This window comes from Myotis yumanensis, unplaced genomic scaffold, assembly GCF_028538775.1.
Source record: "Myotis yumanensis isolate MYYU_CA2020_CCGP unplaced genomic scaffold, mMyoYum1.0.hap1 SCAF_5, whole genome shotgun sequence".
NCBI classification, from domain to species: Eukaryota; Metazoa; Chordata; class Mammalia; order Chiroptera; family Vespertilionidae; genus Myotis; species Myotis yumanensis.
In genome coordinates, this window is record NW_027223756.1 from 74184823 (window position 1) to 74642562 (window position 457740).

Consider the following 457740-nt stretch of genomic DNA (forward strand, 5'->3'; position numbering starts at 1 on the left):
GTATAGTGAGGAAACAGGCGGTTTACGTCAGGTTTTCTCCGAGGGGGAAGTAAATTGTCTTTGGGCGAGAGGAGAGCCTGGACACTGTCCTTGAGTCCTGCTTAAACACTGGATACCAACCATTGGGCACCTTTAAATAAGCGCTAAAAACAAAGCCTCAGCTTCATTCCGTTTGCTGTTTGCCGCTGAAGGGGAAGCCCCAGCAAAGAGGCGCTGGATCCTGGCAGGAGCGGGAGGGTGCAGCTGACACTGCTCAGTGCGATCTGTGAAAGGTGGAGAAACTGCTAGGAGCTGGGGCTTCCGGATGGAGGTGGCAGATGGCGGACAGGCAGACAGGAATCAAAGCATTGGCTGGAGTCAGAGGTGGAAGGACCCAGGGGCTTTCCCTCAACCAGGTAGTTTGTCACCTTAACCCTTTCATGGTCCTCAGGTCGCTGGGAGCACCAATCCTTTTCTAAAGCAGACAGACCGCTCCCACCCTTGTTGGTGCCGGCCGGTCCTCTCACAAAGAAATCCCAGCCAGTCTTGTTCAGTTATACATTTTATTCTCTAATAGGTACAATACTAAAATAAACACAAATTAAAAAAAAGTTTTATTAAAACAAAAACTGTACAAAAAAGCAGTATATACTACATTTTAATTACAGAACAGTCTACTGTCCAAAAGGCACTAATCCAGAATAGGAGATACAATGATACAGGACTCATTGAACTATTTTAATTAATACAATAGAGCACTTGTTCCTTGGACCATTTACATCTAGAAACAAGGGCTTCTGCTACAGTCATCACACACTGTTATAAATATGAGTCCCACAGGTGAAGGTGCAGTATCGCTCTCCCTAGAGAAGGCTCACATCAGGGGGACCGCGTGGGGCTGAGGTGTGGGCAGCGGGATCAGCGGCCCAGGGCTGTGGGACTCCTTCCTGAGGAAAGGCTGGCTGCCCTGGGCACCTGGAGCTTGTCTCCCAGCCTGGCCTCCCCCAGGGGCTTTCTGGCCGTGACCGGCAGCCACTTTCCCCGCCTTGTGTGTTAGCACCGGGAAAGGGGGTTCTGAGATGCTCGGGGAACCTGCTGGAGGGCTGGGTGGTGAAGCGCCAGCAGCTCAGCAGAAGGGAGGCATTTCAGTAACTTGATCTGAAAAAGGCAGCTACTACTCAGAGGGACAGGGGTCCAGGGACGGCCAATGAGTTGGCATCACAGCCAGGCAGACCCCCTTCTAAGAGGCCCTGTGCCCCCTGCCCCTCTGGGTGAGCGGGAGAATTTGGTAAACAGATCTGATAATCTCTTGTTCTGGAAGCTGATCTCTAGAAGTGGGATTTCGCTTCCCCAGGCCCTGTCGGCCCTCGGTCCTACCGCAGCTCCACGGACAGCACAGGACCGAGCTCTGTCCACTTACCCGAGTGCGCACACTGGCAACTCTCTAAAGCCTAGATCTCATTCTCTAATGGACGCTGGACTAAGGAAAAGAGATACTGCAGCTTCCCAAACAGTGTCATACACATAGAAGACGAAGACAGGCATCTGATGTTAACAAAAATAAGTAACAAAGAAATAGGATGAAACCAAATCTCTTCTCACAGCATCCTATACTACATCCTCCTTCTGCTTAGCAGAAAATTGTACGTACACAAAAATACAAATACACAATTTTGTAGAACAGTCTGATTTTAATATATTTATATATATTTATATTTATACGAGTGGCAGGTTAGTTCATTATATAGAGCTTTTTGCACTTTTGGCTCATATGCAACAAGGCTTATAAATTCAGCTTTAGCTTTCATTCAGGTTTTATAGCTTTTGAACAATTGTTTTCACATTTAAAGCAGCATCCAATTTGCACTAGGAGTTTGTGGTGATTACGGGAGAGATGGGGACAGGAGGTTACTGATGGGGAAGGCAGAGCCCGGCACATATACATTCCAGTGTGTGTGGCCATGTGGGGAGGACTGCTATGGGAGGAGCTGACCATGGTGACCCCTTGAGGTAGACTGAACACCTTACAGCAGACTCAGACACAGGTGCGACTCCCCTCAGGGACACATGGTGCACAGGTGGGGACAGAGACTGGGACGCCAGAGGGAAACACAGACTAAGACACAGGAGAGCCCCGGCAGGAGGCTCGGACAGCCCTGCAGACACGCGAGTATTTGGTGGATGCTAAGGGCTCCCAGGCAGCCCAAGGGTCTGGCCCGTGGTGTCGGGTCACATTGGAGGCCAAGCTCGCTTTCTCACGCGCTGTGCCAGCTACTTCCCACCTACAGTGCCGGACGATGGCCTGCACATCACTCCGCCAGGAATCACTCCCCAGCACGGCTCGCTGCAGAGTTCCAGTCCAGTTAAGTGGAAGGAACCCGGGCCTCTTCCTGCCTCTAATTGCATTGCACTGTTGTTCTCCCGCTCGCTGCACTCTCCCTACATTCATCTCTCTCTCAATTACAACCCGGGTAATTGACAAGCACTCGGTAGAACCTGTAAAAATAGCATCTGGAGAGCTGAGGGGCGGTGACTGGCATCCAGGCTGGTGGCCTCCAGGAAGGCCTTACTGCCCCGTCACCGAGGCAACATCCCCCGTTCATCACTTTCATCCATCGGCTGCCCTCCTCCACCCGCGGAAGAATCCCTCGGGCAAAGGGGCCCCTCCGTGTGAAGTGATGCCTAGCTGGTGGGCTGTTACATTGTCTGAACAAAAACGTTGGATTATTAATGAAAATAAAGTGCCTGGCTATGGATTGTTCCAGTTTGCAAAACTTTCTCACACACCAACAAGCCATGTGAGCGTTGCTTAGTGCCCAGTGTGAACAGCCAGGGGTCACAGAACAATCTCGTGCGCCCACCGAGGAATAAAGGCCCGGGTGCAGGTCAGACTAACTGAGAAAAGAAGCAAACACAGAATCCCATACTCACTTTCAAGACGCGCGTCTGATCTCCTTCCCGCAGATGCAGTCCTCCCTGAGCCCTGTGCGCAGCTCTTCTGAACCTCGAGTCTAGGAGGCGAGGATGGGGCGCCAGGGTCCCAGTGCCTAATGGTGGCAAGTGAGTCATCGTGTCTGCAGCCATCATCACGTGACTCTGACAGACAGCTGCTGTTCCCCTACCTTCTTCACTCAGTAGCTACAGACCTTGCTAAGCAGGCCCCCAACATTCACTCTGAACCAAGACCATGACCCCATCGACAGAAACACCCTGAAGCAGCAGCAAAGGAGAGTGACAGGCCCGCCCGATGGGGTGTGCGGTGGCCACACGCGGGCCCTTGCAGCTGTTCTGCCTGCAGAGGCTGGGGACCCTGGACGGCAGCCACCACGCCTTCCCTGGAGGACGAAGTGCAGGTGGGGAGGGCGGGGGCAGGGCACCGAGACCCTCTGGCAGGTCCCAGAGGTCTGTAACTTGCTTAGGCACTTAAATCATAGAGAACTTTATGCTCAGAAGGTACCGCATACCAGTGGCCGTGGCCAAGGAACGGAGGGGAGCCCGTGGGGAGTCAGAGAAGGCTGTGGGCTCTTCCAGGTGAGGCAACGGGGATGTTCTTGGCATCTGGCAGGGACGGCGTCCGCCTGGCAGCCTGGGGGAGTCTGGGCTGGGCCCAGCGAGGCCTTTCTTTCTCTTGGAGTTCTGCAGCCCAGCGCTGGGCTGCGGGGCTGGGGGAGGTGCGGGCTGTACGGACGTGCTCTCTGTCATGGGGGAGAAAGACCACCAGGAAAGAAGAGGCCCTTCCGAGAGGAGTGTTTTGCAAAACCAGCGAAGAGCCCGCGGCCCGGAACTTTGGTTTTGGTTCGCGGCGCTAAGGGGTTCACTAACAGACTGAGGTGTGGTTTCACGGCAGATAACCAACAGCTGCGCTCTCGCCCTCGTCCATCCACTCTGTCTGAGCTGCCCACCCTCCAGGACCCTGGCATGAAAGCCAGTGGAGTGTCACGTCCCTAGAGTGGCTGCTGTGCACATTAATGCGGCACTAATGCCCTGCTTCCAGCTTAACAGCTTCAGTGTTTGACCAGGTGGGAAAATGACCCTCACTAGTTTACGCCAGGCTCTTGGTTCCAGTAAAGCAAACAAAGTGGGCGAGGTTGCTGTGCTCCCAGGAAGCCAGAAAACAGGACTGAGGCTGAAGCTGGGCCTGGAAGTGATGGAAGCAGCAGAAGCTAACGGAAGCCTGGTTCTGGGTCTGTCCGGCTGGTGAGCCATGTGCTCCTTCGGAGGGAGGAGTCAGTGTCTCCACACCAACATGTCAGCGGTGCCCAAATGCCACCAAAGATGCCAACCTGGATTGATACCTAAATGGCAGGTGTGGCTGCCTTCCTCCCCTTGTGTTGATAACCAAAGAAACAAGGTCCCTGTTACAGGGACTATCAGCCCCCGAGCTGACCTGGGGACCGCGCACAGGCCACTCCCCTGGGGCCTTGCTCCTGGGTGGTTTCCACGCTCTTGGGCTTAATGGACGCCTAGGACAGAGCAGACCGGAAGAGACAGACCAGCCCTGGAGAAAGACTTACTTTTGAGAGGAAAAGAGTTGGGGAGGGAGGAGGGGAACATGGACTTTTAGTTAGGGCGTCCTCAGTGAGCTTGGCGCCCTGTCCCTGAAAACAGTCGCCGAACCACCACACAGACCCTGGGCAGCCGGCCCCTTTGCTGGGTGCGGCTTTGCGGGCCACTCAAGCTCACGAGGACCCCGGGGAGCCAGGGGCGGGTGGACATGGGACACTGGGATTGCAGGGCTCCAGTCCACACAAGCACTGGCCCAGGCCCTCTGGGCGGTGACAAAAGGGACAGCAGAATGAGGTGGAACGACTGAGCAACACCCCTTTAAACAAGCAGGCTGCCTACAGGTGCCAGGCTCTCAGAAACGCGAGAAGAGTTGAGCAGAGAAAACAGGGTGGTGGGGAGGTAGGGGGTGGGGTGGTGGTGGTGTGAGAGATCAATATTCCTTGCATCACTTAACTGGAGCTACCCCCAGGAGAGCTCGAGAACCCCAACCCCTTGGAACTGGGGCTCTAAGACAGCTGTAACGTTCCTCCCAGTGACAGGCAACACCTCCACCCCCTCCCTGGAGACGCACAGCCCAAGGCTCTGCGCTCCTGCTGCCCTGCTCGGTGTCTAGATCATCGGGTGACACAATCTGGCGTCCAAGTGCCAGAGGGAACCAAGTGCACAGAAGGATGCCGTGGTGCTGGAGGACTGCCCAGAGCTGTCCCATGAGAAAATGGAACAGGTCAAAGGCAGGGACTGACGCAGAGCACTGCAGCACACTCCACGCAGCCCACTCCCCGATACCACCTACTAAGATGGAGGAAACACCCGGAGATTTTACTGGACTGGACTCCATGAAGGAGGTCCAGCTCAGGGCAGGGCCTGAGTCTCAGTGAGGCAGTGAAAGCCCTCACGCAGTGCCTGGCACAGTGCACGCTCAGGAAATGCTGCTGTCGCCAGGGGCACCCAGGGCTCCGGGGGCTGCATGTGTCTCTGCTAGTGTTTCCATCTAGAAGGCAGCATCTCTACTCTAGTTTCTTGTAATCTAGTAGCGAGTTATCTTCCAGGAGCTGGGAAATGAGAGGAGGGATGGGATACTTTTTGGGGTCATAAACCCACAATCTTTCCAACTATAGAAGATGGACAGGATCCCACTGAAAAGTCCCAGTGACTGCACACGTGTTGTGTGTCGGGCGGGGTTGACAGCCATGTTTAGATCTCACAGGGGAGAAGCAATGAGTAAAAACCTTGTATGGCATTGCTTTTCCTGATCTAGCCCAACTATACATGTGACTGTAGGTATTTCGAAGGGAACAAAAATTTTAAAACCCCAAAGGCAGAACTTTTTTCCAAATGCTGTGTGTGTGTGTGTGTGTGTGTGTGTGTGTGTCTGTGTCTGGGTTGCAGCCAACCTCAGCATTTCATGTAACTGAAGAGTAACCAGCACTGGGTTAGGATTCCTTCTGGTATGTGCAGAGGGGGAAAGGCTGTATATGAGGATGAGCAGCAACATATGAACAAAAGCAAGAGCTGGTCTCGTTTAGTGTGCTGGCCAGGCAGGCTCCGCCCTGCCGGGATGACGCAGCTTATCAACGGGCTTTTGTGTGGACTTGCTCTTGATCATACACTGAGTAGACTCTGCCGGTGAGGGAGAGGCCAAAGGAAGCAGACTCTAGAGAAAGGCTGGGGGGCGACCTGCAGCTCCCGCCCAGGGGGAGGCCTCGGGTGCGAACAGTGGGCAGCGGACTGTGTGCAGCGTCAGGACCACCCGATGGGCCGCAGGCCGCTGACACAGCGCTTGGTTAACCTGTGCAAGCGACGGGGGAAACCTGGTGGAACGCATGCATGTCCTTTTGCTCCAGTAACTTCGGGACATTGCACATTATCAGGATTCCATTCATTCCTCACAGCTGTTTAAAGCCCATGTATGTTAGTTCGTTATGTGTCTGTGTCATGTGATCCAATGAGGAAAACCCTATTTAGCTCATGTGTGAATGCCTATTTCATAATGACTTTCTGATGGAGATGGCAATGGAAGTATCAAGTAACAAGGACATTTTTAAAATCCTAGGGGGCTGGTGAAGCAATAAATGGCTCGGGTCAGGCCAGCAGCAGACGCTGGCAAGTGGGACGGAGGGACTGGAGGGCCTGTCGGCGGCCGACTCAGTTGGGATTCCGACAAACGGCCGTGTGGGCAGGCTGGGACTGATGCGAGAGGCAGGTTTCAGAGACGTAGAATCAAATGGGGAACCATGTCCAAAGGCTTCCATTTTGAAGCTGAAATATCTCCAAATCCTTCTCTCTCACTTCAGAGAGGACACAGACACCCTGTCATTACTTCGTTTACTGAGCTGCGGTTCCCAATGTTCTGGGGAGCATCGTGCTGAAGGGAACAGGGTGGGGGAGCTGCCACTTTCAATCGCACAGAGGACAGAAACCCTTTTAATTATGACCATGCCAATCCACATCTCGCTAAGGCAGCTAATTACAGTCAGGAGGACACTCAGTCATTCAGAACAATTGTCATCATATTTTTATATACTCATTCTGTGCCACCCCCTCAATTACCATGGTTACAAGTTGAAAGGATTCAGGCAAACCTTCGTTTGATCACAGCACACCAATGTGAATTTGAGAGTTAATTATGGCTGTACAGCCACTTTTATTTTAAAGGGAGAGAATGGAAATGCAGCCGGCATCCCAAGATGCACGAAGCGTGCCGAGCTGTGTGCATAGGCCCTGCTCGGCCAGCGCGTGGCAGGTGGTGACTGTGCCCTTGGCTGCTGCCCCACGCGGGCAATGCCGTGGGCACAGACACCCACCGGAGGGGACAACAGTGGGCAAACTGATCCAAGAACTTGCCAAGTCAAAGGGACGTGTTGGGAGAGGAAGGCAAAGCGCCCGCAGAGGACGCCTTCCCCTTGTTCTCGGGGAGCTGGCTAATGAGACGAGGTGTGAAACGTGTGTAAACTCTGGTGTAAAGTGCCAGTCAGCTCTCACTGCAGTGGAATCAGCTAGATTTAGTTCTGCTCACGGCCTGGCCCCAATGCCACACGAGGAATGATGAAAAGGAGTCCAGGGATATGCACGTCTGGGATCCCAAGGGTGGTGGTAAGAAGGGGATGTGAGACCGCTGGGTGCAGCGGGATTTTCCCTCTCTTCTCTGTTCCTTCCCTTCTTGCTCACAAAAGAAAACCAATGTTATAGGAAACTGGGTTTCTCAGGTCCTTAGCTTTCTTTCTGCTGCTACTTCTCTTCCCCACCAAGAAAGAGGAATGATGCTGATGTGGAAACTTCTCAGTTCTCTAGCTTTTGAATGTGCACAGACATGAACGAAGCTGTGCCCAGAGGTCAGTGAGCCAACCTCGGGCTCAGCTGGGAGAGAGAACTGAGAGCAGCCTTTCCCAGCACAACCTGCTGCGAGAGAAGCTTCGGTATTTGGCAAATGGCTTCCTAGGCTCGATGACTAGAAAGCCTTTCCTACCTCCCCAGTTCCCCCGAGAGCGGTAAGGAAATCTCTCCTTGTAAGGAGCGCGCAGCACAGAGGAGAAGGGCTCTGCCCTGCATGCCCCGCCTGGGAGGCCCTCCCTGGACACCTGGCCGGGCATGGCTGCCTCCCGGGAAGACCTTCCGTTCTCGTTAGGTGCAGTACCTTCCCCCGAGGTAACTCAAGCCTGACGAGGTGACACAAATTAGACCCTGGAAATGAAGGGGACAGTAAAAGGTTTCAGGGCATGCAGCTCAGTTTGCCAAATTCAATATGGCTGACAACCGATCCCCAAATCCTGAGAAAGCATCCCTGCTATTTAGCGAGCACACAGCAAGGAATGTATTACATGCGTAATTCCACCCGCACGCCACTCCTGCAGCACCCCGACACCCCACAAGGACACTACCAGTAGGAACTGGCCAACATGCCCGGCGTCCATGTGGGAAATCCCGACAGAGCCGGCTCAGTAAAGCTATCCATGGATCTGGCTGGGCTCAGCGCAGCCCTGACGAATGCAGTAGTGAAACATCACTAATACAACAACAACAACAAGATGACATGAGACTTAAATCACAGGCAAGAGTAACACAGAAAACTAACACACAGCAGAGGGTCAGAGCTACTCGGTGGACGTGCTGCCAAGCACAGATCACCAACAAGACAATTATTGCCTAAGAATCTGTGAGACTCACTGGGGAAAATACTCCGGTGGTTTTCTGTAAAACAAAGAGGGGGGGAGGGTAGAGACATGGGCTACATGGGAAGAGTGCTTCTTACCAAACCTTTCAGAACAAAGAGAAAGGACTTGAAGTTCACATTTTTAGGACAGGAGTGGGAGATTATTTATGAAAAACGGATTATTTCCGCTGTTATGGGCAGAGAGAATGTAACTGGTCAAAAAAAAAAGGGCTGAGAGGCAGGAGGAGTGTCGTGTGGAGATGCGCCACACTCCTGCCCTGGAAACCAGCTCCAGCCAGGAAGCCCGCGATGAGGCTCCGTGCTGGAGCCGAGGCAACGGAAGAGCTGCTGTTCAGATGAAAGGATGTGACCGGAGGTCCTGATGAAAGGAGAGTAGTTACACTTGATGCCTGAAGGTTGGGATCCAAGAGAAATTTGTAGAGACAAAGGCCAAACGCAGAAACGAATCGTCCCCTCTGAGGTAAATGACCTGGATGCCTGGCCCTGCGGAGCTGCTGCGAGCCCTGGTCCGCCTGCCGTCCACCCGACTGGAGTCCTGGTCTGCACACGTCATGTGTATGAGCTTTTCCTCATCCACATCTTTTTAGGGGGTCACCTCTACGGAGATGAGTAAAGGTGCCCTTTGGGGTCTTCCCGCTCCAGGCCTTCCTTTCTGTGAAGGGGTATGGGAATGTGGGGGCAGGGCGGTCCCACCAGTGGCAATGTGCAGGAACCAGAGTCCACAGGCAGGTGGACGGTGACCACACTCCTCTGCCCCAAGACGCTGTTTGGTCCTCGCTGCACTAGCCGCCTCAGGTAAGAGTGGACTGGATGTTTGCCCTGGCCATCACGGAACATCAGTTATCGACGGAGAGGCAATCTCATTAGGATGGTCCATCGTCAAAAGGTCCCTTTGTAAGGCTCTGTTTTAGGAAGGACGTGTACCCATGTGACCACAGTAATTTGATGAAGTCTTAAAACAATAACACAGACAAGTTACATGAACTGGGCAAGCCCCCCACCCCCTGCCTTCTGATCTTCCTCACGCAGAGAGATTAGCCCTGGAGAAAGCCCACCATGAAGGGAGAGGAGAGAAACGGGACGAGCACGGGAACAGCGGGGGGTTCTTTAAGAGCCCAGCTATTCCCTCCAGTTTAGGGTTTCTACTTTAATATCACATCTCAAACCTAAAAAAAAACTTCAGAAAAAGTATTACCATCCAAAAATATTACAAATTAGTGGCAACTCCATATGCCATTATAATAACTAAGGTAACTTGGACAAGAGAGTGGAACTGAACCTGGTAACCAACAAAAAAACAATCGGCCCCAGAGAACTAAATGTCTCCTCCTGGTGAGAAGCAAGAGCACGTAAGGCAGTGTAAGGCGAGCCAGCAGCCCTCCTGCTCCTACGAAATCCACCCGGATGTGCGCCCACAGTGGTGGGCACATTCCTTCCTTCCTCCAGGTCCCAGCCAGGGCCTGTACTGCCTCTGGATACTCACTCTCCTTTCTTTCTTGTCTTTTTTCCTTCCTTAAAGGTCTTAAAACAATGAAACCTTTTAGCTCCTTTCTGGCAATCACTGTAGTTCTTTAGAAACTGAAGTTGTCTTAACAGTTCGAGTCTGTTTCCTTAAAAAGACCAGCAAGAACTAACGATACAAGATGAGCAATCCCATCATAAGGAAGCTATCAATGATAATAATCTCCTTACAATAATCAATCATGGATGTGGCTTGTCAGACAGTGTATTTTTCTCCCCCCCCCCCCCCCGACTTTTTTTCTGATTCAGCCTAGAATAAGCCAACAAAATTCCACAGAAATGGAAAGATACAAGTTACAGTTCTTCTAAGTCATACAAAAGGAAAGAAAGAACACAATCTCCTAAACCAAACGAAAAGTCAAACACAGCAAGAAAGAAAACGAGTGGGGATCATTCCTGAGAATAACAAATGCTACTCTTCAATCTGTTGGTTCAAGTAACACAGTAAAACAGAAAAGGCTACTCCATTCTACTTCAATTCTTGGAAGTGAAAAAGTATATACATTTCCCCCTGAAATCCACGGACAAGAGCAGGCCAGGCCCTGTTGACAGCTCCTTAAGTCACAGACCCACCCAGTGGCACTGTGACGCCCGCACAGAGGCTGGCTCACACTGATGTAAGCGGGGCTCACAGACAAGAGCTGGTGGCGTCAGCACGTGCCTACGGTGGAGTTAGACCAGTGAAAGACTGGCGGACATGCAGTATCTCACTAACGAGAAAGAGAAAAAGGAAGGTCAGTAAGTCTCACTCTCTCAATGGTTTTAAATTGAATACATTTGGGGGGGGCGGGGAGGTAAGGAAATGGCACCTTCTTTTATCTTAGAAGTCGTTTTCAGGTAATGGACAAAAGGGCCCACAGTCCCCTTACACAGGCCCCATTGTCCGCCGGAAGGAGAGGTGGACCGGGCAAGAGCAGCCGGCGCTGCCCCTCTCAGACATGCCCTCCGCTGACACCCGAGGGGAGGGCCGTTTCCTTACCGCAGTGACAGCGTGTCATTTAATCGGGATGCTGAGAGATCATTTTCATACAGGGCCAGCAGATGTAATTTTCTTCGATGCATGAATAGTTCATCATTTTTGCTACTAGATGACAAGGTGATCACAGGGTGACTTTATAACGCAAGTTCACTGTTTGGTATTTTGAGTTCTCAAAATGAAAAAAAGATTTATCAAATATAAATATCTTTAAGAAGTAACAAAAGTGCTACATATGTGATCAAGGAAAAAAATTCCATTAGGTTACTGCTGCTTAAAGAAGATTAAACTTTACAAATATTACCACATCCATTATCAATATGGCTTCCAATTATTAAATAAATTGCCTGTAGCAATACAGCTTTTCACACGGCTCCAAGGACAGAGTAAAGAGAACACCAAAGCAGTCACACCCGTCATGTCACGCAGACCCACCGCCTAAGCGGCAAATGTCCTGTTTTTCCTGCTCCTGTGTCGGGAAGTTAGCATCTGTGCCAGTCAGTCAGCAACACCCACCGTAAAGTCCTCCAGACCCCTCACATCGAGGGGGCTTCAGGTGCTGGACACAAAGACTGAAAGTTCGTTCACTCATTTTTGACCTTAGCTTCGTCCTTGAAAGACTTTTTTTGGCGGCAGGGAAGGGGATGCAGGAGGCAAAGCAGCTCCTGACGACGCCGGCACTTTCCCAGACAGGCGAGGCCGTGCCACGCCTGACAGACAGTGGTTCTGAGCTGGACGTGGCCTCCACATACATTCAGCTCGTGTCACTTCCCAGGGCCTCTCAAGCTGGGGGTGTTTTTAAGTGACTTCTATTTTTGTCTTTTTTTGTTTGTTTTAATCATGGTCCCAAAGGCAGAAGGCAGTATTTTATCTACTGAGTCACACAGCGTGAGAGGACTGGGTGTCTGTCAGGCATGTTACCATCACCTAAATCTGAGCTGGGGCTCTCCCGCTGCAGGTCCAGCACAGCCTGGACAGGCGTCACCAGCCCCAGTGTGACTGTTGTGAGGCACGGCTTGTTAAGCTAGAAATCAGGGACCCCCACCCCGAGGTGGGGCTCTAGTGCTCCTTTCACTATGGACACTCCCCACCTGAGCCGTCAGTCCCGGGCCACACTGCCTCAGCCTGCATCCTATCAGCCGAGGAGGGAAGGGGGACAGACGGTGGGACAGGAATCTACGGCACCCGCGGTTTGCATGTAGCCTAGTGTCTGAGGCCCGGAGGGCTATCTAAATACCTGGAAGCACTTTCTTGGAATGCTAAGACGGAGAAGCGAAATTTCTAGCCTTGGGGCCGGGAGAGGGAAGTGTGGTTGGTTGGTTGCTTATTATTTACTGGGAATTAATACTGAGAGAGTATATGCAAAGGCTGAGGGCACCATGCCATCTTCACAGAACAAGAAGACCCTAACGGCTAACTGACATACAAGAAACTGCAAGTTATACTGTGAGAACACGTGTTAAGGACCGAGGAAAGTCTGCTAAGGTGCTACGTCTAAACTAAGTTACTCTCACGGTCGCCCTCCCCGGTCAGTCGTCATCCAGGGCCTCTGTCTTGATTTCGTTGGCTCCTTGTCGGGCCAATGCCAAGATCGTGTGGTTGACGGCTGCCATTTCCACAGCTAGTGAGATGGGGTCCTGGTGGTCACTATGGCTAGTGCTGTCATCCTAGACGTGCAGGGATAAGAAACACACGTTAGAGGCCTGGGACAGTCTCCAGCTCACAGAAAGGCATGCTGGGCAAGGGGAGGGAGAGCAGCTGGGGGCGGAGGAGAGAAGGGGAGGGGCTCAAGACCGAGTGGGGCGAAATGCATTTAAGTAGACACTGAATGGATAGTCCAGAGATTTCGGGGTGACAGTTTTAGGATTCAACAAACAAGATTTTTCTTGCTGTGCACTGTATTCTTTCTTTCAGGAAGATTGCTGGTGATGATAATCAAATCTGCCTCATTCTAGTTTTGCAAAAAACAGAGCACTAGTCACTGAAGGCCACGATAGTGAGCTATTAAATTCTGGATGGTGCTCTTACAAATGGATTATTAGAATTCATGGTATCTCTCCACTGAACTGAGAGAACTAGACAGGAAGTTAGACAACAACATCTTATGGATAAAATTGCACTTTTGTAAAAAAATAACCACCTCTCGATGACAACAGCACGGGGTGTGGGACAGCTCTGGGAGCGTGTGCAGCGCCCTCCTGCTGTGCGGGAAGTGTGGCCACCTTAGCTGGAGTGCGAAGCTCCCTTCCCACACTGAGGTGTGAACAGTAGAGCTGGGGAGGAAACTGGCCTTGCATTTGTGGCATTGAACATGGGTTACAAATAAGGGGTAGGTTTCCCACCTTCAGGGGAAATCTGCATCAAAGAACTTTGGGGAGGATCCGTCCTTTCAGGGGACAAAAGGGTGGGATATGCTGCCCTTAGGGCATCTGGAAAAAAGGTGGAAATGACCCTTCTACACCATAGACTAAAATACCAGGAATGTTTCCAATGAGGAAGACTTCCAAACACTCTCTAGGGGAAATGTGGAGCTACGATGTGGAGCCCAGAGAGGAACAGGTCCCCGGGGAAAGTACGGGTGGTTCCATTCTCTTTCTCATGGATTGGTCTTAGGTGGTGAAAGGGTTGGGCATGGAAAGGCAGGCATCATCACGCAGTGTCTGTGAACAGGCTGTGACTCTGGAGGCAGAAGGAGCACAGTGGGCGGGATTTAAGAGCTGGCTGAGGAGCAAGGGAGGGGCATACGCCATAGGAAAGTTTCCTTCCTGTGGTCCAGGAGAAGAGACCACATTCCAAATGGAAATGAATTTCAAATCCTATAAAAATGTAAATGAAATCTGTCAACAGATATGGGGGGCGGGGAACTTCCCACATCCTTAGTTACTGAATTTTTCCATCCAGTGGCTACAGTTAAATATATTTCTGCCCCCAGGCAATGAAGAATAAGTTGGGTGAGGTTCAGGACATGCATTTATGAGAGGTTGTGTGTGTGTCAATGTGCCGGAGACTCTGGAAGAACCACTCATCTCAGCACACGGTTCCCACTGCGATGGGGCGCGGGGGTGGGGCCTTCCACTGTGCGCCATCGCCGGTGCTTAGGCATGGGTACAGCTACCCAGCAGCCCCTAGTGTTTCTCAAACAGTGAGTGTGTGTGTGGTGAATGGTGTAACTTGCTTGTTTGGATCAGATCCTCCTCTCTTCTTCTACCTTCTCTGCTTCTCTGACTCCCTCTGAACTTCTTCCCTCCTCCTCCTCCCCATTGCGTACTTGCCAAGTATCCTGTTGTATGACAATAAATCCATGTGGGTGAATAACGATTTCTCACAAATTCAACAGGACAACTGAATCTTACCACATTCCTTTCTAATTACACAAAAATCTAACTAGACACGCGAGTACAGTGTGGAGGGACATCAGACTGTCTCCTCTTCCCCACCCATACCAAACGCACCACAGAACTGAGCTGTCATACTCTCCCACCCGCTCTGTAACCCTGATCCTCTGCTCAGCCACTTACCTGCTCTGAGTAGTCGTTGCCGTCGACATCGTCACTGTTGGAATGGCCCCCTGGACTCTGTACATCTATCCCATGACTCTCCAGGATTGCTGCTTCTTCGAAAAAAGCAAATAGATCCCTAAATTATCTGTTACAGCATCATAATGGCCTAAATGCTGAATTAATTTCTGTGTTGAGGAATTAGAAAGTCATTAAACAAGAACCTAGATTCCCTATGTTCTGTTTCTTTTAAATTGCAGACAGATGGAGTTCAGGGCACGGAGGTCAGGGGAAGGACATGTGTGCATTCTGGGACCCTGCTGCTGTGTGGGCTGCGTTTGTGTGGTTGACTGTTAGGTGCTTAACTGATACTTACCAACTAATAACACGAACCTCCTATCTTGGGGTTCGTTAAAGTGTTTGAGATTTGTAATGATGAAGAGGGAGTAAGTTTAAAATGAAATACATGCCGAAACCGGTTTGGCTCAGTGGATAGAGCGTCAGCCTGCGGACTGAAGGGTCCCGGGTTCGATTCTGGTCAGGGGCATGTACCTTGGTTGCGGGCACATCCCGTGGGAGATGTGCAGGAGGCAGCTGATCGATGTTTCTCTCTCATCGATGTTTCTAACTCTCTACCTCTCTCCCTTCCTCTCTGCAAAAAATCAATAAAATATATTTAAAAAAAATAAATAAAATAAAATGAAATACAGTTTTAGAAGCTCAAAACCACCCCCCTCCCCGCCATAAGCTCATCAATTTCTTAAATGCTCCCTTCTTTTTTAAATCTCTGTCTTTTGCTATGTTCCCTGTCTAAGATTCTTTCATTCGAACTCTAATAATCAGATGTTCCTTAATACTGAGGTCATAACCCAGTAATAACAAAGAAGCCGGAGTATCACATTCCCTCTCTCCAGACCTTACAAGTATCTTTAACATGCACCACAGGAGTAACTGCTCAGAGACCATGTCTCATTCTAGAGTCTCTAGAACATTAAGAATAATGAGTTTTAGAAATAATAAGGGCATTATTATTATAACACAAATACTTTAAATAATACTAACTGGGTTATTAAAAATACAATGAAGAAAAACATAAGGCAATTCTTATTAGGTTTAAAATGTGGGGTACTTTAGACCTGCAGTTCTAAACTGAAGTCCCGCTTACAATAGACAGTGTTAGCCGCCCGGGAGGAGAGGCAGCCTCCCTGATACATTACCGATATTGGCTCTCCTCTTGATCTCCTTCCGCCTGTTGGCAAACCAATTATACACTTTCAGGGAGGTAACTCGCTCCAGGTCTGACAGCTTTTTGCCTGTGAATGCATGTAATAAAATTCAGATAACCTATATCTGAGACTAGTTTTAAGGAAGAATACTTTTCTTTTTTAAAAGTTCTTTTGATTGCATTTATTGTTGAAATAACAGATACAGGGTTTTTTGTTTGTTGTTGTTGTTTTTTTTTTTGCAACACCTAGTACAGTGTTCATACGCAAATTATTATAAAGACACAAATAGCAACTAAGAACATAAAATGCCTGAATTCAGAAAGCCATGCAATCTTAAAGAATTCCAGCATTAATACAATCCTAAAGGATCTCACAGGTCAGTCTGCTAGGGCTGATGTTCACAGGAGAGCACACAGAGGCTTCGTTTAATTAGCATCATTCTAGATCAATGGTTCTCAACCTTCCTAATGCCGCGACCCTTTAATACAGTCCCTCATGTTGTGGTGACCCCCAACCATAAAATTATTTTCGTTGCTACTTCATAACTGTAATTTTGCTACTGTTATGAATCGTAATGTAAATATCTGATATGCAGGATGTATTTTCAATTGTTACAAATTGAACATAATTAAAGCATAGTGATTAATCACAGAAACAGCATGTAATTATATATGTGTTTTCCGATGGTCTTAGGCGACCCCTGTGAAAGGGTCGTTCGACCCCCAAAAGGGTCGCGACCCACAGGTTGAGAACCGCTGCTCTAGATGAATGTGCTGTTCCTTAGCAGGTTTCCAGACAGCTGGTTTACGTACGTCTTTCAGATCTTATACTAACTAGTTACCTGCTGTCTCATGTTTTCTTGGAGACTAAAGGTTACTTAGTCATCCGTTACTATAACTACGCTGCAACACAGCATGAGCAGGTACATTTTAGATTTATTATCTTCTTTGCTGTCAAACGTGCCTTCTTAGGGACAGCACCATGCTTGCCAACAAGGACCCACCTGTACCTTCCCCTCCCACCCTGTCCTTTCCTGTCTCAGCTTTTAATCCACGTGGGTGGAGACACCAGAAAACAGGTTAGGGCCTGATGAGCTAGGGGTAATGTGTTTTCCAGGAAGGGTCGGAGTTCCCACAGCTTTAGGGATGGGACTTTTAGATGATGTTAGAGCTGAGTTTGTAAGCTCTGGACTTTTAAGCAGTCAGGCTTCTAGCTAAGGGAGAATAAATTACTATTTTATTATTATAAAACATTTATACTTTAATTTATAGCCTTTAAGCCAATCACATTAATGGGCCAAATGGAGATCAATTGGATTGTCATAACTGAATGGTTTCTGGTAACAAAAACTGTAAAATGTGGACTATCTTAGCACCTGGAAGAAAGGACGAGTGTGTTTAAGTGGCTCTGCTGACTTGCATGAGAGCAGGACCTCAGAATAAAATCCCCCAGTCCCTCCTGGCTGAGCAGAAGTCCTCCCAAAGCCAACTCCAAACACAGTTCTCTCTTCAGTTGTAAATTATACAATTTACAATTGTTAAACAAATCTATGCCAATATTTTTATTAACAAACCCTGATTAAATATTTAAACTATTTTGGAATTGATACATTTATGCTATTTTTTTGGAAAAAGAAATCTACAGCCTTTAAAAAAGTAATTTCAAGGTCTCGCATCTTAATCAGGGACACTCCCTGGAAACATTCCCATATGGACGTCTGATTGGAGTAGCACATTCACGTCCCCACGAAGTCTGGTTTGACCAGGACAGGGCGTGACTCTCCACCGGAGAATGGCAGAGGAGAGCACGGAGTGGGATGAGTCAGGGGCTTTGTGTCCTAAGCGAGGACCTGAAGCCAAGACCTGCACCGCAGGGCACAGCTCGTTGCCTTACCTGGCTTCTGTATAACTGCATTGCAAGCGTTTGCAATTTCTTCTCTCTTTGCTTCATCTGGATATTGGTTCTCATTGAAGTAACTGCAGAGGCAACCAATTAAACACAGTTTTAACTTTTTAAAATTTGCTCTCTTATAACACCAGCCCATGAGAAACACTTTCTTCTTTAGGGTGTAGCACAGTGATTCCCAAAGTGGGCGCTACCGCCCCCTGGTGGGCGCTGCAGCGATCCAGGGGGGCGGTGATGGCCACAGGTGCATTTGTTTTAACTTTTTTTGTATTACCTTTCTATTCTGAGTTCAATAAATAGTTTCATAATTTCAAACTTCAATGTTTCTAATTTACACCTTTACTATATTTTACGAAAAAGGTAGAAACATTAATACATATATCTTTCTGTTTAACTGCTATTAAAATTTAAAAAAAATTAATTTCCAGGGGGCGCTGAGTAATATTTTTTCTGGAAAGGGGGCGGTAGGCCAAATAAGTTTGGGAACCACTGGTGTAGCATTAGAGTGTCTAGTCCAGGCTGTGCAGTGGAATTTTCTGAGGGTGGGATGGTCTGTGCTGTGCTGTCTACTATGGTGGCCACTACTCTCACGTGGCTGCTGAACATGTGAAATGAGGCTGATGTGACTGAGGAAGTAAATGTTTCATGTGATTTAATTCTAGCGAATTTAAATAGCTACATGTGACCAAAGGCTACTACATTGGATAGCACAAGCCTAGCCACTGCTAAGCTTCATTCAGAAATGTCCTTGATATGAAAGCTACTGTGATATGCGTAGCTGGCTGAAATCAGAGTTCTGTTACTGAGGCACTGTCACAATAGGGTTTTTCGTTGTGTGTCAGACTGTTTGTAGTAGCCAAAATTGGAAATTACCCAATTTTCCATCAATGGAAGAATGGCAGAACAAATTATGGGACATCTATATTTATACACAGCTATTTTAAAATGACTAAGAAAAAAACAAATTAGAGCTCTATCCATTGACCTGGAGGGATGTTTATGACCTATCCTAAGTGAGAAAAACAGTCTGCAGAATAATGTGCCTGCAAAAGCACCATGATGGAATTTGAAAAATTCCTGTCTATGCACATAAATTTGCATGGATAAAAGCTAGAGGAATACACATCAGGCGGTAAATATTGATTAGTTCTTTGTGGGGGAAGGGGATTAGTGGGAGATGTAACAGTTCTTTATTTTTGCCTTTCCTCTATTGTTAAACAGTACATAGGTACTTATTGTACTCTCTGCATAACAGTGCGCAAAAGAAATGGGGTTGACTGCACCCATCATCAGACCTGTGAGGCTATATGTGAGAGCAGAATGCTTGTTAGTGCTACTTTTTCCGTCATTTATGAGTTTTAAAAAAAAGAAAAAGAACTTTCATACTTTGAATTTGGAAACTTAAGATCAGGAAATGACCTTTTGTCAAATCCTGGTACCTCCCATTTCTTCAAGGGCTTCCCCTCCCCTCACACTCCTGTCCACATTGGGGCAAGTGCCATTCTATTTGGAGTAAACATGGGAGGCCCCTAACCCTTCCAGTGAACCCCCAGACCCCACCACCACTCCTCTTCCCCAGCCCTCCCCCTGGAGAGCATCCTTCGCTGCAGTCCCACACAGCAGCTGCCAGCACCGGACACCTCCTTTTTCTAAGGCTGAAGTCATAGAACTGTATCATCCCACCCTTTCAGCTACCGTCCCCCACTCTGGTCTCCTGCTTTATTCCACGATAAGCATCTCTTCCCATGTGGTTTTCTACTATCATTTTAAGGACTCCAGTGTTCACAGTGAGGATTTTTCAAGTCTCTGTCTCCATAAGTGCTCCACTTCCACATTCTTACTGAGCTTTATCTTTACTACACTTCCGCTATTTACTTGGCCAAAGGCTCGCTGGATGAGTGCCACAAACCCAGCAGCACTGGCATCACCGGGGAGCTTGTTAGAGAGGCAAGATCTCAGACTAAATCAGAGGTGTTTTTTGTTTTGTTTTTTTGTTAGATGTTTTAATTGACTTTTAGGGAGGGACGGGGAGAGAGAACCATTGATTGGCTACCTCCTGCACACCCCATTCTGGGGATCAAACCCGCAACCCAGGCATGTGTCCTAATGGGGAATCAAATCTGCGACCTCTGGGTGCATGGGACAATGCTCAACCAACTAAACCACACCAGTCAGGGCCAGAATCTGAGTTTTAACAAAATCTCCAGGTGATTTGGTTAACGTCTGAGAAGCACCAGATTAACTCATTCCTTTAAAATTCCACAGCAAAGACAACAAAAGCAGATACTACACACCTACTACTTGTACTTGCACTACAGGTGAAGAAGAGAATAAGATAGGTTCTGACGTCAAGGAATTGATAATCTACTGAACAGAGAGACATATAAATCAATATACTTGTGGTAAAATCCCACAGGATGTCTAGAGAGAACTGTGGGAGCAAAGATGAAGACATGCTCAGTGTTTTTTTGCAGGAGCCTGGAAAGACCCAGCAGAGGAAGTGCCACCTGAGTTAGGCTTGAAGATGTGAGGGAGTATGCAAGGCAAAGAGGAGGAAGAACATTTCATGCAAGGGGAACAGCATGTGCAAAGGCAAAGCAGGTAAAGGCCTTCAGGAGTCTGTGCAGAGTGTGGTGAGACTATGGGGTTCACAAGAGAGGAGGGCATATTCACCTGGAAAAGTAGGTTGGTCCAGTTTGTGATGAGCCTTGCCTGTTCTTTAAGTAGTAAAGACTTCACCCAGAAATCGAGGTTTTCAAGCCACAAGAGATATGCTCCCATCTATGTTTTGAAAGATTAAGTTTTCTAGACTCAACCCTCAGAATTCTACCTCTATAATCTTAAATTCTGAAATTCCCCAACTTTCTACTTACATACTCCTCCTTTTCAAAATAACTTATTCTTCATTTTCTTTATAATCTTAAATCCCTTAACTCCCTACCCTCCAACTTTAAAAAAAATCTGTTTATCTATTACTTTTCTCCTGGCCTCACCTCTCATTTTGTTAAGCCTGTACTTAACAATATGCCTAAGGAGAAACTTGGATCATGTAGCGTTTCTGCCCTTCATCATACCTACACAGCCAGTCTCCTACCCCGCAGAAAGCACCTTCCACTTGTTTCCTTCATCCTTCTCTCAGGTACCAAGTGTTCTTGGATGAAGTCATTAAATAGAACTAATTAGTTTCCTTAAAAACCCAACTTTACTTGGATTCCTCATTTCGGATGAGAAAACTTCAGTCCTTTCTTTTAAAAATGTTTATTTTTCAATTACTATTGACATACACTATTACATTAGTTTCAAGTGTACAACATAGTGGTTAGATGGCTATATGACTTAACGAAGTGATCAGCTCAGTAAGTCTAGTACTCACTTGAAACAATGTGATTATTACAATATTGACTACATTCCCTATGCTATATTTTACATCCCCATAACTATGTTTATAACTGGAAATTTGTATATCTTAATTCCTTCACCATTCCCCCAACCACTCTCCCATCTGGCAACCATCAATTTGTTCTTTATATATACTTGTATTGCTTATTTTATTTTTTAGATTCCACATATAAGTGAAATCCTATGGTATTTGTCTCTGAGTTATTTCACGTAGCATAATATGTTCTAGGTCTATCTATGTTGTTACAAATGGCAAGATTTCATTCTTTCTATGGCTGAGTACTATTCCACTGTATGTATGTATCATATCTTTATTCATTTGTCTATCAAAGGGACAGTTAGGTTGCTTCCCTACTTAGCTATTATAAATAATACTACAGGGAACATAGGGATGTACTTATCTTTTCAAATTAGTGTTTTAGATTTCTTTGGATAAATACCCAGAAGTGGAATTGTGGTGAGGTATGTTCCCTCGATCCACATTTTGCTGAGAGTTTTAGCATAAATGGCCATTGGGTTTTGTCACATGCTTTTTCGGTATCTATTGATACAATCATTTGATTTTTATCTTTCAATATGTTTATATGGTATATCACTTTAATTTGTGAATATTGAACCAACCTTGCATCATGAGAATAAATCCCACTTGATCCTGGTGTATGATCTTTTTAACGTATTTCTGAACTCGGTTTGCTAATATTTTGTTGAGGATCTTTGCATCTATGTTTATCAGGGACACTGTCCAATACTTTTCTTTTGTTGTAGTGTTTTGTCTGGTTGTGGTATCAGGGCCTTTTAGTCCTTTCTAACCAACTCTCTTTAATACTCTTTTTATGCCCCACTTACCTGAAACCTTTCCACTTCTTAAGTCCCAAGACTTCAAACCCACTACTGTCTTTTTTGCAGATGACCTTGCCTCCTCTTTCACCAAGATGGAGGTCATTTAAAACTAGGGGCTCGGTGCATGAAATTCGTGCACTAGGGGAGGGGGTGTCCCTCAGCCCTGCCTGCCCCCTCTCACATACTGGGAGCCCTCAGGGGATGTCCTAGTGACGGCTTACGCCCACTCCCTGCTCCCCTTGGGGAGTGGGCCTAAGCCGCAGTCTGGCCTCCCTTTGTGGGAGATGACCGGGCTTATCAGGGGAAGGCACCAGCCCCATCACCCCGCTGCTGCAGCCACTGCCAGTCACCGCAGCCAGCAAGGTTTTTTCATCAACACGGACTCCAGTCCCTTCACCATGAAAAAATGACAACTTTCTTTAGGCATTTTCAAGATGTGTCTTTCATATAATAATAATTTCTTTATTATTATTTTTTTATCCTCACCTGAGGATATGTTTCCATTGATTTTTAGAGAATGTGGAAGAGAAAGGGAAAGACAGAAACATCAAAGTGAGAGGAACACTTTGATTGGTTGCCTCCTGTATGAGCCCTGACCTGGGCCCCGGCCAGGGAGAAGCCTGCAACCTAGGTACATGCCCTTGGTCAGAATTGAACCCAGACCCTGCCATTGGCAGGCCAAGGCATTATCCACTGAGCCAAACTGGCTAGGGCAGGATATGACATTTCTTAGCCCTCCAGCAGTGGACCTTCGTTTTTTTCGCCAGGAGTGTGGTGAAAAACCCTAGATCACCTTTTTGGATTCTTATTACCCAAGTTACTAAGAATATTACCAATGGCATACAGGGAGCTTAGCCAATGAGCGGTCAGAAAAGGTGTTTCCTCTGTAGTTCACACCAATTGCTGGCTTGGCCCCCCTGGCCCAGGCCTGATGCCTCTGGCCCAGGCTTCAGGCCTGGGCAGGGGACCCCCATCTCCCACCGATCACCGGCTCCACCCTCACCCAGGCCTGACACCTCGGTCAGAGGCATCGACCCCCATTACCCTCCCATCACTGATGGGCCCCTTGCCCAGGCCTGACACCTCCGCCACAGGTGTCAGGCCTGGGCAGGGGACCCACATCTCTCTCCCATCGCCGGCTCTGCCCAGGCCTAATGCCTCGGCCAGAGGCATCGACCCCCATCACCCTTCGATCACCGGATCGGCCCCTCGCCAGGCCTGATGCCTTGGCCAGAGGCGTCAGGTCTGGACAAGGGACCCCCAGACCCCTCCGATTGCCGGCTCCGCCCCCCGCCCAGGCCTGAATGCCTCTGGCCCAGGCTTCAGGCCTAGGCAGGGAACTCCCATCTCCCTCCGATCGCCAGATCGGTCCCTCACCCAGGCCTGACGCCTTGGCCAGAGGCGTCGACCCCCATCACCCTCCAGTCGCCGGATCAGCCCCTCGCCCAGGCCTGACACCTTGGCCAGAGGCATCAGGCCTGGGCAGGGGACCCCCAGACCCCTCCGATTGCCAGCTCCACCTCCCACCCAGGCCTGACGCCTCTGGCTCATGCTTCAGGCCTGGGCAGGGGACCCCTATCTCCCCCCATCACCAGCTTCTAGGGCCGGCCTGGGATTGGATCCCATCACTGGCGGCAGGCAGGCGGCTTCTGGGGTCGCACACGGGGGCCTGGATGGTGGCTCTCGTGCTGGCGGCTGCGCTGTCCCGCCCTGCCTGCAGTATGCAAATTAGCCGCAATCTTTGTTGGTGGTTAATTCACATATTACGCTGATTAGCCAATGGGAGGCATAGCGAAGGTATGGTCAATTACCATGTTTGTCTATTATTAGATAGGATGAGTTTAGTTAATGTTTTTAGCTCCTCAATTTCTAAACTTCTGAGTCACTGCTCCTTCATCCCATGGCAGAGGAAGACGTACTCTCCTCTTCCAGGTCTACGCTCCCTTGTGTCTTTGTTCTCATCCCCCACTTCTTTCATTTTCTCAAACTCTACCCTTACTTACATGCATACCCCAACTTTCCCCCTACCCATGAAATTACACTATTTTACTGAATCTATGATGTACATTTCTTCATTATTATAATCTCTAAAATCAGGATATATCTTATAACTGGTGGTATCTGGAAATTAACTAGCAATGCTTCCCCCCCTTGTTAGTATATACGATAAAGGTACGTCTTATAAGCATGGCTTTTGTAGAGCTGATGGAATATGGCAGTTGCTAAGACCTAGAGGTTCTATGTTTCAACAACAGCTCTATGGTCATTATCTCTTTTGGTAACTCTTCTTCCAAATTACTGCCAAGTCTGTGACTGACACTGTGCTCTCCAATGTCTGATTAATATTCCTAATGCACATCTCTAATCATGCCACTATTCTGTTCAAAATTTTCTAAAGATTTATTATAGAGGTGTTCAGTGTTCTCTCCAAACTACCTTTACCTGTTGCTACTCTCATATGTGCACACTGTGGTCTAGGAAAATAAAATAACCTTGTAAATCACCTGCATCTCTGCCTCTCTCCTGCCAACCCAAATCTTTCAGGACACAGCTCAAATATTACCTCTTGGGCAACCAAAGGTAAACATTTTCCTCACCCTGAGAGTCCCACAGTACTTCATCTGTTCCTCTCATGCACCTCTTTCACCTTGTATTATAGTTTCCTACTATACTGAAAGCCACCTGAGGCCAGGATGTAAGTCGGACTCATCCTTAGACAAACATCTCATTGATGATAGTGTTGACAAGCAATAAAGATGAACAAAGTCACCATCAACCCAGCATAGGGGCCTCAAAGAAATGGCTATCAGTGTAAATGAACAATTGACAATCAATGGTATAGGATTATTGCAATAGGGCCTCAAAGGTTATATACTAAACTGTTACAAATGCTACGGGTAGCTGGAAGACAGGTGGCAATTAAGACTGATTTTCACATGCTTAAAATTTCTGTAATGAATACATGCTGTTATAAATTTTTTTAAGTAAAAGAATTTTGGGAAAACACTGAAACAATTTAGAACTAGTTTAATGATTAACACAAGTCCATAAACAATTTATGTTTGGAAAGTGTATATGGATCAGTATTTTTGGAAGCTAAGTTAGTATTTGTAATTATCCATGGCATATACTACTTGAGTTAAAGGTGTTTTTTTTTAATATATAATTCTTTATTGTTCAAAGTATTACACGTCTCCTTTTTTCCCCCATTGACCCACTCCAGCCCTCCCTCACCCCTGCCCCCCCACCCCGAAACCTCACTGCCTCATGGTCTGTGTCCATGGGCCATGCATGTATGCATACAAGGTCCTTGGTTGATTACCTCCTACCCACCCAACACTCCCCCGCCTTCCCTCCGAGTCTCTGGATCCACTCCGTTCATCAGTTTATTTTGTTACTTAGATTCCACGTATGAGTGAGATCATGTGATACTTGTCTTTCTCTGACTGACTTATTTCACTGAGCATGAGACTCTCCAGGTCCCTCCATGTTGTCTCAAAGGGTAAGAGATTCTTTTTTACTGCTGCATAGTATTTCATGGTATAAATGTACCACAGCTTTTTTTATCCACTCATCTATACTGATGGGCATTTGGGCTGTTTCCAGATCTTAGTATTGTGAATTGTGCTGCTATGAACATAGGGGTGCATACATTTTTTTCTGAGTAGTGTTTTAGGTTTCTTAGGATATAGTCCTAGAAGTGGGATCACTGGGTCAAATGGCAGCTCCATATTTAATTTTCTGATGAAACTGCATACTGTTTTCCACAGTGGCTGTACCAGTCTGCATTCCCACCAGCAGTATACTAGGATTCCCTTTTCTCCACATCCTCGCCAACACTTGTCACTTGTTGATGACAGCCATTTGGACAGGTGTGGTGTGATATCTCATTATCCTTTTAATTTGCATCTCTCTGATGATCAGTGACTTTGAGCATTTTTTTCATATGTCTCTTGGCTTTCTGTCTGTCTACTTTGGAGAAATATCTACTTAGGTCCTTTGCCCATTTTTTAATTGGATTGTTTGTCTTCCTTTTGTTAAATTGTATGAGTTCCTTATATATTTTGGAAATTAACCCCTAATCAGATGTATCATTGGCAAATATGTTCTCCTATGTAGTGAGCTCCTTTTTCATTTTGTTGATGGTTTCTATTGCTGTGCAGAAGCTTTTTATTTTGATGTAGACCCATTTGTTTATTTTCTCCTTAGTTTCCTTTGCTCTAGGAGATGTATTGGTAAACATACTGCTAGAAGAGATATCTGAGATTTTGCTGTCTATGGTTTCTTCTAAGATTTTTATGGTTTCATGACTTACATTTAAGTCTTTTATCCATTTTGAGTTTATTCTTGTGTATGGTGTAAGTTGGTGGTCTAGTTTCATTTTTTTGCATGTAAGCTGTCCAATTGAAGAGACTGACTTTACTCCATTGTATGCTGAAAACATTAATTTTCATTAAAATGTACTACTATGTAGTGGGTATGTTGGGTATCACTCACCTTTTTCTTGATCAATAATTTTTAAATATTTAAAATATTAATTCAAGATAGACAGTATAATCTAAACTGACAAAGTCATATTTTAAGATATGTCATAGTAAATATTTAAGTTTAAAGTGTAATAATCATAATTTTTCATTGCAAAGCCCTTAAAGCTTGGGAGGAGGGCAGACACATAATATTGATGTGAAGTGGAAGAGTTTTTTTGTTTTTTAAATTATATTTTATTGATTTCAGAGACGAAAGGAGAGATAGAAACATCAATGATGAGAGACAATCATTAATTGGCTGCCCCCTGCATGCCCCCTACTGGGGATCAAGCCTGCAACCCAGGCATGTGCCCCTGACTGGAATCAAACCTGGGATCCTTCAGTCTGCAGGTTGATGCTCTATCTACTGAGCCAAACCAGCTAGGGCAAAGTGGAAGAGTTTTTAGGCAGGAAATAAAATATTCAACAAAAATGTATTACATGAGTAAGAATAAGGCACTGTATTTGAGGAGTAGATGTAATTTCAAAATATCGACCTTGATCTTAAGAACATGTGGTTCAGGTGAGGAGGAAGATATGAAAAAGTTAAACAACAAAAGGAGTGAAAAAAGTAACATAACTATGACAAACCAGGATAAATCTAGTTGCTAATAAAGTATATAAATAAATGCTAAATAGATTCAGGGTGGAGAGATATCTGTATGGACTAGGCCAGTGGTCGGCAAACTGCAGCTGGCGAGCCACATGCGGCTCTGTGGCCCCTTGAGTGTGGCTCTTCCACAAAATACCACGTGCGGGCGCGCATGTGCAGTGCGATTGAAACTTCGTGGCCCATGTGCAGAAGTCGGTATTTTGTGGAAGAGCCACACTCAAGGGGCCAAAGAGCCGCATGTGGCTCACTAGCCGCAGTTTGCCGACCACTGGACTAGGCTGATCAGGAAAACTTACTGATCTGGGCAGCTTCTGAAGGATGCACAGTCTCCACACATTGGAGAGGAAAGGGCAAAGTTAGCAATAAAGACAAAGATACAAAGGCATAAAAACATAAGCTGTACTTGGAAAACAGAAGGCAACTAGTAATACAATCTGATTAGACTATAGGAGTTATTTATAGGGTGATCGTACGTCTTGGCTTGTCTGAGATAATGCTGTTGTCTTGGATTATTAACACATTCCCTTTCACTCCCCCCGGAAGTATCCCATTTTAGACAATAATTGATATGGTCACCATCACATATTTTACTTATCTGAATTTAATGTCAACAAAAATCTCCCAAGTGTTTTCCATATGTGCTCTGAAAGAGAACATTTGTCGATTGCTCAGGAAAAAAGGAAGCATTAAAGATAACAATAACTATAGTTTCTATAGTTACTCACAAGAGGAGCTTTCTAAGCCCAAGGAATCTGCTTGGCTTGTAACAGATATTCAATAAGTAACTATTTCATCAACAGATGTGTTAATAAATGAATATATGAAGGAATAAATGAATGAAAGAAGGAAACAAAGGTGAAAACAGTGGTTTCAGTTAAGACTTTTGAAAAAAAAGTTTTATTGATTTCAGAGAGAGGAAGGGAGAGTTAGAAACATCAATGATGAGAAAGAATCACCGATCTGTTGCCTCCTGCATGCTCCCTACTGGGGATTGAGCCCGCAACCCGGGCTGATGGAGAATCAAACCGTGACCTCTTGGTTCATGGATCAACACCACCAGTGAACCACACTGGCCTGCTCAGTTAAGACTTTTAATGAAACCAATAATATCTCTTTTAGGAAAAAGCCAGTTGGAAATTCGACATATTGTACATTATCTTCTCTAGGTACTGTGGACAAAAGGTGCCACATGCTAACCTGACAAGCTCAGGGAAGGCCTGCATGGCAGTCTTGCAAACTCTAAGACCTAAAGTAAGCACAAAGGATGGTCTGAAATTAAACTTTAACTAAAAGCAGTTATGGTGGGTAGTCATGTCCTAGGCCTGTATTTTCAATGACAAGGTCAATCTATACCTTAACTGGGCCTATTGTCGTTTTGCATCTAAGATAACATAGCTATGAAATGTCTGGTAACTTTGTAGCTTCCCTTTTTCCAGACCCAGAGCATAACCAAATGCAACTGGGTGCCTGGAGAGAGACCCTAAGTTCCTTCACTGTTATTGTTACCATGTTAATTGTTGACTGTTAACAATCCTGTACCCACCTATGTAAATGAAGCATGTTGTCTATCTTTTACTTTTTATTCAATTCCAGAGGTTTCCCCGCTTTGCTTTCTCCCACCTCCCTAATCTATCACCAATGGATTTCATGTAACCCACGTCTCCTCTTTTGATTGTAATTTATAAAACAAAGTGAAAAACGAACATTCTCCAGAGCACTGTCCCAACCCACTGAGATTCTGCTTCCCAGCAATTGTCAACAGTTTGGCTCAAATAAACTCACAAAAATTCTTTACAGGTTTGAATGTTTTTATGTTAACATTACATTCAGGGGTTTTAGATGAAGATATAGCTAAATACAATTATATTCGTATAGTGTTTATTTTTGAATAGTATAGAACCAATCACTATTAATGAAGAAGGGAAATAAGTGTAATGATTTTCAGTTTGGACATTGATTAATCATTCATTTAGTCACCCCAAAATATGGAATGAGTCCTAGTTTATACCTGGCAATTGGCTAAATGGTCGCAAAGATAAACCGGACAGACAAATCTTCCCATTGTAGTCACCAGGGGATACAAGCATGTAACAAAACACATTATAAATATTGTGAAATGGACTATATTAGTGGTATGAGTATAAATACAGGAGCAGAAAGGAATCAACGTTTGTGCAGGGTCGTAAAGAAACAGCAGGGAGGGTGAATGGAGAGAAATAATAGGAGGCAGAGGAAGCACTGTGCATAAAGAAAGGGGGTAATGAAAGAGCTTAAAATGTTCTGAAATGGGAAGGAGTTTGGTGTGTCTGGAATATATTGTATGTGAGAACAAAATGAAGAAAAACATTGGGTCCAAGTTTTTAAGCAGGGGTATTATATAACCAAACTTATTTTTGTAGGGAAATATCTCTGGTGATACTAAAGGCAGAAGCCAGGCAGCTGTGGCAATAGCTGAGGAGAGGGTATGAAGTAGGCTGAGACATGGAAAGAGAGAGGAAAGGTAAGTTTCAAGAGATGTTTCAGAATGGTAATAATACTCACTCAAGACAGCCTCACCTCCCGGGTTTAGGCACCTGCCCCTTTCCCCCAATAGCTTTAGGTAGTGCACACTAGTTATTATTCACCTTCAAGCATTTTAACCTTTATGTTGAAAGAATAGGTAGTTCTATAGTTATTAGGTAGATACATTGTAGAACTTGGCTCTAAGACTCTTAAAGGGGCTGTGTCTGAACTGGAACTCTAGAGTTCAAAACATACTTCTGTCCATGTAAGAATGTTTATAGCCCTAGACATTTTCTAAGACAAAAAAGAGGAAGAAATATACAGAAACCTACAGGTAACTATAAAAAAAGTGATAAAATAAATCCACAGGATACTACACTTTTTAAACAAAGGACATTGTCAGCTGAGTAATCGGTGAATATCTTCACAGAGAGAAACCAAATGATGGTTTTGCCAGACAATGACAGCAAAAGAATTAAAATGAAGAGTGGCAAAATAATTTACATGAGATGAGAAACCATAAGCTAGTAACAAATGGAAATGTCCTTGAAGCACTTTCATTTCAATAACACTGAAGTCTATAAAAACTGCAGCCAGAAATTCCTCCTTTTGTGCCTTAGTGAGCACACAGAAGAGACAGGGACTGACTCTTAAGCAAGGAATAATGCCATGCAAATGAACATTGTTTTTTTCTGTGCCTTTATGTGAACTATCTCTCCTGAAGAGAGATTTTAACCTTTAACCATTGCAGTAATTCAGATCAGGATTGTCAGACACTGCCCACTATCTACAATCATATGCATTTCTTCATCACTTAGTACAATTACTGAAGAAGAGAATATTACACTAAAACACTTTGGAACCTAACTGTCCCATCTCCTATTTGAGAGTGTTAAATAATCTTCGGCAACAAAGTAATTAAAATGTTTTCTTCTCTCTCTTTTTGTTTTTAAACAGAGTGGAGGCAGAGACAAAAGGAATGGGAAAACCTTCTTTAAATACACCAATTCTCTTTTGTTAATCCATAAGGAATACCTTCAGTTCACTTACAGACCAGAATAGTAATATTCTACATTTTATCCAAAGATGCCAAAGCCCCTCTGATACTATTCATACCTTTAAAAACCCCATAGAAACAATCAGGGTCTGGAGAGAAGTAAGAGGGGCGGAGCTAGAAATCAGCTCTGCACATGACTCCTCCTCACTTAACGTGGTCTTCAGGACAAATAGGAGTCTTGGAAGATTACTCACTGATCAACCTCCACATTTGAGAACTGGGACAATGACAAGCTTCCCCAAAGTTGCAGAGCTGGCTAGGACCTGAGACAAGCCTCTTGAATCCCAGGTCCCTGCTTTTTCAACTATTGCTTGTGTAGGAAGTTGTTGGGTGCAGCAGGCTGAGTAGTATTACCTGAGAATTCATGTCCCCCTAGAACTTCAGAAAGTAATCTTTGCAAACCCAATTATGGTAAGGATAAGATGAGGTCACATTGGGCCCTAAATCCAATGAGCGCGTCCTTGTAAGAAAAAGAAAAGAACACAAGCAGAAAGAGGACAATGTGGAAGTGGAGGCAGGCACTGGAGGAATGCATCTGTAAGCCAAGGAGTGGTGGCAACGGCCAGGGGCCCTGAGGAAACTGACTGCTGATGCCTGGATTTCAGATTCTGGCCTCCAGAACGGTGAGTGAAAATCCTGCTGTTGTTCCAAGTCACCCAGTTTGTGGAGATTTGTTATGTCCCCTAGGAAACTAATATACCAGGTAAATAGAGTCAGTACAAAAAAAAAGGGAATGGTCTTAGAGATAATGTGATTCACTGTCATACCTTGATGGACTTAATTTTACTACAGGCATCCACCTGGCAAGTAGACGGAAGTAAGCAGCTCTTTCTGAAAGTAACAGTCTGTCAGCTGAATGAGGCAATTTCTTTTCTAGAAAGTCTGGTCAAATACTGAAAAATTCTAACTTTACCCTTTTTCCTTATAATCCAAATTGGATTTCTTGCCTCTTTTTGATGGTTAACACTGTTCTTCATTTGAACAGTTTTATAAAAACTTCCCATTTCAAAGCTTTCCTGAACTTTTTTAGATTGGCTACTCTTTGATAACAAATGGGCTAAGAGAGTGCTATATTCATCTGCATCTTCAGTAACTAGTGCATCACTGGTTTTTTAAATCTTGGAACACTAAGTACAGATAAATATTTCTGTAACACATCACACAGGTTATCCATATTGGTATGAGTCAACAAAAATCTGCTCAGAGATATGTAAAAAGCATGTACAGTAAAGACTTCTGGTCAAGATGGCAGAGTAGGTTAATGCTGTGCTTGCCTCCCCCACAACCACATCAAAGCTACAACTAAATTATAGAACCACCCTCATTGAGATCCACGTGAACAGAAGTCCTACAACTAAGGATATAAAGAAGCAGCCACGACTGGGAGGAAGAGGCGAATACTCAGAATGGGTAAGACCCATGTGGCAGTTAAGAATCAGGAGGGATATCTCAGCTGTAGAGGTCCTCCCAGAGGAGCAAGGGGTGTCAGCCTGGAGCAGGGGTCCTCAAACTACGGCCCGCGGGCCACATGCAGATACAAATATTGTATTTGTTTCCGTTTTGTTTTTTTACTTCAAAATAAGATATGTGCAGTGTGCATAGGAATTTGTTCATTGTTTTTTTTTAAACTATAGTCCGGCCCTCCAACGGTCTGAGGGACAGTGAACTGGCCCCCTGTTTAAAAAGTTTGAGGACCCCTGGCCTGGAGCAATGGCACTGACTGAAAATGAACAGGGCCTCTGGATGAGACAGAGGGCTGCTATAGACCTAGGCATCTCCTTAAAGGCCTGAGCACAGCACACTTGCTCACAAACCCTCTTAGTCTCCAGCAAAGGAACAGCAGTTCAAAAGCCAGGAGCACAGGAGGAAGTAAAATGACTAGCTGCAGGGAGAGGGCTGGAGGAGAAAGGGTTGGAACAGTTCACTCTGGAGACGGATGTGCTGGCTAATGCCACTGTTCCTTTGTTGAACCCTCCCACAACTCAGTGGGCCCAACACAGATGGGTGCCAAATCTGAGCTCTCCATTAAGCTAGCTAACACTGTTCACCCTGCCCTGATGATTCCTTGATACCAAACTATCACAGGCAGAACCTCTTCCAGCAGTTCCTCCGCACAAGGAGCCGCCTGCCTCGGACATTCCCAAAAATCTCTCCAAGGTCCACAAACCCCAAATAAGCAGCATCTGGACTTGGTGGGTGTGCCCTGTACCTCCTGCTAAGCTACCCCAAGCCCAAAAATCAGCAACCAGTCTCAACTGGCACTGTGACTCCCATCAGGAAGCCCCAAGCCTAGCATAAGCAGTGACCAGTTTGGGCTTGGAAAGTAGCCTCAATTAAGTGGCCAGAAACTCGGCATAAGTAGTGGCGGCCTCAGCTCACATAGTGGCATCCACCAAAGGGAACTAAGCCTGACACTAGTGGCAGCTGGCTTAGGTTCTCGGAACAGCCCCTCCCAAGTGCCTTCAAGCCCAGCATAAGTGGCAGATAACGTTGCAGCTCCTAACACACAGCCAGCCCTAAGCCAGGCACAAGCAGAGACTAACTTTGACCTGTACCGAAGCCTCTCCAAGGAGGCTCCACAGCCGACACACCCAGTGGCTGGCTTCAGACCACACCAGAACACCATCCAACCAGCTCCACTAACAGAGCCCCGCTCAAGCAACTCCCACACAACAGCTCATTCACTGTAGTCAACAGTCAGCCCTCACAGCCAGGCAGCATGAGGGTCAATCCCACCAACTAATGTGCCAACAGCAATCCAGGTTCAACTAACTACAGCGGAAGGGCATACAGAACCCACAAGGGACACCCCTGGAGCACCTAACTAACTAAGCTGGCTAGGGAGACTGCACCACTGGGCCCCACAGGACACCCACAAAAGGCCTCTTCTCTCATCTGGAGATGTAGCAGGTCTACCTAATACATTGAAAGAAACACAGGCAGGCAGCGAAACACAAATGAAAAAAAAAAAAAATGCCAAAACTCAATAAAAAGAACTAAACAAAATGGAGGCATGCCATCTATCAGATACAGAGTTTAAAACACTGGTTATATCAAATTGCCAGTTATAAAAATAGTCATAGGGATGTAAAGTACAGCATAGGGAACACAGTCAATAATAATGTAATAACTATGTACAGTGTCAGATGGGTGCTAGACCTATTGAAGTGATCACTTCATAAGTTATATAAATGTCTAATTACTATGTTGTATACCTGAAACTAATATAATGCTGTATGTCAACTAACTGAAAAATAAAATTAAAAAAGTTACAGAGATGTAAAGTACAGCATAGAGAATCTATACTAATAAAAGGGTAATATGCTAATTAGACCAGATAGACCAGTCATCTTCTGGACAAAGCCACATTGGCGGAGGCCAAGGCAGAGGTGGTTAGGGGTGATCAGGCCGGCAGGGGAGGGCAGTTAGGGGCTATCAGGCAGGCAGGCAGGCAGGCAGAGGGGTTAGAGGCGATCAGGCAGGCAGGCAAGTGAGTGGTTAGGAGCCAGCGTCCTGGATTACGAGAGGGATGTCCTGTGGGATCGCCCTAAACTGGCAGTCGGACATCCCCCATGGGGTCCCAGACTGGAGAGGGTGCAGGCCGGGCTGAGGGACCCCCTCCACCCCTCCGTGCACTGGGCCTCTAGTATAGTCAACAATATTGTAATAGCTGTATAGGGTCAGTAGGGTTCTAGACTTATCAGAGAGATCACATTGAAAATTATATAAATGTCTAATCACTATGTTGTACACCTAAAGCTAATATAGTATTATATGTCAACTGTAATTGAAAACTAAAATTATTAAAATTAAAAAAACAAGTATAGTAAAATGTTAATGATAGAATCTAAGTGTTCACTGTAAATATTCTTTCAGCTTCACTGTATGGAAATTTCACAATAAAATATTGGAAAAACAGTAACTGGTAATATTAACAATAAAATAAAATTCTAGCAGCAGCCCTATTAAATCAGAAGCAAGGCAACAGAGCTCACTATCCCTAATACAACTTTTTCTCTTGCTACAATTTAACATTTTTCTGAAAGTCCTAGCTAGTACAATAAGAAATGAGACAGAATTAAGAAACAAATTGGGAAGGAGGGCCACAAAACTATCATTTGCACATTATACTTTATCAAGAAAACCAAGGGATAAATTGAAACACCTAAACATAATCAGTGGTTGGATACTATATACACAAAAATATCAAAACTTTCCCATGTATAAGTAATAACCAGTTCGACAAAATAAATAATATGTATATTCATGAGAGCAAGAAAAATGAGAAGTAAAAATACCTAAAAGGAATATATATAAACCATGCAAAAATCTGAAAGGTATAAAAAAGATATAAGAAATAAAGGGGCATCTAACATATTACTAGGTAAGAGTGAATAATATGACAATGTCACTTCGTCCCAGATAAATTTTTAGTTTTAATGTACTTTAACTGAATTAAAACACTTTTTTTTCCTAGTGGGAGTGGTATAAGTCAACAATATAATTTTAAAGTTCCCCTGGAAAACCAGATAAAAATTGACAAGAACATTGTGAAAAGAAATAATAATAAATGGGCCCTATCTTGTCAAATATAATGAAATTATAAAGTTATAATAGTCAAAACTTTGGTTTAAGAATTGATAAGGTCATAGAACCAATATATAAAATAAATTTATATGCCAGAAAGAATCTTAAATCTAAGGAGGAAGAGAAAATTGGCTACCAGGAAATTAATACCAATTAGATCCCAACCTTATGAACTCGATATATTAGGGTTAAATGTAAAAGTGAAATCATTGAAAGAAAAACAAACTAGAAGAAAACATCTGGATCAGGAGAAATAAGTAATGGAGACAGTCCAGAAATAAGAGCACTGGATTTGTCTACATTTAAATAAAAATGAAATAAATTGCAAATACATGCAAATGTAAAACAGAAGGAGTTAATGGTTTTATTCTATAAGGAGCTGATCTACACCTCAGTAAGAAATTGTGAATATACAATAGAAAAATGGGTAAGGGAAAAGAATAAACACCAGAAGATGAAGTATGAATGGTTAATAAATGTATAAAAATGTTTAGCCTTACTAGAAGCAGAAGCTTATATATGGACAAAAATAAAACTCTGCTTCTCATCTACAGAGCTGATTTTCCCTCACCAAAAAGATGATTACAGTAGGCATAGGGGGTGGGGGGAGAAGCAGGCTCTGGTGAGAGGAGCAGTGTGTGCGCAAGGCCACCATTACTTATGTGGGTAAGTCCAGCTTTGTGGAGGGAGGTGGTGGTAATATGCCAAACATATCATTGCTCTTAAGAAAAAAGGTAAGTACCAGGGTGTTCATGTCAGTACTATTTAAAAAGGCAAAACTGGGAAGAATTTAAATGTCTAGTAAAGTAATAATGGTTAAATAAATTATGGTAAAGTCTATTTGAAGAAGAAAGAGGGAGCCATTATAAATCATATTTTCAAAGAACACCTCAAGACATAGGAAAATGTCAGTGAAAAAGGCAGATTAGAAAACCATATATGAGTTATTCTAACTATGTTTAAAACACATAGATGCATATAGAAACATTTAATGCACCAAAATATTTTCAGTGGTTTTTTTAATGAATGGAAATAGTTTCTTCTTTATACATTGTTTTCTAAGTAGTTTACAATAAAAACAATACCTAAAATAAAGCTAAATTGGGTTATGCAATATTACAGAAACCTACCTCTGATTAATTTTATAACTTCTTTTCAAAATAGGTTTCTCACTTTCACCATCCCTGTATCTGTCTATAAACTGCAACATAATGTTATGAAGTTAGGACCCGAAGTAAATACAGTGTCAACTTAAATGTCCAATTGCAGGGTACTAGGTAATAGTACATTCTTTTTTTTTATTATTGATTTTTTTTTTTTTACAGAGAGGAAGGGAGAGGGACAGAGAGTCAGAAACATCGATGAGAGAGAAACATCTATCAGCTGCCTCCTGCACACTCCCTACTGGGGATGTGCCCGCAACCAAGGTACATGCCCTTGACTGGAATTGAACCTGGGACCTTTCAGTCCGCTGGCTGATGCTCTATCCATTGGGCCAAACCGGTTAGGGTGGTAATAGTACATTCTTAAAATGGATTTAATCATTAAAAATCATGTTTTCAAAGAGCATATAAATAATACTAAATACAAAACTGTATAACTTTTTGTTTAAATATATATAGATATATGTACTTAACATAGAAAAATGACTGAACATAAATACATGAAAATGTTAGTGATTATCTTTAAAGGATGGTATGAAGAGGTATTTGAAGTTTCTTTTTTATTTTTTTGCATTTTACCATATTTTACATAAGTATCAGCTAATTTTTCAATCAAAAAAGCATTATTTAAACATAATGCTTATTGTCTCAAAGCATGAGAAAAATAGAATTGCATAAATTTATTTTTTAAAAAGAAATTTTCTTTATCTTAATGCCTTTTGGCAACAAATTTACACTTTAAAAATTTGTTGTGCAAACACGCAGTAATACAATGAACAAAAGATGTTCTGCACTAATGTAATTTTTTATAAATAAGTGTTCATTTTTAATTCTACAGACTTAAATAATGGCTCTCCCAAAATCAGCTTTTTGGAAGGTTCACGTGAGTATAAGAAAAAACTAAAATATAAATGTGTTCTATTATAGATGAAGCTATAAGTTTTCATGGCTTTGTAGCTTCTTAAATGTTTTTTTTTGGGGGGGGGGGGAGACTGTGAAAAGAAAACTTTTAAGTAGAAAAATTAGTACTAGCCTATGAACAGATAAAAGGATTCAGATATGAGAAGTTGAATTTTGGAATCCTAATTCATAAATGGAACAGAATCCCATAACATAGCTCATTACACACGGATTTAGATAAACCACAGAGTAGATCCTGACAAAGAATCAAAGAACCCAGAGACAAGCACAAAAGAATAGGTCAACAAACTGGCAAAAAATCCTGTGACAACCTGGGAAGAACTCTTCATTTCATTACGGTGGAAACCCCACCATTCGGTGCATAGGTACTGACAAGGTAGGCCAGCGAGTTACAGAGCCACAAAGAAATGACGTCACCTAGGAGGCAAGGAATAAGACTGAAAAAAAATGATAGTATACCCTCTTTCTTTTTTTTTTTTTTTAAAATCTTTATTGTTCAGATTACATTTGTTCCTCTTTTTTCCCCCCCATAACTTCCCTCCTCCCAGTTCCTGCCCCACCCTCCGCCCTCACTCCCCACCCACTGTCCTCATCCATTGGTGCACGATTTTTGTCCAGTCTCTTCCCGCATCTCCCACTCCCCTTTCCCCCCCAAGAATAGTCTGTCCATTCACTTTCTATGTCCCTGATTCATTATAATCACCAGTTCATTCTGTACATCAGATTATTTATTCACTTGATTCTTAGATTCACTTGTTGATAGATGCATGTTTGTTGTTCACTATTTGTATCTTTACCTTTTTCTTCTTCCTCTTCTTAAAGGATACCTTTCAGCATTTCGTGTAATACTGGTTTAGTGGTGATGAACTCCTTTAGCTTTTCCTTATCTGTGAAGCTCTTTATCTGACCTTCAATTCTGAATGATAGCTTTGCTGGATAAAGTAATCTTGGTTGTAGGTTCTTGGCATTCATCACTTTGAATATTTCTTGCCACTCCCTTCTGGCCTGCAAAGTTTCTGTTGAGAAATCAGCTGACAGTCGTATGGGTATTCCCTTGTAGGTAACTGAGTTTCTTTCTCTTGCTGCTTTTAAGATTCTCTCTTTGTCTTTTGCTCTTGGCATTTTAATGATGATGTGTCTTGGTGTGGTCCTCTTTGGATTCCTTTTGTTTGGGGTTCTCTGCGCTTCCTGGACCTGTAAGTCTATTTCTTTCACCAGGTAGGGGAAGTTTTCTGCCATTATTTCTTCAAATAGGTTTTCAATATCTTGCTCTCTCTCATCTTCTGGTACCCCTATAGTTCTGATGTTGGTACGTTTGAAGCTGTCCCAGAGGCTCCTTACACTATCTTCGTATTTTTGGGTTCTTTTTTCATTTTGCTTTTCCGGTTGGATGTTTCTCGCTTCTTCGCATTTCAAATCTTTGACTTGATTCTTGCGCTCCTCTGGTCTGCTGTTGGGAGTCTGTATAATATTCTTTATTTCAGTCAGTGTATGCTTACTTTCTAGATGGTCCTTTATCACACCATCGAGGGTCTCATTAGACTTCCTGTACATCTCATCAAGTTTATCGACAGACTCTAGAAGCCTCTTGAGAGACCTCAAAAGTGTGGTTCTGAACTCAATATCCTCCCTTGATAGTTTTGTCCTGTTTCTTTGTCTCCGCATTTTTTATGCTTTCTTGGTACACCCCCTAGTAGTCTTTGTGCGCAGTCTTGTTGTAGTTAAGCCCTGATTGTTGTAGTTAATACTAGAGAGATTTGACCACCAGGCTGACTGGCTGTGAGAATCAGCTGTGTGGAAAACTTCTGTCCTCTGGGGAGGTGCTAATCTAGCCTTTGCCTGAGGCAATCCAGCAAATGGCTCTGCGCAGGGCTTGGGCGGGGCGGGATCAACAGGGCGGGTGGAGGGAGCAGTTATGGCTGCTCTCAGTCCCGGTCCTAGAGGCTCTGCTTCTCAGAACCCCGCCGCCACTGCAAACCTCGGAGAGAAGGTTGCCCTCAGATTCCAACTGATGCTAGATAATCCCGCTTCTCCCGTCTGAGTCTGAGTCCCTAGAGACTCGCCCGGATCTGGAGCCCAGAGTCTGAGATTCCCTCCTGATTGAAAACGACAACCGTGCACTCAGCCACCAGCCCGCTTTGCGCGCGCACCTCGGTACCTTTATATTTTCCACACTGCACCTCTTCTGAGCTTCGGTATGCTGTTCTCTTTCCTTCTAGTTGAAGAGTCTCTCCTCAGCCAGCTTTCCTGTGGTTCTGGGTGATGTTTGTTCCGTCTTTTAGTTGTATTTTTGAAGTGGTTGTTTGCGGCAGCAGTCTTCAGTGTTTACCTATGCCGCCATCTTGGTTCTCTCCTACCCTCTTTCTGACAGGTGGTTACTATGGAGTCACAAAGTCCACAGTACTTGGATTCTCTGCCAATGAATTATACCATGGACCTCAGAGTGATCGTGTGGAAGGGATGTGTGATGAGGGTCGCAGCAGAAGGAGCCATCATCTCTTGTGTTGTCTCCTTGGTAACTTGGTGGAAGGAAGATGAGACTTCTTTTTTTTTTTTTTAATATATTTTATTGATTTCTTACAGAGAGGAAGAGAGAGGGATAGAGAGTTAGAAACATCGATGAGAGAGAAACATCCATCAGCTGCCTTCTGCAGACTCCCTATTGGGTATATGCCTGCAACCAAGGTACATGCCCTTGACCGGAATCGAACCTGGGACCCTTGAGTCCCCAGGCCGACGCTCTATCCATTGAGCCAAACCAGTTAGGGCGAGACTTCTTTCTGTATATATCCAGGACCTAACTCCTCAACCCTGTCACATTCCGGCAATTCTGTAAAACTCTACCATGGACCACAGTCCCAAGAATTCCTGAACATAGACATGGAGTTAAGCCTGTGAACACCTGTGAACAACCCACACTTCCCATTGATGCTCACAAGGTGCTGAGCATAACGAGAGAGACCAGGAAGCTGCTTCTCAGACTTCTCTATCAAATCAGCAGTCCCCGTAATATCAGAGTGAGCATTCAGGGGTCTCCTTCCTCTCCCAGGGTTTAGGAATAGAGCCTGAAGCTCATGGTAGCTTACCTTGAAATGTCTTTGATGTCTCTTACTTTGTCTCAAAACGTGATGTAAATTTTATATTCTATTCAATATTATATGCATTTGTTTTAATACCAAAATGTTTCACATTACCCATCTCCCCCACCCCCTAAAAAATCTCCACATAAAGATGATCTAGAAAAATGAAATTAAAAAAAAAAACACAGAACTTTAAACTGGAAAGAAGCATTACCAAATCTGCCCCTTTATTTTGCAGATGAGGACATGAACTTGACAGATGAAGAGCCAGAGAGGGGACTTGACTTGCTCAAGGTCACACCATCTAGAACTCAGGTTTCCTGACTCAGTTCATTGGCTCAAAGGAACAGCCATTATTCAGCTAAGACATAATATTGTTTCAGACTTCCTTTAAGTTGTAATGAATCATTTAACCAAACTCCGGTAAATTTCACAAGAGCTTCTGGAAGCAAAGGTGCGGTAACAAGAAACCTATGACAGCCCAGACCACAGCTACATCACACCATGGGTGTTTCTTCCTGGGAAAGGGGATTTGATTGCTTTGGAGACAGCACAACACTGACGGCCTTTCCCCTGGGCAGAGAATTAAATAAACTCTGGGGCTTCTCCCTCAAAACACATCACACATGGTTAAAGTCTATGTATACAGTGCAGTTAACCTGTCGTAGAAAAGTTGGCAATAATCTTCAGACACTAGCACCAAATAAAGGCTTCCAAATTCTCATCAGGGTGGTAAGATGCCTTTCTTCACATGTTTAAAAAAGAAAAATCCATCCATGAGAGAATTACGGACACCATGTCTGAAATGTGCCCTAACATAACATTTTCATCTCCCAGGTCCTTCACTGCAAAGATTTTATGTTTAAACTAGAGGCCTGGTGCACGAAATTCATGCAGGGGGAGGGGGGCCCTCAGCCCAGCCTGCACCCTCTTCAATCCGGGACCCCTCAGGGGATGTCCGACTGCCAGTTTAGGCCCTATCCCCAGGATATCCCTTTCACAATCCGGGACAACTGGCTCCTAACTGCTCACCTGCCTGCATGCCTGATTGCCCCTCACTGCCCTCCCTCCCCCTTCTGGCCTGGTCACCCCCAACTTCCCCTTCTGCAGGCCTAGTTGCCAACTGCCCCCCCCTCCACCAGCCTGGTCTCCCCTAATTTCACCCCCCCCCCCGCCGGCCTGGTCACCCCTTACTGCCTGCCCCCCCCTTGCCGACATGGTCGCCCTAACTGCTGCCCTGCTGGCCTGGTCACCCCTTACTGCCCCCACTGCCAGACTGGTCGCCCCTAACTGCCCCCCTGTTGGCCTAGTCGCCCCATGCAGCCTGCTGCTCAGTCATTTGGTCACCCCTCACTAACCCCCCTGCCAGTCTGGTCGCCCCACGCAGCCTGTTTGATCATCCGTTTGATTGAGATGGTCACTTAGGCTTTTATATATATAGATAATTTATTTACTCATAGCAAGCTAACAGCTACTAGACCAGTGATGGCGAACCTTTTGAGCTCGGCGTGTCAGCATTTTGAAAAACCCTACCTTAAATCTGGGGCCGTGTCACATATAGAAATTTTTTGATATTTGCAACCATAGTAAAACAAAGATTTATATTTTTGATATTCATTTTATATATTTAAATGCCATTTAACAAAGAAAAATCAACCAAAAAAAATGAGTTCGCGTGTCACCTCTGACACGCGTGTCATAGGTTCGCCATCACTGTACTAGACCCTACTTACTACTTGACCAAAAGGTTCCAGGGGTAACAATGAATTTAGGAGCTGAGTTGTTAAGCACATTTTAAAAAGCAACACAGGGTTACTATCACTTGTCCAGTAACGTGCAGCCCTAAATGAAGGCCGACCATAGGAGAGATTGCTGTGACAACTATAGAGAACGTTTTCTTCTAATATGTATTACCTTTCAGTCATCAGTCTTTCTATGAAGACATGAAAAGAAGACTACAAACAATTTTCTGGAGTTGTCAAAAAAAATAAAATGAACAAAATCTAAGCCAGAGGAGGTGGGGGGCTGGGTGGAGGTGGGCAAAGGAAGGGGGGAATATGAGGACATCTGTAAGAGTATCAACAACAGAAAACAACAACTGAGAATCAGTATTTCTTTTGAAATGTGTCTCTTGACTGCATACCAATGAATTCATTAAATGTCCAACCCTCTGTTTCATTTTAATAAGGAAGAAAAAGAATATGCACAAGAGGGCAGTGTTTGGTTTTGGTGACCCATGGACTTCCTATTTCCCACTGAAACCATCCAATGTGAGTGGTAATCATGGGACGCTCATGCCAGTGGAGACCCTGGTACCTTGGAGAGTGTGTGGCCACCAGATGCACACTATCAAAGCACTGAAGCTACGCTGTGCCCCTTGCTGCACCTGTTTCACTCTGGGTGGGGAGCACCCATATATATCTTCCTATCCATTTTTTCCAGCCTTTGCTGGTAGCAAGTAGGTTTATAAAAGATTTGTAAGGTGATTGGGGATTGTTAAGTTTCTTATACTTAGCATACAAGTTGTCTTGAGGCAGGGAGCCTATTTTTAAATATGAAGCACTTAATTATAAGCTGGCCACTTACCAATCTGTCACTACTGACCAAAAATTTATAATAATGTGAAGATCAATAGAATAGGTTTGATAAAACCAATCTATTGTCTCCTGTATGGTTTTTCCCATGATCAATACTATACTTCTGAAAAGATGACTCCCTCTTGCCTAAAAGGATACAGAGTCTGTATCTAAAATGAGAAGTCGTCCTCCCAGGGGGAAGTGTCAACAAAGAGCAAACCAACCACAGACAACAGCATAGGTTCTGGGAAAATCAGAGGTGCCATGGTTGGGGAGTACCCTGATACCCCCCTGAGAAGGGAATACACAATACCTTGCACTTAGGAGTACTTACTACTTTCTCTTAAACCTAGCATTTTACTTCCTGTGTCTTAGGCTTGTTTTAGTGGGAGTCCATCAAACTATGTAGAATATGGATAAATGACTCTCTAATAGCTTTTTAAAAATTGAAATTAATTCTAATAACATTGGACAAAAAACATGGTATTTACATAATATTGTCCAAGCTGAAAGGTTATCTTACAAATTAAATAAATTTCTTCACAGTGATACTACAGAGCAAATCTGGGGTATAGTCATGTCTCAAGGACAGTATTTTGATGACAAACTAGGGTTTCTATTAGCCCAAAGATGATAACTGTAGGATAGTCGTAAAATAGAACTATAAGGTTTGTCTGGCCTTTTTAGTGGATGACATGTCAAAGTTGAAACCAATAAAATGGAATATTTGGATGAGGCACTATTATGATTGAGATTTCTATGTACACCGGCTTTCAAAGTATAAAGACCATTTTTAGAGTCTTCCTTTCATGGAAACCACATAATCCATGGAGGCTTCCTCAACCAAAAGGCAACTATATCAGAAGTAGGATATTTACAAGTTCATATTCCACTAACTCGAGATCTTCAAACATCAAGCACATATGCAAATCTTGGTACATGCTGTGAGTATTTAGTCTGTCAATAATGGTCTCCTAATACATTATTAAAAGGGCTAGGACCACATCTCTGTTGTTAAATACTGTATCCCTCAGTGTCTACCACAATGAGTGGTACAGAGTAGAAGCTCAATAAATATTTGTTGAGTTGAAAAAAGAAAAGCTCACTAGTTTTCTAGTTAAGTCTACAAGTTGGACTCCATCAGTACTAACTTTAATAATATGATGCTTATAACTCTGCTGCTGGGGTTAATCACATCTTCATTGGTGACTCATTACACACACTACCAAATTTACCAAACTGTACTTCATTTCTTTGTAAGCTCTGCCACAGAGCAGAATGAGGAACATGGGGGCCTTTGCTCCTGTTAATTGGCTTGGGGACTACAGAAATGAGGGATCTGTTGTTTGTACAAAATGGAACTGCTGGCAGATCCTCTGTAAGAAGATGAGGAGAACTTTAATCTGCCTCAAAACATTGTGATAATTTCTCTTTCAGCTATTTCTGTTTGACCAAAAAGGAACCAGGAAGTATAATTTGCCAATTTAAAAATGCATTTAAGGACAGTTCATCTTCTTACTGGCTATGAGAAACGGATTGGGATAACTCTACCTGTCAATAAGTGGGGAAGTTTTGTTTGTTTTTTCCTCAAATAGTCTAATGGACTGAGATGAGGTCATGCCCAGGCTCCTGCTGTCTTATATAAATGTTAAGAACTTCCTTCTACTTGCAGAGGTACAGGAGGAGTTCATGATGTTCCACCCGAGTCGTTCCATAAGGAGTATGAAAGAAGATAAACTCTTTTTAAAATCCAACTTCCAGCATCCATTAATTCCAAAACTTATAGTGTATTCTTGCAGAGTTTTCTATCCTAAAACAGCAATGACATCACAAGAGAGAGAAAGGAAGAACCAGCTTGCCAGGGGTTGACACAAAACAACCTGAGAGAGGGCAGAGTGCATTTATTTTAGGTTGCCATTCGTTAAAGACCAGGACAGACATCAGATTTTAGAGGACTCAAATCTACTCCCACAAAGTGGTTTTGGGGGGCAGGGAAGCAGGGGAATAACACAATGGTCAGGCTAAGGCAAAATAACACTGAGGCATTTGAAAGTCACTTTTCTGCTGTATTTGAGTCATTTTTACTGGATCACTTTAAATCATGAAATTATGTATCATTGAACAAACAAACTTAAACAAAATTAGAAAATACTGCATTACTCTACTCCCACCCCAAGGCTATTATGTCTGGTAGGAAAGACTGGGTATAGCAATTTTCTAGTTTTGCTAAGTTGTAGTGTCTTCTTAAATATTCAATTTACTGAAATATTCAATTTACTCAAGCAACACTCACTGATGTCAGACTTTATGTACAGCATTGTGCTAGCCTATGTACCTCCTGAGTATAACCAAACTCCAGCCTGCAGGAGCCCATAAACTACACTACTGAAGCACCAGGTAAATTTACTTAACAGATGGTAAAATAGTCCATTCTGGTAAAGCTATGACTCAATTTTCTTCCTAACAATGCACTGCTACAACAGAAGTCAGAAGGAAAACTGGATGTGATAATAACCCACATTTATAATACAAGAAAGCAGAGGGGAAAATGGATCAAAAGATTTTTTAAAAACTGAAAACAGTTGAAATTTCAGCATATTTCTCTGAACACACAGGAAAGGGAATATTATTTAGGCTGCTGTCTTCAAAAAGAAAGGCTGAGTCCTAGATGGTGTGGCTCAGTGGTTGGAGCATCAGCCCACAGACTGAAGGGTCCTGGGTTTGATTCTGGGCAAGGGCACGTACTTCAGTTGCAGACTAAGTCTCTGGCCCTAGTCAGGGTTCATGGGGGAGGCAACTAATCAATGTATCTTTCTCTCACATCCATGTTTCTCTCTCTCTCCCTCCCTTCTACTCTCTCTAAAAATCAGTGGAGAAAATATCCTCAGAGGAGGATTAACAACAAAAAAGGCTGAGAAGAATTTTCAAAACAGTTCCAATTTTTAATTCCCAGGATGATTCACAAAGTCCATTCCCAAAATAACGAGTCCCTGTCATAAAAGTCATTATAAATGAGTTATATGTAGGAAGAAAGTGGCACAAAAGTGGATGTAAATACAAATGTTTTGAGAAAAACAAATGTTGCAACTGTGGCAATACAGGTTTTTCTGGTAACCTACTTTCCCAGCCTCATTTCCTGCCTGACTGACCATACACTCCAGTTACCCACTTTTTCATGCCTCTGTGCCTTTGCATATACTGCTTCCACTGCCATATACTTTCTTCCTCTTCCCAAGTCATCAAAATCATGCTCCACAGGACCCAGCTCCAACATCATCTCAGTGTTGCCCTTTCTCCCACCACTCTCCTCTGTGTCCCACTGCACTTTGTACCTATGAGGGAGGAGTTTTTAACCTGCCTCCTCAGACAGACTGAAACATCATTGAAACCTGACTCTTAAATATGCTTCAGCACTGGTGATGAATGACTTCCTTGTGAGTAAAACAATGCAAGACTTTTATTGGCTAAGTCTTAGAAATATAGAAAATAACTCTTCAGAAAATGCCATTTGAAGAAATCACAGCATTCCTCTTGAAAGTTCTTATTTAATATTTTTGTACTAAACTGTTTAGTAGTAGGAAGAATATATTTATTAAACACCTACTATGTGTGTAATATACCATGCTTATTTTACATGCACTGTCATTTATTTAGTATTAAATCATAGCACCCCTTTTATAGCAAGTAATTTGCCTAAGGATATATAGCTCGTAGCACAGTTGAGACTGAAACCTCAGATTTAACTCAAAAATTTATATTTTTAACAATATTATCAGAAAACACAAAAGACAAAAGGTAACAAAAAATATACTAACTATTCAACACTTAGGGTGAACCATTATTTAAAAGTATTACCATCCAAATCTTTACCTTTGTATGTCTATGACTTTTTACATTACAGACAGTCCTCAGGTTACATTGGACCCGACAAACGTCGTTTCATGGTTAATCGCCATCTCCCATCCTATCCTATATAATAAAGAGGTAATATGCAAATTAACCCTCAGACCATCACACCTTCACAAGATGACTGCGCTCACAGCAGAGGCGGGGTTCCTGTAACACAAGAAGGCTGTGCCCACAGCAGAGGCGGGGTCCCTGTAACACAAGAAGGCTGTGCCCACAGCAGAGGCGGGGTTCCCGTAACAAGCTGTTATGAGCGATCAGCAGGGACCTGAGCTGCGCTCCCACCTGGCGGGGCTTGATGAGGGACCTCAGGCTGCATCCCCCACCCTGGTGCTGGGCTGGAGGACCTGAGGCTGCGCCCCCCGACACGGCACCGGGCCAGGGGACCTGAGGCTGCTCCACCTGTCGGGTGGGGCTTGACGGGGTCTCTGAGGCTGTACACCCCCGCCCGGCAGGGCTTGATGGGGGTGGGGCCAGTCGGGTCTGGATCTCGCCCAATGGGGGTGGGGTCGGCCGAGTCTGGGTCTCGCGTGATTTCGAGGTGTGCGCGGGTGGGTGGGGACTTGACTCTAGGTCCCACAGCGCGCCCCAGACTCTGACAGGAGGAAGATTTTCATATACATTTTACTAATTTTCTTTCATCTCTGACATTTCTATTATAGAGAAAGGGCAAATAGCAATATTAAAATATTACCTCTAATTAATTCTCTTTTAATGTGCACAAATTTTGTGCACTGGGCCACTAGTGTGAACAATAAAAGGACTGATTTGCCTTCCTTCTTCGAAAATATATAAATTGCATCTGCTGACAACTAACTGAAGTTTAAGTAGCATTTAAGCTAAGAATCTCCCTTTGATTTCATTTACCTATATTTATTCAACATTTTTGCAGAGAATAAGAGAGACCCTAAAGATAAAGTTTGTTTTTTAGACTGAGAACCTATCTCCAAGAGGTTAATTAACTTGGCTAACCTCACACAAAAAATAAGATTGAGTTGCTTATTTTGAATCCTTAGCCATGTGAACCACAGAACATGATTTTTTAAAAGGTATATTTGTTGAACTTCTCAGCCCTTTTCTTTATCTTCTTTAATTTTTATTGTTAAACATTTATTGAACATCTGCTATGTGTTAAACTATATACTGAGAATTGGTATGCAAAGATGAATAAGACAGAAGTCTTTATTGTATTTAACTGAATTTCTTCTTGCCTGTGTTTCTTAATTTCTTACTCCTTTCAGGCCCTCTTATTCCTTCATTTTCCCTCCTGAACTCTTTTCTATATCATCTCCTTCCTCATCTCCTGTTCTTTAATTTCCCAAGAAGCGAATATCCATTTCTTCTTCCTGTTCACACTTTTCTTCTAAGAACACCTCCTACCCTACCCCTCTGTTCTTCTCAGTTGCTTCTTATTTGATCATAATGTAACCTGAAGTGTGTTCTTTAATATTATACTTATGAAGACAGTATTATGCTCCCATTTTATTTAAAAAGCAAATTAGTCAATACAACTGTTTGTAAGAATTACTAAATCTAATCTAATATCTAATAAAAGACAAACATGCAAATTGACTGTACCTTTGCTATGCCTTAATCCACGCCCACCAGCCAATCAGAGTGACTATATGCAAATTAACCCAACCAAGATGGCGGCCGGCAGCCACAGAGCTGAAGCCAGCAGGAGGCTTGGTTGCTCCAGTGATGGAGGAAGCCAAGCTTCCTGGCCAGCTTGAGCTCCACTCAAAGCAACAAAGTTTCAATTATAGAAGATAAATAAACACCAGATATCTGCTTTCAGCAGGCCATGGCCACGGAGCTGGAGCGAGCAGGAGCCGGCTCTGAGCTCCAATGAAGGCAACACGGTTTCAATTATAGAAGGTAAGTAAATCCCAGAATTAAAAAAAAAGAAAAAGAAAAAAAGGAGAGGCTGGGAGCTTCCGTCGCCGGGGGGCTGGCCAGCCTGAAAACGGCCCTCAGCCCCTCACCCAGACTGGCCAGGCACCCCAGTGGGGACCACCCACCCTAAAGGGGATGTGGCCAGCCTGAAAACAGCCATCAGCCCCTCACCCAGGCTGGCGAAACCTCCATGGGGTGAGGGTCCCCACTGGGGGGGGTCTTGACCAGCTTGCAAACAGCCATCAGCCCCTCACCCAGGCTGGGTAGGCACCCCAGTGGGGACCCCCACCCTGAAGGGGGTGTGACCAGCCTGCAAACACCCATCAGCCTCTAACCCAGGCTGTCCAGGCACCCCAGCGGGACCCCCACCCTGATCTGAGACACCCTTCAGGGCAAACCAGCTGGACCCCACTCATGCACCAGGCCTCTATCCTAGATAATAAAAGGGTAATATGCAAATTGACCCTAACAGCAGAAAAACTGGGAATGACTGGTCACTATGACACAAACTGACCACCAGGAGGCAGACGCTCAATGCAGGAGCTGCCCCCTGATGGTCAGTGCACTCCCACAGGGGGAGCTCTGCTCAGCCACAAGCCAGGCTGACAGCTGCCAGTACAGCAGTAGTGGTAGGAGCCTCTCCCGCCTCCTCAGCAGTGCTAAGGATGTCCGACTGCAGCTTAGGCCTGCTCCCCACTGGCAAGTGGACATCCCCTGAGGGCTCCCGGGCTGCCAGACTGATGTCTGACTGCCAGCTTAGGCCCAATTCCCCAGGGAGCGGGCCTAAACCAGCAGGTGGTCATCCCCCAAGGGGTCCCAGACTGCGAGAGGGCACAGGCCAGGCTGAGGGACCCCCCTAGTGCACAAATTTTTGTGCACTGGGCCTCTAGTGTTATATAATTTTCAAGGGTCCTTCAAGTTCTCAAAATTGTATTGTGCTATGATTCTAAAGAATCATAGTCCTTGTTTGTGTGGATCCTTTGTTCCTTCTTAGACTTTTGATAGGAAAAATACTTCCCACCCTAGAATTAAATCTTTGGAGAATAATTGGTACTTAGCATAACAACATGAATAGACTAAATTCAAAGAACAAAATCAGCTCCATGATAACTGAATTCTATCAGAAGATCAGTTATTTAGAGCTGTATGTATATCCACATAATCTATCTCAGTACCTTGTTTGGCAATCAGCTTGTATTCTTATCCTGTAGTTTCTATGTTAATATACATCCTATATAATAAAGAGGTAATATGCAAATTGACCATCACTCCAACACACAAGGTGGCCATCACAAGATGGCCGGCAGGGGAGGGCAGTTGTGGGCGATCAGACCAGCAGGGGAGGGCAGTTGGTGGGGACCAGGCCAGTAGGGGAAGGCAGTTGGGGGGGACCAGGCCAGCAGGGAAGGGCAGTTGGGAGGAACCAGGCCTGGAGGGGAGAGCAGATGGGGGCGACCAGGCCAGCAGGGGAGAGCAGTTGGGGATGGCCGGGCCTACAGGGGAGGGCAGTTGGAGGGGACCAGGCCTGCAGGGGAGGACAGTTAGGAGTAACCAGACCCACAGGGGAGGGCAGTTGGGAGGGACCAGGCCTGCAGGGGAGGACAGTTAGGGGTGGACCAGGCCTGCAGGGGAGGGCAGTTGGGGGGGTCCAGGCCTGCAGGGGAGGGCAGTTAGGGGTGACCAGGCCTGCAGGGGAGAGCAGGCGAGGGTGACCAGGCAGGCAGGGAGGGCAGTTAGGGGCAACCAGGCTGGCAATGGAGGGCAGTTTGGGGTGACCGGGCTAGCAGGGGAGGGCAGTTGGGGGCAACCAGGACTGCAGGGGAGGACAGTTAGGGGTGACCAGGCCGGCAGGGAAGGGCAGTTAGGGGTGACCATGCCAGCAGGAGAGGGCAGTTAGGTTCCATCGGGCCGGCAGGGGAGCAGTCAAGCGTCGATCAGGCTGGCAGGGGAGTGGTTAGGGGGTGATCAGGCTGGCAGGCAGAAGCGGTTAGGGGCAATCAGGCAGGCAGGAAGGTGAGCAGTTGGGAGCCAGCAGTCCTGGATTGTGAGAGGGACATCCCTAGAGGGGTCCCAGATTGGAGAGGGTGCAGGCTGGGCTGAGGGACACCCCTTCCCCGTGCATGAATTTTGTGCACCGGGTCTCTAGTATTATAATGAAGAAATATCTTAAGGTATTGAAATACCTAAAAATGCAAAGAAATCATTATTCACCTACCTTTTATCAATATAGGTAGTGAGAATTACTTCTTTCTTCCTTATAAAATGAGGAAATTAAAAACATTCTCACTGCTTAGAACAAATTTGCTTATTTTTTCATTTTATTTCTAAGAGTAAAACTGTCTTCAGTACTTCACAATCACAAAGAAACTTAAATCTCATTTTCTTCGTTATGTTGCTGCTGAATTGAGCAGACTAGTTGAAAAATATATATATATATATATTTTAATCTAGGATCAAAGAAACCATCTGACCAGGATAGTACTTTTGTTTGGATAGGAAATTCAGTAAATTTTTTCCCAATTTCTTTACATTTGACCATGATACTTTTCTTTTTTTTAAATTTAGGGCTGTATTTTATTTTTTAAAATATATTTTATTGATTTTTTTACAGAGAGGAGGGGAAAAGGATAGAGAGCTAGAAACATTGATGAGAGAGAAACATCGATCAGCTTCTTCCTGCATGCTCCCCACTGGGGATGTGCCCACAACCAAGATACATGCCCTTGACCGGAATCGAACCTGGGACCCTTCAGTCCACAGGCCAATGCTTTATCCATTGAGCCAAACCAGTCAGGGCAACCATGATACTTTTTGCAAGAGGCTAAGGCAATGATGGTAAATCTATTAAGTGGAATGTCATGGTAAAATGACAGATATGGCCTAATTTGAAGAAACATGTGAATGAAACAGTGTTAAACAATAGAAGAAAAATTGCATTATTACAATACAGTAGGTCCTCGGGTTACATCAGAGATCTGTTCCTATGGCGCGATGTAACGTGATTTTCATAGTAAGTTGAACCCACCTACGTAAGCACCTACATCACTCACATGGAGCACATACACAGCAGTAATAAAGTGAAACAGTAAAAAAAATTTAAAAGAAAGATAACAATTCCTGACCTTTACTTGTGGTAAATAAATAATAAAAAACATAAAGCACATATGTACGTATGTTGAAATGATGGATTTTTTAAAAAATAAATAAACTAGTGGCCTGGTGCACGAAATTCATGCACAATAAAAGGGAATCGATTAGAGGAAATATTTTAATATTGCTATTTGCCCTTTCTCTATAAAGAAATGTCAGAGATGAAAGAAAATTAGTAAAATGTGAATAGCTTCCTTTTGTCAGAGTCTGGGGCGCGTCACAGGACCCAGAGTCAAGTCCCTGCCCACCCACACGCGCCTCAAAATCATGTGAGACCCAGACCCGGCCAGCCCCTACCCCACTGGGCGAGATCTAGACTTGGCTGGCCCCACCCCCGTCAAGCCCTACTGGGCTGGGGGCACATCCTCAGGTCGCTGACCCGGCATTGGGCGGGAGGCACAGCCTCAGGTCCCCTGGTGCACCCCCATGTCCCCCAGCCCGGTGCTGTTGCGGGGGGCGTGGCATGAGGTCCTCCATCAAGCCCTGCCGGGTGGGGGAGCAGCCTCAGGTCCCCCGGCGCACCCCCACGTCCCCCAGCCTGGTGCCGTTTCGGGGGGCATGGCATGAGGTCCTCTGTCAAGCCCTGCCGGGTGGGGGCACAGCCTCAGGTCCCCCGCCCCGGCCCGGCGCCATGCAGCCTAAGGTTCCTGCTGATCGCTTGTTATGGCTTGTTACAGGAACCCCGCCTCCGCTGTGGGCACAGCCATCTGGTGACGGCACGAGGGTTAATTTGCATAATATCTCTTTATTATATAGGATGATACAAGTTGTCATTCAAAGAAACATCTGGATAGGTCTCAATCTCTCAGAAGAATAGTATAAGGAAACATTTATAAGCGTTTCTGCTCTGAGGTGTAAACTTACTAAAATGAGCAGGTCTCTTCATGGAGTTCTGTTTAGTATGAATAATACTGGGACATTCAACAAAACAATACACAAGAATACTGCTAAGGAAGAAAAAGGTGATTATTTCTCCATTTTACAAAGTAACAGGATTCTTTTCAAGAGAGTGTTTTTCCTTTTTTAAAGGAGGGTAAATCTTACTAGGAAAACAAACAATTATTTCTCTATTTTTATGGTAATTAATATTATTTTATCAAACTGACAAATAACAAGCAAACCAAGAAGGACAAAACATTAAAAGAAAAAATGAATTCATGAAATGGGAGCTAAAGTAAAGACTTCTTGTATAAAAAATTTTTTAATTGCCCAGTGGTAATTAAAGGTAATAAAAGGCCCTGCATGGGTGGCTCAGTTAGTTGGAGCATTGTCCCTTGCACCAAAGGGTTGCAGGTTAGATTTCCAGTTGAGGCACATATGGGAGGCAACCAATCGATGTTTCTCTTTCTCTCTCTCCCTTCTCCCTTCCTCTGTCTCTAAAATAAAAAGAACAATAATGTTTTTTAAAAAGGTAAAAGAATTATGGGAAGCAGCACCATGAAAACAGGGCAGGTTAATATCATTCAGAGATTATTATAGAACACCACAAAAGAAACATCTTCCAGAGTGACTTCAAGTTTGAACCTATGCAACTCTTTTGTCTATATTTTATTTACACCCACAAAAGTGGATACCATATATCACCACATCATCATAATTCAGCGTATTCCAGAGTCAGAAGACTAGGAAACGAAATGTTCCCTGCAGGTCAGGGTTTTGATGACTGGCAAAACACTAGCAAGCTTGCATTGCAGTTGTCTGAACCACACCCAGTCTGCAGTTAAATATAGAATTTAGTTTCTGGAACTATTGGTTTTCTTAACCTTCACAGTCCAAGTATTCACTGAAAACATTAAAAGTAAAAAGGAGAAAGGAAAGAGGCTGAAACCAAAATCCAAGTACTAATAAACTGTCCTGGGAAGAATTCCAAAATGCAGAAAATACCAAGAGAATTAAATTACAGAAACCTCAAGCAACATTTTAGAAACACTCTACAAACAGATCTGTCTCTTCTATGTTGATTCTCCCAGGATGTATAAACACACATAAAATGCATCTGTGCACTAGACCCATGTCTCTAATTCAGATGAGATATTCAGACTTATAGCTTTTCAGGTCAACGGCAGTGATACCAAATTTAGAGCTATGACTTAATCTTGGTTTGTTATAATATCACGGTTGTGATGCTATTTTTCTTCGTGAAGAGGTACTTTTATCCTAAAAAACTATTTATAAATTTTTGGGGAAGAGACATTCTCTAGCTGCAATTTTTAATACTGATTCTTTGCCTGTTGGAGGAGGTAACGAGAATATTTTGGGTTAATGTTTAAAGTTGTTTTGGAGATCGACAAAGGTAAAATCAACAACAAAAACTGTTTTCATTATAATTTCATGGGGTTTAGTAGTGCTTCTGTTTTATACTGTTCACTGAAGATGAACATGAAAAGAATCTAAGAGGAACAAAAAATATAGGTATTATGGGTATACTGATAAAAAAATAAAATAAAACATGTAACAGTTTTAATTACAAACACACACAGACATATTCACTTGCCTTCATTTTCCTGAACACACCCAGACACAGACTCATCATTCAACTACTATGATGAAAAATAAGCGCAATAAATTACCTATACACACAAATCTGGCCCAAAGTGGGTATACTCTTAACCATTATCTTCTGTTGCTTTTGACTGTCGCAGTTAGGTACTCTTAGATTTATTCCTGTATCTAGCTAAAGTCCTTTTTAAGTTGTTGCTTCTTTCTATCTTGCTTAATTGGAACTGAGAACCTGTATAAGGAGATTTAAAGGTTTCTTTTATCTTTCTGTCTTGAGACCAGCATAGGTACAATAGCCAGATCCCACTCTTCTGTGTCCCACTCATATAGCCAGCACTCCAGAGACATACCGGTTTCCAAAGCTAAAAGACTATCCAGACCAAAACTCTGAATGCTTAAAAAGGAAAGAGTACATCAGAAGATGTTAAGTGACATAAGTCAGACAGAAAAAGCTAAGAACCATATGATTTCATTAATATGTGGGACATAAACCTGAAACTCAAAGATAGAGACTACAGTATGGTGGTTACCAGAGGGATGGGGAGGAAGAGGGGTGGGGAGGAAGTAAAGAGGGCCAAATATATGGCAACAGAAGAAGATTTGACTTTGGGTGGTGGGTACACAATGCAATATGCAGATGAGTATCACAGACATGTACACTTGAAACTTATGTGGTCCCTATTAAATAATGTCACCCCAACATTTAATTTTAAAAGTAACTTTGCTCCAAGGCCACAAAGCATCCAAAACTTCTGACCATACACTCTAAAGACGTTTTAGGCCTTCTACTCTAAAATGTATTCTCTCCATCCCTAGCACTTTACCTCATATCTAGTAAGTAACAAAGGGACACAGGATTGCTGAATAAAAGTCACATTTGAATCTTACAGTATTTGAATGTGCAGATATTTCTGACATACGATATAGATACCTTCTTCCTCTTGTGAATATGTAAACTACTTGAGGTAAGCTTAGCTCAGTGATAGCACATAAGCAGATAGAGGTTCTATAAATAAATAGCTCAATGAATAAATATTAGTCAATTTTCTAAATCTACTTTACTCATTAAAATCTAGTCAGGTCCTCTTTAAACAATGACAACAAAAATCTTTTTAATTATGGGAAATGGCAAACCTTCAAAGTGTAATAAACCATGAGTCCCCTTGTACATATTAGCCAGCTTCAACAATTATGAATCGTTTTGCCATTTTTGTTTCATCTTTCCCCCATTACAATCTCCATATGCTCTCAAGCAGACAGAAGGTTGCAACCCATGTTAATCTAGTGGCATCAGACTTCAGAGTTAACAAAGGCCAAGTCCATATATTAAAAACAATCTGCATACTCCCAAATAAAAAGAACACTCCTCTTTAGTTAATAAGCAGAGCTCAAATCTATGGTTAGCATTGTTTAAAGGTCTGCATGTGGCTAGGCCACTTATTAGGTTTGTGGCCCTGGGAATTTACTCAATCTTATAAAGCCTTGATTGCCTTATTAGAAAAAGGAGAAATCAGGGCTGCTACCTTTACATGTTTTTGCCAGTGTATCTTCGGGCTAATTCTCTAGATGTGGGAATGTTGAGTCAAGGGTAAGCCCATGGGTTATTTTCTCTGATATTGTCCAATTCCTCTCCACGAAGTTGTGCCATTTTGCATACTCACAAGCCATGTATGAGAGTGCCCATGTCTCTACAGCCCAATCAATAGAAAATGTTGTGGAACTTTTGGATTTTTGCCAATGTGATAGGAAAAGAATGACATCTCAGTATAATTTGACTTTTAATTTCTCTTACCATGAGTTAAACTGAACATCTTTTCATATGTTTAAGGACCATTTTCATTTGTTTTTCTGCTGATATCTTTAGTCCATTTTCTATAGAGTTTTAGGTCTTCTCTCCCTTTTAATAGTTCTTTTATACTAGTATACCAGGGATAATTATAAGTGGCAAATAGTTTTTCAATTTTTTTTTTTTAACTTTGCTCATGGTTCCCAAAGTTATTTTCATTTATACAATGAAATTTAGCAACCCTTTCTTACCTTAGTGTTTTTAGATTTTTGAGTCATAGTTAGGAAAAATTTCTCCATTTCCAGGATATGGAAGAATCACTTGCGTTTTCTTCTGTTACTTTTATGGATTCACTTTTTTGATTCATTTGATTCATTTATCTTGGTATACAGTGTGAGGAATAGAATACTTTTTTACTTACACTAATATATGTGAGTAAGGCTAGTACTTTGCTGGCTTTACAGTTTGTGCATATGTATTTATTAACCCATTCAGTCTAGAAAAAAACATCATGCATTGCTCTGAGGTTAGGGGATTTATATTTCATGTTAGAAAATAAAAAGTCCCATTTTCACTGATAAAATTCATACTGTGACCTTCTCTACGATTGCTTTTTGGAAAAGCTTTTTGCATTTTTGCAACATACATTCTTCCTGGTTATACCACGTAATATAAAATTAAACCAAAGATAACCAATTCCTGGATTAAAGACACTCACCAATTAAAATTAAGGTTAAAAACTGAAAATTAAGATTAAATGAAGTCTTATGCAGAGCTAAGTGCTCAATATCTTTTTCACTGAAATTTAATCACTGTGATACTATGGGTAGTTCTTGTTGCCTTGGAAATAAGAAGTACTGCAAAGCCTTTGACGTTCAATTATGAAAATGCCCTAGGAATATCACCTATTGGTATTAATGTTACCAAATTTTAAATTAACCCTTCCTTAGATTGAAATGTGATAAATGTATATTGGTATCTTCAAAATAATTAAAAACTGAGTCAGTAGCACAATTAGAACTTATACCAATTAGAAACTAATATGAAAACTTATTTTTTTAGGCAGAGAAATATGTACAACATTGCAAACCAGTCAGATGTTATTATTTAAATTCACATCTGTTACATGGTAGGTTCTGAAGAAAAAGAATTAAAGAATAAAGATTTCTTGATGAGAAAAATAAATCAGATTGTAAATGTCAGGTCTCTAGGACTATAAATCTCATTCTTTCACTTTAATCAAGCATATAAGGATTCATTTTATTCAATAAATGGCTTTACTCTTATCTATAATAAAGAGAGTGACGAAAGGAACAGATAACATCAATGATAACCTATAATCTTATTTTGGCTACTGGATCCAAACTTTTCCTTAAGCAAACGCTTAATTGTCAGCATTTTATTATTTTTTTTATTATTAATTTTTGGCTTCTGGATGTTCTTATTTCTAAGCTCCCTTCTCTCTCTCTCTCTCTCTCTCTCTCTCTCTCTCTCTAAATCTCCCTCTTTCAGGTAGTGATGTTAATGAGCTGGGAAGTAATCAGGAAGTAGGCAGGAAGAGAGATGGTCAAGTCTTAGATGACATATAATTCACTATTGGCTATTGAAAAACTTCACTTTACAGATGAGGAAGCTACAGCTCAAGGGTTTGTAACCTACACAAAGTTACACAGTTGGGTTAATAGCAAAGCCCAAACCAGATCTTCTGGCTCTGAGTCAAATGCTCTTTCTAGTACGCCATTTGCTGGTCAGATGAGACAATTGGAAAGAACAACACATGAAGCTCTCTCAATGTAATTATGTAGTCTATATCAGCTAGAAGCTAAACTTAGTTTCATACATGCAATTTCATTCTTTTTTTATTACTGAAATTATTGAGAAATCTCAATATAAAAATTCATTTGGTTTTACCTCTGCTTAATAGATTCTCTTTTTGGTTCATTTAATCTTTTTAAAAAAATATATTTTATTGATTTTTTACAGAGAGGAAGGGAGAGGGATAGAGAGTTAGAAACATCGATCAGCTGCCTTCTTCACGCCCCCTAGTGGGGACGTGCCCGCAACCAAGGTACATGTCCCCGACCAGAATCGAACCCGGGACCCTTCAGTACACAGGCCGACGCTCCACCCACTGAGCCAAACCGGTCAGGGCTGTTCATTTAATCTTAGGAAGTAAAAATCTCTAATGGAAAATTATTATCTTATTACATACTAGAGGCCCGATGCACGAAAATTGTGCAAGAGTAGGCCTTCCTTTCCCTGCTGCCAGCACCGTCTTCCCTGTCACCCAGGACTCAGGCTTCCTCTGGCACCTGGGACTCGGGTTTCCCTCTGGCTGCCGGCAGACACCCGGGACCTGGTCTTCCCTCCCAGCCCTGGCTTTGTCTGGAAGGTCATCTAGTCTAATTAGCATATTATGCTTTTATTATTATAGATAAGACTCTCCATCAAAACAAAATCCTGTAAACATTACTTATAAGCAGGAGACTAAAAGGATAATTCTACTATAGATTCGGCCTAAATATATTGAACATTTCATAATCATATTTAATTTATTTTTACCATTTCATATGGGAAAACTGAATCCAAGGTCAATTCAGCTTTAAAAAGTACTGAGTACCGCGCTGGCTGGTATGCTCAGTGGTTAAGAGCATCAGCCCTCAGACATAAGGGTTGCAGGTTCTATTCTCAGTCAAGGTCACGTACCTGGGTTGCAGGTTCTCTCAGGTCGGGGCACATTCAGGAGGCAACTGATCAGTGTGTCTCTATCACATTGATGTTTTTCTCTCTGACTCTCTCTCCCTTCCCTTCCATTCTCTCTAGAAATCAATGGGGAAAAAAGTCTTCAGGTGAGGATTTAAAAAAAAAAGTACTGACTACCTACTATGGATCAGGTCCTGGTGCTCTAGTCAGAGAAGTAATTACTAAATCAAAGCAAAAAAAAAAACAACCCAAGTATTTCTAACCTTTGGGACTAAGCACATTTAGGCCAAACTCCTTACCAAAGAAAGTTAAATCTCAGTGGCCCTCCCAATATTACACTGATACCAAAACCAGACAAAGAGATTACAAAAAGAAATAAATTATAAGCCAATATCCTTGATGAGCATAAATGCAAAAATCCTCAACAAAATATTAGCACACTGAATGCAGTAAAACAATTAAAAGATCATATACTAGGAGACAGATGGCGACTGGTAAGACAGCAGGGGGAGAGAGAGTGTAAGAGAGTGAAGGAGCGAAAGGGGAGTGTGTAGACGTGTCTGGAGAGTGTGTGTGTGTGAGCTAGGCACAGTTAGATCCTGAAGGACTTTCGGGGGCTGGCTGACCAGGTGGTCTTAGATTGCGAGATCCCACTGCTGCTGCAAACACTCCCGGGTGGCTGGCGCTGGCACAGAAACCATGCCATCTTCAAGGACAGAACTGCTGTGACTAGGATTCTAACCTCACCACCATTCAGACTGGCCTCAGATGCAAACCGGGATCCTTCAGCCACTCTGGACAAAGACCTGCTACCATAGCAGCTGCAGACCCAGGGACACTGAGACTCCAGACATCCAGGCCACAGATTTCTGTGAGACACAGAGGGCATCCACCTCGCTGCTGGCCCGCAGCAGCGGCATAGGGCCTGCGTGATCGGTGGCACATGAGTGGGCCTCCTGACGACACCGGGAGGCTGTGCAACCCTGTCCCCCTAGCAAGCCAGGGACTTTATCAGCACACGTGCTGAAGGCCACACTGAGCGCCAGTGACTTTGATTCTTGGCATGTGCACACGGAGACTCTGTTTATCATCGTGTGCACACGGGGACCCTGATTCTTGGAGCACTGTGTGCGTACACGGGGACTTTGATCCTCAGTACAGGCATGCAGGGACTCTGTTTCTCAGCGCGCATGTGCAGGGACCCTGATTCTCGGCATACGCACAAGGCTGCACTGAGCACCTGTTACTCTGAATCTCAGCGCAGGCACATGTGGCTCCTGCCAACCATTGCAGCCACACATCTCGGTGTCTGAGCTCCTCAGTGACATTCTGGTGGCATGATGCTGCCGCCACACACGGCTCAGGCCCCCCCAACTCGGCACATGGACCTTCTGGTGATAGCTAGAATGGAGAGACAACAAAACAATCCCCAAAGGAAAGAAAAAGAGTAATCACCGAGAAAGGAAATAAGTGAAATGGAGGCACGCAATATGTCAGTAAAAGAATTCAGAGTAATGGTCATACAGTTCATAAACAGGATGGACGAGAAAATCAACAACCTATGCAAAAATCAGGAAGAAATCAAAAGTGATATTGCTACAATAAAAAATGGGATGGAAGGTTTCAATGGTAGACTAGAAGAAGCAGAGGACTGAATTAGAGAGTTAGAAGATGAAGTAGAGAAACAAGCCCAATCTGGACAGCAACTGGATAAAAAAATTAAAAAGCAGGAGGAGAGCCTAAGTGTGCTTTGGGACAACATGAAACAAAGTAACATACGTATAATAGGGGTGATAGACGAATAAGAAGAGCAGGCAAAGATTAGAGAATATATTTGAAGGAATAATGACAGAAGACTTCCCTGATATGGGGAATAAAAAAAGTCACCCAAGTAGAGAGAGTCCCAAGCAAGATGAACCCCAAAAGACTCACACCAAAACACATCATAATTATAATGGCAAATGTTAATGACAAAAAGAGAATCTTAAAGGCTGCAAGAGAGAGAAAGAGAGTTACCTACAAAGGATTCCACATCAGATTATCAAATGATTTTTCAACAGAAACACGTCAAACCAGAATGGAATGGAATGAAGTATACAAAGTGATGCAAAGCAAAGGACTGAATCCAAGAATACTCTATCCAGCAAGACTATCAATCAAAATTGAAGGGGAAATCAGGAGCTTCACAGACAAAAAAAAAAAAGGCTAAGTGAGTTTATCACTAATAAGCCAGCAATGCAATAAATGCTGAAGGGAATGCTGTAAAAGGAAGAAATATAAGGGAGGGAGGAACACAGGCATAAAGAATAGAAATGGCTACAAAGAAGTACCCATCAATAATAACATTAAACGTAAATGAATTACTAGTAAATGCTCCAATCAAAATATATTGAGTGACTGAATAGATAAGAAAACATGACCCATATATATGCTGTCTACAAGAGACCCACCTCAGAACAAGGGACTCACACAGACTGAAAGTGAAGGGATGGAAAAATATCTTTCAGGCAAATGGAAATGAAAAAAATAGCTGGGGTAGTAATACTTATATCTGAGAAAATAGACCTTGAAGTGAAGACCATAACAAGAGACAAGAAAGGCCACTTTGTAATTCTAAAGGGATTGATACAACAAGAGGATATAACTCTGGTAAACATATATGCACCCAAAGTAGGAGCACTGAAATACATTAAAAAACTTCTGGAAGATAGCAGGGAAGAGATCGAAGCAATACAATCATAGTAGGAGACTTTAATACCCCTTAACATCACTGGATAAATCCTCTAGACAAAAAATCAGCAAAGAAACAGCAATCCTAAATTATTCACTAGGTAAGATAGACTTAATCGACATCTTCAGAACATTCCACCCCAAAGCTACAGAATATACATTCTTCTCAAGTGCACATGGGACATTTTCAAAGATAGATCACATATTGGGACACAGGAAAAGTCTCTCCAAATTCAAGAAGATTGAAATCATATCAAGCATCTTCTCAGATCACAATGGCATAAAACTAGAAATCAACTACAAAAAAAGCAATCACAAAAATTCAAACACTTGGAGCCTGAATAGCATACTATTAAACAATGATTGGGTTACCAAAGAGATCAAAGAAGAAATAAAAACATCCTGGAAACAAATGACAATGAAAACACAACAATCCAAAATCTATGGGACATAGTGAAAGCAGTCCTGAGAGAGAAGTTCATAGCATTACCGGCCTACCTCGAAAAACAAGAAAAACTGGTAATAAGCCATCTAACTCTGCAACTTAAAGAATTAGAAAGAGAGCACCAAGAAAAGCCCAGAGTGAGCAGAAGAAAGGAAATAACAAAGATCAGAGCAGGAAATAAATGACATACAGACCAAAAAACACACACAATACAAAAGATCAATGAAACCAACAACTGGTTCTTTGAAAGGATAAACAAGATTGATGAACCTCTAGCCAGGCTCACCAAGAGCAAAGAGAGAGGGCCCAAATAAACAAAATCAGAAATGAAAGAGGCAAAGTAACAACAGACCCCACAGAAATACGAAGAATTGTAAAAAAATACTATGAGCAACTCTATTCCAACAAACTGTTCAACCTAGAAGAAATGGAAATATTCCTAGAAAAATATGACCTTCCAAAACTCAACCAGGAAGAATAAAAAAATCTGAATAGGCCGATACTATGGAGGAAATTGAAGCAGTAATCAAAAAACTTCCAACAGCCGAACCGGTTTGGCTCAGTGGATAGAGCGTCGGCCTGCGGACTGAAGGGTCCCGGGTTCAATTCCGGTCAAGGGCATGTACCTTGGTTGCGGGCACATCCCCGGTGGGGGGCGTGCAGGAGGCAGCTGATCGATTTCTCTCATCGATGTTTCTGGCTCTCTATACCTCTCCCTTCTTCTCTGTAAAAAATCAATAAAATATATTAAAAAAAAAAAACTTCCAACAAACAAAAGCCCTGGACCAGACAGCTTTACAGGGGAGTTTTATCAAACATTCAAATAAGAAATAAAACCTATCTTCCTCAGACTATTCCAAAAAATTCAAGAGGAAGAAACACTTCCAAGCTCTTATTATGATTCCAGCATTAGCCTAATCCCAAAACCAGATAAAGACAATACAAAGAATTACGGCCCAATATCCATCATAAACATAGACGCCAAAATTCTCAACAAAATTCTAGCAAATCGAATCCAGCATTACATTAGAAAGATCATACACCATGACCAAGTGGGATTTATTCCGGGGATGCAAGAATGGTGAAATATCCGTGAATCAATAAACGTGATACACCACATAAACAAACTGAGGGATAAAAACCATATAATCATATCCATTGATGCAAAAAAAGCATTTGACAAAATCTAACACCCTTTCTTTTTTTTTCTTCAAAAATATATTTCATTCACCCTTTACAGAGAGGAAGGGAGAAGGATAGAGAGTTAGAAACATCGATGAGAGAGAAACATCAATCAGCTGCCTCTTGCACACTCCCCACCAGGTATGCGCCTGCAACCAAGGTACATGCCCCCGACCGGAACCGAACCTGGGACCCCTGAGTCCGCAGGCCGACGCTCCATCCACTTAGCCAAACTGGCCAGGGCTAACACCCTTTCTTGATAAAAACTCTCAGCAAGGTAGGAATAGAAGGATCATAACTCAACATTATAAAAGCCATATATGATAAACCTACAGCCAACATCATACTCAATGGGCAAAAACTAAAACCATTTCCCATAAGAACAGGAACAAGACAGGGATGCCCACTCTCACCACTCCTGTTCAACATAGTACTAGCCATTGCAATCAGACAAGAAATAATAGGCATCCAAATTGGAAAAGAAGTAAAATTGTCATTATTCACAGATGACATGATATGGTATACAGAAAACCCTAAAGACTCAATAAAAAAACTACTAGACTTAGTAAATGAATTTGGCAATGTAGCAGGATTCAAAATTAACACCCAGAAGTCTATGGCTTTTCTACACACCAATAATGAATTCACAAAAAGAGAAATTTAAAAAGCAATTCCATTTACCATTGCAACAAAAAAATTAAGATACCTAGGAATAAACTTAACCAAGGAGATAAAGGATCTGTACTCAGAAAATTTCAGAATGCTGAAAAAAGAGATAGAGGAAGACATAAACAGATGGAAGAATATACCATGTTCATGGATTGGTAGAATCAACATCATTAAAATGTCCATACTACCCAAAGCAATCTATAAATTCAAGGCAATCCCCATTCAAATAACAACAGCATACTTCAAAGACCTAGAACAAAAATTCTCCAAAAATTCATCTGGAATAAAAAAAGACCCCGAATAGCTGCAGCAATCTTGAGAAAGAAGAACAATGTTGGAGGGATCACAATACCAGATATCAAGCTATACTACAAAGCCACTGTTCTCAAAACTGTCTGGTACTAGCACAAGAACAGACATATAGACCAGTGGAAAAGAACAGAGAACCCAGATATCGACACAAGCCATTATGCTCAATTAATATTTGACAAAGGAGGCAAGAGCATACAATGGAGTCAAGACAGTCTCTTCAATAAATGGTGTTGGGAAAATTGGACAGATACATGCAAAAAGATGAAACTAGACCACCAAATTACACCATACACAAAAATAAACTCAAAATGGATAAAGGACTTAAACATAAGATGGGAAACCATAAAAATCTTAGAAGCCATAGGCAGCAAAATAGCAGACATTTGTCGTAGCAATATCTTTACCAACACAACCCCTAGGGCAATGGAAACTAAGGAGAAAATAAACAAATGGGACTACATCAAAATAAAAAGCTTCTGCACAGCAAAAGAAACCTTCAACAAAACAACAAGAAAGCCCACTGCATGGGAGAACATATTTGCCAATGTTATCTCCGATAAGGGTTTAATCTCCAACATTTACAGGGAAGTCATACAACTTAACAAAAGGAAGATAAACAACCCAATCAAAAAATGGGCAACAGACTTAAATAGATAGTTTTCGAAAGAGGACGTAAGGAAGGCCAAGAGACATATGAAAACATGCTCAAAGTCACTAATCATCGGAGAAATGTAAATCAAAACAACAATGAGTTACCATCTCACACCTGTCAGAATGGCTATCATCAACAAATCAACAAACGAGAAGTGCTGGCAAGGATATGGAGAAAAAGGAACCCTCTTGCACTGCTGGTGGGAATGCAGACTGGTGCAGCCACTGTGGAAAACAGTATGGCGTTTCCTCAAAAAAATAAAAATGAAACTGCCATTTACTACTTCCAGGTATATATATCCCAAGAAAACAGAAACACCAATCAGAAAGGATATATGCATCCCTATGTTCATAGCAGCACAATTTATAATAGCTAATATTTGGAAACAGCCTAAATGCCCATCAGCAGATGAGTGGATTAGAAAACTGTGGTACATCTACACAATGGAATACTACGCTGCTGTAAAAAAGAAGGAATTCTTACCATTTGCAGCAGCATGGACAGAACTGGAGAACATTATGCTAAGCGAAATAAGCCAGTCAAAGAAAGATAAATATCACATGATCTCACTCATTTGTGGAATATAATGAACATCATAAACTGATGAACAGAAATAGATACAGAGTCAAAGAAGCATCAAACAGACTGTAAAACTACATTGGGAAGGCAGGGGAATGTTGGTGGGGGTGGGGTAAGAGATCAACCGAAGGACTTGTATGCATGCATATAAGCATAACCAATGGACACACACATGGGGGGGGGGGGGGGGGGGAAGAGGGAGGGCATGTGCCGGGGGTAGGGGAGGCCGAGGAGAGGTCAATGGGGGAAAAAGGAGACATATATACTACTATTTGTAATACTTTAAACAATAAAAAAAATTCATATTCTTTTCATTGCTATTATATTTGATTTTTGTATACTGACCTTATATTCAGCAACCTTACTATCTAACTTTAAAATGCATATTGTATGTCAACTATAATTGGAAAAAAAATATTTAAAACGTAAAAAAAAAAAAAGATCATATACTGTGATTAAGTGGGATTTATTCCCAGGATGCAAGGTTAGTTTTATATCCACTTATCAATTAACATGAAACACTATGTAAACAAAATGAAAGATAAAGTCATATGATCATATCAATAGGTACAAAAAAGCATTTGACCAATTCCAAAATCCATTTATGATTAAAAACTCTTAGCAAAGTGGGGACAGAGGAACCATACCTCAACCTAACAAAGGCCACGTATGACAAATACACAGCTAACATCATACTCAACAGTGTAAAGCTGAAAGATTTTTGCTTAAGATCAGGAACAATAGAAGCATGTCCACTTTCAACACATTTATTCAACATAGTATATATAGTGTTGGAATTCTTAGCCACAGCAGTCAGACCAAAAAAAGGGAAAAAACAAACAAACATCCAAATTGGAAACGAATAAGTCAAACTGTCATTATTTGCAGATTACATGACACTACATATAGAGAACCCTAAAGATTCTATCAAAAAACTATTAAACTGATAAATTACGTAAAGTAGCAGGACACATTAACATTCAGAAATTGGTTGCATTTTTGTATACCAGTAACAAACTATCCAGAAAGAGAAATTAAGAAAACAATCTCATTTATAACTGCATCAAAAAGAATAAAATTCCTGGGAATAAATTTAACCAAGGAGATAAAAGACTTGTACTTGAAAAGGTATAAGACACAGAAGAAAGAACTTAAAGAAGATACAAATAAATGGACAGATTGGAAGAATTAATATTGTTAAAATGTCCATCCTACCAAACCAATCTACAGACTCAATGCAATCCCTATCAAAATACCAATGACACCCTTGGTGGTTTGGGTCAGTGGAAAGAGCGTCAGCCTGCAGACTGAAGGGTCCCAGGTTCAATTCCAGTCAAGGGCATGTACCTCAGTTTCAGGCTTAATCCCCGGTCCTGGTTGGGCATGTGCAAAGGCAACCAATTGATGTGTCTCTCTCTCACTTCGATGTTTTTCTCTCTCTGTCTCTCTCTCTATCCCTTCCACTCTCTAAAAAAAAAAAAAAAAAAAATCAATGGAAAAATATGACCAGGTGAAGATTAACAACAACAAAAAATACCAATAGCATTTTTCACAGAACTAAAACAAATAATCCAAAAATGTATATGAAACCACAAAGACCCCAAAAAGCAATCTTGAGAAATTAAGACAAGATTAAAGGTATCACATTACCTGATATCAAATTATACTACAAGGTTATAATAATCAAAACAGCATGGTACTGGCATAAAAACAGACAAAAGAATCAATGGAACAGAATAGAGAGCCCAGAAATAAACCCATGCCTGTATCTATGACAAAGAAGGCAACAATATACAATAGGGTAAAGACATTCTCTTCAATAAGTAGTGTTGGGAAAAACTGTCATTATTTGCAGATTACATGACACTACATATAGAGAACCCTAAAGATTAGCAAAGTGGGGACAGAGGAACCATACCTCAACCTAACAAAGGCCACGTATGACAAATACACAGCTAACATCATACTCAACAGTGTAAAGCTGAAATACATGCAAAAGAATGAAACTTTACAGTTTCTTAAACTCAAAATGGATTAAAGATTAAATGTAAGACCTGAAACCATGAAGCGAGAAGAAACATAGGCAATAAACTCTTTAACATCACTCTTAGTAATATTTTTTGGATGTCTCCTTGAGCAAGAGAAACAAAAGAAAAAAAATAAACAAATGGGACTACACTACGCTAAAGAGTTTTTGCACAGGGAGGGACACCATTAACAAAATGAAAAGACTGACTAGAAGAAGATACAGATAGCCAACAGACTTATGACAAGATGCTCAATAACATTAATCTTCAGGTAAATGTAAATTAAAACCACTATGAGATATCACCTCACACCAATCACAAAAGCTATCATTAACAAATCATCAAACTAGTGCTGTTGAGAAGTGTACATAAAAGAGAATAGGGAACCCTTGTGCATTGTTGGTAGGATTGTAAATTGGTGCAGCCACTAGTGAAAACACTATGGAGGTTCCTAAAAAAATTAAAAATAGAACTACCATTATGACCCAGCAATTCCACTTATGGGTATTTATCTGAAGAAAACCAAAGTACTAATTCAAAAAGATATACTCAGCCCTATGTTCATTGCAGCATTATTTACAATAGCCAAGATAGGGAAGCAACCTAAGTGTCCATTGATATTTGAATGGATAGAGTAGAAGTGGCACATATGTACAATGGAATATTACCTAACCATAAAAAAGAATGAAATCTTTCCATTTGCGACAACATGGATGGACCTAAAAGGTATTGTGTTAAGTGCAATAAGTAGACAGAGAAAGACAAATACCATATAATTTCACTTATATGTGTAATCTAAAATACAAAATAAACAAAACAGAAACAGACCCATGGATTCAGAGAACAAACTGATGGTTGCCAGATGCAGGGGGGGTTGGGGAGATGAGTGAAAAAGGTGAAGAAATTAAGAAGTAAAACTGCAGTTATAAAAATAGTCATGGGGATATAAAATACAGCATAGGGAATAGTCAATAATATTATAATTACTGTGTGTGGTGTCAGATGAGTACTAGCCTTGTGAGGGGGATCACTTTGTAAGTTATATAAATGTCTCATCACTAAGTTGTCACCCAAAACTAACATGATATTGTACGTTAACTATAACGGAAAAATTTTTACGAAAATTTCAGTGGCCTCCTATATAATTATTCAATTATTTTGTTGAAAACAAAACAGCAAAGAGATTTTCTAAAATATAATATATAAATCTAAATTTTAAAAAATTTCTTCTAAAGTTTCTTAAATTACTGAGGACTCTCTTAAATTATATTTATAGATGTTAACTCCAGTTTTATGAATTCTCAATGGTGAGAACATATTATTTCAATAATACAACATTTATACTACTCCGAAATACTTTTAGAGATAGAACCTAAATCCCACATCACTTGTTTGAAATGAAAATTGTCCAAATCTATCTAAAGTGTCTCTCTTTGGAAAACTGCTCACAGGAAAAAGAGATCTGTACCTTTCCATGACAGCGAGGCACTCCTTTCTCCAGGTAAATCGACTCCCTCGCCGTAATCTGAAGGTGCCTGATGTAGCAGAGACTGGGGGAGGCGTTTGTCTCCATTCTGGGTCTTCTATTGGAATGGGGGCCGGTCTCATACTTAGTGTAGCCCCTGAAATAAACAAGTATTTTTTTAGCAAATATCTAAATATATCATGAAATCAACAGTAATAAACTTTTGCCTCTTCATTGAAACTTGCAGACCCAATACATTTGATATTTATATATTTTAAAAAAATAGAAATTATTTGACCAAAATAAAAATCCAAAGAAACAAAAACTCTTCCTTAAAAAGTCATCATTAAATTATTTTATGTCTTTTTTTCCAGTTTGTCATTTGTCTTTTATCTTTGTGTCATTTTATTGAAACAAAACTCAAAATTTATCTCTTTTGGAGAATAAGTATGATATTTAGCCCAGTGACAATCTGACTACCTTCCTTTGAAAAATCTCTTTGAAATTCCTATTTGGAAGTTTTAATCTTTTTGAACAATTCCCATCTATGTTCAGAAATTTTCTTTACCATTCAAAGGATTTTTTGTTATTGAGAAAATGGAGCCCTAAAAGTAGAGCCCAACAAGCAGGCAGGAGTTGAATTTAAAATAACCCTAATTTTTGTAAACTCTAAGTCATATATAGCATAAAAGAAAATAGGATGATATTTGATATGCTTTAGTGTACTGACAAAATCAGATCTCCATAGGTCTACTACCTATTAATGCTAAATCCCATTTTCTGTTACTTCTGTCATATAATTAAAACAAATGAAAAAAAATATTTATAATTGAGATATTGTACTAGTTCAGACTAACCTTTTCTCAAATAGCCTGAACTGGTGATGATGCATGTATTCATTCATTTATCATTTACCAAAACCTCCTTACATGGCTTGTTCTAGGCTAGAAGCAATGAATAAAACAAACAAAAACAAAAAAATAGCAACATTGTCTTTGACTTTCATATACTTCATTCAAAGAATATAAATGTAACTTGGTATGCTATCATAGAATTCACTCCCTGGCTCTTCCACTGTTCTTCCTTTCTTAAAAAAAAACTTTTTTTCAATTACAGTTTACATTCAATACTATTTTGTATTAGTTTCATATATGCAGCATAGTAGTTAGAAAATCATATACTTTACAATACCCACATGACACCAGACATAGTTATTATAATATTATTGACTACAGTTCCTATTCTCCCACTGTTCTTTCATTCTTTACACTTCGAAATTCATCTTCCCAAGCATAATTATGATCATATCACTCTGCTGGTCAAAAACCTTCAAAAAGTTCCCTCTGACTATGAAATAAAATCTAAACTGTTCCTATAGAATAAAATCTAAACTCGATATAGCCCTAGAAAAATAGGTTAGAACTGGTTAGAATTATGTGGAATAACAATAATGCACATATTAATAAATATATTTCTTTCTCCATAATATAAATCACACTTTATTTATTGTACCTTAAAATTAATACCATAGGTAGTATTTCTACATCATCACATATTTAGATTTCTCCTTAAGGGCTATAAGATCATATGCATTCTCTTATACAGATGCCCAGTCCTGATTTCCCACTCCAAACCTGTTGCCCTTATATCTTTCCCATTGGAGTAAATGGCATCATCATTCTTCAAATTGCTTAGCTCTAAAATCTAAGATTCATCTTTGACTTCTCTATTTCTCCCACATACTATATATCCAGTCCAAAGGCAAATTCTGTCAATTTTATCTTCAAAATATATCCAGAATCAAATCAATTTGTTTACTTTTACTACTACCACTTTAGAACAAGCCAGCATAATCTCTCTTACTCATAACTTCTTGGAATAGGTTCTAAAGATGGTCCTTCACAGTAAGTCCCACCTCCTGGTAATCATGCTCTTGATCTGGGCTGGTCCTGGGACATATTTTGGCACCACAAAATGGAAACAGTTCAAGGCTAGGTCATAAGAAGCTTTTCAGTTCTTAACCAGATCTCCTTGATGCTGGCTCTGGGGGAACCAGCTGCCACGTAAGTATGACTAACCTGAGACCACAATGTTGTAAAGAAGACCAAGCTAGCCAGGTAGAGTGAAAGATGCCCAGCCAACCCCGAGGTGCTCCTGCCAAACTCATCCAGGTACCAGACATTTGAGAAGAAAAGCTATTCCAGATGCAGGACACACCATGAGACAACTGCAGAACCCGGCTGAACAGAAATAAAGCCCTCAGCATTATTTAGTCCCAATACAAGCAATATGGTAGTGAGCCTCCAAAGTGGTTCCCAAGGATCCCTGTCTCCTACTATTCATCCTGTTGTGTAGTCCCTCCCCCTGCTGTACCAGAATCAGTCTGTGACGGTACGTGACTTCCAATATTAGATTATAGAATACACGGTGGAGTCTGTCTTGGTTGCCTGTCTCTTGGATCACTGGCTCAGGAGAAACTAGCTGCCATGCTGTAAGGACATTCAGGGAGCCAATGGCGAGGCCCATGTGGAGAGGACCTGATGTCTCTGGCCAGCAGGCAGAAAGGCACTGGGGTCTGCCAACACTCACGTGCATCATCTTGATAGTACACTGTCCAGCCCCAGTGACTGTAGCCCTGGCCGACAACTCAACTACAACCTAACGAGAATGCTGAGCCAAACCATCCTAGCTAAGCCATGCCTGGATTCCTGACCCACAAAAATTGTGAAATAATAAATGTTTGTTGTTTTTGGCTGCTAGGTGGTAGGGTAATTCTCCAGTTTATTTCCCCATGTTCCTTGATACACTGAGTATTATAAGTATTACTGATTATTCACATTTATAAACTTAGGCAAAAAATTTCCCTTTAATACAGATTTTACTATTAGTAAGAATGAGCATCTTTTCCTGTTTACCATAGTCATTATGCACTTTTTCTTGTGAGTTTGTATCATTTTTTTTTCCCCCGATGCAAAAGCATAAGAGTCTTTATTCAAGCCCGGGCTTGGCTCCTCCAGCCTCCTTACCGATGCAGCGGCGAGACAGAGAGAGCTAGCCCTGTGGGAAGAGGGGTTTTATAGGGGGTTGGAGTAAGGGGAGGAGAAAGGACTGTGGGCCCTGCTGATTGGCCAGACGCAAGTCGGTGTCTTGTTACACAGGATGTGGTCATATCTATGGTGCGCAGAGTTTGTATCTTATGTCCTTTTTTCTTTTGTTATTCATCTTATTGGTGCGTACAAACCACACCAATTGCTAGTCATATATAGGTTGCAACTATTTTTTCCCCAGTTTGTCATTCATCTTTTATTAACAAGTGGCCCAATGTAAAAAATTCGTGCAAGGGGCTCAGCCCTCGCTCCCCGGCTCCCTCAGCCCTCGAAGCCCCAGCTTCGTCCGGAAGGTCATCCAGACGGTCTGCTCAGTCTAATTAGCATATTAGCTCTTTATTATATAGGATGGTATGCTTTGTGGTCCTAATTTTTATGTATTCAAATCTGTCAATATGTTCATTTATGGTCAATTCATTTTGTATCCTTCAGAATATTTTTATGGCTTTTTATTTTTGTAAAAACCCTTAACTTCTACCTGTAATGAACAAGTATATCATCATACATGATTTAGAGATTCATGACTTAAAACATATGGCAAACTATGTGTTGCCATTGTTTAAAGTTTTATTTGAACACAGCCATACCCATTCATGTACACATTGTCCTTTCTTTTTTTTTTTTGCACTACAATGGCAGAGTTGAATAGCTGTGACAGAGACCACATAGCCTACAAAGCTTAACATATTTACTATCTGGCCTTTTACAGAAAGAGTTTGCTGCTGACCCCTGGTTTAAAAAATTCCTGGCCTACACACTGTGAAACTCTAAACCGAAATCCTTTTTTAGACAGTTCAAGAAAAAGGATTCCATGCTGCCAAGATATCTTGGCAATTAGGTCTGCGTCTAATTCAAAGTTAACAAAATTTAGGTGTAAGAAGGAACTATGGTGCTGGAGGGTTTAAAAATCTTTATTTTGGTACTTTTCTGAATGCAAACAAATTACAGCCTGACAAGGCCGCTGGAATTTATCTAAGTAGACTATGTAAATTTTGTTCTACAGCCACGATAAAAGGTCCAAAATAAAGCCAAGCTGTTATTATGGTTGATCAAGGCAGAGGCAGAAACAGACTGGAAGAGGTAGTAGGTCCTCTCATCCAAGTCCTGGTTCTGATAAAAGAATAGAGAGATTCGGAGGTTCAGTGGGTGGAGGACGGGGAATAGGTCAGGGAATTCCAGGTAGTGGGCCACATCTATATTTATGGCATGCTTTCTTAGGTAATTAGAGTGATAAATGGGTACAAATAAAACAAAGAATACAAATACTCTTAACATAATCATGAGATTGAAGGAAATACGGCAACTGATAATAATGGTTCTTTCCTGGTATTGGGGTTTATTGGTAATATAACTTATGCTTCTTTATAATATTCTGTGTTGTCCAGATTTTTTGTAAAAAGTTTAGATAAAATAAAATTGGTCAGGAAGTAAAAGAAAGGGAGAGAGGAGGAAGGAGGGAGAAAAAGAAGAGAAAAGTGAGTAGTGGCCTGATTACTTTAAAAGAAATCAAGGTGCCCTAACTGGTTTGGCTCAGTGGATAGAATACCAGCCTGCGGACTGAAGGGTCCCAGGTTTGATTCTGGTCAAGGGCACATGCCCATGGTTGCGGGCTTGATCCCCATAGGCATGCAGGAGGCAGCCAATCAATGATTCTCTTTCATCATTGATGTTTCTATCTCTCCCTCCCTCTTACTTCCTCTCTAAAATCAATAAAAGTACATTTTAAAAAAATCAAGGTAATTTTTTGCACAGAAGGTAGAAATTCTGAATAATTTCAAACTTGTAACATACTTTATTTGAAACAATATTATCACTTTACTTTTGATTGAAGGCTTTTTTCTTGGTCCCTTTTCTTTTTCAATGTAACAGTATTTAAAATAGCACAAGAAGCATTCTGGAAACACTCGAATAAACAGAATTTTGTTCCGGAAAACTTGGTTCATCTTGCTTTGGTCAAAATGGGTAAAGAGCAATGAATAACTAAAAAATGGGTTCAAAATTATTGACTTTGATAGAAAAATACAAGATACTAGACTGCAGGAACAATGCATATATAAGACTTAAAACCCCTTTGAAATAAAATACTATAGTTCTGGTTTGTTTTTTTTTAAAACAACCCACTTCCCCCCACCCTGCTTTGAAGGAAGTGTGTTACCTATTTTCTTTACAGAAATATTTTTTTTCACCTTATATTTGGGCTCCCATTAAGACAAAATTTTGCACATTTATATAGCAACTCTAAACCTAAGGGGGAAAAAAACACCTCTTCCTAATTTGCGGATGGATTTGAAACTTTTGATAAATGTTTTCTTTGTATATATAATCTTCTTATCAGGGTTATTTCTGGGTTCGCCTTCACCAATCAGCTAATCAAAGAATGACTACCAGCATGTCATCACCACTCAGTTCATAAAAGCTAGCTTCTCCATAAGTAATTTATCATCTTCACGTCACATACATGACTCCCCTGAGACTCTGACACTGCAACAGTGAAGGGAGGAGGAATTACTTCTGTTTGCCAAATTTACTTCTTGTGCTTGCTGCACAAGCCTCTGGCAAACTTTAATTGTTTAGTTTAGAAATATGCAGAATCTGTGCCATGAGCCAAGAGGAACTCAGCAAACCCTGTCTGCTATAGTAATGTTTAAATTAGACAAGGGAAAAGACTACAGAGCCTAATTGAATTGAATAAAGGGGCTTTTGATGTCAACCATGCTGAACTTAGTACTCACTTTTTTAAAAAAATAGGCATTTTCTTATAAATGTTTTCATAAGAAACAAAATGTTTTTGATCAGTTTCCATCAGACTATCTTATTAATATGCCTTGGCAGGCTTTGGGTTATGCTGGGAAATTCTGATGATGGTTCTGTTTATCGGAGAACTACACTATATCTATATGTATTAGATTGTCAGTAATAATAACCTAAATACCCATCCTATTATTTTTCTTGCTTAATCCACCTTAAAGAGAGACAAAAAAAAACAACAACAAAAACAAAACAAAAAAACACAAACTCACTACCAACAACAAAAAACCTTATCCAAATGGATCCAGAGTGAAGAGTTTGAAAAAGAGAACTTCAATCAAGGCATACAGAGAGAAATCTTCTGAGCCCAGGAATAGAATATACAAACATTTTTTATTTGTCTTGAAATGTTTAAATTTACATAAATGAGACAAAGTACCTTTTCATTCTGAATTTTTTTCTCAGAATGTATATGCAAAGGAATGGTACTACTTACATTTCTTCTGATGAGCTATCTATCCTGCCTAGAGAAAAGTTTATGAAATAAAAGAAGGACCTACTAATAAAAATCACTGACATCTTTTTATTTTTACTTTTTTTTTACCTAACAGATTCACAAAAGCAGGTTTATACCATGTGAACCTAGGTTCTCGGTTTTTTTAATATTTTAAATGCAGATCAACAAAGCAGATTAATTTCTTTTGTTTCCATCCCTCTTTGCCTTTCTCCCTCCTTCCTTTTCATTATACATTATATGTAAAATTTGAATATATAGTACAAGTTCATGGTACAAAATTTAGAAAGAGACAAAAGGTTATTTAGTTAATAGTCACTCAGATCCCCGCTCCTGAGCTATCCTTATCAACTCTTAATATGGCCTTCCAGAGATGTTCTGTGTTTATTTAAATACATACGTGTGTGTGAGTATATAAATGACAAAATGCTATATTCATTGTTTTATATCTTATTTTATTCACTTATGAATTTAATATTATCACATATAAATCCAATTCCTATAAGGCCATCTTTTAAAAAATAGATATATAGCTTCCACGGTATTCCAATGTACAGATTACCAAATTTATTTAACCAGTTCTCAACTAGGGATATTTAGGCAAATTCTAATAATCTCTGCAATGACCTGCAGAGAAGATTCTGACATATTATAAGCAACAACTTACTAGACAGTGGATATGACATTCTTAGGTGCTAACATAATTTTAGCTCATTTTACCCAAACATAATAGTAGTTTCAAAGTGTCCATGGAATAAGAAGAAATAATAATTCTTTAGCTAAAATAAATGTTAAAGTCTAAGGCAATGGCATAGGTAAATGTAATACTTGCCTCATCCCACCACATCAAAAATACAACTAAACTACAGAACAACCATCGAGAATTGCCTGAAATCTAGCTGAACGTAAGTCCTACAAGTAAGGATATAAAGAAGAAGCCAAATCAAGATTGGTAGGAAGGATGGAGCTGCAAACAGGCTGGTCCCACATGGTGAATAAACATCGGGGAGGGATATCTCAGCTGTGGAGGTCCCCGTCTGAGGAGCAAGGGGTCCCAGCCCCACCTGAGGCTCCCCAGCTCAGGTTTCCAGTGCTGGGAAGAGAAGTCCCCATAACTTCTGGCTATAAAAACCAATGGGTATTGTGGCTGAGTGACAGGGAAGCTGCTGGAGTCCCAGGCAGCTTCTCTTATAGGGCCCATGGACGGACTTACTCAGACTGGCTCCTTCTGAGTTCTAGCTCTGGGACAGCAGCTCAATAACCATGAGGGACATAGAGGGAGGAAATGAAGTGTCTGGCATCAGAGAAAGACCTGGAGGGGCAGCTTTCTCCCAGACAGAAGTGCTGGCAGAGCCTCTGTTCCTTTTCTGAGCCCTCCCCCAACAGAGGCAGTAGGCAGGCACCATATTTGAGTCTCCATCACTGTTTGCCCCATCCAGGTGATTCCAAGACCCCACTCCACCAACTTTCCTGCCCACCCAAGCTGTTTCCAGTGACTTTTCCAAATAGTTGGCCTGTCTTGGCTCATGCCTCAGATTTTTCTTAAATCTCTCACATAAGCAGCATCTGGTCTTGGAGTGCTCCGTACTTCTCGCTAAGTGGCCCCAGGCCAGGCACTAGCAGCAGCCAGCCATGGTTCACAGCTTGGCCTCTCCTGGGCACCTCTAAGCCCAGCACAAGTAGCAGCCATCTGCAGATCATTTTGTAGCTCATGCTGGGCAGCCCAGGTAGAACATGGACTGCCTGGCTGACCTTGGCCTGCACCTCCTGGGAGGCCCTACAAGCCATCACACCCTGTAGACAGCTTCAGACCATGTCAAAGCACCATTCAACCACTTCCACAAGTGACACACTCAAGGGGAGGACTCAGCATGCACCAGAGAACCACAGAAGTAAGTCCTGCTCTGTGGGGTGTCCCCTGCACAGCTGCTTCTTCAGTGGTCACAACCAATGGGCCTTGGGTGAATCCCTCCCATTGACATGCCAACAGCAATCAAGGCTTAACTACAACACAAGGGTGTACACAACCTACATGGCGGGTGAGGGCTGTGCACCTGGAATGCATAGCTCAGGTGAACGGGGAGGCTGTGCCACTGGACTCTACAGGACACCTACTACATTAGGCCACTCTACCAAGCCCAGGAGACGTAGCAGCTCTACCTAATACATTGAAACAAACACAGGGAGGCTGCAAAAATGAAGAGACAAAGAAACATGTCCCAAATGAGAGAACAGAACAAAACTCCAAAAAAAGAATTAAACAAAATAGAGATAAGGAATTTAACACAGTGTTCAAAAACACTGGTTATAAATATGCTCAATGAACTTAGGGTAAGAGTAGATGAACTTACAGAGAAACTCAACAGTATAAAAAAGGACATGGAAACCATAAAAAAGAACGAGTCAGAAATGAAGGATACACTAACGAAAATGAATAATTTACAGCCCTGGCCAGCATAGCTCAGTTGGTTGGACATCATCATCACTGAGAAGTTGCCAGTTTGATTTCCAGTCAGGGCACATGCCCGGGTTGTGGGCTCAATCCTTGGTAGGGGGCATGCAGGAGGCAGCAAATCAATGTTTCACTCTCATATCAATGTTTCTCTTTCTCTCCCTCTCCCTTCCTCTCTCTTTAAAAATAAGAAAAAAAAATATTTTTAAAAAGAATAATTTACAGGGAACCAATAGTAGAGTAGCTGAAGCTGAGAACCAAAACAGTGATTTGTAATATAAGAAAGCAAAAGACACCTTTTCAGAACAGCACAACCCCTCCTGCCCACGCCACCCCCCCCCCCCCAAAAAAAAAGAGAGAAAGAAAAAAACAATCCCCAAAGTGAGGATAATGTAAGGACCCTCTGGGACAAATTCAAGCATACCAATATTTGCATCATGGGGGGCAGAAGAGAGAGAGCAAGAAACTGAAAACATATTTTAAAAAATAATGATGGAAAACTTTTCTAACCTGGTGAAGAAAATAGACATACAAGTCCAAGAAGTGCAGAGAGTCCCAAACAAGATGAACCCAAAGAGGCCCACACCAAGACACATCACAAGTAAAATGCAAAAGGTTAAAAACAAAGAATCTTAAAAGCAGTAAGAGAAAAGCAGCTGGTTACCTACTAGCTCCCATAAGGCTGTCAGCTGATTTCTCAACAGAAACTTTGCAGATCAGAAGGGATTGGCAAGAAATATTCATAGTGATGAAAAGCAAGGACCTACAACCAAGACTATCATTTAGAATTAAAGAACAAATAAAGAGCTTCCCAGACAAGAAAAAGCTAAAGGAGTTACCACCTCCTAGCTAGTATTACTTGAAATGTTAAAGGAGAGAAGAAGTGAAGAAAAAAAGATAAAAAATGTGAATAAAATGGCAATAAATAACATATTTATCAACAATTGAATCTATAAAACAAAATAAATGAACAAGGAGAACAGAAACAGACTCATAGATACAGAGAACATTTTGATGGTTGCCAGATAGGAGGGGGTTGGGTGAACAGGTGAAGGGATTAAGAAGTACAAACAGGCAGTAACAGAATAGTCATGGGGATGTAAAGCACAGCATAGGGAATACAGTCAATAATCCTATATAATAAAAGGCTAATATACAAATAGACTGAACAGCCCTAACCGGTTTGGCTCAGTGGCTAGAGCGTTGGCCTGTGGACTGAAGGGTCCCAGGTTTGATTCCGGTCAAGGGCACCTATGTTGGTTGTGGGCACATCCCCAGTAGGGAGTGTGCAGGAGGCAGCTGAATTGATGTTTCTTTCTCATCAGTGTTTCTAACTCTCTATCCCTCTCCCTTCCTCTTTGTAAAAAAATCAATAAAATATATTTAAAAAAAAAATAGACCAAATGGCGGAACAACCGAACAATCGGTTGCTATGATGTGCCCTGACCACCAAGGGTCACACATGGAACATGGTGGGCGTTGGCAGCAGAGCACGGAACATGTAGGGCCTCAGCTGTGGCGGGATGGTGGAGGTGAGCGGGGGCGCCAGACCAAGGCAGGGCGCTGGTCACTGTCATTGGGGCGAGCCTCTGGTGGTTATTGAAAATTCTTTGCTTCTGCGCACTGCGGTCCACCTGGTGCTTGCACCTGCTGCCAGCATTGGCCCCAATCGCCCCTGAGGGCTTCTCCACCTCCCCCTGCTCCTGAGGGGTGATTGGGACCAGCAGCCGTTGCTTGCACCCGCTGCTGGCGCCAGCCCCAGTCGCTCTGCGCCATCAGCGAGTGCAAGAGGGGCTGGTGCTGTCAGCTCGTGACAGGGGGCTGGAGGCGGCAGCGGGAGGGGCCGGGCAGGGGCACGGAGGATGAGCCAAGACCTGCCCCTGTGCCCACCACAGCCTCTCGGCCCACAGTTCCTTTCAAGGTGCATGAATTCGTGCACTGGACCCCTAGTATTATGATAACTATATATGGTGTCAAATGGGTATAAGATATGTTGGATGATCACTTAGTTATATAATGTCTAATCACTGCAGTGTACACCTGAAATTAATACAATGTTATATGTAAACTGTAATTGAACAAAAAATAAAACTGCACTTATCCAGCACTTACCTTTAGAAATAATTCTATAGTATATTATCTCTTATAATAAAGATTGAAATACAAATAAAATCTTTAAAATTAAATTTTAATTGCTAACATCCAATTACTGTTTATGCAATGAAAACTACCAACTGAATTATGAACTCATTTTTCAAATTATGTCCTACAGAAAACTTGAGAACTCAGAACCAGTATAGATTTGATTTTCAAATTAAAAACAAAAACAAAAAAAGCAAGCAAACAAACAAAAACCACCCAGAAAAAAAGGGATAGTTGGCAATGCAACTTTATTGAACAGCAAATGCATATGATTAGGGGAATTTATTCTTAACAGGGGCACTATCTCCATAAAGAAAACAGCTTCTCATCAACAGCTGGATGAATGATGTTAGTCCTTTCCCATTTTTCTTGTTTCAATGCCTTAGTTCCAATTTTCTCCAATTTCCTGCTGATGGGTGAACCTAGCTCTGGTTCCAAGATAGCTTGAAATAGGAACTAAGATTAAAAATAAAACAATAATTTTCAGAAGAACACAATATCCACCTCAGTGCTAAAATCTGAATTCCAACAATAGTATTCTGCAGTGGGAAGTGCTATCAGATCAACTGCAAAAATGCTGCACCTTGGTCTCTCCTTCCTGTTTCTAGTTAATTTGTCTTCCTGGTATCCAAGTTCCTGCTTGGGACTGGAGCCCAGCCCTGAATCTCAGTGTGGAAATTTAGCACCACCAACTGTGATAAGATTATACATTAGGCATTGTTCTACGTGCCAAATACAAGTGACAAATCCCTTCTCTTAAGGAGGACGACTGCCTGACACAAATGACTAGTATTTGCCCTCCAAATTCTTCATTTTGGAACATCCTGACAATCTCTCTGGTGCTCTCTGGTAACCAATTTCTGGAATGTGACCAGGTCATGAAACCCCCAAGCACAATTCCTTATTTACTTAGCTGAACCCTTGCTACCAGCCAGCCTAAAGCTGCTCTATTAATTAAATAGACAAGTACCAAGCTCTGTCCCTCTTCATGTGATTTGCTCTGCTGTGAATTATGGAAGAAGTGCTATCTTTGGGAAGATTGCTGTAAGCTGAGATTGAAGTGGTGCTGTGCTGTCCTATACAGTAGCCACTAGCCCATGGGGCTATTCAACACTTGAAATGTGGCTGATTGGACATAGGTGCTTTAAGTGTAAAACATATATTGTATTTCAAAGAATCAGTACAAAGAGAAAGAAAGATTAAATGCTGAATAATAATATATATTTCTTAAATAAAATATATTAAGTTTAGCTATTCTCACCTTTTAAAATGTGGTTATTAGATAATTTAAAATTGCACATGTCATTTGCATTATATTTCTACTGAAATGTGCTAATTTAGAACATTTAACTAACGGCAGCAACAAGAGTCATTATTTTTGAGAGGTTTGTTATGTCTAGTTATCATTAGAAAAATATTTAAAAATGAAATTCCTTTGCAGAAAAACTGCCAGCTAATAAATGCTGAAGGAATGTTAGATTAGACTGTCACCATTTTGCGATCTCCATTGGAGCAACTGATTCAGATGAGCATCATCAAAGGATGCTAAGACTAGTGGCAAACAGTCCAAGAGGAGTCATTCAGTGGCAAAATTACACCCCGTAGATTATTTATAAACTGTAACGACAAGACCTGGTGACCACTGCTTTTAACAAATGATCAAACTTATCATATGAATAATGCTACAACCTGCCATTATACACCTCTGGATATGTGGTAAATTGAGGTAAACATTACTTAACAAGCATTTTGCCCCAATGTTTTATTGTGAAAATTTTCAAACATACAGAACAATGAAAGAATTTATAGCAAAAATCTGTACTCATACTATCTAGTATTTTACAACACAGTACTAACTTTATCACATTTCTTTATCATCTTCCTATTCATTTTACTTTTATGCATTTCAAAGTAAACTGCGGCCATTAACACATGCCCTCCCTAAATAATCTATGAAGTATTCTTGCCAAAAATGTTTAACCTAAATCTAATCAAGCCTCTAATCCTAACTTCCAGTTTATAGGAAATACTTAAAGAGATTGTCTTAATTGACAATAAGAGAAAACTAAAAATCCAGAATGAGACATTATAATATTAAATGATTTTAAAAGTTTGTCATGAAAAAAGTTTAAGTGACTAGATTTAAGAGTCTTAAAACACATAACAAATTCCAACCTGTCAACCTAAATCAGACACTATTCAATTTTTAAAAAGCTATCAAAGACATTCTTATAACATCTACAGAAATGTAAATATGGACTGGATATTAAATGATATTAAGGAATTATTGCTGGGGAGCACAAGAGACTTGGTTAGAAAGCTGTAAGGAGGACATTCCGAGAAAAGGGAAGCGTGTGGAAGGCCGCCTGCCCTGTTTATCGGAATTCCGACTTAGGGGAGCCTAAGGGGAGTGTGGAAGGCAGTGCCCCTAATTATTCCTTGACCTTTCCAAACAAGTCTGTGCGCGTGCAGACCCCTGGGTGTTTACTGGAATCCTTATGCTTAATCCCTGGATGTCCTGGCCTTGAGGACAATGTAAACACATGTGTCCTCCCAAGATTACTCGCCCTACTGACTTTATCTAAAGATAAAAATTCCAATAAAAGTCTAATGAGGCAGGCAATCGAGGCTGCCTGGCTCTTTCAGCTGGGCTGTCCCTTAGCCCTCTCCCCCACAGTGAAACTGTGTCAGAGTAATCTGTTCATCCATTGTTCAGGGGCTGCTGATCAGCCCCAGCAAATTATTATTAATTTTCTTAGGTATGATCATAGGAACTGTGTTACATAGGCAATTACTCTTTTTCTGGAGATGAATGCTAAAGAGAGTGTGTGTATGCATGCAAACATACATATATCTAAGTTTTTAATTAATTTATTTTATAGGAATAAAGCAAATGTAGCAAAATGTTAACAATTACTGTATCTAAGAAGAGGGTGAACAGATATTCACTGTGTTGGTCTTTCAACTTTTCTGTACATTGAAACATTTCAAAATAGAAACTGGGGGTCAGGTAGATAAAAAATTCACTGCAGAGAGGTTAATATGTTCTCTTCTGTTTTGGCCTGCCTGGGCTTTTCAGGTCAAGAATGTGATCTCTGAAAAATATCTTACCACAGACACACAGAAATATATGTCTCTATAACATTCTTTATTCCTGCCTCAGGGCCAATGCTATTATTAGCTAAGAGTCTTCAATACGCAATATTACAACTGGTAATTCAGTCTGTAAGCAAAGGATTTAATGCTGTAATATTACAGAAGACAGCTCAATCACAAGGTCAACTTGACATCAGGCTCACTGCCATCAGTCTGTTATGTGTAGATTGAGACAGTCTGTCACACAACTTCAGGTTTTACTTTATATACCACTTGTTAAAAGTATCCTGTACTAGAATTTGCCTATCCCTGGCAACCTCAGACACAAAGGTTTCTGTGATCTTTTTCCTTAAGATTTTATTCTACTTTCCAAAGTCATCTGGACAGCTTTCGCATAAGTCCAAAGACACACTTACTACCCAGGTAATTAGAATTGGAAAACCATTAGCAGAGATCATTGGATAAGGTATAGCATGGAGTAAATGAAAGTATAAGTTTATACTACTAAAACAAGATTAAAGAAAAAAAAAAAACTAGACATGGAATCTTATGTGTACCTATAGTTGAGAAAAAGAAAATCGCCCACTGACAACCATGACTTTTCTTTCAAACTCTTGTTAGAAATATCAAAAAACTGGAAACAAAGAGGCACCTTAGATGACATTAGACACTAAATAAAAAATTGGTACAATAGGGCTTATGTTTTGCAGTTTTTCTTTGGCTTAAAAGAAAAACAGTAAAGTCTGAAACTACCATGATGAAGACAAGGCAGCACATGGATTCAACAAAGCAATTAATTACATATGTCTCATTTCATATGCAATGAAAAAAGAAAATGATATTTACCAGGGTTTGTCTTCTCCAGTTGATACCATCGGTAAAATGCCCTTTTCTTCTGCTCACTCAGGTCTGATCCCTGTTGCAACAGCCAGTGAGAGATCCGGCTCTGACTGATACCTATGTAGAAAGAGAAACAGCTGTTGCAAGTAATGAAGTTGCGGGGAACTTAAGGAGGGTTCTCTTGGTTCTAGGTTACTGGTTCTTTATTCTCTTCTTTATAAGAAAGCTGCAACTTGAACAACTCTTATACTGGGCTTCTTGGTAAAAGCTGGCTAAACGTGCTAGGATATATTCAGAATTATCTACTAGAGGTCAGCATTTTATTAATCAAGATTTGAAAGTGGTCTCTAAAATCAATCTCTAAACCTGTTCCATAAATATGAGATACATGAAGAGATTCCTAAGTAACAGTTATTAATCTGATCAGAAATTGATTAGATTTGTGCTCCTACAACCACCACCACCTTCACCCCAATCCTGGTTTAGAATATTAGAACTTTTAATAGATATTGAAAAGAAAAAAAAAATCAAGCCAGCAAGTTTTACTACTAATTACCGATACTGATAAAAGTGTTAGGGGCTGGGAAAAAAAGAGGTCATTGAAAATGCTCTCTTCAATAAAGTTTCTGGCTTATTTGTTAATTCATTTGGGCATTTCAGATTCATTACCATTAGTACAGATAACTAAGAATTGGAAGACTTTTAGACTTCTGTTGCAATATGACCTCTTAAGAAATCTCAAGTGATAAAGGCAGTCTTCTAACACAGACTTTTCAAAAAACTGAACAGAATATAAAGCAGAAATTTTCAGCTATAAGTAAGAAGCTCTTGACAGCAATTAATTAGAAATGGGGAAAACCTCCACATGTGAAATTAAAAAAGCATGTCTAAAACTGACTAGTATGAGAATCACTTGCTCCTTCAGGTCATTATAGCTATTTCAAAAATGAATAATTTAACATACAACTGGCAAAGCAAAGAATAATACGAAAGATGAAACTGTCTTATATGTCCATAAGGCACTTTCTAAAGGACCAGTCAGCTATCAGAGAGGGTTAACAGTATCTTAACTCTCCCAAGGAATTACTTATGGTAACTGGATAGTACTGAATACCACCTGTGACAACACCTGTTTAAAGCTATAATGCACAACAGGAAGAGTGGTTATCATGAAGTAATCACACCCCCTAACATGAGAAGCAGGAGGCCTGGTGATTATATTGAACTCATTAAAAGCAAGCCCCTACAATTTCATACTTTTAAAAACCTATGTTAGAAGAAAACTTGTGGAAATGGGGGAGGGAAGCTTTGTTAAAAGACAAGTTGGTCTGTGAAGCAAGGTTCCCTGATTGGAACCACCTTTCATTTCCAAAGGGTGAAATTCAGTTTTCTAAAACCTAAGTGATTACATTCTCAAATAAATCACACAGCGGTTTTCCAATGGATTGACGATCTATGTGAAGCAGGTGCTGGCAGCCAGCACTCTATGCTTGTTCTAAGAGAATGCAAATTATTTAAAGTTGGCTGTCTTTAGCAATGCCTTACCACAAGTCCAGATTCAGATATTACATTACTTTTAAACAAGAGTGAAGAAAACCGTTTTCCACTATGAAATCAAAATTGATTTTCATGTCAACAAAATAAAACATTTTTATGTGGATTCTTCACATCAGTACCACACTACTCAAAACAAACAGAATTTGAGGAAAATCTTTTAAGAAAAAATAGACTATATCAGTTCTGTTACTTTCAGTATTGAATCTCCCCCACACAGTCAGATCGTACAGAATAAACACTGAGCCCACTAGATTTTAGTGCTGTCCAGGTAGTGAAGGAAGAGGGCAAAAGCCCATCAAAAGATTAGTTAAATTATGGTATACTCACATAATAAAAAAACTGGGCAGACTTTTAAAAGTAATGTTCTAAATCAGTCACCAAAAACAAACAACAACCAAGAAACAAAACCAACCAACCAAACACAAAACAAAACAAAACAAAACACGCCATCAATACCAAGTTTTGGCAAGGACACAGAGTATATGGAACTCTCATACTGCTGGCAGGAGGGTAAAATGTCAGGGTCATTTGGGAAACAATGGGGCAGTACCTACTAAAATTGACCATATGCATACCACAGGACCTAGCAATTTCTTCTTTTCCTCATACGAGGATATTTTTTCCTTGATTTTATTTTTTTATAGAGAGTGTAAGGGAGGGGGAGAGACAGAGAGAGAGAGAGAGAAACATTGATTGGTTGCCTCCTGCATGTGCCCCAACCAGGGCCAGGGATCGAGCCTGAAACCGAAGTATGTACCTTTGAATGGAATTGAACCTGCAACCCTTCGGTCAGCAGGCTGATGCTCTAACTACTGAAGAAATCAGCTAGGGCTTTTGCCTCTTTTTTAAAAATGAGTTTAGATTTGTTCCTTCCTGCACACATCCCAACTGGGGATTGAACCCAAAACCTGGGTATGTGCCTTGACTAGGAATCAAACCTGCCACCTTTTGATGTATGGGATGATGCTCCAACCAACTGAGCCACACCGGCCAGGGCAACCTAGCAGTTTCTTTCCTCAGTATATAGGACACAGAAATGTGTACATGCTGAATAGCAATGTGTTCAAAAGACGTACAAAAAGGCTCATAGTCCTCAATTTGAACCAACTCAAACACCCATCAACAGGAAAATGCATAATTGTGGTACTTATGCATTCTACTATAGTCTACTATACCAAACAGAAAAAGGACAAACTACTGCAATATGCAACCACGTGGATAAATCCCACAAAAACACTGTCTACCAAAAACCATCAGACACACATAAAAAAGCTAGGCACAGCTGTATGAATCAACTTATTTAAAACTAAAAGAGACACAATCTATATATATAAAATCCTAATATGCAAATAGATGGAAAAGAGGAACAACCAAACAACCAAACAACCGAACTGGTCGCTATGACATGCGCTGACCACCAGGGGGTGTGCACAGAAATGGCGGGTGTTGGCCACAGCGGGATGGTGGAGCAGGTGAGCGGGGGCTCCAGACCAAGGCGGGGCACCAGTCGCTGTCATCGGGGCAAGCCACTGGTGGTTACTGAAAATTCTTTGCTCCAGCGCTCACACCTGCTGCCAGCTCCGGCACTGCTCGCACCCACTGCCAGCACAGGAGCTGCTGCTCGAACCCACTGAAGCGACAGCCCCTCTCACATCCGCTGCCGATGCTGGAGCTGCTGCTCGCATCTGCTGCCAGTGCCTGACGCAGGTCCCGATGGCTCAGCGCCATCAACGGGTGCGAGTGGCAGCTACGGGCCCGAATTGCCCCAGAGGGCTTCTCCACCTCCCCCTGCTCCTGAGGGCAATCAGGGCAGCAGCCACTGCTCACACCTGCTGACAGCACTGGCCCTCCTCACACCTGCTGCTGGCACCAGCCCCAATCACTCCACATCATCAGCGGGTGCGAGTGGGGCTGGCACCGTCAGCGCGTGGGAGCAGTGGTGGCAGGAGCGGGGCTGCCAGCAGACAGGGGACCGAGAATCAGGGGCCGCGGTGGGAGGGGCCAGGAAAGGGTGCGGGTGGGCCGAGACCGCCCCTGTGCCCACCGCAGCCTTGCGGCCCACAGTTCCTTTCAAGGTGCATGAATTAATGCACTGGGCCCCTAGTTATCTATATGAATGGCTACCTATAACTAGGAGGGAGCAGGTTTATTACTGGGAGGTAATGTGAGGAAAGCTTATGCAGTGATCAGCACTATTCTTGATCTGGATCTGGATGGTGGTTATATGCATGTCTTCACTTTATAAAAGTCACTAAGCTAGACACTTTTCTCTGTATATATTTCAATTTAAAAAAAGATTCCCGACAAAAGATTTTAAAATTCTATGTAGTATTTAGAAAATAAAGTAAATGAATATGTATCAATATGGAAAGATGCCCATGATATAAATAAAAAGTATATAGTTTTATAAGTATAGCTACATTTACATAACCTTCATTCTGTTTTGTATAGTAACAAAAACTTATATACAGCCAAAAATAGAGTGGCACACTTCCTACACTGTAAACTCCATATTGTTTTTTAATCATTCTACAAATATGTATTAATTTATTTTATATTTAGGCTTCCCTTATAAACATGACATACTTTACTGGTTGTTTTATAAATACTGCAATTAAGTTAAACAACAAAGAAGTACAAAAAAAGTTAATTTCAGCCTTTCCTCAGCAGTTCCACTCTGAGGTAAACAATGTTATCTGTTAATATATATTGCTGCACAATTTTCTCTATACATAATTATTAATTTAATAAAACAAATGGAGAGAAGGTAATAAAGAATTATCCTTCTGTCTAGTCTTTTGTGTGAAAGAAAATAAAAAAGAACTTCTTCACTGTAAATTTAACTGTTCTTATATAATAAATACAGAAAATGAAGTAATAAAGCAGATAGTTTTTCTAGAAGTGTTATGAAAATTAAATATGTACAACACATTTTTTCAATGATTTTTCTCGGTTAGCAGCTTACTGATAGGCCAAGTTCTCTAACTCATCTTTCTGGGGCTCCTCCGTGCCTTTGGAACTTCGGGTGACCTTGGTGTCACAAAAGGCCTTGCAGCTTCTCTTTACTATCAGTTTTTGTGTTTCTCCTAGGGAAAAATGTTTCCCTAACTCTCCTCTTCCCACTCCTGAAAAAAATATTCTCCACAAGTTTTAACTCCTCACAAAGCCTCTTTTCTAACCTTTCACAGGGCAGAAGAAAAGAAAAATTTACATACAACCTTCATACATTGAGACTAAAACTAACCTCTGATTAATTTCTTTCCAATAAGAAAGTGATCACATTGGACTCAAAGGCCAAAAAAGCCTTTTGCCAGCCTCACTGAGATTCTTTTCTGAGCTTTAGCTCTATGAGGCTTCTTCTAGTTCCTCAAATGCTATGCTCCCTTCCACTAGAGGGCTCTCCACCACTACCCATTCTTGTCAAAGTCTCTAATAGTACACATTAAAATGGGTATTCTTTAAGAAGAGGAAGAAGAAGAAAAAGGTAAAGATAAAAATTATGAACAAAGAGACAACAAATACATATCTATCAACAAGTGAATCTAAAAATCCAGTGAATAAAAAAATGTGACTAACAGAATAAACTGGTGAATAGATTAGAATCAGGGGCATAGAAAGGGAGTAGACTGACAATTCTCGGGGGGAAGTGGGTGTGGGGGGTACGGGAAGAGATTGGACAAAAATTGTACACCTATGGACAAGGACAGTGGGGGGGGGGGGTAAGGGCACGGGGTGGGGTGGGAACTGGGTGGAGGGGAGCTATGGGGGGAAAAAGAGGAACAACTGTAATAATCTGAATCATAAAGATTTATTATTTAAAAAAATGTATCCTCTTCCTTCCACTTCCTGTGGAATGTGACACTACTGACCACTCACATCATCTTCATCCCTGGAATGCTGGCTACAACTCTCCAATGCAACTTAAGGAATTGCTTTGCTAGCTTCTTACATGTTAGTGTTCCTAGGTTTATATCTTTAAGCATCTTCTCTCTATACACTCTTTCTTGGTCATTTCAACTATCAACTATCAACAACCATGATTTAAAATATCATCTAAATGTCAGAGCACCAGACTGTTTTTGAAACCATTTGCTAGTTAACTTCATGAGAATTTCCCACAAGTCTTTAACACAGTAAACTTAACTCATTATCCTCTTCCTTTCAATCTGATCTTCTTCCGGTGTCCCCCATCTCAATTTTATCTTCTACTCTACTCTTTCCCCCAACTCTTAAATGCTTACTAAATCTAAAGTTTCCCTTCCTAAAATTCTCTTCATGTTTTCTCCAATCCTCATTCCTGCAGCTTGTAATCTCAGTCTCTTTTGTTTGGACAACTGGGCTAACTGATAAAAAACTAACCATTTAAGATCCAAAATTCTCACGATAAGATCCTTTTTAATTGGAAGATCATTTTACAGTTGAAAAAGTGAAAGGTGCTTCTTCAAGCAATTTTCTACTTGAGAAATGCAGCCATCTCTACAATTTTCCTCCCACAACTGTTAAGTTAAAATACATGCATGCATTCTCAACAAAAATAACTCACAAACCTGCAGATGAAAAAAAAAAAAGTCCTTTATCCCCAACCCTTCTCTTATTCTCTAATGTAAAGGTATTCTTGTTTATTTGATGTGAATCCTTCCAGACTCTTTCCTATGCATTTAATATATAAACATATGTGCACACACACACCTAGTTGTTTTTTAAACACACATTTGGAGTTATTCTCTACATAAGAAATAACTTGCATTTCTTACATAATGTCTTGGAATTTTCTCATGTAGTACATTATAAATCTTCATCATTCTAATAGCTACATGGTATTCTATACAATAACCCACTTAAATATTTGTTTATTATTGAACATTATAGTTGTTGCTAATGTTTTTCTATTATAAATGATGATGCAATGAATATTCTATGCATACCTTTGTGCATATGAATAAATACTTTGGGATGATTCACAGAAATAGAATTTTTAATTCGTACATTTAATTTGTTATAGGTACTACCAGACTTTACCCCATAGGTTGTACCAAAATTTTACAATCTCTAACCCATAGTCATGAGACATTCTCACCTTGGTTAAATATTACGAAACTTATTTTGAAAGTCTGACTTTCTCTTTGTAAACACAATACATGCTTATAATAAAAAGGAATTCTAAGCAATTCAAAGTAGAAATTTTCAGAGTAAAGCTAACTTTAAAAACCCATCTAAAATCTTACCACTTAGAAATAACTACACCCATTATAAAATCACTCCAAGCATAAAAGTAAACATAGAATAGGTAGAAATAATTACTAAAATGAGATACTATAGACAGAACTTTAAAATTAAAAGCATCAAATTTAGTTTGATCTGATTTTAACCCAAGAAAAAATATTTAAAATAAACTAGAGTGAAATGAAAGACTGAGGTTACTAAAACAGTACACTAAAGCAAGGAAAAAGAATTATACAAAAACATTAGGAGGTCAGAAGCATTATTGTCTAAGTTGTGGGCAGTTTCTAATGACTCCTAGCTAAAAAATGCGAAATTAGCAGACTGTGGTAGCCAACTTTCAAGATGACCCCTAATGATCCTCTTGGTCTTTCTACCTTTGTGCAATCTCCTCCAACAGTACTTCAGGGTTGGTCTCTACAACCAGTAGAATATGGCAGAAATGATAGTCTCTGACTTCTGGGATTAGGTCATGAAAAACATTACAATTTCTGCCTTACTTGCTTTCTGAGATAGTTGGTTCTGCCATGTTGTAAGACCATTCAATTAGACCTATGGAGAAATCCATGTGGCAAAGAAATGAGGCATTCTAACAGCTATGCAAGGGAGCCATCTTGGAAGTGAGTTCTCTAGCTTTAGTTAAGCCTACTGATGACTGCAATCTCTTGAGACACCATGAATAACCACGACCTCTCTAAACTGCTCCTGGATTCCTGACCCATAGAAACTGAGTGAGATAATGAAGAGTTAGGTTTCAAGTTGCTAAGATCTAGTGTAAATTTTATGTTGCAATAGAAACTAACACACATAGACTATACCTTCTCCATCTCCCTTCCCAGCCTTCACATCTAACTCCTGATATTTGGAAGTCATTTTCACATGGCCAACATTTACATTCTGTTCTGAATTCATAATTCCCGTAGTTGTTACTCATAGTTTTAGATTTAAATGAATTCAAGATTTACCATATACAGTTTCCCAATTCCTAAGCTCTGTATTTTTGTTTTTGAGGCATATTTTGCATATAATAAATTGCACTACTCTTTAAATGTATAGTTGAAGGAGTTTTGACACATGTATACATACGTGACTGTTGTTCAAATAAAAATATAAATTATTTTCATGCTCCCTAGAAGGTCCCTTTTATCCCCTTAAGTTAATGCCTAAATTCTATATTTTTAATTTTATTTTTGATTGGTAAGATTTTTTCATAAGCAGTTTTTATCAGTACAGGCATGTACCGCATAATAATGTTTTAGTCAATGACAGACTGCATATACAACTGTGATATACCATATAGCACAGTATGTAGTATGCTATACCATCGAGGTTTCTATGACGTTTGCACAACAATGAAATCGCTTAATGATGTATTTTTCAGAATGTATTGTAGTTGTTAAGCAGTGCATGACTGCCCGGGTTTATTGGTGCTGTATCCCCCAGTTCTTGTATGCATGTATTTGTCTTCCATGTTTATACTTTGAAGACAACTTTACAATAGAAATTTTTATGGGTTAGACTTTATTTCAAAGTCTATTAAATTGGAGTAACGTCAGTGAAAATAGTAGAGTAAGGAGCTCTGAAAAATCAGTACTCCATAAAAGCAATGAGAATAAAAGCTACTCTACTCTAAAAGTGCTGGCAAAAATGGTCAGAGTCAACTTTTTCATAACTCTGGAAATTTACCAAAGGCTTGTAACAATCCAAGGAGTGCCTTTTTTTTTTAAGCTGAATTTTAATAAGAACAGCTTTATGACATTTTGAACTTGACCTACACCCACTCCCCTCATCCCATCATCAGAGTAGACTTTAAAATCAACATTCCTGCAATCATAATGAAAACCAGGAGTGTCCTCATAGCCACTAGAGGGGGTGTAACAGGTGTGGAGTTCTCCAAAACACTATTCTAAGAGAACTGTCATTATTTGACCTGTCTGGGGATTCTCTGAAAAATTCCCATTGACAAGACCTGTCCTTATTTCGCCAGATTCAGACTTCATTCAGCATGAACAATATTTTTCCTAGGAGAATCAAAGGAGGGAGGTGGTCTGTTAAAAATTATCAGTGGCAATCATTTAACACTGCAGGAGCCTAACGTGATGATAACAATTGGGGCAAATAAGAAGCTGATTAAAATATTTTAAAAGCTGAGGAATGAGATTAGTCTATGAGGATCATTGAAAAGCTCTGTCATATTTCTAAGAATCTAGAAGGCCAGGCCCATGGGAGGGCTGTGCACATGCTTAGATCTATGTATATGACCAGGGCAACAGGCATGCACAATAAAAAACTGTGAAAGCTCTACGCTCTTACCTCTAGTTAGTTAAGTCTTGAGAAACGGTGAAAAGAGAATGTGAAGGCTAAGGCAGAACTATTAACTGCCCTCCTGAGCATTAAAGGCATGCCCTAATACACATACAGAAAAGCTGGGAAAGTTTTTAGTTCCAGGCATTTAAGGAAATCTCTGTCTAATAACTAGCTGATCACTAAGCCAACAAGAAACGGACATCAGCCCTGGCTGGTTTGGCTCAGTGGATTGAGCGTCGGCCTGTGGATTGAAGGGTCCCAGTTTTGATTCTGGTCAAGGGCACATGCCCGGGGTTGTGGGCTCAATCCCCAGTGGGGGAGAGGGGGGGGGGGCGGCGTGCAGGAGGCAGCTGAACAATGATTCTTTCTCATCATTGATGTTTCTATCTCTCTCTCCCTCTCCCTTCCTCTCCAAAATCAATAAAAATATATTTAAAAAAAGAGACATCAGTAGCCATACACCACAAAGACTACTGATTTTACAGAATTAGTTCAGGAAAGTCACTAAAAAAACAAAAACAAAGAGCAACAACAATAAACAGAAATAACAACAAATCCAGGGATGGGGAAGAATCTGATTTCTAGAATTTCCCCATTATATTATTCAAACTGTCTAGTTTCAAAAACAAAAGAAAATAAGACCATGCAAAGAAACAAGAAAGTATGACACATAGATAGTAAAAGAAACAGTCAATAAGAAGCATCTTTGAAGAAACATAGATGTAAGACTTACAAGACAAAGATTTAATCAGCTATTTTAAAGATATTCAAAGAACTAAAGAAAACATGTCTAAAAAACTAAAGGAAAGTATGAGAAAAGCCACACCAGAGTATCAATAAAGAGACAAGAATTATAAGAATCATAAAGAAATTCTGTAGTTGAAAACTACAATAAGTTAAAGTGAAAAATTCACTAAAGGGGGTCAACATCATAAGTGAACTGGAAGAAGAAATAATTAGTAAGCTTGAAGACAAATCAAGTAAAATTATCTAGTACAAAAAACAGAAGGAAAAAAGGATTGAAAAAATAGAGCAGAGCCTCAAAAACCAATGGGACACCATCATGTATACCAACATACACACAATGGAAGTCCCAGGAGGAAAAGAGAGAAAAGTGAAGAAAACATATTAGAAAAATAATGGCCAAACAATTTCCTAATTTCACAACAAACATTAATCTACACATGCAAGGCACTCAATAATCTTTATGTAGGGTAAACTCAGAGAATCCACGCCAACATCATAATGGTTGAAAACCAAAGACAAAGAGAAAAATTGAAAGCAGCAAGAAAAGTAATTCTTTATGTACAAGGTATGTTCAATAAAATTAGCAGCCATTTTCTCATCAGAAACCAAGAAGCCAGATTATATATTCAAAGAGCTGGGGAAAGGGGAGGCAAGAGCATCAAACAAGAACTCTAATCTAACCAAACTATCCTTCCAAAATGGAGACATTAAGACATTACCAGATGAACAAAACCAGAGAGATGCTAATACCAGCAGACCTGTCCTACCAGAAAAAGAGTTCTTTAAGCTAAAACAAAAGGACACTAAACAGTAATTCAAATACACATGAAGAAATAGTGCCAATAAAAGTAACTGTTAGGTTGGATTGAGCAATTGAATAGATATCCCTCCCCTGGGAACTGACTCCCAGGCCATTTTGGAATGGACATTCCTTTTCACTGAGACAACATATCACTTGCTAAGCCCATTATCTCTTCCCTCCAGACCTGCACAGAGAATTCTCTGCCCAGAAAAAGCCCGCCAAAAGTCCTTTAAAAACCTCTGACTCCTGTCACTGGGGGTTGGTGCCATTTTGGGGCTCAGCCCATCTGGTATCCAGATGACCTAATAAATTCATAATTCTTTACCCCTTTTGGTCTTGTGTGTTCCTCCTTCAGCGACCCTAATAGTAACTACATTTTACCTAATAGAAAAACATGTAAATTAACCATCCCTCCGTTACGCTCACCAGCCAATCAGGAGAGTATGCAAATTAACCCAACAAAGATGGCGGTTAATTTGCATACGTAGGGGCGAAGACTGAAGGCTCTGTCCAGAGCGAAGGCCTGGTCCCGGGTGCCGGAGGAAAACCAGTGCTGGCAGCCAGGGGAAGGGAAGGCCTATTGCACGAATCTCTTATAAAAGACAGTATAAATAAATGTATTTTGTCTTATAATTCCTCTCATTCCTACTTATTTAAAAGAAAACTGTATAATGCAATAATTATAAGTCTAAGTTGATGAACACACAATACATAAGCATGTAATTTATCCTATATAATAAAAGCCTAATATGCTAAGTATCTGGTTGTTCATTCAGCCAATCAAAGTGTAATATGTTAATGATATGCTAAGGCCGCTTAACTGCTTGCTATAACATGCACTGACCACCAGGAGGCAGACGTTCCAACTAGTAGGTTAGCTTGCTGCTGGGGTCCAGCCGATCGGGACTGAGCAAGACTGGTCGGACATGCCCTGGAGCCCTCCAGTGATCTCTCCCCAGCTGGCCAACCTCCCATATCCCTCCCTGGCCCTGATTGTGCGCCAGTGGGGTCCTTGGCCTGGCCTGAGCCCTCTCGCAATCCGGGTTGAGGGACACAAATTTCGTGCACCGGGCCTCTTGTATGACAATAATAGCACAAAGAAGGGGATAGGGAATTAAGCTATAAATTCTATACTATTGAAATTAAGTTTGTATTTATCCAAACTAGATCATTAAAATTAAGATGCTAATGGTAATTCCCAGGGAAAATACTAAGATAATAATTCAAAAAAATATAGCAAAGAAATGACAAGAGATTTAAACTGGCACACCAGAAAATATCTACTAAACACAAAAGGAGAAAGTAATCAAGTAATAGGAGAATAAGACAGATACACAACTGAAAACAAATTACTTGGTCATTAAAAAAAAGGAAAATCTTACTCTTGGTGACAGCATGGATGGACCTGGAAAACATTATGCTAAGTGAAATAATCCAGTCAGAGAAAGACAAGTACTATAAGATTTCACTCATATGCGAAATCTAATGAAGAAAATAGACTAACAAACAAAATAGAAACAGACTCATAGATAGTGAACAGACTGACAGGTATCAGAGGGGAGAGGGGTTGTTGGGCTGGATGAAAAAGGTGAGGGATTAAGCAAAACAACCACCAATAAAATCCTAATAGACAACAGTATGGTGATTACCTGAGGGAAGAGGGGGCGGTGTAGAGGGAGGTGAAAGAGGGTGTGGAAGGAATAAATAGAGAGGAAGGGGCAGGGATAGAGAGATGGGAACATCTGTGAGAAAAGAACATCATCAATTGGCTGCCTCCTGTACGCACCCCTACTGGGGATGGAGCCTGCAACCTGAGCATGTGCCCTGACCTGTAATCGAACCAGAAACCTCTTGGTTCCTGAGTCGATGCTCAACCACTGAGCACACCGGCTGGGCAGCCAACGGTTACTTTTGAATTGTCTATTCTCTCTTTAGGTCTGTCAGTTTTTGCTTCATATATTTTGGGACTCCATTGCTTGGTGCATATATGTTTTTAATGATGTCTTCCTCAGGAATTAATCCTTTTTTATTGTTTTAAAATGTCCTTTTGTCTCTTGTAACAAATTTTGTCTAACATTACTATAGCCACTGGAGTTTTCATTTGGTTACCATTTATTTATTTGTTTTTCATGTTTTTTTACTTTGAATCTAAAATGTAACTCTTGTAAACAGTATGCATTTAGATGGTTTTTTTCATTCATTCTGCCAATCTCTGTCTTCTTATTGGATTGCTTAATCCATTTAAATGTAATGTATTTACAAAACAAGACAAAAGTAATAGTTGGAGACTTCAATAGTCCATTTTCAATAATAGGCACAACAAGAAGACAGAAGATCAACAAGGAAACAGAAAACTTGAACATCATAGTAAACCACCGAATGTAACAAACTTCTATAGAACAACAACAGCAGAGCACATTCTCAAGGGTATGTGGAACATTCTCCAGGGTGGACCAAATGTTAGGCCATAAAAAAAAATCTGAATGATTTTTAAATCATACAAAGTTTGTTCTTCAAGGTAAATGAAATAAAATTAGAAATCAATAACAGAAAAATATTGAGAAACCCACACATATGTGAAAATTGAACAACTTAGCTCTAACCAATGTGTCAAAAAAAAAACCATGAGGAAAATTAGAAAATACTTTGAGATGATTAAAAAACACACACATACAACATACAAAAATGTATAAGTGCTTAGAGGGAAACTTATTGTTGTAAATGCCTATGTTAAGAAAAGAAAAATGATCTCAAATCAATAACCTAGACTTCCTTTCCACACAGTATTTGTCTTTTTCTGACTTATTTCACTTAACATAATGCCCTCAAGGTCCATCCTAATTGTTATAACTAACAGGATTTCTTTCTTTTTAATGCTGAATATCATTCCATTACACACACACACACACACACACACACACACACACACATATATACATACATACATACCTTATATACACACAGACACCATATTTTCTTTATCCATTCATACATCAATGGATACTTTTGGTTATTTCCATGTTTCAGCTATTGTAAACATGCTGCTATGAATATGGGGGTGCTATATTTTTTAAATGTTCATTATTAAATTAAATGTGGAAAGATAAGAAATATAATAGTTAACATATTCAGTGTCAAGAAGCTTAACTTTAGAAAAGTCAATTTTAGAGCGGGACAAAGGAAAAATGATTGCTGGCCCAATATTAAGCACTATAATGATTAATCATGATAATTAAAAAACTTCTACAGCATTTACAGTATGCCAAACACTTTACATAAACTAATTCATTTAACTTATTCAAGAACCCTGATAAGTAGTTGATATTATTCTCATTTCCAAAACAGGAAAGCAAGGCTTAAGACACCGAGTAACTTGCCCAAAAGTATATAACTAGTAAGTGATAGAAATCACATTTTGAATGTTTAAAGTTATGCTCTTGACTACTGCACTATACTGTCTCTATATACTAAAATACTATGTCAAGAACAATAGCTTTGCAGCAAGAAAAACAGCAATTAGCTATGGGTAAATAGTTGAATCTCATTTAGCCTCAGTTTTCTCATCTATAACTGAAGAAGTTACCACTTGACTTTCAAATATATAAAACAGTTAGCACAGCAACTAGCACTTGGTAAGTGTTAAAATAAATTATAGCTAAAAATAAAAACCCTCCAAAAAGGGAGGGTTAGCTAACAAGGTACACAGTAGTAAAAATCAGTGCCACTGGTTATCTACAACTCATTTAGAGGGCAATATGCTGTCCGGGTAGGTATTTAGCACAATGATAAAGCTAAGGTACAGACTTAAAAAAAAAAAAAAAAAAAGGTTTATTGTTCTTACTAAACATTATTATGCATGATAATAATTATTTTTAACACATTTCAAAAACACTTGTTATGTCCTTAAAAAATGAAGATAAGCTGGTTATAAATTTCCTTAAAAAATATTTAGCAATACTTCCATGTCTCTGGATCTATTTTGTTCATCAGTTTATTTGGTTCATTACATTCCACATATAGGGAGATCATGTGATACCTGTCTTTCTCTGACTGGCTTATTTTGCTTAGCATAATACTCTTCAGATCCCTCCATGTTTACCGCTGCATTGTATTCCATTGTGCAAATGTACATCTTTTTTATCCACTCATCCACTGATGGGTCAGGGGGAAAGGGGTTGGGGGGCGTGGGAAGAGATTAACCAAAGAACTTATATGCATAATCCATTAACACAGACAATGTACAGCAGGCCTGGGGGGAGGGGGGGGCAGGGGACAGAGAAGGTAAATGAGGGGGAAAAGGGGGACATCTGTAATATTTTCAACAATAAAGGCAAATCTTAAAAAATAATAAATAAAACACCAAAAAATATTTAGCAATAGAAAGGCTTGGGCACAATCAACAATCTTTATGTCAAAAACAGTGAAAGCAGAAAAACACATTTATGAAAATAACATGATAGTTCTTAAAATGTCTCAAAACATTACATAAAGATCACACTTAGAATGTTTCTAAAATTCTTTTCCTGTGTTTCTCATCAGAAACAATGACAATAAGCCTGGGACAATGTTATATTGCACATGCATATTAAAATCAATGTATTCAAAACCAAGATGCTGTTCATGGATCTGCTTGGCAACAGATTTAGAGATAGGTCACTTGGTATTTTAAAAACTACCACAGGAAGCAAAATCTCATAGATCAAGTACATGAAAACTACGTTTCTTTACTCAGGCATACTAGGGCACAGGGAAAAAATTATTGCTGTATTGAAAGCAAATTCGGTTTGGTTTGTGGTTTGTAATCCTATTTCAGGCAATTGGTAAGAGAAGACTAATTTCTGCCAACAGTAAAATCATGTAGAAAAGTGCTAGCATTTTGAGATAGTAAAGACACAATAATCTCTACTCTTATATTTTGTTCTGTTGAACTCAGTAGAGGATACAAGCCCACAGGATTAGATCTACCTAGTAAGTTATGACCAAGTGTAAGATATTCTCTATAATAAAAAAAGCAGTCTCAAAATAAAGATATTTAAGGAAAAAGTAATATCAATTCTACAACAATTCTTCTAGAAATACAAGAGAAGAGAAGACTCAGTGGAGTTTTTCCCAGAATGCAAGGCTCATTTAACATTTAAAAATCAATCAATGTAATTCACCATATTAACAAGACTAAAAAAACAAAACCTGTGGTCATCTCAATAGATGAAGAAAAAAGTATATGACCAAGTACAATATCCATTCATGATAAAAATTTTCAGAAACTAGAAATAGAAGAAAATGTCTCCTGAAGGGAGTCTTGAAAAAGGGCATCTATGAAAAACCTACAAAGATCCTACTTAATTATAAAAGATTCAATGTTTGCTCCCTAGGATTGGAAAAAAGGCAAGAATACCTGCTCTCATCATTATATTTACAGTGCTTGTCAGTACAATAAGGCAAGAAAAATAAAAGACATACACAAGAAACGAAGGAAATAGAATTATCTCTATTACAAAGAACATGATTGTCCATGTAGAAAACCCTAAGAATTTATCAAAAAAGTTATTAGAACAAATAAAATAATTTAGCAAGGTTACAGAATAGAAGGTGAATATACCAAAACCAATTATTCTATGACATAAAAACAAACAATTGTAAGTTGAAGTCAAAGACAGTATAATATAATAGTACCAAAAATGTAAAATATTAAGAGATACATTCAAAATATGTGCAAAGCCCGGTTGGCATGGCTCAGTGGTTGAGTGTTGACCCATGAACCAGAAGGTCATGGTTTGATTCCCGGTCAAGGCACATGCCTGGCTTGCGGAGTCAATCCCCAGTGTGGGGCATGCAGAAGGCAGCTGATCAATGATTCTCTCTCATCATTGATGTTTTTATCTCTCTCTCTAAAATCAATAAAAATATATTTTAAAAAACCTGTGCAAAACCTGTACACTGAAAACTAAATGGAGAGATATACCATCTATGTGGACAGGAACACTCACCATGATTAACATCAATTCCTAATGCTAGATTGAGTTACACAATCACAATCTCACGACAAATAGGTTTTTTCGTAGAAATTGAGAAGTTGATTTTAAATGTATATCTTAATGCAAAAGACCTAGAATATCAACAGTGATCTTGAAAAAGAAAAGCAAAGTTAAGAGGCATTATATTTTCTGATTTCAAGACTTACTGTAAGTCTACAATAATTTAGTTTGTATTGGTATAAGGATAGGCATAAAGACTAATGGAACACAATAGAGAACCCAGAATATACCCACACATACATATTCAATTGATTTTTTATAAAGGTGCCAATGCAATTGAATGGGAAAAGACTAGTCTCTTGACCACTGCTGCCATTTCAACAAAGGGTGCTCCAACAATCGGACATCCATATGGAAAAAAGTACATCCTAACCTTTACCTCACACATATACAAAAATTAACATGAAATGATTCACATACCTAAATGTATGAGCTGAAACTAGAAAATTTCTAAAAGAAAACTTAAAAATTCTTTGTTTAGGCAAATTTTCTTAGGACACATAAAGCATGAACCATAAAGAAAAAAAAGATAAATATAACTTTATCAAAATTAAAAACATTTGCTCTTTCAAAGACAATATTAAGAAAATAAAAATGCAAGCCTCAGACTAAGATATGTGTATATTAACATATTTAAGGATTTGTACCCAGAATATACAAACAACTTTTATTATCAATAAGGCAAACAACCTTATTAAAAAACAATGGGCAAAAGACTTAACAGGAATTTCACCTAAGAAAATACATGAATAGCAAATGAACATCTGACAAGTTGCTCAACATAATTAGCCATCAGAAAATTGCAAAATAAAACTAGAGTGAGATGCCATTACATATGCACTAAAATGGATAAACTTAAAGAAAAGTACAAATACCAAGTGCTGAAGAGAATACAAAGCAACAGAAATCTCGTATATTGCTGATGGGATTGAAAAGTGGTATAGTCACTTTGGAAAACAGTTTCATAGTTTCATAAATGTTAAACATGTACTTACCAATAACCTCAAAATCTCACTCCTAGGTATGAGAAATGAAAACATATGTCTACACCAAAAGTGTAGGCAAATGTTCATACAGCTTAATTCATAATAGCTAGAACAACTCAAATGTCCCTCAACTAATTAATGGGTAAACAAATTTTGTTATGTCCATTCAATGGACCAGTATTCAGCATTTAAAAGTTTCACATGTAACAACACTAATGAATCTGAAAGCATCATGCTATGTGAAAAAAGTAAGACACAAAAGAATATGTATATATGATTCCAGTCACACGACATTCTAGAAAATGCATACTATACTGACAGAATGCAGATCAGTGGTTAACAGTGGAGAGAGGAATTTGACTGCAAAGAGGCTTGAGGAAACTTGTTGAAATACTGAAATTTTTCTGTATCTTGATTTTGGTAATGGTTATACCATTGCATAAATTTGATACAACTTAGAGACCTCTACTATTAGGCAACTTTTATCTCAATAAAAGTGATTAAAAACAAAGGAAAAGACACATTTCCCCTGCATATCTCAAGTTAATTCTGTAAGGATCAAGTGCTATAGCCTAATTTATCTGAAGTGGACACATCTGATATTAAAAGCTTTTTTGTTTCAAAAATGTGTAGGGCTCTCAGATATCAAGGCCCTCAAGCTTGATTAGTTTGGTGAGTTCAAGCTTCAGTTCCTTATCTAACTAAAGTTAGTTACTACACATTACTAAATCTAGTACATCTTCCTGACAAAACAAGTATTTGTATAAACTAATGTCAAATTCTTTAAGATCTATCTGAGTAAATTCCAAGTTAGCAGGATTAATTCCTTAATGCATAAAATACCATATTTATAGTTTATAAAAAATGGTATTTATTCCCTTGAAAGCCTTCTTCTGCAGGAAATTATAAGATTGCCTTATGACTCACATGGACTACAGCTGAACTTTAGGTTTTGCTATTTTATCAGACATAAATATATTCTTTCTACCATTTATCCCTGTCCTGTTATTTTTTTTAATATAAGGAAATCTCTTATATAAAAGGCCTATGGGCATCACGCCGTAACACTATCACAACCAAAGGAGTAGCGGCTCCCCAGGCAGGCGGGGCGCAAGCTACTAGCTGTGGAGAGCTATGAACAGCGGAGGGCGGGGCAGCAAGCTACACGCGGTGATGGGCGGGGCGGCCAGCTGAGGCAAGCGGAAGCAAGCTACTGGCACACAATTTCGTGCGCACAGGGCCTCTAGTATTTCATAAAACTGCAAAAGGAATATTAAACCTTAAGAACAGACTTTTCTCCACAATCTTAGGAAACAGTAATTGTGGGAAACAAAAATAAAAATTACTGAAGGGGGGAAAAGCACATCTGTGCCTAATCTTTAAAAGTCACTTTGTCAAAGCTTATGGTAGAATAAAAAAGTTTAAATTATATTTTATACTTTAAATACAGATGAGTCCTGCCAGTGTGGCTCAGTGGTTGAACATCAAATGGATACCCATGAACCAAGAGGTCAACTTGTTCCATGCCTGGTCAGGGCACATGCCAGGGTTGCAGGCTTGATCCCCAGCAGGGGTCGTGCAGGAGGCAGCTGATTGCTGATGCTTCTCTCTCATCAACGTTTCTCTCTCTCTCTCTCTCTCTCGTCCTCTCTAAAAATAAAAAACATATTTACATACAGGTGAAAGAGAAATCTTGTTTTATTCTTGAAAACCAATCTTCATAACTTTTACACTAAAAATGTACATTTCAAATCCTTTACATTGCATTTGAGATGATGAAAGCCCCGGTAAAACAATGAATTTCAAGAATTGTAGAAAAATTCTAACAAAAAGTATATTCTGAAATGATTTTTACTTCGATTTTTCACTGATCCATCACCAAAGTGAGAAAATACGGGTATTCAGATTTAGAGGCTGGATGTTTTCATATGGAAAAAAAGTAACTTTATGTGTTGTGCTTATAATAGTTTTCCAACAAATTGCAGAAGATAGAAAAAGTGAGATAAAAAGTAAGACATTTTGAACCACGGAATACCATCTGTTCTTATTCTCCAGAGGCTGCAAAACAAGAGAAAATCCTAAAATGTACTCCGCAAAAACATTTATATTGTTGGTAATTGAAGTCCATTCAAATATTTGAAAAAAAGTTTTCTCCTAACAGAAACAAAAATTCTAAACCTTTTCAATTTGGAGATAAAACTTACAACTTACATATAAAGATCTACACATTTTGTAGCCTTCAAATTGGAGATCTATATAAAACTAATAAAATTCATTAGGTAGGAATTGAAAACATTTTGTTAAATGAGCATAATTATATTTGGTTGTATTATAAGAGGACAATTCCCTAGTCTGTAATTTATGCCCTACCAACATTGCTTTTTTTAATAAAAATATAAATTCTACTTGTTTACAGTAGCTTTATTCATAATTGCCAAAACTTGGAAGCAACCAAGTTGACCTGCAGCAGGTAAATGGGTAAACTGTGGTATATACAGACAATGAAATATTATTTAGCACTAAAAAGAAATGAACCACCAAGACATTACGGAACCTTAAATGCACATTCCTAAGTGAATAAATTTCTTGTTTATATTATAGAAATCTTCTAAATCTATAAAAAGAAGCCAACCTGAAAAGACTACATACTGTATAATAACATTCTTGAAAAGGCAAAACTATGGAGACAGTAAAAGATCAAAGGTTGCTGTGGGTTGTGGGGAGGGAGGAACAGGAGCACAAAGGATTTAGGTAGTGAAACTACAGTATCATCTTGTGATACTATCAATTATGAATGGTTGTCATTGTACACTTTTCAACATCCCTTGGAATGTACAAATCCAGTTATACTTAATGTAAACTATGGATTCAGGTGATAATGATGTGTCAATGTAGGTTCACAGATTATAACAAAGACCACTGTCGTGCCATATGCTGATAATAGGGGATACTGGACATGTGTGGGGACAGGAGATATATGGGAACTCTCTGTACTTTCACTCACTTTTACTGTGAACCTAAAACTGCTCTAAAAAAAAATAAATTCTATTTTTAAAAAAGGTTTAGTAACACTTTAGTTTTCAATATCTGTTCTGAAATTGTCTTCTTAGGGAAAGGAAGGATATATACCCACATCTATAAAGAAATTATTACAATTAAATTGAATATGTAGTGGTTTTTATCCTTCATTTTAAAGATAATTGAAAAAGGGAAGTGGTCTAAGTATAGCTAGAACATTTCTAAAGCTCGGTCAGAGCTTCTATTTATATAAATTCTTACATTTGGGAATGAGTCACTAGATACAGTTATGATGCACTCTTGTTAAATGTACTTAACAGTTTAAGAACAGAGTAGAATTTGACAATTAGAAAAGATACTTAGAAAATATTGGGTAATGAGACTGAGACAGAGAATTGCAGCTTCGCCCTGGTCCCAGGCTGTTTCATGGCAGGGAACAAGTTTTATGGCTGCTTCTCCATTACAAGAAGACAAAGTTGCGATAAAGTTCTTAAAATTCTGAGATGCTATTTTTTCCTTCTTCTGTTTATTTATTTCTTTAAAAGGACACGAATCCAATTAGTATATTTCTTTGGCTGATAAGCTTCACTCAAGCTCTGCCCATTTACTCATTTATTCTGCCCACTTGGTTTTTCCCAGAGGTTATTTAAAAAGAAAATCATGTTTTAAGAATGAAAACAACCAAAGGAAATATTTTACCTTGAAAGTGAATATAAAACACACATGTTTATTGCTAAGTGAAGGCCATGCTCCCCACCCCACCACTGTTTGTGAGAATTCAGACTCTTGTTCAACCTTTTAGAGGCAAAAAATCCACCCTTGATGGGAGCAGCTATGACTCTGTGAAAGAAGCTACAAATAACATGCTGGGAAATTCAGCAGGCACTGCTATTATATCCTGTTTATACTGTCATTTTTCCTATCAGTAGGATATTATTTATACAGACCCCACCCATGAACTTCTTGTTTATCTTATTATAGATATCCTCCGAATCTATAAAAAGAAGTCTCTGCATTTGTTTCTGGAACAAGCACGTGTTATAATTTTGCACCTCACTACACTTTTTAATTTAGCATTTTTTTCTGCTGTGTATCACTTTTTCTCCTTTTAATCTCAGAGTTGAGTTATTTCATACATTAGAGTTGAACTTTACTGACTTTAAGAGACTCCATTACAGGACAGAGATTCCAGACAACCACATCCTTAACTTTATTTTGGGGTAGATTCTAGCGCATAGATTCTTCTAATATACACTTAACTAATTTGTTTAAAGACAGAAAAATGTACCTATGTACTGACCAAGTACCCTAGTGAGTCAATTACAAGGGCAAGTTCTCAATTACTCCATCTCTCTTTTTGAATGAAATTCCTGCCCCTGAGTGTAGCCTGATGAATGGATGGGCTGGATGAAAATGTAGCACAATAAATACATGAGGAATACATGAATTCAGTAAGCTGACCATGAGACAATTAACCACCTGGTTATGAATCACCTTCATTCCCTGGCCTTATGTAAATAACTGAACTGAAGTAGATAAAAGAAAACTGTGAGTTCCTTAAGGGCAGAATTCATGCAGTATTTGTTGAACAAATAATTATTTCTGGAGAGGGAACATCACTGGACAAAGTTATACTGGATACATTTTTACATGTACAGCTGTGTTAGCTTTACCAATGCTTGTTTTATCCTACAGAGCAGCACTACAGGCAGCTTGGTAAACGTGGTATCTTCAGAGACCATGTAGGTAGGCTCTTTGGGGATGTGTAAGAAATATCACTGCTTTTAAAGAACATTACTCTAAAATGTATAACTGAAATGAGGTTTAGTATCTCCGGGTGGTGAACTAAGTCTAATTAATTTCAGAATAAAGAGAGCTCCATGTGGGCTAAAGTAACCAAAGAAGGCAGAATGAGGATAGCAACTAAGGTAAGCTTGATAAACAGCAATTGATAAGGCTGAGGTGAGAAGGTGGAAGGTATCCTACACTCCACCAATGATTTGGGAGCATCTAGATAAGCAAAATTCTGGAAATGGCAAGTAGTGAATTCAGCTAGGGAATATACTGAATAGAAGATGGCAATAAAAAGAAGGCTGGAGTCAAATTATAAGGAGTTTCATTTTCAGTCAAAAGAGAACCATGAAAGATATCTGATCAAGGGAAAATGAACCCAAGCTTTCAAATTATGAACAAAAAAGAGGAAGAATAAGTTGGGGTGAGGCAGAAATGAGGGAAGAAGATTTTAACAGTACCAGATCCTATAATTACCGTAGCCAAAGAAAGGCCCAAGTGATATAATAGATAATAAATGTGTAAAACCATTATCACTTCTTGCTTTCATAAACAGGAGATGGCATCATGATGACTACTACTGAGTGGGGCATTTCTAAACAATGCCACTCCATTGAAGTTAATGTCAGGAAAGCATACCAATCTCCTAAAATAGTACTTCTCGAACCCAAATCACCTGGGGATCTGGTTAAAATGTAAATTCTGATTCACGTTTCGGGTGATGCTCTCTACCTTTACATTTCTAACAAGCTCTCAATACTGCTGTTCATAGACTACATTTTGAATAGCAAGATGCTAAAACATCTTTCCAAAAAGTCAATATTTGATACACTATGTTTAATCCATTATAGTTTATCTAATGCTTTTACATATGCCTAGGAAATTCCTTTTAAAGGTATTTTATTATAATTTGCATCAATGCTGTATTGGTTTCAAAAGCGATTATTTTGAAAGTCCAAGATGATTCAAGATTCAGGGTCTTCAAGATACTCAGAAATATTTCCGCCTGGACAAAATCAACTTTATATAATGCTGTTCTATTGCACTATATTTTTGTTATTCTGGCAAACTATATAGAAGATGCTATTGCCTCTAATCTTGGGGCTGAAGTAAAAGCCCTAAAAGACAGTACTCCACCTTTTCATAGTGCACAGCAGTGAACTTTGGTAAAACCCACTGAACATGACCTTACTGGGCCCTTACCACCACTTCTTAATCCTTGAAAATAAAGGTAACAATTTATTTTAAATATCCTACTGAAAAACACCTGAAGATTGCAAAAGTTAAATTCACACATCATCCTGCTGTTTAAGATTTCTATACAAAAAGATATGCCTTGAGCTAAAGTTTTTTTTTTTAACCATAATCAGTATCATTTATATAGCTATATTACTAATGTAATATATTACACATGTATACACTCAGACACACACACCCCTATTAAGATTGGCTGATCTTAGGTTAGATTCTTGGGACAAAATTTAAGACTTCTGAAATCTCAAGTTTCATTTTTAACCAAATTAATGGTCAATGACATTCTTTTAGGTAAACTGTCTTCAATATGTATCAATGTCTAGAGAATATACATAATATCTTAAAATTGGAAGGTACTATTGAAGATCAGATCCAATTATTTCATTATAGTGGGGAAGAAACTAAGGCACAGAGGCTAAAAGGGCCAAAGTCATGTAGCTGCTACTGGCATATTAAAAAAAAAAAAGGGGGGGGGGGACAAATTACTTTTCACATCTATCAATGTACAATGCATAATCATGTATTAATGACAAAATGTAGTTAAAAGAATTTCTGGTTACTCTCATGACTAAGGCATAGTTAGGTTTTATAAATCACTGATATCAAAGAAAGAAACACTACATACCAACAGAGAAAAAAACAGGCTACCCAAATTTAATAACTATAAAAAATGCAATCTGAATAGAGAATGACACATATACACCACATACTTGGGATGGGGCTGCGGTGGGTGGGTAATGGGATGGGATATAAAAAACAAAGAGAAGACACTGGTAACTCTTATCTTCTCAGTAATGGATTGAGAAAAGCTTTCACATACAGAAAAGTGGTTTAAAAACACAATAATTTCTTAATTGGTAAAACTGAGGATTAGATTTGGAGGACTGCAAAGCTTTTAAATATGAAATGGAGGTAGCAGTTGGATGTGCATGTGTCATGAGCTCTGTCAAAGTTACAAGAAAACCAGAGAACCCTTTTTTCGCCATAAAGTAGGGAATTTTGTGCTTTTTAGAAATGCTATTAAAATTTACTAGCACACATTAAAAAAAAAAATCACTGGAGAAGTTCCATGATATCGGAGACAATGGGTTTTAAATCACCGGCATATATTATTGTGCCTAAATTGACAGATCTGCACTGCAATGCAGAAATGTGAGCAATAATCCAACATCTGCATCAGAAGGCAGAGACTAGACATGATTCCAGAATAAAGGGCTCTTCAGCTCTTACCTGTTACCTGTGCAACAACTGCTTGGGAAATCCTCCGATTGGCAAGAAAGGCTTTGATTTCCTCTTTTATCACACTGCTGTCCCTCCTAACAAAAACAGAAGACAAGACCAACAATGTATGTTGAAGGTAGAAATCCTCATCTTTGCTAAGAAAGGTGAAGCAGAGAGGTGGGGAGAACATAGAGAGAAAGGACACAAAAATAAAGGTAAACAGACTAAACCTGTATGAAACATGAAATTAAAAGAAACCAAGAAACACCAATATTCAAGTTCTAAAACACCACACCATTAGACGGACGCTTTAGTGAATGCCACAGTAGATATGAGTTTCATACCAGAGGATGGCTAATCTTATGCTGTGAATAATTCACATTAGGAACAAGGCTGCCACATGGTATATATTAAGTTTCATTACTGTGGGATGAATACATCTTACACAGACAGAAATCCTAGAAAAATAAAAAGCAACAAGGACAAAAATCAGTTGTGAGTAGATTGTGGGTTCCTGTGTTAACTATGCAACTGCATAAATAAGATGCAGTTCATTTTAAAATCTGTGTTAATAGAAATCATCATTCTCACAACTGCTAAAATATTAGCTACTTTAATAAAGGCTTTGCCTTTTAATTTGCCTTCTTTTCCTGTATATAAAAAAAATTTAAGTGGGGTTACATATAGAATTTTAATATAAAAATTTCCTATTACATGTATTATACAGAATACTTAATACTTAAACCTACATTATTTTCTGCATCCTTGGGATCACAAATTATAGACCTGATTTTTCCTCCACTAAGATTCCTTAATGATTTTTACTTATTTAAAAATTCAACAAATTCTTAAAAGACTAGACATTCACTAGAATGACAATAAATGGCAAGATTTCTGTTTCTCTACCAGAACAAACAGAATACGTAAAATTATACTTAAACTTACCAATTGTTCTTTGAATGTTTTATGTACAAGAAGATTATATAAATAGAACACTAATTTTTGTTGATGCCCAAAAGTAACAGAGAGTAGTGGTAACTTATCATCTAATACAGTGGTTAGCAAACTATGGTCCTGGGCTAAATCTAGCCTCCCACCTAAAAGTGGTATTCACAGATGAAAATTTGCAATTGACTTAATGGCAGGAAAACAATATCTTCAAACACTAATTAAAGCAAAATATCATCCCCTCCCCAATTCTATTTTTCTCACTAGTAGGCTTTGATTTTTAAAATGTATTTAATTATTATTCTATATTGAGTTTTGTTAATAAAAACGTGTGCCCAGCCCTGGCTGGTTTGGCTAAGTGGATAGAGTGTTGGCCTGTGGACTGAAGGGTCCCGAGTTCGATTCTGGTCAAGGGCACATGCCTGGGTTTCGGGCTCCGTCCCTAGTGGGGGGCGTGCGGGAGGCAGTTGATCAATGATACTCTCTCATCATTGATGTTTCTATCTCTCTCTCCATCTCCCTTCCTCTCTGAAATCAATAAAAATGTATTTTAAATAAATAAAAATAAAAATGTGTGCCCATTTGATTTCTCTCTTATGTATAAATTATCTATATTATATCCTCAATTTTGCCTCTGGTCCACTAAGTCTAAATGTTTACCATCTAGCCCTTACAGAAAGCTTCCTGACTCTTGATCTGAGACAAAGGGATCATGAAATCTTTACAAATCATTTTGTGAATGAACCACAAACTCTTCTTAAGAGTTCAAGTCCTTGGGGGTGGGGTGAGATCAATGGGGGAAAAAGGAGACTTATGTAATACTTTAAACAATAAAGAATTTAATTAAAAAAAAAAAAAAAAGAGTTCAAGTCTTTCTACAGATTATTTGGAGAAACAAAAGTACCCTTTCCAAAAGGAATCAGCTGTGACTTAATTTACAGCAGATATTTTAGACCCTTGGTGAGGAGGGGCTACACACTCTATTAGCGGATTCCATGCTCCCTTTTCAGGAATTCTGGAAAAGAACAGAGAGATGACAGTAGAAACAGCTTCTAATCTGGAACTCTACCACACATTCCTAATCTACCAGTTGGAAATCCTAATAAAAAAAATTCCTAAGGGGAAGAAACAGAGAGTCAGCTGGCTAATCTAACACCCAAAATTTCTCAGACTGATCTAGATAATGGCTAGACTCCTTCCAAAATGCTTGCTATATATTTGAAATATTTCCTTGCCAAATATGCATTCTCATTTTATTTTAAAATTGTGAATGTGACAAAAAGGCACAAATAAGTCAAACAAAAACTGCTGAGTAAAATACAAGTAACGTAGACTAAACAAGCTGTCAAATATCCATCAGTAATCAGCTGAGCAAGAGATAACTTCAGCAGTATCTATTTCAACTGGCTGATATATGTAAAACAACCAAATTATTTGGTTTCTGCAGAATTAATGTGAAAAAATGTAAATAAAGCATTGTATTTCAATGTGTAGTGTCCTTCTTGGAAAATAAAACTTGAGTTTAAGAGAGTATTTATTAGGGTAAATTTTAAAAATGTGCTTTTGTGGGGAAAAAAGAGTATTTTCTTGGCCACTGATTTAAACTGGAATTTAAATCAATTTATTTAAATCTAATTAACCTAGAGTAGACACTAAATCATAGAGTGGAGATAATACTTAATTATTCTAATGGGGAATATCCAGTTTGTGACATATTCATAGTCTTACAGTATGATATTATTAAGAACGGCAGTAAGACAGCAGCCATTCACTTACACTCTCATAAACTATACTTTTAGATACTTGGCAAGTTTATAAGTACCCACAATGAGTCTTAAAAATATCTTAACTGCTTTACCAGAGAGAATCTTTTTGAAATGAAAAATAAATTTAAGACTTGAAAGGTAAGGGCGCACTTGGGTAAGTCATTTAATAAACCTTGGCCCTGGTTTCATCATCTGGCAAAAACAGAACACTGATACACCTATCACAAAGCTTTTACTATTTTTCTCCAAGCACTGAAATTAAAATTAAATGAAATTTAATACTCAATGTGCATATAACAAAAATTTTTTCAATGTAAACATTTTGAAACTATAAACATACTACATGAACAATGACTATTATTTTATAAAACCTCAGAAAGAATTCCAGGAAAAAAAGAAAGAAATCATCGGCTATAACTATATAAGATTGAGTTAAACATCTGTATTAGGTACTTTAAGGCACTGTGTAAAGATTTCTAGAAAGTCACTTTAGATATAAGCAGTGATGTGGTATTTAGTTAGTTTTACTTGGTTCCTTCAAAACAGCACAGCATTCAACTTTCTTTGTGTTCAATTCTTTTAAGTATTTCAAAGACTTCCACTCTTTTGGGGTGCCTCTGTTATTTAAACCTTGACATATTCCCCCCTCATTCTCTCCTCATTCAGCCTTTAACAACCTCCCTCTCCTACTATACACATTGTACCCTGTGAAATCAAGTTTCTTGGTGTAAAAACTTTTGTTACTCCAATTCTAACTCTCTCATTTTCTCCCCAGTGATGGTGAACCTTTTGAGCTCGGCGTGTCAGCATTTTGAAAAACCCTAACTTAACTCTGGTGCCGTGTCACATATAGAAATTTTTAGATATTTGCAACCATAGTAAAATAAAGATTTACATTTTTGATATTTATTTTATATATTTAAATGCCATTTAAGAAAGAAAAATCAACCAAAAAAATGAGTTCGCATGTCACCTCTGACATGTGTGTCATAGGTTCGCCATCAATGTCTACTCCTTACTTTCTCTCTTCATCTGAAATTGGACATTCTTTTTAAAGAGAATGAATCCCTTTTCCTCCCTTGTGTTATACAATCTCACACTCTTCATGATTTTTACTCCTCAGGTCTTATGGAAATAAAGTCATATGTAGGCTGATCTTTCTTTGATTCCATAGATTACTTCCAAAAGAAGCTACCACTCAATTTGCATCTAAACACCTGAAGTCCGTGTCATCTCCTCCTACTGCCTTTTCCAAACACAGCCATGCTGGATTCACCTATCTGAGTAATTTCCACATGTGGGATGAAATTCTTCCTTTCCATCCTCCATTGCCATTATTTTTATAACTTGCTAAACTTTCCATTGTGATCTAGAGACATTAATATCTAAATGAACTAATCAGTAATGCCTCTTTTTGAAATCACCCTTTTTAAAGACACAATTTGATTGTCATCTATTCAGAGTTCTCCCTGATCCTCAGAGCTAAAAAAGATATTTTCTTCCAAAAGCATGTTATTATTTCAATTATACTACCCATATGCTAATATGCTACATGCTATTCTGTATTACAGTTGTTTATAACCTAGCCTTCTCTCTCTTACTAGCCAAAAAAGTCCTTTAGCACAAAGATTGTCTTATTCATCATAGGGTTTGCAGATAATAGAGCTTAATTTGTTCACTGAATGAACAAGTCTATAGTTGGAGATAAAAGGTTATAAAATAGAAAACCTGATCTAGATCATTTATAAAAGTTTAAAATCTTAGTCTTAAATATGTTTCAACTTCCAAACCAGAATGGAGAAAAAGAGTTACTTATTCTAGCTCAAAATGACAATAATTTCTTTTCTAGGACAAAGAATATTAAAGAATGCATATTTAAAAGTGGAATGCTTTGAGATCTTCCATAGTCTCTTGTTTGATAAACACTACACATTCTTTAGCCCCTCCCCCTCTTAAAAGTAGTCTTTTAAAAATTTTTTATTGAATTTTCTTCAATTTTGGGGGGGGGGGGGGGTGACACTGATTAATATCATAGGCAGTCTTTTATCTCAAAGATTTCCAGAGATGGAAGACAGACTATTTCAAAGATGGAAAATATAATTGCATACAAATTCTTTCACATTTAAATAAAACCCATTCCTTTTCATTTCCACTCATGGAGATAAACAAAACATAACTTTAAAATGTTTTAAAGATAACTTTAAAAGAAAAGCTACTCTATATGTATAAACAATATGGTAACTGAGTATTATTACTTATGGATCATAAGTACCCTACCTACACAAGTAAATACCCTATTGTTAAGGGTATAGGTAACCAACTCGGAATAAAGTCTCGGAATCTTGCATAAAATGCTAACATACATTATTATAACACTAAACTCATTTCAATTGTTACTTTATAATATATATACAACAGAACAGATACTTTAATAGATGTATACTATGATATTTGCAGATATATATACCTACATATAAATATACATATTAATAGATGCATTTAAAAAATATTAATGTGAAATGGGTCATCATTCTAAAGTTAAGAGTTTTAAAGTCTTTCCTAAAATGTTATATTCAGCGATCTATTGAAAATTCATATTCTAGTTTCCCATTCAGGTTTTTTACCCTGATCAATTAAAAAATGAAAAAAATAACAGTTACTTTATTTTTTATTGTTTCTTAACAAGTCAATCAGGCTTTGTTAAAATTTAATCAATTTCTACAAAAAATTTTCTTTATGTATCTTGAAATTACTAAAAGTTAAGTTGTGTGACACATGGGTTATGAAATCTGAAAAATACATCTTATAATTGAGTGCTATAGAAGTTGGGAAATGTGAGTATGCAAGTGATGAATTACTAATATATAGGGTGGGGCAAAAGTAGGTTTACAGCTGTTTGTATGGAAAATAGAATGATTAATAAATAATAATATAAGAATAAACTGTATTTTGCATACTCACAACTGTAAACCTAATTTTATCCAATGCTGTATATGATATACTAGTATGTAGAAATGGAGGCAGGAAGGCATTCAGGTACCAAGTAACTATTCTCCCCACCTAGAGACCACGAAATTCAATACACTAAAATATGACCATGGTGTTATGCAATCAGCAAGGGCAGTGTAGCCCTAAATGAGCACATGACACTCAGAAAGATCCGCTTTTCAAAAATTTCTCTAACATTCTACCAAATAAAAATTCATTTGTTTAGTAAGTGGCAAATATCATGGGAGTTGGGAAGGGGGACTTAGCCCATTAAGGCATTCGCACTTGGTCTTAAATTACATTAGCCACTGTTCCTAAAATCTTATTGATATCAACAGACATCAAAAAGTCATTTACAGAGGCAACAGACAAAAGTGGTACATTGGTAATAAAGACATGAGTTAGAATTCAGACTCTGCCACTTAAAATTTACCATGTTCTTGATCCAATTATTTAATTTTTGTGAATCTCAATTTCTCTGCTCCATCTCACAGCATGGTTGTAATGATTAAACTGAGAACAGACATGCAATAAACTTCTTCCTCCAACCTAATAACTGTTATTATCTGTAAACTTAAGAAAAATGAGCAGTGGGCACAAAAGAGGAATGTAGGCGTGGGAGGGCACAATGGCAGAGGACCACAGAGAACCAGGAGGTCAATGAAATCCCTAGATGATTAGGGGACACCAAAGTAGTAGTTGTAAGAAATTGAAGCAGAGATAATGAAGAAAATAAAGTGTCCTAACTATGCAACAAAATGATAACATGTAAATTAAATGCTGATAACAATATATAAACATGTATATAATTAGTGATGAAACTTGAATGTATGTAATTGCAGGATGTAAGTACACATCTTAGTCATTGCTAAATAGATTTTCTGTTTATTTTGAAGACATACTTGAATTACAGTAAAATGTCAACCTACAAGCTAATAGTCAAGTTTTAGACCCTGGCCAATCTTCCAAAGCCTTCTGTTAAAAAGAAAGTTTTCCCAAACTTCTTGTTAGTCTTATATACGTATGGGAATTAACTGCCTTAACACCAACCAAATTAACCACTAACTATTTATATGGAACTCAAATCTTCCAGAACCTGTACTGCCAAATATACTACTCTTATTACATAGTCTAGCCCACCTGTAATCCTTTTAAGACAGAACACACCTTGCCTATTCTACCATTTACTATTCCCTTACCTTTAAATAAGGTTGTTATATTTCAAGAGAGGCTATCTTTTAAGGTTTGCTCAAATTCATCATCCACTTAACAGATTATGCCCTCACCATGTACCAAGGACAGTTCAGATCCTAGAGACACAACAGTAGAAAACACATGATTGCTGCCCTCCAAGTGTCCCAGGTCCAGCGTGAAACCATTTCTACCTGCCTCTGATGAAAGTGAACTTCTTCTTTTCTCAGTGTTTAAAACCCTAAGACTTAGGGCCTAAGTGCTTTAACTTATCTTACAATAGATAACATTAAACATATATATGTGGCACCTATTGCTAAAATTAGAACTTTAGCTTCTTAGGAGTAAAAACTGTATCTTTTTCTTCCAAAGAACACTACTTTTTATATAATAGGAGCTTAAAATTATTGTTTGAGTTACTGGAGGGAAAACTCGAAACTGGATATATTCTGTATCATGATAAAATCACCTTATCCCTCAGAAAAAGTACTTACAATAAATTTAAGGAATAGAAAGTGTCTGTTAGCAATGCTGAAAATCCAGATGTTAGTAATTACAACCATAAAGAGAAGGCTAACCTTTGCTTTGACAGAGAGAATGGAAAACACTTATCAAGCAGCAAAGTGATAGGGCTAAAGTTGAAAAGAGAAAATTTGAATTAAAACATAAAATTTAAAATTTTTCTTTAATCTCCAAAGTGGGCAAGGGGAAATCACAGTTCTTATAGGTAAGTAGCTGAAATACAGTTTATTATTTAAAATCAATATAAGAACAGACATTTTGGGGACTCTGAATAAGCAAAGGAACCAACCTCATTAATTCCTCCACTTTATCATCTACATCTAGGTCCTCTTCTGAGGCTTCAAAACTGTATGACCTCTGGCCAATGCTGTTTACATGGTAGCGAGTCGGTGACATCTTTCCATTGGATGTGGACAATCGCTCATTATTCTCCCTCCCATTTTGATTGGTAGTGCAAGGTTGTGGGGAGGTATCATAACTGTTGCTAGGCGATGGGGACATTCCTGAATGCTGGGTCTGTGTGGAAGCTGTAGCTGTAGAGGAAGATGCTGGAACATTGTTGGTACTATTCCCATATGAACTTCCTCCATAGCTGGACCTTCTTCCAAACTTGTCACTATGCTCTTGATCAAGACGGTCCAAAGTTTCCAAGGCATGGAGGATTTCATGTTTAGTCATTCCAGTGCGCCGAAGGCGCTGAAGCAGATCTATCTGTTCTATGGTAAATCTGGGTTCATCTGTATAGTGAGACATGGTTTCCAACAAACTGAAAAAATAAAAATAAAAAAAATCAGTCCCTTTATTTACAATATCTATTAAAAAATCATTATAGAGAATGCCCAGAAGATGCTGTGCTTCTTCACTGAAAATGTTTAAGACATTACTATTATAATGACCCAAAATTTCCATTATGGCAGTAATACCAAAACAACAGATTAAGTAAATACACTATTAAATCCAGGCTATGTAATTACTCATAGGTGTTTTTCCATCAAGTATACTATTCTGCATTAGAGTATTAATAGAAAGTTGCTGAAAAATAGATGTATGCTCTTGTTTTGCTAAATATCAACAAAACTGACCTAGGAACTCTCTAAATTCATTTACTATAAACAAACTATTTGATATGCTAAACTCAAGCAAATACTAATAACCAGCAAAAATACTTACATAGAAAAGTAAGAGAGATACCTAAAAAAAAAAAACTTACTAAGCACCATTTTACCCACTATATAGTAATTTCAAATTTTATCTCTGTAATGCATTCTGTTGATATCCTGAGAAATGGATCGTTCATGGTTATAGCCAAACTGAACTATTCATTTTTCTCAGGAAATTGCTCCTATATTATGTTTTCTTTAACTAACACAAGATACTGTAGCCCATCAGAAAATGTTTCAGAGTTAATAACAATATAGTCATGTGCCACAGCACTGGTCAACAATGGACCACATATACAATAGTATCCCAGAAGATTATCACCTACTGACATCGTAGCCATGGTAATAGCCTTTGTAATGTTGTGAAGCAATGCATTACTCCTGTGTTTGTGGTGATGCTGTGCAAACAAACCTACTGCACTGCCAGTCGTATAAAAATGTAGCGATACAACTATGTACAGTAGATAATGCCTGATAATGATGATAAACAACCATGTTACTGAGTTGTGTATTTACTATATTTTATTATTTTATCATTATTTTAGAGCATACTCTTTTTACTGATAAAAAAAAGAATGTTTGCTGTAAACAGTATGCAGTATTACCACGGCAGCAGCTTCATACATCTCATGTTTACAGTGTTTCTTGAATGCATCATTTTCTCTTGTGCTGTTTGTACAGTAATACACTGTACAGGCTTGTAACCTAGGAGTAATAAGCTATCCCATACAGCCTAGGTGTATAGTAGGCTATACCATCTAGGTTTGTGTAAGTTCATTCTACAATATTCACATAACAATGAAATCGCCTAACAGCAAATTTCTCAGAATGTATCTCCATAATTGGCGCATGACTTTTACAAGTTCAAGAGAGTTGTTAAGTATCATCAAAAAAAAAAAAAAAAAAAAAAAAAAACAAACACAAAAAACACCAAACCACGACTTTTCTATTTAACATTTTTTAAAGTGGTAATTTCTTCTATTTTTATTTTTATAGTTCTAGTGCCAAGTTGTATACACAGGCTCTCAACTAAGTGTTTGCTGATAGAAATAAATGTCAAGACATTTTCTCATCCTCTCCAGGTAAACATACACTCTGGGCCAGGTCCGCTAAGCCACTGGAGATATTCCTTCAACCCTCTACATTAAAAATTTTTTAAACATTCAATCTAAGAAGGCAATGAGCAAGAATTTCATATAATGTAATCTCACTTAATCCTCACAACAACCTTCTGTGATAGATTTTTTATTTTATTGTATATCAACCGGGCCAGCAGGGGAGGGCAGTTAGTTAATTATTGAGGAAACTAAGGCTCAAAATGATTTGGAACCTTGTAAAAAGTCTGATTAAGAAGCAGAAGAAAGATTTAAACCTAGATCTTACTGCCTCCAATATCACACGTCATTCTGCTTTCCAATATAGGCACTTACCGGAATCATGATTTGGGATTTGGTTATTGTACTCTTTTAAGTCTCTAATTAAAACCACTTAGATAAAACTGCTCTACTAACAGACTAGGGGTTCTAGTAAGTTTTTTATATTTAAAATCTTTGCTTCATCTAGAATTTATATTTACTTAATTAATGTGAATGGAGTTGAGCTTTATTTTTTCCCCAAAAAAGGATAGCTGGTTGTCCAATATGCTTTACTGAGTAATATGTTTCTTTTCTTGTAACATATTACTTATTTTTTATATACAAAATTTCCACACAAACTGTACCTAACTTTTAGATTCTCTATTCTATTACATTGATTATTTTGTCTTTCAAATACTTCTAAAAATAAGCAGGCAGAAATCTAGAATTTTTAAGTGAAATCATTCTAGTTTTAGAGATAGGCTCATTAAGATTAAAAACACATATTTTGTGGATTCAAAAGAACATGTTTCAGGGCATTTGTGACCATAGCCACAGTATCTGCTTTATACCTATATACATTATCTTATGCATTCCTGAATAATCATAAAAGTCCTTATTTTCATGATTATTATTCTTTCGTGATAGTCTAGGTTTTTTCCTCCAGCCAGCCTATATAATAGAGGTAATATGCAAATTGACCATTACTCCAACACACAAGATGGCCGTCCCCATGTGGTCAAAGATGGCCAGCAGGGGAGGGTAGCTGTGGGCAATCAGGCCAACAGGGGAAGGCAGTTGGGAGGGACCAGGCCTGAAAAGGAAGGCAGTTGGGGGCAATCAGGCCTGCAGGGGAGGGCAGTTAGGGGAAACCAGGCCAGCAGAGGAGGGCAGTTAGGGGTGACCAGGCCAGCAGGGGAGGGCAGTTAGGGGTGACCCAGCCTGCAGGGGAGGGCAGTTGGGAGTGACCAGGCCAGCAGAGGAGGGCAGTTAGGGGTGACCGAGCTGGCAGGGCAGTTAGGGGCGACCCGGTCTGCAGGGGAAGGCAGTTAGGGGCGACCAGGCTTGCAGGGGAGAACAGTTTGGGAGGACCAGGCCAGCAGAGGAGGGCAGTTAGGGGCGACTTGGTCTGGAGGGGAGGGGAGTTGGGGGGGACCAGGCCTGTAGGGGAGAACAGTTTGGGGGGACCATGCCTGCAGGGGAGGGCAGTTAGGGGCAACCGGGCCAGCAGGGGAGGGCAGTTAGGGGCGATTGGGCCGGCAGGGGAGCAGTTAGGCGTCAATCAGGCTGGCAGGGGAGTGGTTAGGGGGTGATCAGGCTGGCAGGCAGAAGCAGTTAGGGGCAATCAGGCAGGCAGGCAGGCAGTTGAGCGGCTGGGAGCCAGCAGTCCCGGATTGTGAGAGGGATGTCTGCCTGCTAGACATCCCTTGAGGGGTCCCAGCACCGGGCCTCTAATTTTATAATAAAAAATTATAAACATACAGACAAGTTTAAATATATTTATAGTGACCCTATACACTAACCACTTAGATTTTACCATTAACACTTTACTTTCTTTATCATATATCCATCCATTCCCTATGCATCCATCCCTCTACTCATCTTATTTCTTTATGCATTTCAAAATCAATTCTAGACATCTGTACACTTCTCCCCTAAATACTTCCACATGCAAATCATTGACTAGAGCTCAGTATTTGTTCAGGTTTTATTTATTTTGAGGTCAACTTTTCATAAAAAAACACACAAATCTATGTTTACCTTTCTATGAGTTTTGAGAAGAAGGCACACATGTGAAATTCAAATCCCTACGGAAATACAGCATGCTGCCATCACTCTAGGAAGTTCCCTCATTTCTTCCCTTTCCCTCAGTGGCAACCACTATTCAGATTTTTTTCCCCATCATGAATTACTTTGGTCTGTTCTAGAAAACCATATAAATGGAATTTCTATGTACACTTTAATGTAAGGTTTCTTTCACTGAGCATAAAGTTTTTGAGATTCACCTATAATGTTGTATGTATCAATAGTTTGTTCCCTTTTTATTTCTGAGTAGTACTTCATTCTAGGAATATACACAGGTTTGTTTATCCACTCTTTTTTAGACACTTGGACTATTTCCAATTACTAGCTATTCTAAATGCTTTGGCTATTATAATTATTCCCTACTAATTTTCTTGTTAACTTAATATATCCCCCTCTAATATATCATTACCTACCTGGTTGGGTGAGAAGAGAAAACTTTCAACCAGAGTAACTCATTTACTTTTTCTACTGACCAATTTTAAAAGAATATTACACCTTGCTTAAAACAAATAATAGGTTATTAAAATGTTCTGTGTTCTATGCTAGTTACATTACACGGTGTGTATTCACTGTGAAACTTCACCAAGTTGCACACTACTGATTTGTGCACTTTTCAATAGATATGTTATACTTAAAGTCTGTTGAAAAAACTATATGAACATTTTCCTAGTGGTTTATAAGAGACACTTAACACTTTAGTTTCTATCAAGTGCTTATTAGTACAGTAGTACTCCTTTATCCATGGTTTTGCTTTCTGCTGGTTCAGTTACCCATGATCAACTAAGGTCCCAAAATATTAAAGGAAAAATACCATAAATAAATAATTCATAAGTTTAACCTGTGTGTCGTTCTAAGTAGCATGATGAAATCTTGCACAATCCTGCCCATCCTGCCTGGGACGTGAATCATCTCTTTGCCAGAGTCCATACTTAAAGGCTACCAGGCCACCCACTCATTAGTCACTTAGTATCCAGTTAATAACTCTGACTATCAGGTATCTCAGTGCTTGTGTTCAAGAAACATTTTACTTACTATAGGTCCCAAAGTGCAAGAGTAGTGATGCTGACAATTGGGAGATATCAAAAGGAAGCTGTAAAGTGCTTTCTTGAAGTGAAAAGTTCTCAGCTTAGTAAACTGAGGTTGCTAAGATCTAGGATAACAATAAAAATTCTATCAGTGAAATTGAGAAGGTAAAAGGAATTTGTGCTTATCTGCTAAGAGACTACGTTCACATAACTTTATTATATTGTAACAATTGTTCTATTTTATTGTTTGTTACTGTTGTTAATCTATTACTGTGCCTAATTTATAAATTGAACTTTTTTATAGGTATGTATGTATAGGAAAAAAACATAGTATATGTAGTGTTCAGTACTATCTGTGGTTTCCAGCACCCACTGGGAATTTTGGAACATATTCTCTGTGGATAAATGGGGAATACTGTTTATTAATCCTTAATTCTAGGAAGTTATTTTTAAAAGTAGCTGCTGAATCCCCCTTTAGTAATCCAAATAATATACCTCATAATTTGTTAATTTGGTAAACTGAGGTTTCTATATATTATTCTCTTCCCTTAAAAATGACTTCAGCCGTCATGCTTCTAAAATACTTCATAAGCTGGCATGCCCTTACTTTAACTATGAGACTTTGAGAACTGTTTTTATTATATGGACCAAAAAAACACACCACCCTCCCCCCCAGAAAAATCATAATATTGAAGGAGACCAAAGTTTTGTCACCCCAAAATGTACCTTTTGGGATATTGATTTTAAAGCTGATTATAAAGAAACAAAGACACTAAGAGAACCTTTGACCCTCCCCATTTCCTGCCTAAGGGAAGTCAGATAGAAAGTCCTGCTTCAAGAAGGGAATCTTTACACACATACTTTAGAACAGCAGTTTTCAACCTGTGGGTCTCGACCCCTTTGGCGATCGAATGACCCTTTCACAGAGGTCGCCTAAGACCATCCTGCATATCAGATATTTACATGACAATTCATAACAGTAGCAACATTACAGTTATGAAGTAGCAACAAAAATAATTTTATGGTTGGGTCACAACATGAGGAACTGTATTTAAAGGGCCAGAAGGTTTAGAACCACTGCTTTAGAATTTTCACCGTAGAATAATATGAATTAAATATGGCAGACATGCAAAAACCTGTTCTGCTGGATTCTCCCCTCAGTCCCATTGTTTTTGGGTTGCCTGGCAGGAATCTGTTTGCCATGTGTTCCACTCTCTTGGCTACCTATGAATTGCCTATTTCCCTTCTAAATCTCAGACCCATGCCCCTTTCTCCTTTGTCCAAAATGGCAGGCATATAAACCTCAATTGCTGAATGTCTCTTTGGGTCACATTATGAAACTCCGAATGTACATTTGTTTAACAAACTTTGAACATTGTGTCCTGTTATTCTGTCTCTGTTAATTTTATTATTAGCCCAGCTAGAAGAATTTAGAAGATGTGAGGAAAAATTATTTTTGTAGCCCCGCAATACTTTCCTATCTTATTTATGTCAGAACAGATAGTAATATGTATAACTCTTCATATTTCTCTGTACAGAGCAGCACTTTATATTAGCATGAAAGTGAAATAAAGTATATGAATTTAATCTGGAACTAAAAAGTATCCATCCTAAAGCTGGTATTAGAACTAAAGATTCCACAGTACCTGAAACAATGTAATATTTTATGTCATTTCAGATTCACTGGCGATGGGACACACTTTTATTCCAAGAATCATAAAAGGAGGTAACAGAAAGGACCCATTAATTTTGTCTGCCTAGAATGCCTCATTGTTTCCAACCACATGTTCTTGGGACTGTCACTCATAATACTCTCTCTTCTTCTTGGCCAGTGGGGTGGACACACAGAAAGCCAAGCCTAGCTCTCTTCAAAATATTTAAGGTAGATTAGCAGACAGTCACTATAACTATGTCCAGTTTCAGGAAGATGTTAATCTGGTACATTCCTCATTATGTGGAAGAATCTAGACATGCAGAGTAAAGAAGAAAGCTTTGCAGTGTTCATGTCCCTTGTTCTAGTAATTTCTAAGTCTCTGCTACATTCCTGCTCTTCTTGTTGTATTAATATGTAAGAGAATAAATTTCCTTTTATGCTTCACCTTGTTTAAATCAGATGTCTGTGCCTTGCACCAAGAGAGATCCCCAATACCAAAAGCTACATCGAAAGTAAAAAGATCTACAATTGCTAGATGGAATGTGTGATCACTATCGAGTAGAATGATAATGGCATAACGGGCAGGATCAAATCATACATATGACACTAGAGGTACAATATTTTACTGAGAAAATGCCAAGAATAGAAGCTTTCTTGGATACTGACAATAGTATACCAATGTGCATTATTATAAACAAAGGTACACATTCTGTAATTTCCAAATTTTCATTCTCATAATTTACTTACTTTTAGCACATAATCATGCAATTATGGCAGTAAATGACCTACAAAGGTCATCTAAGTCCATGACACTAGCAATTCTTTCATAAGAGAAAAAGATAACATATAAGAACAGAATTAATTTTCATATGTAGCACAAGGACTGTTCACAGGATGAGGAAGATTTTTCTGCTTTAAATTACTAATCTGAATGCAGACTCAGGCCAACAATAATTGAAAATGTGAGAGAAGAATTTCGACACTGTAATAATACAGAGCATAAAATAACAATTAAATTCAGGAACTGTGGCTCATTCTAAAAGACCATACTATCAGATCATAATAGTAAACCTATTTTACAATAAATTTTATCCTTATTTAGATATGCATGTAAACGCTTCTTGGAGATAGCATGAAGTCCAGAACACTTTCTTAAACTAAATTCTACACACAAGTGGAGCAAAAAAGGTGAAAGTACTCACAAATAATTAATCTTGAAAGCATATGCATAAAATATGACATTACTCCCTTACTTGTAATTCATCAACACTTAATGATACTTTATTGCATAACACAGCATTTTTTTCCAGCTTGATTCTGTTGTCTTTATTTTTTTATCCAGAATGACTAGGGAAAAGATGGTCTAGTCATAAGTTAGCTTTGTATTGATTTCATGGTATTTACTGCATGATAATTTAACACATTCTAGAGTCAATCATAATATTCATCAACTAAAGATGTACTCAAACCCTCCTTACTAGGTGTATCGGTTAATAATGCAAATTTTGTAATCAAAGAAAACATGATAATTTCAAGAGAAACATCAAAAATGCTTTATTCAAAGTAATGTCCATTGCTAGCTACACATTTCCCCCATCTTTCAGGTAATTTGTGGATACCGTCCCAATAGACCTTCTCTTGTTTTGAGGCAAACCATTCAGAGACCCAATTTTCCACTTCTTCGTACATTTTGAAGTGCTGCTCAAAAAGTGTTTGTGCTATTGATCGGGACAAGTGGTAATCTGAAGGAGCAAGGTCTGGTGAATACAACAGGTGGGTTAATACTTCCCAGGCGAGATCTTTTAATGCATCTTTAACTGGTTTTGAAGTGTGTGATGGTGCATTATCATGAAGCAAAATTACTTTGCCATGTCTTCTGACACATTCTGGTCATTTCACGATCAAAGTGTGGTTCAAATTGTTTGTTGATTGTTGGTGGCGATCAGTGTTAACAGTTTCACCTAGTTTTAGAAGCTCATAATACACCACACCTTCCTGATCCCACCAAACCCAGAGCACTGTCTTCTTTCCAAAGCGATTTGGCCTTGCAGTTGATGTTGATGGTTGGCCTGGATCAACCCATGATTTTGTGCATTTGGGATTCTCAAAATTAAATCCACTTTTCATCGCCAGTCACAATTCGATGCAAAAAAAAGACTTTCTTTCATGCCGTTGAAGCAACATTTTACTGTTGACTTTTCGGGTTTCCATTTGTCTTTTGTTCAGTTGATGTGGCACCATTTTCCTTCCTTTAAAATCTTTCCCATTGCTTGTAAACGATCGGAAATTGTTTGCTGAGCAATGTTTAATCTTTCTGCAAGTTATTTTTGAGTTTGACACCCATTTTCATCCAATAATGTTTGTAATTGTTGGTCTTCAAACTTTTTCGGTTGACCTGGACGTTCTTTGTCTTTCACATTGAAATCATCACTTTTAAAACGTTTAAACCAGCATTCACAAGTATCTTGAGATGTCGCATGTTCACCATAAGCTTCCCGAAGTATTCAGCAGCACTTTTCTTCAAAATAAAGTAATGAATTAAAACTTCCAGCAAATGCTTTTTTTGGCACGAAATTAGACATTTTCAAGCGTAAAAATATCTATGATGTTAACACCTTCAGAAAATTTGACATACAAAGTTTTGATGCTTGTTGTCCATACAACAAAATAGCATACATATCAAATCGCATATATACCAACGTATGAGTAACTCCATCTATTGAAAAAAATCCGCATTATTAACCGGTTCACCTAGTATTTATGGCATTCTTACATTATCCTCTTTCACAATTAATACTAAGCATCAAAAGAGTGCTAGTCTTAAAGTAAGAAAATGCCAAGAAGAAATGAAGATTTACTAGGGATTGAGCTTGACAGTATGGTAAAATGATTCCATAATTCAAACCAATAGGAGAACTGATAAAAGCATAAAACTAGAGGCTATGACAGTAGATAATAATATAATAAAAAGACCTTGAGAAAAACAGGATTATATTCCAATGTGTCAATCACACTTTAATAGATACTTTAAATCACCACTAAGACTGAGATTTCTTTGTAAGTTTGGGGGGAAAATCCAATTAAAACACACAAGTTTATAGAGGGGGAAGATATAGATTTAAGTGTGGAATCAGAGAACTGGAGACCATTTAGACAAAAATCATTAATCCAGCTAAAATGTATTGAGTGCTTGATGTGTGTCAGACCCTGTATGAGACACACAGGATACAAAAAGGAACATACCAGGCAAAAAATCCCGGCCTCCAGGTGGAAGGCCCGATTGTTGTTTTCAATCGGGAGGGAGTTTCAGACTCTGAGCTCCAGATCCGGGCAAGTCTCTAGGGACCCAGACTCAAACGGGAGAAGCAGGAAGGCAGCTTTCACTCCGAGGATTGCAGCGGTTGCGGAACTGAGAGCAGCGATAACTGCTCGCTCCGCCCGCCCTGTAGATCCCCTGGGACCCGCCCCGCCCAAGCCCTGCACAAAGGCATTGGCCAGATAGCCTCAGGCAAAGGCTAGATTAGCACCGCCCTAGAGATTCAGCACAGAAGGTTTCCCACTGCAGACACAGCTGACTCTCATAGCCCGTTAGCCTGGAGGTCAATTCACCCCTAGTATTGCCGACAACAATTAAGGCTTAACTACAACAAGACTGCGCACAAAGACCACAAGGAGGTGCACCAAGAAAGCATAGAAAATGCAGAGACAAAAAAATATGACAGAAAAGGAGGATATGGAGCTAAAAAATGCACTTTTGAGGGCTTTCAATAATTTGCTAGAAACTACTGATAAACTTGATGAGAGCCTCAAGAAATCTAATGAGACCCTCGATGTTGGGATAAAGAACCAACTAGAAATTAAGCATACACTGACTGAAATAAAGAATATTATACAGACACCCAACAGCAGACCAGAGGAGCGCAAGAATCAAGTCAAAGATTTGAAATGCGAAGAAGCAAAAAACACCCAAACGGAAAAGCAAAATGGAAAAAAGAATCCGAAAATACGAAGATAGTGTAAGGAGCCTCTGGGACAGTTTCAAACGCACCAACATCAGAATTATAGGGGTACCAGAAGATGAGAGACAGCAAGATATTGAAAACCTATTTAAAGAAATAATGACAGAAAACTTCCCCCACCTGGTGAAAGAAATGGACTTACAGGTCCAAGAAGCGCAGAGAACCCCAAACAAAAGGAATCCAAAGAGGACCACACCAAGACACATCATCATTAAAATGCCAAGAGCAAAAGACAAAGAGAGAATCTTAAAAGCAGCAAGAGAAAAACAGTTAGTTACCTACAAGGAAGCACCCATACGACTGTCAGCTGATTTCTCAACAGAAACTATGCAGGCCAGAAGGGAGTGGCAAGAAATATTCAAAGTGATGAATGCCAAGAACCTACAACCAAGATTACTTTATCCAGCAAAGCTATCATTCAGAATTGAAGGTCAGATAAAGAGCTTCACAGATAAGGAAAAGCTAAAGGAGTTCATCACCACTAAACCAGCATTAGACAAAATGCTGAAAGGTATCCTTTAAGAAGAGGAAGAAGAAGAAAAAGGTAAAGATACAAATTATGAACAACAAACATGCATCTATTAACAAGTGAATCTAAGAATCAAGTGAATAAATAATCTGATGTATAGAATGAACTGGTGATTATAATGAATCAGGGACATAGGGAATGGACTGACTATTCTTGGGGGGGAAGTGGGAGTGGGAGATGCGGGAAGAGACTGGACAAAAATCGTGCACCTATGGATGAGGATAGTGGGTGGGGAGTGAGGGCGGGGGGGGGGGCAGGAACTGGGAGGAGGGAAGTTATGGGGGGGGAAAATAGAGGAACAAACGTAATCTGAACAATAAAGATTTAATTAAAAAAAAATCCTGGCCTCATGATGCTTACATTCTAATGGCTATAAGAATAGCCATTTATCGTAAATACATTCGTGTTCAGTGCATGGTACGTTGTGCCTTGTTGTGTTGTATTTTGTGCTTTTAAATCAACGCAGCAGATTCAAGCAACAGCAGCCTCCTGATCACCCCACGCTCTGTCTGGGGAACAGTTGCTGTGTGTGAAGCCTCCCTCCACCAGCCAGAAGATCCACCACAGCTATGAACAGCACCCACCAGAGGCCCTGCTATCAACGGAGGAGCCGCTGCTACCACAAACGCCCAAGGAGCAACCACAGCCCGAGGAGCCACTGCCACCCAGGGAGCAGCCACTGAACGACTCAACAACTAGATAGGTCAGTGAGATCAAACATGGGTAGACAAAGAAATGCCCAAAGGAAAGAGAAGGAGGACTCGCCAGAAAAGCAGCTAAGTGAGACAGAGATATGCAACATGACGGAAAAAGAATTCAGAATAAGGATCCTAGTTTACATGCACCAGATGTGCAAGAAGCAAGAAGAAACAGATGAAAAAATCAACTACTTATGCAAGAAGCTAGAAGAAACAGATGAAAAAATCAACAACTTAAGTAAGTCCCAAGAAGAAATGAAGAGCGACATAGCTGCAATAAAAAACACAATTGAAAGTATCAACAGTACACTGGGAGAAGCAGAGGACCGAATTAGTGAATTAGAAGACAAGGAAGCAAAACACACTCAAACTGTACTGCAAATGGAGAAAAAAATTAAAAGACAGGAGGAGAGCCTAAGGGAGCTTTGGGACAACATGAAACGAAACAACATACGAATAATAGGGGTGCCAGAACAACAGAAAGATGAACATGGATTAGAAAACCTATTCGAAGAAATAATATCAGAAAACTTCCCTGAGGTGGGGAAGAAAAAAGTCACACAAGCCCACAGAGTCCCAAACAAGGTGAATCCGAAAAGACCCACACCAAGACACATCATAATTACCATGGCAAATATTCAGGACAAAGAGAGAATCTTACAGGCTGCAAGAGAGGGACGGAAAGTTACATACAAGGGATCTCCCATTAGACTATCAAATGATTTCTCAACAGAAACACATCAGGACAGAAAAGAATGGACGGAAATCTACAAAGTGATGCAAAGCAAAGGACTGAATCCAAGAATACTCTATCCAGCAAGGTTATCATTCAGAATTGAAGGGGAAATAAGAAGCTTCACAGACAAAAAAAGGCTAAGGGAGTTTATCACCACCAAGCCAGCCATGCAAGAAATGCTAAAGGGACTGGTGTAAAAAGAAGAAATAACAAGCTCAGAAAGAAAACAGCCACACACAAAGAAATGGCTACAAACAAGTACCTTTCAATAATAACTTTAAATGTAAATGGACTAAATGCTCCGAACAAAAGACATCAAGTGGCTGAATGGATAAAAAAACATGACCCATACATCTGCTGTGTACAAGAGACCCACCTCATTAGAAGGGACTCACACAGACTGAAAGTGAAGGGATGGAAAAATATCTTTCAAGCAAATGGAAAGGAAAAGAAAGCTGGGGTAGCAATACTTATATCGGACAAAATACATCTCAAAGTGAAGGCCATAACCAGAGATAAGGAAGGCCACTTCATAATACTAAAGGGATCAATACAACAAGAAGATGTAACCCTGGTAAACATATATGCACCCAATGCAGGAGCACCCAAATTCATAAAAAAACTCCTGGAAGATATCAAAGGAGAGATCGACAACAATATAATCATAGTAGAGGACTTTAATACACCACTGACATCACTGGATAAGTCCTCTAGACAAACAATCAGCAAAGAAACAGCAATCCTAAATGACTCACTAGATCAGATGGACTTGATTGACATCTTCAGAACACTTCACCCCAAAGCTGCGGAATATACATTCCTCTCAGGTGCTCATGGGACATATTCAAAAATAGACCACATATTGGGTCTCAAGCAAAGTCTCCACAAATTCAAGAAGATTGAAATCATAAAAAGCTTCTTCTCAGACCACGATGGATAATGTTAGAAATAAACTACAATAAAAACAACCCAAAATACTCAAACACTTGGAAGCTGAACAGCATGTTATTAAATATTGATTGGGTTACCAATGACATCAAAGAAGAAATTAAAAACATCCTGGACACTAAGGACAATGAAAACACAACAATCCAAAACCTATGGGACACAATGAAAGCAGTCCTGAGAGGGAAGTTTATAGCTCTGCAGGCCTAATTGAAAAAACAAGAAAAAATGGTAGTAAATCATCTAACTCTTCAACTCAAAGAATTAGAAAGAGAGCAACAAGAAAACCCCAGAGTGAGCAGAAGGAAGGAGATAATAAAGATTAGAGCAGAAATAAATGACATAGAGACCAAAAAACCAATACATAAAATCAATGAAACCAAGAGCTGGTTCTTTGAAAGGATAAACAAGATTGACAAACCTCTAGCCAGGCTCACCAAGAAGCAAAGAGAGAGGTCCCAAATAAATCAAATCAGAAACGATAGAGGCGAAATAACAACAGATCCCACAGAAATACAAATGATTGTTAAACAATACTACGGACAACTCTACTCCAACAAACTAGACAACCTGGAGGAAATGGACAAATTCCTAGAAAAATACAACATTCCAAAACTCAATCAGGAAGAATCTAAAAATCTCAATAGGCCAATAACTATAGAAGAAATTGAAGCAGTCATCAAAAAGCTCCCAGCAAACAAAAGCCCAGGACCAGATGGCTTCTCAGGGGAGTTTTACCAAACTTTCAAGGAAGAACTAAAACCTATCCTCCTCAGACTACTACAAAAAATTCAAGAGGAAGGAACACTTCCAAGCTCATTCTATGAAGCCAGCATCACCCTAATACCAAAACCAGGTAAAGACAACACGATGAAAGAGAATTACAGGCCAATATCCCTCGTGAACATAGATGCCAAAATCCTCAACAAAATCTTAGCAAATCGGATCCAGCAGTACATCAGAAGGATCATACACCATGACCAAGTAGGATTTATCCCAGGAATGCAAGGATGGTACAACATCCGTAAATCAATAAACCTAATACATCACATAAACAAATTGAAAGAAAAAAACCACATGGTCATATCAATTGATGCAGAAAAAGCATTCGACAAAATCCAACACCCATTTTTGATAAAAACTCTCAGCAAGGTGGGAATAGAAGGATCATACCTCAACATAATAAAAGCCATATATGACAGGCCCACAGCCAACATCATACTAAATGGACATAAACTAACACCATTTCCCCTAAGAACAGGAACAAGACAGGGATGCCCACTCTCACCACTCCTGTTCAACATAATCCTGGAAGTATTAGCCATTGCAATTAGACAAGAAGAAGAAATAAAAGGCATCCAAATTGGAAAAGAGGAAGTAAAACTGTCCTTATTTGCAGACGACATGATATTATACATACAAAAACCTAGAGACTCCATCAAAAAACTACTAGACTTAATACATGAATTTGGCAATGTAGCAGGATACAAAATTAACCCCAAGAAATCTGAGGCATTTCTATACACCAATAGTGAACTTTCAGAAAGAGAGATTATAAAAACAATCCCATTTACCATCGCACCAAACAAATTAACATACCTAGGAATAAATTAACTAAAGAGGTAAAAGACCTCTACTCAGAAAACTACAGGACGTTGAAAAAAGAGATAGAGGAAGACATAAAGAGATGGAAGAACATACCATGTTCTTGGATTGGTAGAATCAACATCATCAAAATGTCCATACTACCCAAAGCAATCTATAAATTCAACGCACTTCCCATTAAAATACCAATGGCCTACTTCAAAGATCTAGAACGAACTCTCCAAAAATTCATTTGGAATAAAAAAGACCCCGAATAGCTGTGGCGATCCTGAGAAAGAACAAAGTAGGTGGGATCTCAATGCCAGATATCAAGCTGTATTACAAAGCCACTGTTCTCAAAACTGCCTGGTACTGGCACTAGAACAGACATATAGATCAGTGCAATAGAATAGAGAGTCCAGAAATTAGCCCAACCCAATATGCGCAATTAATATTTGACAAAGGAGGCAAGAACATACAATGGAGCCAAAATAGTCTCTTCAATAAATGGTGTTGGGAAAATTGGACAGATATATGCAAGAAAATGAAACTAGACCACCAACTTACACCATACACAAGAATAAACTCAAAATGGATAAAGGACTTAAATGTACGACAGGAAACCATAAAATTCTAAAAGAATCCAAAGGCAACAAAATCTCAGACATATGCCAAAGCAATTTCTTCATTGATACAGCTCCTAGGGCAGTTGAAACTAAAGAGAAACTGAACAAATGGGACTACATCAAAATAAAAAGCTTCTGCACAGCAAAAGAAACCATCAACAAAACAACAAGAAAACCCACTGCGTGGGAAAATGTATTTGCCAACGTCATATCTGATAAGGGCCTAATCTCCAAAATTTATAGGGAACTCATACAACCTAACAAAAAGAAGATAAACAATCCAATCAAAAAATGGGCAAAGGACCTAAGTAGACACCTCTCAAAAGAGGACATTCAGAAAGCCAAGAGACATATGAAAACATGCTCAAAGTCACTAATCATCCGAGAGATGCAAATCAAAACAACGAGGTACCATCTCACACCTGTCAGAATGGCTATCATCAACAAATCAACAAACGACAAGTGCTGGAGAGGATGTGGAGAAAAAGGAACACTTGTGCACTGCTGGTGGGAATGCAGACTGGTGCAGCCACTATGGAAGACAGTATGGAGTTTCCTCAAAAAGCTGGAAATGGAACTCCCATTTGACCCTGTGATCCCACTTCTAGGAATATATCCCAAGAAACCAGAAACACCAATCAGAAAGGATATGTGCACCCATATGTTCATAGCAGCACAATTCACCATAGCTAAGATCTGGAAACAGCCTAAGTGCCCATCAGTAGATGAATCGATTAGAAAACTGTGGTACATCTACATGATGGAATACTATGCTGCTGTAAAAAAGAAGGAACTCTTACCATTTGCAACAGCATGGATGGAACTGGAGAGCATTATGCTAAGTGAAATAAGCCAGTCAATGAAGGAAAAATACCACATGATCTCACTCATTCATGGATAATAAAGACCATTACAAACTTTTGAACAATAATAGATACAGAGGCAGAGCTGCCTCAAACTGATTGTCAAACTGCAGTGGGAAGGCCAGAGAGGGTTGGGGGGCAGAAGGGAGGGGAGTAAGAGATCAATCGAAGGACTTGTATGCATGCATATAAGCATAACTAATGGACATAAGACACTGGGGGGTAATGGAGGCCAGGGGATTGTCAAGGGCGGGGGTGGGGGAAGGACACATATGTAATACCCTTTGTAATACTTATTATAATATCTTTTTAAAAAGAATAAAAAAAAAGAAAAAAAAAGAATAGCCATTTAAAATAAATTGTTAAAAAAAAGGGGGGGGGGGGGGGGGGAGAAACCAAAATGGTGGCATAGGTAAACACCGGAGACTGCTGCCTCGCACAACCACTTCAATAATACAACTAAAAGACATAACGGACATCATCCAGAACCACAGGAAGGCTGGCTGAGTGGAATTTCTAAACTAGAAGGAAAGAGAAAAGCATACCGAGACTCAGAGGAGGTGCGGTGCTTAAGTAAATACAAAGGTGCGGAGGTGCATGCGGAGAGGGCTGGTGGCTGAGGATACGATTATCTTTTTCAATCGGAAGGGAGTCTCAGGCTCTGAGCTCCAGTTCCGGGCGAGTCTTTGGGGACCCAGGCTGATATGGGAGAAACGGGACTGTCTGGCATTGGTCGGACCTCGAGGGCAGCTTTCTCTCGAAGGCACTTGCAGCGATAGCCAGGACCTCTGAAGGCAGGACTGAGAGCAGCCATACTGCTGGCTCGCTCGGCCTGCCCTGTTGATCCCCTGGGAACCTGCCCCGCCAAGCCCAGCAAGGAGGCTTTTGCATGTGAAAGGCCCGGCCCTTTGTAATCTGAAAATTAACTTAACAAACTGCAGCTGCCCCAAGGCTCCAGGGCAACTTGCATTGCTTTACAGCTGGCTTCTGCTGGATAGCTGCAGTCAGAGGCTAGATTGGCACCTCCTTAGATCCAAGAGCCAGTGTATCCAGTGGTCAGAGTGGGACTTTCCAATTACAACTCAGATCCATAAGGGACACACTCAGGGGGCAGAGTCAGTGAGCACCAAAGCCCCACTGAAGCAAGTCTTCCCCCATAAGGGTGTCTTTAGCACAGAAGTTCTCCCACCATAGACACAGCAGATTCTCACAGCCAATTGGCCTGGAGGTCAAATCCTCCCAGTTTTACCTACAACAATCAAAGCTTAACTGCAACAAGACTGCACAAAGCCCACAAGGGGGTGTACCAAGAGTGTCTATCTCAGGTAATTGGGACACTTAGCACAGAAAGCCACTCTATTGACACAGCGAAGCATAAAAAATGCCGAGACAAAGAAACAAGACACAAATGACAGATATGGAGGAAAGCAAACTACTGGATATAGAGTTCAAAACCACCCTTTTTAGGTTTTTCAAGAATTTTCTAGAAACTGCCAATAAATGTAGTGAGATCCTCAAGAAAACTAATGAGACCCTCGATGTTGTGATAAAGGACCAACTAGAAATTAAGCATACACTGACTGAAATAAAGAACATTATACAGACTCCCAACAGCAGACCAGAGGATCACAAGATTAAAGTCAAAGATTTGAAATACGAAGAAAAAAAAAACACCCAACCGGAAAAGCAAAATGAAAAAAGAATCCAAAAATACGAAGATAGTGTAAGGAGCCTCTAGGACAGCTTCAAGCGTACCAACATCCGAATTATAGGGGTCCCAGAAGAAGAGAAAGAGCAAGATATTGAAAACCTATTTGAAGAAATAATGACAGAAAACTTCCCCTACCTGGTGAAAGGAATAGACTTCCAAGTCCAGGAAGCGCATAGAACCCCAAACAAAAGGAATCCAAAAAGGACCACACCAAGGTACATCATAATTAAAATGCCAAGTGCAAAAGACAAGGAGAGAATCCTAAAAGCAGCAAGAGAAAGAAAATCAGTTACCTCCAAGGAAGTACCCATACGACTGTCAGCTGATTTCTCAACAGAAACTTTGCAGGCCAGAAGGGAGTGGCAAGAAATATTCAAAGTGATGAATGCCAAGAACCTACAACCAAGATTACTTTATCCAGCAAAGCTATCATTCAGAATTGAAGGTCAGATAAAGAGCTTCACAGATAAGAAAAAGCTAAAGGAGTTTATCACCACCAAACCAGTATTATATGAAATGCTGAAAGGTATCCTTTGAGAAGAGGAAGAAAAAGAAAAAGGTAAAGATACAAATTATGAACAACAAATACACATCTATCAACAAGTGAATTTAAAAATCAAGTGAATAAATAATCTGATGAACAGTATGAACTGGTGATTATAATAGAATCAGGGACATAGAAAGGGAATGGACTGACTATTCTTGGGGGGGAAATGGGAGTGGGAGATGCAGGAAGAGACTGGACAAAAATCGTGCACCTATGGATGAGGACAGTGGGTGGGGAGTGAGGGCGGAGGGTGGGGCAGGAACTGGGAGGAGGGGAGTTATGGGGGGGAAAAAAAGAGGAACAAATGTAATCTGAACAATAAAGATTTATTTTTTTTTTTAAAAAAAAGGAGTAGGAGTGGGGGGAATTATGTAAAGCCATGCAGTGCCTTCCTACTTCCCAAGGACACAACTACTTAGCATAGACTCAGGTTGCAATTTAGATCTTCTAGGCCTATTCCAGAAATTTTTCCATATATGATAGCATCAATGAGAGGAAAAGGAAATTTTAATGAAAAACCTAAATAATAAGAAAACCCATCTTAATGTCTACTTACTGGATTATAGAACTGTCAACCAAAATGGAAGGAATTTAATCCAAACAGAGACTGCATCAAATTTTAGAAAATACTTACGCTAAAGGCACTCTGTATGAGATTCTGAAAATGCACTTTATGAGCTAATAGATACTTTACCTTCTCTAATATCTGAAATTCCCGGAATACTTTTATTCAGAGGATTATTTAATATGAACTAGTGGTTACAGTTCATATCCTAGCACAAAATAACCTCTCAACATAATGCCACTATCTCAATTTGTACTGGTATTTTTTGCCTGACTTGAAAGAAAAGCTAGCAACTACATTAGCTAACAGGCTTAACTACATGCTTATCCCCAGTAGGTAAAGGAAAATGGTTAAGGTGCTAGGAGTTGGCACATAAAAGGCAGTATTAAGGTTAACATGCTTCTAATATTCTGCTTGTCACAAGGAATCTAAGATCTAACACTAGCTCTTTCAAATGGTTAAATATCTATTTCATGTTTCTAGGCTATTAAGCAGATTAAAATAATAAGCAGAGTAATTTTATATTCAATTAAAACTTAGGGAGAAACCAAGATGGCGGCATAGGTAAACACCGGAGTTTGCTGCCTCGAACAACCACATCAAAAATACAACTAAGAGAAACCAAGATGGCGGCATAGGTAAACACCGGAGTTTGCTGCCTCGAACAACCACTTCAAAAATACAACTAAAAGACTGAACGGACATCAACCAGAACCACAGGAAGGCTGGCTGAGGAGAGACTCTTCAACTAGAAGGAAAAACGACAGCATTCCGAGGCTCAGAGGAGGCGCAGTGTGGAAAATTTAAAGGTACGGTGGTGCGGCGGTGCGCGAGTAAAGCGGGCTGGTGGCTGAGGGCGCGGTTGTCGTTTTCAATCAGGAGTGAGTCTCAGACTCTGGGCTACAGATCCGGGCGAGTCTCTAGGGACCCAGACTCAAACGGGAGAAGCGGGACTGTCTGGCTACAGTCCCTCCGAGGTTTGCAGCGGTCGCTGGGACAGAGAGGCAGAGCCCCTGGGGACGGACTGAGAGCAGCCATAGCTGCTCCCTCCCCCCGCCCTGTTGAGCCCAAGCCCTGCGCAGAGCCATTTGCCGATCGCCTCAGGCAAAGGCTGGATTAGCGCCTCCCCAGAGGACTGAAGTGTTCCACACAGCTGATTCCTACAGCCAGTCGGCCTGGTGGTCAAATCCCTCTAGTGTTAACTACAACAATTAAGGCTTGGCTAGAACAAGACTGCGCACAAAGACCACAAGGGGGTGAACCAAGAAAGCATAAAAGATGCGGAGACAAAAAAACATGACAGAAATGGAGGATATGGAGCTAAAAATCGCAATTTTGAGGGCTTGCTATAAACTTGAGCAGAGCCTCACGAAAACTAATGAGACCCTCGATGCTACAATAAAGAAATTAGAAAGTAAGCATACACGGACTGAAATAAAGAATATTATACCCAATAGCAGACCAGAGGAGCACAAGAATCAAACCAAAGATTTGACAAAAAACACCCAACTGGAAAAGCAAAATGAAAAAAGAATCCGAAAGTGTGAAGATAGTCTAAGGAGCCTCTGGGACAGCTTCAAGCGGACTAATATCAGAATAATAGGAGTGCCAGAAGATGAGAGACAGCAAGATATTGAAAACCTATTTGAAGAAATAATGACAGAAAACTTCCCCCACCTGGTGAAAGAAATGGACTTACAGGTCCAAGAAGCGCAGAGAACCCCAAACAAAAGGAATCCAAAGAGGACCACACCAAGACACATCATCATTAAAATGCCAAGAGCAAAAGACAAAGAGAGAATCTTAAAAGCAGCAAGAGAAAGAGACTCAATTACCTACAAGGGAATACCCATACGACTGTCAGCTGATTTCTCAACAGAAACTTTGCAGGCCAGAAGGGAGTGGCAAGAAATATTCAAAGTGATGAATGCCAAGAACCTACAACCAAGATTACTTTATCCAGCAAAGCTATCATTCAGAATTGAAGGTCAGATAAAGAGCTTCACAGATAAGAAAAAGCTAAAGGAGTTCATCACCACCAAACCAGTATTATATGAAATGCTGAAAGGTATCCTTTAAGAAGAGGAAGAAGAAGAAAAAGGTAAAGATACAAATTATGAACAACAAATACACATCTATCAACAAGTGAATCTAAAAATCAAGTGAATAAATAATCTGATGAACAGTATGAACTGGTGATTATAATAGAATCAGGGACATAGAATGGGAATGGACTGACTATTCTTGGGGCGGGGGAAAGGGGTGTGGGGGTGAGTGAAGAGATTAGACAATAATCGTGCACCTATGGATGAGGACAGTGGGTGGGGAGTGAGGGCGGAGGGTGGGATGGGAACTGGGTGGAGGGGAGTTATGGTGGCGAAAAAGAGTAACTAATGTAATAATCTGAACAATAAAGATTTAATTAAAAAAAAAACTTAATGTCAGATTTCAAAGTTAAAACAGAAATTGTGAAAGAGAAAGTTGATAGATTTGAAAATTCACCAAAAAAAACACCACATGATTATGAAAAAAATTCTATCAATCTACAAATGTCTGCTATCTTTTTAAATAATAATCATAATGGTTTGTAACTTTATTAAAAGAAGACAGAAATTAAGAGAAGGACTAGATACTTACACCACTGGGAGGGAATTGAGCATACTTTACATGAGGTGAAGCAATATCCTTTCTAGAGATGATCAGTGTTATTTACCATTCTGTAAATAAAGACAGAAAATCCAGAATTATTTGTAAATCAAGTATTGAATTAAAAATTTAATTATTTAACTCAAGGATATGAACATTTAACATCAGTTAATCATGTCTTTAAAATTATTTTGAAATAAGACATTGGTTTAAAGCAAAATTTTAAAAATAGAAAAGTACTCTGTGTACAACACATCCAACAGCAACTTGGGCTTACTCCACATGGGTGGCAGAATACTATGGTCTTCCTGTGACATTATGCCCTTTACATTAAAAAAAAAATAAAAAATGAAAATAAAAATAGAAAAGTAATAGTGATAGCTTTCAAAATTATTCACTTGGAAAAAGTATTGAGCCTGGCACACATAGCTCAGTGGTTAAGTGTCGACCTATGAATCAGAAGGTCACAGTTCGATCCCCAGTCAGGGTATATGCCCAGTTATGGGCTCAATCCCCAGTGTGGGGTGTGCTGGAGGAGGTCAATCAATGATTCTCTCTCATCACTGGTGTTACTGCCTCTCCCTCTCCCTTCCTCTTTGAAATCAATAAAAATATGTTTTTTAGAAAAGGTAATGAAAATCAAATGCCTTTTCATCTGTTATCAGACACCATCCTAATATATATATATGAGATAGTGACATTCAAGGTAACTCTTTGATAATAACATCAGTGCATTTACACAGAGTTCTTTAAACAAAATCATACCACAGCATGATTGCAGCTAAAGGTCTTAACTGTGTGGCAGATTCTGGGGTCTCATTCCAAATATATTACTTATTTTACTGCTAGCCAAATGTTGAGTGACTTTATTTCTCTAACTCTCAATTTCTTCATCAATCATACAGGGATAACAGATAACTAATTCAATAAGTTACACAAAGTTAAAACATTTTCAAAATAGTGGTGATGAAGTACTTCACAAACTATTGAGTAGCAGGGGCTATTACCACCAATTTTAAAAACAATGAATACCTACAATGCATTTAGATTACAGAATATAGTGTACATTAATAATGGAAGGACTGAGTCTAGTACTTTCATTTTCTGATTAGCATTCTACTACTTTATTCTCCATTCAGACACTTTGACCCCTTTCAATTCAGACATAGATCTTAACACAAAATGAAACCTACTATTCATGGTTTAGGAGCTAAAGATCATGTATTACTGCCTGAACTTATTAGTAGTTTCAAACCACAATCTATAGAGACAAATATTTCCATTAACTCTAAGTTAAGATTATAAATTAGATGAAAGTTAAAAATGTTGATGTCAAAAACTCGTACATTAAAATACACATTCAGCACTGAACTATATTAAGCAAGATCAAAATGTCTAACAGTGACTAATGATATATGCAAAATGTTCAGGGTAAAGTTAGAAACCTTTCACATTTTGGTATCTTAAATTGTGGCTTTAATGAAGTTCCTGTTGTACTTAATTTTCTTGCTGACTTAAGAAATACCTGTCCTAAAAAAGCAGATACAAAGTACAAAGAACTACTTAAAATGTTGCTGATTGCATTTCCTAGACAAAACAGCAACACCAAGCCACAAAACTGATTACTGGTCAATACAGTTTTCACTCTTGCTAATGAAGTAGCTAGGTAGGCTGGCATTGGCAAAAGGTCATCAGTAAGACATGATCCCAACAATGTAGGAGCTTATAAAACTACTAGAGGCCTGGTGCACAAAAATTTGTGCACTGGCGGCGGGGGGGGGGGGGGGGGGCGCGGGGTCCTTCAGCCCCACTCTGCCCTCTTACAGTCTGGGACCTCTCGGGAGATAACGACCTGCTGGCTTAGGCCTGCTCCCGGGTGGCAGAGGGCAGGCCCATTCCCTAGGTGCAGCCTCTGGTCGGGGTCAGAGCAGGGCCAATTGGGGAGTTGGGGTGCCGCCCCCTGTCATGCACAGAACAGGGTGGATCGGGAGATTGCGATGCCACCCCTAGTCACGCTCAGGGTAGGGCCAATTGGGGGGTTGGGGCTCCGTACCCTGTCACACACAGAGCAGGGCCGATCAGGGGGTTGGGGAGCTCCCCCCTGTCACGCAAAGAGTAGGGCCGATAGGGGAGCTGGAGCACTGCCCCCTGTCACACACAGAGCGGGGCGGATCAGGGGGTTGGGGTGCTGCCCCCTGTCACCCACAGAGCAGGGCCAATCTGGGGGTTGGGGCATTCCCCCGTCACACTCAGGGCAGGGCCGATGGGGAGGTTGCAGCTCCACCCCATCACACACAGAACAGGGCCAATGAGGGGGTTGGGGAGCTCCCCCCTATCAGGCACAGAGCAGGGCGGATAGGGAGGTTGTGGCTCCACCTCCTGTCACACACAGAGCTGCAGGGTGATCAGGGGGTTTGGGCGCTGCCCCCTGTCATGCCGCTCCAGGGACCAGGAGGCCACGCGGCTCCGCTGATCCCAGTGCTGGGAGGCCTCGCGGCTCAGCTTGACACTGGGGCAGTGAGGCCTCGCTGCTCCGCTGATCCCAGTGCTAGGAGGCTCCGCTGATCCCGGTGCTGGGAGGCATATTACCCTTTTACTATATAGGATAGAGGCCTGGTGCATGGGTGGGGGCTGGCTGGTTTGCCCTGAAGGGTGTCCTGGATCAGGGTGGGGGTCCCGCTTGGGTGCCTGGCCAGCCTGAATGAGGGGATGATGGCTGTTTGCAGCTGATCACACCCCCTTCAGGGTGGGGATCCCTGCTGGGGTGCCTGGCCAGTCTGGATGAGGGGCTGAGGGCCGTTTTCAGGCTGGCGGGTGACTGAAAACGGCCCTCTCCTTTTATTCTTTTTTTTTTATTATTCTGGGATTTATTTATCTTCTATGGCTGTCACTGGAACTGAGAGTTGGCTTTAGCTCTGAGGCTCGGCTCCAGCTCTGAGACCTCGGCTGCTGAAAGCAGGTATCTGAGTTTGTTTGGCTTCTATAATTGAAACACTGTTGCAACTCCAGCTTGGCCGGCTGGCTGAAAGCATGGGGTTTGTTTAGCTTCTATAATTGCAACATTGTTTCTTAGATTGCAAGCCTCCTGTTCGCTTCAGCTGCCTGGCTGTTGGCCGCCATCTTGGTTGGCAGTTAATTTGCATATCGCCCTGATTAGCCAATGGGAAGCATGTCGGAGGTACGGTTAATTACCATGTTTGTCTATTATTAGATAGGACTAGAGGTCCAGTGCACGAAATTTGTGCATGGGGTGGGGGAGGGGCGTGTCCCTCAGCCCAGTCTGTCCCCTCTCACAGTCCAGGAGCCCTCAGGGGCGGGAGGTGACCTGGGGATCAGGGGAAGGCGACACCCCCATCACACCTCTGCTGCTGCCACTGCCGGCAGCTTAAGCCTCGGCTGACCCTGGTTACCTGAGCCTTGGGTGGCCCTAGGCGGCTTAGCAGCTGCCATCCAAGGATTACCTGCACCTCAGGCTCGCCCTGGGTGGCTGGGGGGCTGAGGGGGGTGGGGGACTCTGGAGGCAGGCGCGCAGAGCAGCCAGGCCCAGCCTTGCCATGCACCTGCCGCCCCAGTGGGACTGAGGAAACTGGACGCTGCCATCTTTGAGGGCGTGGCAGCCAATTAGCAAATTCCCTCCTAATTGGCTGTGGGCACTGCCATCTTTGAGGGCGGGGCTGTAAATTAGCATATCCCCTCCTTATTGGCTGTGGACGTCATCATCTTTGAGGGTGTGGCAGTCGATTAGCATATTCCCTCCTTATTGGCTGTGGGCGCCACCACCTTTTCAACAGCATGAGGGTCAATTAGCATATTCCCTCTTTATTAGACAGGACAGGGGAGGATAAAATAAAAAGTAGTTGCACACACACCTATAATCTACACTAATAAAAGAGAAACATGGTAATTGGCGTATGACCGCTACCCTTCCCATTGGCTAATTAGCGTATCCTTATGCAAACTAACTGTCAGCCAAGATGGCGGCCGGCAGCCATGCACTGAAGCGAGCAGGGAGACTTGCTTCCTCCAGGAACTGCAGACTCCAACGTTCCTGCCTCACTTGCCGGACTCTCAACTGCAACTCTAAGCAACTATTACTATGTTGCAAATAAGAAGCTAAACAAAAGGCTTTCAGTCAGCCCGGGACCGCAACATTGTATCCATGTTTTCAGCAGCGAGGCCTCAGAGCTAAAGCTGGCCCAGAATAAAAAAAAGAAAAAGAAAACAAGGAGCGGTTGGGAGCTTTTAGTCAACTGCCAGCAGGAAAACAGCCCTCAGCCCCTCAGCCAGCCTGGCCAGGCACCCCAGTGGGGACCCCCACCCTGATCCAGGACACCCTTCAGGGCAAACCAGCCAGCCCCTACCCGTGCACCAGGCCTCTATTCTATATAGTAAAAGGGTAATATGCCTCCCGGCACCGGGATCAGCGGAGCAGCGAGGCTCCCGGCACTGGGAACAGCGTGACAGGGGGTAGCGCCCAAACCCCCTGATTGGCCCTGCTCTGTGACAGGGGGCAGCGCCCCAACCCCCTGATCGGCCCTGCTCTGTGCGTGACAGGGGGCAGCGCCCCAACCCCCTGATCGGCCCTGCTCTGTGCGTGACAGGGGGTGGCGCCGAAACCTCCCCATTGACCCTGCCTTGAGTATAACAGGGGGAGGTGCCCCAACCCCCCAATCAGTCTACCCTGAGCGTGACTGAGGGTGGCATTGCAACCTCCCGATCCGCCCTGCTCTGTGCATGACGGGGCAGCGCCCCAACTCCCCAATCGGCCCTGCTCTGAGCCCGACCAGGGGCTGTACCTAGGGATTGGGCCTGCCCTCTGCCACCCGGGAGCAGGCCTAAGCCAGCAGGTCGTTATCTCCCGAGGGGTCCCAGACTGTGAGAGGGCACAGACCGGGCTGGGGGGACGCCCCCCCTCCCCCCGCCGAGTGCACAAATTTTTGTGCACCGGGCCTCTAGTCTATATATATAAAAGCCTAAGTGACCATTACGACCCAACGACCAGTCGCTAGGACACACTCTGACCACCAGGGGGCAGATGCTCAATGCAGGAGCTGCCCCTTGGTGGTCAGTCCGCTCCCACAGTGGGAGCACAGCTCAGCCAGAAGCCGGGTTCACGGCTGGCAAGTGCAGCTGCAGTGGTGGTGGCAGGCACCGCGGGAGTGGTGCCTGGCCCCGGCTTGGGCTCCTCCCCGGCCATCTACCGCTTAGCACACTGCTACATCCCTCGTACCCCATAAGTCTGCAGTTACAATCTCCAGAGAATGGTTGAAGCGCAGACACTCGGAGTAACCAGGACAAGCCTGATGTCACTGCCAGGCTCCTGGAACTCTGCCTCAGGCATCGAGATCAAATCTCATCCCTTACCTATTGCCCCTGAGCTACAGAGGAAAGCAGCAATATAACAGTGGCCACAAGATGGCAACTGACAATTGAGTTAAGAGTCAGAGAGATGGATCTGAAGGGTGGAGGTGTGAACAGAGCACCCCCACCCCCCAAGATTCCCAACTTTGTATTGTTCACCTCAGAGTGTCTCTTATCCAGCTCTGAGTGATGGAAAGCATCCAGCAAGGCCCAAGGCGTCCACCAGGGACCTCCTAGCCAGCAAGGTGCAACCTTGGCCATAGAAGGGACATTTGGAAATACTTTTTCAGGAAGCTGCAGGGAGGAGAACAGACTCCCCACGCGACTTCTCGGTGGCTCACAGGAACGTGGAAACCCCCCAGGCATGCAGCGCGGTTCCCAGCCCACGTGCCCTTGATTTTCCTTCAATGGGCACAAATCCATGCACTGGGCAACTAGTAACAGACATAATATGAATACACTAAAAATACAAAGTTTATCAGAGTAACAATTTAGAAATTAATTTACGTTGCAGAGAACTGGGAAAACTTCTCAGAATGAGATCTCAGCTGTTATCTGAAGATTAGAATAAGACTTGCACCAAACCAAGGTAAAGGGAGGTGAGAATCATTAGAGAAAAATTCCAGAGAAAAAGAACAGTTAGAGGAGATTGAGACATTTATAAAACAGAGTAAAACCAAATACCATAAATTAAAGATAATTAAAAATCTACTAAAGAAAAAGACATCAAGACCAGCTGGGTTCTCAGCAGATTCTTAATCTTTCAAGAACATAATTCAAATAGTATTGAATCATAGAAAAATGTTTCAATTCATTCTATGAAGTCAGAATAACTCAATCCCAAATCTAATAAAGGTAGTACACAAAACCTACCATAAAACAATTTCACTTAAAAGTTAAATGTAGAAATCTAAGTAAAAAAATCAAATTAGACAATAACGTCCAGCCACATATCCAAAAAGTTATACTTTTATAATTTATTGCTGAAATAGAATGGTTCAACATAAGCCAATATACCAACATATTAAGGAGGAAAAAAACTTATGATTAATATCAGATGCTAAAAAGGCATCTGGTAAAATTCAGCCACTATTTTCAATAAAAACCCTATGAAAAACAATAGAAAAAAATTAAACATTTTTTGGGGAAAAGAACAATAGCAACTGAAGAGCAAAACACTAAAACTATTTCAAATAAAATTAAGATTATACACACACACTATATATATGTGTGTACGTGTGTGTGTGTGTGTGTGTGTGTGTGTGTGTGTATATATATATATATATATAGAGAGAGAGAGAGAGAGAGAGAGAAATGTACATGTAGATTACTTCTATATTGGAAATTTTATGATCTATGGAAGGGATCCAACAAGAGTGGTTAGGCTGAAAACAGGGTGCAAAATGGACAGATAGGGGCGGGATAGGAAGGAGCCTGATCACAGGAAACCTTCAAAATTATTTTAGTCATATAAACGTTATTACTCATTCAATAAATCAAATGAATAAAATTAGGAATTAGAGCAGGAAGCCCACTAAGTCCTTTATAATTCAACACTGACTTGAAGACTATAGTACACACAAGTACTGGAATGAAAGAGAAAAAATTATCTTTTGCTAATGATTTGATGGGATACATAGATAACTCAAACAATTCTAGTAAAAGAAAACTAAAATTAAAACAATAAATTGAGGTGTGATATAATACACTTAAAATTAATAAAAATTTCCCCTAGTTTAGCAAGAAACACCTAGAAAAATATTTCATTCACGGTATTAACTTTTCCCCATATGTATGAATAACTATATCAAGAAATAACCCCAACAGATTTTAAAATGTCAATATAAGATCTTAAAGCTATAAAGGAGCAAGTCCAAGAACCACCAAGAACACTGAAAAGGAGAAAACCAAAAGTGGACTTCATTGACCAGATACTGAAATATTATTAAAATCAATATGACACATGCATAGGAACAGACACACAGATGACTGGAACAGAATAAATAAATGTACAGGGTGGGTCAAAAGTAGGTTTACAGTTGTTCATATGGGAAATAATACAATAATAAATAACAATACAAGAATAAACTGTGTTATGTGTACTCACAACTGTAAACCTATTTTTGCCCTACCCTGTATATTCCACCACATATGAGAAAATGTACAAGTCAAAGGTTAAATTTTAATTCAGCAGAAAAGGATAATTTTTCTTAAATAATCATCAAAAAACTAGTTTTACCTTGCAAAAAAAATTAGATTTTTATCATACAATGTCTATGTATGTATGTATGTGTGTGTGTGTGTGTGTATATATATATATATATATATATATATACACACACACACATATATATATATATCTCTATACTAGAGGCCCGGTGCACGAAATTCGTGCACTGGGGATGGGTGGGGGGTCCCTTAGCCCAGCATGTGCCCTCTTGCAGTCCGGGACCCCTCCCTTGTTCCTGCCCAGCTGCTTGCTGCTTCCTACCACTTGGCTTGCTGCTCCTTAGTGCTGCCACAAAGGCCTCGGGTCTGCTGGGTGCCAGGCCTGCCGGTTTGTGTCTCTGATACCCCCAGCAGCCCCAGCACCAAGGTGGCCGGCCTTGGAGCTGCTGGGTACAGGCCACCTGTTGCGTGTTTGTGTCTTCTATCAGGCCCCCAGCAGTCCCAGCACCACCTAAATAACTTAAGGGAAACTTTATTTAGTCTTCTTTTAAAAGCAATCTAGTTTAAAAATGAGTTGCAGTTAAGACAGAACAAAGAACATGGTACCTAAGAGTGAGATAGACTGACAGAGGAGAGGCTGGGCACTGGTCAGGGGCTTACATGCCAACTGTTCTCCACCTGGGAAATGATGTAAAATTGGTTTCTTTAGTTTTCTGCTTAATCGTCTTCTCCAGCACTGAGGTCAGAGGAGCTGCCTTCCAGCCCATAGGCTGCTTCTCAGAGTCAAAAATTTCACCATAGGCCTCTGCCTAGGACAGGACCTCTGCACCCCCAGGGTGCATAAACACACAGGGCTTCCATCAGGCTCCGCTGATCCCCGGGCCGGGAGGCCTCTCGGCTCCGCTGATTCCGCGGCCAGGAGGCCTCTTGGCTCCGCTGATCCAGGGGCCGGGAGGCCTCTCGGCTCCGCTGATTCCCCGGCCGGGAGGCCTCTCAGCTCCGCTGATCCCCGGGCTGGTAGGCCTCTCGGCTCCGCTGATCCCCGGGCCAGGAGGCCTCTCGGCTCCGCTGATATAGGGGCAGGGAGGCCTCTCGGCTCTGCTGATCCAGGCGGCCGGGAGGCCTCTCGGCTCCGCTGATCCCCGGGCTGGGAGGCCTCTCGGCTCCGCTGATCCCCAGGCCGGGAAGCCTCTCGGCTCCGCTGATTCCGCAGCCGGGAGGCCTCTCGGCTCCGCTGATCCCCGGGCTGGGAGGCCTCAAGGCTCCACTGATCCAGGGGCCGGGAGGCCTCGAGGCTCCGCTGATCCAGGGGCCGGGAGGCCTCTCGGCTCCGCTGATCCAGGCGGCCGGGAGGCCTCTCGGCTCCGCTGATTCCGCAGCCGAGAGGCCTCTCGGCTCCGCTGATCCCCAGGCAGTGAGGCCTCCCTGCTCTGCGGCTTCAGGGCTGTTTGGCTTCGCTCTACCGCTTGGAGCCTGAGTTTGCAGATTAATCGCCATCTTTTAGCTTCTACTTGAAACATTGTATCTTTTGGAGCTGTTGCTTCAGGAGCTCAGAGCCCCGCAGCTGCAAGCGGGAACCTTGGTTTTCTCTATTGCTGGGGCAACCAAGCATCCTGTTCTCAGCTGCCTGGCTGCCCGCGCCATCTTGGCTGACAGTTAATTTGTATATACTCACTGATTAGCCAATGAAAAGGGTAGCGGTCGTACGCCAATTACCATGTTTCTCTTTTATTAGTGTAGATATGTTAGAGGCCCATTGCATGAAGAGATTCATGCAACAGGCCAACAGGCCTTCCCTTCCCCTGGCTCCCGGCACCGGTTTTCCTCCAGTACCCGGGACCCAGGCCTTCTCTCCGGCCGGAGCCTTCAGTCTTTGCTCTTCTGCTTCGCCCCTACGTATGCAAATTAACCGCCATCTTTGTTGGGTTAATTTATATACTCTCCTGATTGGCTGGTGAGGGGAGCAGAGGGATGGTCAATTTACATGTTTGTCTATTATTAGGTAAGATGTATATGTGTGTACATATCCTGTCTAATAAAGAGGCAATATGCAACTGACCATCACTCCTACACACAAGATGGCCACCCCCTTGTGGACACAAGATGGCTGGCAGGGGAGGGCAGTTTGGGGGGGGACCAGCCCTGCAGGAGAGGGCAGTTGGGGGCGACCAGCCCTGCAGGAGAGGGCAGTTGGGGGCGACCAGGTCTGCAGGGGAGGGCAGCTGGCAGGGGAGTCGTTAGGGGGTGATCAAGCTGGCAGGCAGAAGTGGTTGGGAGCCAGCAGTCCTGGATTGTGAGAGGGGTCCCAGATTGGAGAGTGCAGGCTGGGCTGAGGGACAACTTCCCCCTCCATGCACAAATTCTGTGCACCGGGCCTCTAGTATATATAACCTCCAGGTGGAATTAAAACAAATGTAAAAAATAACAGCAATACATTCTATAACAAAATTTAGAAGATGATATGCCTTCCAAACATTCTTAATAAGAAGCAGGAACTTTAAAAGGTAGACATAAGGAATTTAAAATTTCCTATTATAGAAAAAACTATAAACCAATGAAGCGATTAAATCAGTAATAAAAAAATCTGACATGTAGAGAAAAAAGCAGATAGATCCAAGTTGTCAAGTTTATAAAAACAACAACACTCAGACTTACTTGAAATCAGTGAATCAGCAATTAGTCTAACAATGAAATACAATGGAACCTTAGTTCTCAAGCTTAATTTGTGCAGGAAGGCTATTCGAGAAGCAATTTGTTCAAACACCAAATCATTTTTTTTCCCATTAGAAATAGTGTAAATTGAACTAATTCATTCCAGACCCCAAATGATTACATTTTAACTTTTCTTATATATAATACATATCTAAGGTACTGTTTAATCTATAAACAAACACTTCTTAAATTTATCAAACTACCCCCAACTAGCCTTAAAGGAATCACGTTCAGCACTCATTCCAGGGGTATCTTTTAGGAAGTCAGTATGCAGCATCTTCACTTTTTCATATCACTGCCTCCAAAATGCTGTCACTGGTTAACTGCTTTTTGCTTATCCAATTCAACAACAGTTTTCTACCTCTTCAATTGCCTGTGATGATTGTTTCTTTTACACCCTTAGCAACATTAGCACTCTTGATGGCCACATTATGTTTTAAAATTGTGCTAATTATTCATTTAGCCAGTGACAAAAGCAAAAACAAACAAACAAAAAATCCACTAAAATGTTCACAGCACAATTTCCTAAGATGTCAGCAAGGCAAGGTTTAGCTGTAAAGTCATACTGGCCCATTCTCTCTGTGGCCTTAGAGATGATTTTTGTCATGCTGGTGTATTAGCAGGAAAGGTTTGTCTGGAGAATTAATGGAGACATTTTTTTTTCCTGAACAACTTGGTAGAGAACCGAATCTTTCAAGATGGGAGATATTCGAGAACTGAGATTTGACTGTATCACTTTAGCAAAAATTTAAAAGACTGGTAATATCTCAAGAGGGTACTGCTGTATTTCACTGATCTAAATGTTAATTATGACATCCTTTTGGAAAGCAATCTGGTAACATATAGAGTGTCCTGCCAAAATATGTGCACACTTTGAATAATTGTAAAGGCAGTGTTCATTAAAATACATTTCATTTTCAAAATTGAGCTATCAACTGTTAAAGTGTGTACACATTTTTGGGACACCCTGTATATCTAAATATGTATATACCCACACATAAATACACATATATCTAAGTATATGAGCATGGAGAGAAAAAGGAAATGAAGTTGAGGTGAAGGATGGGTATGTATAAGAAATACAGGTTAAAAAAGATAAATGCACCCTGGCTGGTATGGCTCAGTTGGTTGGGCATCGTCCTGGGCACAAAAAGGTTGCTGGTTGAATTCCAGGTGAGGGCACATGCCCAGATTGTGGGTTTGATCCCTGGTAAGGGGCATGCAGGAGGCAGCTGATGCTTCACTCTCACATTGATGTTTCTCTCCGCCCAGCCCCCACCTCTCCTTTCCTCGCTCTCTAAAAATCAATTAAAATGTGTGTTTTTTAAAAGAAAGGACAAATGCATCTCTGAAATGGGTAAGTGCATACATTTATGTTAATGAAATTATAAAAGTTCTTATCAGAAATGGACTCAATTATCAAATGATTAGTTTAGGGTTGTCAAAATCCTACACAAAGTCAGCTGGAACAATGATGAAGCCTACTATCAGCATTGTTGACCCCTAAAGAAAAATATAACCCAGAAAATGCACTGGGAGTAAAACCTGTAGATGCTGTGTTACCCACAGGTGGTAAGAAGGCTCTTTTTACCCTAGTTTTTCTCTTTAACATAAAACATAGTTAAATGTATAAGGTAAAAGAAAAGATGAACTTCGAAACACACACAATAAAAGATGCCTGCCTCCCACTCTGAACTCTATTTTTCTCTTCCACCCAGACACCAGCCACAATTTCTTCATACAACTTTGTACACATGTGACTATAACTTTAGGATAAATTCCCAGCAAAGGAATTGTTATGACAAAGAGTATATACATTTAAATTACGATAGACAGATATCATCAAATTGCCTCCCAAAGAGGCACCCACCTTCGGGAAATGCTTAATTGTGAATCCAGTATGTCAGTGGTGATTTACAATTGAATTTACATTGTGCAGTTGAGCATGTTTCTGTTTCACTCAATAATGGTAAACAAAGGGCAGAATATTTAACTCAAGGAATAACGACTTAAGAAACAGGGAGTGTAAGGCTCTGGGAAGAAAACAAAACCTAAGAGTGAAGAGTTAGCTTAGCTATAGCATGGGCAGCAAGCAAACCATCAATGCAAACACCAATTAGTGAGACCCTTAAGACCCTTAAAGCCCAGATTTGGATACCAAAAAGAATTCTCACAAGTTTGAAACAGCTGTTACAGAGCCCTTTCATTTCTCTTTTAGCACTTCACACAGAACCCAGTATTATCCATCTGAAATATGTATTTAAAATAAAACAAGAAATATGTTAAAATACAGAGGTACACAAGCCTCACGATCCCATGTGCTAGATACTATTACTACTTCCAATTTATAGATGAGGAAGTGAACCTTCTTCTGGACTAGAAAAACACACATAAATATATAATAAACATAATACATGGAGGTTATAAAAAAATTCATAAAACTCCACAGTAACAAATACAAAATGAACATCCCTACCCCTTACCTCTGAGTCCTTCTGTCCAAAGATAAATACTATTAAGCTTCCTGTGAATCCTTACAAAGATAAATAAATGTACATAGACCTGCAAATATCTAACATACAAGTTTAATGTGGTTCTTAGAAACCTTTTCTTATGAAAGTTTGCAAACATGTACAAGGGCAGAAAGAACGGAGAAAAACATGTATGAACCCATTATCCAGCCTGAATAATGAACCAATCCCCTCCCTGCTCCCCTAGATACTTCCAAGGAAATTCCACACATTTTGTCATTCTAAGCACACAACTATTAGAAAGCTGTAATAGCTGGTTTCCAAATCCACAGTAGATTAGACATGAAAATTTAGAAAGGGGGTGGCGAAAAGGCTTTACCACAAGAAAAAAATGATAGCTGCCTTAAAAGAAAAAAACAAATGAAAACAACTATTTAATTATAAATGCAGGGTGGGGCAACAGTAGGCTTACAATTTTGAGTAAGTGAAACACAGAATTAATTTATTGTATTATTATTAATTACTTATTTTCTATATGAACAACTGTAAACCTACTTTTGCCCCACCCAGTACATACATGTAACAATGACACATCAAAAAGAATAATGTTCAGGAATTTTGTTTCAAAAAAGCAGGAAAGTATGTGATACATTTGTTTTTTAAAATTTTAATGGTTAAAAGAAAAGTTTACATTTCAGGAAGTTAACCAGAAGTTCTTTTCACTTATGTCAAACATTTTTTTATTTCCCTTAAACAATGCCAGATAAATGAGGCCTTACACAATTAGCTGTGATTTGAGAGGGCATGGAGAGTTTAAGATAAAGAATGGTTGGTGATATGTGAAGAAAACAGAACCACTGATATTTGGATTTTAAAACTCAGATTAAAATATTAATCTCTCAAAAAATGCCTCTAGGAAGTTTAAAATGGTAAATAAACTATTTAATGAATACTTCCTTGGGTAAATGCTTTAGACATACAGGCTCATTTAATCTCACAATCCCCTGAGGTAGGTAATTAAGACAAGATACTACTTGTCCCAGGTGAATCAGCTAATAAACTTCCTTTTCTTATTAGAACTGGAGCTATGGTTGAAGTACTTGTGTTAGGCTTCACCTTTCTTTAAAATACAAGATTAGGTATACTATTTATTTTCATTCTCTGGAGCAAAGGTTTAATTGTGACAGGTACTATGCAACAAACTGAACAACAGATATACTCCTAAATATCTGATGATGCTTTTTGAAAAATATCTAATGATGTTTGCATTATTTTACTCATTATGATTCATGATTAAAGGTACGCATGTCACATATCATGGTAATTTCTATTCCAAAAGAGTTATTACATATACTACTTGTTAAATTTCTAAAGATCTATGGATACTTATATAGCTTTCTCTACATTTCCACTGACAGGGAAGTTTTAATGGAGTTTTACTGCTAACGATCTTCCTTTTATGATTCTAAAACTGTTTCTTGTAACTTCAACCCACTCATCTGGTTAAATCAATAAAGACTAAATTTCTTCTTTCTCTTCCACAAGGCAGCCTTTTAATATCTGCATAATCTTTGCAAACAGTCTCCATGCAAAATATTCCCAGTCTTGATTCTAGTTTGACATGGTTTTATTTGCCATTATCCTCTCTTCTCTTAAAAAGTGACTCACCAAATTCAACACAAGACTCCTCCAGAGTGCCTAACCAGAGCAGGACAAAGGGAACTATTAGTTCTCCTGCTTTGGACCTAAAATTATTCCTTTCTTCCACCACCAATTCATTTTTGTGTGTATTAAATTTGCAGGTAAAAGTCTTTGGCATATTAATTCAAGAAGCAGTGGTGAAACATTTATGATGTAACTGAACCAGGCTTTCCTTTCCCAGGCTCCCTTTCCCTAAACCCAGCTTTGTTTTGGGGGACACACACACACACACACACACTCTCTCGCACAATCCCACCATAGTTTCTTTATGACTTCTGGAAAGGGGTCTCTAGATCAGCAGTCGCCAACGGGTAGCCCGTGAGGTCTGAAAGGTTGGCGACCGCTGCTCTAGATGACTATACCTCACTGCTAGATGACCTTAAAGTTTTATCAATAAACACAATCAGAAGAGCTACACGACTGACCACCACATGCTCTCCAGAATTTACTATGATATTCTAGTACAGGAATTCTAGGTTTTGACTACTTTCAGCTATGTAGTGGTTTTTTATGTTACCCTCAATATGTTTTTTACTTTTTTCCATTCTAAGATAATTATATAACCTGAAAATACAAATACACGTTTCCCTATTAATAGCAGGTTAGTGATAAACTTTATTGAACTATGTTGTGAAATGTTAGGAAAGACTAACTCTTAGGTCAGAGGTGAGCCACCATCTCTGCCTCTATAGGCGGCCTCCAACCATTAGCACCTTTGTACCTTTGTAGTCAGTTTAGTTTCTGAAAGAGTTGCATTTGTGTACTCTGTGGCTTGATTTCACATTTTTTTTATTCATTTAAGTTCAAAACACATCTATGGACCAGCTGCTGTTTATACTACAGTATTTAGCATTCCCTACTATTAAAGTTTCAGGGTGTTCTATTCCCATGGGGTTGTTACTGTTAAGTTACACATGACCCTACTCCATTCAAATTTTTACCTGCAAATATGTTATAGCAAGAAACACTTTCTCTCTAGGCCAGACTAGAATAGTTGTTCTCCAGCTGTGCTGTGCATCAGAATCACATGGGTGTATTTTTGTTGTTGTTAACACTGGCCCCCCATATTCTCCCCCTTTGCCCATCTCTACCCAGCCCCTGTCTCCTCTCCCTTGGCCTTCACCACACTATTGTCTGTGTCCATGGGCTATGCATATGTTCTTTGACTAATCTCTTCACCTTCATTTATCCAGTCTCCTCAAACCCCCTCACCTCTGAGATCTGTCTGTCTGGGAATACATCCTAAGAATCCCAAAACACCAAAAAATCAGAAAGAATATATGCACCCCTAAGTTCATAGCAGTTATTACTTACAATAGCCAAGATCTGGAAACAGCCCAAGTGTTCAACAGTAGACAACTGAATGAAAAAGCTGTGGTACATTTACACAAATACAGCCCGGCTTTAAAAAAGAAGGAAGCTACCCTTTCCAACAGCATGGATGAAGTTGGAGATAATTATGCTAGGTGAAATAAGCTAGTCAGAGAAAGACAAGTACCATATGATCTCACCTGTATGTGGAATCTAACGAACAAAATAAACTGACTAACAAAACAGAACCAGAGGCATGGATACATGGATGTCTTTTAAAAGCACAGAAACCCTAGCCAACTCTGGAATTACTGAATCCAAATACCTGGAGGTGGAGGTCCAAACATATTTTTAAATAGCTCCCAAGGTAATTCTACTTGGAAACTACTGGTCTAGAGGACAAGAAAGAACTCTAATAATGCAATACTATATCTCTTGTGTAAATGCAATGTTTAGGCATAAAGATAATTTTGAGCATAACATCACCCACAATAACACCTATTTTTTTCCATATCAACATTCCAACCTAAATAGATTTAATTAGTTATTCATAATTGAAGGAAAATTAGGTCCAGGATAGGAGAAGCACTTAAGGTATGTCTACTTCAAGGAAATTTATTTAAGAGTCATTGGTCAAAGCCACTCATAAATATTTCCAAACTAGTCATCTTATATAGTAAATACCTCTACTCATCTTACATACTAAGTACTTGACCCAGCCAAGGAGTTCTCTTAGCCCCTTAGAAATGGAATGCCCTCTTCCCCCTTTCCAGCCTCAGTGACCCATACAAATAAGACAGCAACACCTCCCCCCCGAAACTCTCTGCTAGTAGAGTACTATAAATATACTTGCTATACTATATTATGATAATTCGTACACAAATCTGTCTTTGTCTACTTAAAATGTGAGATTTAAAAGCAGGGATTATTTCTTGACAATTGTAGTTCCAGCTCCTACCAAGGTGCTAGCAACATTGTAAGCAGTAAAGAAATCTTTGATTAGTGAAGAAAGAAAATAAAATGCCTATTTTCAAGTCTCATTCAACTAGAATAATCTTTAGGGTTCTGATGCTAAAAACACCAAAAGATTTTATGTTACTAAATTTTAAAATAATGCAATTGGAACATTTTCCTAAGACAATTGATAAGCATTTATTAAGAATCAGCTATAAGCTAAATGCTGTGCAAGTGGAAAGGATACAAAAAAAGGACGTTGCTCTTGATACTTGGGTAAGTAATATGTGTATTCCCACAACCAATGAGACTTCCTGTCATTGGTTTACAATCTACATCACAGAGCCCTTGGAGCCAAACTCTAAGACTCTTGATGCCCCCAGGTAGCTAAATTACTAGACTGAGAATTCATGAGTTCAACAACTCCATGTTCCTTAATCTATGACAGTTTTCCAGAGTTCAATACAAAAGGAAAACTTAAAATCTGAATGGCAGTCTTCTACCATCATTATAAATAATTTTAAAAGTCTATGTGACTATCATTCAAAAAAGGAACTATCTCTTGGACTAAAACACATACAAACACTATTCCTATTGTCATATACCTAGAATATTTTGATGTAAAAGTTTACTCACAGAATCAATCCAGATGCCCTGATCTATTGCTCATTCATGTGGCTTTTGAAGCTCTACTCTTTTTTTGCAGGCAAAGTATATAATACACTGATAAGCAATTTCCAGAGCAAAACTTGTGCTTCTGCACTTCTGGAACAGCCAATATCTTCCTACTCATTTTGCATTTTCCCTATCCCAGCAGTTTCCCAATGCATAATAAATGAAATAATTGTAGAATTAGAGTAAGAGATTTCATTAAGCTAGACTAAAGTGAATCATAAAATCTTATGTTAAGCTTGAATTGATGTTAACAATGTTTTCCAATCACCTCAGCTTTACAGATAAAAAAAATATTGATAATAGGAGCCAGAAACCCTGGCTCCCAGGGTAGTGCTTATACTAATTTACCTATGAATAAAAGCAAAAATTCCAGTCAGTCTTTCAAAAACTTAGGGTCTATTAAATGAATGTCTTTTTAAGAAAAACTATACAATGAGATAATTTTTAGGTTTCCACTATCTCTAGGCACTTCTTTTTATGCCTCAATCCTGAACAATCTTGTATTTATTCACTTATGCTTTCAACAAATATTTACTGAGCACTTATTACATGCTAAGCACTGGCAAATATAGCAATGACAAAACAAAATCACTGTTCACATAAAGCTTACATTCTGTGATCATAATAGGTACAATAGAAAAAAATAAAGCTGAGAAATAATTTAGGGATTGTGGGTGGTGAGGTTACAATTTTAAATAAGATGCTCAGAGAAAGCCTCAGTGAGAGCGTTAAAACAGAGTAAAGCCTTGAATGAAGTTAGGAAGCAAGTCATGTAGACATAGGGAAAATATTCAATATCAAGACCTTGAAACAGAAATTATCTATCATGTGAAAGAACAGCACCAAGAACAATGTGGCTAGAGTTGCATGAGCAAAGGGTAATGTATTAGAACACGAAATCGGAGAAGTGAGGGCTACTGGGAAGGGCCAAATCAGAGAGGAAGCTACAATTGAAAATTCCTACTAAAAAATACTAAATATTGCCCAGGCTGGCATGCTAAGTGGTTAGAGCGCCAGCCTATGCACCAAAGGATCATGGGTTTGATTCTGATCAAGGGCGCCTACCTGGGTTACAGGTTCTATCCCCAGCCCCAGTTGGGGCGTGTGAGGGAGACAACCGATGTGTATGTGTGTGTGTGTGAATGCGAGCGCGCCCCCCCAACCCCCTACCCCCCCCAGTCTCTTCCTCCTTTCCACTCTCTGAAAATCAACAGAAAAAATATCCTCTGGTGAGGATTACAAAAAAAATAAAAAATATTAAAATTATCTTAGATAGAGATTAAATCAAGGGCCTTACTAGCAATGATCCAATTGAATAGGAAACAGCATGAACTGCTAATGGTAGAATTTATGATATCAGCAGATTAGTAGAGATGTTATTTTTGGACATTCCCAGCATCCATTAAATTGTACTTCAGAGAGCATTATCAACTACTCTTAAGACTAGCTTTGAAGCATCGCCTTGTCAATTTACTAGGAAGTGAGTGCTGAAACAAGGATTAGAAGGCAGAGGATGAGGGAATTCACATGCTCTCTATTGAAAGAGAAGTGGAGAAGTGTTTTACCTCCCCTATCTCAGGAGGATATGCTAATATATAACTCAAAATAAAGAGGTAGCCAATCAAATAATATTCTACAACTAAAAGTGGAATACAAATTCCAGGGAGCCAACTTTTGCTGTACCCCAATACTCATAATACTGTAAGCATCCCAAGGACAACAATAGTTTCTCTTATTTTCTACATTCCCAGTCTACTCCAGTCATTTTAGGGCTCACATTTTGTACTGCCTGAGGAAACCTACAAAAGTATCGAGTCATGAGAAAAGGCTCTTCTGAGCTCTCCCAACCTGACTTAGGAAACACATAGCTTTCTCACACTCCTGTCTTTAAAACCTGAGGCTGCAGATAACCATCACATGTTCTCTACTTCTTTTGTTCCTCTATATCTTCCATTCCCAGCAAGATCATGTACTGCACTCCAGAATCATAATGGTGTACCTCAATTTTATCTGCTAAAGTCTCCATATATTTCAGATCCCTTATTCTAAATTATTTTCGCCAAATTATCTCCTGACAAGCTCATGCATTCTCAAACTATCATGACAATTACAAAGTATAATGCATCATACAAACACATAGTATTACTATTTTAAGTTACTTATTGTAAGATACCAAATACAACTAGCTATCAAAAGCATCTTCCATACTATAGATTTCTATCTGATTATAGGTGGCAAGACTTCTTCAATCTTTGGAATAATTTCCAGACTCAAATCAGTTTTAATTTTTTTAACATTGTCTAACCAGCATGAAGAAAAAAAGGAAACAAAAAGCTAAATCTGTATCCCAGGCTCTTTGGTACTTCTTTTATATGAGTTAATATATAAATAAAAGTAAAGATTTAAAAATACATATCAAGTCCATTCAGGTTAAAAGATAATCCCTATCAAAGGCAGAGAGTGATTCAGTCTTAAGATTCTGAGTTTACTTGTATACTTTATGCCACATCCCTAAATATTGTTAGATAACTTCGACATAGAATAAGTTGTCACTTTAAACTGAAATTTGTAGCTGGAAAATGCACTCTTTATATGGTAAACTAAAACAAAACACAAGTATATACTAAACCAAGTGGTGCCTATTGCACTCCCTGCAGGTTCTTTTATGTGTGATCGTCTCTATCTTACTTAAGACCTTTCTGCTGCTGTATTAATATAAGCCATGGTTTCCAAATCCATTCCTCCTACCTCCATTCTTATTCATGTTACCCATAGTTAAGCAAATAATATTTCTAAAATGCAAAGCTGGGAGTAGGAATGAATAATACAAATAAGACTTGAGGCAAGACTGCTTTGTGTTTGAAAGATCAGGTTCTACCACTTATTAGCAGTTTGATCTTATACAAATGTATTAATCTTGCTAAGCCCTGGTTTTCCATCTCTGCAAACTGTGGACAATATCCACCTCAAGAGGTCACTATGAGGACTAAATAAATTAAAGTAAAAAAGCCTCCTAAAGTAGGACCCAAAAATGTTTAGCTTGAACCACCAATCTTTCAAAAAGGTTGTCACATTCAAGGGGAAAACTGATTTAAGGACACTATCAGAGAACAATGTAATAGCTGGAATTGAGAATATTTGCTTTCTAGTAGTGACATCATTGTAATTAATCTAGTTTATTAATAACTAAAAAAGAACAAATGGAAGGCCAAACTTTACAGGCATGCCATTTGTGCAGCTTTGCCACGAAGCTGCAGTTTAACATTCCCCAAGCCCATTCCCTGAGGATTGATGGGGGAAGGGATGGACAGGGGCAGTTTAGACACATGCCCGGTAAAGTCTGAATGAAATGAGGAAGGTACTTGTCTGTTAGTCACACCTGGGAACAGGTCCCTGGCCAGAGTAGGCATGGCCAGTGCAAGTGCAGGAAGATTTGAGATACTGAAACTCCTAAACAAAGGAGTTTGCTCTCTTGCCTCTTGGTTGGGCTCCTGGCTTGTAGGACTCTCACACTCCCACACACAATGGACTAATGGACTGCAACTAGCTTAATGCTAAACTGGATCCAGCTCTACATGGAATGGAAACTCTGGACACTGGCTTTGCTTCTAACTCTGCTGAATTCCCAGCTGCACGTCTTCCAGGATTACATTAAGGGCAATGGGACTTTGCAAATGGAGGGATGTAACTCCATGCAAATAAAAGTCACTCATCCTCCCATGCAAGCCTCAGGAAATTCATTTTCTGAAGATATCGTAAGGACATGGCCTACCCCCAACATTCAGTCGGGATAGGGAGGCCCCACTCCCTTGAGCAACGGAGAAAGACCATCCACACATTTCTCTGGAAATAGTAGGGGAGTTTATTTGGAAAACTAAACTATGATGAGAAAGTAGTTTTGTGAGTATGCAGAAATTCTGAGTTAAGTAGATAGCTCTTAGCCAAGAACTGCTTGGACAAGGCTTGCTCCCCACCCTCCACATCCTATATCTGCAAGAACTCATTGTCCCAAGTTTCTTATACAAAATTCAGTTTTTTAGAGTGCCTCTAACTAACCTTTTAATTACTCTAATTATGAATAAGTGACTGCCTATTTGAGAAAAAGCCTCTAAGGCAGTAGTTTCTAACCATCTTGAAGGAATTATTTTCATCTCCCAAAAGCTATGTGGATTGGCATGGGAGCAATGCAAGTCTCTGACAGGAAGAAGGAAGAAGTGATATTGACAACTGTCTACCCCTCTCCAGTGAGAAATTCTGAAAAAATGGAATCAAGAAACAAGCAATAGTAGAGGTCTACCAGGTAAGTTTTTAGTCCAATAGGAACAGTAATCCAATGTTTGGAGAATTTGGCTCAAGCTATTAATTCATTTTCTAATACCTCATATAATAAACCACATTCAAAGAATGCTATGAATGAATTCAGACAGAAAAACCTTCCTTGTTAAGCTTTATATTAATATTTGTAGTATCTATGATCATGTTATCCTCACCCCTTCAAAAAGTGACCAAAATCTAATGAAAATCCTGGTAGAGATCATGGAGAGAACATAATAAATATTAGTATTTTTGGTGCCTGGCTGCTAAAATTCCATCTACACCTCTAAAACACAAAATGCTTGTTAGAGGCATAGCATACGGTGCCTAAATGAATAGAAATGTGATATTAGAGTCTCATTATTCTGTATATTCTCCCTGGAAAACATCAAGATGAAGCAAATTCCAAATAAAGATTTAAAAAGATGAGCCATGATGACATGGAGAAATAAATATTTAAGAATCAATGGAACATCTAGAGTCAATATCTAGCTGATAGCAGATATGAGGAACTAGAATATGTGGGAGTCAGAGCTAAAGTAATAGACTAAGGGGCTGCCTCTGTATGTACAATAGCCGAGAGCATAAACTAAAGATTTAGGGAGTTGGATCAATCCCATCAATCCCGTGGATGTATTTTGCTTGGACTACAAGGTATTTAAAAGTCAGGAGACTAAATACAAATGTGGAGGCTTTTATTTTTATTTTAAAAATTGCATCTCTCCATCCGGCTGAGTCACCACTGAGTTTGTAATATCTAGTGTGCCAACAACAGGATAGAATTGAATTGCACTTCCCTTTTTACATGAGGCATGCACCCTCTAGTTCACCACAGTCCCTACCATCTCTAGACACTAAGTATCAACTGCTATTTATCACTAAGATTATACTGTGGTTTGTTCATGACAGAGAAATAATTCTTTATACTCAGGTCTTTGTGACAACAAAAACGAAATCTATTTTTTCCCATACACCTGGCCATTGCCTGAGTAATCAAGAAAATAAGGTGGTAATAATAAAGCTAGTTTATTTGCTGAAAAGGAAGAGTCTAGAATATAAACTAGACATCAAAAACAAAACTTCCTCAGAATTTAGTAACTGAAAATGTTTTTGGGGTTTACTCTATAGATATACACAAGCAAAATAAATTACTTATGTTCAATGTTATTGTTTGCAGCAGCATTTGTAATAGGAACAGATTAGAAACAATCTAAATGTCCATTAAAGGGACTAGACAAATAAGTTATGGCATAACTTAACCATACAATGCAGCCACAAAAATAAATTCCTTATGTGCTAATATGAAACAGACTCCAAGTGAAAAGAACAAGGAAGAGCAGAATATATATATATATGTAAAGCAGAATATATATATATATATATATATATATATATATGTGTGTGTGTGTAAGTATATATTTATTTATACATGCATAAAGTATTTCTGGAGGGATAAATAAAAAATTGGTAATAATGACATAATGATTCCCTCAGGGAGGAGAACTTGGTAACTGAGAAATGGAGGTGCTAGGAAACTTCACTGGACATATTTGTGTAACTTTTGAAGTTTGTAGCAGGTAAATAGGTACATATTAAAAAATCATTTTTTAAAAAATGTAATGGTTGGCTGGGCTGATTCCAAGTATGATTAAGAATTCAGCAACTATCAGAACAGTGGTCTCTCTCCACACAGTATATGATATTCCGCTTTTTAGTTCACAGATGATGGAAATTTCAGTGGGAACGGAAAGGAAGTTGAGGGGGTGAGAAGGAGAGTGAGATGAAATAAGAACAATGGAAGAAGTGACATAGTGTCTTTTTCCACTTAGCTCTTTGAACTGGTTTTGAGCCCAGAAGGAAGGAGTAAAAGGGTAGATTTAAAAGATAAGAAACCTTTTCAAGAGACTGTGAAACTGTAAGCACAAACTCTGCTTCTCTGGAACTTGGAGACAGTGTGACAGTGTGGTACAGGTTGGGGGGGAGGAAGGGGGGTGACACAGGACTCTCTAACTCAGCCCTGCACTTTGCACCTCCTGGGTACCCTGAAGACTGGAGGCTTTGAAAGCACTAAAGGCAGCATTCCTGGCAGGACTGTCCTCACAGAGGACCCAGCAGCAGTGGCAATGATAAGGCACCATATTGGGGTGGCTAGAAGGGGATGGACTTCCCAAGGAGGCTGTAGGAAAAGAATATTCACTTCTGTTCCTTGAATGCACGTTACATTCCACTCAAGGACTCTCAGAAACACTTAAGGGAACTCTGAAGAGGGCTGGGGGTTTGTGCAAAGTAGGAGGGAACTAAAAATTATACTCCATCTATATATAGGTGATGAAGCCTAGAAACAAGTATGCTGCAAAAACATGGAAGTATTATTTAGAGGCCTGAAAGGACAGAAAACAATACTCTGCCAAGACAGCCAAAAGGACAGTCTTGCTGGTGTGTGTGTGTGTGTGTGTTAATTAGGAGATTGCTCACTGAACAGGATGTAAAAGAGAAAAAACACGAGGACGGCTGGAAAGAGGTTACTCAAGGCTCTGCTGGGAACAACACACTTAGTTATGCAGTACTACTTTCCAAAGTGAAACCTTTCAACTGCTTTAAAATGTTTCTTTTCTAGGCCATTGAAAGCAATGAGATCATGTTCTTGATTAAGTGCCAGGTTTTTCCCCTGCAACCCAGACTGTTGAAGTTAAAAAGAAGAAAAATTAGGGGAATGAAAAGGGTAAAGATAGGAAGAATTGGGAACAGAAAACAGAGGGGAAAACAAAGAGATTTTAATAGGCTAGGGATAGAAAATTATGGAATGACCAAATATAGAGTTAGTTTTAAAAGTTGAGAATATCTTGCCCTGTTCCAAAAATACAACAAAGCATCAATTCAATTTACTTAACTGATGTTTTCCTATCCCATTTTATCCAGAGTTAAGATAACATAACCGGCTCTTTCACAAAATACTGACTTCTGCGCACTGGCCACGAAGTTTCAATCGCACTGTACGTGCGCGCCCGCACGTGGTATTTTGTGGAAGAGCCACACTCAAGGGGCCAAAGAGCCGCATATGGCTCACGAGCGGCGGTTTGCCGACCACGGGCCTAGGGCATGTACTTGGGTTGCATGTGGAAGGCAACCAATCAATGTGTCTCCATCACATCAAGGTTTCTCTCTCTCTCTCTTTCCCTCCTTTCCACTTTCTAAAAAAAAGAAAAAAATCAATGGAATGGAAAAAAATTGTCCTCACTCCTTGGGTGAGAATTAAAAAAAAAAAATTACACACAGATTTTCAACATTGCAGGGGTAGGTGCCTCTAATCCCACATTGTTCAAGGGTCAACTATATATTTTGTATCCATGACAGTCTCTTCCACTTATATCACTAGTTTTTTAATGTAGTTATATGTTTGAATAGCACTTTATACTTTTCAAAGTATCTCTATATTTCTCATTTAATGTTCACAATACCCTGTGAGGTAGATAGAACAGGTTTCATTCAGTTTTAGACACCAAAACATACACAGAATGGTTAAGAAAGAATTTACAAGTCAGTTGTAAGCCAAGGCTCCAATGTTTGTCAAAGTAATGTTTGTGGACTACTATTCATCTCACTCAACATATATTAAGTGATAACTGTATTCCAGGTACTATAAGCAATCTATATATGCCTAAGCGACTGAACGACCAAACAATCAGTTGACCTGTCGCTATGATGCACACTGACCATTAGGGGGCAGACGCTCAAGGCAGGGGCTTCCCCTCGGTGGTCAGTGCACTCCCACAGCCAACCTCCAACACCCGGCCAACTCCCGCGGTCCCTCCCCCCGGCCAGCTGGCCTGATCGGCCCCAACTGTCTGTCAGGCCGAGGGACCCCACCCATGCACTAATTCGTGCACCAGGCCTCTAGTAGGAATATAACAGAGACCAAGAACACAGTTTCTACCTTACTGAGCTTCGTTTGGTGGGAGTCATCTTAATAATAAAAGGCCAAGAGGCGTCACAACCAAAATGACCAAACAACCGGTCACCATGAGGGGACCCCCACCACGATAAGGGGTGTGGCCGGCCTGCAAACTGCCAGCGGCCCCTCGCCCAGGCCAGGGAGGCCCTGGGGGCCAGGCGTGTGCAGCACAGTCTTTTAAAAATAAAGAAAGACCCGCTGGCTCTCTGAGGCACCTCCTGGCACTGGCCACCCTGTCCCCACCCCCACCCGAGCGGCCCAGCCCCCTGGGGCTGGAGAGGTTCACGCTGCAGCCGGTGTAGCGACACTGGTTAACTTTGCTGGGGAGTCTGAATTGGACTGAATGAATTACAGCTGGCGGTGCTGGCCAGGTTAAGCTCCAGGAAGATGTTTTGTAAGAAGAGCGGCAAGCCTATTCTTCCAGTAGAGTTCTGATCACTGAGAATGATGTGAAGGAAGGCCTCCAGAAGTCTCACATTTTATATGACCGAGCAGGAGAAGAGCACTACAACTGCATCTCTGTTCTGCATAAGTCGATGCAGGCTCAGACCTGAGCGCCTCCCTCTACTGGCTGGCACGAATGCTCAAAGGAGGAGAGGACCCGCTCTATGTGGCAAGGAGGCTAGTGAAGACATAGGTCTGGCAGACGCATCCGCATTACCACAAGCAGTGGCCGCCTACCAGGACTGTCACTTCATAGGCATGACCGAATGTGAGGTGCTTCTGGCCCAGTGTATAGTCTATTTTGCCAGAGCCGCAAAGTCTATTGAGGTGTACAGCGCCTACAACAACGTCAAATTCTGCCTGCAGAACCACCAGGGGCCTCTGCCCCTGACTCATTGCACCTGAGGAACGCGCCGACCCGGCTCATGAAGGACCTGAGCTATGGCAAGGGCTACAAATACAATCCCATATACAGAGAGCCTGTGGACCAGGTATACCTGCCCTAAGACTTGAGAGGAGTGGATTTCTTCAAGCAGAGGCAATGCTGACTCTTTGAGGATCTGTCAGCGGAAGGATGTTACTTTCCTTTCTTTTTTCTTCTTCTGTGTTTTTAATAGGAATGGCCAGAAAGGAGTAAATGAATTGTGAAGTTGGTTTCCTGGTAAAAGTTAAAACAGCCCAACTTTCTGTGCCAGAAATTTAAGAGTTTCTTAAGTGGAAGCACAACTACTTCAGTTAAGTGTATAATGTTGAATTGTGTTCATTTGCACTCTGCAATGGTTATGCATATGGAAGCGTCTGGCAGCTTTGTGCAATGAATTAATGTTATAAGGAATTATCTATTTTGTCATAGTATTTAAATCATAATGTCATTTCAGAATTCAGTTCTATAGGATTTTTTTTTCCCTTTAAAAAAATGTATATTCTGGGTACTTTTAATTGGAAGAAAAATGTAATTGTGATTTAATACTGCCTAGTGTTCTGGGGTATTTTTTTTATATACATATGCAAAGGTCTTATGAGCCAATAAAACTATTTCAAAGTAAAAAACAAAAACAAAAAAACTTTGCTGGGGAGGCCAGTGAGGCTCCCCTGTGTTCGGGGGCAGCCTGTTTATGCCAGGACCCGGGTGCGTGGCTGCACACATGCAGTGGGCATGTGCTGGGAGTGCGGCACAGGTACCATATGGACATTTGTGTGTGAAAAGGTGTGCACAAATACATCTTTGTGTGCATAAATACATCTGTTTCTCAGAAGCATACCTGGAAAGGTATTTTATCTGTAATAGGCAGTTTTCAAAATGTAATCCAGAGCTAGGGATCTGTAGCGAAAACACACACACAAGAAAAGGTTTCTGATACTAAACACAAAGCTGTAATTGAAGTGTTTATGCCCAAATGTACTGTGAATCAAACATATGGTGATATTTATCGTCTGGTGGGTCTGCTTGAAAGGTCTGGTCGATCAGGTCTCATTTCACAAAAATAAAATAATGTAACTAAGTGATTACTAAATATATACTTCTAAGGCAAAGTAGTTTACCCACTTTGTGTACTTTTTGCATGTGTATAGCACATCAAGGCTGTTTATGAAGTACTAGAGGCCCAGTGCATGAAATTCGTGCACGGGGGGGAGGGTGTCCCTCAGCCCCACCTGCACCCTCTCCAATCTGGGACCCGTCGGGGGACATCCATCTCACAATCCTGGACTGCTGGCTCCCAACCGCTCACCTGCCTGCCTGATTGCCCTTAACCGCTTCTACCTGTCAGCCTGATCACCCCCTAACCACTCCCCTGCCAGCCTGATCGACGCCTAACTGCTCCCCTGCCAGCCCGACCGCCCCAACTGACCTCCCCTGCTGGCCTGATTGCCCCCAACTGCCCTCCCCTGCCAGCCGAATCGCCCCTAACTGCCCACCCCTGCCAGCTCAGTTGCGCCAACTGCCCTGCCCTGCCAGCCCGATTGCCCCCAACTGCCCTCTCCTGCTGGCCTGGTCACCCCTAACTGCCCACCCCTGCCGGCCCGATCACCCCTAACTGCCCACCCCTGCCAGCCTGGTTGCCCTCAACTGCCCTTTCCTGCTGGCCCGGTCACCCCCAACTGCCCTCCCCTGCAGGCCTGAGTCCCCCCTAACTGCCCTTCCCTGCCAGCCATCTTGTGTGAGGGTGTGACCATCAATTTGCATATTACCTCTTTATTATCCTATCTAATAATAGACAAACATGGTAATTGACCGTACCTCACTACGCCTTCCATTGGCTAATCAGCACAATATGCAAATTAACCGCCAACAAAGATGGTGGCTAATTTGCATACTGCAGGCAGGGTGGGCCAGCGGGAGCCACCATCCGGGCCCCCGTGTGCCGCCTAAGCCCCGCCCCCAGCTGGGACCCCCGTGTGCGGCTCTGGAAGGCGGGACCCTGTGGCCGTGATCGTGATCAGAAACTGGGCCGCAGGCAAGGCAGCACCCCAGGACCCAGGAGCCACCTTGCCTACGGCCCGTAATTGTGATCGGAAAGCTGGGCTGCAGGCAAGGCAGCCCCCCGGGGACCCAGGAGCCGCCTTGCCTATGACCTGTAATTGTGATCGGAAAGCCGGGCCGCAGGCAAGGCGGCACCCCAGGACCCAGGAGCCGCCTTGCCTGCGGCCCGTGATCCTGATCATGATCGTGATCTGAAAGCCGGGCCGCAAGCAAGGCGGCACCCCCGGACCCAGGAGCCTCCTTGCCTGCGGCCCGTGATCGTGATCGGAAAGCCGGGCGCAGGCAAGGCGGCACCCCAAGACCCAGGAGCCGCCTTGCCTGCAGCCCGTGATCGTGATAGTGATTGGAAAGCCGGCACCCCGGGACCCAGGAGCCCGTTGACAAGGTCTGCAGGCGAAGCAGCAATCAAGCTATGAGGGGGAGGGTGGGGGGCGGAAGGAGTTACAGGAGCAGCTCTGGCCGGAGACTGAAGACTCCCGCCGGTGCAAGGAGCAAAGACTGAAGGCTCCAGCCACAGCGAAGACTGTGTCCAGAGCAAAGATGGAAGACAGTGGCCATAGTAAAGGTCTGGGTCCTGGGTGCCAGAGGAAAACTGGTGCTGGCAGCCAGGAAAAAGAAGGCGCATTGCACGAATCTTCGTGCAACGGGCCTCTAGTATAGGATAACTTGGATGATGTGACAACATGGATGAGGAAGGGGGTGTGGCCAGTTGTTTTTAAAAATTAGGCACCTCACAGTTTTTAAGACAAATGTGTTAACCTAAAATCTTCAGAAGGCAGTGTCAGGGGTCTTTTAAGACTTTTGTATAGGCCAGTGATGGCAAACCTATGACACACGTGTCACCTCTGACTCACTTTTTTGGTTGATTTTTCTTTGTTAAATGGCATTTAAATATATAAAATAAATATCAAAAACATAAGTCTTTGTTTTACTATGGTTGCAAATATCAAAAAATTTCTATATGTGACACGGCACCAGAGTTAAGTTAGGGTTTTTCAAAATGCTGACACGCCGAGCTCAAAAAGTTCGCCATCACTGGTATAGGCCTAAGACATAAAAAAGAAGCTACCTTTTTAGGATGTGGCCTGAAAGAAACCTGTTATTTTCAGTTATTACTATCTTCAAAGTAAAATAACATTTCTGCAGCCTTTTTATGTGAGGGTTTTTTTTTCATACTTTCATTACAATATTTGAAAAAGGTGTTGTCATTATTTTAAAGCAATCGTTTTTTCCTCTCAATATCATAGACCTACATTTTCACACACACCCAAAAAATGTTAATTTGAAGTAACTTATGCATCTGGACTCTGGGTGACCTAATAAGCTCAGTGATTAGACAGGTGCTTTATAGCCAAGGTCAAAGGCTCTTTCCCCTGATTAGCCCTTGAGGGGGGAGCAGCCAGAGGCTCTCCTGACCAGCATAGCGAAAGGGGGGAGGGGCAGGAAAACCATTAGAGGAAAAGGAGTGGGATCGGAAACTCCCTCACAACCACCCTTAAGAGAGTTCAAACACTGTGAGCAGCGGGGCGGCGGGTGAGCGGGGCGCACATGGGTGGCCAGGGCAGCGAACTACCATGCAATTTCACGCGTTGGGCCTCTAGTCTATATATATAAAAATCCTAATGTGCAAATAGACTGAACAGCAAAACAACCGAACTGGTCGCTATGATGTTTGCTGACCACCAGGGGGCATGCGTTGAACATGGTGGGCGTTGGCCTCAGCGAGATGGTGGAGCAGGTGAGCAGGGGAGCCAGACCAAGGCGGGGCGCCAGTTGCTGTCATTGGGGCGAGTCTCCGGTGGTTACTGAAATTCTTTGCTTCTGCATGCCGCCGTCCTGCCTAGCGCTCGCACCTGCTGCCAGTGCCGGTCCCGCTCACACCCGCTGCCGGCACCCTGTGCCGGTCCCACTCACTTGGCACCGTCAGTGGGTGCGAGCAGCAGCTGCCGGCCCTGATCACCCATGAGGGCTTCTCTGCCTACACCTGCTCCTGAGGGGCGATCGGGGTAGCAGCTGCCACTCACACCCACTACTGGCACTGGTCCCAATCACTCCACGCCATCAGCGGGTGTGAGCGGGGCCAGTGCCATCAGCACATGGGAGTGGCAGAAGTGGAGGAGGCAGGGCTGTGGCAGAGAGGGGCTGGGGGGGGCCGTGGTGGCAGGGGCCAGGCGGGGCCATAGAGGATGGGCCCCTGTGCCCACTGCAGCCTTGCCACCCACAGTTCCTTTCAAGGTGCACGAATTCGTGCACTGGGCCCCTAGTTATCTAAATAATTATACAAATACTGGCAAATGGCAAAGTTTCACTTGTGACAAGTGCTGTGATGGGGTACCCAGTGCTGTGAGACCAGAGAGTAGAGCTAGGACAGTATTCACCAGTAAATAGTGATAGGCTAGGAAAGGATTTCTTAGGAATTAATGATAAAACTCAGATGTGAGGATAGCATCATACAAAGAAAGAAAGGAAACACTAATTCAAGGTGAAGAGCAACATCACGTACAAAAGGCCTACTGTGGGAGGAGCCGTGTAAAACACAAGAGACTGAGTGAAGAGCAGTATGGTTGAAAGAGGCCTGACCCTAATAACTTTTAAGGTGAGATCAGGATTTCCCATGTGACCTTAGACAACAATAAGATTTGAGTGACTACTGCCCTAGTTTAATGATTGTTTTATGGTATCTAGTTGTTCACTCAGAAACAGGGGTCGGATTAAAATGAATGAAAAAAAAAGGGAAGTGCTATGTCTATTAAACAGTTGCCAAATTATCTGCATTCTAGGGAATTATAGCACTTTTAATTTAGGGCATAATAAGAGAATTTATGAAAGTGGTGACATCTGCTCTGGGCTTTTAGATTGAATTTCCATTGATAGGGGATAAAGAAGCTACTGCAGATAACGAAATGAAGATGGAAAAGATACACCTGCTGTTTCATAGGAATGTGAATATTTTATTTTAATGTAGCCTTTCCTAAGTGGTACTTTAGAAATATCATCGCCATAATATCATGAAGTTGTAGAGGTCTTAGATCTTACAAAGCTTTGCTTAATTTTATACTCACAACAAATTCTATAGGGTTCAAAGGCACACATTAAATCTCTCAATTTTGCAGATAAAGAAAGCCAGTTGAATGGGTTGACTTGTGCAAGGTCACATTTCAACAATGCTCTTTCCTTTTAACATTATAGATTCATGATCATCAGGATGTGGAACTCATATCAAAATTTGTTATCTGAAATATAGAGAACTGGCTAGGCTTGGGATATTAGATACATAAGAATTCTATGATAATTTCAGGCAAAAGCCAGTTATTTAAATGAAGGTAATGTGATAGACAGTGAGATAGAGAAAATGACAGTGAGACAGAGACTCAAATGAGGCACTCTGATGACGACTAATAACTATAACTGAGGTATTAAAAAAAACATAACTATTGTGAATGGGGGTGGGATGGGGAGGGGGCGGAAACAAAACATTAAGTACAATCTACTAACTAAGGGATAATTGAACAGATACAGGAGACATGCTTTACCTTCAAGTAGCACTTTCTGATGTTTTAAAGTAAGTTTTTAGTTTTCTTCCGGGTTGCCTTCAAAATAACTCTTGATCACACTGAAAATCTATGCTGTTCTAACACATAGAGGACTCAATATAAATAATAATCTTTCTATTATTAACAAACCAGAGACCCAGTGCATGAGATTTATGCACTGGGGGGAGGGGGAGGAAGGGGGTTTCCTTTAGCCTGGCCTGCACCCTCTCGCAGTCCGGGAGCCCTCGGGGGATGTCCGACTGATGGCAGTGGGACATCCTCAGCGCTGCCATGGAGGCAGGAGAGACTCCCACCCCTGCTGCAGCACTCACCCAGCCATAAGCCCGGCTCAGGGCTTCTGGCTGAGCGGTGCTCCCCATGGGGGAGCACAATGACCACCAGAGAGCAGCTCCTGTGTTGAGCATCTGCCCCCTGGTGGTCAGTGCGCATCACGGTCGTTCTGCTGTTTGATCAATTTGCATATTAGCCTTTTATTATATAGGATATCAGGCCTCTACTGCAAAATATTATGGAAGATACAAAGACAAGGTCTTTCTTTAGTCTCAACGGTCTATACTTTGGCAACACCAGTAGGTACATTCACTAGATCGTATTCAAGAAAATCTGTTGGTCTTTATTTTCATAAACAGAAAGAACTTTTTTTTTCAAAGAACAGAAAACCTTCAAGCTATGAATAAGCAGATTCTATGTTACGTAGAGACTGATCAAAAGAATTGGATGCCTTTGGCTTATGAATCTATCTGGCAAGTACTCTGTTGGGGAAGCACATGAGACTTGGTTGGAAAGCTTGTAAAGAGGACATTCTGATAAAAGGAAGTGTGTGGAAGGCCGCCTGCCGTGTTTATCAGAATTCCGACTTAGGGGAGTGTGGAAGGCAGCGCCCCTAATTATTCCTTGACCATTCCAAACAAGTCTGTGCATATGCAGACCCCCGGGTGCTTAATGAAATCCTTATGCTTAATCCCTGGATGTCCTTGCCTAGAGGACAATGTAAAGACATGTGTCCTCCCAAGATTACTCACCCTATTAATTGTATCTAAAGATGAAAATTCCAATAAAAGCCTAACAAGGCAGGCAATCGAGGTTGCCTGGCTTCTTCAGCCAGGCCGTCCGTCCCTTAGCCCTCCCCCGCACAGTCAAACTGTGTTGGAGTAATCTGTTCATCCATCATTCAGGAGCTGCTGACCAACCCCGGCAGTACTCTATGAAATGATAATATACTGGTACATATAAGACTAATTTAAAAGAAACGGTAATAATTTATTACCACAATCCAAAATACTTAAGATATTTGTATAGAAATACTGATCCCCACTTCAAAAACCCTCAGAACTAGTTTATAAATCTCCTTTTCCATCTCAGCTATACTACCCTCACTACCAATCTTACATCCTTCTTGTCTATCTCTCCCATCTTGTCTCAATGAGATAGTTTTGGGTGACTGAAAACATGGTGGACCTACAACAGAAAAAAGGAATATAGAAGGAAACAACGTTGTTTTTTCCTTTTGAACTCTTCAATATTACTGTCTCATAACATCTTATCTACCTTAATATAAAGTGAAGAACAACATTATACCTTAAAAGTAGAATGATGGTAATGTTTTCTATTTTTCTTGCCCTAAAATCCCTTAATTTGGCTTTAGTGAAAGTGGCCTTGGTTGCTGTTATTTTTTAACCCTCTTGTTCAGTGGTCCTTAATAGAAATAAGGTTCTTCACCTCAGTAATACAGACAATTTAATTAATAATGGATGAGTCTCTACAATCTAACTTTCAGATGTTAAGAAACTCATTTTTCTCTGTGCCAAAGACAAGTGGATTTGTGAAACAATAGAGTTTTTCTCATTTGACATGAAATCATTCTCCTTTTAGGTCAAAGTGCCTAATATGTTCTTGGGAACCACTTAACTATCTTTCATTTCTCACAGTAAATTAAATGTTTTAGAGTACAGCCAGCTGAATTTTGCTACACTAAAAAAGTACATGGAGGAAGTTTCCAGGCAAGTTACACCAATGACCAATGAGTTCTATTAGCATTATAGTTCAAATATATAACAGACAGTATATCTTTATAGTATTATGATATTTATTCATATCATAATAAATGATTATTACTTATTGTCTCTATACCTTTAGAAAATGTTTTTTCAACTGCTCCTAAGATTAATGCTGGTTAAAAGGACTGGTTTAACATAAAACTATAGGGCATACAACACAAGTAGTGGAGCAGTTATTACCTTAAGAAAAAGTGGGGGGGAAAGTGACCACCAATTTTTTATTTTTATAGACAACAAGGATGAGAAGGATAAACTGGTGTTTACAGATCTGGTCATACATCCATTGAAACACTAAAAAGTTTCAGTGTCTCCTTAAGAGAAAATTATAGTTGGTTATGTGAAAAAGAGTATTTTCAGAGTTATCATTTTGCAAGAGGAGAAATTAAGGATCAATTACCTAAAGTAAAAAACCATGATGATGATGATGATAATACATTAAGTAACAATAGCAATAACACTATTTTTTCATATCTACTTATTTGACCATCACTGTAATCCTGTAAGATAGGTATAGTTATCATTTCACACAAAAAAGAGAAGACCAAGGCTCAGAAAATGTAACAAAACATTAAATAATTTAGTAAACAGAATCTCTGACAAGTGCCAGAGTTAGGATTACATATGACAAGTTCCTGATTCTAAACCCAGTACTCTCTCTTCTAGACTATACTGGAGTGATGGATTGCAAAATAAGGGTATAAACTACTCCCATCTCAGAATTCACGTTTCTTCGTAATGTGAACTTGTTACTGTTAATATGTTTTGGTGTTTTGTTTTTCTTGATTTCAGAGAGAGGAAGGGAGAGGGAGACAGAGCTGGAAACATCAATGTGAGAGAAACAGTGATCGGTTGCCTGGTGCACACACCCTACTGGAGATTGAGCCCGCAACCTGGGCATGTGCCCTGACTTGGAATCCAACCTGCGACCTCCTGGTACATAGCCAATGCTCAACCACTGAGCCACACCGGCTGGGATTTGTTGCTCTTTAACTATATCTTTCAAAGAAAGTAAGTTTTTAATTTCAATGAGATAAAATTTAGAAGTATTCATTTTCTTATCATTCGTGCCTTTTGGGCTTTCTCTAAGAAACTTTGCCTTAGTAAAGTCACATTTTCTTCTGTTTCTTCTAGCAGTTTTACAATACATTTCAGCTCTTAGGTTTAGGATTATAATCCATTCAAGTAAGGGTCAAGGTTCCCACCTCTATTCCCCCATAAGAATATACAATTCCTTCAGCACCATTTGCTCAATGAGTTGCCTTGGTACCTTTATCAAAAATCAACTGACCATACCCTACCCAGGTTGGCTCAGTAAATAGAGCATCAGCCACAGACTGAAGGGTCTCAGGTTTGATTCTAGTCAAGGGCATGTGCCTCAGTCCAGGCTCAATCCCTGGCTCAGGGCATGTGCAGGAGGCAACCAATCGATGTCATCTCTCTCTCTGTCTCTCCCCCTCCCTTCCACTCTATCTAAAAATCAAGAGGAAAAATATCCTTGGGTGAGGATTAGTAAAAATAAAAAAGCAATAGACCATAAATATGTGTCTTTATAGACTATGTTCTGTTCAACAGAGTGACCAACCCTTATGCTAACACCACACAGTCATGATGACTACACCTTTATGGTAAGTCTTAAAATCAAATAGTGTAATTCCTCCAGTTTAGTAGGTTTTTTTTAAATAGGTTATTCTAGGTCTCCTGAATTTTCATATAAATTACAGACTCAGCTTATCAAATTTCATAAAAAAAACCTCCACAGGTTTTGATTGAGACTGTGTTGACTCTATACATCAATTTGGGGAGAACTAAAAATTTTAAATTATTGAGGCTTCTGATCCAATGTATACATCTCCATTTAGTGGGGTCTTCTTTAATATGTTTGGTGGCTTTCAGTATTAGGTCTTGTACACAATTATTATTAACTAGAGGCCGGGTGCAAGAAATTGCATGAGTGGGGTCCCTCCACCTGGCCGGCGATCAGGGCTGATCGGGGCCATCTCGTCCAGTCCTGATTGGGGCCAATCAGGGCCGGTAGCCAGGGAGGGACTGCGGGAGGGCTCCAGGGCATGTCTGGCCCCATCTCGCCCAGTCCCGATCAGCTGGACCCCAGCAACAAGCTAACCTACCGGTAGGAGTATCTGCCCCCTGGTGGTCAGTGCACATCATAGCAACCGGTCAGTTGACCACTTGGTCGGACACTTAGCATATTAAGCTTTTATATATATAGATTGTAACAGCATGGAATGCTTGGCACGCACTTTCCCTCCAGCCCCTGGTCTTGGAGACCTCATGTCCTTCCTAGGCTCTGCTCACCCTCTTCAGCTGCCACACGAAGTAAATTGCATCGTGTGCATGGAAACCCTTTGCAGGCTCCATGGGTGTGTCTTTGCTTTGCTGCAGTTCTGATTACCCTAACATAAGGAGAGACACCCTCATTATCAGGTAACACCATCGTGGTAAGACCCCTGCTCAGCCTACTGCAGCAGTTTTAAATAGGACATGGTTCACCCTAGAAGGTTTAGCTCAGTGGATAGAGCCACGGCCTGTAGACTAAAGGGTCCTGGGTTTGATTCTGGGCAAGGGCACATTCCTGGGTTGCGGGCTCAATCCCCAGTAGGGGGTATGCGGGAGTCAGCACATCAATTCTCTCTCATCATTGATGTTTCTCTCTCTCTCCCTCCATCTTCCTCTCTGAAATCAATAAAAAAATATTAACAAAAATAAAAATAAATAGGCCATGAATCAAACGTCACTGCTCTCCATCCATCCAGTCCCCTCAAACCCTCTTTTGTCTTCACCACACACCCCCACCCCCTCCACACACACACACACACACACACACACACACACACACTCTGCTGGGGTCTGTAAAATGGGGTCAGGATTTCTACTTCAACCACGTCAGATTAAAGGTTTTCATTTCTAAAAAGTTGTCATAACTTCTGAGAAGAAACACTTTATAGTATTTGGCAGGCACTCAACACACATGATTTTTCTGGAATTTCATTTCAATCTGCTATGACAAGTGCATAAAAACACAAATTTGATGGTCATTGTTATTGCCTCTATTGGTATCACCTTGATTATGGCCCTTTTAAGTAATTAAAAGCACAATTATAGAAGAATGTGGTGCTATCTTCATCATAGCCAAATCTTAATGGAATAAGCAATATGGGACTACTTAAACAACATTTAATACATCCACATAATACAATACTTTGCAAGTGTGAAAAAGAATGAGAGAGTGCTCTATCTAAAGATATGAAAAATTTCCATTACATAATTATCAAATAAGTTGAAGGAAGCATATATGTGCTACCTTTGTCAAAAAGGAAGTAAAAATAAGAGTATGTATAGAGAAATTCTGTAAGGATATACAACAATCTAAAATTAGTGTTAGATATAAAGGGGTGTAGGAAGGGACCTGGTGGATAAGGGACACATTTAGAGACCTTCTGCCACTATATAACATCCTACATTTGTTCATTTCTAATCACATGGAATATATTAGGTGTTGAAAAATAATCTAACTAGCTTTAAATCTCCTCATCTAGCCCTAACCGGTTTGGCTCAGTGGATAGAGTGTCGGCCTGGGGACTGAAGGGTCCCAGGTTGGATTCCGGTCAAGGGCATGTACCTTGGTTGCTGGCACATCTCCAGTAGGGGGTGTGCAGGAGGCAGCTGATCAATGTTTCTAACTCTCTATCCCTCTCTGTAAAAAATCAATAAAAATATTTAAAAAAATAGAAATAAAAAAAAATAAATCTCCTGATCTAAAATAATACGTATAAATTAATATTAAGTTCAATGGGGAAAATAACTTTTAGTTAAAATGTCATGCTGAAAATCAATATGCTAATAAAAATCATACAAAAAAACAGGGGTTCAGGAGAAAGGGCAGCTAAATATTTTTTAAAAGGATTTCTGGTGACTCAATACCATATTATATCATAATCATAAATCATTTGCCAATAATTTATATTCAGAATACTCAAGTAGGTAGAGAGATACATGTTCCTTACCCTCAAAACTTACAACCTAGCCCTAGCCTGTTTGGCTCAGTGGATAGAGCGTCAGCCTATAGACTGAAGGGTCCCAGGTTCGATTCTGGCCAAGGGCACATGCCCAGGTTGCAGGCTCGATCCCCAATAGGGGGCATGCAGGAGGCAGCCAATCAATGATTCTCTCTCCTCATTGAAGTTTCCATCTCCCTCTCCCTCTCTGAAATCAATAAAGATATCTTATATAATAAAGAGGTAAAATGCAATTGACCATCATGCCCTCGCACAAGATGGCCACCACCATGTGGGTACAAGACGGCCGCCACAAGATGGCCAGGAGGGGAGGGCAGTTGTGGGCGACCAGGCCAGCAGGGGAGGGCAGTTGGGAGTGACCAGGCTGGCAGGGGAGGGCAGTTAGGGGTGACCAGGCCGGCTGGGGAGGGCAGTTGGGAGCGACCAGCTATATATATATAGCAGTTGGGAGCAACCAGATATATATATATATAGAGACACACACATATATACATATATACACATATATACATATAATAGAGGCCCAGTGCACAAAAATTTGTGCACTCGGGGGAGAGGGGGGTCCCCCAGCACGGCCTGTGCCCTCTCGCAGTTTGGGAACCCTCGGGAGATAACGACTTGCTGGCTTAGGCCTGCTCCTGACTGGCAGAGGGCAGGCCCAATCCCTAGGTGCAGCCCCTGGTCAGGCTCAGAGCAGGGCCGATTGGGGAGATGGGGCGCGGCCCCCTGTCATGCACAGAGCAGGGCGGATCGGGAGGTTGCGATGCCACCCTCAGTCACGCTCAGGGTAGGGCCAATTGGGGGGTTGGGGCACCGCCCCCTGTCACACTTAAGGCAGGGTCGATGGGGAGGTTGCGGCGCCACCGCGTCAAGCACAGAGCAGGGCCAATCAGGGGGTTGGGGCGCTGCCCCCTGTCATTCACAGAGCAGGGCCCATCAGGGGGTTGGGGCACTGCCCCCTGTCACTCACAGAGCAGGGCCCATCAGGGGGGTTGGGGCTCTGTACCCTTCACACACAGAGCAGGGTTGATCAGGGGGTTGGGGAGCTCCCCCCTGTCACTCACAGAGTAGGGCCGATAGGGGAGTTGGGGCACCGCCCCCTGTCACACAGAGAGCAGGGCAGATCAGGGGGTTGGGGCGCTGCACCCTGTCACACTCAGGGCAGGGCCAATGGGGAGGTTATGGCTCTACCCTGTCACACACAGAGCAAAGCCCGTGGAGGGGGGTTGGGGTGCAACCCTCTATCACCCACAGAGCAGGGCCGATCAGGGGGTTGGGGTGCCGCACCTTGTCACACACAGAGCTGCAGGGCGATCAGGGGATTGGGGAGCTCCCCCCTATCAGGCACAGAGCAGGGCTAATCAGGGGGTTGGGGCGCCTTCCCCTGTCACGAACAAAGCAGGGCGGATAGGGAGGTTGTGGCCCCGCCCCGTCTCACACAGAGCCGCAGGGCGATCAGGGGGTTTGGTCGCTGCCCCCTGCCACGCTGATCCCGGTGCCAGGAGGCCTCGCGGCTCTGCTGATCCCAGTGCCGGGAGGCATATTACCCTTTTACTATATAGAATAGAGGCCTGGTGCATGGGTGGGGGCCGGCTGGTTTGCCCTGAAGGGTGTCCTGGATCAGGGTGGGGGTCCCCACTGGGGTGCCTGGCCAGCCTGGATGAGGGGATGATGGCTGTTTGCAGCTGGTCACACACCCTTCAGGGTGGGGGTCCCCACTGGGGTGCCTGGCCAGTCTGCGTGAGGGGCTGAGGGCCGTTTTCAGGCTGGCGGGTGACTGAAGCTCCCAACCGTTCCTTTTTATCTTTTTTTTGTATTCTAGGCCAGCTTTAACTCTGAGGCCTCGCTGCTGAAAACATTGATACAATGTTGCGGTCCGGCTGGCTGAAGCCCAGCTGACTGAAAGCCGGTTTCTAGGGTTTTGTTTAGCTTCTATATTTGCAACATAGTTGCTTAGAGTTGCAGCTGAGAGGCCGGCAAGTCAGGGGGGGACCTTGGAGTCTGCCGTAGCTGGAGCAAGCAAGCCTCCCTGTTCGCTTCAGTGCATGGCTGCCGGCCGCCATCTTGGCTGACAGTTAATTTGCACAAGGATATGCTGATTAGCTAATGGGAAGGGTAGCAGTCGTACGCTAATTACCATGTTTCTGTTTTATTAGTGTAGATATACATGTATATATGTATTTTATTGATTTCAGAAAGGAAGGGAGAGGGAAAGACAGAAACATCAATGATAAGAGAGAACCATCTCTCATTAACTCAGAAATGCACATCCTGTCACCCGCTGCCTGGCAGGAGTGCGCTAGGCCCCAAGCAAGCGAGGCTGTCAGGGAAGACTTCGCTCATGGGTGCTGGCACCCAAAGTGCACATTCCTCCTCTGCAGTCGCCCTGAGTATCCCACTGTTTCACTGAGAGGATGGAACTCCTCACCGCCTCTGGGTTCTTGATCTTGAATGCTGAACGAAGGCACCTCAGCAAGGGCCACCTGCACCCACCAGTTGTGTCTGTCTACACCTGCTCCCGCCTCAGCACCTGCATTAGCCCCACAGAGGTGATCTCATCGCTGCACTGGCCTCCGCGGGAACAGGGCGTCACCACTCCGCCCTCTAACTGTCATCTCACAGGTGCCCACCCTCAGCACCCAGAACACCCAGACACTCTCCAAAGGACGTGAGCGTGTCAGAGGGGATGTGTACACATCCTGTGGGGAACTTAGACATGCTGGGGTTGATGGAAGTGCAGCGGAGGGGCAGGGGGAACTTGTGCACGCCTTGGTTTGCAACTGTTGCAGGCGTGGGAGTGTGACACCAAGCGTCGCGCCCCACCCCAGCTGCTCCTTGCCTCCACACCTGTGTACCAGCCTGTAGTGGCCAAGGCTGGGCATAAGCCAGGCGTCCTGCCCTTCCCAACCCCGGCCGCTCCTTGCTTCCACACACTGTGCACCGGCCTGGAGCGGCCAAGGCTGGGTGGAAGCCAGGCATCCTGCCCTGCCCATCGCCGGCCGCTCCACCCCTGTGCGCGCTGCCCACTGGCCCGGATCGGCCGGGACGGGTGGTGAGGGATGCCTTCCTCCAGCACCTTGGCACCTGTGCACATGCGCAGTGCCCACAGGCCCGCCATCTTTGTCAGGTTAAATTTGCATATCACTCCAATTGGCTGGTGAGCGTGGCTTGAGCGTAGCGGAGAGATGGCTAATTTGCATGTTTCTCTTTTATTATATAGGGCTAGAGGCCCGGTGCACAAAAATTTGTGCACTCGGGGGTTAAGGAGGGTCCCTCAGCCCGGCCTGTGCCCTCTCGCAGTCTGGGACCCCTCAGGGGATGACCACCTTCTGGCTTAGGCCCGCTCCCCGGTGGATTGGGCCTAAGATGGCAATCAGACATCCCTCTGGCAGCCCGGCAGCCCTAGGGGGATGTCCACTTGCCAGCGGGGAGCAGGCCTAAACTGCAGTCGGACATCATTAGCGCTGCTGAGGAGGCAGGAGAGGCTCCCACCACCATCGCTGTACTGGCAGCCATCAGCCTAGCTTGTGGTTGAGCAGAACTCCCCCCTGTGAGAGCGTCCTGACCACCAGAGGGCAGCTCCTGCATTGAGCATCTGCCCCCTGGTGGTCAGTGTGTGTCATAGTGATCAGTCATTCCCAGTTTGCATATTACCCTTTTACAATATAGGATAGAGGCCTGGTGCACGGGTGGGGGCCAGCTGGTTTGCCCTGAAGGGTGTCCCGGATCAGGGTGGGGGTCCCCACTGGGGTGCCTGACCAGGCTGGATGAGGGGATGATGGCTGTTTGCAGCTGGTCATACCCCCTTCAGGGTGGGGGTCCCCACTGGGGTGCCTGGCCAGTCTGGGTAAGGGGCTGAGGGCCGTTTTCAGGCTGGCAGGTGACTGAAGCTCCCAACCTCTCCTTTATTTCTTTTCTTTTTTTTTATTCTGGGATTTATTTTCCTTCTATGGCTGTCACTGGAGCTGAGGGCAAGTTTTAGCTCTGAGGCTCAGCTCCAGCTCTGAGACCTCGGCTGCTGAAAGCAGGTATCTGGGTTTGTTTGGGTTCTATAATTGAAACTCTGTTGCAAGTCCAGCTCTGATGGCTGAAAGCAGGTTTCTGGAGCGTGTTTAGCTTCTATAATTGCAACACTGTTTCTCAGAGTGCAAGCTCAGAGGCCGGCAGCGGCAGGCAGAGAACATTGGCTTCCTCCTTCACTGGAGCAAGCAAGCCTCCTGTTTGCTTCAGCTGCCTGGCTGCAGGCTGCCATCTTGATTGGCAGTTAATTTGCATATCTCGCTGATTAGCCAATGGGAAGGGTAACGAAGTTACGGTTAATTACCATGTTTCTCTATTATTAGATAGGATAGGCTAGTGGCCTGGTGCATGAAATTCATGCACGGGGCGGGGGTGTCCCTAAGCCCAGCCTGCACCCTCTCCAATCTGGGACCCTTTGGGGGATGTCCAACTGCCAGTTTAGGACCGATTCCTGGGCCTAAACTGGGAGTTGGACATCCCTCTCGCAATCCGGGATCACTGGCTCCTAACCGCTCACCTGCCTGCCAGCCTGACTGCCCCTATCCACTCTGCCTGCTGGCCTGCTAGCCCCCAACTGCCCTCCCACCAGTATGTTCGCCACCAACTGGCCCCCCATGCTGGCCTTCTCGCCCCCAACTGCCCCTCTCGCCGGCCTGATCACCCCCAACTGCCCTCCCTTCCTGGCCTGATCACCCCGAACCGCCTCTGCCCCACCACCATGGCTTTGTCCGGAAGGACATCCAGAAGATCTCCCAGTCTAATTAGCATATTACCCTTTTATTAATATAGATTACTATTTCATCTACTCATTATTTTATAGAACTTGGCAATCTTTAGAAAAATAGACAGATGAAGTCTTTTCTGAGACTCTTCTATCAAAAGTCAAAGCAGAATTTAAAAATGTCCTTCCTTTGCTTCTAATACCACCTTGGGCATATTCCTATTATGGCAGTAGTCATATCACTTGCTTCATTTATTAGGTGTTCCAGTTAATAATGGCAGATTTTGTAAACAAAGGAAACACGATAACTTCAAGAGAAACATCAAAAGTGCTTTATCCAAAGTAATGTCCGTCGCTAGCTACACATCTCCCCCATCTTTCAGGTAATTTGTGGATACCGTCCCAATAGAACTTCTCTTGTTTTGAGGTAAACCATTCAGAGACCCAATTTTCCACTTCTTCATATGTTTTAAAGTGCTGCTCAAAAAGTGCATGTGCCATGGATCAGAAAAAGTGGTAATCTGAAGTAGAAAGGTCTGGTGAATACAGCAGGTGGGTTAATACTTCCCAGGCAAGATCTTTTAATGCATTTTTAACTGGTTTTGAAGTGTGTGATGGTGCATTATCATGAAGCAAAATTACTTTGCCACGTCTTCTGGCACATTCTGGTCATTTCACAATCAAAGTGTAGTTCAAATTGATTATTTGTTGTCAGTAGCTATCAGTATTAACGGCTTCACCTGGTTTTAGATGCTCATAATATACCACACCTTCCTGATCCCACCAAACACAGATCATTGTCTTCTTTCTGAAGCGATTTGGCCTTGCAGTTGATGTTGATGGTTGACCTGGATCAACCCATGATTTTGTGCATTTGGGATTCCCAAAATTAAATCCACTTTTCATCGCCAGTCACAATTCGATGCAAAAAAGACTTTCTTTCGTGCCATTGAAGCAACATTTTACTGATGACTTTTTGCTTTTCCATTTGTCTTTTGTTCAGTTAAGGTGGCACCCATTTTCCTTCCTTTAAAATCTTTCCCATTGCTTGTAAACGATCGGAAATTGTTTGCTGAGCGATGTTTAATCTTTCTGCAAGTTGTTTTTGAGGTTGACATGCATCTTCATCCAATAATGCTTGTAATTGTTGGTCTTCAAACTTTTGCGGTTGACCTGGACATTCTTTGTCTTTCACATCGAAATCATCATTTTTAAAATGTTTAAACCAGCGTTCACAAGTATCTTGAGATGGAGCATGTTCACCATAGCCTCCCGAAGTATTCAGCAGCACTTTTCTTCAAAATAAAGTAATGAATTAAAACTTCCCACAAATGCTCTTTTTGGCACGAAATTCGACATTTTTAAGCGTAAAAATATCTATGATGTTAACACCTTCAGCAAATTTGACATATGAAGTTTTGAAGCTTGCTGTCAATACAACAAAATAGCAGGCATATCAAATTGCATATATGTTTTAGCATATGTGTAACTCCATCTATTGAAAAAAATCCGCATTAACTGGTACCCCCAGTATATTCCTATCTCATCAGACAGTAGGCCTTATAAAGTTTGGGGGCTGAGTTTCATTCATTTTGTGTGTGTTTTTTCCCTAAAATCTAAGCACAGTCTTTAGAATAATGTGTGCTCAATATATGTTTTTTTCATTAATTTATTTGAGGAAATATTTAGGTGTGAGGACTTGAATACTTGCTTACATGGAACCATTAAATTAGATCAAGTTCATAACAATTCAACCATAGAATATCTTGCCTTAACAGATATGTCATTTTCTATTATGTCAGCACAAAATAGTGATGGGATAAATTTCAAAAGTGCCAAAATAACTTAGTTCCTGACACATATTTCAAGTACAAAGAATAGGGTGTACTTAAACCATCCTCCTCTCCAGAAAAAAGAGCCTAAGTTAAAATTTCACTGGAATGAAGGTCACCTAATATGTAGAACAAAGTAGCTATCAATCTTTGTTTATAACGTCACTATGTCATTTAAAGGGTACATAAAGATGGTGTATGGCATACCATCCTATATAATAAAAGGCTAATATGCAAATCAACCGAATGGCAGAACAACTGGTCCCTATGATGCACACTGACCACCAGGGGGCAAATGCTCAACGAAGGAGCTGCCCCCAGGCTGACAGCTGGCAAGCGCAGTGGTGGTGGCAGGAGCCTCTCCCGCCTCCACGGCAGCTCTAAAAATGTCCAACTGCTGCCTTAAGCCCACTCCCCTAAGCCGGCAGTTGGACATCCCCCAAGGGATCCCAGACTGCAAGAGGGTGCAGACCAGCCTGAGGGACCCCCACCCCCACGCCCAAGTTCACAAATCTCATGTACCGGGCCTCTAGTATACATATAAATTATTAAATTATTTCCAACACTCTTATTTTGTATCAATCTTTTATTGTTTTGCTTAGAAAGGAAATTCCTGATATGAGCTATAAAAACAAGAGAAGAAAAATTATTCTACAGAAATTACTTATGGCAGACTTTGCTAAATGCTTTTTGAAAAAAAATTTTTTAAACTGACAAAACTCTGATGTTTTTTCTAGCCTATGAGAAAGAGGTAGACCGGGTTTGTCAAGTCCAAGCATAACTATGACAGTTAACACAGAAAATAGCATAGAGATTTCCCAGATTTTATTCCAATGTTTTCACATTAATAAAACAAAAACCACTCTTTTCTGACAAAATGTTTTAGTCAACATCATAACTGATAACACTAACAGAGCACTAAGTATTTAGCAGGCACTAAATCTATTTGCTTTATACCAAGTAATTCATTTAATCCAACTCTATGAAGCAGGTGACAGTATTAACTAGTTAAAAGATCATAGAGCTTATAAGCAGCAGCTCCATTATTCAAACTCAGATAACCCAACTCCAGAATCTATGCTGTCAACCAGTACGCTCCCCTAATTATATTCCACACACAGCCAATACATGTATGTCTCTATGATGGGTGTGAAGAAATACGAATATAAGTAAATGTGTGTGTATCTCTCACCAACTATAGTGAATATGAACTAACACCAAAAATTCTCATAATAATGAAACCGATAATTTATTCAAACTTTAAGTAGATATTGCCTGGGGTTTTAATTTACAAGTAAATCTAAAGAACTTATCAGTTTGGTGTGAACAAGTCTGTCTCATTTACAATGTATTCCAAGCCCCCACTGCAGGTGCTTCTTTCATAGTAGGAACTTAGAAATTTGATGAATGACTGAATAAACAATATAAATAAAAGGTTAACATATAGATTGGAAACTAGAGCTGTTATCAAGTTTACTTGGCTAATCCTAGAAGAAATATTTTTAAATGCTGTATTTGTTACAATAAACATAATTGTTTATTCATAAGCCAATTTTGTATGCAATACATCTCTAGGCCTAGCTATTGAAAAAACACTGTGTTCTTTAAAATATTTAATATTTGAAAGATCTTTTTAACTAAGGCTTTCATTTTCAAAGTAAGGTAATGTTAACTTTCCCTTAAAATTCATATTTACAGTTACCTTTGAACTTTAAAAAGGATAAACAAAGACTAAATTTTTCTAACAATGATCTGTGAGTATTCATATTGGCAACAAAATTAGGTATATAAAAATTCAAATTATTTACTACCTTTCAAAGGTATTTTTTTTTTTGACAAAAGAAAGTTAAACAGGTGTGTGTATTTAACATCCAAAAACATAACACAGGTCACTGAGGTTGTGGATATCCTACATCTTTCTTCTGCATATACAGTGGGGTCTTGACTTACGAGTGTCCCGACTAACGAGTTTTTTGAGATACCAGCTCTCTCTCAGCTGATTTTTTGCATTGAGTTGATAGAGTAATTTGAGTTAACGAGCTCCTTAACGAGCTCGGTCTCAGAACGAATTAAACTCCTAAGTCAAGGCCCCACTGTATCTTCTATCAGGGTTAAGCGTTCACCATAAAAGTAAAGTTAGAGACAACAGGAACATTTAGCAACCAATATTCCATCTGTCACTTACCTCTTTGTGGGTATTTTGACGAAGAAAAATAACTTTCTTGTTTTTTAATTGCCTAATTTTTCAATTTAGAATTGACAGTATAAGAAATGCTTTAAAAGTTTGGCTACTGTCTTCAGAAGAAGCTCCTGCTGTTTAAAACTGTACTGTAACTTTAGTAGTCTTCACTGAATTCAGGTACGTAAATGACTTTGATAAACATTAGAAACACCATCAGCAGACAATTTTTTAATTATTGGTTCACTCATGTCCCAGAAAAATGACTATGTTTTTGAATGACCTCTATTCTACTACTTTTACACATTTTTGCTAAGCGAAAGACTGGGAGCATTTTAACTTGGGGTGCTGGTGATAAAATGATGTTTAGACACTCAAATGAAGTACATTTAATCAGTTATGGATTTTGGTAATGAAACAGAGGACACCACTAGAGACCCTACAGAGATAAAGAATAATGTAAAAACAACTGTATGTCCATAAATTCAGCAACTCAGATGAAATAGACCAACTTCTTGAAATAAATAAACTATCAAAAGAAATAACCTGGCCCGGCCGGCATGGCTCAGTGGTTGAGTGTCGATCTATGAACCAGAAGGTCACAGCTTGATTCCCAGGTAGGGCACAAGCCCAGGTTGAGGGCTGGATTCCCAGTGGGGGGCGTGCAGGAGGCAGCCGATCAATGACTCTCTCATTGCTGATGTCTCTCTCCCCGCCTTCCTCTCTGAAATCAATAAAAATAGCTGATTAGTCCTGCAGTTATTAAGGAAATACTCCAACAAAGAAAACTCCAGGCCTGGATTGTTTCACTGACTGCAGGTGGCCAACTTGAAGAAACAGGGAGAGGCAGCATTAAGACAAAGCAGAAACTGTACAAGTGTGCTGTCTACTACAGTAGCCCCTGGCCATGTGTGGTTACTGAGCCCTTAAAATGTGGTTAATCCCAACTGAGATGTGTTGTAAGTGTAGCATATAATGATTTTGAAGATTTAGCATAAAAAAGAATGTAAAATATCTCATTAGTAATTTTTATACTGATTATATGTTGAAATGAAAATATTTTGCACGTACTGAGTTAAATGAAAGATGTTAAAACTGTCATCTTTTTACTTTTTGAAACATAGTTACTAGGATATTTAAATTTACAAATGTGACTTGCATTTTATTTCTGTTGGACAAAGCTGCTCCAGGAAATTGAGAATGCAAAGTGAAACAATACAACAGCAAAAAGATTACTGATGGTATCTTAGAATCTCTGGATCAACTTTAGCCCAAAGCCTGTCTTGACTTAGGAATTTTGAGATACATTCATGAATAAATTCCTTTTATAGTTTTAATTCAGCTTCTGCAGATTTTGTAATTTTGCAGCTAACGTATCCTAACCCATAGTCTAATCTAGCAGTATTTTTCTATTGCCACTTTTGAAGAAATACAAATATGTTCTGTAGAATTTTTCTTTGTAGTTCTTTGACTCTATTTGTATGTTTATAATGCACCCCACTGGCTTTTATAAAGCACTTCTTCCATTACAGGTATTAAAGCATAAAACTATTTTCAAACAGTGTAATAAATTCTAAGCAAATAGGCAGGTTATCACAGAAATAATAATGGAGAAAAAAATTTCTCACTGAAATGAAAACCACATCTTCATTTATTAATTCAAACACTAATGAGGCCCTACTTGGGCTACAGATCTTAAGTAGGTTTCACTGCCACATCATCTGTCCTGGTGCTGCAGTTCAAAGGACACTTACTTATACAGATGTTTGTTGTGATAAAGGGGAGTGAAAGCATGTGTTCAGATATTTGCCTCCCTGCAAAACAGTGTCTCTGCATAGTTAAAAGTGGGAAAAGATGATTTTGATGGAATTTAGTATTTTTTAATCTTTAATAAGTTTAAAAATTCCTATTGACCATTCTTTAATAGATATGTTATATATTGATCCCACAATTACAAATTCATTCTTAAGATCCTAAACATAGATTTTACTATATAAGTTCCAGTAATTTTCTCATCTCCACTTTGACAATTTAGGTTTATAAGATTCTAGGTCTAGGACAGTGGTTCTCAACCTTCCTAATGCCGAGACCCACAGTTCCTCATGTTGTGGTGACCCCAACCATAAAATTACTTTTGTTGCTACTTCATAACTGTAATTTTGCTACTGTTATGAATCGTAATGTAAATATCTGATATGCAGGATGTATTTTCATTGTTACAAATTGAACATAATTAAAGCATAGTGATTAATCACAAAAATATTATGTAATTATATATGTGTTTTCTGATGGTCTTAGGTGACCCCTGTGAAAGGGTCGTTCGATCCCCAAAGGGGTCGCGACCCAAAGGTTGAGAACCGCTAGTCTAGGACATTAAACTCAGCTATCTCAAGTGTCAAAGATATGCTGGCAAAATAGATCCACCAACACACAAACCAGGATATCTGGTTATAAATAGTGACATTTAGCATCACTCAGCAAACAAAATCTAGGATTATAAAAGTACTTTCTGAACTAGGGCTAAAGAACAGAGTAAGGTATGCAGCCAATGGTCTCCTATTTCATTAGTCCTTGTGATTCTTTTAAGATAAGCAATACTTTTACCAAGAATTGAAAGACTCCTACTTCAAAACACATCAGTAAGAGAAAGAAAACACAAGCCAAGGATTAGGAGAAAACTACATAACTGCTAATTACATATCTGATAAAAGATGCACATCTAAAATATGGATATGCAAAGTTAAAAAATCCAATTTAATTATTTCCCAAATAATACTGATAACATTTAACTTTTTTCTAGTCATTCATTTTTATTGTATTTTATAAAGCATCATCTACACTAATAAAAGACAAACATGCAAACTGACTACCTTCGCTACACCTTAAGCCACGCCCACCAGCCAATCAGAGTGACTATATGCAAATTAACCCAAGATGGCGGCCAGCAGCCACGGAGTGGAGCAAGCAGGAGGCTTTGTTGCCCCAATGATGGAGGAAGCCAAGCTTCCCGCCTGCCCCGGCCAGCTCTGAGCTCCACTCAAAGCAACAAAGTTTCAATTATAAAAGGTAAATAAACCCCAGATACCTGCTTTCAGCAGGCCGTGGCCATGGAGCTGGAGCGAGCAGGAGGCTTCAGTTGCCCCTGGCGATGGAGGAAGCAAAGCTTCCCTCCCGCCGGCCTGGCCGGCTCTGAGCTTCTCTCAAGGCTACAAAGTTTCAATTATAGAAGGTAAATATATCCCGGAATAGAAAAAAAAGAACAAAAGGAGAGGCTGGGAGCTTCCATCGCCGGGGGTTCTTGGCCAGCCTGAAAACAGCCCTCAGCCCCTCACCCAGACTGGCCAGGCACCCCAGTGGGGACCCCCACCCTGAAGGGGGTGTGACCAGCCTGCAAACACCCATCAGCCCCTCACCCAGGCTGGCCAGGCACCCCAGCGGGACCCCCACCCTGATCCGGATCACCCTTCAGCGCAAACCAGCCTGTCCCCACCCATGCACCAGGCCTCTATCCTAGATAATAAAAGGGTAATATGCAAACTGACCCTAACAGCAGAAAGACTGGGAATGACTGGTCACTATGACACACACTGACCACCAGGGGGCAGACGCTCAATGCAGGAGCTGCCCCCTGGTGGTCAGTGCACTCCCACAGGGGGAGCTCTGCTCAGCCACAAGCCAGGTTGACGGCTGCCAGTACAGCGGTGGTCATGGGAGCCTCTCCCGCCTCCTCAGCAGCGCTAAGGATGTCCGACTGCTGCTTAGGCATGCTCCCCGCTGGCAAGTGGACATCCCCCAAGGGCTCCCGGGCTGCCAGTGGGATGTCTGATTGCCATCTTAGGCCCAATCCCCCCGGGGAGCAGGCCTAAGCCAGCAGGTGGTCATCCCCGAGGGGTCCAGTCTGTGAGAGGGCACAGGCCAGGCTGAGGGGACCGACCCCCCTCCCCCCCCCCCCCCCCCCCACTGAGTGCACAAATTTTTGTGCTCTGGGCCTTTAGTTAAGCTAATAATTGGAAACAAAAATCAATGTGTTTTGCCACAGACAGTTTGAGGAAACTATTTACATAGCTTTTCCACTATCCTACATTTGGCTACGATACCTACCAGTGTAGGTCAAACTAAGTTTTAAAAAAAACAAAAACAAAAAAAAAACATGCTCTCAGCCATGGCCAGTGTATCTTAGTTGGTTGAGCATCAGCCCATGCACCGAAGGGCTGCCACTTCAATCCTGGTCAGGGTTGGGGGCTCAATCTCCCATATGGGGTGTGCAGGAGGCAGTCAATCAATTATTTTCTCTCATCATCGATGTTTCTATCTCTCTCTCTCTCCTCTCCCTTCCTCTCTCTGAAATCAATAAAAACATTAACAAAATTTTTTTTCAAATGTTCCAATTACTCTGGTGGTATATTTATCAATGCCAAATTTTAAGGTCTTCTGCATAACCCAGATTTTAATAGATATTCATCTATTTTTTTCCGTTTTTATAGATTTTCAAGTTTACAACTTAAAGACAAAACTTCAAAATATATAAAATTTAAATTCAAATAAAAATAATTCTAGTCCTTGAATTCAGGTAAATTATGATCCTAGAAAAAATCTTGTAAATCAAAACAAGGCAAGATGATTAAATACATACATTTCAGAGAGGAAGGAAGAGGGAGAGAGAGATAGAAACATCAATGATGAGAGGGAATCACTGATCGGTTGCCTCCTGCACACCCTCTACTGGAGATTCAGCCCACAACCTGGGCATGTGCCCTTAGCTGGAATCAAACCTGGGACCCTTCAGTCTGCAGGCCGATGCTCTATCCACTGAGCCAAACCAGCAAGGGCCAAGCTGATTATATTTTTACTAGAGGCCCGGTGCACAAAAATTTGTGCACTCAGGGGGGCCCCTCAGCCCGGACTATGCCCTCTTGCAGTCTGGGACCCCTCAGAGAATGTCCACCTGCTGGCTTAGGCCTGCTCCCTGGGGGATCGGGCCCAAGCTGGCAATCAGACATCCCTCTGGCAGCCCGGGAGCCCTCAGCTGATGTCCACTTGCCAGCAGGGAGCAGGCCTAAGCAGCAGTCGGACATCCTTAGCGCTGCTGAGGAGGCGGAAGAGGCTCCCACCACCACCACTGTACTGTTAGCCATCAGCCTGGCTTGTGGCTGAGCAGAGCTCCCCCTGTGGGAGTGCACTGACCACCAGGGGGCAGCTCCTGCATTGAGCGTCTGCCCCCTGGTGGTCAGTGTGTGTCATAGTGACCAGTCATTCCCAGTCTTTCTGCTGTTAGGGTCAGTTTGCATATTACGTTTTTACTATATAGGATAGAGGCCTGGTGCACGGGTGGGGGCCGGCTGGTTTGCCCTGAAGGGTGTCCTGGATCAGGGTGGGGGTCCCGCTGGGGTGCCTGGCCAGCCTGGGTGAGGGGCTGATGGGTGTTTGCAGCCGGTCACACCCCCTTCAGGGTGGGTGTCCCCACTGGGTTGCCTGGCCAGCCTGGGCAAGGGGCTGATGGCTCTTTTCAGGCTGGTCACACCCCCTTTAAGGTGGGGGACCCCCACTGGGGTGCCTGGCCAGTCTGGGTGAGGGGCTGAGGGCTGTTTTCAGTCTGGCCAAGACCCCCGGCGACAGAAGCTCCCAGCCTCTCCTTTTTTCTTTTTTTATTCTGGGATTTATTTACCTCCTATAATTGAAACTTTGTAGCCTTGAGAGGAGCTCAGAGCTGGCCAGGGCGGGTGGGAGGAAGCCTTCTGCTTGCTCCAGCTCTGTGGCCACGGCCTGCTGAAAGAAGGTATCTGGGGTTTATTTACCTTCTATAATTGAAACTTTATTGCTTTGCATGGAGCTCAGAGCCGGCCGTGGCTGGCGGGAAGCTTGGCTTCCTCCATTATTGAGGCAACGAAGCCTCTTGCTTGTTCCAGCTCCGGCCAGCATCTTGGTTGGGTTAATTTGCATATAGTCGCTCTGATTGGCTGGTGGGTGTGGCTTAAGGCGTAGCAAAGGTATGGTCAATTTGCATGTTTGTCTTTTCTTAGTGTAGATTTTAAAATAAAACTACAAACCAATTCAAACATGTTCCTAGGCCCATTTGGAAATTAATGCAAAAAACTGTATTTGAATCAATATAAATTATTATTTACACATAATACATTGCTGGGGTCCAGCCCCAGCTGTCCAGGGGTCCCCAAAGGTGTGGACGGCGTCGGCGAAGAATGAAGGACATGGAGACAGGGTTCAGATGATCAGGATAATCAGGTTCTTTTTTTATTGCCCTGTTACAACTGTATTTATACTATTTGATTCTATAAGCATGCATCTATAGTTACATCATGGCATGTTTTGGTTCCTCCTTTGATCTTTTACAGTTTCTTGTTTTATGTTTATAGTTTCTTATCTGACCTTTGCTAAAAATCTTATTTCTATTTAGCTCTGCTAATTTTAATCTTATCTATTGTCTATGTTTCTACATTCTATTCTAAAGGTTAGTCTCTCTGTTCCATTATAAGGGCTAGTTTGTTATTTCTATTCTAAGGTTACTATTCTATTGTTCTACTGTTAAACTATAAGGAAATAACTGAAGGAGATTTTCCTATTCTATGGCCTAAGTAAAGGTTATGTAGCTTAAGCATGATTATTCTTAGATATGGTGATTAACTACCTGTCTGGCACTTAGTTTAAGTCTTTCTGCTTGCATAGCTCGCATAAGATTTTTAGATAAGGAGCCTGCCTGCATTGTTTGCAGTGGTATTTCTTTAGCTGTTTGATAGTTGTCCTTTTAGCCTTACTGGTGGTCTTCCTTGGGACTGCCCTGCGTCGGCGGGTTTTTAGGGGTATAGGCTTTGGTACTTTCTCTGGTGGGTAGACCCCTTGGGATGTGGGCCTAGCAAGTCCTAAATTTATTGCTAACAGTCTTAGTCTAAGTTCCTCATATGTGGTATACGGTATTTCTGTAACACTAGGGGGTTTTACTGATTCATTCCCTTCCCTAGTCCCGTTAATCCCTAACTCTAGGGAAACATTCCCAGCTGGGGAAACAACTTTTCCCGGGGAGTTGGCCCTGGTAAGAACACACAGAGCTAAGAAGGGGAGCAAACATATTAAAAACATTACGCCATATACACCAGGTCCCTTGGAATATATGCTGTGCAGACGTTTCTTCCCTGTAGTGACTGTGTCAAACAGTAAGGATGGAACGGCTTCCGGCACAACATGATGTCCCAAATGTGTGTCAATGAATAAAATCAGGTAATACAATAACCAAACATACATATATTATTTAACACGTTAAGCACCAAGCCTGTTTTCTCTTCCTTTTTGTTTAGCCCATGATATCTGATTTCACCGATATGCTGGCGGCACCAGTGAGTGACCGGTCCAGACTGAAAGTATAGTATCAGTCACCAGTGACTGACATGGCGCTTAACGTGTTACGAAACCTCTACATAATCTAAGGGCCAGCAAATGCCTACAAGACTCAGGACAAAAGCAGAAGAGAACCCGCCTAAGATCCCATATGGATGGAACACTACTCAGCCATAAGATGAAATACTGCTATTTGCTACAACATGGATGGATCTTGAGAATATTATGTTAAGTGAAATAAGTCAAAAGAAGTACCATGTGATTTCACTCACATGTGGGATATAAAATTGAGAACAACACATGTACAAACAAGACAAACTAACAAAAACTCATCCACACATGCCCTGGCTGGTTTGGCTCAGTGGATAGAGCGTCAACCTGCGGACTGAAGGGTCCCAGGTTTGATTCCGGTCAAGGGCACATGCCCAGGTTTCGGGCTTGATCCCAAGTAGGGGACATGCAGGAGGCAGCCAATCAATGATTCTCTCTCATCATTTATGTTTCTAGCTCTCTCTCCCTTCTCCCTTCCTCTCTGAAATCAATAAAGATATATTTAAAAAAAGACAAAAAAAAAAAAAAACAAAAAAAAAAACCTCATAGACACAGACAACAGTATGGTGGTTACCAGAGGGGAAGGGGGATGGGACGGTGGTAACGAGTAATGGGAGTCAAACATGATGAAAGATTTGACTCTGGGTGGTAAACACATAGTGCAATATATAGATAATATATTATAGAATTGTACATTTAAAATCTATATAATTTTATTAACCAATGTCACCCCAATCTACACTAATAAAAGAGAAACACGCAAATTGGTGTCACTCTGCTACACCCACCAGCCAATCAGGATGAGTATGCAAATTAACCCAACAAAGATGGCGGTTAATTTGCATATGCAGGCTCAGAGCAAAGACTGAAGGCTCCGGCCCAAGTGAAGACTGAAGACGACTGAAGACTGAAGAGGCTTGGCTTCTCCACTGTGGCCGGAACGGAGAAGCCTCGAGGCTTGCCTTCTCTGCTGCGGCCAGAGCGAAGAAGCCTCCAGGCTTGGCTTCTCCACTAAAGCCCCAGAGCAAAGGCCTGGGTTCCAGGTGCCAGAGGAAAACCGGTGCCAGCAGCCAGGGGAAGGAGGGCCTATTGCACGAATCTCTTCATGCAATGGGCCTCTAGTAAGTTTAATAATAAACAATTTTTTAAAAAGAAAACAAAAAAGAAAAAAATCATTAACAGAAAGTGCAGGGGAGAAGAGCTAACGTTTTCTCCCAACAACTACAGAAATAGTAATTAAGAACTTTATCAACCCTGTGCTAATTCAGCTTAATCCTCTAGCTCTGAGAAGATTAATCCTCTATTCAGGTTATATTTCCCACTGGGTGTTGGTTACTAGATAATTCACTAAGGTATCTAAATTTCCAGTTTCTGGATTTCTCTAATCTCTGATTAAATTCTAAATAACACCATGTTTATTAGGCAATGAGTCAGCTTGCACAAATTCTTGTAGCCAAAATTATGCATATATTCTGAAAATTCATATAATTATAGCTGAAAAAATGTGCTAGTAATACAAAGACTGCATATGTGTTAGAATCAAGTCATTAACTAGTGAAAACTGAGGAGCTGAGTTTAAGTATTTTAAAGAAGTATAAGAAATGTTTTGGGAGATTAACCAAAGAACTTATATGCATACAAGAGCAGTGGTCGCCAACCTTTCAGACCTCACGGACCACCAGTGGTTGGCAACTGCTGTACTAGAGGCCTGGTGCACAGATTCGTGCACCGGTGGGGTCCCTCGGCCTGGCCTCTGCCCTCTCGCAATCTGGGACAGGATGTCAGAGAGCTGGTTTAGGCCCAATCCCCGGCCAGACTGAGGGACCCCACCAGTGTACCGGGGCTCTAGTATGCATATAAGATCTTTGGTTAATCTCTTCCCGCCCTACCCCCTTTTCTCCCATTCCCTCAGAGATTCATCAGTCTGTTCCATGTCTCCATGCCTGTGGTTTCCACTCCTGCACTGAACACTGCCCTCTGGTGGTCAGTGACATCACAGGTACCAGTCAGCAGGTCGGCCAGTTGCTTAGGCTGTTAAATGTATTGATATGCATTATCCATGGACACAGGCAACAGTGAGGTGAAGGCCTGGGGAGGGAACGGGCACAGGATGGACGAGAGAACATTTTAATATTTTCAACAATAAAGGTAAATTTTGAAAAAATGTTTTGGTAAAAGGAGACTGGTCATGGGGTTTAACATGCAAAGGTTCAGATGAAGGTAATTTTGAAATTACAGAGGACAATCATGGAAGTTAGCCTGCTTAAAATACAGTTATTAAATAGGATAACGCCAGCTGGTACCAGTTTTTGAAACACACACAAAAATGATTAAATATATTCATGAGAGGAACTGGAACCCAGCAAAATAATTAATTAGCTTCTAGATAGAGGGACTTCCTATTTATCCCAAATAATCAAAGGTCACTAAAATCCTATCAACAAAACATGTAAATCAAGAGTGATTGTTACTATTCTCTAAGGCCACTCGACATCATCTCTGTTCTTTCTTCTCCATGATGTCCACAAATCCTACCAATACAGGGCAAGAGAAAACTCAGTTGTAATATAACATTTTCTAATGCTTGCAGATTTTTAAAATTTGTCTGCTTTTGCTTTTGGTGTATGTGGGTTCTTTCCTTTTTTGCTTGTTCATTTATTTAAAAAATAGCTTTCAGTGAACTTATTTTTAGAATAATTACATTTAATAACAAAAAAATCCTTCAATTTCTTATTGCTCATATAGCTCTTAGCCAACCTCCATCTAATCAACCATCACAATCAATCACAGCCTTCTAGAGTTCCCTTCTAAAAAAAAGTGACATGAGATGTTAAAGACTACTAGTTCATATATTCCACTGTGTTCCACCTAAGAGTAGGTTGGTTTGTTCCCTCACTGTTTACAACAATTGTTTTTGCAGTTGTAGATTTGATTATATATTATCTAAACCAACAAAATATCAGTATGAAAAATTGTTTCTATAAAAACTAAGTTGAAAAAATAGATGGAATAGCTCAATTGGTTGGGTGTCATCCCATACACTAAAAGGATGCCAGTTCGATTCCTGACCAGGGGCGTATGGGAGGCAGCCGACTGATGTTTCTCTCTCTCTCTCTCTCTCTGAAAAAATAAAAATAAGGAATCTTTTGTTATTATAGATTTATTTTAAAAAAGAAAATACTAATTGACTGGATGTGAAGACTACTATAATAAACTTGGAGAAAATAAAAAATATTAAGATTTGACTCACAGGTTATATCATAAATGTCTAAGTTCTCCGTTTAAAGACATCAAAATTTGAAATCATAAATATACTTGATGGATACAGTTTATGCATGAAAATCTGATGTAGAATGCCAGTCTATAGACTCAGGGCCTAGAAGAGACCCTAGATCAGGGGTGGGCAAACTTTTTGACTCGAGGGCCACAATGGGTTCTTAAACTGGACCGGAGGGCCGGAACAAAAGCATGGATGGAGTGTTTGTGTGAACTAATATAAATTCAAAGTAAACATCATTACATAAAAGGGTACGGTCTTTTTTTTTTTTTTTTTTTAGTTTTATTCATTTCAAACGGGCCGGATCTGGCCCGCGGGCCGTAGTTTGCCCACGGCTGCCCTAGATCATGGTTTCTTGACCCTGGCACTATGGACATTAGGACTAGAGAATTCTTTCTTGGAGGTGGGGGTGGGGAGTAGCAGCAATACTGTCCTGTGAATTGCTGGAAGCCGATCCACCCTGGATGCTTGACGCAGTCGCTGCAGGGATGTTTCAAGGGACCTGGCATATATGGCATACTGTTCTTAATATGTTTGCTCCCCTTCTTAAGCGCTATGTGTTTTAACCAAGGTCACCTCTCCAAGAAAGGTTGTTTCCCCAGGTGAGGATTTTTATCAGTAAACCCTTTAACTAAGTGCCAGAGGGGTAGTTAATCACTTTAACTACAAACAATCACACTTAAACTACATAATCTTTACTTAGAATAATCTCCTTCAGTTATTTCCTTGTAGCTTAATAGAACAATAGAGTAACCTTGGAATGGAGATAAGAAACACCCTGACCTTTGAAATAGAATGGATAGGGTTAAGATCAAATAGTATAAATACAAATGTAAGAGGACAATAAAGAGAGGAACCTGGCTAAGAGGAACCTGGCTATGATGATCACCTGAAGGCTGCCTCCATGTCTTTCTTTCTTCGCGGACTCCATCCACACCTTTGGGAACCCCTGGACCCGATGGGGCTGGACCCCAGCAGTGAATGAAAAGATGTTTTACTGAATCTCTGGCTTCTCTACTACTCACTAGAGGGCAACAGAATTGCCACCCTGCTGTGACAATAAAAAATGTCTCAAACACTGCCAAATATACCTTAGGGGGTAAAATCATTCAATTGACAACCATTGCCCTGTATCAAATAATTGATTAATAGAGAGAACCTGGCTAGAGAACCTCAGTATGCTGATCAACTGAACGCTGTCTCTGTGTCATTCCTTCTTCACAGACTCCTTCCATACCTTTGGGAACCCCTGGACCTGCTGGGGCTGGACCCCAACACTCTTCCTGTTGCCTCCACTTACAGGATCTCCTGGCTCCCAAAGGACATTGCCAGCTCTTTCATATGCTGTCCCTAAAGCAGGATTTTGTAAGGCAATAATACCGTCAAATAATTTCACACATCATCTGAGAACTTGAGAGAAATGGCGGAGAACTGGGCAGGAGTGTTTTGCTAGTGACATTTTGGGAAAGAATAGTTGCCTGCATATTATTTAACAAAAATAATTTCAGATGGCAGCTCTATCATTTAGTTGCAATATCTTGCAAACTTCACCCCTATTTGTTGTATTAAAATATACCCTGGCTGTCCTCCTTCCCAAGATCACCCTTTCATTCCAAAGGAAAGGGATACCAAAGAGATAAACTAGCATTTCCTTCCCACTTATCTCTAAGTCATATTCCCTACTTTCCTTGTATAAATACATTTAATCTTACGGCAAACCAGAGTTAGGTATTATTATCCCTATTTCCAAAAAAATAAAAATAAAAACCAAGGATAATTGAGATTAAATTATTTCCACAAAGTCACATTTAATAAGAGACACAATCAAGATTTGTAATCGATTTACTCCAAAAATAATAGCTACTAACATTTAGGAAGAACTTATAAATGTCAAGCACTATTCTAAAATCTTTTCACACATCTCTATATATAAAACCCTAATATGCAAATAGATAGAACAGCAGAACAACCGAACAACCGGTTGCTATGACATGCACTGACCACCAGGGGGTGTGCGCCAAACATGGAGGGCATGGGAAACAGGTGACAGAGCACAGAAAAAAAAAATTGATTAATATATGTATATTTATATATTTTTGTTAAAGTAAAATGCTTAAGTAATCTGCTTTTAATGATTTTTGCTATAACCAACTTTTTTTGATTAATTGATCTACTACTAGTTCAAATTAAGTCATTAAAGATGGCTGTTCTATACTTAGGAAGTAAGAAAAAACACCTTTATCTGGTAAAATGCCAAATAAAATAGCTTTACTTTATATATAATAACATTACCATTGTTTCCACATTTTTTCCTGAGATCAAGACAGAAGCACAGGATTACTGGGTAGGTAAGAGCAGGGAGAGGAGAATAAAGAAGCAGCAAGGGGAAAAATAAATTTAAGAAACAATTTCCAGATAGTTGAAGAAGCAACACAGAAGAAAACACTATCTCTTGCCTACATAGTCCTATTCACAGCAACATTTACTGCAGGCTCATTCAACATCAGTAAGAGAGGTTCCTACACATAAACTCCAGAAATATGCTTAAAACAAATTATGATTCCCTCATTGAAGATGCTCAAAAAAAATAAATAAATAAGGTGAGTCTTTATGTACTGACACCATTATATATTGTTAAATAAAAGTAAGTTGTAGTGTGATACAATTACATAAGTAGGCATTAAGAATATGATTTATGCCGAAACCGGTTTGGCTCAGTGGATAGAGCGTCGGCCTGCGGACTGAGAGGTCCCGGGTTCGATTCCGGTCAAGGGCATGTACCTGGGTTGCGGGCATATCCCCGGTGGGGGATGTGCAAGAGGCAGCTGATTGATGTTTCTCACTCATCAATGTTTCTAACTCTCTCTATCTCTCTCCCTTCCTCTCTGTGAAAAATCAATAAAATATATTTAAAAAAAAAAAAAAAAGAATATGATTTATACATACAAAGAAAAAGATCAGATAGTAAACCAAATCATTAATAGCATTTATCCCTGGGATGTCAGAAGGTTTTTTCCATAATTGCCACAACAATCTTCCCTTCACAGATCTCTTCTAGAGCCTTGACACTTCTTCTTTCAAGAGGTAGAGTCTGCGTTCCCTGCTCTTGAACATGGTCAGGCCAGCATGACTGCCTCAATGAACAGAACGTAGCAGAAGTAACACCGTGGTTTTCAAGGCTAGGTCATAAAAAGTGATATGGCTTTCTTTCTCTTTTGAGACACCTTCCTTTGGAGCCCTGAGGTACCATGAAGAATTCCAGCTATCCTTAAGCCACAATACTAGTGACCACACAGAGGCAGAGAGAGGTACCTAAGAAGCTGAAGCTGACCTAGCCCTCAGTTATTTGAGTTCTCCCAACTTGGACATTAGACACATGAGTGAGCTAGCCTTCAGATAATTCCAGGTGAGAAATCCCAAGTGAGAACCTCTTAACGGAGCCAACCCCCAGAACCCTGAGAAAGAATAATGTGATTGTTGCTTTAGTCTACTAACTTTGGGGGTAGTATGTTATGAGCAACAGACAACACAGAGATGAAACGTGTCAGGAAGAGAAGGGGTCAGCTAAACTTACTTTATATATATATACTAGAGGCCCGGTGCACAAAAATTTGTGCACTGGGGGGGGGGGGGGTGTCCCTCAGCCCGGCCTGTGCCCTCTCGCAGTCTGGGACCCCTCGGGAAATAATGACCTGCTGGCTTAGGCCTGCTCCTGGGTGGCAGAGAGCACGCCCAATCCGTAGGTGCAGTCCCTGGTCGGGCTCAGAGCAGGGCCGATTGGGGAGTTGGGGCGCTGCCCCCTGTCATGCACAGAGCAGGGCAGATCGGGAGGTTGCGATGCCACCCTCAGTCACGCTCAGGGTAGGGCCGATTGGGGGGTTGGGGCGCCGCCCCCGTCACACTCAAGACAGGGTCGATGGGGATGTTGCGGCGCCACCCCCTGTCATGCACAGAGCAGGGCCAATGAGGGGGTTGGGGCGCTGCCCCCTGTCACTCACAGAGCAGGGCCGATCAGGGGGTTGAGGAGCTCCTCCCTGTCACTCAAAGAGTAGGGCCGATAGGGGAGTTGGGGCACTGCCCCCTGTCACACTCAGGGCAGGGCCAATGGGGAGGTTATGGCTCTACCCCGTCCCACACAGAGCAGGGCCCGTGGGGGGGGGGGGGGGGGGGGGTTTGGGCGCCGCACCCTGTCACACACAGAGCAGGGCCGATCAAGGGGTTGGGGCGCCTTCCCCTGTCACGAACAGAGCAGGGCGGATAGGGAGGTTGTGGCCCCGCCCCCTGTCACACACAGAGCCGCAGGGCAATCAGGGGGTTTGGTCGCTGCCCCCTGTCACGCTGCTCCAGGGGCCAGGAGGCCTCGCTGCTCTGCTGATCCCGGTGCTGGGAGGCATATTACCCTTTTACTATATAGGATAGAGGCCTGGTGCACGGGTGGGGGCCGGCTGGTTTGCCCTGAATGCTGTCCTGGATCAGGGTGGGGGTCCCGCTTGGTCGCCTGGCCAGCCTGGATGAGGGTCCCCACTGGGGTGCCTGGCCAGTCTGGGTGAGGGGCTGAGGGCTGTTTTCAGGCTGGCGGGTGACTGAAGCTCCCAACCGCTCCTTTTTTTCTTTTTCTTTTTTAAATTCTGGGCCAGCTTTAGCTCTGAGGCTTGGCTCCAGCTCTTAGGCCTCGGCTGCTGAAAGCAGGTATCTGGTTTGTTTGGGTTCTATAATCGAAACACTGTTTCAACTCCAGCTCTGAGATCCCGGCTGGCTGAAAGTTTTCTGGGGTTTTGTTTAGCTTCTGTATTTGTAACAATGTTTCAAACTGCAAGCTCAGAGGCCGGCAGCGGCAGGTGGGGAACGTTGGAGTCCTCCATCACTGAAGCAAGCAAGCCTCATGTTCGCTTCAAGCTGCCTGGCTGCCGGCCGCCATCTTGGCTAGCAGTTAATTTGCATATCACCCTGATTAGCCAATGGGAAGGGTAGCGGAGTGACACCAATTTGCATGTTTCTCTTTTATTAGTGTAGATATATTTCTTTATTGCTTGAATCTTTTCTCTGTAATAACTTTATAACTGCAATGTTTAAGTCCCTAGATCTCCTGCTGTCATGGTAAACAGGGAAAAACTGAGCTTATCCTCAGAAGACAATGAACCTAAAATTCCTACCTATTATCTACCCCAAACATTCTTTATTTCATTTGTGTGTTAATCCTCATCCAAGGATATTTTTCCATTGATTTTTAGAGAGAGTGGAAGGGAGGGGGAGAGACAGAGTGAAACATTGATGTGAGAGAGACACATCAAATATGGTTGCCTCCCACAAGTGCCTGAGGATCAGGTCTGGGGATTGAGCCTGCATCCAATGTGCCGTTGACCAAATCAAACCCGGGACTTTTTAGTCCATAGGCCTACTCTCTATCCACTGAGCCAAACCGGCTATGGCTACCCTGATCATTCTTAACCACTGTCATTGGTACTAGCGTTTTACAGCAAAAAATATTTGTCAGGAACTTAGACTTGGCAATCTCTCTAGTGCTAAGTACTATTTTTTTTATGGTGGATCAGAGGAATTACCGAACCAAGAGTAACTCGGATATAGTATTGACATCTGTACCACAGGGTTGAGTCCTCTTTTATCAAAATCAAACTGTGAGCTTCTTAAAGTCTAGGCCCATGTCTTACTCATATGATATGTGACCAATACTGTTTAGATCAGTGATTCCCAAAGTGGGCGCTACCGCCCCCTGGTGGGCGCTGCAGCGATCCAGGGGGGCAGTGATGGCCACAGTTACATTTGGGGGCGATGAGTAACTGCTATTAAAATTTTTTAAAAAATTAATTTCCAGGGGCTGAGTAATATTTTTTCTGGAAAGGGGGCGGTAGGCCAAATAAGTTTGGGAACCACTGGTTTAGATGAATGAGAATAAATGAACTCTGAAAATTACAGGAGGAAGATAAAGAACATGGAGGACGATAAGCCAAAAGGAGACTCAAGGACCTTACATTTCAACTAAGAATCCAATTCATACACATGAAATGAAAACTGAAATATTTAAAATGTGATATACCTTACAAGTAAATCCCCCAAAAAATTATATATGCTTGTAACTGAGTACATAAATACAGCGTATATATGAAGTAAATGACTGGTCCAAATGTGACAGGCCTCACTGGAAAAAGATCTCCTCCTCAGAGACAGAAGACTTTAAGTAGGTTTTATTAAGAAGGTTTTTACTGGCAAGATAAGGATACACAAGCATATTAAGTGGGGTAAGTAGCAAATACCAAGAAATAAAGGCTGATAACATATAATAGGAAGAAAGGTAATTTACTTGAATGTAACAGAGAAAAAATATCTTTAGGAATCAGAAAGTAGGATGCTAGGTAAGGGAGGGAAAAAATGTTAGAGAAACTTTAAAAAACATAAGTATTGCCCTGACCAGTTTGGCTGAGTGGCTAGAGCGTCGACCTGTGGACTGAAGAGTCCCAGGTTCGATTCTGGTCAAAGGCATGTACCTTGGGTTGCGGGCACATCCCCAGTAGGGGGTGTGCAGGAGGCAGCTGATGGATGTTTCTCTCTCATGGATGTTTCTAACTCTCTATCCCTCTCCCTTCCTCTCTGTAAAAAATCAATAAAATATATATTTTTTAAAAAACCACAAGTATTAAAAATTGAAATGTAACACAATTCGAACTAAGGTACAGTACCTTCTTAAATGATTTGATAAAAAGTGTTGATGAAAATTAGTGGTCAGCAAACTGTGGCTTGGCAAACCACGGCTCGCGAGCCACATGCGGTTCTTTGGTCTTGTGAGTGTGGCTCTTCCCCAAAATACCGGCTCTTCCACAAAATACTGACTTCTGTGCATGGGCCACGGAGTTTCAATCGCACTGTATGTGGGTGCCCGCACGTGGTATTTTGTGGAAGAGCCACACTCAAGGGGCCAAAGAGCCGCATGTGGCTCGCGAACCGCGGTTTGCCGACCACGGCATGGAGTAGAGTAAAAGAGACAGGAAGGCCAATTTATTGCTGCTCAGCAAGAAGTGATAAGCATGACAACTACTTATGTAAAAAGGAAGAGTAGTACCTAAGAGATGTGATGGTGAAAAATCAGCAGAACACTGATGATGAGTTAATGGGAAAGGAGAGAAGTACAAAAGGGAAGTACAAACGGAAAGTACTAAAAGGGTAACTTAAAGGTTTTAAATCTAGGACCTTCAAGACCAGAAGTAATTCTTAGTAGGAAAAGAAAAGGATAATGGAAGGAAGAAGACCTGGATAGAAAAGAAATTTAACTAAGAGGAAATAGGCATTTGCATCAAATGCAGCTTAGGCCTAGAAGAGTAAAACTAAAAAAAAAATTTAAATTAAATTAACAAACAAAAAAATAAGTAGCTAGGAAAAGACTGCTTGCAACATACACAAATTCTAATGACTCAGCAGGGGAGTAAAAACCTTAAAAACAGAAGGACAGGCCAACTAATAACAAGATTAAAAAATTGCCTTAATCTGTGCCAACCACTATTTTAATCCTACCAGACCTGAGGCCCTGAACCTAACTGTCCCCTATACCTGGGCTCCTGAGCATTAAAAAGAAAAAACCAACATGATATAGAAAAATGTTAGTTACATGCAAACAAGTGGTTAGAATAAGATGGAACTTGGAGACATTGTAGAAAATAGGTCTACCTTTTATCTACCTTTCATCTGGCACCAATATTCCACCTTTGTGTGGAAATTACCGAAAAATCGGTACAGCGGTCTGGTAGGGTTAAGCATTTTACTAATATTGCCTCATATTCTCACAACAATCCTATGATATGAATACTATTATTTATCTCCAATTTACAGATGGAGAAACTGAGGCAGAGGAAAGTCTACTCAAAGTTACAAAGTAAGTTATGGAGGTTAGATTTGCACCTAAGTAGCCTAGCTCCAAATTTTATGTTCTCAACTAGCTCAATACTCTAGGGTCAATTAAGACTGAAAAGAATGATGCCAGACCTAAGGGAAAAAAAAGGCAAGGAATTCATTTGTGAGAGCAAAGATTCAAGAGATGGTTGGATACCAAAAGTAGATACAGTGAAAAAAAAAAATCTTCCTCAATAGATCCAGAAAACTAGAATAACAAAGAATTTACTGACAAAGGGGTGGGAAGGTCTGCCTAAGAGTCAGTATGTAAAATATAAAAGCTTAAGAAAATGAACTGCCCAGCCCATGTGGCTCAGTGGTTGAGGACTGACCCAGGAACAAAGAGGTCACAGTTAGATTCTGGTAGGACACATGCCCTCACTGCAGGCTTGATCTCCAGTAGGGGGCATGCAGGAGGCAAGAGATCAATGACGTTCCTCTCTCATCAATGTTTTTATCTCTATCCTCTCCCTTCCTCTCTCTCTGAAAACCAATAAAAACACATTCCCAAAAAAAGAATATGAAATGACGATAAATCATTATAGACTAGATGTTTGGGGCATAATACCAACCATTAAGTATAATATCCAGAAAAATAGCCATGCTTAATCAAAACATAAGTCACTGCACAATTTAGTGGCAAAGCAATTACAGAGGATGTTTAACATAAAGCAGGTATCTGCCAAGGAGGAAATATTCCAACTTACAAACAGGTATTTAAGATTACCAAGTCCTCTAACATAGAGCCAAGCACATAGTAGCATCTCTCAGTAGGTATTATGCTTCCCAAATATTCTGAAGACATCATCAATTATCTAGTATGCTTATGGAAAAACGCATATCCCTTGGCCCATCTAAGATTTTTAAGAATATGAAGGTGGAGCTCAGGAAGCTAAAATTTTAATGTTTTTTTCAAGGCAAATGTTTTGCACAAAAGTTGAGATGCACTGCCTTCCTCTGCTGCAGCCTAAGTGTTAGAATTCTGTGACTCCCCAACTGTTTATCTCATCTCCTGTGGCTTTGTAATCTTACTCGGATCTTCTAGCTTCTTTAGTTGCCTATGCTTCACTTGTGTTTATTTCTAAAATCTCAGTCCTGTTTTAGTAACCTAATCCAGACCTGGCTTTGGAGTTTTTAGCCCTGAAACCCATATCAACTCCAATACTGACATAGAGAGAAAAAAGTTCTAGGTCTTTTCCCTGACATCATGGAGCTTTTGTTAAATATAACATACGGTGTTGACTGGACATTGGACTGACTCAATATGTTAATTCTTACATAGCCAGATATGTGGAGAATTTGTCCAGGATGAAAGACATTTCCTAGAAAAATAGTTGTCACCATAGACAATGTCTAAGAGAATCTTAGTTTCTGGACTAATAAAGGAGGCAGTTATTCTAAGATGTCTCTCTCTTTTTAAAAAAAAGAGATTTAGAGAGAGAGAGGAAGGGGGAGAGAGAGAGACATCTATTTGTTCCACTTATTTATGCATTCAATGGTTGATTCTTGTATGTGCCCTGACCAGGAATTGAACTCCCAACCTTGGCATATCAGGACAACACTCTAACCAACTGAGCTACCCAACCAGAGCTCTAAGATGTCTCTTGACACCAACAATGAAACAAACGGTGGCCAAAAGGTTAAGTACTTGATATGAGGTAGAACAACAAAAAAGCCTTTTCATTCTACCAAAGGCGCTCCTTGATAGCAACAACTAGGATCATAAAAGAATGGCCAGCGGTTCTCAACCTGTGGGTCGCGACCACTTTGGGGGTCGAACGACCCTTTCAAGGAGTCACCTAAGACCATCAGAAAACACATATATAATTACATAATGTTTTTGTGATTAATCACTATGCTTTAATTATGTTCAATTTGTAACAATGAAAATACATCCTGCATATCAGATATTTCCATTACGATTCATAACAGTGGCAAAATTACAGTTATGAAGTAGCAACGAAAATAATTTTATGGTGGGGGGGTCACCACAACATGAGGAACTGTATTAAAGGGTCGCATTAGGAAGGTTGAGAACCATTGCTTTAGCAGATCTGTGTGAGTCACTTGTAGAGACAGAATATTCATGGCTCTAGTGCTACCTCTGGTTCTCTTTTCTTAATCCTGACTAGTTTCACAGTCCTACTTTGTCATCTTTCTGGTTTGCCTGAGATGACTAACGTAACAACTTACAGAAAATTATATTGGGAGACTTTTGACATTTCCTGCAAATTATCTGATCCTTCAAAAAAAGGATTAGCCCAGCCAGTGTGGTTCAGTGGCTGAGTGTCCACCTAGGAACCAAGAGCTCCTCGGTTCAATTCCCAGTCAGGGCACATGCCCGGGTTTTGGGCTGTTCAGGTGGCAGCCGATAGAAGATGTTCCTCTCTCATTAAAAAAAAAAAAAAAATCAATAAAAAATTTATTTTTATTTTTATTTTTTTTAAAATATATTTTATTGATTTTTTACAGAGAGGAAGGGAGAGAGACAGAGAGTTAGAAACATCGATGAGAGAGAAACATCGATCAGCTGCCTCCTGCACATCTCCTACTGGGGATGTGCCCGCAACCCAGGTACATGCCCTTGACCGGAATCGAACCCGGGACCTTTCAGTCCACAGGCCAACGCTCTATCCACCGAGCCAAACCGGTTTTAAATCCAATTCATCTTTGTATCCCAGAGTACATACCAGTAAACATGCACTGCTGGACTCGACATGTTTAACTGAGAATGCCCTGTTCAACCCCTGAAAAAGAAACTTCCTCATACAGAGTACCCAAAAGCCTTAGCTTCATATAAAAGACTGGAGACCCAGTGCATGAAATTCATGCACTGAGGTGGGGGGTCCCTCAGCCCTGCCTGCGCCCTCTCCGGGACCCCTTAGGGGATGTCGGACTGCCGGCTTAAACCAGGGGGATCGGGCCTAAACCAGCAGTCATACATCCCTCTTGCAATCCAGGATCCTGGGGTGCCTGGCTCCTTACTGCTCACTTGCTCACTCCTTACTGCTCGACTCGCTGCTCCTTAGTGCTGCCGTGGAGACGGGAGAGGTTCCCGTCATCAGTCACCACCGTTGCACTTGCCAGAGTGAGACTGGCTTCTGGCTGAGCGGTGCTCCCCCTTTGGGAGTGCACTGACCACTAGGGGGAAGCTCCTGCGTTGAGCGTCTGCCCCCTAGTGGTCAGTGCACATCATAGCAACTGGTCATTCTGATTGTTCCGCTGTAACAGTTGCTTAGGTTTTTATTAGATAGAATAGAGGCCCAGTGCACAAAAATTTGTGCACTCGGAGTAGGGGGTCCCTCAGCCCGGCCTGTGCCCTCTCACAGTCTGGGACCCCTCAGGGGTGACCACTTGCTGGCTTAGGCCTGCTCCCTGGGGGATTGAGCCTAAGATGACAATCAGACATCCCTCTGGCAGCACGGCAGCCCTCAGCGGATGTCCACTTGCCAGCAGGGAGCAGACCTAAGCTGCAGTCAGACATCCTTAGCGCTGCTGAGGAGGCAGGAGAGGCTCCCACCACCACTGCTGTACTGGCAGCCATCAGCCTGGCTTGTGGCTGAGTAGAGCTCCCCCCTGTGAGAGCGCACTGACCACCAGAAGGCAGCTCCTGCATTAAGCATCTGCCCCCTGGTGGTCAGTGTGTGTCATAGTGACCAGTCATTCCCAGTCTTTCTGCTGTTAGGGTCAGTTTGCATATTACCCTTTTACTATATAGGACAGAGGCCTAGTGCATGGGTGGGGGCCGGCTGGTTTGCCCTGAATGGTGTCCCGGATCAGGGTGGGGGTCCTGCTTGGGTGCCTGGCCAGCCTGGATGATGGGCTGATGGCAGTTTGCAGCTGGTCACACCCCCTTCAGGGTGGGGGTCCCCACTGGAGTGCCTGGCCCGTCTGGGTGAGGGGCTGAGGGCCGTTTTCAGGCTGGCAGGCGACTGAAGCTCCCAGCCTCTTTTTTTTTTGTATTTTTTTTAATTCTGCAATTTATTTACCTTCTATAGCTGTCACTGGAGCTGAGAGCTGGCTCCAGCTCTGAGGCCCGGCTCCAGCTCTGAGGCTGTGGCTGGCTGAAAGCAGGTATCTGGCGTTTGTTTAGCTTCTATAATTGAAACTCTGTTGCCATCACTGGCGCTCTAAGCTCTGAGGCCCCAGCTGGCTGAAAGCAGGTATCTCGGGTTTGTTTAGCTTCTATAATTGAAACATTGTTGCTTCCGGAGCTCAGAGCTGGGCCGCAGCAGGCGGGGAACCTTGGCTCCCTCCATCACTGGAGCAAGCAAGCCTCATGTTCGCTTCAGCTGCATGGCTGCCGGCCGCCATCTTTGTTGGCAGTTAATTTGCATATCCTGATGATTAGCCAATGGGAAGCATAGCGGAGGTATGGTTAAGTACCATGTTTGTCTATTATTAGATAGGATTATTTGACCCTGTGCCTTACTTGTCAAGGTCATGGAATAGGAATAGACATATAACTCATGGTCATGCCATGCATTCAGATTTCTCTGTCCAACTGTGTTGGGGTCCAGCCCCAGCAGGTCCAGGGGTTCCCAAAGGTATGGATGGAGTCGGCTAAGAATGAGGGACACGGGGACAGCGTTCAGTTGATCAGCATAGCCAGGTTCTCTCTCTTATTCTCCTGTTACATCTGTATTTTTACCATTTGATTTTAATCCTATCCATTCTATTCCAAAGGTTAGGGCGTTTGTTATCTCCATTCCAAGGTCACTACTCTACTGTTCTGTTAAGCTACAAGGAAGTAACTGAAGGAGATTATCCTAAGTAAAGATTATGTAAATTAAGCATGATTGTTTGTAGTTAAGGTGATTAACTACCCGCCTGGTACTTAGTTAAGGGGTTTTACTGATTTATTCCCTTCCTTAGTCCTGTTAATCCCTAACTCCAGGGAAAAAGTCCCACCTAGGGAAACAACCTTTCTGGAGAGGTGACCCTGGTTAGAACACATAGCGCTAAGAAGGGGAGCAAACATATTAAGAACAGTATGCCATATATGCCAAGTCCCTTGAAACATATGCTGTGCAGATGTTTCTTCCCTGCAGCGACTGTGTCAAGCAGCAAGGATGGACCGGCTTCAGGCACAACTGAGCCAAAGTAAGCACACTGTCACCACTAAGAGGTAAGCTTTAGTTGAAAGAGCAGTTCCAAATCCACCTGCGAGTCAGTTACTGATAAAAAAAAAAAGGCAAATAGAAGTGGAAGGGAGAAGTGAGAAAGGCAGATGAAGTAGGCATGGAAAAACAAGCCAAGACAAGAAACCATATATCTCTAAAATGAGAGACAGAGAGAACTAGCTTCTCAGATTCCAGACAGTTCTCCCATTCACACAAAGTCTAGTTCTTTATCAACCCAAAACAGCTGGATCCTTATAACAACCTCTCCTTGGAAGCTAAACAATTCATGATTAAAGCACTTAAATTAAAAAACAAAAACAAAAACATGCATACCAAGATAAATAAAAAGCTGGTTAACAGCTAAATCCAAAGAGAAAAACAATTGTATAACCAAGAAAGTAAAATCTCAGGTAGCCACAAAAGCTCTCTATATATGAATGCCTTATCAAGAAGTCCCACTAATATTTATCATATTCTGGTCAGTGAAACAAATTAGAATTTAATTACCTTTTCAAAATAAAGTATCAGTGTTGACAAATAAAAAATTGTTTCAAACCCAAAGGAGATATACCTGTTGATCTATTTGAAGGTATTTCATTAGCTGTCGAAAGCAGACCTTTGTTGTTTGATTGTTTGTAATAATCAGCAGTATGTTGGATTAGCAGCCTCATCTTTGACAAGCTTTATAACTCATACAACTAATAGAGAAGAGACAACGTATAAACAGCCCTGTAACTAATCTTTAACTTGATGGTCCTTTGTTGTACTTAGACTAACAATAGTCTCAAGATACCCTTATTTTCCTCTAAAAGATCCTTTCTCTGAAATTAATCTTTGAACTGATTTGGAAGCAAGTTCTCTTACAACAAATCCAAAATAGAACTCAGCATGAGCTCACAATTAATTAATTTGACGAATTTGCTTCAACACTGTCAAAGACCAAACTAATGTCAGAATAACTGTAATCCTGGTCACCTATTACAGATTCTGGCATACTTCCTCTCTGGCAAGAAATATATAATTTAAACCTTGAATTTATTTAAATCTTTCACATTTTATTTACAGAATTTTTCAATATTACTGTTAACTTATCCTTAAAAAGCTTAATGGGTACTAATAAGACCGCAAGAAAAGCTTGCAAATTTTTATATTTTCAAAACAGGAAAAGTTTAATTGAAATTTTCCATAACGCATGATGTGTCAAAAGAATTTCTAAACTACTACAAAAGGCAAAAGAGTGAAATTACTAATCCAATAATTAGGTTTTTCTCCTTAGTTATACTGACAAGACAGAATTATGAATAAGGGAGGAATTATTCAATCTCTGTGGTGACAGAATAGTTCTGTATCTTGATTATGGTGGTGGTTATAGAATCCCCACATGTGATAAAATGGCAGAGAACTATACACACACTGTACCAATGTCAATTTCCTGGTTTTAATATTGTACTAAACTTTAGTAACTAAAGTTATGTAAGATATAACCATTAGGGGACACTGGGTGAAAAGTACACGACCCTTTCTACTATTTTTACAACTTTCTGTGATTTATAATTACTTTAAAAGTAAAAGTAAGCAAACAATTCATGAGTTCACTTAATGATAACAAAAATACCATATAAAAAGCAAATTAGGGAGAGACCAAGATGGCGGCGTAGGTAAACACCGGAGACCGCTGCTGCAAACAACCATTTCAAAAATACAACTAAAAGACTGAACGGACATCACCCAGAACCACAGGAAGGCTGGCTGAAGAGAGACTCTACAACTAGAAGGAAAGAGAACAGCAAATCGAGGCTCAGAGGCGGCGCAGTGTGGAAAATACAAAGGTACCGAGGTGCGCGCGCAAAGCGGGCTGGTGGCTGAGGGCTCGGTTGTCGTTTTCTGTCGGGAGTGAGTCTCAGACTCTGGGCTCCAGATCCGGGCGAGTCTCTAGGGACCCAGACTCAAACGGGAGAAGCGGGATTATCCGGCATCAGTTGGAACCTGAGGGCAGCTTTCTCTCTGAGGTTTGCAGCGGCTGCCGGGGTTCTGAGAAGCAGAGCCTCTGGGAACGGGACTGAGCGTGGCCATAACTGCTCCCTCCGCCCGCCCTGTTGATCCCGCCCCGCCCAAAGCCTGCGCACAGCCATTTGCCGATCGCCTCAGGCAAAGGCTGGATTAGCGCCTCCCCAGAAGGCAGACGTTTTCCTTACAGCTGATTCCTATAGCCAGTGGGCCTGGTGGTCAAACCCCTCTAGTGTTAACTACAACAATTAAGGCTTGGCTAGAACAAGACTGCGCACAGAGACCACAAGGGGGTGCACCAAGAAAGCATAAAAGATGCGGAGACAAAAAAACATGACAGAAATGGAGGATATGGAGCTAAGAATCGCAATTTTGAGGGCTTGCCATAAATTTGTGCAGAGCCTCACGAAAACTAATGAGACCCTCGATGCTACGATAAAGAAATTAGAAAGTAAGCATACACGGACTGAAATAAAGAATATTATACCCAATAGCAGACCAGAGGAGTACAATAATCAAACCAAAGATTCGACAAAAAACACCCAATTGGAAAAGCAAAATGAAAAAAGAATCCGAAAGTGTGAAGATAGTGTAAGGAGCCTCTGGGACAGCTTTAAGCGGTCTAATATCAGATTCATTGGAGTGCCAGAAGATGAGAGACAGCAAGATATTGAAAACCTATTTCAAGAAATAATGGCAGAAAACTTCTCCCACCTGGTGAAAGAAATGGACTTACAGGTCCAAGAAGCGCAGAGAACCCCAAACAAAAGGAATCCAAAGAGGACCACACCAAGACACATCATCATTAAAATGCCAAGAGCAAAAGACAAAGAGAAAATCTTAAAAGCAGCAAGAGAAAGAGGCTCAATTACCTACAAGGGAATACCCATACGACTGTCAGCTGATTTCTCAACAGAAACTTTGCAGGCCAGAAGGGAATGGCAAGAAATATTCAAAGTGCTGAATACCAAGAACCTACAACCAAGATTACTTTATCCAGCAAAGCTATCATTCAGAATTGAAGGTCAGATAAAGAGCTTCACAGATAAGGAAAAGCTAAAGGAGTTCATCACCGCCAAACCAGTATTATATGAAATGCTGAAAGGTATCCTTTAAGAAGAGGAAGAAGAAGAAAAAGGTAAAGATACAAATTATGAACAACAAACATGCATCTATCAACAAATGAATCTAAGAATCAAGTGAATAAATAACCTGATGTACAGAATGAACTGGTGATTATAATAGAATCAGGGACATAGAAAGGGAATAGACTGACTATTCTTGGGGGAAAAAGGGGTGTGGGAGATGCGGGAAGTGACTGGACAAAAATCATGCACCTATGGATGAACACAGTGGGTGGGGAGTGAGGGTGGAGGGTGGGGTGGGAGCTGGAAGGAGGGGAGTTATGGGGGGAAAAAAGAGGAACAAATGTAATAATCTGAACAATAAAGATTTAATTTAAAAAAAAAAAAAAAAAAAAAGCAAATTAACCTAAATACCCTCCCTGTTGCCAGGCCAGTGTAGCTCAGTGGTTGAGCACCAACCCAGGAACCTAGAGATGGTGTGGTTAGATTCTGGATCATGGCACATACCAGGGATTTGGGCTCAATTCCCAGTAGGGGGCATGCATGAGGCAATCAGTCAATGATTCTCTCTCATCATTGATGTTTCTTTCTCTCTCTCTCCCTTTCCCTTCTCTCTCTGAAATAAATAAAAATGTATATTAAAAATAATAATAATTAATAAATACCCTCCCTGATTAGCAAACTAGAAAACTGAAACCTAACCAAGTAATACAAACTTACATGGTCAGTAACAGAGAGAAGATATCTAATTAAAATGCTGTCAACTAAACATTCGATTTCAGAAAAATGGAACTTAAAATTGGAGTAACCAATTACTTGTGCTCATTAAATAATTCTTTAATTTAGGGAAGAAGACCAGGTCATTTGATGCCTACAGTGCATTAGAAAATAAGCAATAAATACATATTTTTTTATATTGCTACTAGAGGCCCAGTGCAAGAATCCATGCATGGGTGGGGTCCAGGCCAATCGGCCAGGGCCAGCCGGGGGGAGGGGCTGCAGGCGGTTGGCCAGCTGGCCCAGCCCCCTGGTCAAACTCCCAGTTAGTTAAAAGATTGATGTGGTCAAGGGGACAATTTGCATATTAGCCTTTTATTAAATAGAATACTTTATTTAAAGGAAGAAACTTTTTTTGTTAATCCTCACCTGAGGATATTTTTTTCATTGGTTTTTAGAGAGAGTGGAAGGGGGGGGACAGTGGGTGAGGGAGAGGGAGAGAGAGAGAGAGAAACATCGATGTGAGAGAGACACAACGACTGGTTGCCTCCCACATACATGTGCCCTGAAAGGGGCTGGGGGTCAAACCTGCAACCCAGGTACATGCCCTTGACTGGGAATCAAACCCAAGACCCTTTGGTGCTGGGCTGATGCTCTAACCACTGAGCACACCAGCCAGGGCAAGGAAGAAACTTTTTTTAAAGAGAAAAAACCTCAAAGAAATTTATATTTAACTTTAGACCTATCACCTTTGGAGGGAAGTGGTATCTTATTGAAAACCATGATACAGTATTCTAAGACCATGCCATCTTCTCAGAGAGGTCTACTTTAGAAAAGAGTGTACAGCAACTATTCTTGTCCTGCGTGTTCTAAACTGCTATGTAAAACTAAACATAGGCTATCTTTGACTCAAAAAAAAAAAATGCATTTTCAACCAAATAACGATAATATTCAGAATCGCTGCTTTCAAGTTCTCCACAATGAACAATTATGTTCCATAAAGGTAAACGCTGGCTAAATTAGTGTTTGCAAACCACAGTCATAATATAGCATCCTACAAAAATTACACTCTAAAGTTTGAACTTATACCTTAGCTATCATCCTGCTACTTCTATACAATCGTTTTGGTAACATTTATCCTTGTGAGGCTCAGTTTAGTAAAAACAAGACATTCTTTCTCCTTGAGAGGAATGAGACACAGATATAAATCACCGTATGTGTATCATCTAGCACTCTGGAAAACCAACTGAAGCAGTGTGTAAGTATAAACATTAGTATGTAAATAAAACAGATGTTTGTCTAAAGTGGCTTCCAGATCATATAATGCAACTATTCAATTGTCCCAATAGTAACTTAAAGAAAACACATTACTTGAAATGGAGTGAGAATTCAGATTTGTGGAGAAGAAAGTAAAAGAAACTACACAAAGTGAATAGATCTTTAATGAACTTAGATGAGAAGATATAAAAAATTGGTGTATCAAGGGGAAATCTAGGTTAGAAACCTAGAATAATGTATTAACATGGCTAGGCAAGTGATTTTTTAAATTGTAGCCTGAATTAGTCAATAATCTAACTAGTATTACTCTTTATTTTGGTAGAAAAATAAAAGCCAGAATAGCAAAATATACCATCATTCTTTATACAGTAATGTGCTTTAAATTTAAAGTTCACAATTCTTTATTTTTGAAGATACTACTAACAAATGCAACCTTCATAGACTAATGTCCAACCTTCCTTATCCATGCTACAGAGTATTGGGGTTGGTCTACCAGTTGGCATGGCTAAGGGTCTGAGATCAGTAATCATAAAATGTAAGGCAGGAACCAGAACATAAAATTATCTGTTACAGCACAGTTATAATAGTTAACATTTATGATATGCCAAAAGCATTCTAAGGATTTAACAGCATTCTAAGGGCTCACAATAATTCTATGAAGGAGTATTTATTCCCATTCTTTAGATGAGATAATTGAGGCAGAGACAAGTTAAATGACTAGCCTAAGGTCACATAGCTAGTAAGTGGCAGAGGCAGGATGTGGACACAGGTGAAATGACAGTTTGGATGTAATCCAAAAGGCTAAAGAGCCATTGAAGGATTATAGTTGAAATATGGCTGAAAATAAAATTCACATTTTATTTTAGTGAGATTCCTAATTGGATTGAAGAATGACTATGGAAAAACACTAAAAGCAGGAAGATTAGTTAAAAGACTGATGTGGCAAGCAAGACTGATGAAGGCCTGAGAATAACAATAGAATGAAAATAAGTGAATAGATAAACACTGGATGGAGACAATAAAAATTATTCCATAGCTTGACTGACTAGACCCAACCCAATAGTAGCTTCATATTTCAATCATGATTACTGTATCAAAATCCTAAAGCAGGTAAATTCAATCTTAAGTCATCTTCATTTCACCAATGGCCATAGCATTTGACTTCCCCTCTTTGAAAAAGTGATTATATATACTAAAACTACTGCCACTTGGTAATTCCATACTAATTGTTTAATATTGATAACCACATGCAGACCTCTGATAAACCACTGAAGGTGAGATGGACAGAAAAGCTACATTTAATATGTGGAATTGAGTAAAAATTTTGATCATAATCAGTACTCTAAGTGTAAGAATAAAATCCAAATGCCCTTTGAATAAATTTGATTCTAATTTTATCACTTATAAGGAGGGATCTGTTACCACCTATTTTAGGATTCTAAAGAAGTAAAATAACACAACTTCAAAGCTAAATCAACTATTATTTTTTCTCTTTCTGTTTGTAAATGTAAAAAATAAAAAAGGCAAAAAACTATCCTTATAAACCAAGCCAAAGATCTTTAAAATATTGCGTTAACATTATAATAACCATTGGAAAAACTTACTGTAACTTCAACCTTATTACCACTGTAAGGGTAAAAACTATGCTAATGCCAGGAGCTTCCAGTAACTAAATGCTCTTGGAAAGTGTCCAAGACAATGTTATAGTAAATTTCCAACTTGTTTCATCTAACATCAAGAAAAACAAGTTATCTAAAGCATTGGATTATGTTTAAAAAGACTCTAACTAAAAGTTTTATGTCAAATAATCACTCGGAAAAAATTTTACACTGTACTTATGATGGGCCCTAAGTCTGGTAAGGATCAACTTGGGGGACAGCTGCACTTACTAATCTAAGTCACATATTACTTAATATTATTTTGAGAAAATTTTCAATACCAGTAGCTCCCATTTTGAGAGAACTAGATTTTGACAGAATCTATTAAAGTAACAGTTGACAATGATGCTGCAAATCTCCCTAGATTCCATATCGTGGACAGCATGTGATGTGGTTACACTTTGATTTCTAGCTTGAGCCCCTTTACTCTCCTATTATTGTGGCTCAGATTCCTTTTTCATGGTGTACAAGTCTGATAGATATATACCGATGTCATGTATAAGGAAACATAATGGTGTTTTGTAACTGTGAGTGCATATGTGAATATACATATATAACACTCCAGACAAGCTGGGATTTCCACTCATAACAACTGGTTTAGAAATTAAAGTTCTCCTAAATTGAGAAGTAAAAGCCAGGGGTTATAAGAAAAATCTAGCCAAATAGTAAAGGGAGCTATAAAATTAATTATGGAGACAAAAAAAAAACATCAAAATAAAGCAGGTTCACCAAACAAACAAAGCCAACAAATTTTCACTAAGCATCTTTATCTGTAAACGCTGACATTTTTAAAAAGTTGAGTGGTACACCAACTTACATTTATGAAAAATGACATTATAGAATAAATGTCTAATTCCCAAAAGTAATAATTCAAGTTTAAAGATCTGCATATAAAAATAATAGAAGCAAGAGCTGCAATGAAATGAATAGAAAAAGCAAACATGGTTTTACAGGAAATATTAAAAGTGGAATAGACTAAATATAATATACAAAAGACCCAAAATGAAGGAATTAGGCAGAAATATTCCCAATGTATTCAATATCTACTGAAACAAGCAATGCCATTCCAACTTATACCTGCCACAAAAGTTGGCATAAATGAGCTACTTCTATTATTTTTTAATGATGAACCAAGGAGAGATTTGTTACATATATTTTGTAATTTACCAAGACTGTGCTATTAAATTTATATTAGTGATGCTTCAGCCAAGGATTTATGCTAAGACGACTGAAATCTGTTAGTACCACAGTGAAAATGATGCCTCACTAGATATTCAACATAAAGCTGACCCCTAAAGGTTCCTTGATGCACATCTGCAACAATACGGTATACTAAACTAGCAACAGATTGGTTAAAAACAGTTTGGATTTTCAACTTCCATAACACAGGCAACATTTTTAGAAGCAATCATATTAAAATAAACGTGTCTTTCACAGTTACAGGATGAAATCTTAAACTGGCAGGCACCAATGTCCTGATTTTCTACTTTTTTCGTAAACCATATGACTTCCACATGCTGAGAACGTTTTATGCTTTAACCTGCAGTAAAGGCTTTACACCATTTTAATGCTCAGTGCTTAAAATGCAACAGAATCACCCCCAATGAATGCAAGGAATATATCTGGTTTACTTTAAATCGGACTGTTAGAGAAAGTTCAATGAAAGCTTTCCCAATAACTTTGCATTTCCATAGAAGAAAACAAACAAAAAGAAAAACCTGAGGTAAGGGCAGGCAGAAGAGCAAATACTGTTATATGGTTCCAATTCTCAACAAACATTTTAGTTTTATTTCTAAAACAATTATTGAACATTTTAATATTGTATATCTAACAGAATACCTTTCACACACAAAAAAAATCACTCTATTATGGAGTTATTTAGGATTTTTCTCTAGTTTTTACAAAGTAATGTTTCAGGTTAAGATAGAAGGTTAAAACAAACAAATTCTGGAAATCCTAGTCTATAACAAACTAAAGGCTCTACTTTGTATTCTAAATTCAAAATTTAGGAGACATCAATTTTGTTTTATTCAGGTCAATCTAAATATATATGCTACCTCATGCATACAGTCAGCTTGTATGTGTGAACTATCAACTGCAGGAATTCCAATTCAAAGGTTATAAAATATACCATAAAATTACATACTGTATCTATGTGACTTTCAGTTTCAAAGGTTCAAGAATTGATAAGTTTGCAGTTGCTAGGTTCAAGAATTGATAAGTTTGCAGCCAAATATGTAAGTACACTAAATTCTCAACAGTCTAAAGAGAAATTATGCCAATTCCTTTGGTTATTTAAAAGTCTATTACAGTAAAAATCTGTCTCGTGAGAAGGGATATTGACAAACATATTTCAGACGGAAGGAAATACAAATTATATTATCTTGAATTCTCCTGGTGTGATGTTATTAAATATTAAAGACTGTGAGAAACGACATGTTGCAATCCCCTTCCCTTCATACCTCTAACTGAAACTTGGGGGTGGGGGTTGGGGGGAATCACAATTCACATTTTCCAAACGACTTATAAACGTAGTTCAGCCAGCTCTCACAACTCGGTTGTACAGTTTTACAATAAGTTTAATGCAAAGCACTGAAACCTTGCTGTGACCATTACCTGTGGCTAAATGCAAAATAAAAACAAATGCAGGTCCTTTTCACCTAAAGATGTGTTTTACTCACAAAACCACAAAAAGCACAACCGTATTAGCACAAACTAAACAAACAGGCACAGGAGGCAGTACGTCCATCCCAGGAAGAGCAAAGTACAATGCCAAGAAAGAAAGGAAGGAAGGACTTCAGGAAAGAAGAAGGAAAGGAAGGAAGGAAGGAAGGGAAGCGGGAAGGAGGGAAGGCAGAGGTCTGAACAGCTGCAGGATCTCAGGGAAATGAACTAGTCGCATCACTCCGCCCTACAGGGAACAGGAGGGTTTTTAAAGCGTCAGGGCAATTGCATAAAGCGATCACTTCATACCGTTCAACTTCACACGGTACCTTGAATGCCAGCTGCATTCGCCCCTCCACTCACCCAATGCCTCCTCGCTCTTCGGTGCCGGCTTTCAGACAAATGCGAGACGGAACAGGGTGGGGTACAAGGAAAACACACACAGCGCCTTTCAGCGACTCCCCCCCACCCCACCCCACCCGCCTCCAAATAATTTCCAACAGTTTTTCCTGCCACGCAAATCAGTCGCCCCATCTCAAGATACACAAGTCATCCTGTGTTTTTAAGTAGACAGAGGGGCAGACACATGCCAGCACTCCCGACCGCGACCCCGCGCGCCCGCAGCTCATGTTTAATGTGCTCGACACCCAGACGAGGAGATGGAGATACACCTACCTGCTGTTTTCGGGGAGAGGGTGGGTGGAGGACTCCTTTCGAAGCAGCCCCAATCGTGTCACCAAAACACGGTTCCGGAATAAAATATTAAGAACACTTTTTTTCCTTTCCCACCTCATCTACCGACTTCAGGGATGCAAGAACCCCGCTCCACGCCACCTCCGCTCGACAGTCGGCTCCCGCCCGGAGTTCGGGGTGGCGATGCGTCCGGGGAGGGGGCGGAGGCGGGCAGGGCGGGCGGGATCGGGCGACGGGACGCCGGCGAGTTGCGAGCCCCGCTGCCTCGCACCGCGGCGCCGGCCCCGAGGTCCAGGTCCCGCACCTCGCGCCCGCCTCTCCGCCCAGGCCCAGGGCGCAGCTTGGACTCCAGCTGCCGAACTTCCCGTCGCTAGACCTCCATTCAAGGCTAACACGTTCCCCGAGGACACGTCACCCAGTTTCAACCGCAGTCACACACCCCAAACAAGCCCACACGCCTCCAATTCACCCTACAGTTTCCCAAACTCCAAGCAGGAGACCCCACCTCCGGGAGTCCAACCTTCCGCCCAGAGGAGACGAGGAGAACAGAGTTGGGGTGCAGCCGACGCCTTTCAATGACCGCCCCCCACAAACCGCCCCACCCCAGACCCTGCGTCCGGGTCACCCACTCGGAAGCCCCCTGCGTCCTCCCTCCTCTCAATCCGGCCGTTTCAGAGACCCAGCCCCAGCCCACTCACTTTCTCCCCAAAACCCCGCAAAAAAAAAAAAAAAAAAAAAAAAAGTGGAGAGAAAGAAGTGAGGAAAGAGACTTGAGGTAGTCCGGCTTTAAAACCGCTTGACTCACCTCGGAATCGTTGCCGAGTTCTCTCCGCGCGGCACAGCCCCCTCCCCAACGTCCCAGTACGAAGGGCTGAGACCGGGAGGAGGGGAAAGCGGGAGGGGGAGGGGTGTCTTCCGCGTGGGGCGCCGGTCGGGAGCGGACTGGGGAGGGGTTGAGGTCCGCACAGGAAGAGGAGGAGGGGGAGGGGAGGCCCCTATCTCCCAGTCTCCCCCTGAAAACCTCCCTTGTCTCAATCACATCAGACTGACTGTCTTTGTCTGGCTGACAACCGCCATATTGATATCAACAGCCCCGCTCCCACCTGCTGCAGCCGGGCGGCCCTGGGAGTTGTAGTTCCTACCTCCCCTGAGTAAACGTGTGGGACTCTGCGTCCAGAGACTCCAGTGAACTACAACTCCCGGCAAGTCGCGCGCCCACCGGGAGGAGGGGAAAGGGGCGGCAGAGCCGTGGGGACTACACATCCCAGAATACCATGGGTACCAGGCCCAGACTGTGGACATGAGATCACGCTCGGGTGGAGAGGCAGGATGAATTGGCGGCGGGGATGAATTTGAGCGGACGGAAGGAGATGTTTCGAGAGAAAACGGAGGAGAAGGAAAGATAACTATAGTTCCCAGGATGTATGGAGGTATGACTACATTTCCCATGATGCCCCGGAAAGGGGGCGCAGGGAAGAAAGACTACACGTCCCGCGATGCTCTCCTCGGGCGAGCGGCGGAGCTTGAACCGGAAGACGCTTTCTGGGTTTGAGGAGTCCAGTGACTGGTGTTCAACAACCAAAAGTCCAATATGAAACTGGTGAGTCTCTTATCCTAGGTCAGAGGGCAATGGTTGTGCCATATCCTTTGGACTTAGTCGTTTCCACCTGGCGAAGGGAACCGTGTCTAAAGGGGTGGTAATTAGGGAACTAGAAAGTGCGGTGAACTAAGGAAAGCTGCTGTTTGTTGTTTGAGGGGGTTCGAATCACACCTCCCTACCCCACCTCACACACAGCTGCCAGGGGATCTTAGACACCCTTGGTGGGTCCCTTTGGTTAGATAAGTGGTTGACTGGAACATTTCTTCACCGACCAACTAAGGGTGGGCTTGATGAACTGGGTTCGGCTGGTTTCTCAGCTGCCACGTGAGTGTTATAATAGCTTGTTAACTTCTTTCCACGCAGTTGGCGCTTGTTTAGCGTTTCTTCTTACCCTTGTTGAGAGGCTTTCTGACTTATGAGTAGAGGGTAGAAAATATTGGACAGAGGGTCATTATTAAATTTTCTGTTATAGACTCCTAATTGCACTCGGAATTCAGAGAAGGACGAGGGCAGGGAGTGCTCCTGGGAGATTTGAGGCTTAAACCTGTAGAGCGGTGGTTCTCAACCTTCCTAATGCCGCGACCCTTTAATACAGTTCCTCATGTTGTGACCCAGCCATAAAATTATTTTCGCTGCTACTTCGTAACTGTAATTTTGCTACTGTTATGAATCGTAATGTAAATATCTGATATGCAGGATGTATTTTCATTGTTACAAATTGAACATAATTAAAGCATAGTGATTAATCACAAAAACTATGTAATTATATGTGTGTTTTCCGATGGTCTTAGGCGACCCCTGTGAAAGGGTTGTTCGACCCCCAGGTTGAGAACCGCTGCTGTAGAGCCTGCTTATAGATGGATTGAGCGGAAGTGTTAACACATTAGAGTTGGGAGCGCCCCTCTAGTTGCTAGATGAAATGCTGCCGATTCATGAATTGCTTCATAAAGCCAATCAGATCTTCAAGTTGAAATAAAAAGACATTACAGTCTGTAAGGACTTCATGATCCAAGGTTAGATGGAATATGCCAGTCTACCTGGAGTCCGAATCCCAATACTCAAAACACCTGGCTTCTAAGAACACTCAGACCTTTATTTTGAGCCATTTTACTATCATTGTGCACGCAGACCTAACTAGTTTATTCCAACTTTGTGGGATTAGTTAATAGCATAATTAGGAGAGGAGAAAAGCGTGTGCGATGCTGTACCTTTTAAAATCATGTTCCTGTAGCCAAATATTGTCAAGCTTTACTTTCTGTAATTTTTATTTTATTTTAAAATATGTTTTTATTGATTTCAGAGAGAAAGGGAGAGGGAGAGAGAGATAGAAACCTCAGTGATGAGAGAGAACCATTGGTTGGTTGCCTCCTGCACACCCGCTATAGGGATCAAGTCTGCAACACAGGCATGTGCCCTTGACTGGAATTGAACCCAGGACACAGTCTGCAGGCTGACGCTCTATCCACTGAGCCAAACCAACGAGGGCATCTGTAATTTATACAAAAAAAAAAAAAAAAAAGCCTAACCCCCTCCCATTTATGTAATTACTTGAACATGCTTATTCATAGGACACACACTCCTCTCATCTGCCCTTTGGTAATTACCATGCTGCAGGTATATACTTACTTGCTCAGCAAAGTGCCAGCTATTTTTTGAAAGCTCAGAGAAAGTATTAAAAGTAGATTCAGCTCCAAAACTCTCTCTATTTAAAGCTGTTTATGTAAGGGGAGGGCACAGATCTGTAAACCTTGAGAATATCAATTTGCTTCTAGGTACCGTGTGCTAGACACTTAAGAATGCAGAATTGAAAGTCACCACTCTATCCCTAAAGAAGTGTGCAATATAATGAAGGTAGAAAAGTAAGCCAAAACTCTAATTCATGGTAACACAGAGGCATGTTTAGGGCTTGGAGAACTGAGAGAATGATTGAGAGACATTCTTGGAAAGATGGCTCTGGAATTGATAAGAAAGAGGAGTAGGCTCGGGTCTTCCATGAAGAGGAATCAGCTTAGAAGCAAAAAGCTTTCGCCTAAATCAGAGGTTCACACCCTTGGCTGCACATTAGAATCACCTGGGAGTCTTTTTAAAATCCTGATTTCTGGGCCTCATCCTCCAGAAATTCTGTTTCTTTTTTATGGGGTGGGGCCACAACATTAGTAACAAAGAAACAGTTTCCGGAGGATGAGGCCCAGAAATCAGGATTTTAAAAAGATGCCCAGGTAATTCTAATGTGCAGCCAAGGTTGAGAACCACTGGCCTAAATGGTTGGAGCACAGATCATGTGTCTTCAATAAAAGATAAATTACGTTGGGTGTGCTTGGCGCGAAGGCATGCAAGTGTGAAACAGTTTTTCCGTAAAAACTCATTTGCTCCGGTTATCAGAGAGCCATGGTTTATTTGACAGTTGTGAATTTATTCTTGTATTATTTATTAGTAATAATTATAACCTGCATGTCTTTTTCCGTACAAACAGCTGTAAACCTACTTTTGGCCACCACTGTACTTTGGTTTGCTCATAATATCCTCCTGCTTAATTTATTTAGAGATGTGAAATCATGGAAGGGAAAAAAGTAGAAACTTTTTTTTTTCCTTTAAGAACCAAAAGATAGCTCTGAGGAAGTGTTAAAAACTCATTTGGGCCCTGGCCAGTTTGGCTCAGTGGTTAGAGGGGTCTCAGGTTAGATTCCCGGTGAGGGCACATACCTCTGTTGCAGGTTCCCCAGCCCCGGTAGGAGTGTGCAGGAGGCAACCAATGTACATGTCTCTCTCACTCTCTCCCCCCTCTATCTCCCCGCCTCCTTCCTTCCTTCCACTCTCTCTAGAAATCAATGGAAAAAATATCCTCAGGTGAGGATTTTAAAAAAAAAACAAAAAAAACACGAAAAACTCATTTGGTAGTTAATAGATGATCTGTAATGCAGAATTTCTATCAACATAGCAAAGTGGTTTCAAAAAATATTGAGAGTAAATTAGACTCCTTTTGTGTGATGTGCCTCCCGTAGAGTTGTAATAAATATTCCCATGGCCTAAAATGTTTAACTTTGTGTACCGCTTCCGGAATATGTAGTCAGCCCTGTCTTACATTTATTTCATGAAACACAGAAATACATTTTATTGTGCACATTCTTGGTTTTGAGATTATGACTTCCAAAATACCCTTCCCAGTCTGTGGCCGCATCTTAGTCTACTTCTGTTGTTGAACGGGTCTGTTTCTCTCCGGTCCTGCTAATACTGCCTTTGTAGGGGCTCTTTTCACTTGACATTTGGAATTCAAAAGACCTTCTATCTGGGCTGCCTACATTCAGTCTTTCCCCTCTCCAATCCATTTTCTCCTCTGCATCCTCAAAGTTGTTTTAAACTGCAGTTACATGAAACCCTTTGCCCTTAGGATAAGGTTTTATAATTTTTCACTTGACTGAGTTGGTCCTGCCTGCCTCTCCGGGTGTGTGTCTAGCCCTCATCTCCGTTGTTCTCCCTGTTCCAGTGATTTTACACATCTCCCAGTTCCTTCAGCTTTCCCTGCTCTCTTTTGCCTCTGGGACTTGACAATATGTTCCATTGCCTACAACACTTTCTCCCTGCCTAATTTCTTTATACATTTCCGTCTCTGATGAAATAGCACCTCCTCGTCCAGCCAGTGTGGTTCAGTGGTTGAGTGTCGACCTCTGAACCAGGAGGACACGGTTTGATTCCCAGTCAGGGCTCGGTCCCCAGTAGAGGGGGTGCAGGAGGCAGCCGATCAAAGATTCTCTCTCATCGTTGATGTTTCTATCTATCTCTCCCTCTTCCTTCCTCTCTGAAATCAATAAAAATGTATTAAATTGTTTTTTTTTAAATAGCACTTCCTCAAGGTTTCCTTTAATTAGGTACCCACCCCTCTTATATGCTTCCATGGCACACCTCCTTTTGTAGCATTTGTGGTGATTAGTTTTATTTCTGCCCTCTCTCTTTTATACTGTGTATTCCCAAGGCCCAACATAGTGTGACACCACTAAATAGTAGTTGAATAATATTGAAGGCTTATCAAGGTCTGTAAATATCATTGAGTAAAGCTTAAGGGGTAAAGTTAAAACGTTACAATAAGCTGTAACATTGGAGTGAAAAATAAGTGCTACCCTTTATGGAACAATTACTATGTGCCAGGCACTGTGCAAGGTACTTCCTATTCAGTGGCCCATTTAATCCTTTCGTCTAGGCCCCAGGGATGATAGTCCCATTTTACAGATTTATTTTATTTTATTTTTTTAATATATATATTTTATTGATTTTTTACAGAAAGGAAGGGAGAGGGATAGAGAGTTAGAAACATCAATGAGAGAGAAGCATCGATGAGAGAGAAGCATCGATCAGCTGCCTCCTGCACACCCCTACTGGGGATGTGCCTGCAACCAAGGTACATGCCCTTGACTGGAATCGAACCTGGGACCCTTCAGTCCGCAGGCGGATGCTCTATCCAGAGAGCCAAACCAGCTAGGGCAACCATTTTACAGATTTAAAAAACAACAACAAAAAACTGAACCCAGGGAGGTGATGTCGCTCAAAGTTACACAGAGGAAAAAAGCGGCATAGCTAAGATCTGAACCCAAGATTCCTTCCTCAGGAGTCTGCTGCTTAATGAGGGCAAGGACTCCAGCACCTTGCACAGTGCCTGGCATGTTCTAGGTTCGCTCTTAGAGGAAGGACGCCAGAGTGCATACTGAGAGTTTATTTGAAGCTATTTTTTTCTTAATAATTTTAGTTTGTTAGAATTCTGTTAGAACATACGGGTCCAGGGGAAGTAAAAATAATCAAAGGATCACTGTGGGGAAAGCCTTTAGGTCTGGCACCTGGGAGACTCTGGAGAGGAGGCAGGGGGAGGCCTGTTCTGAAGGGAAGGAACCCCCTCACCCCCACCTTCCCTTCTTACCTCTCATCCGCTCTTCTGGGCTAGTTTAAAAATTATCTTTAAATGGGAGTTTGGTTAAATTAAGATCTTAAAAAAAGATTAGTGGTAAAAAATTGAAGTTTGGAAACTTTCTTGATAATACAAAGGACTCCATATCAGATCATACCAGTTGAGTGCCCAAGATAGTTTTTTTACTCCCCAAGTTAGCCTCTGATACCATTTACAGTTCTCTAACTTTACACATTCTCTCGGTGGCTTTTTACACACCCAAGGGAAGACAATGCATGTCATTATAATGTAATCCTTAAATATCTCCTTCTTAGATACCAACTGAACGGATTTTAGGGACTGTCTCTAATATGATACAGTATTCAGGCAGCTTTATTTAACTGAAGAAATTCATTAGTATCTTCAGGGAACCAGAATTGTTTTAAAAGGAACAGGAAAATTAAAAATGCATCCTCTAAATTAGCAAATTTTAGAGCATGTTCTCTTTTAGTATAGATTGAGCCTAATTGGGTACACCCTGATGACCAGTTCAGCTAAGGATAAGGAACTAGAATTCACCAGGGAACTTATAAAAAAAAATACTGAATACACTGACAGAAATTGATTTTGAAACATCATGACCAGGAATTTAGTCATTCAAATAGATGAAGATTAAAGTGAATAAAATGATAAGCAGTTCAAGAATGCAGCATGTGTCATACTTCCTATAGATCAGCAGTCGCCAACCTTTCGGACCTCACGGACCACCAGTGGTCCGCGGACCACCGGTTGACAACCGCTGCTATAGATAGTTCCAGAGATGGAGAGAATCTTCTAATTAATTCAGTCAACAAAGATGCAACCACAGTATATCCTTGGCATTCAGAGTTTTAATACTTTCCATGTTGACTATTTACATTTGACCCCAAAGATAGATGACAAGGAATTATTTGTAATTTTGCTGAAGCACAAATTTGAATGTGACTTTAAGATGAATGATAATCCTGTATGAATGGTCCTGATTCCCTAGAATCTATGGATCTCTGCAGTTATTGTTGCTCTCTTGTTAAAGGTCTGAAAGAAAGCTCATTTAAATGCTTGATACGCTATACTTTTTTAATTTGGTGGAAGAAATTATATGCTGTAGTTGTATTTATAAATTTAAAAACTCAAGAAAGCCATAAGACATATTCTTTAGTGTTCTATGCTCTCATTACTACTGGCTTTGGGGGTGGCTCAAACTTTTAACTCGCCATTTCTCCTAGGAAAAGGGATGGAGTAAAAAAATGGATTCATGGATTATTCCTAGTGGAGAAAAAAAAAAAAAAAAGTGGAATTGAAGTTTGTATAGAAGATCTTTGCTTGAAAGGGGCAAATCCTGCCCCAAGGTTAATTGAACAAATCTTTAGAAAGTGTGGATCTGAGAGGGATGGATTCTTTCTCCAATTTACACAATTTCAGAGTCCTTTTGGCTTCCTAGAATTTGGATTAACGGAAAATCTCTTGCTGTAAATTACAAACATTCACACATTGACTGATGCTTAATTCACCTATTGCGGTAAGATTGTTAAAAGGTCAACCTGACTTCACCATCTTTTCTGTGTTTTTCTTTGCTGGTTGATTAGAGTGCCCTCCTGTGTCTTTATGATGTAAAGACAATCATTACAGTATGATAGGTTTTTTTCTCCTTTCATATGATTTCCTCAAACTCTTAAAATCTATGACATAAGTCCAAGTCACTTACCTTGTTCAGTAGTGTTCTGAGATAAAAACAGATCATTTATTTTTGGGCATTTCAGAGCCCTAATGGTTGCTGTGAAGATTAAATCTTTTATACTTACTAAGCCCCCCAAAAAATGTATACTAATGATGAATTTTTTTAGGGTAATAATAGTTGAAGAAAAAAATATATGTATGTATGTATATACCACTTACTAAACAAGCATGACAGCAGTGCTGCTGCTTATAGCTGCACAAGCACATTTGTTTTGTGACTGGTTTGCTCTGAGTACATAAATCCCTCTGCCATTTGCTGCTGTGATCAACAAAGCATACTGGACGGACAAGGGCTAGCAGTGCAGCATAGCCATGGAACTCATAACGCCTAGCATTCCTAATGGAACATTCACCTCTTGGCTTGCTAAATACCAACAGAGGCCCAGGCCTGAACTGCCCTTCAGATCTCCATCATCCATTTTATTCATTCAACAAATCTTCCTGAACTTTGGCTTCCTCTGTGCTAGGCATTACTCAAGGCACTGGATATATTTCAGCAAGCAAAACAGATTTATGAAACTAAAGTCTAGCAGGCTCACTGTGCATTTCAAACAATATTACAGTGAACTTCCTGATGTGGAATTATCGTTGGGCACTGGTTCAGTATTTTTTTTAATGCAATGGTCAAAAATATATTTAACTATGTCCAAGAATATGCCTTCTTTAAGTTGTAACGGATGGCCAGCTTGCCCACTAGTTTACCATTGTACCCAGTAGTGCAGTGATTCCCAAAGTGGGCGCTACCACCCCCTGGTGGGCGCTGCAGCGATCCAGGGGGGCGGTGATGGCCACAGGTGCATTTGGGGGCATATATCTTTCTGTTTAATTGCTATTAAAATTTTTAAAAAATTAATTTCCAGGGGGCGCTGTGTAATATTTTTTCTGGAAAGGCGGCGGTAGGCCAAATAAGTTTGGGAACCACTGCAGTAGTGTATGAGAATTCATTTCCCAGTCCTTGCCAACAAGGCCATCTGTCTCTTTACAAAGTTACATTGTCTTACTAATGTAACTTTTTTCTTTCATCAATCCTCACACCCTCTTGTCTGTTAGACTTTAGCCACATTTCGTAAACAGAAATGTATCCGAAAGAGGAGCAAATTTCTCCAGATTTAAAAAAAAAAAAAAAAAGGTTTTTTAAAAGAATCTATGGTGTTGCTTTGAAAATGCTGATGCATGGGTGTAGTAATGAAGATGACGGTATCATGTTATCAAGCAAAGTGGAGAGGCAGCTGGGCCAATTGTGTGTAAATGACAGGAGATCCCTCCTACCCAGAAAAAGTGACAGAGGTATTTGCTAGAATTTGTAGATATCATGAGAAAAGGCAGGAATGCAAAGGGCTGGTGGAATGGGGAATAGGAAGGCCTGTGTAGGATAAAGGAGTCAGCTTGAAAGCCCAAGGTGCTCAGTGATCACAACTAAGAACCATGTGGTGGGAACTTCACTTTAAGAAAAACCGGAAGTTTAAATTGTCCCTGATTGACCATATATCCGAAGGAGATGCCTAAAGGTGTAAAACATTTAAATTTAAGCACAACTGAATGAACTTTAACTTTCTGAAAGGTTATCAGATAGATGATGTTTTAAACAGTGATTCTTTTTAGGACATGTAAAACTAAACACCCTTTTTGCCCTTAAGGTACAGTTTATTTTTCACTTGTGTTTATGAAGGGGGGTGAATAATAAAATGTCTTACATTAATAAATAATCCATTTCTCAGATTTATGGCCTAAGCAGAAGCTTTCTTTCCCTACATACAATACTTACGAATTTTTCTATTCTAATAAAGTAGAGGAAGGCATAATTGTATGTTCTAACTTAGTAATTCTTCCCATATTTTTTTTCAGCATGTGGAAATATGGGTAAACAAGCAGTAATAGTAATGTAAATGGTATTATAATTATTACCTTTTTTTATATTTGTAAACAACTTTATTGAGGTATAATTCACCTACCACAGAACTCATGCATTTAAAGGACATGCAGTGACTTTTGGAAAATTTACAGTTAGGCAACAATCACAATTCAGTTTTAGAATATTCCCACCACTCCAGAAAGATCCCTTGTGCTCATTAGCAGTCAGTCCAGGCAACCACTAATCTACTTTCTGTCTGTAGATTTGCCCTTTCTGGTCATTTCATATAAATTGGCTCATACAATATGCGGTCTTTTGTGTCTGACTTCTTTCACTTAGCATAATGTTTTTGAGATTCATCCATGTTGTAGCATGTATTGCTCAATAATATGACACTATATGAATACACCACACTTTGTTTATCCAGGTACCAGTTGACTGAAGTTTTTGTTTCTAATGTCTCCGTGTTTTTATTTCTCTGTCTTGCATAAATGCACTGGCCAGACCCTCCAGTATAATATTGAATAGAAGTGCAGGCAGATGTTCTTTCTATCTTTTCCCCTTTTCTGATTTTAGGGGGAAAGCGGTCAGTCTTTGACTGTTGAATGTGATGTGAGCTGCAGGTTTTTCATAGATGCCCCTTATCAAGTTGAGGATGTTCCCTCCCATCCCTCGTTTGTTGAGCATTTTTCTCATGGACAGGTCTTGGATTTTATCAAATGGTTTTCCTTTGGATAGCAAGATGATCCTATGGTTTTTGAGTTTTATTGTATTAGTATGGTATATTACCTTAATTGAATTTTGAATGTTAAGTCACGCTTGTGTTCTAGGGATCATTTCCACTTGGTCATGATGTGTAATCCTTTATAGTGTTGCTAGATTCGGTTTGATATTTTGTTGGGGATTTTTTCAGATCCATTCATGAGAGATACTGGTCTGCAGTTTTCTTAGGCTGTCTTTGTTTGGTTTTAGTATCAGAGAAATATTGTTCTCATAGAATGAGTTGGGAAATGTTCCCTCCTCCTGTCTACCCTGGAAGGTGTATGAAGAATTAATATTATTTCTTCTTTAAAAGTTTGATAGAATTCATCAATGATGCCTTCTGGGACTGGGCTTTTCTTTGTGGGAAGATTTCTAATTGACTAATTTTTTTTTAACCCTCACTCGCCAATATGTTTATTGATTTGAGAGAGAGAGGAAAGGAGGGGGGAGAGAGAGAAACATTGATGTTAGAGAGAAACATCTATTGATTGCCTCCAGTGTACACTCCAACCGGGGATGATCCATTCTAACTGACTGAGCCACCAGACCGGGGCACGAATTCAGTTATTTTACTTGCTATAGGTCTCTTCAGATTTTCTGCTTGTGCATTACATTCTTTTTAATTGCAGTAAAATACACACAACATAAAATTTACTATTTTAACCATTTTTAAACGTATAATTCAGTGCCATTAAGTACTTGTTCATTGTTGTGCAGCCCTCACCACCACCCATCTCCAGATGTCACTTAGCATAATATCTTCAAGGTTCAGCCAACCGGCTGGGCTTTCTTTCTTTCACCTGAGGAAATGCTTTTATTGATTTAAGAGAAAGAGAGAAACATCAATCAGTTGCCTCACGCATGCGCCCCCACTGGGGATGGAACCCACAACCTGGGTATGTACCCTGACTGGGAATCAAACCCATGACCTTGCAATGTTCAGGACAACACTCCAACCATTGGAGCCATATGGTCCAGGGCGGGTTTTTTTGTTTTTCTTTTATTCTCTCTACAGCCTTTTGTTGAGTTTTCTTATTTTAATTTTTAGTAGTTTTCCCAGTTAATTCTGTTGGGTTTTCCACCTGTTTAACTTTACAGATAATTTTTTACACCTCCTCCCCGCCTCACTCCACCCCCCACCCCCCCTCACCCCCCGTGGTGTGATTACATTGTTTTATACTTTAAGAATAGTTTGGACTAGTCGTGGTGGTAGGCATCTCTGTTCTACTTCTGACATGAGTGGGCATGCTGCTCAAACTCAACATGTCACTGCTATATTGAATTTTGTCTTGAAATTTTTGTATATTTTAATTTATCTACTGTAGCTGCTTTCTTGCTAATGAAGTGAGATTCTTTCACATAGCCCAACAATATGTTATTTTCTAAGGGGAAGATCTATTTATGTTGTATTGTTTATTCTAGGCAGTTAATTATATCTTGCAAGCTTTTTCCAGACTTTTGAGAAAACAATGGTTTTTATAACTTAAAGTCTTAGATGGTGCATAGCAGACTCATAGAAATAAAAGACTTCTATGACCTTAAAAGAAAATTGCAAGGTTTCCTTGGAAAACAGAACAGCCAGAAATAGTTTCCCTCTCTGTACTTAAGAGACAGGCCTGATAAAGGCAAGAAATGTAAACAAAACAGTCTGTTAAAATAAACATAATTACCACACCAAAAATAATCTCTATAGAAACAAAAAGGATTTTGGAACCTTAGACAGTAGCTTATTTATTTTAAGCTATATTTGATTCACGCTGTGTAGATCCAATAGGAAGAAACTGTTGATGAATGACTATGTGATAGTTAAAACTAACAGATAAGAGAAAGAATAACAAAAATCCAACAAATGTTAGTAAATGCCTATATTGTACAAAACCTCCTTGATGCTGTGGGGCATACAAAAGATAAATAACACATAGACCCTACCTGTCAGTAACTCACTATTTAACAAACCATAGACACAGTGTACTGTGTATATTATTTATGCATGGGGCTAAGTGTATGTAGTTTTAGTGATAGACCATGATAAAGGCAATAGTAAGGTATGGAAGATTAGAATCATAAAAGATGAATTCCAACCAAAGAATCAGGTCTTTCTAGAGAAAGAAAATTTGAGCTGGTACCTTGGTTGATAAATACATTGGTGGAGGAGCATTTTATCTTACTGTGGGTGGAAGGAACAGTTAAATTAAAAAGCATTTGGCTCTGGACAGTGTAGTTCAGTGGTTAGAGTGTCAGCCCGCACACCAAAGGATCATGGGTTCGATTCCCATTGAAGGGCAGGTTCCTAGGTTGCAAGTTCAATCCCTGGCCCCGGGCAGGGTACCTTTAGGAGACAACCAATGGATGTGTCTCTCCCCGCTTCTCTCCACTTTCTCTGGGGGAAAAAAAAACAATGGAAAAGATAGCCTTGGGTAAGGATTAACAAAAAAAAAAAACCCGCAACGTTTAGATTATGTTGAGTGTTTTTGACACACACATACACACACACACACTCACACACACGTAAGTAATAATAATAATGGAAGTGAGAGGAAACTTCCATTATTAAAAGGTCATAGAAGTCTTTTATTTCTATGAGTCTGCTATTGAGAGGTGATGGATGTTTATGGATAGCCTTGATAGTGGTGATGGTTTAATGGGTATATATTTATCCCCAAACTCATCGAGTTATGTACCCTAAATATGTTTCAGTGCATTTTTACATGTCAATCATACCTTAATAAGGTGGTTTTAAAAAAGATTTAGAATGAGATGTTCAGCTCTATAGCAATGTGTACAAAAATGGGCACATTTCTGTTTTCTCACATCCTCCTTATTCAGAATATCAACAGTTTCATTCAACTTGTGTTATTAACATGTGAAAGATTTGTACATGTGATTGGAGCACTAGATCACTGCAGTTGGGACCAAGGGCAGACTTATTGAATGTATTAAAAGTATAAGTTAGAAGGGTAGACTGAAGCCACAGTGGTGGATTTTAAATATGAGACTTGGTGCTTTGGAACTGTAACAGAAAGTTTAGGAGCTTAAAGTAAGAATTTTAAACACCTGGAGCCTTCTTCATCCCTTTGGAATCGGGCAAAGGAGTTTGGAAATAAAAAAGTATAATTCATTGCATTACAGAAAATATTTTCAAATAGTGAAATATAATCAAAACAGGAAGCATCAGCATGCTTAGCAAAGGCATCAAAGCAAAGTCATAATTACCTACTTAGAACAAGATTTTTCTAAGCACCTTATGAGGTCCTCATAAGTAGTAACAGAATTCACAAACACATCAGAATGCGAAAGGGATCTGGAGAATCAATGGGACCATTTGATGGGCACCATATGAGATGAGTGCCCAGATGGAAAAAGAACAGAAACACCCAATGAATTCCTTGACTTTCATCTTTATTGAGAAAGTTTGGGAGGATCCCATTTCTACAGAACTGATGAATACATAGGACATGCTATGATAAATACATAGTCACATCGACAGGTTGAATACAGGTAAATCACTGGAACGTGTGATGCCGTCCTCAGGGTATGGATATACCATATGTATAGGTATATAATTTCCATACCGTAAAACGAACATAAATTATCTAGTTGTTAATCCATCTATGTACTTACTTGTGTCCGGCTCCTTTAACTCAACATATTCTCAACCTAATCCTCTTAGCCATTTACAAGTTTTATAGCATTTTGTTAATCTTTTTTCTACTTTTCTTGCTCATTGTCATTGCTGCAAATTTTCAATACCATTGTTCTTAAATTGCCTTTACTGTTATTTAATTCATCCCAATATTATACTTATCATTTTCATACTCTTTCTCTTTTTAAAATGATCTTTACCTTTCTCCATCATAATCATATATTGCTTTTTACTAGCACTTTTATCAGCCTTAGTGTATTTTTTCTTATAGGACATAATATTGGGTCATTAAACACCTGAAAACCAATCACAAGTAAAACAAATACTCTAGAACAAAAGCAAAACACAGTGCATAGGTCAATCATATATGACCTTTAATACAATGTCTTTTTGGTAGTGGTAGTACAGCTTTTGCTTGGATCATAGATATATACATAGTTTCAATGGAAAGTTAGATTAGAGTAGTACTTGTTAATTTATTGTCAACTATTTCTACCCTTACCTTCTACCTCCCATTTCCTCCACCTCTTTTAAAACTTGGTTGCCAATAGAAATCTCTATGTTAATTACTCTTTATTTAAAAAAAAAAAAAGTGAAAAAAAAATCTGCTTTAAAAAAATCTGGTTAATGTTTTTAAAAAATGGGTCAAGAGTACAGAATATCGCAAGTAAACAGTGAAGGTTCCAATATGATCAACACCCTCGCCCCAGCAGTAACCACTTTTACCAGTTTGGTATATATAGAGTATCCCCCCAAAAAAATGTATGCGCACACTTTGAATAATTATAAAGGCAGTGTTTATTAAAATACATTTCATTTTCAAAATTGAGCTATCAGCTGTTAAACTGTGTATACATTTTTTGGGGGACAACCTGTATGTGCTTCCAGTGAATTTTAAAAAATACTTTGATATCATATACATAGCTCTGTGGACTCTTTTTTATCAACTATAATCACTTTCTAACATTTTTAAAATTCTGGTGCCCAACAGCCAACAATATTTATTCCCAAGTCAGCCCCTCTCTCATCTTTAATGTTTACTGTCAACATTCTCACTCTTTCTGAGCTTCTCTGTGTGGGAGGGGCAGGGGGCATGGGGAAAGGCTTTTTACCACCACTTTCTGCTTCTTTACTCATTTTTATGAAAAGCCAAGTCAGAGGACAGGATCAGGATAAACAGGAGGGCCCTACCGTAAGTGTCATGGTATTTAGCCACTCCCCAACCAGAAAGTGACTTCTTTCTCTGTGTTCACCATGCATGCTACAGATTTTCTGCTCGAGTGGAAAATTACCCTCTCTTTTATCCAGCTGTGTAGTCATTTTGACAGTGAGTATGATTGACACATTTAACAGCTCTCCTGCAAGATAGAATCAAGAAATAAAGCGGAATAAGTGAAAGATTACCAAATAAAATTGAAATGTATTTATAGAAGTCTCTGAGTGTGTCAGGGCCTGGCCCAAAATTCTTAGCAGGGATAATAGTATCAAATTAGGCAAATTGGGCTCAGTGGAAGCAATTTAACTCAGGATGGAGAGGTATAAGGCAAGGAGTCTCAGTACTCCCCTCTTTCCCTGACACATTAAGAATCTTACACACCCTGTTTGGGCATGGAGTGTCTCCTAGAGAGCTGCATTTACTGATGTCATTGAATGTGTATACTCTGGTGTGTTGGTGGAGAGGAAAGCTCACAAGCCTTGGAAGAGTGAGGTTCTTCATTTTTAAAGAGGTATTTGGACTAGATGATCTTGGAATTCCTTCCAGCTTATAAATCATGTAATTTTTTTATACTTTCAGAAAGTGAATTGTAAAAGAATACAGTGGCACAGACACATCTTGTTGGCAGGTTATATAAAAGACCAAGGATTTTGGGTGCCCCAGTGAAATGGTGGATGAGGAAATTTGAGGCCCAAAGAATTTAGGGATTCATGGGGGCTAATACCAAATTAGAAGCACAATTAGAACTAATGCTTTATGCCTAGGTTAAAAGGGCTATTGGATGCTGTAGTACACAGCCCAGCAACAAAATCTGATTGGCTTATTTAAGCTAAAAATAATTGTCCACTTTGGGAAACAGTTTGGGAGTTTCTTATAAAGTTAAACATATATAACCCACTCTTTAAGTACTTATGCCAGGGAAATAAAATCATATGCCCCTACAAAAACCTGTATGTGACATCTTATAGCAGCTTTATTCGTAATCATCAAAAACTGAAAATAACAATCCAAATATCCATCAGCTTGTGAATGGATAAGCAAATTGTGGTACATCTATACAATGGAATATTTTCTTAGTAACAAAGATAAATGGTATTTGCAGAAACAAAGGTGAATCTCAAAAGCATTATGCTAGTAGTGTATGAGGTTTCCAACTTATCAATCTTTAATTCTGACCCTTCTAGCAAGAATGCAGTGGCATCTTATTATGGTTTCACTTTGTATTTCTCCAAGGACTAAAGTTTAGGATCTTTTAATTTGCCATCCATATGTCTTTTTCAGTCAATGCCTATTCAAATATTTTGCCCATTTTTATTTCATTGTGTTCTCGGGTTGAAAGAATTCTTTTTATCTTCTGTATTCAAGTTCTTTATCAAATATGTGTTTTGCAAGTATTTTCTCCTAATGTGTGAGTTATCTTTCATTTTCTTAACAATGTCTTTTGAAGAACAAGTTTTAAATTTTTATTAAATCAAATTTATAGATTTTTCTTTTATGGTTCTTGCTTTTTGTGTCTAATCTTAGAAATTTTTGCCCAACCCAAGGCACAGAGATTTTCCTGTTTTTCTAGAGTTACCCTTCCCAATAGAGTATCCACTAATTGCATGTGGTTATTGAACACTCACAATGTTATGAGTATGACAAAGCAACTGAATTTTAAGTTGTATCTCAATTTAATTAATTTGGTTTTTAAAGGTTGACATGCAATTCATTTATTGAAAAAGTTTTAGTATGTTCATAAGAACTTGGATATGTGGAGCTACTTTTTTCAACTGTAAGTTTTATGAAATCTAAATGCATATCAAGTATTTCAGGTGAAAATTTGGCATCTAAATTGAAATACACTGTGAACATAAGGGTCACACCAGATTTTAAAGAGTTAGTACTAACAAGTGTTGTAAAAAATATGTGAATAAAATTTTATATTATATATTGAAATGATAATTTAGATATAGTGGGTTAAATATATTACTAAAAGTAACTTAAACCTGTTCCTTTTATTTTTTTAATTTATCTACTAGAAATTTTAGAATTGTGTGTGGCCTGCATTGTGCGGTATTTTTTTTGAACAGTGCTTGTCCAGAAGTTTTATTTTAGCTTTTACTCTTAATTTTATGATCCATTTTTAATTCAAAGCCCCTTTAGCCCCAGTATTTTATGATTTTTGTGGAAGCTAAGAATCTGGTGAGCATTGGGGGGGAAAAACTAAATTTAAAAAAAAAGTGTGGATTTTGTCATTAGGAAATAGAACATTTAAAAAGTATTAAAATACGCTAGTGTACTGCTTCTGGAGACATGGAATCGAATGTCAGTAGTCTGAATGGACTAATCAAATACTTTCCCTTATCAGTCTATTCCAAGCTGTCTGCCTTAGAGGTAATCTAACAGGGATTTGATAGTGGTACAATAGGGACACAATATTGAGGGAGCAGTTAGAAAAGATGACTAGACAAAACTGTAGTCACTGTTATTTCTAAGATTCTTTGATGTTTTGTCCTTTCCAACTCTTCTATCCATATTAAATCTGTCACTCTTAGCATAGTGCACTGTCAGTCATTCTTATTCCTATTACTTGGAATGATGTGAGAGAAAGCACTTAGAATTTGTGCTGATTTGAGTGCGAATTCAGTCTGTTATTAACTGTGTGATCTTGAGCCTTGACAATTGAGTTGGTATCAACAATATTTACTTTATTCACTTGTTGGGAAAGAGCTAATTAAGTATTACATAGAAAATATTTGTCAATAATTCTTACTGTTAGTGAAGGTAATTCATACAGTGAAATTTCCAATTCCTATTCTGCTCTAACCTAAGGTCCACTTTTATTTTTATTATTATTTTTTTAATAAATCTTTATTCAGATTATTACAGTTGTTCCTCTTTTTCCCCCCATAGCTTCCTTCCACCTGGTTCCCACCCCACCCCATGCTCTTACCCCCCTCCGCTGTCCTCGTCCATAGGTGTATGATTTTTGTTCAGTCTCTTCCCTCACCCCTCAAGCCCCCTTCCCTCCGAGAATTGTCAGTCCACTCCCTTTCTATACCCCTGATTCTATTATATTCACCAGTTTATTCTGTTCATCAGATTTTTTTATTCACTTGATTTTTAGATTCACTTGTTGATAGATATGTATTTGTTGTCACTTTGTTGTTCATAATTTTTAACTTTTTTCTTCTTCCCCTTCTTAAAGAATACCCTTCAGCATTTCATATAATACTGGTTTAGTGGTGATGAACTCCTTTAGTTTTTTCTTATCTGTGAAGCTCTTTATCTGACCTTCAATTCTAAATGATAGCTTTGTTGGGTAGAGTAATCTTGGTTGTAGGTTCTTGCTATTCATCACATTGAATATTTCTTGCCACTCCCTTCTGGCCTGCATAGTTTCTGTTGAGAAATCAGCTGACAGTCGTATGGGTGCTTCCTTGTAGGTAACTAACTGTTTTTCTCTTGCTGCTTTTAAGATTCTCTCTTTGTCTTTTACTCTTGGCGTTTTAATTATGATGTGTCTTGGTGTGGTCCTCTTTGGATTCCTCTTGTTTGGGGTTCTTTGCGTTTCCTGGACTTGTAAGTCCATTTCTTTCACCAGGTAGGGGAAGTTTTCTGTCATTATTTCTTCAAACAGGTTTTCAATATCTTGCTCTCTCTCTTCTTCTGGCACCCCCATAATTCGGATGTTAGTATGCTTGAAGTTGTCCCAGAGGCTCCTTACACTATCTTCATATTTTTGGATTCTTTTTGTTTTTCTGGTTGGGTGTTTTTTGCTTCTTTGTATTTTAAATCTTTGACTTGATTCTTGGGGTGGTCTAGTCTTCTGTTGGATCTCTGTATATTATTCTTTATTTCAGTAAGTGTACGCTTAATTTCTAATTGGTCCTTTTTCATATACTTGAGGGTCTCACTAAATTTCTCGGAGATTTCAAGAAGATTCTTGAGTAACCTTATAAGCGTGGTTTTGAACTTTATATCCAGTAGTTTGCTTTCCTCCATTTCTTTTGTTTGTGACCTGTTTCTTTGTCTCCACATTTTGGCTGTTTCCCTGTGTTGATAGAATGGCTTTGTGTGCTAGGTGTCCTATATTACCAGGCTGACACTCTTGGTGCACCCTTTTGTGGACTGTGTGCACAGTCTTGTTGTAGTTAAGTCTTGATTGCTGTTGATATCACTGGGAGGGATTGACCACCAGGCCAATTGGCTGTGAGGACCAGCTGTGTCTACAGTGGGAGAACTGCTGTGCTGGAGATACCCTTATGGAGCTGGACTTGCTTCAGTGGGGCTTTGGTGCTCACTGAATCTGTCCCTTGAGTGTGTCGCTTATGGATGTGAAGAGTTGTACTCTGGTATAGTCTCACTCTGACCACTGGGTACACTGGCTCTTGGATCTCCAAGGAGGTGCAAAGTCAGCCAATGCCTGAGGCCACCCAGCAGGAGCTACAGTGAGATCTGCAGATTCCTCCTCTTTGTTTGGGGTTTGGAAGTGCCCAGATGAGGCCCAGCTGTGAAGCAATGCAGGCTGCTGTCTAGGCCTTCTTTTGGAAGCTTTGGTGCTCTTTGACCCAGCTGCAGTTTTAGGTTTTAGATTGCAAAAGAACAGGCCATTCATATGCAAAAGCCTCTGCTCACAGCTTGGATGGGGTTGTAAATTGGGTGGGGCGTGGTCTCAGGGAATCATCAGGGCAGAGCAAACCACAATGGCTGCCAGTCTGCTCTGCCTCAGAGAGGTCCCAGGGTCTCTGTGTCCCACGGCCCCGTGCAGGAACAATGATCGCTGCAAGCACCTCTTCGAGAAAGCCGCCCTTACGTTTCGGCCCAATGCCAGACAGTCCAGTTTCTCCCCGTATAAGTCTGGGTCCCCAGAGTCTCTCCCGGAACTGGAATTCAGAGCAATTGGGAGTTTGTATCTCCCTCCCGATTGAAAAAGACAACAGCGTACCCAGTTACCAGCCCGCTTCCACACGCGCCTCTGTACCTCCTACCAGTTTCGATGCGCTTTTCTCTTTCCTTCTAGTTGTAGAATTTCCACTCAGCCAGCCTTCCTGTGGTTCTGGATAATATCCGTTTTGTCTTTCTGTTGTAGTTTTGATGTGGTGGTTTGAGGCAGCAAGTACAAGTGTGTACCTATCCCGCCATCTTGGTTCTCCCGGTCCACTTTTATTTTTAGAATTCCTTTTCAAATGTCAGCATTGATGTGTATTTTTATGAATATGTATATTGATAAATATAGCTATCATATTAATATGACATTTCTGGTAAATAGGTAATTATATCAGTTGAAAATTTTACCATAAAATTATAAAGCTTTGCCTGGTCTTGTTAGAGAAGTGTTTTGCCAAAGTTTGTAAGACTATATAGCATCAAAAAGTTCATTAAAGATACCGAAGTAATCTCAATAATTTAAAAATCTAGGAGTTACCTTTGTTTCTCCCCTCCCCCCAAGATCATATATTGTTGAATCATCCTCCTGAGGTATTCGCATTTTATTCCATTTCATTGCCATTTCAGTAGTTTTATTCCATTTCATTGCCATTTCAGTATTCCATTTCATTGCCTCAGGATAAGTGAGATATCAAAATGAAAATTATAGACCATTATCACTACCAAGCACAGTTCCTTGAAAATTAACAAATATACCTAGCAAATGCTATACTAATACTAAAATATTTATCCATTAGGACCTATTAGATTCTATTTTTGCACCATGAGACTTTTGTCATAAGGAAAATAACACTGCAGATTTTAACAATAGTAGGAAAGGTATAATTACATAATTCTGGTGTCTGCGGAAGTATCTAATGACAATACAAAAAGACACCCTTAGGTAGATGTTAATAGTTTGTACTTTTTGGGAGGTAAGAGGGAAAATCAGATCTCCTTCCTGCCCTCCCCCCTTTAAAGACAAGTTATAACTAAAGCTAAGATCAACAACTTTCATTTTTTTCTCCCTCACCAGAGGTTGCTACTTCCTCAAGTTAGTAGCTGTGTATCATACCCTTATATGCTTTTATTAGTTTAGTATATGTTAAAGTATGTATATTTTTAGCATTTTTAGGTATTGCCAGATTGTTCACCAGAGTGATTCTACCAGTTTATACTCTACTAGAGGCCCAGTGCATGAATTTGTGTACGGATGGGGTTCCTCGACCTGGCTGGCTATTGGGGCCGGCCGGCCTGGGGAGGGACTGGGGGAGGTTGGCCGGCTGCGAGAGGTTGGCTGTGGGAGTGCACTGACCACCAGGGGGCAGCTCCTGTGTTGAGCATCTGCCCCCTGGTGGTCAGTGGTGTCATAGTGACTGGTCCTTCAGTCGACTGGTTTTAACAGTCACTTAGGCTTTTATATACTATATAGACTAGAGGCCCAATGCACGAATTATGGGTACGGTCTCTAGGCCTGGCCTGCAATCAGGGCCATCCTCCCCAGTTGCCCACAGTCGGCCCTGAAACCTGCTGCCACCAACCCCTGGTTCCCCTTTTGCCATATGGTGATCAGTGCCTGACGGCCAGGGGAAGGGACTGAGAGGTTGGCTGTTACTGCCCGCTCACCAGCCCCGCCTCCGCCATGGGTTGCCCTCTGTGTGTGGGGTGACCAGCAGGGCAGGGGCCTTGGCCTGACACCGCCCACACCCCCCACCACCCACCCCTGGTTCCTCGTTCATCATCAGGCAACCGGAGCCTGCCAGCCGGGAAAAGATACCGAGAAATGGTCAGTGCGCCTCGTAGTGACTGGTCCATTGGTCGTTCTGATTGTTCTGCCTTTAGGGTCAATTTGCATATTACCCTTTTATTATATAGGATAGAGGCCTGGTGCACGGGTGGGGGCCAGCTTGCCTGCCCTGATGGGGGTCCCGGATCTGGGTGGGGGGTCCCTACTGGGGGGCTGGCTGGGGTGAGAGGCTGTGGGTGGTTTGCAGATCAGCCACCCCCCCTACCAGGGTGGGGGTTTCCACTGGGTGAGGGGCCACGGGAGTTTTTCAGGCTGGCCACACCCCCAATTGGGGTGGGGGTCCCCGCTGTGGGCGGGGCCTCCTGTGTGAGGGGCCACACCCCCAATCGGGGTGGGGGAGGTCTCCTCTGGGCAAGGGGCTGCAGGTGGTTTGCAGGCTGGCCATGCCCCCATCAGGGTGGGGGTCCCTGCTGGGGGGTGGGGCCGGCCTGGGTGAGGAGCCACGGGGGCGGGGGGTGGCCAGCAGCCCTGCCTTCAATCAGGGTGGGAGAGGCTGATCAGAGGTGGGGCCAGCCAGGGGTAGGGGCTGACATCATAGCGACCAGTTGTCCAGTCGTTATGGCGTTACAGTCGCTGGTTTTTTATATATATAGATTACATTCTTTCCAATACTTAGTATTGCAGTCTGTTTAATTTTAGCCAACCTAAGGCTTGTATTTCCCAGATTATAGTGAGATCAAGCATCTTTTCATATCTTCATTTATTGACCACTCTTGCTTCCTCATTTCTATTTCTCAGGTAATTTTTTCAAATGGATTACAAACTTTCCCAGCACCATATATTGGTAGTGATATTTTTATCATATATCAAAGTCCAAGATATATGTGTGCCTCTTTTTTGAAGTTTATTCCTAGTTAATTGGTCCATTAGCTATCCCAGTGCAATAGCCTACTGTTAATCACATTATACTAAGTTGTAATATCAGAAAATTTAAATACTCTCCGATCATTGTTCCTTAGTTTTTTTACCTAATCCGTATGATTCTTAAACTCTATGAAAAAGTAGATTAGTGAAAACTGCTATTTTTTGCAGTAGTTTATTTTCTATTCAATTAACATTATCTTTAAGTAGAGATTTATAATTTTTTCAGTAAAGATTTCACACTTTTTTATACTTTTATGATACATTTAATTTTTTGCTATATAAATGGTATTCTATTTTATTTTTTTTAATATATTTTATTGATTTTTTACAGAGAGGAGGGGAGAGGGATAGAGAGTTAGAAACATCGATGAGAGAGAAACATTGATCAGCTGCCTCTTGTACACCCCCTACTGGGGATGTGCCCGCAACCAAGGTACATGCCCTTGACCGGAATCGAACCTGGGACCCTTGAGTCCACAGGCCGATGCTCTATCCGCTGAGCCAAACCGGTTAGGGCTAAATGGTATTCTATTTTAATGCTTATTTGTGTTTACTACTTGTTTATTGCTGGCATATAAGAACTCAGTTAATTTTGGTATGTTAATTCTTGTACCCAACAACCTTGATGAACTGCCTTATTAATTGTAATAGTGTGTTTTCAGAATGTCTTCTAATTTATCATCTGTGAATGATGACAGTTTTATTTCTCTATTTCTAACATTTTATATTTTACTAGAGGCCCGATACATGCAATTTGTGCAAGAGTAGGCATTCCTTCCCCCAGCTGCCGGCACCGGCTTCCCTCTGGCACCCGGGACCCGGGCTTCCCTCCAGTTTCCAGCAGGCACCCGGTCCCCAGGCTTCCCTCGCAGCCCCAGCGTTGTCTGGAAGGTCGTCCGGAAGGACATCCAGTCTAATTAGTATATTATGCTTTTATTATTATAGATTTTTCTTGTCTTATCACACTATATAGCATTTTCAGTATAGTGTTGAATTTAAGCAGTCATAGTAGGTATTCTTGTTTTGTTCTTGACTTGCAGAACTGTTTCTCATGCTTCATCATTAACTATGATGTAAGATTTGGTTAGGAACCCTTTATCAGATTAAAGAAAATACCCTTCCATTTATAGTTTAAATCAGTGTTGCCTTGAATCAGTGTTGGAATTTTTCAAATACATTTTCTGAATCCATTAAATTTGTTTTACCCTATATTCATTTATGTTTGAATTATACTAGTAGGTTTTCTAATATTTCACCAGGAGGCAAAACCATTATACAAAAATTATTTTGCTAAAACTGTTTTTTTTTTAATGTTGTATATGAATCAGAAACAACCAAACTCACTTCTTTATTTTACTGCCAGTGAGAAAGGCAAACCGATCTTCATGTCTCTGCTCATAGAGTTTCACAGTGGACATATGCGTTGGTTTAGAGAAAGAAAGAAAGAGGGGGAAATTTGTGATGTCATTTATAGCTTACTTCATTAACACTATTGCCTTTTTTTTTTTTTTAAGGAAAACCAGCCCCTCTTTAATCTTGTTTGGGAGAATTGCACAGCATCAAAAAAAATTCTCCCAAACAAAATTAAAAAGCTTTTGGCATTAACTTAACCTAACAGTTTTAGGTCACATAATAGATATTTAGAGGCAGTTTCAGCAGTAACACTACTTTGTAGTGAGAGAAAACTATCACCTTTTTTGGAATGGAAGGGAAAATCCAGCAAAAGAAAATTACTGCTTGTGATGGATTGGAGGCCAATTTAATAATTTAATCTAATTGGGACCTTTGCTTTATCTTAAGTTAATCGTATAACTAATTTTCATTGTTCACAACAAGACTATAAATTCAATCTACATTCTTTATCAACTTAAAAGATGGCCTTTGGGGACATATCATCTCTGCATGGTTTTGGGGGGTCCCTGACAATTCCTTTATTTCCGTGTAGCATGGCATGCTGTGGTAGTTGAGTGTACACTTTCTGGGTCTCACTGTCCTGGGTTAAGTCCTGGCACACCCTTACAACTTTGTAACATGTGCAACTTCATCATTTCTGTGCCTTTTCTTCACCTATAAGATGGGAAAGTTATTACTATCTCATGGCACTCATGGGAGGATTTAAAGGAACTAAATGTAAAGTTCTTGCAGAGTGCCTGACACTTAATAAACGCCATATCTTAATAACTACGTATATTAAATTATTTTAACCAAGACTAGGGAAAAGGAGGCCATATAATGTTTTAGTCCAGAGTTGTGAGATTTATTGTATCTTATAAAACTCTTTGATTCACTTTAACTCTTTGTTATTTAGAAATAAAATTAACATAAAAGCATTGCTATATGCTTGTTAAGCAAAAAAAATAAAATAAAAATTGTAGAACCTTATTTTGGCTAGAATATTCACACTGTTCGCAGTGGCTGTATCTTCCTGGAGGGCAAACTAGCAACCTACAGTATTTGTAAAATTGTTCATTTGCTTTACCTAGTCTTGTGGGATATACAAATGTCTAAGACATTAGTGAATGCCACTCTAGAATAGACTTGCGTCTCTAAAATGCTGCAAATTAGTCTCCCCAAATTTAGGTAGCCTCGTCAGCCCCTTAATGATTCTGTAACTACAGAATTAATGGCGAGCACAGGCCCTGTGTCAGGTGCTATATCCATTCATTTAGTCCTCACAGCTTTAGGAGAGTAGCTTTATTACTAGGAGGAAATTGTCTTTGCAAAGTTAAGTAACTTTTCCAACTCACATGTCAATAACGAGCACCACCAGGATAGGAGCACAGACAGTCTTACTTCAAACTCCCTGCTTTCATCATTTCTCCAAACTTCCTCCCAAGTAGTCGACTTGCCTGTTTAGGGCCCTTTAATTGATTCTGGATAGCCACTACTAACATTATAGCTGCATTTTGGTGTAGATTCTAGATGGTTATGACTGTAATTCTGATGGGAATAAGCAGTGAAACAGATCTTCTGATATATTACTGATGACATTGTGAATAGGTACAGCCTTTTTTTGGAAAGCATTTTGGCACATATATCAAGAGCCATAAAATGCTCATATTTTTTGACCTAGTTAATGCCACTTCTGGGAATCCTCTAAAAAAATAGTCCAGTATGGAAAAAAACCTTAAGCACGAAAATGATCACCACAGCCATGTTTGTAATAGAGCGAGTGGAAGCAACACTAAATGTTCAACAGCAAGGGAATGATTAAACAAGGGATGGTGTATTTATTTAGGCAGCCAATAAAATGAAGTATGATGCACCACAAAACATAGTCGTCATGTGTTTTAAAGGCAGCATGCACAGCAGTAGAGGTCCTAAAATTATAGCCTTTACCGATATGAGAAAAAGACAGGGACTAGAAAAATGATTATGGCTACAATTTTTCTTTTTATTATTTTTCAAACTTTTTGTAATGTAGATTCATTTCTAATTTTAAAATTGAAATCACATGATTGGTTAATAATTCTGTGTATTCGTCTTACTGGGATTGCAGGCAGCATATTAGGTACAGGCAGAGAGCATCACTGGAGACAGGTAACCTTGAGGAACCTTGCAGGTGCCTCAGTTACTGGCTGTGTGAACCTGGGCCAGTCACTTAGTGTCTCAGGAGACTCTGTTGATCCACAAAGTGAGCGGTGCTATTTGGGAAACACGAGTGGGATTTTTAGAGTCAGGGGACTTTGCTGCGAGTCTCTGGCTCTTCTCAGACAAGCCACTCAACTGTGTAAAGCTCCATTTCCTCATCCATAAAAATGGAACTAGTGAGAGCAAGGTCTGGCACTCTGTTAGTAGATGCTATGGAAATCTTCCATTCAGTTATGGCCCTTATAAATTGCTCCTCACCTTTCTTTATCCTTGTGTGAGACAGGAGCAAATGTAGTCTTTCAGCTAAATTCTCTTGCCTCAAATCTTTTGAGCAGCAGCTTTTTTACACGTTAATCTTCTGCCTTCTGGCGTAACCTGTTATCCATAATTTAGAGTTAAAAATGAAGATAAGAAAAATGTGGTGATTCAGTGTTGCTGGCTAGATTTCTAATTTTGTTTTAATCATATTTTTTCTAATTATACAGATGTAATAAATGCTTATTGTCAAAGGTTTGGAAAATACAGGAAGCAGAAAGAAGAAAATTACACCATATCTTTCCACCCAGCGATAGCCATTATATACAGTTAATTTTATTTTTTTTAGGTTTTTCTGAATATCTGATTTCTTTTTAAAAGGAGAAATATAGGAAAGCTATTAGAACATTTGGCTTATTTGGGGCAAGTTTAACATAATACTTTGTGTTCATTTTGAGATAGTTTAACAAATAATTCTTAGATAGGGATAAGAACAAGCTAACCATGGGGAACTGTAGGGAGGATATAGTAGGGATTAGTAGGGAGATGTTTTTTTCTGTAATTCTGATACCTATCAAAGAATGAACTTATGCAAAGTATAATTATCCAAATCATGCTTCCTGGACTTTTTAAGGACAATTACAATCTATCTATCTATCTATCTATCTATCTATGCCTAAATGACTGTTACAATCGAACAACCAGAACGACCAGCCGCTATGATGTGCACTGACCACCAGGGGGCAGACGCTCAACACAGGAGCTACCCCCTGGTGGTCAGTACGCGCCCACAGCCAACCTTCCACGGTCCCTCACCCTTGCCACCGGCCCCCCAATAGGCCCTGATCAGGGGGCTGGCCGGCCAACCTCTCCGGGTCCCTCCCCCCAGCCAGCTGCCCCCTTCTCCCCCCATAGGCCTTGATCCCTTGCCAGATCAAGGTACCCCACCCATGCACGGCCTCTAGTTTTAAATAATTTGTACTGTTTTCATTATAAGTAACTTTATACTCTTTCAGACCATGAGTTGCAAATTTTGGTTTGGGAAATATAATCATCATACATAAACTTGGAATAAAGGAGCTTGCGAAATACATTCTTTTTGGATCTTGGCCTTATCCTTCATAGAACATGCAGTTTTAAAAAATCACCAGTCCCAGACTAGCTGGCTTGGCTCAATGGATAGAGCATCGCCCTGCAGACTGAAGGGTCCTGGGTTCACTTCCGGTCAAGGTCATCCCAGTAGGTGGTGTGCAGGAGGCAGCCAATCAATGATTCTCTCTCATCATTGATGTTTCTATCTCTCCTTCTCCCTTCCTCTCTGAAATCAATTAAAATATATTTTTTTAAAAATCACTAGTCCCTGTAATGTCCTCTAGAGAAAAGTAGGACATTTATTCTGTGACAGAACAAGCAAAGCAACAAATACCTGGGAAGACTTAGCCTGAGGTGCTGTGGCCACGTGGGGCCAGCATTGATGTCACATTACTCTGACTGGTGCTGGTCCTGTACCTAAAATTGGAAAGGAAGAATGTACTTGTCAAGGGATTAAGAGCATCGGTCCCTCTATTTTCTGGGATTTGCTGTATGTGATGACTTTAAAAATGAGGGAAAGGTCTTTTCCCTCTTCTTTACTCTTTTTTTCTTCAGAGCAGCAATCAAATTATAAGAGGTGACACAGGGCACACCCCATATAAATAATTCTCAGTGTGGCATATCACTCCCCTTGCACTGGGGAGGACGTGAGAAATGTTTGAGGTCAGTGCACGGTCTTGCCTCATCACTCTCCTTTAAAGACTCCGCTGTGGCTTGTGCGCCTTTAACTTCTGAGGGCTGCTGCCACAGCTGAGAGATGCTTGACTGGCTGGGAATAGGTGTCCCTCCTGCTTAGTATCTGCACGTCAGGGAAGTCACTTGTCCTTTTGCGTCATTTTTCTGACGAGGCTGAGCCATCACCCCTCATTGATGCTTGCTTGCTAACCCTCCTCAGCCATTCCACTGTGAGGAAAATCGCTTGACTTCTTTATAGGAGGAGAAAACCAAACCCATCGCACAGTTCAAGCATCTGGTGTAGGCAGTTAACTTCTGCAGCTTTAGGCAGTACCTAGGTGCAATGAGATAGTGGGAATTTGGAAATGTCACTTGAGAGTGGACCAGGTAACTATAGTTTGGAAACTTTCTATTTCAAATAATTACTGTGCTTGCTTGAGGCATAACTTGGTACCCTACGAAAAATAAGGTCTGATCTGAGATTTTTGAGTATTTGGAACTGCTAAGGGAAGTGGTATTCAGAGCTATAAAAGGGAGAAAACCACATAGAAAGTTATCTGCATTTACATACTGTTCTTTTGATATAAAATGATCAATTTAATTTACTGTACTTTTGGGGCTTTTTTGGTAATTGATTATTGATAAAAGTGATTTACTTTTTTTCAGTATTGCCTGTCCGGGCACCCAACCTTACCATGCAATGTGCTTAAATTCAAATCAACCACCATTATGTTGGACTGTGGACTGGATATGACTTCCACCCTCAATTTCCTTCCTTTGCCACTTGTTCAAAGGTATGTGTTAATGCATCTGAGACAAACTGAGCTTTAGTTTGCTGGAAAATGAGTACCCATTTATATAAAGGTTACCGTATCTTGTGTTTTGTCCTAAGTTTACTTTGTTCCCTTAAAAAAATGTTCTTCATCAAAATAATTTCCTTTGGCTGGGATGATGGAAAGTGTTGTATTGATTTATTGATTGACTTCTTTATTATAAGTTCTGAGCTTCTGTAAAATGTTCCTGCAACTGCTCAGTGCAAGTGAGGTCATGTGTATTTCATCTTTCCTGCTAATTCATATAAATGGTCAACTGATGAGCCCCAAAATTGAATTTTAGAATCACTTAACTGCCTTGGCAGGGACCTGACATCATAGAGCCTGACAGTTCTTTCTGATAGGTAGCTATGCACTATTTTTATACTTGTACTGGTCAGCTGTAGATATCTTAGTATTGGATATGAAGCCAAAGTCCATGTCTTAAAGCAGATAGGTTATCCCAGGCATACAGTCAGTGTTGTTTACTCTTTTAAGACCTCATCTAGGAAGCTTGCTGTTATTTAGAAGCAGCAGTTTATTTAAAAAAAAAAAAAAGTGCTAACTTTTAGAAGCACATTAGTCCCAATAGCAAAAAGTTATATCACATACAAGAGGGGAAACAGCTATCTAAAGCAGATTTAAGAGCTCAAAAGTATATAGCAAGCTAAGTAAACCATCTGTTGCATCTCATTCAGTCCTGAAGATATCACTGTGTGCAATGATTATTCATAATGATAACCCTGTGAACCCATCTAGAAAAAGAAAAAATAAAAGTCAACCATTGATTTTTTTTTCCTCCCTGAGCTAAGAGCTACAATAAGGTGATGAGGACAAGGTCAGAGATAATTCCAGCTTACATTTTATGCGAAGCTCAGAAAATTCCATTATTATCACACCCAGCACTTAGAAATACATTTACCATCCACAGGTATTATCCAAAAGAGGAAGGAAAAGAAAAACATATATATATATATATATATATATATATATACATACATACACACACACACACACACACACACACTAATAAAAGAGAAACATGGTAATTAGCATACGACCGCTACCCTTCCCATTGGCTAATCAGCATATCCTTATGCAAATTAACTGTCAGCCAAGATGGCGGCCGGCAGCCATGCACTGAAGCGAACAGGGAGGCTTGCTTGCTCCAGTGACTGCGGACTCCAACGTTCCCTGCGTGACTTGCCGGCCTCTCAGCTGCAACTCTAAGCAACTATGTTGCAAATATAGAAGCTAAACAAAACCCTAGAAACCGGCTTTCAGTCAGCCGGGCTTCAGCCAGCCGGACTGCAAACATTGTATCAAATACAGAAGGTAAAGGCCAGAAACCTGCTTTCAGCAGCAAGGCCTCAGAGCTAAAGCTGGCCCAGAATAGAAAAAAAAAAGAAAAAAGGGAGCAGTTGGGAGCTTCAGTCACCCGCCAGCCTGAAAACGGCCCTCAGCCCTTCACCAGACTGGCCAGGCACCCCAGTGGGGACCCCCACCCTGATCCAGGACACCCTTCAGGGCAAACTAGCCGGCCCCCACCCGTGCACCAGGCCTCTATTCTATATAGTAAAAGGGTAATATGCCTCCCGGCACCGGGATCAGCAGAGCAGCGAGGCTCCCGGCACTGGGATCAGCGTGACGGGGGGCAGTGCCCAAACCCCCTGATCGCCCTGCGGCTCTGTGTGTGACAGGGCGGGGCCACAACCTCCCTATCAGCCCTGCTCTGTTCATGACAGGGGAAGGCGCCCCAACCCCCTGATCAGCCCTGCTCTGTGCCTGATAGGGGGGAGCTCCCCAATCCCCTGATCGCCCTGCGGCTCTGTGACAGGGGGGAGCTCCCCAACCCCCTGATTGCCCTGTGGCTCTGTGTGTGACAGGGGGCGGGGCCACAACCTCCCTATCCGCCCTGCTCTGTTCATGACAGGGCAAGGCACCCCAACCCCCTGATCAGCCCTGCTCTGTGCTTGATAGGGGGGAGCTCCCCAATCCCCTGATCGCCCTGCGGCTCTGTGTTTGACAGGGTGCGGCGCCCCCCCCCCCCCCGCCACGGGCCCTGCTCTGTGTATGTGACAGGATAGAACCATAACCTCCCCATTGGCCCTGCCCTGAGTGTGACAGGGTACAGCGCCCCAACTCCCCTATTGGCCCTACTCTGTGAGTGACAGGGGGGAGCTCCTCAACCCCCTGATGGGCCCTGCTCTGTGCGTGACAGGGGGGAGCTCCCCAACCCCCTGATCGACCCTGCTCTGTGTGTGACAGGGTACAGAGCCCCAACCCCCTGATTGGCCCTGCTCTGTGAGTGACAGGGGGCAGCGCCCCAACCCCCTGATCGGCCCTACTCTGTGCGTGACGGGGTGGTGCCGCAACCTCCCCATCCACCCTGCCTTGAGTGTGACGGGGCGGTGCCCCAACCCCCCAATTGGCCCTACCCTGAGCGTGACTGAGGGTAGCATCGCAACCTCCCGATCTGCCCTGCTCTGTGCATGACAGGGGGCAGCGCCCCAACTCCCCAATCGGCCCTGCTCTGAGCCCGACCAGGGGCTGCACCTAGGGATTGGGCGTGCCCTCTGCCACCCGGGAGCAGGCCTAAGCCAGCAGGTCGTTATCTCCCGAGGGGTCCCAGACTGCGAGAGGGCACAGGCCGGGCTGGGGACCCCCCCTCCCCCCTCGAGTGCACAAATTTGTGTGCACCGGGCCTCTAGTGTGTGTGTGTGTGTGTGTGTGTGTGTGTGTATTTACAGTTGGTTTTGGCGCTGCATCTCATATGTCTGACAAGTTATTTCTTATTAAAGTGGCCTGAAATTATTGTCTCTCCCTCTCCCCCCAAAGATTAAAGTGTTCATTTATTTGATATTTTCTGAGAATCTGCACTGTGCCAGACGAGGGAGTATAGACAAGAACAAGACAACTTTCCTTTCCTCATGGAGCTTATAGTCTGTCAGGAGAGAAAGAATTACACAGTTGAAGATTTCAGTGTACTTGTGTTTTGAAAACAACTATATGTGTTGATAATTACTAAGAAAAATAAAATACAAGGTACTGTGAGGGCTTCTAAAAGGGGCCTATATTCTCTGTGGGGTCATGAATTAGCTAGGTGTTCAAAACCTAAATTGGGCAGACAATCCTAGCTACATGTTTTCCCTTTCCTGTTAAATCCTAGTCTTTACCTAATTCTTGTATTCTCACAGCTCTGGCTCAGCATTAGAATCCACTGCTGCTCTGTCTACTCCTTGTCATTGGTTTTCTCTCAGAGGGAGGTTATGTATATACTAGAGGCCCGTTGCAGGAAGATTCCTGCAAGAATAGGGCTTCCTCAGGCCTATTCCTGCAAGAATAGGGCTTCCTGAGGCCTGAGTGAAGCAGTGGAGATGGGAGCAGAGCCCGGGCTCCCTTCTCCGCTGCCACAATTCCTCCCTTCTCTGCCGCCTCACTCCTTCTCTTCTCTGCCCCTGGCTTCCTCCTGTCTCCACTGCCTCGCTCCCTCCCTTCTCCGCCACCTGGCTCCCTCCCTTCTCCTCCGCCTGGCTCCCTCCTGTCTCCACCGCCTTGCTTCCTCCCTTCTTCGCCGCTTCGCTCCTCTTCAGTCTTCACTCCCAGCAGGTATATGCAAATTAACCACCATTTTGGTTGGGTTAATTTGCATATAGTCGCTCTGATTGGCTGGTGGGCGTGGCAAAGGTATGGTCAATTAGCATCTTTGTCTTTTATTAGTATAGATATTTTAAATATATTTTATTGATTTTTTTACAGAGAGGAAGGGAGAGGGATAAAGAGTTAGAAACATGAGAGAGAAACATCGATCAGCTGCCTCCTGCACACTCCCCACCAGGTATGTGCCCGCAACCAAGGTGCATACCCTTGACTGGAATCGAACCTAGGCCCCTTCAATCCACAGGCCGATTCTCTATCCACTGAGCCAAACCGGTTAGGGCAGAGGGAGGTTATATTAGTGGGATGATTGGCAGCCCATATAGTTTCTTTCAAAAAGTATCTTCCTTTGCTCAGTTCAGAATCCTCTGAGATATACTTGACTAAAATAGTATCCCCAGTTTCTCCCTACCCCCTCATCCTGCTTTATTTTTCTTCATAGTGCGTATCATTGCATTATATATACTTTAGAGGCTCAGTGCACAGATTTGTGCACAGGTGGGGTCCCTCAGTCTGGCCTGCAGAGATCGGGCCAGAACCAGCTTCTGACATCCCCCAAGGGGTCCCGGATTGCGAGAGGGCGGTTCTCAGGTGACACACCCCAGAATAGGGTTCCCTCCTCTCTTGTTCCAATGTGTCACCCAAGAACCCCAGCTGCCAAGTCACCGCAGCTCGGCAGCTTCTGCGTTGAACGTCTGCCCCCTGGTAGTCATTATGCGTCATAGCTACCAGTCAGATGGTCGGACAGTTGCTTAGGCTTTTAGATAGATAGATAGATAGATAGATAGATAGATAGAGGTTTACATTATTGTCTTCCTTCTCCACTAGAAGGTAAGTATTATAAGGGCAAGGGTTTTGTTTGTTCTCCACAATATCCACTGTGCCTAAAACAGTTATTGACACAGATTAGCTTCTCAGTAAATATTTGTCATGTGAATGAATCCCTTTTTCTTCCCTAGATTCCAACCCTTCTTGCCTTCTCAGAGCCATCTCGCTATTAATTGTGATCTTTCCTTTATCTTGAACCCTTCCATCTTAACTCAGTTTTTCCCATTTAATTATGCTGTCACTTCTAACATAAAATATAAGAAAAAAATTTTTTCACCTTCTCTCAACTTTTCTTTTCAGCATTCCTAACTCCTCCAACCTGTCCCTTTCTCATACCACCCACCAGAACGCCTCTCCCTGAAGTCGCAAATGACTTCATGTCATTAGCTCTGATGCACAGTCTTCATCCTACTTGAGCATTCAGCAGCACCCTCCCCCATGGTAATGCATTCCTGGTTTTCCTCTTTTATCTCTAATTCTTCCTGTTCTATCTACTTTGGAGATTCATCTTTCTCCAACTGGCCATCACATATCAGAATTCTTCACTATCTAGTGCTGGGCTATAAGAGTCTCCACCAAAGGAATTTAATAAATGCTCAGGGCTTCCATAATCATCCAAACAATCTATATAAAAGCCTAAGCAACTGTTACGATGGAACGACCAGTTACTATGATGTGCACTGACCACCAGGGGGCAGGTGCTCAACACAGGAGCTGCCCCCAGCCCGCAGGCCCCGATTGCTATTGGGGCCTGCCGGCCAACCTCCCAGTCTCTCCCCGTGGCTGGCAGACCCAATTACCCAACTGGGGCCGGGCCCTCGGGCTGGGATGGGGAACCGGGGGTGGGTGGTGGCAGAAGTGGCCCCTTTCCCAGGGGTTCAAGGGCTGGCTCCCTCCTTGGGGCTGGTGGCCAACCTCCCAGGTCCCTCCCTCTGACCCTCCCCCCAGCCGGCATCCCACTCAGCCCACTGCCCACCTGCTGCGGTGGCAATTGTCCCCTGCCGGCCAACCTCCTGGTCCCTCCCCCCGGCCAACAGGTCCCAATCTCTTGATCGGGGCCAGACCTCGGGCTGGGATGGGGAACTGGGGGTGGGTGACAGTGGATGCCAGCAGCAAGGGAAGGAGGAGGTGGGGAGGCAGGGAACTGTGTGGTGGCAGTGCGTGGGCGGTGAGGGAAGGAAGAGGCAGGGAGGCAGGGAACCTGATTGGCCCTGATCACCGGCCCGGCCTAGGGACCCCACCCATGTATAAATTTTGTGCTCCAGGCCTCTAGTCTATAATAATAAAAGCATAATATGCTAATTAGACCAGACATCCTTTGGGTGAAGCTGGGGCTGCAGCCGCAGGATGGAGGCAGCCACTGTGCCTGCGAGGGAGGGATCCAGGCAACTGCCCTGTGGCTTCAACGGATGGATCCAGGCAGCTGCCATGGCTGCGAAGGTCGAATCTTGCATGAATTTCATGCATCGGGCCTCTAGTATATATATAAAAGCCTAAGCAACCGAACGACCAGTCAACCAGTCGCTATGATGTGCACTGACCACCATGGGCAGACATTCAGTGCAGGAGCTGCCCCTGGTGGTCAGTGCACTCCTACAGCCAACCTCCTGTGGCCAGCCAACCTCCTGTTGTCCCTCCCCACAGCCGGGCGGCCCCTATGGCCCTAATTGGGGTGGCCAGCCAACCTCCCGCAGTCCCTCCCCCTGGCTGGCCAACCACCCACAGTCCTTCCCCCCGGCTGGCCCCAGTGACCTTAATCAGGGCCGGTCAACCAACCTCCTGTGGTCCCTCCTCTTGGCGGGCCAACCTCCCATGGCCCTGATTGGCCCGATTGCCGGCCAGGCCTAGGGACCCCACCCATGCACAAATTCGTGCATCGGGCCTCTAGTAACTTATAAATATGCATCTTTAGTTAGTAATTCTCTTCTGAGCTCCAGATTCATGTATCTAAAATATTCATATATCCAAAGTTCCTCTCCTTGGTGTGCCTTTGAAGGCACTTCAAAACTCAATGTGCCCCAAGTTGAGTTCATTATTAGACTTGGTCCAGAAGAGGCGAGCAGCCACTCCCAGACTTCTTCCCCCCTCATCACTCCCCACAGGGCCTACCTTAGTGGATGGCATCCTGTTATAAAAGCCAGGAGTTAACTTAAATATGCCCTTCTTGCTCACTCCCCATGTCAATTGAGTCTGTCATTAAGCCTTGTCATTTTTACCTTCTACAGTGCTCAAGAATCCAGTCACTTCTGTTCAGTGCTGCTGTAATCATTGTCCTCTTTTACAGGCATTATTGCTTTATAAAGCCTCCTAGCAACTTTCTTCAGTTCTGATCTTGCTCCTGCCTGAATCCAAAGTCATCTTTTTGTATAACTTTTTACTTTGAAATCACTTCAGATTTACAGAACAGTTGCAAGAATAATACAAACGATTCCCAGTTATCCTTATCAGTTAACATCTTATCACATTTGCTTTGTCGTTTCCTCTGAATGTGCATGCATGTAATTTTTTCTGAACCATTTCAAAGACACAGACACGATGCTCCTTTACTACATAAATATCTGAGTGCCTATTTTCTAAGACATTCTTTACCTAATCAGTACAATAATCAAAATCAGAAAACTTACATTGATTTCATACTAGTATCTATGCTTTATATCTTATTCATACTTCCCAAATTACACAAATTCATATCTATATATATAAAAGCCTAAGCGACTGTTTGACCATTCTACCAGTAGCTATGATGCACACTGACTACCAGGGGCCAGACGCTCAACGCACAGACATGGAAACATGAAACAGACTGATGAATCTCAGGGGGGTGGGGGGAGAGGAGTGGGCAGGAAGAGATTAATCAAAGATCTTATATGCATACTAGAGGCCCAGTGCATGGATTTGTGCACCGGTGGGGTCCCTCGACCTGGCCTGTGGGGATTGGGCTGAAACCAACTCTCCGACATCCCCCGAGGGGTCCCAGATGGCGAGAGGGCGCAGGCCAGGCCAAGGGACCCCACCGGTGCCTGAATACGTGTACTGGGCCTCTAGTTTTACTATAATGTCCTTTATAGCGAAAAAGAAAAATAGTGATACAGGCCCAGGATGCTCTCCAGATCACATGTTACATAACATGTAAAGTGCCCAGTCAGTCACCGGTGACTGACACTATACTTTCCATCCGGAAGACAAAACAGGCTGAGCGCTTAGCAGTGGTTCTCAACCTTCCTAATGCCGAAACCCTTTAATACAGTTCCTCATGTGGTGGTGACCCCCAATTTCATTGTTACAAATTGAACATAATTAAAGCATAGTGATTAATCACAAAAACAATATGTAATTATATATGTGTTTTCCATTGGTCTTAGGCGACCCCTGTGAAAGGGTCGTTCGACCCCTAAAGGGGTCGCGACCCACAGGTTGAGAACCTCTGGCTTAATGTGGTAATCTGAATGAGTTTTGCAGTTTGTCTGTCTGTTAGGACCTTGTCATTTTTAGGAGTACAGGCCAATTATTAGATTAGATTGGGATTATTTTTGGTAGAAATGCCAAACAAATGATGGTGTATGATATCAGCAGGCACATGGTGTCAGTTTTCTTCAGAACCATCTTTTAGAATTACAAATCTAACCTCACCTCTCACCTATTTAAAACAATGATCTTTCATTGCTCTTAGGATACATACCAAGTACATCTTGGTATATTGAGCTTTACGCCTGTCCCTCTAGTACAGTGATGGCGAACCTATGACACGCGTGTCAGAGGTGACATGCGAACTCATTTTTTTGGTTGATTTTTCTTTGTTAAATGGCATTTAAATATATAAAAAATATCAAAAATATAAGTCTTTGTTTTACTATGGTTCCAAATATCAAAAAATTTCTATATGTGACACGGCCCCAGATTTAAGTTAGGGTTTTTCAAAATGCTGACACGCCGAGCTCAAAAGGTTCGCCATCACTGCTCTAGTATCTTGCTCTTTGTTTCCTTTCATTTTCAAAGAAATCTTATCTCCTGCCCAAGACAGTCACACACTGTTCTTTCAGCCATGGAGGCTCTACTCCCCCTCCTCTATCCCACCCTCGTTAGCCTACTTAGCCAGAGCTTATCGCTCAGATCATTTATGACTCCAGTTTCTACACAGAAAGGACACGGAGATGGCCTTCTAGTTGGATGAGGAGGGGCGGGGTATGGGACTCTTGTTGAAATTTCATTGGAATAAACCTTTTATGTAAGGCAAACATGTCAAACTCAGAGGCTAACATGGGCCAAATAAACAAGGTTTAATTTTATGTGAGCCACAAAAAAACAAAAAGCTTCAATTTTCATGGGAATGTAGGTTTATTTCTATAGAGACATGCTGAATACAAAGGGCGGAAATAAATGAGTAATCGTTAACAGAAAATAATAGAACATCTTAATAAAAATTAATATTTTTTCTTGAACATTCACTTACCAGACATTGAATAACTGCACAAATTAATAAGGGTAGCACAGATAAACCTATTTTTCTTGTTCTCCATAAGCGAAATATTTCCTGTTGCGCACACCAAACAAGTCAGTACAAGACTAATGACGTGGCAATCAGCTGCTAAAATATTTGCTTGTTAGTATTAGTGGAGAGAAATGATGCACCTGTGCATAAGGCGTGTAAGGGAAATGAATGCAACAGGATTATAGTAAGCAGTCATTAGTGAACGTTGTAGTTATTAATAATTATGTATAACGGGATACTGTAAAAATTAAGTTACGAAATTTTTATTAAAACATTTCTTACGCCAAAACCGGTTTGGCTCAGTGGATAGAGCGTCCGCCTGCGGACTGAAAGGTCCCAGGTTCGATTCCGGTCAAGGGCTTGTATCTGGGTTGCGGGCACATCCCCAGTGGGAGATGTGCGGGAGGCAGCTGATCGATGTTTCTCTCTATCTATCTCTCTCCCTTCCTCTCTGTAAAAAATCAATAAAATATATTTAAAAAAAAAACAAAAACAAAAACATTTCTTACAATCAAAAAGCAACCATGTTTGTTACATTTGTTGCTTGGTGTAAAAAAACAAACAAAAAAAACGTTTCATACATAGCATTATATTGGCTGGGCTGCAAAAATATTCATTGAGGGCCACATGCTGCCCACAGGCCGAAAGTTTGACATGCTTGATGTAAGGTGTCCATGCTAGAGGCTGGTGAGAGTGAGGGGAGGAGAGTACTGAACCTCGTAGCCTACTTTCTCTGTTCCCTCCAAACCCTGTCCCTTGACCCAGTTTCTCCTTGACTCTATTACTGTCCAGATCACCCTCAGTTGTCATAGAACCAGGCAAGTCTTTTGGTGTTGCCTAGACCATCCTGTCGCGATTCGCACAACACTGCTTCATTGTTTTTAACAGCTGTCTGTGTTGGGGTGATAGTTGATATGTCTGTCCTCCAGGAGGACAGGTATGTTTTGCTCACGGTCGTATCACCAGCACCTGAATGCTTCACACATAAATAAAGATCCATTGGAGGGTGACTCATTCTCCTACACTACAAATGATGAGGCTGTTCCCTGTTTCCTTCTTCTGGAAAGACCTCCTCCATCTTTTCCTCATAGCTCCTATGCCCTGCTCTCCCACACCACTGCCCACTGTGAGGATTGACCTTTTTGCTTGAGCCCTTAACACCTACTTACCCCATCATAGCTTTTATTTTATTCTATTATATTTGCTGTTTACTATCTACCTATACTAGAGTGTAAACTCCTCAGACTCAAGGATTAATTTATTTACTGTCATATTCTTGCACTTTGCATACTTTTTCAGAGTAAGTTTTATAAACATTTTGGGATGAATGAATGTTAGTCATGCCTCTTTCATTATTTTCTGATCATAGAAGTAATGTATTTCAAAGTAGAAAATTGGAAAAATGAAAAGTATAAAGAAAAATTAATTGCAAACCATAGTTGTTCTGTTTCACTATTTTTCTAGGTGATAGGTTACTTTTAAATGCCTCCTTAGGTCATTTATTTACTTATAGGAATAATTTACCAAATTTTTTTTAAAAAATGGATTTTATATACATGCTTAAATCCTTTACCCTTTGTTGCTTAAAGTTTACTAATTCTTTATGGTCTAGTCATTAATTCATTGGAACTCGGCAATCAAATATTTTCATTCCTGTAGTCAACATCCCTTTGCCATTGGGTGACACATTTCTGTGGCTCTTCACTTCGCTATTGTTATAACATGGTCATGCTCTCCATCCCATCTACTGGCAATTTCTCAAATCCAAAATAACTACAGGTACCTTATTGAAGGCTGTGATATAAAAAAATGTTTAACTAAAGTAAAATTTTTACTTGAAAAAAAATATTTTCTAATAAGCAGTATACCTTTTCTAATCATTTGTTGAGGACAACTAATGGAATCAGTCACCTTGATTGAAGGCTGATTGACATGTTGTGATGGGGAATGGAGAGAATGCAGGTACTTTGGTCCAGTTTTCTTTGTAAAGGGAAGTGGGTCTTGACAACCATCACTTAGAGAGCATGCATGAAATGAGAACAGTACACATTGTCTTGGCATTGCAATTTTAAACTGATCTCATAGTAAATATATTTTTCAAGAAGTAAAAAGTCCATAGTGAAGACACCATGATTATGAAATGAGATGGGAATTAAATGGCTAGTGACAATAGAATATTTCTCTGAGAGGTTAGAGCAGGAAACTCCCAGAGGTTTTTGTTTTTAAGCTTATCAGTTATCATTTATACCAACCAAATTTGATTGTCCTAGTAGTAATTTTCATTCCCAAGTATAAAATCCAAAATTCTTGCTTTTGGTTAATAAAAGCAAAATGTAAACCGTGAATGTAAGCAAAGGGTATGTGAGACTTCATTGTACTTACATTCTTGCAACTTTTCTGTAAGTTTGGAATTCTGTCAAAGTTACCCCAAATTTTTCACTTAAAAAAAAAATTAGATGCATATATATTCAGGTTTTTAACCTTTCCTAGAAGATGTTTGTGTTTCTATTTGGCTTTCATAGCTGTCACTTACTTACAAAATCAGAATCTGATAAAATTATTTTGACAAGAGGATAAGAGACTATATACATTAATTGAGTTTCTGATTATAGAGTCTTTCAGTCCTCAACCCTTACTTTGCCCTTAATTTTTACTTCACAGGCTAATTTTGTGGTGACGTGCTAAATTTCTTTTGCTCGTACTCCTGACGTGCTTTTCTTTACACATCACCTTGATCATTAAGTTTTTCTTTTATGGCATTTTTTTTTCCTGAACTATTTGCATTTTCATCTACCAACATAATTCCTCTGGTCAAAAAGTAGATACGGTTAAATCCTGAGATTACCAGAAGTGAATGATTTCTGAAAACAAACTATTTCAATATATCATATATACATGAAATTAACCTCACCTTCTAGTAATTATTCACTTAGGTGTGACATCATTTTGTAACACTTAGGAAAACGAACATCATTTTCCAGCCACAGGTGACAAGTGACAAATCTACTTATAAGCTGTGAATCCAGACTGTGAATTTGACTAGAACGCAGGCATTTTCATGTGCAGTGAATTCTGGCTGGTAGGCAGCTGAGTGTTCCTGTCTGAGCCCCTGACCTCTCTCTCTCTCAGTCCTTCTCATCCACAGATGCTGGTCCCAGGGGGCCTCCCCTCCGGTTTGTCGTAAACACAAGCAAGGTGAAGTCAGGGCCAGTGACTGGAAAACTATAAAACGCTCTAATGTCTTATCTTGCCTTTTTCTTTATTGTTCTGTGTAGTGTTCTTTTCAGTTTCCCAATTTATTGCTAAACTGTTTGGCTTTTTAATGATCCATTGCCATATGAATCTTAAGCTTGATACAACAGGGTTCTTTCTTGATCTTTTCAATTAGTATTTTGGGTGAACATCGCTGCCAATAATTTCCAGCTGTTTTTAACTTTATGGAGACAATATAGTCATCTTGAAATTACTAAGGATTATAATCTATTTAGCATAATTTAATTTTTTGTTTTGCAGTCCCAGGCTGTCTAATCTTCCCGGCTGGTCCCTAAAGGATGGAAATGTTTTCTTGGACAAGGTAATGAGTAACTGAAGTGTAGCTACACCCAGTGGAAAACCCTCTTGTCATACGAGGGCCACCCATCAGTAATGTGATTGATGGGCTTATTCCCCCTCCCCCCCCTCCCCCCCCCATGTATTCTTTGTGAAAAAATCCCAGGATCCATGTAGGGTCTTTAGTACTTGGTGATTATTGTTTTTAAGAGCCTTTTAAAGAATCCCTGTTCAGATTCAGGTCCAATTTTCTCATGTGAAAAAATCAAGAGCTGCAAATACATTTTATCACCACGAAGAGAAAACAATTAATTTTGTAGTTGCAATGAGATTTTCAAAGGTGATATTATTTAGAGAATTCCACCAACTATACAGCTGGAGGGAGTAAACTTTAAAAGAAAACACTTTAAAATTCTCTAGTATGTGAGTTTTAAACTGCTTCTTCAGGGGTCAGATCAGGTAGGGCATTGTAAAATTGGGGTCTTTGGGGCTGAGGAGAGGTCACAGAAGGTTGCGGGAAGGTATTGTCATCATCTGATCAGATCACTTTGACCTCTGGGTGAGGAATAGACTGAGTTCCAGTGTTTAACTTCCCAGGCGGTGCGTTCTGGGAGGATTAGGGTGAAAACGTGTTCTTAGGTAAATTTTTGTGGAGGGCCTTTCAGACTATGTTCTATGATCTTATTCCAGCCTTTCCTGTTAGCCAGGAATGGACACTATAGTAGGTTATGAAAAAAGAACATAGTTCCAGGAATCTAAGATATTTGGGGTCCTCTCAACTGTAATCACTGACTAACAAGGCCTAAAGTAAATAACTTCTTTTTTCTAGGCTATTAAGTTTTTGACATTAGATTATCTTTTTTAAAAATACATTTTTATTGATTTCAGAGAGACAGGGAAAAGGAGAGAGAGATAGAAACATCAATGATGAGAGAGAATCATCGATTGGTCTCCTGTCCGCCCTCCACTGGGATTGAGCCTGCAACCTGGACATGTTCCCTGACCAGGAATTGAACCATGACCTCCTGGTTCATAGGTCGACACTCAACCACTGAGCCACTGCGGCTGGTCAACATTAGATTATCTTCACAGTAATTTCTTCCTCAGATCATTATTTAGACAGTTAAATTATAAATGAGAGACCAAAGGTACATAAAGGGTTAAAAACTTCAAAGCTCATCCATGCCATTCTTAGTCTTCTAAATCATTCTTTCCCATGTCTCAGGATTGAAAGACTGATTATGTTTAAAGATCCTTAAAATGATTCATCTAAATAAGGCATTTCCTTCCTGTAATAGATATCTATATATATAAAAGCCTAAGTGGCCATTACGACCAGTCACTATAACACGCACTGACTACCAAGGGGCAGATGCTCAATGCAGGAGCTGCCTTCTGGTGATCAGTGAGCTCCCACCGCCAACCTCCCATGATTGTTCCCCCGAGCTGGCCAGCCCCGATCAGCCAGGGGACCCCACCCATGCACAAATTGGTGGCACCAAGCCTCTAGTTGTTAAATAAAGAGGTGTTCTTTTTACAGAATTAATTTCTGTGAACTGCACCCAACCTCAAGTGCAAGCCAAGTGTATAATTTGAAATGAGATTTCCCTCACAGTTAACCCGTAAAATTATGTGACATTCATGAGTTGTGCACCTGAAATCAGTCTGACTCTTCTGCTAGCTATGAATTATTCTTCCTTGAGAAAGGCTCAGAAGCATCCCATTACTAGTGCATTGTGAACAAATGACTTGCTTGTGTACGTGAGAGCATTTCATTAGAAGAGAGCAGTGAGTAAAACACAGTGACATTGTGAGTGCGCAGAATGGCAGGCCTGCTTCTGCAGTCAGGAGGGAGAGACTCGGAGGAGGCTTTGTCATGTGAGATGGGCATGCCCTGGTGCATGAAGCCTTGTGGGGAAGATGATTATGTAGCCAGTGTAAGACCAGGCAGAACTTTGAAATTTCCCAGGACTTATCTGCAATCATTTTTAACCTCATCCTAAGGGATTTGGGAGTCTTCTCCCATTAAACATAATTGCTTATTTGTTTTTAGCTGGCAGATGCATTGTAATTAAGAACTGTTTGCAGTCTCTTTTTGGCTCAGCCTTTCACTGGTTAAATGGTATTCATGTAAAAAGAGGAATCAGAGTTTACACTGAAAGGTGAGGGGAGAAAATATTCTCTCAGGGTTCTGCTATGAGACTTGTAAAATTCAAAAGGAAAATAATATATAATTAGTACCGTATCTTCAGATAAGGATTGAGAGTAAAATCATTCAGACTGAACTATAAATATAGATACACCAGAGGCCCGGTGCATGAAATTCATGCACTCTGGAGTGGGAGGGGGGGAATCCCTGCACCCTCTCAGCCTGCGCCCTCTCGCCTGTGCCCAGGAGCCCTCAGGGGATGTCCGACTGATGGCTAAGCCGTCAGTCAGACATCCTTAGCGCTGCTGTGGAGGTGGGAGAGGTTCCCCCCACCACTGCTGTGCTCGCCAGCTGTGAGCCTGGCTTCTGGCTGAGCGGCGCTCCCCCTGTGGGAGCGCACTGACCACCAGGGGGCAGCTCCTGCATTGAGCATCTGCCCCCTGGTGGTCAGTGCGTGTCATAGCAACGGGTCGTTCCGCCATTTGGTCGATTTGCATATTAGCCTTTTATTAGATAGGATATACATAGGAATATATAGAAATATATGTTCAGTGACTAATGAAGACCCAATAGAACAAAATTCTTGTTCTGGAAAGAGCAAACTGTCAACCAAACTATATATCTATCCTATCTAATAAAAGAGTGATATGCAAATTGACCATCACTCCAACACAAGACGGCCGCCCCCATGTGGACAGCATGCAAATTGACCATCACTCCAACACAAGATGGCCAGCAGGGGAGGGCAGTTGGGGGGGACCAGGCCTGCATGGGAGGGCAGCAAGAGAGGACCAGGCCTGCAGGGGAGGGCAGTTGGGGGCAACCAGGCCTGCATGGGAGGGCAGCAAGAGAGGACCAGGCCAGCAGGGGAGGGCAGTTGGGGGCAATCGGGCCGGCAGGGGAGTAGTTAGGGACTGATCAGGCTGGCAGGCAGAAGCAGTTAGGGACAATCAGGCAGGCAGGCAAGCGGTTGGGAGCCAGCAGTCCTAAATTGTGAGAGGGATGTCTGACTGCCCATTTAAGCCTGATTCCACACCGAGCAGTCAGACATCCCTTGAGAGGTCCCAGATTGGAGAGGGTGCAGGCTGGGCTGAGGGACATACCCTCCTCGCCCCCCGTGCACGAATTTCGTGCACTGGGCCTCTAATATATATATAAAAGCCTAAGCGACCAAACAACTGGTTTCTATGATGCTCACTGACCACCAGGGGGCAGACGCTCAATGCAGGAGCTGCCCCCTGGTAGTCAGTGTGCTCCCACAGTGGGAACACCGCTCAGTGAGCTTATTGAGCAGTGGCGGCGGCAGGTGCAGCAGGACCAGAATGAGCGGGAGTGGTGCAGTGCCAGCCTGGGCTTGGGCTCTTCCCCAGCCGCTTCACACACCTGCAGGGATCTGGCCGAAACTGGCAGTCAGACATCCCCCGAGGGGTCCCAGATTGCAAGAGGGCACAGGCCAGGCTGAGGGACCCCACTGGTGCATGAATCCATGCATCAGACCTCTAGTTTTTTTTATAAAGTCATAGATAGCTTTAACTGGGTGGCACAAAAAATCCTCCATAGATTTCAGTTTCAAGTGTCAGTGAGGGAAAACAGCAACTCTAGTGGCCTTCTGGAGGCATTGCAGCAGACCCTGTTGGTGGCCCACTGTTCAGTGTGCTCTACCGTACTTCCAGCTGCCAATCCCTGGATGGTTCTCCAGAGAGTTCTTCCTGCTGTTCTAAAATGCAGAGGTTGCTATATATATATACCTCAGATTCCATGTCCCCTGGGTAGGATAACTCCAAGGTGATTTAATCACCAGCGTGTCCCCATGGATTAAGTGCCCCTTGCCCACAGAGGTGTATAGCTCAATAATGCATCCATTATTGGTCCTCTTCCTTTCCTTTTGTCACTTGCCCACCCTCCCCCTGTTTTTCAGCACCTTCCATGTAAGCTTGTGCTCACCCTTTTCTCGGGGATATTTGTGTGGGAGTCCAAGCTAAGGCAGGCATATCCAATGTGGTAGGTCATGAGCAGTGTGGCAAGTCGTACTACAAATATGCTTTTTTCTTCTGGATGATTACATTTGGTTTATAATCTCAAATAAATTGCATGCTCTGCAAGGACAAAGATTATATTCATGAAGATAATGGGGGGTGGGGTGGTAGTTTAATTCCTACCTTCTACTCTTCATCCCCCTCCTTACTTGCCCCTTGGCCCTGATTGCATAATAAAATCACTGGAGGTGCTCGTTATAAATACAGGTTCCATGACCTCATCCCCAGAGTTTCTGATCCCTTGGCTGTTAGGTAGGGCCCAGGAGTCTTGACTCCATCAGTGTGCCCATGTGTATTCTGATGTTGCTATTATTCGAGAAGCATTGGGTCATGAATTATGGAAGCAGCATGTGTCCACACTTGGCTTCCTCGAAGAGCCATCAAGAAATATGCATTCAGGTCCTGAGTCTGCCACCTACCAGCATTTGTTATCCTGAATAAGACACCTAACCTCCCTGAGCCTACACTGGAAACAGTTGGCCTGCATAACCTTCTAGCTTCCCTCCAACTCTAGCCGTCTCTGATTCTTCGTGGAAAATTTGGTTTGAGGATGAAATTTCTTTGTTGCTGTATCAATTGGATATTTCTCCCTAGAATTTTTCCTTTTCCTTTCTTTTAGGAGTTGAAGGAGTGCTCGGGCCATGTATTTGTGGATTCTGTGCCTGAATTCTGCTTACCAGAGGTAAGATTAAAGTGAATCTCGCTGTAGAAACGAAGCATATCTCATCATCTCTCAAAATGAAGTCAAGAAATAATTTTAAGGGGCTTAGCTTCTCTCTTCAAGTTGAAATGAATCTGTTATTTCAGCCACTTTGTTACACAGCTGAAATATCATTTAGGAGTTCTTTCTGTTGTCTGGGCATCATTTGTCACTCTCTTCCTCCTGTTCCTAGCTCTTTCCATAATCCCCACTGACACTTGTGCTCTTGAGCAAAGTAAGGAAATAGCTCAGACCTTTGTTTTGTAATTACAGTGCCTGTGACTTAGATTAGCCCTACTTTTCCTCGTCTTGCTTAGAGTGGGTAACTGGGAATTGCTGTTCTTCAGCCAGTGCAGTAAACTGTAAAATTTCTTGCTGACCTGAAAGATCACATTGGATATTGCTTGAAATTCACGAATTCTGAACTGAGTTATGGATATCTGTCATTTACATATTACCATCATAGTGAGACTCATTATAAGAGTCTCGGGCCAGTTTCATCCTTTAAAGGAAACAGAGATCAGTTTCCATTAGTTTTAAAGAAAACGAATCTCAGCTGACAGGCCTAATCCCCTGAGCGGCCTCGGCGCTCTCAGCAGACAGATGGAGTGTAGGGGAGCCAGTAGCTAATCCGGGGTTCCTGAGGAAGTCAGTGCAAAGCTGCCATCCTGTCTTCTCCTTGCCGCCCTATGGATCACAGCACCTGTGGAAAATTCTTGCACAGTCCAGTGCCAAAGAGAAAAGAAATGGAGAGCTCTTTCCCTTATTTTTGTCCTCTCTCCCTCTCTTTCCATTTCTACACTTTCTTTGATACCCTATAGATAACCATTTTTCTCTCTTCTAAGTACATGTATGTGCCCTTTGCTGTACCCGAGTGGAAGAAAGGAAGGAAAACAAAGAAGGACATGGTCATTGAAGGTAGCAGCAAAGGGAGAGAGTTTGAGGTAAAGTAGTAAGAATAAGGGTGAAGGAAGACAGTGATCGAGAACCCTGAGCTCTCCCTGCCTGCAGTTAGCCTCCCTATCATCTTCATTTGTCATCGAGGAACCGGTGGGGCAGTTCCCCATCTGTTCAAAGACTCCTAATCCCGGTGCTGTGATTACTTCCAGTGACCACACACGGCACTGACTGCTGCACCCTCGTTAACGGACAACAGTGTGGAACCTGAGTTGGTGTTCTCATGACTTTTTTGGCCTGCTCCATAGGGTGCTAAACTTTAAAATTAGACAATTACCATTTCGCAATTCACCTTTGGCAAGCTCAAAGAGTATTGATATATTTAGGATTCTAGAGCCATATAATTTTTTTCAACTTCTGTCATAACTTAGAGCTTATATAACAAGTTAGTAATAGTTGCTATTTTAAGGTAGAACCAGAGCATTGCATCATCAGGAGAAAATAGGCGAGTCAAAGAATCAGGAGAGAGGTGCTTACTAAGCCCAGACTTCACTGACTTGGGTGAGTCGGACAGACCTAACCCCAGTCCTCATGGAGTTTATAATTTATAATCTTGTACGACTATCTAAACATCCTACTGTCCCCTAACTTCTACACCAGGGACTGCATATAAGGCCCAGGACAGTATAATAGGCAAGCAATAAATTAGGGTTGTTTTGACCCAGTTTATGGGCTGTAGAACCCAAGTGTCCATATACAGTTTAAAATTAATCTTTATTGGATTTCACTGAGTAAAAGTATGTAAGTAAATATATAAATGTGAGTATATAAACGTGGCCTGGATATTAAATTTATTTCTCAGATGGAAAAATGTTTATGTAGACACTGTTGACATGTATGCAGACAGAGTATATATACCTATTTTTTTCCAGCTGTCCCCACCAAATTTCTCATCATTATAGACTTGGCTGATTTTTTTAGACATTAAAGAGAAATGTCAAATATTCTCATGCAGGTCCTGTACGTGGCAGGAAAGGAAAGTAGAGAAGCTTCGGAGCTTGGCTGTTGCCTCCGCTGTCCTTCCCCGTTTTCTTCTGGGTCTGTCACTCGGCCTCTCTGTCTTCGTGTCTTTGTGTAAAAGTGTTTCTAGACCCGTAGGTCATGGCTCGATCCCAGTCAGGACACATGCCCAGGTTGTGGGCTCGATCCCCAGTGGGGGACGTGCAGGAGGCAGCCGATCAATGATTCCCTCTCATCATTGGTGTGTCTGTCTCTCTCTCCCTCTTCCTTCCTCTCTGAAATCAATAAAAATATATTTAAGTAAAATCAACAATAAAAGTGGTTCCAGAGCCGTGGTGGGGCTAGGACCAGCAGAATGCTATGTGACCTTTCATGGTGAGGACATTGTCTTGGAAGTGCAGTGTATGACATGGGGTCAAGGGTGATGTAAGTTGAATACTGTCATTAAGCCTGTTATTCACACAGATTGCCATTGCCCTCGGCAGTATGTAGCTTTTGACCTCGAATCTACATGCTGTCCTCAGGAGCTGATTATGCCTCAGCAGCCTTATTAAATTAACTTATTTCATGTGTCAAGTCACTCAACCAGAAAATACCCACAGCAAAATGGTACATTGTCTCTGTCATTTGCAAAGACGGCACAGACATCTCTGTCACTTCTCCATGGGGGACATACTAGGGCAATGACCCGTTCTTCGAAAGACTTCCTCGACTCGCCGCATGCTGTCCTCAGTGCACCATGCGCTTTCCCGGGGGTAACTTCCGTGAGGGGGACTCCGTGGTTGAGGTGATTGCGTCTCAGCTTTCCCCACAGAAGGTCCTGCTTATAACTGCATCCCTCCAGCAGCAGAGCCGAGGCCAGTCCTGTGCCGGCTGTGCAGCTGGGAAGGGACAGATGAATCAGCAGGATTCTTGACCGGAAAGACATTTACTGTGTAAGGGAGAAAGTGATACTTGAGTTGCCATGGTACAGAGTAATCACTGCCATAGAGGGACATGCATGAAGTGCTTGGTGGTTCTGAGAAGTGGTTTCTTTCATCTGGGCAAATCAGTAAGAGAATCATTTCCTTAGAAGAGAGTTCTCATAAAATTTACTGAACATGGTAGCATTTTTCCCTCACCTGGCAACTTGTCTTTGCCATTTTCACATGCCCTTAATGGGAAAAGGGGTAGATTTGGGGTTAAGACTAGGGTAAAATAAGAGTATAATTTCCTTTTGTGACTGCCACTACTTTTTTCTTTTCTTTTTTTTTTTTTTGGCGGGGGGGGGGGGGGGGGGGGAGGGGGGGCGGGGCGGGATGGGGGTTGGGGGGAGCGGTTATATCCTGCACTAGTGGTCAGAAGTTACCTTAAAAAAACAACAAAAGTCAGTTCCCGCCCTAGCTGGTTTGGCTCAATGGATAGAGCATCAGCCTGTGGACTGAAGGGTCCCAGGTTCGATTCTGGTCAAGGGCACATGACTGGGTTGCAGGCTCGATCCCCAGTGTGGTGCGTGCAGGAGGCAGCCAGTCAGTGATTCTCTCTTATCATTGACGTTTCTATCTCTCTGTCTCCCTTCCTCTCTGAAATAAAAAAAAAAGAAAAAAGAAAATCGGTTCCCACGTTTGACTTTGGAGGAGCTGGTTTCTCTGTGCTGCTCCCTCAGTTCCCGCAATCCGTGGCGGGGCCACGTTGCATGCTAGTTCCCCTCACAGGGCATATTGTGCTGTCTCTGCGTCGTGTTCCCTGGTCTCACCTGCCAGGCAGCATTTATCCTCATAAGGGTGACTCGGAACTCGCTTTAGTGCATCAGGGTGCTGCTGGTGTCCAGGCTGCGTTCTCGGTGTTAGCCCTCCTGTCCTGCTACCCAACGTCAATATCAGGAAACATCCTAACGTGAGAACAAAAGTGTCGCAGGAAGACCATCATCATTCTGTAGCACCCAAACTACTCTGCATTCTGACAGCATCCTCTTTCAGTCGCAGCACGTTGATCTATGGGCTTGGAACAGATATGCATCATCCCCTCTCCTTTCTTTTCAGACAGAGCTAATAGATCTGTCTACGGTAGATGTGATCCTCATCTCTAACTACCACTGCATGATGGCACTGCCCTACATCACCGAGCACACCGGGTTCACAGGCACGGTGTACGCCACCGAGCCCACCGTGCAGATCGGCAGGTGAGACACTGCTCTACCCCGTGAGCATGAGGCCCAGAGCTCCTTCCTTCACTGGTGACTGCTTAATAGAGTGCTGTGCCAGGAGTGATCATTATTTCCTCCCAAGCAGCCAACCCGGAGGACAGGCATGAATAGACAGCTCTCTAGATAAAACAGATGGTCACTGGACTCTCCCAGAGACTGATGCTGCCAGTAGTCTTCACTAACTTTTTTTTTTTTTTTAAATCAAAACTGGAAGAAGGAGTTCCTGAGACAGCTCCTCTGTGCAGATGCTAATCAGGAGAGGTAACGTTTAATAAGATGCCACAAATATACACTGCAGAGAGATTCAGGAGAAAGGAACAGCACATTTAAGAAAAGAAATTTTACTTTGCTTTCAAAATGTCCCCCCTTTTACGGATTAGTACGGACTAAATGCAGACAGCGTGTAGAAAACAGGATAAGTCACTAGATGGGTAAGTTGTCTGGACTGTTAGGAGACTGAAACGCCGAACTCCAAAAAGTAAAACCCCAGGCCTCCTTTGACTCAGAACGTCCTGCTGTCTCTTTCTCTGCCCCTCCCGAGCCTTCATGGTTGCTGCAAGTAACCATAGCATCAGTTAGTGAGAAGAAAGTTACTCCAGGGAAAAGAATTGTGTTGAAGCAAACTAATAAGTGTGGTATAAGATGAAACTATCAAGACCAAAAGTATGGGTTCTAGTGTCTTGCAGAAGTCCAACAGGATGGAGTTACTGGAAATAAAACAATATGTCCTTATTTTTGTGTTAAATCACATTTCCTGCAGTGTGTATAGGAAAATGTAAGGGATCTGAGGAAGAGACATTATAGGACCATAAGACATGGGAGGTGATGGATCAGTTTCAGTCTGAAAAAGTTACAGCGGTTCTCCTGAAAGCTGTAACCAGAATGATAATGAGCCTGGTCCCAGATCTTAGATGCTGGGACTCATACTGCTCCTTCAAGTTGAAAGGAGGGGTGGTATTAGGAATAAATAAATAAATGGAAAGGAAATGAAGATGCTCAGCATTCAAGTGCGAATACATATGTGGTTGATTGGGACCGGATTGGAGTCAATATGGATCCTCTCTCCTGGGTTATGCAAGGGGTCTCATGCTGTTGAAAACCTGCTTCCAGCTTATTGGTCTTCCTGGAGTTAACCAGGATTCTGACAGTTCTCTGTGCATGAACCCCTCAGAGCATGCGGACCATTGATCCCATCGAGTGGGTTATTTCTTCATCCCCTCCGCTGTGGTTCTGTGGTAATCCATCTCTCGATGTGCATAGCCTGCCTTTTGTAGGTCCTTGAGTTAGGTCTTTAGGCTCAGTCTTTAGAGCAGGGGTGGGGAACCTTTTTTCTGCCAAGGGCCATTTGGATATTTACAGCATCATTCGAGGGCCATACAAAATGATCAATTTAAAAATTAGCCTGCTATACTTGGTCAAACATTTCATTAGCTCACCCATAATGCCTTGGCAGGGCCAGACCAAATGATTTCTCAGGCCTTATATGGCCTGAGGGCTAGACATTCCCCACCCGTGCTTTAGAATATTCCATATGGAATGTTATTAATCCCTAAGACACACATGAAGAAAAACTTTACCAGTTTAAATTGGTCATTTAATATCATTTTATTTTCTTTTATTTATCTATTTTAAATATATTTTTATTGATTTTAGAGAGGAAGGGAGAGAGATAACAACATCCATGATGACAGCTATAGGCTGCCTCCTGCATGCCCCAACACTGGGGATCGAGCCCGCAATCCGGGAATCAAACCTTAGTTTCATAGGTCAAAGCTCAACCACTGAGCCTCCTGGCCAGGCCATTTAATATCATTTTAAAAATCCTACCCGACCCCTGCTGCCACCAATAGCAAGTACTTCACAATCATTTAACTTTTTCTCCGTTTGTATTTTTAGTTACATAAAGGCAGCGATCTTAGAGTGAGAATTAAACCAGATGCCTATCTATTTCAGTGTTTGGAGATGAAAACATGCCAGGCTTGTTTTAAAGGTGAACTAAATCATTCATATTCCAAATTTTTAACTTGGAAATTCAATAGGAGGCTAGATTTGTATTCAACTTTATGTAAAATGGTGCCCACATTCATATGCAACAGAGGGAAAGATAATTGGAGAGGGAGAAGGCAGACAAGCCCATTTCTGTTGGATTCTGTGTTAGAGTGCAGTGTTTCCCTAGTTCTTCTATGAATTTTCATCACTTTTTTTGTTTGATTAAACTCAGGCTTCTCATGGAAGAGCTGGTGAATTTCATTGAAAGAGTGCCCAAGGCGCAATCTGCCTCCTTGTGGAAGAACAAGGACATTCAGCGGTGAGCAGAAGGCCTGTATGCCCCCCTTACGTACAGCCTTAGATTCTTTTCTCCCTGTTTATGAAAGAGTTATGTTTGATTCAACCAACATAATTTGAGAGGCAACCATGCCATGGGCAAGGTATTGTGCTGGGCCTGGGAGTTTTTAAAAACTAGTAAACAATTATCTCTGTCTTTGAGGTACTCAGGAGTCGGTGGAAATCAGACAGTTAGCAGGTAGATTACAAGTGGGATGGATGCATTAGATTTGATGCTTGATCACAGCACTGTGGTCACTCAGAGAATGAACTCTGCTTAGGGAATCTGAGGAGGACTTCCTTAGGAGTGACTTTCTTCTTAGAGGAAGAAAAGGACTTTTGCAGATGGAAAAGATTCAGGCACAGCATCCTAGGATATAGTGTATTCAGGGAACAGGGAGATGTTCAGGGTGGATTAGAATGGGTAGAGTAGAGAAGAGAGGATGAAACTAAAGAGGAAAGTTGAGGCAAGATAATGAGGAAACTTAACGTGTCACGTTTGAATATTATTGAGAGTGGGAAGTCCATCAGTGGAGGTTTTTAAGGAAGAGAATGACATGATCAAGTATTTGTTCTGGGGAAGGTAACTCTAGCAGCATGGAGAGTGGATGGAAGTATACAGATGGGGGCAGGAGACCAGCAGGAAGACAGTGTCAGAAACCCAGAGGAGAGAACAGAGGCCTGAACTAAGGCAGTAGCAATGAACATGAAGGGTCTAGCTTAAAAGATATTTCTGCAATAGAATTGAAGAGAATTGGTAAGAATTGTGAAGAAGCTGAGATGTTGTAACTAGGAAGGTACGAGGAGCCCTGAGTGGAAGCCAAGGGGGAAACCCAGGCTTGTCAATGGTCTCAGATACTGCAGGCGGATCAGCACGTAAGGTGGATGAGGCCCTTGGCTGTGGACATTTCAGAGAGGTTAGTTTCAGTGGCCCCTGGATCAGAAACCAAAAGATAAGAGCTGATGTAAGTAGAAAGATAATAGATGAGGCAAGGGGGCAGCTTGGTTCCCCTTCAGTGCTCTCACACTTCATTGGCAGCGGAGGACACCAGTCAGACCTAACATACTGCAGTGTCTCTAACCCTGCCCACCGCCTCCCTCACCTCCAGGCACACCACAGTCACCCGGCCTCTGGGCCTGGCATCCAGAGTCAAGTCAGGGCTCGTCTGTGACTTCTCAAGTAGCACGTGTTCCACAAACTCTGACCAACGCCCCTCTTTTCCATCTGTCTTGCCACCGAGTTCTCTTTCCTTCTAGATCAGTGATTATTCACCATCTAGTAATCTAACATTAAGAAAGTCAAGAATACATAAATGTAGCTAAGAGAATGTGCTTTGTTTTTATACTAGTACTGTAACTATTTCAGAGTTTGAGCATGTAAATTTCCTCTATGCATTCCTTTGTATGAATTATTTATTTTATTTAGTGTAGGTAGCCCTATTCTCAATGTTTTATTTAATACATTTATTTTTTATTTTTTTCGATCCTCACCCGAGGACATTTTCATTGATTTTAAAGAGAGGGAGAGAAGGAGAGAGAGAGAAAGAGATGAACAGAAACATAGATGTGAGAGAGAAACATGAACTGAACCCGCAACCCAGATATGTGCCCTTGCCAGGAATCAAACCCACTACCTTTTGGTGTATGGGCCAATACTACAGCCAACTAAGCCACACCAGCCAGGGCTAAATTTAATTTTTAACATCATTTTACAGAAGAGAGAGCAGGCACAGAGAGGTGAAGTAACTTGTTCAAGATCACCCAGCTACTGAGCTACAATAGTATTTGGATTCATACCCAGACAGTCAGGCTAGTCTGGTTCCAGAGTCTGTGCTCTTAACCACTGTGCTGGACCGCCTCTTGGATACACACACATTTCTTCTCACATGTGTGTGAGACCCCGTTCATGTGAGGAAGGAGGAAGGATGTATAACTGCACATTCTCTCCTGTGTCTTACGGATCTTCTTCATGCCTCTGTGTCCTCACTTGGGGATATGGTGTCTGTCTGGTTTGGGGTTAGGAAACGTTTTCTCTTACACGCACATGTCTGAGTCTTTACATGGTTTCCTTGATCTGCCCACCCACCTGCTTAATACAGAGACCCCTCCCCTAATTTTGCATTCTTATTCTCTGCTCCCTTTCCTCCTGCCACTGCTGTACCTTCTACCCCTTTTCTTTCTCTCTCCAACGTGCTCCCTGAACCACATTGGACCCAGGTCTCTACATCCCTCCTTGGAAACCAGAGAACTTTGTTTCCTTTCCCCATGGAACATGTATGCCTTGGCTCCCCTTACTTCCTCCTTTTAAATTTATACCCTTTATAATATTCTCCTGCAAATAATTTTGGCACACCAGAAATGACGTGCAAAGGTCACTATTTCCTGACTCCCAAACCCTGGGCCAAGTCTTAGGAAGTTCCAAGTCCTTATTTTGCCTTTTCTTCTGTGACCTTGAGCAGAGTCCTTGGCAGTTTTCCTTTGCCTCCCGTTTATAAAATACAAGATAACTGGCTTACAGAAGAAGTGCTATTGTATATTAGGGAGAGGGGTGAATTGAGCTTGAAGCAGAAGGGTAGGGTGGGGCTGAAAGTTATTTTTTAAGAATCTTAGAAAATCTACCTTTTAAAAAAGTGCCAATTGAAATAAAATCTTGAATTTGCTATCTCGCCACCTGGTGGGCAAAAGTCAGACTTGAAAACCAGCTGGGTTAAAGGAGCAGAAGGAATAACTTGTGCTGTTGGAGAAAACCGTATTTCATTATTTCATATATCATGACCATATTTCTGATCCTGGTCAAGTATTTTGTTTTCACTTTTGAGCATGAGATGAGCTTTGTTTATTGATAGAGAAAGAGGAGAGTCTAATTATTGGAAAGAATATATTGAGGTGTTAGGAAGACAAACCAAGAAAGCTGCATCATCTTTTTTCTCCTGGGAAAACTCAGCATACATATCAGAAATGGCGGAAGAATTTGAAGAGTTGTTTTGTAGTTGACATCAGACAAAAAAAAAATCCTTTTGAAATATCCACCTAGAATTTAACCTTGGCCAGAGTACAAAAAGTGCTTCATTTGGGCAGTATTTATGCTAAAGGATTTATGTCACTTTAAAATTTTTCTGTCACAAGCCTCTTGATCTCTAGGGCCCCAGAATACTATGGCGTATGATATTGAGAATCACTGCTTTTTGCTGTCTAGTACATTGACATTTTCCCCAAGTGGTATGGGCTATGTCTTCTCTTCATTTGTTGTTGTTTCTTTTTTTTCTTTAATTTCTGCACTTTCCTTATCTGATTCCTCTAAAGTAGGCATCACAAACTCAGGTGGTTCCAGGCATGGGCAAGAGAAGCATAGGAGTGAGGTGAGAGCCAGGAAATGTAGATCAGAGACCTTACCACTCTAATGGCACAGCTGACACACAGCTTCAGCCGATGGTGACCATGTGGGAATATGAACCTGTCACTGACAAATCTTTTTTTTTTTTCCAAGAGAAACCCAAAATTTGGATGTTTTAAATGTCATTTTAAAAAGTCTCTTGAAAATGTTGGCTCACACATTAAAATAAAATCCTGTACGATCCAGCTATAAACACCTCTGTGAATTCGATTTGAGATTTGAGCCGCCAATTTTTTACTTCTGCTGAAACCTCATGCAGGCAATCTCTTGGTTAAGTGCCTTGAATTAATGCATTTTAGTAGCTTAAGTTGCTAATAAGACCATCAACTAAAGAAAACAATAAATTAAAATTTTTCTAACTCATTGGTCAAAAGAGTTTGACAAAGTCCCTTAAATCATTTCCCTTAAATCATAGTTTGAATTAGCATTTGATTTAGTATTAGTATGTATACCAAAAAAACTACTACTCTTGCTTTTTGGCAGCTGTCTGACTCCCTGCCTCAGGTGACACTTCTCCTGAGATTTATTTAGACGTTAACCATCCTTCTTCCTCATTTTGACGTTGCAGTTTAGTCTTCTTGAGAAAAGAGAGTTTGAAGGGTAGGAAAAGGAGAATCCCTTGCAATATAATTTTTGAGTTTCTCATTTTCCCATACCCACTTCAGAGTTTAGATATTTTAATGGGAAAATTCAAAGCAAAATATTTCACTTAAGAAACTAACCCATCCTCTAGCATTTTTTTTGTTTCAGGCTGCCATTTTTTCGTATAAGACTAGAAATCTGCAATTATAATTCAGGTTATTGTCATAGTGCTCACAGGCATTAAGGAATTATGCACTGATCTATTCCAGGCTGAAATGTTTTGGCAATTTTCAGTACTCAGAGTTTAAAATGTGAGTTCATACCTTACAGAAGATATAAAAGAAAAAACAATCATATTCTAGTTGAAGTTCCTCGGCTCTGACACTTCTTTGGTATTTATAGAGGAATTTATCAGGTCTAACTCTCGTAGGAAGAACATTAAAGCTGTGGGCTTGGAGGTCAAATAGGCTGGTGTTTGAATTTCAGATCTGCTTCTTGGTAGCTTGCGCAAGTTATTTCTTCTAGGCTCCGATTCCTCATTTATAAACGAGGAATAATATTAGCAACTTCAGAGGGTTGTGGGGGGGATTAAATGAGCAATATGAGTCAAGTCTTTTTCCCCCCCCCCCAATGGTAAGCACATAGTAGTACTCAGTAGACACCCTCATCCTTCTCACTTTTACTGATGCACTTGGCTCACGTAGCCTCCTGTCAGTTACCAGGACACATCTGCCTTCCACAGACTAATTTTTTGTTAGATTTTGCCTTTCCTGATAAAAGCAAGGTAGGATAGTAGAAGGGAAACCATTTTCTCTCTCTCTCTATTTTTTTTAATTTTTATTGAATTTATTGGGGTAACATTAGTTAATAAAATATAGGTCCCAAGTGTACAGTTCTATAATAAATCATCTTTATATTGTGTGGTCACCATTCAGAGTCTCTTAAACAATTTTCTAATTCTGTTGCCTCTAGTTATTTAGTACTGTCATTTAGATTCTGGGATTCAGTCTCCTTTTCTGTAAAATAAAAGAATTGAGTTAAATTATCTCTAAGCTCACGTATGTTACAGTTTTTAAAGATGTCCAAGGGAGAGGCTCCTTAAACAGATCCTCGTGGAGTGGCGGTACTTTGCTGGAGTCCTCACAGCGAGTTCTTCAGCATTGCAGTCCCAGAAACTTAATCATGCCATTTCGCTCAGAGTTGATTAGCCTCTGATTCAGGCTAACTCAACTCCCAGGATATTGACTAACACACAAAAATTCCACGTAATCACATTACACTGAGACGTCTGCCTGGCTCCTGAATTAGAATGGTTCATCTCTCTAGGACACTCTGTTTTGGTCAGCAGGTCCACTTACGAGATCAAATTATAGATAAAGAGTTTTTTTCATGAGCACAGAATTAAAGCAGAGACAGTTTAGGTGCTCTCAGGAATTGTTTCTGTTACCCTGTAGTAGCCTAAGCAATTGCCTTTGTCCTTTTTAGAGATAAATTGATCTAAAACAAAATTCCGGGGTTTTAATCTAGTTTTAGGTTACTATTAAATGCATGGTTTTTGAAACTCCACATTCAGTGAACTATCTAGATGTCACTCTGCTCACACATCTCCACCCCACCCCACCCACGTGTGTGTCAAGCACAGTTTGCTGTAATGAGAGGAAACAACTTTTCTGCTGCTTATATTCTTTCGTATTTTGCTCTTATATTCATTTTGTTCATTCGTTCATCGAAGTCTTAGAAAAAGCCCAACCAATGTTTTATTTATAAGCTTCTAAGTGGTTCCAGTGGACTTTCAAGTCTTCCCTTTTCACAAAAACTCATGCTCATGTGCTGCCTGTGCTTTGGGTGGGAGAACAGGCAGAGCTCTGGCCTGGTGTCAGCACTGGGAGGTCCTTTAGTAGGCACTCGAGTATGATAAGAACAAAACAAAACAAGGAAATCTTTTAGAAAGTACTTATGAAACATTTAGACTCTGAGAACTTGACTTTGATAAATTAGAAAGCCAGAAAAAAACCCAGAGCTTGTTTGCACTGTATTTCCTTATCAGCCAATCATCCTAATGGCTTTGAATGGCTCTCTAAATGCCTCTGTATGATAATGTCCGCAGGTGAGCATAAGGAGAGTTCTCAGGAAAGCTAAGGTACAAGATGTTAAAGACAAGATGTTAGGAGATAGAAAGAAGTAATGACAAATGGACTAAGTAGCTCAAAAGAGTAAAAGGAGATGTTAGCAAAAGGAATTCGTGGGTATAAATATGGAATTCAGAGAATTTCAAACTTATTTGTTGATTAACTACCAAGTGCCTGGCATTATAATAAGTTCGTAGAAAAATGCCCCCAAAAGTTTAAGACAATCCCTGTACTCGAGTTTATCAAGGAAAGATTAGGTACCAAGTGGCAAGACTTAGGCTAGTCTTGGCAGAGTAAGTAGGGTTTGAATGAGGACAGAGATTATTCTAAGACAGTGGTTCTCAACCTTCTGGCCCTTTAAATACAGTTCCTCATGTTGTGACCCAACCATAAAATTATTTTCGTTGCTATTTCATAACTGTAATGTTGCTACTGTTATGAATTGTAATGTAAATATCTGATATGCAGGATGGTCTTAGGCAACCCCTGTGAAAGGGTCGTTCGACCGCCAAAGGGGTCGCGACCCACAGGTTGAGAAGAAAGGAGCAATGTGGTGAAAACATGGTAGAAGAGCTGAGTTACAATAAAATCAGCCAGTGCACACCAGGAAGGAGGGAAAATCATGGAAAGATCACATTATGTAAAACAAGAATGAAACTTTGTACCTTTGAAAATGCCAACAATATATTTGACCGATTTCTAGTTTAAGTCTCTTGTCTAGCTGACAGAAAACTTACACCCAAATTGTTTGTGAAAATATAGTCACCAAACCTATATGAGAAAGGAAACCTTCTGAACATTTCCAAATAGAGAATGGCAAATGATTAGGTAGTTTTAGATCTGAAAGGTGTAGTGAGTATATAAGGTACCCAAAAGAACTGAAGCATAAAAGGGTGAGGGGGAATTAATATGTACTGAATATCATATATATTTATTTACATATCAATATCTGTTTTACTACTAACCCTATTTTACTACGCATTTGCTGTAATGCTCAGAGCCATTTGGGAGGGAAGTTTTTACCCTCATTTAGAAATATGGCGGGGAAAAAGAGCTTAATTGCTCAATATTGCAACTAAAAGAAGCAAAAATCAAAATTAAATGAGATATGCACATCAGCCTCCTACAGAAGTTCTGTACAGACAGTTTGTAAAGTCACTGAAGAGACCCGAGAAAAGCTCACACTGAGGGAAGGTAGTAAATGCTGCCTCTGTACTGCAACAGGTCTCAGGAAGCTTTCCTGTTGGTTACTAACTGGGTCATCTGGCTCTGGGTCTCCCACCGGCCGGTTATCTCAAACTCCACTGGGAGGGATCCCTTCTCGGCCCACTCATGTGGTTGTTGGCAGGATTCGGTTCCTCAAGGACTTTGGGCCGAAGCCTCCCTCAGGCCCTTGCCAAGGGCTTTCCCTCTTGGCATCTCACAACGTGGCAGCTGGTTAAATCAAAGCTAACAAGCAAGAGGACCCAAGCTAACTTAGTAGTGACAACCCGTGGCCTTTGTCATATTACTGCACTAGAAGCAAGCCACCCTCGGGGAGGGGATCAACACAAGGGGGTGAATACGGGAGGTGGGATCCTCGGGAGCTGTGTCAGAAGCTGCCTGCCACAAAACCCTAAACTGAGCAGGTCAGCCGAGACTCCGCCGGGACCTGCTTAGCCTTCCTCTTCTGGCTCACTGATTGATTCCTCCCTGCTGTGGTCACCGCCTAGCCCACTGTCCTAGGGCTCACTTCCACCCAAACTTACTGGTGCATTCAGATAGGACTCATTAGTATCAACTCACTGGTTCTTAGCTTTCCTGAGGTATTAGTTACGAGAACAGGTATTTGTCTTTATGTTGGCACTATGCTCAGTGCAGAGGACACAGAAATGGAAAAGATACTACTGTGTGAAAAATTCTATATAATAAAAGGCTAATATGCAAATTGTCCCCTCATCCGGGAGTTCGACCAGGGGGAGGGGCCAGTTGGCCAACCGCCCACGGCCCCTACCCCCAGCCAGCCCCACCCTCGATCACCCCTCCACCGATCAGGGGCAGGGCTGGCTGGCCAACCACCTGCGGCCCCTCCCCCTGGCCAGCATGGCCTGATCAGCCTTGATTGGGGTGGGCCAGATGGACCCCACCTGTGCATGAATTTGTGCACCAGGCTTCTAGTATGATATCCTATATAATAAAAGCCTAATATGCTAAGTGTCTGGTTGTCCAGTTGGCCATTCAACCAAAGTGTAATATGCTAATGATATGCTAAGGCCGCTCAACTGCTTACTATGACGTGCACTGACCACCAGGGGGCAGACGCTCTGACCGGTAGGTTAGCTTGCTGCTGGGATCCGGCCAATCGGGACTGAGCAAGACGGGCCAGACACACCCTGCAGCCCTCCCACGGTTCCTCCCCAGCTGGCCAACCTCCCACATCCCTCCCTGGCCCCAGTCATGCACAGATGGTGACCCTCGGCCTGGCCTGCGCCCTCTCGAAATCTGGGACCCCTCGGGGTATGTCGGAGAGCCAGTTTTGGCCCGACGGTGGAATGACAGGTCGCTATGACGCGCACTGACCACCAGTGGGCAGATGCTCAATGCAGGAGCTGTTCCTTGGTGGTCAGTGCGCTCCCACTGGGGAGCGCTGCTCAGCCAGAAGCCAGGCTCACAGCTGGCAAGCGCAACGGAGGTGGCGGGAACCTCTCTCACCTCCGCAGCAGTGCTAAGGATGTCCAACTGACGGCTCCTGGACTGCAAGAGGGCAAAAGCTGGGCTGAGGGGACACCCCCTCCCCCTAGTGCATGAATTTCGTGCACCAGGCCTCTAATAATGGGATAAGAAGATAAGTTATTGTTTTTGTTATTGTGTTTAACAAGACTCTTCTCCTCCTTCCAACATTGCTTTACTAAACGGGTCATCAGAAACCATCATGACTATTTCTGTTTACAGAAATGGTTTCTCCAGTTTCTCTGGAACATAAGTTTATAATTTCTGTGCTGTTTCTCCTGAGGGGAGGAAATGATGGGAAAAGATCCAGGCTGAAATATGTGTGAATGTTCAGTCTTCCCTCTCCCCCTCACCCAAGGCTGAGATCATTTGCTAGCTTACTCTGGAGGCTGCATATCTGATTGTTCACCCTCCAGCAGAGAGTGGGAACATTAAAGGAACCAAATGCCTCACTTGGAGAATGTTTCAGACTTGAATCGGCTTAACTTTCACAGAACATTGTCCTAGATGGGAAGGGGAGAGGATGCTGGAAGGGCCCTCGAGGGAAGGAAGTAGAGCCCGGGTGTTAGTTTGGGTAATGGCAGTACTAGTTGTCAAGAGATGAGGGGGAAGGGCAGAGGAGAGAAAGCAGTCTAACCCTAGCCTTGTGTGTAGCTGTTTGGCTCAGCCTCTCAGAGAGGCGGCTCAGTTGCAGGGCCTTGGCAAAGCTGAAGGCAACATATAACGAATGCAGTTGGGGTGAGGGATGCAGTTTATTATGCTCCCCATTCTCTAGCCCAGTGGTTCTCAACCTTCCAAATGCTGCGACCCTTGTGGTGACCCCCAATTTCACTGTTACAAATTGAACATAATTAAAGCATAGTGATTAATCACAAAAACAATCTGTAATTATATATGTGTTTTCCGATGGTCTTAGGTGACCTCTGTTAAAGGGTCGTTCGACCCCCAAAGGGGTTGCGACCCACAGGTTGAGAACCGCTGCTCTAGCCACTCCCACAACAGCCTTCTAGCTCTCGGATAAAGTTAAGGAGCCTTCTGCTCCAACTCAGCACAGTGTGAGAAGCCTTTATTTTTTATGAAGGGCAGCCCTAGGAGGCCCAAGCCATGAGGTTCTCTAATCCTGAGGAATTGACAGGAGAAGTGCCTGGGCCACTCAAGTTCGTAGTCATCGCCGCTCATCTGGGTAAATCACCTTGGGTTGAATTGTTGGAAGACGCAATGCTCCTGGGCTGTGATGGCTGTCTGTGCTGGGGAGGGCTGGAGACCATCTGTACTCAGTATCTGTTCTCTGCCAGACACGTGACAACTCTGAAAGGAAGGTGATATTCTCCCTGTCCTACCGATGAGGAAACTGAGGCTCAGAGGTCAAGAGGTAACAGAGGGAAAGAGGTCTTCTTTTTTTCCATGATGTCATAGTGCCTCTGAGAGAAACTTCCCTTCCTCAGCGTGGGTGGCAGAGACACAGGGAAACCGAAGGGAAAGGGAAGCAGTGGCCTTGACCCCTGCCCGCAGCTCGTCCAGCAGAGCTTCAGTACCTCTTCCCTGTCCCTGGTACTCGGGCTATTTCCCAAAGAATAAAGGATGTGCCCCTGGCCTACTCCAGTGTCCCAAGACGGAGAAAAAGTGGCACATGGTCTAGGTTTTAAAGCAGGAGTAGGGCAGCAGTAAGCATCGTCCACACAGAAGGTGAAGAAGGCAACAGGGGAGGTTGCAGGCTCGAGGGAGCCTGGCACTGAGAGCGGCTTATAGCTCAGTAGCACCGACCCTTGAACAGCAGGGGTTTGAATTGTACAGGCCCACTTCTACATGGACTTTTCAAAATAAACTCGTACAGTATTGTAAATGTATTTCCTTTCTGATTTTCTTACTAACATCTTTTCTTTTTTTAAAAACATGTGTTTTTATGGAATTCAGAGAAAGGGAGAGGCAGAGCAAGAGATAGAAACATCAATGATGAGAGAATCACCCATCAGCTGCCTCCTGCATGCCCCACACTAGAGATCAAACCCTCAACCCAGGCATGTGCCCTAACCAGGAATCGAACAGTGACCTCCTGGTTCATGGGTCGATGCTCAACCACTGAGCCACACTGGCCAGGCTGACATCTTTTCTTTAGCTTACTTTATGATAAGAATACAGTATGTAATACATTTAACATACAAAATTTGTTAATTGACTGTTTATGTTCTTGGTAAGGATTGTGGTCAGTAGTAGGCCATTAGAAAGTTTTGGAGAAATCAAAGTTATATGTGGATTTTTGACTGTGCAGGGATCGGCACCCCTCACCCCCCTGATGTCCAAGGATATAGGCTGAGGCAGGACCTAGATAAAGAAGGAATTTATAAAGCCATGCTAATGTTATCAGACAGGGACCGGCCTGGAGCGGGAGAGGTTTCACCACACGAGGGCAGGTGATGTTGAGAGCACGTTTGTTAAAGCTGGGGACAGCGAAACAAAGGAGAGACCAAGGGAAGAAGCAGCAGCAGGAGGAGCCTAGGAGGCGCTCTGCTTTGACTCCCTAGAAACATCGTAGGAAGGAAGTGAGTCAGGGTGAGGCTGCTGTGAGCTCCCTGGGATATGAAAATCTTTATTGAATAAATACTGTGAAACCTAAAGCAAGAGGACAGATAAGTGAAATAAGAAAATCTTCATTGACTCTTTATGTAGAAGGTATTTTGTTGCTGGAGTGACAGAAGTGAGTCAAGGTGGGGCTGCTTTTAGCTCACTGGAGAGTTAGAGAAAAGGAGGGCCTTGGAGACAGGATCAGAGGGTTAGCCCTGGACGAGCTGCCACTGCCCACTGCTCCCCTGGTTGCAAGTCTTGTGGGGACCTTTAGAGTTTACGAAAAAGAAAGCAAAAAGTTCGTGGCCGAGAAGGGGCATGGGTGTGCTCTAGAGCAGCGGTCGCCAGCCTTTCAGATCTCACAGACCACCAGAGGTTCTCGGACCACCAGTTGGCGACCGCTGCTCTAGAGCACACCTGCGCTGGTATCCTTTGTCCGGAGGGCTTTACCTCTCTTCTGTGGGCGAGCGTCTTAAAGGAGGGTTTCAGAAGAATTTTCATCAGCTTTCCAGGTGCATTTTTAATATGCTGATGCATCAAAATGAGCATATAGGCAAGTTTGGGATTATACTTTGTTCACCTTTGCAATTTTATTTTTATTTTGGGCCTGTCTGGCTCTAATTGGGTTTTTGTTATTTGTTCCCCTGACTTCATCTGCCCTTGGGGTTGGCTGACACAAATGGCATTAATTGGGTCTCTGTCCTCTATCTACCCGACCAGAGTGATGTAAGCTATTTATTCTCTGGTCAGGGAGGAGAGGTGTATACAGTATACACTGTTTGTTCTCAGATGTCCTCGGTAAGGGAAGATAAGACCTTGCGATTCACTAGCTGTCTGTAAATCAGTCAAATTGTTTGGTCTTGTGTAATTATCTTGTCTCAGTTTCCCCATTCCACTTGCCCAGGAATTTTTCTAGCTGCTTACTGTTCTACCTCACTAAGAGCCTTAGATTTTATCCTGATTGTAATGGCAAGCCTTTACAGTGGAGGAGGGTGTGTGTTAAGATGTTCATTTTTAATATGTTATTTAGGACCTTCTGTGAGTGAAGGCAAATATACAGTCAAGGATGGATCATGGTTTTTTAAAAGATTTTTTTAAATTGGTTTTTAGAGAGGAAGGGGGAGGGAGGGAGAGAGAGAGAGCACGCACAAGCACAAGAGTGAAACATCAATTGGCTGCTTCCTGCACACCCCCTGCTGGAGATCGAGCCCACAACCCAGGCATGTGCCCTGACTGGGAATCCAACCAGTGACCTCTTGGTGCATGGGTTGATGCTCAACCCCTGAGCCACACCGGCCAGGCCACAGCTCTTTTATTGCTTTGTATTGTTATAAATTTTTCTTAAACTTGAGCTCCTTGTGAGCAGAGGCCTTTATGTTGTGCCTGTTACATCCCTTACAGGGCTTAATGCTAAGACCGCAGTCAGGACTAAGTAAATCTTTATTGAATAAATACTGTGAAACCTAAAGCAAGAGGACAGATAAGTGAAATAAGAAAATCTTCATTGACTCTTTACGTAGAAGGTATTTTGTTGCTGAAGAAACAGGTAAAGGGAATTGTAATAACATGATCTGTATGCTATTTTGGCTAAATCTCTAGTATGCAATTCACAGGCCATATAACATTATTAGGATAATTTTTCCTTTCTGCACAACTTTTTGTTTCTCCTTGGGTTCCTAATTAACATGTTTGCTTATTTGCTTCGTTTTCAATGTACTTATTACTAATTTATGTCCAACCTCTGCCTCACTTGTAGCAGCCTCTCCTCAGTATGTTCAAACTCTGTTTTTTAACAATTTTATCTTAAGAAATCCTCTCGCAGAGTTTTCTCTCTTCCCCTGGTCTGATTGTAGCTGCTCTCGAGCCTGCTGCACAGCTTTCAGGTTAGGATGATCTTCACCACGATCCTGAAGGTTTCTGTGCCTCTTTCTTCTACTAGAAGCTCCGTTTTCTAAGTCCTGCCCTTGCCCCTGCCCCTCCTCCTCCTTCTTTTCACCCTCATTTTGCTGGGCACATCCTCCAATAGCTTCCTGAGAAAGCATACTTGGGAGGTAAACTATCTGAGACCCTGCACGTCTAAAAAGCATTGCTCTATTCTTCTAGCTCCCAGAAATGGTATTGAAAAGTCCATTGCAATTGAGTGTAGATTTTTGGTATGTATCCTGTAGATTGCTCTGTGGAAACTTGTAGAATTTCTCTTTGTTCTCTAAGTTTATAATGTCTTGCTAAGGTATAGTTTTCATTCATGTGCTGAGTACCGAGTGGGTGGCAGGAACAGGGGTGGCAGCTCTGGCCAGGCCCCTGTTTTATGGGCCAAACCTGCCCTGCCCCAGTTTTTACAGAGTTTTATTGGCACAGTCATTCATTTACATATTGTCAATGGCCTTACATGGCCAAGTTGAATAATTTGACAGAGACTGTATGTGCTCTGCAACGTTTAAAATGTCTGTGGCCCTTCAGAGCAGATGTTTGCTGACCCCCCATCTAGAAAATCAAGAACTTCAATTCTGGTCTTTAAAAAAATTTTCCCCCTTATTTTCTTAGTTTCTTTCATTTTTTGTGTTCTTTCTGGAACTCTTTTTATTTAGATGTTGAACTTCCTGAATTGTCACTCAAATTATTTTCTCTTTTCCATCTCTGTTTTTGTTTGTTCTTTTGTTTGGAATATTCTTTTAACTTTATTTCTCAACCTTTCTGTGAGTATTTTATTTTTGCTATCATAGTTTTCATTTTGGCATACATTTTACTATTTTTTCTATTTACCTTTTTATTATAAAACACAAAAAACACACAAAATTAATATATATATCATTAATAAATTATTATAAAGTCAGCACCCTTATAAGCACTACCCAAGTTGAGAAAAAGAAAATTCTCAGTTAATTCAAAAGCCCCTCTCTGCCCCAATATAATCACAACCCACTATCTGATGTAGCAGGATGCTTAAGACTCCTCTTCCACATTACCTGCCCTATATTTGGAATCACCCATTTCTCCCAGAAACTCTGGATTCTTATAATGGGAAATGAAATTTTAGTTCCCATTCTGGGTGCTAGCAGTGCTCATTGCTACTGAATTGGTCATTGTTTGTAGGCCTTTTTGGAGGACGGGTCATATGTATTTTCCTTTCTATATATTGTCAGAACATATAGCCTTTATATAGTATCCTCTCTTCCTTTTAACCTTCATTTGGTCTTCCACAAATAACTATGTATTTTATATATTTAATGCTCACTACCAACCCATGTATTTCTGTCTACATTTTGGTTGTCTGAAACTCATTCTTCAGAAGATCTCTCAGGATGGGGTTACAAGAACAATATACCCAAGTTCTCGCAGGTTAATATTTCTTTATCTGTGCTCTTTGACCTTGAAAGTCAGTTTTGCTAGATGTGTAATTTTCAGCTTGCATTTTCTTTCTCTGAGTGTCTTAAACAAGTTACTCTGTTTTCTTCTAGTAAAGCATTACTGTTGAAGACACTAATAGAATCTAATTTTTTTTTCCCTTAAAAGTCACTTGCTCTTTTAACCTATACACCCGAAGTTTTATTTGTCTGTTTTCTATATAGTGTAAATGTTTTCTCAGAATATATCTAGTGTTAGTTTTTTGGGGGTCAGTTTTCTCAGGTATGCAGCGTGTTCTTCCAGTATGTAGTTTCAAACCTTTTTTTAGTTTAGCAATCATGGTTTTTGTATTTGTTCTGTTCCCTTGCTTGGATTTCTGTCAGGGGCTCCTATTGTCTGTATGTTACATCTTCTCGCCTGTCTTCAAACTACATTGCCTGTCTTCAGGCCACATTGCCACTTTTTTCTTCAAATTCTTATCTCTTCATTTCTTTTTAGTGTTTTTTTTTTCTTCCTATATATTAGTTAACAGTATTATATGTTGTGTTTGTTCACTCTTGTGTATCTATTAGTTTAGTCTTCATTTCTGATTTTTTTTTCTGACTTCTAATTATTTATTGAGTTGCCACATCATTTTAAAGCTTTTTTGATTTTTCATTTATATGGCTCTTTCACATCTTGTATAATTTTTTAAAAATATGCTTTTTATTGGTTTCAGAGAGGAAAGGAGGAGAGAGATAGAAACATCAATGATGAGAGATAATCGTTAATGGGCTGCCTCCCGCATGCCCCCTACTGAAGATCAAGCCTGCAACCCAGGCATCAGTATGTAAACTTTTGCTTAAAAATACTGCCTTCGGTGATTGAGGGTTTCTCCTTGTCCTGACTCTCATTTTTACTCTCTCCTGAGAATGACCTCTGGGATATGCCTGGGAGGGAAGGGACAGTTGCTGAGCTGTTTGGGATAGGTGAGGAGAACTGGAAGGTTCTATTTCTTAATCAGTTTTGTTTTTTTTATTTTTTCAATAAATCCTCTTTTTAGGCCCATCTTCAACTTTATTTCCAGACGTACCTACTGTTTTCAATTGCTGAGCTTTTTGTGTGTTCTGCAGTATAAATTGAGACTTGAATTGAACTTTCCTGGGTCTGCTAAGAGTTACCATTTGACCTACTTTTTACTTTCCAGAATGCTGTTGCTATTGTCTCTTCCCTGTTTCTCTTTTTCTTGAGGGTGCGCGCGTGCATGTGTGCGTGTCTGTGTGTGTCTGTATGTGTGTGCGAAGCCCTTTACTGTTAGCGCTCAGGGATATTTCAGGAGAGAGCAGAGCTAACACACACATTCAGTTCATCAGAAGTCCCTTCATCTGTATTGTCCTGAGGCTCTCAGGGAAGTCACTTTTCAGGTCTGTTCTTGGTTATGTTAGAGCAAGTGATAAAATGTATTTCTAATGACCCATTTTGTTTGTTTGCTTATTTTAATGGATGTTCCTGAGGCTGGTCTGAAAGATCACAAATCATGTTTTACTTTCCTCTTTTATGCCAAGCCTCATCTGCGTTTAACCAAGCCCATTCCTATTGCTTTGCTGGCCCATGAGTAAAGTTTATTTCATTTATCTTTTGTGAACATTTATCTTATGTGAGATGCCTTTAGAAATGTTCTATAGTAAGATGTATGTGGTAAGCCCTAGAACAACCACTAAGGAAATAACTTAAAAGGGGGCGGGGGGGGGGGGGGGAGGTATGAAAGAAGAAGCTACAAACAAAAATATTCACTTACTATCTTTTTTTTTAAGTAGTAAAGGAAAAATAGATGAAGAAAAAGACATGAGACAGAAAAAATTTAAATTGGCAGACAAACCATCTATATCAATACTATTTAAAAATGTAAATGGCTTAAACAAGTCAGTCAGATAACATCATCAGACTGAATAAAAAGTAAAAAGATCCAGCTATATGCTGGCTGAACAAAATAAAGAACGGAAAAACAATAGAAAAAAGTCCATGAAACCAAAAATTGGTTCTTTGAAAGGGTCAACAAAACTGGCAAACCTTTAGCTAGATTGACCAAGAAAAAAAAGAGAAGATTTAAATTACTGGAGCCAGAAATGAAAGGGGACAGTACGACCAAGAGAAAGAAAAAAGATCACAATTCCATGGACAGTTATGTGCCCGTAAGTTGGACAACTTAGACAAAATGGACAGAGTACTTGAACGGAACCTCTAGAACCTAAAGAATTGGCATTGTGATGCACTTACAGGCTGCTGCCCTCTCCTCTCAAGGACGCAGTGGAAGTGTCCACCTGGAGAAGATGCTATACGATGCAAGAGGTGAACTCCGCCCTGAGTAAAATCCAGCTGGTGGGATATTCTCAGAAAATTGTGAGTGTTGATATGACCTTAAGTGATTAATGAATGCTTTCGATTCATATTGGTTTTATGGTAGGATCCCCTAGTTCCCTTTATAAGCCATTTGATCAGTAAGAATCGTGGACTCGTGCTCGCTGAAGACAGAACAGTGTCTGTCCCTTCCTCCATCCCTCCCAGGTTCTTCCTGGGCTCCTTCCACCCCTTGCATTCCCCATCACTGGCGGCATTTGATTGGCCAGCATGTGATAAGTCAAGAGAAAGGCATGTCATTCTACCCACGTTAGGACAGATTTTGGACAAGGGAAACAGGAAACAGGGAGCATAAAAGAGATCAGGAAGCAACTTGGCAAGTGTAACCTTTGAGCTGTGACCTGATAACGATAAGGTTCCCGTTTCTGTCAACTTATGCCCAGAGTCATTCGGTGTAGAGCAACCATGAGAATAACACCTAACCTGTAAAGAAAAAGAAAACGGGCGTATTTGTCTCTCTGGTTGATTTGGTAATATATCCGCTCTGCCTTTCACTGAGTGAGGCCTGCGTGCCTGGTGCTATGTGGATGCACTGAAACTCTCTGGAAGGTGACAAGTCAAAACGATGGGGTTGCTTTCTGTGTCTGCCACATGGGCTCTTTCTGTTTTACGTCAGTCTTTCTGGTTTACTTTGAAATCGTTTCTAAGTGGAGAAGGCTGTTTCTGCTCTTTTCTCCTACAGACTCACCTGCATGACTGCGTTCCTGAAAGCTCATCACTTCTTCCTGCGGTTCTTTTCCAGGAGCTGTTCGGTGCGGTCCAGGTGACTCCGCTCAGCTCCGGCTACGCCCTTGGAAGCTCCAACTGGATTATTCAGTCCCATTATGAGAAGGTGTCTTACGTCTCGGGATCCTCCTTGCTTACCACACACCCACAGGTAACTCTGAATTCTCATTTAACAACTCAGCTTTTTGGTTACTTAACCCAAATTTAGACTATATCCAGAGTACCATCAGCAGTGTCTTAATCTTCCTAATTTTGGTTTCTATAGACACTTCCTTTAAATCATACTAAGAACACTTAACAGGAGATCCACCCTCTTAATAAATTTTTTTAAAAATATATTTTTATTGATTTCAGAGAGTAAGGGAGAGGGAGAGAGAAATAAAAACATCAATGATTCACAACCCCTACTAGGGATCGAGCCCACAACTCAGGCCTGACTGGGAATTGAACTGGCAACCTCCTGGTGCAAGGATCAACACTCAAACACTGAACACCCCGGGTCAGGCTAAATTTTTAAGTGTAGAAGACATTACTGTTGACTGTAGATACAGTGTTGTACAGCAGCTCTAGAGCTTACTCATCCTACTGCACTGAAACTTTATGTTCTACACATACACTTTATCAAAGTTAGATTATTCATGTCCCACATTTAGAATCTCTGGCTCCTCTGTAAGATCCTGTTGCCTCTAAAGCCACCACTAGGATTCTGAGATTTCCCAACACTTCTAATAATCATAGCCTGATGTGGAAGAGAGATGGACACTTGTTTACTCAGCAGATATTAGTTATTTAACATTATTAAGGACCTATTATGTGTCCAGCACTCCTCTAGGTGTGAGAGTCAGTGGTGACCCACAGGCAGAGTCCTTGCTCATGGATCTGAGTTCTGTGGATGTATGGAGAGAGGATGGGTGCAGAAAATAAATTAGCAAAGTAATTTCAGGTTGTGACATAAATACTGAAAACAACAAACTAAGGTTGTGTGTAGAGTGATAGAGACTAGTTTAACTTGGATGGTCAGAGAAAGCTTCCGGGGAGGATCTGTTGAACAGAGACCTGAAGAAATGAGCCACATAAAGCAGTGAGGGCAAAGTCTTACAGAGACATGACAGATGAAGGGCCCCTACAGCAGGAGCAGCTGGGCATGTTTGCAGTGCAGAGGCCACTCAGACTGCAGCATACTGAGTATGGTCAGCAGAGATGTCCGGAGATGAGCGGAGGCCTGGCCGTATAGGGCCCGGTAGGCCATCATGAGAAATTTGTGTTTTATTTTCATGTGTAGAGGAAGCTATTGGAAGGTTTTAAGTTGGTCATTCATCAACAGTCATTTTGGCAATAAGCTAAGTAAATAAACTTTGTTATAAATGCATTAGTTATTCCATTTTAGGTGTTTGTAAAGAATTTATTATTCATTTTATAAATGGGTTTATTATTCATTTTATAAATTCTGGTTCTTTCCATGTTTGTAAAGGAGGGCCAGGGATAGTATTAGATAGCAGATGGGTGGATGAATGAATGGGTGGATGGTAGATAACTTGGAGAAGTCCAAATCCCACTTTAATATGGGGAAAAAAGAAGGGCTGCTGTAAGTCTAGAACTACAGGATGTTCCTGAGCTGCTACTCTGCATTGTTTTTTTGTTATACCTTCTTTTATAATCAAGTTTCATCTCAAGGTCTTGAGGGGACAAGTTGTAATTTTATCCTATAGCTAGCAGAATTCTGGGCCTTTCCCGCTTATTGAAATCAAAAGCCCATCAATGTCATCTTAACCTGCTTCATTGAATCAAATTTTCTTATTGGCAGCTTCTATCATTCCTGATCTATTCCTTCATGAAAGACAGAAAGATTACTTGGCTGCCAACTCTTCCTATTTGTCCTGCTTACATCAAAGCCTTTACAGTATTATTGATGTAATTTCCAGTAAATTATTCTTATAAGGTTCGTAAATTTAAAGGGAAAATAAGGTTTTGAAAGTAATGAGTACCATACTTAAGTAATTAATTTTAATTCCTAACTGGCAGCCAGTATTGTATATAAAAAAGAAAATAAATTAGATTTTCTTTTACCCAAATAATGGAATTCTAAGGGATAAGAAAAGTTTTGGTTTGAGAAAACTTGATAGTGTACTTCAAAAGGCAGCAAACTATGGCCCATGGACCAAATTTGAACCCCCCACAAACCTGTTTTTGTAAATAATGTTTTCTTGGGCTACAGCCACACCCATAAGTTTATGGGTTGTTAACGGATGCTTACACACCATTATAACAGTTAAACTTTAAACTTTACAGAAAGAGGCCAACCACCGGTCTACTTGAGTGGAACCCTCACTAGCTAGGAAGAATATAGCAGGCTGTCCTAGTAATCTAATAAGCACAGGGGAATGTGGCTTTGGGTTTAGCCTGAGGCAATAAGAATGGAAAGATAAGTTCAAGAAAACATTGACAGTTCTTTAATTCAACAAACATATATTGAACTAGAGGCCCAGTGCATGAAAATTCATGCACAGGAGGGGCGGTCCCTCAGCCGGGCCAGCCCCCTCTCACAGTTCGGGAGCCCTCAGGGGCAGGAGGCGACCCGGTGATCAGGGGAAGGCAGTGTTCTCATCACACCTCTGCTGCTGCCACTGCCTACAGCACAAGCTTCAGCCCGCCCTGGTTACCTGAGCCTCAGGCAGCCCTGGGCGGCTGGGCACTGCCATCGGAAGCTTGCCTGTACCTCGGTCATCGGCTGGGCAGCCGCCATCCGAGGCTTGCCTGTGCCTCAGGCTGGCCCTGTGTGGCTGGAGGGCCAAGGGCGGGTCTGGCCACATTGTGTGCCTGACACCCCCCAACCCCCCAGTGTGGCTGAAAGGACTGGGCAACTCTGGCAGGGCTGAGGGGACTTGGGCACTGCCATCTTTGTGATGGCATGCTGGTCAATTTGCATATTCCCTCTTTATTAGATAGGATGCTCACTGTCTCTGGAGATTTCATACTTGGAGGACATAGAGAATGGTTATAATGACACTAATCTAGGTGCCAAGGAGGAGTTGGCTGGGGTTGTCAGTTTTAGGAGGTGTTGGTTGGTGTGATGAAACAGGAAGTTGAGAGAACATTGGACAGACAGAAATGCAGAGCTGACCATGATATGAAGGCAAGCCTGGAGAGGCATCAGACTTTTAAAACATATAAATGTAGGGGTAAGAGAGAGAGACTGGGCTGTAGGGAACATTTACCACTAGACAGTGGGAGTAGGAAAATAGTCCTGAATAAAAATGTTTGGAGAGTTGGAGGAGAATTGAGGCCAAAGAAAGTACACCATCCCAGATGGAAGAGGAAGAGAATTAGCCTTTAATGAGCACAAGATCTCAGTATTAATTTTAAAAATTTGATCTAATATTCAGTAACCATGTTGAACTCTCACATTCTAATATTTACCTTTTTAAAAAAAAATGTATTTCTTTATTGATTTCAGAGAGGAAGAGAGAAGGAGAGAGAGATAGAAACATCAATGATGAGAATCATTGATTGGCTGCCTCCTGCACACCCCCTTCTGGGGATCAAGCCCGCAACCCAGGCATGTGCCGTTGGCTGGAATCGAACCTGGGACCCTTCAGTCCGCAGGCTGACGCTCTATCCACTGAGCCAAGCTGGCTAGGGCTAATATTTACCTTTTGATGATAAGATCTGCAAAGGAGTAACAGCTTTGTCACTTCTCTCCCAAGCCTATATTTATTACCTCTTTTCCCATCTTACAACTAGGCTCTTTAGTCCCATGTTAAACAGAGGTGCTGATAGTGCCATCCTTGGCTTGTACCAGGTGTTAAAGGGAACACTTTTGTGGTTTCTTCAATAAAGAGAGTGCTTACTCTACATCTTTTTTTTTTAATATATTTTATTGATTTTTTACAGAGAGGAAGGGAGAGGGATAGAGAGTTAGAAACATCGATGAGAGAGAAACATCGATCAGCTGCCTCCTGCACACTCCCCACCGGGGATGTGCCCGCAACCAAGGTACATGCCCTTCACCGGAATCGAACCTGGGACCCTTGAGTCCACAGGCCGACGCTCTATCCACTGAGCCAAACCGGTTAGGGCTGTACATCTTTATTTATGCATTTAAGGAATTCCTCCTCTGTCCTAATTCTCTGATTTTTAAAAATCGGATACAGATGGTATACCTTCACAGATGTTTTTTCTGAGTCTGTGAGATTATCATGTGATTTCTTTCCATTCGACCATCAATGTAGTGAATGTTAGCTTTTCTCACATTTAACCACCCTTGCATTCCCTGGATAAATGTTACATGATCACAATTCATTATTTTTAAATGCCCTCCTGGAATCAGTTGGTCAGTATTTAATTGAGGTGTATAATTTATATTCATAAGTGAAAATGAACCCCATGCGTTATTTTTTTGTACTATCACTATTTGGAAGCAGATACATTAATTAGCTTCATTAAATGATTTGGGCATTTTTCCCTCTTTTTCTAATGCCACAGATAGACAAGAGAGGGGCTTATCTTTTCTTGAAATTCAAATTCTCTATAAAACTGTCTAGGCCCGGGATTATCTTTTTAATTTTTTTCTTGGTTATTGAACTATATTTTCTAGGCCAGGATGTTGCCACTTTTGGCCAAAATTTATCCATTTTGACAAGGTTTTCAAAACATGAAATTGTTTCAACATATGGAATTGTATACATTATCCTTTTATTTAATTTTTTTGTGGAAGTCTATTTTCATTTTAAATTTTATTTTCAGTACCTCTTTTTTTTTTTAACATGGTCAGATTTGCCAGAAGTTTGTCTACATTATGGTTTTTCTTCAAAAAAAAAGTTTTTGCTTTCAATGGGGTTTTTTTTGTATTTTCATTCTTTATTCTTTCCTTTATTATTTTCTTCCTTGGGTTTATTCTGTTACTTTTCTTTTAATACTTATCTCATTTGCATTGGTCTTTCTTTGCTTTCCAATAAGTATATTTAAAGCTGTCAGTTTCTTAGTATCATTTAATTATGCAAATTTTTTATATGAATTGCTTTGTTTTTGATCTCTCAGCATATCATAATTTCCTTCATAATGTTCATGATTTAAATGACCAAAGTTATTTTATAATACTTTTGTCTGTTTTTAATCCACCCAGTATGGTTAGACTTAGACAAGACTTTTATCAAGTCATACTATGCTTCAGGATTCTAAATTTTATTTATTTTGAAAATGTTCTACATATGTGGGGAAAGACTATACTCACTGTTGAATGAAAATTTTTCTATATGAACTTATTCATTTGAGTTTATTGTTTTACTCAAGTCTTTCATATCTTCGCTCAGCTACCCGTTTCTGAAAACGTGTTGACTTACCTGTTTCCCTCTTTAGTTTCACCAGTTATTGCTTTTAATAATTTTAAGCTGTATGCTCTGTGGTATATAGGTTCATGATCATTATGTTTTATTGATAAATTATTCATTTTATCAGGATGATGTGTTTTTTTCTCGATTAAAACTGCATTAAAAGCCAAGTGACTTCTCTCCCCTTCGTGTTTGCTGTTATTTTCCATCCCTTTCTTTTCACTCTTTCCCTGTCCTTTTCTAGTGAGTGAATCCCACGTAGAAGACATGGCCAGGGATGTTTTTCCTTTTTTAATCTAGAGAGTCTCTTTTGATTGGTGAACCTATTTGTGTTTCTTGTAACTGTTGCTGTATTTGGGACTTATTTTTGCCATCTTATTTGATTTTTTATTTCATTTTTTTTCCATCTTTCCCGGCCTCCTTTTGCAGGGCTAAATTTTTTTCTACAATTTGAACATATTTTATTTTTATTCTTCTGGGTTGTTCCTTTTTCCTACAAGTATCTTAAGACGGATCACAAGAATTCTCGTGTTTTCTGCTCTAAGGCTTGTGGCCAATCACGAGAATTCTTTAAAAATATATTAGCGTGTAAGAACATGTAATAAATAACTTCAAAAAATGCAATGGGTATTTAATTTTTTAAAGCGTGCCTTTAACCTTCATGTAAACGTTTTTTATACTCGTTCAATAGAAACTTATCTGGCCACTGGGTAAACCTAGCAATAAAACTACTGGTCCACAATGTGTTAAGCTTATCAATATCTGTATCTTTCCCTCCAGAGCCACACCTTATCTCTCCCATCTTTTTCCTCTCCCTTCCTCCCCACTACCCCCGCCCACCATGTTGATACTGTCCAGAATTTTAGTTCTGGGTTATTTAGAATCTACTTAGAATGATTAACATATTGCTTGTTGAGACAGCAGTGAACTTTATTGAGGTGGGGTTTTTAGTTTTTCAAATTTACTTCCCGTATGTCTCATAATCCTCCTAGATTTACTCCTCTTCCAGAAATATTTGAGGAATGTTTACCGAGGGGTCTTAAAATGGTAAACCTCATGAGGCCTTGAAGTTTTTAATTTTTCTCACATTTATAAATGATAGCTTCATAGATATAAAATGAAAGGAAAGGAATGTTAAACCTATAAAGCTTTGAAAATATTACTTTGTTTTCCACTTGTACCCTGTTGCAGTTAGAACTGTGAAGCCCTTTAGAATTGTGTTCCTTTGAGGGATCTGCTTTTAGAATTTTAATTTATCTTCAATGTTCTTAAAGGTTACTGTACTATATCTTACATGTGTGCTTTTTCCTGTCTATAAGTGTAACATAACACTCTACGATCTTCCAGTTTCCTTTATGTAGAAAAATTCTTAATCATTTTATAAATTCTTCCTGTGGTTGATTATTTTTTCTCTTTATGGAACTTCAAGTATATAGATAGTGACACTTCTATGTTTCCATCTCTCTTTCCTTTTATATTTCCCATCTTCTTCTTGAAGCCTCCTGAGAAAAATTCCTCTTGATCCCCCAGCTCATAAATTCCCTCTTTAGCTGTATCCATACTGCTCTGCAACGTATGTGCTGAGGTTTTTATTTCAACAAGTATATTTTCATACACAGTATTTCCAAATATTTTTCTTGATACTTAGTCATTTTTATTTTACTTGTTTTTATTTTATTTGTGTGTAGACTTTTGTCATGCATAGTCTCCTCTTCTGTGTACTAATTTGCCACGTGGGGTGGGTTTGTAGCTTGTTGTGTTTAGTAGGTGGTGTGTTCCTCCGTGGTCCTGTGCTGTTTCCCTGTGAGCTCTCACTGCTTGCCCCACAGGAAAGTCCTCGGCTCCAGGATTTGTCTCCCTGACTTGTTTCCCACTGGTTAGCCTTGGAGTGTGAGAGACAAGCCAGGGCTGTAGGTCTGCCTGCACCTTCTGTGAACGCTCATCCTCCGTCCTGGCGTTTTCTTCCTCGCAGTGTGTGGGAGCAGCCACAGTCTGCCAACGGGAGCATAGACGAGAGAGAAAGGGACAAGGTGTTCTTTTCCCAGCCTCTACTCTCCTGCAATGCTCAGGCCTCTGTGGCTCTTGCCATTCTGTCCCTATTCCAGGACCCATGGTTTCCCCAAGAATTTATTCTAGCTTTTCACTCTCTCAAAATTTGTCACTTTCTCTTATATCTAAGCTGTCCCTCCATTTAGATTCTAAAAGGGAGCCAGCAGCTCACTGTCTTTGTCTTGTCAGGAAGCATAGTGGAGTTTTTATTTTGTTTTAAAATAATATTATTGCCTTATATTTGTTATTGGAACATTATCTTTAGTGTAGTAATTTTGGAAAACTTAGCAACCTCAGAGAAAAAATAAAAATTGTAATCATCTTAATACAAAGAGATAACTATTTACAGCCTGCTTTTCTGCTCTTTCTGATTTAACTATTTAATGAATTTTTTTTAGGTTATTAGTATTCCACCACAGGATGTTTGATATTTGCCTGGTGGTCCATGATATGGGCATACAATAAAATGTTAACTTTTATCACTGTTGGACATTTTAAGTTTCTTTTTTAATTTTTTTTCACTGAAAAATACCAAACAGATGTACAGTGTGCCCAGAAAGAGGGTATAGGACATTGTTTAGAAACAATAATACTAATAGAACAAAACAAACAGTAACCGTTGGCTAGATCCCATCAGTGCATTAGCTAAAGCTAAAGCACTTTTGGTTATTAGAGCCAACGCCTTTTTGGCCTTAGAAATCAAATTAATGGATTTGCTTGTGGGTTGTGAACCTATATTTGAACACCAGTTTTTCTCTTATAATGGTTTGAAAAGGCAACTTAACACTCATTATTTTAATAGCTTCCTGGCCATTTTGTCTGACTTCCCAGCAGGACTTGAGTTTTAGGTGTGCAAATCACCAGCGTAATAGGGCAAAAGCTACAAATACCTGGAGTGGGGAGCTACGGAATTCCTGGTGGGTGTTAGAAACTGACCTAGCCCAGGACCCTGATACAAGGCTAAGGCTTGAAGCATGGAAAATTGTAGTGTGTGACATATTTTGTTGGTGGTGTTGCTCTTGGTATTGTTTTGGTGTGTTTATGGTGTTGATCTTTTTCTGTCCTTCTGACCTCGAAAGGGGCCTGAAAAGGCATTCATCCCACCACGTCAGCCCTCCTGGCTTTGAGGACTCTCCCGGCCTTGGTCTCTAGACTGGAACACATTTGAGAGACCAAGCTCAGCCAATCACGAGGCTGTTTTTTTTTTTCTCTCATCAAAGAAGGATAAGTCAGAATAAACCCATTTGCTCTCCCTCCCCTCAACACTTGCAGTTTGCCAACACTGGACGTACTATTGTGTCCTTATTCTTTTAAACCATTGCATCTCTTAAATTTCCCTGTGACTATGTCTCTGACATTTTGGAGGCATCTTAGAGTCTTGCTTTCTCCGTTGTCCTATGTGTCTGACCCATTCCCAAATGTTGGTTTTTTTAGTGTCGTGTAGATCTGCTTCTTCCATTTCACCTGCCATGAGATTACCGTGCTTTTCCCTTTATGTCTGAGCTGCTGTGGGGGCTTTCAGTGTGACCTCTCTCTAGTTGGTCTCACCCTCCTCCTTTAGGTGTCCTATCCAATAAAGAGGGAATATGCTAATTGACTGCCACGCCCTCAAAGATGGCAGCGCCCACAGCCAATAAGGAGGGAATATGCTAATTAACTGCCACACCCTCGAAGATGGCAGTGCCCACAGTCACAAGATGGTGGCACCCAGTCTCCTCAACCCCGCCAGGGCGGCAGGCGCACGGCAAAGCCAGGCCCGCCCCCCATGCTGGCCCAGCCCCTCTGCGCACCTGCCTCCAGAGACCCCCAGTCCCCTCAGCTCCCCGGCCGCCCAGGGCCGCCCAAGGCTCAGGTAACCAGGGCCGGCCAAGGCTCAGGTAACCAGGGCCGGCTGAGGCTTGTGCTGCCGGCATTGGCAGCAGCAGAGGTGTGATGGGGCGTCGCCTCCCGCCCCTGAGGGCTCCTGGACTGTGAGAGGGGGCAGGCCGGACCGAGGGACACCCCCTACAGTGCATGAATTTTCATGCACCGGGCTTCTAGTTATCTCTAATTATTGTAACCAAATGTCTTCTCATACTTCAGACTGTTGACTCCTTATTGCCCACCTACCAGTCTTCCTGTTTCTGACCTTTTGGCCCTTGACCAATTATACTTTCTCTCTTTCTACTAATCCCTTTCCTCAGCCCCAAAGTAGACTTTCCAGGCAAGTCAGGTCATTTGGCACCTCCAGGTTTCCCTCCCCAGCCCTCCTCACCTTCCTGACTTTCCATGTAGCATTTCCCAAGATGCAATGCTCTTGCCTTGCCTGTCAGACTGTGTGCTTTTTTCATGGGCTCATTTATTCAACAAATGTTAATTTAGTATTTGCTGTGTGCCCGGCATTTTGCTAGGCAATGGGGATACACAGTCCTTGCCCTCAGCTTCATAGTCCTTTGGGGATGCAGACAGGTAAATAGGCAGTTACGATCCAGTGTGATTGGTGCTGGGATAGGAAGAGTTGGAGGACATGGGGCATGGGTAGGAAGGACATCTTGGTGTGGGGGCAGGAAAGGGTGTCACGGGGAGGTTCCAGAGGCAGCGACCTGGGCTGTCTTAAGTTCCTTGGCGAAAGAAGGAAGGAAAACTAGAACCAAACTCCATCTGCCAAAAAGCATACACAAGCAACCTCCCTGGCCGGGTAGCTCTCTGGTCCGCATTCCTCCTGGCATTCATATACTCAATGCTAGCTCTTGATATTTGCATTATTCTTCTATGGCTTTTTGAAAAATCCTCTTTTCTGATTGTACATACATGTTTTCTCTTCAACTTAACTGTAAGCTTCTAGGACCAAAAGACTGGGTCTTCTTTTTCTCGTGTCCTGTGCAAGTGTTCAGTGAAAATTACCCAGCAGAGGACCGACATGATAGCCACAAGCATCCGTGGGCTTAGGGTTTTTCAAAACTTTATTCTACAAGATCGATTGTAATTGTCAACTTTATAAGGCGTTTTTATTGAGTCTTGTACACAATGGAATTTTCTGTTCCTGTGCGTTTGAACAAAATGCTCCCATTTGAAGTGCTCAGTGCATGGCTATTGGTAGCAGCCAGTGAATACATTTGCCCTTCGGTGGGACCTGGCGACGGTGGTGGGTCAGCCTGGTTGGAGAGGGTCACTAAAAGCCTTGTCAGCCTCCTTCCTCACAGTAGCGCTGGCTGTCAGCAAGAAACGTCTCCGAGTTATAGAGCTAAAATAAGGAGCATCTGTGTGGAGTCCCAGCTTCCGCATCTGGCCTGACATGGAGTATTTCATAACTTCCAGCTCGTTGGGATTCAAGTTGTAGAACTGCTTTTTGGTTTTTGTTTGTTTGTTTTAAGTTACAACTGAAATGTGTGGTGATTTTTTTTTTCTTTTTCCCCATCACCATTTATCCCCTCTATCCTCTCTTCCACCCTCCTCCCCGCCCAGTCACCACACTGTTGTCCATGAGGTCTCTCTTTTTTTTTCTTTTTTGCTCAACCTTCCCCCTCAAGCACCCACCACCACCACCACCAGAGCTGTCTGCCTACTTTCTTTCTATGAGTCTGTCTCTACAGCTCAGTTGGCTAGAGCACCATCACTTTATACAAGTGCTTTTGTTTATTTTTTTATTATGGGCATTTAATTTTCAAAGGAAGGCATTGCTGATGGCTGAGGTTCAGAGATAATGTTTTCAGGGCCAGAATTTGTTCTTCCTTATATGTTTCCATTTAGAACATATGGTGGTTCTTAACTTTTTGGGGTCATGGCCCATAAGACAGTCCAATTAACTCCATAGAGAAATGTACATAGGCACAGACAGAATTGTATATACCATTTCAGGGGGTGCTGCACCCTCTGAATTTCCCCATCTCCCGTCAGCCCTGTGTATCATGATTGGCTTGTTCAAATAAGACCCATATAAAATTCTTACCATTTTAAGCTGAAAATACTGCCCAACTAAACTTTGTGCCTTTTGTCACCATTCCGGTTTCCTTGTGTTTGATGCATGATAGTTAACATTCCCAGGCTCATTACACATGTGCTACTGAACCACTAGACTCCACTCCACCTTCCTTCTCTAGAAGCAGTGGGCGCATTTGTATTTGTTGGAGAAGCACAGATAGGTCAGGTCTTCCCAAGCAGCAGAAAAGCTCTTACACACATTAGCATAACCTGCAAGTAGGAATTAGAAGCTATCCAGTATAATTGTTATAACTGTAGTTTTTTTATATTCTTATTAAAGAAATGTTTTTTAGGTTATAAAGCAGCTTATATAACAGTTATGTTATTTAAAAAATAATGAAGGTCATATACCCATGCTTATATAAAATGCTAAAGGAAAATACATCATAAGGCACATGTACTCAGAGATAACAATGCAGGTGGTGGGTCTTTGCTGAACTACAATTTGGAATTTTATTTTTTTACTAGAGGCCCGGTGCATGAAATCACCCCTACTGCCCTCCCCTGACAGCCTGGTCGCCCTTAACTGCCCTCCCCTGCAGGCCTGGTTCCCCCCAACTGCCCTCCCTCCCCTGCAGGCCCGGTCGCCCATAACTGTCCTCCCCTGCTGGCCATCTAGTGGCTGAGGGCACTTCCATCTTTGAGGGAGGGGCAGTCAAAAAGGATGTCCCTCGGCCCAGCCTGCCCACAGGGATTGGGCCTAAACCAGCAATCAGACATCCCTGTCACAATCTGGGACTGCTGGCTCCCAACCGCTCGCCTGCCTGCCTGATTGCCCCTAACCGCTTCTGCCTGTCAGCCTGATCACCCCCTAACCACTCCCCTGCCAGCCCGATCACCCCCAACTGACCTCCCTCCCCTTCAGGCCTGGTCACCCCTAACTGCCCTCCCTGCCAGCCCAGTCACCCCCAACTGCCCTCCCTCCCCTGACGACCTGGTTGCCCCTAACTGCCATCCCCTGTAGTCCTGGTTGCCCCCAACTTCCCTCCCCTGCAGGCTTGATCGCCCACAACTGCCCTCCCTTGCTGGCCATCTAGTGGCTGTGGGCGCTGCCATCTTTAAGGGCGGGGCAGTCAATTAGCATATTCCCTCCTTATTGGCTGTGGGCACCGCAGTCTTTGCCACAGCATGAGGGTCAATTAGTATATTCCCTCTTTATTAGATAGGATTGGGAAATCTGGGTGGGACAGAGAAGGGAGGGATGAGGCCTCTTAGTAATCTGTGTTTCTGGCTTTTTTTCTCCTAACATTCCGATGAGTATGTTAAATGAAACCGAGGAAAAGATGTGTTACAAAATGAAAACACTTATGAGCTCTCCAGCAGCTCGGTCATGGAATCATTTTTGTTGCCAGTTTGAATCCTGATGTAATTAGGGAAAACAATAAAAAATTCAAATTGTGCCAGGTGAAAATAAAAATACAACAGCCTACCTGGCTCAGTTTGTTGGGCATTGTCCCATGCACCAAGAGGTCATTGGTTCGATTCCTAGTCAGGGCACATGCCTGGTAGGGGGTGTGCACAAGGCAGCAGATCCATGTTTCGCTCTCACATCAATGTTTCTCTTTCTCTCCCTCTTCTTTCCTCTCTCTAAAAATCAATAAAAAAATATTTTTAAAAAACATCCTGAGGATCACATAACAGTGCACCAGTAGACTTCATAGTTCACAAGAATATCATGAATATTATCATGAGATTCTCAGAAATCAGTGAAGTGAGATGGGCGAAGAAATATGCCCATTTTATAAGAAACCCAGCTCCAAGCCTTGGCTGAGGCCGTATGGCTAGTAATGGAATTGAAAGGAAGTCACGTTTCTAATTCCTAATCCATGTTCTTCCTGGTCCCTCTGCCGCTGAGATTTGGGGAAAATCACCTCGACTCCTGGAGTCCCAACTTCCGCGTTTTCATAAAAACACTGATTCCAGGTGCTCGCAGAGTTGCTTTGAGAATCACATTACACAGTCTAGTCGTTCTCAAGGCGTGGTCCCCACACCAGCCCAGGAGCACCTCCCGGGAGCTGGTTAGCAATGCACATCCTCTGGCCCATCAGACCTGCATCAGAAGCCCTGGCGCAGGGCCCACACTCCCTGGTTCAGCCAACTCTGCAGGTGATTCTGATGCACCTCAAGTTTGAGAACCCCCTCCCCCATGGTAAATGTGAGATCATATTGTGAAAGGAGCAAAAAGCGTTATAGAATCTGCTGTTTTCCATTGAAGTAACATTTATATAGAGTGAAACCCTAAGATCTTACATGTACAATGCTATGAACTTTGATATCATGTGCTCAGCACCCCGCAGAGTTCCTCACACCTCCTCCATCCCATCAGTCCCCACACCCCATGGGCAACCACTGTGTAGTGACAGACTTCATCAGAGGAAGTAAGAGGACTTGGTGATGAGTTGGACATAGAAAGAGCAATGTGATATTCTCTTTTGCCTTTATATTTGTGGGTAACATCCCTTTTTAAATTACTAAGCGTGGCTCTCTGATTTTTCAGCCCATGGACCAGGCATCTCTCAAAAACAGCGATGTTCTTGTCCTGACAGGCCTCACCCAGATTCCCACTGCCAACCCAGACGGCATGGTGGGGGAGTTCTTCAGCAACCTGGGTATGTACGCCCCCCGCTGACTCGTGAAGTTTGTGTTTCAGTACCTACCTCTGTAGTGTTTTGCCCCTTCCTTCCTATTTACGCCCGCAGGTGCCCCCTTTTAAGTCCTTTTCCCATTTTCTCTCATCCTTTTTGCTCATCCTGCAAAACCACTAGTTGACAAAAGCACTTCTTAACCCTTTGAGTGCCAACCAATATCCTAGGAACTATGCTAAAATTGCCAAGGCATTTTTGCTGATTTTACAGCAGTTTAGGAAAAAAATTATGATAGTGCTCCCGGCTCTTTTGGCGTAAGACAGGAGGAGTGCAATCACGCTCCCCGGCACTCTAGGGGTTAAGCAGCTTCAATCTGAAGGTGCGGTAAAAATAGTTGTTATAATGGTACATTCGAATTTTGAGCATGCTATGCAACAGGTACTCAGCATTCTCTCACTTGTTCATATAGAAAATTCTTATTTAATCTTCTTGCTTCGGGGTGGGATTTGGTGTTGGAGCAGGGGTCCTTACAGTCAAAGGTTGGACAGCAGGTCCTCAAGGAATGTCGTTTGTTTCAGCATTGTTTCATTGTAGGTTGTGGAGATGCCGTAGGAACTTAACTGTTGTTTTTATCGATGAGCCTATGGTAAAATTGGTTTCATATGCATTGTTCCTCTTAACCCCTAGAGTGCTGGGGAACGCGATCGAGCTCCTCCTGCAGTGTCACTATTAGATGCTAGTAGTTCACTATTCATTGACAGATGGCACCTAAGTGCTTATGATGCCAAATGTTTATAGTTCTAAAATTGACCACTGGCATTTACCTGCCTAATTTTTTACAGGTAATATGATTTTATGAAGTTTACTCAGTTTTTATTGCCCTAAAGCTTTGAAATGGCGTCCAGTTCTAAGTCTGCTTTTATTAGTGATGATGATATTGCTAAATATGTCAGTTCTTGCTGTGAAGATGACGTTTTTGTGGAAGATATTGGAGAAGGGTGACCCTCTATTTTAACATTATATGTTTTGTTCAAATTTTTTTCTACTAGTATTTTATAATACAACTAGAGGCCTGGTGCACAAAAATTTGTGCACTCGGGGGGGAGGGGTCCCTCAGCCCAGCCTGTGCCCTCTCGAAGTCTGGGACCCCTCGGGAGATAACCACCTGCTGGCTTAGGCCTGCTCCCTGGGGGGATTGGGCCTAAGCTGGCAATCAGACATCCCTCTGGCAGCCCGGCAGGCCTCAGCGGATGTCCACTTGCCAGCAGGGAGCAGACCTAAGCTGCAGTCAGACATCCTTAGCGCTGCTTAGGAGGCAGGAGAGGCTCCCACTACCACTGCTGTACTGGCAGCCGTCAGCCTGGCTTGTGGCTGAGCAGAGCTCCCCCATGTGGGAGCGCACTGACCACCAGAGGGCAGCTCCTGCATTGAGCGTCTGCCCCCTGGTGGTCAGTGTGTGTCATAGTGACCAGTCATTCCCAGTCGTTCTGCTGTTAGGGTCAGTTTGCATATTACCCTTTTACTATATAGGATAGAGGCCTGGTGCATGGGTGGGGGCCGGCTGATTTGCCCTGAAGGGTGTCCCGGATCAGGGTGGGGGTCCCGCTTGGGTGCCTGGCCAGCCTGGATGAGGGGCTGATGGCTGTTTTCAGGCTGGCCACACCCCCTTCAGGGTGGGGGTCCTCACTGGGGTGCCTGGCCAATCTGGGTGAGTGGCTGAGGGCTGTTTTCAGGCTGGCCGGCGACTGAAGCTCCCAGCCTCTCCTTTTTTTCTTTTTTTTTTATTCTGGGATTTATTTACCTTCTACAGTTGAAACTTTGTTGCCATCCTGCTCACTTCAGCTCTGAGGCCACGGCCTGCTGAAAGCAGGTATCTGGGGTTTGTTTAGCTTCTATAATTGAAACTTTGTTGCTTTCGGAGCTCAGAGCCGGGCCGAGGCAGGCAGGGAACCTTGGCTTCCTCCATCACTGGAGCAAGCAAGCCTCCTGCTCGCTTCAGCTGTGTGGCTGCCGGCTGCCATCTTGGTTGGCGGTTAATTTGCATATCGCCCTGATTAGCCAATAGGAAGGGTAGTGAAGGTACGGTCAATTACCCTTTTGTCTTTTATTAGATAGGGTCAGCAAACAATATATGTTAAAGATGAAGACAAATGTAGTAAAGGTTTTCCTTAAGTTTTTGAATATGAAACTTCATTTACTTGGATTCATAATTTTTTTCCTAAACTGCTGTAAAAACAGCAAAAATGCCTTGGCAATTTTAGCATAGTTCCTAGGATATTGGTTGACACTCAAAGGATTAAAGTCAGAGCACCTACCAACAACGTTAAGTGAGGACTTACTGTACATGGACTTTAAATTCACAACAGTGACACCACTGAACACATGTATTTTTTCTTATGAATATTTGGTGGTGTTATTTTTTTATTTTGGGGGAGAAGACTAAATTGAGAGACTTGGGGTCTTTGCTACCTGGAAGAAATTTATTTTCCTTTGGATATAATTGTCAATAAAATCAAGAAATCCTGCCTTTCTTTTAGAAAATTGCCGGTTGGTTAATGTCTTAGTCGGCTTTGGCTACTGTAACAAAATACCATAGACTGGGTGGTGTAACAAGAGATGTTTACCTCTCTGTTCAGGGGGCTGCGAAGGCTGCGAGTAGGTTGCCAGCGTGTGAGGTACTGGTGAGGACCCTCCTAGCAGATGGCCACCTTCTTGCTGTGTCTATAGCAGAGAGAGGCAGCTCTGGTGTCTCTTCCTCTTATAAGGGCACGAATCCCCTCCTGGGGGCTCCACCCTCATCTAACCCTAATGACCTCCCAAAGCCCCGCCCATAAACCACCACAAGGGGAGTCAGGGCTTCAGTGTGTGGACTTGGGGGGACACTAGCATTCAGGCCATAACAGTTACCAAAGAGGAGTTAGTGAGCTCACACCCTTCAACTATAGCGATTTATAAGTGAATTTACCTCTGCTCGAAGGTGTTGTCCTTCAGATCTCACTGGGCCAGTGCCAATAAGCATAGTTTTTGTTGTTGTTCTTTGCTGATACTAAGTCAAAGCCATTCATTCTTACCTTGGAAAATGGATTGGACTAGTCTCAGATAGAATCTTTGGTTTGTATGTTTGTTCATAATCTGGAATCGTAGACACAGAGAACTTCAGGTCTAAAGGAGACCTTACATCAAATCCACTGTCGCTCAGAGTGGGGTCCAGTAACCACGGGCTTCGAGATCAAGGAGGCCACTTATTAAAAATGCAAATGAGGGGGTCCTACCACGGGCCTAGTACGTGGCTCTGCAGAAGGGAAGCCAGAAGGAAAGCTGAGTTTTCAGTCTGTTCTGGATATTTTCCTACAAACTAAAGCTTTAAAACCACTGATCTAGTTCACTCTCATATAGCCAGTGAGGACACTGGAGTCCTGCAGCCTGTGGCAGAGGCGGGACTGGGGCCAGCCCTCATGAGGGCCCCCCCCCCCCCGCCTCCCCCGCCCCCCGCTAGTGTGGTTTTCCCACGGTACCAACTCATAACAGCAGGTCAGCCAGTGCTCAGGGTACCGCTGTGCCTTCCGTCTATTTTGAAAACCCAACAAAAAACAAACTTGAGAGGACACTTAGCTTTTTTTAAGCCAGTTATAGCTTCTAATATGATTACACCCAGAAGTTGCAATTCCTCATTTGATAGTTTGAATAATGTAGGGAGCATTGTCTCACAGACAAACATTTTTTTTTATGAAAGAAAATGCCACTAAAATGAGTCGAGCAGAAAAACGTGGCCTGTTTTGTTATCGGTCACTCCTCAGGGGTCCGAGACTAAACAAAGACAAACCCAGCAGAGTTTTGAGCTGGGGCTAAAAAGAGGAGCTTGAAGGGTCTTCTATGCTGAAGCTCAGCTTCCATTGGTAACTTTTAAACCCCAACCCTCGATTGCACGTCCTGTTCCTGGGACTGAGAGGTTGACTGAGGCCTCGCTGCTCGCCAGCCCGGGGCTCCCCGCTCTGGTCCTGGCCCTCAGGAGAAGCGGACTATCCTAGACGGGCAGGGGGTTGTACCCACAGACGTAGGAAAATGAAACAAATCCATATACTGTATACGCGTTCCATTCTACTTTTATAAAGCTGTTCTTTTGATACTACCGTTTTCCTCCTGGCTTCAACTTCCCCAGCGCTGACCGTCCGGAACGGAGGAAACGTGTTGGTCCCCTGCTACCCGTCGGGGGTGATCTACGACCTCCTGGAGTGTCTGTACCAGTACATTGACTCGGCCGGCCTCTCCAGCATCCCCTTCTACTTCATCTCCCCCGTGGCTAACAGCTCCCTCGAGTTTTCCCAGATCTTTGCTGAGTGGTATGTCTGTGTTCTCTCTGAGTTCTACTTTGAGGCAGTACAGTCAAGCAGTAAGAACAGAAATGATCCCGCTTCTTCCCACGGTACTGGGAGACTTTCCTCCTGTGGCGTTCCCGTATCTGTGAGCGAAGCTGTGCTAATGAAGGCCGAGTCTGTCACAGGGCTAACTGCGGGAAGAGTAGCTGGGAAGGGAGGAAGGACCAAAGATAAAGACTTAACTTAGCCAGCACTTTCCAGATTAGCAACAGAAATGCTATCATTTATCTTCTCACATGCTGTCTTCTGCCTGCTCTTACAAAGTAAAATTGCATCCTAGATGCAAAAAAGATGTTAAAGCCCACGCTCATGTTGTCAACACTTCTAATACCAAATCTGAAAGAAAACTCTATATCTTCATTTTAATAGCATGACATTTGACAAAATTAAGTCTTATTACAGCAGGACATTGATCAAACGTAGGGAGAGTAAATTACTGAACAGTAAGACGTCCGTGAGCCTTTTTAGGACTCCTTAGATGCCTGTTTGAATCTAACACACCTTGGCCAGAAGAAGGGCGGGAGGAGGAAACAGGTCAGCTTTCACCAGGCACCCAGTAGTGCCTTACGTGGTGTTTCCAAGCATTCAGGGCTGTGAAAACGCATACATAGAGTGTGTGTCATCCCTGTGCGTGGTGTGGTGGCCTCACGGACAGTGTGCTACTAAGTCTCTCATGAAAAAGGAATGTGTGCCTCATCTGTGCCACATCTCATATGCTGCCCCTCAGCCCTTCCTAAGGACTCTCCCATTTTCATTGTGGTGGGATCTTTTTCTGTGTGCACACTCAGACAGGCTTCTCCATCCCTGTGCACGTCATTCATGTCTGCCGGGGGATTGAGACACTTACTCCCCAGTTCGAGTTGCCAGTGCAGCTCAGTGGCTGTGACAAGCAGAAAGTTGTGTCTCTGCAAAAGGTATGTCACTCTCCCCTTGGTACTGCGCTCAGCCAGTCAACACGGAGTCCTGGATTGGGTCAGAAGGACATTAGCGGGACAGCTGGTGAAATGCCAGTCGGGTCTGGAACTCGGCTCATCGTAATGTATTGATGTTACTGTTTTTTGTTTGTTTGTTCGTTTTTGATGTTACTGTTTTAGTTTAACAAATTTATCACGGTTGTGCATGATATTAACATCGGGGGGCAGTGGGTGAAGGGTATACGAGGAGCTCAACTATCTTTGCAACTTTCTTGTAAATCTAAGATTATTTCAAAATAACAAGGTTACTTCTTAAGAAAAAATGTATTAAGGGATTTTAAAGGTTAAAAAAGTGCTTAAAAGAGTTTTCTGTCCTGAGTGCCCTATAGACACTGGATTTTATTCTGTAGATGCTGAGAGATTCACTGCAGGACTTTTTACTTGTGCTTATTACTTATTCACTGCTACCACTAGGTGGCACCAATGAGCCTGTGTGCCCAGCTGACTGGCTTATCCGCTTTTCCTCTTTTAGGCTTTGTCACAACAAGCAGACGAAGGTGTATCTCCCAGAACCACCTTTTCCTCATGCAGAGGTAAGAAAATGGTCTGCTGGGATCAGAGCAAGAAAGAGCTTTAGGTGAATGGACATGGATGGAGGCAGCAGGCCATTAGACAAAAGTGAAATCCTTAACATAAGCTCATGGCCCTTGTTCCCCATATGCGATGACAGTGGAGTGTTCTAACTCCAGGTCCATCACTTCCCCTTACTAACACTGTACTACCAGTGCATTCACCCTTCATAGCCTCCCTCTGTTCCGTTGACTGCACGAGGAATTCCATTCTATTATCTACTAAAATGTTTGCATAACAGATTTTTTATTGTAAAGTCTTTCCAGTTATGTTAATCATAGATGTGAAGTTTTAATGATGAAAATGATAACATGTCAGTTTAAAAAATTGGAGGTCAAAAGGTACAAACCTCCAGTTATAAACAAATGAGTCACGGGGATGTCATGTGCCCACGGTGACCAGAGTTAATGCTTGAGAGCTGCTAACAGAGCAGATCTTAAATGTCCTCATCACAAGGGGGACAATTGTGACTATAAGTGACAGATGTCAGCTAGACTTGTTGTGGTGACCATTGTGATGTCCACACAACCAAGTGATGATGTTGCACACCTGGAAGTAATGTTACTTGTCAATTATACCTCAATTTTTAAAAAACAGGAAAATTTCCCTCCCTCACAGGATGGCTGAGTGTTTCTATGTAGCTGTGTGCCCTGTTTTGTTTCAATTTTTTTTCTTCCACCAAACATTGTATCACCAGCATTTTCCTATGCGTCTCGTATTATTATTGCGGCCTAATCTGGCGTATCATATGCGAGTACTATAATGTTCTTAACCGTTTTCTCTATCACACAATAGAATTACTCCCAATTTTTTGTTTTATGAATATGCGTGTGTGTTATGTTTACATATATTATAACATATATAATTTAAAGATGTTTACATTGGCATAAGCACTTTAGGGAACTGGCGGGAGGGTACCCGCCAGAGCACGCAGTAATTCCGGATGGTCAGATGCAGTAGTCCCTGGACAGTTCGGTCCAAGCGGCAAAACAAGAGATGAATTTATCTTAGATCCTGTGCATTGATCAGGAGAACTGCAGGAACTGTAGGTGATGCCTGGAAAGTGACTCAAGTTACGTGCAAAGATGTGCTATTCTTAGAGGCCCATTCATCTCCTTGACGTCTCTGGATACAGTAGACTTATTTGTCCTTTAGACAGCGCTCACCCATTTAACTGGGGCAGGTAACGACCGTGGCCAGCTAGGTTACAGAAAGAACGTCAGTTTTGTTTACTTGTAACTTGGGAGGAAAGTGGGAGCTGAAGGCTTGCTCCCTACTGTGCATGTCCCATGGGAGCACGTGACACCGATGACAGTTTCCAGACCCCCTTCTGCACGAGGGCCTGCCTCAGGATTAACCCGTGCCATGGTAATTCCATCACCCACTCAACAGCGCCTCCAGGCGAAATTCCCTTTGGCTTAGTGGACACCTAGGGTCTCTGACGTCTGGATTTTTGGGATCTGACCTTTCGATGCTAGAGTGGGGAGGTGGGGGCAGCGTCCAGGCAGCAGGCAGTGTCTGCCCAGGGTCCTAAGATGCCATCTGTGGCTGTGGCTGTAGATGTAGATGGTGTTGCCTTGGGTTGGCCTGACGTTGGGAGGGTATTATCTAGTATTGGGCTGGAAGGGAGACCTTTTTGGTTCCAAATATAAACGTTTGAGACAAGTTTGGGGCTGTGCATGGTCTGCCTCTTACTTAGCTCTCTGTGCGATGAGGATGTCACAGCTCCCAGGCTTCTAAGAGCCAGTTTGGCCTTGGTCTTTATGAAGTTGCCACAGTAACTTACGCTCAAGAGGAGGTCCTGTGTGGGTAGTGGCTCTTGTGGGAGGTGTGTACTGGTGGCAGAACTTGGTGAATCACATGTTTTGGGAAGGTGACCTGATACCGGGGACTCATGGGCCAGGGCTCGGAGTATCAGAAAGCTATAAAGCAGGGGTGGGGAACCTTTTTTCTGCCAAGGGCCATTTGGATATTTACAACACCATTTGAGGGCCATACAAAATTACCAACTTAAAAATTAGCCTGCTCGCCCTGACTGGTTTGGCTCAGTGAATAGAGCATCAGCCTGCAGACTGAAGGGTTCCAGGTTCGATTCCAGTCAAGGGCATGTACCTTGGTCGCGGGCACATCCTCAGTGGGAGGTATGCGGGAGGCAGCTGATCGATGTTTCTCATCGATGTTTCTAACTCTCTATCCTTCTCCCTTCCTCTCTGTAAAAAATCAATAAAATATATATATTTTTTAAAATTAGCCTGCTGTATTTGGTCAAACATGTCATTAACTCACCCCTAATGCCATAGCGGGGCCAGACAAAATGATTTTGTGGGCCCTGTACGTACGGCCCGAGGGCCAGATGTTCCCACCCCCGCTATTGAGGCAGACAGGACTACATCAGCTGTAACAACCTGAAAAGCTTCCATTGAGTGAAAAAGTTACATTGTAGATTTAAAAAATGTTAATCTTTGGCAAATTATAATGAGATTCACTTGTATTTTTAATTTACTTCTGGTCACCCTCCCATAATTGTGGCCTCCCTCCCACCCAGACAGGCTAACGTTTTATATATCGATTCTAGCTCATTCAGACCAACAAGCTGAAGCACTACCCCAGCATCCACGGCGACTTCAGCAACGACTTCAGGCAGCCGTGCGTGGTGTTCACTGGGCACCCTTCCCTCCGGTTTGGGGACGTGGTCCATTTCATGGAACTCTGGGGGAAGTCCAGTCTCAACACTGTCATATTCACAGGTAAGTCACGCCCTGCCCTTTCCGCTGGGGACCATCACTGAGCGCTCCTACCAAGTAGAGACCCAGGGGCAGTTTTGTTGTTGCTGTTAATCCTCACCAGAGGATTGTTTTTCCCATTGATTTTTAGGGGGGGGGCGGGGGGGAGGAGACAGAGAGAGAGAAACATCTGGGTGAGAGAGACACATCGATTGGTTGCTCCCGCACATGCTCCAACCAGGGCCGGGGATCGAGCCTGCAACTGAGATACATGCCCTTGACCAGAATTGAACCTGGGACCCTTCAGTCTGCAGGCCACTGCTCCATCCGCTGAGCCAAACTGGCTAGGGGGACAATTTTTTTTAATCTTCACCCAAGGATAAGCTTATTGATTTTAGAGAGGGGGGGAGCGGCGGGGGGAGAGAGAGAACCATCAGTGCGAGAGAGAAACATGGATCAGTTGCCTTCCTAGGAATTGAACCTGTGACCATTCAGTGTACGTAACGATGTTCCAACTAACTGAGCCACACCAGTCAGGGCCAGAGACAGTTTTTAAAATAAGGCATAAGTATGAACACTCTTCTGTCATAAATATTAATACGGTGTCGGGTGAATTTCCCGCCAAAATATAAGATGGTGCGGGCAATTATTTAGGTTTCCCGCGCAAAATCAGAGTTAGTTTAAGATACCTATTACCCCAATGGGTATGAAACGGTTCGCATACGCAGGTAGGTATCTTTGTGAACGGCAAACAAACAAATATTTGGTAATACGCAGTTACAATCGGCCCGAGTTTACACGTTTCCCGCACTCCACCGCAAATCTATATGAACCGAGTTAAGACGGCTCCCGCGGAGTACGCGCAATTCACGCGAGCCGACTTAACTCGTTTCCCGCAATCCAAGTGTTAAAGGATAAAGAACCCAGGGAAAGAGTCAGATAAAGCACAAGGTCTTGGTAAGTAACTGTCAGACAAAGCTTTTGAATCCGTATTTGCAGCTCTTTCCCGGAGACATTTCACCGCACTGCTGAGGGGAGGGCTGTGTAAACTGCTTCAGGGAGTCCTCGTCGCCAGCCTGTTTACCTTTGATCTTTCTGCTTTGGTGAAAGTTCGCTCTGGCTTGCACTGCAGCGGTTTTTTCTAGAGAATGAACCCCTCAGAGTAAAATAAGTCCTTTAATGAGACCAAGTAGAGTTTTTACTTAATGGCTATATTATGTGATCAATTTAAGGTCCTCGGACAGCCTCGACATTTGAACGTCTTACGGGCTGTGCAGTAAAAAACGTTGCTCTAAAGTCATCCAAATTGCTGTCCCCTCGGCCAAGCTGCCTCCGCCCCTTGAGCCTGGCTCCCCTTGTGACCTGGGGCCGGAGGTGGCCCTCTCCTGGGCAGCTGTGTGTTGGGTGGGTCGTGTGAGAAGGCACTCGTGCAGGGCTGTTGCTTGGGTGCCGTCTTACAGTTACTTTAGACTTCCTGGAGCAGAGGCTACTGTGCCCACAGCTTCGGGGTCAGGAACCCTGTGGGTCCTCCCTGTGCTCAGCCTGTTTGTGAGCAAACAGTGCCGTCAGCCAGAGGCCACCAGGAGCACGCGGTGCTTAAACAAACTCGGGCTGACTGGCTCATGGCGATCAGGGGAAACGCGGCCACGGGCAGGCGTAAGGCAGGTTCACAGACATGTGACATCGATTGGATGTCTCAGTGACTCGTAGCCAGAGGCAGGAAGAGTGGAGGCGGGTAGGTAATGTGTGTGGTGTGGACAGTGCTGTGGTTCAGGCAGGATTACGGGGGGGTCTTGTTTTTGTCTGGGTCCATCGTGGTCACCGAGTGGCCTTGCTGGGTCAGTGTTGGTGACATTGCTATGTCCAGCAGGAGAATGTGGCCAGCCTGGGTGCGGGCCCCCTCCTGCCAACACCCCGCTGGCAGGAAGTGCAGAACTCAGAGAGCAGTTGCCGGCTGCTTCTTTCCCCTGGTCCCCTTGCAGCCCTGGCGGAGGAAGTCAGCCACCGAACATTGATTCCTGACACCCGGAAGCTCACCGCTGTCTGGTTCTGCTGAGCAGGGCCGTGCAGGGAAGTCACTGCAGTGGGACCAAGGGTGGTCTCTCCTGTTTGAGGAGGTGCTGACTCATGGGCAGTGGCACAGTAGGAAGTGTCCGCTCTGTATAAACTTTTCTTTAGCCAGCTGGACGAAGTCAAGGCTCTGCGATTGTCTGTGACACCCCGAATAATGAATTTAAGTTTAAACTGGTTCGTTGGGCTTCCAGAACAGGTGTCGTGCGTGATGTCTGCTAGAGTCAGGAGTTTTGGACCAGTTCTTCCAATTGTGTTATGACGACGGTGGGAATTGCAGCGCGCACGGTGGATGTAAAAAGGGGGTCAGCCACCCTACCTGTGCTGGCCCATGTAGGGGTTCCTACATGCTCTTCTTGGGGAAACAGGATCCACTGGAGGGTGTTAATGTAAACATGTGGGCACTTGGGCAGCTGTCGTGAGCACAGCAGGTGTGCAGGTGAGGAAGCACGTGGGGCGCAGGCTGTGTGCACGGGGGGGGGGTGGGGGGGGCAGGTCTTCGGCTCAGGGGGCAGCTCCTCAGGCGGAAAGAACCGTCCCCGCCAAGCAGACGGCATGACTGCCACTTGGGGAACAACTGGTCGTCGTGACAGGGTGGGTCCCCGTCGGGATGTGCTGGGCTCTGCCGACAGGAGTAGCATTTTGCTCCCATGGGGTCCAGGCCCTTCCTGTTTTCTTCTGGGTGCATCTTTCTGTGGCCTGTGCTTGGCCTCAGGCCTGGGTGTTGACCCGGAGCACTTGAGTCCAGGGTCCGGGCCACATTTCTTCTCTCTGAAGTCACTGTTCTGTATTTTGTCTCTTGTGGGGACACTTTGAGTCTGTGTGTATGTCCTGGTCTTTTTCAAATTTTCATCTAATTTTTGTAGCATTTACTGATGATTCAGGACTGAATACATTATTACTGTGATGGTTGCCAGATAGTGAGTTTTAAACAATTTTATCATTTCTTTTGCATTTATTAACTGGTATTTTGTTGCAAACAAGAGTTTTCTCTTCTCACCCTCTTATTTATCCCTCATTTATCTCATCGACCCCTTTATTCACACTCAGACCTGCCATTGCTCCCCCATCCTACAGGGTTCGCCCTGGTCTCTCCCTGCCCCTGGGGGTAAGTGACTCCTCTCTCTGGTGATGGAGAGCCCGGTCCCTTGGAGCACTTACTCACTGGCTCACCCTTCTGACGCCTGCTTGCCCTGACCGTACCAGCTGCCTCCTCGCGGGGCAGCCCCTCTGCTCCCTGCACTTAATTCATTTCATCTGTGCTTTCCTTAGAACCCGACTTCTCGTACCTGGAGGCACTGGCTCCCTACCAGCCCTTGGCCATGAAATGCATTTACTGCCCCATTGATACCCGGCTGAATTTCATCCAAGTGTCAAAGCTGCTCAAAGAAGTGCAGGTAACCAAGGCAACCGTGCCAGTGTCTCCTGGGACCTGTGTCCTCCTGTGACCTGTGCCCTGGCCTCCGTGGTGTGTCTGGTGCGAGGGCAGGGCCTCTGGGGGCATTCCTTCCTCCCGGCTCAGCGTCTGCAGAGCTGGGTCATTTCCCTTCACACTTCAGTGTGGGCTTCACACCCTGAAAGAAGCGTCCATTCCAGTGAACTCCAAGTGGGAAGGAGGAGCAGGCGTAAAGACTGTCCTTTCTATGAGGACCATTTGTGTCCAGTTAAAAGCCAGCTGGCCCCTCAACCCCCCAAAAAAGTCCTCACGGAGTGAAAGGCGGCTTCCCCGGGACGTGGACGGGGCGTGGTGCCCCTTCAGTCAGTGCCACACCGCGTCGTTTTGCTTTTTGTCAGAAGTTCGGTTCGGTTCGGTTTGGTTTTTGTTCTTGCTTCGTTTGCTGGGTGTTTGCATTTTCACTTTCTGCCCCAGAGCAAGGGGAGAAGTATTGGGTGAGGTGGTGGGTAAAGGGAAGACACCTGGACAGGAGACTGGAGGGAGAGCAGGGGATGAAAACCACCACACGGGGTCAGCGACACTGGGCGGGTGTTTTGAGGGTTGAGGGTGGGGAGGCAGTTGGAATTGTCGGGAAGGAAGGCTGAGAACAGGCAGGGGCGTCTCTGACTTCCCACCCCCACGGTGTCTTCAGGACCCCAAACAAGGGCCATGGTGGCCGCACCCGACTCCCAGCTCCTCCCTCAGCAGGTGTGATGCCCCTCACGCCTCGGCTGGGCATTCACTCTCCTCCTCCGCAGTCTCTGACCGCAGGACGAGAGACGCCAACACAAAACTCAGAGGAAACGTAGCGAGAGGCCGAGAAGGCTGAGGCCCAGGAGGGCAGGGAAGAGTGTGGCTTTCTCTGGCCGGGCTTGGAGCAGTTCCCGCCTTCGGGCTGCTGGGTGGTGTGACCCCGCCCCGTGCCCAGCATGCTGGGTGGTGTGACCCCGCCCCGTGCCCAGCATGCTGGGTGGTTAAGAGCCTGTGGTTTCCATTCCTGGGCAACTTCACCCACATTCCTTAAGCCAGCGGGTCCTCGTCCAGCCCTTCGGCTGGTGCTGAAACTGGAGAGGCTGCCTGGTCTCCCCGGTGAGGGTGAGAGACGGGGAGTCCTCAGGCTGGGACTGGAGTCGGCTCTGAGGCAGCTAGAAGATGCCTTGCCTGTCGCCATGGCTACGGTGCAGGGCTTGCCTGAAGTTCCCTTCTACCCCCCACTGCACTCATCTCTCCTCACTGGCCACTTGGGTGTGAGAGGAAAGTTCACAGTGGCCTGGAAGTGCCGAGCCTTGTCCGTACCAAGAAGGGAGGAGCAGCTAAGGAAGGGGCTTCTGAATGGGCTGCTCCGCCTCACGGCCTCCTCTCCCTCCTCCTCCCCCTTCCCGTCCCCTTGGCCCCTCAGCCCCTGCACGTGGTCTGCCCTGAGCAGTACACGCAGCCGCCGCCCGCGCAGGCCCACAGGATGGACCTGATGATCGACTGCCAGCCGCCGCCCATGTCTTACCGGCGCGCCGAGGTCCTCGCCCTGCCCTTCAAGCGGCGCTACGAGAAGATCGAAATCATGCCAGAGGTGAGCGGGCTTCTCAGGGTGAACTTGGGATTCGCTGGCGTCTCTGGAAGCAGGCCCTGGCCTTCTTTTCGGGTTTGTGTCAAATGTGTGTGAACCAAAGAGCTCCTTAGGCCCTTAAGCAAGTAGGTGGGAAGAGGTGGGATTTCATGTTTTCATTCACATTTTCCAAGTAGTGAAGTGACAGCTGCAAACATCAGGGCTGCTGACTGCTGCTCTGATTAAGGTTCTGCATGCGATCGGGGAGGCCAGGATTTTGATCTACTGACGTGGTCTGTTGAAGTCTAAATATTTTAGTTACATGGAATCTGAGCCTGTGTTAACGGAACCGTTACACAGCATATCGTTGTGGGGACGCTGTAGGTTGTGTGAGAGGCTAGTCTGGGGGAAGGCAGGCAGCAGTCAGTGCCCGGCTCCCGAAATGGCAGGCAGGTCGCTCGAACATGTTTTTCACAAACAATAAAAAGAGGTAGGGAAACTTATTAAGAACAGTGTCCCCAAAATTCTCTTTGGCGTTCAGAATAATGTCCAGGTCTGGGGCTGACGTCTCAGCTCCTAGGTGGTGCTCATTTCCTGCCCAACAAAGGCTGGTGGTGGGGCGAGGCCAGGTGCCACCAGCGGGGACTCGGTTTCCAGGACATGCAGTCCTTCCCAGGGTTAACCTCAGTTGTTATTTTAATTAGGAGCAATAGATAAAGGAGAGCAAATGAATTTCAATAATTGACTTAGGTCCCGGCCTGTTTGGCTCAGTGGGTAGAGCATCAGCCCACAGACTAAAGGATATTGGGTCCATCCCAGGCCCCAAGTGCAGGAGGCAGCCAGTCAGTGTGTCTCACATCAATGTTTCTCCCCCCCCCGCCCCTGTCCCTCTTTCCCACTATCTCACTAAAGATCAATGGAAGAAATATCCTCAGGTGAGGATATTTCTTATTCTTAAAAATAAGAATTGACTTAGATAAAATTGATTCACCAACACAGAATAGTCAAGGTGGGGTTTTTTTTAATGCAAGCAGTCTGCTCTCCATTACCACACATGTATCACCCACGTGTTACACTCATTCTCGTTTCACTGCTGGACCCTTGGAGGGAGCCGCCACAGGGCCCGTGCTCTCTGCAGCCAGTGTGGCCAGACTGAAGGAGTGACAGTGCCTACTGTGAGCCCCGGCTGGAGAGAGGGCAACTGTGGGGAGAACGGGCAAGGACGAGAACCCCTCTTCCTGCAGGGGACGCACAGAGAGGCGGGGTAGTCCAGGCCCCAGACTCTGAGAGCGTGGAGTACGTGCCCAGTGCAATCACTCCAGGCAGCTCTTCGCCCCTGCGGGGGGAGGGAGGAGTAAGTGGAGTGACTGCTGGAGGCGATCCGAAAACTCATTTGTAGTGAAGACTGGTGACCAAGGTGGAGTGAAAAAGCTAGGTGATTTCAGCCCAAGACAAATTATAACTTCACAGCAATGATACCAGTTTTCTTATAAACCTTATAAATGGGTCATAAAGGCAATTTTTTGAAAGGAGTCGTCACAAACACCTTAAGCAATACTGTGGAAAGATGTACGGCTCCTCACGTAGACTACTTTGATGGTCATTTGGATGTTTGTGGTCTGCTAATTCTTTAAAAGGAAAATTATTAATTTTTCGTTAGAGGTTGTGAATGCAGCCGCTCAAACCCTCCTCTCGCCCTCTCAGCTGAGCAGGTGACTTGCGTTTCTAATTACAGTTCATTCCTGAGAAGTGGCAGGGCTGCCCCCATGGATTTCCTTTGCTGCTGAGAACCAGGGACAGCGTGCAGTTAGCGTGCAGCAGGCTCTGCGCCTCGTTCAGGCCACATCCTCTCATGACCAAGCGGATAAAAACTCTCTTAGCTCTGAATGCCCAGTGGTCCTTTCTCCATACCTCACTAGCCCGGCCTCCTGGCTCCTCTGCTTAATTATAATGGAAGTCACCTGTTTATGGACCCTCCCTAGGGGACAATACTAAGTACTTCCCATGGACTGTCACCCCGCTCTGTGAGATGGGCACAGTGCTTCGACTTGGCACGCTCAGCGGGCAGGGCAGGGCCTGCTCTGCCCTGAGAAAACCTCAGGCGACCACCAACATGCCTGTCCACAAAGGTCACCCCAACACGGGTTACAGAGCCTGTCTTTTAGGTGAGAGTGGAGCCCCCGGGTCAATTCGCACTGAAAATGTGAGCCCCACGGTGGACAGGCCGATCCCGTGAGTCCCAGTTTCCATACTAGAGGCAAAAGGAAGCCGCATGTTGTTTCCAAGACAGAAACAAAAATATTAAGACGTCCACCGAGAAACCATCTTACTAATTGGTTTCTGGCATTTCTCATGCCCACGTTTATCCTTACCCATGATTAAACAGTCCTTGTTAGCTTGCCTGTTCCCTTTCTAAGTCACCAGAAGAAAAGAATACATCTGCTGCTACACCTCTGACACTGAGCCAGAGAAGGAAGGGATTGGCTAGGGGGGGCGAGGGGGTTGCCGCAGGGGGTGGGTGCACACCACCGCGTTCTGTTCACAAAGCCCTTCAAATGCTGTAGGAACAGAGTAGCAGCTCTGAGACCTGCCCTGGCCGCCCTGTGCACCTGCAGGTCCCTGGGTAACCAGCTCCATCGCCCTGCCGGCCAGCCTTCAGTCCAGGGTCCTCCTGCTGCCCAACCCTTAGGTTCATATTGCCAGTGTTGGTTTTGTTTCAGTAGTTGACATTAATAATGATATTTTTTTATGGGGAGAGAAGAAAGCATGTTCCCCCTCCAAAAAGAGGCAAAGTTTTTGTTTGGTTTGTAACACCAACATGGAGCTAACCATCTGCACCTCCGGATGTTAAGGTTGTTTAACATAGAGGATTTTGCTTTTCATTTTCTCTGCATTTTGCTCATCTCAGAGTGAGAGATGCTGGCCCAATCTTTGGATCATCTTTGTATTTATTTTCTAGCTTAGAGTTGTACAGTGGGGTTGAAGGGTTAGGTTTAGATTTCAACACGTTAATCCAGCCGTTCTCAAACTGTGTGGTATCAAGACTTGTTAAAAATTAGAACCCCAGCTCTAGTCGGTTTGGCTCAGTGGATAGAGCGTCGGCCTGCCGACTGAAGGGTCCCAGGTTCAATTCTCGTCAAAGGCATGTACCTTGTTTGCAGGCTCCCAGCCCTGGTCAGGGGCATGAGGGAGGCAACCAACTGATGTGTCTCTCACATTCAGTGTTTCCCTGTTTCTCCCTCTCCCTTCACTCTCTAAAAATCAATGGAAAAAATATCCTTGAGGAAAACAAAGACAAAAACAGAGCCCCAAAGAGCTTTTGTTTATGCGGATGATGTTGATTGATGTTTGCTAACTAGAAGTTAAAACTAAGAAATTTAAAAATATTTATTAATTCATTCCAAAGTAATATAAACCCATTGGATGTTAACATAACTAACACATCTTCTTTGAAAAATGTATCTTAAAAAAGATAATGAGAAGAGCGGACACTGCTTTACATTTGCAAGTCTCGTCAGTGTCTGCCACAGGAAGCCCGCAGGCTCGGAGCTACCAGAGAAGACTTGGGTGTCTTCCGGAGCTGCCAGAGGTGGAGAGGAGGTGGTGGCGGTTCAGATGCCTCAGATGCCAAGCCCCAGGCAGGCTGCGGGGCGTGCCGTCCTCTGTGGGTTGACTAACGAAGGGGAAAGCAGCAGGGTCGGCACCGGTAACCGCAGAAATCTGGGGAGGCCTCCAGGCAAAGCACCCAAGACTGTGCCTGGGACACTGGTTGGTTCTTTCTCTCCTCAGCCCAGCTTATCTGCCACCGCTCCCCTTCCCTCTGTCATCCCTTCCTTCCTTTCTTTATTGCAGTAGATAGAGAGATAATAGATAATTTGCGTGATGTAGTTTGGGTTAAAAATTAATTTTTTACCTTCTTTCTTCCCTAAAGTTATTTGGTCATTTATTATTGTTTTTTAATCCTCACCCAAGGGTATTTTTCCATTGATTTTTAGAGAGAGGGAAAGACAGAGAGAAACACATTGACTGGTTGCCTCCTGCATGAGCCCCGACCAGGGCCCCGGCCAGGGAGGAGCCTGCAACCCAGGTACATGCCCTTGACCAGAATCGAACCTGGGACCTTTCATTTCACAGGCTGACACTCTGTCTATCCTCTGAGCCAAACCAGCAAGGGCTATTTGGTCATTTTAGACCAAAATAATGTAAATAAAAATGCAAAGTAAAATAAAATAATGGTGGCCTTTAAAGGCTCAGCTTTATAACACTTGCTGATTGGTACCTTTCCCAGCAGGCCGGCAGGGACATGTGGGGAGCTCTGCACAGAGGGCGGAGCTGCAGCCCCCACGCCCCAAACGAGAGTGGGCCTGACTGAAACCCCTGTTTGCTTCCAGCTCGCAGATTCACTGGTGCCCATGGAGATTAAGCCTGGCATTTCCTTGGCAACCGTCTCGGCCGTGCTGCACACTAAAGACAACAAGCACGTGCTTCAGGTATCGTAGGGGGGGTGGCCGGGCTGGAACCCTGAGGAACCTCCAGGGCCTGGGACTAGAACTCCCTCCCCACAAAGCCCTAGCATTCAGCTGGCTCCCAGGACACTGCTTCCCAAACCAGCAAACCCGGGAGACCAGACTACCTAACGGATCAGATGCGAGACCTAAAGAGGGCACTGCCCGTAAACCCTCCACTGCTTACTGCTCTGGCCACACGCCTCAGAGAGAAAAGGGAAGAGAACTACCATTCACAGAGATGGGGCCACCCATCCTCCTAAGTGCTGCTCACGGCTCTGGAAGTTCCCCATCACTCAGAGCTCCGCGGGTGCCCACCCCAGCACTGCAGGGCACTGGGTGGGTGCTGGGGGAGGGGGGTTTAAAAATCAGCCCAGATGGCACCCTCCCACCGAGGCCTAGAAATAGAAGCACAGCTGCCATCGGGGCCCGAGGGCCTGGGCGTCACTGTACAGGCTCCACATGGGTGGGCAGCACCTTGCAGAGCTGGCCTGGGTCACCTCTGGCCCTGCATCGTGGGAGTGTGAAGTGTGCAGGACACTGTGCCGGGCCCCGTGCTCTGTGTGACTGGTCCTCACAGAAGTCTCTCGCCGCCGCGTTACAGGCACTTTCTCTGGGCCAGGAGGGTTCTCACCAGTCAGTGACCCACAGCCAGTGTCCCTTGCGGCTGTGCTAGTGCTGCACCTGCAATTGCCAACACGGGTTAACAGTTTACTCAGAAAACGCTGAACTGAATCAGTTAAAAATTGAACGTGGCTCTTTATCAAAGGACAGTGTCTTTGCCAAATAAGGTGTGATGTGTGGAGAGCTGGCGTTTGCTTATGGGCATTGAGAACTCCAGGTGGCGCCCCGGGGCCTGCAGACTTGACACCACAGGCGGCACCAGGCTAGCTGGGCCTGGGGTGCCCACAGGTTGTGTGTGCCCTGACCCATGTTCCCTCCTGCTCCAGCCCCCGCCCAGGCCGATCCAGCCCACAGGTGGTAAGAAGAGAAAGCGGGTGACTGATGACATCCCTGACTGCAAGGTTCTGAAGCCCTTGCTGAGTGGCTCCATCCCAGTGGAGCAGTTTGTGCAGACCCTGGAGAAGGTGAGCACACGTTCGCACGTCTGCACGGCCCAGGAGCCGTCCTCTCTCTCCCTGTGCCTCCTGCTTTCCACTTGGTTTGGTCTCCACTGAGCTGCTGTCCCTGTGGCGTCTGCCTGGTCCAAGGTCATGCCAGGGACAGACTGGGGGAGAGTGAGAGGTGCGCGGAGCGGGCCCTCCTTCCATCCAGTACCAGGTAGCGAGATGACAGCCTCATCAGATGCCACTCCTTGAGCAGCTAGGCTGAGGCCTTTCTCAGAAACCTGTGGCAGGCGGGGACGGGGGATGGAGAAGGGTCTGCCCTTCCTTCTCCACAAGCCCCGGCTGTCAGAGCACCAGCGTGGCCTGGTCCCAGGGATGAGTCTCGGGTGAGTGTCGGGAGAAGGGGCAGTGTTACTGGGTCCCCGCGAGCTCGAGAGGCAGGCCCAGCCATTGCCGGGCGGGAGTTGTGAGGCGTTGCCTCAGAGAAAGGGGTCCCTCTCCATCGCAGCAGCTCGTCACACCTTGTCCTGAAGGCCGCTCCTCCCAAGGAGCAGACTTCTCAACTATAATTATAAGAAAAATAATTTAACCTTAAAGGTTTTTAGAATTTTGGCTTCAGTCACAGAACTTCAAAGATTCTAATGTTTTACAGAATTCTTGATAGAAAGAGGGAATTAGCTAAACGTATTATTCATGCTGCTTCTTGCAAGAACTGCAACTAACTGGAATAAAAAGTTCCAGGAAAAGAGGCTTTCTTCTTTAAACCATCAGCTGCTGCCGTTCGTCCACACTAAGTACCTCAGTGGCTGAGAGCTTCCACATGGGAAAGCTTTCTCTTTATTGGGATTTGTCTTCTCCATTGTCGTTTCATTGTCCCTGAAGGAAGGGCTTCCACCAGGTTGTGCGGCTCCCCGGCCCCTGGGGGTACTGTGGGTGCTCCATGGGCGTCGAGTGGGGGACATACCAGTAAGTGCCTCATGGCCTTGCAGCAGTCCCGGTCCCTGGTGCCGGGACTCACCCTCGACTTGTCTTTTAAACAACTTGCTTCCCCGGAAAGACCTTTACTTAGTTCTTCTGCCCGGCTCAGCGCCCAGGCCCGGACCCTGTTCCCGCAACCATCTCCGCCGCGTTCCTTCTGCAGGAGGGATGTTCGTCTGCCCCACCCCGCAGGTGTGCTCGCGAGAACTAGGTGGAGCCCTCAGGTCCGGTTCCTCACCTGTTTGGCATCCCTTTCAGGCAAATCAGTCTTCTTCCCACTTCTTTTCTTTTTTCTCAACATTACATCTGATGTGTAAGCAAGTCCTGTGATTCGCATCAGAGACGGTGAGAGAGGCATTTGCTGTGCTGCTTTATTTCCTTCTCCCTGAGAGGGATGTGCCCGATCACCGGGATCGTGAGGAATGGCATTTTCCTAGGGCAGGACTGAGCCTTTTCACCAGGGCTCATGGGCTTGGTGCGGAGGCTGCTGGCGGGGAACCCAGTGTCCCAGACCCCTGACCTGACCAGGCACTGGGCTGTGTTCCTCAATCACAAAAGCGTACGCAGGTTACAGAAATTGTTTTGTTTTGCATGTTTGGGGGCCTCTTTTGAAGTACAGTTGGCCTTTGAACTACACGGGTTTGAAGTGTGCAGGTCCGCTTACACATGTAGCCTTTTCAATACATATACAGCCAGCCTTCCATCTCCCTGGGTTTTGCACCCACAGATCAAAAACAGTATTTTCGATCCACAGATGGAGAGCATTGTTACACTATTTCACGTAAGGAACTTGAACACCCATAGATTTTGGTATCTACAGGGGGTCCTGGAACCAATTCCTTGTGGGTACCGAGGGCCAACTGTGGCTAAGTTTTCGGGGAGCCACAAGTTATATGTGGATTTTCAACTCTGTTGACAGTCGGCACCCTTAGCCCCTGCGTTGTCCCGGGTTCTCTGTGTGAACTCAGGCTGAACTGCAGAAGGTCTGGTCTGAAGGATTTCACTGAGGAGGGTCAGAAACGCCGGTTTCTAGACACTGAGCTTAGCTGTCTGGGAAGAGGGAAGAGCCGTGGTTAGGGTTCTCAGTTGCTGAAATACCCGCCTGCCTTCGGTCAGCCGCTGCTCCTCAGAGTCCTCACCAACCTCCTTCTCTTTTCTGTTGGAGCAGCATGGCTTCAGTGACATCAAAGTGGAGGACACAGCCAAGGGCCACATCGTCCTGCTCCAAGAAGCTGAGACCCTCATCCAGATAGAGGAAGATTCAACCCACATCATCTGTGACAATGACGAGATGCTCAGGGTACGACTGCGGGACCTTGTCCTCAAATTCCTCCAGAAGTTCTGAATGGAACACGTGAGCCATGTCTGCTTCCCTGAGATCCCACCGCCCTTCACACTCTGCCTGCCCAGCACAAGCCAAGTGAGGAAGGGCACACAAGGTCAGCCAGGCCTTTGTGGTGGTCTCTGACCTAAAGGAAAAGGCTCTGAGGGCCACACCTGCTGGTCTGACTTGAAGTGCTGTCTCAGGCAAGAGCTTTTGCTTTATTTAAGCTTTAGACTCATTTTCTTCCCAAGCCTGGCTCTCTCGGGTAGCCAGGATGGTAAGACAGTGAGCTGAGTGGCATAAGAGTGACAGGAGGGGAGGGGCGGGGAGGGGAAAAGATGACTGACTTGTCTCTAGTGGCCAGTGTTTGTTTTTCATCGTGTCACAGGCCTCAGGTGGGGAACCAGTGACTTTGTTTTACTTGCTTGTCTACTGTGTTGCATCTGATAAGACAGACGATCCCCAAAAAATTAGTAAAATCAATCCATTTATCTGTGTTTTATATTGTGAGCCCATTTTGAGAATAAAACTTATTTTTATAGGAGTCTCTATGCTCTGTTGAACCTAAAATTTACACTTATACAGTATCTGAAAAAAATGTGGAAATATTCAGACTAGCATAAACTTAAAAAATACTGTAGCAAATTTTTATTTGGTGAGCATGTTTAATAATATAACCTGGCTTTTTTAAAATATAAAATTCAGCCCTAGCTGGTTTGGTTCAGTGGATAGAGCATCGGCCTGCAGACTGAAGGGTCCCGGGTTCAATTCCAGTCAAGGGCACATATCAGTGTTGCGGGCTCGATCCCCAGTAGGGGACGTGCAGAGGGCAATCGATGATTCTCTCCCTCCCTGAAATCAATAAAAACAAAAGAATCTAGGAGAATAGGAGAGTCACATTAAAAAAAATAAAATTAATAGTTTCCTTAAATTGTTTGAAAAGGTGAACTTTACCTGAGCTGTGTCTCTAATGAAAAACCCCAGCCTTGACCTTCTGGGAGGGTCCTGAAGAGGGGGCTGGGCTCTACTAAATCAGCGGTCACCAACCTGTGGTCCGTGAGGCCCCAAAGGTTGGCGACCGCTGCACTAAATGACCTTTACCTGTAGTAACCTTTCCCACAGATTCTGTGCATTAAGTTCAGTGCCCAAAGATCCACCAGCAACAGTAGTGCATTTAAAATAATGCTGCTTCTGAACTGTTTCAAACAGACAGTTACAAGATGATATCTAATCTAACAGCATCATTTGTGGCACATGTACAGATTTTTCAGGTATTAAAATGTGGAGTGCAAGTCTTAGAATTAGTCGCCTATGGTAGTAGTCCCAGCTCAGCCTGCTGTTCTCAACAAATTTTTTAGACTGAAGTTCAGCCAGAAAGTCAGTCCTCCAACTCAATTAGCAGCTAAACATCACAAAGGGATTTATATATGTGTGTATACGCGTGTATGCATACATACACAATAGACAGCACTATAGAGCTGCTTGTTTGGGTTTTATGGAGAGTTGGGTATCAATTCTCCCTCTGGAATAAACACATAGTGAGAATGAATTCTTCGTTAAAGGAGGAAAAAGACTACTTCATTTTTTGCCATTTCCAACGTTGTTAGATTGGGGCACAAGAATGCTTACCTAGGTGTTTTTTAAGGTACAGGTCATTCTAATCAAGGGCCCTGGGATGTGTCTATGGAATAGATTGGGAACCTTCAACCATGAGAGAGAATAGACATTACAAGAGACGGATGTGCCATGGCCAGGAAAATTTAGTTTTTAGGAGGAGAATTGTAAATAGCATCACATGTAGGTACACTTCCTAAATAAAACTTTTGAGAGAATCAAGTTAAAAGTTTTTTTAAAATCATGAAAATACAAAAACAGTACAAAACAGAGCTCAAAAGAAATCAAAATGGTTATTTTACTTACAGGTCCTAATGATGATAAATTCAGGAATGACTGGATTTGTTCAAGTTTGCTTTCTGTTTAAGTGCTTGATGAGAACAGAGGGCACTGATCCCTGGAGAGGTGGCTACTACAGAGACAACCAGTATGTATATGTAAATTAGTCAAACGGGCAGGGAATAATCGAGAAATTACAACGGTTTTAATCAAGTTACTCCCACCTACTCAGTGGGGGAAGCCAGGGGAAGGAAGAAGCAGGGACTCGCTCATTAGAGCAGAGAGGAAATCTGGAGCCAGCCTCTCCAAGAGCAGCTGTCACTCCACCAGAGCTCAGGTTTCTGGATCCCACACCAGGTGGGCGAGTGGAAGACCCAGAATAAATGGCACACCCGTCTTCAGGGGCTACCCACACTGACGGACGGAGAGGCAGCCCCCTGACCATTGGTGCTGACCTGGCGAAAAGTCTGACACCTGGAAAGGCTTGATTACATAGTAATTAGAAAACCATTAAAAATAGGAGGAACTGGATGTTATTTCATCTTTCTAAGAAGTGATACAGCTGTTGTTATGTAACAAAGTACCCCAAAACTTAGTGGCTTAATACAACAACATCTCACCGTTTCTGTGTGGCTCAGCTGGGTGCTCTTGGCTCAGAGTTCTCTCCCCTGGGCTACAGATGAGGAAACAGGTGCAGTGGTTAAGTAATTTTCCCCAAAACACATAGCCAGTAAGTGGCTTCTGCTTTGCCATCGTGTCGCAGGTGGGTATCCAGGAACAAGAGCCGGCCAGGAAGGGGAGGCGTGCCTGTTAGTCCATTTCTTTTCAAGCAAAGGTAACAACTCCTCTCCATGATCCCTGGAGAACGTGAAGCTTTTGGCTGTCTCAGTTGCCAAACTACAATGACGTATCCACAGAAATAAGAGTGAAGAAACCTCCCAAGTCATATGATAACTAGAAGCCCAGTGCATGGATTCGTGCACATTGAAAGGAAACTAGAAGGTGGTGACGGGGCGGGACTGGGTGAGACGGGACAGACATGCCCTGGAGCCAACCTCCTGCGGTCCCTCCCCAGCTGGCCGCACCTGGGGTGGCCCTGGGGCTTGAAGAGCGTCTGCAGAGTGAGCGTGGTCCCTCCGGCAGGTGGGGTTCCTCGGCCTGACCTGCAGGGATCGGGCTGAAACTGGCAGCCCAACATCCCCCAAGGGGTCCCAGAGTGCAAGAGGGCACTCTGCAAAGTTGCTGTCACTTGGCAGCTCCTGCATTGAGCATCTGTCCCCTGGTGGTCAGTGCGCGTCATACCTACCGGCCGGTCAGCCCGTCACTTAGCCTTTTGTATATATAGATATATTCACATGAGCCATGTAAACTGGCGGGCAGGAAAGGGAGACACTCCTTTGGCGCCGAGTCCCATTTCCCCCTACAGTCCTAAGGAAGTTGAATGTTGTCTCATTGTTTCATACCATACTATGGGGAAGCAGAAAATATCAGATGGCCTTAAATTCACTGCAGTGGAATTGTGTGTAAATAACATGAACCTAGGATGAGGTAAAAATAACCAACTATAATTCTGGAGGAAATACGAGTAACAACTAAATCCTAGAGATAGGCAGTATAGAGTTGAGCCAAAAATGTCTAATCTTGGTGGGGGTTAGAGCCAACACTGATCATGAGTTTATTCTCTAAAGATTAAATATCACAGTCTCGCCAGAACCGGTTTGGCTCAGTGGATAGAGCGTCGGCCTGCGGACTCAAGGGTCCCGGGTTCAGTTCCGGTCAAGGGCATGTACCTTGGTTGTGGGCACATCCCCACTGGGGGGCGTGCAGGAGGCAGCTGATCAATGTTTCTCTCCCATCGATGTTTCTGGCTCTCTATCCCTCTCCCTTCCTCTCTGTAAAAAATCAGTAAGATATTTTTAAAAAAAAATATATCAGTCTCCACTGCTTCTTGGTAGCCTGTTACAGATTTTAATCATATCATAAAAACATCATTTTACCATCTATCAAAATTCCAATGGCATTTTTCTCAGTAATAGAAAAAGCAACCCTAAAATGTCTATGGAACCACTAAAGACCCTAAGTAGGCCGGCAATCCTGAGGGAGAACAAAGCCGGAGGCATCCCACTTTCTGATTTCAAGCTTTATTACAAAGCTATATAGCAATAAAAACAGTATGGTGCCATCATAAAAATACACACAGAGACTAATGGAATCGAACTGAGAGCCCAGACATAAACCTACACATATACAGTCAACTAATACTTGACACGTGAGCCAAGAGACTCAAAGAAAGAGCAGTCTCCACTAAATGGTGGTGGGAAAACTGCAGAAGAATGAAATTGGACCCCCACCTTATACCACTCACAAAAATTAACTCAAAAAGGATTAAATACTTAAATATAAGACCCAAAGCTGCAAAACTACTAGAAGAAAACAAGGGTAAAGTTCCTTGATGCCAGCGGTTCTCAACCTGTGGGTCGCCACCCCTTTGGCGGTCGAACGACCCTTTCACAGGGGTCGCCTAAGACCATCCTGCATATCAGATATTTACATTACGATTCATAACAGTAGCAACATTACAGTTATGAAGTAGCAACGAAGGTAATTCTATGGTTGGGTCACAACATGAGGAACTGTATTTAAGGGGCCAGAAGGTTGAGAACCACTGATGTAGGCCTTGGCAACATTTTTTTTTTTTTATGATACCAAAAGCAAAAATAAACAAGTGGGACCACATCAAACTAAACAGCTCCTGCACCACACAGAAAACCAGCAAAATGCAAAGGCAGCAACCAAATGTGAGAAAGTGTGTGTAAACCGTCTCTCTGATAAGGGTCTAATATTCAAAATACATAAAGAATCATACAACTCAACAGCAAAAAGATGCTCTGGTTTTAAAATGGGGAAAGGACTTGGACAGACATTTTCCATAGAGAAAACAGAAATGGCCAACAGTACATGAAAAAGCGTTCAATATCACTAATATCAGGGAAATGCAAATCAAACCACAATGAGATATCACCTCATTCCTGTTAGAATGGCTATCATTAAAAAAACAGATAATCAAGTTTTGGCAAGGATGTGGAAAAGGGGAACAATTGTGCACTGTTAGTGGGAATGTAAATTGGTACAACTACTATGGAAACCAGTATGGAGGTTCCTCAAAAAATTAAAAATAGGGCTACCATATGATCCAGCAAGATGCCATTAGTCATCAGGGAAATGCAAACTGAAACTACAAGATACCATTACCCACCAGAATGGCTAAAATTTCAAGGACTGACACCACCATAGATTGGTGAGGCTGTGGGAAAAGCGGAGCCCTATTATCTGTGTGAGTACAAAACGTGTGCAGTCACTTTGGGGAAAGGTCTGGCAGCTTCTTACAAACATGTAGAATTTATAGATACAGAGAACAGACTGGTGGGCATGGGAGGGGAGGGGGGTGAAAAGGGTGAAGGGATTAAGAAGTACAAACTGGTCATTACAAAATAGTCACAGGGGTATAAAATACAGTCAATAACATTGTCAGTATTATTGTAATAACTATATATGGTTGGTGCTAAAAATATCTGGGGGAACACTTTGTAAAGTATATGATTGTCTAGCCACTATGCTGTACCTGAAACAACACAAAATAATGTTCAATGCAAACTGTAAATGAAAGGTAAAATTAAAAAAAACTAAACATGTATATGCCTACCTTATCACACAACAGTTCCACTCCTAGGTATTTACCCCAGAGAAAAACATAAACCCACAAAAAGGCTTGCACAGGAATCTTCAGAGCAGTTTTACCCATAATAGCCAAAAATTGGAAACAGCCCAAGTGCCTGTCAACAGAATGGACCGATGCTGTTACACTGCATTTGGGAATACTACTCAGTAATAAAAGGAACAAATTACTAATACAGCATGGGCTGAATCTCAAAAACACTATGCTGAGTTTCTTCAAGACTCACTCAAAAGAGTAAAAAATGTGCAACACCATTTATATAAAACCTTAGAACAGGGAAAACTAACCCAAGATAAAGAAAAAAATCAGAATATTGGTTCTGGGAGGGTAGAGAGGGAGACTGACGAGGAAGGAACATGAGGTAACTTTCTGGATTTAATAGTAAATGTTCTATTTTTTGATAGGGGTTTGGGTTACATAGGTGTATGCATTTGTCAAAACTCAACAGAAGATGTACTTAAGATTTGTGTATTTCAGTGTATAAATTTAATATGTAAATTTTCATTAAATGCATAGAAACTAACACTGACGTCTAGTTAATATGTGTGTGCTTATATTTAGAAGGAAATGCATTAATGTAATTCACTTAGAAATATACCAAAAATAGGATGGATAGAGGGATGGATATAGAGATAACTGTAAAGAAAGTACAGTAAAATGGATGTTAGGCACACAGGCTCATACTGTAAAAAGTATTTAAGCTTATCAGTGCATTTGAAATGTTTCATAATTAACTATTGGGACTGCCGAAACCAGTTTGGCTCAGTGGATAGAGCCTCGGCCTGCGGATGGAAAGGTCCCAGGTTCGATTCCGGTCAGGGGCATGTGCCTGGGTTGCGGGCACATCCTCAGTGGGAGATGTGCGGGAGGCGGCTGATCGATGTTTCTCTCTCATCGATGTTTCTAACTCTCTCTGTCTCTCCCTTCCTCTCTGTAAAAAATCAATAAAATATATTTTTTTAAAAAAACTATTGGGACTAATAGTTTAAGTAAATAGAATCTAAACAGTTTAAATTCTAATATGACAACCATACAATACCACCAGGATTTATAGACAAATAGAGAAAAGTAAAACAATTTCTCTAATAAAACCAGGCCAAGAAGCAGGTGAATTAAATAGCAAACCAAACCTGGCCCTCAGGCGAGGCTTCCCACCTAAATGCTCTCTTCTGGAACCCATCCAGTGTCGAGTTTTTCCTGACATGCTCTCTTAGCCCCTTGTCAATGATGTGAGTAATAACAACAGTGACTGTAGAACTTCTCCACCATCCTGTGCCAGGCTTCTGTCACCTGTCTGGTTAGTACCACAGCTGTAAAGCACTCCAGAAAAAATGCAGTACTGATTACTATTCAGCTCATGGCCAACTATGACTTCTATGTGACCCTCTTTAGTTTGTCAAATCATTCATCAAAAAATTATTCAGCACTTTACCATGCGCTCTGCTCTCAAGAGGCTTACAATCTGGTGTGGGAAGCAGGGCTGTAAACATGACAGACAGGCAGCTCTAACAGGATAACTGGGGCGGGGCGGAGGGGGGGGGGGCGAGGACGGGCAGTGACTCAGAGGAGGGAAGGCTCCCTGGAGGCAGTGTCTCCAGCTGGGTCTTTGACAGGCCAACAGAGGACTGTGGCTCAGCTGGACTAGAAAGTCCTGAACAAGAAAGTGGCCCCAGCTGCATTTCGTGGAACAGCCAGCGGTCACCCTATCCAGCACAACAGGAGGCAGCCACACCGGGAGCAAGACAGCAGGCTCATGGCAACAACGGCCGCCTATAGTCCACATCCTCAACAGCCAGCACTCATCGGTCTAAAGGACAACCAACTCCATGTAATCAGACTAGAACACTTACATCCCCCAGCCTCCTCCCCTTGCGGTTTTGGGCATAAAATCCAACCCCGAGAGTGCGGCTGGTGGAAGCCAGTGAGGCAGAGCCATGATGTTCCGTATGGAGGGCCTCGCATGAAGCTGGACCCCGAGGAGATAAAACGGAAGGAAGATGCGCGAGGATGTGACCTCCATACGGAACTTCCTCATCGGCGTAGCCCTGCCGCGAGTCACTTTTATCTTAAAGAAACTGGACAGCATATAAAGATTGGACGTTACATGTGAATGCATGACATGAAGAACTGGTTACAGTTTCTGCTCTGCAAATGAACAGGCCCAGAAAGATGGAAGAGACTGTTGAAGGGACATAAAACTTGTGCTTGTTGAGAACAAGTTCGGTTGTGGTAACTGACCTAATATACACTATGTATCTAAAACAGAAAACTACTTGGGAAGCATGAAAACACGCTTCTTATGCCTGTGATACTCAGCCTCCATGAATGTTGGTATAATTGTAAATAATGTCAAACTCCATTTTCTAGCAATTATTAATTATATAAGGGAATTATGTCTGCAGTGGCCCTGTCTTGTCAGTCATTTCTAGTGACCTGTTCACTTCTATCAGGAGTATATTTGTTGAAGAGTTCCTTATGATTAGTTATGTTTTATGGAAGCGAGCACACATCCACAACATTTAAGCACAGGACCATTAGTCTACACTTTTAATAAATGTACCAATTAAGAAAAAATAATTCAACCCCAAGGACAGTGGAAACTGAGTCCTAACCTTCCCCGGTTGCGGCTCCATCCCCATTCCCTCTAATAAACTCCCCTCTTGCTCGCTGCGTCCGCCTGTTTCCTTGAGCGACTCCAATCTTAGTCTTAAACAATGAACTGGCATTAAAATAAATGGCAAACAGAAAAAAAGAACCTTACCCGAATAATAGTTCATTTCTATTGTGTGCCAAACAGCGGACTCTTCACATTTATACTAACTTTCAACATGTAAGATATGGCACGATTTTTGCTATTTTACAGATGAAAGTTTAGAATAGATAACTTGAGATGGGCCTTGAGAACATTATGCTAAGTGAAATAAGTCAGAAAAAAGCTAAAAACCATATGATTTCACTCATATGTGGGATATAAAACTGAAACTCGTGAACACAAACAGAATGGTGGTTGCCAGAGGGGAGGTGGTGGGGGGAGAATGGGGTCCTAATATATGGTGACAGAAGAGTTGACTTTAGGTAGTGGACACATGGTGCAACATACAGATCTTGTAACATAGAAACCCACACCTGAAACCTATATGTTCACGTTGACCAGTGTCACCCCAAACAATTTAATAGAGTAGATAAATTGCTCCCCACCACAGTTTAATGGACAACCTAGGATTTGAACCCATGTAACCTATTCCAGAGCCCATACCCTTAACTGCAACATTATCCTTCCCAAACACATTTTTGTAAATATTTTGGAGCCAATTTCATTGGCAATACTATCAACCACTAACATTGGCCACTTTAGCTTACCTGGTTAAGTCCAAGCAGGAACTGTCAGGAGCCCGTGTTCAGTAAAACGCCCATTTCTAGAGCCTCGTGCAACTTCCTCAAGGCTCTCTGGTCCCAGGACAAATTACGACAAGATGGACAGTTGGAAGAATAGGAACATGGCAGTCAAAACTCCAGACCCAAGTAGGCATCCCCACCCTATATGACACACCTACCCGCCTCACCTGCGCAAACCTACCTGATCGATTGTCAACACTACTTGCAGGTATCAGACTTTTGGGTCCCACACACTTAGGATTGTCCGTGTGACCCAAACTCCCAACCACAGAGCCTAGGACAGGAGCCCCCCCAACTCAGCTTGCCCCAGTTTCCTGTCTTCTTTCCGATTTCACGCTCTCTCCGAGGATGGCTTTGATCGCATAGCCAAGCAGCAGTCGGAGCCAGACACCAAAGGACTGGGCTCTGACAGTTGAGAAGCACCAACTAGACGTAGGTACTTTCAGTGACTCCTCTCAACAAAGCGACCTCTAGACCAACCCAGGCCACTCCAGGCCAGCCCTGTCCTCTGTGCATTGGAACACGCACACACAAGCTCCCCTGCACTCGCCACATCCACACGTTCTATTTATTTATTTATTTTTTATATATATGTTACTGATTTTTTACAGAGAGGGATAGAGAGATAGAAACATTGACGAGAGAGAAACATCGATCAGCTGCCTCCTGCACACTCCCTACTGGGGATGTGCCCGCAACCCAGGTACATGCCCTTGACTGGAATCGAACCTGGGACCTTTCGGTCCGCAGGCCGACGCTCCATCCACTGAGCCAAACCGGTCGGGGCCACACGTTTTAAAATTACCATGAAAAATTAAAGGTGGCATATATGCCACATGCCATCCCACATCCCACTCACACCAGTTAAATGACACCTGGATTCCTCTCTGACTGACTGAGTAATCACAGAAGCAGGCCAGGCAGCTGGGTCCGTGCCTGTGTGCAGCATCACCTGGGTTTAGGCATGCAGGCTGCTCCAGGCTGTGCTCTGGTGGCGCCCTGGAACCAGCAGGCACCTTTTCTCAGGTCACTCTCTGTCCTTGCAGAGGAAACCACAAAAGACCACCACGCTGCTTGAGTTAGTCTCCATGTATTTTATTTATTTTTTTACAAAAATCCCATGTCAGACCATTGTGCTCATGACTAGAAAGGGTGGGCGGATAGACATGGCATGGATATCAGAGAGCTCCCCCTTCTAAGTGTCATCATCTCAAACCAGGAGCTTGTGAGCACAGAGGCAGGCAACTACTGAAGGGGTTACCCTCCCGCACAGATGGGCCCTCAGCCCTGTGCACAGGCCCCCGGCTGGAAGTGCGCCCACAGCCGACAGCCTGGCCAGAGGTGCCCAGTGTAGAACGGCTGCCGAGCACCTTGGGAGGCCCTCACTCGGGATTCCCCTCACGGAGAAGAGCAAACCGCTACCTGGAGAGCAAGATGTCCTGGGCCCTGGGTGTTCCCTTCAACAGCCAAGGAAACCCACATGGATCTTCAGAGCTGTTCCGTGTTCCAGGTGAGTCACAGGTGGTGTAGGTGACATCGGGCTTCCCAAGGTAACGATCAGCACCAAAGGCCTAAGCACAGAGCGCGCCCCCTCCCCCGCAAGCCACATGGCAAAACCCAGCACCTGACCCACAATCCAGAAGATCCGCCTGCCCTGCTGCTTGCTGCTGAGGAGTGTCTAACAACACGGCTGTTTTCTTAGTGTCCACCAGAGCCTGCTGTGGGGTCCTTCATGTCAGTGTCCATCCAGGTCCCAATAGAGCATCCTTGTTTGAAGCTGTGGCATCACAACCTTGCCTACAGCACACGCTGACGTTCTCCATGATCTCAGCCCGTTCGGCTACTCCTGGATCCACCAACAGCCTTCAGGGACCCAACGATCTGGCTCCTCTGGAGGGGATCCTAACACAGACTGCTCGTTTCCCACCACGTCCCACTGAAGGGCAGTATATTAGTTCCTCACATTGAAATAAACAAGATAAAAATAGCAGCCACATACATAGCTCGACACACCACACTCTTTGGCTTCCCGAGGGAAGAAGGCTACTGCTAAAAAGAATACAGTCAGAAGTCAAGGAAAGGACGCTAGAAAGTTAGGATGCTGGGAGTCTGGACCCTTTGCTGGGTTGCTGAGCAGTGTAACTCAATCTCCTAGGCAGCTGCCTCGGCAGGAGGGCCACGAGAAGATGCCGCTGCGGACCTGGAGGACACCACCCGCCCTGGGAGCAGCCCTGGTCCTGCTTGCCCGCGGAGAGGCCACTTAGGTCAAGCTAGCCCTACGGTCGGGTGTATCTACAGGACAGAGCCTGGCTTCAAAATGATACGTGAAGAGAACCCACTGGTACAGGCAGGTCACAGGAGAATGTGCCCCCAAGAAATAGAAGCACAGGTGTCAAGGTCTGGGGAAGACGGACCGGTTTAAGGCATGTGCATGACCAGGACAGACCTGAGCTTTTGTTCAGGTGCAGAAAACCAGCTACACTCAACTTCACTGGAAGGAAGTGGGGTCCAGAAAAAGGGCCAAAGGCATGGGCTGAATCCCTGCCAAATGCCATTAACACCCTCTTTGCTTATCCTACTGCCGTCACCACAAAAGAAAAATGAGCTTTTCCTATCTCAGCCCAGCGAATAGAAATTTAAACCCAAGGAAAGTGACAATGTGGGTGAAAATGCCTATGATATTTCAGTCAGAAGTCAAGGAAAGGGTGTTAGATCCTCCCATTGTTCTGGCACATACCAAACCTCGGGGTGTTCTGGAACAACCAGGCATTAGGGATCCAAAAACTACAGGTAACATACGGTGGAGGGGAAGGTGAATTTCACCCAGGTATTTATCCCAAGGCAGCTGCCTTGCGTAAGACTCACCGGCCAGCCGGGTGGGGGGCCACAAAGGATGCTTGCTTATTCCAAGTCACAGAGAGAAGGCCCACCTGCAAACCACTTCAGACCACACCTGGGAGGGCAGCCCGCCAGTTCTGTTCTCTTACACAGGAGACAACCCTCAGGAAAGCCTGAAGCCAAAACACATTTATAAAAGGGGGGCAGACAAAAGAGCCACTTGGAAGTGCTGCCTTGGGGGTCCCCTTCCTCCTTCCTCTGGTTCCAACATGGAAGAGAAGGAAAAAGCAGGGACAGTCCTGGGACAGCATGACCTCATCGGGACTCTACACACACCAGTGATCCAGCACAAGGAAGCTCAACTGTCCCCGAGATGCAGGTCCGCCCTCCCCAGGGACTCAAGGGAGAGGAGACAGGAGTCACGGAGCGCCGTTGGCAGTGCAAAGGGAGAAGGAACAAACCGACAGGTCTTATCTCATCCCGGGCCCCATAAGAGGGCCAGCCGGCCCTTTTTTTGTTTCTGCACATCCTCTGGGGAGAATGGAGATGATCTTTAAGGATGAGCCAGATCCCTAAGGCCAGGATCCATCTCCACCAAAAGAGAGAACATCAGGAGCCTTGGTGGGTCCCTCACTTTGTGAGACAGGCAGAAATTTCAAATTCCCCCCAAATATATATATGTATATGCATGTGAGTATGTGTGCAATATATATACATACACATACATATGTATATATACACACACATATATATAAATAAGCCTCAAATGGCAAATCTGAAACACTTTCTTTTTAAATAATATTAATAGTTGTTACTGGATTTAAAAACCACAAACCAGCTGTACTGGGCTTATGACCTGTGTGAGTGACTCTCCAGAGCCCCCATGTCCTCAGTGTAAGCTATCAGTCAGTGCCCTGTGCAGGGAGTCCCAGTGTCCTCTGTCCGGGTTCCAGGCCCAGCGTGGCAGCTTCAAGAGAAAGGCAACTCTTTCCTTTCCACTCTTCCCGCCGCCTCCCCCAGCAGAGGGTCTGGCCACCCACCCCGTGGATGTGCCTGGGGTCCTTCCACGTCCAGGAGCCACCTCCCTCACTCTGCGCATCCTCTCCCCAAACCTGCAAGGCCCCTAGATGAACTTGAAGCACTTGGTCTTGTCGTGGGGCAGGCGGGTCTTGAAGAGCACAGAGTCCACCCTGAACTGCGTGTACAGCAGGGGCATGTAGCCGTACACCTTGACAAAGAAGTTGATGCATCTGTGCCGCTCGTGAAAGTGGGAATCATCGTGGGACAGGGCCTGGGGGCATCCTGGGCATCGGAAAGTCCACCGTGAGGTCACCTTGGAACAGGGAAGAAGGAGCACAGTGAGGATCACAGGTGCCAACGCTGAGAAACCCCACAGCTTAACCAACCCGATGCGTCCACGTCCACAGGGAAGACACGGCCTCAGACAGCCACATGCGCTCGGAGGGAATCAGGGCCAGTGCCCTGGCTGCCGCCTGCCACACACGTGGCTACAACACGTAAAGCGGCTCTTCCCAACGGCCTGTAATTAACAGGTATCAGGAGCTTTAAAATGGTCAGTGTTACCTGTTTAGTAACTGCTGCTAGTATTCTTCTTGGCTGCCCAGAAAAATGTAGGTATAAAGTTGTTTCTCAATATCTTTAATAGCAAAATACTGGAAAATGACCCATCAAAAGGGGACTAGTTAAATAATTATAAAATACTACACAACCATAAAAAGTTTTTAAGAAAATTACAAAAGACATGGGACCCTGGTCAGTTTTTCCCAGTGGTCAGAGCATCAGCCCACAAACTGAAAGGGTTCGATTCCTGGTCAAAGGCATGTACCTCGGTTGCAGGTTCAATCCCCAGCCCCAGTCAGGGTGCAAGCAGGAGGCAACGAATCATTGTGTCTCTAACACATCGGTGTTTCTCTCTCTTGCTCTCTCCCCCTCCCCCTTCCCTTCCACTCTCTCTAAAAATTAATGGGAAAAAATATCCTCACTCCTTGGGTGAGGATTTTTTTAAAAAAAAAGAAATAAAGGGGAGGGAAAAAGACATGGGAAAGTAGTCATATTACAGTTTAGTAGTTATTATTAGGAAACTTCAGGCAATTAGGAAAGTATGGAGAATAATGTAACAGCTTCACTATCAACAATGTGGCCGACCACATAACATAAAACCCCTCAGCACAGAATACCTGGCGGGAAAAAAACAGGGTAAGATATATGTAAACCATCTCTTTAAATATATGTCTGAGCTTGTAATGAAAAATAAAATCCTCAGAGGCCAAAAGAATGGAAAGGCCTGAATGTAGTGAGGCAGCCAGGAGCGTGGGGTCTTTATCAGACTCGGGAGGCAAGAGTGTGAAGTCAGACAGGAGACTGTGTGAAGCACTGGGACCCGCTGTACCAGACGCTGCGTGGGATAGAGGCAGCCCGCAGAGAGCGACAGGAAGGAAACGTTTTCTGCTCAGTCTCAGCTCTAAGTGGAGAAGGAACAGCACTTCTGACCACTTTTAAGCACACGCTGGCCCTCACACACCTGAGGCTGGAATGTATGTTGCTGTGTGTCCTAAACAGTCCCAAGATGCTCACTTAGCTTAAACAGGTCTCAAGTAGACCTGAGGGATGCAGGAGAAGGAAATGCAAATCCTCTCAGGTGCAAACTTAGACATCAAAGAGACACAGGTAAAATCCTAAAGAATATAACCTCACAATCAAAAGTCACAAACTGTGCCCTAGCTGGTGTGGCCCAGTGACTAGAGCACCAGCCCAAGCATCGGGTTTGATTCCAGGTTAAGGGCATGTACCTGGGTTGTGGTTCACTCCCAGTTGGGGCACATGCGAGAAGCAACCAGTTGATGTGTCTCTCTCACATCGATGTTTCTCTCCCCGTCCCCCACTCTCTCTGAAAAGCAATGGAAAACATATCCCCATGTGAGAATTAACAGCAAAGTCACAAAGCCCTAACCGGTTTGGCTCAGTGGATAGAGCGTCAGCCTGTGGACTGAAGGGTGGGTCTCAGGTTCGATTCCTGGTCAAGGGCTTGTACCTCGGTTGCAAGCTCAATCCCTGGCCCTGTCTGGGCGTGTGCAGAAGGTAACCAATCGATGTCTGTCTGTCTCTCTTTCTCTCTCTCTCCCCCTCTCTCATTGATGTTTCTCTGTCTCTCCCCTACCCTTCCACCCTCTAAAAATCAATGGAAAAATATTCTTGGGTGAGGATTAACAAGAAAAAAAGTCACAAGAATGGAAATGAGCCACATAAGGAAGAAACAAACAACAGAATCAGATCCCAAAACACTGCAAAATAGCAGGATTATCAGAGTGACTGTAACAATAAATGTGTATAATATTATGATGCAATTTTGAAAGATTTCTCAAAGTTTAATGGAAGAAACAGGGACTATCAAAAAAGTCCTAACAGGTATGAAAAGGAACCAAATATGAAAAGGAACCAAATAGAACAACAGAAATGAAAAGTATATTGAGTTAAATCAAACTCAATTGATGGGCATGAAGAAAATGTTAGTGATGAAAAGTATACTAAAATTATTATATGGAATATATGGAAAATACTGGCAAAACGCTTTAAAAATATGAAAGCAAGATGAAGAGACATGGAGAAGTGACACTGTATGATTCCATTTATTTAAAATTTAAAATGGCAAAGTGATCCTGGAACAGAAGAAAGCCACTGACTTCCTCCCCTTCTCCCAGCTGCACTCCTTCCTGCTCGGAGCTGCACTCTGCCCCTGGGACCCAGCGTGCTCTTTACCTGCCCCACCCCAGGGAAGGGGTGTGGAGGACCCTCCCATTCTCATGATGACTGCCCACTCACCTCCTCAGAGAGCCCTCTGCCTCCAGCAGTCCTGCTCTGTGTATGCTTGAGGCTGGGAAGTTTAGGTTCAGAAGTGAAAGCTCAGGGCCACCAGAGGGCAGACCCAGAAAGCTGGTAGGACCTGTACCAATCGGGCCAGGACAGCAGAACAGAACTTGCCACTGTGCCCACAGCAGAACACACGTATCTCCCCCTCCCACCCTCTGTGCTGGGCTCTAAGGGGGCCTTGGAATCTTTCACCTGCTATGCCCGGTTCTGGTCAAGCTCACCTGTGGAACTCGTTTTGTACATAACCCTGTTGACCAATGACCAAGCATTGGCTTAAAGGCATCTCCTGGGTTGCTCCTCTAACCTCTCCAGTTAGTGGGAATGTGGCTAAGGGAACTGTAGGGAATCGATCAGCCCGGGGTGCGTATGTCTGCTGCAGACTCTCCATGGTCCAGTAGTCCCTGCCAGTCCAGAGCCTCTCTACGGGCTTCACTGGGGGAGCAGGTGTAACTTGTCTGGCCTCATTCCCGAGTGTGGCCTGCGCCGTAGGTGTGGGCTAGTTACGTAGAGTCAGCTCCTCGTGCTCTCGTCAGGCTTTCTACCCCAGAGAACCATGGAATGTAGTCCAAGAATGTGGGAACTGAGAGTTTAGGGCACACAGTTGCTCACATATGCTCTCGGTTACACTTTACATTATTCTACTACATTATCATTCTAGCAAAAACTAAGGAAATCCAAATAAAGGACAGACGAGTAATATGGTGTATCAATACCGGTTCCTTCACTGGGACCAGTGGACCACACTGATATAAGATGCTAATAACAAGGTAACTGCATGGAGTAGGTGGGAATTCTGTACTAGCTTCACAACTGTCTGTAAATCTAAATCTACTTTACACAAAAAGGTTTATCCTACAAGTAAGCCACAGTGTTTAGGGATGGATGCTTAGGTGACAAAAGCATAAAGGAAAACAATGGTGTGAGCACCACTGAAGGCATGATAGTGACTGTATTAGTGTCTTAGGGCCGCTAAAACAAATGACCACAAACGTAGAGACTTAGAAACAAACATTTATCCTCTCACAGTCCTGGATGCTACAAGTCTGAAGTCAAGGTGTCTATCCTCTCAGAAGGCTTGGGGAACAGCTTGTTCCCTGCCCCCTCAGTTCTGGTGTTGCCAGCGATCCTCGGCTTGCAATATGATTGCCGATGCAGCAATATAATGGTATTGCCCATAGCCGTTATAACGCGCATTAGGTCTCTATGGCTTATTTACTACTCATTCTAAGTTTGTACCTAAACATCATTAATCTTACCCCCCAAATCCTTATTCTGCATAAAGCCTATTTATAGTCTAGATCTTTTTCCTCCTGGAAAATGTAACATTACAATATTCAAAGCAGCAATTGCTCTAAGAACATTAACTCCCTGTTCTTTAGTCAGTATCGTTAAGATATTAACATTATTAAAAGAACACTGCTAATCATAAAACCAACCAACCTTTCTAATTTTTTTGTTTGTTTTTTTTTGTGTGGTTTTTTCATTAATTCTCAACCAAGGATATTTTTCCACTGATTTTTTAGAGAGAGAGTGGGAGGGGAGGGAGAGAAACATTGATGTGAGAGAGACACGTCGATTGGTTGCCTCCTGCACACACCCCAACCAGGGCTGAGGAACCTGCAACCAAGGTACGTGCCCTTGACTGGAATTGAACCCAGGACCCTTCAGTCTGTGGGTCAACACTCTAACTACTGAGCCAAACTGGCTTGGGCCAACCTTTCTAATTTTAACAAGGGAGAGAACAGTTCAACAGTGTAATTTTGAAGCATTTAATACAAAAAGAAATTACTATTTTAGAATACAAAATAGTACATACACCTGATGCTATTGAAAGTAGGTAAGTTAATAAAAATAGTGCTAACTGGTTCTATACTATAAAGTGCATAACTGGACTCAGAATTTGAAGAAATTAACTCAAAATTTGAAGGCATTCTTAATTTATTGGGCCTTTGATTTTAAAAAGTTCACCCTGATCTTGAATTGAATTCCTCTTATATTCCCATTAGACTGAGAAAATTCACAAAGAATAATTACTTCTTAAGTTTTCACTTGGTAAGAGGCATGTATACCATGTGCAAATTATTTCCCGCTCATTCTCTACACTGAAGAGATTAGGCCAGTGTTTAATTAGTCTAATAATATAGACAAACACACTTTGATGAAGGTGAAAAATTCATCATGTCTGTAAGAGTTTCAGGTGACACCTAATCACTCAGAGCCTGACTATCATGCCTGTCTCTGACCTATGAGGGAGGTATAAATGGAAGCACACATCTTGGCTGAAGCCCAGACCCTGGCCACATAAGAAAGAAGAAGGAATAGAAAATTTCATCAATCATTAACTTCTTTCTAAGGTCTTGTCTCCCAAACCATAAAGTTTGCAAAGAAGTATGCTTTTCACTGTTTTATATCAGATCTATCACTGTACCTGGCAAACATACTACTTTTATGAAAATAACTGTGACTATTATGTCTCAATTTCTAAAAAACCCACACAATTGGATGCATTATTTTGCTAATTATTCTTTTGTGAGGCTTTAGCACAGTGGTTCTCAACCTGTGGGTCACGACCCCTTTCACAGGGGTCGCCTAAGACCATCCTGCATATCAGATATTTACATTACGATTTATAACAGTAGCAACATTACAGTTATGAAGTAGCAACGAAAATAATTTTATGGTTGGGTCACAACATGAGGAACTGTATTTAAAGGGCCAGAAGGTTGAGAACCACTGCTAGCAGAAGGCACTAGGATAGAAGAAACTATGGGGTTATCAGGAGTTAAAGTTATAACCCTGAGCCATACTTGGAAAAGGGCTTGCTAGGTATAAATGGATGCAGAAGGCCCCCAAATGCTTTTCTATCTCTCTTTTGTGTTGTTGTTTTACATAAACTTTTTTTTATTGTTGACAGTATTAAAATGTCCCCTCTTTCTACCCCCCTTTGTCCACCTCCACCTAGCCCCCACTTGTTACCCTTTGTTGCATGGATCCAATGTCCTTTGATTATCACAATGCTTCCCATCAAAGATACGATTTATCGTTATTAGTACAGACTGCTGGTTATTTATATAAAACTTACCTTCAATATGTAAGAATAAAATATTATATACTCATGGCAGTAATGATATCCATAAAGATAACTTATTATTTTGTAATATTAAATAATATGCCTTTTAAACAATAATAAAATAAGGCCTTAAGCAATGTTTCTAAGGACATCAGGCTACGGCATGAATACTGACAGAGCACAGTCATAAATACTGCTCATTTGAATTGACACACAGATTCTCTAGCATTAATCACTATGAAGGCCCTTACCAGGCCTCCCCTAGCCCTCACCAGGAGAGCTCTCACTCATCTGAACCTGCAGTGATGACAGAAAGGGTGATGGAAATGGTCTTTCTATGCGCTGAGCATGAAATTGGGATACTCTGATCAAATCTATTCAGCAACTCAAAGATAAAAACAAAACTCAAATTTCTAGAATTCTGACGGCACTTTTGTTCTTGTTTTAAACTAAATAACTTTTTTAGCAATTACTTATGTGCCAGGCATTATTCTTAGAGCTTTACATAATTTAACCCAGACATTCTTAAATTTTTGTGCCACAGGAGTCCCCTCCACTCTGACTTGGCAATCTGGGGAAACCTGTGGACTCCACCTCAGAATGTTTTGAAATGCATACTATTAACTACATGCGATTACAAAGGAAACAAGTTATACTGAAATACAGTAATATATGTGTTCTTTTCTAGATCTAAATGCATTTGGTAATAGCAGTGATGACCACAAGTGGCACTTTGAGATGCAACAGCAAATGTGATATGAAAATGTCTGAGTACTACTGGTGACAAACCACAATTACTGCAAAGGCGCTTATGAATTGTAGCCTGTTCCGTAACTGATAAAAATTCCAGTTAGAGATCAGTAAAACTTAAAGATGTAACATTTTTCCCAACCAAATTCCAAATCCTCTGAGTTCTATCTATTTTACCCTTAAGAGTGAAGAGCCACTGAATTAACAACTAATTTAACCTTCAGACAATCCTTTTTGGTTGATGGTATCATTATCCCCATTTTACAGATAAGGACTCTGAGGTAGGGTTACATGCCGCACTACTGCAAACTAAGTGAATTCAGTATTCATGCACCCCAGACCCATCAGAAGTGGAAGCCTCACCTTGATGGGGGGTTTCCGAGTGATGTGGGAGACAAGGAAGTTCATGGCAATGTCCTCACAGTTGATGTATTCGTCCACCATATCTCGGATGGCCTGGGGCATCACGTAAGAATACAGGTAGGCATAGTACTGTCAGGGAAAGAAAAAGAATCACACTCTGTTAGAGGCCATACTTCTTTGGCTTTCCCCAAAAATATGAGCGGATGCCCTGGCCAGTGTGACTAAGTTGTTGGAGTGTCAGCCTATGCACCAAAGGGTCAAGAGTTTGATTTCCTGATCAAGGGCATGTACTTGGGTTGCAGGTTCGATCCCAGCCCAGTCAGGGCGCATGCAGGAGGAAACCAAGCAATGTGTCTCTCTCACATCAATGTTTCTCTCTCTCTTTATCTATCTATCCCCCCTCCCTCCTCTCATCCACTCTCTGAAAAATCAATGGGAAAATATATTCTCCAGTGAGGATTAACAACCACAAAAGTGTGGATCTAGGGGCTGTTAGGAAGTGGGAGAAAAGAGGTAGCCATCACTGGCATTTAAGGAGTTGGGGCCAGGGTGGCTTAGCATCCTGCAAGGCAGATCTTCTGCACTGAATAACGACCCCTTCCAAATTGCCATTATCACCCCCTTAGAGAATCGCAATTTCATTTAATTTCCTTAGTACCTCAGTGATTTTACAACAATCTAAAAATTTGTCAAATCAGGTCAGACACTGGTTCAGTTGAACAACATTCTCTCTGACAACAAAAGCCTGGTTATCTTCTCAGACTTCTCAGTAAGTCATTGAGCCATGAAATATCCAATCCCTCAGTGCCTCACAATACAAAGTCTAGAATCTGATCACTTCTCACCACTGCCACTGGCCTCCCTGCTCCAAGCCACCATCATTTCTTGGCTGGATTACTCATATTGTCTTAATGGTCTCCCTGCTGGGCCTGCCTGGCACGGCTCAGTGGTTGAGCCTTGACCTATGAACCAGGAGGTCATGGTTCGATTCCTGGTCAGGCCATATGCCCAGGTTGCAGGCTCAATCAATGATTCTCTCTCATCATTGATGTTTCTATCTCTCTCCCTCTCTCCCTTCCTTTCTGAAATCAATAAAAATATATTTTAAAATAATAAAAACTAAATGGTCTCTCTGATGCCATATTTTCTTCCCTACAATCCATTCTCAGCACAGCAGAGTGATCATGTTAAAAGTCCAACTTAACATGTCACGCTAAACCAGTGATTTTCAACCGGTGTGCCACAAGCATTTTAAAACATGCAATACCTGACTATTTAGTCAGGGACACTTACCTCTTTTCCCTTAGACTGTCGAATAAAAAATTGACACCAACCAACACAACAATAGCCATCAGTGTAAATTAATCAAAATTATACCTATTTTTTGACAGATCAACAAAAAGGTTGAAAATCGCTGCTCTAAACCCCTCAATGGCTTCCCATCTCACTCAGACCAAAAGCCTAAGTTCTGAAATGTCCTGCAAAGCCCACAGAATGGTGTGCCGAAGCTGGCTCACGCCTGCTCATGAATGCTGACTGCTAAGTTTTCAGAAATGTTGTGAGACTATTTAGAAATTTTGTGAACTTGTTATGAAAAAATAGCTATTATTAAAAATATAATTGTATAAACTTAAACAACTATAATAAAAAATAAAAACCTAAAGCTCATCACTTAATTAAAAAAATGTTATATTTTACTATCATTAACTAAATTTCACTTTTATCTTGAGGTTGTCAATGTCTATCATATTTATATGGTGAAAATACTATACAATGATGTGCAAATCCACATTTCTTCCCAACTCCATGTTTAGTGATTATGTCGATAACCTGAAATCAGCCATAGTAAGAATATTTACACTACAGAAATGGGCAAATGCTATAAAACAGGGTACATGTTAACTGTGAGGTATTGCAATATGGTGGTAATGAATAAAGAGGTAAGGTGCTCAATAAAACTGATTTATGTATTTTATTACCTTAATATGGAATCTATGTAATGAAAAACTGATCACACAATTTTTATAGCATACAGTGGTTTGCTGGTTTGGTGGCAAAGTACTTAAGAGATGGTGAACTTAAAAGATGAGCCCTAGCTGGTTTGGCTCGGTGGATAGAGCATCGGCCTGAGGACTGAAGGGTACCGGATTCGATTCTGATCAAGGGCACATGCCGGGTTGTGGGCTCGAGCCCCACTAGGGGGCATGCAGGAGGCAGCCGATCAATGGTTCTCTCTCACTGATGTTTCTATCTTTCCCTCTCCCTCCGAAATCAATAAAAATATATTTTTGAAAAAAAAAAGATGAATTATACATTTTTCTTTTAGAAAAAGGCAGGTAATTAAGATATGTTGACCCTTAAATGCCAGTGGCTGCCATTATATGCTGATAAGAAAATGTATATTAACCACAACCCATATCATTAAGAGAAAGGTGAAATTATAACAAGAACTGCCTTTAAAAAACAGAGAAACCATTATGAAAACACTTGCTTAGCAGTATTTTCACAATTATCTAATTTTAATGCCAAAAATAACTTACGAAAATCTACAAAAATTTTCAGATGTATACATTTTAAAAACACACACAAAAAACTTCTGTAACTTGTTTAAAAATCTCCTGAACAAAAAGTTGAAATGAAGTTGGAAACTACTCTTAAATATAATAATGTAACACCTCATTGGTTTGCTAAAAAAACTGAATGGCGACATGGAAGATGGAAATTCTAGTCAATTTCAGCAACAAGCCACCAAATTGGTTGATGAGTATCATGACTTGTAAGCCCAGCAATAAGGTATTCTTCCAGGGACAGTGATTAAAACCAAGTATCAAAAATATGCTTAATTTAGAAATAGATCTCTGACTTGCCATAACATAGTGTCAAATCAAGATTTTCAAAAACAGTAAGGCATATTCAATCACATTGCTTTCATGAAAATTTAAGAATTAAGTGAGAATACTTTGAAACTATTTCATCTTTATCTCAACCTTACAAAAATTTCTATAAGTATGATAGTACACATTTATAAATATAACTCATAAATAAATATACATATTTGTGAGGTACAGGTTCAAAATTTCTATTGATAGGCACTTACAATAAAAAAACTTAATTGCGCCGTGACTGGTTTGGCTCAGTGGATAGAGCATCGGCCTGCGGACTGAAGGGTCCCAGGTTCGATTCCAGTCAAGGGCATGTACCTTGGTTGCGGGCACATCCCCAGTGGGAGGTGTGCAGGAGGCAGCTGATCAATGTTTCTCTCTCATCCATGTTTCTAACTCTCTATCTCTCTCCCTTCCTCTCTGTAAAAAAATCAATAAAATATATTATTAAAAAAAAAAACTTGATTGCTTCAATAGAGGGAATTATGCTAAGTGAAATAAGTCAGGCAAAGAAAGACAAACACCATAGGATTTCACTTATAAGTGGAATCTAAAAAACAAAATAAACAAACAAACAAAACACAAACTGACTCATAGATACAGAGAACAAACTGATGGCTGTCAGAAGGAGTACTGGGGGGTGGGTGAAAAAGGTGAAGGGATTAAAAAGTACTAATTGGCAGTTACAAATAGTCCTGGGGATATAAAAGTACAGCATAGGGAACATCATCAATAATATACTAACAATGTATGGTGTCAGGTGAGTACTAGACTTATGGGGGTGATCACTTAATACGTTATGTAAATCTCTAACCACTATGTTGTACACCAGAAACTAATATAATATTGAATGTCAACTGTAACTGAAAAAAAGACTGTTCCAGATTAGGGAATGACCACTTAATTGCTTTCCAGGATCAAACAAGTAAGGCAAATACACAACATTTTAAAGAAATGGGTGTAAGAAAAATAGTCATGGAGAAAATAAGCACATACATGCCCAGGTACAGGGACAGCGGCTACGCAGCTCCAGCCAGTTGGTGTCAGGCAGAAACACTGCCCTGTGTGGCCTGACTTTCATCTTCATTAAGGTCCCAATCTTTTTGTAAAGTAACATTCTTTAAGCCACAGAAGGCTTGGGGGCTGCTAGTTTGTAAACTCTGCTCTAGATTTTCAAACAGAAAAAAAAAAACCCAAAACCCTAAGTTTTATTAATTATTTATTACTTGAAAGTAAAGAGATCTGACTACTGTAACTTTTATAGAGCCATCAGAGAATTGAGAAGGCAGACTTTTCAGAAGACAAATTCTCAAGTTATTTATGAGCAGACACTGCTAAAATCAGTGGCTCTTTCTCAGACGACCAGTGTGAAAATAAAAGACTCCTAGGTAGTTTTCAGCCAGATGCTCTCTACTCCTCCTTGAATCCCCAGCCCAACCAAAGCCCATCCAAGTTTAGAAAATAAGCACAAGGGCAAGACTCAAGAATGGGATGAGCGTAACAGTTATACTTTAAAAAGAAAAATGAGCTGCAAGTTTAATGAATTCCTAGGCTGGTTCAAATGTCCCCAGTGACATAATTTTCAAGGTCCTATTTGAGATGACTTGCAAGATGCCACCATCTGAGATATGAAATAAACGAGGAGCAAAAGAGTTGAGGGAATTGAAGGGGATGGGAAATCACGGGCTTCTTGGAGGAAAATTCCGTTTGAAGGACCACAGGGACATATAGGGGATGACCTGGAAACAATTAAATATACAAGTACAGATCTCAAGGAAGGGCCAAGGCTGGAATATGGATACAGAAATCATCAGCTTATAGGTGTAAGGAAAGCCACAAGACCTTGTGAGTATGAGAGAACGTCTAAGGAAAACACAAAGTAAGAAGAGCACTAGATGAAGCTGGAACCCTGAGATACTTCAACATTTATAGGGAAGACAGTACGGTGGGTGGGTCTTCATAAGGGGAATGAGTCACCCAGAATGACCGACAGCATAGAATGGAGATTAGGATGACGGGCCAGGTACTAACATCCTGATGACTGTGAGGGAATGATTATGAGGCTGGTGGACAGCAGCAACAAGACAGATGCCATGAGCCTCCAATGAGATTTCATATGTCAGTTGAGAATTGTCGAGATATGTCATTGATAAGCAGTGAAAAGTTCTCTGCACCTTTCCTGATCCAAAGTATAAATCTGGGAGATGAGTAGCCTCAATCCTGTTTGCAGAAAAAATACTTTTCTCCTTAGAGAAAAGTCAGGTTTCCATCAGGTCAAGGAGACAGAGGAGGTGTTCCATGGGTTGTAGGTGAGTTGGTTATCTGAGAACAGGGATTCTTCAGAGTCCAGAGGAAGAACTGAGAGGGAAGGTACAGAGCAGCACTATCCAATGGAAATATAATGAGTCACACATGTAATTTTAAATTTTCAGTAGCCACATTTTTAAAAGCAAAAAGACACAGTAAAATTAATTAGTAATATATTTTACTTAATCCAATATACCCAAAATAAGTGCATTTCAGCATTTAGTCAATATAAAAAATTATTGAGATAGTTTGCCTTCTTTCATGCTAAGTTTTCAGTCTGGTGTGTACTTTACACTACAGCACATCTCAACATTTGCGCATCAGCCACATTTCAAGTGCTCAATAGTCACAAGTGGCCAGTGGCTACTTTATAGAACAGATGAGAAACTGAGAGAAGATGAGTCAGGAGCAAACAAACAAACAAACAAAATAGAACAGTTTAGCAATAACAGTACAGGTGAGGAGTAATAACTGGAGGGGTTTGCATGTCGGATAATCAATGAAAATTGGGATGTGGAGGCATGAAGGTTACAAGCTCTAAGGAATCAAACAGAATACAGAGCCACAACAGATAGAGGCCTGTGGTGGGGCTTGGGAGAGTGGTGGCGAGCCTGAGTCAGAAGAGTACCAGGCTCAGCCCTCTGTGCCAGGCCGTAGCTGGAATAGCAATGTTGAGACTGGATGTAAGTTTAGCACAACGCTCTCAATTTTACAGATGACGAGGTAAGGCCCAGAAAGATGAACTTAATTCACCTAGTGGCCTACATACAATTGTATAGGCCGTCTTCTCACCCTGACTTTTTATTCCAGAGTTGCTCTAAGCATCTTGATCTCTGTCTTTAAAAACAGAAATAACTTATTTCTAGCAAAGAAGGGACATATGAGAAGCACTAGGAGAGATAAATTTAGGGAAGCATTACACTGCAACATAAAAGCTGAATTCTTACCAAGCTCATGCCATTCTTACCAAATCTTGTCTTACCTTGTGAAAGAAGGCAGCACCTGTCAGCACCATGGACAGCTCACAGGAGTAGTTGGAGTTGTAGAGCCAGGACTGATGAGGGATGTCCCATGCATGGTAACGGCCAGGGAAACCCACAATGCGGTCCCGTGCTTCTCTCCACACCCTCGAAAAGCACAAGTATATGTACACACCTAAGTACAAAGCTCTAAGATTATCAGAAACATTTAAGATTACTGCCTATATCTTGCAGGTTCTGGTTCTTAGGCTGTTCCTTCTTTTTGTTGTTGTTGTTTTTAATAACAAAATCGCAAGCCAAATAGGATAAAAACAAGTAATGAGCGACACATCTAGCTTCCTTAATAAGCACCAGCTTATTATTACTGCTTCTCTAATTCCTGGCAGCCAGCATCTCTCCCGCCCTTACAGAAAGAACAAGCTGGAATAACATGGGATGCATAATATTCTGCTAAGAAGCAGAAAGAAGATATAAATGTCTACTCCTATTTACTTTTTATCTAAAAAGTTTTATTTTTAATGAGCATGCTACATTAGTACACTAGACATATATGTATATAACTGATGTATATTGCATACTTAATTTTTCTTTTCCTGAGTGCGTATACTATAAAAGAAGCTTAGAGACCACTGGTCTAAACACAGGAGACTGCTGCCTGGAGTAAGGTCCAACAGTCTTTCTTTTTTGCCTTTTTATTGAATTTATTGGGGTGACACTGGTTAATAAAACTGTACAGGTTAGCCCTAGCCAGTTTGGCTCGGTGGATAGAGCGTTGGCCTGAGGACTGAGGGGTCCCGGGTTCGATTCTGGTCAAGGGTATGTACCTCGGTTGTGGGCTTGGGCACTGGTCAGGGCATGTACAGGAGGCAACCAATCAATGTGTCTCTCTCACATCAATGTTTCTCTGTCTTTCCCTCTCTTTTCTACTCCCTCTAAAATCAATGAAAAAATATCCTCGGGTGAGAATTTAAAAAAAACATAACTCTACAGGTTTCAGGTGCACAATTCCTCAACACATCATCTGTACACTGTACTGTGTGTTCACCACCCCAAGTCAAGTCTCTGTAAGGTCCAACAGTCTTAATTCCTGATTTAAGCAGAATTGAGGGAGAGACCTACACCATAAAAAGTGGTCTATAGGACCATGTAAATAAAAGCTTTCATAAATGCAATAAATAAATTGAAAATTCAATGTTTCCAGGATAAAATTTTACATCATCCCCAAATTTACAGGTAAAACGACAAACAGAATCAGTCCCCCAGTTTTCCAGGCTAAAATCCTAGAGCTGAAAGCACTTCTGCTCCACAGAACCCATCAGCCCTGCTTCGGGGTCCTGTAAACAATGAACCACTACTTCCTACTTCACCTCAGCCCCAAAGAGAGATTTAAACTGCTTGAGATGAGGGTGAGGGCAGGATTGGAGGGAGGGAGGGAGGGGACATTGGGGGGATAAGGACACATTTGTAATATCTTATTCAATAAAGGGAAAAAAAATAAAAAATAAAATAAACCGCTTGAGAAAAGCCCTCATCACTTACATGGAAATTCAATTCCTAAAACACATTCGATTTCACTTCAAAACAATTCCTCTCCTATTAAATTCAAAAGCAACTAATCCGGTCCAAACAGATAAGAAACCACACTTGTATCACCTGGGCTTTCTGCCATCTCCTGCCCAAGTCCCTACCTCTATCCTAATTTAGAACCTAAAACTGTCTCCAAATTACTAATTTAAAAAGCTATTAGAAATTTCTGTAATATAATTTGACATACCCAGGATTTAAAGATGGCTAGTAAGTACACTGGTATAACCAAATATTATATCAATACCCCTAAAAATTCTAATCTCGCCCTAACCGGTTTGGGTCAGTGGATAGAGCATCAGCCTGAGGACTGAAAGGTCCCGGGTTCGATTCCCGTCAAGGGCATGTACCTTTGCTGCAGGCACATCTCCAGTACAGAGTGTGCAGGAGGCAGCTGATCAATGTTTCTCTCTCATCCATGTTTCTAACTCTCTATCCCTCTCCCTTCCTCTCTGTAAAAAATCAATAAAATATATTTTTTTTAAAAATTCTAATCTCATCAAATGCCTATTGCTCTTACTATCCCTGAAATATCATCAGAAGAAAGGATTGGAAACTGAGTATTTCAGTTATCTGATGTGGCTGATTTAAGTCTATAATGTAGACAGTTCTTAATAAAGCAAAACCTCACTTGCTATGCAATATTAAAAGGTAACATACCTAATTAGTTAAAGACTGTCAACCATGAGATGGCTGACCAAATGTTAATTTTCTATTAAATAATAAAGAAAAAAATCAACGTGGAAGCACTGACACAAGATAAACTTAATTTAAAGACTTAAATTCCTGGGATGATGCATCAAGAGTTTTAGATACCACGGTCACAATACATATTTGAAAGTCAGATATTCAAAAATACCAATTATATATAATGCTACCAATTTACATTTGAAAGTGTTATACATAAGTTCCTTAACATTATATTCAAACTTATGCTGCACTGAATATTTTTAATCTATATGCTATATCATAGATCATGCTTTGGCATACCTTCCCTTTGATGAATTATTCTTTAAATGTATTAAAAGGATAACTACCATACAAAATGAATGAAGTACTGACACATGCTACAAGATGAATGGACCTTGAAAACACTATGTTAAGTGAAAAAAATCAGTTACAAAAGGGCATATATTTTGCCCTGGCCAGTGGGGCTCAGTTGAGATTTGGAGCATCATCTCATACACCAAAAGGTGGCAGGTTTAATTCCAGGTCAGGGCACATACCTAGGTTGCAGGTTTGATCCCCAGTCAGGGTGCATACAGGAGGCAACTGATCAATGTTTCTCTCTCACATCAATGTTTTTCTTTCTGTGCATGTCTCTGTCTCTATCTCTCTCTTCCCTCCTCTCTCTAAAATCAATTTTTTAAAAAAGAGCACATATTTTATAGTACCATTTATATGAAATGTCCACAAGAGATTAATGATTGCCTAGGCTTTAGAGGGGCTGGAAGGAAATGTTAATGGGGACAGCATTTCTTTTGGTGGTAATGAAAATTTCTAAAATATAGCGTGGTGATGGTTGCACAACTTTGTAAATGTACTAAAAAACATTGAATGGCATATTTAAATGAGTGAATGATATGCAATGAATGTTACCAAAAGTGAATTGCAAGATAAACGATCAAACACCTTGATGTCACAGTAACTGTCAAATTGCTTTAAAAGTATTTAAATGCTTACCTTCAATTTTAAACTTAACTCTCTGTGAACAGGCAATAAACTGTCCACGGGCCCATACACCAGTCCATGACACACTCTGAGTAGCTCTGATCTACTCCATTCTCTTTCCTATGTTCCCTCAAGAGGTGGGAACATGATCTTGTCTGGGATATTTAAGCCCAAACAAGAACTACTAAATTTTTTTTAAAAGGTGTTTGAGTGGAAGTTCTGGAATCAGACAAGCCTGTTAGAACTCCAGCTCTGCCACTTACTTTCTAGCTTCACGGTTTTGTTCTCTTGGATCTCAATTTACTCCTGGGTAACATGGAGATGACTACAACTTACACCAAGTTTTAGGAGGATGAATGAGATATGCCAACGCATTCAACTAGTCTTTGGCACACAGTACAGATTCAACAAATGTCGTTCATCATAACCACCTCTTCTTCCTCCCCCTATTTTTCCTCCTGGATCTTTGCATCCAATCCCATCGTTGCTCAAATCTTTCAGGCACCAGGATTCTGGCACTGTTCCATTGCCCCAATACACGGCAACATGTTTCTGCCTGCCTCACATTTCCTTTAGGGAACTACCCTTTGCCTCCATTCTCAGTCTATATGGTTTTCAGTTAGAGCAGTGGTTCTCAACCTTCCTAATGCTGCGACCCTTTAATACAGTTCCTCATGTTGTGGTGACCCCCAATCATAAAATTATTTTCATTGCTACTTCATAATTGTTAATTTTGCTACTGTTATGAATGGTAATGTAAATATCTGATATGCAGGATGTATTTTCATTGTTACAAATTGAACATAATTAAAGCATAGTAATTAATCACAAAAACAATATGTAATTCTGTTTTCCGATGGTCTTAGGCGACCCCTGTGAAAGGGTCGTTCGACCCCCAAAGGGGTCGAGACCCACAGGTTGAGAACTGCTGAGTTAGAGGATGATCTACTCCAGGATTAGGCAGGTAACCCTGTCCAGCCAATCAAAGAATTCCATCTTCCTCGCTTCTGACGAAGTGCCTATATGAGAGCACAGGCAACACAGAGGAAAACAGAACCTAGAGATGAAGAGAAATGGAGTTCTCCGATCTCACCTACAACCCTGGATCCAGCTTGTCTTAAGACCCTTACAACCTTCTAAGGATTTCTCAGCCAGATACTATGAGTCAAGAAATTGATTTGGCAGCTGATTCATGTTGACTTGGTTATCTTTCTTTTAAAAAAATATATATTTTATTGATTTTAGAGAGGAAGGGAGAGAGAGAGAGAGAAACATCAATGATGCGAGAGAATCACTGATTGGCTGCCTCTTGCATGCCCCTTACTGGGGATCGAGCCCGCAACCCAGGCATGTGCCCTTGGCCAGAATCGAACCTGGGACCCTTTGGTCCACAAGTCAACACTCTATCCACTGAGCCAAACCAGCTAGGGCTGACTTGGTTATCTTTCACTTGCAAATGAAAATGTTTCTTGATTGAAAGTCAGCTCCTCACCGAAACCCAAACATGATTTCATCATGCCGGAGATGAGCATCATCATCAATAGACAGGATGGCCTCTGTCTCAATTTCATTCCAGGGCAAGAATCGATTATTCAAACTGTTCTTCTCAGTACGGACCACCTGTAAAAAGGAAGGAAAAACACTAACGATCAATGCCACATTATAGAATGCAAAACCAAAACTGCCCTTAGGTCAAAGGAAACTGGCTAAATTTATTGAGTAATTTTGTCTGATTACCTACCACTTGTATAATCTAGCATATGACTTTCAGGGATAAAAACTGCCTTATAATAATGAGGAGTACACATTTTAAGCCTTATTTATTTGCTAACTAATTTCCTGGTGAAATAAGCTAAAGCTGAGGATTATTTTACACATGTGATTAAACACATTCTAAGGAAATAAAAAATAACTTTCCCAAGAGAACACAAGGTGGCAGAGCCAAACTGAGATCTTATTCCCTGATCTGGAATACCCCGTTTTGCTCCTAAACTTTAAAAACAAACTCAGAAACCTCTTGAGTCTATGTCATTTCTGACCAATTTTAAGGCCTTTTTTGGTATTAAAAAAACTGGATTGCCTATCCTACTGAGGTGAATTACTTCACCTGTGCAATTTCTACCTGTAACACTGACTACATACACAAAAGCTTTTTCTTTCAAGGTGTACCTAAATTCAGTAAAACTAACAGTTTCTGTGTATACAGCAAATCCCAATTCAAGCAATCTCTATCCAAAGTGACCCGTATGTGCAAAGCAGTATTTTCTTCATAAAACAAAGATTAGTGCCCAAACTGAACTACATTATAATTTTTAAAAATTATATTTAAGCCCTATGTCAGATAAGCATAGTTTACCACAATGTAAGTAGTAGCTTTGTTATTCACCTTGTCCCATAATATGCAAATAAACAAGGATGACCATTCTTAGTCTTTGATAGCTCATCTTATTTTTATGGTATCTATTTCGAATTAATCCAACTAATGAAAAGCCATCATATTATTTTCAAAAACCAGAAACAAAGCGAGCTTCTTGGGAGGTGATCTTTTCAGAAAGCCAGGATGGGTCATCTTATTCTAAACAGAATGTTTTACCTGTACTGAGGATAACTTTTACCTACCATGATGACTGTAATTATATTCAGGGTCTAAAGGTTTACAAATGATTTCAAAGGTATTTCCATAACCTCACGAGTATTGTTTCTTCAGCTTAAAATATTCTTTCTCCTGTTTTTCTACCAAAATTATTCTCTCCCTGGAGACCCAGCTCAGAGGGTTCCTGTCACTACCCTCCCCTTGTCAAAATTAATCACTTCTATATTCTTAAAACAAAGCCCTCATACTTCAATTAATTCAATTAATGCATTCTAGCACACTCAGAATCCAGTTAGCTGAGAGGGAGAAGGACCTCAGAGATCATCCGGTCCACCTCTCACTTTATACATGGACAATTTGCAAGTGGCAGAGCGAGACTCTCCTACCTTCTAACTCCAAATTAGTCTTTTTCTGCTAATCATATATTTATAAATCTCGTTAAACCAAAGCCCCAAGGCAAATGCATTATTAATTTCTGTAGCATCAGGAAAGAAAAATGCTGCTAAATAAGAAAGCTCATGAAATAGTTTATATGTTTACTTTATTAAAGAGCTTTTTAAGACTGCCTCAGCCCCAGATGAGTTTCTCTCAAGTCAAGACAAGGAAGGACCTGTAATAGATTTGCTACTCCATAGAACAGATGTCAGAGCTAAGCAACAGACACAGAAATCCATCTTGCCCTACAGCACATTTGACCAGTATAAAAATCCCTGAGCTTGTAGCCCAGAATCCCAGGCTCAGATACAGCAGTGACAGAACAAAGGCACTGAAGCCTGAATCAGGGGAAAGAGGAGGGGGAGACAGCCAAGTACACAGTGCAGTAGCTGCCAGGCTCCATTCTGCGGGGAATGGGAAGGTGGCCAGAAGTAGCAGAAGCCAAAAACCAAGCGTGGCAATGGCAAAACATCATCTATCTTAAGACACACCTGAGTTCAGAATGTTAAAATGTAAAATAACATCTACCTTAGAATCAATGGACTATGTACAGTAGTTGTTCACACAAATGCCCCCAACAAACTACCCTTGCTCAGATCATTCATTTTATTCACATGCCTACTATTCACTTAAATACAGAACTGGAATTCTGCAGGTTCAGATGAACAAAGCTCCCCTCAACTCTAGCAATGAATAAAAACAGCTTAAAATCCAGTAGAGAATACACACAGCTTAAAATGAAGAAAAAATGACTGAAAAATCCAATTCTTTCTATGCCACTTTCTATTAACAATTTTGTGGGTTAATCACCAGGAGGATTAGCTACAGCAAAATTAGTAACCCAGGAACATAGCACAGAGCTTCAGTACTCAGGTGTGATTCAAAGACCAACAAGGCAGGCATCACCTGGCACTGTTAAAATGAAGAACTGAAGGCTTATCCCCAAAACTACCAAGTCAGAACCTACAGTTTAACAAAATCCCCAGGTGACTCCTATGCACATTAAGTTCTGAAAGGTGCTGGTACAGAGGATTTTAAAAGCCTGGCTTTGGAGTTAATCAGAAAAGCTTGAGTTCATATCCCAATTCCACCGCTTACTAGCTGTGCAAACATTTAAGTAAGCAGCCTTTTGCTAAATCAACACAGCCCCATGTTGTATGCAAAAACTGAAGTTGTTTACCAGCCAAACTTGGCAATCCTATAAACAACTTAATTCTTTTTTAAAAAATATATTTTATTGATTTTTTACAGAGAGGCAGGGAGAGGGATAGAGAATCAGAAACATCGATGAGAGAGAAACATTGATCAGCTGCCTCCTGCACACCCCCTACTGGGGATGTGCCCCAACCGGAATCGAACCTGGGACCCTTGAGTCCACAGGGCAACGCTCTATCCATTGAGCCAAACCGGCTAAGGCCGTGGTCGGCAAACTGCAGCTCACGAGCCACATGCGGCTTTTTGGCCCCTTGAGTGTGGCTCTTCCTAAGCCTTAGGAGTACCCTAATTAGGTTAATAACAATGTACCTACCTATATAGTTTAAGTTTAAAAAATTTGGCTCTCAAAAGAAATTTCAATCGTTGTACTGTTGCTATTTGGCTCTGCTGACTAATGAGTTTGCCGATCACTGGGCTAAGGCAAACAACCTAATTCTTAATCTAAAAGCAAGAAACAACAAAAACCTAAAATGATCGTGATGTGCTACCTAGAGTGTATCCAGTATTTTGTCCAATTTACAAGGTAAATCAAATCAAGAGGACCTATCTGTCCTTTGGAAGACTTAGGTCTAATACCAAAGTGTTTTGTCCTAGATTTCACATCCAGCTATTGAGCAAGCTTATTAAACTCCATTAGGAACAACTGCTATGGCTTCCAGGAATACATACAGTGCTTGTCCTGGCACAACTTCTCTGGGCTGGATGACAGCAACTTTCAGCATTAGGGAAGTGAAGCAATAGCCATCAGAACAACAACAAAAAAGCTTTAAGGATTCACAGAAACACAACATCAAGTACTGCAGCAGCTTACTTGTGGTTAGCTCACAAACTACTGTGGTCACTAAGTCTACCTTAAGAATTCAGAGCAGTGGTTCTCGACTAGAAGTGATTTCTACCTCACACTGGACGTGTGACAGGATCTGTGGACATTTCTGGTTATCACAACTGTGGCAGCGGGGAGGTGAGCTATTTACATTCAGTGGGAAGAGGCCAGGAATGCTGCTAAATCCTACAAAGCACAGGACAGCCCCACACAACAAAGAATTATACAGCCCAAAAGTCTCTGGTGCCACTGCTAAGACACCCTAATTTATAGTCAACCACCAGGAGACAGCAAAGCAAACTTCCAAGAATAAATGTAGCTCATTATTTAAGGACAGTCACCTTTCCCCCATAACAAAAAAGAGATTTCTAGCCTTACAAACTCTGCAAATACAAACTGAAATTACTAGTAAAGCAGGGGGGCTTTCTTCTAACAATTTTACTTCAAAGCTATAGTACTTAAAGGCTAGAAAAAGATCAGCAAACCACCATGATCCATTCTGGCACCAAAATCAGAAGGACAAAAAGACTCAAATATTTGTAATGCAGACATACAAATCAGCGTTGGTGGCTGTTTAAGAATAGCCATCAGAATGTTAAAGAAATGAGTAATCAGAAAGGTAAGCCAAAGTAGTATATCATGTTTAGGAAATATTCTCATTTTTGTTAATGTTTTATTTCTACTTAAAACAATGCTCCTCTTCCTTAGCAATGCCTATGATTACACCTTAGTAATGTGACCATGAAGACTTATCTTCAAGTTACTAATATAAGTACTGGTGTAACACTGACCAGAATGTATAGAACACAGTGCCTGGCACACAGATGTTCAACAAATGTTCTATAAGTGAATGAATGAATGAATGAGTAGGAAGCAGTACCTAATTTAGCCCTGCACATTCTATTTTCAGAATGTGAAATAAAGACTTGAGAAGTTGACAGGCCCACAGCCAACATCATACTCAATGGACAAAAACTAACACCATTTCCCCTAAGAACAGGAACAAGACAGGGATGCCCACTCTCACCACTCCTGTTCAACATAGTCCTGGAAGTATTAGCCATTGCAAATAGACAAGAAGAAGAAATAAAAGGCATCCAAATTGGAAAAGAGGAAGTAAAACTGTCCTTATTTGCAGATGACATGATATTATACATACAAAACCCTAGAGACTCCATCAAAAAACTACTAGACTTAATACATGAATTTGGCAATGTAGCAGGATACAAAATTAACCCCAAGAAATCTGAGGCATTTCTATACACCAATAGTGAGCTTTCAGAAAGAGAGATTATAAAAACAATCCCATTTACCATCGCACCAAAAAAATTAAGATACCTAGGAATAAACTTAACTAAAGAGGTAAAAGACCTCTCTACTCAGAAAACTACAGGACGTTGAAAAAAGAGATAGAGTAAGACATAAAGAGATCGAAGAACATACCATGTTCTTGGATTGGTAGAATCAACATCATTAAAATGTCCATACTACCCAAAGCAATCTATAAATTCAACGCACTTCCCATTAAAATACCAATGGCCTTCTTCAAAGATCTAGAACGAACTCTCCAAAAATTCATTTGGAATAAAAAAAGACCCCGAATAGCTGCAACGATCCTGAGAAAAAACAAAGTAGGTGGGATCTCAATGCCAGATATCAAGCTGTATTACAAAGCCACTGTTCTCAAAACTGCCTGGTACTGGCACAAGAACAGACATATAGATCAATGGAATAGAATAGAGAGTCCAGAAATTAGCCCGAACCAATATGCTCAATTAATTTTTGACAAAGGAGGCATGAACATACAATGGAGCCAAGATAGTCTCTTCAATAAATGGTGTTGGGAAAATTGGACAGATATATGCAAGAAAATGAAACTAGATCACCAACTTACATCATACACAAGAATAAACTCAAAATGGATAAAGGACTTAAATGTACGACAGGAAACCATAAAAATTCTAGAAGAATACAAAGGCAACAAAATCTCAGACATATGCCAAAGCAATTTCTTCACTGATACAGCTCCTAGAGCAGTTGAAACTAAAGAGAAAATGAACAAATGGGACTACATCAAAATAAAAAGCTTCTGCACAGCAAAAGAAACCATCAACAAAACAACAAGAAAACCCACTTCGTGGGAAAACATATTTGCCAACGTCATATCTGATAAGGGCTTAATCTCCAAAATTTATAGGGAACTCACACAACTTAACAAAAAGAAGATAAACAATCCAATCAAAAAATGGGCAAAGGATCTAAATAGACACCTTTCAAAAGAGGACATTCAGAAAGCCAAGAGACATATGAAAACATGCTCAAAGTCACTAATCATCCGAGAGATGCAAATCAAAACAACAATGAGGTACCATCTCACACCTGTCAGAATGGCCATCATCAACAAATCAACAAACGACAAGTGCTGGAGAGGATGTGGAGAAAAAGGAACACTTGTGCACTGCTGGTGGGAATGCAGACTGGTGCAGCCACTATGGAAGACAGTATGGAGTTTCCTCAAAAAATTGGAAATGGAACTCCCATTTGACCCTGTGATCCCACTTCTAGGAATATATCCCAAGAAACCAGAAACACCAATCAGAAAGGATATATGCACCCCTATGTTCATAGCAGCACAATTCACCATAGCTAAAATCTGGAAACAGCCTAAGTGCCCATCAGTAGATGAATGGATTAGAAAACTGTGGTACATCTACACGATGGAATACTATGCTGCTGTAAAAAAGAAGGAACTCTTACCATTTGCAACAGCATGGATGGAACTGGAGAGCATTATGCTAAGTGAAACAAGCCAGTCAATGAAGGAAAAATACCACATGATCTCACTCATTCATGGATAATAAAGACCATTACAAACTTTTGAACAATAATAGATACAGAGGCAGAGCTGCCTCAAACTGATTGTCAAACTGCAGTGGGAAGGCCAGGGAGGGTTGGGGGACAGGAGGGAGGGGAGTAAGAGATCAACCGAAGGACTTGTATGCATCCATAAAAGCATAACTAATGGACATAAGACACTGGGGGGTAAGGGAGGGGAGGGGTTTGTCAAGGGCCGGGGGGGAAAAAAAGGACACTTATGTAATACCCTTTGTAATACTTTTAGCGAAAAAAATAAAAATAAAAAATAAATAAATAAATAAATAAATAAAATTCATTGCTTTAAAATTTAAAAAAAAAAAAGACTTGAGAAGTTTATATATAAAAACCATAAACATTCAATATACTGACACCTCTTAGAATTGAGTCTAGTTTTCTACAGAAAAAAATCCATCAACCTAGAACAATCAAGTCAGGAGCAATGCTCACTAACATTAACTTTTTTGTTTCATGTGCAATGCTCCCTGATGATGCTTCACTAGTTCTTCTGTTTAACTATCATTCATAAAAGCCTTGATTTTCTCATTGTACCTTTCTTCTCATCACAGTGGACCAGTACAGCAATCATGGCCAAGAACCCTACCATATGCAAATGTATACAAGTACATGCAAGATCAAGAAATTAGTAACTTTAGTTAACATTCAACTTGGTGTTGAGAATTCTGGAGTTTCTGAATAATAAAATAACTACTACTCTAACAGGGTCTTTTCTCCTAGTATGTTAACAAGGCATTTAAGTTCTAAATCCAAACAGAATCAACAATCTACATTAATTAGCAAAGTATCAATTCACATCATAAATTAACTACCATGATAAATGTGATTCCCAATTAGCAAAGATCTCTTAATATGCAAGGGATGGAAATGTATCAAGAACAAATGAACATTTCAACAATTTAGAGATAGTTGCTCAAGTGAAGCAGAATGAATTTGGATTCAAATGGAGGAACCACCTAAATGAAAGCAGCTCATAATTAGTCATAAGCAGGTCTAGGTAGGCAAGAAAAATAGAACATGAAGAGATTAAGTGAATTAACCCTAGTCATAAAGTAGACCACAGACAGAAAACACAAAGATGTAGAATATGCCTGAGAAGCAATAAAATTAGAAAATGTATGTGAAAAATATAAAACCATACAAACACAAATGCCACCTACTAAATTCAGCAATTTAAATATACTTACAATGTCCTTTTTTCTCTTTAAGGTCAAATTTTGCCCAGCCAAACCAAGTCTCCAGTCATGCAATCAATACACACATAATGGTAATGAATCCACTGCTGAGAATGAAACTTATCTTACAGGCAATAAAGGTAAAAAGCTACTAATTCTGTCTTCCATCCTATCCTTTCCTCTAACTTAAAGAAGTAACCCACCATAGAGCTTGATAATCAGAAAATGAGGTCTAGGTAGAAGCACATCATCACAGGTGCTTACTTGTAAGGTATGTGAAATAGAGTTTGAGGCGATTGGATGGGAGGTGATCCACAGAGAGAAAACAACTGAAAAAGGAGCATTAAAACTTCTCAATTTTTCAAGAGATTCATTCATTCAATGAAATTGTGGGAGCAAAAAGTTAGGAAGTGCAAAGATAGATGGGAAAGGAATAAGAAGATAATACTGTGAATTGGTTTTCCATTTATAACTTAGTTTAAATTTGTATTATAAGTACATTTTAGATTATGAGATAAGTCTGCTGAACTTATGAGAAAAAGTTGGCAATGATCCCCATGGTAAAACAGGATAGGTTAGGTTTACCATCAAATGAGAGAATGCATATAAAGAGCATGACACTGTGCCTAACCAGCACATACAAAATGCTCAAAAATTGTAGTTATTATAACATGAGATTAGTATAACCTCTTCCTAATTTGTAAACACTTTATTTAAGTATACATATGTGTTGTATATATGTGGGGGGGGAGAGAAAGGGGGAGAGAGAGAGAGAGCGCACGCACGCACGCCTTTCCAAGAAAATTTGATCTGGCTGAAAACAGAAAAATATCCACTGAACTATGGTCAGAAGTCCTAACACCTAAGTTCTAATTTAGGTATTAATTAGTCAAATGGTCTAAAACAATACAATTCTCAGTCTCCCTACTCTTAACTTTGAATTAGTAAAAAGAAAATATATAAACTAAGAGAGGGAGACATTACCTAAAGATTGATTTGCTGCGATTAGTAAATCATTTACACAACTTGACTTCAGCAATTCCTTTATACATCTAGAATTTTTGCTACTAATTTCTAATTCCTAGTAGCTTTCTTTTATATGCTTAAACAGAAAAAGAGAGCCATAGCATTAGCCACCAAGCTATTAAATAAAATATTATCTTACACACACCCAGATACACCAATATTTAGTGAAGTCTGGTAGTCCAAGAAGTTTTTACAATCTTGGACCTAAGAAATTGGACAAGGCTTTTCGTCTTAGCTTTGCTCAGAAATCATAATTTTAGAAAATTATCATCTGATGTATTCAAGCAATGTTTTTAAAGTAGGATGGGCACAGACAAAAAAATAAAGCATACGCCCTAGCCAGTTTTGCTCAGTGGATAGAGCGTCGGCCTGCGAACTGAAGGGTCCTGGGTTTGATTCCAGTCAAGAGCACATGCCCAGGTTTCAGGCTCAGTCCCGGGTTGGAGGCATGCAGGAGGCAGCCTATCAATGATTCTCTCTCATCATTGATGTTTCTATCTCTCCCTCTTCTTTCCTCTCTGAAATCAATAAAATATATTTTAAAAATAAATAAATAAAATAAAGCCTATCAACTTTCTAAGAAATGAGACTTTTGAATTCTCTACTCTTGCCTGAGGTCTAGTCAGAAGTAAAACCTTTCACAGCCTAATTGGCAGAGGCTCAACACTGAATATTAATGACAACAAGTTTACTACATAGCCAGTTTCTCTTCCAGTCTTTCTCCTTTTCCCTAAGTAGACTATTAGGGAAATAGTATTAACATCACTACCCTGGCATGACATCAAATTCCCCAAATGGAACTCTCCTTTTTGAATTCTAATATTAAGGGCTGAAAAAAAGGGAAAGGGGCAGTGAAAAATAATTTCATATCTCTGTAGTTTTCATTTGGGGAAAAAATTGTGCATTGTGGCCTTACCACTTCCACAGAGACTTTAGAGTCTACTAGGAGGTGCGATATGCTTATCGCTGAAGTCACCACCTCTACCACTACTGCGCTGGTCCCAGCTGCCAGCATTCCTCACCTAGGCTACTGCAATAACAGCCTTTGAATTGTTCCTGCTCTTTTCCCCCTGGCCCCACACATATCATTTACTAAAACCCTCCAATGGCACCCTCACATACATGAAATAAAATCTAGATTCCTTACCATGGCAAATATCATCTTACATGTGCTGCTCTCTACTTTCTCCAAACTTCTTTCAAACTCTCCCCTTAATCACCCTACCCTAGACACCCTGAGTATTCTTGCCATGTCTTGAACATGACAAGCTTCTTGCACTTGCCATTCTCTGTATGTTCCTCCAGATTTTAGAATTTACATGGCCCATTCTCTCACTTCATTCAAGCTTCTGCTCAAATGTCACCTCTTCAAAGAGGCCTTCCCAGGCACCTGTGTAAATCAGCTATACCCTTTATGGAGAAAAGAAATAAAAATTAAAAATCAAGGCACTGGCTGTCACAAAGCTGAGAAATGAGTATACAGTGTGAAGATGGGCAATGTTTTGAGTGAGCAAGACAATACCATTCCTAACTGGAAGATGTCCCCTTCCATAACAGCCCGAGTTTTAAAACTCCAAGAGGACAGATTCTGGTGTTTTCATTTCCATAAAATGCTCCAACAAGGCAACCCTATTTATTGCTGTTTTCCAGAATATCCAGCAGAGTGTGGAAGTTGTGTTAATTGGTCAGAATAAAGTAATAACTCAAATCAAAATTTTGGGTGAGACTATGACTCCACAAGGGATCACTTGGAGGTTTCTGCTTCCAGGAATGCTGAACAGGCTCCTGCCAGACCCAATCCTCCTACAGGTGGTAACTACAAACTCTGGGGAAAAATACCAAAAAAACAAGTACCTGAAAGTACTAGACAGTGAATGGCAGTGACAAATTATAGAGGGGAGCTGAAATTTTGGAAGGAATTACCAACATGGGGATAACATTATTGCTTTTACCCTGAGAGTAGGCCAGAGTGGACACCATGCAGAGCAGCCTAAACTCACATATGATACCGAAGTCTTTCTAGTCTGAAGAATAAGAGGGAAAAGTTTGGGAAGAAAGTAGGTTCCAGAAAGGAGTAAGCCAAACAGGAGGAGCTCCAACTGGATATAAATTACCCAGTCTCTGGCCCACACCAAAACCATGCATGCTTGGTACTATTTGAGCAGAACAGCTGAAGTCTAAATTAATTGCCTACTAAAACTAAAATATCAACACTTTCAGAGAAACAAAACAAAATCCAAAGTCTCCACAACATAACATTCACAATATAAAGTTGTTTGAAGTATAAAGAACCAGAAAAGCCGTAACTGGTTTGGCTCAGTGGATAGAGCGTCGGCCTGCGAACTGAAAGGTCCCAGGTTCGATTCCGGTCAAGGGCATGTACCTTGGTTGTGGGCACATCCCCAGTGGGAGGTGTGCAGGAGGCAGCTGATCGATGTTTCTCTCTCATCGATGTTTCTAACTCTCTATCTCTCTCCCTTCCTCTCTGTAAAAAATCAATAAAATATATTAAAAAAAAAAAAGAACCAGAAAAACATGACCCAGTCCTCAAGAAAAAAAATCAATTAAAACAAATCCCCAAATAACTCATATGTTTGAATTACTTGTTATAGTAGACAAAGATGTTAAAGTAGTTATCATTATTTATACTCAATGAAGTAAAGTATACTCAGAATGGGAAAAAGACAGGAAATCTCAGCAGAAAAACAGAAACTATTATTTTAAAAACATGGAAATGTGGGAACTACAAAATACAGTATTTGAAATTTAAATCTACTGGACTATCTTACCTGATGAGATTAACAGTGGACACAAAAATCTGTGCCCTGGATGATGGATTAATAGAAATTATCAAAACTAAAAAAGAGAAAAAAAGTATTTTAAAGAAATGAATAGAACCACTGAGAATTGTGGAACAATATAAAATGTCTAATATACATATAATGAAGCCCCCAAAGGAGAAGAGGGAAAGAATGGGGCAGGAAAAAATATCTAAATAAATAATAAAATTTCACCAAAATATGATGAGAAACATAAATGGACAAATTCAAGCTTAGTGAACCCCAATCTGAATAAAAATCAAAGAAAACTATGCTAAGGTACATCACACTCACAACTGTTAAAAACCAAATACAAGAAAAAAAATCTTGAAAGCAACCAGGGAAAAACAACACATTATATAGAAAAACAAAAATCTGAAACACTACTTATATAGCATCAGAAACAATGATGGCCTAGAAACAGTGGAATATCTTTTTTTTTAAAAAAAGGTGCATGAGGGGCCGGGGGAATGTCAAGGGGGGAAAAAAGGAGACATATGTAATACTCTTTGTAATACTTTAAGAAATAAAAATTATTAAAATATAAAAAAAAAAAAAAAAAGGTGCATGAAAGTGGTGATCCCAGATATTAAGGGTTTTTTATGTGTGTTTTTCAAGACTAGCCTTCAAAACCTTGGCACAACACTACTCTCCATTTGACTTCCATCAAGTTTTCTTTGTTGTTACTCTCCAGGAGCTAGGAATCTGATTCAACTCTTTACAAAATAGGCAAGAGACAGAGAAAGAGCAGTCACCCACCATTACCACCTCTGCTCAGAAGCCCCACACCATTCACATGAAAGATCTACTTCAACTGGTGACACTAACCCCATCTCTCTGGGTGGAATCCTGTCACCTTGCCCAGGCCCTATCCCATTTGAACTGAAATTGTCTTTACATAAAGCATTTGGGGCAGGAGGGACCAGGAATGGTGTCCATGAATAACATATTTACTCCAAGCCAGATCTGACTTAGTTCCCCCTTTGTTATGTAAATAATAGGAAAGAATGAAGAATTTTAATATATAAATCCCAGTAGGTACCCCTAAGACAATCTCCCTCTACTCAAACACCTAGAGCTCAATAAATTTATTGCCAACAAATATCTAGCTTTTGTCCCAAGTGCTTAGATGGGAATCTGAGCATAAGAGAAGCACAAATTGTTCAGCATTTTCTGAAATGGCATGTGGGTTCCTGGGTTGATTCATACAACCAATATGCTCATTTTAAATCATTTTCCCTGAAAGACTGAAATATGAGAGGCTGCCTGGGAACCACCCGCTGCTAATTTTAAAGAAGACCTGCTAACTATAATGAAATGGATAGGGTACATCTGCGTCTCAGGTAGAAAAACCACTCTGAGATGCCTCATAATAGAACCCTTTTTCCACAGGAGACAATGCTGCAAGTCTCTCTTAACCCTAATACCTGGGTAGTGCTGGCTCTATTCCCACGAGGTCAGCAAATCAAGTGCTGCCCCAAAACCCCGCTCTCTTTAATAGAAAGCATAGACAAAATGTCTAGGGAATGGAGTGAAAATTCTCTAGTTTGAAACTGTTTTCTTGTTTGAGAAAGTTTCTGGCATTTTCCCACTAGGCACTGTATTATTGCAATAAGCTGCCCAGTAATCAAAGAGGACTACTTATTTCCCACCAGAATTAAAAGAAAGGATTAGTTCTGGTAAGTTCCCTGACAAATTTCAGTCATTGTTAACGGGGTGGCATCAGCTTCTCTATATCCCTATCGAATTCAAAGAAAACGCAGGAAAAATGGAAAACAAAAGCTGCTTTATTGTCCTGCTTGAGCAGCATCTACCTTTTACAGAACAATTTTTATTTAATTTCAATGACATTCAAAAAGTTGTAACTGAGAAAGAAAAAAGTGAATGGGTGCAAGTCTATAAAGAAGTCTCCCCATTTATAACACTTTTCTTGATATACAAGATAAATTCTGGGATCAAAAATTTTAATTTATTTGTTGTTCTTTTAGAGAGTGGGAAAGGGAGAGACGGAGAGAAAGGAAACACTGATGTGAAAGAGACACATCATTGGTTGCCTCCTGCACATGCTCTGACAGGGCCCAGGCTAGGGAGGAGCCTGCAACTGAGGTACGTGCCCTTGACTGGAATCAAACCCGGGACCCTTCATTCCACAGGCTGACGCTCTATCCACTGAGCCAAACTAGCTAGGGTGAGATCAAAAATTTTTAGAACCCTATGCAGTCTTGAATAGCCTCGGATTATAAAATCAATTAAAATACGAGAAACTATTAGCAGCAGTAGTAAGCAAGTAGCAGCAGTAGTACTAGTAAGAGAGAAAACTTAAAAGATTTGAACAGAAGAAAGTAGGCAATAATAGCTATGAAACAAAGGGAAATTATAAAGAGGACACAAGAAGCCTTTATTAGTAAAGTGAGTTAAAGCTGTCCAAAACATAGGCAGAATAGCCATACTCCTTCAACATAAAAGAATAAGTAGGAATCAATAATTGGGCATCTTTCTAGACTCTGTACTTGTATTATTTTCTATTCCTCTTTAACCTTAAAGTCAAAGAAGTTAATTAATCAAAGATCACAAAATGACTATTTAATCCCAGGTCTATATAGCACTTCCAAACTCAAACTTTTCTATTATATCACATAACCAATGGACACGGACACTGGGGTGGTGGTGGGGGCTTGTCCTGGGGGTGGGAGCGGCGGGGGGGGGGTCAATCGGGGAAAAAGGAGATATGTAATACTTTAAAGAATAAAAAAAAGAACTCGAAAAAAACATATTTCACATGAATTAGTTCTCAATGAAATAAATTTTTTAAAAACTGGTCTGGCCCAAACATTTCCCTACCAGACAAATTCTTCCTAAAAATTACATTAATTTTCTTAAGCGTCTAGCAACACATGCCTGATCAGATCTTCTGCCTGTCTTTACTACCTTTTTTCTTGAAAGCACCTATGCTGCAGAATAAGTAGTTGGACATTTACTTACGACCTACTCTAAGGCCTCGCATTTAAGAGAAATGGGTAATCTTCTAGATTGTCAAATTTACATCAGAAGGTGGATAAACAAAGTACTCAGAACTAAAATCCAATCCTGCATATTTGGCTATATTTTTCCTGTAAAATACAGCATCCTAACCATGACAAATAAAATAAAGAATGAGAAAGAACCTACAAAAGACTACAGGAAAGGTTCAGGATTGCCAACTCCCAAATATAAACCCTGACTCGTCTTCCAAAAGACTTCTATAATATCCTGATAAATGACACGGTCTTCCTAAATCCTTTGGGAGGTGACTAAAACTGTAACTTCTGGAGTCAGAAATACTAAAGCTCAGCTCCTCCATTACAAATCATGACTTTGAGCAAAATAATTAATCTCTCTAAGCCTCAGCTTCCACAGATATGAAATGAAATAGCAACAAGTTCTATAAATGCTAAATTACATTGCCAAGATCACAAGTGCTTCTTAAAGGTTAGCTTTTCATCATCAATCTCATCGTCTTTGTTATGATGTAGAAATCTATGGAGTAACTGAAGGGGTTTCATAAACCTTCATGAGGCCAGTATCAATTTTAGTTTTGGAGTCTTAGAAGATTTAAGGAGTAGCAGAGATGGAACTGGCAAGGCCTGAAAAGACTGAAAAAGAAGCAAGCAGAAATATTATGGGGAGGGAAAATCTGTATAGGTTAAAAAGGTGTATATATATTATACATGCATTTAGAAAAGAGATTAGAAGTTAAACACTATCTCATGCAATAAAACAAACTGCTCATTTTCTATTACCATGATGGGGACGCCAATGTCAGGCCACAGAAGGTCTTCTGATGGTAGTTTGGGAGAATTCCACACCACCACTACCTTGTTCAGGTAAGGGAGGCCGTTCAATCTCTCTAAAGAGTTCATAAGCACTTCCTCCCGCTCGTAAGTCAACATCACAACTGTGAACTGCTCCCGTGGAACATTGCCTCCAAGTGCTGCCTGAAACTCCTTGCCAGAACCCCCAGCTCCACCACCAATCGGCCGAAATCCAGTCCCTGAGCCCAAGAATTTGGCCTCTGAGGGTAACACAGGGTCAAAGGGTGTGTGGGGGAAAAGATGGAAAGGCCCTGGAGCAGAGTTCCAGCTGCGGTAGAAGTCAGTGACGGTCAAGGTAAAGTTGCGGAGGTATTTGGGCGAGGCATAAGGCGGCTCAGTTTCTACTGGCCCCAGGTCCAGGTCCCCATTGTCAGCCATGTTGGGGTCTGTTCCAGCCGCCTTGCCTGAACGATGGGGGATCTCAGTTGCTGCCTCTTCCCGGATGGGAGCAGCTGGGATCTGTATTCGAGTCCTAATCATAGCCAGCACGGTACTGAAAATACTGTCAGCGGTTGAAAAGTAAGTCTCCCAGAGAAAGCGGCCTTGCCGCCTCATAGCCAGTAGATCACTATCAGAAAGACTTCGTAACAGGAAGTGAACCTCAGTAACACGCGGCTTGGGCACCACCAGGGCTGCCTCATTCCACTGCAGCATGTCATGGTAAGGAAGCTGGACTTGCTCCCCCAGCACAACTGGGACAGCACCAACTTCCAGAGCTTCGAAGAGCCGTGTTGCACATCCGGATGAAATAACCAAGTGAGGGTCCCCAGGGGTGATAATGAGGGCAAAGGTGGAAAGCTTCAGTAATTCTAAGCGGTCCTCCCGCTCCCCACACAGTGCCCACTCAGTAGGCAGACTGGGTTTAGGCTGGTTTTTGCAGGTAAATTCTACCAGGACCTGATCTAGCTTGCTGTCCTGTACAGCTTTTAGGGTGGCAATGATACGATCATCATAGTCAGCTGGGGGGTCACCTTCGATTTCTTCTTCAAAGGATCGGGCCTCCTGAAGGCTAGATCTTAGTGATTCAATCTTCTCACCCTGGAAGGTGAAGAGATATTTCCGTTTAACTGGCACCTGTGGTGGGATTTCCATGAAGTTGGGCTCTGACATGGCATGGACTAGTGGTGATACTACCAAGTCAAAGCCAGGTCTGTACTGGGCAGCATAGAAAGTGGACTGGGCCACCATGGCACGGCCAGTACTGACATTATATAGTAAGTTCTGTGTATCTGACTTCCGTGATAGATTGATGATGACATGGTTGTGTCCATCTGTCCGCCAATGTGGTAGAGAATACAACTGCTTCTCAAGTTCAGCAGGCCGCAGCACTACTGGCTCCTGCATCTCTCCCACTAATATCACATAGAGGCAGGCAATATCCGCATTTTCTGTAACATAGATGTTGGCTCGTACTGTAGCCTGAAAAGCCTGCTTGACCAAGGGATCCAGGTAGCTGCCAAAGGCAAACTGGTCACTGTCATAAACATATACTGGAAAACCAGAGGTGAGAGGGCAGCGAGAATAATCAAAACAATTGTGTAGCCGACAACCCCGGATGACCTTCGGGGGAGGAAGGCCAGCATCGTCCTTCTCTGGGAGCAATCGGATGGGCAGAGAAAGTTTGGGCTGATTTTGGGCCATCAGCTCCTTGTAAGAGTGCTCAGTCTGGCTAATGACATTCTTAAGTTGAAGCAGGTCCTGCTTGGCATTCTCAATACTCTTCTTACAGGCTTCAATCTTCAGGTTCAGCTTGGCAATTTCACTGTTCAGCTCTTGCCGCTTGGCTTCCAGCTGCAACAGCTCTTCACTTACAGACTCACGGATTCGGCAAAGATCCAGCACGTGCTTTACCTCGCACAGCTCATTACCCGCCCGTGGGCCAAAAATCCTCTTGCCGGCCTCATCAGCCTCATCCAGAGTGGTGAGATAATAGTGAGCAATGAGGGGGAAGAAAACCAGAATGATGAAGAGCGTAAAACTGAGCCATGTGAGTCGGATACGGTTGGACCACCGTAACATACAGGTTTGACCTCCATTCCCCACACCCCCATTCCGCAACATGGTATAGCCTGTCATGAGTTCCTTTGTGGCTCTTGCCCTCTCTGATCACGTTGGGTCACTCGCCATAACCATGAGTTTCTAGTAGACAAAACTCAATCTCTTTTTACTCACACGTTTCCATAAGAGTTAGTGTGCTCCCTGTACAAGGCACCAAATAAAAAGGAAATTTCATTTTCCTCAGCTGTAGTTGAAATGGTCTCTGACTCTATTCCAGCAGATTTTAAGTTCTGGCTGTTGACCAAAGAACATGTCCTTAATCTTTATCAAATGGTATAAGGTACCACACTGTTGAGATGAAAAGGAGGTCCCTGATGATGAAACCCAGGAAAAATAACCTGGAATCAGACAGACTTTTTCAACAGCCATAGCTCTTGTTCCTTGGTTTGGCTGACCAACAAATATGCATAGTTACTATTCACAGTTATAAAGTAGCTGGTTAGGACAGAAATAAATGCCAGCCTGTTGTCGATGTCATTGCCAACAATCAGGCCTGCAAAAAAAAAAAAAGAGAACTGTGTCAGTCTTGAAGAGATTATGTTCAACAACCCTGCCCGCCCTCAGTACACTTCTAGAAAATCCTTAAATATTTTTACACACAAACATACACCCTTCTTATTTAACTGGATATAGAGCAGCATTAGAGCCCTATAAAATGATGATCTCATTGATGTTTCTATCTCTTTCTCCTCCCTCTCTGAAATCAATAAAAATATTTTTTAAATAAATAAAATGATGATGAACTACATTCAACAGAGGGCCAAGATACTTTCAACATTTTGTTATTCTAGACTTAGAAATCGCCTTTAGTTGAGGAGAAACATCTTCTTATCCAACCATGGGTAGCTATGTTCATTCTTAACATGAAAGTCCCCTTTAGAGCTACTTAAAAAAAAAATCTATTAAGAAACTCAGTTTGTTATATTCAGAGATGAAAAGAGTTGAAGAGAACTCCTCTGAGCTTTGCCCAGCAGTAGATGCAGTAATCCTGATACAAAATATATTTCCCAGCTTGCTTCTCTTTTATCATCTGTTAATAGACATCATGTGCTCCTTCTTAAAATATAAATAGTAACTTGGCTTTTAAAAAGAACATTATACTTAGAAATGAGAGGCATTATTTCTTATCCTTTGGAGACAGATTTGCTCAGACCTTATGCCTCAACTTTCTAATCTCCCAAAATGGAGATAAGTGTATGGAGATAACAATACATTGTGTTGCTATGAAAATAAATGATAGAGGATGTGAGGGTACTTTGGCCTAATAAATCTTGAAACAACATTCCCAATCTTGTTCTCTTACCAAACTTTACTATCACAGGCTACCAAAGCTCTTCATTTAGTTTCACCTCAAACTCAACATATCTAGAACTGAATTCATAATATGCTATGCCATTGAATACTCCCGATTTAATTCACTGATTCCCTCCAGAAAGTGTTTATACCCCATACTCTTAACATGTCTAAAGCATGCTAAGTATAGCTATGAGAGATTTTAAAACGTAAAGAATTCCTTGATCTCATGGAACTTTCTTTAACTAAGAGATAAGACAAACAAATAGCAAGGGTACTACTACAGTATAAAATAGTACTTCACAGATAATCACTCTTTATAGCTTGTACCTTTGTTCAAGATGTATAACTATTAAGGGTTTGACAGTCTTCTCTCCCTTTAAATAAAGATAAAAGTTGATGACAATATTAAGGCTTGAGGATGTAGAGCAAGAGATAAAGACAACAACAACAAAAATATAGATCATGGAAAAGCTAAATCTGGATGATCTAAACTTGGATAATTAATAGCTGACCAAATATCCCAAAGGAGTGGAGGTTAATATTTCTAAAGCATTATCCTTCTCATTCCAATGTTAAAATCTTTTTGTTTTCAAAAGAATATTTTCTGCATTTATGAAGAAATCATAACAAGGACAGAGTGGATTAGAGGAAAAAAGGAAGGCACAATCCAGGCAGTCCAACTAATTCATTCCCTCCTTACCATATGTTTAGGATCCTTCTTTTCTCTGACTCATATGGCATTATATTTTGGCATATAATTTCTTGATATAGTGAACTCCAGGGCTTGCTGTCCTGATAGAAAGTAAAAAAGTGACATGCTATTAGAAAAATATTCAATATTGAAGGGTCTATTAAAGAATTTATTTACTGTCCACTATGAAGAGGCCTCCCTTATATAAATAAGGTAACCATAGAATTTAAGGTCCAAAGAAAGAGGGACACTCTTTTAAGTGAAAAGGGGCACTAATAATAAACAATCCAGATATATGGTTATCTATTTATATGTTCTAAGAGGGAATAAATCAAAACACTAAAATAAAGAAGTATATACCAAGACATTTATAGAGGAAACAATTTATCTGGAATTGGCTTTAAAATAAACAGGATGAGGATGGTGAGAAGTGTTTGGAGATATAGATGAAATAAGATTAGTTGTGAACTGTTGTTGACACTAAAATGATGAGGATGCATGAGGGTTTATCATATACTATACTCTCTTTTATATATGTTTGAATATTAAAAGCTCAAAAATACAGGGTCTAAACAAAATGTTTTTTAAAAGTCATTTGGAAACTGACTCTACTTAATCTAATAATGCTAGTGCTACCAATCTACAGTAATAAAAGAGAAACATGGTAATTAGCGTACGACCGCTACCCTTTTCATTGGCTAATCAGGGAGAATATGTAAATTAACTGTCAGCCAAGATGGCAGCTGGCAGCCAGGCACTGAAGGGAGCATGAGGCTTGCTTTCTACGGACTCCAACGTTCCCCGCCTCACTTGCTGGCCTCTCAACTGCAAGTCTAAGCAACTATGTACTATGTTGCAAATAAGAAGGTAAACAAAACTCCAGAAACCAGCCGGACTGAAAGCCAGGCGGACCGAAACATTGTATCCATGTTTTCAGCAGCGAGGCCTCAGAGCTAAAGCTGGCCCAGAATAAAAAAAAAAAAAAAAAAGAAAACGAGGAGTGGTTGGGAGCTTTAGTCACTCGCCACCCGGAAAACAGCCCTCAGCCCCTCACCGAGACTGGCCAGGCACCCCAGTGGGGACCCCCACCCTGATCCAGGACACCCTTCAGGGCAAACCAGCCAGCCCCTACCCATGCACCAGGCCGATATCCTATATAGTAAACGGGTAATATGCCTCCCGGCACCGGGATCACCGTGACATGGGGCAGCGCCCAAAACCCCTGATCGCCCTGCGGCTCTGTGTGTGACAGGGGGCGGGGCCACAACCTCCCTATCCGCCCTGCTCTGTTCATGACAGGGGAAGGCACCCCAACCCCCTGATCAGCCCTGCTCTGTGCCTGATAAGGGGGAGCTCCCCAATCCTCTGATCGGCCCTGCTCTGTGTGTGACAGGGTAGAGCCATAACCTCCCCATTGGCCCTGCCCTGAGTGTGACAGGGTGCAGCACCCCAACCCCCTGATCTGCCCTGCTCTGTGTGTGACAGGGGGGCGGTGCCCCAACTCCCCTATCGGCCCTACTCTGTGAGTGACAGGGGGGAGCTCCTCAACCCCCTGATCGGCCCTGCTCTGTGCGTGACAGGGGGGAACTCCCCAACCTCCTGATGGGCCCTGCTCTGTGTGTGACAGGGTACGGAGCCCCAACCCCCCTGATGGGCCCTGCTCTGTGAGTGACAGGGGGGAGCGCCCCAACCCCCTGATTGGCCCTGCTCTGTGCATCACAGGAGGTGGCGCCGCAACCTCCCCATTGACCCTGCCTTGAGTGTGATAGGGGGCGGTGCCCCAACCCCCCAATCAGCCCTACCCTGAGCGTGACTGAGGGTGGCATCGCAACCTCCCAATCCGCCCTGCTCTGTGCATGACAGGGGGCGGTGCCCCAACTCCCCAATCAGCCCTGCTCTGAGCCCGACCAGGGGCTGCACCTAGGGATTGGGCCTGGCCTCTGCCACCCAGGAGCAGGCCTAAGCCAGCAGGTCGTTATCTCCCGAGGGGTCCCAGACTGTGAGAGGGCACAGGCCAGGCTGAGGGACTCCCCCTTCCCCCTCGAGTGCACAAATTTTTGTGCACCAGGCCTCTAGTTTGTATATAAACAGCTGGAAATGAAAACAAATGTTCTAATGGAAACCAATATTTCAACACTGATTCAAAAGAATGTATCCCTTTCAGGTTTTCTCTACTTGACTCTCATCCTTCAGACCTTAACTTTCTTGGCATTCCCATTAAAGTAGCCTTTCTTATGCCCTGACACTATGGAAAGAGTGTTCCATGGCGAGACCACCGCCTGTCCTGCAAGCTGGACCTGGTCCAGAATGGAGGCTGCTTTCCACAAACCCCCAGAGATATTGTCTGATGGGAACCGATGTTCATTCTGACATTAATCAGCACCCTTCCCTTGCCTGCTGATATGTGCTGATTCCTGGAATAGGCTGTTGTCCTGACGTGGTCAAGCATGTAAAGTAATTCCTGTGCCTTGTAGCATTATGTCCTAGTACCTGTGCTATTCCCCCTGTACCCTATATAACTCTTTGGTACCTGCCAAGCAGTGTGGGGATCCACTGCATCTTGCAGCTGCCCAAGACATGTCTCATATGTAAGTTCTCTTAATAAATTCTATTAATTACTGAAGTGACCAGCCTCTTTCTCTGGACTTTCCCTGCCTTCCATTTACAGAGGTAGATTTTCACGCTCAGGGCTTTGCCCTGGGTCTATATGTACTAAAAGACACTTTCTGGCATTGATCTATTGATTTTCTTTATAGTGTCTTTTCATTTATTTATTTATTACCTACCTTCCCTACCAAAACCTAATCCTTGAGGGCAGGACCTTGTCTGCTTGGATCACCACTGTATCACCAGTACCCAGCACAGTGTCTGGCACACTATAAGTTGTCTTTAAATATCTGTTAAATAAATGAATTATATCACTGATCACTTCTTTCTACAAACTCCCAGTGTTTCCCTTTATTTTCCATAAAACTGAACTTTCTGGTGTTTCACCTATTTCTTTGACTTATTCTCCCATTGTGCTTTGTTGGCACAACATCCTTGCTCTGCTATGTCTATCTAACTGCCTACTACAGTTCCATTTATTCATGCATTCATTTATTGATTCTTGTATGTGCCCTGACCGGGGATGGAACCCGAAACCTTGATATATTAGGATGATGCTCTACCCAACTGCGCTACCCAGCCAGGGTTATGTATTTTATATTTTTTACTGGCCCATTCTCTCGGTTCTCCATCCCAACAGCTCCTTCTCTGGTTCGTTCCACCACTCTTTAAATACAGTTGTTCCTTCGTGGGTTTGTCCTTTGCCCTCTTCTTTCTCTGTCTTCACTTAACTAGAGCAGCCGTGGGCAAACTACGGCCCGTGGGCCGCGGCCCGTTTGAAATGAATAAAACTAAAAAAAAAAAAAAAAAGACCGTACCCTTTTATGTAATGATGTTTACTTTGAATTTATATTAGTTCACACAAACACTCCATCCATGCTTTTGTTCCGGCCCTCCAGTCCAGTTTAAGAACCCATTGTGGCCCTCGAGTCAAAAAGTTTGCCCACCCCTGTAGCTTGCCAATTAGCTTCAATTAGCCCCCCTAAATGGATAATTCTCAAATTTACCTCTCTAGCCTTGACCGCCCTCATGATATATCTTTTCCAATGGTGAGCAACACAGACATCCAGACCTTAATATTCCCATGGCCGCAAAGGTACATCTCCTAGGAGTATAAGGTTAAAGTAGTGTCTTCTCCCAGCAAAGAGGGGAAAAAATTTTCAAAATACTGTACACAGTTAGAAATGTATAATTTAGATCATGGCTGATGCCCTACTCTTAACTCTTTCTCTAATCAAAAATAATGTCTGCTCATAAATGGAAAGAATTATTAATCTGCTAACCACTCAAGCGCTTAAAATAAGCCTGATCCTGGAAAGGTAAAATGGCAAATAATTCAAATGTCCAAGTGGTGAGCTGAGAAGTCAAGTGAAATAGAGTTGCCATTCAGAAATTCTGCATATACTACATTCTCCCTTCATCTTCTCAACATACCAACGCCCTCTATCATCTCCTCTACTTTGCAGAGCCGTCTCTTCTAACATTCCTTATCACAAAGGCAAATTATTACAGGACCTTACTTTGAAGAGTTTTTTGATATAGCAACCATCCTACTGACTTTTCTTCTCTTAAAACTAAAACACTCTGATATTGAAATTTCCTATAATGGATTTGGGATAGCTCTCTGTTTATTTAGGTGTGAATGCCTTTCAACAAAGGTGTATAACTTTTTTCATACAAAAGCAAAACTAAACTAAACTGAACTGAACAAAGGTAAAATAATCCATGGACAAGAGAAGGAAAACAGAAGGGAAGAAATGAGGGAATTGCTGCTTCCATCTGGACTGCTGTTATGCATTGCATCTGAAAGATACAAAGGGAAATGGGGCAAAAGAGAAGCTAGACACTTTCCAGATGTTCCCAAATGCAACCAACTGACTTGAATATTTTAAATAATTATAATAGCTAACATTTACTGAATTTTTAATGTGTGCCAGGTTAAACCTATTATGTACCTTAACATAGTTAATCTTCACAACAATCCTATGAAGTAGGTACTACTATTATTCCTATTTTGTACATGAAGAAACCAAAGCACAAGCTTAGGTAATTTGTCCAAAGTCATCCACGTTGAGTAAAACTTGAATTCAAATCAAAGCAAGGCTAACTCTAAAGCTCTCACGTTCAATGTCTTAGTCATTATGAAAAAAATGCCTATGATACTAACTCAAGGAACACAGTACACAGGCACATCATGCATAAATTACTTTTAGATTATCCACATTACTACTGCTCCACTGAAACCATGGACAATGATGAATTAAAAGCACATGGCAATACTACTCCAAAACCTAAAGCCACCTCTATATTCATAATTAAAGCATTTATGTGGATGAAAAAGTGACCACATACTAAACCTGACTAGCTCAGGGAAGGCCTGATTGGTGGGCCTTACAAACTTGGAAACCAAAAGTTACCATAAAGAAACATAACAATTCCTAACTAAGTGGGTCATGGCAGGTAGTCACATCATAGGCCTGTAGGTTCCTTCTCAGAGGTCAATCTTTACCTTGTGAGCCTGTCTATTGTCTTTTTGCATCTAAGACAATATGCCTTTACTTTTTTCTTTTATTTTTTATTATTATTATTTTAATCTTTATTGTTAAGAGTATTATAGTTGTCCCCTTTTTGCCCCATTGATCAGCCTCCATCCTGTTCCCACTGCGCCCCAGTCCTTCACCATCCTACTGTCTATCCATAAATAATGCAGAAATGCATATAAATTCTTTTTTTTTTTAATATTTTATTGGTTTTCTACAGAGAGGAAGAGAGAGAGTCAGAGAGTCAGAAACATCGATGAGAGAGAAACACCGATCAGCTGCCTCCTGCACACTCCCCACTGGAGATGTGCCCGCAACCCAGGCACATGCCCTTGACCGGAATCGAACCCGGGGCCCTTCAGTCCGCAGGCTGATGCTCCATCCACTGAGCCAAACCGGTTTCGGCTAAATTCTTTAGTTAATCTCTTCCCACCTCCCTCTCCCGCTTCCCTCTGAGATTCGTCAGTCTGGTCCATGTTTCCATGCCACTGGTTCTATTTTATTCATCAGTTTATTTTGTTCATTAGATTCCACATATAAGTGAGATCAAGTGATAGTTTGTCTTTCTCTGACTGGCTTATTTCACTTAGCATTATACTCTACAGGTCCCTCCATGCTGTCTCAAAGGGTAATAGATCCTTCTTTTTTATAGCTACATAGTATTCCATTGTATAAATGTACCAGTTTTTTTAATCCCTCCATAACATATCTTTAAATGCAAGAGTAACATGCCTTTAAAATGTAAGCGTAATCTTCATTTCCAGACCCCTCAAGGCACAACCACTGCACCAGAGCACAAGACCACAGAACAAACCCCTCAGCATTATCTCATTCTCCACACACCATCTCTCTATGTGCTATAAATGTTAATTAACTAACCTGTACCCACCAAAGTAACAGAAGTATGTGTTTCTCGATTTAGCCTTTTATCCAATCCCAAAGATTTCTCTGCTTTGCTTTCTCCTGTCCCCTTAATCTACCACCAGTGGATTTCATGTAAACTTCCTTAAGGCTCCTCCTTTGATTCTAATGTATAAAATAAGCTGGAAATCTGCCATTTTCCAGAGCATTTTTTCAATCAGTTGAGATTTTACTTCCCAGCAACTGTCATCAGTTTGGCTCAAACTCATAAAAATTCTCTATAGGTTTGGATGTTTCTTACATCAACATCTACTAAACAAAACGAGAAAACATATACTCAGAGCAAAATATCTTTGCCTGTGTACCGATGACCTACCTGTGTATCTGTGCATACGTAGTATTATTTTTTTCATTTAAATCAATATTGGCCCATCAAACGGGCACAAATCCATTACCACCCAGATGCAGGTTCTACAGAACTGTATGTACATTGTTGCTGTTACATCCACTCCCACAAGCGCTTCAAATTAGGTAAAGATAATTCGGTACAGGAAATCATTTTAGTAAGGTTGTTGAAAGCAATATTTCAAATGTTTGGTTATGTTTTTTAAATCCAAAAGAAAACCATTTCCTGATTTCCTACTCAGCATGACAAAGAGCCTGCTTCACAGTACCTAGTTCAAAAATCAGGAAGCACTAAAACAAATTTCCTAGCGTTATCACTATTCCTAAGACTCTGACTTCTATTGTTCAAAACAACAAAAGGCACTTTCCAGGAAAGTTAACTGTAGATAAAGAATGACTTGTATTTATGTAATTCACAAGTTACAAGAGAGCAAAACAATGTGTTTTTCATAATACAACAACCACAGTAGTTTCTTTACTGGGTAAACTTAACCTAGTTGTAAAATAAAACCAGGCATACTTCAGAGATACTGCCGGTTTGGTTCCAGACCCCTGGAATAAAGCAAGTCAGAATCTTTCTGCTAGTGGAGTGTCTTGCCTTCAAATTGTAAAAACACACATCTATGAAATGCAATCAGTCAAAGCACAATAAATTATGTCTGTAGAAAATTGTCAGCAATTAAGAACTAAAATCAGGTGAGAAAAACTGCTGACATACTGAGTTGAGAGTAAAGATTATGATGCAATCACAGGACCACAGAGTTAAGCTACCCTTATTACAGGGCATTTAGGAAAGGAAAAAGGTATTCTTTGGGCTCAAGAGCAGATTTCTAATACAAAGATGTTCCACAAATGCCAATAGCAAACGAATCACAAAATACACAAAAGGAACTCATCAATAAGTTATAAGCATTCCTTCCACTGCTCAGTTCTATATAGGTATTAACAAGTAAACGAAGATTATTGATTAACCTGTTTAGTCAACAATGAACCTGAACCCAGAAGCTTCACCTCCCAGAATAGGTCCTCAGTTTGAAAATTATGCCACTTACCTGTTTTCCCTTCCCATAAGTTTGATAGCATCCCACAAATTCAAATCCTACTGTCTCTCCAGTTAGCTTTTAGCTCATTACAATTCAGATTCACAACTCACCTAAGAATTTTTTCAAATAAACCTAGATCTACCCAACATTAACTGAGTCAGAATTCTCAAAGGTGCGGGGGGGGGGGGGGGGGGGCCAGGTGCCTGTAGTTTGACAAAGCCCACAGGTGATTTTAAAGCAGACCACAGAACTTTAACACAAAACCATTGGTTTAGCAAAGAACTAATGACATTCTCCAATGAGATTGATGACATCTGAATCAACGTAATTACAGACAACTGCAATATACCTTTTTCATATAGGATGTCTACAGACTATTCTATACATCTTTGGAAGATGTGGGGAGTAGGAGGGATTTTCCACTTTTTATAACTGTATTTATAATGTAGTTGCGATAACACATTTTACGTATGTTATCTCATTTAATCCTCACATCAACCATCTGGGGGTAGATATTGTTCTTTCACTTACAGATAAAGAAGAGTGAATCACTGAGCTAGGTAAATCTTGTTTGAGGCCCTACAGCAAACAAACTGAGGTGCCCAGATACAAATCCAGGTCTAACTGACCTGTACCCTGCTACTCACATATTTACTACTTGTTTACTTAAAGAACTCATTTTTGTCTTCATTCATTTTAAAATAAGCAGGTATTATTTTTGTAATTAAGAAAAATATTGGCCTGGCCATTGTGGCTCAGTTAGTTGAGAATCGTCTCATACGTCGATTCCTGGGCAAATGCCCAGGTTGTGAATTCGGTTCCCGGTCAGGGTGCCTACGGAGGCAACCGATAGATGTTTCTCTCTTACATCGATGTCTCTCTCTCTCTCTTTCTCTCTCTCTCTAACCCCCTTCCTCCCTCCCTCCCTCTTTCTCTCTAAAAAAATAAAAATAAAAACATATATTTAAAAAGAAAAATATTATCTTGCTGCAGTCACTTCAAAGTACAGCACACTATGCTCCAGTGAACACATGAAAGATAGAAAGCCTTGTTGCTGATATGGAGAGTTTATTCTGGACAGAAGATAAAAATGGTTTTCTCACTGCTAAAGTCTTACAGATTTAGAAGCGAAGGAAGATTAGAATAACACCTGTAGTGTTCCATTGAACTGGAGGTATCAGTGTGAATACCTGATCTAATAAGATTCCTTGAATAAGCAGCTGATTTCAGGACTAGACAAATAAAGTAAAAATGAGCCTGAAAAATCTTCTTTTGCCAGAAAGCAACGATGTACTCAAAAAAAAAAAAAAAAAAAAAAAAGTAGGGCATATGGAAAAAAGGACACTGGGTCCAGTTTAAAGGAATCCAGCTGCCACTGGATAAATCTGGGACACTTTAGCTATCTAAATAAATAGTACTACCAACAAATTATCTCCCAATAAATGAGATACCATGTATTCATACAGAAATAAATGATTGATTATATAAAGAGAGAGAAGGAAAAAAGTATTCATTTGGAGAATTCCACCTAATAAACATAGGAATGGCAGATGGAGATATTTTAAAGCTATCATTTAGTGGCCATCAAATTAATAACTGTTGCAGGAAAGATTCAGCATCTATATATAAAAAAGCCTAAGCAACCAAACGACTGGTTGCTAGGACGTGCACTAACCACCAGGGGGAAGACACTCAATGCAGGAGCTGCCCCCTGGTGGTCAGTGCGCTCCCACAGCCAACCTCCCCCCCCCATCAGCCCCGATTGCTGGCCAGGCCGAGGGACCCCATCTGTGCATGAATTCATGCACCAGGCATCTAGTTGGATATTAAAATTCATTGGTAAAAGGTTGATGAGAAACAGGGTATAAAAATTATATATTGTGGGCCCTGAGAAAGAAGATACCTACTAAGAAGGGCTCCTGGTGAGTTTATTGGTCTCAGAGCCTAGCAGCTGTTTCTAAAGAGGGGCCTCTCCAGCAAACTGCACTTCAGAGAGAAAACCTACACTGAACTGCCTGCCTGCACTATGCTCCTAACATCTTAACCAGCCTTTACTAAGGAGTTCCTGGAACCAACAGGACTGAGACTTCCCATCCACCTGAAGCTGCACAGCTATATCTTCCGTCAGCATCTTCACCTACCTATCAGAATAGCTCCATTCTGACGAATCAGGACAGTGCCTTTTGTACCAAACTGTGAGGATTTTGAGTCCTCATTAGCATGAGGACAGATCAATCAGGGTCTAGGAGTGGGGCCTTCTATCTATATTAGTCAGCTGCCCTCTGGCTCAGAGAGCACGTTTTCCCCTTGCACGCAGACTGCCTTTCCCTGGCTGAAGTTGAAACACCGAAGATGAAACACCAAAGACATCTTGCTGGACCAGAGCAGAGCAGGCGGAGCAGGGCAGAGTGAAGTGGAGCAAACCAAAGCAGAGCTGTCTAGCCAGAGAGGGGCCTGGGCCAATGCTGCCTGGCAGCTGTGATGCTTCATAATTGAGCTGTAACACTATTGAGCAGTTCCAGTCTTGTTGTTCTTACAGCTGTGCTGTATCATAACTTCATCATAAGTGTTAAATTATGTGAAAATAAAGTTACCAAAATGGGGGTGGGGGGTGGATAATAAAGTACAGCACACTAGATTTTTCAATAAATAAGGTTACAATGAGCTCTTGGGGAAAAAATACAAGTCAGACTCCTGCACGACAAATCAAATCCAAAACTAAGTCCCAGATAGATTCAAGAGGTAACTGTAATAAATGACAACATAAAAAGAACAAAAGGAAAACATACAAGTAATTTCATCCCAAGTATAGCCACTTTTATAGCAATCCAAGCAAAAGCAGAATCCATTTTTTAAAAGAAGTTCAACAGATTTAACTACATAAGTATCAAAGGCTTCTGTATATTAAAAAAAAAAAGTTTAGATTCAATGAAAAGACTGAGGGAAGCATTTGTAGCATGACGTTACTTTAAAAGATGTGAAGGCAATACAACAGTCATTAAAGGAAATAAACAGGAAATTAAACCAAAAAAGGGGCCCAAATGATAAACATTTTTAAATGTTCAGTCATCCTAGCAATCAAAGAAATGGAAACAAGATACAGTGACATTTTCTATTTGTAAATCAATAAAGAATTGTAAAATTTAAATATGTGGTCTACCCAAGGGGCAAGGGTAACATTTCCTACACTCTGCTGCTGGGAGTGAAAACTGGCACACCTTTCTGGAGAACAATTTGGCAATAAGTAATAAAAGCCCTGAAACTTTGCCTACCCTTTGACCCTACACTTCCATTTCCAGAAACTACTCTTAAAAATCACGAATGAGAAAAATATTTGGCTTCAAGGATATTCACACTAAAACATTACAAAGTATACCACTTATTAGTAACAAGGCACAGTATATGTGTGTACTATGCTGGCAGCTGGAGTGTAACAGGTGTTTTTATACTGTACTAAAGGCCCAGTGCATGAAAATTCGTGCACTTGGGGGGGAAAGGGGTATCCCTCAGCCTGGCCTGTGCCCTCTCACAGTCCGAGACCCCTCAGGGGGTGTCCAACTGACGGCTTAGGACCGCTCCCCGGGGGATCAGGCCTAAGCTGGCAGTCAGACATCCCTCTGGCGGCCCAGGAGCCCTCAGGGGATGTCCAACTAATGGCTTAGGCCCGCTCCCCCTGTGGAAGTGGGCCTAAGCCATTAGTTGGACATCCTTAGGGCTGCCACGGAGGCGGGAGAGGCTCCCACCACGGCCGCTGTACTGGCCAGCCATGAGCTGGCTTCTGGCTGAGTGGCTTTCCCCCTGTGAAAGCGCACTGACCACCAGGGGGCAGCTCCTGCCTTGAGCGTCTGCTCCCTAGTGGTCAGTGCACATCATAGCCATTGGTCATTCCCAGTCATTCTGCCGTTAGGGTCAATTTGCATATTACCCTTTTATTATATAGGATTAGTAGGAAGATAAACTGAAAAATAATTTGCTACTTGTAACAACTCTTTAAAATGTTGCTATCTTCAACCCAGCAATTTCACTTTCTAGGAATATATTCTATGTGGACAAAGATGTGTATTACAAAGATTTAATCACCACTATATTCTTTACATTACCCAAAAGGATTATAAACATCCAAGAATTAGAAGCAAGGTTAAATGTAAAGTATGACAAATGCATGTCATTAATATGACTATCATGCTGTCAAAATGATTTATTTTCAATCATTTTAAATAAAAAGGGAAAATGTTCACAATATAATATTAAGTGAAAAATACAGACTAATATGTAAGGGAAGAAATAAAAGCAGAGTTGTTTTTTTTTTTAAACTAAGGTCTTCAGATGGATTGTCCTACTTGATGTGCAAAGTATCTAGGGAGTAAACTGTAATTTCTCTAAGGTACCTACTTCTCAAGAAAATGTGACTTTTATTTTATGCTATGGAGGCATTCTATAACTGATGTCATTAGTGCCCTAAACCACCCACCCTAAATGAGATAGAAAAATGAAGTGAAAGTTTGCTAAGCCATATATAAATCATCTTTATGGCTCTGGCATCCTACTTCATCCTTTGTGGGTGACTTCAACTTGAGGCTTCAGCTTTGCCATCCCTTTATCCTTCTGATTCATCAGACTCCCTAACTTCACAATTCCTTGTCCTTCTTGACTCACATACTCCTTATCCTTTTTTAACTCATAAAGGGTTGGACTAAACGACCTCAAAGATCCTCTAGGACACCACTGACTTACAACTGCCTTGCACACAGAAAGCACATACAAATCTGTTGTATTGGGGGGAAAACATTACCCACATCCCAACTCAAGGCAACAAGGCTATTCCCAAGGCTATTCCTTTGGTTTCACCTCTAAGATTTCAAGCACAGTGCCTTCCTTGAAAGCTCCCACCCCTTAATTTTCCATTGAATACATTAATAAAGGTTTGGGTCCTCATCAACTATTTTCTCCATTCTAAGCCACAGTGTTTTCATACTGTATTTTACAGCTCTACTTCAGAAATAAAGAAAAGAAATCATGCGAGGAAGAGTCAAGGCTGGAAAAAAAACAACCAGGAAACAAAAAAGATTTCTGGAATGTGGAATATCTAAACAGATAAAATTTCATACAGAAAGGCAAACTTCAACACTTAGGTCCACAAACTACGTACATGGAAATGACTTAGTTTAACAGCAATACATGCACACACAGAGTTATGGCTTGAGTTGACAATAATTTCAGTGAGTCAAGAATACATGACTGTTAAGAACAAAAACTACCACCTTATTTTTCTGTGTTTTTTTTAAACAAAGTATAGTGTCAAAAATGAAGGAGTTAAGGTTGCTGTCTACGCTGTACTCTTTTAGGTGACACTGTATGCTGAATACTGTATTAACAAAGTAAATGGAGGACAGAGGACTAAGAAGCTGGTGAGGGGATTTGAAACTGTAAAACAAGAAACATCAGAAGGAAATGGAAATATTTAGCCTGAGGAACAGAAGCCCTAGGAAAAGAAGAGACATGATGGCTAATCTCCAACATCTGAAGAACTTTACTACAGAATATGAATAGACTTGTCTATATGGCCCTGAAAGGTGTCCATCGTGGAGGCAAACTGCAGCTCAATAAGGAGAAGCCTCCTAAAAACTAGTCTACAAATTAGAAAGGGTTTGTCCAGGGAGGTCCACGTCATTGTAAGTATTCAAATAGGGACAGGCCAGTAAATATTATTGGTCAGTTCAAGAATTCTGTCACTTACTACATCTAGCCTGGTAAAATAATTAAGTCTCCCCAAGATTCAGTTTTCTTTCCTACCTTTCTTGACCTCAAAAAAAAAAAAAAAAAAAAAAAAAAGGAATTTTGGCCCTGGATGGTGTTGCCCAGTGGTCAGAGCAGCAACCCTAGCACCAAAGGGTCTCTGGTTCCATTCCCCAGTCAAGGGCAAGCACCTGGGCTGCATGTGTAGGAAGCAACCAATGATATTTCTCTCTCACATGTTTCTCTCTCTCTCTCCCCACCCCTCTTCCTCCCTCCCCACTCCCACTCAATCTAAAAGCAGAGGGAAAATATCCTCGGGCAAGAATTAAAAAAGAAAAAAATTTGTAACATTTAGCCTATTTCTCAGAGTTAAAGATCAAAATCTACATGAAAAAAATTATATGAAAGTACTATATGATGGAAAAGAACTACAGTAACCTAAGACATTGTAATATACCATCACCACATATTTATGTCTTATCTCTCTTATCATACACAGGCTAATGGCATATTTTCAACTTAATTCATGTTTTTATTCCTCCTTCAGTGTATCAAATATTTGTTGGAAAAAAAGTTTAAAATGAAGTTGGAGAAGTGGGTTAAAATGACAACAATATAAGAAGATAAGATAACAAAGAAAAAGTCACTAAAGCAAATATCCAGGATGTTAATCATTAATGTCACTGACCAGTCTAAAAGGTACTGGGCACAGTCAAATGGAGAAATAAACAAAAGTAATGACATGTATTTGAGGAGGTGCCTATACTACACAGCCAGCTGCCTTGCTCATTCTGTTAAGGATTACATGCATATATGTACTGTCTATACTTATTACGTATACGATGCTGCTTTCACTCTACAACAGCAGAGCTGAATAGTTGCAAACCTAAACAGTTACTATTTGGCCCTTCACAGAAAAAGTTTACCTACTTTTCTGTAAAAATACTCTCAGGTTATAAACCACAGAGGTGGCTGAATGCTGAGACATAATTCATCTTTCTATGGCTCCATCCCTGGGATTCTAATGGGTCATATCGGTGCATGTGAGCAGAATTCTACACTAACCATTATGGCCTACGTGTAGGGGCGGTACTTATGTCACTAAATGGAGTCTCCATATACCTCTTATACACTCGAGATTACAAAAATTTTAATCCTGCTTCTTTTCCACCTAGTAACATCACCAAAGAGATCTGAAAAATTCTAACTGTACAAGAAATGTGGGCTGGTTCAGGTAGAAAAAGATGATGCTTATAGGTGAGCCTAACCCTGTCCCTCTTGAATTCTCAAACTCACTCTGCCTGAGCCCCACCACTTTCATGGAACCTACAAATATGTGAAAAATCCTTTCTTTCCCCTAAGTTATTCTATTATTACAGATTTTCAAAAGAAAGTTACCAAAAATTAAGAGAAAACAAAAATAAAATGGAAATAAATATGTTAAGACAATTGTTGAATTAATATGAAGTTTTCCAAGTTAAACTTAATATCCAGGAGAAATTAGTACACACTTTTAGGACTTTACGAATGATTCCTATTCCTTACCTCACTCTGAAAAATAACTACATGCAAAGACACCCAAATCTGTGCCAACAACAAATCTGGAGGGATCTTCATTTTTTTCTCTAATGCCTAACTCTACTATTGCTTCAGGCAGTATTTCCAACCCTCCACCAGGGGACTACTTACCAGTCTCACCTCAGATAGGAACCCCTGCCCCCTCCCCTTCCCTCCCCCCCCACCCCCCCCCCCCCCCCACACACACACACACACCACCGCCACCACCTCACACCCCTACAGCTCACTCCTCAAGGACTTTTCACTCAATAGCTAGCCCAGTGTCCTGAGGGAAAAGGCGTGTCCTTATCTAGTACACATCCATTCTTCTGCTGGTTGCCAAGCCATCCTTTGAACTTTCCCCACTCTCTTAGAACTCCATTTCTCAGAGTTAACCCTGACACATTTCTCTCTAGCCTGTTTACTTCTAGTCTTTTCTGAGGCCTAATCATTGAGAGATTCCAACTACACACCAAACATCTAATGCCAATCACCCCCCCTCTGGAAAATGGGGGGGGGGGGGGGTGAACATAGATGCTTGTCAACCTTTTGGTTTGTACGTATGCCTCCTGAGAGCATCAACCATATCTTTGGGTGATAAATAACTAATGTTTCAAGTACGCTGAAGGTCCACGATTCTGATTCTCTTTCCAGAAAGCATCTAAGCTAGTTGCCTACATACTTCTGAATACTTATGAGGGTTCCTCTGGCTCCCCACAGGATAAGGTATTTTTAACCCAGCAAGTAAGAGTTTAAGAAGATAGCTTTTCTTTCATCATGAAAAATTGAAAAGTCCCCCTGCTAAGTCAGTTGCTGAGAATGCTTAGCTTCTACTCAAGACTATCAAGGCCCCACAGGTTATCATCCCAGAGCTCTCTGATAACTGCAGTGCTAATCAAGACTAATTGCCGCGCAAAACAGGAGGAAATGTAGACGGTCTACATGACGGTAACACACCAAGACTTTTTAGTAAAAACAAAAGAACACACGGGGAGCCCAGCCTTCCAACGTGAACCTGCCTACATTGGAAGAACAGCACGAAGTAAGAAGAAATGCTACAGATGCCTCTTCAGTAACACACACGGAGGGAGCAAAAACGGGCATGTGCTGTTCCGATTCCCTCCTCCTCAGGAGTCCCACCAAGAGGACTTGCTGAAGCCCTTGGAATTTTTGAAAAGGAAAGAAGACAAAGTCCAGGTGAAGGGGAGAGATCCACCAAACCCAAGTCCTTTGGTCGCCGCAGATGTCTAAAAAGGAACTGAAACACTGGCTCATCGTGGAGAAGAGGTGAACTCCCTGGCTGCAGAGTGGCAGCCGTGCCAGTCTCCGGAGGGTCCGGGTCAGGACTACCCCCCGGCGGCGCGGGTCGGGGGCTCGGCCAGGGTTTCGGCAGCGCAAACATGCGCTCCGCAGCCCGTCTCCTGCCCCAGCGGCGCCAGGCCCAGCGCCCCAGAGCCCGGGCCTGGGCCCCAGAGCCCCAGATGCTCCTGCCCCAGCAGCACCTGGACCCGAGCACAGGAAGTGGCTGTTCACCAGGAAAGGGGGTGAGCCTGGCGAAAAGGAGCCTGCGGAAGAGCAGCTGCAGGCGCCGGTCCGAATGCAGCGCAGAGCAGATGTGGGAGTGTGCGCACAGGGAGCCCAGGAGGGGGCCGTGGGGAAAGCCCCTTCAGCGACCGCAGATGCTCGACACAAGCCGCTGGACAAATGAGGGGGGTAGACGATGCGGGTGGGGGGGGGGGGGAGGGCTTTAAAGCGCAGATGAGGCTGCACAGCTGAAGCCGAGCTCTCAGAAAAGGGAATGGAAGTGGGTGGAGGCCACCAAACCGGGGCTGCAGGGGGCGTGCGGGGGTGGGGAGGGCGTGTTTAAAGCCCCGCCGAGACCGGCTAACCCTCCTCGCCCGTGGCTGAGGCCCTGGGGGTCCCCTCCCCGGGCCCGAGCCGCCTGGGAAAGGCCTACTCCTAGACCGCAGGCTCCTCCCGCGCCAGGCAGCAGCCTCCGCGGGCTCCGGCGGCCCCAGCGCGGCCAGACGCGGTGCCCTGCGCAGGGGGCCGGCCCCCAGGTCCCTACCACGAGCCCCTCCCGGGCCGCCGCCCCCGGCCTCTCCGGGCTCCCGCCGCCAGGAGTCCTACCGGCTTCCAGTTCAGGGACGAGCCGCCGCTGCCGCCGCCCGTGCGAAACTCGGGTTCCCAAAAGCCGCTCTCGCCGCCTGCCGCCCGCCTTCCAGGCCGCGCCGGCCCCTCGGCTCCCCCTGCCGGCCGGCAGCCATTTCCGACAAGTGACTGCGGAACTTGCCGAAGTGCGAAGTGCGCCGGCCGGAAACAGCCGAACCCGGGCGCTCGGGAGCCGCGGAGCGGGCGGCGTTCGAGACTTTCCGGGCGGCGCCCGAAGGGCCGCCCGGGCCTCGGCTGCGCTGCGCTCCGCTCCGCTCGGATGCGGGACTGGCCGGCCCGGGAGCGGCGGCCCCGCGGGGGATTGTGGGAAACGCGGCGGGAAGGAGGACGCCGCGGGTGACCGGGGCCAGCGGGGAAAGGCCGTGCGGGGCCGGGAGCTCAGACCCGCGCCCTCCCGGCGTCCCTGGCTCCCTCGGAAGACCCCGTCCGGGGAGTGCGGAGAAGGCTGCCGGCTGCTCTGGAACGGGTTCCGCTCCGGAGCCGCGGCCGCCGGCCCCGTGAAATTCTAGCCTAAAGATAAACCCAGCCCCGTTGAAAAGGCCTCCCTCAATGAGCTGGCTGGGCTCCAGAGATGGTCGGGAGTTTTGAAACACTGAATACTTAACCACAAGACAAAAGGCTGCACGGCTTGAATGCTTAGGAAAGAAATACCGGAGTTTTGCAAAAAAAAAAAAAAAAAAAAAAAAAACCAATAAACCTTAACCCAGTCGTGTGGCAATAATTAACCAAAACGGAGAGGAACCATTTGAAATATTTAGAGCCAACCCCTGTGACCTTTTCTCCAGTCCTAAGCGACCGCGTGACTGTCCACTTCCACGCTTGCAAAGCCAGGGCAAGACTTAACCGAACCAATGGGGTTGGGCGAGGGAACTCTGACCAATCCTAAAAGGCACACCTGGTCATTCCTGTTAACTCAAGAATGAGTTAAAACCATTCTTTAAAATCTATAACTGCAATATAATCTAAGCTCAAATCTGCATGAACGTGATGTTTCTTACACGTTTTTAATGCCCAAGGGGCAGGGCTTCTACTCCAGGGTTTTGTCACCAGGGAACCCAAACCACACCAGGACCTGGAGAAGCTGGCTGCCATCCCTGTGCCTGGGTGGTCTGCTGCTCTAGACAGACTGCATGCACCCCAGAGCCGGGCTCCTCCACTGCCACAGCCCATCCACACACCCTTTTTGGTGGGGCCCAGACCCATGCTCTAGCCAGGAGGCCAACAAAACACGGAGGACTGCTTAGTGTCCCACGGGGGACAGTTTGAACTAAGGATTCCATTTGCAAAACAAAACTTCAAAATATGTACCTAGTTGCCCTAGCTGGTTTGGCTCAGTGGCTAGAGCATTGGCCTGTGGACTGAAAGGTCCTGGGTTCGATTCCAGCCAAGAGCACATGCCCAGGTTTCGGGCTTGATCCCCCAGTGTGGGGCGTGCAGGAGGCAGCCGATCAATGATTCTCTCTCATCATTGATGTTTCTATCTCTCTCTCCCTCTCCCTTCATCTATGAAATCAATAAAAATGTATTTTAAAATAAATAAGCATCAAAAAAAAATATATGTACCTAGCAACCTGTTTTCCAGAGTGCACCCTTCATCTTCCATTCCCACCAGTCCCTCCTCTTTCTGATGCTTTTTCTTCTCTCCTTCCTGACATCTCCTTACTCCCCCCTCTTATATTTTTCTTTCCCCTCACACTTCACTCTCTGCTCTCCTTTCCCCTTTATTTCTATGACCTAACTCAGTGGTCAGCAAACTCATTAGTCAACAGAGCCAAGTATCAACAGAACGACGACTGAAATTTCTTTTGAGAGCCAAATTTTTTTAAACTTAAACTATATAGGTGGGTACATTGTTATTAACTTAATTTGGGTACACCTAAGGCTTAGGAAGAGCCACACTCAAGGGGCCAAAGAGTCGCATGTGGCTCTCGAGCTGCAGTTTGCCGACCAGGGACCTAACTTAAAGTCCTACCACCATCACATGTGTACAAAAACAACCCCTTTTTGTTGAGGAAAGTCAGAGAGAGGGAAGCAAATTTTTACAAATCAAAAACATTCCAAGAGATGAAAATGGGGAAAACGGTTGCCAATACAATGAATAGCCTAAATTGTGTGTATGTCTCTGTAATTCATTCTCTCTTTCTCTCTCTCTCTCTCTCTCTCTCTCTCTCTCTCTTTCTCTCTCTCTCTCTCTCTCTCTCTCTCTCTCTCTCTCTCTCTCTCGTTCATCTTCTTGGCTTTCCTCCAGAGATCTGTGCAGCAGGCAGAAATCAGGCAGTATGGGAGCAGACTCCACAGAAGCCACAGTAAGAATCACCAGGTGATGGTTCATCTCCACACTGTGCAAGAGAGAGTCTGCAGATAGCTGCTACCTAAAGGACCCAGCCTAAAAGTCTTCTTATACATCCGAAATACTTAACACACGGCTGGTCCTTAAGTCAATTATTTGATTCTATCGATAACCAAGCTTTAGGAAGAAAAAGGGTACTCATCCGAAATCTGCTGTACCCTCAACTTCACTGGAGCCCTGGTTGCTGCTGCTGACCACGTTCTGCCTCCTCTGTATCTGTGAGCCTGTCCTCTCCTGCTGCTTCTTCCTGTCAAACAGCTCTAGCTCACAGGGTTCGTATCTCCAACTAGGCAGGACTTGGGCTACCTTCTTTTTCCTCTCCACACTCTCTTCCTTGCCAATTCCAATCAGCTTCCTTGCATCATCATCTCCTCTAAGCAGATCCCTCACTGCCACACTCCGCCAGTTTGCCAGCTGCAGGCAGGCATCATCCCATCATCACCCTATTAATACATATTTTATAAATACTTAATTGCCAGGGAATACGCGAAAACCTTTATTGGCATTGTCTCGTTTTAATCCTACATCGAGGTATCACCTTGCACTGTTTTTTAACAGTCATATATGTAGATATGTATCTGCTTCAAGGAAGCAGAAAAAACAAACCAGTGTGCTTTTGGTACCAAACAGCAGGAGCCTATGGGCTCTTCCCTTTAGAGCCGTGGGTTGGCAAACCGAGGCTCGTGAGCCACATGCGGCTCTTTGGCCCCTTGAGTGTGGCTCTTCCACAAAATACCACGTGCGGGTGCGCACGTACAGTGCGATTGAAACTTCGTGGCCCATGCGCAGAAGTCAGTATTTTGTGGAAGAGCCACACTCAAGGGGCCAAAGAACCGCGTGTGGCTCTCGAGCCACGGTTTGCCGACCACTGCTCTAGAGCACAGTCATAGGGACTCAGCAGTACCCAATCTCTTTCTTAGTTACAGATTTTTAATTCCCAGAAAAGACATGATTGGCCTGGTTTGGGTCTCCTGTCCATCCTTCAATCAATGAGCTTAGGCGAACCAGCAGGTCAACCTTCTCTAAACATGGCTATTGGAACCGCTCCGTATAGAGAGCCTGTTCTCAGAAAAATAAGTTGTGTGTATGTCTCTGTAGCCATACAACATTCACCCATTTGTTCATTCATTCCATCAACAAACCGTTGAGCACCTACCAAAATATATCAAGGTTCTTTCATGTATGCAAAATGTTTAAAATAATACCCTGCTCTATCATGAAAGTCACAACATAAAATGGTAAGAAATCACCAGATAAAATGCATAACAATATTCATCCACAAGAGATAATCAATTCAATCACATGTGATGAAAGATAATTCACCACACCCTACATATATATAATATGTATAATGTTATACATATTATAATATGCATAATTAGTAGCAATGTATACATATTCAACAAAACAAGTTCATGGCAGCACCATTAGGAATAGACAATAACAGAAAATTGCCCAATGTCCGTCAGCGGTAGACGGAATCAAGTATAGTGTATCCACACAATGGAATACAGCAATGAGACTGAAAGCTCCACAAATATATACAATATTGATTTATCTTACAAACGATGTTAAGCAAAAGAAACCAGCCACTCACAAAAAAGTATGTAGGGTATGATGCCACTAATATAAAATATGAAAAACAGGCAAAACTACCCTTAGGGAGTAGTGACCAGAGGGGAGTAAAAGGAGCCACATGGGTGCTAGTAATTCTGTTTCTTGAGCTGGGGAGTGGTTACACAGGCATGTTCAGTTTGTCAAAATCATTAAGAGTACACTTGCCATATGTGTCCTTCTCTAGAGATATATTATCCTTCAATAAAACGGTATTTAAAAATAATTAATGGTCAAAGCAAGGGGCTTTTAATCGCCCTTGAACACTGCCACCATGATTATCATTGAGTTGCCAATTATTTCCATCCCCACCCCCACCATTATACCACCTTCTTAGAGGCCCTGAGCACCATCAGCCTTTGGAAAGAGCCCCCATCCTACCCATGGCCTCCTCCCCTCCAGCCCCAGCTGACTGGGCTTCCTCTCATCTGGGAACTTGGGAGCGGGACACTGTAAAGCCGAGTCAGGCGACGGACAGTGGTTCATCTAATGACTTGTATAGATTTGGGGAAGGAAATTCTGGATACATGCCCAGTGATAAGCCAAGAAAGCTGGTCTGCAGAAAATAGAGCCAACATACAGAAGGGGACTAACCAGGCCGAGGGAGATGGAGGGAGAGCCTCTAAGGATGCTCATTTTCCAGTTACAGGCATGTGTTCCAGCTGTCACAGGGGAGCCTGAGCCTGGCCGGTCAAAATAAATAAGTGAAATTATTTTTTGAAACCTGACTTATTTAAGCTTGTATGAATAGCTTTCTGTTTGTCGCATATATTATTTCATTTAGTTCTTAAAAGAACCCTACACAGTAACGATTCTCACTTCACAGATGAGAAAACTGAAGCCCAGAGCAGTTAAGGAACTTGCCATACATACCTGATGATGATGGTGCCAGGATTAGGACCCAGGCAGTCTGACTCCAGAGCCTGAAATTTCAACAACTTGCAAGGCAAGAGAAATGCCGGAAATGGCAATGCGAATTATGTGTTGCATTCATGGATTTAACTAAGGCATCTGATTTTGTTTTAGATGAGTTCAAATGTAGAAAAGTTTACAAAAGATTAAAAGATGGGCTGTCTACATAGGTTGGTAAGCATTTCTTTCACAAGGGAATTATAGTTTGAGTTAGAGATGTTAAAGAAATATAAAATGCATATAGTGCGACCAATCATATTAAAGAAGACGGTTCTTATACCAGGAAATTGTTTATTTTAAGATTTAAGCAAAACGCTCTCTTACAGGGTCCTCACCAATTATCCATTCTTCCCAAAAATGTGACTATCCAGAAGCGGGTGTTAGTCCTATGGAAGGAGAAACTGATAAAAGTTACTTAAGTCCTAGGGAGGGAGATGCCAGTGGTCATTTTTCGTGGTGACAGCTGCTAGCTAGACCCACAATCCACTCAGCAAGTCTTTCTAGATCAATTACAACAACCAAGCCATTGGTGACCCCCAGCAACCTTCAAAAAGTGTGATTCAGGAATCATCATCGAGTTTAAGTTGATAAGAACTTGTCTACCTCTAATGCTTTGATTTTAAAAGAAAGAGCTGACAGCTACTATGCCAGATCTTTACTATACATAAATGACTGAGCAATCTGTGGCTTATAATTAGAACAATGCATGACAATTTCAGGATTAGAGTTCCAAGGTTACTCCTCCTGTTGGTCCACCAACACCAAAAAGACAAAACGTTACCTCGTAAGGCTTCACAGATAGCACTCAGTAGCCTGCAAAATGGCTCACTCTGAAAGTCCTGGCTTTGATGCTACCCTTTAAAAGAGACTGTTTTTTAGCCAGCAACAGGGAGGACATTTTGGGTGGTTTGCAAATAATGCAGTTAACATCACCTCCAAAACAAAGCACAGGTTATTGCCAAAAATGGATTTGTTGATGGTTTGGCTCAGTGCATAGAGCGTTGGCCTGTCGACTGAAGGATCCCAGGTTCGATTCTGGTCAAGGACACGGACCTCAGTTGCAGGCTCCTCCCCAGCCCAGGCCCTGGTCAGGGTGCATACAAGAGGCAGCCAATCTATGTGTTTCTCTCACATCGATATTTCTCTCTGTCTTTCCCTCTCTCTTCCACTCTCAAAAAAAAAAAAAAATCAGTGGAAAAATATTCTCCAATGAGGATAAAAAACAAAACAAAACACAAAAACAGATTTGTTAACTCATCACCTCATGTCATAGTACTAACTACCTTGCATGTGGCTGTGAAAAATAAATTTTGTACTAGTTTCACATCAGGAAGCTTAGCCTGATTCAAACCTGCTATCTACATAAGATACCTAATTTGTAATGACCAATTAAGATTCTAAAAATTAGTTATTATCCCTGAAATATAATGTATCTGTACCTTCTTCCTTTGAGAGCCCTCTCCCCTGTGAGTTTTTCTTCTCTGCCCACCATTTCAGCACAGCTTTGCAGAGGCAATCACATTTGATGATCAGTAGTTATTAAAAATGTCATCAAAATTTCCTAAGCTTGCTCCTAGAAGTTCCAAATAAAGATACAAATGTTCCTGCCCTAGCTAGTTTGGCTCAGAGGCTAGAGCAACAGCCCTCAGACTGAAGGGTCCCATGTTCGATTCTGGTCAGGGGCCCATGGCCAGGTTGCAGGCTCGATCCCCACTAGGGGACATGCAGGAGGTAGCCGATCAATGATTCTCTCTCATCATTGATGTTTCTCTCTCTCTCTCCCTCTCACTTCCTCTCTGAAATCAATAATATATATATATTTTTAAAAAGATACAAATGTTCCCAAAGGCAACCATAGAGGCACCTAGCATTTACCCTACATTCTGCCAGTGAGTAGCTAAAATGTGTTCAGTTAGACACAACATGCCACAACATGGCACGTCTGACTGAAGAACAGTGTAATGAGAGCTATAATCAGAGAAAAGAAGGAAAATTATGCGAGTGTTGATGGCTGAGTTCCAATGTCATATATATAGGCAGCTCTATGACTGCAGGGCTGTCGCCAAAAAAAGGTAGCCATAGTTTCAAAACATCAACTGCTCACTACTTTTACTTAAAAACATCTCATGTAAACAAGGCATTCCAACTGAAAATTGGCAAGATGTCATAGAAGTATTTAAAGAACATCAGTTAACTTCTCAGTTTAACCAATTTGGCTGTAAAATCAAAACTGAAAGTAATCATGATTCAAAAAGTAATCATGCTAAAAACTTTTAAATATATATATATCTTAATAACATGTGGAATTTAAAAAACAACAACTTTTGTAGTTTCTAGCAACCAGATTTTCAAAAGAAAAATGTGTAGGTTTTTAACCAACTCATGGATGTTTGCAACAAGATTGTATTGAAGAGAAATTTTTTCTCTATTTTCCTAAATATTGTTCAAAATTATTTCTCAGCCTCCATGGTGAAAGCATGATTCTACTGGGACCCAGTCAATCCCAAAGCAAAATAAATATTAATCTCTTCAACTCGAGCATTCAGCCTTGCAAATGTTGTGCTTCAGGTCAAAAATGGAACCAAATAAAAATATGATCCCATTTCTACACATCCATCAATGCTGAGAGCCAAAACTCACAACCCAATACTCATTATCATGGATAATATCATGTATTTTATACTCTTGTAAAAAGGGGCATACATAATTACTTTGTGTAGGTGATGAAGAAAAGCATATTTATAAAGTGAAGAGGTAATTATATAGAAAAAGGATGGCTGACATAAATTATGAGTATAATCCAAAAATATGTTAACTACATGAAATATACTAACTCTATATGAAAATACTTTATTTTTAAATCTTTATTGTTGACAGTATTACATATGCCCCCTTTCCCCCCTATGGACCCCCTCCAGCCTATTCCTGCCTCCCCACCCAAAAATACTTGAAAAGCTCAAATACCACTATTCATTTGTATTACTTCCATTTGATTATACTGCAATGATGCTCAATATTTTCCTCTTATGTTTCATATTTAACTAAACACTAAACATTAATAGCAGGAACGCTAATAACAGAAAAAAATCATAAAAACTGATAAATTAAATATTTGCCAACTCTGTGACTTCCTTCCAGCTCAAGAGCAAAATTTTACAAAATTGCTATCTTCATATATTGATCCTTTCCATTTCTTCTTCTTTCACTTACTTTGAATGGACTAGTATGTGTTTCCACATGATTCTCATAGTCATCTCTAAAGGTACTAGAGCATTACATGTCTGTCTTAGGACATTTTGTGGAGCAAGATAGGATGAGGTTCTCATCAGTCCACAGTTAAATGAGAAAAGCAAAAGCAAGTTAGTGAGTTTTTAATAAAGCTGAATTTATTCAATTGAAAGGACTGTCCTTTATTTTGAGAGTATATTTCCCTCCTTTATTGTGTTAAAATGTGTGTGTGTGGCGGGGGGGGGGGGGGGGGGTGTTTGTTTTTTGTTAATCCTCACTGGAGGATATTATTTCCATTGATTTTTTTTTAGAGAGAGTGGAAGGGGGGAAAAGAGAGAAACACTGATGTGAGAGAGACACATCATTGGTTGCCTCCTGCACATGCTCCAACCTGGGCTTGATATCAAACCTGCCCTTGACTGGATTTGGAACCTGAAACCCTTTGGTTAGAGGGCCAAGGCTCTAACCACTTAACTACCGGCCAGGACAAAATGTGTATTTTTATTAAATGATGGTGGTGGAAAGTGGCAGCTTTTTCTTTATCTTCACTACATGACACAATATTGAAACATGCCTATTTTGCCTCTCACACACCAATTACTTTTTATCTTACTGGTCCATTAAGTCCAAAAGTTGGCAAACTGCCAGTCTTCATGGCATTTTAAAGTATGAAAATACACACACACACACACACACACACACATACATGTTTTTGGAAAAACTCCCATGATAACCAGACTCCATAATGTCCCCAAGGGTCCCTGCCCCCTGGTATTCATACCCTTGTGTAGTCCCCTCCCGCTGTGTACCAGGGATGGTCTATGTGATCCATAGAACACAGCAAAAGTGACTACCTGTCACTCTTGAGACTAAGTTATACGAGGCATTTCAGCTCTCACTGTGGTTGCTCTCTCTCCTCCACCACTCGCTCCGGAAGAAGCTAGCTGCCACATCATGAGAAACTCTCTGGAGGCCTGTGTGGCGAACGGAGCCTTCCTGCCAACGGCCAGTGAGTGAGACTGGACACAGATCCTCCAGCCCCAGTCAAGCCTTCAGATGACTGGACCACAGCCTCACAAAAGACTCTGAGCCAGACCCACCCAGCGAAGCCATTCCTGAATTCCTGACCTACAGAAATCGGGAGGTAATAAGCAGTTGTGTTTAAATGACTAAGCGTGAGGTATTTGTTATGGAACAAGAAATGCAACTCCTCTATCTTTTTCCAGCTGTGAGATGAACAGCTCGCCAGCCCCACTGCAATGCTGAAGCCGATTAACATGTATCTGTGCCTGTAGTGGGAGAGAGAAAGGCTTAGCAAGGACTGTGACCTCCATTACCCTGGCTTTGGTTTCCTTACACTGATTTTGTCCTTCTCCGTTGCTTTTTCAACTTTTCTCATACTGACTAGAGTACTCGGTAACCGAATAATCCATCTCTAGCAAGGGAATAGATTCTACACGTTTGTAGGTTTAAAGGAATCATTCTACGTAAAGATGGTATTTTATGATACTTAAGAAATCTGGTAAATTTCTATTGACAGAATCCCTCACCTTAGTTATCAAATCTTTACTAGACCCATCCCTACCTCAACAGAGGAGCATATATCATATACAGTGAGAAAACAGAAGATACAGACATGATCTCCTACTTTCCCTCTTCCTATCTTTAAATCTATTTATAAGTACTGGGGCAAATATATATATATATTTATTACTTTTGTAGCTGATGCCAGAGTTCCTCTTTGGGATAGAAAATGCCTTATTGAGGAAATTACCTTGATATGACACTTGAAGTATAAAAGAAGAAAGCTGACTTACAATAAATCTGTGAAACAAAGAGATAGCTATACAGATTACTTTTTTAAAAAATATGAGAACTGAAAGAGAGCAAAGAGGAGAGGAAATGGGAGGGGGAGCGGTCAGGAAATGACAGCGTGGGAGGTGAAGCTTGGGAAGAGAATTCCAGTAATGGGGGAACTGAAAGCCTGTTTAAAATAGAAATATCTGTTATTGGACTTAACATTGTTTGTGTTGCTAAGGATCTGAAATCCCCTAAGCCTTCAGTCATATCACGTGATAAATGCCTTATGTGAGTGATTTGTGGTAAAATCAAGGGGGAAAGATGGGGGAGGAAGCAGGTCTGAGTTGTACAACTGGGTCAACATGGAACCAAAGACTAAGAATTGAGTTACAGGGGTGGGAGCAGGCGGGGAGAAGTCAATAAGGGGAAAAGAAGACATATGTAATACTTTCAACAATAAAGAATTTAAATTAAAATAAATAAGTAAAGTATATAAGCAAAGAAAGAAAAAGAACTGAGTTACAATTGAGATGAGGAACTTAGTGGAAGCAGAAACTCAAAAGCCAAAGAAACTGTAAGATGAGCTTCCAGGAATTAACAGAAATCTTGGCATCTGAAATTCCCAATTGATGTAAAATGAGGACTTAAGCCAATTTCACTTAAATCTCTAAAAAGAAAGATACCTTAGCTGACACCTGGGTCCATATTCATAGATTCTTCTCTCAGGTGTTCTGGCCTTTGACAAAGGTATGTTCAAAACTAGGCACGCTTTCTTTTAGTGTGATCTAATACACATCCTTTAGACCTTGCTCCATCAGTTCATTATTCTCTCTTTGATACGTACAGTCAACATCCTTCTCATGACAGGGATTTCCCCCCACTGCTTATACACAGACTCCAGCCCAAACTACCACCATCTTACAATATCGGCCTTGAACTCAGGAAGACTGAGAGTCCTGGTTCCATTACTTATTTGTGGTATAACCTTGGGCATATTGCTTAACTTCTCTACACTCTCTCAGCTACAATTTTATCAGAAAATGAGGATAATAATAGTGCCTATCTCATATGAGTATTGTAAGGATTATCCTGGATAATGAGTGTGAACTGTTAGTCCAGTGCCTGGTAAATAAATAGCAAACCCTCATTAATGTTAACTGCTATCATCTTCATACACTAAAACTTCTAAAAGAATAATTTCTACTCTATGTCCACTTCCTCTACCATTCACTCTTTAATCCCCAGAAGGCTGGCTCCTGCCAGTCTATTGAAATTGCCCTCATTAAGGTAACCTCACTCATTAATCCCACTGAATCTTTTTTTTCCCTTAATTCCTTTTTTTTTATTGTTTAAGGTATTACAAATAGTAGTCCATATGTCTCCTTTTTTCCCCCCATTGACCTCCCCCTGCCTCCCCTCCTCCCCGTACGTACTTGCCCCTCCTCCCCCCCCCCCCCTTGTCTGGCTTCTCTTGGTTGTGCTTTTAATGCATGCATACAAGTCCTTCGGTTGATCTCTTACCCTCCCAACCCTCCCCTGCCTTCCCGCTGTAGTTTGACAGTCTGTTCGATGCTTCTTTGCCTCTATCTATTTTTGTTCAACAGTTTGTAATGTTCTTTATATTCCACAAATGAGTGAGATTATGTGGTATTTATCTTTCACTGACTGGCTTATTTCACTTAGCATAATGCTCTCCAGTTCCATCCATGCTGTTGCAAATGGTAAGAATTCCTTCTTTTGCCGAAACCGGTTTGGCTCAGTGGATAGAGCGTCGGCCTTCGGACTGAAGGGTCCCAGGTTCGATTCCGGTCAAGGGCATGTACCTTGGTTGTGGGCACATCCCCAGTAGGGAGTGTGCAGGAGGCAGCTGATCGATGTTTCTCTCTCATCAATGTTTCTCTCTATCCCTCTCCCTTCCTCTCTGTAAAAAATCAATAAAATATATTTTTTTTAAAAAAGAATTCCTTCTTTTTTACAGCAGCATTGTATTCCATCGTGTAGATGTACCAGTTTTCTAATCCACTCATCTGCTGATGGGCACTTAGGCTGTTTCCAAATCTTAGCTATTGTAAATTGTGCTGCTATGAACATAGGGGTGCATATGTCCTTTCTGATTGGTGTTTCTGTTTTCTTGGGATATATTCCTAGAAGTGGGATTACTGGGTCAAATGGAAGTTCCATTTTTAATTTTTTAAGGAGACGCCATACTGTTTTCCACAGTGGCTGCACCAGTCTGCATTCCCTCCAGCAGTGCATGAGGGTTCCTTTTTCTCCGAATCCTCTCCAGCACTTGCCATTTGTTGATTTTTTTATGATAGCCATCCTGACAGGTGTGAGATGAATCTTTTCAGGCCTCCATTAGGAATTCTTCTGCAGTACTTGGTAGTCCTAGTCACTCACCTTGAAATGGTCCAATTTCATGACGCTGCTCTGTCGCCAGCCTTTCTCTTTCTTTCCCTAACTCTCCTTTCCCCGTCATCCTTTGGGAGTGAGTGTGTCCAAGATTCCCCCTTGGCCATCTCTGTTCTCATGCAGCATTCCCTGGGTAAACACTCACGACTTCAGCAGCTCCGTCTCTAACTTTAACCTAATCTTTCTTCTGAGCTTTTGAGCCGAACTGCCCGCTAAATATCTTGTACGAGGTGTTTCACAAACCCAAACCAAATTTACAGAGCCTGTTAACAAAACCATCCTTTCCCTAGGAATCATTTTCATCGTTAACATCAGCGGTTATCTTTCCTGTCTCCCTTGCCGTGTTTCCAGCTGGTATCAGACAATGCTTCCTCCAGAATGCTATGGCTCCCTCACAGTCCTGCTCCATCCCTCATGACCCCAATGTGATTTACGCTGGATTCAAATAGCAACTATGCCACAAAGCTACTATGACTGTTCTTGGCCAAATTACTTAACCCAGTGGTTCTCAACCTTGGCTGCACATTAGAATTACCTGGGAATCTTTTTAAAATCCTGATTTCTGGGCCTCATCCTCCGGAAATTCTGTTTCTTTGTTACTAATGTTGTGGCCCCACCCCATAACAAAGAAACAGAATTTCCGGAGGATGAGGCCCAGAAATCAGGATTTTAAAAAGATCCCCAGGTGATTCTAATGTGCAGCCAAGGTTGAGAACCACTGACTTAACCTCTCAGTTTTTTGTGACCATTAAATGAGATAGCATATGCAAAATGGCTGGCACAAAGTAGGAATTCAGCAAGCATCCCCCTGCTTCCCCTTCCTCCAAATCTTCCTCATCACCTGGTGTAAGGCAATACCCACCTAAATCAAGCATGTCAAACTCGCGGCCCTTGGGCTGCATGCCTTGTTTATTTGGCCTGTGTTAGCCTTTGAGTTTGACATGCTTGACCTAGATTGTCTCTCTAGCCCTTTCTTCCCCAAATTGTGCTTGAGTTAATTTTTCTAGAAAATAAATATGATGCTATCATCTCTTTGCTTTAAAATCTTCAACATTTTCTTTTACTTATGGAACAAAGTTCAAATTCCTTAACATGATAAGCCCCAACTGCCTTTTTGGTCCATTCTCCCCCAGCTCAGTTACTCTAAAAAAAAAAGTGGCTGCTCACCAGCTACTTCTTATACAAACTGGCTCACACTTCACACATGCTGATGCCTTTGGTTGTAATTCCTTTCTCACACCCAAATTCTTTTGTTCAACTGGCAAGCTTTTTCATGCCCCTAAACATCTATTTCAAACACTGTCACTTACATGGCAACAAAAGCAAAAATTAGCTAAAGCCTCTGCATGGCAAAGAAATCAATTGATAAAATGAAATGGCAATCTATAGATTAGAAAATATTTGCAAACCATATAACTGATAGGGGTCAATATCCAATATATACCGTATAAAGAACTACAACTCGGGGTCAAAATCCAAACTATCCAATTAAAAAATTGGGAAAAACCTAAGTAGACATTTTCCCAAGACAACATACAAATCGTCAACAAGTACATTAGTCAACATTACTAATCATCAGGAAATGCAAACCAAACCACCTCACAATATGTCACCTCACACTTGTTAGGATGGCTATTTCGAAAAAAGACGCGAGATGGCATAAGTTTCTAAGAGTATGTAGAAAGGGACCCCTTGGAGACTGCTGGTGGGAATGCAAATTGGTATAACCACTGTGAAGAACAATTTGGAGGTTCCTCAAAAAATAAAAATAAAACTACCATAAACGAATTGTCTATCAAAGGATAAATGGATAAAGAAATTGTGGAGATATATATATATATATAATGGAATATTATTCAGCCTTAAAAAGAATAATATTCTGCCATTTGTGACAACATGGATGAACCTGGAAGACATTATACTAAGTGAAAAAGCCAGATGCAAAAATAAAAAAATCTGCATGATCTCCTTGGAATCTGAAAGAGTCAAATACATAGAGGCAGAGAGTAGAATGATGGTTGCCAGGGGTATGGAGGGGTGGGGAAATGGGAAGTTATTGGATAAAGAGTACAAAGTTGCAGTTATGTAGGATGAGTAAGTCTAGAGATCTAACAACATAATGACTACAGTTAATACTACTGGATTTAATACTGGAAATTTGCTAAGAGGTGGATTTCAGGTGCTCTCACCATATCAAAAAAAAATGGTAACTATTTTGGGTTGAGAAAATGGAAATATTAATTAGCTTGATTGTAGTAATCATTTCAATACGTATATCTATACTAAATCATCATGTTGTACATCTTAAATATATATACAACTTTAATTTATTTAATTTTATGTTGTCACTTAAAGGGTGACACCTATTCTTAACTGGTTTAGGTTTTTTTTAAACACTATTCTATACATGTGCATACACAAACATACAAAAAGGGAAAGAGAGAGAACAATATAACAAATTCAGCAAAATGTTAAAAATTGGTCAATCCGCGTAAGAATTGTTTGAAAATTACAAAAGAAAGTTGTAAAACTATATAGTTCTGGCATTTATGTAAATCTGAAATTATTTCAAAAGGAGAAGAAAGTATGAGGCAAGGTAACCATGAGGTAACAATCAAACAAACCCAGGTTGAGGAACATTTTACCAAGCTGGTCTTTACTTTAAAAATGTCAATGGCATGAAAAAAGAAAGGAAGTTAGGAGGGAAGAAGGAGGGAGGGAAGGAGGGGCAGGCTGAGGAAATGTGTTCGTGATCAAAGGAGACTAAAGCAGCATGACAACTGGGAGCATTTGAGATCTTGTTTCCCGGCAATTGTCGTCACCTTTGGCTCAAATAAACTCATTAAAAAAAAGAAGAAGAAGAAAAAAAAACATGACAACTAAAGGCAGTGTAAACCTGAGTTGGATGTTGGATTGGGGGGAAAAAAAACTACTGTAGAATACATTATTGAAATAAGTAGTGAAATTTGAAAATGGATTCTTTATTATATAATAGCATGACAGCAATATTAAATTTCCTGAATTTAAAAATTGCACTGGGGTTATATGCAAGAGAATGTCTTTGTTCTTAAGAAATACATCCTGAGGTATTTAAGGGCAAAGGATTATGAGGTCGGCAACTTTAAAATGTTTCGGCAAAATTAACAGCAACAATAATAATGTGGGGACGGGGGTGGGGACTGTATCCAGACAGAGAAGGAACAAATACAGCAAAATGTTAACGACTGGTGAATCTGAGTTAATGTTTACCATGCTTGCATCTGTTCTGGAAGCTTGGAAATTTTTTCAAAGCAAAAAGGTTTTTTTAAAAAATCACTTATGTGAAACCTTTTCCCACTTTCTCAGAGAGAATTAATGCTGCCTCCTCTAAGCTGCTGTAAATGTTTTTATTTTACCCTCAAATGCTCAGATTGGGTTGTAATTATTTGTTTAAGCCTCTGTCTTATTCGATCAGACTGAGAGCTTCCAGAGGCAGGGACTTGCATTGCCTTCTGGGATTTAAGAATGGGAGGAGTGTTCTAACTCAGGGCCATTTAATGTTGCTGGCGTGGCATGACTGGAGGACTTTGATGCTACAGTTTGAGGTCAGAGCAAAACATGGCTGGACATCTTGAAATAAGAACCAGGATAGAAAATGAACCTTGATTTGGAGCAGAGTATAGTGCTGGGGTAATTGAGTCAACATGCTGCTCTGTCCCTTTATGGACTATTCTGCAGGCAAAGCTGAAAGCCCATGGCGGGTCCCAGGCAGGTACACAACGGTGCTATGTTTATAAGGGAGAGGTCTCATGAAAGGCAGAGCCAAACAGCTGTTGATGTCTGGAATACAACCCCCTGAGAGTTGTCTTTTCATTCCAACACGCCTACTGCAGGAGGGCATCCCTGTCCTTGGTTGGCCAGAGGTCAACCCATGGGTTAAGTGCTCCAACGGTTAGATGATGTAAGAGAAACCATGCTCTCCTGCTCTACTGAAGAACATAACCAGCTCTGTTGATTAGAACAGTGGTTCTCAACCTTCCTAATGCCGCCACCCTTTAATACAGTTTCTCATGTTGTGGTGACCCCCAACCATAAAATTATTTTCGTTGCTACTTCATAACTGTAATTTTGCTACTGTTATGAATCATAATGTAAATATCTGATATGCAGGATGTATTTTCATTGTTACAAATTGAACATAATTAAAGCATAGGGATTAATCACAAAAACAACATGTAATTATATATGTGTTTTCTGATGGTCTTAGGCGACCCCTGTGAAAGGGTCGTTTGACCCCCAAAGGGGTCGCGACCCACAGGATGAGAACCGCTGGGTTAGAAAGTCATCCTGATGCGCCAAGGTTTCAGGTTGGATTCCTGGTCAGGGCACATACCAGAATCAACCAATGAATGCATAAATAAGTGGAACAACAAATCTCTCTCTCTCTCTCTCTCTCTCTCTCTCTCTATATATATATATATATATATATATATACACATATATATATATATATCCCTCTGCCCCTTCCTATAAATTAAAAAATTTTTTTTTTTGTCAAGAATATAGGAAACACTCTCTCCCCATGGCTTTGAAATAGCTTCCATCCTTCTCTCTGCCCATTTCTCTTCCTCCTCCTCAAGGAAGATAACATTACTTACATGACTAATGAGAACAGGTTCAGGGTCATTACACTTTCACTGCCCAGGCTGCTTTTGAATTTCTCTTTCAGAGATGTCTGCCCCACTGGCTGAATGCTTTCTCCTCTCCTTCACGTGGTAAGGGATAATACAGTTCCTGGTGAGTTTGCCTATGTCTAGGGGGAAAGTTTAACTTCTGGGAAAAGAAATGGGCCCAGCCAGTATGGCTCACTGAATTGAGCATCGCCCCACGTACCAAGAGGCCACCGGTTTGATTCCCAATCAGGGTACATGCCCGGGTTGTGGGCTTAATCTAGGGGGTTTCTATCTCTCTCTCCCTCTCCCTTCCTCTAGCTATAAAAATATTTTTTAATCCAATAAAAACATATTTAAAGAAAAAGGAAATGGGAAACCTATTTGGCGTTGGGTCCAAGTTACACTCTCCCAACCAGCTTTCAGCAGCAAAAAAGATGATATTTTAATGCTGGCCTGTTTCCTCTACCTATTATCAGCTGGTCCAGGACTCGGAAAAGAAAGGGACATGAAGGACCCCCTCAGGTTCCCAGCCCTGTTTTGCTGAGCTTGGATCTTGGTGCCATTTATGGTGTTTGTTCTGTGACAGCCCTCAATAACTTTCTGTTGTCTTGAACTCCGACAGGGTGACACACACAGAGGTAGAGCTGCTCACAGCTGTCACAGGAATGGGGGTCGGTTTCCTTTTTTAATCGTACAAAGTGACTTTTGAAGCCTCTCTAGCTTGTCCGAGGGCTCTGAGGCTACAGGGAAGCAGGCTTCAGAGAGCAGAGGAGAGCGAGCTGCGTCTTTGTTCCTCTCTCTGACTGCATTACCAGGGAGTGATGTCCCAGGGGAGCTGTCAAAGAGCTTGACGGCAATTCTAGCAAGAAGGTGGCCGAAGCACAATCCCAGCAATAGTGATCAAACATGTTTTTTGAAATCTCCCTTTATCCTTGAAATGCCTTGTGCTGCTGAAAGCCTATTCATCACTGATCACTCATCTGTAGCGAGTCATCTCCTTCTGTGTCTGTACAGGGAAGTGACAGCCTGGAGGATCTGGGCAGAGACCACGGCTCCCAGGCACCATGGGGGAGTCGAAAGGTCAAGTAAACAGCAGCTCGAGGAGGTAGGAGATAAAAAGACAAAACAGAAGGAGAAGCTACAAGACAATCATCTTACTCAAAGGGGCTTTGGTTTTCAAAGTGGACGCCACAGCCCTGTACTACTTGTACTGGGACCATCTCCGGGGCCTCCATCTTCCTTGCATGCCATTCCTCTTATCTTGTCTTCGCCTCTCCTTCATTCATCCTCCCTTTTCCCTCCAGGGTGTCCAGTTTCCCTGTGAGTCCGCTACCTCCTTCACCTCAACCTATAAACATGCCCAAGGGCATTACATCCCCAGAAACTTCAACCTACCCTCCGATGACCATTCTCTGGCCTATTCCAATGTCACCCAGAGTGTGGCCATGGGCCAGCAGCGTCGGCATTGCATGGAGTGCATTTCAAATGCAATGCAATTCTCAGCCCGCCCCAGAACCACTAAATCAGAATTTCTGTGTGTGGGAGCCCATGATCTGTTTCAACAAGCTCTCCAGCGATTCTGAGACACACAGATTTGAGAAATGCTGCCTGGACTCCATGTCTCTGCTTCCTACCATTCTGGATTGCCTTCCTCTGGCCCTTTTTTGTTTGTTTGCTTGTTTGTTCGTTTGCTTTTTAATAATCCTCACCCAAGGATAATTTTTCCATTGATTTTTTAAAAAAATATATTTTATTGATTTTTTACAGAGAGGAAGGGAGAGAGATAGAGAGTTAGAAACGTCGATGAGAGAAACATCGATCAGCTGCCTCCCGCACATCCCCCACTGGGGATGTGCCCGCAACCCAGGTACATGCCCTTGACCAGAATCAAACCCGGGACCCTTCAGTCCGCAGGCCGATGCTCTATCCACTGAGCCAAACCGGTTTCGGCGATTTTTTTTTTTTTAAGGAGAGTGGAAGTGAGGGGGAGAGACAGAGAGAAACATGGATGTGAGAGAGACACATTGATTGGTTGCCTCCCACACCCCAAGCAGGGCCGGGGATCAAGCCTGCAACCAAGGTATGTGCTCTTGACTGGAATCAAACCCGGGACCCTTCATTCCTTGGGCCGATGCTCTATCCACTGAGTCAAACTGGCTAGGCTCTTCCCTGTCCCTTTAATGTCCAGGCCCCTTTTTTTTTTTTTTTTAGGATAATAGTTTTTATTTATTTTTTTTGACAGGCTTTCTTTATTTTACTTTATTTTTAACTAAATGTATTGGAGTGACAGTTAAGATGATCAAAGAGGTTTCAAGTATACGTTCCTATGAGACACCATCTGTGTATTGCATTGTGTGCCCACCACCCAAAGTCAAATCTTCAACATAAGCAAATCAATCAAAGTGATACACCACATAAAGGATAAAAATCATATGATCATATCAATATTTGCAGAAAAATCATTTGACAAGTTACAACATCCACTTATGAGTAAAATACTCAATGAAATGGATATAGAAGGAAAAGTACCTCAACACAATAAAGGCCATATATGACAAACCCTCAGCTGATATCATATCCAATGGTGAAAAACTGAAAGCTTTTTCTCTAAGATCAGGAACAAGACAAGAATGTCCACGCTCACCACTCTTATTCAACATAGTTCTGGAAGTCCTAGACAGGGCAATCAGGTAAGAGAAATAAATAAAACTTATCCAATTTGAAAATGAGAAAGTAAAATTGTACCTTTTTTCAGATGATTCTTTATATAGAAAACCCTAAACACTTCACCATAAACTCTTAGAAACAATAAACAAATACAGTAAAGTTGCGGATGCAAAATCATTGTACAAAAATCTACTGCATTCCTTTATACTAACAATGAAATTTTAGGAAAAAAATGGAAAAAAAATTCCTTTTGAAAATGTATGGAAAAGGATAAAATATCTAAGAATAAGCTTAACAAAGAGTGTTAGGGACCTATATACTTAAAACTACAAAGTATTATTAAAAGAGAATGAAAAAGACAGAATAAAATGAAAATATGGTCTGTTAAAAATACACAGGGTGTATTACAAAGCAATATATTACAAAGCAATATATTACCCAAAGCAATATACAAATTTCATGCAATCCCCATCAAAATCCCAACGACATTTTTAAAGAAATAAAACCAAAAAATCATCAGAAAGTCTTTTGACAATAACTGTTTACTCTAGCAAAATACCAGTGGAAAACACTGATCCCTCAACTCTCACCACAGTTTAGACATGGCTGACTAGACAGCTAAACTGACACGTTTTGTATTTTGGTATCAACCATTTTGTCACTTTCAGCGACATGTAGAAACCCCCCTTCTACTTCACGCCTTTATCCCCCCTCACACACACACACTTTTTAAATATAATTATTATATTTTCTCTGCATAAATTAAACACACATCAGATGCTATTATAATTTTTTCTGAAATCATCAAATATAATTTTAAAACATGAGGAGGATCGTCTATTTTATATATTCCCATTTACCCACTTTATTATTCTTTCAGGCCCCTTCTTTTATGGAGCTATATTCTTTCTCTAAATGACCTCAGCCACCCAGAGGTGGATGTGGTTATTTGTTTAAACACAGGTATGCTACATTTGAGAATCACTCCACCCCTGGCCTCTTCTCTGAGCCCCCAAAATGTTCAGTTGCTTTCTGGACCTTCCTAAACTTTGTCTGTCTAAAATGAACCTAATATCTCCTCCGACACCTACCCAGCATCTATTTTAACCACCTGGGCTGTAGGATAGCACTGCCACCCATGTAGTCACCTTCAACTCCTCAGTGTCCTACTTCCTCTCACTCACTCTGGTTGGTCTCCAAGTACAGACAGTTCCATGACCACCACTGCCTGGGTGTGGGCGCTGACAATTCTCATCTTCCCTAATCATTTCATCCGGCATGCTACCACCTCATCACCTCCTTGGTTAAATCCCTTTAACGAATCCCCACTGTTTATATAACTTCTGAGCCCAGGAAGAGAACCTGAGACCCAGGCATATCAGGACGATGCTCTAACCAACTGAGCTACCTGGCCAGGGCTCGAAGATTTGTGGGTTTTTTTTTTTTTAAACAGAGACCAGAAAGAATTCAGCCCTTTGGTTGCTGACAGTAACAATAAGTGTGCTTAAACACTGTTCACATATCATGAGCTTCTTCAACCTGATCTTCAGAGGCTCTGTCAGCCAACAGAGGTAAGGAAATGCTAAAAGGCACAACCATGCAAATTTACTTGCATGAGTCTCCTCTCCCTCCTCCATGTCACAGCATTTGGACCACAGGAAGTATAACCTGTGTTTCAATTGTTCAGCAATCTAGGTTTGCCTGTTCTATACTTTTCACAGAAGAACACGAGTTCTTATCTTCTTTATCACACTACCAAAAGACATCGAAGTTCTCTGGGATTATGGTTTGTTGCCTTTTTAGCTTTTTGCTCAATTTCAAGATATGCATCACCACTAAGCATCTTAACTGCAAATAGACTAGACCCGAGGTTGTCAGGGTTTGTTTTGTTTTGTTTTTAAAATATTTTTTTATTGATTTCAGAGAGGAAGGAAGAGGGGAGGGAGGGAGAGAGGGAGAGAGGGAGGAAGTGAAGGTGGGAGGGAGGGAGGGAGGGAGGGAGGGAGGGAGGGAGGGGGGGAGAGGGAGAGAGAGAGAGAGAGAGAGAGAGAGAGAGAGAGAGAGAGAGATACATCAAAGATGAGAAAGAATCATCGATCAGCTGCCTCCTGCATGCTCCCCACTGGGTGGTCGAGCCTGCAACCCAGGCATGGGCCCTTGACCAGAATTGAATCCGGGACCCTTCAGTCCGCAGGCTGATGCTCTATCCACTGAGCCAGACCAGCTAGGGCATCTCAAGTTCTGAGTAGGCATCAGAATCTGTTATGATGCAGATTTCTGGATCCCACCCTGGGAGTTTCTCATTCACTAGGTTTGGAGGGAATCGAGATTTTTCTCGTTCTAACACATTTCCAGGTGATACTGAGGCTGCTGGACCAGGCACTACACTTTGAGAAACGGATGATCTGTACCTCCAAGAGAGACTGATCTGATCTGCCTGAAGAAAACCCTATCATAAGAAAAGCAAATAATAATTACAACTACCCAGTTCCACAACCTCCACCTCCATCAAGTGACTTAAGGGAGGAAAATGTCAGCTAGGGAGGTAGAAGCTAAGTGTTGAAAAAGCAGGAGGACACAGACCCTAAACACTCTAATTCTGTTCACTGAAAAATAACTGCAGCAAAGGAAGACGACACATCACATACAAACCACGCCCATAACTCCCATCCTCCTGGGGTTCCGGTGGAAAGAAGAATTTTAGCAACGATGACTCTTATTCCAGTTCAGGGACTGATGTGTCAGCATTAGGTAAGTCTGAGTAAAAAATCCAACCAGCATTTGAAGCAGGAGCTGCGGTGCCGATAGGAAAAGAATTAAGGATTTGCTCTCACACCATTCTCTCTACCTTTATGTTTTCGAAAGCTGAAGGGAATTAAATAGCATAAATACCAAAATAATACAGAAGAGGAGGCACTTGTGGTGGTTAATTTTATGTGTCAATTTGACTGGGGCAGGAGGGGTGACAGGGTCCAGATATTTGGTCAAACATGATTCTGGGTGTGTCTGTGAGCATCTTTTTGGATGAGATTAACACTTGAATCTCAGTAGACGGAGTAAAACAGATTGCCCACCCCTGTGTGGGTGAGCCTCACCCAGCAGCTGAAGGCCTGAATATAACAAAAAGGCTGAGTGAAAGGGAACCCTTTCTGCCTGTCCGACTTCAGCTGGCACACTGGCCTTTTTTTTTTTTTTTTAATATTTTATTGATTTTTTATAGAGAAGAAGGGAGAGGGACAGAGAGTTAGAAACATCGATGAGAGAGATCGACCAGCTGCCTCCTGCACGCCCCCCCCACTGGGGATGCGCCCGCAACCCAGGTACATGCCCTTGACCGGAATCGAACCCAGGACCCCCCAGTCCACAGGCCGACGCTCTATCCACTGAGCCAAACCAGTTCGACAACACACTGGCCTTTTTCCTGCCTCCTGACTCAAATGGAAACATTGGCTCTTTTTTGGTCTCAAGCCGTGGGCCTTTGGACCATCAGCTCTCCTAGTCTCCAGCTGCAGATCTTGGGACTTCTCAACCTTCATAACTGGATAAGTCAATCCTTAGAATAAATCTCTTTACGTATTTGTATATACAGATGCTCCTCGACTTATGATGGGGTTACATCCCAATAAACCATTGTAAGTTGAACATCTAGTAAGTAAAAAATGCATTTAATGCACTTAACCTGCTAACCATCATAGCTTGGTCTAGTCCAGTGGTTGGCAAACTCATTAGTCAACAGAGCCAAATATCAACAGTACAACGATTGAAATTTCTTTTGAGAGCCAAATTTTTTTTTAAATATATTTTATTGATTTTTTACAGAGAGGAAGGGAGAGAGATAGATAGTTAGAAACATCGATGGGAGAGAAACATCGACCAGCTGCCTCCTGCACATCTCCCACAGGGGACGTGCCCGCAACCCAGGTACATGCCCTTGACCGGAATCGAACCTGGGACCTTTCAGTCCGCAGGCCGACGCTCTATCCACTGAGCCAAACCGGTTTTGGCGAGAGCCAAATTTTTTAAATGTAAACTATATAGGTAGGTACATTGTTATTAACTTAATTAAGGTACTCCTAAGGCTTAGGAAGAGCCACACTCAAGGGGTCAAAGAGCCACATGTGGCTCTCGAGCCGCAGTTTGCCGACCATGGGTCTAGTCTATCTTAAACGTGCTCCGTACACTTACATTATCCTACCGGTGGGCAAAAGCATCTCACTGCTGCTGCCCAGCATCATGCGAGAGTATGGTACCACATACCACTTTTGCACCATTGTAAAGTAAAAACATCCTGAAATCAAACCATCAGTAGTTGGGGACTGTCTGTCTGTATGTATATACACACATGTATATGTATATGTATATGTGTATGTATATGTGTATGTGTATGTGTATGTGTATGCGTATGCGTATGTGTATATCGCCTATTAGTTCTGTTTTTTAGGAGAGTCCTGTCTAATACAAGAGTGGACATAAATTCCTTTGTAAATCAACTGCTTTTACGTCTATTTCACTAAATCAGACTATGTCTAGCACCTCTACCAATGTCCTTTAAAGGATGTCTGTAACTTGACATTTCAGTAGAGGTGATTCCGACTCAGTGACTCACTAATGATTTCAGCTCTGCTGTGCAGTCAGCCCCAGACGTGAAGTCAGGGTTGGGACTTGCTGGAAGAGAAGCACACCCCCTGTAATATCCTAGGAAATGCTGATTTTTCTCTGTTATTATCTGAGAGTAGGGAAGTTAGAGATGGTATCAAAAGCAGAAACAGCATTTGCGTCTCCGTGATTTGCAAGGATCCTGTTCTATTTCTGTCCTTTGTCTTCAATCTTCTGTGTGTTCTACTACAAAAAGGACAGGGTGGTCTCCTCTGTTTGCCCCTAATTTTGTAACACACACACCTACTTCTCAAACTTCTGAAGCTTCTAGGTATACTTTTTGGTTGTTAATCCTCACCCAAAGGTATTTTTTTCCACTGATTTTTAGAGAGAGTGAAAGGGAGTGGGAGAGACAGAGAGAGAGAAGCATCGATGTGAGAGAGACAGATCAATTGGGTTTTCTCCTGCACACGCCTCAACCAGGGCCAGGTGTGGAGCCTGCAACCGAGGTATGTGCCCTTGACTGGAATTGAACACGCAATCCTTCAGTCTGAGGACCAGGTGTACTTTTGAAACTAAAGAGGCCATGGAAGACATATCAATTAAGTTAGTAAAAGTAATAGCATTTTGTAGGAGTTGGTAACATGGAGAGAAGCATCTGACAGGCATGAAAGAGCAGACAGGCTGTATACCTTAACACCACTTGATGTACTGATGCAGGTAACTACTTTCATAACTATTCCATAATAAAATAATGTCCAAGGGCCTTGATGTGCAACACAATTGGCATAAAGTTAGACACTTAGAGTCAATGCAGTGCAAGTTTAAGGAACTCTGGAACCCCATTCAGAGTAAGAGAGCTACCATCCAGGGCCTCAGGATTCTGCTTCTGCTGGAGCCAACAGGGCTGTTGTATAGGTTCCTGGCACCTAGTGGATATTTGCCAATCTACCAGGCCCAGGTAAGTTCATATATTAGTCATGATGCAGGGCTGGCTTGCGAAGACCCAGATGATGGAATATGAATGGTAGCTTCCATTTATTGAGCAATGATAATTATGGTAATACTTAACTCTAGGAAGAAGATAGTTTTAAGCAACCTGCCCAAAGTCATACAGCTAATAAGTAACAGAGCTGACCCCAAGTGCTTCTGATTCCAAAGCACCTACTCTTAACCACAATTCACTTCTGCCTTCCAAAGTGTTATGAATGACTAATCTTTAAGGAAATATATCACCAATCAAGACTAGGTGAAAAAAAAAAGAGATATCACATTAGGCATGGGCTAACTATTGAATTAGGATGGTAGCCACTTGGTCAGCAGGCCAAGAATCCCAGTATTGAACAAAAATATTCACAGTATCTTTTATGCAGAATGAGGGAGGGGCTGACAAGAACCCCTTCTCTGACCAAACTTGGTTCAGCTCCTCTGAGCTCTCTTCCTCATTAGCCCGTGTCCTGGACCTACCATCCTAATGAAGTCAAGTTCAAAAAGAATCCTGCCAAACCAGTTTAGCAAGGATCCCCCAACCATTAGTATCTAATCAAGTTCCTCTTAGTAATTGTCTATCCACTGATGCACCTTATCTAGTCCGTTGGCTACAAACCCCCAGCTACCCCTGTTGTATTCTGAGTTGATTTCAATCTCTCACCCTGATTGCAACAGTCTTGAGCCCTATTGCATTACTGTAATCTTGAATAAAATCTTCCTTGCCTATTTACTTGTTCAATGCAATTTTGCTTTGTAGGGGCATAGGTAAGCACTGGAAGAACTCTGTTAGTACCAACGTATTCTCTCATCCTTGCAAAGTAGTGTCAAAGTAGCAGGAAATGAGTCAACAAGACTACCAGCACTGGGAGCTCCCAGATCTTCAAGTCCAGTCAGCCAAGGAAATTGTCCAGAATGCTTCACTGGGGGGGACCTTTCTGCAAGTGGGAGGGGAAAAGAGAGGACTGGGCTACAATTTTAAGAAAGAAAAGAACCTTCCAGTTTAAACTGCTGAACTGAGTACAAGATCCCTCTCCTCCCCATCCAAGGGCCCATTGAAATGCCAAAAGAGATATTTTGAGGAAGAATGAAATAGTAACAGCAGTGCAAAGGTGGCCATCGGCAGACCAGAAATCTTGAGAACTCTTAGAGCAGGGGTCCTCAAACTTTTTAAACAGGGGGCCAGTTCACTGTCCCTCAGACCGTTGGAGGACCGGACTATAGTTTAAAAAAAAACTATGAACAAATTCCTATGCACATTACACATATCTTATTTTGAAGTAAAAAAAAAACAAAACGGGAACAAATACAATATTTGTATTTGCATGTGGCCCGCGGGCCATAGTTTGAGGACCCCTGTCCTAGAGTGTGAAAAGTGTTAGCATGGGTTTGACCAAGGAAAAGCTAAGGAAACCACAGCTCAAATACTTCAGGGAAACACGGGTCTCTAAAAGAAGTTCCCAGGAGGCTTCAAATTGGGTGGCAACAGACAGAAAGTGCAGAAGTATCCAGAGACAATCATTAGGGCACTTGGTTAACAAACGGCTTTGTGAACATCTGGGAAAGCTGGGCTCCCAGTGTCTGCCACCTAAACAAATTAGGCTTTTGCCATCTAGATAAACATGAAAAACCAATCTGGAAAAGAACAAAAAAAGAGTGCTTGGTAATTAAAGTATGATTGGGGGGGCGGGGTGCTGGGGGAGCCAGTAGAAGGACTAAATTTATTAGAAAGTACACAAGCAAAGACTCAATCTGTAATCTGGAAATAAAGGAGAGCTTCCAGAATAATGAGCAAATAGACATTGTGAGTTTTAGTTGTATATCTGATAGCACTGTAATTAACCAAATTATTAAAAACTAGAGACCCAGTGCATGAAATTCGTGCACTGGAGGGGGGGTCCCTCAGCCCGGCCTGCGCCCTCTTGCAGTCCAGGACCCCTTGGGGGATGCCCGCCTGCCAGCTTAGGGCCTAAGCCAGCAGTCAGACATCCCTCTCGCAGTCTGGGGCTCTCGCAGTCTGGGACCCCTTGCTCCTTACCTCCTGCCTGCAGCTTCTGGCTGAGTGGCGCTCCCTCCTGTACTGAGCGTCTGCCCTCTGGTGGTCAGTGTGCATGATAGTGACTGGTTGTTCCACCAGTAGTTCTGGCATTTGGTCAATTTGCATATTAGGGTTTTATTATATAAGCTAGAAAAGGAGCACAGGGAAGGCCAAATACTATAGGCATGTCATTTGTGTAGTTTTGGCAGGAAGCGGCAGTCTAACACTCCCCAGGGAGACACCGGTTTATTCCCCACGGATCCCTGAGGGAAGGGACTGGACGGGAGGAGAATAGACAAATGCCCAGCACAGTATGGGTAAAATAGGGAAGGTACTTGTCTGTTAGTCGCACCTGGGAACAGGCCATTGGCCAGAGTAGGCATGGCCACTGCAAGCATAGGAAGATTTGAGGTATTTAATCCCCTAAACAAAGGAAGTTCGCTTTCTTTGTCTCTCTTGGTTGCCTTGGTACTCTTGTTGCAGGGGCATGCTCTCTTGGCTCCACTGCATTCACCCACATGGCCCACACAATGGACAACTGGACTATAACTAGCCTGATGCCAAACCAGACCTAATTCCAATGGAACAGAAACTCTGGACACTGGATTTGCTTTTAGCTCTCCTAAACCCTGCAGCTGCACTTCTTCCAGGACTGGATTAAGGGAAATAGGACTTTGGAAAGCCAGGGATGTAATTCCACACAAATGAAAATCACTCACCCTCCCATGGGAGTCTCAGAAAATCCTTTTTCTCGAGATATCATAAGGAGCCCACCCCCAGCACCCAGTGGGGAAGGGAATAGCCACTTCCACTGATAACATATCTACCATAATTTTATTATTTTTATTTTTTAAAAATATATTTTATTGATTTTTTACAGAGAGGAAGGGAGAGGGATAGAGAGTTAGAAACATCAATGAGAGAGAAACCTCAATCAGCTGCCTTCTGCACAACCCCTACTGGGGATGTGCCTGCAACCAAGGTACATGCCCTTGACAGGAATCGAACCTGGGACCCTTCAGTCCACAGGCGGACGCTCCATCCACTGAGCCAAACCGGTTAGGGCATATCTACCATAATTTTATTATTTTTTTTAAAAAATATATTTTATTGATTTTTCACAGAGAGGAAGGGAGAGAGATAGAGAGTTAGAAACATCGATGAGAGAGAAACATCGATCAGCTGCCTCCTGCACATCTCCTACTGGGGATATGCCCGCAACCAAGGTACTTGCCCTTGATCGGAATCGAACCTGGGACCTTTCAGTCCGCAGGCCGACGCTCTATCCACTGAGCCAAACCGGTTTCGGCTAGCATAATTTTAAATGTCAAACTCACCCTTCTGAAAATATCCATGGCTTAAACACACATACACACATACACACACACACACACACACACACACACCCTTGGATATTTATGTACTATAAAATGTAATTTTACTTTTTACTGAGTATCAGCTCTGGGAATTCATTATAATAGACAATAAGCAAGCACATTCACCTTGTGCATAGTGCTGAGGTAGACTGACCTAACACTGGGTTAGGACCCACTTGTATTTTAAAAGGGTAATATTTTTAAAAAGCAGTATTTTCTCATTTATTTTCTTCCTCTTTTCCCAGAAGTCTAGTCTCTTTGTAACTCCTATGCACTGGGCAGCCATCTTCTTGAGCCTTAATTTGAGAGACAGATGGGGGGAAAGGCAATAAACCGATCTTGTTTAAGTCACTATTACAGGAACTTTTAAGATTAGGAAGAATCTGGACCCCAAGTGTCTGGGGTCCTGTGACCAGCCTATGACAGCCATTTCCTCAGCCCTCTCACAGAGAGGAAAGAAGAGATGAGCATAGCCTCTCCCTGCAATGTGTTCTACCCAGGGGAGGTCTGAGAAAGCAGTCCTACAAAGTGGAAGAGAGTAGGGGTTTCAGTGAACAGTGGTGGTTCTACATGTTATAAAGCACCAGCAGTTTTAGGGAATCGGTTACCAGATATTCAACATAAATTCAACAATTTAGCTGCCTGAGATCTTGCCTGGGACGAAGGAGCAAATTCTTCCTCCCCGCAAGGGTCCTTCTTTCACTTTATGAATGAGTACAACCTCTAGCTCATCCCAGTCTCGCTGTGGCACATTTCCCTGTGCCCCCAACAAAGAGGGTTGGAACGACCAGTGCTGGATCTATATATTTCGTGTTAAGGCTCTATAGTTTAGCATCTATAGTTTATATAACTATGTTTACATTTGATATTGTATTATATACAACGTATTATTTATATAACCTACGTATACAAAATAGACATATGTATTATTTATATAATACACAGTCTTGATAGGAATATACATAAATATATAGATACATATATTGCTGTTATGTATCTATTCCTGTATATACTATAAATATATTCATATTAAGGCTTTTTATTTAGATGTGTATATTTTAATACATATACATCCACATACATGCATACATGTACATTTATATTTATACTAAGGCTTTATACCATCATAAATACATGCACCTATTTTGCATATATGTATGCATGCGTACACACACATATAATAATAAAGCCTCAACATGAATATACTTTGTGGTGAGATTATGCAATTATTTATAATTACCAAACTTCAACAAACTGCATACTTTAAGTTGACATATTTTATTGTATGTAAGCAAAAAAAAAAGAAAAAAAAAACACAGAAAGGAAAACATCCCCATTAAAATAGGAATAGAGGGATATTTCTTTAGTATAATTGACAATATTCATGTGTGTATAAGGGCCTAACACACACACATATATATATATATACACACATATGTATTCAGCAATTACTTTTTTAAAATATATTTTATTGATTTTTTACAGAGAGGAAGAGAGAGAGATAGAAAGTTAGAAACACTGATGAGAGAGAGAAACATCGATCAGCTGCCTCCTGTACACCCTCGACTGGGGATGTGACCGCAACTAAGGTACATGCCCCTGACCAGAATCAAACCTGGGACCCTTCAGTCTGCAGGCCGACGCTCTATCCACTGAGCCAAACCGGTTAGGGCTCAGCAATTACTTTTAAGGTCAATATAGACCATCCTATATAATAAAAGCCTAATATGCAAATTGACCAAATGGCAGAACGACCGGTCACTATGACCCACACTGACCACCAGGGGGCAGACACTCAACGCAGGAGCTGCCCCCAGCCCGCAGGCCTCAGGCCAGCCAAGGAGGGTGCCAGTAGGAGACTCCCCCAATCGCCCCGCTGGTCACCCCACAGATCGGCCCCGATTGCCAGCCAGGCCTAGGGACCCCACCCATGCATGAATTTCATGCACTGGGCCTCTAGCATACTATAAAATATGTGCTTTACAACTATGTGAGCTTAAAAATGTTTTAATGTATGAGTGGGCATGTAATTTTACAAAATTCCTCTGGAGAACATGCAAGCCAAATAGTTGGGAGACCACTGGATACTAACACAGGATAATGCATATGGGTGAAGCCACTAGAATAGAAACTGAGAGAACAAAGACACAATTAAGTCCATTTCTTGCTACTAGGATGTAGGCAAACTAAATTACAGTGACTAAATGTTTACATTCGTGGTAGACAGAATACGTTTAAAAGCAGCTCTTTGTTCTCCTGCTCACTGTGGGGCAGGTGCTGGCACAGGCTGAGGAAAAGAAGTGACGGGACAGGCATGCGATTAGACTTGCTGATGCGGAGTCACTGGATTGAATCTGGATAGGAGCCCACACAGAGGCAAGAGAATCTGTGAGCCCAAGTCACAACACCTCATCCCAGCATCCATTCCACAACTGCTTGAAACAGGCCTCATGATAACTACGTTGGGACAGAAATCGGTTCCGTTGAACTCTAACCAAATATAAGAACTTTATATCAGTGAGGTTTAATGGGCTTATTCTCCCAAATTACATTGGCAACAAATTTACTATGCTCGTAGGATGCCGTGTTATATTATTTATAAATGCAATTCAAAAGCAGTAAAAGGCTTGGCCCTTGCTATCAATAAATTTGCCTTCTAATTAGAAGGACAAGTTCCAAATTAAACCAACTTGAGAACAATTCAAAGCAACATGTAAGAAGCATATAATAATCCCCCAAGAGAAACAAGTATTCTCGTTCTTTCTGGGTGGTAATATAAATTGACACAACTCCCTGTGGAAAGAACTTGAGCACAGAGACCAAAATTAAAACTAAATACCTCCTTTGACCCAGGAATTTAACTGCGGGGAATTTATCCTTCTGCCATACTTAAGAAATAACATGATATACAAAGTTGCTCACTGCAGCATTATTGTAAATAACAAAAGATCAGAAAGAACTCAAATAACCTTGACTAGAGGGCTGGTTAAATAAATCATGCTACCTATAAAATGGGGTATTTCAAAAGTATAAAAATGCATGAGGAAGCTTTCAATGCACAGAGAAGTTTAAAAGTCCCCAAGATCCATTAAGAGGGGGTGGGGAGGAGAACAGCAAGGTGCAGAAAGTGTGTACACCAGGCATCCTTTTGTTTACAAGAAAGGAAAAACAAGAATACAGACTATACTTGTATTTGCTTGAATATTCATAAGGTAAACTGTAGACCAGCGGTTCTCAACCCGTGGGTCGTGACCCCTTTGGGGGTTGAACCACCCTTTCACAGGGGTCGCCTAAGACCATCGGAAAACACATATAATTACATATTGTTTTTGTGATTAACCACTATGCTTTAATTAGGTTCAATTTGTAACAATGAAAATACATCCTGCATATCAGATATTTACATTACGATTCATAACAGTAGCAAAATGACAGTTATGAAGTAGCAACGAAAATAATTTTATGGTTTGGGGTCACCACAACAGGAGGAACGCGGCATTAGGAGGGTAGAGAACCACTGCTGTAGACAAACACACTCCAACACTAAAAGCTAATTACTTGCAGTACCTTGCCAGAGGGTGAACACAGGGTGGAAGAGGGAGGGGCAGAAAAGGAGACTTTTGCTCTATAAAACACAGATATATTTGAACCATGTGACTCTCTTCCTATTCAAAACAATTTAGAAGCGAACAATAAAAACAAACATGCCCCAAGGAGGCCTAGCATCAGGAGGAGGAAGCTGGTTCCTGTGGGACTCCTCCCGCCGCCACCCCGCGGAGCCTGGACTTCAGCTCTGCCAACAGGCAGGGAAATGAAAGGGAGGAGAGCACGGTTTCTGCACTGGCAGCACTGGGCTGTTTCTGCCGGTGCCACCGTGTCCCAGGGTTTCTGAGCCACTGCCCAGCTGACAAGCCTCCCTGCCAGGTGCCTCTCCTTCACCAGGGCCATTCCTCCCATCGCCGGGGAATGCTCATGACCAGCCATCCACACCAGTTACCAGAATCCTCAAGCAGCTGGCTTTAATTTTTGCTATGGGAGGGCAGAAGGGGGCGGGCAGGGTCGATTAAGTAAACTTCTATTAAGGGAGGAGTGGAGCACAGGAGGTCAAAGAGTCTGGGACAGATGTCTGGCCGGCGGCCAAGTCAAGCTTGGAAAACACTCCCCAACGATACCACAGAGAAATCTGCCCGAATGCGAATGCTTCTGGCTTCACGCTGTGTAATCATGGGTGATTTTTTTTTTCCTGTCTTTATGCTTTGATGTGCTTTTCAATGAAACATTTTAATGAGTATAGATTACTCTTAAAACCCGCCCCCCAAAATATTGCATACAATGTATCTACCAAAAATCAAATCAAACCACTGTTTTTAGGTAATACAGAAACTGCAAGGGAGAGGAAGCTCAGTCAGATAGGTAGCATAAGAATTTTACATACATAAACAATAAAAATAAAAATACTAGAACGCTGAAGATACCACCCGACTGTAGCTTGGGGCGACCTGCCGAGGGAGGCCAGGGAGGGTGGAACTGTCCAGGGTTCCAGGGCAGGAAGGGCAATCATTAAAGAGATGCCTGCACAGGTCAAGAGCCAGCCCCACTGTCTTCCTCCCACTGGGTTTGAAACTTGATATCCACCCCTTCTAAACACTTTCCTCCATCCACTCTACTAAACCCAAATGGTGATGATGGTCCCATTCATGTCAGAAACTTAACAAGGACATTTTGAAACTTGGCCAACCTTTCCTTGGCTCCTTCGTAATCATGGGAAAAGTAAACTACCATTCAAATGACTTCAGTAGGTTTGGGCATAGCTGAGGCTAACAAAGTTTTTCACCATTTAACAAATGTCTTATTTAAAGGAAAGTCAGTCAAGTTAGATGCAAAATCCAGCCCCTCGATGCTTGGAAAACATACAGTGCACCTTGATACTTGCACAGGATCTACCCTAAAACCTTCCTGAATCCCAAATGTGGGGACAGCACTATTGCACAAAACTTCCTTCTTTATTAGCTGGGAAAAAATTTTTTTTTAAATTGATTTCAGAGAGGAAGGAAGAGAGAGATAGAAACATCAATGATGAGAGACAATCATCCATCAGCTGACTCCTGCACACACCCCACGGGGGATGGAGCCTGCAACCTGGGCATGTGCCCTGATGGGGAATTGAACTGTGACCTCCTGGTTCACGGGTCGATGCTCACCCACTGAGCCATGCCAGCTGGGCTAGCTGGGACTCATTTGATTGTAAATGATAGAAACTCAAAAGACAGAGAGGGGAGTGTACTGGAGGACAGAATTCAAGGAATGGTTGGACAGCCGAAGTTAGGCAAGGACAGGTGCTCTAGGCTTTCACGAAAACAGGACCCAGGGGCACATACATCCCCAGGGCTCCGTCCAGCTCGCCTATGGTTCTCACTGCCAATCTTTTTCACCATCTTCCCCACATGGCGGGAAATATGGCCACGGAGAGGTCAAGAACCATCACCGTCAAGGAGCTCCTCAAGCTTTTCCGATTCGTGATACCGTGGAGTCTCTGGCCAGTGAAGGTCAGGTGTCCACCAATCCGCTGAAAAACACGGCAGTTCCTGTTAGAACCACTTGGTTCAAGTGAACCAGCAGCAGTTCGAAGAACCAGGTGGGTGCTGGAGGGACCCAAAGGGGGGAAAAAAGAAAAAAAAGAAAAAGGCTACTGCCGTAACCGGTTTGGCTCAGTGGATAGAGCGTCGGCCTGCGGACTGAAAGGTCCCAGGTTCAATTTCGGTCAAGGTCATGTACCTTGGTTGCGGGCACATCCCCAGCAGGGGGTGTGCAGGAGGCAGCTGATTGATGCTTCTCTCTCATCGATGTTTCTAACTCTTTATCCCTCTCCCTTTCTCTCTGTAAAAAATCAATAAAATATATTTTAAAAAAGAAAAAGGCTACTACACTACAGTAAAAAGGAATGATGTAAAACTGAAAAATGTAAATGGCATTTCCGACCTTCATGGGAGTCCTTTATTCAATTATTTATGCAGTGGGATGAGGAGGCTGGGCCTGTGCCTGGACACTCTCAGAAGCCAGGCGCTTCCTTCCTGTACACCAGCCTCACAGCACACAGAATTCGAGATCATTCTGAAAATGTGGGATGTTGAGTCCAAGTTTGTTGTCTCACTGAAATCGAAGAATGAAGTTGAGGACAAAAAGTTTAGCGGGAGCAAAGTTTATTGAGAGCATCCATGCAGATTAAAGTCTACTAGCCCATGTATGGAGGCCCATATGGCCATAAGCCACGTGGGCACCAGGTGCGCGCCCCTGCAACAGGAACGTCAGGCTCTATTGTGCTCTGCACCAGGGAGGGCGAGAAGACGCGCTTGACTTTTACTAGTAATTTAGGGGGTAGAGACAGTCTTGCTAGCACCTGATTGGTCTTTTCAAAGAATTCTGCCTTCATAACATTCTTGGGATTGGTTATAAGCCTCAGTGCCTTGTGATTGGTTATCTGCAAGCTGTCTGTCTTAGCTATATTCATACATTTTAAAGCTCATGACACAGACACACACACACACACACACACACCCCTAGCTTCTCAAACTTCTGAAGCTTTTAGGTGTATTTTTTTGTTGTTAGTCCTCAACCAAGGATATTTTTTCCATTGATTTTGAGAGAGAGTGGAAGGAAGGGGGAGAGACAGAGAGAAACATCGATGAGAGACAGACAGATTCGTGTCCTTGACCAGAATCGAACCTGTGACCCTTCTGTCTGGGCCACCATTGTAACCACTGAGCCAAACTGTCTAGGACTAACCCCCCACCCCATTTTTTTAAAATTGATTTCAGAGAGGAAGGGAGAGGGAGAGAGAGATAGAAACATCAATGATAAAAGAGAATCATTGACTGGCTGCCTCCTGGATGCCCCACTCTGGAGATCGAGCCCGCAACCTCAGGGGTGTGCCCTGACCGGGAATTGAACCGTGACCTCCTGGTTCATTAGTTGAATCTCAACCACTGAGCCACACTGGCTGGGCTGGCCTCCCTTTTAAATTTTAAGGCCCTCGATTTATAAGACAAAATTAGACCCAAACACCTCATTGTCCATTGCAATACAGCATGGACACAATATAAATTAGACAATCAGGAGACCTGGCCCCAGAATGGCACCCTTAATTATAACTCCGTTCTCCAATTGGATTTGTACTGCCGCCCAGGCAAATGGTCCGAGATTCCCTACGTTCAGGCCTTCTTGGAGTTCCACCACCACCCTAAACTCTGCTTGTCCTCTTGCATCCTTTATGCCTACACCCTTAGGCCCCTATAACCACAAGACATCTCAGATTTTGCCTCTTCTCACCCCACCGTTCCCAAAGAGCAAGCTGCTGCTTTTTAACCTCTTCTTCACTACAAAACTGCAAACACTTACTTAATAGTCCTGATACTACTATCAGAAGCAGAACTCATTATCACCCCAACCTTAGCTTGTTATCTCTAAGGAAAGAATGTGGCAGTTTTAAATCCAAACAGCTAAAGGCCTGGGAACTGCAGTCCTGGGAACAAGCTGTGGGGCCTACTCCCTCCTCCCTCTGCCTTTTCTCCAGCCTCACACACCCATACATACTTTTCCAAAGTTTTTGATAACTTAACCCTTTTCGGTCCAACCTTGAGGCTGACTCGACAGACCAGACGCTAGGAGCAGGTCCAATGTCGAGCAATAAGAACATTAAAAAGTTCAACATTCAATCCCGTCAATTAATTTGGACCAGATTGTTTGAATTCCAAAAATAACATTGGACCGCAAAGGGTTAAAAACGTTGGAGCATCACTGGGTTAAATGATAAACATGTAGATATTTTAAAATAACATGAACTACTGAAACATTGATTGCTAGGTAAGTTTTAAGTTCACCTGCTTTTAGCTTTTATTACAGAAAGTCTATAAAGTAGATGTGTTTCTTAAAAATAAGAGTATGCTTAAAATGTGTTCATAAATGTCAAAATCATGTGAATGGTCTTCATGTATTTGTCTGTATGTTATATATAATGTGTTTTCTGCCTCCAGATGGCAACACTAGGGTATAATGTTTTATTGGCCCACAGAGATTACTTATATAAATCAAACAGGATCCTATGGTCTAGACAAAATATTTAATATTAAAACTGGTTTAAGTTTAATTAATATCCTTTAAAGTTATTACCATAATACATACATTTGTTTTACCTGGATTTACAAAAGATTTATAATATAATATTTTGGTTAAATATATTTGACAACCTTCCCAAAGTTTTAATTTCAAAGACTTTTTTTCAGAGAAATGACTTTGAGTTATTACAACAGGCCCTGAAATACCGCAAGGATTCATTATGTCTCCTAAGTTGTTAAACTAATCAGGCCCATTTAATATGCTTAAAAAATTAAATGGGAATCTTTGCCAAATAAGAATATACATATATTTTTATTAAAATGAATCTTCTAGAAATTTCAGTCTGCTCTAGGAAAGAACTTGCAAAGATTCAGAGCCTAGTTCAAACAGGAAATTCTCAGGAGTAACAGGTATATTGTTAGTGACACCGGACAAGCCTAGAGTAATAGTTCCTTATGGAAGGCCCCTGGCAGTAGGACTCTAGATGTTTGTAACCCACACACTGGGGTGTTTATAAATTATTTCCTGTGCTTAATACACACTTCCAATGAGCCATGTATAACATTTAAAACCTTGCATATTGTTTGTTCTTTATATATACTTTTAAACTCTGCATTGAATCTAAAAATATAAACTTTATATTGTCTGTTTGTCATTTCATAATCATTATTACTTACCAAGAAACTGTTATCTTGAGGTGTTATGTCTTACAGAAAAGCAAGGTTCTTTGTCAATTGTTTTATGGTCAAGTCTATAACCATGTCATTTAAGTTTGTCATTTACTATTGTTTTGCTTGGATGCATTTATAAATGTGTTAGTTAAGTCTTTGAAAAGATTCATAACAAAGACTCTGACTTACTCTACATTATAGGTTTCTAAACAGTCATCTCTTTAAAGTAAAAAATTATAGAACTCTAAATAACTGAAAATATGAAATACCAGCAAATAATCAGGATAAATAAAAGATGAGTTATTTAGTCTTTCAGATATATGAAAGCTTGTTTTATTTCCCTAGAACAGTTTGGTAAATTATACTTCCACTATGGAAGCTTTTCTATTTTTCTCCTTACCTGATCCCTCCAGAAATTGGCAATTCTTTATAAATGAGTTATGACAATATGTTTCTTTGCATGAATTCAATAAGAGCAGTTTCCAATTGTGGTTTTATTAACCAAGATTTTGATGGGGATGTCATGTCTAAGAGAGACATGCCTGTCACTGGATGTCACCAGAAAGCCTTAAGAAGCCAGTAAGAGCCCCTTGGAGAAAGCCTGGTACCTTGCTTGATCATGTGGCTCATGGCAGTCTTTCCAGGTAAGGAACAAAGATTGCTTTCCTGAGACAATGGCAAGGAAGGTACCTCAAGACATCATTGAGGAATTCACCCAAGTCTACAGGTATTGCAGAAAAACCTGATAGCAACTAGGTGGCTCAGCTTCTTTGCCCTGAGGAACTAGTTAAAGCTCAGTGATGAGATTCCAGCAAAGCAGGTTTTTTAAAAGGCTATATAATCAATTGCTATTCATACTGTGTTCATACAAACAATCAGGCAAAATTGCAACTAGACTTAATTTGGCTCTTTAATAAAAATGAGGGTAATTTGGGGGCGGGGAGAATGTGTTTCAATAGACTCTATAATACACATTTGTGAATTATGTCTTCAATTAATTGTCTTCAAAGTTTTCTTGCTGTTCTAGCTTTTGGCCCAATAATAGTAAGATTTGTAACACAGTTTGTCTCCACCAGGTTACAAGCCCTACTTTTACTTAGGAAATACCACCCCTAGACACCATCACAACCTCCTTCTGCACCCAGGTCTCACTGTCCCTCTGACAGAGAGCAAGGATCTTTTGGCTCTGAAGGAAAATGTCACCCCCTTTTCAGCAGGAAGCAGCTACAGAAAAGATCCTATGCCCCTTTTCTCTGAAAGAATTCAGTGCCAGAAATCCTTGAGGGAGGCGGGGATGTTAGATAGACCCCCACAGTAAGGACGATGGGCCAGGTACAGAAACTCACCAAGGCAGAAAGCTCCAGGTGCCCAGCACGGGGCAAAACGGGGAAAACCTGTCCTCCCCTAGCACATCACTGGTCAGGCAGTTTAGACCCCCTGACCTTTTCCTCCCTGAAAGTAACATCTGAGCCTGAGTTGTACTTCAGCTCCTGGCCCAGAAAAGCAGCAAAACCAGACAAGTGATGCGGTGGCTGCTCAGGACCAGCTTTTACCTCCCATGTCACTCAACCCAAGGTTGCCTCAGCCTTGGGTATTACATACAAACTCCACTCAGCATACCACCCCCAATCTTTGGGGGGTGGGATAGAAAATGAAGCATACCCTAAAGAAGAATATAATCAAACTATGTCAGGAGGCTTGTCTGCATTGGCATTGGGTATTGCCAACTGCTCTGCTCAGGATTAGCTCCCTAAAGTGGACTGGTTTGAGTCCCTACGAAAAAATACATGGGCGACCCTTTCAGGCTGCTATAGGAACAGATGCATATGTAGATCATGTTGTTAAAAATCAAGAGTTATATGCAACATATAATCAAACACTGACGGTACTTCATAATGCAGCATGTGTTAGGGATTTTTTTCTGTCACAGGCCCACTACATCCCTTCTTAGCAGGAGACAGAGTTCTACTCAAAACATGGAAAACCGGATCACCAGACAATCAACATGGAAGGGACCCTGGAACATGCTTCTCACCACTCCAACTGCTGTGAGGCTGGCAGGGGTAAAGCCCTGGATCCAGCATACCGGAGTGAAGAGGGCACCAGAGGGGGAAGAATGGGTGACTGAACCCAAGGAACACCTCAAGGAGGAACCTATGGAAACAGACCTTTACATCTTGCCTAGTAGGAGTTGGGACACCTATTGCTAATATACAGAATCACACTCATTCTATTCATTTTGGGAAGAAAGTCACATATGGGGACCTTTATGCTTTGGGACTCACTGACCAGGAAAAGGATGCAGGGATGTTTTCTCTAATGGTTGCTGCAGTAGCTCCTGTGGCAAATGTCTGACTTTCACCAGGTTTTCTAGTTATTGTCTTTTAGTACTTAATAACTTCAATATAAACAATTCTGATAATTCCACCCTAGTAATGGACATACTAAGCTGTCAGCTGGTTGGTTTCTGATTCCAAAAGAATAATTACTAACAAATAGAAAGGGGAAGCGGGGGTGGGGGGAAGCCGGGGGGAGGGGGGATGTTAGGACTGTAGGGCAATATGATTCTGAATAGCCATTTGTAAGCTTCCAGCCACAGGAGAATGAAGACCAGAAGGAAAAACAACAACAACCTCGCTGGACACCAGGAATCAGATCACATAAGGAACTGAAATTTTCCAGAAGACACCTAATCACAAACCTGCATTCCATCTGCATACCAAGCCCACTGACCCAGAACCACTAACGCAAGAGCTTCTTGCCAGTGACTGCACATAAGGATGAAACTGCAGCTCCTGGGTGCTGCCAACACACCCTATGTCCCCTTGGCTCAGTGCTGTGCAGCCCTTCCCTTTGGATAGCCCACCCCCCATTCCCTTTCCTTAAATAAATTCAATTTTTCTTTATCCACCATCTGAGATGGCTATTTAGCCTGCCCGTGTACCACCATGTTAACCTTTCATTTAATATTTGTCTTTCTGACTTACTGTGAAGATTAAATCAGGTGACAGATTTTAAAGTGCCCAGAATATTATAGGAACATTCAGTATATGCTGCTAATATTAGAGGACTCATGCTAACCTTACAAAGGTCAATTGACAAATGCAAGTGGAGTGCAGAGGCCAGAAGACTGAATCTGGCCCCTCCTCCCATCTTGCTTGGGCTCCCAAAGATTGTGATTCTCCCCCTATAAGAACGTTCTCCGTTTTCCTTATTAAACACTGTCTTGATGTAGAACCATTATCTGAAGGGAAAGTTTTGGAGTCATTCTTTCTTTTGGAGTCATTCTTTCTTGGATATAGCCAGATTCTATATTTAAGGAGGCAGAAAAGTTTAAGAATGCTAATTCCTTAAATATTTAGGGAAATGTAAGTAACTTAAGTAATCTTCATGGCATATTGTTGAACTTAATGATGAGGGGGAGGGTGTGTGGCATATGCCAGTAAATTTGAAAGTTTGAAAAATTATGACTAAGTTGGGATATGAGAAAGAAGGTAGGGCTTCAGGAAGTCAAACCCCTGAAGTATTTCATCCAATGTTATTATGTGATACAGACTATAATATAAATATGATGATAGAAGACTGAATTAGAGAAAATATTGTAATAACATGAGTTCAACAATGAAATCTTCCTGAAAAAAAATTTTTGAGTCAAATTCAGCAAAGGGTAAACTAATGTCATAGTGACCAACTGGAAACAATGACATCAACAAAATCCCCAAGAATCTGCAAACCAGACAAGCTTTTAGGAAAATATACATATGATTATGGAATGGAAGGAATTTTTAAAAAATAAAACCTGAAAGCATAAATAATAAAGAAAACATTGTGAAATAGCTGATGATGTCAAAATTAAACTTGTCTATACATCAAAATACATAAAAAACAAAGTAAAAGACAAACAAGAGACTTGGAGAAGGTCTCTGCATGGTATATGATTGGTAAAGAAGTAGCAACCAGAACACACAATGAACTACTTCAACCATTAAGAGAGAGAGAGAGAACACAATGAACAAAAAAAGGCAAAGAACATAAACAGATAATTCAACAAAGAGGAGCTACAAATGGCCAATAAACACATGAAAAGATGCTTAGCCTCGTTAGTGATCAGGAAAACACAAACATCTGTGAGACACCATTTCACATGGATCAGGTTGACAAAAAATTTTAAAAGTCAGACAACAGTAAGCATGGCTGAGGCAGTGGAGAAGCAGAAGCTGTCATGTACATCATCAGAGGGTACTACCATTGTGGAGAGAAATTTGGCCCTCAGCCCTATCAATGTGCATTCACTATGACCCAGCAATTTTAGCTGGGTCAGGGGTGGGGAACCCTTTTTCTGCCAAGGGACATACAAAACTACCAACTTAAGCCCTAGCTGGTTTCACACAGTGGATACAGCGTGGGCCTGAGGACTGAAGGGTCTCACATTCGATTCTGGACAATGGCACATGCCTGGGCTGCTCGATCCCCAGTAGGGGGCATGCAGGAGGTAGCCAATCAGCTGCCAATCAGTGATACTCTCTCTATCTCTCTCCCTTCCTTTCTGAAATCAATAAAAAAATATATTTTTAAAAACTATCAACTTAAAAATTAGCCTGCTATATTTGGTTAAACATTTAATAAACTCCTCTCTAATGCCTTGGCAGGGCCAAATGATTTCACAGGCCTTATATGGCCCACGGGCTGGATGTTCCCCACCCCTGCCTAGATCAACACCCCAGAGAGAAAGTCCTGAACATGTGTACCAGGACACAAGTACAAGGATGTGCCCTAGAGCATCATGGGTAAGGGTATTTATCCATACAAATATAGGTAGCAAGTGACAAGAGGAAAGCATGCACAGTAATAATAATTCAGGACAATGGTGGCCTCTGGAAGGGAGGGAGGGAGAAGAGTAAAATTGGGGAGAGCAACACAGGGGGTTTCCACTACACCTAGTTTTATTTTTATGACTGTAGTTGACATATAATATTATATTAGTTGCAGGTGTACAACATTGTGATTCGACATTTATATACCTTATAAAGTGATCATCACAATAAGTCTAATAACCACCTGTCATGTTACAGTTATCATATTACTTACTGTAATATCATATTATTATTTACTATATTCCCTATGTTGTACATTAAATCCCTGTGAGTTATTTTAAAACTGAAAGTTTGTTCTTCTTTATTTTTTTTAAAGAAGGGTTTATTGATTTTTAGAGGAAGCAGAAGGGAGAAGAGAGAAACATTGATGTGAAAGCTAACATCGATCGCCTGTCTCTCGCATACCCACTACTGGGGATGGAGCCCCCAACCTGGGCATGTGCCCTGACCAGAAATAGAACCAGCAACCTCTCCGTGCACGGGAAGATGCCCACCCACTGAGCCACACCAGCCAGGGCAGAAAAAACGTTTGTACTTCTTTTTTTCTTTAGCTAAGTAACATTTTTAAAATTTTAACTTCATTTTATTTTTCACACCAAAATTTATCCCCTCTGTGCCCTCTTCTACCTCCACCTACCCCACCCCAACCCCTCACCATCACCACACTGTTGTCCATGTACAAGAGTTCTCTCTTTTTCAAAAAATTTTAGTTCAATCTCTCCACCACCCCCAGCCCCAACACACACCTCTCACCAGAACTGTCTGCCTGCTCTCTACTTACAAGTTTGTCTCTACTTTGCTGGGTAGTTCAGTTTGCTCATTAAATTCCACATCAAAAAAAATAAATCCAATTAGAAAATGGACAAAAGACCTGAACAGACACTTCTCCAAAGAGGACATCCAGATGGCCAACAGACATATGAAAAGATGCTCAATGTCACTAATCATCGAAGAAATACAAATTAAAACCACAATGAGATATCACCTCACACCTGTCGGAATGGCTATTATCAACAACTCAAAACCAGTAAGTGTTCACTGATGATTGATGCAGCCACTGTGGAAAGCAATATGGAGTTACCTCAAAAAATTAAAAATGGAACAGCCTTATGACCCACTGAGTCCACTTCTGGGAATTTATTCAAAGAAACCCAAAACACGAATTTGAAAGAATATATGCACCCCTATGCTCATAGCAGCATTATTTACAACAGCCAAGATTTGGAAACAGCCCAAGTGTCTATCAGTAGATGAGTGGATAAAAAAGCAGTGGTACATTTACACAATGGAAGATACATACTTAAAAAGGGAGAAGATTTTATGGAGAACATTACGCTAAGTGAAATAAGCCAGTAAGAGAAAGACCAGTACCATATGATTCCACTCATACGTGGAATTTAATAAAAGTTTGTACTTCTTAATCCTCTTCCCCTTTTCCACCCATCCCCCTACCCACCCCTCTGGCAACCATCAGTTTGTTCTCCGTATCTATGAGTTTGTTTCATTTTGTTTGCTTCTGTTTTTTGTTTTAGATTCCACATATAAGTGAAACCATATGGTATCTGTCTTTCTCGGTGACTTACATCTATATTTCTTTCTTTTAAAAAAAGTAACTGGAGCAAATAGCAAGATGTTACGACGTGACAAAACTAAGCTGTGAGCACATGATATTCTTTGTACTGTTCTGAATGCTTGAAAGATTTCATAACAATAATTTTTCAAATTCCAGCAGTACTTATCCAGCATTACTTTGATGACATGAACATTCCAGATAGTTGGGCAACTGTAAAACAGGAGGAAGAGGGATATTTAGAGCTGGAGGAGCCTCAAGACTCTAGGCTAGGAAATGAAGATGCATCGCCGTGAGATGTATACAGGAGGCATCAACTGTTTCCTTCAAGTTAGCCTGCTAGGATGACCAGCACAACACAAGGAATTCCTCCGGGAGCCCCCACCCATCCCCATCTATGCGCCTCTTTCAAGGCTGCATCCTGACCTCTCCCTCTAATTGTGACCTCTTTTCTACACAGGGGGGAGAGTCCGCTGGGATTCCTAATTGATTCAAAGAAATACTCTAAGCAGAGCTGTTACTTATTCTTTCTCTTATCACTTCCTGCAGAGATAATTAAGTATTTTAATTAAAAATGAGAAAAATCAAATTTCATTCCCTCACTGCTCCTACTACAGAGCAAAAAAGTGTTGGCAAGAATGTCAAGTAAGAACCATAAGCAAACATACATACATACGTACATACATATGTACATACATACATACTTACCACCAATGACTCACCAAGTGAAGGTAGGAAGGTGGTAAAGTGAGCTTTATTATTTTTTTAATGTTTTTTATTAATTTTGAGAGAGAGAAACAATGTGATCGGCTGCCTCCTGCACGTCTCCTACTGAGCCCACAACCTGGGCATGTGCCCTGACAAGGAATCAAACCAGCAACCTTTCGGTGCATAGACGATGCCCAGCCAACTGAGCCACACAGGCCAGGGCGGTGAAGTGAGCTTTAGAGTCAGACAACCTGGGCTTGCATATCCAGCTCCTCCACTGGTTTCTCAATTTGTCTGACATATCCTCTCTAATGCTCATTTTCCATACTATCGAGTAACAACAATAATCCCTACCTCACAGGGTTAATGGGAAAATAAGATTATGTATGCAAATCACTGGCACATAATACATTAATAGCCATAATAGTAATTCTTATCAATAACCATGGATTGGACTACATTGTATTTAACCTTTGCATCTACTAGGATGTAAGCTCCATGATAACAGGGAAGTAAGTCTGTTTTGTTCACTGATGTAAACTCCAACACCTAGAACACTGGCCCAATCTAAGCACTCAATAAATGTTTGACTGAACGAATGTGAATCTTAGTATTCGGCACATAGTAGGCATTTAACAATTACTATTTATGGAGGGCTTACTCGGTGCTGGGCATTACACATTTTGCACCTCATTTAATCCTTACACTAACAATATATTATACTACTCATTTCTGGGCATTATACATTTTGTGTCTCCTTTAATCCTTACAAATATAATGTATTATCCTATTCATTTTATAAATGAGGAAACTGCGGCCCAGAGAAATTGACGTACTTCCCCAAGCTCACAGAGTTAGATGGGAGAGCCAGAATTTGAATCCAGTTTGACACTTTTCAGATATTTGTTAAATCAATTAATAAGTAATGGCTCAGAATTAACTTGACAATTTAGTGAATGCTCACAGTAGTTAAGAGTGACGAGTTACCCTGGGTGGCCAGGTGGACTCTTACTAGTACTAATTAAACAATAAATGAATTACTGTTAATTTAGTACTTATATGTATCTGTGGCTTTGTAGCAGAGATCGGCCATGTTCCAGTGCACAAGTGGGAACACTGACATTTTCAGTACATCTGCTGGGGTAGAAATGAGCAGGGAGTTCCCCACAGTTTACAGAGAGCGTTACAGAGCAAAAAGCTGAAAAGTAAATGTCGCAAGGTGACAAAGAGAATTAGTGAGTAAACTAGAACTAAAACGCAGTCACCTGCTCTCTTCTAACAAGACTCTAGCTTAATGTAGCTACGCATTTGGAATCTGCCACAGAGAGGAAAAAGTGGTACCAAGGCAAGAAAGTAAAAGCAATGTTGCCCTTTGGGCCCCTATTAGGCATTTTAACAGTTACTATGTATGGAGAACTCAACTATTAACATATTCATTTACAATCAAATACTTGTGAGGAAAAAGTCATATAAAATAATGACATTAATGGAAACCATTTTGTTTGGAGCAGTTTTTTTTTATATATATTTTATTGATTTTTTACAGAGAGGAAGAGAGAGAGGTAGAGAGTTAGAAACATCGATGAGAGAGAAACATCGATCAGCTGCCTCCTGCACATCTCCTACTGGGGATGTGCCCACAACCCAGGTACATGCCCTTGACCGGAATCGAACCTGGGACCTTTCAGTCCGCAGGCTGACGCTCTATCCACTGAGCCAAACCGGTTTCGGCTGGAGCAGTTTTTTAATTAAAAAATAACTTTATATAAGTTTATTGCAGAAAAGTTGTAAACACGGGTGAGGAAAACTTAATTTCATTACCACCATATAATATACAGTATGTGTACTAGTATATCCTCCTAGTCATTTGTGTATATTTTTATTTTTTTAAAAAGGGATAAAACTGTACACATCTTATAACTTAAGCTTTCCAATTAATAAATTGTAACCATCTTCATGTCAGTAAACACATTATTTTAAACTGAGGAATTCCATTGTGTTTATTATATGTTAGGTCCCCATGGTTGAAAATTCAAGTTGTTCCTAATTCTTTCCCATTATAAACAAGGCTGAGATGAACATGTTAGAGCTAAATCTTTTTGCCTGTGTTCAATTATTTCCATAGGATAGATTTCCAGAAGTAGACTTGCTAGGTCAAAGGGCTGCATTTGGAATTTTTTAATTTAAGCACAAGCATCTGTTTCAAATATATTTTTAACTTGTCTTTCTAGTTTCTTTTTTAGAAACAAAAACTATGATAAATGCACGGCAAGCCCCAATGGAGATTGGTTGATTGAGCATCTCCTTACATATTCCCTCTCTCCTTTCAGGAAAACAACATCCCCAAGTTAAGAAGAAGGAAGGCGGAATGACGAAAACAAAACAGTAATGTTGACCCTGAGTGAGAAAGACTGGTTGACACCACTCACATTCAGGGACATAAAATTCCATCATCAGAGGCATACACAGAACATTGCATTAGGCACCGTGATAAGATTTCAAAGAAATTAGATATGTAGGTCTAGTCCTAGCCCTAGAGAAGCTTAAAGTTTAGTTCTAAAGCAAAAACATTAACTCCTTGACAAGACTCAGAAACATATAACAAGTCCACATGCAAGAGGTAAAGGGTAGGTAACTCAGTTAACTGAAATAATCAGGTAAAGCAAGGGATCATAATGAAAAGGTACATTGAACATTTTATTATAAATTAATGCTTGAAGAACATTTATGCACAATCTCTGAATTTTCAAGGAATTTCCTTTTGGAATAGGTCCATTATTGAAGTCTTCTAATGCTTTGGTTAACCAGTTCCATTTGGGGGTTCCTTAAAATGCTTTTTAAATTTTTTAATAAATTAAAATTCATAAATAAATTTTTAAAAAAATAACTAAAAACTGCCTCCAATATTTACTTTCTCACCATACCCAATTCTATTTTAATTGGTTTTAGAAAGTCACTCTTACCCAGTCTATTCCAAACATCAACATGGTTTTCAGGGAAGCAAATCTCTTTCCCAGCTCCTAGCTCATAATGGACATCCATCAGTGAGCCTCCCAGAGGAATGGAGAGCAGTTCACACAAAGAGTTAAACAGAGAAGTCTGTTATTTCTCTTACACAACATGGTGTGTGCCTCAGATCAAATCCAGATGGCATCTCCTCAGTAATTACCCTTCTGAGGTGAAATGGTGGAACAACTAAATCAAATGTGTAACTTCCAGTTTTTCGTGGTGCTGTTAGCGGGCCAACAACATAGGATATCAACCCAACCTGACCCGATCCGTGAGGACAGACTCTATGGGATACTTTAGACATCCCTAGACCAGCCAGTAATTTTCATCCTAAGAAACTGATAGAATCTACTGACAGGTACAGGATCTGGAAGTACATTTTAAGAAGGAAAACATGTGCCCAGCCAGTGTGGCTCAGTGGTTGAGCATTGACCTATGAACCGAGAGGCCATGGTTCGATTCCTGGTCAGAGCACATGCCCAGGTGGCAGGCTTGATCCCCGGCTGATGTTTCTTTCTCTCCCTTTCCTTCCCTCTATAAAATCAATAAAATTTTTAAGGTAAAACATGAGAGCTATAGGCATAAGATTCCTTTGCGATAATATAAAAATCATACTACACTAGTCTGATAAAAGCACTGATATCATAAGCTGCTCTGGACTGAAAGTCATGACCTCTGAGTTCTAGTCCAATTATGTAAATAGCTCTGTGGTTTGTGCAGGTTACTGAGCCGCTCTGCGCTCCTGCTTCCTAATCTGTGGAATGAAGTGAATTAGTGCTAGATGGTTACTAAGATCCTCTTCAATTCTAAAACGTAACTATTCTTTAAGGAGGACCAATAAGCATATAAAAAAGGAAAACAGTAGGCATTATACTTTTAGATTTTCCAGTAGCAAATCGAATCTATCCAGATTCTAATATCTAGAAGAGAATGGGGAAATCACCCACCACAATCACATCTCATTTTATTTTACAAGTCGACAAATATTCATTGAGTGTCTACTCTGTGATGCTGGGGATATTTCACAAAACAAGGGAAACACCTGCCTTCACAGACCTTATTAAATTTAATAAGCAATTACAATAAAGTGTGCTAAGTGCTAAGATGGAAAAGAAGGATGTTCTAACAGGAAGAGTATGTACATAACGCATTATGAGAGGCTCTTCTCAATACAGTCATGGCTTATGTTGAGACCTGAAAGGATACGTAGTGGTTACTTAGGAAAGGGGTCCGGAGGGAAGTGGTGCAGAAGGGAGCACCACGTGAAAAGGTGTGGAGCTGGGAGAGAGCTGGCTAGCCTGGTACCTGTGGCTGGACTGTCCAGAACAAGGGATGAAGTGAGAAGTGAAAAGAGACAAGATGCCCTAACCGGTTTGGCTCAGTGGATAGAGCGTCGCCCTGCGGATTGAAGGGTCCCAGTTTCGATTCCGGTCAAGGGCATGTACCTTGGTTGCGGGCACATCCCCAGTAGAAGGTGTGTAGGGGGCAGCTGATCGATGTTTCTCTCTCATCGATGTTTCTAACTCTCTATTCCTCTCCCTTCCTCTCTGTAAAAAATCAATAAAATATATTTTAAAAAAAGAAAAAAAAAGAAAAGAGACAAGAGAGGCAGTTGCTGTGTCACTCAAAGCCTTGCATAAGAACATAACAAAAAGTTTTGCTCCAGGCTTTCTAGCAAAGGTTTGTGCAGGCAAGTGATGGGATCAGATAAACATTTCCAAAAAGATTACCCTGGCTGCAATGTGAAGAACAGATTGCAGGACAGCAAAACCCAGAGCAGGAAATCACTGGGAGGCTATTACAGGAATCTAGACAAAAAGACAGTGACCTGAACTTGAATATGAACAGCAGGTATGAAGAGATATTTAGAAGCTAAGCCCAGCCAGTGTGGCTCAGTGGCTGAGCCAAGAGGTCACAATTCAATTCCTGGTCAGGGCACATGTCCAGGTTGTGGGCTCCATTCCTGGTAGGGGGCATGCAGCCAATCAATGACTCTCTCTCATCATTGATGTTTTTCTCTTTCTCCCCGTCTCCCTTTCTCTCTGAAATCAATAAAAATATATTTTTTAAAAACTTGACAATTAAGCAGTTGGGGGCGGGGGGGTAGGAGGGAGGTGGTGAGGAATTAAAAATGATTCCTAGCCCTGACTGGTTTGGCTCAGTGGATAGAGCATCGGCCTGCAGACTGAGGGGTCCCAGGTTCAATTCCGGTAGGGGGCATGTACCTTGGTTGCAGGCACATCCCCAGTGGGAGGTGTGCAGGAGGCAGCTGATCGATGTTTCTCTCTCATCGATGTTTCTGGCTCTCTGTCCTTCTCCCTTCCTCTCTGTAAAAATCAATAAAATATATATTTTTTAAAATGATTCCTAGACATCCAGCTTAAGAAATTGGGTAGAAAATTTTCCATTGTGTTTGCTAAGAGGATTGGATATAAACCCGCAGTTGCTGGGAGGCGTTCTGCCTTCATTTGGAAAGAAGCTGCCTGAAAATGAAGCCACACAGAGGAAAACAAAGCTAAGAGACAGGGGTGAAGCTGTTTGTGACACCCTTATTTCACGTCTTGAGACCAGTTGTCCCTGATCTATCCCTGGACTTTTCAGGCACATGAATCATGCATTTTCTTTGTTGTGGTTTTTGGTGCTGGTGGTTTGGTGAGTTGGTTCTTTAGTTCACTTTGAGTTGGGGTTCTATTACTTAGAACCAAGAGAGTTATGGGAAGAGTGGGGACAGTGACAGCAGAAAGCCTAGGGTAGAACTACCACTGAAGACGTGACACTGAGGAAGTTGAGCCCAAGGAGAAAGCAAGAGGAGAAGCCCAGGAAAGTACAATGCCAAAGAGAGGCATGTGGTCAGCAAAGGCAGATGCAATTGAGAGATAAGACAATTACTAAGACATAAGCATTGGCTTTACCAACAAGGCAGTAGCTGGTGGCCTTTGTGAGGAAGGTTTCCATGGAGGGATGGGAGTAGAAACCCAAATGAAGGAGGCTGAAGAGTTGGAGGAGGAAGAACAGTCAGTGGACAGAAACAGTTCTAAATCAAGAAGCTGTGTTGTGAAGGGAAGGGTTGCCAGAGGGAGATGTTTTCAGTTGGATAAGATAGAAGAATGTGTAAAGGCTAATGAGAAGGATGCAGGAGAGGGAATAATTACCTGAGAGAAGCCCTGAGAAGGGAGGAGGACGAAGGTCAAGAGAACAGGTCAAGGGACAGATTGAAAGGTTGGCCCCAATTCAAGGGAAGGATCCCTCTTCCATTGAAACAGGACAAAGAAAAAAGGAGAATGGCTGCAGGATTAACAAGATTTCTTAGCATAACAGCAGGAACTTCAAGGTGTTACTGCCTGACAGCCTCTATCTTCTCCTTAAAGTAGCAGGCAGGGTCATTTGCCAAGAGTGAGAACATGAGAGTGGGAGTTTTAAGGAGAGTGGAGGCTGTTTGGAAAATTGCTGTGGAGAACAGGAGAGAGACTAGAAAAATACAGAAGAATTGGCTGGGAACTAGGAGGGCCCACCCAATGACAAAAACCATCCCACAATTTTACCAAAATCTTGGAAACCGAAGAAAAGATGGAATCTGTGTGTAAATGTTTGATTATCCTGACACTGATTTATAAAAGCTCTCTTTTGTAAATGAAAAGTGTTAGTACATTTTCATATTTTTCACTACTGATCTAAAAGGGGAACTTCTCAGTTTGCTGATGGGACAGACACTCAACGTTTCTGCACAGCAAACTGCCAACCTGATGAAGATAAGCCACAAATGGTGTGGCAGAGCCCAACCTGGCTGATGAAACTCAGCAGGCTAGCATGTAATCATGAATCTGGGTTTTAACAAACAAAACAAGACTCAAACTGTCACTTTGAGATCTCAGTGGTCATCCAATTCAGCGATCAAAGTTACCAGCAACAAATCCTTAAGAGCAGATACAGCCCTAGGGTTGAGCAAATACCAAACACCAAAGGGCTACTAGATAAGGTCCTTCTCAGTGTCAAGACTCTCAAGTCCCCATCGAGAGTGATAAGGGTTCATGTGAGACATTTGCACTTGAAAGATCTCATCTACTGGCCACTAGTCATGAATACAGGGTGGGGCAAAAGTAGGTTTACAGTTGTTTGTATGGCAAATACAATAGCTAATTAATAAATAATACAAGAATAAACCATGTTTCAAGTACTCACAACTGTAAATCTACTTTTGCCCCATTCTGTATTTTCAAGTTCTATCCTTACATTTCGTTTCAACAACAACAAAGTGTTTGGACCATATTGTCTCGGCATTTCCTAAAATGTCTTCTCTGAATTGCAATGTATATTTTTTTAAATCTTCATTGTTGAAAATATTACATATGTCCCCTCCTTCCCCTCATTGAGCTCTTCTAGCCCACCCCCGCCCTGTACCCCAGGCTTTCAGCACCCTATTGTCTGTGTCCATGGGTTATGCATATATGCATACAAGTTCTTTGGTTGATCTCTTCCCACTCATCCACCCTCCCCCGCCTTCCCTCTGGGATTTGACAGTCTGTTCCATGCTTCTATGACTCTGGAGTCTTATGATATCTACTTCAGAGAAGCATGACATGAATACTCGGAATAGTGTCATCTTTTAGAGAATATTTCCTATTGAATTATCCAACATTTTTCATAAGGGAAAAACAAACAAAATAAGAAACCCAGGCAGGAACTTCGCCATCCTAGGCCTTCCTTGCATGGGTTTTTATTTATCTGCCCCACTTCTCACCTATCATTTCCAGGTTCTTGAGCTAGAAAGTTCATCACTCCTGGCCCTGCAGGGTACTCTGATTCTCTTTCTCAGTCTTCACACATTTAGGTTACCATGTCCCAAAAGCGAGGGGATGTGCTAAGATTACATCATCCCTAACCTTGAAGGAGTCAACAATGGATGCCAATAGTGTGACAGGTGCTGTGACAGCAAGTAGGGAGCAACGATGTTGATAGGATCATCCCTTCCAGGAAAGCCTCACTGAGGAGCTGACATTTCAGCAGTCCTGAAGAATGAGGATTTCTCCAGGCAGGGGAGATGTGTAATGCTGGAGGCTAATACCAACAGTAGTTAGCATAAATGCAAAAAGACCCATTGGAAGGCCAATGGACTTTGATATTCAGAAGGGCTGAAAGCCAGCATAATATTGCCCTGCTGTGGGCTCAATGGCTGAAGGCAATTCCCTAACCTGATAATCCTTTTACTGTTTACCAAACTTTACCTTTGACATGCCTGTATGCATTCCTAAAGTGCAAATGTGTATTCAAGTGAATAAAAGCTGACAGGTCCAAGGTTTCAGTGAGCTTCTCCACTAGAGAGAGGTTTCCACCTGGCTCCCCATGCCTTCTAAATTCATATTTCTTGTCTAGTGTTTTCATTTGTGCGAGGCCCCTTCTTCAGATCCGGAACCCTAGCCGTAAAAGGTTGCAGCAGTGCAACACTGGAAAGCAGAGGGAGCAGCAGAGTATAAAAAACATGAGAGGTGGAACAGGCGGACTCCCAGGGGCTGTAATTGCACAGCATGAATGTAATATAGGGAGGGCAGAGAGCAGTCAGAGGATGAGTCTAGACAAGTGAGAAGGGACCAGACCAGACACCATATGGCCTAAGAACAGTTAAGTTTAAACTTTAACCTGGCCCAGGTGTGAATCAATCATTTTCCCCCCAGGCTAGCTGAGATAAGATTAGAATGTTTGGAAGAGAATTTTTGCTAAAACACAAAAGGAAAAGTAAACAAATACAAAATAAAAAGCAAACATACAAAGGTATAAAAAGAACAGTTCGCAAGCCTCATTCTAGATGAAAATGGACACTGTTGCTCATGGTGTCCAGAAATTGTTAATGTGGCTGCATTGAGAACACAGGTTATATTTTCATCACAGTAACTTTATTGTAGTGGTGACAATGAGATCTGTAACATAAAAAGCAAACAAAACAAAAAAACAAACTCACAGAGACCAGATTTCTGAGCCTGCTTCTTCAATAAGTTCTAGTCCCAGATTTGCTGAGCTCGAACAGTTTGTAAATAGATGGTCCAGCCCATGCCCTCTCTTGCTCCTCAACCTGTCTGTGTTGGCCCTGAAATAGCCTACCACATCTTTTGTCCATGGGCCCAAAACTGAGGCCCACGGGAATTTTGCTCCTTCTGGATCCCATCTCTATAACTCACCTCTGGGCCGTCTTACTTACACTGAGGCTGGCTTAGTTTGTGCTCTGCAGCTGCCCTGAGCCCTGGAGGTCTATTCTAGATCAGGGGTCAGAAAACACTTTCTATAAAGAGCCACATAGTCAATATGTTAGGCTTTGCAGGCCTATTTCTGTCACAACTATTCAACTCTGCTGTTGTATCAAGAAAGTAGCCACAGACAATATGTAAAAAGGATATGGCTGTGTTCCAATAAAACTTATGGACACTGAAATTCAAGTTTTATATCATTTTCTTTCTTTTTTAATTTATTAATTTGAGAGAGAGAGAGAGAGGGGAGGAGGAGTGAGAGAGAAACAATGATTTGTTGTTACACTTACTTATGCATTCATTGGTTATTTCTTGTATGTGCCCTGCCCAGGGATTGAACTTGCAACCATAGTGTATTGGGGTTGACTCTTTCACCAATTGAGCTACCAGGTCAGGGTTTATATCATTTTCATATGTCATGAAATATTCTTCTTCTTTTTATTTTTCAACCATTTAAATACGTAAAAACCATTCTTAGCTCAACAACTGTATACAAACAGACAGTGGGCCAGAAGTTTCCAGTGACCTAGAGTTTGCCGACTCCTGTTCTAGACACTAATCCCCAGGGCAAAGATGGCCTCTTTCCCTTTTACTTGATCAATTCATTATTATAACTGATACAAGTAATACCAATCTATACCATGTGATGAGCATCTACTAGGTGCCAGGTGGTATGTAGCACAGAGAGCTGCTTTGAAGAATAAATGAAATAATGCACGTAAAGCACTTAACATAATGCTTCATCTGAGTTAAGCATCATTGATTGTTAGCTACTATTACTTTTTTTATTGTTTATTTTATCTCTGATCAGTAAAATGACTCATACAAGGTAGATATTAACATCCTATTGAGGATCATAAAAATGAAGTCATTTGTGAAATCACATGCCTATTAAGTAGCAGAGCTAGGAGTAGAACCAGATTTATCTGACTTCAAAGTCCATGACCTTCCCACTGCAGCACAACCTGTTTATCTGCAGCACATTCACAGGCTGGTGAACTGCTGACCTACCCAGCAGCAGCAGGCATTTATGCCCCTAGAGCCTGCCATCTTGTGACAAGAGTAGCACAGGGCTTATTCTATTCTTGCTTCAAAGCTTAAGTGCCTGTTGGACCACTTAGTTCTTGTTTCCTGCCGAGGGATCCTCTGCCCCCATGAGAACAGTCAAGATGACGGAGCTCAATAGGCAATTAGACCTTTTCCCGCTCGGCTATCCTATTCTGCCTGCGTTTCCAGGTTCTTCTGACTCATACTTAGGTAACTTCCTGCAAGTGACACTCCCAGAATCCTACCCCTGCAGCATTCTAACAGAAAAATACTTTACATGTTCGTGATAACTGCAGATACTTTCTGCCAAAGGTAAGAAGAGTGCTGTTGCATAAAAACCATTCATCTGCATGACGTTTTTAGAGTTGTCCATAAAATGTTACTAAAGATATTGTACATAGCTTCAAAATTATATTCAAGGGAGCCCATGTGATAAATCCTTCCTTGAATTTAGATCCAGAAAAAAAAAGTGTCTCTATAATTGAATCTGTATATTTTATCTCGTCAGAAAAGAAAACCCGTTTCCCTTTAAATCGTGGCTTCCAAGAAATCTAAATTCCATGCCAAAATGTCTCATCTCAGCTGCCTGATAGGATCTATTTCTACTTCACTGCTATGACCACTTTTATGTTTTATAATTTTGAAACTAGCTAGAATATATTGTGTGCGTCTCCTATATGCCACGCATTGCCCCTTCCCTTCTGCGCCTCTCCTTAAATGGTTTCAAATGGTGCTTGTTTTACTAAACTAGTGCCTTATTTTGCAAGTTATGTTTTACCTTGCATCCTACACCTCAGGTCTCCTGGAAGCAGCAGGAGATATTGGATTTTTTTAAAAAGGGGCTTGCCCTGGTCTGGTGGTTCAGTTGGTTGGAGCATCATCCCATACACCAAAAGGTTGGGGGTTCAATCCTGGTTGGGGTGCATACGGCAGGCAACGGACTGATGTTTCTCTCTCATATAAAAGTCTCTCTCTCTCAAATCCTCGGGTGAGGATTTTAAAAGTGTGTGTGGTTGGGGGGCGGGGGGAGGAGGCCTCTATTCACAATTTGCACATAGTTGTAAAGAGCCAACTTGGCCTTCTCCTTAGAGGCCACAAGATGGGGATGTCATTCCACAAAAATCAAGGTTTTCCCACACTGCACTGTCTTCTATATCTCTTCCTCTTTCTTTGCACCTTTCTTTGTCTGCATGTATCGCTCTGATCCTCCATGCAGGCATTAGGAACGCCAGGCAGCCCCCACCTTTGGTCTGTGCCAAGGGTGAGCTACATGAGCAGGACTCCAAGCCTTCTGCACCTGTAGCCCTAGACATGGTCCTAATGAGAATCCTTCAGCTCTGGGTGGCTTCCTCATTGGAATCACAACTCCCTTCGGCATTTGACACCCTGCCACCTGACCTCATATCAGCTCCCCTCCGACTCTACCTGTTCCCCTAACACCTTTCCAGGAGACATAACGGAGAGTTGATGTCCAAGGGTGACTGGCAGAGCGGCTAGAGTAAGGCTGGCAGACAGTTGTTTCTAGACAGAAACACTGGAAACTGGAGAGGATACTTGGCACAACACGGTCCCTCGAATATTTGAGAATGAATGGATGAATGAACTAACTCTAACTCATCACCACTTTCCCCTAAATACATAGACAAAGCCAGCAACCAGCCACTGAATTCTAAGCACTCAAATTTCTTCAGTAATTGGTAAGCCTAGGAATCTGCTGTATCAAGGGTGATAAGGACGGAAAGCTCGGTTTCTCTTTCTGCTTAAATAAGAAAACCACCTCTGTCTGTTGGCCCAACGTTTTTGCTTTGAACTCTCCCTTTGCCTGAATTTGCTCCGAGACTCTGGGAAAATCGCCCGATAACTCTGGGCCTCACTGTTTTCCTCTGTAAAACTGGAGACGTCACTAAATGGTGTCTCCGGTACCTTCCAGCCTGACACGTCTGCGATCTGTCTCTAGGCATCCAGCTAGCATCCTTTTCTTGGGCGGGTTTCATGAGATGTCTGTTTCACTTTTGGAGTGAATTATGGGGCGCAGCTACAGTGTTTGGACAGGTTCAAGCCTTGTACTGAGGAGAGGGCACAGTCCTCTCATTGCCACGTGCAAGTCCCAGCTTGGAGGGCAGAGCCTTCCCAGCACAATTATAGCCAACAGCTATAGTTGTGAGCTTGAACCTATGGTCCGGACACGTGGCCCCACGTGCCTGAGTGATAGAGTTCAGGTGCATGTAGTTGAGTAGGATTGAAACCAACGAGAATGTTGTAAACATCTTGATCACTTCCTTACTTTGCCTCATGGCATCTACCATAAAATAAAGACACGGCGTGTGGGCGCTGTCCATCAGGGGAGCAGCGTCCCACCGAGACCCAGCTTTCATTTTCTTGTCTATCTTTTCTAAGCCTTTCGTCACCCCCCACTCAGGGTCACTGAACCAGGCTGAGCTGGCATGAGTATGCCATGGCCGTGCCGGCTCCCCACTGTGAATTTCCTGGTCTTCCTGCTCACTAATTTATCACATGCACCTGGACTTCGGACATCTGTTCATATCATAAAGTTTACAATTTTAACCATTTCTAAATGTACAGTTCAGAGGCATTAAGTACATAAGCATTATTGTACAAAAATCACCACCATCCATCCCCATATCTCTTTTCATCTTTCCAAACTGAAACTCTCTCCCCATTAAACAGCAACTTCCCATTCCCCTCGCCTCCTGGCCTCTCGCAACCACCATTCTATTCTTCATTTCTATGAATGTGACCAAAAGTGGAATTGTACAGTGCGTCCTTTTGTGACTGGCTGATTTCACTCAGCAGAATGTCCCCCAAGTTCATCTGTTGTAGCAGATGTCAGGATTTCCTTCCTTTTTAAGGCTGAATAATAGCTCATTGTATGGATATACCACATCTTGTTTACCCATTCCTCCACTGATGGACTCCTGAGTTGTTTCCATCTTTTGAGTATTGTGAATAATGCTGCCATGAACATCGTGTACAGATATGCTTGAGATCCTGCTTTTACTTCTTCAGAGTATATACCCAGAGGTGCAATTGCTGGATCACATAGGAATTCTATGGTCACTATTTTGAGGAACCACCACACTGTTCTGTTCCATGGGACTCTTGCAGAGATGGAAGTGCTTACTGGGCACTGCAGTCTTACTGCGATGCTGACCCCTGAGAGGTGTTTTCAGGGCATAGGGTTGCCTAGAAGGGTTGTCTTGCCTCATTCTTTAGAGGAGCCGGGCCCACCTGCTATTCAAAATGAGTCCTGCACTAGACACTGGACCTAGGGCTGCTCCTTACCCTGCCTCAGTATGCACGTCTGTAAAGTGGGCTAATAATACCTAATTTACAGTGCTTTTTATAAAGGTCAGGGATGATGAACACAAAGCACTGAGGAAAGCTTACAAAATGAAGATGTGAATATTAACCTGCTGGCTGCAAAGAACCGTTATGAAAACCAAATAAAGTAATGTATGAGAAAGCCGAAACTGGTCATGCATTCTGTAAATGCTAAGCCCTCATAATTTCTTTCCTAATCGTTCTTCCTGTCTCCTAGCCTCTGAAGTCTATCCTTCACTCAGGCTTCAGGGTGAGCTACCTAAAGCAGCTCTGATCCTGTCACTCTCCCACTAAGTGTTCAGTGGCTCCCCTCACCCTTCCCAGGCCTTCTGTGATCTGACTCCTACCTCTCTCTTTAATCTTATCTCTTATCTTTCCAGGCCTCACCTCTTGCCACTTTATCTCCATGATTTTGTGAATGCTATAATTAATGTTATAATTAGTATCATAATATAATAAGCAGCTTTTTAAATACTGGCACCTTAAAGATGGAAGCCAAAGGGGAAATATTTCTAGGTACTTTATTCTTTTCTCCCTCCAAAGTAAGTTGTGTGTTTTTCATTTGAGCTCCTCATGTCTTCACAGTTCTTCTGAGAAATCCTGAGAAATATCCTAGGCCCCTAGTTGTATGGTTCTGATGACACAGCCCCCAATCAGAAATCATACCCATGGCTATTTTTCATGAGGAGTGGGCTAACGCAATGAGTCCAGTCTTGCACTCAGTAGGTATGTATCTGCTCAAGCAATGAGTAAACTATGAGTTGCTTGTTTGTGCTAACTCCTGTAAACTCCAGTCTGTGGCTAGAGGTCAATTGTTATTTTTTAGTTTACCTGTTTCAGAAGCAAGAGCTGTGCCAGCTGTGCCTTTTTTTGAAATAATAAAGGAATTGGAAGGTTGTAAAAGCAATGGGCCAACAGTTTAAATTAATCCAACGTGCATGGTATTTACAGTTAATGTGGGAAACATCTGATCCACTTATTTTTAGGGAGCGCATGAATTTGTCTATACCAGTGGTTCTCAACCTTGGCTGCACATTAGAATCATCTGGGAATCTTTTTAAAATCCTGATTTCTGGGCCTCATCCTCCGGAAATTGTTTCTTTATTACTAATGTTGTGGCCTCACCCCATAACAAAGAAACAGAATTTCCGGAGGGTGAGGCCTAGAAATCAGGATTTTAAAAAGATTCCCAGGTGATTCTAATGTGCAGCCAAGGTTGAGAACCACTGGTCTATACATTTCTTTATATGGGTGTCAGTATCTTTCTACATGAATCTCTTGAGACTGTGGGCTTACTGATGCTTGCAATCTACTATGCAATGTTATCTTTAACATGTTCTTTAACTGTTTCTTTTAAGCTTCAAACAGTGCCCTCTAGTTCTTATGGATGTGTTTTTTTCTATTAATGAATTATTAGATTTTAGTTTTATCTTTTTCATTTATCTCCACTAACTAAGGATGTCTACTAGATAAGACAATTTTTTAAAGTATTTTTTTGATTTCAGAGAGGGAGAGGAGAGAAATAGAATCATCAATAATGAGAGGGAATCATTGATGCCTCCTGCATAACCCTCACTGACCACAGAATCAAACCATGATCTCCTGGTTCCTAGGTCGACGCTCAACCACTGAGCAATGCTGGCCAGGCAACAATTTTTTTCTTGCTTTTAATCTTTTAAAGGTTTAGCTTTTTTACTCACAAATACACAATGCATTTAAATAAATATTAATGTCAGATGTGGAAAATATTTTCCAAATAGAAAATGTTATACATAATAAGCAATTCATAATTTTGTATTTTGTTAGAGAACTGACACTTCTGAATGAAAGTACCCAGAGATGGAGTTAATGACCATTAAGAGCCCTAGCTGGTTTGGCTCACTGAGTAGAGCGTCAGCCTGGGGACTGAAGGGTCTCAGGTTCAATTCCAGTCAAGGGCATGTACCTTGGTTGTAGGCACATCCCCAGTGCGGGGTGTGCAGGAGGCAGCTGATTGATGCTTCTCTCTCATCGATGTTTCTAACTCTCTATCCCTCTCCCTTCCTCTCTGTAAAAAAATCAATAAGATATATATATTTAAAAAAGGACCATTAAGAAATTCTACTTAAGAAAGATTTGGAATCCTAATAACTCCTAGATTCTTTCCTTGGGAATACATGAGGTGATAATACCCACTTTAAAATGATTTGAAAGAATTTTCTTTTTTTTTTTAACTTTTTTTTTCAATATATTTTATTGATTTTTACAGAGAGGAAGGGAGAGAGATAGTCAGAAACATCGATGAGAGAGAAACATCGACCAGCTGCCTCCTGCACATCCCCCACTGGGGATGTGCCCGCAACCCAGGCACATGCCCCTGACCGGAATCGAACCCGGGACCCTTCAGTCTGCAGGCCGACGCTCCATCCACTGAGCCAAACCGGTTTCGGCTGAAAGAATTTTCTTATATTTGATTGCTATCTCAAGTCAAGCGGTGTGTCCAGCATTTTACATTTGGAAGGAACAATAAAGATAATTTAATCCAACCTCTTCTTAACAGTAGAAATGTTTTTGCAAGCAAGGTGGCCTGATTTTCCGTCTTCTGCCTTTTACTACAGCTAATTTATTCATCAGAATCATGTTCACCTGAGGAATTTATCAGGCAGTGTTCCTAATTATAACCTTTATCACTAAACAATAAGAGAAACTGCTTAGATTTCACATGTAAAATCCATCGATATGAATATACTGAAATAAATATCTATAGGGTGAGGGTTTTAAAGAAAAATGTACCTTTAAAAATACAACTTCTACGTTGGGATAGAGATCGGAGTAGTCCTCTCTTCTGAGCTTTTGGAAGCGGGCAAAGGTGGCGTCGCCTCAGACCTGCAGCCTGGAGCTTCCCGGTTGGGATTACTACGGATCGGCATTACCACCGAGGGGTGCGGATCGGCATTACCACCGAGGGGTACTAGGGGAACAGGAAGCGAGGCCGAACCGAGGGAGCCAGGCAGTGCGCCCAAAACAAGCTGCGGAGGACAGACACCGGCGACCTCAGCTCTCCCGGCTGCCCCAGATTCCGGGGCTCCCGTCTGCCAAACTTTTTGAAAAGTTCTAACTGTGGAACCCCCAAACTAGGGTCAGCCGTGCTGGGAGGGGCTCCGGAGGGTGGCAGCAAGGGATTTTGGTGAGCAGCGTCCTGGAGAGGGGTCCTGGGGACGGCGTGTTTGGGTCCATGAGAACTTGGGAGCACCCACCAGCTTGAACCTCCGGACGGCCTCCACCTGATAGGGTGGCGCGGGCGGGACTCGCGCCAGACGCCTCTCACTCAAGTCCCTGAAACAGCTGGGCTCAGACCCTCGCTCCCAGGGCGACATGGATTCCGACCGACCTCAGATTTCCCGAGTCCTCACAGCCCAGCCCGCACCTACACAAGTTCTCACCCAGGCTCACCCCACTGCGGGGCGTGCTGCCACCCACAAGCTTGAAATCACCCGGCACCGACTCCGAAGCCAGGCTCCCAGAGCCCAGCAGAGACCGGAGAAAGGAACGGGGAGAAAGGAGCGCAGACAAAAGAGTTCTAGAACAGATTCCCTCCACCAAACCTGGATGCCCCGGCTCGAAATTTCAGCAGCTTCAGGCGTTCCCGTTTGCACAACTAGAAGGAGACTTCACGCAGCGCCCCCAACCCCACCCCCCTTACCTTGTTGCGGCGCCAGGTGGCGCGGTCTCCGCTGCTGGGGAGGGCGCGACCTGAACCCCTGCTGCTGCCCGCAGGAGGGACTACGGCGGCGGTGGCGGCGGCGGGCCCTGGCCCCGCCCCACGCGGCCCCGCCCCCGGGACGCCCCGCCCCTCGGCTGCCCGGGCCGCACTTCGCAAACCTGCGGTGGCTCGGCCGCCCAGCCGCAGCTCCGTCACCGCCCGACGCGGGGACTACAGAGCCCGGTGCATTGTGGGAAGCAGAGCCTAAAACTGAGCCTGCGCTGACCCCTGGTGGGCGCAGCTCCAAAGGGAGCCCTGGCCCCGCGGCGGGCCAACTTGCAGGAACCGGGAGAGTTGCCGCTCAGAGGGGAAGGCTGACTGCCCACTCAGGGCAACTGCAGGAAGCCAGCATTTGTTGCAAAACGCTCACATCTCGGTAAGATATAAAAATAAACCAGGTGCTTTAGAAGTGCCTGGGGCCACCTCCCACATAAGTATAAAATTAAAGCAACTTTTAGACGAGGGAAAGCTTTTTAAACTAGGGGGAAAAAACTTTTAAAATTGTAAGACTGAATGATGTCAAGATTTAGGAAAAAATCTGCACACTTAGTTTTATTTCTGGTGGAACCACAGGCTCAATTAGTTAAAAGAATCATGGATTAATATGTAACAGGAAGTACTACACTATGTAATCCAGGACTTTCTCTTCTGAGTATATACCTGAAGGAAATAGTTCAAAAGAAGTAAAAAAAAAAAAAAAAGATAAATTATACAAAAATGTTCATAGTGAATAATTAGAAAATCACAAATGACTAATAATATGTGAAAGGCACAAGCATAATATGTCGCTATTTAAATAACACTATGAACATTATCACTATGTAGAAATATTTCTATCAAATAAGGTTAAATGAAAAACACAACACAAGAAAGCACATAGCCAATGATTCCAAGTATGTGATAATACTGTATACGTGTTGACAAATGTAAAAAGAAACTTTGGAGCAATGTAAATAGTTTTTGAGTTTAATGTGTCTTAAGATTATTTTACTGTGTTTTATTTATTTATTTTTTATTTATTGTCTAAAGTTTTACATATGTCTCCTTTTACCCTGATTGATCCTCCCCCCCAGCCATGCCCATCCCTATTATTATTATTTTAAATCCTCACCCAAGGATATGTTTTTATTGATTTTTTAGAGAGAGAGAGAGAGGGAAATGAAAGAGAGAGAGAGAGAAACATTAATGCAAGAGAAAAATATCGATTGGTTGCCTCCCATAGGAGACCCAACAAGAGATGGAACCCACTACCTAGGTATATGCCCTGACCAGGAATCAAACCTTTTGGTGCACAGGACGACGCTCCAACCAACTGAGCCACCCAGGGGTGGAATTGCTGGAAGGAAATAGGGAAGTTGTAAGAGATTAAGTTGAAAGGCTTAAGATTCTTTTATTTTAATTAAATAACTTTTCAAACATTTCTAAGTTGTTGGGACTATTTCTAATTTTGGATAGCGTTTCGGTATTTCAGTTTCCCCTCAAAGTAATAAAAAAAATTTACCTAAAAAAAGTTCTAAGGTTTTAGAGACCATGACAGTTTTACCTGTCAGCAAATGCTGGTGGGGCACAAAAGAAAAGTCTGTTTATTGGACAGTGTATTCGTTTGCTAGAGCTGATGTAACAAACTGGGTAGCAAACAACAGAAATGTGTTGTCTCACAGTTCTGGAGACTGGAAGTCTGAGATCAACATGTCGACACAATTGATTCCTCTTGAGGCATGGGAAGAAAAAAATCTGTTTCAAGCTGCTCTCTTGGCTTGCAGATGGCCATTTTCATGTTCACATGGTATTCTCCCTGTATTAGTGCCTGTGTCCAATTTCCCTCCTTTATAAGAACATCAATCATGTTGGATTAGGGGTCACCCTACTCTAGTATGACCTCATCTTAACAAATTACATCGGAAATGACCCTCTTTCCAAATAAGGTCACATTCTGAGGCACTCGGGGGGATTAGGACTTCAACCTATGAGTTTTGGAGAAGTAACAGTTCAACCCATACCCGAGAACAAGAGCTTGGGATTCAACGTGTAATCTTATGAAAATGGCACACCACCCAACCCCCCGGTGACAAAGATAGTAATCATGTACATTATGTAATCTCAAATGCATCAGAACACTAACAACTTAAATACAGTAAAACCAAACTGATGGACTTCTGGTCAAGATGGCGGCATAAGTAAACGTGGTACTTGCCTCCTCCCACAACCACATCAAAATTACAACTAAACTGCAGAACAACC

The 457740-nt window shown here is 41.9% G+C and overlaps 4 protein-coding genes and 1 non-coding gene across 17 annotated transcripts; 3 read left to right on the forward strand and 2 right to left on the reverse strand.

The window, feature by feature from the left end:
- Positions 1-10392: 10392 nt before the first annotated feature.
- On the reverse strand, positions 10393-220643 carry HMBOX1 (homeobox containing 1). 9 transcript variants are annotated; one of them, XM_070415509.1, is made up of 11 exons: positions 220315-220643; positions 138759-138838; positions 116588-117064; positions 108893-108978; positions 83952-84062; positions 69050-69203; positions 17770-17852; positions 15868-15963; positions 14672-14760; positions 14362-14433; positions 10393-12820 (listed from the first exon to the last, which is right to left on the reverse strand). In XM_070415509.1, exons 2-11 carry the CDS (start codon positions 138779-138781, stop codon positions 12683-12685), a joined length of 1329 nt encoding a protein of 442 aa, XP_070271610.1. In that variant the 5' UTR covers positions 138782-138838; positions 220315-220643; the 3' UTR covers positions 10393-12682. The 9 variants fall into 9 exon arrangements, with proteins under 9 accessions (XP_070271610.1, XP_070271609.1, XP_070271608.1 ...); XM_070415508.1 differs by having other exon boundaries at positions 14672-14763; XM_070415507.1 differs by having other exon boundaries at positions 14672-14766.
- A 205-nt stretch (positions 220644-220848) lies between these two features.
- Positions 220849-326947, forward strand: INTS9 (integrator complex subunit 9). Its single transcript, XM_070415517.1, has 17 exons — positions 220849-221109; positions 249093-249220; positions 261726-261786; positions 266566-266628; positions 270585-270724; positions 272970-273056; positions 290053-290173; positions 290934-291068; positions 304751-304862; positions 308998-309178; positions 310661-310721; positions 313334-313505; positions 316824-316948; positions 318386-318553; positions 322921-323019; positions 323985-324122; positions 326248-326947. Exons 1-17 carry the CDS (start codon positions 221101-221103, stop codon positions 326422-326424), a joined length of 1977 nt encoding a protein of 658 aa, XP_070271618.1. The 5' UTR covers positions 220849-221100; the 3' UTR covers positions 326425-326947.
- Positions 326948-333969: 7022 nt separating this feature from the next.
- LOC139010711 (mitochondrial import receptor subunit TOM5 homolog) lies at positions 333970-334798 on the forward strand. Its single transcript, XM_070415518.1, is given in 1 exon segment — positions 333970-334798. A coding segment is annotated over 1 exon segment (153 nt). The 3' UTR covers positions 334123-334798.
- A 1709-nt stretch (positions 334799-336507) lies between these two features.
- On the reverse strand, positions 336508-455527 carry EXTL3 (exostosin like glycosyltransferase 3). Of its 5 annotated transcripts, none has more exons than XM_070415520.1 (7): positions 455440-455527; positions 376645-376736; positions 372519-375141; positions 357254-357381; positions 352509-352653; positions 346338-346466; positions 336508-339599 (listed from the first exon to the last, which is right to left on the reverse strand). In XM_070415520.1, exons 3-7 carry the CDS (start codon positions 374664-374666, stop codon positions 339390-339392), a joined length of 2760 nt encoding a protein of 919 aa, XP_070271621.1. In that variant the 5' UTR covers positions 374667-375141; positions 376645-376736; positions 455440-455527; the 3' UTR covers positions 336508-339389. The 5 variants fall into 5 exon arrangements, with proteins under 5 accessions (XP_070271621.1, XP_070271622.1, XP_070271620.1 ...); XM_070415521.1 differs by lacking the exon at positions 455440-455527 and adding an exon at positions 454530-454880; XM_070415519.1 differs by lacking the exon at positions 455440-455527 and adding an exon at positions 393515-393603.
- On the forward strand, positions 446920-447055 carry LOC139011912 (small nucleolar RNA SNORA1). The gene has a single exon (XR_011471722.1). It is a non-coding gene; the product is annotated as a small nucleolar RNA SNORA1 (small nucleolar RNA).
- Positions 455528-457740: the final 2213 nt, after the last annotated feature.

Excerpts from the sequence above, each read along its gene's own strand:
- HMBOX1 (XM_070415507.1), bottom strand. The coding sequence starts at position 138,781 with ATGCTCAATTCCCTCCCAGTGGT. Across the intron at positions 15,964-17,769 it reads TGCAGTTATACAGAAGCCAG|GCAAAAAGCTGTCAGACCTG; the intron begins GTAAGGCAACGA and ends ATGCATTCACAG. Across the intron at positions 14,767-15,867 it reads CAAGAGGAGAGCCAATATCG|AAGCAGCAATCCTGGAGAGT; the intron begins GTAATGTATCAG and ends CTTTTTTCGAAG.
- INTS9 (XM_070415517.1), top strand. Across the intron at positions 310,722-313,333 it reads CACCTTTTCCTCATGCAGAG|CTCATTCAGACCAACAAGCT; the intron begins GTAAGAAAATGG and ends TATCGATTCTAG. Across the intron at positions 313,506-316,823 it reads CAACACTGTCATATTCACAG|AACCCGACTTCTCGTACCTG; the intron begins GTAAGTCACGCC and ends TGCTTTCCTTAG.
- EXTL3 (XM_070415520.1), bottom strand. The coding sequence starts at position 374,666 with ATGACAGGCTATACCATGTTGCGGAATGGGGGTGTGGGGAATGGAGGT. Across the intron at positions 357,382-372,518 it reads ACATTGGCGTCCCCATCATG|GTGGTCCGTACTGAGAAGAA; the intron begins GTAATAGAAAAT and ends TCCTTTTTACAG. Across the intron at positions 346,467-352,508 it reads GTGCTGCCTTCTTTCACAAG|TACTATGCCTACCTGTATTC; the intron begins GTAAGACAAGAT and ends TTTCCCTGACAG.